General features: G+C 36.1%; 9 protein-coding genes and 2 long non-coding RNA genes across 35 annotated transcripts in view; 5 read left to right on the forward strand and 6 right to left on the reverse strand.

Moving 5' to 3' along the window:
- Nucleotides 1-7,346: 7,346 nt before the first annotated feature.
- Nucleotides 7,347-26,090, forward strand: nmur3 (neuromedin U receptor 3). Of its 2 annotated transcripts, XM_073916806.1 has the most exons (4): nt 7,347-7,622; nt 7,702-7,784; nt 9,111-10,076; nt 21,874-26,090. In XM_073916806.1, the coding sequence occupies exons 3-4, from the start codon at nt 9,209-9,211 to the stop codon at nt 22,182-22,184; spliced, it is 1,179 nt and encodes a 392-aa protein (XP_073772907.1). In that variant the 5' UTR covers nt 7,347-7,622; nt 7,702-7,784; nt 9,111-9,208; the 3' UTR covers nt 22,185-26,090. The 2 variants fall into 2 exon arrangements, 1 of the variants encoding a protein (XP_073772907.1); XR_012387195.1 differs by lacking the exon at nt 21,874-26,090 and adding an exon at nt 12,203-12,658 and having other exon boundaries at nt 7,361-7,784; nt 9,111-11,846.
- Nucleotides 26,091-27,267: 1,177 nt separating this feature from the next.
- lactbl1b (lactamase, beta-like 1b) lies at nt 27,268-66,283 on the reverse strand. 4 transcript variants are annotated; one of them, XM_073916804.1, is made up of 11 exons: nt 66,118-66,283; nt 56,335-56,524; nt 51,542-51,631; nt 50,628-50,697; nt 45,782-45,932; nt 41,448-41,554; nt 38,759-38,916; nt 35,943-36,190; nt 32,645-32,750; nt 29,209-30,544; nt 27,268-27,839 (listed from the first exon to the last, which is right to left on the reverse strand). In XM_073916804.1, the coding sequence occupies exons 4-10, from the start codon at nt 50,688-50,690 to the stop codon at nt 29,566-29,568; spliced, it is 1,812 nt and encodes a 603-aa protein (XP_073772905.1). In that variant the 5' UTR covers nt 50,691-50,697; nt 51,542-51,631; nt 56,335-56,524; nt 66,118-66,283; the 3' UTR covers nt 27,268-27,839; nt 29,209-29,565. The 4 variants fall into 4 exon arrangements, with proteins under 4 accessions (XP_073772905.1, XP_073772903.1, XP_073772906.1 ...); XM_073916802.1 differs by lacking the exon at nt 51,542-51,631 and adding an exon at nt 58,871-58,953 and having other exon boundaries at nt 66,118-66,232; XM_073916803.1 differs by lacking the exon at nt 27,268-27,839 and having other exon boundaries at nt 29,154-30,544; nt 66,118-66,250.
- On the forward strand, nt 65,640-323,789 carry ephb2b (eph receptor B2b). Of its 11 annotated transcripts, XM_073915884.1 has the most exons (18): nt 65,640-65,888; nt 83,555-83,620; nt 101,689-101,804; nt 190,465-190,544; nt 208,645-209,329; nt 260,156-260,311; nt 264,193-264,528; nt 292,905-293,029; nt 295,209-295,371; nt 298,072-298,180; nt 298,443-298,507; nt 302,365-302,487; nt 302,588-302,835; nt 308,069-308,284; nt 308,376-308,525; nt 311,051-311,244; nt 315,183-315,338; nt 318,440-322,447. In XM_073915884.1, exons 4-18 carry the CDS (start codon nt 190,473-190,475, stop codon nt 318,546-318,548), a joined length of 2,907 nt encoding a protein of 968 aa, XP_073771985.1. In that variant the 5' UTR covers nt 65,640-65,888; nt 83,555-83,620; nt 101,689-101,804; nt 190,465-190,472; the 3' UTR covers nt 318,549-322,447.
- Nucleotides 283,098-286,200, reverse strand: LOC141376622 (uncharacterized). The gene is made up of 7 exons (XR_012387199.1): nt 286,122-286,200; nt 285,896-286,017; nt 284,953-285,036; nt 284,779-284,833; nt 284,599-284,674; nt 284,348-284,524; nt 283,098-284,007 (listed from the first exon to the last, which is right to left on the reverse strand). It is a non-coding gene; the product is annotated as an uncharacterized lncRNA (long non-coding RNA).
- An 18,409-nt stretch (nt 323,790-342,198) lies between the features above and the next one.
- lrrc38b (leucine rich repeat containing 38b) lies at nt 342,199-419,065 on the forward strand. Of its 5 annotated transcripts, XM_073916820.1 has the most exons (8): nt 342,199-342,462; nt 345,896-346,113; nt 346,343-346,484; nt 346,634-346,795; nt 348,665-348,722; nt 349,501-349,567; nt 382,891-384,527; nt 418,509-419,065. In XM_073916820.1, the coding sequence occupies exons 7-8, from the start codon at nt 383,900-383,902 to the stop codon at nt 418,754-418,756; spliced, it is 876 nt and encodes a 291-aa protein (XP_073772921.1). In that variant the 5' UTR covers nt 342,199-342,462; nt 345,896-346,113; nt 346,343-346,484; nt 346,634-346,795; nt 348,665-348,722; nt 349,501-349,567; nt 382,891-383,899; the 3' UTR covers nt 418,757-419,065. The 5 variants fall into 5 exon arrangements, with proteins under 5 accessions (XP_073772921.1, XP_073772923.1, XP_073772922.1 ...); XM_073916822.1 differs by lacking the exon at nt 382,891-384,527; XM_073916821.1 differs by lacking the exon at nt 382,891-384,527 and having other exon boundaries at nt 342,199-342,458.
- Nucleotides 419,066-427,523: 8,458 nt separating this feature from the next.
- Nucleotides 427,524-446,012, reverse strand: LOC141376625 (uncharacterized). The gene is made up of 4 exons (XR_012387203.1): nt 445,899-446,012; nt 445,595-445,663; nt 445,382-445,478; nt 427,524-428,794 (listed from the first exon to the last, which is right to left on the reverse strand). It is a non-coding gene; the product is annotated as an uncharacterized lncRNA (long non-coding RNA).
- Nucleotides 446,013-482,810: 36,798 nt separating this feature from the next.
- On the reverse strand, nt 482,811-500,747 carry dhrs3b (dehydrogenase/reductase (SDR family) member 3b). The gene is given in 6 exon segments (NM_001006070.1): nt 482,811-483,217; nt 483,317-483,442; nt 486,481-486,719; nt 487,302-487,421; nt 489,607-489,750; nt 500,137-500,747. Coding segments are annotated over 6 exon segments (909 nt in total). The 5' UTR covers nt 500,332-500,747; the 3' UTR covers nt 482,811-483,132.
- A 2,972-nt stretch (nt 500,748-503,719) lies between these two features.
- On the forward strand, nt 503,720-505,934 carry aadacl4 (arylacetamide deacetylase-like 4; the record flags this gene model as incomplete). The annotated part of the gene is given in 4 exon segments (NM_001172642.1): nt 503,720-503,909; nt 504,420-504,645; nt 504,722-504,785; nt 504,877-505,934. Coding segments are annotated over 4 exon segments (1,239 nt in total). The 5' UTR covers nt 503,720-503,744.
- A 3,838-nt stretch (nt 505,935-509,772) lies between these two features.
- si:ch211-226m7.4 lies at nt 509,773-518,795 on the forward strand. Of its 4 annotated transcripts, none has more exons than XM_073915327.1 (5): nt 510,371-510,446; nt 512,483-512,593; nt 513,127-513,182; nt 514,938-515,112; nt 517,789-518,795. In XM_073915327.1, exons 2-5 carry the CDS (start codon nt 512,540-512,542, stop codon nt 517,864-517,866), a joined length of 363 nt encoding a protein of 120 aa, XP_073771428.1. In that variant the 5' UTR covers nt 510,371-510,446; nt 512,483-512,539; the 3' UTR covers nt 517,867-518,795.
- A 2,775-nt stretch (nt 518,796-521,570) lies between these two features.
- Nucleotides 521,571-527,120, reverse strand: klhdc7a (kelch domain containing 7A). Its single transcript, XM_001340016.10, has one exon. It carries the CDS (start codon nt 524,685-524,687, stop codon nt 522,402-522,404), a length of 2,286 nt encoding a protein of 761 aa, XP_001340052.3. The 5' UTR covers nt 524,688-527,120; the 3' UTR covers nt 521,571-522,401.
- Nucleotides 527,121-529,373: 2,253 nt separating this feature from the next.
- igsf21a (immunoglobin superfamily, member 21a) overlaps nt 529,374-576,716 on the reverse strand; it is a 425,352-nt gene continuing 378,009 nt past the window's right edge. The window contains exons 6-10 of one of the 4 annotated variants that reach the window (XM_073916068.1): nt 570,831-571,311; nt 555,620-555,705; nt 547,340-547,532; nt 539,292-539,330; nt 529,374-530,708 (exon numbers count right to left, since the gene is read on the reverse strand). In XM_073916068.1, the coding sequence (XP_073772169.1) occupies nt 530,632-530,708; nt 539,292-539,330; nt 547,340-547,532; nt 555,620-555,705; nt 570,831-571,311 (876 nt within the window). In that variant the 3' untranslated portion in view covers nt 529,374-530,631. 4 annotated transcript variants of the gene reach the window in all.

Consider the following 576,716-nt stretch of genomic DNA (forward strand, 5'->3'; position numbering starts at 1 on the left):
CTTTTAGACCCCTGCCTGAGCTGCCTCACATCATCAAATCCTCATCCCATCCTGCTGACAGATTCATTAGAAACTTAATGAACACACAATTCATTCTGACCGCCTCATTGGACACATTGAGCCTCCAAACAGAAAAGCAGTCTGATTCATAAATGATTAAATGTGTTTGCTAACATGTCAGTTAACTGAAGACTGACTCAAGGTTTTTGGATTTAGGACTCGATATAAACGAACACAGAGCTCACTCAAGGATGACTTTGTTCAAGCGACTGTAGCATTTAACGACAGGCAACGGCAATGAAAATGGCCAAGCGTGACCAGGGAAGTTTTATCAGGATGTGAATAACAACAGAAGCGCAGTGTCATAGTTGGTTTGTAGTTGTCAGGTGACGTGTAGTGAATTTCTCTAGGGTAAAGAATGAAGACACTTGTGACTCCTCATATGATACTATATTGTTTGGCTGGGCAATATAGTTTGCTTTGAAATCATGTATGCAAAGTAAAATGTCACGAGACTGTCCATGTTAGAGGTTTTGCCATGAGGATTGCGTCATGGCATTTGTAAATCTAGAATACAAAAATGGCATTTGTTAAACTAGAATAGATAACGTCTGGCCCTCTAGCGGTTAAAAATAAAACTGAAAAGTTATTGGAATGTTTTAAATAGTTAAGGTTTACAAGCAATCAATATTAGATCAGATATATTTAATTAATGAGAAAACAACCGACAGTTTCCTAAATTTCAAGGTCGCTGCTTTGTCCCCTTTGAAGTCATCCTAACAGGAATACAAGAGTGTTTTTAAAGTGATAGTTTACCCAAAAATGAAATGATTCACTATCCACAAGTGCTCCCAAAGCTTAATGAGTTTCTTTATTATGTTGAACACTCTTGTAACCTTTGACTTACACTGTAAGAAAAACAAATTCTATGGATGTCAATGTTACAGGTGTTCAGCTTTCCTCAAAATAGCTTTTTTGTTGTTGAACACACACACACACGCACGCACGCACACACGCACGCACGCACACACACACACACACACACACACACACATTTTGTTTATTAAAAAAATAAATGGATATTTAAAAGAGAAGACAAAAATAAGACATTTTCACATGTCAAAACTAGTTATAGGTGTTAATTAAAAATACTCTTTAATTGACAGGCAGATATTCCAGTTTTCACTTACTTTGTATCACGGGTTTCAGGAAGGATGAGGGAGCGAGGACTCAAATGCAACACAAAATGGCTTATTTTCTAGAAAAAGCCAAAAAAAAAAAAAAGACAACAAAAACCACCTTGAGGGGGAAAACATAACTAAACACAAAAAGGCACACAAACTTGACTGGGCTGGCAAGATAGGACTGAACTGGACTGGACTGGACTGGAGCAGAAACACCAGCCTGATCTCACGAGAAAACGTAAGTATTTTACGTTTTGCCAGTTTAGTGGCTAATTCATACTAATTCGTACGAGTTCAGTCGTACGAAATGGTACGATTTTTAAAAGGAGGCGTGGCACCTGACCCCACCCCTAACCCCAACCGTCATTGGGGGATAAGCAAATCGTAATAAATTGTACGAGTTAGATCGTACGAATTCATACGAATTAGCCACTAAATTAAAAAGTTACGAATTGCCGTGAGATTGTGTTGGAAACACAGGGGAGTACTGACGACGAACTGTCACAAGATAGCAGACAAGAGGAGAATTTAAGGGAGAAATAATTAATTAACAAACAGGTGAACACGATAAACTAATAATGGGTTAATAAGGAGGGTGGGACTAGACAATAGACAGGAGAGCTCAACACAAAGAAGCAACACAAGCCATGTGCTCGAACACGCAGCCAAATGAGACAACTCATTAACCGTGTGTTCACAAAGCAAAAGCAAAGCATGTGGTCACAATGTAAACATCGAGCCACATGCTTAGACAAGACAAACAGAACGCAAGACACAAGCACATGATAAATGAAAACATGTTACCGTCTACTCACATATGCAACATGCATGTTCTGATCCCAGCACCAACTGAAGACTGGAGCGCTCAGAAAGAAACACCATGTCGCCAACAAAACAACAAACACACCAAGACAAGAGCGAGAATCTAGAGCATGCTCGGACCTCTTGTGCTTGCATCAAGCAGGAGCGTGCATGGCCAGAGTGCAGTCACAATGGTGCTCATACAGAGACAAAAAATGATAGAAAATGAAAGCTCGACCTGAGAAAACTCAAGACGAGCACAACATACAAGACATGAAAGGACTAGTGTCTGGACTCTGGCACTAATACAAGAATGAACAAGACCAGGGTGGGAGAATCCTAACACTTTGCAGGATAAACCTGGTCATTCCAAATATTTTATTTATAGAATACTGTATCTTCACAATGTCACTCTCATTCAAGTCTCCCAAAAAGGCTTAGAACCTCTAAGTGTTACTGGTTTAACACTCAGTTCTTTCCTTATACTATCATCAGCCAGCAGTTTTCATTTAGAACAAAGCAGTGCATTGAAACTGAAAACATTGAAATAATGAAATGGCTGGCTTAGAATCCTGATCTGAACCTGATTGAAAATGTCAAATGACAATTGTACCTTAGAAGCCTACAATCAGTTGACCCTATTGGACCAAGAAGACACCAGAAAATTGGAAGTAATGATGACCTGTGGCTAATATATTACTGTAATATTTTAAAAGCTTATTTTTGCATATTGTTAAGGAACATTTTTCCTTAATGCAAAATATTATGCATATGATAATAATAATACAAATAATAAAAACTATTTTTTATTTATAGTCTAATTTGATTTTTTGTAACACTTTAAGTAAATCAATTGGCTGTTTGTACCTACTGTATAAACATACAGTATTCTAATCCTACTCTATCTACATATTTTTCCACAAATTACTTAATCTATCTACAATTTATCACTAATCTATCTATCAACCTATCCCTTAATAACTAATCATAAGCAGCAAGTTAGAAGTTTGAAGCCATTAATGGCTAATTAAATTGACAAAAAGTTATTGATTTCTTAATTTTTTTTATCATATATAGTATATAATATATTCACATTTTAAATGTAAAAGTCAGCACTTTTGACAACATAAATCCCATTATCACAATGTCAGCTGCCACATCCATGCAGAATTGATTCTGATAAAGTACACAGCCTTCTGGATTCTTCTCATTTATGATTTTGTTGCATTATGTGTGTTTTGTCGGTTGTCCTAGAAACATTCACAATAGAGATTCGTGCCCCTCCAGAAGGTTATAAGCAGGTGTTGCCCTTGCAATAAAAAAGGAATAATACTTTTGGACAAAACTATCTGCTAAACAATAACTTAAGTCTTATAGATGCCATTTGAAGATAATACCGTGTCATTCAGGTGCCTATGTATTGCTGGGCACTGAAATCTGTATCGCCGTACCATGTTGCGCATGGGTTATCTTATCTAATCTTATCTTATGTAACCTTCATGTTCTCAATGGATCCATTGCTTTTAAATAGGGAAAAATTATATCTTTTTAAAATATTGTATTAATTAGTATAATTAATTAGTAATATATTTTATTAGTTTCTTGATGTCAATTCTATATTGATGCTCCTATTTCATCAGTAATCTAATAAATGAATCTATCAAATAACTTAAACTTGACGCATTTGTTAGTGTGTTTGTACGCAGGGTAAAACAAAAAGCACATTATTGTTTTGGACTTTCAGTTTTATCTCTTAGCTATTATTGCATTAACATCTTAGCGTAGACATTCCCTATATTAAAGTAACCGCATTGGTATTTGACAAGTGCAGTTTACCACTGATCCTGCTGTTGCATAGTTAAATGCATATTAATTTAGCTTAATTACATTAATTACATACAATTATATTAATTAATTTTTAACACTTGCAAAAATGTGCTGAACAACAAAATGTTTTGCTGTACAAAACTGAACACAGATTATTGTCAATTAAATAATGAGCCCTTTAATTCAAAGTGATTATATCACATATAGATATTTTCTATCGACTTCCTTGTTGTAAAGGGCTTGTTAAAGATCTTTAATCTTTTACTCCTCCATGCTGTGGTTTATTGTTATTGTACAGCTGCACGTGCAAGCTAGTGTGGTCAAAACAACAACATGATAGTCTGAACTTATTCACCCACTCACATGTAGAAAGGAAATATGCAGAACTATAATTTGAAGAACGTCTGCACGAATACAGCAGAAGGGAATTAAGCATAAAAATGTTCTGAATTAGTTTGACCCAAAGGTGTTTTTGACTTGACTGCATACTGTGCCGCATAACCAATCTCTTTAATGTTTTGAGCCTAGAAGCAAATCAAAGAGACAGAGACAGCATCCAATATATTTAACAAAGCATTTCGGGGCAACGAGAAAGCAATTCATCATAGTGAATCAAGGTTTTTTGAACAATTTAAAAGGAGGGATTTTTTTATTAGAAAAGTGAGGCTCTGGAAACTAGTTTTATACTGTATGCAGATATAGAGTTATGCACTCTATATGGGACACTCTACCAGAAACTTACTAAATTTTCACTTATAAAAAATGTGACAAGGCCTGACTTAACCTTGTCGTCCTCAAAAAAAAATAAAAAAAAAATAAAAAATTGCAAATGTGACATGGGGACAAATGTGTTTAGATTTTATATTTGTAGTATTTATTTTTAGAATTTATTGATAACTTCATGTTTTTAATCAATTGATGTAACTGACAACAACTTAAGCTTGCTATTTATGAAGTTTTATTCCTAAATAACAGTTTTTAGTATAGTAAAACAATTAAAGCTGTAGGTTTAATTGGGTTGAGGACCAGGACAATGGCAGGTTTGTACATATGTAAAGTGTTTTTATTAAAATATATTTTTTTTAAATCTGAGAACCAAATGAATGACATGTTCCTTTACAGAACAACTCACTGAAATCAACCATCAGTCTATTTTTAGAAATGTTTGGGATGAAATACTTTTTATTCACTGCATTTGTTTTTATTTCAGGGACAGATAATGTACGTTTCTGGTAGAATGTCCAATATGTCAAGGACATGTTGGTGTACACATGAAATCCAATTTATAAATGTGATTTTGATTACACTTTATTTTAAAGAGGACCGATTATACAAATTTTTACAAAAACGTGATGTAGAGCGTGTACTGTATGTAAAGTTTCAGATCAAAATACTACACAAATATTTTTATGAAGTCTTTGAAACTGCCCCTTTTAGGCTGTGATCTAAATTGCTTTTTGGGGACTAACTGATATTGTGCTCTTTTCAAAAGAGGGTGGAGCTAAAAATGTCTATAGGTGCATCCAAATATGCACTACTTAAGTATATACTATATTGGAATTCGAAATTTACTACATGAACGTTAGAAAAATACATCATAGTGTGAATGGGAGAAGTATGAGTTGAACTCGGATGTACTACATCTGCCATTTTGTCATCATCACATGACCTATCCATGTCAATTACGTTGCTTTGTTTCCATTTATAGATTCTCTTGTGAAGCATTATGGATAGCGAAGCGTACATTGGATGCGCACTTCAGAATTTTGGCAGAAGTAGTAAGTCATCTGGGTACTTCTCGCCTACTGTTGTTTGAATGGCTGCATCTGAAATCGCCTACAGGTTCTGAATTTGAATTTGTGTTTACTACTCAACTGAAAGTGCATTCTATACAGTATGAATTTGAGTAGTATGAATGGAACTCGGATGTACCATAACCACCATTTTGTCATGATCCTGTGACCTACCCTCTGGAATCATTGGATAGTGTAGTATCCTTCAGATACACACTTCAGAATCTAGCTGGAAGTAGTAGATAATCCAGGTACATCTCGCATACTGTTTTTCGAATTCTGAATTTGGACATATTTCTCACCTTGCATACTGTTTCATACCTACGTACTAATATATAGTATGCAAGTATGCGATTTCAGACTATGAATTCTGACATAATACTTGGCTCACATACTTACATACTCACATACTTACATAGTATATAGTATGGAAGTATGTGATTCCGCATGCAGCCTATGGCTCAGCTGCAGATTCAAAACAGGACTAATGTTTTCTCATTTAAATCGTTACTCATCACCAAAGGTTGGGACTTCCCCCCTCTGATGACATGTTCAACGGGAGAATGTCAATCAAAGTGTTTTTGCAGTGTTTTTTTTTATCGAGTGTGATTAGAAGAAATAAAAATAAATACACTTTACCATTAGAGGCTGTCTGTATGCACACATTGTTGCCACTTAACTGTGTTTAAACCCCTTATAAACATGATTTTTGCATAAATGTCCACTTTAAGGTATGCATTTCTTGCTATTAACAAACTAAGAGTTTTAGTTATATAAAGTATTAATTTGCTGCTTATTAATAGATAGTACTTAAGCATTTTGGTTTAGGTATTGGGTAAGATTTGAGATAAAGAATAAATAATTGCACAATATCTTTATAATAAGGAGGCAATAAGCTAATGGTTACTTAAATTAGTAGATACTTAAATATCAATTGTTGAAAATAAGTTTTGGGATAAAGAATAATGGTCACACTTTACAATAAGGTTCATTAATTAATGTTAATTAATGCATTTACTAACATGAACAAACAATGAACAATACATTTACTACTGTATTTGTTCATGTTAGTTAATGTTAGTTAATGAAAATACAGTAGTTCATTGTTAGTTCATGTTATCTCATGGTGCATTAACTAATGTTAACAAGCATGGACTTGGATGTTAATAATGCATTAGTAAATGTTCAATTATGATTAACAAATGCTGTACATGTGTTGGTTATGATTAGTTCATGTTAGTAAATGCATTAACTAATGAACCTTATTGTAAAGTGTTACCAGAATAATGTTAAATGTTTCTGTTAAAATATGCGTAAATTAACATTCCACAATCATTCATTGTAACAGTTATATGTATTTAGATATTAAATAACATATTCTGACCTGTAATAGTTTTTTACATTGACCTTCCATGCAATAGAACGTGTTCTGATAATTTAACACGTAAATATAATTATGCACAATTTTAAATGTAGTGTATTATTGCATGATGATGTATATTCAGTTCAGTTTCGTCAGTATCACATAATATTTCAGAAAGCATTGTAATATGCTGTTTTGCGCCTCATTTATCCAGAGATAATCGTTCCAGTAGTTTCAGTTCAAGTTTTTAAATCAATATTACAACAAGAGCACTTTTTCACCTCAAAGTTAATTTGCACAGTTTATAATATATAAATTCTTAACTTTAATTGAACCAAAATAAACCAAAATTCAACGCGTTGAAGCTCAACCTGTTACACCACTCTCCTACTGAACGAGAAAATCTGAGGATGGACACGGACACGCGCGCGCGCACCTATCCATCATCAATTGCCTCCTTCTTGCCTGGTGCACTGAATCCACTTGAAAACAACGAACGCATAAACAATCAAAGGCAAAAGCCGTTTGATTTGCCGGTGAAACCCAAGAGAAGCGAAGAGTGAGAAGGATGAAAGCTCTCAGTCTGTCATCATCTCATTGGATGTTCGGGTGCGTCTTACCGCAAAGACCCATCATCCGAGCAACTCAGTGAAGGCACAGGCTCTGGAAGCACCTGTTATCACTGCACGATCATAGTTTTGCAAATAGTGATTGATTACATCGATTATTTTAGCATAATTGCGTGCCCGGTGGTCATCATGAAGTTAAGCACAAGTCTGGATGCGGCACGGCGCGTGCACTGAAGACGCTGGAAAGGTGCGTGTTTCTGCATTTGCTAACTTTACAACACGAAACGCTTAATTTATTTACTGAATCATGAACTATTTATTCATGTTAGATTTGTAAACTCACATTCAGTCGTTTGTGTGGCTAATAAACCCAAAATACACATCGAAATTACTATATAAAAAACAAATATCTAAATGTTTTTAAAGGCTTATAAACTGTATACAGTGAGTATTTAATGTTTAATGTTTTTTTTGTTTTGGTTACTAGGGTTGTATCGCATCAATATTCAAAATTGAATTTACATTGCTTTATAATAGTACACGTGATGATTGTTTCAAATGATCAAGTTGTTTTTTGCTTTATTATTAATGGAAAATAAAGGTTTTAGTATAGAAGGTATGTAGTTACTGGCTCGTGGCGATCCACCGTACAGTAAGCGTTTCAGATTGAGATTGATTACATTCAGATTGAGTCCAGTAAATGTGGTACATTAGGTAAAGAGAGACAAATGAGTGTCAGGACCTATTAAATATTGGGAAATTGGTCAGACAAAATGGGGCATTTTTAAAACTCTTCTAATGGATTGTATTACCATGGGTTATGTTATCCATCTGATAAGGTTAGTGTTCCCTGTTATATGACATTATGGTTTTTTTAGCTCGAAGCTAGTCAGCAGCAAGTCTGAATTTTATCAGCAAATGTAGATGATGGATATGACCAGGCAGACACTGTGTGGCTGTAGTAGCTAGAAAAGAACACTATGCTGGTTTATAAAACAGCTGTCATCTTCCTCAAACCAGTTTAATCAGGTTGAAAGCAGATGACATCGATTACCCTAATACAAATTAGGCCAAACCATCCCATAATTTTTAGTATAAGACAAACCCCGTCCCCCCAAATAAGTGAAATAAAACAAAAAAAGAGAGTTGGTTAGTTCAAGAACAGTCCCTTTTCTTTGAATTGTTTTAAATAACACTTGTTTTAATATGTTGTAATTGTAGTTTCAAACACTGAGCCTCCGTGTCACCCTAGAGAACGTTCATTCATTTCTTTTCTTTTCGGCTTAGTCCATTTATTAATCTGGGGTCGCCACAACGGAATGAACCGCCAACTTCCATACACATTCACACTCATACATAATTCATTCAGTACTATCTACTTTGCCACCACGTCACCCTAGAGAACATTCAGTTATAAACAAATGTATAGTAAAATATACTGTATAATAAATTCAGAACTGCTAAAAAAAATCATAATAAGTTTCCATTTCTGTCTGCTATACCCCCACTGCAGTATATCCTTCATGTCTGTACTTATAGCCTGTACCTCCCTGTACTAATCTGTTTAACACAGGTCTTCCATCATGCAGAAGAAACAATGCAGGAGGTAGCAGTTTCAGCGCTGACTCAAGACAGGCTCATTTAACCTTATTTAATCACCCTTGGACTCCTATGATGGCCCTGATCTGCCTTTGCGAGTCTGTGAATACATCAGACCAGGATTATGAGTTCTGCAACAGCAGTACGTTCAACTTCACTGGAAATGACAGTGCACACTGTTACCTTCAGACCATTGATGAAGTTCTGTTTAAGCTTCTGGGCCCAAGACGATCTCCGTTTTTCTTCCCTGTAACCTGTACTTACATCCTCATCTTCATGACCGGGGTCTTAGGAAACCTCCTGACCTGCGCTGTAATCACTAAAGATCGAAAAATGCAAACTCCCACCAACTTGTATCTCTTTAGCCTGGCCATCTCCGATCTTCTAGTGCTACTCTTCGGGATGCCTCTGGAAATCTACGAACTTTGGCAAAACTACCCTTTTCCCTTCGGCGAGAGCATCTGCTGCTTTAAAATCTTCTTGTTCGAGACAGTTTGCTTTGCTTCTGTGTTAAACGTCACAGTGCTAAGTGTGGAGCGATACATAGCTGTGATTCACCCGCTCAAAACCCGTTACGCCATCACCAACAAGCACGCTCGAAGGGTCATCGCTGGGGTTTGGGCTATGTCTCTGCTCTGCGCCGTCCCGAACACCTCACTCCATGGCCTGCAGTATCAGTATCTGCCGGAGAGGGTTCAGGAATCGGCGACATGCAACCTGCTCAAGCCCAAATGGATGTACAACTTGGTGATCCAGATCACAACTGTGCTCTTCTACTTTGTGCCCATGATGATGATCAGCGTGCTGTATCTGATGATCGGCCTGACGCTTGGCAGAGGGCAGAAGCAGAGGAAGGACAAGCTGGGAAGCAATCACAGCAACGACAGCTGGAAAATCCATCTGGACAGCAGACGGAGGAGGCAGGTCACCAAGATGCACTGTAAGTGATGGCCTGATGTTAGTACAGTGAATATGTAATGATATTTCAGCAGTATTCAAGCATGTAAAACTCAAACCCTACTGTAATTGTCAGGATTTTCACCAAATGTGGTTTTTATACTAGTGTTTTCCCACCATGTTCCTGGAAGCACACCAGCAGTACATATTTTGGAGGTCTCCCTTATCCCACCCATTAACTTCAGGTTTTGGTCTCTTCTTCTGATGAGTTCATTCAGGTGTGTTTGATTTTAGTAGGTATCGCTGCAGCCCGGAGACCTACAAGTGGGAGGGATTTACACGGCAAGCAAGTTGGGTAACCTCCGAGTAAGAGGTACTTAAACCACAGGTAGATTGATAAATAAAACACAGATTACTGTGAGGTTGGGTTTAGGTTTGGGGTAGGTGTAGATGTTAATAAAACACATCAGATTACTGTGAGGTTGGGTTTAGGTTTGGGGTAGGTGTAGAGATTAATAAAACACAGATTACTGTGAGGTTGGGTTTAGGTTTGGGGTAGGAGTAGATGTTAATAAAACACATCAGATTACTGTGAGGTTGGGTTTAGGTTTGGGGTAGGAGTAGAGATTAATAAAACACAGATTACTGTGAGGTTGGGTTTAGGTTTGGGGTAGGAGTAGAGATTAATAAAACACAGATTACTGTGAGGTTGGGTTTAGGTTTGGGGTAGGCGTAGACGTTAATAAAACACAGATTACTGTGATGTTGGGTATAGGTTTGGGGTAGGCGTAGAGATTAATAAAACACAGATTACTGTGAGGTTGGGTTTAGGTTTGGGGTAGGCGTAGAGATTAATAAAACACAGATTACTGTGAGGTTGGGTTTAGGTTTGGGGTAGGCGTAGAGATTAATAAAACACAGATTACTGTGAGGTTGGGTTTAGGTTTGGGGTAGGCGTAGAGATTAATAAAACACAGATTACTGTGAGGTTGGGTTTAGGGTTGGGTAGGCGTAGACGTTAATAAAACACAGATTACTGTGAGGTTGGGTTTTGGGTTGGGGTAGGTGTAGACATTCATAAAGCACAATATTGGACTCTGTGCCATGTACAAGACATTAAATAAATAGAAACTCCGGGTTTGAACAGCCCACTTGGAGCTCGAAGGCCAACCCACTTGGAGCTGCCTCTGACCTCTATTTACTGTACACTCTTCTCGTTTGATAAGGAAGAGGTAGAAAATGTGTACTGTTGGTGTGCTTTCAGAAACAGGGTTGGGAAACACTGCCTTACACCAAATATGCCAAGCCCATCTATAATGTCACCTGATGGTGGCGCTATCATAATCAAGGGTGCAAAATCACTCAAAATTTCTAAACCATTCACCACAGACTCAAGTGTCTTATATTATGTGAATCTTTGGGTGAAGGTAAAACAAATGCATGTGTAAGATTAAACCACCCCTCAAGTAAAATGTTCAAGTATTTTAGATTTTTTTTAAAAACGACAAATTTTGTCCAGAAGTTTTGTGCTTTTCATACAGTTAAAAACATGAACAACACAGTAAATAATGCCCAGTACCACACAATTACTTCATATGTCCCAATACAAATCGATGTTTATTGGAGTGGACTGAACATGAAACAATTAAGTTGTTTTCAAACACAAAAAAAATTTGTTGTTTTAACTAATTTTAAATACGTAGCTTGAACAAGAAGCAAAAGTCATTTTTTGAGTGCACCTTCTGTCAGTGTGTTATTAAACAGGGTTAATGGAGGTCATTCATAATAGAAAATTATGTCTGTTGGGGGCGAGGCAGTGGCGCAGTAGGTAGTGCTGTCACCTCACAGCAAGAAGGTCGCTGGTTCGAACCTCTGCTTAGTTGGCATTTCTGTGTGGAGTTTGCATGTTCTCTCTACCTTCGAGTGGGTTTCCTCCAGGTGCTCTGGTTTCCCCCACAGTCCAAAGACATGTGGTATAGGTGAATTGGGTAGGCTAAATTGTCCGTAATGTATGAATGTGTGTGTGGATGTTTCCCAGAGATGGGTTGCAGCTGGAAGGGCGTAAAAACTTGCTGGATAAGTTGGCGGTGCATTCTGCTGTAGTGACCCCGGATTAATAGAGGGACTAAGCTGACAAGAGAATGAATGAATGAATGTCTGTTGGGTTAGTCTCTGAGAAATTTCAAGAAAGCCATTGGTGTAAATCAAGTTTTACACGTCATACATCCTGCAATATTTCATACAAACACAATATCACATGTCAGAACTGATAATCCTGAAAAGTTACGCCTCAAGAACCACTAATATGATTTTCAAAACCCAATCTAATAGGAAAAGTTTTAATTTTACACACTGGAGATTTGAATTCTTAAAATATGAATCATTTATTTACGAACCTTAAATATATGTAACGCTCTGGATGCCTAATACTCTGTATTTGTCGTTTTAACTTTGGAAGAAAAGTTGTAAATTATAAATCAATAGTAGCTGAGCATTTTTTTATATGTTAAGCTGTATACTTTATGACCGAACATCAAAAATAACATGCGCTGAGCTACAGGTAAATATTTTTTATCTCATTTATTTTTAGCTTAAATATATTTAAGAAATCTCCCTTACTTTAGCAAGCCAAAAAATAAAAATAAATTAATTAAAGTTTTGCACTGTAGATATCTCTGTTTATAAACATAACAGTAAACTTGCTGCACTCAGAAAATGACGTTTGTTGTTTGTTCAAACAGCACAATTCTTGAGTTTATTTGGAGGACAATTAAACTATTTTATGTTTAAACAACTAAAATTTGTAAAAGCTAACTTAATCTGTTGAAGTTGCCCCAGCACAAATCAATTGTGTGGAACCCAGCATTTTCTACATTGTGTTTTGTTCGATGTCTGACTTAATTTCAACTGAAGCTCCTCCCCTTTTTAAAAAAAATAGCATTTATATATCACACATCTGCCAGTCAAGATTGAGCTCACATTAATTTTGATTTCACTTGCACTTTAATGCTCAATATTATATATTTAGAAGCACATCTAAACTTTCTTTCTTTAAAAATAAGAGTTAGTTGCAAAGTTAGAGTCAACACGATGTCTAAAGGTGAACATCCAATTAAAGTGTAACCTATTGGGTTTTTTTTCAACACATTCTCAATCCCCTGTTGTCACGTACTGATGTTTGTGTAGTAGAGGGCAGCTAATGAGAGAGATGCAGGTAAACCTCACTCCCCGATCTCACAAGGTGCATTAGAATCACTGAAATCCTGTTTGAAACAGAGTAGAACCATAGGGTACAAGCTTGTTCTGGACCAAGGCCATCCAAATATGCAAGCTGCGATCTCATTCCCTGATCTCACAAGGTGCATTAGAATCACTGAAATCCTGTTTGAAACACAGTAGAACCATAGGGTACAAGCTTGTTCTGGACCAAGGCCATCCAAATATGCAAGCTGCGAAATATCTATTTAGGATTTGGATAATCTTTGTCATTTCAAACTAGTCTTAATTCCCTTTGTTTATTTTTCACATAATTATGGCAAATCTAATTTAGCAGTTTCCTTAATCCAGTGACAAAGCAATTCCATATCCCAATGTAAAGCATGTTGAGCATTACTTCTGAAAAACATCCATTTGGATGGTGTTTACATTGGAGCGGTGAAATCTTTAGCCAAATACTCACTTAAAACCACACACACGCACACACAATGTTTTACATCTTCTCTATGCCTTCCCCTAACAGCAATGTTACTGTTCCAAGAGCATCTTTCAGTTTTTGGCAGGTGTTATCGTCACCATGGCCATCATCATGAATAGGACCTTGAAGCAAGACACTTTCATCTGCTTTTATACATCGTGCGTGCACACAATTGCAAAGTGCACTATGGCACAAATTACTCACCATTAAAGCTATTCAATTAGAGACTCAAGTGTAAGCTCATGAGAGAGATGCTTAAGCATTGCTTTTAATCTCGAAAAGGAAATTGCCTCTTGATTTTAAAGCTGGCATCATGATTTAACAAAAATCTGTCTTTTATAAAAGTGAAAATCTGTCCTTTGTACTGATAGAAATGTAAAAATCAGAAGACCTGCGGTGTTCTCTGAATCACAGCCTGCATGACTCACTGTTTTACTGATAGATTGCAACCTAACAATTCCTACTGTTTTAATGTCACTGACAATAGGCGGAGGTCGCAAATGCTGGAAACGAAATGTACCGGAAGTGTTTCATTCATTCTTTGATGCACTTTTATCAATATCATGAATACGTTTCATTTAGCCTGTTATAAATAGTTCACGGCTGGTTGAGTAGTCCTTTTTATGAATAGGTTTAATGATTGGTTGAAAATGTAAACCTCTTCCTGACCAAAACTTCAGATAATGTTTCATTGCTTTCACTGGTACAGTTTGCTTCTTTGGAAGATTTTGCCTGTGAAAAACAGACTTCAAAATGGCATATGCAATTAACCCACTCTGTGAACCAAACAAGCCATGAGATAGTCTGTTAGAACGTATAAAGCCATGGCAAAAGCTGTCCATCCTCTGAAATAATTTTCACAACCCAATCTCAAATGATGTAACTGAAATGAACAAATAATCGGCGCTAGTCAATCCACTGAAAAAAAAGTTTTTGTTAATCTTCAATCAAAATCTGGTCATTTGCTTCAGAGTTTGAAATGACGGTCCTTCTGTTGACGTGATGGTTTCGGCCACTGGCAATAGGCTGAGGTCGGAAATACTGTAAATAAAATGTGCCGGAAGTGCTCCATTCATTCTTATATTCACTTTTATTAATATCATAAACACGTTTCATTTAGCCTGTTATAAATAGTTCATGGCTAGTTAAGTAGTCTTTTTTATGAATAGATTTAATGGTTGAAAATCTAAACTTCTTCCCAACCTCAGCTGCAGATGATGTTTCATGGCTATAATGTAACTTTTGCAGTTTGCTTCTTTGGAGGAATTTGTCCTGTGATAAACAGACTTTAAAATGTTATTGAATGCAATTAACCCTCTCTGTGAACCAGACAAGCCATGAAATAGTCTGTTAGAATGTACAAAGCCATGGCAAAAGCTGTCCATCCTCTGAGGCGATTTTCTAAACCCAATCTCATATAATGTGTATAATATGTAAGTTCAGTTGTATGAATATGCGATTTTAAAAAGGAGGCATGGCACCCAACTCCACCCCTAACCTCAACCGTCATTGGGTGATGAGCAAATCGTACTAAATTGTTCGAATTAGATCGTACAAATTCATCTGAATTAGCCACTAAATCAAAAAGATACGAATTGCCGTGAGATTGCGTTGAAATGACGGTCCTTCTATTGAAGTCAGTTTGATGGTTTCAGTCACTGACAATAGGCTGAGGTTGCAAAATCCGGAAATAAAATGTACCGGAAGTGCTCCATTCATTCTTTGATGCACTTTTATCAATATCTTGAATACGTTTCATTTAGCCCCTGTTATAAATATTTAATCACTGGTTAAGTAGTCAATATTTAAGAACAGATTTAATGATTATGTAAACCTCTTCCTGACCAAAGCTTCAGATAATGTTTCATTGCTACTGTCCCTTGTGCAGTTTGCTTCTTTGCAAAAATGTGTTGACAATAAAATGGTATTGAATGCAATTAACCCACTCTGTGAAACCAAAAATAAGCCATGAAATAGTCTGTTTGCATGTATAAAGCCATGGCAAAAGCCGTCCATCCTCTGAGGTGATTTTCACAACCCAATCTCATATAATGTGACTGATATGAAAATGATTATGATAATTACAAAATAAGCATACAGGCCAGACCTTAAAGTCTTTGTGAAAACAAATTATTATTATTATTATTATTATTTTTTTTTTTGGTGAACAATTACTCAGCACAAGATGATAATCTACAAATAGAGTTTTTGTTAACCATTTATAATTTTTTTTTTATTTTCTGGCGTAGTCCCTTTATTAATCAGGGGTTGCCACAGTGGAATGAACCGCCAACTTATCCAGCATATGTTTTACACAGCAGATGCCCTTCCAGCTGCAACCCAGTACTGGGAAACACCCATACACACTCATTCACACAAATACACTACGGACATTTTAGCTTACCCAATTCACCTGTACCGCATGTCTTTGGACTTGTAGGGGAAACCGGAGCACCCGGAGAAAACAACAATAATGTTTTACTCAAACATAAAACTATAAATCATAAATCAATGAAAAATCAATCTATAAATCATAAATCAATGAAAAATCAATCTATTTTTATTCAATTGGATGTTTCTATAGGCTGGCAGATCTGTCATCATTGGCTCTACAGCCAATGAATTGGCTCTTTCACTGTCTTTCCACTCCCCTATAGCTGGTGTGTGCACTGGCGCCATTGTCCTGTAGCTGCCGGCACATCATACATGTAGATGATACATGCGAGCCTTCATGAACAGTTAAATACTTTGTGCCGTGTGCGGATGCGGTATCACAGTTTGGCAGGTCTGCCTTGCCTTCAGAAAGCATGTGCTGTTCTCATAGGATAGGAAAACTCAGCTATGAATAATAATGCCGGCAGCTAGCTCTCTGCACTCTTACATGGTTGCTCATTGAAGCCAAGTACCTGAATGGGAGACCACATGGGAGCTAGGTTGCTGCCAGAAGTGGTGTTAGTGAAGCCAACAGGGGGCACTCAACCTGCAGTCTGTGTGGGTCCTAAAGCTCCAGTATTGTGATGGGGACTCAGTGAGCACCGTCTTTCGGATGAGACGTTAATCCGAGGTACTGACTCTCTGTGGTCATTAAAATCCAAGGATGTCGTTTGAAAAAGAGTAGGGGTTTATTCCCTGGCATCCTGGCCAAATTTTCCCGCTGGCCTCTGTCCATCATGGCCTCCTAACCATGCCCACATTATAATTGGCTTCATCACTCTTCCCTCCACCAATCAGCTGGTGTGTGGTGTGCGGTCAGGTGTAATATGGCTTTGTCATGTCATCCAAGCGAATGCTGCACACTGGTGGTGGATGAGGAGATTCTCCCCAAAAACATGTAAAGCAGTTTGAGAGTCCAGAAAAGCACTATATAAATGTAAGGAATTATTATTATTATTATTATTATTATTATCATCATCATCATCATCATCATCATCATCATCATCATCATCATCATCATCATTATTATTATTATTATTATCATTATTATTATTTTAGGCAGGCAGATCGGCGCTGTCACAGATTTTGATCCTGCCCCAATATTGACTTTAAACTTGGAAGATGATATTAGCTGACAAAAGCTCAAAATTATCCAGTTTTATCCACAAAATTAGGCTGACTGCTGCTAACAATGTCAAAACTGATAGTCAACACACATAGATCTGTTAAAATCTAAAAAAAAAATAAATAAAAATCCTGAAATTTTAAAGGTGAATTACAATCGGAAGCCCCAGATAAGGAGAGAAAGGAGTCTTTGATGTAGCTACATATAGTGGCCTGCTTTGTAATTTATTACTCCTTTTCTTTTTTTTGTTTGTTTGTTGTAATTCTAAATTACCTAGTATGTTGATTCATTTTTGCGTTATTTTCTATTGATTTAATACTTTGTAACCCTGAATAGAAATCTGCAACATACCCAGCTATTTGTGGTTGCTGGCCAGGGAAGCAGTTTTTAGGGAAGTATATCACATGACTTCCATCCCTACATTCACCTAGGAAACCTGATGTTAGCACTAGGTAAGGAGTGAATGCTATTTTTGGACATTTTGTTTAACAGGGAATCTACATCAGGGCGAGTTGCATTCCCTCATGTTTTGTGGTGTGGATCAAATAAATAAACAAGCTTATCAGATGTTTTCAGACACGAAAGTCAAACCAAGAACCAAGAACAGGAGTGTTACAAATTCAACCACATGCTATGATTTTGTCAAATACGATGCAATCCTGGATTAACATCTACAGTATGTTGATCCTGGAACTTTATTTATTTTTTTGTTCAAAAACGTAATCTATAACTATTCTTTTCTCCTAAACGCAACCACAACTGTAAAATTTTCCGAAAATCAAGGGGGAATAATTGTTAGATAACAATCATGTAGAAGTGCATAAACCCAACCGTAAGCCTTAACTTATACCTGTATAAAACCTTATACAAAACCAAACCCTAAAGTTTATACAAAAAACAGTAATTGTATCCCTTAATCCTGGTTCAGTTGGAACAACTATTGGAAAGTAAGTTGGAAATTGGAGATTACTTTCCAATTGGAAAGTAAGTCACTTTTCAAAACCTTTTCATTTAATGTTCCTCGCTGGTGGAATGATCTTCCCATTCCGATGCAAACTGCCGATACACTGGTAATTTTCAAATGACAAATAAAGACCCATCTCTTTCAAGAACACCTGAACCCCAGTGAATAATACCAAAATGAAGCAATTTCTCGCACTCTCCTTCCCCCCCCCCCCCCTCACTCTCTCTCAAAAAAAAAAAAATAATAAAAAATCTTACTCTAGCATTAAATTTTATGAGGACAAAGAAATTGAATAACTAGCACTTCTTGTATGTATGCATTACCTCTTCTTGTTGAATCGCTGAATACCTCCTCAATTGTAAGTTGCTGGACAAAAGCGTCTGCTAAATGACTAAATGTAAATGTTCCAGCATCACCATAGATGTTGATCCAGAAATATGTCTCACTTGATGAAATCAGGTTAGGGACTTCAAGCAGCTCAGGAGAATGCTGAAACAGTTTGTTTAATGAGTAAAATGTATGCTGTATTGATTATGCTTGCTCTGATGGATCACTTCAGAAGGAAGAATCTTTACACAATCTTATTTGCTGTAATAATAAAAGAAAAACTCTATGATGGTATGATCAAGCCTTTCAGAAAAGAAAAAAAAAAGTGTGATGACGGCAGTGGCGACGTAGTGGCGCAGTAGGTAGTGCTGTCACCTTACAGCAAGAAGGTCGCTGGTTTGAACCTCGGCTCAGTTGGCGTTTCTGTGTGGAATTTGCATGTTCTCCCTGCGTTCGCGTGGGTTTCCTCCGGGTGCTTTGGTTTCCCCCACAGTCAAAAGACATGCAGTACAGGTGAATTGAGTAGGCTAAATTGTCCGTAGTGTATGAGTGTGTGGATGTTTCCCAGAGATGGGTTGCGACTGAAAAGGCATCCGTTGCGTAAAAACGTGCTGGATAAGTTGGCGGTTCATTCCGCTGTGGCAACACAAGAATAATAAAGGGACTAAGCCGACAACAAAATGAATGAATAAATGACAGCAGCTAAAGAGAATAACGTCAAATGTACTGTCCTGCATTAGATGCTGCATTAGAAACACCTTGCATAAGCGGTAATTCGTTTTTGTAATTTGACGCAAAGATGATATAATACATTCATAAATGCATTCATACATTTAAAAAAAAAATCTAAATAATTAAAACTTTCAAGGATTTAAGATTATGATGACCACTAAACACATCATTAACTTGTAAAATAAGGGTCCATTGTCATTTAATCTGATTTCATGACATATGGCATCTTACAGTGTGACATGTGAATCATGTTCATACAAGCTACAATCATATAGGATAATTCAAAATTGCACAATGTGAGACAGGTTTTATTCCCACGCTAAAAGAACTATCTGAATCAAAGAAAACTTGGCAGGTATGATCATGGTTTTAAATCAATTTCAGTTATTAAGTACAGTATCAGCTAGTCAATAAATCAATGGGTTTAATAATCTATATTCTGCTGTAATTTATCAGTAATCAATATCATTTTTTTATGTAGTATGGGGAGCAAAAAGTGCTTTTGACAATGTAATTATATAGGAGTTGCAAAACACCAGTAGCTGAACGAAGGATAATGAGAGGGTTAAGATGAGCTAACACCTGCATCTGACATAAAGGATCAAAGCATATGAGTTAGCTGTACTCCACCAATATAATAAGAGGTTGGGATGAGTCATCAGATAATGGATGCAGGTGTTTGGGAAAGGTCCAAGAAAAAAGGCCAAGTAAGGCTGTGGTCACACAAAATTTTGACCCTATGAATTTCTGTCTTACAGCGCTGCAAAATGGGGTGGGATTAAACAAGATGATTAGACATTAAAATATAGACATTTTAATTTTCTGTACACAGAGGTGATGTTTTGATCTATTGATCTCATGCCATCCCGTGCAGCAGTTTTGCAGATCAAAGTTCACTAAGCTTAAACTTTGCAGTGCATCAATCTGTGAAACATTTCGCATGAGCTTTCTTTTCCAGTCTGCAGCTATTGCTTGTGTATGAAGGGAAGTCTATAGGGCGAAAATTGCAGTGTGGTCGCAGCTTTAGAGAGTTAGGGTACAGTAATACTGGGTTCCGCACAATCAATTTGAGTTGGGACATCATAAACAAATTAAATATTTAATTAGTTTTTACAAATTTAAGTGAATTGAACATAAAACAATTAAGTTTCTCCAAAAACTCAAGAACTGTGTTGTTTCAGCTCAATTTAAATAAGTAGTTTGAACAAACAGCAAATGTCCTTTTTTGAGAGTAACACTGGTTTGGTCTCATAAAAAATTATAAGGAAAGGCTATAAAGGACGATCTGCAAACAGATCTGAACAGAGGTGATGGTGTAAAGTCTTGCAGACCATACACTGATTTCACATGGTCACCCTTTTAAAGGTGAAAGCGAGGCTGCAGTGGGAAGTAAGAAGTATCACCTGGAGTCACACAGGAACGATGTCCACGTCTTTGTACCTGGCTGTATATCTTATCAGCGAAGAGAAAGTGACACAAATTTATAATTTCACCACTTTCCGAGTGACCCAATAGTGAAAATAAAAGGGATATCGGACCTCATTTTCAGCTAAGTTAAGGGAAATGGCACCAGCTAAAGTTCACTTTCCTAAACTTGTTTTAGATATCATTCATCAAACTCAAGTCATATAGAGTGAAAGAATCAGTTCAGTAACTTGTCACTGTCCTGAATTTTGGTACTGAAAAAAAAGACAATTTCCTGCTAACATTTAACCACCGTTGAGCGCTTTTTTTAACACCGCTGATTTTCCATAGTATTCACCAGTGCTCAACAGAAATGATTGTGATTGGCCGTGAAGGTCATCAGTTCACTGCTCTTTGCAGATGTTTACAGAGTGCATGAATAAATCCGCTGATGAATCAACTGATCTTCATGGATTTTTAACGTTCCAGTGTCCGTGTATCTGTTTGCACTCGGTGAAGAGCAGTAAACTGATGACTTTCAAGGCCAGACACAGTCATTTCTGTTGAGTACTGGTGTTAACAGCGCTTAAATGTTAGCAGGAAATGGATGTTTTTAAAATGTTAGTACTGGCACTAACACTATTACAGATAACACGAGGGTGTGCTAAATTAAATTAAACTTAACTAATTGATATTAAAGTAATGTTTACACCATTTCTGCACTTTGAAATCGCGGCAACAGCTAGAGGTTTGTAGTCCACAGCATGTTGTTGCAATGTCTACAGTGCTGACCCAATACTTCTTTTCTTCCTACTCCAGCCTCACTTTCGTTTTCTAAAAATGCGGTAGCATGAAATAAGCGTATTGTCTCTCTCAAAGCTGTTATGATAACTGGAACTCTTTGAGAAGATCATTATAGATTCCACAACAACACAAACTATCAAATATAACTACTTTTCTCAAGAAATTCTTTACGATAAATGCATCTATGAAAAAAAGAGTATGGTTTAAAATGAGACACTGTTACTAGCATAAACATAACTCTGACAGCAGCCAACCAATCAAAATCAAGTATTCCAAAGACATATCAGTGAATGCTCGCTTCCACAGCTGATTGTAACATTGATTTACTTGATCTCTCTCTCGTTCTCTCTCTTTAGTTGTGGTGGTATTAGTGTTTGCCATCTGCTGGGCTCCGTTCCACATCGACCGGCTCTTATGGAGCTTCATCACCAGTTGGACAGACCACATGCATAACATCTTTGAATATGTGCACATAATCTCCGGCGTGCTCTTCTACCTCAGTTCAGCTGTAAACCCCATAATCTACAACCTGCTTTCCAGCCGCTTCCGGGAACGGTTTCAAGCGCTGGTGTGCAGTCGCCTGTCAACTAGATCCTCACGTAATGATTCCATGCCTTTTTACATCATACCCAAAGACCCCCCGACTGATTTCAAACGGACTGGATAAGAGCAGGAACACACATGGCCTTTTCCTTTTGTCATTATCAGCAGCGGGAGGAAGGGAATGAATGAATGATATGCTTTGATGTGAGACAACATACTCTGCGCACTCACACGGCATTGTGCTATTCACTCCAAGAATAGAAACAGAAGATGTGAAGCATGCCTGTAAACACTACGGTATTGACTGAAACCACATGTTAATGGACAGGTAAATGGGTTTGGATTGATATGGACTTGGCCTTTGGAAGATGATGATTAAACAGCACGGTCGTGTCATCAAAATTTAAAGTATGAATGAAAATGAAATACCGTTCTGTAGGAGTGCCTATTAAGCCCATTCATGGTCAATATTGCAGTTCCATTAGTGGAAAGAACAAGCAACAACAAGGTCATTGAATCATAGATGACAAAATGCTGCTATGCATCCAATTAAAGATGAAACTGAACAATTGTTTAAAACACATGGATTGAGGTCTGTATCAAATCTTCTGTATAATTCTGTTTGTGTCATAAGGCAAGTCAAGTTCAGCTCCTCTATAATTCTAATATAGGCTCATTCTGGAAATGTAGAGTTGCTGGAAATTACGAATTATGTATCCAGAGCTACGCATGGCTGCATTTCATCTTTAAAATGAACTCTACGTAGTGGTATGATGCCATTCCTTTTTGCGCTTACTAGATCACTGCTTACATGCATGTAGACGGCTTTTCTGCTGTTACCAGTTTGTCTGGTAGCTTAACACATACGCCGGCGTACTTGAGATGCAGAGAAAAGTCGACCGCGACGATGGGGTTTGAATTTGGTGAAGAACAGTTGCAGAATGCAGATCAGACAAAAACAGAATCCAAAAAAAAAAATAAACACGTAAATAAAAGGGTGTGAATGTGGTAAAATATAAAAATGTGGTAAAATTAGGGGGCTTTTCTTTTTCTGGATTGCTTTTGAAAACACTGCGGTTGGGTTTAGAGAAGAGGGTGGGCGCTGGCCAATATGTGCTTTTTTAAAATACTATTGGGCCCTGTTTACTGCCAGTTAAATATGACCCAATTTAGATTTTTTGCTCAAATGTGACACAGATCGGATCTGTTCTATGACTGTGTAAACACCAAAACAAAAATGCATGCATTCGGATATTCAGATATCAGTTTCAGGCCTCCTTCATTTGTGGAAATAAATCAGATATTAATGGGATATGTGACTATGCGACCATCATGTAAACAGGCAGATCAGATTTATTGAGGCATTCCATTTTGTACGTCATTAAACTTGCGTCAATATGGTACTTCTCCAAGGTTTAATGACGAAGAAGGAAGGTGTGTGAAGATGCCAATGCGGTAACAAAACAACAGAGGAAACATGGAGGAGGAAAGGGGTCAGTCCCCACTATTTGCTCCCATTAGACATGAGATCTCTCTCGTACCCACAAATTCCTCTGAATGGTGGAAGACATCATATGTAAACTATAGGTGCAAGCTGCGATGACGGCCCTTTTCTTCCTCCTCCGCCTCAAAATCATTTTAAAGTTGGCCCAACTTTGCATATTTCGCAGAGCTGAAAGAAAGACAATTTCTTTCATTGTGACTAGTGTGGTGCAGATGCTAGAACCCGCTGTAAATATAGTATACTATAGCAAGTGTAAACAAATTAATTGGATATGGGTCACAGTTAAAAAAACATGTAAGCAGACAGGCAAAAAAAATCAGATATACTGTAGGCAACAAATCAGAATTGGGCATCAAGACCTAACTGTAAACGAGGTCTTGGTTGTGTTTAGGGAAAAGGGAGGGGGAGGGTATCATTCAGTTGGTCAGTCAGTCAGTCAACAGCGGCCTCTAGTAGATTTACATGAGAAGAGCAGGCACGATTTGCACTCTCCAATAATATCGCCTATATAGGGGTACGTAATCACAATGAGCCTGGGTTGTCTAATTATGCTTTATTCATTAACATGATGCATTAATGTAGATTACTACACTGGTACTAGAATGAATAATTACACAGTATTTAGCTGTAATATGAACTGTATTTTACTGTTGGACAGTTATGCTACTGTAGCATGTTACTGTATTTTATGGGCATATTTTAAAGTCATTGTGAAATTTACTGTATATTCTACAGTAAATACAATTCTGTAAATGCATATACAGTAAGATAAATGGCGCCGTAAATGTAAATACAGTAAATAATCTATCTATCGTATAATATAATAAGAGGTGAGTCAATAGATAATAGGAAAGGTTCAAGAAAAATGCGAGTTTTGTTTTCATTTTCGATTGGACTTTGCAGGTCAGAGTTCAGCAACCTTTGCAAGGTAGCGATATAAAAAAAATATTTTCACACAAGCTTAACTTTCCGGTCTGTAGCATTTGTATGCGTATGAATGGAAGTCTATAGGACGAAAAGTGCAGTGTGACATTGGCTTTAGAGAGTTGGGGTGCAAAAAAACTGGGTTCCACAATCAATTTCAGTTAGTTCAACAGTTTTGCAGCGTGTTGCTGTATTTTAAAGTGGCATTGTAATAATTACTGTATATCATACAGTAAAGATATACATGTAGTTCTGTAAATACATATACCGCAAGATAAATGGTTGTGTAAATATAAATAATTTTTTTTCTGTAATTGTTTTAGAGTAAGTTACTGGCGAAATCCTGCCTGTAAGTTACTGTAGATTTTACAGGACAGTGTATGTATGTATATATGTATGTATGTTTGTATGTTTGTATCCATCCATCCATCCATCCATCCATCCATCCATCCATCCATCCATCCATCCATCCATCCATCCATCCATCCATCCATCCATCCATCCATCCATCCATCCATCCATCCATCCATCTATCTATCTATCTATCTATCTATCTATCTATCTATCTATCTATCTATCTATCTATCTATCTATCTATCTATCTATCTATCTATCTATCCATCCAAGGAAAGAAAAAAAAAGAGTCTGTGTCATTTAAAAAGTCACATGTTGTATATTATATGCCATTTGACAATATCCGTTCCAAAACAAGCGCTGTCAGTCTTGATGGGAACGAGCTGCTCTTTTTGTCATTTGTGTCATAAACAGAGGGAAAACACACATCGCTCCCTTGATTTATTTTTCTCCAGCACTAGAGAGGAAGCAGCACACTTCACACCAGAAGGGAGTCATCAGAAAAACACACAGTACAATAAGTGCAGCACGACTCGTTAATCTTACAGACTATTATGAGAAAAGTGTGTATTTTTATGCTTCAATTAACTGTAGGGGCTTGTGCGGTACGAGAATGTAATGTGCCAGGACAATTCTGGCTTAATTGTCGCAATTACGGACTTTCATTGTTGGTTTAGAAATGTAAGTGTGCCAAAAGTGCTTTACTAGAATACTGTATTATGAGAATAGGAATATTTCTAGTAACGGTGGATTGTGACTCTTCTGGCTTTACTTTTAGATGAAGTGAACGTTGCTCGTTATTGGTTTCTTTTCCATTCTACTGACCTTGGCTTGTTGACAGTTTAATCTAGCAGCTTCATCCTACTGTGACATAAATAAGAGGTGAACGGGTAGCTGTCTTGAGGGAAGATTTTGATAAGTGTAATTTATAGTACATGAGAGAGAGAGGAGGGAGAGGGGGAAATTAATAAGCGTAACGCTTATATCATAAATGAAACAAAAATACTTTGCAATTATAACGCATATATGTTGCACTATATATTAAAAAGCTGTCAGTTTTAGAGTGCGTCTTCATAAATAATGTTTTCCTCCTAATAATACAATTATGAGTCTATTGATACATAAAGTGTTGTGTGTTTGCCTGAATATTGCTGCTGTATTTTTGTTGTAAATAAATGTATTTATTCTGCTGTACAAACTAAGCCTAAGCAAATAATTGTGAAAAAAATAAACTTAATTGCCTTCTCACATAGTTGCTTCTTTCTTTCTAGGTGTTATCTTTTCACAAACACATTTATAAAGAGAATGAAAATGATTCATGAAACGAGGGGTATAACTCAAGAATTTTGAAAAAGCAAGATCACGTTGTGGAATTTTCAAAATAGGCTCATTCTAAAAATGGTACCCTTATTTACATTACTGGAGATCACGAATTATGTAGTCAGAAGTATATATGGCTGCATTCTGTCTTTAAAATGAATGCTACTTGGCGGTATTATGTTGTTTTTTTGCGCTAGCAGCTAACCGCTTACCTCCATATGCATGCCGTTTTTACGTTGTCCACTGACTTAAGCAGAGAGGAGTTTACTGATGATGAAGGTTCGACCGCTTTGAAGAACAGTTCCAGAAAGCAGGTAACACAAAAAACGAAAGCCAAAAAATAAAATAAATAAGTAAATAACAGGGTGAGAATGTGGTAAAATCTGAAAACATGACAGCCGCGAGGAATTTTCTTTTTCTGGATAACTTTTTAACAACTATTGGTTTGTTTAGGAAACTTGGTAAGGGGGTCAATCGAAGCCTTTGAAAACACTTGGTTCGGTTTAGGGAAGTGGGTGGGTGTTGGTCAATCATTGGTTTGGAAAAAACTCGGTTCAGTTTAGGGAAGTGGGTGGGTGTTGGTCAGTCATTACTATTTCAAACACTCAGTTCAGTTTAGGGAAGTGGGTGGGCATTGGTCAATTAGTGCTTTGTGAAACACTATCAGTTGGGTTTAGGGAAGGGGGCAAGTGGGGTAATCAGTCAGTTGACATCAGTCAGTCAGTCGACATCGGCCTCGGGTTAATTTACGCTAGACAAGCAGGTGCAAATGCCACTTGCAAGAAACATTTGAGATTTCAAAAAGTATACACAGCAGCCTCTGGTGGATTTGTGAAAACAAAAACTGCAAAAAAAAATGTAGCTCCTGGGATGTATTTGATACAAATAGATAAACTACACCTGCTTCACAAGCAAAAACAGTCCTCATTAGTTCTTACAGAAGCTCAGACATACCATGTGACATGCAAGAATGAACCTCATTGGTTCTCACTCATAAAGCAAGCTGCTTGAGCATCCATTAACACATCTCACAAGCTGTAAACACTGTTTACTGATCATTTATATGAGTACTGTATTTTTTCAGAAATAGGTGGACAGAAATATCTTAGATTTGATTAAAAATGTCTCATTTATTTTCAGAAGATTGGAACGACATGAGGGTGAATAAATCAACACAATTTTAAGAAGCACAATAATATTATTATAATATTAATCAGAAGTGGTCAGTGTGGTCACACTAAACTTCCACTCATGCTTCCAAAACACTGGAGACCGAAAACCCAAGAACAAAGTCTAAAAGTCTGAAATTAAAATGCTTAGACATGAGTTGTATAATTTACAATCAATATGACTGTCATACTTGGTCTTTTTGAGGAGTTTCGTTGACCTTTTGATGATTAATAATTCAAGATGTTCATGCTCCCACATAGAAAAGACGTAATTTGCATAAAAGTCTATTTGGTCATAAGAAACTGCAAATTCGGTTTCAGTGGCACAGAAAATGCAAAAAGGAGACCAAAAGAGATAACATTTTACAATGACGTTGCATTAGTTTATGGTAGATAATCTATTTACTAACATGAACAATAGGTTAGTTAATGAAAATGCAGTTAACAATGCTAGTCTAGTCGACTTTACATTTTATTAATGCAATAGTAACTGTTAAATGTGTATGTACTAGGGATGGAAAGATTAACCGATATGTATCGATATGCAGTCATGCGCGTGCACGATGTGAGTGCATCGATAGAGCAGCAGAGGATGAATGAAATTTTGGAAGCAAATCGAGATGCATCGGTTTTTGCGAGATGCATCGATTTTTCCAAGATACAACTTATATTTTTAATATAGAATGTATTTTTTATTTATTAACAAGTGTTGTCAACCTGTTTTTGGCGCATAATTTAGCAACGGACTTGCGGATGTGTACTCTTACACTACGACTCAGTGTATCAGATGTGCGGATGAAGCTAGTGGTGCGCCCTCAGAAAGCGCGAGAAGCAAAACAAACATATTCCCCACTGAGTTCTAAATCTGAAGTATGGCAACATTATGGATTAAAGGATGGACGACTTGACAGGACAGATGCAATTTGCAAAATGTGCCGCGCATCTGTAAAATACACGGGCAGTACGACTAATCTGAAATCTCACTTGAAGCGGCACCACGGTGTTGTTGTGGAAGCATCTTCCAGTGTTTCTGCATCCCCGGCTTCCTGCACTGCTTCAACTGTAGCTACCAGCTCCAAAAGTGGTGAGAACAGCATTGCAAGTTTTTTTCCATGCGCAACAGTTTTGTGCGCTCTACGCCAATAACGGATGTTACTGCATTGTTCATCTGCAAAGATATTCAGCCCAGTGTCACAGAGAACGAAGGTTTTAAACACCTCCTCCTGTTAATTTGTATTTAATTATATTTTTATAAGCCTGTTGTTTACAGTGACAGTGATGTTTCAAAGCAGCATAACACTGCTAGTTCACCACCTTAAGTTTTGAATATTCAGTGGCACAATATATCTTTATAAAACTTGTTTTCATAGTTGAAAAGTTAAATCACAATTCTTGTTGTGCAATGGTAAACCTTTATGTTGAAAGAGTGCAAATATATATATATATATATATATATATATATATATATATATATATATATTTTTTTTTTTTTAATATATATTGCACTTATACATTCTGTTTATCTTGAAAATACTTAAATATTATGTGCTATATGTTCTAAAATGGCCCTCTACTGTAAACTGACACTCTGGCTCTGAGAGAAGAGCCAGTTTGTAAAAAAAAAGTCTTGGTTTTGCTTGGTTAATAAATAATCAAACTCATTCAATGGCACAGCATCCTCTTTCACATAATCTAATAAACTTGATCTAATTAGTTAGTGCTGATTTATCGCATTGTATCGTGATATGGATGTGAATCATATCGTGTTGCATCGCAATATGTCACAAATGTATCACTAATATATCGGATTGTATTCTTTGTATCGAGATGTGTATCGGATCGGCATTATAGCTTAGATGCCCAACCCTAGAATGTACAAGTATTGTTTATTTTTAGATTATGTTAGTAAACACATTAACTATTGTGAAGTATGTCCAATAAACTTAACTGGGCCTCCATAAAGAGCCTGTTGTGTTAATAATGACATATTGCTTCAAAAAATCATTCATAGTGTTAGATTCATACGAATACAACATTCAGTATGTTTTTTATACATGTATGCATACATAGGAAGAACATCGAAATCTTTATGGACATAAATGTGCAAAAATAGGTTATTCCGAGATGTCCTCACAGGGTAAACAAGCTATTTTAGGGAAAACAATGTGGTAAACATCATCTGTTATCACTTTCTCTCCAAGATAAAGTTCTCTCATAAATAAACTGTATCATCCTCAATTAGAGAAGGTGGGTTTGCGGGATATTCTAATCACATTGTATGTGTTGAGCCCTGGAGCATCAAATCCTGGAGATACGCCTTTCTTATCAAAGACGTAAAAGTTAAAAAGCTGCCCATCTTGGGCTTCGAGGGATACAGATGCAGTGTTGACACGTAAAACGCAGGGATACTCCTTCTCGAAAACGACTCTAAATACCCGTTCCACTAGGTAATTCAATTTTATGGTCCGGTAACGCTCCGGGATGAGATCCTCAATTTGAGGTCCAAACTGCTGCATGATCAAGACACCATCTGGCCCTGCTTTAATCTCATAAAACGTGATGTTGCCGTAAGTGTAAAATCCCACATAGGGTGCAGGATCTGGAGGAGGAGTAAGATACCGCTTGGCCTCCCTAAACGCCTTCTCCATTGCAGGAATGATGTAAGAATAAGCCTTCGAAATAATATCCTGGTTCTGTGGCCGCGTTCCTGCCATTAGCACCACCAATCCAAGCTTAAGCCGAGGCACCAGAGAGAATGTAGCGGAGTAGCCATCCAGATCGCCATCTTTACGTAGTACCTCATATCCCTTCTGTTCGTTGACCTCCCATGGTGTACCTGTGCGATTGGCGAAGTAGTCTTTGTCACAGCGAAACACAGGGGTTAGCATGATTTTCAACGTGTCGGGTTCCAATATTTTGCGATGATACGCTCCCAATAACATCATTGATAATTTTGCCAAGTCAGCAGCAGTCGAATACATCTGTCCTGACGGGCGATACCAGCCCAAATCATAAAGGGGCGCCGGTTGGCCACTGGCGTACACACCTACAGCCATTTGACTTTGGATGCCAGGGTTAATGTCAAACCCAGTGTCCTCCATTCCCAACCTGCTGAGAATGTTATCTGTGATCCATCTCTGGTAATTCACACCTGCAACCCTCTCAGAAAGGATATGGGCAAGCAAAGAGAAGGCCAGATTGCTGTAGTGGCACCTAATAGAGAAATCGAAGAGAACAGTGTATTAGGCCTTCTTCAAGGAAACTTTATTTTGATGGTCCATTTTGCACATTTTGTTGACTTTAAATGTAGCTACATAGGAACTTTTTTTTTTCATTAGAATATTAGCAGACCATTTGCTTGACATTTGCTGACACTGCTCCATCATAAGACTTTCTCCTGCCTACAAGAAACTTTGCAGGAAACTTTTTGTTAACTTACACTAAGCCTAACCCTAATCCACACCTTCTTAACTTTACAGTGTAGTTATAGTCTAAATCAGAATTAGGATGCTTTCACACTAGCATTTTTGGTCTGCACCTGAGTTCATTTAAGGTCAGAGTTCAGTACGTTTAGATTGACGGCTGTCTTCTTAGCTCAGTTGCGCACCCACAAACCATACTCAAGTCTGCCTTAAAGAGGTGTTTTTGGATACGGTTCACCTGAACTCTGGTCTGGTTGACTTTTCATATTAATGCAATAGTACCAAATAATGGAAGTGAACCACAAACTGTTAAACAAATTTTTGTTTTCCTAACATTCATTTGTGTGTGCATACAGTATGTCTGTGTATCACGCAACAGTACCTAGGGGACATGCGGGACTGACCCAGTGCAAACATATTAATAATGTCTACTTGTGTCTTCCAAAAATAACTTCTGCAGACATTGCGTGATGTTTTAAAGGTTTTTAATATTTCTGCGGCAGATAGACGCAAACCGCTCTCTGCATGTTCCCAAAACCAAAACATTCATTAAAAGCAGAATGACCGTAGTGTGCATACTTATTTCCATTTTGGCACCTTGACTTTCATGTTGCAACAGCTGTACACACAACAGTAGCTCAATGACGCAAGCGTACCAGAGTTCAGAAAGAAAAAAGACAGTGTGAACACAGACCAGCTGAGAACGTGGAGGAAGGGAGCAATCAAACTTGGGTTCAGACCAGGCTATCAAAGTGTGAAAGCATCCTTACACTAACCCTAATCCCAACCCTCCTGACCTTACAGTCTACTTACATTCTAAACTAGGGTGCTTTCACACTAGCACATCTGATCCGCACTCAGAGTAATTTGATGTCAGAGTTAGGTATGTTTGGCTAGTGTGAGCGCTGTCTTCTGACCTCGGGTGCACACCTGGGAACTGTACCTGAGCCTATCTGAAAGAGGTGGTCTGGGGTAGGGTACGCACAAACTCTGGAACGGTTCAATTCTGATGTGAATGCAAACATATCAAATAATGGAAATGAACCACCAACTTAAAAACAAACATTAGTTTTCATAACGTTCATTCGTGTGTGCATGTCTGTGTAGCACCTTGGTAACAAAACCAAAAGATTCAGTAAAAGCAGAATGACAGTAATGTGCTTACTTATTTTAATTTTGGTGCCTTGGCTTTCATGGCCATCACCTGGCAATAGCGGTACACAGAACAGCAGGTTGATGAGGCAACCGTATCAGAGTACAGAAAAAAAAAAGACAGTGCCAACACAAACCAGTCAAGAAGTTGGCAAGAGGAGACAATCAAACTTGGGGTTGGACCAGGCAATTGAACAAAGTGTGAAAGCACCCTTAGATGGCATATTGTTGCAACTTATAATCAACAAAATGTGTGTAAGTGCCACATGGGGCAGTTTCCGACTCATGCTGCACACAGTCGACCAATCACAACAGATCTCATCAGACCAATCATTGCTAATTAGCATCCCACAAAGGAGGGGTTTGGGTTTTGAAATCAATCGCTAAACAATTCATATGTCAGTTGTTGAGATAATTAGGTAAAAATAAATGCGTATTAAGACTATGAAAGTGTTTTTGGCCTTGTATGCATATCAGGCCATTGTTGGGGACCACCAAAACCAACTATGACATTTTATAATGCACATTTGGGACACTTTAAAGAGACCATCCAAATAAAACTTTACCCTTCTTTCCTCAAATGTACCTTAAAGGAATGTTATCAAGAGACAGCAAAAAATCTATTATCATCATCGTCTTGGTCTAAAAGCTTTTCATTGAGACATACATCCGATGAGGATCATTTAAAGTAGCTGGCAAGAACAGATAACCAGCTAAAATAAATTTGGCAGAAACGTACTTGGTCCCCGGATCTGCTACGAGCACATCATCTTGTAGGAGGTTGATTGCAGTCTTGGTCTTGCCTTTCCACAGTAAGTTAGTCCCACGGAGTCTTCGAGGTAGACCTGTGGAAAATCCAGTAGGAGAGTAATGAATAATTAGGTTGTTTTTATGCCCAAAGGAATGTTATTGCTCATTTAAAAAGCTATTTGTTTTAGTCATATGAGTGTTTGCAGCTTAGGGAAATTTATCTTTTTTTAAACAAGTCAAAGCAAACAAACTATGCATAAATGTTCAGAAAACAAAACTTTCAACAAGGAAGTGGCTTGAAAACAGTTTGTCAGGAAATCATGATCTTGATTCTATGATCTATCGATTCTTTAGGTCATTGTGAATCTGAATGTCCTCATAAGCTGTAAAATCTTTGTGAAAAAAGTGGTTCAACAAATTAGCATAGACCTTTGTAGAAGGTTATCATAGGTTTGGAAATAACAAAACAACAGCTATAACAACCTCTGATATCTCTCAGAAATGTGTTTCTTTTTCTAATTAAGCTAAAATTAAGGTTTTTAAACTTGTTTTATGTTTGGCAGACAATTAAAGTGATGTAAAATGGCAAGTAGTTTTTTCCTCCTCCAGTCCACTTACAAATCATTTCAGAAGAGACTGAGTTGCACAGATATTTTAAATTATTTTATACATTATTTTATAACAAATATTTTATTCACTACTGTTAATGAGAACCAAACAATCATATTCGAAATTGCTCTGTTGTTGTCTTTTATGTTAAATTAGCATCCTAATCAGAGACTTCTAATCAGAGATTTCTTCTTACAAAGCTCCAAGAACACTTTTGTGTAAAAAAAAAAAAAAAAAACTGTAAACATCTTCTCCCTGCGTCAGGTCAGTAGTCCGCAAGCACAAGCATAGAATTTTTTTGTAGTAAATTAGTTGTGGAAAACATTGGTAAACATGGTTTTTACAGTTTTTTTTGTACAAAAAGGTTTTCTTGGAGCTCCGTACTACTGAAATGACAATGTTTTAAAACTGTTATTGGTTTATTTTCTGAACTTTGAACATCTTTGGACAGTTGCTGTCTATGAAGGTTCTCAAATTTCATCAAAAATATATTCATTTTTGTTCAGAAGAAGAATGAATGCTTCAGAGAATGTGAACAACATGAGAATGAGTAATTCATTTTTTGGTGAACTATCCCTTTAAACAAAAATGGATTGCCTGAGCATAAAAAATATTGAATTATCAGATATTTGGCTTAAACCCTGTCCTGTCCAATCAGCATGAGTCAATATGGATAAAGAAAAATAAATGCATGAAGGCTCTTCAGGCTTCTATTGAAGGATTGAAGGTGTTTACAGCAAATATTAGTCTCAAAAAGTAGCAGCATTTGAGTAAGCGCAAAAAGTGCACATTTACTTTTGAGTCTTTAAGGCATAGCATGAAAAACGGCTTGCTTAATTTTGAAGCCTAAAGTTCTAAAACATATTTTTAATGCACTTTATAAAGCTGTGCTGGAGGCCCCCAAATGCTACGGATCACGTATACCTCACTTCCACTCTTGAATATCTCACCAATTAGTTTTTCCAAAGCCACACTACTGCCTCAGCCTTCTGTCAGAGGCAATGTAACAACAACCACTGATTTAAAACTGATATGATCTTCTTAAAGGGATAGTTTACCTCAAAATGAAAATCACTCATTTACTTATCCTTGTGTAGTTTCAAACCTGTAGTTTCTTTTTTTTCTGTTAAAAACACAAATGAAGATATTTCATAAAAATTTATTTTATATGCATAAATTTGACTTTGGCATGTTAAAATTACTTGATATAAATTTTGTGTTATGTCTACATGCCTTCTTAACCTTTTTATTTACATGACTTTTAGGGCTCAACACTAAGGATTTACCATGTTTTTTCTCTGGGCACACCAAACTAATTATTTTCCTGCAACAAAAAAAAAAACCAAAAACAAAACAAAATGTGTGTCGTTCACAAACAAGCTAAATATAGCTGTATACATACACTTTTTATTCAACAAAAATGCTCTTAAAAAACAATTGACATAAAAAAAATCTCATTATCTAAAACTATACACAGTATTTTTTCCAGGCTAAAAGTCCCAGATCATTGGGAAACTAGATAAATGGAGAGTTAATCTAGTAAAAAAACAATGTTATTATGAAGGATGATAGCTAAACCATATTAACAAAAATAACTGCAAGCAAAAGAAAGCAGGTGGAAAAACATTCTGCGTGCAATAGTGAAAGGGCGATCACGTTCACACTGTTAATGTTAGGCCCATTAATAATCTGTTCAAAGGATAGTAAAAGTTAAAGCAGCAATCGTTGATGCATATAAAAAATCTAAAGCTTTTCAAAGCAGCAGGACCGTGGGTGCACAAGCACTGCTTTTTTACCATGCGCCTTACCATGAGCCTGATCATCCTCTCATTTGGTATTCACCTACATTCTTTTGCTTGCGCGTAAAGTTATCAATCATTCTGCTTCTCGGTTCTAAGAGCACATTTGCACACATATTGACAAACTGTCATAAACTAGCATTCAAATATTTAGGGACGAGGCAGCTCTGGCAGTTTAAAAATTATTTTCAACCAGTCAAAGTGCCTAGTAGGGGTGTCTGTCTAAATCGCCACAGCTAAAATCTACCCGCATTTGGTGAGCTGGCAGGTGTTAATGTCAAGCCCTGTACAGTAGGAAAAACAAATACTATGGAAGTAAGTGGTGACAGGTTTTCAGATTTCTTCAAATTATCTTTTGTGATCAACAGAAGAAGGTTTTAAAACAAGTTGAGAAAGAGTAAATGGTAACCTACTTGTAATTTTAGTGTGAACTATCCCTTTAAATGTCTGTGTTTTAAGAGCAAGTTTCTGTTTTGTGTTCTTGTGTAACAGACAATATACTTCCTGCGTCCTGCAAGATTTTAATTTATATTAACTATTAAATTGTCACCAGCTGGCGTTCTATAAGACAGAACAGCAATCACACACATTAAGCGAAGCTGTATTCTGCTGGTCTCTACAGGTACATTACTTTCATTACTGTGAAGTTACAATAAATGGGTTCTGTTTGTAATTCTGAGCTCTTGAGTTGGTTCCACTATATTTCCAAGCTCAACACCAGCAATTGAGGGCAAACAGCGGGCCGTCTTCTGTTCAAAGAAACATTCATTTGACCTGCTGCTATATGGCGAGCACATGCTGTGAACAAACACTGTTGTTATTCCTCATTCAGTGATTGTGCAAATAATCTCATCGCAAGGCTGGAAGCTGGAAACTCACCAGAAAGCTGGCTGGCCATTCTTCTTAATGTTACTGAGGAGGATCGGATTTGGACCTCACCGCTGTCAAGGAAGATCAGCCCATCTGTGACGTATTTGAGCTCAGAGTCTCTGCTTTTACCCAGGGGGTTTTTAATGGTGAAGTTGTCCACGTATTTTTCCAGCGGGTCATCCAGGGAGCCCACCTTGCCATCTTCCCATAATCGATACAGCATCAGGGTGGGAAATATCTTGGATACACTGGCAATCCTATGGAATAGATGAACACAAAAGATTCATACATTTCAAGTATTCAAAAGCTGCACCAAATATGATTTTTATTATTTATGACTATAATCAAGCTATGGAAAAAATAACAACAGCTTCCGCAGCAATGAAATTCGGCATTAAAGTTGAATAATTCATCGCAGAAATACATTCGAATGGCACCGCTTTGATTAACCATATTTCTACTGTTGCTATCAGTCGAGCAAAGTGAGAATAAATCTGTTCTGACTCAATATAGGTTTTATTTTTTTATGTTTGAATAAAAATGTCAAACATTCAAAATGCTTTCTGATTATTTTATACTCTGTGACTTTGCTTGCTCTTGAAAACGCTTTTAACAAATCCTGACCTGTTTAGTGGTTTTGCTTTACGTGACACTGATTGCATTGTCAACACGATGTGCGTCAGAACTTGACACAGAATGTGGCCTTGAGTTGTTTACGAGCTCAATCTCAGCCTTTTGAACTATGAAAATGACATATTTAAAAGTGTGATCTTATAAATCACATATACTTCTTATCCAGAGGAGCATAAAACACCTCACAGCTCAGAGACGGATTATTACAGTACCTCTGTATAAAGATTACTTCATAGGAAGCAGTGCATGGGCTGATGTTTTGAGGATCTGATAAAAGCAACAGCTTCACTCGTCATCTGTATTCATGACCTGACAATGCAACTGCCAACCCTCAGGACCTTTAGAAATAATATTGGCCCAAACTCACCTCAGCACGACAGACCATGAAGGGATGAATAACGGGTATGTATAAAAAAAATATGAAGGAAATTGCTTTTGGTACAGCATGAAGAAAAAAAAATGTAGAATGAATGCAGTTCTTTCTCATTTAATTATTAAACATTGGTTTACTGAACAAATCGTGGAACTATTTTTTATTAAATTCATTTAAAATCACAATTGAAGGATACAAATATGCACAATACCATTGTACTAAATTCGATTTAATTCCAAATTATTTTGGTAAGATATAAAAATTGAGATACAATGATCAATATCCAAATTAAAAACAGTGATGCAAACATGTACAGTTACATTAATATGATCCCAGTTTATTCTTGAAATATTCCCAGCTCTGATTTCCAAGATAAATGTGGCTATATCTCAGAATAAAAAAGCACGAAGTTTCAAATTAAGCCATGAATTATTTATAGACAAAAAAAAATTCATTAACTGTACCGAAAGAATTCAATGAATTTTTTTATATATAGACCTTTTCCAGGCACTTAACAGATATTTTATGCCTTCGGTTGACTTTCACATGCACAAAAAGAACCTGAACTTAGTTTTGAAATTCATCTGTAAAAAATGGTATATACAGATGTAGGTACAGTATTTAAACAATAAAAGCAGCATGTCCATCACAAACACAACATCATTGTATTAATTTGTATGAATCACTGTGTAAGGCTTGAAGCTTACGCTGCAATTCTAAACCGGTAATCGGAAACAGAAAGCAGTTGGAGGATGGTGTGTTTAAATCAATAATGTATCTGACTCAATTGTAATTAATCTGACTCCATTAAAGCTCCAACCAATCCTCGAAACTAGCTAAACATGAAAGCAAATTTGAGGAGATAAAGTGGGGGGAAAGTATATTAACATACTCGCCTCAGACCATGACTCAACAATAGTAAATAGATTGTACATTGAAATACATCAATGTCTATGGTGATTTCATCACTACAATTCATAAACTATCAAATGACACCAAACATGACAAAGTTATATGAAAAAAGATCACAAGCAGATGAATTGTGTATGGTGTAAAGCACAAGGTTATTGTAAGTAAATGGTAGACATGTGTATGGGAAGCTGTGATGAACTCTGTCACGCCAGGAGGACCCATCCTATGCTTGAAATGTCCCAGTAGTATATAATATTTTCTTAGCTTACAACTGACTTAATCTATTAACATACATTCCTAATTCAGTTCAATACAACCAGCATATAAGCCTGTATGCTCAGTAGTGCCATGTATCTTAATAATTATGTTATGAAAATGTATGCATTTAGAGTCTATTAATATTAAGTAATGATATCTCTCTGACAATTAATGACTAACAACTACTAACAACTATAAATATCTGTGATTTTTTTTTTAAACAAAACATTGATAGAGTCTAATACTTTCAATTGAATGAGGGAAAAGCTTGCTATTGTCCACTTGGGAATTGCAACAATATTAAGCTGTGGTGCTTGAAATGACAGATCCCCTCTATAATGCAAAATGAGCAAATTAGAAGTGGATATGGGCTGATTAAATCAGGCTAGGCGTATAATTGGCCTCTAAATGTGGAGATGTGTACTTCTTCAATGAGAAAGAGCAAAATGGCTCTTATGTGATGACGCTTGAATGATTGCAACTATATGGGTCCAAATCAAGGGCCCTCGAAAGGAGGAGAAAAAGCCACACAGACTCTTAATTGACAATTATGATAATGTACACTCACCATGACATATGAGGCTGATCTGAGTTTATTCTGTCACTCAGTATAAGTATTATATTATATGATGACATATATTAGGCTTACCTGTAAATGGTGTATTCATTCGGTGGTGCAGAAGTAGGATCGCTGCCATTTCTCCTGCCAAAGTTCCCTGTCCACAGCACTGTGTCATTATAGGTAACAATAGCAGACAATGAGGGCAGACTGATAAGGTTGATGTTATTGCGCAGTAGTGCGTCAACCTAAATAAAAGACAAAGAATTATAACAGCAATTAGGTACTTAAAATGCATTTAAAGTCCAAGTGTGATTCATGTGATTTGTTCATTATTAAGAGGTCCTAATAGACCCTTTGCTCACCAAGGCTGTACTTAGTTACTCGAAAACTAAACGAAAACTGTAAAAGGTGTGACCAAAGGTTGAAAAAGGTATATATATTTTTAAGTATATTGTATGGGTCAAAATTATTGTATTTTATTTTATGCCAGAAATCATAAAAATGTGAGGTAAAGATCATATTCCATAAACACATTTAGTCAATTTACTTACAAAAATATATATAAAAACATTTTTGATTATATGCATTGCTAAATACTTAATTTTACTACTTTAAATGTGTTTTTTTTTTTTGAGTATTGAGATATTTTGGAATATTGTATACTAACAAACTGTACACCAATAAAAAACTCATTTATTCAGCTTTCATGTGATTTAAAAAATGGACATTTATAACTGGTTTTGTGGTCCAGGGTCACATTTATTTCCCTTAACATGAGTTTTCTCTCATTGCAGTCTTCAGTCTCACATGATCCTTCAGAAAATCATATTGGTTTGGTAATAAAGTAAATTTTATTTTAACGATAGCTGCGCTGCTTTGTATTTTTGTAGAAAATGTAATCCATTATTATTATTATTTATTATTTTAAGTTCAGAAGAACGTCATATATTTGAAATAATACTGTCACCTTTGACCAATTTCATTAATTTATGCTGAATACTTTTTGTTTAAACTATACAGTATACTAAGTAAAGATACGAATAAGGCAGTTTACATATTGGCTATATGTTGAAATCATTAGTCCACTAATAGGTTTTTTTTGTGCTTTGCTGGTTGATAAATTCCTCACAGGAATTACATATTAAAAATTCCTGATTAGATGCTGTGACAGTTATTTAACACTGAGCAGTTAGCTGTTTATAAGAAATGAAACAAAGTATTTGTATTTTTGTCATGTATGCAAACTGAATTTACCTACACTAATAGTAATCTGCTGTGGGTGTCATCTTGTGGTCAGATGGAGAAATTAATTTAGCACTGTCTGAACTCTCACAATGAATTATGAGTATGCTCGAGCTTTTCAGTGTACATCTGTTGTACACTTGTTATTGCAGTGCATTGTGGGATTGACTTTCCACTTTACAGTATGTCCACTGCGGTTTCAGACACCAGTACAAAAGGGCTGTTCTGTTGAATTTACAGGTACAGGGGGCAACTTTGGATACAGCCATTAGCTGCGTCCAAAATTGCATACTTCCATATTAAATGGTACTCTAAAAACAGTATGCAAGCCGAGAAGTATGTCCAAATTCATAGAATTCAAAAAACAGTATGGGAGAACTACCCGGATAACCTTCTATTTCAGGAGATATTCTTAAGTGTGCATACGATGGACGATACGCTATTCCATGATGTACCCCAAGAGAATTCCTGAATGGGAGTGAAAAGACCTAACTGACATGAGTAGGTCACGTGATCATGACAAAAAGGTGGATGTATTATGTCCGAGTTTCATTTATACTACTCACATTCCTATTGTGTAGAACAATGTACTTTTCTAACGGTCAAGTAGTAAATTCAAACGCAGTACCTACTGAGTAGTAGGTGATTTCAGATGCAGCCGTTGTTTTCACAGCAGAATTGGCTCAATCAATGGTATGGGTAAGGGGTAGGACTTTCTGTGTGCCCGACCAATGGTATGGTGTGTTCAAGAAACAGTACAATTTTTATGATTCTGTCTGGTGTTGCCACTGCCAAACCTCAACTTCTAAATACTACTAAATACTGAAAGCATTATGTATTTATTCAAGGTTATTTTTCTGTTAATAAACTCTCTAAATTTGTAATTTTACATTATGTTGGTCTCAATCAAGGTGGATAATGTTGGTCCTGGAGGATTGGTGTTTCTGCAGAGTTTAGCTCCAACCCTGATAAAACACACCTGAAGACTGGAGATAAAATCTGCAGGAAAAGTAGGATCAACATTCCATCAATATTACGGTCTAAATATTGTATGAAACTCTCCAGGATTATTGTGTGGATTATCTCTCTCTCTCTCTCTCTCTCTCTCTCTCTCTCTCTCTCTCCCTCCCTCTCCCTCTGTTGTACAACCATTGATTACCACATCTCACATTTTAATTCCATTTTCTGCAACAGACTTTTAAAGTGTCACTCTGTCAAATGCTTCCAGGTGCAGTAAATATCATTTTTTAGCACCACCTTCATAAATAATTAAGGTATTTCACGCTTATTATAGCCACAGGTACAGTTTGCGAAACTGCTTTTTTAAGCTGGTACACTCCAGCAAATTGCTTTAGTCCAAAGAAACCATTTAAAATAATGACCTAGATAAATAGATTGGAGTAAAAAAGTTTGAAATCCCACAAGGAAATAATTATACAAATATGACCAACATACTTATTTAGATTTTTTATTATTATTATTATCTGCAGTGTAATGGTTCATTTTGGTTCAGGGTTCGTCTTTACAAGTGTACCTTTTCAAGCGCTCCCTTTAAAGTGGGGATGGGATGCTCCAGAGGTGTTGGCTCCGGGAAGCGAGGGCACATTCTCACAGCTTTGGATCTTTCATCTGCATTATCATCTAAAGAATGGGCACAGTGTCATTCACATACAATATAAGAAAAGTGAGGACATAAGGGTTAAAGAATATTTTGTACAAACACTGAAATACAGTAAACAAAGGCAAAATACATTAATTTATAAATCAAATTAACACTAAACAGAGTTTAAATTTTCTATTATGCCCTTTTAAAGGTTATTATTGTATATTTGGTTTTGGAGGTTCCCTACAAGGTTAACGTCCATATAGGTCATAAAACATTTCCATTTTATATACTGTAGCATCAGATCTTATTTTACTATGTTTGAAATTAATAATAATAATAATAATAATTCGTTACATTTATATAGCGCTTTTCTGGGCACTCAAAGCGCTTTACACAATGGGGGGGATCTCCTCATCCACCACCAGTGTGCAGCATCCACCTGGATGACGCGACGGCAGCCATTTTGCGCCAGACCGCACACCACACACCAGCTGATTGGTGGAGAGGAGACAGAGTGATGATATGCCAATCATGATATGGGGAGGGTTAGGAGGCCATGATGGACAGAGGCCAGTGAGCAGATTTGGCCAGGATGCCGGGGCTAAACCCCTACTCTTTTTCGAAGGACATCCTGGGATTTTTAACGACCACAGAGAGTCAGGACCTCGGTTTAACGTCTCATCCGAAAGACGGCGCTCACTGAGCAGTATAGAGTCCCCGTCACTATACTGGGGCATTAGGACCCACACAGACCGCAGGTTGGGCGCCCCCTGCTGGCCTCACTAACACCACTTCCGGCAGCAACCTAGCTTTCCCATGTGGTCTCCCATCCAGGTACTGACCGGGCGCAGCCCTGCTTAGCTTCAGTGGGCAACCATGTGAGAGTTGCAGAGAGCTAGCTGCCGGCTAATTATTGTTTTAAGCTTAAAACTTTGCCTTATTGAGATCTCACTCTTTTCTGATTGGTCAGATTATATACTGCTACAGCACATCAAGTCATGTCATTGTTATTTCAATTGACCTTACGCTAAGCCACACCCCAATCATGGCTTAGCAACCGTAGCTATGCGCAGGGACTCTGTCAAGCCTTCGAGTGAGGGAAACAGGCCAACATGTTGTGCATATGGATTGTGCAAATCTGACACCAGGTATCCTAAAAGTTTGGACAGGGTGGTGGAATTTTTTCCCTTTTCAAAACCTAAAACTTAAGGGGAGAAATGCCAGCGTGGATCAAGCTCTGTGAGGGGCCCTAAAGGAGCAGAGATAAGTTGGTTTTGTGTTTGATGTCTACATTCAGTGATAGACCTACTGTACGGCAATAACTGGCACATCTCTCACCCTAAACAGAAATGTGTTTCCTACAAAAATACCAAGCAGGTTATGTTTCACAGCTGTCTTTTTTTCGCTTGATATTATGAGCACTGCTCCGTTTAAGCCTCGCCATATCAGTCATACTAATAGCAATCATGTATCCATCTGTTTCAAGCTACAAATATTTGAAATTACATATCAACAGAACAAAACAGAGATATGAACACAAACTGAGCACTTGCTATCAATATACTTTCCTCTTTCTGGCTGTTCTTTCTGTGAATGAATGATGTGGAAGCCCTGTCCATGCGTGTTTCTTCGTCGGTTAGTAACGCCATATTTCATTGCACAGCAATTAATCTATCAGGCTTTTTGGCTAAGAAAGAGAAATCATGGTTTAATAAGTTATTGTTAGGTTATTTTTAAATTTCTCCTGCTGTGCATAAACTAAGCTGTTGAATGACCAGTGTATGAGGCTAAGCTAGATTTAATTTTGATTAAATTTTTTTCTAATCGGTTGCCTCTTGTGTCGTAAATATACTCCTGTAATGTATACTGCAGTCCTTTTTTGTCTGGCTTTCTCAGATATCTCACCTGTTCAACAAAAATGACTAATTATATCCCTGGGAATATCTGATTCTGGAGCATACACATTGTAATAGACGTTCCAGGCACAAAAGCTTGACAGGCGTAACAACAGTAACTGAGGATGGCGGGGCTTAGCGAAGGGTCAATTGTGCTTCATTACAATTTGTGTCAAAGAGTAAAAACAGGCAATAATGTTGTTCTAGTCAGTTCATGTTGATTCAGTTTAGTTCAATACAACTGGCATTGTTTAAGAATGGGATTCACTATCGTCAATTCATTATGCAAACTTGCTACAAACCTAGTATGTAACTTTGAGCAGGAAGACTGAAATTATTAAAACTTTTCACACTTTCCCCAGGGACAAACAGATTTGTTACAGTGACTGTTACTATTTAAAAACAGTACAAAAGGAGCACTTTAGTTCTTTGGCAGATTAATTTTGAATGCATATACAAATATAAGCACCACTTTAATTTCCATACCTAAATGAACATGAATAGTGCAGGTCACTTTTATTGATACATTTCACCAATGTGCTAAAATGTTTTAAATTGTGCATGATGTAAATAACCTGGGCTGAGCATTTGAAACAAAAAAAGTCATCATGCAGGTGGACGAAAGGTTGTAAATGTAAAGGAAGCCACCTTCTTATGGGTGAATTTGTTTTAGCACGGAATCACTATAGTAATTATTCCAAGAAGGTTATGACCACTAAATTAGTGCTTAATGCAAATAGCTTGCCGCAATTATCCATTTTGCAGGCCAGTTCAGAGTGTGAGGTTGTGGAGGACGAGGCACAATGGCATGATTAATGAGATTAGCCTTACTGTAGATTCTGAATACGAGCTATTATAAACTAAATTGGGAATCTGGAATACAAGACATGTTGGAAATATACAGTACAGGTTATAAGTTGATATTAGTTACTTTTTTAATGAATTGAATTAGGAATAATTGTATATTTCTGAATTTCTCAGTCATCTGATCAAATCAAGTCACTTATATTGTCACATCATCAGCAGCATGTGTACAATGATGAGTGAAAAGCTTAGGTGCTGGCTCCAGACAGTGCAAAATACAACGACATACTCCCAAAAAACACAACAATATATAATTAGCAATGTTAACAGTAATACGTAGAAGAAAATGAATAGGTGTACACATAGTCTGACTGTTGGTGGAAAAATATAGTAGGCAATATTGGTTTAAGTAGGGATTGGTTAAAGTGCAGTGCATGCAACATCTTGATAGTATGCAGTGAGGGGTATGGAAAGAGTTTGTGTGAGGTGTGTTGAGTGCGTTAATGCTCACTTTAAAATATTTACTTAATGAATAACAATAATCTAATAAATTATATGTTGAAAATAAAAAATAAATATAAAGATAAAAAAATAAACAAAAAGTCTTTAAAGCAAAAATCACTAAATGAATATCCATTTATGATACTGTACTTTGCAATGATGTGATGCTTAAATTAAAACACTGCATTTGATTGATTAAACAAATACCTTAACAATATTTAAATATTTTATCATCCCTTGACTGAAGGTAGTCATGTCTGCACTGAAAACAATGCCATATATTAATACCACTGTATTTCTATCCTATTGAACTTTTTAATTAATAATTTGAATCAGCCTTTGAATTCATAATTTATATTTTCCTTTAAAACGTTTTATGTACTTTTGTCTTTTTTTTAAATTATACACTAATATTCAATTTGTCTTTTAAGTTTAGCTCAAATGTTTATGAATGTAAATGGAATTTCAAATTAAAATGTTTTCACCAAATACATTTGTTTCAGCTTTAATTAGCAAAAATGTATTTCATAATTCATTTTTAGAATAATTTTTAGCATTTTTTTACCTCTATTTGATAAAAAAAAAATGAAGTGGAGACAGAAATGCATGCGTGGGAGGTAGAGAGTGGGGAACAATCCACAAAGGACCTTGAGTCAGGAATCTAACTCATTTTGCAGTGAACACCTTAGTGCTATGTGTCGATGCATTATTGGCGCAGACATATTTAATAGCTCTATTAAATTTGTCTTACAATATAATAGTCTGTTTTATAGAACTATAAATATGTAGCTCCACTGCAGCTTCACCTGAAAAAACTCTTCCATCTTTAGCATTTTAAGTCAATCCTCACTCAGAGAAACAGTGGATAAAAGGATCTACTAATCACACCTCATGTAACCTCTCAGACATGCACCTACAGCATGACACCAATCTATACATATTTTTGCCAAAGCTATATTGTAGAGGAATCAGTGTGATGGTGATTTCTGCAGGTACATTATATCACATTTCTTATTTAAAGTTTAAATGTGTGTATACATTTTTAAGTTAAAACTCACTCACCTTGCACTAACTTGGGAAGCGTGTACTGCCAAATGAAGCAAGCGGTCATGATGATGGACAGCAGCAAGAAAAACACCAGGCCCAGTTGGGTCCATTTCACCTTCATCTTGCTGGTCTTGGTTAACCCGTCTAAGGCAAGTGCTGGTGCAGGCTTTATGAAAACCACAACAAATTAAAATAAATGAAAAAAAAGAATGAAATAATACTTTACTATTAAATGTACTGAACTACCAGCTAAATGTTTTTGTCCTTTAGTCTTATCATGGCTGCCTTTATTTGATTTAAAAGTGTATTTAATTTCTGAAATATTATTTTAATGTGACATTTATGTTGTTTTATTCAGATATATTTTACAATTGGATTTTTTCCTGTGATGTAAATACTACATTTTCCTTTACATTTCAATTAATCTTTATCATCACAATATTATATTATACACAACATTAAAATGCAAACATTCATTATTATCAAGATATTTTGTGTAAACTATTATATTTCTACAAATATGATTTTTTTTTTGGTAGGCAATCGATTAAATGTCTACACTCAAAACAAATACATATAAATTGGTAAATGAAGCACTCTCCATGTCTCTGGCCTGAATTCATTTGTCAATGTGTTAGTCATTCAAAATATTAATATAAATGAGTGCAAATCCAAGCAAATCAAAGATTGAACTGACAAAGTTATTCAAGCATGGGAAATGATGATGGAATCTTGCAAAACAGCAGTAAATAACAAATGAACTCACCATACATAAATCTCCATTTGTACCTTTATACCAATCTATTTCAACTAGCTGCGGCAATCCAAAAGTGTGTCGACTCCATGCGGAATTCCTCTTCTTCTAAAGCGGGAAACCCCATTATGCTGTAATTACAGCCAAGGTGCCAGCGGGTGAACACAGAGCTGACTCCTGCCATGGTCACACTGACTGTGGCATAATCCTGGCCTCCAGACTCCCTTTGACAATTCAATTTCCTCTCTCACCACAGCACAGCGCCCGACCTGACATCATAATCCCAAGATTTACCCCTCTAAACCCCATCAGACCAGGGCGGTTCTTTATCTTAATCCCTGCAAATCAATTCACTTGGCTGCTGTTTCCCGCTTTCAGCACTTGTGTGGCATTCCCTGCTCCAGGCTTCCCACATAGGAAGAATTCAACTTGATTTTTTTTAGTTGTGTCCTAAAGTGTACAGATGACAGGACATGTCAGAGTTCATCTTCAAGTGCATGAAAGTCTATAAACGTCAGACGTTACGTCTGAGTAACCTAAGGCACTCTTTTTAAAGGAACACTCCAGTTTTTGTTTTTATGGAGAGAGGTTCATTTTACAAGTTATTTAAGAGTTACAGTGGAGTTTTAACATTTATTTGCAGTTTTACCATTCATTCAGCCAACCTTTAGGTCTGGCAGAAGCACTTTTAGCTTAGCTTAGCATCAATCATTGAATCAGATTAGACCATTAGCAGTTCTTTGACTATTGTGAATGACAATACAGTTCTTAGACATATTGACAAAATAGTTTCTTAAAAAAACATAAGGACGGCTCAGTGGCGCAGTGGGTATTGCTGTCACCTCACAGCAAGAAGGTTGCTGGTTCGAACCATGGCTGGGTCAGTTAGCATTTCTGTGTGGAGAAATGTGAATGTTCTCCCCGTGTTTGTGAGGGTGTCCTCCGGGTGCTCCGGTTTCCCCCACAAGTCCAAAGACTGTTGTGTATGTGTGTTCATATAGTTCCTAATGGTGTGCGTTCACCATTGTGTGCAATATTTGTATGCTTTTAACCACCTCTGAACATAGAGGGGGTCGCAAGTCACTAGTGTTGCTATTTTAGGGGTCACGGGCTGAAAAGTTTGAGATATATAACATTTATATAATTGTAGTGGAGGAAAGTTGAATAAATTAGTCGACAATGTTAATGCTCTGTTCTGGCTTTGTACTGCCAAATAAAATATTACTCAATAAATTCAGTTCTCTTATGCTGGTATGCGAATGAGTAAATTACATGCAAAGTCAATGTAAACGTACAAATAGAGGCCACACGTTGCAAATGATGAAAATGTGTTTGCCCTTACGTGAAGAATTCAACTCAATGGCGTCTACCACAAGTTCAAACAATTGAGCTTGAGCTAAAAATTGTGTTGTGAGAGGTAAAAACATCTCATGATTAAACTAGAGATAGTGACACGATTTGGTGTGAATCCAGCATTATATTTACAGAAAAATTCATTTGACAAATAAACAAATAAATAAATAAATCGAACTATCAATTAATCAATCAATCAATTTTCTTCTGCTAAGTCTAGAGGTCAATTTGGTGGCCAACTCAATTTGGCAGGGGGCCATTCCAGGGACTACAGCTGGGGTGCCGCAAAATAAAATAAACGGTAATTAAAATAATGGTTATTAAATTATAGACATTTACCGTAAAATAACGGACATTAAATTAATTTTCTTGAATTTTAATTTCTGGTAAATTTCTGTAATTTAATATGTTATTTTACTGTAAATTTCTGTAGTTTAACAGCTGTTATTTTACATTTTTTCCGGCACCCCAGCCGCCAGAAATAAACTGTAAAATTACAGATTTTTTTTTACAGTGTAGATAAGTTTCAAAAAATAACACAACTGGAACAACTACAGCAGTCACCGTCATTGATTTCATATGAAGCAAGAGATTATGATGACATATGAAGAGGTGTGCAGGTGCTGTAGTGGTGTCCCATTTTTTAGGGGTAAAATTAAAAGACGTTCTCCTTCACACTCTGTTTCAAGGGCCAAGGGGAAAGGGTACAAAGATAGAATTGGGATTGGGTCAAAGTGGGTATTAGACCAAACAAGAAGCACTGCATTAAATTTTCTGCGCCATGTCCTATAAATATGGAAATAGTTTTTAATCCAGTATTTTCAATGGAGTTTCAGTGCATGCCTGCTGCTTATGATGGAGCCTACATGCGTTAAAACGATTTTTTTGTTTTTTTTTAAAACCAACTGGAAGCTTTGTCTGTTTAACCCACGTGAACAAGGGGAGAACATGCAAACTCCACATAGCATAAAAGATCGGTATAGATCCGGTCTCTGAATAGAGCCAGAGACCATGCTTACTGTTTTAGCTGCACAGCATGTCAACAAGCACATTCAGAAAGAAATGTGAAAACATGCTTGCCACTTTGATGTCAGCAGTCTATGGAGACTCCAACAACAGAACATTTGCAATGCTGTAATTGATTTCTGGTGCGACATGTAAATCTCAAGCTGATACAGCTAGTAAACAGAAATGGCTGCAGTTCACTCATGGAACGAGAGATCTATGCTAAATACAGTAGTGCTTTGTAATTGTCTGTGCAGCCAGGGACAGAACAGTATGTTTTGCTCAAAATATTGTTGTGTCGTGGGTGGAAAGTTCAGATTAAAGGGCAGTGTTAATATAATTTTATCCCCTTTCCTGTCACTAGAGAGAAATCTGAACATATCTTTTTACAAATGCTTACATAGAAAGACTTACCATTTTTACTGGGTTGTCACAATTTCTGAGTTGGTAAATGTACCAGGGACCCGATTATAGCAATTACACATGAAACAAAATCAGAATTTAAGATATGTCCACTGTAATGTGCACCATTTGGCTCTCAAATTGTCTATTTTTAGTCACTCAGAGCCATCATTTGGCAGCATTTCTCCAACAAAAAGCTTATGAGGCCATTAGTAGGTGCTAAATCTACTGCACTCCACTCATACAAGGCGCCTGACATGTGACTCTATAACTGCGGTCTGATTGGAGCAACTGAACTGAAGGTAAAGCTCAACACGGGGATTAACAGGAGCAGCAGGGTTTGACAGCGGGATGAAAGAAACCACCATCATTTATAAACACCCAACTGCGAAATTACTGGAGTGTGAATATTAGATTGACATCCTCTACAATGCAAGAAAAATGAGGGCATCATGCCTACAGTAATTATATTACATTATATTATATTATATTATATTATATTATATTATATTATATTATATTATATTATAATATTATATTATTATTATTATGTCATATTTATTATATTATATTATATTATATTCTGTTATTATAATATTATATTATTATTATTATTATTATGTCATATTTATTATATTATATTATATTCTGTTATATTAATTACTATATTATATTTATTACTATATTATCTTATATTATTAAAATATATATATTTCTTGTAATGTTTCTTAAAATAAAATATTATTAAAATAAATAAATAGAACAAAAATCAAAGCAACAAAAATAACAAACAATTTTGTCCTATGAGAAATGTATTTATTCATTATTTTATGAAATTAATAATGGGATACTCTGATAAGAAATTTCTCTTAACAATAACAATGTAAAAGTATTAAAATTATTCACACACCCACACTAATACACATACGCACACACATTTATATAATAATATATATACACAAGCACACAGGCACACGCATACTAATTCATGGTTATGTAATAATGAATTCTGAGAAACAAAAAAGAGCCTATGCAATTTGATCCCACTTGTGTAACCTGTGCAGAATCAAGACGTGAGTCTGACTGAATCAAATATGATTGCTAATGGGATAACAGTAAAGCCTCACACAGACACGCTTACATGGAAATATAGCCACAGATGGTCTCGAACTAAACAATGATGCATCAGTGGATTAGTACATTGCTTGTGACTCAACAAGAGAAGCTATATAATTGTTCAGTCTTTGTGGTTTACTTCTTTTGAAGAAGGATTTGTATTGGATTCAGTCATGCACAGTTTCTCTGCAGATCTCTACCATGTTTTTGTTGAAGCTGCATTGACATTACCTGAGGCTGGACTCCATCCACAGACGTCTCCCTCAGGACCACCTTGCTTCCCTTCGCTCCCATATTTACTCTGGCAAAGCAGAAAATACAAGCGATTCACTGCTTCAGTCAAACGATGTGAAAATGAAGCATAAATCTTATATCAGATTTTCTTTGTAGCTATTGTATGTTCCACATGATGCTAATGTTTTGTTGCATCAATGCATTTCTTCAAAAAGTGCATTAAAACAAAGTTCATCCATTCATTGACATAAATACACCACCTTTAAGAAAACATTTTTACATATTAAATATTATCTTTAAGGTTGATGTTGTTCTTTATATATACTTTAAAATAAATAAAACGATATACACTATAGTGTTTACCAGTACTGGGTTGCCGCTGAAAGGGCATTCGCTCCATAAAACATAGGCCGCAATTGTTGGCGGTTCATTCTGCTGTGGAGAATATATACACAATTTATTCTTTTGGGTGTTTGTCATTAACACATTTTTGCCAGGCAAATCAAAGTAACAAACTTTGAGTAACAAACCACCAGCAACAAAAGAAAAACAACTAGCAGAAACATGAATGAATGAATGAATCAATCAATCAATCAATGAAGTAATCAATGAAGTAATCAATGAATTAATGAACCCAGCAGGCACTAGACATTAACATGGTGTCAGATTGGCGATGTACCCCAATGTCGTGGGGATGTTGCAGTTTAGGTGAAAATAATAATCTGATTGACATCAGAATCAAATGTCAGAGCGACATTAGTGTCCAACGTCTGACAGAGGTTTTATTTTGGTTACTTTCCAAAACAACCTAAAACAACCAAATATAAACATCTAATGATTTTACAGCTTGAGATTGTGTGGACATTACCACCATGACGTCTATCAGACATTGTTTTTTTTGCTTGGCTTACCTGACGAATAAATGTCAGTATTTGACATCAGTATGAAGGTGGTTTAAGATGTTGGCTCAACATTGGATTTTGGTCACTTTCCAACACAACCTAAAATCAACCAAATATCAACGTCATTGAAGTCATTATTGGACATCAAAATAACATCTGTAAATGCTGGCTAGAAATTTATCAATTTATTAATCTAACCCCTTATTAACATCTTATCACATTGTGTGCCTGCTGGGAATAAATGAATGAATAAATGAATGAATGATAAGGAATAATACTACTGTATGAATAAAAGTGTATGCTTAAATACAAAAATAACTTTATAAAAACACAAGTAACTTGAAGAAAATTGACATTTGAAAAAATAAAAAAAACACAAAATAAATGTATGAAATAAAAGAAAATGTAAATGAATGAATAAATGAATGAATGACATGTTAGCCCAACGTTTTACGACAAGCTAAAAGTAAATAACTAACTAACAAACAAACTTTTTTATTAAAATGTATTAGTTTTTCTCAGTCACTTTGGTGCAATTCTCAATTAATGAAATGAGGACTATTAGTTTAATATGGAATATTAATAGATGGATGGATGGGCGGATGGATGGATGGATGGATACTGTAGATGGATGGATGGATAGATAGATAGATAGATACTGTAGATAGATAGATAGATAGATAGATAGATAGATAGATAGATAGATAGATAGATAGATAGATAGATAGATAGATAGATAGATAGATAGATAGATAGATAGATAGATAGATAGATAGATAGATAGATAGATGGATAGATGGATGGATGGGCGGATGGATGGATGGATACTGTAGATGGATGGATGGATGGATAGATAGATAGATACTGTAGATAGATAGATAGATAGATAGATAGATAGATAGATAGATAGATAGATAGATAGATAGATAGATAGATAGATAGATAGATAGATAGATAGATAGATAGATAGATAGATAGATAGATAGATATGATACAGAATAAAATACATAAAAAATGGGCAGAGTTCTGCAGTTTCCTATAAATAGCCGTCACAACATCCTCTTCACTCTAGTCTCTGTGTTGTTCAGCTGGAAGCTTGTCATTCTTCCTGTTTTCAGCAGCTGCCCGAGTGAATAAACTGTTCTCTTATGGGTCTTAAACTGCAGCCTCCTCCGTTAACTCGATATATGAAAGACGTGTGCTACATCTTCTCATTTGTATGTGACTCACACCTTTAAAACCCAGGCAGTCAAACACACATTTTGGCCCTTAAGGACAGGACACGTCACTCTTATTGACTCTGACCATCTACAAAGCTCAGGGAGAAATAGCACATATCTGATGAGCCTTCACATCCCGCGAGTTATATGAGAATGTCAGCTATTAAAACTCAAGAAAATGTTTCAGTGCAAGCTCCCGGGGGCTCAATATGCCCACCAAAGACCTGTCCTCTTAACACATGCATATAAATGCAGAGCGAAAACCTGTTGTTCAGTTGATGAGTCACTGTCCTGAGAGCATAGAGTTTTCTTAACATACTTTTCAGTGACACACTATTGTTCACAAGCTGATTTATGCCAAACAACAAGCAATAAAGTGTACCTAACATTTAATGGTAAACATATTATTTTCAAAAACATATGACTATTAAAACAAGACGTCCGTGTCCATTGCTAGTAACACTGGCATTAAATTAACAGGATTTTATAAGCTGATAGTGAATAGATCAGTGCTGTTTTAGTCCCTAAGAGCTCATTATCATGGCTGCATTGTTAATGCTGTGTGAAAATGTCATTTTTTTATCATAAGGGTTTAATTAAAAAAAGACACTACAAAATGCTCAAAACAGTAGATGTCCAGTTTTAAGGCCATTACAATGACAAACATTTCCATATTTCATGATAATGTCTGAAAAGCTTTGCTTATGATAGCTTCTCCATCTTAGCTTGGGTGAAAAAAACATATGTTTGACGGTTTCATTCATTCAATTTACTTTAGCTTAGTCCCTTTATTAATCTGGGGTCGCCACAGTGGAATGAACCGCCAACTTATTGAACATGTTTTATGCAGCAGATGCCCTTCTAGCTGCAACCTAGTACTGGGAAACATCCATACACACACATTCATACTATGACCAATTTAGTTTATTAAATTCACCTATACCACATGTCTTTGGACTTGTGTTAGAAACCAGAGCACCTGGAGGAACAACTGACCCAACCGGGACTCAAACGAGCGACCTTCTTGCTGTGACAGTGCTAACCCTGAGCCACCATGTGGTATGTTTAACTGTTTAAAAGTATTAACCCTCTCAAGGCAGGCGTTGCTGATTTGCAATAGTTAAAAGCATAGATTTTGCCTGTTTCTAAAATTTAATTTGAGCTTGAAAGGGTTAAAAGACAGTTTATTCAGTTTATTCTGCAATGCGAAAGTAGGAATTTCTGGATAATTTACCTAAGAAGGAATTGACAAGGAATAACAAATGTTAATTCGTCAAGTATGACTATACATAAATAATATAATAACAAAATACCAGTTTGCAACATCAATTAGCATAACAAGCAGCTTTTTACAGCTAGAAATCAACAAAAGTGAATGAGACCAGAGGTCTCCAGCTAATATGGTTCCAATGGATGCGCCCACTCTTACATGAATGAATAAGTACATTATTATATTCATACATGCACATATATGGCATAAGAATAAAAAACTTTTATCCAATTAAATGTAGTTGGTTTTATATTCACATTGGTTAGTTTTTGAACAATGACAACCTGTGACGTGCTCCCTTTACAAAACATAACTGCAGTAAACTAAAGTAAAACTGCAGTACAACAGCAGTATAAAGAAATCTAACTGCAGTAAAATTAAGTACAATTGCAAAATTGCAATACAATGAAGTATAAACAGTTCAAATACACTGCAATAATGTTCACCAGCAGTATAAGTCATAAAGTAAAAACAAGTTAACTCCATCTTTACTGCACTTGTGCTGCTTTAGTCTAATATGCCAATGTTGTGGTAAGAACTGTAATGCATTTGTGTTCCAAGGGGTTCGTTTTTCATCATCTTCCAAGCATATTTTGTACTTTTTTCAGGGATGTTTTTTGCATTCAAGTCATTTTCTAGTATAGTTAATAGTTCTAGTAGTTTTCTAGTTTATTTGCAAAAACGAATAATAAAAATAACTGAAGTGAACAATACAACAGCAACTATAACGCAATAAAGTTTAACAGTGAATGACATGATCTAGTAGGACTCTGTCAACGTTAATGGGCGCTTTCGGGATTTCAGGAGAGACTGTTTCAAAGATATTATGCAAACCCATTAGCATTTATGCAGATCACCTACTACACCTTTAAAAATACACTTTTAAAAAGATGCAGCCTCAGTGACAGCTCTTGTATCTTTATTTCTGAGAGTGTATTGTATATTGTCACCAACCTGATTTCAACAATTAGAACATCTATGTTGATCCAGGAACAGCATTCCAATCAGCCAATCAGAATCAAATAAGTTTACTGTTTATGTTAAGTTTAGGTTTATGGTTAGGTTTGTGCACCTCTACATGATTGTTATCCAACTATTCCCCTCTTATTTTGGAAATAATTTACAGTTATGGTTGGGTTTAGGGGTGAGGGGTAGTTATGGATTATATTTTTAAACAAAAATAATGCTCCAGGATCAACATGGATGTTAATCCAGGATCGAATCATGCTTGGCAAATTCATGACCTGCATATATTGTGCAAACCACAATCCAATGCAACATTTCAATAGCATAATTTAATAACATTTTAGTTATAATATGGTGGGTCAACACTTAATTTCAATATCATTTGCTTTGTACCATGTAGTATTTATAAAATGGCATAATGTGCAGTATTCAGTATCTAGTAGTCTTGTATTTCAGTCCTACAGTAACATTGACCTCCATATTTGAGCAATTAGAAATTTACAATGCATTTATTTAATATTCTATGCAGAACGGAGCTTTAGTGATTATGTGATTTTCTGTCCATGTTCCTTCTTTCCATACAAAATAAAGCAGATGATCCGACAGTCTCACTGTGACTGATAATTTGAGCACCAGGGAAAGCCTGTGCATGCGACATATGAACAAATAATGAAACATGAACTCACCTCACTTTTAACCAGCACTTTGGCACTGCCTCTGCAGGCTGGCTCGCAGTATTGTATTAACACATTCAAAGAGCAAACCAGCTTAATATATACAGCAGTGGCTCATATAAAAGGCCATCTGCAAGCTTCCAGCTCCAGACAAACTCCCTCATGGCACACAAACAGGATCCAAATGCATAAACCATATAACGTTTTTATGAGCAAAAAATGTCTCATATTTTTACCAGGAAAAAAGAAAACATCATCTGCTTTATGAAAAAAAGACATGCAAAAGTAAAGGAATAAAGCATTTTCCATAAGTGCAATACTCCAGTGCAAAATTCATCCAGTTATGAAGCATTCTATATGAATCCAGGGTATTAGTGAGATTAAATGGACTTTGCTTTTCCCTGGCTTCAGTAATGCTAGTCCATTTTCTCTCTGCATCACGTTGTGTCCTTTCATTTTAAACTGAGAAAGTTACATTTTTGTCTCATTTTTGTATCATTTTCCACTGCAGAATTTACTTACAATCGAATACAGCAGTTACGTTCAGTACACTGCACTGGTATTCACATGTACTGTAGGCTACAATATGACTGATATCCAAACAAAATTTCTTCTAATATAAACGCATGAACCAAAAACACAAGAAACGCATCTATTTTAACATGAACTTACCTGTTAGTTTGGTTTAGGAACGCTTTTCTTCGTTGATGGTTGAAAGAGTATTCACACACTGCACGCTCTTTCGTGTTCGGGTAGCTTACTGTGAAGTCACGACAGATGTTGGTATCATGGCCATGGGTAAATCCAGCTTGCATCAGACCCAAGATTCTGGATTATCTGCCATCTGCAACATCTGTCAACACTGGAGAATAGGCAGAGTGATGATTGAGCACTAGTGTTACACAGGAGTGTCACTATATGGCCTAAGAGACAAGGAAGCTTTTTTTAGTAGCCAGGCTTTTGTAATTTAAAGTGCCATAAACATATTGCAAATATGAAACCAAGATGCAAGATATTTGTATCTAAAGCAATGACACTATATTTGCAACATAAGGTTCTGCATATTTTATGAAAGTAAATTGTTATACCTTTGCAAAATCTTCAGTTTTGCATATAAAACATTACACCTTTTATAAAGTAACTCTTTAAAGATCCTATAAAATTAAAATAAGATTTTTTTAGATATTAGTATAAGTATTGTTAGTTTATAGGATATCTATAAGCTAGTGTGCTCCAAAACAGTGACATCTGCATTTAGAAGATATAAAGCTGATACAATCATGTAAGGCTTGTAGTTTGTCACTTCCGCCTAAATGGATCAGGGGTTATTTTCACCTCACCTCATACTTCAGTTTCTCATCAAATCATAACCAATCAAATAACAAGCCTGTCATGCTCCATATCTGACATGCCTTGTCCCCTTCAAGATGCTTCACATTTGATGCACTTGAGCTCAAGCACTCTCACTGGTAGAACAATGATAAAGCAAAAAACTATTAGCTGTTTTTTAAAGGGGAGGAGCTACACTATGTCCCACCCTCTCTGTGTTTTGGTTGAGATTAGGTCAGAACACTGAATAAAAATGCACATTATAAAGCACTTCACTGGACGTTTAAGGCCAAATAAAAGAAATGTATAAAACAAACTGAATGTGAAACGACACGTTACCATTACTGTCTAAATGTAAATGTCTTATGGCAACTCTACAAAGTTTAAAAACAGAACAAAAAACAGAATATGCTCAAAGGACCACTCACTTACCCACCCACATAGCAAAATTTCTCTGTCAACAACAACAAGTCTCAGCCAAGTTAATAACTCATAACTGGGCCTGAACTGGGCCAGATAGGTTGGTGTGTCACGATTGCAATGCAATTGATAAACCCATGGAGTGATGCGCTTTAGGCACACTATTTTTCTCAAAGTGACCTGATTGGTAGAATTTTTTTTCTTTACTCAAAAATGATTTTAGTGTATTTTAAATGTGGGTCAAGACTGGCCAAACTCACATGGCCCACTTTCAAATTTTTAAATCTGGGCCAAATACTACGTTTTTCATCTGGCCCAAATCTTGTGTGCCGCCTTAAAGACGGTGCCACCTCTGCCAAACCCGGGCCATGTTTGGCCCACATGCTGTATGCCAGTGCCGGATGAATGCCTGCTGTGCCCGCTTTATGCCAAATCTGGGCCAGAATTCTTTGCTACTAGGGCATCATACATAAATTTACTATTGACTTGTTGACTTATGACAAGTATGACAATGAAAAGAAGATATGTTGAAGACAGTGTTGAATTGTGCTAAACATTGACATCCATAACAGGGAAAAATAAACAAGAGCCTGTTTCCAACATTCTTTAAAGTATCTTGTATTGTTTTCAACAAAACAAAAAAAAAATGATTTGGAGTGAACTATCCCTTCAAAGCAAACTTATTTTTTCGGCTACAAACCAGTAGATAGAATATGTAAATCAATCTTTACTGTAGGGGCAGCACGGTGGCTCAGCCTCACAGCAAGAAGGTTGCTGGTACGCGTCGCGGCTGGGCCAGTTAGCATTTCTGTGTGGAATTTGCATGTTCTGTTTGTGTGGGTTTCCTCTGGATGCTCCGGTCCCCCCCCCCCCCCCACCACAGTCTAAAGACATGCACTATAGGTGAATTGAATAAACTGAATTGGCAGTAGTGTTTGAGTGTGTGCGCATGTGAATGCAAGAGTGTATGGATGTTTCCCAGTATTGGATTGCGGCTGGAAGGGCATTCGCTGCGTAAAACATATGCCGGAATAGGTAGCGGTTCATTTTGCTGTGGTGACCCCTGACAAATAAGGGACTAAGCCCAAGGAAAATAAATGAATAAATCTTTATTGTAGCTTCCGATAACAATGCAAACATTTTCTTGCCTGAGGTTTTATGTCTTGTTTCCAGTGCAAGATTTTTTGGTAGATATCTGTTTGAACAAAAACTGAGAAAAATCAAGTTGGTTTAACACAAAAAACAAGTTTTCATTCCCATTTGACAGATATTGGTTCTTGTTTTATGCATTCATTTAATTAACTGAGGAGGTGTAGTTTTTGTTACTGTGAATTGTTTTCTTTTTTGTAAAGTATTTAATGCCATTACTATAAGCATTTTAGACCTTCTCCTTTGATTTAAGACTCTGTAAGGGCTAAATTTGTGAAAGGGTGACTTTTAAAACCAATTTAGGACTCACAGGAGCAGAGAACTTTTCTGCCTTCCTTGATTGCTCAAATTCCTGTGGGATGACTGGATTTTGTCTGTAGTGCTTGCATATTTCTGCAGAATACAAATGAAGATATTTTGAGAAGTGCATTGGCATAAAGGAAAAAAGATTAAGTGCTGCAATACAACAATAAAATAAAATAGGCCAGCAGAAAATGGAAAAAGGGTAACATTTCAGAGCTCCATGAGTGGCAATTTCTGAGACAAAACAAAAGTGTGTGTAGAAGCCTACAGTTGAAGTTTTAATAAATATACCTGTTTGCGATCATGCTGATAATAGCCCCTAAAGGTTATACAGTGACATCTGGAGATGAACTACTGTTCAATCTGACAAGAGCAATTATAATTATACAATGTATAATTATACATTATTTACAATTATACAATGAAGACCTTACTCGGGTAGCAAAAAATACTGGCATTGGTATTTAATATTTATCCGGCACTGGCAAAAAGCATGTGGGCCAAACATGGCCCTGGTTTGGCAGAGGTGGTATTGTCTTTAAGGCGGCACACAATACTTGCCACATGAAAAATGTAGTATTTGGTCTAGATGCTAAAAATTTATATGGGTCTATCTTGACCCATTTAAAATACATTTTGATTATATTCAAATAAAGAAAAAAAATTATACCAATCAGATCGCTTCAAGAAAAAGCAGGCCCATAGCAAACCTAAAGTGCAATGATTCATGTATTTATCAATTTTATTGCAGTCGTGACACACCAACACATCTGGCCCGGTTCAGGTTTAGTTATGGGTTATTAACTTGGCTGACACCTGGCCCAAATATGGTCCATGTATGACCCTTGTCTGGAAGCCAGACTTGGTCCAGACATGTACCATAATTCACTGCTGCATGTGGGCCAAGCAAAAGCTGATTGTGTGGGTCAGAGATATTTTGCTGTGTGGGAAGCAAGTAGGGCCAAACTTTAATTCATTCAGTCTAAATGCTAAAATGCATCCTTTTTTTTGAAAAGGCAAAAAATAATAATAATAATGACATCTGAAAGCCCTTGTAAGTGAATCCCAGAATTTTTGATGTTTCATAGCACCTTTTTTCTTAGAGGCATCCAAAAGCATTTATCCTCCTGCTTTCTAAACACTTGGTCCACGGCAATACATTTAACAAGAAATTCAAGTTCCCTTAAGGATTTCCCCCAGTCACGAATCACTTTAACCTGCTGTTATTATAGACAAACAGATCACCTAAACGGTGGTTTTGATGCATTGATTTAAAGGCGATCGGTGATACAGGATGGAAAATGAATTTCCACATTGTGATATTACAAATTGGAAAAAGCAATATGTCAGCTGGTATCGAGACAATAACCATGTGCACTATCCAATAGGGTGTCACAAAGTTGTTCCTGCATCCTCATCAATGTTCAATTCAATCATGATTTTCATCCTCATTCACATGGAGGGTTTTAGGCATTCTCATGATTGTCCCCATTGATTTAATCATCCAGACAGGGATGCACTGTTGAAAACAAATAAGAGACTCCTAGTGAATGATTTGACCGTCTGCTGTTCACTCTGGGCTTTATTTTCCTCTCCCAACTGATTTTACAGGTGGACAGAGATGAAAACCGATCATGATGAATAAAGCATGCTTGTGTGTGGAAAGAAATAAACAGCAACCAATTTTTGAACACAAAGATGGTCAGCTGGTCTCTTTGTTTAAATGTATGGATAGCTATGATGTGTGAAAGCACCATTCAAGACCAAAGACAGCCACTTACAAATAACTAAAGACACAATTCACTAATGGTCTTGTTTTGTTGGCACAACCTATATTTTTTCCCTGTCAAATTCTGTCTAATGCTAAAATTGAAAACATGAAAGAACAATTAGGCAATTAACAGCCTTGTGGTTAAAAGCACAGATTGTGACCAGAGTTCGATTCCCGCCTTACAGTCCTTTGATGATCCTTTTCCACTCTCCCAATAGTTGTGGACAAAATGTGGTTGTCCTCCAAATGATTGGAATTGAATCGTATGGTAACATCTTCTGAGTGAGTGGTGTTAAACTTTTACAGCAATTGTTATGTGGATGTCCAACGAGTAATGCCGAGTTCAGACTGCATGATTTTCAAAGTAGTCGTGTCACAGATGTTTTCACACTGCATGATTATCTGGGCTAGCGTTTGTCGCTGCTTTGTTTACATTGCTAGACGGATTGGTGACAGGCAGTTTCTGCATGACATTAAAATTGGAAGAATCGCAAACAACTTCGTCCAAACTATGTCTCAACAACAAAAAAAACACGTAGTATATCTTTTGTTATTAACTATATAACGAGAAAGAAGCCTTTGATGGGGTAGAAAATGTACATATTTGCTCACCTGGGTTTGAAGGGAATTAGCAATTTCTCCTCAACTTTCTTTTTTGACCCGGTTGTGGTATTGCTCAAATGACAAGTCAAACAGACACAGGTGCTCCGGCCAAATTTACACTAGTTTTTCCTAGTTTTTCTTGGGTCCAAATAAACTGAAAATGAGCGCTTTTAACTTCTCCCCCAACCTCCCGCTGGCCTGCATATACCCATGCTAGTGAAAGCGGCTCTCTTAGTGGCTGTAGGTGACCGCTGATGTTATTTTCAGTCAAAACTTATTTCACATGGCATGATTTGAATCGCCGACAGCTTCAGATATTTAGCATACCAAATATCTCACCGGCATCAGCGACTCATTAGCGATTCTCTCAGATCGCGTCTTTGATAGTTCTCAGTTTGAGCACCTATTTGCCTGTGATTTCAGGCATTTGTCTGCGATTTTTCTAAACCCAAAATCGGGGCTAAAATCATACAGCCTGAACTCAGCAAATAATGTGGACCAGTGACCAGTAGCGAATATCGAATGTGTGCCACAATTTAATATTTTTTAATGCCTATTCAAGAGTTTACACTTAGCTGATGATTGATTATAAGCAAGTTTGGCATGCTGTCCCAGGAGAGAGCCCTGAGCTCAAAAGGTCCTTGATCCCTGGGCTCCCTCCCGTTTGCAGGGCGAGAGGGGAGCTTTAAGCTCAGGTAGATCTCGACAACTCCCCCTTGATAAGAGCTGATGACTAAAATGATTGCTATGAAGAGATATGCTGCTGAATGGTTAAATTTAGATTCATCAGATCACTTGTAGTGCACGTTTTTGGAACTAGGAGGTGTAAGAGGCTAAATTATCATATGCATTTGTTTATATGACAAACAAGAAGGTCCATACTTACTACAAAGGCAGATACTGATAAGATCAGGGCCTGTTGTGTGGACTTTGGGGGTTTTATGGTGTGGTCACATGTTGATTGGTCAGTTTGAGTGTCTTGAATTTAGTCACATGGTCAAGAAAGATACAAAATAGGTGGTAAACTCAAGCTCTGGCTCTTTTCTTGCCCTCTCTTTTCCTGGCCTGCTTCTCTCCTGCTCTGCCCCTCTCCTCCTCTGGAGTCTATCTTCTCTGACTCTACTGCAATCAGGCTTTTGGGCCTGCTCTCTTTGTCTCTCTCCCTATGGTAACTTTAATTTTACATTTAAGCTGGGTACAATTTATATCACATGTTTTATCATTTCATATTTTATCATTTTCCACAGTTATTTTGTAATTAATGCAGTTGTAACCATAGAGAATTATTGTCACTAAATCATCTCATTTTCAAGTATTTGTGAATTACTTTTGATTTAACATCAACATTTAATTGTTCCATATAGCAATACAATACAATCACATAATATCAACACTCTCCCACATTTATAGCTATCAATACTGCCCTTATTTCCGTTTTTGGTATGAGATTGCAGAAGAATGGTTTGACTTGAAATGTACAGTTTTTTACCATCATGCTGATTACTTTTTAGTCGCTCGGCAGAACTACAGTACGAACCGCTGTGGTTAAAGACCGTTCTTACAGAGGAAATCAGAGAATCCGGTAAAAACCCACGCGAGCACGGGAAGGACATGCAAACTACGTACAGAAACAACAGCCGGCCTGTTAAAGGACTAGAACCAGTGATGTTCTTGCTGTAAGGCAACAGTGCTAGCCACCGTGCCGCCCTATGAAGGGAAAGGTGGAGAAGTAGCGGTGCAAGGGGGGTTCTTCAAATGGAAGTTGTCTGTAGTGAGAAACCCTGGCTCTTTATGGTAAATTAGGAATGGCCTGATTGGTGGATCATACATAGCTAATGCAGAACCAGCCGTGTTCGATCACAATCGCATGATCCTCTCAAAATTGGTTTATAAATAAACTTTACTTTGTGAAAAACATACTTTTAAAGTTTAGGGGGTTATTGGCTGATGCAATCAAATCATAAACACACGTTTTTGCTTCAGGATTTTTAGAAAAATGTAGAGACTGGTGAAAAGCTATTATACTTAGCATAAAGAACAGGCTCCTAATGAGGCAATGGAGGGCTGTCAGATTTAAAGAACCAATGAGGGGAAAAAGAAAGGAACTGAACAAAAGCTCTAAATGCAACAATGCAATATTCAAATGACATTTTACAGTATTAAATATAAAAACATAATATGAAGTATAGTTTTAATGGATGAAACATGCTAATATTCATAAATTTGTTCATACATTATGAAGCTGAAAAGAAGACAAAACATTTTCCGAATGTTATACAAGGGTTGTGTGTAGTTGTCATGCAATTTGTCCACATTTTACAGCCTCTCCTGAATGTAGAGAGTACAGAGATTACAGGCTAGTCTCAGCCTCAGACAGCACACCTGCTGATCACCTATAGCCCTTTAAATGACTGCCTGATTCTTGAACATAAAAATGGCTCCCTGTCTGAGTCTGGTTCAATGTAGTTTTTCCCCCCACTAACTCCTTTACATTCTATGGAGTGTCTTTGCTGCAGTTGCCTTTGCCTTGCTCACTGGGAGCTTTAAGGCTTAAATGCTTGATTTTCTGTAAAGCTGCTTTGAAATGACATGGATTGTGAAAAAAGCACTAGGCCAGAAACACTACGTGGTTTGCTCTTTTTTAATTATTTATTTTTAGCTTACTAGCAATCTCACTAGGAGTTTAGCCTACTAGCTTTGCATACTATTAACTGATCAGCCAACTAAATACATCAAAGTGTCTTGAGCAACATTATGTATGCTATATGACTGCTCCTGACATGAAAATGATCATCACAGTAAAAATCTATGAGTTTTTAAAGATGGCACAACAAACACAGAGATTTTAATTACTGCAAAAGTGGTAGAACAGTTCACTTGTGCCAGTGAGTGGATTTGAGTTGTTAATTTATAAGCATCTCCAGCACTTCAGAAACATAAAAAGTCCATAGCATTTCATTTCACATCTATCTATCTATCTATCTATCTATCTATCTATCTATCTATCTATCTATCTATCTATCTATCTATCTATCTATCTATCTATCTATCTATCTATCTATCTATCTATCTATCTATCTATCTATCTATCTATCTATCTATCTATCTATCTATCTATCTATCTATCTATCTATCTATCTATCTATCTATCTATCCTAGAGATGCCCAAAGAAGGGCCAGTGCTGGCCTATTGTAACCTTTAATTTGGCCCACCATACCATCTGAGAGGAGAGTGAGTATAATGGAGAGGGTTGGGGCGACTGCCTTTAACACAGAGATCATCATTTCTAATCTGATGTAACTTTTTTTTCTTTGTTTTATTGCTGAGCTACAAAAAGCAAACAAAAGTTTCAATTAAATGTAAATGAATCTGATTTTTAAAATTGTAAGAAGACATCAGTAAGCTAATCATGGCAATCACTAGATTGTTTTGTTTTTATTGTAATAAGTTCATTATAAAATGTGAAAATATACTGTATTACTTAATATAAAGCAATGTTTTCTAGTGTTTTTTTAAACATTATTAAATAAATTAGGAAATTACCCAAGGTAAATTACCCTATGTATATTTGCTATCAGCCCACTAGCCTCAATCAAGTTTGGTTTTTGGCCCTCAATGAGAAAAAGTTTGGGCACCCCTGATCTATCTCAACCGCTGGGTTCAAGTCTGTCTGTCTGTCTGTCTGTCTGTCTATCTATCGATCTATTGGATATGCTCTATATGCCAATGATATTAAGCTATGATCATCAACTTTATACTACTCTAGCAAATAAATAAATAAATAAATAAATAAGCACTGAGGAACAAATTTAGCTTTTTTTTTCTTTTTTTTTTACTTTAATTTTGCTAGATTTAGCCACTTTTAAAAGTGACTCAAATAAAAAAGTATAACTGCAGGTTTAACTCAGTGCAAACAGCCAGGCACATAAGCTGCTGCAGCAGCCAAAATATGTTCCTGCACATCCGTAGAGGCTGGAATGGACTGGACAGCATTTCTAGGACCCTCAGTAATTTTAGGACCCTGTTATTCCTGATCTGTCCAGTGTGGGGTGGCTGGATTTAGGTATAGGGCCATAAGGGGTCCATGAAATGCGGTTCAGAATCTGCAGCCTTTCCAGTTGTGCAGGAACACCAGCAACATTTGTTGACTCTTTATTTGCTGAATTTGTCATTAACATACGTATAAATGTTGTTCATTAGGTAGCGTTAACTGCCAATACAGTGCTATAATTGAACACCTTTTAAATAATGTTTTTGCTGTCAATTTGATAAAACTGATTAATTATTTTGTCTTTTTACATAAAGATGTAGTTTTGAGTGGAAATTACGTGATGACGTCATCGTAACACAATTTGTTCCACTTCCGACTTTATAAATATTCCTTGAAAAATAGGCCTAGTTGGAGGAGAGGCGTGGCGCTGTCTTTTCTACAATATTCGTGGGGTTTTGTCGTAGCAAACTCCTAATGTCATAAATGTTAAGCTAAATTCAATAGTACAAAGGATCAAAATGAATGAAATCTCTTAGATTTACAGGCCTACTCCACTCTACTGAAACAAGTGATTTTGTTATAGTGCAAAACGTGACAGAGACCTAACTGGAGAAAACTCATATAGCCTTAAGTTACCCAACACCAGAACTTCGTTTTAGGTAAGTTAGCCTACCACTTACAAAGAGACAAAAGTATTTTTACACTGTAACTGCAAGTCTGTGTATTATAGGCGAGTTACTTACTGAATTTTGGCGGGCAGATCATCTCCATGAAAATTGGAGACTAGAAAATTTTCACTTATGAAAATTCCTGGTAACGTTAGTCAGTAGGGATAATGTAATTTAAAGTCTCTAGCAGAGAATTCAGGAAGTAAAGTAAAAGCATTACCTAAGATCAGCACAATTCAAACCAGGAGTGAAATCCACTTCTTCAGGCCATAGGCTAAATAAATCAACAAGTAGCAGTAATTTGCGTCTTTTTGCAAAAAAGTGACCTACTGTGTAACCAGCAGATGGCGGACAGAACACGTTTATTGAAGTACAAAATGGTGTCCGAATGCAAAATCTGGTTATGTGCTGCCTTCTAGAGGTAAAAATCAGCATCACCCTTCAACAAGACGGTTCTTTTTGGCCATTTTTCACTTGCTTTGACACACCCAAATTACCTCTAATGTAACATTTTTTTATCCCATTCTTCCTAAAATTGCTTTAAATGGCCTTAAAAGTATAATGAAAAATTGGTCTCCACTTTCATGCAATTTGTGGTTTCACAGGATCTAAGAGAAAATACACCTGTGTTTGGGAGTATCTCTTATTAATGTCAAAATCCAAGAAAATTCAGTAATGTGAAAGCCTGAAAAATAAAATATAGGTCAAGGTAAAGATTAATAGGTTTCTTAAAGTTCAGCGAGTGTGTGAATATGTAGAGAGGTAAAATGGCTTTCGTCTAAAACTAACTTAAAACTTCAAGGGACATATTATTACTGTAAAATGTGGCCAACAGCTTCAAAAATACAAATGATAAATTTTAAATTAAATTACTATTATTATTATTTACATTGAAAATATCACAAAAATCTTTCTAAAATGTGACATTAGAGTAACAACTAGAGTAATTGCTGTTAGACATTCTGTTTTTCATCATAAGAACAAAATTACGTTTTAAGTTCAAATTAATAATCTTTTTTTTTTTTTTTACAGACTTTACCTCTTAAAATTAATAAACTAAATGTTAGAGTACTTAAATTGTGCAATTGTAAGTTAATAATATTAATCTTCAGGGTTTAATCCACAGTATAAAGCAGATGTCATGTGAGGAAAATACGTAATTAACGAATAGTCCTTGAATAAGCAGCCAGTGGTCGGAGACTGAATAGGACAGTCCATGCCCTAAAGTGACCAGACAAAGTCTAGACGATAATTCAACATGGCATGTTTGACTTAGATCGCCCAAAAACATTTTGTTGCAATGAAAACAGAGAAATACATGACTCATTGATGTCAGACTATAAAATTCAAATTATCCCTAAGTGATATTTCATTGTATACCATTTAAACAGAAGATATAGTGTAGTAACAGTATATAATTTTTGTTATCTGAGGGAAGTACGCCATCGTATGCAATGAGCAAAACAAAATAAATGCATTCTGTCGTTGTCTGTGAAGATTTCCAGTCATTGGGGTTATCGCAGGATGTCTCCTAGTATTTATTTTCCAGTGTTTTTGGAGAGCAGTCTGGGTGGATTTGAACATCCCTGAGGGTGACCTGCCCACCAGAGAATGCATGCCGAGTCAGCCTCTTCTCAAATGAGCTCCGTGTGGTTTTCCACCAATGTCACTGCGCCAGTCAACAAAAATGCATGCCTGACATTTTCCCTTTTGGTCCAGAAGAACTTGGCGTTCGGTTGAAAACAACGTTGGCTGCTTCGCTCTGCCTTACAGCCATGTTTCAGATGTTTTACTTGGCATTTATGCACCAAGACTTGGCCACACTTGTCATCTGCTGTGATGCACACAATTTTCTTTTTCATCCATGATCAAATATTTACTATTAAGATGAATTTTTAAACCCCAAAGAATACTTAACATGGACAGCTTTTAAAGGTGTTCTCCATTCGTGCACGAACACAGACACAGAACACGGAAAATGAACACAGTGTCATGTCATGGCACTTTCTGATTTGGGTTACTTTGTATAAATTTTCACACAATTCGATTCATTTTGCAGAATCTTTTTTGCAAATGTAAGTGAATTTAACAGAAAACAAGGGGCATCACAGGAGCTCAGTGGTTAGCACTGTCCCTTCACAGCAAGAAGGTCCCTAGTTCGAGTCCCGGCTGGGCTGGTTGGCATTTCTATGTGGAGTTTGTATGTTCTCCCCGTGTTTGAGTAGGTTTGCTCTGAGTGCTCTGGTTTCTCCCACAGTCTAAAGACGTGTGAATTGAATAAACTAAATTGTTCGTAGTGTATGTGTGAATGAGTGTGTATGGGTGTTTCCCTCTACTGGGTTGCGGCTGGAAGGGCATCCGCTGCGTAAAACATTTGCTGGAATAGTTGGTGCTTCATTCTGCTGTGGTGACCTCTGAACTAGAGACTAGGTCGGAGGAAAATGAATGAATGAATGAACATAAAACTATTAAGTTGTTCAAAAAGAAAACCTTAAGAATTGTGCTGGTTTAACTCGTATTAAATAAGTAATTTGAACAAGCAGCAAAAGTATATTTTTGAATGTATGCTCATTTGCAGTAGGTAGTGGCGCAGTAGGTAGTGCTGTCGCCTCACAGCAAGAAGGTCACTGGTTTGAACCTCGGCCGGGTCAGTCGGCGTTTCAGTGTGGAGTTTGCATGTTCTCCCTGCGTTCGTGTGGGTTTTCTCCGGCTGCTCCGGTTTCCCCCACAGTCCAAAGACATGCAGTACAGGTGAATTGGGTAAGCTAAATTGTCCATAGTGTTTGGGTGTAAATGAGTGTGTATGGATGTTTCCCTGAGATGGGTTGCAGCTGGAAACAGCATCTGCTGCGTAAAACTAATTCTGGATAAGTTGGAGGTTCATTCCGCTGTGGCGACCCCAGAATAATAAAGGGACTAAGCCGAAAAGAAAATGAATGAATAAATGAATAAAGTGTATGAATGAATGAAGTGTAAATTTACTTTTGCTGCTTGGTCAAACTAACACAATTCTTACCTTTTTGAGGGAGATCTTTTTTCTGTTTTGTTTAAAATACTTAGTTATGAAAATGATTAAGTTTATTTAATCTATTTATTTAATCTATTTATGTATTAACATGAAGCAATTGTAGTTTTTTAAAGTTTAATTTTTAATCCCTGTTTCGACAACATTTAATGGTAAAAATGTACCTTTAAATAACGTATTAACAGCTCATTACTTGGTTTTTGTACCACAATTTACATGACAATAATGGATAAATAAAGGATAACTTGGACAATGCATTATTCAGTCAACTAAAATGTTTGTAAAAGTCACTTTCTCATGTTTTTTCAACATCAGAAGATCCCTCAAAACATTATGCTTGCTGTTTGTTCAAACTACTTATTTTAAATAAGGTGAAACAACACAACTCTTGAGGTTTTTGGAGTGATTACTTAATTGATTTATATTCAATCCACTTAAATTTGTAAAAACTATTAAGTTAGCTTAATTCCTTCATGTTGTCCCGACACAAATCGATTGTGTGGAAACCAACATTTACTACAGTGTTGTCAAAGCAGAGATAAAGGTCCCAAAATGCAATTAAAAAAGTTACATTTGAATAAATCATTAAAAAAGTAACGTCATTTAACAAAAACTAAAGACATTGACATTTTTGTATAGCTATTGTTTGTGACGCATTTTCACACCAAATATGCCATCACTTTAGATTTCTTCAATCATCTGAGCCCATTGTAGTTCTGAGCGAGTGTTTCGGTGTTGTGTGAGAATGGCCAAACATTGTACGCAATCCTTTTCAGAGCCACCGAAGCAGAAGAAAACTCTCAAAACACCATTGCCACTTGTCTCTCAATAGTGCACAATGTTTTTACCCATGCTGGCCCCCTGCCTCATGCCCCAGTGGGCTGTTGTGAATGCTGGGTTTGTCGCCCGCAGTGTCTGCTGTCTGCTGCCACAGACTCTGAAATAATGAGAGGGCCTCTGCCTCACGCTTTTCCTTCTCGGGGCAAACACAACCGAGCACCTTTGCTTTTTGGCGTGTTCCTCACGCTGATTGCCTGCATCTCCTGTTTTCATCCGTTTGCCTTGACCTTCAACCCGTTTTCAGCCCTCTGTCAGGGGTATGACGTTTTTGACACAACATGCCCTGTAGGAGCCCACAAAAACAGCATGACCCGATATGTGTATGTCACCAAGACCGCTCTGAATGTGCGGAGGGTCATATGAAACCAGTTAGATTTATTCCTGAGTTCAGTTTTGTACACTTTTTTTTTTTTTTTGGGATTCAGTTTTTCTTATTGATGAACTCTTTTAATAGTTAAAAGACATTTTAGTTGTCAAAAGACATGTTGATTTATTTAAAATTCTTAAACATGTTAAATTTCTAAATGTATGATTTTATGCATTTAAATTCTGGGTTTCTCTTCCATTCAAAATACCTGAAACGAATAACTTCAGATGATTAAACTGCACTGCAATTTATCCATATATTTAGTGAAATCCAAATGAAAGGTATGACTTTAGCTTTATTTTCATCAGTCATTATATAAACATTACACTTGGTGTTTTAATGTGATGTTAATATCACAAGACAAGCTCCTTTGAGTTTACTGTGTTTGCTTCCTCTATAGACATTCACTTTTCCTACAGTAATATTCAATACACTACCTGACAAAAATATTGTCATTGATCACAGTAAGAGCAACAAATAATAATAACTTGGCTTCCAATTGATCATTTGGAAAAGTGGCCGAAGGTCGATTTTCATCTATTGAACTGCATCCCAATCCTCACAAATACTGCAGAAGACGTACTGGAACCTGCATGGACCCAAGATTCTCATAGAAATCAGCCAAGTTTGATAAAGGAAAAATCATGGTTTGAGGTTACATTCAGTATGGGGGCGTGCATATCATCGTAAATATCAAGACATTTATGCCAATGCTTCTTATACCAAAGAAGGTCAAGGTTCTCTTGGATTGGCCAGCTTAGTCACCAGACATGAACATTATTGAGCATGTCTGGGGTGAGATGAAGGAGGCAATAAAGATGAATCTAAAGAATCCTGATGAACTCTGGTAGTCCTGCAAGAACACCTTCTTAGCCATTCCAGATGACTTTATTTATAAGTTTTTTGAGTCGCTGCAGAAATGTGTGGGTGCAGTCCTCCAAGCTCATGGCAGTCATACACATTATTAATTATTTTTTTCACTGCATCATGACTTTATATCCTATAATGTACATTAATTCTGTTAAGTAACAAGACTTTTTTCTAAGCACAGTCAGACCTTACTGTCCTAATTAAATCATGATCATACTTTTTGGTAAAATAACCGTAATCTAGAGGTCTTTGCCTTTCATATATGCCACTATTGATGTCAAATGATCAACTAGAAGTCAAGTTATCGTTTGTTGTTTCTTAAACTTGGATAGGCGACAAGACTTTTGTCAGGTAGTGTAAATGTCTATGATATTGCTCATTGATATATAAAATGACCTTTATCTTTCTTCTAAACAATTTCAACCTTAAAAGTTTGAAAAAGTGACTTTTAATAAAACTTAGTTTAAAGTGATCTTTTGGTTGGTGATGTATATTGCAGTACATAAACCTTGTAATAAACTGCCAGTACATTTTCTTTTATTTTACTTATTTCTCTCTATATTTTATTATTTCTCTATATATTGTATGGTATTGTAGGTTTAGGTTTAACAACTTTATTAATCCCACCAAGGGCAATTAAAGGGCAGTAGCATCATGATACAACAAACACATACAGAGACAAATCACTTACAAATAAACAATTAAAAAAAACACAATCCAGCATGCTTCATAATAACTTCATAAAAATAATAATACTAAAAAAAAAACAATAAGGAAAGACCCATACATCAAGTTAATTTAAAAACTTAAAATAAAATATAAGGTTATAAAGCCATATGACCAGGAACAAAAGTGAATTTTATATCTATTAGAAGAACATTTCATGCTTCTAAACCTTCTTCCAGGGGGCAGAAGTCCAAAAAAAAGGTTTCAGAGGATGGGAATCATCTCCCATCACACTTGAATTTTCTTTATCATTTGCTGTTTATGCAATTCTGCTAGACTCCTCAGTGGCAAACCAATAATTATGGAGCAAGTCTTGACTAAGCTTTGAAGGCGAATTTTGTCTCTAATGGAAAGTGAGGAGAATCAGCATGAAAAGGAAAAGCTTAACATACTCTCAATATAGGTAGTCTAAAAAGTTCTCAGTGCAAACTTCATTGTACCCATATAAAAACTTGCATAATTAATGTAAAGCATTGAAGGACATAGGAAAAAGGTGGATAAAATCTAGAGCAATTTAAAGCAAAAACATTTTTGACTTGTTCTGAAGATGCTGTGAATTTCCAAGTGTAAGTTACATGAAATAACAGACTTTTTTCTTTACATAGACCCCTCTCATGATTGTGAAGTGCTGTAGGTGTATGGCCATGATAAATGCGCTATATACAGTAAACACACATTATAATACACTACATAAACTCACATACATTTTCACATAATTCTCAGATGAGCTCTTGAAAAAGTGCATTTGTTCTCACATGCTAATATGGCAAAGACAACACCATGAATGCTTCAGATTGCATTTAGTAAATCATGACATTATTCAATCACAAAGAATTTTGAGTATTATTATAAAGAATATTTAAAGTCTCTTACAGTTTGATATTATTTACAGATGCTATTGAGATGCAATTGTCACTGTTTGATTAGATGAACAGCAATACATTTAATTTATTTGTCCAAAATTTGACAAACTTCGGGGCATTCTGCTTTATACATCTGGATTCTGTGATTCTCTCCACGTTTTGTGTCACGGAAATCGTGGGGCTTTTTGTGTGTGTGCTTGTTTGAGAGCCAGAGAGAATTGCAGGGACCAGGGTCTGTGCATGTGTTTTTGTGTAACTTCCATCATAGTATTTGTGTGGCGCACAATGGGCTGGAAATTCCATCTGTTGTGAGTGCCTCTTCAGGCTTCATGCCTATTTCAGTGCTGACGCTTGTGCAGATCCATTTACTGATTTTACTCCGAGTGTCCTCTCATCTAAGCTCTTTCATATACACACACAGGGTAGAGCCATGGTGAAAAGAAATAGTGAGGAAAATCAACTTACTTACAATTTATACTTGGTAATGTTACGAGAATTTGTTACCATTTATGTAACGTTGAGAGACTTAATTTCAGGGGTTGAAAGAGTTATTATAGTAAACTAAAACTGCAAAAGCTACAATTATTTTTGTTACTTGCAGTAACATCGACATTAACTGAAATAAGTAAATAAATAAATATCATTTGTTTGCCAAGAAAATATTTTACATTTTCATTTAGTTTAACTTAGAATCTCAAATTAATAAATCTATAACAGAAATAAAACTATACCTAAAAAAGAAAATAGTACTAAAATAATAAATGTTTCATTGATATATAAAAATAAACTATTTAAACTATGAAAATAAAACTATGAACTATGAAAAGCTGTCAAGCAATTAAATAAATGAAGTTATTATTATGATTAATACTATTAAATTTGAAGTATAAATTTTTTTATGTTGTAAGTTGTAATAAAATAAATGTTGTCATTATTATTTAATTGGATTGATTTCAACAGCAGTTGATGTCATTAAATTCAAATGTAACAAATAATTAAAATAACAATCTAAAAATGTCAAATATACTGTCAATTACTCTGTTGGCAAATAAAAGAGTAATTAATATTAAGATACATTGTTAAAAGCTGTATTTGAATAAATGTATTATGATTATTATTATTTTATTATTATTAAACAGTTGTAGAAGTAAAAAGTAGAAGTAGTTTTTAATGAGATGGTTTTGATGCCACTTATTTTTTCATTATTATATATTTTTAATTTATTGTCTTTAATATATGTTGTTTATAGTTACAGGTTTTTTGTTAATCTTTTTTTATTTTTGGCTTTTTAAGGTATTAATAGCTTTAATAGAGATTATTAGCTTTAATTGACTTATCTAATTAATATAGATTAATAGCTTTGGTTAAGTTTGCTCATTTACACTTTTTGAACAATTCCTGTTATTTATTTTACTTTTAAAATTATTCAATACTAATAAAATATTGATTAAATAGGCTTTCAGAAAATTTCTCAGACATTGGCATGCAAGTAATGTATTTTAAAATGAAATATACAAATTAAACGTATAATTCTTAATACAATCAGACCTTTAGCAGTAAAAAATTAATTCATCCAACTGTTACATTAATATAAATGTAATGTAAATGTACTGTATTCTGGAGGTCAAAAAAATCTTTCGCAGAGTTGGAGTGACTTCTTAAACACGAAATATAACACAAAGTGAACTTTTTCCTGACTTGAGATAACTTGTAAGGCAAGATACTGCAGGCAAAACAATTTAGCATCTGTGCTTTTTGCCTCATTGCTGAATGAACATTCAAACATTCCAAAAAACACTCAATACTGTTGGTGTTTCTTTATTAATGCAAACACTAATATACCAATATACTGTATATATGTAGATTTCAGTACAGTACATATTTTTAAAAGCTGTGTTCTCAAAATAAGTTTTTTTTCTCTGGCACTGCACTGACAAAAAATATTAATTTTATTTACTAAATGTTTTACCAAAGTGCTTGCAACCAATTCATATAGACTGAATTTTAACAAACAAACAAACAAATTAAATTTAGCAATGTTCAACTTAATATGTTTGTTTATATTCTGTCCATAAAAATTGTTTCCAACCACCTACCTTAAAGTAGTGAATTCAATTAATTGTTTTTTTTTTAAATTGTGAGCCATAAATCTCCATTTCAGCAGCACTTTTTTTAGTATACACCAAACTTCAGAACTATAATCATAACTGGTTTTTAACTAGCAGGTTTTTAAAATATGGAGATGTTCATGCATTATATGCTTGATTATATGCAGCACATTTAATTTTAAATCTGTTCACAGAAACGTTCTGATTTATAAAACGAGATTCCTAAAATTGTGTGCAAAATATAATGAAATAACGAAACTTTACTAGAAATTTACACAAATGTTTGCTTACTTCGATTAAGTAATGCATCATTTGCATATTGCAACAAAACATTTTAGAAAACTTGTATTACAAAAAAAACCTGCTACTGTATTAATATTAAACTAATGAAATATGGTGTTAAATAATTCAAACTTTTCACCTAATTCACCTGCATTGACTTGACTTAAATAATTGGAAAAGCAGTTTTACTGTTGTGTAATGCATGTACAGTTAAAGTCAGAATTATTAGCCCTTTTTTTCCAAATATTTCCCAAATGATGTTTAACAGAGCACAGAATTCGTCACACTATTTCATATATTATTTTTACAGAACAAACCACTGTTATACAATGCTTTGCTTAATTACTCTAACCTGCCCAGTTAAGTCTTTAAATTGCACTTTAAGCTGAACAGTAGTATCTTAAAAATATCTTATTCGCTGTCATCATGGCAAAAATAAAATAAATCAGTTATTAGAAATGAGTTATTAAAAATATTATGTTTAAAAATCTCTCCTTTAGCCAGAAATTTGGGAAAAAATATACAGGAGGCTAATAATTCAGGAGGGCTAATAATTCTGACTTCAATTATAATTTGCGGCCTCTCTTTTTCTGCCAGCTCTTTTTAGACCGCAGAACCAGCCAGAGAAGCTAGAGGGAGTAAGAGGATGGACTTCGGTGAACTAATATTGTAGATAAGGGCAGCTCTCACCCGTCACTGACCCTGAATCACACCCGTTATCCTGTCTGGCTTTGGGCCAGCAGGAGGGCATCATCAGCCTCGTCTCCTCTTTTGGAGAGAACAATGATATTGCCTACAGCAGATATTAGAGTTACATACATGCACTCACGTACAGGCGTCCAAGCATGCATACTTTAGCAGAAGCCCGGATATTCTCTAATGCACACTTGCTCTCATTTTTTATCCATGCACATTTGCATCAGTGCACACGGTCATGGAAGCATATTTATGTTTATGTTCACGCACTTTGATTAAATGCATCTGGCGCAGCTTTTTTTTTCTTCAGTAATGGTCAGCTTGTCTAATAGAAGTGGACGGAAATGATAGACATTAAGAATTTGAGTACAGATTCAAAGGGAATCATGGTAGAGCTTTTCAAAGCTAAGTGAGTGTGAACCAAAACATGGCCTGGGTGAATTGGTTCATCTCTGTTTCATATTTATAAAAGTCTTTGAAATGACAAGTCTCACAACTTTGGGGTTTTTCAAACCTTTTTTGATGCCAAGACCCATAAACCCACAAAGCAGTTTTGAATATGTATCCGTACTTTATTTTTATGGGCATTGTTAATGCCAATATTTATTATTATCAGTAATAAAAGTTTTTAATAAATATAAAAATATAGTTATTTTTTATTTTTAGATATAAATGTATCATTAGTTAAAGGTTAATACAGTAGTCAACATTAGAAGTAAATCAAAAATGTTTTTCAAAATTGTTCTAGGACAAGAATGTGTGTTGTTCAGTAGTTTTTTTTTTTTAAGTTTTATATTTTGCCTTATTTACAGTTTTTCTCAGTCCCTTTAATGCGTTTCTCACAACACCAGTGCATTTCTGCACAACAGTTAATGCATGTCTCAAAACAATTAGTACAAACTGCAAAACCTAGCTGATAACCTGCATGCGTCACATGCTCAAAATGGATAGTTCATTCCTCAAAAGCAAGTATTCATGTCAATCAAAGTGTCAGTATCAACAAAATGAAAAGTCCTGACACCATTGTTTATGAACAAAATAGTCAAATGGTTTTGTCATGTTTTTGTTGACAGTTTACTCTGGACATTTTTTTTCAGTGCAAAAAAGTCAGATGTTGGTGACAATTCCTGAAAATGCTCAAGACAGCACTGTATGCTATTTGCACAGCCATTTGAAAACTACAGCTAAGTTAGACATCACTGCATTTAGTGAGGTATCCGAGTACAAGACACTGAATATGTATGTTTCACATTTTTACTGCATTTGCTCGTTGCAAATTTTTTCACAGCATTGTGCAAAAGAATAAATACACCCTTATTTACAACAAGCATAAGCTTCCTTTGGGTAAAGCTGGACACAACTGAAAACAGTATTGCTGTATATATTGGAACTAAACTTACAACATACACATATCTGTAAATTATTTATGAAATTGTTCAATTTTAAAACATTGTTAGAAAAATAAAGGTTAACATTTTTTTTTTATAAAATTTGCTTGACAGATTTTGACAACTAGTTCAACATTTTTCTATAATGACTCAAGTAATGAAATGAGGACTATTAGTTTTATATGGAATGACTATTCAGCATTCACAAGTTTAGCTAATTTTGACTGACATGACATAAGCTAATGATAATGTTATAAACAGCAGAGAGTTGTATGAAAGCAATTGATGCATGTCCAAAAGCATTTGCAATTTGTTGGAAGAAATGAGAAACTGCTACTAGGATGTGCACAAATGACTAATTGTTTTAAGAAATGCATTAACTGTTGTGCAAATGTAAATAGTGTTGTGAAAAATGCACCAAAGCGACTGAGAAAAACTGTAACAGGACGGTAGAATGAAGAAAGTTAAGTGGGAGAATGAAGGGGATTGGATCTGGAAAAGTCCACAAGTTAGGATTAGATCTCACGACACCCTGAGTGATGTTGTGCTATATGTCAGTACACAGTATGTCTGATAATATTTTTTTTTTCTGGAGAAAGTCTTATTTGTTCTATTTCGGCTTAAATAAAAGCAGTTTAAAAAAAAAAAAAAAACAATTTAAGGTCAAAATTATTAGCTCCTTTAAATCATTGTTATGCGATAACTTGCCTAATTACCCTAAACTTTTTTTAAGAGATTGTTAAAATATTAATTGCTTTTGGTGATTTACATAATTTTAATTCTTAAAATATACTGCAAAAATTATTATTATTATTATTAAGAAAATAAATAATACTAATGTATTCATAATTATTGCCATTAGTAGTAGTTTTAGCGTTAGAAAACCTTAGTATTAATCTAGTCTGAAAGATTGAAATGTTTTGCTGCGTTAAAACATTTACCATGACAAATCCTAAAATAATGATGTAAGTAATGATGAATAAATAATAATGTATTATTTATTATTGATGCTTAATACAATATATTAATAGTGTTAATACAATCCATTGTAAAGTCATAAAACTACTTAAAAAGCTTCGTGTGAGTGGGTCATTTCAATTTTACACAGTAGTCTTATAATTTATTCTTATTATTATTACCATCATTATTATTATTATAATGAGTAGTCATACAAAACACTTGCCACCTCCTCAAATCGACTGCTCATAGGTGTGTCTTAATTGTACTGACCTGTGATCAGTTTGGCAGGAGCGGTAAGAGTGATTAAGGCTGCGGTTTGAGGATGGAGCTTTGATCTGTGTTGAGAGTTAAAGGGCAGCGTCTGCTTTCATTGACCAATTGTGCATCCAAGAGAAGTTTGGAGTGCGAGTAGTGTAGTCTGCTGTTACTGCTGACCTGTGCTTTTGCCCGACGGCAGCAGAGCCAACAGACTGAACAACAATGTGAAGAGAAGGTTCATGTAACTTGTTAAAAACAACTTCGGCAGATGATAAAACTCAAACATATTGTGTTGTGTTGTTTTTACGAAGGCTGTTTTGTCATGCAGTATGCTGACTTTCAGGTTTTAAAACTTAATGTTTCTTGTAACTTTAACTTAATATCCAAAAATGTTGAATTATAATTCAACATTCATTCATTTATTTTATTTTCGGCTTATTCTATTTTAATCTGGGGTCGCCACAGTGAAATGAACCATTAACTTATACAGCATATGTTTTATGGAGTATGTCCTTCCAGCTGCAACCAATCACTGGGAAACATTCACACACATACACTACAGCCAACTCACCTGTACCGCATGTCATTGGACTTGTGGGGGAAACCAGAGCACCCAGAGGAAACCCACGCGAACACAGGGAGAACATGCAAACTCCACACAGAAATGCAAACTGACCCAGCCGAGGCTCGAACCAGCGACCTTCTTGCTGTGAGGCGATTGTGCTACCCACATTATGCTTAGTGGTTTGAAGGGTAGTGGCAAAGTAGTAAGATTAAGTAACACTTAATATTATTTTAAGTATTTTTTAAATAGAGTCTTTTAATACATCTTGAAATAATTTTTGTTATAAATATGTATAAAACATTTTAGTCAGGGCTATCTGTTGTTAAACTGAATGACATTGTAGTGTGTGCCATATGTAAATAAGCCAAAAATGCACAATCCCTATATTTAATCATTATTTTATTATCAGTTCTAATGCTTCACTCAATACTGAATTACACTCTGTATTACACTTTTATATAAAAATATTAAAGTTACTATAAGATATTACACTAATATACACCGTTGAACTCAAAATGAATAGTCCTTCTATAATTAAGAAAAAGAAATGTATTTCAAATGTTGTTCAAACAGACCAAGGAAACATTTGGATATTTCACCTTAAACAGTATTCAATATAACAATAATATTTTTTTTCTTCTGGGGAAAGTCTTTTTTTTTTTTTTTTTGTTAACCTAATTAACCTAGTCAAGTCTTTAAATTTCACTTTAAGGTGAATACTAGTTTCTTGAGAAAAAAGTAGAAGAATATTGTGCACTGTCAATATGGCAAAGACTAAACAGATTATATATTGGAAAATATTTGAATTAAAACTCATGTTTATAAATGTTCTGAAAATATCTTCTCTGTGTGTGTTTATCCAACAGTTTTTATATAAAACATAGACAATAACTGCATTTAAACAAAGCAGTTTTATTAAACGGTTTTATCCATTAAAATAAGGGTTTGGTCACCGAACATCTTTAGGAATAGAAAGATAATACATTTAAATTCAAACAAGTTATTGCAAAAACAACAACAACCAAACTACAAACTTCAACATTTCAACTGAATTTGATATTTTTAAGTGTCTTTTCTTTTTTTTTTCTTTTATTAAAATTGTGTTTAATATTTATCCCCAACATATTAATTTGATTGTACACATTTTTGGACTGATCTTCTCTCTCTCTTTTTTTTTTGCTAGATTAGTTTCAGTTATGGTTTGGTAATGACTGATCAAATGTATATGCACAAGTATATTATTGTAAAGCTTTCTAGAGAATATGAATTTAGAAGTGAGATGTGAGAGGTGTACTCATTTATTCATCTTTCATATCTTGAAAACTTTTCATATCTCATACTTTTCACCTTTTCATATTTGGCTTTTACTCTCAGTCATTTTTATATTTATTAAGTTTCACTTTAAGGCTAAGAACACTTATCGCTACATAGCTAACTGTGCTATGCATTATACTGTTTAAATTTGCTTAATACAATCTCCGCATTCCTACAAGCACTAACAGTATTTCCCTGAATGTATTGGCAGTGTTTTCCTCATGACTGCTCAAACATTCATGAGCCTCCATAACAGATTCTGCATGTCTGGGTTGCTCTTACAGGAATTAGCTTCCACTAGAGGAAGAGATTAAAATTTGATTTAATTTTAAAGAGGCTGACAGCAGTTTTATTTTGATTATACCAGTCTTATTCTAATCATCATCTATGGTTTGTTTATATTTTAAAATTTTAGGAAGCTTTTTATTATCTTTTTAAAACATAAATGTAGTTTTTTTGCTTATACTGTAGGGTGTGTAATTTATATATTTTTTCCTCATTTGTAAAAATGTATTTTTATTGTCGTAGTAGTGGTTATAGCAGTAGTAGTTTTAGTAGTTGTAGTTGTCATTGTAGTCGAGAGCCCCTTTCACACAGCGTTACAGGTAAATTAAAATAAGGGCTGTTCAATTAGGCGAGAATGTTCCCAGATTTTTTTTTTAAAAGACCATACAAAATAGCGTTATGTTTAAACTTGTAACCAGAAATGACCTCTAAACGGCTGTGCTTGTATTTGTAAACACAGAAGGGGTCGGGGGCATCACAGTGGCGCGGTGGGTAGCAGAATCACCTCACAGCAAGAAGATTGCTGGTTCGAGCCTCGGCTGAGTGAGTTGGCATTTCTGTGTGAAGTTTGCATGTTCTTCCCGTGTGGGTCAGAGCATGAATACTTATCCCTTCATTATCTGTAATTATTCTCATTGAATACATGACACTGAATACATGAGGACGCCATTATTTATCCTCTAATGTCCCTAATTAGAGTCAAGAGTTTTCTAACAGGCAAAAAAATCCTTTGTGATGGTGTTAAAAGAAGTGAATTATTCGCTTACAAAAACCCTTTCTCCTACATTCATCAGTTTTTAAATCAGACACAGCTACTGTATACTGTAAGTACACTCGAAATTTGGAAGGGCATCCGATGCGTAAAACATATGCTGGATAAGTTGGCTGTTTATTCTGCTGTGGCAATCCCAGATTAATAAAGGGAGTAAGCCGAAAAGAAAATGAATGAATGAGAAGGGGTCAGGCTTTTGTTGATGGTGCTTAATATGTGTGTGCTGGTGCTTACCAGCTGCTTCACATGCACAAACGTCAAGCAACTGAGGAAGAGCTTGAAGGTAAACAAGCAGCCGTTTATTACAAGCATTTTATCAATATTTTTTTCTACAGTTGCTTTAAGTTGGAACATAGAAACATTACCTGACTAACATCGCGCTGCTAAATGTGTCTGTAAAAATGTTCAAAGGATTTTATTTTTATGAACAGCGCTGATGTGAATTCAGTCTGAGTGTTCTGGCTTGCGTAGATGTCTCATGTCAGCGCGTTCTAAATGTGAACGCGCTCTTTCAGGCAGTCTTCCTTCTGCATTCACACAGCGCAGCATTCCGGCAAATTGCTGATAATGTTACAACTTCTCTTTCCGGATTTTGCCAGGATGAATTTACTGGTATTTTCAAAAAGGGCCTGTTCACACTTGATGCCTTTCCAGAAAATTGCCGGTAATTTTCCGGAACGGTCTGTAATGTGTGAAAGGGGAAGGGCAGAGATGGGCAGTATTTATAATACATCTATTTCAAATATGTATTTGAAATACAAAATAGTATATTTTAATTTGTATTTAATAGGGTCAATCAAAATGACTGAATATTTTTTATCAATCTACTTATTGTATTTTTTATTTTTAAAATACTTTGTAAGAAGTCTAGATGATGGCATCATAAAAATGTGGATCAATGCTTGGAGTATGGATGGCAATTATGCATCACATATTGAAAAAAAATTACAGACAAATAGCAGGGATAAATTCAGAAGCAGGTCGAAATCAGACAGGAAAATAATACAAACAACATACAGTGGCGATATCTACAGAACTTCATTGGCTGTTTCAAATTCCAGTAGCTGATCTGCAGGTGATCTTTATAAAGAATTTCAAACTTTGACATAGTTAATCAGTATGAGACAAAAATATTAAATAATACAGTCTCTTGGTCAAAAACCTCCAAATATTTTAAGATATTGTGTTTTATTTTGTGTTTTCGACAGTACAATTGCAAAAAAAAACATGATTTATGGATCTGGACATTTTAGTAGTTTTCAAAAATCATGATTTTACATTGACTATTGAAGATTTCAATTGTAAAAATGTTGAAAAATAAGACTTTAGGAGATGCTGGCAATTTTCACACTCCAACTCAGTGATTAAAGAGATGATCTTCAAGACGGTACTTTCTCTATGAAAATTGTACAAAATCTATACTAAAATCAAAGAAAAAACAAGTTTTATGAATACAAGTTACACAAGTTACATTTTATAAATACCTCCTCATGTAATGTAGAAGTGAATGATACATTGCTATTAATTATCGTTTACTTCATTAAATCAGTTTAATGGTAAAGGGATTGATCCAATTGGCCTATTACTAGAAGGTTTATGAAAAAATAAATATCATGCTCTCTTGTAAAAGTATTTTGTAGTATTTTTAAAATACAAAATACAGTAATTTATTTTGAGACTTGTTGAGGTTGCTGTATTTTGTAGTTTATTTTGATACATTTAAAATGTAGGTATTTGGTATTTTATTTTAAAATACATTTCAGTGTAATTTTGTCCCTGGTCATAATAGTTGTCGGTGGTGGATGTGTAGTGGTCATTGTCGTCGTAGCAGTAATACTAATAACAACAATAATAATAATAATAATAATAGCAATTATTATTATTATTATTATTATTATTATTATTATTATAAGCAATATGCAAAAGACTTACCACCTCTTCAAAACAACTGCATTCTAAAAATAGCTTTGGTCCAGATATACAGTGCATCTGGAAAGTATTCATAGCGCTTCACTTTTTCCAATTTTTTTTATGTTACAGCCTTATTCTGAAATGGATTAAATTAATTTATTTCCTCAAAATTATACACACAATACCCAATAATAACAATGTGAAATGTTTTTTTAAATTGTTGAAAATTTATAAAAAATAAATAACCTTGAAAAATCACATTCCCTGAACAATCACAAACCCTGAACAATCACAGTATTCAGAGCCTTTGCTCAATATTTAGTTGATGCACCTTTGGCGGCAGTTACAGCCTCAAGTCTTTTTGAATATGATGCCACAAGCTTGCCACACCTGTCTTAGGGATTTTTTGCCCATTACTCTTTTGCAGTACCTCTTAAGCTCTACCAAGTTGGATGGGAAGTGACAGTGTACAGCCATTTTCAAATCTCTTCAGGTATGTTCAATTGAATTTAGGTTTGGGCTCTGGCTGGGCCACTCAAGGATATTCACTGAGTTGTGAAGCCTCTCCATTGATATTGTGGTCTGTGTGCTTTGGGTCATTGTCCTGCTGGAAGATGAACCGTCACCCCAGTCTGAGGTCAAGAGCACTCTGAAGCAGGTTTTCATTCAGGTTGTCTCTGTATATTGCTGCATCACTCTTTCACTCTATCCTGACTAGTCTTCTAGCTCCTGCAGCTGTAAAACATCCCCGCAGCATGATGCTGCCACCACCATGCTTTACTGTAGGGATGCTATTAGCCTTGTCATGAGTGGTGCCTGGTTTTCTCGTAACGCCTTGCATTCACTTCAAAGAGTTAAATTTTATGCCTATTTCAGACTACGTGATTTTAGCCCCGATTTTGGCTCGCCGACAGGTTTTGAGAAATCGCCGACAAATGGCTGAAATCACAGGCAAATCGCTGCTCGTGCACGTGAGTGACAATCACACAGAATGAACTATCAAAGACGCGATCTGAGAGAATCGCCGATGAGTCGCCGGTGCCTGTGAGATATTTGGCATGCTAAATATTTGGAGCTGTCGGCGATTCAAATCATACCGTGTGAATTGAGTTTTGACTGAAAATAACATCAGCGATCACCTACAGCCAATGAGAGAGCAGCTTTCACTTGCGTGTGCGTGTGTGTGTAAACCTGCTGCAGGCCAGCGGGAGGCTGGAGGAGAAGTTAAAAGCGCTCTTTTTCGGTTTATTTGGACCCACGAAATGAAGGAAAAACTAGTGAAGGTTTGACAGGACTCAGGAGCAACCGTGTCTGTTTGACGTTTCATACAGAAAGAAATTAGTTTATTATCAACTTAAGTTGAGGAGAAATGGCTAATTCCCTTTAAACCCAAGTGAGCAAACATGTACATGTTCTACCCCATTAAAGGCTTCTTTCTCATTATGTAGTTAATAACAAAAGATATACTACATGTTTTTGGCTGTGAGACATAGTTTGGACGAAGTTGTCGGCGATTCTCCCTATAGTAAAGTCATGCAATGTGAATGTCCATGTTGCCGAACCATCTTGCAGTGTAAACAAAGCAGCAACGAAACGCTAGCCCAGATAGTCATGCAGTGTGAAAACATCTGTGACACGACTAGTTTGAAAATCATGCAGTCTGAACTCGGCATTAGTCTCACCAGATCAGAGAATTTCGTTTCTTCAGATGCCTTTTGGCAAATTCCAAGGGTGGAGTGGCTTCCGTCTGGCCACTCTACCATACAGGCCTGATTGGTGGATTCACTGTAGCTAACCCCAACAATTGGGTAAAAAGGTCATTTAAATTTAATGTAAAAATTTATTTAGTTTTTTTATTTTAAAAATTAATGTATATAAAAATGTATTGCATTATTTCAAGTGTACTTGCAGTATAGCTGTGTCTCAACTGATTAAAAAGCTGAGCGAGCGAATAATTCACTTTTAACACCATCACAAGGGATTTTTTTGCCTGTTGAAAAACTCTTGACTCCAATTAGGGACATTAGACAAGGATAAGGATAAATAATGGCATCCTCAAAGTCATGTATTCAGTGAGAATAATTACAGATAATGTAGTGATGTGTATTCATGCTCTGAATTTAGATCACTCCTGCACTTGACCTTCAGCTAGTGCTGCTAATTTGCATGTTGTCCTCGGTTTCGTCCTAATGATATACTGATGCATGATGCTTGGGGAAACTGTTGTTTTCTTATTTTCCCTGCTTGCAATGATGCAAATTGCGAATCGCTATATCTTGACATGAACTTTGACATTATTAAGGGCCTTGATCCACCATGCTACGAGACACAGATGACCTTAATTACTTGTGACACAATTATAAAGTACAATGGCTAGTGTTGAACCCTGGAGTTGTTAGTGTATTGTTATTTCAACACCATTTAATTATTAGAATTTTTTTTGTTGTTGTTGGGGTAACAATGCATTTAGGTCAACTTTTTCCATATAATTAAATCAGCTTACCTAAGATGTATGTTAGATGAAATACATTAGTTTGAGTTTTTTTTTTCTTTTGCAAATAAGTGTAATTGCACTTTATTTTTGTACAATTTTAAATAACTGGTTTTGGCCACACTTTACAATAAGATGTCATTAGTTAGTTCATGTTAGTAAATACATTAATAATTATGAACAATACTTGTAGAGCATTTATTAATCATAGTTTATTGCATCCAAATTCATGCTTGTTAACATTAGTTAATGCACAGTGAACTAACATTATCAATGAACGACTGTATTTTCATTAAATAACATTAATTAACATGAACCAATACTGTAATAAATGCATTGTTTCTTTATTTGTTCATGTTAGTAAATTTTATTTTAATATTTTAAAATGTAATTTTATTTCTGTAATTTAATTTTTGGCATTCTTTATACGCATTTTCAGTGTGACGACACATGATTGATTAATTTAATAATGGAATTTTATTGAATAAATAAAATAAGTCATTTTACCGAAGGCTAAATCCTTTGTTCAGTTATTAAAAAATACAGATAAATAACTTTTAAAATGGCTTAAAAAAAACAACCATATTATAAATTAATATTATTAAACAAAAATTGCATAAATATATATTTTTAAATGCTGTTGTTATTATCATCATAATTTATTTTTGTTTTAATACAAAATGACAGGATTTCCCTTTATTATTCTTCTAATAAATTATATAGCTTAAACAGTCTCTATTTAATTTAATTCTTCATTCATTTTCAGTTGCGTTATTGAAATTTCTAAAGTTGAGCTATTTAAAATTTTTATCTTGCGTTATTTATTTTATTTTTTCTTTTGCAAATAAGTGTAATTGCACTTTGTTTTTGTAAACTTTAAAATAAAATTATTAGTTAATGTTTTATTAGTTCATAATGTATTTACTAAAATGAACTAATTATGAACAATTCTCATAGAGCATTTATTAATCATAGTTTAAAGCATGATTACCATTCAAATGCATGCTTGTTAACATTAGTTATGCACATTGAGTTAACATGATCTAACAATGGAAAACTGCATTTTCATTAACTAACATTAATTAACATGAACCAATACTGTAATAAATGCATTGTTTCTTATTTGTTTATGTTGTTAAATATTATTTTAATATTTAAAAATGTAATTTTGTTTCTGTAATTAATTGTATTAAATTAATATTATTAAAATAATAGTGTAAATATATATATATATATATATATATATATATATATATATATATATATATATATATATATATATATATATATATACATATATTTTAATTGCTGTTGTTATCATTATCATTTATGAATTTTAATTTTAATATAAAATGATGGGATTTCCCTTTATTATGCATCTAATAGCTAATAAACAGAATCTCTATTAAATTATTTTTTTATTCATTTTCATCTGCATTTGTGACATTTGTAAGATTGCTCCACTGAAGATATTTTAGCTACGTCTCCCTAGGAAGTGCAGTTATTACTGAAGAAAGCTGATTAAGACTCTCCCTGCAGCAATTGTGGAGCAGCATGTCATTTTTAGTGACCCAACTTGAGCCAAAAATGCCCTTAGACAACATCTTTCTGTCTCTAGTTTACCCGCGTACAATAACATGCAATGTTTACCCTCCTATTCAGCCGCGCAATCAAAGCACAGCAAACGCGAGGCCCACGAAGCCCAAAAACAAAATTCCACATCTGCGGTTTTATTTTAATGGCCACTCATTACACTTCATCGCTCTCAGAAGTTTTTAAGGAAGGATCGTGGAGGATGACAAGGCAAAACTCCCGCTGATATGTTGCGTGCATCTGCCGTTGGCCTCACCGTAAGCAGGCATGCCGCTCAACACACATTAGGCCAAAACAGATTGAGTCCAGGCAATGACCCCGAGCAGGAGGACAGCATTGTATAGCGGGTGTTCTGGCCCTCAGAAACACTCACACAGACACACACACACACACACACTCTCTGTTCTTTACCCCCTCCGTCCTGTTCCCTCTCCTTCTCCCAGATCGCTGGCTGCCTGCGTCCGCTCGCAAACCACGATCATGTTCCAGATATTAAATTACTCATGAAATATTTGCTTGTGCTTTAGGCTGTGCTGCTGCCTTCTTTATACTTAGTCATTAAAACCAATAGCATTTAACCATTTGTCAGCAAAGTTTTTTCTTATGTATTGCTATCTTTTTGTATAACGATCACTTATTTTTATATATACAGTATATCCACTTAGTAGTGGTCAGAATATTTTTCTTTTTTCACATATACACTGTATAATGCTCAGCATATAGTACACCCCTCACAAAACTTTCTTTTAAATGTTTTTAATAGGAAGCTATACAATATTACGTATGGCATATACACTAAATTAGTCAGTTCTGAAGCCAAATCTGGAACTTATCTAACAAAATAACTTGCCATAACGATCTAAAAACTAGTACACCCACATTTGATATAGAAAAATATTAAATACAAAATTAAAAAAGAGGAAAAATCAGAAGAAGCTAATTTTTTTTTGTTTAGTTGAAATTTTGTATGTTGTCTTTTTTTGTTGCAATATTTCCTTTCTATTTCTAAATATTTTTTTTGTGAGAAATGGATAAAATATTCATTTTAAAAATGGGAGGTCATAACATTGCCAAAAGAAGTTACCTAAAGAAATAAACTGTGTGGATACCATTTAGAAATTAGCAATTGTTTTGTTAATTATTGTGCTCACCAAGCTGCATGTATTTGAACAAAGCTATAGTAAAAAGTAATAAAAAGAGTAATATTTGAATGTAATAAAATTTATGGAAAGTATGTGATATTATTAAATTTATGTAATAATAAAGTAATTTTTTTGTTTTAGACCTCCATTAGGCACTACCAATGTAAAAGTTCAGTTTGTCTAAAAAAAATCAAATGTACATTAAACCATAACAAATAAAACATCAAAACCAAGACAAAACAAAAGCACTCATATACATTAAGCCAAACTATTTTCAAATATTTTTGACATTTTATTATTATACTTTCCAATGGTGAGAATGTGTAGTGTCAAATGATTCTTCAGAACTCATTTAAATCATCTCAATACTTGTTCAGAAAATATTTCCTATATTAAAAATTAGCAATCTTACACTCAAAAAAAAAAAAAAAAAAAAGAAAAGATTTTTGTTGCTTGTAATAAGCTGAATCATCACAATTATTTTTTGGGGGACAACTTAATTACTTTATGCTTAATCTAGTTTGAAAAACTTGTAAGTTAGCTTAATTGATTTGGGTTGGGACAACATGAAGGAATTTTGTGTAACCCAGCATTTTTACAGTGTGTAATTAAAGCTTCAATTATTAGGGCTGCACAATATATTGTTTCCTTATCAATATGACAATGTGAGCATTTGCAATAGATCACAGGATGCGAAATGTGGAGTCAGTATTATAGTCACAGCAGCCATGGCTGAAAAAAAAAAACGTGATTTATTGTTACACTTTGCAGATAACTCTACAAATTTACCAAAAATGGTATCATTTGCATATATTTTTAAGGTCTGTGACTGTGTTCCAAGCCAGTTTTAAGCAATCGGATACAACAATTTGTTTTGTTTGTAACTTACAGAATGACTAATGAAGTCCATACATGGTTTTACATTTGATAATTCAATGTATGTACCTGAATACTTCTAGACTGCCAGAAAGTATAAAGCCCTGTTTGTTTTAATAATAAAAATGCATTGATCATGCTTGTGATTGGTTTGTTATATTTTTTCCAGATGTACAATTATCCCAATCAATAAAATCTTTCCAAGTAGAGCCGTTCAAGTCACCTGGTGAAATTATACTCAAAATCGCAATATGTATTGCAGAAAAAAAACATAGCAATGTCAGTTTTTTCCCAATATCGCACAGGCCTATTTTCAATCCTAAATAAATTTTAAAAGTAGTCTACTTTTTTTATTATTATTTTTTTTGCTACAGCTACAGTATTTTGTCACTTTATGTCCAAAACATGATTGTCAGCTTATCGGTATGGGACTTCCTTTCCCAGATCACTGATGGCTGTCTGCATGCGTCCTCTGATGATTCAGGGGGAAACGTTCATGTTCCACATATTAAATTACTCATGAAATATTTGCTTGTGCTCCAGGCTCTGACGCTCCACTTAAACCCTTTCCGGCTTCTCCGAGTGCTGGCGTGTGGCACCTCTCCTCGGAAAAAAAGTCAATTTTTCCCATTTGGAGCAGTGGCATTAGAGGAGCATTTTCGCATCGCATTAGCATCAAACCTCAAAATCTTGCCACCTTGTCCTTTACACCCTCATTTTTTTCTTCACATTTTTCCCCCTCAACTTCTAATCACCGCCACCTTCACACTTCAGATAAGATGCTTCCCTAAAACAAGACACTCGGGAGGCGACCTCTGCGTGATGCTGAAATGAAATCCTTCATGCTCCCTTGCACATGACAGCGGCAGAGAGTTTCAGCTCTGCTCAGTGAACCTGAACAATTCTTTAAAGACCCAGCGCATGAGAGCTGTGAGAGGGAACACATTCGGTTCTACCGCCCTAATTTCATTAGTGCCCCCAAACTTGAACTCCCTGCATTTCTGTCAGATTTCGTATGCCTGGGTGCTGAATGAAGAGACATGGAGTGCCGTAGAAGTAATTTGCAGGGCAAGTTAATAAATTAGAAGTTTCAGATTTGCAAAATGGCTTGAGTTTTGCCTGGATGATCATTTTCAGGGAATATGTTGTGTTGAAACATTTTAATTAAAACATTTTTGGGTGGTGTGAGGAGGGAGGGGGGGGGTGACTTGAATGTATTTCATGGTAAGATTGTAATTAAGTGGTTTTGTTTGGCTTGGGTCAACCTGACTACATTACTGGTTTACACGCCACTGTAATAAATATGCATTAGTTTCAGTATTAGAGGCGGTTGATGCATATTGTGGGCTGTATATGGGTCAAAGACAAAAGAGGGTTTTCAAGCATCAGTACAATAAAAGTGTAATACAGCTTTAAATGTTGTATAATGTGACCTACTTTATTTTTTTTCTGAGAAAAATATAATGGCTAGCATACAGTTTAACCTGATTTACAGAAACATGACATGAGGTCTAACAGTAGTTTAAATATAAAGAGAAATTTATTAGATGACAAATCAATCGATTTATTTGATGAACCGCTGTGCTGCCCTAAAATGTATTAATTGACTTTTAATATATTTTTATTTTGCCACAATCACCGGTTTTATGCATTTGGTTGATTTTACAACGATTGGAAAAAATCAGCACGTATTTGACATAATTATTTGATATAATTAAAACAATTAATTTCATTTTAAGTTCCTTTTTATTTAGATTACATTTTAGATTACCAGTTGTTGATCTTTTTATTTGAAATAGCAATTATTTATTATTTTATGGAAAAAGCAAGATTGATTGTTACCTTATTTATCCCAATTCACCTATAGCACGTGTTTTGATTTTGGGGGAAACAGGAGCACCCTATGGAAACCCATGCCAACATGGGGAGAACATGGAAACTCCACACAGATATGCTAACTGGCCCAGCCAGGATTCAAACCGGCGACCTTTTTGTTGTGAGGCAACAGTGCCTTCTTCGTAACTTGTACACTGTAAAAAACAATAAACTACTATGCTTAAAGTAAGTAAACCCATTCCCTTTAAAGCTACAACTTGACTTTACTTTAAAATGAGTAAACTCATCGTAACTTGCACTATTAAGTTGACTTAATTTTTTATTAGTATTTACATAATTCATATTCTCAATCATTTTAAGGCAACAGCTTTATTCACTATTTAAAGTAAAGTCAAGTAATCACTTTTTAGACTGTAGTTATTATTAGTAAAAACACATCTGGACTCTTGCAGTAATAAAAGTGCTCCTGTATTTTGACATGACACGGTGCTGCTGACACCGAGGTCATGGGTTCATTTCCCAAGGAAAACATTTTGATTAAATATACCTTCAATGCAGTATAAGTTACGTTTTGCTGACACGTTTTCCAGACGCATAAATGAAATGTAATTAGATCTAAACACAGTCGAACATGAAGAAAACTCCTTTAGCACTATTGCGGTGACTTCGGAATGCATTCAGGATGTTAAACAAACAAAACATACTCTTGTTTCTCTAACAAAAATGACAAAATTGTAGGAAAGCACACTGTAACATCAAATCCTTGGCTAGCATTTTTTTAAATGGACCTAAAGCGTAGTTTAAACAGCTGTGGAACAGATTTCAAGACCTACATTATACTTGGAGAGAAAAAAAAGCATAATTGGTTCAGATGCAATGTCAAATGTTAAATATCCCTGAATGACATCTCGCTAAATTTCACCATACTATACGAGTTGATCAATGGTCTCCGGAGGCGGCTACTTTGATCCTGTGTGAAAAATCAAATTACTGCTAATGACAAAATCAGATTAGGTTAGTTCTGCAGCTGCAGCTTTTTACCTCCCAAAATATGACCTATCCCGCGTCTGGTTTTGGAATATTATTTCTGATTGCTTCCTCCCTGTCAGCACGACAGAGAGGCTAAATGGGGTCTTGGTGCTCGTCGGTCTCAATAGACTCGGTCGGCTCGCGCTTGCCAACCGTCCAGACATTCACATCTGTCCATTAAAAACTGCTGTATGGCTGCCTTTGCTCTCTCCATGTTTCTGTATTTCCGTTCGGCCCTCGTTCACTGGAAAAGGTGACAGTCCATTCACCCGTGATTATTACCAGCTCATTCATGAAATCTCCATCGCGAGGGCTGAGATCGGAGGAGTAGTTGGTTTTTGCTTTGACCTCTTTGCTTGAACTTTGAATGGACACAACCGATGTATATTTCATTGCTGGAAAATGGAAAGTGCAGCTTCTTTAAACTCTTTTAATAATAGTTGACCTTTGCATTTTATATGTGTTGCTGCAATTTGATTTAAAATTGAAACATCTACATATTCCTGGATTTCTTTTTTGGATTAGTGGATGGTTATAGTTATAATTAAACATTTAAAGGGACAGTTCACCCAGAAACAGGGGCATGGCTAGGGTCGAAAAGAATTAGGGGCTTGGCCCAAACGAAGTCCTAAGTTCTAATTCACCCCTTAAATTCAATACCTTGCAAAATATTGATATTTAATAGGCTACTATTTTGATATAATAAAAAGTTGTATCAAAAACAGTATCTATATGCTAGAAATATGATTACTTCAAATTTCAGTTTTGTTTTTTAAATAGGGTGATGTGGGCATTGTTTCACTTTAAAATGCATGTCGTACCTGTTTCAATCATATTGGGCGCTCTTAAGCAGAAATCCTATAAATGCCTCACAAAAGTAGTAGAACATTCCAGGAAATCCCTAATATGAATAATTGAAAATAAGATCTGAAATAAAAAGGCTTTAACTGACCATTTACATGACTGCGACAATAATTGGTCCATACAGTATGTGTTCTTCCAGCCATTTTAGGTATTTTCATTAGAATAAAGTTGATTTATAATCTGGTGCTAACTTACATAGCATGTTACAGGAAAATATAGCTATAAAATAAAAAGCTAGATGGAAGAACTCACTGTGATTTAAATGTTTAAGAAACCCTTGAGTACTTTTTTTCAGATTTTAAAAGATTTGTGTGTGTTAAGCATCAGTTAAGACAATGATAGCACCTGTTAGCTTTAATTGTGGGGAAAACTGGATGATTTGGAGCTGTTGTCAGCTTATTTCAGCTTCCGGGTTTAAAATGATTTTTGGGGTCGGATTAAAATTGGTGACGTAGTGCAAAACTGCAAGTGCAAAGTTGACGCGTCGGTTTCTCATTATTATTCATAGCGGAGTTTTCTTATCCTATGAGAAGAGCCGGCTTCTTAATTATTCATGACTGCACGTGCTTTTCGAAGTTAAAGCAGACCTGCCAGTGCCGAGCTTGAGACACTATATTGATGACTGGGTGAAACTGCATCCACGGACCCCACACAGTATTCATGAAGGGTCGTATGTGTTTGTTTCCATGATCCACGGGGTTTGTTGCATGTTTTTCCCCGCGATGCTGTCAGGACCAATACAGCAAAGCTATTTGTGTGCAGCAAGCATTTTTTGGGAGAGCAGTATGAGAACTGGAGAATGGCAGACGTTGTCTTTTATCAGGTGTTCATTCACATTTAGACACATCGCCGCGCTACTGTGTTCGCCTAAATCCTCTAGGTTGCCAACAGGGCTAATGGTTGAAATAGACAGGGCAAGAGTCCTGCTGCACTGAGTCTGCATTCAGACCCGGGGATTGAGGAAGAAGTCCTCATTTATAGTGTTTATATGAACATGATTATCTTTATAAGGATATAAATTGTGGTTATCTGTATATGAAAGTATGAATAACAAATGTAGCAGGGCATTAAATTACTGTTTCTTTCTTTGCATTTTAACTTTGTCAACTATAAAATCATGCGTCTCATTTTGTGAGCTAACTGACAACAGTTGTTCGCTCCTCTCTTTCTCCCCTGCTCTGCTGACCGCGCCCACTCCTGCCTCTGATTGCAGAGCTCCACGCCAATTATGATGCATTTTTTGAAAAAACTTTGCGGTAGACTTGAACCGAAAGTGGTGGGTTTCATGGCCCTTTAACTATTACAGAAATATGTGACTGGCTATATCATATATAGATAAATATGTCTAGATATATATCATTTCTAGAAAACTAGTACAATTGATGTTTTTCTGAATAATTAGCAAGTTTTTTTTACATTAATATGACGCACATTTTATTGATTACAGTTATTTTATTCAACAAAACTACACACATTTTATACTGTGAAAATAAATATTAATAATATAATATTTAATAATTATTAATAATATAAATATCAGTTGTTAGAACTATTCAGTTACGCGAATTCACTTTCTGTATTATGATGATGACAGTGTAGTGCATTGTTTAAATACCCAACAGAAAAACTGCAAAAAGTGGAATGTGTGTGATATATGTGGTAATTTTAAGTACTTGGATAAAAAAATAAATGTTATACAAGCTACTTTTTTAATTGCAACATATTCTAAAAGATCAGGGCTTTTGACAATGCATCAGGTGATTAAATCCCCAAAGGCACTGCCCAGAAATGACAAAAATGTCATCATTTTTGTTTGTTTTGGGTTATATTTTGGAGAAGAAAACTGAAAACCTGTAACCACTGGCTTCCATAGCGCCTATTCTTCCTTCTATGAAAGTCAAGTCAAGTCAAGTCGAGCTTTATTGTCATTCTGCTACATGTGTGGACGTACAGAGGAATGAAATGTCATGTTTTGCAGGACAACGATGCTAAATAAATTAATCATTGATACAAGCAAAACACTGGACTTAAGAGCTATTTAAAATGCATAACTAAAATATAAGATACTTAACTATACACAAGAGAGGCTATACGAGTACTTTTAGATGAGACTGAACAACGTTGTGCAGGATATGTGCAAGAGAGGTATTAAAGGTGAATAATGAGCAAAAGAGGTATTTAAGGTTTAATATTGTGCTAAAGAGTTAAAGGTTGAAGCAATCAGTGGAACATGATTGTGGTACATTTATAGTAAACGGTTTTCTTTGTGTTCTTGTAAGATGGAGTTTAGATAAAATGTCAGGTGCATTTGAGAGAAGAGTGTTTCTACAGGTGGCTTGTCAAACCCACTCACCTGTATAAAGCACAATTTGAAATGCACAAGTTTATTTTTAAAATAAGTCACTCATCTGCTCTGGGCAAGGGAAATTAAATAATGCATGTATATATTATATTGCAGCCTCTTGCGATTATCTAATCGCAATGTTTCAACATGTGCTTTGATTTCGAATAATCACACAGCCCTATTAAAAACTAACATTTTGGGATCTCTAGATTATAGAAATACACACTTTATTGTCATCAAAGGTTCAACCTTTATCATCCATTAAACTCTTAAGCCGCCTTTCCACTACACACGACATTTTGACACAACTATCGGAATACACTCACTTCTTGCAGTCGCACAGCATTTTTAGTTCTGACGTGCACCATGAGAGAGAAGCTGTTCTCGCAGTGTCCAAAATAAAGGAGTGCAAAAGCAAGAGCCATTACTCTATGCGTTCACAGTGGTTGAATAAATGAATACTAGAAACTCATAGACCGCTAAAAATATTGGAGGGAATATGTAGAAAACATTAGAAAATTATATTTTTATTACTTACATTTATGAACAGAAGTGTTTTTTTGTAAATATAGACTTTCTCTAATTTAAAAAATTACAAAAAAAAAAACCTAGTATATCTCATTTCGAGCGCACGGACCTGCTTGAACAACACTGCAATACATCTCATCCGGTCAACTGGTCGCATATGGTCTAGTCGCAGGAGTTCAAATATTTCAACAGATCCACAGCTCAGTTCGGATCCGAATTTTCCGCATACGAAGATGAACGTAACTCCACGCAGCTCCCAGATTACTCTCCATTGGAAATGAATGACTTCTGGTCTGACGCTTGTCTTTTGTCGTGTGCAGTGGAAAGAAGGCTTGAAGCTGCCTTTCCGCTGCACGACATTTGGACACGACTGTCGAAATGGCAGTCGCACATCATTTTCAGTTCTGACATAAACCATGGGAGAGAAGCTGTTCTCGCAGCTATAGACATTAAATGGCGGCCACTATAAAGTAATAGTGGGGGGATAAAGTAACTGTTTCCGTCAGGCCATGCTTGACCTCTTTGGAAAAATGATTCTTTTTTTATAAACAAATTGCAGACATTCTCAGATGCTGGTCGTAAACCATAAAGCCTGAGCTAATGTTTAACATAAATATAAAAAAAAAAAAACCAGAGTACATTAAAGTTTGTTCGTAAATTTCTCTACCATCTTCAAATAAAATCAGAGCCCTCCACCGGTTGTTTCTTCTCTATTGTGCCGTTCCAAACACGTGACAAATAAATCATACTTATCTGTTCCCCTGCTGATGGGCTCGTCCTCTGTGACTCTGTAACCAGAAGAGTTTAATGAAGAAGAATTATGGTATAGGAAATCTATACGGGGTCTCTCTGGAGAAAGGCATAGAGTACATCAACACAAGCATGTGAAGTACAGTATGATGCACATGTTTTCTGGATTATAATTTAGTGGAATGCTTTTTTAATTCTCCCAAAATGGATTCCCCATAAATATAAAATGCAAACATTTAAAAAATGAATGTAATATCCTGTTGTCCAACAAATATATTTAAAAGTTGATAGCCTGAAACCCTTTTAGAATTCAAGAAATATGTATGATAAAAGGGCTTTGGTTTTTAGGGAATAAAATCTGTTTGTTAAAAAAAATAAAATAAAAAAGTGTTATATACTACAGTATCTAACTACAGGTTGGCTATGTTTATATATAATAACTTCAACTGTTGAAGGTAATAATGATTAGTTAAAGTTATTAGTAGGGCCAGACAGAATCTGCAGACATTTTTTGCTATTTCTGAGGAGAATTTTGTAAAAAAAAAATCTGTGGATTTATGCGGAATGATTTTGGAAGTATCATAACTAAAAACTTAATATATGAAATAAAGTATACCCTTTTAACTTCTATTTAATGTTTACAATGTAAATCAAATTAGATTATTTGGTAAACAAAGCAAGTCTCTCATATAATATATCTGCTAAAAGACAAAGAACTTTACAAACTGTATTGTAAATAAATTAATTTTATTTTTCATTTAAGTCAATAATATTACCGAAACTAATTTAAACTGAATACATATAGATTTACACACACGCATTTACACAAGTAAATAAATAGACTCAACGGGGGGCTAAAAATCTGCGTAAATCTGTGGATTTCTGCATGCACAGATTCCGATTGGGCCTAGTTATTAGTAACTAATAAAGTTATACTAACTACTAATACGTTTTCTGATTTTGATTTTAATGCAATAATTTGCACCTTTTGTAAAGCTACTTTTCATAATAATTATTGTGAAAAGCACTATATTATAATAATATATATTGTTGTTTTTTGTCTAAAGGCTATAAAAGTTTAGTTTATTAGCTTTATGCAATGTACACAGAACAACATGTAATTACTTTTAATTTTTACAAAATTACGATAAGATGATTATTTGAAAGCAATTGGAAATAAAAATATGGTTACTTCACATACCATAAACTCAATTTTGAGGAAACTTAATAAAAATTTTAAAGATGGCAAGTAACAAATAAACTAACCATGAAATATTAGAAACACTGAAATAGTGTTGTCTTGTAAAATGTACTACAGTAATCTACAACTTTTTGATTTCGTGTTTTTCAGTGTATTGATCTAAATGGTGTTGTTGTTTTTAATACTGTTACAATTGCTGTTATCATATTGTAATTGTATTTTAAGTTATTATTTATTTATTAATAATAATAATAATATTAATAATTATTATTGTAATGTTTTAAACTCCAACTTAAAAGATTAAAAATTGTTCTTTTTTTATTAACAAGTGTGTTTTATTGACATGTTTTGCTAACCAGGTCATTTATTTGTTGAAAATACAATAAACAATAATATTGTGGAATGTCATTAAATATAAAGTAATATAATAAAAAAAAAAAAAAAAAAAAAAAAAAAAAAATATATATATATATATATATATATATATATATATATATATATATATATATATATATATATATATATATATATATTAATTTAACATATTATAATGTTTTCTATTTTTACCATATTATTTCAACATGGCAAAACTGAATTGCTATTATCATTCCAGGAATGTAATTCTTTAGAAATCATGTAAAACTGATAATTTGGTATTAAATAAAATACATTATTTTCAATGTTAAACACATTTATACTCATATTTGTGAAAACATATCTTGTACATATTATTTTCAGAATAGAAAGCTGAGCAAAACTATTAAATGTGTCCTTAATACAATTATTATTAATTATAAATAATCTTATTGAAAGTTTTGACAGTAGATTCTGATGAGTCAAACAATGGTTTGGCAAATAGTGTGAAGCCCAGAATATGTCTGTCCATCTGTCAGCAATCACTGTGATCTTCCTCTTGTGCCAGTTTCTTGTACAGTGGACATCTTATTTAGCTGTAGACGCGAACCTCTTGTTCAGCAGTTTGTCTCAACTGCAGCAGAATATTATAAATTATGCACACAGCCTACAAACATGTCAGAACCAGAGGGAAGCAGATGAGCCAAACTGAGGTTTTAGCATGAAGATTCTCATTGGTGTGTAGATGTAGTCACTGATAAAGCGCCAGGTACACGCACAACACACACACAAAGACACATGCAAAAGAGAGATTAACTGAAACCGCTTGTGCTTGGGATGCAGGCAATGTTTGATTGATTTATTGATTGTACCTTATGTTAGGTTTTTTACTATTTGGTAAATAATGAAATCAAATTTTCTTTTGATTATTGCTTTATACAGAGCAACAACAAAGATTTATAAGCAGGTATAAGGACCCAAAAGTGAATCTACAGTTGTTTGTGTATTGATTTATAGTAAATGAATGGTCACAGTAAACAAATGTTGTATACAGATTATATATAAGGGTTATACAGGTAACATTTTACAACAAGGTCTACTTTAGTTAATGCATTACACAAACATCAATAGTGAGAACTTCCTTTGTTACTGAAGTTATCTTTAATGAAAGAAATAAATACAACTGTACTTTTGTTAGCTATTAGATTTATAGAATAAGACTTTTACAACATTTAATGAGTTATTAAACTTTATTGACACAAAATAACTTCTCCAAAGATTAATGAATTTAGTTTTTAATAATTCATTTAATTAATAAAAGTACTTTTCATACTGTTTAGTTGAATTTACTGCTGTTATTAATTTTAGACTCATTGTCTCTTATTTAGACTTATTGGCCTATCATATGTTAAACTATTACCAAATAATTGGTCCATAAAGCTCCAGAATATTTTAAATCAATATCTCAGGCATGCCACAGGACAGACTAACATGGTAAAATGTTTATGTTTTGGGGGAAAAGCCTATTAAAATCTTTAAGCATATGTTGCTGTGATGATCACCGTTAATCACGTCCAAAATTAAAGTTTGTTTTTACATAATATATGTGTGTGTTTTACTGATATGTATTCAATAGAAACAAACATCAACAATTTCTATATTCAATAGAAATAACATCGTAGTGTTTAATATATCAATATAGGCATGGGCCGGTATAAGATTCTGACAGTATGATAACCTTGGATTAAAATATCACGGTTTCACGGTTTTATGGTATGGGGATTACTGCTCTAATATATATTCTTTTTAAATGTCTTGACAAAAAAAAAAAAAATTTTTCCCCTTTAAACACAATATTTTTTTTGAGAAACTTTTGTTATATTTTGGAACAGTAAACACATCAGACTAAATAATTCAATTGAATCACTGACCTCTGCTGTCTTCAAAAACGGTGTCTTTGGATATCTTTGCTGCTGGAGATACTGTTATCCTAAAAAACTTAAAACAAAACAGAAAAAAAAAACTTACATATACCGTAGGAACGGTATAGCAGCAAATATTGGTGGTTTTTAAACCTTGACTGTTCCAAATCGTGGTATACCCTGAAAACGGTCCCACGTCTAATCAACAGTGGCTAATAATTGAGGCCGGAGTAAGACTCTTTTTCAGCCATGGAGTTTCAAGCCTTAAACCGGCCCACCTCAGTTCAAGACTGTCTATATTAAAATAAGGTCATTTCCAATTCAGTTTATTATGACACTATCACATCTTTTTCAAGGACGCAGCTGCTTTAGAACTTTTAATGTTTTTCATAAATATAAGAACATTAAAGAGTAGCTAAATCTCCAACGTTATTCTTTAAAACGTCACAATGTCCTTTCCTGCAATATCTGAATATATATTCTATGCAAAATTCTTTATGTATATCCAGTCCTTTGTAACGGTGGTCACACAAAAAATAAAATATGTACAACTACATAAGTAACCCAAACAGTATTATATGTCTTAACACTAAAAGTAAAAAAAAAAAAAAAACAGATTATTCAGGTGAGGTTTGAACTCGGGTCGGCAGCGTCATAACACACCGTGCTGACCACTGGACCACTATTGTGGACCACTATGGCTTAATTTTTTTCTCCCCTTATTAGATTTCTAATCAAGTTATGTCAGATTTATTAATGTAGTGAATCATCTGATTTTCAATGAGCAGGTGTAATATTCATTAATACTAATTATTTTAATTTTTATATTCATTAAGGTGCCGCTGTTTGGGGTCGAATGATAGTTACATCATCATTAAACTGCAGACTGCACTTTGCTCATGGTGCTCGAGAAAATAAATAAAAAGAGCGGAGCTGTGGCAAAATAATGGATGAAAAGAGTGAGGCGACAGTCAAATAAATAAACAAATGAAGCAAGTGCAACTGCTGAGAGTGCAAGCAGCTAGGGACACCGGCTCTCGCAGCACAAAAAAATGGACCAGCTCACTGGGAATTCTCCCGATTAGCCAATTTGGGCCTGACATCAATAGTGGCTTCATTTAAATGTATTTATTTAGGTATTTATTATGTATGTGTGATACACATATAAACAAAACAATACAAATAAGACAATTTTGTTACATAGATTTTTAAATTGTTATATTTAATTTTATGATATTTAATTTGTATCATAAACATTTTTATATATAAATGTAAATGTACATTATCTTATATATATATATATATATATATATATATATATATATATATATATATATATATATATATATATATATATATAATGTTATTATATAATACTATATATAATGATTCTCTCTCGTTCTTTTCCAAAAAGAAATATTTTCATGCATCAAGAGATGTGAGGGTCCTTTTGTGTGTATTGTTTTCATAAACGCTCCCATTAATGTGGGCCTGACCTGTCCAGCGAGTTAAGCCTGGGTAGAAGCCAGCTTTGCAGTGTAATTTATGACCCCGAGTCAAGCCAGATTAGTCCTGATTGGATCGTCTGTGCCATATGTGACCTACAATCTGCACTCTGCTTATATTGGCAGGCTGAAGGGGTCAGCAAACTCCCTGGGCAGAGGCTGTCATGGGAACGACCTCTGGATCCTCCGTTGGGCTGTTTCTGTGCCCCCGCTCATCTTGAGGCAGAGCCATCCACATTTCTGTATGTCACTCTTATATTCTTCTGCTCCATTTCACAACTCCGCTGCACTGCACTGAGTCGCATATATAGTTGCACGCACACGCAAAAAACATGTTTGCAATGATATACATTTTGTAATATATATATTTTCTTGGAACGAACACATTTTTTACAGTCGATTATCAATTTATTCAGCTCTTATAGAATTATGAGTAGTTTGTTTTTCAATCAGTGAAGAATGATCAGCACTATCACTGATGCATCAATTGTGTTGAGTAAAATATTTGATTTCATAACTTATTTTTAATATAGGATCTATCTTTCTGTCTGTCTGTCTGTAGAATGTAGATTTTAAGGTACTATAGACATAGACATAGATAAATAGACGTAGACAGCAGACAAAAAAAAAACAAGCCTCTTGAAAATTCTCTAAATTTCTCTGGATTCACTGCATTCATTTTAAGTAAAATGTTAATATTTGCATGCCCGTAGCCTGGTGAAAGGGTTGTTCTTTTTTTTTCTTAAACAGTGGACCTTTTAGCTGTCATTCGCCTTATTTTCTAATTAACTCTGAGGTTTAAATACTGCATTTAAAGCCCTATTTTTTTAAAACTGTATTAGCTTGTTGGATGGTCATCATAACCCCACATTTTAATGTACCAAAATATTTCTTAAAGATTAAGAATAAAGAAATATAAATAAATACTTATTTTTTTAAATACAAATGTATTATATCATACAGTGCTCAGCATATATGAGTACACCCCATTTTGAAAATGAATATTTCTATCCATTTCTCAGTGAATATACAGCAGGTCATATTTTGGTTCATTTGAACAAAACAGATTTATTAAACAGACATATTTATTGAAATAATATTTTATTCACTAAACATCTTTAGAAATTGAATATTTAGATTTTAGAAATAATAAATAGAAATTTAAATTCATGCAAAATATTGCAAACAAAATTAAACTGCAAATTTCAACAAAATCTTTTTTGTTTGTTTCTCTCAAAATTTTTTTATTTTTTAAAATTGTATTTTTATATAAATTTGAGCTACTATTTTTTTGGACCTTTATCTTAAGTTATTTTGGTAGATTAATCAGTACTTAAGCCAAATCTGGAGCTAATCTAATGTACATGCACAAATATAATGTTTTAACGCATCCTATAGAAAATATGAATTTAAATACAAGATTTGTGAGGGGTGTACTCGTATACGCTGAGCACTGTATATCACTAGAAAAAATAGCAATCTGTTAAAGTTTTAAATTAAAAACTGTTGCCTTATTGTCAGTTATTAGGCAAATAACAAACTGGTCAGCAACTTTCCTCAGTCAGAATTTGGCCATTTGAATAAAAAATATTAAAACATAATAATAATGCTAATAATAATAGTGTAGAGCTTCATGATTTTTCTCGTAAAAAAGTTAATTAAAAAAATTATTAATGACAACAATAGCTAGAGTATTCAAATTAATTGTAATATGGGCGGCTTTTGATGCTTCGCAACTTTTATTGATTATTTATTAATTGTATATGATTATATATTTTTTTGTTTCAAGACTAAGTCCAATATTTAGAATAAAAGATGTTTTCTCTTTTTAAAAAAAAACATTAGCGAAAGATGACTTCACGTGGTCTTACCCTTTAATTGCCCCACAAAGTTAAAATATTTGGATTGCTTTTCTTAACTCCTATATGTCGCTAGTTAACACACTTAATGTATTTTTTTTCAACACATCCCGTAATTTCTAAAAAATCAGTCATTATTTTAAACAGTCAAAACATAGTCAACCATTTGGTAAAGCACACAGTTAAAGGGTTAAAGCCTTATGATGGCATAGCAGACAAAAATAAGATAAATAAGCTTATGTATGGGACCAATTCTGGACCTTTGTCAGCGAGGGGTGGGTCTTTCAAACCACCTGAAACCCCCCACCTGATTACGAGTCTTATTTGCATTATTCTATAAATGTCAAATAACATTTTCCACCTTTAAAAAAAAGATTATATATAAAAAATATTTTTTGACAGTAAGTTAAAATTTGTTGTGATTGAAAATTAGGGTTATTCCACCAAATAATGTTTTTCTAAATATTGACATTTTCTAACTTTGTACTACTTTTTTTTGAACTTGAGAACTTAATAAAAACAATAGTGTTGTGCAAAACATAAAAAAAAGTCTGAAATGGATTTTTTTATATATAATGCAAGTTTTGAAAATAATTTAATTGATTTTAATTTCTTATTTAATTATAATTTCATTAATTAAAAAAATAAAGAGTTTTAAATGTTTAAATAATTACACGTCAGTATCTTGTTACACTGAATGATGATAAAAGTGTTTCAATAATATTTGCATTTTTATTTCCACAGTTTTTTGGATTTATTATATTTTAATATATTTTGCAAATGTAAGTTGCTGCAGAATTAAATTCAGTATTCAGAATAAGCAATTCATCCAAATAGCTTTCTAAAATAAATGCTCAGCTTAAATAAGAAAGCCTATTATAACCAAACACAAATTATGACAGCTGGGCTGAAGGGCGATTGCATCATGAAAAAAAAAACCTAGACAGTAATTCACATCAAGCTACCACCTAAACACCTTGAAATTATTCTGAAAAGCAATTGCTGAAGTTTTTTAAGAGCCTGATCTCTGCCTTGGCCATAACGTTGTCATCCCCAGCCATTAATAATACATCTGCTGAGAGCTCCCTATAGCACAACGCTGTATTTCTTTACAGTCACTGTGGTACTGAGCAGCCCAGCATAAGAAATGGGTGCATGAGTCGCCCACAGACCACCAAACAGTGATTCACAATGAGCCTACCACAGACCTGATGGCATATCAGGGAAATATCTTCCAGATGGAGAGCAATAATAACCTCCTGAAGAACAGCAACACAGAATAAAGAGTTAGGAAGTTTGCGGAAAGTTATGAATCAGTCTGAAAGCAAGTAAGGACAGAACTTTTTTTTTTTTTTTTTTTTTTACTTCAACTAAGCACAGTACTTTTTTTAGGAATTCAAAAAAAAAAGTGTGTATATATATATATATATATATATATATATATATATATATATATATATATATATATATATATATATATATAATAAAAATGTCTATACATAATAAAATATACACATTACACATATAGTATGTATAAACACACATTAGCATACTGTGTATGTATGTATACAGTATATATATATATATATATATATATATATATATATATATATATATATGCATGGAAAGTATAATGTTTTAAACAGGATAAATCATCACGTTTAGAGACAAAATAGCTGTGTTTTATTTGTTTATGAATTAAATCAGTTCACTAAACAAAAAAGTTACACTAAACAATTAATGGTCACATTTCACAATAAGGTTTCATTAGTTAATGTATTTACTAACATGGACTAATAATAAACAATTCTGGTACAGCAATTATTATTCATAGTTCAACATTTACTAATGCATTATTAACATTCAAATTCATGTTTATGTTCATTAATGCACTGTGAGTTAATATGAACTGATAATGAACAATTATATTTCCATGAACAAATACTGCAATAAATGTATTGTTCATTGTTTTTTCATGTTAGTAAATGCATTAACTAATACAAGCTTATTGTAACTTGTTACCCAAGTAATTTGTGAATTGGACCGATCTGATTGTGTCTGTTCGAGAATCAACAACACAGTAATTCAAATCCATTCAGAGCGAGTCTCCAGTTAACGATTCACTGAATTCATCAACTTGATTTAAAAACAGGAGGTCCTTTGACTGATGGTATGAAGTAAAAGCCACTAATGCTGAATTTTAGGATTTATTATTGAAAATGAAAGTCCTTTTTAGGTCAGGACTGTTAGTTGTTTATGCATTAATGCTGTAAAAGGGAGGATGTTTAAGCCCATTGTTTGGCTTGAATGTGTCCATATGTGTTATGAATTTGGTGGATATTACTTAAAACCTAAACATATAAACAATTAGAACAAAGTAATGCTCAAGCATTTTCTGTAGTATACACAACAGACATGCATTACATAGCAATTATTGTTTTGGGGACATCTGGTTTTATGTTGTGTGGCTAAATTTGTCTGGATACATTTCATTTTTTCCTTTTGTATGTTTGGCTATGTGGTATATTTTGTAATTTTCACATGTTTTCAAACTTGGATTATAATAAATAAACTAAAATAAATAAATAACTTATCCATATGTAATAAGTTTTGATAATAAACGTAAACATTTCTTGCATAAACATTGATCATTAATAGTGCTGTCCAATAACAATTAGTCACATCCAAAATAAAAGTATATATTGAGCTTTACATTTTTACATGTATACATTCTTAAAAATGCTGGGTTGTTGTAACCCAATATTATGGATAAACCCGACATTGATTTAATTATTAATATTAAATCTAAATTCCAATTTTTAATCCTAAGACGGGGTTTGACCATATTTGACCCAATGCTTGGTTACAACAATGCAGCATTTCTTTTTTATTATATACTGTGTGTGCGTGTGTGCGCGTGTGCGCGCGAGTGTGTGTGTGTGTGTGTGTGTATGTGTGTGTGTGTGCGCGTGTGCGCGTGTGCGCGTGTGCGCGTGTGTGCGTGTGTGTGTGTGTGTGTGTGTGTGTGTGTGTGTGTGTGTGTGTGTGTGTGTGTGTGTGTGTGTGTGTGTGTGTGTGTGTGCGCATGCGTGTGTGTTGCACATATATATAAAGTTAAAAACAGAATTATTAAACCCCATTTCAATTATTTTTTCTTCTTTTTTTAATATTTACCAAATGATTTTATTAAAGCAAGGAAATTTTCACAGTATGTCTGATAATATTTTTTCTTCTAGAGAAAGTCTTATTTGTTTTATTTCGGCCAGAATAAAAGCAGTTTATTATTATTTTTTTAAAGAGGCATTTGAAGGTCAAAATTATTAGCCCCTTTAAGCTAAATATTTTTTAATAGTCTACAGAAAAAAACATCTTTATAAAATAACTTGCCTAATTATATTAACCTGCCTAGTTAACCTAATTAACCTAGTTAAGCCTTTAAACGTCACTTTAAGCCGTATAGAAGTGTCTTGAAAAATATCTAGTAAAATAATTTTTACTGTAACCATGGCAAAGATAAAATAAATCAGTGATTATAAATGAGTTATTAAAACTATTATGTTTAGAAATGTTTTGGAAAAATCTCCTGTTAAACAGAAATAAAAATAAAAAATTGGGAAAAATAAACGTGGCTAATAATTCAAGGGGCTAATAATTTTGACTTCAGTTGTACATTTGTGCATTTATAAAAGCTTTGGGTCAAAATATGGCTAAGTCCCAAGAACTGTGTTAAAAAGGGGCATTTAAATTTATTTGAAAAAATGAACACAGCATTGGTTGTGTTCATATTTGACCCAATGTTGAGTTGGAACAATCCATCCCTTTTTAGAGTGTAATAAATATACACAGTGCATACAGTTGAAGTCAGAATTATTAGCCCCGAATTATTATAGAAATATTATTTATTTTCCCCCCAATATCCCCCAGTTTAACTGAGCGAAGATTTTATCAACACATTTCTAAACATAATACTTTTATTAACTCATTTCTAATAACTGATTTCTTTTATCTTTGCCATGATGACTGTACATATTATTTTGCTAGATATTTTTCAAGACACTTCTATACAGCGGTAAGTGACATTTAAAGGCTTAACTAGGTTAATTAGGTTAACTAGGCAGGTTATGTTAATTAGGCTACTTATTGTATAACGATAGTTTGTTCTATAGACTATCGAAAACAAATATGGCTCAAAGGGGCTAATAATTTTGACTTTAAAAGTTTTTTTTTTATTTAAATTAAAGCCAAAATAAAACAAATAAGACTTTCTCCAGAAGAAAAAAAATATTATCAGACATGCTGTGAAAATGTCTTTGCTCTGCTAAACATCATTTGGAAAATTAAAAAAAAAATAAATAAATAAATAAATAAATAAAAGGTGGATTAATAATTCTGACTTCAACTGTATGCATATTTTATGTAAATACAATCTTTTATTGTGGATGCCATTATTTGCATCATTTGACTGCAGTGATTTATCACCCGTCATTTGACAGCAGTGATCATTACTTCGTACATAAAGTACCTAATTACATTTTAAATCAAGTACTTTTTACTTTAACTCAAGCTAATCCGAGGAGGACTTTTTATGAAATAATATTTTATTTGGTTATCTGTACTTTCAAGTACTTCGTTTATGTACTTCATACCTCATTAGTAAATTTCACTTTGAGGCAGTTAGTTAACTGACCAGCCAAACTGACAGTCTGCTTAATGCAATTAAGGATTAAACATTTCGTTAAACACTTTCTGTAAAGGTAGATGTTAAAGCTGTAAGTGTCGTGGTCAGTTTATGGATGCAGTAGTTTGACTGACACGTGGAGAGCTCAATCTCTTAGTTCACTGAGCTGCCAAACTGTACTCGCTGTAAACGGTGGATTTTCACATTGCGGGGTGGACGGAGTCTCTGCGATTATGCTAGGAATGTTAAATGCTGTCGGGAAGGGTGGGATAATGCATCGCAGTTCACTTAATAATCCACAATCATATAGAAGTAAATCTGATTAGCTATGGAGTACTGTTTACCAGTTCCATCTGCTTTTGGTTTATCAATGTTTTAGATGTAGAAACTGAATAATATAGAGCAAATATAATACAATCAGCAAACTAAAATCAATGCTAAAACATTTATTCGTTGTATTAATCATTCATTCAAATATACTGAAAAGCATTACTGTTGTATAATAGTAATGATAATTATAATAATACTAATAATACATTAATAATATTTATACTGTATATGCACACATTTATTGATTCATTATGTATTTTTATTTTCTTGGTAATATCCAAGAATGAAAACTTTGCAGTTTAATATAATAATAATAATAATAATAATAATAATAATAATAATAATAATAATAGTAAAATGCATGAAAAAATGCATGTTTTTATTAATGCAGGCTACAAAATTACTTGTTTTAACATTGCAGCCTTCCAATACTTTTAAGGAGCAATATTATACATGTTTCATATCCAATCGTGAGTGACTGCTGAAAATGAGAGCTAATGGGAATTATCTGTGTAATTTCTCCAATCTCTTGCTTTATAACATCAGTCTGCTTCAAATGAAAACATAGGGAGCTTGAAGCATCCTCGACAGAATCAACATATGCTTTGGCTTTTCTCAGAAACAAACGCATATGTTTTGTCTAGAGTTACATATGGCGTTTGACATGCGCACACAGGTGCACGTGAGAAAATCCCCTTCTTGGGATTATATTTTTTTGGCCCACAAGAAGTCTGACAGGACGCACAGGAGCTTTGCGAGGGAATTCTAGCTAATCTGCATTTGGAAAGCGAACAAAGCTGCGGACCGGGAGCTTGTGTTTCATGTGGCTAATGAAAGCCACTCTTCTTTAGGGCCGCGTTCGTCCACCTGAGGAACATTACAGGAGGTCTGGCTCTAAAGTCACCCCCAAACCCCCCCTCACGAATACTTCGGCATGGCTGCTGGAGCGATCACCGCTTTATATGAAGAGCGCTGGATCAATTAGAACGAGGTCTGTTTGGGGTTCATGTGGCCCAGACCGTAGGACAAATGATTGACGACAAAACGATGAAAGATGCCTCTCTACGACCGTCATTTGAATTATTTCACCAGAGGCTATGCTTTTACCGTAACAGACGTGGATTTATTTTGGTGATAAAACCCATGTCCTGGTTCTGCAGTGGCTGATTTGTGAGGTTTGGGTCTCGGGGAATGTTTAACACAGGCCTGTCTCACTCATAAACGGATAAAGATGCAATGCAACACGGTGACACACTTCAACAAAGCATTTTTGCAACCCAAAAAATGATATCATGTGCTACGAGAACTACTTTATAAGGATGACTTTCTTCCAGTGATCTCACAGAAGTACTGTATTTTTCTCTCGCATAAGTTGTACTTGGCATGGTAATAATCCAGCATAAGTTAATTAAAAAGGGACATGACTTCTGGCTCTATGATTAAATCTGCACAGCCTAATTGAGGTTCAGTTCATGTTTTGGCATTGAGTCGCTGAAACACTAATAGGATGACTTAAGTGAATAGGATAAGCGGTAACTAAACCTGACCACAGGAGAAGCACAGAGAACCGGTGTGCTGTATCAACGCAAGAACAGAATTCATTAACGTTCAAACTCGCACATTATATTCAACCCTTATCACCGGAAGGGCTCGTTTATCACCTTAAAAAAGAAGACGAAGATGCAACTGTGAAAGAAATCCCAAGTGCAGGACAGCTCAAGTCAAGCCCGAGCTTAATTTTAACCTTGAATGTGAAGTGCTGCTATAAAAGCCTTATCTTTTCTCTCAGACTGGTAAAGGCAGTGTCTCTTGAGGGTTAATCCACATCTGAAGGGTCTTCTCAGATTATAGAGCAGCCAGGATCTGACACAAAGGTCGGAGATCAAGCACACACACTTAGCAGATAGCAGGGCACTTTAAAGCTTGCCTTCATTACGTTCTGCAGACAGCCATGCCAATTACAAAATACAGATAAGGTGACTTGAACCGCCGAATGTTGACTAAAAGGTGGTTCAATGGCTCTGCTTTCTGAATGGATACAGGCAATACATTTGTTTTTTAAGAGCTTGAATGTATTGTTCACCCAAAAATGAAGGTTTGCTGTTCATTTGTTCAGATGACTCTTATTTTTAGTTGAATATTAAAGATGATACGGTATATGCACAGCTAATGTTTCAATTTAATTAGGTTCCTTTTACAGCATCAATGTTGTAATGTAATTAAAATACAATCAGTTAAATAGAATTCGGCATTCATTTAGTTGTTCAAGTGTAAAACGGGATGAAAAGCCGTACTCTATTGAAAATACTGGGGTTTAAATTAAAATTCGTATTTTAAAGACATGGTGCGGAAAGATGTAATATAACGCAGTGCTTCTTGTATATTCAGGCAGTGAAGATCGTTGATTTTTAAAGATAACAGACCTTAAGCACCATTTTTGTAGTTCAATGAAAGCGCTTGACCTAGGTTTCTGACAAATTAAGTCTTTCTGCATATACCCTATTTTAGCTGTAACCCTCTTTCTTGTTGTCATAAAACAGCACAATAACATTTAACGCTTGAACAGGTGTACTGTTTGTTGTGACTGTGGATTAAATGTAATGTTGTAAAGAATGTAAAGTTTCTTGAACAGGCCATTAGTTTTGCTTCATTACACCAGGAGCCATCTGTATTAATTTTGATTTGCCTGCATGTGTTTTTTTGACTCTCACAATACCAATTCACGTTTACTTTAGGTACATACTGTACAGTAATTTATTTTTCTCTCTGGACCTTCTGGACAAAATGTTCCCGCTGAAACTGCAATATTCGATGTAGTCATAGTAATCGTACATTCTTTCGTAGCGCATTTCTATTTTTAAAAAGTGTGTACAGTTGAAATCAAAATTATTAAACCTCCACTGATTTTCTTTTTTTTTTTCTTCTTTTTGCTTTCTTTTTAAATATTTCCCAAATGATGTTTAACAGAGCAGGGAAATGTTCACACCATGTCTGATAATATTTTATTTTGGCTAGAATAAAAGCAGATTTTAATTTTTTAAAAGAACCATTTTAAGGTGAAAATAATTAGCCTCTTTGGGCTATTTTTTTCTTCGATAGTCTACAGAACAAACCATCATTATATAATAACTTGCCTAATTACCCTTACCTAGGTAACCTAATGAACTAGTTAAGGCTTTAAATGTCACTTTAAGCTGTAGAAGTGTCTTGAAAAATATCTAGTCAAATATTATTTACTGTTTTCATGGCAAGTTAAAATAAATCAGTTATTAACATGAGTTGATAAAACTATTATGTTTTGGAATTTGTTGAATAAATCTGTTCTCTGTTAACAGAAATTGGGGGGGAAATAATTCAGGGGGGCTAATAATTCAGGGCAGGGGGGGGCGTAATAATTCTGATTTCAACTGTATATGTTTATATACACACTAAGACATAAAGGTTCAAAATTTTACAAATGCAAAAAATTGTCACTGGGGTTGGACCTTTTCAAAAGGTACACTATTAAACAATACAGGTGGACTTTAGTACCGTTAAAGTAAACTTTGTACCTTTAAGTTACTATGAGGCACACGTTTGTACTTATTGGTTATTAATATGTACCTTTAGGGATCTGTTAGGAGCAAAATTTTCCTTTTGAAAAGGTATTGCCCTAGTGACAGATTTTGTATCTTTATTTCTGAAAGTGTAGACAATATTTTTTCCAGATTTGGAGCAAATTATTTACCTCCTGTGTTCTGATTTTGAACACTGCAGGCCAAATTAATTAAACTTATGCAATTATAATGATGTGGGCATGAAAGCAAACTTGTATTTCTGAGTCAACATTTAAAAAATGTGGGATAATTTATAATTTGTGAAGAATTGCTGATGAATATTAGAAAAGCTGTTAATTAGAACAGGTCAATATTTTAAGTAGCTTTAAAATATAAAAGTTAATTTAAAGAGCTACAAGACAACAGTAGTATTATAGTGTTAAGTCTGACAAAAGCTAGAAGGCATGAGTCAAAATGAACAGACAAGTGTCACTCCTGAACTCAAGGTGGCACTGTTGAAGCAATTTGGCCCTTCGGTTGTTCAGTAGAGTCAGATTGAAGTCACACACATCACACATTTTATCAGAAACGGTTTTTTTGTTTGTGATGTGTTAAACTTTTCTACCTAATCTTCAGGATTCATTTTAATTTAAGACGTTTCTGCGAATTACAGATCAAAACATAATGATAAAACTGGGATAAATTTGCATTGAATTTGTTATGCTAAGTGTTTAATAAAATATTGGTTTGCATTTTTTTTACATTTGTTGAATAAAACTTTGCTTTATGATTTATTTCTGATAATGTAATAAAAGTGTAAAAGATAGTGTCCCTTTAAAATGCTATCCATATGCTAAACTTTTTAAAAAGCTTTTTTGTCCCATGTGATCTGCTTTACGAGTGTGTGCATTTCTGTTATTCATTATTTTATTTTGAAAGATACATTTTAATTCATAGCCTTTCACAAGCGCAAGAGCCAACATAAAAATCTGTTTGATGCTAATAAATTTATGCAATTAAAAATATTTATTTGTGAGACAGTCCAGAAACTCAGAGCTGAAACTACAGTATAAAAATAAATCAGGTTTTTTTTTTTTTTTTTTTTTTTTTGTTAAAGCAAAGTCAGCCCCTGATTTGAATATATTAATATGACTTTAAAGTGTAGGTTTTGGGTTTTAAAAGCGAGCGGGCTAAACGACTCCACCAGAATTCGTTCACACACACAGTAGTTTTCCCCTTTGATGTAACTGTGATATTAGAGAACGGTATCAATTCGCAATACACATTCTTTTCCATACGGGAAATGATAAAAATAATTTAAAACATTTCTTACTTGATATTCCAGCAGACATAAGTCAAAGTATTAAAGTCCAGTCTCCCATGGTTAGTCTAGTTTTATATCCTTTGATATTTCTCCTCAGACTGACTGGTATTTTCGGGTAAAATACTGCCAGTTCTTTATATTACAATAACAGCTTTGTTCCATGAGCGCGTAGACTAACAAAACGCAGATTCCAAATTCAATAACAGGGAATAGAATAACTTAATCCCATCATTGCCCACAAGTCTCAGGTTATTTAGACAGACACCTTATAGGTCTATATCTGCGTTCTGATATATAGCGGACCTCTAAGTCGGCCGTGATTTACTTGGTCAAATTCAGTGACCTCGCAGGGAATGGTAAAAGCAGTCCCGGCTGCTATTAATCTGAGATCCGTGCCCCATACCCTGCTACTGTCAGTTATAACAACTCACTTGATTCCATCTGTGTAGAGAATCAGCTCGTGGGCTTCTTCGAATTTTACCTTTTGCCTGTGTTCAACTCTGTCTGATTATACTCATACGCAGCATTATTTAGATTACACTACCAGCTGCTGAGACGGGAAATAAGTCACATATTGCTTTAAGGAAAAATTCATAATACTGTTTGTGGCTTGGCAAACAATGACACACAATTTCATCAGTCGAATCTTACAAACTACATCTGACAGGTCAAAAAGCTTATCCATTTACAATCTGTTTGAAGGATTTCATTCTGTATTAAATTATTGTTCTTTTGGCTGTCTGAAATGCAAAGTTTTACATATTTTAAAACTGCTGCTGACGCCATGGTCTGTCATTTTTTTATGCGCCAATAAAACTGTTTGTAGGGGACTTGCAGAGTTACTTTAAAGTCGGTGGAGGTGATTAATCAAAGCTTGTTTTCAGGCCACATTCTTACTCTAGGCTAAATCCACTCATGAAATGGATTTAACAACAAAGCCAAAATGCCTTTGTGATTTCTAAGCAATTACTTTTTGAAAAGATCAATTTACTGTAACACTTGTGGGCAATGGATTTTACTGTCATCTTCTGACTCACACAGATTTGTTATTATTTTTATTATTTGTTTATTATTTTATTTTTTACTGAAATTAAATAGTAATGGAAATTAAACATACAATTTTAAAAAATGTAGTAACATACAGTGTAGGTGAGTATAAATAAATGCTCTGACCACATCTACTAGATTCACATGCTTTTTTAATTGTGTTTGTAAAGACTTTAAAATTAAAAGCCACAACATTTAGACAAACCTGAATTCGATTTTTTTTTTCTCATTTGTAAAATGGATTCTACCATAATCACCAGGTCTTGTCAGTTATAAATAATTAATAAAACCTTCATTATATTAAGTGATTTAGTTTGATATTTTAATGTTTATTTTTTATTTACAGACTTTACACATTTCTTAATAAGCCAGACATGATGTATAATGATTTAAGGTTGTTCTAAGCTGGCATAGAATTAAATTTAGGAAAAAAAATTTAATTAATCAATTATTTATTGGTTCATAAATGTTTATTTTTTAATTAATAAATTAGACTTTTCTCCAACTATTTTAAAAAATGCAATCAAGTAAAATTACCAGAGTGGTCATATGAGTACACCCCTCACAAATCTCTTTTAAATTCATATTTTTAATAGGAAGCTGTAAAATATTATATTTGTTCATACAAATTAGATTAGTCAGTACTGAAGCCAAAACTGGAGCTTAACAAAATAACTTATGAGAACGGTCAAAAAACTAGTAAACCCAGATTTAAATGTTATAGAAAAATATTAAATAATGTAATGAGTTGTAAAATGTAATTGTATTAAAAATGTAAAAATGTAGTTGAAATTTTGTAGGTGTAACTTTTTTTTTTTTTGCAATATTTAGTTAGAATTTAATTGTTATCTGTCAATTTCTAAATATGTTTGGTGACTAAAATATTATTTTAATAAATATGTCTGTTTAATAAATCTGTTTTGTTTAAATGCAACCAAATGCATTGCCTATATTCACTGAGAAATATAAAAATATTCATTTTCAAAATGGGGTGTACTCAATTATGCTGAGCAGTGTTTGCGTTATATTGACCTTTGTTTTTCTCTGTGTCTGTAACTTTATTTAACAGACTCCACACACCACTTGAGCCGGACATTCTGTATAAAGATGTATTATAGCACATAGCTATGTGTAGTACAACCAGCTGGGATCAGGTAACTCTATAGGTCCAGACTTTTGAAAGATTTTCAAGCAAGAGCCAACCGAGCTGTAGAGAGGGATAAAAATACAGCAGGTCTGTCTTTCTTCACAAAGTCTGCTATTTTGTTTCAAATAGTTAAATTGAAAATAGTTACAATTTTAAGCTAGGTATAGCGAGTATTAAAGTCAGAACAGGTGCCATGATCCTGCTATATTCGCATTACAAGTAATAATCTCCATTTCTTGCCAATAAACTATTTTCCTTGGAATAAGCAATTGGAAAGTAATATTATTCATTCAAGGTTTCAAGGTTCGTTATTTTTGCACTCTGGAGCTGAAAAGAAAGGATTTGAATTATAGTGACAATTTAAATTCGTGCAAAAATATTAAACAAAGATGAAAGGCTGCTATCATACTAAATATTTGTATGTTTTTATGCTCATCTGTGGGTCAGATTTTTTTTTTTTTATTAATTTGTTGTGAACTAGCGTACTATTTGTAATACAAATATAAGTAAGGCTAATAGCTGTAGGGGACAGAATAGCTTTGCTTATACAATAGAATAGCTTTGCTTATATTTGCTTTACACGAGCTGTTACAGGCACATGCACAAATTCATTCAAAATATTGTTAGTCCTTGGACGCATTGTTAAAATTGCAAATGAGGCCTAGTGAGTGTCACAGCTGCCACAGACATTGAATCTCATTCTGCTCTCATTGATTTAACTTCAGTGTGTACAAATAAAACATCTGTGTCTCTAAACTAAGTTACATACAATGAGAGACAAAAGCATAGCATTATTATTCTTCATTTAAAAATACTTTTATTTACTTATAGGATATGTTTCATATATTATTTAAAGCAATGCAATAAATACGTTAGAAATCATTATACAATATGAAAATACTCACTTTTATGCGCTTGTTGACGTTAGTTTTGTTTTCTCGCTCACGGCAATTTTAAAAACCTTCTTACCTTTACTTTTTTTGAAGAAGGTGGGAGACCGAAAAAAACGAGCCGACATACAATTCCATGATTACAAGAACTACTATAACAAACATATTTTCCATAACTGTACACATTTCATCTACGAGTCTTAATTCACACCTCCATGCTTTTCCAATAGTACCAATTTTTCACTCGAGCATCCGCAGATAAGGCTGAATAGTTACGCTCTAGCTTTGATTGACAGGTGGGACAGAAGAAATGTGCGCTTTCGGGTTGGTTGTCCGAACCTTTTTATTGTATATACGACGGAAATCTGCTCGGGTCAATTTTAATCAACGAAATTATCTTTACTGTGTTTATTCTTGTTGGTAATAGGACGTTTCTCATGCACATTCTTCCTCTGGTGGATCTCACGCGGTGCTCCCAACCACCACCCTCCCCTCGTCTGACTCATTTGGTCTCGTCCATACTCGCTCAGGATTTTAGTTGTGTGTTTATGGCATCGTATTCATTCAACGGAAGGTGAAAGTCTGCCGGTCTGCGCCAGCGTCTGATATCAATGGCTTTCAGGGCTCATTTTATTTGAATGTCTGGACTTCATATAATTTCATCCTTAAGAAACCAATGATGGATATCCTATGGATTTTATGGACACTACCATCAGTCCTGGCTATTGAAGGTAAGATGTTTCTTCCCCGTGTTTTGCGAGTCCAGCATCTTGCCGACAGCCTGAGAGTTTACCGTCACGGCACGTTAGTTTTGAACGGCATCCAAGAAATAAGATACGAAACCATTTTTTTGCTTATTAACGAATGTGGCTTGATACTGGGGCAAATGTGACATTTTTCTACGTTGACAGGGACGTGTTCTTTTGATAGGGCTTGCTCTGTCAGGCACAATATATAGTAAATTCATCACAGGTGGCGTAGGAAACGCATTTTAGTGACCAGCATTAGTTTATTCATAACATGTGCTGTATAAAAAATACATTTGTCGACTTTTATTGTGAAATAGAAGCATTAAAACTGTTATTTTGTCCCCACGCGCGTATACGTGTGCGAGCGCGAGCCGTGCACGAGATTCGCGCCCCTTTATTCGTACAATCATTTCAGAGGTGGACTAATAAACTCCAAGGACCTTCATATGTATATTAACATTATTTATTTTACTCCATCAATATTATTTACCCCGTAACAGATTCGCGTGTTGTTTTCAGCTTGTGTGTAGCCGGTTTCCCAGTAGAAATGGTGATGCTGGACTCAGCATGTTGGACAATGAAACAGGTTCCCAGTGAGCACACAATTGCAAAACAACCAAATACAGTCCTTTATTCTCATTTACTGACCACGCTTTCAGTCCCCGGCAGTTTGAAATATCTGTGTCCAGTGAATTATGCTCAATGAATTTTAAGTAGGCATTGCTGGTATTACAGGATCCTCTTGTGGCTTTAGTTCTCAAGTTTAATGATACTTGAGTTTATTGTCATGTAATGGATGACTATAGGCATACTCAATTATGTACTTTTAGGCTGGATTTTTTAAAGGATGAAATTATATTTATTTATTTATTTATTTGATAAACGGTTTTATAATATTTAATATGGTCAAAACGCAATGTAACTGACAGCTGTAATGTAGTTAAAAACAATTAAATAATAATAATAAAAGCAACAAGTTTGTGTACTGAGGAACTACTGTATTTGAATTAAATTAGGGGCTTATTCGACAGTACTGCATGACAGTTTTTGTTGCTAATAAATATTTTGTGAAAGAACAAAACAACTTAACTTCTTCAGAAAGTAATTTTAAAAACTTATAATAACATGACTGGCTTTTCAATTTCAGATAGTTCTAGACTATTAATTTGACTAATCATGTAACTTTAATAAAGGGCAAATGTTTATTTAATTATTTCGTCAGACTTGCCTAAAATGTTAAAGAATTCTCAGTGCCAAATTTAATTTAAATTAAAATGTGCACAGACATTTAATAATAATTAACATGTACAGTAATTATAATTCAAAAATTAGAGGACGCCTGAGCGTTTAATAAAGGAACTGAAGTAATTAAAATTATTTTTTTCTGATTGCTTTTAGAGGCCCTGTGGTTCTCAAAGGTTGTTTGACCCTTTTCTTTTTGTTATTTAAATGTTGCCTTTAGTTCTGTCTTTGCAGTACAGAAAAAATAAAGTAAATAAAAAGTAAAAAATAGTATAAATAATACTTGCTAACAATGCTCTCTACTGGAAAAAAAATGTTTTCTTTTTTAATAAGTTGATAGTAGTTATATTTTACATTCATAATAACTATAGTGTGTAAGAGTATGTATGCATATATATATATATATATATATATATATATATATATATATATATATATATATATATATATATATATATATAATAAACACACACATTTTTATAAATATTTTATTATAAATAATGTGTGTGTGCATAATATTTTTCTTTTTTTGGGGGGTTGTTGTCCATCGTCGAATCACAAACTCTGGGGCGATTGGTCGATTCGCATTTCTGTCACCCTAGTTTTTCAGCCAATGGTGTTAAAGCATGGTGCTTAGATGTAAAAAAAATTAGAGAGTTGAAAAAGAGGTCACCGCTGCGTCGACCTTAAAAACAAAGTGATGGCAGGCAGTAGAAGAGATGGCTCAGTGAGATTTGACGTCATCTTAAAGCCTTATACAACAGTGTTTATCCTCCTCGCTAAATGAGTGTAAATTATATCAAATCGTTAAGATATTTGACATCAGCTATAATGTGCCATCTGAAATTCATGCTCATGTGGGAATAGTTTTATACTTTGCTTGAAATAATCTTTGATACTTTGAAAGTCTATTGGAATGATGAAAGAAATGTAGGTTGTGGTGAAGACAAGACATAGGATTCATTTTCTCTTGAGTGTGAAACTTCTTTAGTATAAGAATAAAGTGCTTCAAGTGCATTTTTAAAACCAAGCTCAATTTGCATATGTGAAAATAGATTTTTCCCAGCAGGTGATCATAAAATATGGTTTTGTTCTTCGTTGGGTTTTTACTTCAAATAGTGCTGCCATGCTAAGGCACTTTGAAGTTTTTCACAGTGACAAGTTTTTGTATATGTCAGCTTGCATTATGCAGCAGTTTGAAGTTTCTGTTTAATTTACTTTTATTCTTCGTGGCTGTGGCTCTTAAAAAATTATTTGTGTCATTTTCTTTATCAAAGTTGCTGTTATTTTTTTTCCTTTCTTTCTTTTTTTTTTTAGCTATTTTGCTTTGCATTTCATTTAGCTCACACACAAAACAGGACGTTTCATATATTAAGACACCATAATATTTAAAAACCAAAAACTCTGTTGTAGTGAAATGTAGCAACATAATGCAAGTGCGGCAGATCGTAAAAATACTAAACAAGATATTCCACAAATAAAACCTCAAGTGAGCTGCATGTTGTTTATCACGTCAGAGTTGGCGTCTTTTGTAAGTAGGACACCCGTCATACAAAAGATTCCTAGCTATTTCAATATTCCCAGCATGCATTCCATTTTGCTGTCATAATGTTCTTGTACAATGTGACTTCTCTCTCATCTTGAGACGTCCCGTAAGCAGCTGTGGCTGTTCCCATACTGTATACAAATGTCTGAAGGCTGATTATATATATTGATGTGCCTGCCAACATTATGGAAATTGTTTGATATTTTATATTTTAAGGTGCTGCATAATATCTACACCGACTTTGTTGTACAAAAATAGCACGCATGGCTGGTTTTAATAAAGGCCTTTTTGATAATGTAGTGCCACTATATACTATATTTAGCATATTTTTTCCCTGCTTTTTGTGTTTCTTGTTTCCATGCTATATGTAGTGGGGAAATCAAGATTCAATTAGAGTTCAATTGTTTAATTTGAGGATTTATTCATCTGTTTATTACTGGAGATCTATCAAAATTCCAAAGTTATGCAAATACTACCTTGTTTTTCAGGAAAATAAATTGCTCAGCATTTTGTACAACTGCAAAGTTTGTTTCAGCTAAGCTTTTTACAATCTATTTCCACAACACTCTAAACAACAGAGAGGGGCATAATTAAAACTATTGTTTGTTAACATAGCTGTTTTAGCCCTCATATCAACACTTCCACTTTGAAATCCGTGCCAAGTTTGAATAATCTGCTTTCAAATGTAAATGCGTCCCATCCGTTTCCAACTATACGCCGGGTGTGGGCCACTGCAGTGTAAGCCGATGCATAGCGTTACAGTTTTTTGGGAGAGTAACAAAAGGCAGAACGTGGTTTGGAGAGGTGGTGATCGAGGTTCAGAAACAGGATTAGATAAAGGTAAAGTGAGCGGCTGCTCGCAATCCTGTGTTTTTTCAGTGCGTTGAATGAGCAGATGCAGGGAACTGGTCTGCACGCCAGCCTCCACAGTGGCGTTCACAAAGAATCCACCTCCATTCAGTGCCTAATCCATGCTGCCCAGGGCCCGGCTATTGTCACTTTGCATGCAAAATTTCAATTAGTGCTGGTACCAGTTGTTTCTCTAGTGAGACGAGTGTCACATTTCCAGAGAACAGCCGAGGGCTACCTTGACCATGCAAAAAGTTTGAAATAGCAGAGAGACTCATGGGAAATGGGCTCTTTTATTGTTGGCAAAATTCATCTGCTTGCAGCTCAGCATGCTGTCTTTGACAGTGTCAGACTTTGAGATTATTGTTTCATGAAAGTGTCAGTTTTGCACTTGCTGTGTGTTTAAAGCAGATTCTTTTGTTCAGCACAAAACAATTCAAGGAATTCACAACAAGTTCACAAACACCCTATCGAGAAACTTCACTTTTGTTTTGTTTGAGACAGTATCTTTAACAAACTTGCCAGTAAAAAGTGAAATTAAAGAATAACAATAATAATTTTAATGTGACGTCCTTACTTTTAATCCAGATTTTTGACTTTCTTCAGTCTTTGACCACATCCTTGTGACGTGCTGGCATTCACATAATCTGTAATTAGTTGACTGCTACTATGGTCAGGTCCAGGCAGTTTCCTGCAAGCGCTTTGAGTGACTCTAAAGCAGACATGCCCGAAGTAGGACCCGCAGGCCAAAGTTGGCCCATTGTAACCATTGATTTGGCCCACCATCCCATCTGAGAAAAGAATGAGAATGAGGGAGAGGGTTGGGGTGAATACCTTTAAAAAAACACTGTCATTTATAATTTGACATAACCTTTTTTATTTTATTTTTATTTATTTATTGTTGAGCTACCAAAAAAGCATGTTTAAGTTAAATGTTGTAAATTAATCTGGCTTTTTAAAATGTAAATAATTGACATTGGTAAGCAAATCAAGGCAAAAACTAGTGTAACTCCATGCTGTCATAAATGAGATTGTTTTTGTTTTTAATGTAACAACATCACAAAATGTAAAACAATGCTGTATAGGTTAAAATACAGTAAAGCAATGTTTTCTAGTTATTTTGAAATGTTATTAAATAAATTAGGAAATTAAGCGCCACTGTGCCTCAGTAGGTACTGCTTTTGCCTTACCGCAAGAAGGTCGCTGGTTCGAGCCTCTACTAGGTCAGTTGGCGTTTCTGTGTGGAGTTTGCATGTTCTCCCTGCATTCGCATGGGTTTCCTCAGGGTGCTCCGGTTTCCCCCACAATCCAAAGACAATCCAGTACAATTGGATTGGGTAGGCTAAATTACCCGTAGTGTATGAGTGTGAATAAGTGTGTGTGGATGCTTCCCAGAGATGGGTTGTGGCTGGAAGGGCATCCGCTGCTTAAAAACGTGCTGTATAAGTTGGCGGTTCATTCATTCATGACATAGTATTGGCATTAACGGCTTATCTACAGTAAATAATGTTGGATGTGGTAAAGTCACTAAAATGCTCATACATTTGTGCAACAAGAGACCATTTTATTTTAATAGTTTCTGGAGCCATTTAAGGTTGCATGTTTTCTAACTTTTCGAACGCACATCTGAATTGGTTCATTTGTGCTCCTGTATGATTTAGTAGCTACAACACCTGCAACAATCCCCTAAAAATGACTCACAAAGTGAAATTTTGAATTACTTTGGATTGTTGCATGATAAAACTGAAAAAAAGATAAAATAAAATCCAAAATAGCAACAGGAAACATTGAAACAATTTTTGGCCACTTCATATAGCCTAATTGTGTTGGAAAAATGTTTTTTTTTAAATAACAATTTTTATTTGTTATAATTTGTACCTTTATTTAATGTATTTTTTTGTTGGTCAGTTATCTACAAAATAAACAAAAAAGAATACATTTTAGGTGAAGTGACATGCAAATAATACTGTTTTCAATAGGGGAATTATGAATAAACTTCAAGTAGGCCTATTATAAAATATAGTATTTCTGACTGTTTACTTCATAATTTGAGTTTTAAATTACAGTATCGCAATACCACTTAGTATCATGATACTTCAGCTGGTAAAGTATCATAACGTGAATTAATAAATATAAACAACCCTACTTTCTACCACATTCCTCTTCTCTGGATCAGACCGAAGAGTGATGTCATTTGATCTGAATATAGGCTCACACACTCCCAGTGAAACAGAAATCTCTCTCCATTAGTAGTTCATTATACCCTACCCTGCATTTACAATGAATTGTTAATTTTCTAATATTTTGACATACAACATTTTTTTTTAAACCTCCATTAATACTCCACTAAGCACTCGGCTGAATTGTAATTAGTGAGGACTCTGCTTCATGCCTGCCAAGGCTTCTGAATATTCATAACTTGGTATCGGTTGTGCTTTCTTTTTCATCTTGATTCATGTGCATACTTTAACCTTACCAAGTTGTTATTTCACACCAGTTCTAACCTGTCTGTCCTATCGCAATGCAGAAGCATTGTTTACAACAGCATGACTCAAGAATTGTTTGAAAACTTTAAGAGTTGATTGTGTTTAATGACTTTAATTTGTGCTGGTTGGTTGTTATATTGGATCAGGCTTCTGCTTTTGTTGTGATTAAAAAATAGTTTTCTTCTTCCCGGCAATTTTACGCTTTCGCAAATTGCAATTAAGTTATTTGTTCTAAACAAACTTTAATTACAATTGTAATGTGCACAAACACAGCTGTTGACAGTCAATTAAAATCGTTTGCATCCTTCATATTTTCTGTGCATATATTTAACTATTTGAGTGCTTGTTTGAACAGCGTCTCTGAAGGTAAAGGACCGTATCCTTTACTAATAACAATAACATGGCATTTTGACCATTACCTGAGCTTGACTGACTGGTGTTAGTGTAGAAAGAGGACAAATGGGGGTCTGTAACACTGTACTGCATACAGAGCATAATTGAGTATGTGGTTGAAGGTCATGTTGGCTTTGCTTGAAACGGCTAAATGATAGCTGTGTTTTTTCTACCTTGAGGTGATAATTGTTTCAGCCTGCAGTACAAGTCGAGGCTCAGGCTGTGGTTCGGGACAGCGATAGAGAGACGTTACCAAGAACATATTTAAATCGTGTTATCATTAGATCATCTAATCTGTGTTCGTGCATAGATTAATGCATCCTAATCAATCCATTTAATCACATCTAAGTGCTTACTGCTAGGTCAGAATGGCTCTCTCTCTTTCCCTTCGGCCTAGTTTGTGAAAGCGTTTATCTTTACTGTAACCAGATGCAGAGCAAACTGTCTCCTGCAATTTACTAAGCATTCTGCAAAACACATTGGAAATGAAATATGCAGGCAGTCCTTTACTCCTTAGAGCTGTGAGCAATGCGATTACTCATGCATATGTGAGCTCCTATTGTTCATGCTATGTTTATGTAGCCGTAATAATACGCCCAGTTAAAAGGTGGTCTTAAGGGATGAATATCCGTCACGCACGTCATATTGTGAGTGATTCTAAACCTCAAACATCACTTTTGGATTGTGGACATATTGATTTTTGTTCAGTTCATACAGTATATATGGCCCTCCAATGTGATTTTTGCTGTACATTGCACTTGTGGCACTGGAAGCAGTTTAGCTAATTAAGTTTCACTTGGCTGGTTGTCTTAAGGGGCTAATTAAAGGAGCCTAATTGCATAAAACCAGCCCTTGCTTTGTGTAAGCAAGGCCACTTAACCACTGTTATAGGACCATTTTTGAGAATCAGAAAGCTTTTTGACACATTAAGTGTCCACATTAACCACGTTTTAATAACATTTGTTAGATCAAATGCACTTGATACAGTTGTTTCTACGATGTTGGATCAGTGTCACATGGGAATGCAAGTGGCCAATTATAAAATTAGGCTGAGAGAACAAACAAACTAATGAATGATCATCCTGCCTGCACCTGTGAAGAAATGCTAATGTTACTTTTGGTGGGTAGTTAGTTTCTGAAAGATGAAACACATTTCACTATCAATCTTAATCGAACAGTTCACCTAAAAACAAGATGTTGTCATTATTTTCAGTCCTTTTTGTCATTTTAAACCTGTATCACTTCCTCATTTATTTATTTATTGTTTGTTAATGTATGCAAGTTCATACTATGAAATTCAATAGAGTTTAGTATATCTTTGAACACTGAATCTTACCAAATTGGCTAAAGTAAAAAGCAGACGTGTCTTGTATTGTTTATATAATGGTACACATGCTAGTCCATGCTAGAGCAGTGAACCTTCACTGGTCTCACAGTTCATTCATTCATTCATTCATTTTCTTTACGGCTTAGTCCCTTTATTTATCAGGGGCCGCCACAGCAGAATGAACCGCCAACTTATCCAGCAATTGGTTTAATCCAGCGGATATCCTTTTAGCCACAACCCAACAATAAGAAACACCCATACATTTTTGTATTCACACACATACACAACAGACAACTTCATTTATTCAATTTACCTGTAGCACATGTCTTTAGACTATTGAGGAAATCCTCGCGAACATGCAAACTTCACACAGAAATGCCAACAGACCCAGTCGAGGCTCGAACCAGTGACCTTGCTGTGAGTCAACCGCCCTACCCACTGTGCCACTGTGACACCACAGTAATTCTAGTATTAAGATTTATAAGTATATTTTTATATTATTTGTAATACGATTTTGTCTTTAAATACAAGCAGTCAGATATATAAACTGTACCTTTAATTTGACTTGCTCAAAGAAAGCACTCCTTTTGAATGTATCAAACAAAACACAAGTAGGTGCACAGAACAACATACGGAATAACTAGTTGGAATCTATTACTGAACCACTACCGAATTGTCCGCTTCTGCATCGCGGTGCACAGAAAAAATAATTTATTTTGACACCCCTACTGCCACCTTTTTAAAAAAGTAACATTATTCAAATGTAAAAACAGACTTTTCATAGATTTCCAATGTTTAATAGGCTATGATGTTGTAGGCATGGGCCGGTATAAGATTTTGACGGTATGATAACCTGGGATAAAAATATCACGATTTCACGATATTGTGATTACTGCTCTAAAATATATTCTTTTTAAATATCTGAGTAAAAAACAACTTTTTCCCCTTTGAACACAATATATTTTATTTTGAGAAACATTTAAATTTTTTTTATAACCGTAAACATGTCAGGCTAAAAAATTCAAATGAATCATTGTTTTCTGCTGTCTTCATTTGTTTCAAAAACACAGTTTCTTTACAATTTAAAATGGCATATTTGGACGGCATATACCGTTTGTCCTTAAAAAAAAAAACTTTTAAAAAATCTTACACATACGTTAGGAACAATAAAAATTTTGACTGTTTTAAAACCTTGACTTTGCCAAACAGCGATATACCTTGAAAATGGCTATTGTCCCACGCCTATTATGTTGCTAATGTTTAGTTTCTTGCCCAAACTAATTGTTTTACTTGATAAGACATCAATGGATGATCAGTAGCCAAGGGCATTCAAATTGTTTTGCGTTTATATGCCGTTTTGGGTCCCAAGTACTGTAGCAATTAATTTGCATTGTGAAAAAATCTTCTTTGATGCTCTACTAAAAAAAATAATCCACTTGTATAGTCTCGAGCTGAGTAAATACTATTTTGGGGGGGGGTGAGCCATCCCTTTTAAGAGAAATCCTCCTGAGCTGAATGAAGTGACAGTTGGGTGTTCTTGCAGGAGGTCAGACCTTGTTCGCACACACTATTACACATCTGCCTTCCATCAAGGCGTTCGACAAACACAGTTCCTACGAAGTGGTGCAGCGCAGCTCAGTGTCTCCCAGAGTACAGTCTGTCTTCAGAGATGAAGGCAGGCTGATTGCACCCTCATCTGCATCACAAAGGGAAGCCGCATTCACCTGAACTGCTGGTACCCTGCACACACACACTTGACGTCTCCTGGCATTTCCACTGCCGCATGATGTCTGCCAGGCTTTGACTGTGTACCTCCTCTCTCTCAGGCTGGGGGGCTGACGGCTTGACTTATACTGGCTCCTTAGGGATATGACCCGTGGTCCTGTTATAACTCAGCCTGATGTTATTGCTTTCATCTCTGTCAATGGCAAACGGTCTCGGACCACTATGACGCTGACTCTTCCATTGCAGAGGGCTAGGTCACAACATGCACTCTCAGACGAAAAAGCTTCCTCTTCCCAGAAAGGAGTGCAAGGGTCTCTGTTAGCCACAGGATGCCTTTTTTGTTGCTTCACTTCGTTTAGATGCCTGAATGCTGTAATGGATGCCTCACAGTCTTTGTCCCTCTGAGGACCCTACTATTTTCGTAATTAAACAAACTGTGAATTCTCTGCATTCCGGTCAATCGAACCGTAGGAGTGGGAATACTCAGCCAACTTGGGTTAATTTGCTTAAGTATAAACATTCATTGATTGCTACCATAGTATTTTTTGCATTGATGGCTTTCCTTCCACACTAGTGCTGAATTACACTTCGCACTCGGTTGTTTCCGCAAGAATCAGACTGCTTTGGCAGTGCAATGTGAGCTGGAACAAACACAGTTTTGGGCTATGTGTCAGCCTTCTTTCTCCTTACGGGATTAACACCCGGACTCCATTCCCAGGCCACCTGTGACTTTTTCATGGCTAATCTAAGTTTGCATGCTACAGTCCCTCTGGTGACAGAATTATGTTCAAAAATGTAGGGGGTCCAATTGCCACTTTCCTGCATCGCTTAATAAAGGACGATTTGAAACCAAATACAGCCGCTTGGCTTCCCTCCACTTGTGTTTAGAAATTCTCCACTAGTGGATGCCCAGGCTGTTTTTGACAGACCGAGCTAATCAAAATTACCTGTCGCTGAAAGGCGAAGTGCACCACAGAGAAAAAAGTGTTACCATGGAGCTATTTGTTTGCATATAATTGCATTAGTTTGGCACTGAGGGAATTAGCAGAGATAATTGAGCGATTTGGCCTATAGCTGTGACTTGACTGCCGTCAGAAAGGGCGGGCGGTGTAATCCTCTGTTGTATTCCTATTAGTTCATAAGTAATATGAGTCCTACTGAATGTCTGTGATCCTTTGTTATTCTGACCAGAATTTGAAATGTCTGCATCATGCTGGAAGCTGTAATTACATGTTTATGATTTGTTGCTTTAATTAATTGTGTATAATTGTATATTTCCCTATAGCAATTTACATTTTATGCTTCAAATCAGCCACTAGAATAAAACAGAAAGAGAAGTTGGAGTTGAACTTGAGGAGAAACCAGGAGTCTCAGCAACAGAATGGTGATGTTATGTTGTATTAGGGGTTAAGCAGCTGCAGTCTTATTAAATAGGACGGGCCCATAATGAACTGCCTTAACTGTTCTCTGAATTATCTCTGATAAGCAGCACGGGTGGATTGAGCTTAGTAAGGGGGCAGCAGGTGGGTGTGATGGTCAGTAGATTTAGGGAGGCTTTAAGACATCTTGTTTACTTATTAAATGTGTCTAGACATTGAAACCCTCTTTCGAGATGAGGCTTAGTTATTGTTTTTTGTAAAGTCAGGAGAATATTTAGTCCATAGATTGTATATATCTAACATTTATTTACGCAATGCAAATGAAGACTAATATGTATTTACATTTCCTTGCATTAATCACAAATTATAATCACATGCCTTTATTTTTTTTGTGAGTGATGCAGTTTTAGGGTGAAGCTGCTCATTTCATATATTGCAGTATATTGCAGTCACTGGCAACTTTATTAGGTATACTATACTAGTACCCGGTTGGACCCCTTTTTGCCTTCAGAACTGCCTTAAGCCTTTGTAACATAAATTCAACAAGGTGCTGGAAATATATATATATATATATATATATATATATATATATATATATATATATATATATATATAATGACATTAATAAGATTTTGGTCCATATTGATGGACATCACGCAGTTACTGCAGATTTGTTGGCTGCACATCTATGATGCGAATCTGCCCTTCCACCACATCCCAAAAGTACTCTATTGGATTGAGAACTGGTGACTGTGGAGGTCATTTGAGTACAGTAAACTCATTGTCATGTTTAAGAAACCAGTCTGAGATGATTCACACTTTATGACATGCTAGAAGTAGCCATCAGAAGATAAGTACAGTGTGGTCATAAAGGGATGGACATAGTCAGCTATAATACTCAGGTAGGCTGTGGCATTGACTTGATGCTTAATTTATACTAACAGGCTCAAAGTGCGCCAAGAAAATATCCCTCACACCATGGCCTCTGGCATCAACAAGGCATTTGCTCCCACAGAACTGCCACTCACTGGATATTTTCTATGTAAACACTAGAGATGGTAGATCTGCAGTTTCTGAACTACTCAGACCAGTTCGTCTTGCACCAACAACCATGCCATGTTCGAATTCACTTAAATCACCATTCTTGCCCATTCTGATGCTCGGTTTGAACTGCAGCAGATCGTCTTGACCATGTCTTGCTGCCGTGTGATTGGCTGATTAGAAATTTGCGTTAACGAACAGTTGGACAGGTGTACCTATTAAAGTGGCCGGTAAGTGGATTGTAAATAGAGTCTTGATCTGTGCTGGTTATGAAATTATTCATGAAAAATATCTCTTTAAAGACTGTTTGTGACATACATTTTGTTAGTTTACATATTTACTAGGTGACATGGCAATAAAACAAAATTAATTTTGGACCCTTATCAGCCTTCATGAAATCAGAGACGTTCATTTGACGTTTTCTGCAAACAGAGATAAGAGATGTCTTTAGAGCGATAAGCAACTCATTATTTAGGCATCAGCCTGTAAATGAATAGTCAGTGGAAATTGTGAAGCACCAATAATAAGAGGTAATTTTGTTTGCCTTTTTAAATGCAGATACATATAACTGGAAAAAAGTAATAGGATTCAACTATTTCCAGAACTTAAAGGACACCGCATACATAATACTATGGATTCTTTGATTCTGATTGATTAATTGAAGTGCCTTCAAATAAGCATTCTATTTCTTTTTAGCCAGCTGAGATATGCATCTATTAGGATTGGTTAAACAATGTCTGGAATCACTGTAGTCTTGAAGTAACACTGCTTGCTGAAACAGGAGCGCAATATATGATATAGCAAAGAGTGATGATTATTTTCCATACCTTCCACCAGCTCTACCTTTCAGATAATAATCATCATGGATCATCCAGGCAGGCAGCTGGAAAATCTATACAGCCTCCTGAGGGAATAAATGTGAAGAGGAGGATGTGACTGAGGCAGTTCTATGAAAATGAATAAGTCATATGATGGAGTTAATGTGCAGAATGTTATTTTTCACTCCGCATATGTTGAATGCCGTTTATATCTGACACTAACACAAGATGTCAAGATGTCGCGTGCACGGGTTTAGCTAGGCTGTCGGTTTCAAGCATTACCCACAATCCATCAGCATCACGCTCAACCACTGTGGCTGTGCAAATACACCGAAGGGCGATGACTTTTACGCTCAAGATCAGGTCACATAGAACAATCTGTAAATTGGATGGATTCAGTGTGGATTTTATCTGTGTTTTCATAGTAGACATCTCTGCCACCTGCGCTGTTCATCACGAGTCAAGTGAGCCTAATCAGTCTAGGGAAATAAACAATACCTCCCAGCCAATTTCCCCTGTTTACGATACCCTGTCCCCATAGGAGTGGCCCGGCATATCAATTACAGTGTTGAGCGACTTGATTTCTTCTTTGTTCCAAGACCCTTCAGAGTCACGTATTGAGAAAACACAGCTCTCCATTTGATGAACGAGACTCTCGCTGGCTCAACTGTCATATGTTTAGATCTTTTAAGCCTTGGCTCTCATTGTTAAGATTATTCTCACCCTTTAAAACGCCTTCCTTTGATTTCTCGCCATGTGCTGTTTTACTGGTCCAAGTAAGTCATTTATATGAAACAGAGCTTTTCTTTGTGCTCCCTTTTGGCAAAGCAGCTATGCATTATATCAATCAGTCTGGGGGTATTTTTTTTATTATTAGCTAAATTAAACAGTAGCCGGTGATTAAGCGAGAACATAAATCTGCATTTGATGTTTCTGGTGGGCTTAGAGTGAATTATTAAAAGCCGCCCCTAAAACTCAACACAATGTGTGGAGCTGGTGACATGAAGGCGTCTTTCCGCTTGCAGGCCTGCCTTTTGATACATCCACTCTCTCTCGGTCTGTGGCCTGCGGTGAGATGTGGCAGACACATTGCATGCATGCGGTAACCGTACGAGTCCCTCGATGGGCTCTCTCGTCAGAGGGGCCCGTCTCGTAGAGTGATTGGAAAAACATGTTCTTGATTACACAGTTTGGGTACAGAACATGTCAGGGTTTTTACCTTAATGTCCCTCTCGTCTACATGCTGCTGGAGTCTTTTGAGTGATGGGGTTGGTAAGGCTACTTATTCCAACAGCCCCCCTCTTCTTGTCGGGGATGAAGAATGGGCTCACACTTCTTCTGAAACATATCGCTCTTTGTGGGGACCATATGGTTCAGGCTGTTTTGTGGTGATATATGGCTGCCGGAGCACCTGCAGAATCGGGTTGGGAGATCCTAAGCGTGTGGAAACGAGAGGCATGGAGTTGGATTAGTGCAGGAGGTGTGAACACCAGGTCAAGGGCACAGCTAGCCTTTGAACTTCAAGGCCACACCTCGACTGTTTATAACATGGGGTCAGGTGACTCAGGCCTTGTTTACACTAATACGTTTTTATTTTAAAATGCATAGGTTTTGCTCGGGTTTGCCTTTCGTCCACACTACCCCAGAGTTTTTGAACATTTTGAAAACGCTGAGGAGGCCTTATTGGTTTTAAAATGCTGCTACTCTGTGTCAGTGTGGATGGGGGAAAACAGAGATGTCTGAAATCAGAGGTGTGGCTGCAGACATTCACTTATCCGATTGGGGCTTTTTCCTTAATATTAAGTATCCTATACACAAAGTTCAGTCTTGCATCCTTTCCTTGTCAGTTCAGACTTCGCAAGCTTGATATGGAAAACAATCTCCCGAGGACATGTCAGGTAAATCTTCAAAGGGAACTTTACTTTATAACCTCATTCACATCACCCTGGATACATTGTTTCACTTCCTTAACAATAGAATGAAAACATGAAATTAGGAACTGCCTATTTTCATTTTGATATTAGCAGCTTAACACACACCAAAAATGTTGAGGCATCATGTAGCTGCATATTTATACGATCATCATCTTCACTGTATGCATATTTATAACAAAATGGAGACTATAACATTACCACCTCCTTTCGTTTTCAATGAAATATACAAAACATACCCTCTCTTTTGCTGAATATCAGGTTTAATAATCCATAAGGGCCAATATAAAAGTATAAAGTACAATAAGTTTATACAATATAGGAAATAAAGGCAAGCAATCAGTCAAATGTGCAGCATCAGTGTACACGGTTACATTATTTAATATATTAACTTATCTTTGCGCTCAGCCAAAAGACATTACCTGAGAACAAGTAGATTCAAAAGACCAACGTCGGGGAATATGTCATTAGATAGAGAAAACAAGATGAACTAAATATAGCGTTTAACAGATATAGTGAGATTGGATTCAGTGATAGATCCTTAATGAACTGTCCGACATGCGCAGCTCTCACCTGGGGTTCTGTGCTCAAAGCCTACGTTGACTGCCTGGTGGTTCAGATCTCTGCATATGCTGCAGTGCATGCCTGAGTGTGTATGTGGTCACGTGATGTGCGTTTCATCTGTAAAGTGTGAACAGAGATCTTTTCAGAAACGCTAGGTGAAACGCCAGTGTGGACGTAAATCGTTTTTTTTCTCAATCACTATTTTAAAACTAAAATGAATCGATGTAAACACGGCCTCAAATTTTTGCAACAGTTATTACCATTATGCTTCCCTGTACTAGATATATAGATGGCTGATGCCTTTTAATCTGTGAAAATTGGCTAGCATCCGGCATGTCATGTTCTTGACATTGCATTTACATTTTGATATCGTTTGACACCTTTAAACTTTTTTGGATATGGATCCTCAGCACTTTGCCAGAATGGCTGGCGCACTAATGGCCGGCATGCTTTTCAAAGCTTTTAAAATGGTAGCAAACAGATTGTGCATCTGTCGTTTTTCGACCATGGTCTGCCAATTTGTTACTGCCTCATACAGACTGCTCATTTGATACAGTGGTCTAAAGCTATTGCTTTACAAATCAATCTCAAGCACAGGAATTGCTCAGCGAAGTAAAAGGACGGTTATGGGAAGGGAAATAACAAAAGGAGGCTTTCTCTTAGATTGTGGAAAATATCATTTTTATTTGCCACAGATTTGTCTTGAACTATCAACTTTTTACTTTGAGGATTTTAATCAACAGTAATGACGCATAAAGCAAAGGTCTAATTTTAGCACCTGTAAACAAATTCACACTGCCCCAGACAATGCAAATAAGGTCATGTTTGATTTGTCGATCTGATTACAAGTATCAAATGTTTTGGTCATGTTCACTTTTGAACCCTCTATAGGTAGTCAACTATACTGTATGGAGATCATTCAGTGTTTTTGTAGTCTCTCACCAGTGCAGAGTAATCATAAAATAAACATTTATGGCGATACTATTGTTTCTTACATAGTATTTAATAGGATTCTGACTAAAATGAGAATCACGATTTTATTTATTTATTTTTTTTTTGCTTAAACAAGATCATGATTTTCTCACGATTCTGTAGATGTAAAATAAAGGATAGTATGAGTTGGCTATTATTATTTTTATTTCTCAAACATACAGTAAACCTCGTATAGTCCTAATATTATTATTGTTGTTTTACTATTAGTTAAAATGCTACATTTTTTTATAGACTTGGAATAGTGGACTTTAAAAATGTGCTGGTTGCTTATTCAGTTTAAAATGGTGACATTAGAATACAACTATTCATAATTCTGAAGTGGAATTACTATGTTTCAGCCATTTGTCATTGACAACATTCTTAGACCATTTTTTCACTGATAAAATGAGACATCAGATTCGACTCTTGCATTATATTTAACATTATATGAGCTAGAGGAGTTATACTGACCCAGTAAAATTTATTTTCACGCACAACACTTTTTTTTTTCTTCTTTTTTTTTTAGCCCAGGGGTCCCCAATCCTGGTCCTGGAGGGCCGGTGACCCAGCAGTGTTTAGCTCCAACTTGCCTTAACACACCTGCCTGGGTGTTTTAAGTAGACCTAGTAAGACCTTGATGAGCTAGTTCAGGTGTGTTTGATTAGGGTTGGAGCTAAAATCTGCAGGACACCGGCCCTCCAGGAATAAGTTTGATGACACCAGTTTTAGCCATTTGCTATGAAAGAAAAACATATTAAATACTTGTTGTAATATCACTCTAACACACTTTTGGTTTCACTTTCACTGCCAAGTTCAGCTCATGGCTGCAGACACTTTAAAAAAAAACACATGCAAACCATACTTCCCTCACTACTCCCAAACGATCACTCTTTGCAACATTCTGAATAATGTTTACAACTTTATTACCTGTTATTCACAGCCTATTCAGGTTATGTTCACTAAAGTAAACTAGATTGGCGGGCACACGCTAGTCGTTTTGGTACTAAACAAACAGTGCATCAGCTCATGTGTGAGTTTGTGGCTGCGAATACATCATTACATTAAGCCAGAAATTACATTTTGGGGTGAATTATACCTTATAAATACAGTATGTGAAACTTTCAACATCATTTGGAGCTGTTTATGTTGCTGAGCAATGAATATAAAACGTGAAGGCTTGTGTGACAACCTTTTCTCCTGACCTTGAAAATATAATTGGCTGAATCGTAGAAAAGCTGAATTAAGATCGTATGTAGGATTAAATCGAGATTGTGATCTTTTTTCGATTAATCGTGCAGCCCTAATGCTTTTGGAACATGTTCAGTCAGTGAAAACAAATACCAACAGTTTTTCCAACTATACATCTATGCATTGAAAGGAATTTGTATATTTTATTGGTATTATAAACCATAAATTATAAGCCACAATTTGTTGGTGCAGTACACATTTGTTTAAAACAGCAGATTTTGACTTCTCTATTGTGCACACATGGCAATTGTGGGTCACATTTGTCTGTTTATTTCTTTTTAATCATTGTTGAGCAGCAATGGAAATGAGAAAGCCATACAAAACACAGCAAAGTATAGGTCTGTAAATAACAGTGCTTTTCAGCTACACTCAAGCTTTGTTGACCACAAGCAGCCATTATGATATCAGCATTAGTTGCATCCATAAATTTACTGATGTTGACAGGCTGGCATGCATGCATCAGTTACCATATGGTAGTTGTCCATCATTTTTAATTAAGCAAATATCCCTCTTCATGTAGTGCTTGTAGCCCTCTGGACACATGTCCCATCAGTCAGATATAGTGTATCAGGCAGATGATATTTTGCATGTGCTCAACATGTGTATTATACGTCTTCAGACCCTGCTGAGTAAAATCATTAGAGACCAGTGAGACCTTCTAAAACTGTACACTTGAAAGCAAACACAACTCCAACTTCACCCCACAAATATAGTCTTTTTGTATACTCAAGGCTGTATACAATGCTCAATAAAAAGAAAAAAGAGTTATTTAGGCTGTTTTTGATTGTTATTAGCCTCTTGTTACTTGCAAAGGGTAAATTGCATTTAGGTTGTTCCTTCTAAGTCAATAGTCAAATCTATTAAATAAAGACCTTTTCAGGGCAGATGAAGGTGTATTCTCAGTACTCCCTGTACACATCAAAGCAATTGATTTCACATTGTATTGACTGGTTAAGAAACAGCAGTTGATGTTTGAAGCAGAATATTGGAGTTTTCAGAAACTTGCATCATCTATAAAATGTTGATTCTGTTGGAAAATTAACCACATATTCCAGAATGATCTGATCATTAAATAGTATATGTGAGGTAATATTAAAGAAAAATAATTTGGCTAAAGTAAAAAGTTTTTCATCATGAGTGATTTAAAGCCGGCTTAAACTGTGCGATTTTTTTTGTTTTCCCAAACGACTTGCGGCTGAACTATTATAGTACGATGCATCGTTTGGGAAAAGAACAATGTAGTGGTTTCCCAAAACCGTAGTTTCTCTGTCGCAGATCCATTACTTAAACCACGTTAGTTATAATGTAAAATGTCCATAAAGACACTCTAAACAGGGTGGAGCAACTACTTCTTTAGAGAAAAACTCAATAATTTTTTTGTGCAAATTATTGTTTTACAAGCACTCGCGTTAAAAAAAATCCAATATTAATTTTGTTAAAAACATGCACTCGTTTTCCATATTAATTTAAATGAATGTAAACGACACACAGGACCTAGATATGTTTCCTTTACAAATATTATTGAGAATTTTCCCTATAAAACCACTAAGCTAGCATGTCTTCTAATCTCATATAAAAATCGTTAATGGTTGTAGGCCTAATTTACAGTAGGCTATTTAATAAGAAATTTAAAAAAAATCATACTTAATAATAATTTTTTTATTATTAATAAGTAGGATATTGTTTATTTTTATTTTATTTATTGTAAAATTCTACGTAAAAAAGTGTACATATGCTATATTTGTTTTTTTTTCACAAGCTTTGGAGATGTAACGTAAATTCCGCTTTTAAATAATAGGTCACCTATAGCTTTCATTATGAGCCATGGCGGTATTCAAAATAATATAAATGTTTTCAAAGTGCACTACAAAGGGAATCTAATTGTCAAAATGAAGATCGCTAAAACAACTGTAAAAATACTTTGAAAGCAAATTACACCCAAGAGAGATGATTTCAAATTTTTTTTTAATCATTCCAAGTAAAAATTTTGGAACCTTCGAAAGGAATAGGGCATAGGGGGATAACTGAGAATAGAACACAGCCGAGAACTATGCCTCTAACTACAGCTCAAGAGGTGTAGTTGCAAGCATACAAGTTTGCGAATGTTCGTTGGTACGATGAATTTGGAAAATGCCAAATCAATGAAGTATGTTTGTAACATCGGAACTTGCGACCTTAGTTGGCTAACAATGGTTTTCGTAAACACACCCCTGAACGATTGTAGCATGTAAGACTGCATGAACATGGCTCTCATGTCACACTGTAAGATCTCATAATGTCAGACTTAACAACAATGAAGAAGACACCCCGGAGTTTGACGTCATCCACCCATGACACTTTAACTGTCCTGTGTTCTAAAATGATTCCTCACAGCAAATGTAAACAATCTGTAGCAGCAATTTTGCACACAGCGTGTCTCAATAATAAAACCAGTAAGAAAAATATTTTGACATTTCCGTGCGGTCATTTGAATTGTCGCATGTCACACTGCAGGAAAATGTCTGAAATTTTCTGCCAGAACTTCATCTGATCGCAACGGGCATTAAGCGGCTGTCTGTTAACATGTCAAACCATTGATCAAAGATCATAGATTTTAGCCTAGAATTTCAGGAATCTTTTAGGACAGGGGTCACCAAACTTGTTCCTGGAGGTCTGGTGTCATGCAGATTTTAGCTCCAACCCTAATTAAACACACCTGAACAAGCTAATCAAGGTCTTACTAGGTATGCTTGAAACACCCAGACAGGTGTGTTGAGGCAAGTTGGAGCTAAACCCTGCAGTGCACCGGACCTCCAGGAACGAGATTGGTGACCCCAATTTTACAGTGTGAGCAAGGCTTAACAATGTGTATTATGTGATCTGCACATACATTTTGCAGTTGAGTTTTAAGTTGATCATGATTACAGCATAGCAAGCTGAATTAAAAAAGACCGTTTTGGATCTTGACCATAGAAAAAAGCTGTTATTTATTGTCTTTACAAACCCGTTTTACTTTCAGGACATCCCCTAAAGCAGTTTGTTTTTCTCAGACACTAAACTTCTGGATGCCTTTTTCAGGCATCCTTTTAATCACAGCTAGGCCAGAATTTCTTGCACATACACAAAATACAAATTGATTTTCTCTTAACTCAAGTTGTATCGCGTGGTTCAGAGCACCACTGGTCGTTGCAGAACTTGATGATAAGCATATGTCGTTGGCATAGATCTGCTGCACGTTATAAATAATGTCTGCTCTCAGGGAGGCGCATGTTTTTTGAATAATGGATGGAGACCTTGGTTGGCAGCACCCCTGCTTCTCCTAATGGATCCACGTTTAACCTTTTTATCCTTTGGCAAGTTCAAAACACTTTAACAGAACATTCCGATGGGAAGCTGGCAACTCGGGGAAGCTCACGTAAAGCTGGTGTTTTGGAAATTCAGAGAGCAAACTCTTGTTTAACGCTCCGGTTTACACTCCACTCGAGAGGTGAAGACCGCTTCAGGTGTGAACACAAAGCATGTACTCATAAGATTTTTTTTTCGGGACTATTCTGATGTGCTGTTGGCACCCTCTAGACGAGATCTTCAAATCCTTGAGCCCAAGAGAAGAGAAGAGAAGAGTCTTAAGCTGCCTCACTTGAGTTGTGTAGCTGGAGGGCAATGCTCAGTGACCTCTTAGACAACACAATCCACTACACTCAAAGATGGGCACTCAGCTGCCACCTCAATCTCCATTGTTGGGTCTCTATCCGCTCTCTGTTCTTTGGAAATCGAGCTCTCTTCCGCCCTCTCTTTCTGTTTCTTTCACATGCGGTCTTCTAGGGAGGAGAAACAGGAGACAGATCTAAGTGAAACGGCTTCATAGCTTCTGTTTTTTTTCCTGTGGTACTCGTTTTGCTATTGCAAAGAGTGAAATATTAACAGGACTAGGCCGTTGTGGCTGGATCAATGTGGAGGAAACATTACTTGTCACTCTGCTTTGTATTAAGACCTCATCAGTGCCAAAAGATTTAAGAGCTTTGGCTCAAAACATCGCTTAGACACGATTTCGCCCAGGGCCATCGCAGAACATGTGTTCTCTTTGAGGGACCGGGGCCAGATGTGGGAGTCTTAACGCTTTGGGTTTCCTCTCACCTTCCATGTGTCAAAGCTGCCAGACAGACGAACGAACCAGAAAGGCACAAAACAAAGGAGAGAGAGGGTAAAAGAGGAGGGACCAAAGAAAGAAGGAAAGAAAGAAAAAAAAGGCAGGCCCGGTCTGTCCTGTGGGGTTGCCACATCCCCAGTCGTGGCTGTAGAGAATTGTTTGCGCATGTGTCGGGAAGGATTACAGGTGGAGAATGACAATCATCTAGACTCCGCGGCAAACCTGTCTGCTCTCTCTCTTATGTGTGTCTGTGTCAGGGAAAACAGCGGAGGGCCTCCCTGCCGGCAAGGTTTAGACGCAGGGTTGAAATCCTCCTCTTGGGAAGGGTGGTAAGAACACGCGCTGTTCGATCAAAGCACCCCGTGAATTAATTAACTCGCCATGCATTATTCAACACGTTTTCAACCGCTATACTCATAATAGTGTTTCTCCATTCCTCTGGGGAACAAAAGAACCCACATTATGTCAGATAATGCAGAGGCATCCGTGGTCTCCAGAGGAAACTGCCCAAAGGATTCATCCGTCTGTGAAGTGCAGCCCTCGTGTTTATGAAGAGTTTGGAGGGCTGTAGCACTTTATCTCCCAAATACATATTTTCATTTTCATTAAGTTATGCTGAATGGGAAAGATTGTAAATTGAAAATTCACAAGCAAAGTCTTTATTTATTTGCCTTTTTTTGTTTGGTATATTCAGACTATTATCTGAAGTAAATCACTGCCGTTGCATTATTGTCAGTAATTTATACAACACGCATACAAACACACATAGATCTTTTTTATTATTACAAATGCTAGTATTTGAAAGAAGCAGATAAAATGAAAAACATTCTTCCAAAAAATATGGATATGTGTGTAAAAGTTTTGTATTGTATTATAAAGCAAATTATATTCTGACCTGTTCTTATTAACATGCATTAAAGAATTAAGTGAACATTTTACAATCGATTATGTTTTACCTGGCTCTGCAATATGACTAAGTATTGTATGCATACAATTAGTTTCATATTTTGATGCGTCACAATTTGGCATGGGCCAGTGAGAGTTGCATGGTGAGAGTTGAAATGACGATGATATTTTATGTTCGGCCTGTAATTAGTTTTTGAAAAGTGTTTTATATATTTGATTGATATTTATTTTATATTTTTACATTCTTAATCAAACAGTGTATTAATCAAACAGAGAAAAATGATCATGATCAATTCCATGGGTGGGACATTTGCAGTAAAATCTCAAAACATGGATTTACAAAGAAAGTATTTTAACATTATGTTAAAATATCTGTTTATATTTTCAAAAACTACGAACCACAGAGTTACAGGATCAGAAAAATATCAGTATATAAACATTTTTTACATTCAAAATAAGTAAAATAAACATGTCTGCGACTTTACAGTATACAACATACTTTGTAGAAATTCTTTGAAAGAAACTGCACAACCTAAAATGAATAATGCTAATTAAAAGGATAAGAGCTGGCACACTATAGAACAAAAACTATTGATTTTATTTTATTTAACATTTTTGCATTTCTGAGGAAAAAGCTTTGATATGAATGTGACGTCTCTCCGTAATGGATGTGACACGTGTGAAACTGACACTTTGGCAAATTAAATATAATTATTTAAAAACACTGACATGGAGACATTTTTTTGAGTATTTTTACAGTACTGTAAAATACAAGCCTACAAATAATAATAATAATAATAATAATAAAATAATAATAATAATAATAATAATAATAATAATAATAATAATAAATCCAAAGGGTTTTGCTGTTTTGGTAAACTCATTTTTGGTGTTTTTTTTTTTTTTTTACAATTTTTTTTTTATGGCAAGGTTGACATTTGCATGGAATTGCTCTCATGTTATCAGTAATCTCACACACACTTATTTAAATGTGAAAAAGAAACAGTCATATCCATGTAGTTAATAATTCTAAACTATTATTTGATTGAGTTAACAGAAAAGGTACTATATTGGGCTATGCACATGTATGTATGTATATGAGATGACTTGCATCGTGATATGAGATTTTTCTCAGTATTTCTAGTCTTGATTTTAAATGATTAAAACTTCTTGCTGACAAACGGATAAAATCTTTTTTATGGTTAAATGTGAATTACAAAATAAATGTTACATTTATAATTACATTAATTATTTACATTAACATTATTTTGTCTTTTAATCCTATCAAATGATTTTTGTTTAAATAGTTTAAAATGTCTGACTTTTTCTTTTTATATAAAAATATCATTATTGTTCGTGTTTTGAGTATCATTATAAGTTATTTTTGTCCAGAAAAACAATAGGCACATTCTAACATGGAAAAAAGTACATATGATCCTTCTCCGAGGCATAGTGATTTTATCATGGCAAATGCATAGATATCATTTGAGTTGTCAGCATGGCTTTGATGGGCGCAAACAGACGGCATCTGGTTTCTGTTTCAGGCTTGCTGCCTTTGACATGGAGAAGAAGAAAGTAAAACAGAATCAACAGGTCTTTCTCTCACCCTTGACTCTCTTTAGCCCTGCTGTCCATTGAAAATGAGACTCAGACATAATCTTGTCCATGTCCAGATATCAGTAGATTTATCAGCCAAGAAAATCTGCTGTAAAGGATATGAATACTGTATGAGTCCCAGACTCATTCAAACAGCCCAACACAGAAAGGATATTGGCATCTCGATTCATTTCTTAGAACACAATGCTCGCAGCTTTTTGGTTCTTGTCCAAAAAAAACACCTCCCTTTTGTAAAGCGTAATTGAGAGCCTTCTCCATGTGTGGTGGTGGTTTTCATTTGTGGGATCTTCGCTAAAAGCTTTTCAGTATTTCTCAGTGAGACAGTAAGCATTTTTTAAAACGTACACCTAATGCGTTTTGGCAGCAGAATAAAGTTTGTCCATTTGTTTTACCCTTTGAGGAGTTAAAATTTGTCCTTGTCACTCATCTTCCACTTTATTCACAAATACCTTGTGATGCCTTTGAAAATATTTACAGAGGAATTCCGATCATGTTTAACATAAGACCTTGACGACAGCATTTTGTTAAGAGTCTAAGTCTCAATGCGCAGGAGCTTGTGTAAGTTGAAAAGTAAGTTATGTTTGCTTAAACAAGGCAGGTTGAGTCATTTTTTAGGTGATTTTAGTCTTTGTTATCATGTTGAGGGTAAAAGTATGTGTTCATATTTTGCATTAGGTGAGGGTCTTCTAATTTAACTTTACTGAAGGACAAATCTTTTATTGATATTTTTACACTTTTGTGACAAGTCAGTCACAATGTTCCAGCCATTCTCAACTGGTTGTTTATCTGTGTACACTTTTATGGACTATTAGGGATGTTTTCATCCACTCGAGGGTGATTTTGATTCTTGATTTGGCTACAACTTTCTCTGTGTTTTAGCAAATGGAATGAATTTTGGAGAAAATCCTATTTTGACACATATTTTGGGAAAATGCTTTGATTGAAAAAAAAAGTTAACACATCCACTAAACACATCCACACATCCACTAAATTAAACTGCTGTAAAAAAAAAAATCTTTTTTTTTTCTTGCATAAATCTTTTAATTAACCTGTCCTGATCAAAACTATTTTTTTTTTTTTTTTTTTTAGAAAATTACAAAATTTTATCAGTTTAAATGATAAAAACATAAAGGATGCCATTCATTTGGTAAAAAAACACAAAAATGACGTATAAAAATTTTCAGTATAAAAAGTTCTTTATATTACCTTTTATCACAGCCTTGCACAAATGAAAGATTAGTAACAACATTGCATTGATGCATTGCTAGTTATTGTCCCTAATTTACTTTTGGTGGCTGTTTTTGCCACATTTACTCGCATTATAACCATACATTTTTTGAATACAAAATCATGACAGCATATAATCATGTATTTTTGATTGTTAATGGTTTTCCCTGTTAGAAAGAGGTAAAATTTGTCATTTTTACGGTTGATCATCAGTTGGCACCATTAACCCTTTAGATAGGCCTGTGGAAATAAAGATGTCACAGTGGATGAACAGCTTTAGTAGTATTGCACAGATGTATGCAAAGAAAAATTGAAAAAAATATTTTTTGAGTACATTTGAAAAGTGCACAAGAGTTAATCAGTCTTACAGTGTATTTTCATGCACACTATTTAGTAATGCAACAACTTTTTGTTGCAAAAACTGACCTTATGTCCGTTCATTTACGTTTTTATATTAGCATTTCTTTGGCATAATTATCAGTTATATTACTGCTTTTATTGTTAATCTCCTTTACTATCCATGGCTTTACAATAATGTATAGACTGAGCTATTTTGTATGTTCTGTTTTTCATAAATTTACAGTGTAGTTGGCAACTGTCAAGGCTGAGCAATGCATGACAAATGACAATCTTTTCTGAAACACATTGTTATGCCATACGGAAAAACATTAACTTAAATTATACAAAATACATTTGAGGCGCTCAGTCTCCCGGTCCATGACAAGTTGAGCTCGACCTCTGCCTTTCTCATTTAGTGGGCTCAGAGGCAGCTGTTCGAATGGAGATAGATTGTATATGCAGGACTCAGGTCTGGGAAATCGGGGGGACTCTCTGCAAACAATAATCAGATATTTTTGTTGGAAAGCGACGAGTTCTACACAAGCGTACAAAACTGCTTTCTCTGTCAGCAGTGCATTTAATATGCTCATTACTCAGGTCCGTCTTGGCATACCAGAGCAGGGCAATGCATTACACTGATCGAGTGTGTTCAGAGAATTAGCCGTGTGCAGTAAAATCATTTTGAGTCTTCTAATTAAGACCGGAGTTGGAATGCATCTGATACTCTCCAAACCTTTCCCCAAGGTGCCTGATGACGGATGGCAAAAGCTGTGATGGAATCTTCAAAATTCTAGCCAACCTTATATTACCTTTGCATTAGGTAAGCCAAGACAACTGAAACCAGATGTGTTGTTTTTTTAATTTACAAAGGCTCCTCCTATTTATGTGCATTACCAACTGTTCACTCGCAGATGCTGAGCGCTCTCGTTCACTTTCTTATCATTCACCTTCACTTGATCCTCTCCTGGATGAAAATGAATCTTTAGAACAGGAATGTGGAGGACATTGTTTTAGTGTTTTGGTGCATTTTAGACCTCTGGCAACTCACTCTAGTTGGCACTCTGCATTTTAGCTGGCACAGAAAATACAATAGAGGAATAGTGGAAAGGATACCAAAAAGTGAGTTCAGTCAGGACGGAGAGTTGTACTTACTTGACTCTTCGCCTGAAGCGCTGGTAATGTTTCTGCTGGACCTAATCCAGCACTAGCGCTCCATGGCATACTAGCCTACAAGGATTATATGTGTCAGCCTTGTTGTTGCAATGATCTGCTTTCCCATTGATTGAATGGAGAGAGCGGGAGCTTAGGGTGCTATTCATAGTAAGCATTTGAAGTATAGACAGAATACGACGTTAAAACCAAGGCAGGGCTTCTTCTTTTGTTCGACCTGCCAGATTATTTGCGTAGAGTGTTTCTTTTAAGTGACGATTAAGGTGAACGATGGCCTGGTTTTTAAGAACTGCAAGGCTCACTCGTCAGCATCCTAAACTGATTGGCTTGAGAAGCTTCTGGATCATTTCGTCTTTCGTTTGCTTACAAACATGGATTCAGACGGTAAAACGCACTCTGGAAAGAAAATGAGATTTTTAATCTGCTCTTTTCAAGTCATTATAGCTGTCTTGGACTCTGATGGTTCCATGCGCTAAATGGATTGGATGTTGTTGGGGAGTTTAAGACAGGATGCAACTGGATTTCTGCCTGCTTGGGAGATTGGACTCTCTGCTTGACTAGCTTCCTCTCTGATGTCTTGCCGTGGCTCATCTGCACCCTGACAGTGTGGTCCATCTGCCCTGGAGTAGCCTCAGAGGCTGTCAGTGCTGTCAGACTGCTAGAAGAGGAAAACTATAGATGGTTGCAACTCTCTCGCCATTCCCAGATTGTCCTCATTATGGTTTTGGTTGCACAGCAATGATTAATGAAGACAGCAAGCCTGGAATGCATTGTTTACATACATCTTCTAGACATCTCAGTTAGGTGAGACGTGCTCACATTTTTTGAGTCCCCCACTCCCAAAAAATACATGCCAATTATTTTATGAATGTATATTATAGGCACTGTTTACCTGTCAGTTTTCAATTGAGAACAAACATGTTTTTATGCTGTTTGAATGTTTGTTTACACATCAGCTGCATTTTCAGGGGCTGAAAACTAGTTTCAGAAGTTTTAGAAAAAAGGATACATACTGTTTGTTTATGCACCTAAAACACAGTTGTCAAAATGGTGACATCATGCGCATACTTATGTGTTCAGTCTATAGGTATGCATGTGTACTTGACAACCAAATCAACAATGGCAAACTGTATGTGCAAAGATGTTTAGTGTTTCTCAGCAACTACTGACCTGGCATGTATAACACCATTTTGACAGTTGTCCTCTGTAAGCAAAAGTCTGTATATGAAAGAAAAATGTTTGTGTTTTTATTATATTATTAAATATATCCTTTGCAGACCCCTTAGTTTTTCCCCAAAATCAACAAAAAGTCGCAGATTTTTGCAATCCTGCAAAATTCTTAATTTAAAGCAAAATATTTGCAAAAAATGTCATTAATATCATAAAACATACAATTCCAGACCATATAATCAATATAATTTACTTGCAATTTATTGTTTTACGTGAGTTATAGACTTCCCATACGCAGCGCACATGATGTATTTGAGTGTCTCTCAAAAAATGACGTCTCACCTGCGCCCTGACAAACCTAACATTACATGGAAGGGTGCGGAATTGTTTTGCAGCTTGTGCAGTAAGCAGACGCAGATGAAGATTAGGCATCCTGTGGCGCAAATTTCGTGCGTTTGATGCACTTCAGACTGCAAAAGAGCAAACAAATCAGAGCAATGGAACAGACAGAACAGCAAGCAGCTTACAATGATGGGGACTGGTTCAAGGATGATGGCGGCTGGACGTGACCGAATTAAAGGACATTTTTTTGTGCTTTACATGTATGGTTGGTATTATGGTGTGCATAAAATCGCTAAATGTATTCGTTGAACTCTTTCCCTGCAGTTAACAAGAGAAAACGCTTCCCTGCCATTGATGAGATTTATGGCAATCTGTGTAGGTCAGATGCTCTGGGGAGTGAAATCTGAGAAAAAGTAAGGATCCTGTATAAAAATAATAATAGTTATACAACCTTTTTTTCGGCTTAATCCCCACCATTTTAGATCTTGTCTTGACCAGAGACCAAAATAAAGAAGCTTGATTTTTATGATTTGTGTCATTGTGTCTGATTGCACACCTAACCAAGGCTACCTGATATTGTAAATAATATATATATATATATATATATATATATATATATATATATATATATATATATATATATATATATATATATATATATATTTTTTTTTTATGTTTATATTTATTTTTTACTGCAAAATTGTGTGCAGATTACTGGGAATTACCACCATTAAAGCAGTAATTTTTATTGCAAAAAAAATAAAAATAAACGTGAAAAACTCGGGGGTCTGCTCTTGTCTGGATTACTGGGGTAAAATGTCTGGAAGACTTAGGCTCCACAAGTATGATTGTTTGATCTTTATTTTAATCATCCCTCCAAACATTTTTTTTCTTTTAGATGTTAGGTTTGCTTTTTTCTTAGAAGTATATTTGAAATCCTATTTTTTGTTTTGCACTTCAAAGGAACATGTCTTTGAGGTACAAGAAGTCCAAAGCCACCTTTAAATTCAGCACACCTCAAAGAGTACCAGCCTTGATTAACCCTGTCGCCATCATTCACTCCCAGTGATTGTACCTCCATCCACAAAATCACACCAGGAACAGTCTGTGTTTTCACAAAAAGCTAGACGCGAAGTTTGTCAAGGACTTCTTGGTGATAAATGAAACCTTATGTTCACACATCAAACAAACGCCTAATCATCAGTGATTTGGAGACAGATACAGAATACTCACACTCAGTCATACCCAATTACACATTCTGTCCCAACAGAATTACATTCAAAGCTGTGACATAAACACCCGCCCATGAGGAATGGGAGGGGAAGTGACACCTTGACCTCACTTTTGCAAGGTGATTGGCGGAGCTCGTTTAAGGAATTCATCCTGCTCTGAGCTTGGAGAGAAAAAACAGTTCGCCATTACAAATGGAAAGAGTATAGGCTTTTCCGACTTTAAGTCATATCCTGGTTTTGCTTCACAATGATTACAAATGTGTCTTAAAATTACACTTCTCCCAATTCATCGGCATCAATGTCATCGCTTAACAATTGCTTATTTGAAATTAAATCTTGGATACAGCATAATTATCTTAAACTGAATAGTTCAAAAACCAAGATTTTAGTGGTTGGCACTCTCTCTAACATCAAGATGTGTAGTGAATTTGAGTTAACAGTTGATGGGTCAGTCTTATCACCATTTGCGCCGGTGCGTAATCTTGGTGTTCTCCTGGACTCTCAGCTTAGTCTGAAGCCTCATTTTAAACATGTAACTAAAAAGCTCTTTTATCATCTTCGAAATATAGCCTACTTACATCCTTGCCTCTCGAGGCCTGCCGCTAAAAGACTTGTGCATGCTTATCACGTCTCGCTTGGATTTTTGCAATTCTCTGTTCAGAGGGTTACCAGCTAATTCTCTCAAGATTTTTCAATACATCCAAAAATCTGCTGCACGTGTGTTGACACATACATCATCTCGGTCTCACATCACTCCTGTACTCCAACAGCTTCACTGGCTGCTCGTCAAGTCTCGTATTGATTTTAAGACATTAATTTTTATCATGTAAAGTGGTTCATGGTTCTGCTCTAGGTTACATTTGTGACTTGATATCCATTTCCTCTGCCTCTTGCTGTCTACGCTCTGCCTTGGGTCCTACACTGTTTCAGCCTCGCTGCAAACTAAGCACCATGAGAGGTAGTGCGTTCTCTTTCCGTGCACCCAAACTGTGGAATGCTCTTTACGCAAACATTAGGAATGCTGTTTCCTTGGACTGTTTTAAGAAGCTACTTAAAACTGATCTTTTTAGGACTGTTTTTCATTACTGATATCGCTTTTATTCTTACTGTGTTTATTGTATTTTTTTTATTGTTTTACTGTGCTTTGTTGTTTTTACTTTCTTGTAAGCGCTTTGGGTTTTAGAAAAGCATGTTATAAATAAAATGTATTATTATTATTATTATTAATAATGTTAATTATATTATAAAAAAAGAGTTTGAATAGTCCATTTAATAAATCAGTTAAACGTATCCAAAAAGTCTATGAATAGAACTGCCCACTTTTTCTTGATTTCCCTAAAATACAATATAAAATTTTTGAAGTATAATAGGCTGCAAGTGGCAATTTACTTGGACTTTTTTGGAAGTATGAATGTCCGTTTTGTGACACAAAACCGTTTTTGGTCACAATAGGACAATCTATACGTGATTCGCTTAAATGAAGTGAACAGCAGCTGCAGGAGGATTACTCTGTAATTTGTAGGATTATTGACACTGCACTGGGCAGCGTTCTAAAGCGAGGCAAGCCAACACTGATCGATTTTTGGTCAGTGCTGATGCTAAATGTGTTATCTAAGAGAAGTGACCTACAGTAATTTGTGTGCCACAGAAAGACACAGCAGGACTTATTGACAAAGAGTGATTCTATTCAGTCTGAGCAGAAAATATCCCCCATTAAAGCCTCATTGCTCCTTTCTGATCTTTACAGTACACCTCTCAAAGTGATCTGAGAAGGCGGTGAGCTATCTTTAAAGGTATTAAATAGATATTACATTGTCATTCATGAGGTTGTATTTTTAACATCTTTGTTTACACCAAAAGGAAAAGGTCTAGGTTGAGATGTTAGAAGAAAAATGAAAACTCTGAAAAGTTGATTTGATTAGTTGTTTTTGTTGCTAGGTGGATTGCAACTAAAGTGAAATGATATCTATCTATAAGTCTCTTCTTTTAAGTCTCTGTGATATTTTGGTCTCTGCTAATGACTTTACAAGTCTATAGAAACATTTCTCAGTTTTATTGTTCACCTGGTGAAATGGTATGTGTTACAGTAGATGGCTTTAAAAACGTAAAAGCACACTTCGCTTAAACAAGCAACATGAATTCTCATTCATCACAAGCTACATGGTGAAATTTAATATTTAGGGTTAAGGGTGTGTTCAAATCCCTGATCCTGAGAGTGCGCAAAAGCATTAGCAGTGCTTGCTTTAGAAAACAGGCTAATTAACTGCAAAGGTCAAACATAATGACTCAAAGGTTTTGGGGATGCTGGTACTAATGCCGACATGAGTGAAATGTCTCATTCTCTGGGAGTTATTTCTTTGGCAGTAATTGTACTGTCAGGGGGATTCACCAGGCCAAGCCCTATGATGACTCTACCGCCATCTTTCACACTGCTAGAGATGTGGCAGGGCTGCCATACAATAACTACAGCCTAAAAATAGGAGTGATGGTCAAGGGACTGCAGTGCTGCGGAACAACCACGTTGTCTTCATTTTTACTTGCCTTTTTACTCATAGATTGTAGCTGCTTGTTATCACTTGTGTACTTTAAAAATATGCATGCAAGTGTGTGCATCTCAGGGTATCTGCGAGGTCTTAAAGTCTTAAATTTCAAAAACAAAATTTTAGGCCTCAAAAAGTCTTAAATTTACTGAAATATTGTGTTGTAGGCCTTAAATAATTTTAAACAGGGCTTAATTTCCCTATTTCCAAGACAAGTAAAGCTACCCTATCGAGCCAACACTCAATCACCAATAATCCATCTCAGAACTGTTTTTTAATATTTAACTTTTTTATTACAAAGGGAGACAATTCACAATAGCGTTTAGACATTTTTACAGCAAATTCTATAAATTAAATTCCCTAATCAGGGAAAGAAAACTAAAGCAACACATTCCTTTACATGATCTTCCATTAATACAAAAAAGATTTACAGAGCTGGCTCATTAGATAAAATCCTTAATGTTTAGCCCTGTATACATCTCAATTTTCATTTATATTGGTCTTCAAAGTGTTTTAAACTATCTTAAATTTAACTTGAAGAAAATGTCAAAACAGCAAACAGAAAGGCATCTGTCAAAATTTTAAAAAATGATGTAAACTATGGCTGCATATGCAATATTCACATTGCAGGATATGCAATGTTGAGTCTGATTAACAGAACACATGTGATTTGTAGAGTCACTGTTAAGTTTAACCATAATAGTATGGAAGTTTTTCATTTACATGTGTTTTAAGGCCTGTGACAAAAGAGTTTAAAATATTTGGGGCCAAAGAAATTTAAATGTTTGGAGGTGAAACAAAGATCCATTGTATTTAAAAATGTCGACAATTTATGCATTTTATACTCTTACTTCTTATGTTTGTCTTGTTTTAGTCCTAATATACATGAAATTAAGATTATTGTACTTACCCCAAGGACAGATAATTTTACTTGTTTTAATTTTAAAACAAAACAATGTTTTTATTTAATCTTAAGATTTAGATATTTGGATACAATACAAAACAAAGTGTTTTGCATTGTGTGTGATTATTCAATTTTTGTTCCTGAATACTGCATGTTTACTGTCTAACAGAACTATTAAAACTATCTTGTAAAACTGTATTCATATTTCAATATTTATTGCAGAACATTGAAATATCGCAATATCAGATTTTTCCAATGTTTTACATTTACCTTATAAGCAATATGAAACTAGCTTTATTCAAAACTCTGTCTTTTTAAAGACATGCTAGCAAACCTGGACACCTAAAATGGGCCTTATTTATGAAATATAAGCTAAACGTGTATATGTTTTCGATAGGTATTCTGAGATAAATTGATTTTGATTTCTTTAACTGATAGTAAAAAAAGTTTTTCTTGAGAAATACACAGTTGTAACGATCATTTTATAATGACTAAGCTGTGTGCCATGGTTTTCCCCCCGCTCCATTGCATGTCACCTACACCTGATACATCACCTCTGAGGCAATTATGCACTATACAAAATACTAGTGCAGTCTATTATATGCTCTTTTTTGCCATTTCACAGCGTAATGTGCCACGTCCACAAACGTGCACACAAAATGAGGAAATTTATGTGCCGACAGCTGAATTTATTCATACTAGAGGACGCAAAGGTGTCTTCGCTCTCTGTCTCCCGGTTTTATGCGAGTGCTGTGCTGGCTCCATTCCAGCCTGGATCCAGGCGAAAATGGTGTTCAGCTGAGTGTGATAAATAGGGTTCACCCTGACGGCTACACACCGCTTTCCTCACCCTCCCTTCCTCCCGGCACTGATCACTCCCAGATTAAGCCTAACTTCTATATTCACCTGGACAAGCATGCTTTTCAGTCGAACACAATGTAATCTGACATGCGGTCTGCCTAAGCACAGCAGGCCAGACAAGTCCCGGCTGATTTACCCCTCAGTTTGCATAAATGCATCTATCACCTCAGCGGGGAACATATCACCACACTCTCTCATCTCTCATTCACATTTCCCTCTCTCTCTCCTGCTCTTTTTTCCTCTCTCCTTCACTCTTAATGCACATCCTTCATGCCAAAGAGCAGTGATGCCTCTCAACCATCAGGTCCGGCATTTGTGGATGTTCGCTGAGAGCTTTTCGACTGATTAATCCACGTAAAACTGAACATTGAAGAGGAGGATGTCTCGTCATGCTGTGCCTATTGTCACCCTCTCAATAGCTGTGCTTGGGTTTAGAGAGAGTATCAGACTAGAGAGTACCGGAGAAGAGGGTGAGATTTGCGTTCTTCACGCCAAAGATGGCAGCTTGTGTCTGAGAGGCACTGACATGCTTGACATTTTAGAAAAATATAATATATGAAAGCCTGTCTGTCACTAGGAATATTCTACTTAATTCAAGCCATAGACGTCACTACTGTGGACTGTAAAGTATTATTGGAAAGCTAACTTATTATTATTCATCTCTAGGTGGTAAGTGTATTTTGCAGTCTTGATGGATTAGAACTGGGATCTGTTGGCGATTTAAACATCTCCATTTTACTTCCGTAGGATTCCGGTGTGAAATAAATTTTTTTTGATAGATCAATAATTGGATTCAAGTTGCTGAGAAGACCACATAAACTTAAAACCACATCTTATACAGTGTATTAGCAAGCATCCCTCAATTTAAGGACTTTTTTTAAACTTCGAGTGTACTCACACTAGGCTTACTGAACTGTGCCCATGAGCTTTTCCCGGTTTGTTTGACAAGTGTGAATGCTCTGAATTTGGCCCAGGCATGATTCAGTTGTCTGACCCTGACCCATTTGGAAGAGGTGTGCCAGAGGGCAGTTCGATTGGGCTTTGGCACGGTTCGCTTGTAACGAACATGAGCGTGAAACTAAAGATGCAACATCACTTTTAAGGCACTTTTTCATGTGGATTTATTAATCATTCTTACTTTTCAATGGACGCAAACTGTCATAGTTTATCAAAGATGCAAACCCCTGGCTGCACGTCAACTGCCAACCTAATACGTGCAGCAGGATGATTTTATGATAATAAAAAGCCAAAAGTGGTGGATCTGTTCAGCAAAAGATTTGACTGTGTGCAGGGCTCGAAATAAACCTTTTTGCTTGGTAGCAACATCAAAAATGTAGGCGCATCAACCAAAATTTAGGCGCACCCACCAAAAATTATAAGCACCATTATTACTATTAAGTTTTATGGCTTTAGGCATTTCCATAGGGCACTTTAACCCACTGGAAGTCTTTTATCCACCTTTCGAAAAGTGTAAATGGTGGATTAACATTCACCACATCATCACTAATAAGATGTGCCATTATTTTTAAGTTTAGCTTGTTTCTAAAACAAAATCTGTCAGTGTTTTTTTCATTCTCTTATACACCTTGTGGTTGTAGCTCCCTGTCATCTCAGCTGAGTGATTGAAAGCTGATATTAACCAATCTATTTGCATGCTGTTCTAGAGCAGTGGGCCAAATAGAAGAGCTTGAAGGCGGGGAAAGTATTGCACAATTTGTTTACTGCAGCAAGTTGACATGTCAACTGTTTTAAACTATTCCTGAGTGCTGTGTTTGGCATTTTTTGGTGAAAAGATGCATTCTGCCTGAATGTCTCCAAAATGCATGCATGCTGAAAACTACACACTAATACTTTCACATTAGCAGTGAAAACTAGTCACACGGCAACAATTTTATGCATCCGCACAAGTGCTCCCATATAAAATTTAAGGTCGCATCGATGAAATTTCACTTGCATATGCAACCAAATCTGTCGCAATTTCAAGCCCTGGTGTGTCATTGTATCCCAAATGACCTAAATTGATACAAAAAAATAATAACTAAAGCAATCTCCATTGTACTGAGCGAGAGCACTTCTCTTCAAAACTGAACAGTCGCGTAATCGATGACCTAAGCTTGCTCGGACTCGGAAAGGTAAAATTGCAATATGAGTGTGAGGAGATTGGAGGGACAATCGCGCCACAGCATGGTTCAAGACAACCGTGCCTAGTGAGTTCAACCTTAAAAGTAAATCATCATCCTTTTTTTATTCATGCGTAGGAACAAAAGAAATGTAGGTAATTATTGAATAAAACAATCGTAACTCTCAATTTGTTCATTTTTAGATTGCTATGTTCTAATTAGTCATGTGACAGATCACATAGGTGTTCCTCTTTCTTGGCCTTAAATCTGACACATCCTTCACATCATTTTTAAGAAGATTTGAATCAGGCTAAAAGTGCAAATAATAACTTTAGCTCTATTCAGTTTCTCAGTAGAAGACTGCTGAGTTCACGCTATGTAATTTCACAATGACAGTACGCAACATTCTATTCAGAGTGTCTAAATATAGCTGCTATGGTCAGGTGCATCATAAATCAGGTCGTAAATCTCAGAAAATTACCAGTTTACAAGTTGTAAGACATGAATGCTTTTTACAGTTTGGAATCTTAAAATTGTAATAATTATGAAGTCACTGTATGCTTTTGATTTAATGGAGTAGAGTAGCAACACTCATTAAAGCATCTCCAATTTTAGTTTTGCAAAAAAAGGTTTAAAAATAATTTGAGTGAGTAAATTCTGACAGAAGTCATTTTTTTGCTGTAAACCCTTAATTGTTATATAATCAGTGATCACTACACCAAGGGCTAGTGATATTGCCTGCAAGCCCACTGTGCCATCAACAGATTGTGTTCATTACAGTGAAAGGCTCCAGATCTTCTGTGCTCGCGTGTCAAGGTTTTTCCGCCTTCTGCGCAGCGTTCATCCCTCTGCTCGCTGCAGTCCTGATCGCAGCCTGAGGCACCATGACACAGACATGCACACACGCTGCTTCTTACTGACCTACGACCTTGTCAGTTGCAAACCAATCTAGAACTAAGAAACAGAGAGAGGGGGAGAAAAGAGATGCCTGTTAGTTGGACAAGGTTTGAAGAGGATTTTTTTAAAGCTGTCATACTTGTGACATCTTACAGATCTGATGCGCTGGAACATGGGTTTTGTTTATGTTGCACTGTATGGAGCGAATCAAAGCACATCACTGAATGTTTTTTCTCCGTCATTCTCACAGAATAAACACTGATGTTGTTGCATAACACAACAATATAAAAGTAGGACAAACGCCTGGAGTCTCAGAAATAGACCCTGTGAAAACCTATTTAGAGTTTGCTGTTGGGCTTTTAGTCTTTGTGTTTTAGGTGATCTACATGCTTGTGTGCCTAATGGGGTCTTCAGTTGGTTGGAGTAAAGCAAACTCTTGTGTGATGGCTCTGCTAGTGCAGTTTACTTAAATAGTTCAATTCAATTCATGCGATTTTTCTATAGCGCTTTTACAATGTAGATTGTGTCAAAGCAGCTTACTATAGAAGTTCTAGTAAAGTCCAGTTTTCAGAGTTGAAGTTCAGTTTAGCTTAGTTCAGTGTGGTTTCAATTTCACTGCTGAAAGTCCAAACACTGAAGAGCAAATCCATCGATGCGCAGCTCCACAAGTCCTGATCTGAGCAAGCCAGTGGTGAAAGTGACGAGGAAAAAAAACTTTACCAATTGATGAAGTGAAGAAAAAAAAAACCTAGAGAGAAAGCAGGCTCTGTTGGGCCCGACCATTATCTTTCTGGCCAAACTTCCTGTGTGGAGCTCCAGTCTAGGCGCCAGAGGCTGGAGAAGCTGGACGTTCATCGTGGAGAACTGCAGGTGTGAGTAGAGCATCATGTAAGTGCAAATGCTCCCATTCAAACCTTGGTACACACCAAACCAACTCCCAGTGTTGGGCAGTAGACATTTTGCATTAGTGTGGCGATAGCGTTGCTACTTTCTAAATCAAATAGCTTTTCAGTAGCGAAGCTATATTTTTAAGTAATTCAGTAGCGTCCACACAAGCTACATTTACCGATTGCCGATCAATAAGTGACGGCATTGACATACGCAGAGCTGTGAGGCCGGTGTCTAGCCGATGAAAGTAAATCCATATGATGGCGAGAATGACGATTTCGACAATAATGTCGCCAACCAATTAGGCTAACACGAGAAATTTGTCTGATGGAAAGATGACTGAGGGAGACGAGTTATTTCTGAAGCAGGATTCCTCATGACCATATCTTGACAAGTTCATGTTAAAATGCAATAACGTTGATTTTGATGCTGTGTTTAAAAAATACTTTAGTAATTTATGGTAAGTACTATAATGCTTTTGAACTACACAATACTGAAGTAATCAAATTAATTTATTGTGTGTGTATATATATATATATATATATATATATATATATATATATATATATATATATATATATATATATATATATATATATACATATATATATATATACATATATACATATATATATATATATATATATATAGTTTACTGTAGTAAAGACTTAAGTATACTATGGTAATTACTATTAGGCCATGATAGTTACCAATGATACTACATTATGTAGTGTAATTCATTAATGAAGAGTTGTAAATATATATACAATATAATGCTTATTCCAATATTTTTCCCTTTACTATAAATCACTATAGTATTTTAAATGTGTAACATCTGGTTTTATTGTTTTTTGTTCTAGCTGTTATATACTATAATTTGTTTTTGTTTAGTACAATAGTAACTGAACTGAACAATTATTCCTCATGTTTTGTTGACAGTTTTATTGATTACTAAGATATGATTGTCTTCGATTTAAGTTGCTTCGATTTTAGAAATGAAAATTGCTTAGATTTAGCTAAGCTGCTTTTGCAGAGTAGATTTTAGCTTAGCTTGCTACATTTCCCAGAGGGTAGCTTTTATTGTAGTTAAGCTACATTTTAAGTAGAGCTAATAGCTTAGCTTGCTACATTTTTCAAATAGCATGCCCAACACTGATAACTCTGTTGTGTTTTGACTGAAATATGAATGCAGCACAGACTAAAGACACGTTAGTAAATGTACAGATAGGACATGTATTGACAAGGTGTAATTATGAATAAAATGCTTATGCTCATAGTTTCTCTTCAAATTCACAACTGTTGCTCGTTATATTCCAATACCGGTGTCACAAATGCATCTCCTTGCAGAATATTTTTATTTATGTGTGAGAGTCATTTACACGTCATTATCAGAAAAGTGATATGTGAAAGTGTGAATTAGGACCAGACCAATCTAAGAGAAAAAATCAGTGAACAGATCCTAAATTATTGATGACTCATTCTGCACTGTGCAGAATTACAAGAGTTTCAATACATGCTAATGTCCTGTACTAAAGTAGACTTTAGTAGAAGATTGCAGAACCTGTAATAAGTGTTTCATGTGTAAAGCTTCACATTGAGGATTTGAAATAAATGTACAGTTGTTGTCATTATTTACGGCTGCTGCAACAGCCATCATTGTGGTAGGTTTAACGGTTTCTGCATCAGGCGGAAAGAGAATCTTGCATTTTGTGACTCGGGTGGACAAACAGGAGAGTAGTTATTATTCAGTCCTTCCCAATTTTAGTTGTTTAGACTTTTTGAAAAGAGTTAGCAATTTGAGGGGAGTCTATAGAGTGTGTTGAGCAGCTCATTTGCCTAATCTTGGGAACTAGAGTGGAAGCGGGCAGTATAATGAGGAGCATGGCTCGACTAGGGGTGGGGGGGCTAGAGCTCAGGCAAAAGTGGGCAAAGGGGGAAGGGGACATTCTGAAAGACATGAAGGTATTAATCGGACAAAAGGGGCAAGTCTGAACAGAGGAAGAACGCTAGCGGAATGGTCAAGCATTTTGCATTTTCATAGCTTTTGTCCAGACGGATAGAGAGCGAGTTTGATGGAGAAAGCAGGCGAGAGAGGGAGTGAGTTGCTGAAGAAAGAGGTGTCATTCTCTACAGGCTTAGCCGGCTCGTCACACAGCAAACATTTGTCCACTTTTTGGAGTGCCGGGGACAGGGTTGGAATGTGTGCCATGCGCCGCATTTCATCGGGAGCGAATAGCTCAGAGCGCGGTTCTGCATCGCAGAGCGTTAAAGGGCAAACAATTGAACCCCTAATAATGGAACACCAACCCAGGGTTTTAGTCACTCGGAAAATGCATCAGGGACCCTACGCTCTACAAAAAAATTGAACTGCCTCTTTTGTGTGCGCACACTGCAAGATGGCCCACTCGCAGGTAGCTTAGTGCTTTTGAAACCAGATAGGCTTTTTGGCCAGCCGTGAATTAAGTGGAGCGCATCAGGGCAAATGAGAAAGGAAAACAGGCTGAAGTGCGTCTGTGCTTTGACGGCGCATGCCAGGCTATGGATTAAGGAGCCGTTATTGTATTTGATTGGATTTACATGTTCCGTTTCACAGTAGACCACCTGCCCATGTATTTACATCTGATTGTTTAATTAACCCCCGTTTCCCCCTTCCCTCACAGTCCCTAGGGCCAAAACAAGCCATTCACACTCACGCACACATACACACCTCCCCACCAAATACACGCGCAAGCCAAACGCCAAAGCATCTGTATCTCAAACCTCAAACGGCAGTAATGTCGTAATGACATGGGCATTATCCAGCGTAATCTAGCAGCAAATTCATCATAATTAATTAGGAATAACAACTCTCCGTTTCCTTCATCCTTCTCCCTCAAGAGCCGAGCACAGTGCGGTTGGCTGCTTACTCTAGTCTTCAGCACTGAGCCCAGAGCTTTGGCAGGACGGCAGACATTGATACCCTCCCTTTCGTTCATTCGCTATGTAAATGAGTTCACTGTAAATGTCATCTTTTCACAATCTTTAAAAACATATTAGTGGTGCTTTCCCATGTAAAAGTCATCAGCACAATTTGAGGATGGTTGCCAGGATGCTTCTCTGGAGTTTCTAAGTTGTGCTTAATGATTTTTGTGTATACTTTGCAGTTGCTAGAGTGTTCAGAATTCTAGGGTGACTAAATTGGTTTAAATTAGATTGAATGCACTCTAAATGTTTTCTAGGGTGTTATAAGGTTTCTAAATTATTCTGTGCGGCTACTAGAGCATTACTGTTGGCGTACTAAGGTGTTCTGTATGGTTGTTATGATTTTGTGGGTGGTTTATCATTTTTTCGGTTTAGTGCAGTTGGAAACAAAACAAGCTGTAATATTCATTCAAAGAGCTTAGTGAAATAATAATCAAATGCATATAAATAAATAATCAAAACGTTACAGTTACATTAGATCCATGTCCATGAGTGGCTTATATGGAAGGCAAAGGCCTCTAGATTACGCTTATTTTACCAAAATAAATATGATCATGTCTTGATTTTTAATTATTTAATTAGGTCTGACTCTGCTTAGACAGAAGTCATGTCACTTAAAAGAAATGAGGTACAGTACTGAATATAAAGTCATGGTGCAGTGGAAAAACAGTTACTATTGTGTATGACTCCCATGAGCTTAGACAACTGTATCCATACATCTCTGCACTGACTCACATAACTTAATAGAGTTCATGAGGATTCTTTGGATTCATCTTCAATGCCTTCTACTTCATCTTACCCCAGACATGCTCAATAATGTTTATATCTGGTGACTGAGCTGGCCAATCCTTGAGCATCTTGACCTTCTTTGGCTTCAGGAAGTTTGATGTGAAGGCTGAAGTGTGAGAAGAAGCACTACTATCCTGCTGAAAAATTCGCCCTCTCCTGTAGTTTGTAATGTAATGGGCAGCATAAATGTCTTGATACCTCAGGCTGTTCCACACTGCAGATCTCTCGCACGCCCCCCATGCTAAATGTAACCCCAAACCATGATTTTTCCTTCACCAAACTTAACTGATTTCTGTGAGAATCTTGGGTCCATGAGGTTCCAAAAGGTTTTCTGCAGTATTTGTGATTATTAGGATGCAGTTCAACAGATGATTCATGGGAAAAATCGACCTTCTGCCACTTTTCCAAATGATCAACTAGAAGTCAAGTTATTACTTGTGGCTCTTACAACTGGGATTGATGACAAGACTTTTTTCAGTTAGTGTATTTTTTCCACATTTCAAAAATCATAAGTCCTCTGCATTCATTCAACAAATTACATTTTAGGTATATGAGTGTGATGGTTGTCATTTCAAACATTAGCAAACAACAACAAAAAAAAACAACCACTTTTAATATGAATTATTATTTGACTATGAGAATGCCTCTGCCAACTGTAAGCAAAGCATTTCAACGTTTTAAACTGTAGAACATGTGGCAGGTGAGGTGAGCTTGCCTTAAATGGCAGAGATCAGATTTCACTGTACGATTGGCACAGCATTTGATTAGAGTAAACTTTTAAGTCACACTTGTCACAAGTGAATGATTAATTGGAAGTTGATGACATGCAACTATAGCCTTGTTAAACAATCCCGCCCCACTCTGAATAGCTAATCTGGTTAACAGGTGTTAATGATAAATGCCGCCTGAAGCGCTCACATCAAGTTACAAAGATTTAAAGTTAATCTGGTGTGAGAACGAGCATCTCATGTTACTCGTCATTTTGCTCAGAAGAGAAACTTTCGCACGTCTGGCCAGAAATTCCGTTTTAGTAGTCCGTCCTTTCGTCTGTAGCCTCTTAGTTTGTCAAAGTGAGAGAAATGAGGTCAGCGTCACAATGAAGGAAATCGGAGCGGATTCCTGTTTGTTTTCTCTGGTTTCCATTTCTGTAGCAAAGACCTTCTGCGTTAAACGCTGCCAAGATCCTCTTACTGTACCAAAGAGGAAAAAGACAGGAGGAGTCAGTTGTGTTGTACTACAGAAGTATGCAATAACACAATAAATATATTAAATACAAAGGTTTGGAGCGAATGCAGATTTGCACACAAGCTTATAATGAGCGAGCTTGCAAATGCTCACATCTTATGCAGGCACACACCCCTGTGAAGGGAAAACACTGGAAAATTGATGCACGCACACACTCACCGGCGATAAGCCCAGTGATTTTGTTGCCAAGGGAATATGGCCATCCGTATCAGAAAAGAATACAGACACACACACAGAGCTGGTCGCCGGACAGAATTTTTTCCATTTTGTCGCCTCGACTTTTAAATTAAAGTCAGCTGCAGAACGCATAACTTATTCAGCCATGAGACACATTTGTCATTCCTCTCTTTGTATTCATTGGGGAGAGATAATGATAGGAGTATATGGGCTTGGCAGACACAAAATTGAATTTGCACAGGTACTTTAGCTCTGAAAACCTAAACAGGTGCCTTTTGAGAAAGAAACAAAATAAAGAAAAACAACTCTGATCACATTTGATTTTTTTATTCTTGTCTTGTATCTCTTCTGTTATTTCTGACAGCACAGAGAGGCTGCTAAGAGAACCATTGACAAGACGCGGACAGGAGAAGACTAACGTAAAACATGAAACATTTTCGCTCTGGAAATCGCATTGTTAGGCAGGAAGCTTTTTTTTTTTTTTTTTTTTTTTGATGAGTCTGCTATGATCTGTGTGCCTTTAGAGATTTTCATTGAAGTAAAGTTTGAGCTGCCAGAGAAAGTTGCAGTGGAAAGTTTCACTGACTGCAGTCTCATTCAGGTTACGCTGAGGTTTAGCCGGCCCTCCAGCAGAAAAGATACAGCCGTCATTACCTCTTAAACCGTCAGTATTTACTGTCTCATACTGTTTGCTTTTACCTTCACAGATCTGAGAAATATTTTCACACCCCAGCTTCTTTCTGCCTCCCTACTCAAAGATTGTACCTGACAAATCATGCTATTCTCAGTTTTTTCCTTTGAAACCTGCTTTACTGGTGTGGTTTATTGTAGCTGGGGTTGGCACATCATGTTAAGCACGCACATCCAAATGCAGCAAGTGCATGTGACTCAAATTACAGTACAAAAACTATCAAAGTTAGCATCCAAAGATTCTTTTTATAGGCCCATATTTTCACCTGAACAACATTTCCAAAATGTCTGTTTTTGATGGCAACATGAAGTATCACAGCATGTTACCTACAGTATTTTGTTTGTTCTGAACATGATTGCCCTGTAACATTATGCCCACATGGGTAGATTGATGGATTGAGTTTGCCTTGCAACATGTAATTCACAATTTCCTTTGCTAATCATTTTCTTTTTGTTATTTTTTTTCCATTTATGTTTGCAATTGGCCAATGAGATCCAGTTCTATGCACAACCATGCAGTTCCTTTTGGTTATTGATAATCCAGATTGGAAATTTTTGGTGAACTGTCAGCCGTAATTCCATAAACGCTCCCTTTAAGATCTATCTCGAGCCAATGTCAATGTTAACCGCCAAATCCATACACGGATTGAAGGGGGTCAACGATTGGAGGTTCAAAGTTATGGCATTACACAGAGCATCACTCACATAGTTTTCTTTGAAATCATATTATTTTTGTCTTAAATCATTGTAAACATAAAAAAATTTACTCAAGGCTGGACTATTGTATTTTGCGCATCTTATAGCAAGCCATTTGTCTTTTTGTGAGCTGTAAATTATAAAGGTCTATTATAACATAAATGGCTATTTCTGTTTTGCTTGCTTGTTTATTTTTCTTTTCTTTTTTTTTTTTTAGCACAATTTCATTCTCATTCACACTACTTTGTTCATTTTTGGAAGTTATTGGTGATTGGATTATCTGATTTGGACCGCAGTAAATGGAATATAAACAAGAATATTGATGGTAATTGTGCATGTCAAGGTTTTAATGCACTGCATGACTTCTGCCTAGATGTTTCCCACCTTAATTTACCATTCTGGATGACTCAGTAGTCAGTACTAGTAGGCTAAACTCAATCAGGCTGCAGATTTAGGTCGATAAAAACTACAGAATTTTAAGAGTAGCGTGTGTCTTGTTTTTCCCCTAAATTCATCTAGCAATGTCAGCAAGTGTGTGAAATGACCATCCCTCTCCACAGGAATAAAAACAACATTTACTTGTGTTTTATTTACTTGATTATACATTTTGATACAAATAAAGTAATTGTGATTAGACTTTTTAGAGTACTGTGTGTTTAAATTTTTTGTGTTGTACTACAAGTGTATTGCACAAACTTCGGAAACATCCATAAATGCTGTTGCTTTAACATGGCTTGGACATTAGTGTTCACCTAAAAAAGATAATTCTGTCATTAATTACTAACCCTAATGTCATTTATGTTAGCCAATCCTTGAGACCACAAAAAAAAAATACTTTGGATGAAATCTGATCTCATCTTCCATAGACAAAAACCGTCCTGATACATTCAAAATCCCCCCCCCAAAAAAAAAAAAAAACACAGTAAAAACATTTCATTTGACTTCACTGGTTCAACTACAATATAGTCATATGAACCTACGAGAACACTTTTGTGTGCCAAAAGAGCTAAAAAAATAAAATAACTGAAAAATAAATAAATAAAACACCCTTGATTACCCTTTAGGTCAATGTCTGGGTTTCTTAACGGCAGTACAACAAATTGCCATTATCATATTGACTATTACCACACTGTAAAATATTTGACCTTAAATTTACAGTAAATTACTGGCTAATAGTTCCATTACTTTCACAGTATGGTACTATATGAACATTTACAGAAAATTACTGTGCGGTACTTCATAATAACAATAATTCTGGAAACATTTCTAAATGTCAATAAAATGCTTGTACTAGCATAAAAGTTAATGTGTATTAATTTCTTTGTTAAAATATGAATAGTATTTGAATTGCTAAAACAGGCGTCACGGTGGCGCAGTTTGTAACAGTTAGCATTTCTGTGTAGAGTTTGCATGTTCTCCCCGTGTTCGCCTGGGTTTCCTCCAGATGCTTTGGTTTCCCCCACAGTCCTAAGACATGCGGGTATACAGTAGGTGATTGGGTAATCTAAATTGGCCGTAGTGTATGTGTGTGAAAGAGCATGTATGGGTGTTTCTCAGTGTTGGGTTGTGGTTGGATGGGCATCCGCTGCGTAAAACATGCTGGATAAGTTGGCAATTCATTCTACTGTGGCGACCCCTGATTATTAAATTAAGCTGAAAAGAAAAGGAATGAATAAATGAATATAACATGCAAAAGATATAGCCATTTTTACAGTATTTTGCTGCAGTCATGATGCCTGCCGTAATTTCACAATAAAATTTTGAATACATAAAATTTAACAGGTAAATCCTGTACACTAATGTAATTTACTGTGAAAAATAACTGTAACATGTTGTGCGTATATAGTAATTTTGCTTAGTAAATGTGCACCCTAATCTGATACGAAAGATACAGACAAACATATTTGTTTTTACAGCTCTTTGGAAGTGTTTTCTAATGTTTTTGGTCCCTTTCTGGACTCTGAACTTCTCTGGAACATTGCTATCTATTGAGGATGAGGGAGCTTTCGGATTTCATTTAACATTTCTTTATTTATGCTCCAAAGACAAATGAATGTCTCACGTATTGGAATGACACGATGGTGAGTAATAAATAACAGAATATAAATTTCTAGTTAATGCATATTGAATCATTTTTGTACAGCGCTCTGTATAACTACTAGTAATTAGTTATGAAGTATTTCAATATACACATTTCATTATGTGGTTGAACAGGAACACTATTAAGAAAGTGTCTGTTTCAAATGACAAGAGCATTAAAAGAATATGTTTTAGTGGAGCCACATTTGCAGCTCCTTTTAATTACTGCACTTTGGCCGATTTGTAAAAATGAGTCTGACAGTAACCTTGCTGCATTAATCACAGTAAATTACACAGAGGAAGGCACAGCACAGAGACTCAATTAACCTCTGAGCCTTCATCTCAATCCTAGGCTTGTCAGTGGTTATTCAGAACAGACACCTTCTCTTGGTCACTAGGGAGAAGGGCCCAGCACATGGTGTGATGGCAAATGCTCCATGAAACCAAACCAACCGTCCCTCTCACATGGGCCTAACTAACCCTGTGCTGATTTTCTAGTTCACTGAGCTTTTATGATAGGGTGTTGCTTGATTGCCAGGAATCCAAAATGATGTAGTCGGTTAATTTTTGATGAAGACGTGCAAGAATGCAGTTTCTCTGGGTGTTTGTGCTCTTTTTCGAAACACTGAGACATCTAGGTTTTTTTTTTATTTTTATAAATACATGCACCAGGGTCAAGATTTACACTAGAGTTTATTGCATTGTATCATCATAACAAGAACACACAGCATGAAAATTAACAGGACAGCAGTTTTTCTGTCTGAATGGTGACAGCGTCTAGCCACATATGTCATACAGGAGCCGTGGCGTGTTTCATCATATCCTTCTCTTGTTTATTTATTTTCCTACATGCAGGCACATACACAGTATTAATCAAATAATTAACACAAGCCAAAGCCATATTCTGATTAGACTACAATTTATTTGGTAATTGCATTTATATTTATACATTTTTTTTCTGCAGTAGATACTGAAAATTAAAAGCAGCTTGACGATTTAAAAAGGTGAAGCTGCAGAATCAGAGATGCAGTCCTTGAAAATGAGGAAGGTCCACATTAGCTGTAGCAAGCCAGTGTCATTATTTAGCTGAATTCACTTCATTGTTGCTTCAGTTCATTCATTGTAAAATAAGTTTGTGATATTTGACAAGTTCAAGTTCATCAAATCAATGTTGCAATGATTTTTTATTTATATAAATTGTCTTTGTCTTTATAACTCCAAAGAAGCCAAACTCCATAAGGTAGCAGAAACGGAGAAAACATATACAGTTGTAGTCAGAATTATTAGCCCCCCCCCCCCCCCCCCCTTTGATTTTTATTTATTAATTTTTTTATATTTCCCAAATGATGTTTAACAGAGCAAGGAAATTTTAACAGTATGTCTGATAATATTTTTCTTCTGGAGAAAGTCTTATTTGTTTTATTTCGGCTAGAATAAAACTGGTTTTTAATTTTTTATAAGCTATTTCAAGATCCAAATTATTAGCCCTTTTAAGCTATTTTGTTTTCTTATAGTCTACAGAACAAACCATCGTTATACAATAACTTGCCTAATTACCCTAACCTGCCTAGGTAACCTAAATAACCTATTTGAGTCTTTATATGTCACTTTAAGCTGTATAGAAATGTCTTGAAAAATATCTAGTTAGTATTATTTATTATGTATTGTCATTATGACAAATATCAAATAAATCAGTAATTAGAAATGAGTTATTAAAACTATTATGATTAGAAATGTGTTGAAAAAATCTTCTCTCCATTAAACAGAAATTGGGGAAAACATGAAGAGGAGGCTAACAATTCAGGGGGTTTAATAACTCTGACTTCAGCTGTATACATAAAATGTTTAATTTCTTATACTAGGGTTGGGGGATGACAACCAATGTGGCATCGAACGATATATAATGTGAAACATCGTGATGGACGATGGCATCATCATCGTAGGCAGCAGTGAACTCATCATTTAATAATTAATTCCTATAAAATTAACTATTTGTAGCCTACCATTTTAACTACCTGACCTGCATGGTCTTAGTTTTACCCATAACCAAATCATATATAAATAAAGGTAAGTTACACACAAATTACCACCTGTCAATCACTTTTTCCATGGGACTCGGAAAACTGTCGTTATAAAGGCGTCAACAAACGTGGTTAGTAAAAAAGGTGCTCAACCAACAGGAACCCACCAACAGTATCTGTGGTTTTCGTTAAAATTACTAAGTACAAGCGTGAAAGCGAAAGATTAAACCAGTGTACTGACACTGTGACATGTTACCTGAAGAGTCTGAAGAGTCATTAGATAGAGACAAGATTAATTAAATATCACATTTAACAACTGTAGTGAGATGCGACCCAGCGGTACATTTTTGATAAACTGTCTGACGTGCACTGTTCTCTGGGGTTTTGTGCTTAAAGCACCTGCTGACTGCCTAGAGGAGTCACATTTGGCAGGTTTGGTTTAGTTTAAACAAACACTGGTTCGATTACTCATTAAGGCAGGTTCATTCTAATAAGTAGATTGAGGGCACTAAAAAGGCAGCTCTTTGTCCTCTTTCAAACAAACCCTGGTGCAGTTCGTTTGAAACTGCTTTAGTTGTTGCTTTAGTTGAAACGAATGAACTTTTTTAGTCATCATAACTTACATCAACCAAACTACCCTTAATTATAACATTAAACTAAATCAAATAATTTAAAAAAAAAAATTTTTGTTCTTATGACTTTTTGTCATATTCTTCTTTTATAGTAAATAAACAGGATGTGTTTTTCTGCAAGATGCAACAATAAAAGGACAGAATGTTCAAGCATGTTCAAGTCATACCTGTGTTTTTTTTTGTGTGTGACGGAGGAATTCCTGGTGTTTTCTGGCTCCTTAACACTCTTTAAAAGCTTTTCACCAGTGAATAACTGGTAAATATACCATCAAATGTGGCGATGGCCATAACTATATCACACTCCCAAGAAAGATGCCTGATTGTTTGTTTTGAGTTCTGCAGTTTCCTGCCTTTTTCAATAGTTACTTATTGATTCAGGTGGTCAATCATTAGGCAGTGTTCAGCCGAGGCAGGAATTCGTGGCTTCTTCTGCGACCCCTGGAGAGTCTCACCACTGTCAGTTTCTTTATGGTTCAAATTCTCAACTTGTTATCCTGTCTCTTTAAGTATCTTGTCCTGAAGTTGGCACCAAAATCCTCATCTTGCATTCCAACCGTGTGCACCCTGTCACGAAAGGAATGTGAGGGACTGGGCGATGGACCAAGGATGCTTGTTATAGGGGATATCAAATTAGTGTGTCTAAGCCTGGCAGTCCCATTTCAAGTTTTATGTAGCAGTTTTGTATTGTTATTTTGGATTTACAGCGCACTTTATGGACTGTGGTCTAGTTAGCAGCACAGTGGAGACTGTAAATCGTCAAGCGTTTGATTGTAAACGCAGTAAAACAACACAGAAGACCTTGATGGAGATTTTCTAAAATTGAATAAACATTTTCCTCTTTCATTGCGCCTTTAATGTGGACATGAACTTCATATGGCCATGTTTCCTCCCTGCCCGCACAAGGATGTTGTATAATGCTTTATTGTAGTCATTCACTCCGTTTTTCACATTAACTCTTCAGGAAAGAAAAGTAAATAGGAGTGCTGTGAAAATAGAGCTTCCTCTCTGTCAGCTTTTATCCTAAAGATGGTTTCATGTTCATCTTTGAGAAACCGGTCAACTATTTAACTGAAGACTTCCAAAATAAAGCTGTAAAATATACACAATTTAGCTTACCCAATTCACCTGTACCGCATGTCTTTGGACTGTGGGGGAAACTGGAGCACCCGGAGGAAACCCACGCGAACGCAGGGAGAACATGCAAACTCCACACAGAAACGAGGATCAAACCATTTCCAGGCTGGTTTCTAATCTTTTCCAGCCTGGTCTTTGATGGTCTGGCTGGAGAATGACCAGCTAAAACCAGCTTGACCATCCTGGTTTGAGCAGGACATAGCTGGTTTTGGCTGGGCTCCCACCTTGGCTAGGCTGGTCAAGCTAGTTTTAGCTGGTCATCTCCCAGCCTTGGAGAAAAAAAAAAAAAAAAAAAAAAAAAAAAAAAAAAAAAAATATATATATATATATATATATATATATATATATATATATATATATATATATATATATATATATATTTAATAAAGTAAAATATAATGTTACCCACTCTTCAATAACTTTAGTGTTCACTACAGTAAACTGTGGTGTATTTAAGTATTAGTAAGCCTTACAATTGTACAAATTCACATTTTAAAATATTTTTTTATATTACTGTTGTTGTTGTTTTTACCGTAGCAATGTCTGAATTCATAGAATTCAAAAACCGATAAGCTGGAAGTATACCGAATGACTTGCTACTTTCTGCGAGATTCTGAAGTCCGCATCTGATGCAAGCTACGCTATCCCATCATGCACCACAAGACAATTCATGAATGGGAGTGAAGCAGCGCAACTGACGGGGATAGGTCACGTGATCATTCATAGAACTCACATTCATACTGTATAGAACGTACTTTTCTAACGGCCGAGTCATACTATATTTAAGATTTAAATTCAAATGCAGTAGCTATTGAGGCAATTTTGGAAAAAAGTCTTTGCTGCTTGTACAAACTACTTTATCAAACTGACTTACACTTTGGGACAACTTAATTGTTTAATGTTCAATTCACTTAAATGTGTTAAGTTAACTTAATCGATTTGCAATAGGACAAATTGAATTAATGGTGTGAAACTGTGCATAGTAAAATGTAAAAAATGCTCACACAATGTTCCGGTTCATGTTGTCCCAACACAAATCAAATAAGTTAATGTAATTGTTTAACAAATTTAGGTGGATTGAACATAAAACAATTGTCTCCAAAAAACTCCAGAAGTGTGTTGTTTTCAGCTCATTTCAAAAAAGTAGTTTGAACAAGCAGCAAAAATATAATTTTTTGAGTGTATGCAGATTGAAACTTCCTGTGGGCCTGCTTATCCCCCCGATTGGGTGCATTTGCCCCCCTCACCCCACGAGTCCCAGCACACATAGGCATTCCTCGCGGATCACTGCTTTTGCCCTCTTTATTCCCATTCTGTAGCCGCTCCGACACCTGTTCCACCACTCTCCCCCAGCTCCTCATTAACAGCGTGTGATATTAATGGGAGATGAACGCCGGTTCTCCTAAAAGTCTCGCTCAGCTCTGCGCGTCCACATGCAAACCTGATTTGCATGCCAATCCCCCCCCCCCATCTTTTCCCAGGCCACTGCCCAGCCAAGCCAGTGAATTAAACCCTCTGTCCCTATCTCTTCTTGCTTTTCTCTCTCTCTCTCTCTCTCCGTCCGTCCAGCTGACTGTGTGCACCTGGGCGTGATATGTGTGTGCTGAATCACTCAGTCATACTGGCCGCTTTCTGCTCAGTGCCTATTTTCTTTCTTTTTTTGTTCTTCTGAGCTTCATTATAGTCAGTGGAGTGGCATAAATCACTCGTCAGCTTTGTTTCGAGTCGTACAAGGAGCTGGTGCTGTGGCATTTTGTTTGCATGCGTGCATACACGTGTTTGCGTAAGCAGGGAGATAAAAAAAAAACAGGCTCTTCTCCCTGTGTTTTCAAGGCACCTGTTGATTGTGGTATTATTTAGAGACTGCTGAAAACTAAAGAGACACATAGCAGAAGAGTGATTTTTGTGCTCTAGTGCTCTCGCACACACACAAATAGACATTCTTCTTTTCTAGCTTGCTTCCTGTCTCTGTCTCATTCAATGAATGTTGGCATTGAGGACTTTCTTAAGGAATGACTACGTCTTTAAAAGGCTGCAGAGCCATACCCCTGTGTCCTTTAGAAAGGCATAGAATGCGTCTCTACTTGTGTGGTATTGTCTGATACTCTGTGGATACGGGAATGTGCCACAATATAGAACAATAGTCTTTTCTACTAGATTTGCCTCTCAGGTGGAGCTTAACACATTGAGTTTTAAAAAACTAAAGGCAAAAATTTCTTTTTTTTTGGCGCTTGTTTTTTTATTGTATTAAATTTCTTGTTTTATTTTATTTCTCAGCTTTTATTATATAATTATTTAACAATAAAATGCATTCTATTGTGAATTAGCTGGACCATTATAACATTTTAATGATATGTTAGTGACATCTCACTACACTAAAAAAAGCTGAATCAAATTAACCTTAAGAGTCCATTGAAATTGTCTTGCCTTAAACTGACTTAATACTGCTTGCGTAACTTACAAAATTGAGTTAGAACATGTATAACTTAGTTAATAAGTTACAATGAACTAAAAACAATTGCTGTCAGGACTAGTTGATCAAACATTTGTTTTTACAGTGTAATATATAATACAAGTTATTAAGAAATATGTTTTTTTTTTGTATGTGCATGGGTGTCCATGTTGTCATGTATATTTATACAAACATAATGGTCATTGGCCATTTGAGATGCAGACACTTGCGTTGCACAACGGGAAATGACTAGGGTGTTATAAGAATGGCTATAGGGTAGGGTGTTATAAGAATGGCTGCAGTCCCTCTGATTTACTATTTACAGATATATTTTACAACAACTTTACCTTTATTAGGATTAATTACACTATTTAAACAGGAAGCAAAGTTGTAGACACAATCTTAATTCTATTTTTTTACGCAGTGGCCATATTCATCATGTAAACACATGAAAACAACATTAACATTATAGCAGACACTGTTAAAAGGTCATTCCTAGCCATTAGACCTTTTTGACCGGGTATTTGAGTGTCATCTAGTGACAGATGTGAATGAATGTTGTGGGACTACTATACAAGAGTTATTATTATGGATAATAGATAGCGAAATTTAACAGTTTTTATTTTACCACTTTTTAAAATTTTTTTTAAAGCATAACCGTAAAACACGAATGCCATTATGAATGCATTAAAAGATGTTCATGATTGTTGTAAAAATTCATAATAATGACAAAACATACTGATTTGTGCATCTCCTGGCTTTTTATGTACAGACATGCTGCTGTTGTAGCTAGTGTATTCTGGGAAATCTTCGAACCCTTTGGTTTCTAGTTTGGGCCTGAGAAATCTCAGTTTCAACAACAATCTAGCCATTCCCCTTAGCCCAAACGCCTTTAAGCTAAACATAATTGGGAAACCCCGTCTCTTTCATGTAAGGGAAGGGGTAAGGGGCAGAATTGGGATTGGTCTGTAGATAACTCAAACCCTGGATTCCTGAAGTGCATTGGCGCTAGATGTCAGTGCACTGCCCTGATACTCTGATTTACCTTAAGAGACGCTATGAACTTTTTTTAATCCACTATGAGCTGTCACATGTAATTGATTGTTTACTTGGAATTATTTTTCAAATGCTCAGTACTCAAATGCTGGCAGAATCCAGTTGTCATAAACATTAACTATAAAGTTTTGTTGGCAATGAAGCAGTTGCCTATAAATCTACTATATAATCATCTCGGTTTTAAAGCTGCACTTTATTCATCATAAAGCCCACTGCAGCACATTCGATTCTGAATGTGATAAACGCTCATTCCTTTCAAACAGCAAATTAAAATTCTAGGTTGGAGGAGGAAATCATTAACCAAAATGATGTATCCCAATTATGAATATCCTGTCCTTGTGGCTGGATTTGTTGTGGATGTACAATACTTTAATTCAGTTTGCCCTTAATGGCAGTATTGTGCACGGAATGCTGTTAAACAGGTTTGAAACGGTTTCTCTTTCTTTAACTTGGCAGTCTGTGTACCCAGATAGCCTGTGCATTGTCTCTGCTAAAGCACCTTATTTGATGGTGCAGCATTGCCAAAACAATGTTGGATGACTCTGTTAGCCATTTTTTATTGCTAGACTTTACTGACATTTTTATTACAGACAATCTTTCATCAGCAGAAGAGGGTGTAAAAAGAAACACACTGCCCAATAAATATGCACGATGCTCCATTGCTTAATCAATGTTTTTTTTTTTTTTTTTGGCACTTGATAGTTTTTGAAGTTAGCACAAGATTTAGTAGCTAGATATTAGGATACTTGTTTTTAAAGTGTTTGAACTGTAAAGCATTAATGCAAAGTGCTGAAAAGATGCAGCTTAAAGTCTATTATGTGGTCGAAACACAAATCTTTTTTTGCCTTTTGCTAGATAAGCAAACCAAACCTCTAAATCACCTTAAGTGACTGTAATCGACCGAGAGCAAACATTGAGGAATGTGGACGGGGGGCTGTTGGACATGCAAGCGTCAGAACAAAAAGAACATAGACTCCAGACTTTAAACAAGCCATCTGTCTGTGCATTACACAGGTCTTAAGCAAACGTTTATGTGTGTTTTCAAGCCGAAGACTAGGTCTGTCCTGTGCTAACTCTTTTATTGGATAATTTCAGGTGACAGAGTGGCTTGACAGACAGGCTTGTGCCTGTTTCTACTCAGGGGAAACTTCTTACCCTGGCCCTTCCTGCCGATCAATTACCCCAGTATTTTGAGCCCCTGTTTTGTTTGCATGGCTCTCTGTCAGCTTGCAATATTATACCACTTTCAAGGTTGCCTAGGCTCATGTCTGCCCTCTGAATGAGCTGTTGAGCTGTACTCCTCCAGGAGTTGAGGGAGTGAGCTCCCTTCTAAAGCCTCCGTCAACTGGATCACTTAGAAGCACCGAAATCCAAGTGCACTTGAATGACCCCTTCATCACAGGAGCTCCAGCCCACACAGACGTCCAGCGTGGACCCTGAAATATGGACGTGTCTGTGTGCGAGATCTGTTTGAGGGCTTAACTCTTGATTCATACCATTAGATAAGCAATGAGGCCCATCAGTTGTACGACTGATTAGATCCACTGATGTCTGATGGTCTTTTAACTGTCTGGGATTTGAAGATCAAGCAGTGCTCTCTTCATCCCAGGGATTTTTTTCCCCTATTGTTCCCGATTCATAATGTTGTAAGTCCAATGTAATTAAAGAAATACAAGCTCGGTTTGTGTTGGATGACGCTTCAGTGATATTGCAACATTTTTGTGCAGTTCGGATTTCACATGGGTGTCGTGTGCCTCAGCTGTTAGTAATTCTGTTTGAGGGAGTTTACGGACCGAGACTCATCAGTTAAGGTCTTCCAAGGAAAGTTCCTGATAAATTCGCTGCCCTATATACTGTGCTTCCCTCTCCGCAGCTGCACCGAGATCCATCCCAGAAACGTTGTGCACTCCTGGGCCTCTTTCCTCACTTCTGTTCCGCAAGCACTGAATTAGTGCTAGACATATAAGAGCTCTCAACAGATTTCAACTCTGTCATTTGGCTCAAGTATCTAAGTAAAACTAAAGCTAGTTTCTGTCCAAAGTATCATAACAGGTCACTCTAATGACCTGGAGCACTTTTTGTCTGTCATTTTCCTCAATTGTGTTTGGGTTTGGCTTGTGACGTCTGGGCAGTGCAACAGGCTAGTGAATGCATAATGATCCAGTGCACGCGGTCTGCAGTACAGGCCGCCCCGGTGGCTGTTGTTTATAGTTCCCAGAGGACCACAGAGAGCCATAACTCATCCTGGGATGACGAGTAAACTCTTGGGCCTGGAATCTGCAGAGATGGAGACGGCGCTTTCTTTTTCCACTCGTTCTCGGTTTTCCCTTTAACGTGTAACCCCTCAATGGGGGGGGGGGGGGGGGGGGGGGGGGGATCCTGGTTAAGTGGTCACGGGTGTGAAGAGTAACGCTGCATTTCTCCCTGGGTCAGAAAACTTGATGGAGCTGCAACTGATACGGTCCACACATAAAAAGTCCCGAAGAGATAAAAACATCAGTCTGTGGTCTGGAGAATGGCTTAAAGGCGCTGCTCCTGTCAGCCTTCAAGAATAATCAGTCTAGGCTATCATTTTTATCTATTTTTTTTTTTCATCTGATTATAGCCTTTCCCCATATCTGTTACCAGTGTTGGGGTTATGTTTTTTAAGTAACACGCGTAACAGTACTACTTTTCCAAAGTAAAAAGTAATGTATGTAACGTATAACTTTTAAAAATCAGTAATAGGGCTGTGCGATTAATCAAAATCGAATTGCAATTAGAAACGTTACGATTAGTTAATCGCAAGAGGCTGTGATATATATATATATATATATATATATATATATATATATATATATATATATATATATATATATATAAATATATGTGTGTGTGTGTTTATATGTATTATTTAATTTTCCCCGCCCACAGCAAATGCGCGACTGCTATCTGTGTGTGACAATCTTACTAGTCAATTGAGTCAGCACACTTTCGTTCTGCCTAATCAGAATTGCACAACCAACCTACGCGGAACACCCACAGCACCCTCAAAAAACAAACAAGAAAGTGCGAACAATTGGGGTAATGATGTCTGCTGCTTCAGAAGCATTAATAGACAATCTAATATCAAAGTAAAACAGGACATCGGTAAAATGGGAATATTTTTGTTTCAAAATCACAGACATCAAGCAAAACACAGGTAATTTTTAAGAGCTGTCGTAGAATTGTTGACCTTACAGATTAATTACCTGAAACTTGACTACAAAATTAAATAGCAAATCAAATTGCAATTGCAATATCTGTCAGAAAAATTACAATGAGATATTTTCCCCGATATCGCAAAGCCCTAATAAGTAATATTATCTGAGTTAGTTTTTAAAAAAACCTAACACAAGTTACTCTTTACCTAGCCTAATTGGCTTACAAAATATATTGCAGAATAAAATTACCTTAGTCAGGTTCAACCACACATTCAGTGAGAGAACATGCTGCAAGGGAACAGACAGTCTTTTCAAAGGAGATGAGTTGTTGTACTGTAACTGAAAAACCCAGGATATTAGTTTATTTTGAGTTAGAGGGGGTATCCGGTTCACTTAGAAGATTAAAATCAAACGATTCCTTAGCGAATAGCCCGTCATCACTACAGACAGTCAGAAACAGAAACAATGGAAGGCCAGCGACTTTCATTTTTGCTATGGATTCTTGTTATATTGAGCTCATCGAAGAAAAGAAGTGGATTGTAAGTAAAACTCTAGACAACTGCAAGCAACACGACATCGAAAAAAACTACTGAATTCAACACTACAACCACAACCCACCTTCAGCTAAACAACAAATGATTGATATCAGTTCATGCTCTCCTGGTAAAAAAATTAATTCGACTAAACTAAAAAAAAAAAGGTTATTGCTTTTATTGTTGAGGAGATCCAGCCACTTTCTACTGTAGAAGTGACTACATTTTGTAATATGATATGATTTTTTTCTCTTTTGAGAAACAATTTTCAATTTCAATTTATTCAATGTATTAAAATCAAAGATTAATTTTGATTTGGGGATGTTTTTCATCACTTTACTATTAGTTTTGTTTATAAACATTTTAAAGGTTTAAAAGGTGTACAGCATGTATATCTCTGGGCTACAAAAGTTCTCAAAATATAATTTTATTCTGCATTTTTTAAAGGAAACTGAGGGTGTAGGTTATGTTGTTGTTAAATGCAGAGCTTCTCTTAAAAAAAATGTGAAAAAACACCTGCAAGTTCTGAAAGAGATCAAACCTCAGCCAGATAAGGAAAAGTAACGCAAAAGTATAAAAAGTAGCTAAGTAATGCAATTAGTTACTTTTTTGGGGAAGTAACTCAATATTGCAATGCACTGCTTTCAAAAGTAACTTTTCCCAACACTGTCTGTAACCTCTTTGTCACGCGTATATTTTGTTATGCTGTAAATGTCCATTTATGGTTTAATAAAGTCTACTATGGATAGTAATGGGAAGCTTTGCATTGATTACACATTGAAACCCTGGCCTACATGCTGACAAATATCAATGAAGTGTGTTTTTGGCAGACAGCACTCCATCGACTGGCAGGAGATCATCTTCAGACCCCTTAAAACCTACTTTCAATAGCATTGTGTGCATCCCTCCTCAAGATATCGACTAGAAAATCTACCCTCGTGTCTTTCATGGGTCTCCCTCTCGGTCGGAAGAAACCATTATCTATTATCAAGCCTCAGAATTGACATTAGCAGGGAAAAGTTCATAATCGCAGCTGCAGGTAATAAAGAGTGGCTTTTATAATGAGGCCACAGCATTATGAACATATTGGGTGTCAGCAGCACACTCCGTACTGTAGCAGATTGAATAATTTGCACTTGGGAGATGGTTATGGATTACTCAGGGGGGTAATTTGAAGGTGCGATCCAGCCCAGCAGGTCACTACTTTTAATTTTTCTTTATCGCATGTAAAAGCTGTTGCTCTAAATGGCTTCTCATCACGCCTTCACAGAGTCGCAGTGCTGATTAGCATGCTGTAATTATGCTAGGTGTTAATGTTAACTGCGGTAGCTTCGTAAACTGAACATATGCCTGTAGAATCACAGGGTTTCCTGATTCATGGTTTTAGACTCGAGCCTTTTTGTATGTTGGATTTTTGGCTTTGGTTCTTTTTACTCCAAGGTTAGTAAAGATGACCCTTTTTTAAGTGAAAACAGACACTGTTGACTCTTGTCTGATACTTGAGCAAGCACGCACTTAGAACAATCAGTGCATGACTTAATCAGCTCTACGTTTGCTTTTTTTTCTGGCATGCCAGTATTATTTTCATTATATTTAGATTTTGCCAGTTGACTTTTGGTTAACCTCAATTCATAGTTTAGGTTGCTTTCTAGATTCTATTGAGCATTGTTTGTGGCATTGAAAACCATTAGTAGTGTCTTGAATCCTTAATAATTCATGTTTAAAAGGATATTTTCAGTCAACCATCATTGATCTTTTTTGTTTATTTTACTCATTTATTTTTTCATGTGTGCTTTTAATGCAAAACATGAGTAAAAGCCACATTACTTCAATTGGGTTTGTTCTTTTGTAACTATTATGTTTCAGACTCTTTGGAGCATCAGCTTGAAAAATGTTTGCTTGTTCAGTTCACTTGTTTTAATGTGAATAAAAGAAAAAAAGGACCAAAAGTATGGAGGACCAGGAGTGCCGGTTAGAAATAAAAGGAAGAATCAAATTATCAATTTAATAACTGAAGCATTATAATGTGCATAAATGTATCACAATTTAAATGAACAGTTAATGGACAAATAAGTAGACATATTTAAGTGTGTTTATTAAAAAAGTGTTCTTAAATGTTATTTAATAAAGCAATAAATAAATGCTACTTTTAAATCTATAAATAAATATACAATCTTATCAATGTTTACTTCATGTTTAAACCGCGGCTTAATCAAACAATAAAAACATATATTTATAGATCATTTAAAATTAGGGATGCACCAATCCCAATACTTGTATCAGATATCTGTTCGATACTGCATATTTTTGCTGAATCAGGTATCAACCATTTGGTACCGATTCAAATCTGATCTTGCGCATGCGCCATATTTTGTGTAATTTTTAAGCCAAAAAAAGCCATGAAGGTAGTCTATTATAAGGCACTAGAAAGTTGTCATGTATGCCTAGTATGTTCCAAGTGTTTTGAAGCCATTCTAAAGTTTAATTTGAAGAACAGATGAGTATTCGAGTGGTTAAATTCATGTTCTGTTCAGCATTTCCTGCTGCCGCGCCTGGAAATCATTCTCCATTCATTCACAATATAAACTGATGCACCGTAAAATTATTCTCACAATGAGTTTCTGTTCTCTCATCCTTTCACACAAATTTACATGTTTATTTATTTTTCCATTAATTGTACTTTAAAATTGTGATTTATTCATACACATTTTATTGCTTCAATTATTAAATTGATAGTTTGATTCATCATTTTATTTTTTAACCAGCACTTCTAGTCCGCCATAATAAAGGGTGCTTCTTTTCTTACACGCAAAAAAAGAAAGCTCGCAAGATATTGACTCATCATCAAAATCGAGTGTTTTATAATAAATCAAATAGCATGCAGTAGAGAGTGGTCAAGCATGCTTCGTGTACAGCCAATTTGATTACATGATGTGGCACTGAAGGCTCTCAGATACGTGAGTCTACTGCATATGATGAAATTAGTAATTTATTTGGCATTCGTTAAACATTTACAAATGCATATTGCTCTCCTCCTCAGGACAGAGCTGAAATCTCTGCTCCTACAGACTTTTAAAATGAACACTGATTGCTTTAAGAGTTCAATCCTGTTGAAATATCCATTTGTTCAGGCAGAGTTTAGATCTAAGCATTAACATCTATTTATCTGTCTGTCTATCTATCTCTCTCTCTGTCTGTCTGTCTGTCTGTCCGTCTATCCCTTTACCTGTCTATCCATCCGTCTACCCATCCATCCATCTATCCGTCCATTCGTCAGTCCGTCCATCCATCTGTAATAAAATCCTTATATATTTTTTCTTAGTGCATGTCATAATGTGAAAGGTCAGTGCATATTGAACAGTGTTTATGAAGTGCTAGCTAGCACGCTCCACCATCTGTAATGAGCCTCAGACTGAATGACATCATAACCACCATCTCCAGGTTTGAATGGTGCCGCTTTCCTTCTTCCCTTAAAGTGGAGTCTCTTTGGAGGTGTTAGATGGCCACAGGGCCCATTGTGCATGTCGTGAATTGTTCACTCTCATTAGCGTTTCATGACACAGCTGAAAGTGCAGCGTTGGTTAGAGCAGCATCAATATTTGACCTTTACTCTTTCATAATAATACAAGCCCGCCTCTCCGCCTTTTGCGATTACAGTTCCCAGACTAATCATTTTATATTTTTTATAGCATATTTACTGCTCCATCTGAGTAATTGAAAACGTGATAGTGTTACATGTAGCATTAAATTAGCATGATCTCAGACGTCTGACAATTATGAGCTCTAATATGCCTCTGCAGCCCCAATAATTGTTCAGCTGGTAGAAACACCCAGCTAACGGCTTTGATTTCTTCGTACCATGAATGCGGTGAGAGTAGCTTCAGATAAAACCAGCTGCCAAATGCATTAATGTAAATGCGCTGCAATGTAAATCCCATCCAAAGCCAGCAGAAGGAGATCAAACCTGTTTGAGGTTAACCTAGGAAAGTCTAGGCTCCCTTATGGCCGGATTTAAATATTCAAAAGGATATCAGAGAGAAGGAGACCTGTAGCCACACGTCTCCTTCACTCTTATGAATATTTATCCATCTGCAGTTGCTTTTGGAGCATAACAGGGTGTTGTAGAGCAGCGTCTGTTTCTGACAGTTCGCGAGCGGCCCATCTGTGGCTCCCTTTTCCAAATAAGCTTTCTTGGCTTGTGTGGAGGACACGCAGAAGTTCCTGGGAATCCCATATCAGTGAGAAGATCCCAACACAGAATTGCACTGATGGCTAGCAAATTTACTGATTGTTTTAGAGTCTCTTTTAGCTCATAAAACAAGTAATAAAGCATAGTTTTGGCAGGTGAATGACCAGACAAGGAGGTGGTTTATTTGTAGATGGTCATTTGGACGGCAATAAATGGGGTCATGTTTGGTTTTTCATCGCGGAACACTCTGAGGAAATAAGCTCTTGGATGCATTATCGTCCTGTGCTCCTTGTCGGGGTTATTCAAAGTGCATGCGCCTCGCAAAACAAGATAAAACTGAATAGACACAGATGCAACTGGAATACATTACTTTGCTCATAGGTCAACCTGAAGAAGGGTCCCGTGTGTGACTCTTTCTCCGAATCTACAGAACAATATCTTTATTCCGCTGTCAGGATGTAGATTAAGTTGAAACACAATGCATCCCTGGTCATTAGTCACCGAGACTACAGCATACATCTCTTGTTCAGAGCGCCCACACTCTACAAGAAACCCAGGAGAGGCATATCCCTACCTCACTCATCCAGAAGAACCGAATCAAAATGTATTGCAAACCTCCAAAGCTCAGAGCCCGTGACTAATTGGATTCCTCTGTGTTCATGCATGCACAATGTACACATTTTTAATCGTCATTGCTTGGTTTATGGCCTGTGGGTAAGGAGTAGGATGCAGGCAATTATTATTTTCATCAACTGGATGCGTGGTGATGTTTCTAAAGTTGTCAGTTTGATGAAGAGACTTTTTTGTGCTCCTTACGATGTTTGTTAGCTTGCAGGTATGTTTGCGGCGATGCACCGCTGTCAGAAAGTATTGATCTTGCAAAGCCTAGCAAATGAGGGTGTTGTCTATTCCTGGAATTTTTTCTTCTTCTTCTTCTTCTTTTTTTTTTTTTTTTGAAACAGGACTGCTATCAAATATTGTGGTTATTATTTTAAACATTTAATACATGGTTCCATGTGAGTTACATTATTAGATTTATTTATTTATTATTATTTACCAATTATCTTATTTTCATTTATTTGTCTATTAATTTATTAATTTATTTAATTTCATGAAATTTAATTAAATTTACTAGGGCTGGGTGATACAGCAAAAAAATTGTCCCGATATTATTGATATCATATCATTCAATATTGATAATTATTGAATATTTTTATAATCCATTTAGGAATTTTTTCAATTATAATGATACATTAAACCTCAAACTGTAAACAAAGCAAATTATCATATTCAAATCTGAGCTTTCAAGTACAGGAACCAACCATCATTTTTTAAATACCTATTGTAGCATTTCAAATTATGATGAAAGTTGAATGAGTACATTACCCCTATGCTAAAAAAAAGCTTTCAGATAGGGAGCTAGTGGCTGGATGCACAAGAAAAGAGACCAAAAAGCCACTCTGGCGACAAACTTACATCCTTTTTTATTTACAATCTTCTTGCTGCTTGTCACGGCACTCACTGTGTGGCAATGATGCAACCCAACCCGAGTTCAAATACCGCGTCTAAAAGGATGTGAAAAGTGCGTGCCATCATCTCTCATAACTAGGCAAACATCAACAATTTTTTTAGAGGATGATAAATGGACAAACCATTGTTGCGGTTTCGATACAAGTTTTTATTTATGAAGAAAATTAAAAAGCACTGCGGTGTTTAGATGCGGTGTTTATCTGTGGTAATTAGTCTGCCATTATTACCAAAATGTGTATATTCAATACAAAGTATGAAGCAGATTGGTTAGTTCTTCTTGTGCTGTGTTCACACCAGACACTGATCACGTGAATAAATCGGCATATGAGCGTATAAATAGACGCGAGAACATTTTGAGTTTACTCGCTTCATTCACATGTCAAATTCACTTCACAGTGGACGTGGTATCACGTCATAGGCAGGGCTTCTGTCTGCCTGGCGACTCTAGCTTCGTTGCTAAATGGCTAAGATGGATTTTATTGAGAGAATAGCTGTGCTTATGTGCTTTAGGAAGGCTAAAACAGCGTACATATTCATTTGGCACCGTGTCCACTAGATCCTTTCATAGGTGCATCCAGCTCTGTGAGTTCATCAACTCCTCCAGAAATTATACCTAGATGATAGAGGCTTTCAGTGGTGCTTCCGACTGATCCGAGCCCAGTTTGATGACCTGTTGTCCTGTGTTGACAAGAGGATTTCCTATCAAGACACTGGCAACAGGCAATACGTCATAATCAAGCCCATACAAGAGAAAGCTCCTGATTGGTGCATGTCTGTTGAAGTTCAGATTTTCCAACTCCTTTGCACGTATTGCGCTGCAGGATGTCTATTCATGTATTTGCATTGACCTAACATGTAAATTTCTTGCACTTGATGGTTCATCTGCAACTGGTGTAAATGCAGCATTACATGAATGGCGGTGCTCACACAGCATTCTGGAAAGTTGAGATGTTTTTCAACTAGGTGTGCCTGGAAAATGCAAGCACGCCACATGTGCGCCATTGCACACCATGTACGCCTCACTCCATAATTGTGTGCACCAGCCATATGCCTTGATTACCCTAAAATTAACCCCTAAGCTTATTGGCAATTCTTCCTGTGCACTCAGCAGTTTTTATTTTTATTTTTATTGATATAGGTTCAAAACGATAATTCTTATTATTTAAACACACCTAATCTGCTTTTATCATTCTATTATGTGGCAATAGTTTTTTTTTCTTTAATAAAAGCAATTAATCCAATAGTCAAAGTCTTTTGTGGTTTAATAATCACAGTTTAAATTTTATTGCGATTCATTGTGCAGCCTCTGTTCTAATATAAGTCTTCCTGCACACATTAATATATTTAGTAACCAAACTTTAGAATGATTCATTCATGACACTTGATTTACATTGCAGCAGCTGTAATGGTTTTTAAATACGGTGTTCTTTAAAAACCAAAACATATTAGCCCTTAGCATCTCACAAGTTGGCTGCAAACCATCAAGCCTCCTTAACGGCAAAAACATATTTTGAAGCATGGAAAGACCACAGCGCTTAAATGGCTGGCAGGAAGAATAGGATTTTGCAATTCAACATGATGTAAGGTCCAGCATTCGTGCTCTGATCTGCTTTGGAATAGCGATCGGTTGGAAAGGCAGCTCTCTCCATCCTGTTGTCAGACACAACCAATCATCTGAAGCCTGATTCTAACACAAGAGAGAGGGGTTTGATAAAGGAAAAGGGCAAGTGCAGCCTGCAATTACCATTTCGTGGTCCCCTTGTGAGGCACATTCAAAGTAAATAATTAAGCTTTTCACTGAAGAAACAGCAACCCATTTAAACAAGCTGCTAAAGAGGCGCTGGGATTGATTTGAGGGACTGGCCTAGAGACAAACACAAATTAGAGAGTAGCCAAGGACGCTTGTTTAGAGAGAGTATATCTATGTGTGTGTGTGTGTGTGTGTGCGTGCCGTCTGTCAGTGTGTGTGAGTGGAAGATAAAAAATCTCCAGTGTTTACTCCGACTTTCTGTTTTGCCATAACTCTTTTTCAACCCTTAGCAGTCTTGAATGATGTGCTAGTCGGCTGTGTAAGGACGGAGAATTACCGTAGCCCATCCACTGTTGAACCCTGGGAATTCAGAGCTACATCATTGTGTCAAGCAGTCAGGAACGCTCCGCCGACTGTGTGGTAGCATATTTCACAAGGAACCACACGCTGCCAAAATCAACCTCCCGCTTCCTCTTCCTCTGAAATACACTGATACTCTGTGTTGGCTGAGTCCACTTTTACTTCTGCCTGCCTTGCCACATCACTCCACACCTCCCTACATCCTCCTAACCCTTCTCATCATCTGACCCCTAAATTCAGCATTTAGTAGCCCAACATTAATCCCAGGATGCTTATAAATCTCTTTGAGAGAGAGCGAGACCTCTTGGTGGATATATCTAATGTGTGGCAGATTCTGTTTTGGTTCTCTCAAGCCCCCTAAAGTAACGCTAGTGGGGTTTGGGTATCTGCCACCTTCCTGGATTAAAGCTGCTCTCCAAGCACGTTCTGGGTGCCGTATGCTCTGGCATACGGACTCAATTACCATACAAAGCCATTCTGTAATGCGGTGGTTATGTGCGCTCCACCTAATTGACCCTCGTTGTGCTGAAAGATTTCTGGACGACCAGGGACACGTCAGAGTGGCGCTCACTCATCATTTCCACCACACGGGCCTCTACCCTTCAACGTGACATATGAACGTCATTATCACGTACACATGCCACTCAGATAAAATGGCTTCTCCGGTCCCTTTGCTAAATTGCAGGCGAGACCTAGTGTTACATTTATCCTGCATTAATTACCTCTTCTGCGGTTTCTTGTCACATATGCAGAAGTGTTCCAATAGCTAAACTCTACCCCTTCCATGCCCATTCGAAAGCATTCCCATCTAGCTTTCATTTTTCAGGTGTCTCTGAGAGAGCAGCGTGAGGTTACATGCCCGTAAGTAACAAATGGTTGTATCTTAGAGATGTACTTCTCTAATCTGTGCATGAGCATGTGCCTGGAGCTACAGGCCTGTTTCTGTGCCAGGAAGACGGAGAGAACTGCTGCTGCTAATGAGAAAACATTTTGATATCAAAGGATTTGCAAATTTTACATCGCGTTTCACTCTTTGAGACAAACTGACAAAGAGGGCGGTTGCAGTTAATCATGGTGCAATGGACTAAGCTTAACCAATAGCCATTTGTTTGTGTGTCCTAACAGGATAACGAGGCACATTGGGAATCATTATGGTATTGGTGTTTGGTCCTGTTTGTCAATATTAGTGAACTTACAATGAGAAGTACTTTCCTAGAACTTTAGTGGTGTATTAGTTTTGGTTAATAATGTTGTAATTAATGGTGTCATGGTAGCTCATTGGTTAGCACTGTCGCCTCACAGAGAGGTTTTTTCTGGGTGCTCCGGTTTCCCCTACAGTCCAAAGACATACGCTATACAGTAGGTGAATTGGATGAGCTAAATTGGCCATAGTGAGAGAATGTATGGGCGTTTCCCAATACTGGGTTGTGGCTGAAAGGGAATAGTTACCGGAATAGTTAGTGGTTCATTCAGCTGTGGCAACCTCTAAAAAATCTGAGATTAAGCCGAAGAAAAAATGAATGAATGAATGAAATTAACTTGACTACTACATTGTTAGGCAATTATTCTTCTTAAATTTTCTGTTGTATTTTCTGATGTTTTTTTATTTATTTAATTTTTTTAACAATGAACAACAGTGTAGACACTATTATTTAAAAAATGATTGGTCAATAAATTACTTATGCTCACCAACAATATAACAGCAACATTGCAGTAATATTGTACATTTTTAAATTTTAAATGATATTGGAAAGTGCATTAGATAATTTTTAGCAGACATCCAAGTCTTCTATGTAAGTGGTCCTCATCCACCGGTCCGTGGTCCAGTTAGTACCGGGCCGCACAAGACACTCATTAATTATTTATGATTTATTTATTATCTGAAACAATCATCTTCATATTTATTATCTAAACCATCTATTATTTCGAAAAGTCTTTTATTTTGAAAAATGACCATTTTCTCTTGATTACATCTTGGTCACTTGAGCACCCAAATTTAACCCACAAGCAGCTAAATGAGTAAGAAATGAAAAGTCTTTGGAAAGTTTCTTTGCGAAGGGAAAAAGGCTCAGGGCATAGAACTTATTTGTCAACAAATCAGGTGAATTCACCATGTCTGTGCAAGAAGATCAACTGATGAAATCCTAAGTGACGACGGCCTTTTAGAGACTGTTCACATATCGCATCTTTTCTAGAGTTTGCACAAGTTTCTTGTTTCCAATGGAGATTCGCTTATGAACACAGAACAGTGATGCGCAGAACAGATGCGCCAAGTTTAATGAATGTTGTGAGCGCTCCGCTAGTCACGTGACAAGAATTGAGCGATCAGCTTCACAAGATTAATTATCCCAGACAAACACAGAACACCAAAACACTGCAGTGCTTTTTATTTTTTTTAATAAACAAAACTTGTATCAGAGTGACAGCAATGTATCTTGTCTTCCTTGTTTGAAATCATCTGCTGCCCTTTGATAATTGCTTTTATGCAAACTGTGATACTTTTTTTTGAAAATGAAGATTTTTTCTTTCAATTGTTTCCATTATCCAATTATAATACTTTGTAATGCATATCTGTATGCATAATTCATCCTTCCAAGATTAATAAACACAGGTAAACATTTTACAGTATTTTAAAGTCATTATTATCTAATTGTGCCTCAATATAAAGGGTTACTATTGCTCCTCCATTCTGGTTGTGAGTCACTGATGTGATTCTTGGCCTATTTGGAAGCCAGTACTCGTTTGAAGCACCGCCATGTGCTATCCAAGGGTGAGGGGAGGTTTGTTAGGCATTCTCTGCCAAAACATTTCAGTCAGTCTCTCCACATCCACCTCTGCAACTTTTACAATAAAGATACCATAGACTTCTGTCATAACTAGCCCACCCACCACCCACATAATTGAGTCAGATTCAGTCCAGCCGGTTTCTCCGGAAGGATCCTCCAGAGAGAATATAAAATCAGCGGCAGACATACACCAGTATTAGAGATATCAGAAAATTTATTTTATATGAGATTTTTTAGGAAATGGATTTATCATTTAAAGACTTTCCATCTATCATTCCAAGTTGACATTTGTTGATGCAGATTTGGAAACAAGCCCAGAATCAAGGTCACTGAATGCATATCTATGACTGTGTGAAGTAGGTACACAGTGCCCAAGAGAGAGAGTGTGTGTGGCATTTTGTGGTCTGCTGCTCAAACCCTAATCGCCTCCCCAAATAAACAGACCCTCCTGTTAATGATGCGTGTAGCCATTTTACACGGCAGCGTTCCCCAAATAACTTTCCGCAGCCTTTTTTAAAGTAGCAATTTTAACAGGTGCCATTTTTTTCTGGCTCAGGAGCATAGCTGCTGACCAATCAATTTTCCTGACGGTAATCCCTGGTCTGAACGGATCCTGTTTCCTATCAATTACCGTGGACTGGTGTTCAGAGGCTCCTTTTGTTTACAGCCTTGCATTGAACAGCTGGCCTATTTAACCTTCAGATGAAATGCCACGGTGCCCTAATACTAGGAAAACAAGGGCTTGGGTTATCAATACATATCGCTGGATTTGGTTAAATGACTCTTTTTGAACATTTGAACATCTACACATAGACAACACCTGTATACTATATAACTGCAGGTTAACTATGTTTCTATATAATTACTTAACTGTTAAAAGCTATTAGTAATTTGTTACTAGTTAATTAAAGGTTATGGTAACTACAAAAATTACACAAAATTATGGTGGATGACTCTAGAAAAACCTTTTATTTGACAAAAAAAAAGTCATCACTGAGTACACTTTGGACACCAATATGCTTACTTGGACAACCAAAAATACAATATTTTTGATTACTTTATTCCGACTAAAGTCATCATAACTTTAACTTTTGTGATTCTGATTGTATGTGCACCATTTGTAAAACTGCTTTGAAACAATCATTCTTGTGAAAAACAGTATACAAATTAACTTCAATTAAATTGATTTAGACTCTCAATATTATCTGCACAATCGATGAACAAAATGTACACTTTTTCTTGTGTAAAATGATCACAGAATTTTAGATTTTGCTCTTGTAAACTTCACACAAAACTAGTTTTTGATTTAAACACATTTTTTTATTATTATAAATCTGTTTTTTTAAATAAATGTCACTCTAATTTAATAGTAATATTATTTAAAGTTGGGCAATGTTGACCAATTTGGCATCGACGATGTCTAATGTGAAACATTGTGATGGACAATGGCATCATCGTCGTAGGTGGCGGTGAATTAATTATGAATAAGTAATAAATTCATAACGAATTAATTTATTTGTAGTCTATCGTGTCAACTTCCTGACCCGCTTGGTCTTTGTTTTACCCTTAACTAGGCCCAGACAGAATCTGCTGGCAGCGGTACAGTGTAGAAGGGGGGGTTTTCAGAAATGCAAAGTGAAACGCCATTGCCGATGTGGATCGTATTTGTTTTAAAATGCCATTTTAAAACTAAGACATATTAGTGTAAACAGGGCCTGAGTGTGTATTTTTGGGAGTGGGTTGCTGCTGCAATGGGGGCTGGGTGGAGGATCGCAATTCAGGCTCAGCATTGTGATGCCTATCGACCATCGCCGATGGACGACGACATAGTCTATCAACCCAAACCTAAAATTATTCACATATATATATATATATATATATATATATATATATATATATATATATATATATATATATATATATATATATATATATATATATATATTGTAATAGATTTGTTTAGTAGGCATTACAATACTGGTATACTAAAATACTAGGCTACTGGCAGGATACATTCCACACATTTCCATACATTTCTGATTACAATTTAAGTAAAATGTTTTTTTTAACCTCCTCAACACTTTACATTTGACATAGTGCAACTTATTGTCAGGTGCAATTCATTTTCTGGAAAATATTAGCTTTCATTTTGTACCACAAACTCAGGTGAAGCATATAGCAAAAGCTGAAGTATGAGCATGTGTTGAACCCCAACACACTACAAGGGGATTTCTCAGTAAGCTGTTAGAAAGTTCCTCCTTCCATTACGTTTTTACCTTAGGGAAATGCACAGCTCCCAAAAAAATCATTCCTGTTGAAAAGCTTAAACTCACGTGTTCTCCCGGGTCTTACAATGGCTGAGATATGACTGTGCTGAGCCCTCCAATGACTCAAGCTTATTCATGAGCCCAGGTTGGAATGTGTTGTCACCTCCAGACGTGGTGCGAGCATAAACACATTCAATCCTCATGGTGCCATATCCACCATTCTCTTCAAAAAGTCTACAAGAGAGTCCCGTGGAGCCACCAGACCTCTTTGGTTTACCTCGTCACAAAGGATGAAGAGCTCGAAGCAAGGCGTAGCGGTGAAGTACGGCTGTAACTGCAGGGAGTTGTAAATCTCTAGCTTGGCTCTGCGCACGCCGCGGCCTCTGGTTGGGGGGGTTATCCATCGCACGGTAGAGGACAGGCACTGCATCACTCTTCCAGACTGCGAAAAGCAGGAGCTTATAAAGCACAGGAGCTTATGAAAGGGAAAGTATGTTTGCCTCACCGCTAGCAAACCCACTCTTGGTGCTTTATGAAGGAGCACATGCCCATAAGTACTCTGCATGAGATTAGACAATTCGCTTTGCCACTTTTTCAATTCCATTGTTTATTATGGTCTATAATTGCATTTTGATTTTACCTCTGTGTACCTTCAAAAGCAGATCTTCAGTTTTGGATGATATGGGTGGACGTACAAGCTACAAAATTTTAGGCTTAGTGATAATCAAACGTAATTTAGCCTGGATTTGTGTTCCTAAGTGATGGAATATGTCCTTTTTAAATAAATTGGATACACGTGTAGTTTATTCGTTGAACGCTTTGGTTTTTCCTGGAAAAGAATTCTGAGGGAATCTGAGGTAAAGAGACAGGCCCGAAATGCTGCATTCCTCTGCATAGCCCCAAACAGTACGCATACTGTTTTCCTTCAAAATCGCTGTCGTTTTTTTTTTTCAAGGTCTCGTCTTAATTGCAACCAGCATTCGAAAGCACATTTCAAATGATCAAATAGCCTAATGCAAGATTAATGAAAATTCTGTAAATGAATAAGTATTTCCAATAGCTAAGACTAGTAATTATGTTGGCCTCAAGCTGAGCCTCTGAAAGACGTTTTGTACTCCGATGCTTGTAAAAGGAAGTCAAAACAGCTGCATTCGACTGTGATAAAACCCGAACTTCCTCTGTTTCTATCAAGCTCCTTCGTCTAATTCTTTTCAAAAGTTCAACAACTTAGTTCTACTCTAATTACTAGAGGAAATTAATTAAGCCATCAATGTGATAGCACTGGATATTCGCATGGGATGACTGACGGCCAATCTGAACCGAGAACTATCATCCCCGTGCCTCTGAGGACCCCAGACGGCAAAACGTGTTCTCTTTGACCCCAATTACTTGAGATGTTCTTTAACACCAACTAATCAGCAGAAGTAGAGTAACTGGCCTCCAGTAACTCTCACTTTTTTGTTTTTTAACCTAGAAGTCTGAAGAATGAGTGGGTGGAAGCCTGGCTAATCTTGTTGTGTAAAGGTCTGCCCTGATATTGAACAGCTGGAGTAATTGAAGTTAATTGTTAATAAGTTGGTTTTTCTGGATCAAATGGCCATCTTTCATCAGATTATAACTCCTCGCCTTTCAGTGGCACTTACCGTACATCCACAGTTTCTTTACTGCGCAAGCATGCATAAAATCCATGTCCCTGTATTTCTACAAACTGTAGAATATTAATGTTTAATCAAGGAAAGAAGAAGAATGCATGAATCTTTGATGCAAATGTACGGCTATTTGTGGAGCTTTTTGAGTGATTGCTGATGCCGAAGCCATTATATCCTTGCTGAATGTAGATAAGAGAGAGGGCTGCACCTGTTTAGTGATTTTATAGCTGCCTTTTTCAACGTCACCTTTTTTAGATTTGATTAAGTGTGTGGATTCCACATTGAAGGCAAGCGCAGTTTACAAATGTTAATCCACCAAAATATGGGAAGGCAGCCGAAGAACAGATTTGTTTGAAACTCAAAAGGTATGTTTTAAATTAGCACACAGCGCAAGCCAGCCAAATTAAAATTCACTTGCCTCTTTTGGCATGAAAATACAGACTTTTTAAGCAGTTTCTCATTTAGCACACCCATAAATGGCAACCCAAACTAATATGAGAAATCAGTCTGCACACAAATTTAGTTTCTCCCTTGGGTAGATATGGCTGGAACGATGCAGTGTGCATTTTTGTGGATATTCACATTCGCCTGCTGAGATGTAGGAAAGTCTGTGAAAGATTAGCCTTTCCCAGTATCAATATGGTGCCATATGATTATTGAAAGTGTCTCTAGTGGTTATCTCATCGCTGTTCAACTGCTAACCTACATCCTGTACCCCAGTGTAACCTCTGCAGCGCCGGAGCCAGATAGTGGGCTGTTGTCTTTAAAATATCTTGGCTCAGTTACACAGCGGGGAAAGCAGAACCCACCGTTTCCTGCCCCCTTTCTTGATTTTAAAGCATTTTTTATCTTTTGCTACTGGAGACGGCTGTAATATTGAAACAGATTTAAGGCTGATTCGTGTCAAACGTGTTGATAGTGTTTTATGGAGCAGTTGGTTAAGTGGTATCACAAGCCTCGATAAATGTCTGGATAAAGAATGATGTCGATGCATGAAAATGTATGAAATATTCATAGCTTATTATACTTCCACAGCATTTCCTAAGGCAAAGACTTGGGATAAAAAGCTGTAAATTTGAGGTTCATGTCAGATTCTGTTTCTTTCTGGGGTTTATTTGTAATTTAGGAACCTCTCGGAAATGCTGAGACAACATTAGCAAATTCCATAACTCTGTTTATTGAAGATAAATGATAGATAGCAGGAAGCTTCGTCTCATATCTGTGAATGAACTCAGAGGATTTGAACAGTGTACAAAGCACGACCTGGATGTTTAACCTTTTTATGTTTCCTCCTGTTTCCACAGAAATTTTGATGGACTCCACCACAGCGACCGCAGAGCTTGGCTGGACAGTATATCCAGTGTCGGGAACAAGTGACAGCAGTGTAAGTTCTCCTAATGTCTCTTTATTTTAGCAGATGTCTACTAGAGTTCTAATTCGGTTAGTCTTTATTCTGCAATTCATTGAGGTTCCACTAAATGATGCATTAATGCTACTTACTATAATGACTGTGACAGAAACTGGATATGAATCCTTACAGTAATAGTGACACAAAACCTAGGGCTGCGTCTGAAACCGCCTACTACTCAGTAGGTACTGCATTTGAATTTAAATGTACTACTCGACCATTAGAAAGTTATGTTCTATGCAGAATGAATGTGAGCAGTATGATAACGTAACCTTAACCGCATGAGTTGCGTCGCTTCACTCCCATTCATGAATTCTCTTGTGGGACATCATAGGACAGCGCAGCGTGCATCCGATGCACAATTCAGAATCTCGCTGATAGTAGTAAGTCATCCGGGTACTTTTTGCATACTGTTTTTTGAATTCTATGAATTCGGACCTACTTCTCGGCTTGCATACTGTTTCTAGCAAACTACATACTGTAGTATGGAAGAATGCGATTTTGGGCGCAGCCTAAGTTTTAACTAGGGCCACACAATATATAGTTTCAGCATGGATATCGCAGTGTGAACTTTTACAATCATCACATGGCAGGGTGCAATGTTTAGACTGAATCAGTTTAACATTTGGATGGGTTTTTGGGTGACTATAAGAATTTTAAAAGCATTCAGGCATAAGAAATTGTACCATTTTTAACTTTCCATATGTAATTAATTGTTAGTTTTATTGAATTATTTATAAAGCAAAGACTATGCAGTATTATTTTACATGGTTTCCACTACATTCATACTTCCATGGTGGGGCACCACACTAAAATTCATCTTGCCACGGCAACATTACAGTTTCTCATTCAAAACGTTTAGTTGTTGCTTTTTTTTTTTTTTTTTAATAGCGGGTTATAATCGCACCACAACATATTAAAAAATGAATTATAGCAAAGCGAACTTTTCTGTAATTTTAGTAGTGCTGTGCGTTATTTTTTTAACCCTTTAAGGTGACTGACTGACTGACTGTCTGACTGACTGACTGACAGGGCTGCATGATGCGTGAGTCTAGCAAACATGACGTAGCTTTCAGTTATAATGAACACAGTTTCCATAATTATACTTTATTTTTAGATAAAGGTCTGTGGCTCTGCATACAGTGACTTTATCTTGCTGGAGTTTATGGCCGTTTCACTTGTGTAAGGATGCTTCAATCATTCTGTAAGTCAATTAGAGACATTCATAAATATTCCTAGCAAATATAATACATTTTGGAGACATACTTGTTATATAAACACACACTAAATCACACTTCATCAGCGTTTATTTGAGAGCGCAGAAGAAAATCTGCAATTAAGGAGATTTTGAAGATGTGCAAGAAGTTTTGTGCACGAACAGAGGAAATCAGCACTCAAAACAAGAGATTCGCCTGCTAGTATTACATGAATGTGATCTCGACTTGTAATACTGTGTTTATGACATTTATCATTAAAATAACGCCATAGGTAGTTTGAAGATCAGTGTAAAATGTCTGCCATTACAGCTAGAAAAAAAATCCTATAGGAAACTGTTTTACAGTTGATTAATCAATTACTGTCTACCTGAATACTGTTAAAAAAATAAAACACTTTTTTATTTAAATTGTTCTTATTTATGCTTGTGGATTGTTTATTATATTTTATGCACATGCACTTCCCTACAGAACCATACCAATCAATCTAAAATTAGTTCCAGATAGAGATATTGTAGTCATCTGGCGAAATTGTATTCATATTGCAATATACTGTGTATCGCAGAAAAACTAAATATTGTTATGTCCGATTTTTCCAATATCGTGCAGCCCTAGTTTTATCCATCTTGGCTCACGCCTGCTCAGCACCCATTGGTCAGGAAGTAATTAATAGTTTCCTTCTCGACACCAGGATCTATGTTCTCTCGAATAGATCAGAGTCAGAAAAATATATTCCTAAATAATTCTCTGGTGTATTTCTGCAAAAACTACTCCCTATTTCATTCAATTATTTATGCTTCTGTGTCTATTTGGGGATGGTTTAAATTATACCATTTTGTGTGTCTGGAAGTAGTAAAATAAAAATGGAAAACTGTGAGAGACTAGAAAAAACTGGAGGAAGAAAATAGGATAGAAGGCTGACATTGTGGTTGGGAAACTTCAAAGTTCTTCAGAAATAATTTTGCTCACCATCTTCTCGTCAAACCTGAGGGCACACAGCTTTTTTCTTCTTCTTCTTTCTTTTCCCTGTACTGATTGGAGCAATCAATATAAAAGAACAAAGAGGTCCGGTGTCTCCGGGTCTGAGGCTCTGGATTCAATCTGCACCGAATAAGATTCACCTCTCCTTTTCCTCTATAACAAAAGAAAAGAGGATTGCACATGCTTTGCGTCACCACATCTTTTTCATCTTTGAAGGTTTAACAAAACAACTGCGAGCGTGGAATTATTTCAATACCACAGTTAATAGCCACACATCAGGCAGAATGTCTTCACCCCTGTGTGTCAATTTGAAAAAAGGGTTGCAAACAGGTACAGAAACGTCTGTCAGAAAACATAATAAAAGTTTTATATTTTTAGACTTTCACTGATATAGATTTTATTGCCAGTATCAGCCCTGATGATAACTACATGTATTCATTCTAATATCTTAAACATTTATTACTTTTTTTATACACGATTTTAATACAACTTTTTAAATTGAAAATAAATTAAATTTATGATCGTCCATATACTAAAGGCTGTACACATTTTCTTTCTTATTTTTGATTGATTACTACTCTCTTTGATAAGTAAGAGATCAGAAAAAATATGATGCACTATTATTATTATTATTATTTTTATTTTTTCAATTAAAAAAAGCAAAGGTGCATATGTACAGTACACACATTAAACTTTCACAGTAAATGTATGTGAAACGAACAAACACACCCATATGTTTATACTTGAATAGTTTGTTCAAAGACAAAAAATAGAAATACCTGAAAAAACAGCAAAAATAAAAAAGATTTTTTACGTTTTTAGCTGTTAAAATTAAACGGTATCTTTCAAACAACAATTTAAAACCCATCTTTTGCAAGAGCACATGAACAAAACCAAATGAATAATGATGAATAAAACCAAAACCCCTTTTCTCTCTACCATCTCATAACACACCAACCCAAAATACTATAAACTGTGAGTGTGCCTCACACAGGTGAGTGGGCTTAACAAACCACCTGTAGAAAACACTCATTAATCTTTCTGAAACAATAACAGACTCAAACACTGTACTAGAGGTCTGCATGATGTGAAACCCACATTTGGCAAGTCTGATGTATGGGAGTTTTTTCATGCATCATGGCCAACGATTTTGTTCTTTTCTTTATAATTTTAAGTGACAGATTTCTTTTTGTTGTACATCAATTTTTATTTATTTATTTTTGCAACACATTTTCCATGTTGACAGATAAAAGTTAAAAGCATCTTGACAAGATGAATACAAATAAATAAATTTTGTTATCTCTCTCTCTTTTGGTAGTAGCCTACCCAATTTAAATGTAAGATTTTATAAACCAGATCTAAAATTAGCTGGAATGGTCGGGTCAGGTAGAAAATTATTCTAAGCGGGTAGCGGTTGAACAAAGACTGAATATAAAGCAAGAACGGTCAGGTGCAAAAAAAAACCTTGGGGGAGTGGGACTAAAAAACAGTCCCGTGCAGACCTCTAAACTGTACATTTATGAAGTTTGCTTGACACAGGTGAATGGGCTTGACAAACCACCTGTAGAAACACTTTTCTCTCTCTCACTAAATTCTCTGAGCACAAGCAAGTTACTTTGTATAACTAACACTTCGCGTGTGTATTGACTCTTGTTGAATTGCTGAATGTCTTCTCAATGTAAGTCTTCTCAATGACTAAATGTAAAATTCTAAAGTCTTTCCAACAAAATGTAGGCCTGTTAACAAAGAACTATTGCATTACATATTGCAGTTTTAATAGTTTTCAGAAAATGGTATTATAAAAGTCATGAGGTGAACATTTTATGTTCTTGCTTTCACAGAATCTGACATGAAAAATACATAAATGTCCATAATGATGCACAATGATTAATTTATATGAAACAATCCATTGTTCAGTTGTGAAAAGTACTCTCTGTTTTGACACGATCAGAAATGTAGACATTTAAAACAGCTCAGAGGAAATGGACTCTTCATCGAGGAATGCTGGATATCAAGTCTAACTTTCCTTCGGATTCATTTTCAGTTACTTTGCTGTCTAACACTGCATATTTTCAAAACAGAATATACGTTTTCTAAAGCAATTGAGATAAAGAGAGTAGTCTCAAAGACATAGCATACTCTGAGTCATGGAGCAGTGGTCTCCCGCAGCAGCACTAAACAGGTGGGTTTCTGTGAACCTTATAGAGAGAAAGGCTTTAAGTTATTGTCTTACACCCCTGCAGAGCCTTGTGGGCTTAACTAAAGTATCAGTGTCAGTCAAAATATAGAGCACTCCATCAACAGTTGGCTTTCCTGCCACTGAATAGCTTTGCAAAACAAACCCCTGTTGCTGAACTGTCAAAAAGAAAAAATCCAGATGTGGTTCGTTCATTCATTCATTCATTCATTCATTCATTCATTCATTCATTCATTCATTCATTCATTCATTCGTTCACTCGAAATTAAGTCCTACATTTATTTTAAACACCTTAATGTATATCCAGCTGGAATATACTGTATAGAACAGTGTAATTATGGCAGTTAACACCTACATTAAAGAGAGATTTATGGTAACTCTTCATGACAGCCAGGTGTGAGGAACACATTATTCATGTGCTTTTCTGTTATTATTTTTTACTGTAATTGTTACTCCACATCTATGCAAAAAAACTTGTTTCTCTCTGAATTTATTTTTTATTATTTTTCAAATATTTTCCTAATAATGTTTAACAGAGCAAGGAATTGTTCACAGTATTTTCAATAATATTTTTTCCTCTGTATAACTTTTTATTTGTTTTATTTCGGTGGGAGTATTAAAATACTATTTAATTTTTTAATAATCATTTTAAGGTCAATATTATTAGCCCTCATTAGCTTTATTTTTGATAGAACAAAACTATCATTATATAATGACTTGCCTAATTATTCTAACTTGCCTAATTAACCTAGTTAAGCCTTTAAATGTCACTTGAAGCTCAATACTAGTATCTTGAAAAATATTTAGTAAAATATTATGTATTGTCATCATGGCAAAGATAAAACAAAAAATCAGTTGTTAGAAATTCGTTATTAAAACTATTATGTTTAGAAATGTGTTGAAAAATTGTCTTTCCAATAAACAGAAATTGGGACAAAAAAATTAACACAGGCTCATTGTGAACACGTACCCCCGTATACATTTTCTTAAGAACGTGAATTATGTAGCCAGAGCTACATAAGGCTGCATTTAGTCTTTAAAACTAACGGTATTGGGTGGTATGAGGGCACCTATGGCTTATGTTTCTTTTCGCACTAGCAGCTGACCACTGACCTTAGTGTGGATCTTTTCTGCTGCTACCAGTTTGTCCAGTGGCTCACCACGTACGCTGATAGACTTGAGACGCAGAGAGGAATTGACTGTGACGATGGGGTTTAAGTCTGGTGAAGAACAGTTCTAGAAAGCAGGTAAATAAAAAACAAAAGGCAAAAAATAAAATATAGGTATTGGTCAATTGGTCAGTCAGTCAGTCGACAGTGGCCTCTGGTGGATTCAAGTGAGAACAGCATGCGCAAATGGCACTTGTGAAAGAAATATGAGTTCTGAAAAAGCAGACACAGTGGTCTCTGGTGGACTCACAAATACAAAAACTGCAAAAAATGTACCTCCTTGAACTTATTTTGCACTCTCCAGAAATGTATACTGGAGTACGAATCCATATTGAACCTGGGTTGGAAAAAAAATTGGTCTGTTAGAATGTTGGCTTACAGTGTAGCATTGAAGCAGCGTGTAAACCTTTTATTTGAGCAGCTGCACAGAATCAGGTTCTTCACAATAACAATGTTCACTCTGAAAACAAACAGAAGGTAAGTGGCAGAGAAAAATGTCTGGTTGGAGAGCACTTTTAAGAAGCACTGTGTGAACCTCTTGATTCATTCTGATAACCTCACAATTTAAATCAAGAAAGAGCTTGACTTATTTTCATGTTTCTCAAGGGCACTTAATAAATGATTATTTTACCACACACAAAAAAGACTGTTTTAACTTATTGAGCACTTGGAGCATTTTATGTAAAGACCGGTGGGATGTAAACATTTTTTTTAATATGTCTTATTTTTAATTCATAACTGCTGTGGTGTGTGCAGTCTGTGCGCATCCTCACGGGGCTGCAAATTAAGTCATTACCACTGCAGAGCACAGCGTTGCAGGAGACGTTACAAATGTGTATAAATGCCACCATGTTCAAACCCAGATTTGGTCATGCATCTGGACTTGTTGCGCACTGATGCAGAACATGAAAATAAGCCAGTACATTTGTGTAACTAATGGGCGTGATGGTGTGGATCCCCACTAGACTGCCTCAAGGTTCAGATTAAAACAGCGTCATTAATCAACTGAGCATCCTCATGTGCTGCTGCTGTCTGTTTTGTAATAATGAACAATGAAATAAAATGTCATAAATGGGGATTTTCTAACAAATGTTAACCAATGGTGCTCCTTAAATTATGGTCAAATTATTGTTATTTTGTTACATTTAAATAAATTTACTCATATAAATTCCTCATATATGTACTCATATAAATATTTAAAATATACAGTGCATATACAATCATCATACCCCTTACTTTATTTATCAAATTGCCTGAAATCAAACCACAATTCAAATAACTTTTTAAAATTTTTTTAAAGAAATTAAAACAAATAAAGTCTTACATCTCAAACCGATGAATGAAAAACACTTAGTTCTTCAAACTAATGAAAAAAAAGCAATTTGAATAACAACTATGCCTTTCTAAAATTTTATCCCAAAGGCTTTTTGAAAGTGCTTTCCCAACCATGATGAATTCTTTGCAGTACCATGCACTATTAACAGTGAATCCTTCAAGAAACTGTAGTATAAAGTGGCACAATTGAAGTTGATTGCTTGCACTTTATAATTTATAATGTTTTACTCTTAAGACTCATTTATACTTCTGCGTCAAACGCCGGCGTATGCTACGGCGCTGACGCATAGCCCTTCGCCGTGGCCGAGGCCGTCACTGACATGCACCTCTCAAAAAATGTAACTACACGTCGCAAGGACGCGTAGCGTAAGCTCTGTGATTGGTCGGCTTGGTAGCGCTGACGAGTCTGGGCAGGACCGAGGGCTGCGCAATTGTTTACAAGTGTGGAGTCCCGTAAAGGAGCTCCGGATGGAAAGTTTTGTTTTGTGTTTACCCCATAGTTAAAGTTGTTGCACGTCCGCCGGTTCCTGCCTCAAAATGAGCGAGTTTGAGCCACTTGTACATTCCGAAAGTGTTCAGGAAAAGCAAAAAAACAGCAAAGAAACTCGACACAGAGGAACATTTACACCTCACTGCCAACTAGCGTTTCGGAAGTGTTAATGCAGACCGACAGAGACAGCGCGCAGAAGTATAAATGCACAGCCACGCGCGTTGCATGCGCCGTGGGTTACGCCGGTCACCTGACGCAGAAGTATAAATCAGGCTTTAGTGGCTGATCGCTTTACTAAACTAGGCATATAATTGATTCATTTTGATTAATCCTTTGGAGTGAAGTTTATTTATGAGCTAACTTTGACAGAGTCACATGCCTATGATTGACCATGGCTGGTCCCGCATCACATCATTTACCAACCAGATGAATCCTAATACACTATCAATAACCAGTTTCTTACCTCAGCTATCTTCTCCTCCCTTTTTCTAGATAGGGCAGCCGACAACTCAGTGGTTAGCACTGTTGCCGCACAGCAAGAAGGTCAGTGGTTCAAATCCTTACCAGGCCAGTCAACGTTTCATTTTACATTTCTATAGTTTACATGTTCTCCCCGTACTCGCGTGGGTTTTCCCCATGTTCTCCGGTTTCCCCCCACAGTCTAAAGACATGCGACATAAGTGAATTGACTAAACCAAATTGGCACAGTGGATGAACTCTTGGTCAGGCTTCTATTTATGCCTTTCAGTCAGCAGTTTATCTCTCCATAGCAAACTTAATAATCTGTCATTGGCCCTAACTAAACCAGGGGAGTTCTCGAGACCTAGAATCCCCTCTGGCTCTTTAAACGGGATCTTCTGAGCTCAGGGCTCTTTCACGGGACAGCGTGCCAAACACGCCTTGTTATGAATCTCAACTAATCAAAATTAATCTAAAGTGTGAACTCTTAATGTATTTAAATTATATTTTTACATTAATGGTGAGGATTATAATGAAAGTTCTTTTTCCCAGGGCATAATGTGAGAAAAGGTATAGGGTACTAAATAATGTTTACTATGTTACTAAATTTTATTTAAGAAGAAGTCAAAACAGAGCAATACAAGATATAGAAGTTCAGTTTAATGAAAATGCACATAAATACTATTTTTAAATTCCACATGACCAAATACCAAATACCAAAAATTTCAAACCAATCTGATGACGTAAAAAACACATTATGTCTTTGTCCAAACTAATCAAACAGCGACCAAGGGGGTAAGGGATTAGTCAAACAAAATCTTAAAATATACATTTTAAACCTCTAACATGGTATTCTGTGATAGTTCTATTTAATTTATCTTTAGAATTGTTGCATTTTTTTTTTTTTACAATAGTTTCATTTACAGTAGTTTCAATACTTTTCATTTCAGTAAATCATCACTAACATAAACCCAGTTTTCACTAACACAAACCTATTAGAGCCACCTTAAATCATTGGCTTCAAGAACTCAGTCTGGTCTATAAAACAGCATTGTATCATTTTCCTCCTCAGGCTACCAAATCATGCGGTCAAATGTCAAAACCGAAACAAGCAGTCCTCCGGCAGCATGTCTCTTTTGTCATGTCCTTGATTTTTATGGGATATGCAAACATGATCCACATGGATATAGATAGACACAAGGGTTAAAGAAACAATTGGAAGCTTGTTTGTCTTGCTTCACATGTTGTTTATTACCAGTGGATACAAGTAATTGAAGCTGACTTCCAGTTTGTGGGTCGCCTTTCATTTTTTGGTCACATTCTCTCCCTCTGTCAGTCTCTCTAATAGCGGGGAGCTCAGTATCTCGCTTTGGGTTGCACCCACTGCACTTTAACTGAACATAAACTTGAAATCCGGATGTCATTTTGTCCTGCACGTCCCCTCAGGACAAATGTCTCAATGCTACTCTATCTGTCAGATTTCCCACAACTGCAAATTGAAGAAGTTTCCCCTGAGGAGCTGTCAAACATGCTCCCTTTCGCCCCCTCTGCGTGAATTATTTATTTATGCAGATTTACGATGTATTTCTTTGAGTCAGAGGAGCGCTTTGCAATGAAATGTGGAGTCAGCATATTTTCCATAAAGACTCATCAGCGCCACTTCACTAGTTACAAACGCTCGGATACAAATGACAGCCCTGGGAGAGCTTTAATTGCGGACTTCATGTAAACTTCATAAGGCCCTGGCAGTTTATTTGTAAAAGATGCTGAAGTCCAAATAAAAGTCCAGAGTGGTGTCATAGTGGAGCAATTAATATAACAGAAAAGCTTGATCGCCGCCAACTCCTTCTTCCCCCGAAGCGACTTTTTCATAATTCAGCACAAGCGTGGCTTCACTCTATGCTGTATATCCGGGAGTGAGAGCCTCTGTCTGGAAGACTTGGGAGACACAGCTCGGTTCTGAACTTCCTTTCATCTTGGGTGGCAGGGGAGTTATTGTTTCTAAACCTCTGTCCGCAAGAATCTTAAGTCATTTATCATATTCTTTTTCCCAGAGCAAGTTACAAGTTTAATTCAGTTCATTTGTGACCTTTTTTGGTCATGGTTTATTGAAATTAGACACTTATATATGCTGAAGACACTGCATAGATAAGATTAGTCATATAGATGAATCATTCTGTTTGCCAAATTGCTATCATCATCATTAAGGGCCGTTTACTGAGGTACTTTGTGCTAAATACAAATAAGAACAAACATAAAATACCTATGTGGTAAGTTATTAGCATAGGGTGTCTGCGGGCTCTTAAAAAGACTTAATTTTTTGTACATTTCATAAAAAAATGTAACAAAGTCTTAAATTCACAGAAATATTGTGTTGTAGGTCTTAAATCATTTTATTCATTAATTAAATTAATGAATCAAGCACACGTTTCACGCAGCGGATGTCCTTCCAGCTGCAACCCATCTCTGGGAGACATCTACACACACCCATTAACACTCATACACTATGGAAAATTCAGCCTACCCAATTAACCTGTACCACGTATTTGGACTGTGGAAAACTAAAGCAACACATCTCTTTACATCATCTTCCATTAATAAAAAAAAAAACTTTTTACAGAAGTGCCATAACAGGAAAAATCCTTAGCCCTGTATAAGTCTAAAGTTTTATTCATAAGGGTCTTAAAAGGCTTAAATTTGATTAGAAGAAACCTGCAGAAACCCTGTAGCAGGGATGTGTGTGTATACAGTTAAAGTAAGAATTAACCCCACCGCGCTTAATAATTAAGGGGGGGGGTAATAATTCTGACTTCAACTGTATGTGTGTGTGTGTTAACTTTTAAGGCAAACAGTTTGAGATGATTTTCAGCAGTGGCCAAAAGTGATGTCCAGAGAGCACTTTTTGATCATTTAGGTTTAGTTTAGTGATAAGCTAGTTTGGTAAGAGGAAAATATTAAACTTTGTTATGAGAATTAAGTCATAATTATTATGGGAATAAAATGTAAAGTACAGGAAAAATAAATATAGACTTTGATATAATATTGTATTGATTATTATTTGTGTTTTTCTTTAGCAGTGATTCTCTTGCATGTTTTCAATTAAAAATGAAAATGTGCCAACATTGACCAAATATAAAAGGTTTTATATTACTTAAGCATGGGTCTGCAGTATTCAGATGTTCTGTATACAGGTTCACTTTTGGCCATTACTGTATATGTCATGGTTTATTATTTAGCAGGGCTGTGCATCATTCAGAGTTGAGTTAATAATACATTTAAATAAAAATTGTATTGCTTCTATTTAAGTGAGGTACAATAGGCTGGAGAATTGCAGAGATGGAGAACAGTTGAGTTCTGAGAATTAAAAAAGCTAATTTTCTTCATTGTGAAACAAATTGTTTTTATAATAAATGAGAGTTTTAAAGACATTTTGGATTCACTGAATATGCTGTACTATATTCAAAAAATATATAATATTATATAATATATACTATATTAAATCCCTTTGAATGAATTATGATAAATGCCTATTATATAAATTAATATAATACATTTTTAACTAGAAAAACATTGATGAATACTGATTTCAGATCATTGGACAGTAAGATAACAGAGTACAGACTCAATTCAGTCTGTGTTGTCCTGATTTAGAGACTGCAGATCAGGTCCATGTGGGCCTCTTAAGCACCAGGTTGTGTTCTCATCCAGTGGACCGAAGCTCTTGTTTCTGCACTAGCAGTCTAGAGCCTAACTCCTATATTGTTGGGGATTTTTGTGTTTGAGTTCCAGTAAATAGGGACATGAATCGGTGGCGCACCACTGCTGAAGTTCATCCTATGTAAAGGTTTGATCTCTTAACACCGGTGTCTCTTAACACCGGCTTTAAGTCTGAGAACACTAGTTCATAAAGGCCACTACACTTTTTTGAAAGCAGTACATTACACATTTAATCTGAAGTACACCATTCGTGATTTATGTGTGTCTTTGTCCATAACTGCTTTTGAATTGTTCCGTTTTTATTTTTAAACAACATTCATTCATTAGATCTCACTTCACTTTGAGTATGAAAATATTATATGATAATGTAAATGCACATTATATATAGTTAGTCCAGATAAGGCCATGTTTTGTAAATAAATTAATAAATATGGACTGAAAAGCTGTAATACCTAAGGAATTAAATACTCTTAATTTTTCCATATTTATTTATTGATTTTTTTAAATTGGCTATTCAAAAATGTAATATATTTGTTAAAATGTTATTTTTTTAAAAACTGTTATTTTATTAATTGAATAATAATATTAATAATAATAATAATAATAATAACTATATTATAAAATATCATTCAGTTTATTTTTGTTGATTTATTGTTGTGTTGGACATGATCTAGTCATATGTGAAAGATTTTGTCGGCTGCAATTTGTTTTTCTTTTATCTTTTTTTCTATTTTCATGCTAATAAAATATAGCAAAAAAGGACATTGCAAACCTTACTAGTAGTTTTATTCATTTGATAAATATTTTTAAATGATTATATTACTACAACCTCTTTAGTCTAGGGTTGGGAAGAAGTAAAAAAGTGGTGGAGGTTTGGATAAAGATGTTTCCTTCTACTGACTCACAAAACAACCAGCATCAAAATAAGAATAAACTTATTTAAAATAAGTCTTCAGGAGGGGTCAAGGCAAACATAACAAGTCAAACATCCAAACTCAAATATTTAAATCTAATTAAACTAATAAATACAAGAAATCAAGATACAAAACAATACACTAACCCCCTTTCTGTTCTTACAAGGGAGAAAACTTGGGACTTGGGAAAAAATGGCAACCACCTCCCTACAGCTTCCAACAAATTAACAATGAATTGAAAAACAAAGGAATGCATAAATCTTTTAGAACAAAAATAAAGAAAGAAATTTGGTCACTCTTCATTTTGATGATCCGTTTGTAGAATTTAAGTTACATTGCAACTAATTCTCATTAGATTATTTATAGACTGTTAGGTTGAGTAATGGGTTTGTGTAGGTTGACATGTACTTGCAAAGTTTCTTATAGTCAGTTAAATGTCTGTTGAAGGAGCAGTATGAACAAGTATTAAGCAGGCAGTCTACTAATACTTAAATGGACCGTCAAAATAAAGTGTTACCAGAAATTCTGTACAACAGGATAGGTGTTTCCTCGCATGTTTTGGTTAAACAAACCCTCTCACAGAAGGATTAAAGGTCTTCACAGACATCACCAACAATTTAACCACAACACTAAAACCCCAATAACAAACCACCAGAAGGGTTTCTTGCTCCAAGCCTCCACACTCCAAAGATCCTAGCTCTGTCTTATATCCACAAGCCAATTCTTTGGTGGACCAATCAGGGCATAGAATCCATCAATAGATCTAATTAGCAGAGTTGGCATCACATGATCAGAATAAAAGCCTCATTGAAGGAGAAAGAGGGAGAAACAAATACACGACATACACAAGAGATATTCATGGAACGCAACAATGTTATAAAATATTATGTGATTCACTTCATTTCTGTACATTTATTATCGTTAAGATACAGATAAATTTGCTAAATTATTTTTGATTTGTCTTTTATTTATATGCATATAAAATATGTTAAAAAGAAGTTGCCCTTGCTTCTTTTTGGCTCGTCATATTGCTAAATATTGACAGAACTTTTCATTTGAATGGTGAATCCCTCTTTTACATCATAAAACGGATGGTCACCCTTTAGCCACACTCCCACTGAGAATCAAGGATGAACCAATGGAAATGAAGACGTTTCTTCTAATTTCACACACGGCGCTTGATCGCTTGGCTCTTATTATGTCTCATTTGGTTCTCCTCTTTGCCTCTGATGAAAGAGTGGCAGAGAAGCCGAGGCAGCACAAAGGGAGGCCATCCATTTAAAGACCATTTGTTTGGAGCGGCTTTAACCCACTCCTCTCCTCCTCCCATCACGCCGTTTACTTACTCGCTCAGTCTCTCATTAGCAACACTGCTTTTTTTTTATTAATTCATTCTAATTTGATTAGTCAGAGTGACAGACTACAAACAAGAGGATGCTACACCCTGTCTTCTCCTGTTTAACTACCCTTCATTCTCACCCCTCTTTCTGGTTCACAGAAGAATGTGTCATCCTTGAGAAAGGCGGCAAGGTCAATGGCTGCCAGTGACCCAAGACACATCTGGCTGCATGAAAGGACTGAGCTGAAGTGATGGAAAACTTTAAACGCACTCGAAAAGTGCAAGTGTTAATGACCACAATCCATTCCAGAATCATTTCAGTTCATCTCAGCCGAATAACAGGGAGATGGGAATAAAGAACAAAAGCTGCGAGGAACGAAAGCTGTTAATTAGTCCAAGATCATTTGATAGAATGGAGGTCTTGGACAGGCTTGACTTTCTCCCCCAGCCCGTCAAAACTCTGTCAAAATCCTTGTTAAGCAGCAACTAATTTGGGAAATTATGTCAGCTGTTAAGTGAAGAGTAAGACACTCGAGGGGAGGGCCATTTGGGGAGGGGTGGGGGTGATCATACGCTTGCTTTGAGGCCGTGGTTCAATAATGTGTAAGGTGAAGAAAAGGGCTTTCCCTCACGGATGAGGTCAGGACTTCTGTGACTGCTATTTGAGTTGTTTAGTGCTGAAAGCCTGTGGCTTGATTGCAGGCAACTTGGCTGGAAACCACAACGGAGTCATCTGGAGTCACTTTAGGCCGAGTAGTGAAGTCCCTGGTGCATGTACCCTTCATGCTTAAGTGTGCACAATATATACTTGTAAATTTTACAACAAGTCTCTTTCACTCTATCAAATGGCTGTCCGTGTAATTTCATTATGTTAGTTTTGTGATGTTCAGAGAGATGAAGTGTTTCTATTTAGTTCGCACTAATGATCCTTAGGTTAGCTGAAGGTAATTTTTTTTCTTAGTCAACCTCTGGTTTGTTATTATGGAACAGCTTTGGTTTTCCAGTTTTAGAGTAAAACATGGTTTTGACAATACAGTTTTTATGTAAAATAATGTTGTTAATTTTCATAACAATATGTTAAAACTTCTATGTCTCTTAGACTCATATGGCGCAATTTGTTGCTATTTTCAGATCAGCGCAACCCTAATTTTCATGTTTTGCACCACATTGAAATAGCAAATCCATTTGCACCACTTTGTGGACTTATGGGTTTGCTGGTCTAAAAAAAGAGGTGTGTTAAGGAGCATTATTGGTGTGTTGTTATTTTGAGGAACTGAAATAGACTTCCTTTGGCCAGTTAAAGGGCTTTTTTCAGTTTAATAATGACACTTTGCATTTGTATAATGTTATTATTATTAGCAGTTTTATTTATCATATGCATATTTATATATTTTTTAATGAAAACAAGTTAAGATTTGTCCACCTGTTGGGTTTTAGAGACGTATGCATAACCATGGGGCATAAGAATAGGACGTGTGGTTAGATATGACCCCATTTTGTTATTATTGTTCATTCGTTTGCTAGAAATTAGAACTGAATTTAGAAACAGTTTTAAAACAAATTTTTATGCTTAAACAAAATTAAATATGTTGGCTAATGGATGTCTTCAGGGGAGTGCGTACAACACCGTTTCCTTATTCACGAAAGTAAAGGAGTAAAGTAAAGAGTAAAAGAGGCCGAATGGCTCGTTTTTATTCTCTGTGCAGATGGTCTGTTGAACTGTTTTCTTGCTAGGGAAGCATTCAGTTTGTTCGCTTACAAAGTCCACCATGTAAATAGCAAATGTGTCATGGCATGGCACAGCTGACTCCTAAAGGGAATGGGAGATGAGACTTCAATTGGTTTAATGCAAGTTATGCTCAAAACACAGCCATAACTCAATAAGAAAAGAGCACAACCCTGTTAGACCATGCGCCACGGTGCAAAGCGTATTTTTCTGTTTTTGAAATAGTAAAAGTGGATTCGGACATGCCCTTAATGATTTTTTCTTGCGCTTTAGACTTTGCGCCTAGATCGTTAAAATAGAACCCTAAGTGTATGCTCCAATGCATTCAGGATTTGCAACAGTATAAGTTGGAAATAGTCAGATCTATACTCTTAAAGTGCTTAGTAGGTAATAAATGGCTTATAAAAACTGTACAAATATAATTTTGTCCCATGAAGTTGCCTGTACAAAAGTACAAAATGTATAATAAACTAAAGTGCACGAAACAAAAAGTATGTTCATTCATAAAAGAATATCCAATTATATATGGATCACCAGAGAGTTAAAAGTCTCCAATTTGTTTTCATTCTTTCCTTATTTAGCCTCACATCACCTTTGGCTTAATTAGTTTTTTCAGAACCTAAATAATATTATGAGAAATTTCCATGCGTTTCAATGGTTACCAAACCTGTTTGATTATCAATGTTCTTAAAAAGAAACTCTTTTGTTTTTCTGCTGAATAAAGAACACCATACAGGAACGAGGGTGAAAAGGTTTTGATTAACTATTTCTTTAATGCATTTTTTTTATTGCTGTTGAGTCAGCATGTTTGTTTCAATTCGCCAAACTATGTTTATTTGTTTTCTCGTTGCGATGGAGAAAATTTAATTATGCTAATACTGGCTTCATTTTTAAGCTGCCCGAGGACAGAAAAGAGGCAGCACAGCAAAAAAAAAAAACAAATGACTGTGTAAACATCAAAGTGTATCACCTTTTCTTTGTCTCCATTCCAGCTTTATTAATAGCACATATTTTTATACAGTGCAAGAAATTGAGAGCAAACAGGGGAGACAAAAATAAACAGAAACCAGAATCACTTGGCACTGCCATGTAGAGGTCTACAGAAAACCCAAGTCAGTGCCAACCCTCTCAATGCCCAGTGCCAGACCCGTTGGCAGAAAAGCAGGAGCATTTTGCTTTTTTCCCCCACCTCATTCCTCCTGTGCTCAGTAATCTGGCCTGTGCATGTGGGGAAAACTGCTGAAAATGGCTCAGGTGCTGTTAAAGTTTGCCAGAGATTTGATGCAGAGATACAAACATGTCTATAACATGATATTTTCTGCTGTCAGTTCGTTTTAAAGTCTAGCTAAATCCAGGAGAAAGGATTGACCGCTTGTATGACCCGTAACAGAAAACCTGTTGTTATGAGATTGGGCTAAGATTTGTCACATTCTAAAACTTGCAGATTGCGTACAGTTTTTTTTTTTTTTTTGTCAAATTGCTGTATATTGATTCATTAAAACAAATACATGAATTTTGGACTCTTTTCACCAACTGCTATGATGCATTTCCTTAATTATAGATATTGCCTAAAACCAACATTTGTCTACCCCTTCCAATGGTCGTTTAGAAACATTAAGGGACTTAGTCCCTTTATTAATCTGGGGTTGCCACAGCTGAATGAACCACCAACTTATCCAGCATATGTTTTACGCAGCGGATGCTCTTCCAGCTGCTAACCATCTCTGGGAAACACTCATGCAATCTCATTCACACACATACACTACGTGCACACAGGCTAAACGGTCACCTGATCAGTTTCTTCATCATTAACATGGCGCAGGAAATTGGTTGTTGTCACTTTGGCAGCTAATGAGTTTGCTCCTCATCATTTTAAATGCTCAGTATCATTGTACGCTATTAGGCTGCAGCGTGTTTTTCGGAGACCCTCCTCCACCTCAGCTCCACCTGTGTTTAGATCTGCTAAAGGGGTTAAATATATATTAAGTTTGCAGCAGCAGCATGTTATATTCTCAGATGGTATGACTGAATATATCGGCAGTAGCAGGTCTCGCTGTGCCACAGTACTTGCTGTTCCACAATCATCAAAGCAGCAGCTTAGAATATCTATGCCGCCAAGACCAAACACATCAACATACATATTCATTACCATCCTAAATCCCAAGTGTGGTCAAGAGAGAAGACAGTTTATAGCTTTTTAATGTTTTTGTCATTAATTGTTTTGTTGTTGTCGAGAGGAAGAGGGAGCAAGATTCTGTTTTTGCTGTAAACCACAGGAAAATAGACAGATATTATGAAATACTTCTCTTTTGCAGAGAAGGAAAAGGAAAATATGGGAAACCTTTCTTCCAGACTTGGGAAAATGTTTGGTTTGCGTTTTCAAATAAGACAAAAATAATATTTGCTTTCATTTTAGTTTAAAACACATTGCTATACCTCGTTGTTTTAGTCTAGAGCCCAAAGTAAAAGAATAAAATTATAATATATGAATGTTTTTTTCTCTTCTGAAAGTTTTTTCTTTACTTTTCCCTACAGTGGGAAGAAGTAAGCGGCTACGATGAGAACATGAACACCATCCGTACCTATCAGGTGTGCAATGTCTTTGATGCCAACCAAAACAACTGGGTGCGCACCAAGTACATCCGGCGAAGAGGAGCTCAACGTATTCATGTGGAGATGAAATTCTCAGTGCGAGACTGCAGCAGCATCCCAAGAGTCCCTGGTTCTTGTAAGGAAACCTTCAATCTTTACTACTACGAATCTGACAGCGACACTGCCACCAAAACATTCCCCCCATGGATGGAAAACCCATGGATAAAGGTGGACACCATTGCGGCCGACGAGAGTTTCTCTCAGGTCGACCTGGGTGGACGTGTGATGAAGATTAACACTGAGGTTCGCAGTTTTGGCCCCGTCTCCCGGAACGGTTTTTACCTAGCCTTTCAGGACTATGGCGGGTGCATGTCATTGATCGCCGTGCGTGTGTTCTACCGGAAGTGCCCTCGTACCATACGTAACGGAGCGATATTTCAGGAGACGCTTTCGGGAGCAGAAAGCACTTCACTTGTAGCGGCACGGGGAGTCTGTATCCCTAATGCTGAGGAGGTCGACGTTCCCATTAAACTGTACTGTAATGGAGATGGAGAGTGGATGGTCCCTATTGGTCGCTGTATGTGTAAAGCAGGTCACGAGGCAGTGGAAAATGGAACTGTTTGCCGAGGTAAGAGCGCTCTTCTGATAATATGTAGTGGTCTTGTTATTGTTGCACAGAACTCTTTTCATTTTTAGGTCACAGCTGCTTCTGACCCTGAGTACTGGATAGAGAAAAGTCTTTGTTTGCTGGTCTGTCTTTTGGTTATGTCATGTTATTAGCGCGGTGTCCTTGTAGTTTCATGTTCAGCTTGTTTTCTTTTTAACAATGTGGATCACGCTTTAAAAAGATGTCCTGTAGATGCAACAATGCTGATTTTTTTGGTCAATTAATTATAATAACTCATTACTGAATCATCCCGTTAGTGACAGTTAATGCATTGCACAAAAAAGAAGTTCAAATTAATCAGACAGCTTAGGAAGAATGATTATACAGCTTATAATATACTTATTATACAGCTTTTCAACACACAAATAGTTATTACTATACAAGAAATTAAAGCTGCAGTAGATGATCTGCCAATATGCTAGCGATGGCATAATAGCTTTGAAAATGGACAACTCTCCACTTCCGACCAAAGCCACGTCTCGGTAAGTCATGAACGCACACTGAATAGTTGATGATCTGATGACAATAGACAACTTTAGATCATGTCATTCACCAGTTAGAAAACTCTATGAAGATATTCACTTTGTCCAGTGTAGTTGTTGACAGGCCAGCAGGTGAATTATAGTTCCCCAAAACTGCCATTGGGGTAAAGTTGGTTTTATATTGGTACATTCAGACTTTCTCCCTAATAATACAATTTCTGAATAGTATTGTTTGCCAATTCTAAATAGTGAAATCATCTAATCAGCCACTGACTATAAAATACAACATTGTTCACAGTCAGTGAAATAGTGCTAATGTTGTTTTGAAGTCATACCTACACGCTGTTTCAGACTGAATAATCGAAGTAACGTTAGATAGAGTGGGAGTGTCACAGTTTGTCTCCGTTCAAAAATGAACGAATGTGCGAATATAAATCAAACCTCAATTCAGTAAAGCTGGTTAGGCAGAAGAGCCCTATTTACTTATGTTTCATTATTTAACTAAATAAAAATCAGACTAGAAAAAGGAGTTCTACGAACAGAAATAATCCTGTCATTGTTTTACATTTACACTTACGTTACCAAGAGAAAGAACAACTTTTCACTTTCAGTTTTATTTGCTGATTGTCATACATCGCTTGTTTTCATCTCCATTACGCTTGAACAACTAAATGAACGCTTGGGTCCATTTAACTGACTATATTATAGATGTTGTACCAGATACCCCATGAACTTAAAAATAGCCAATTTTTCACTGGACGTTTGAAACACACTGTGCATATAAACCCAATCATGAATGAGAACATACTCTACATAAGCTTTGTGTGGCAAAATGTTTTAAAACATACCTGTCTAAAGGTAATACTTCAGCCATGGTGTCACGCTTCTGATCGCGGTTTTGAACTGCATAACGTCATTTAAAAGTAATTCCGATATTGATTTAGGATTTAGAAAAGTTCTGATTCTTCATTTTTTGGCAGAAGCCCTTTCAAAAACCATCTTTCTTTTGATGGATACACAGCCACATTGGTCTTTCAGAATGAGGTCTTTCAGGTTGATGCAGTTTTCCTGATGTCTCTCTCATGCAAATGACATATCTATCTGCGTAAAGAGACTACACAGAAATACACATTTAAATTTTTGTCTCTTAGTTTATTAAAATACATATAAATACATTTAGATCATTTGCTTTAATCAGTACTATTGAAATGCAAAAAGACTTTCAATCTACAAAACAAATAGACACAACTGCACCTTTAATTTATCAATCAATAGCAACAGGCTAACGCAGAAATTTTATTGAAAATACTAGGCTAAAATAAACTGCCATATTTTGAAGACATGGCGGGGGGAAATGGAATTTAATGCAGTGATTCTTGTCTGATCTGAGACCCACTTCATATCGTATATCTATCAGGCAGTGAAGATCGCTGATTTTTAAAGAAATCAGATCTTAAACCTGATAATTTTAGTAATGGAAAGATCACTGGAAGCCCTTGGGCTGCCTGGCTGAAAATTAAAAGTCTGTGTGCATTCTCCATTATTGCACATACAGTATAATATTGATTTCAGCTTCGTTTTTAATTTGCTGGTGTCAGCTTAAGGTTGTTAAATGATATAAAAAAGAGCTTTTGATTTCAATTTTAATTATTACGCATCCTAAGTAAACATTGCAGTTGAAAACTCTTGTGTCAGCATATATTAATTCAACAAGGTTATTTACAAAATGCAGAATGTAATAAGGATAAAAAATATATATTTATAAAGGATAGCATTTTTTTTATTGTAATAAGATATATCATTTAGTATTCTGAAATGAACTACAAGCTACACTTTGTTTTTTCTTTCAAGCCCAAGGTCTCGAAATGGCCCGCTGTTGATGTTGTGGTTTCGCTGTGATATCCCAGGCAACTCAAACATGTTCATGTGGGTAGTACGGCTGTGTTTTTTCCCCCTTTCACAGTATCCCTGTGCAGCATCAATGTAAGCTGGCCCTTTCACAGCGTGTGAGCGTATTGATCGTTTCTTATCCAAACCCCAGTGCTCCTCTCCTTCAGCCTGCCTCACCTGTAATTCAACTCGCTCTACAGCGGGAGCTCTCGTTTCGCCCGATGGCGGGTCCTGTTCCCACGGCAACGACAGCCTTCAGACAGGCTCCACGCTGGCACAGACGACACAATAAAACGCCCACCTGTGTTTCAGACCCCCCCTTCCCTTCCGCACCCACTCGCACAGACAGACAACGCACACACTCGTGAGGCTGGCTGTAATTACCACACCGGCTCCCCGTCTAGGCCAGGATGAGCTGTGATAATAGCCACTCATTGCAGGCACTAGCAGGGCGGCGCTCTGCCGATACGCATTCAATGACAGTTAATGAGTACGGTCACAATCCTTCCTCAGGAGCACCTGCCGACAAATCGTCAAGCAGTCTACTCTAAATTGAAGAGCCTGTGTAATTATACACATTTGGATGTTTTTGGCCTACATGCAATTTACTGCAATGCTATGGATTTTAATATTACAAGTGTCTGCTTGGACTTGAGGAGTCTCTGTAAACAGCCGAGTCTAAAAACAATGTGCTTGTAACATAATGGAGAGGTTCATAGTCAAATCAAACAAGCCATAAAAAGGTGCTTCTAATGCCGTTCACATCACACTGTCAGTGTTTTGCTGAAAGACTGTTACTCCTAACAGAGAGAATAATTACCCTAATCACTTGGTATTTAGCTCATTTTCATAAAGCATTAGCGCATATTAATGCATTGAGGAATATTTCATAATATTTTACCGTGGCAGGAGCTGATTGCAAATCTGGGATAAAAAGTCGTAATGTAATATCATTTCTCCAATCTTGCGTCGCCATTTATAATCCCATGAGCTAGATAATGTTAATGAGGCGCTAGCACTGACCTAGAGAATAATGACAGAGCATTTGAGGATTGGCTCTGATTACATTTGTTTTGAAGTTGTAGAAATGACTGAATTATGCTGGAATACAGTGCATTATTTTCTAAAAGCACAACAGCCTCCAATATTGTCTGTAGGGATAGTTTGGGTAGATGTCTATGGCTATTTATTTTTTAACATTTTGAATATACAATGTAATTGTATTATATGTGTATTTTCATCCATCCATCCATCCATTCATCCATTGATGGTGATTAATTGAAAAGTAATCGAAATCGACATACAGAACCTGTAATCTATAAAATTTTTCCAGGTCAATTTTTTCAATTACTTTCCCTAAGGTGTGTGGAGTCTTGTAACCCCAATCTGTTAAGGCTGATTTATACTTATTATATTATGATTTGTACTTATTATATTATTCTGTATGGTCCGGTGCAGCCTCTGTATAACCATGTAAAATATAACTACACGTCGCTACAACGTGCGCAAGCTTTGTGATTGGTCAGTTTGGTAGCAGTGACAAGGGTGGACAGTGCGGAGAGTCGCGTTTTAGGCCATGTGTGTTTTCATTTCAGTTGTTGATGTTCAATAAAGGATCATAGATAATAGTTGGTGTGTTTTAATTATTTTAAAATCAAGTAATGCAATCCAGAAATCTCTAACTGGTAATATGTGAGCATATTTACTGTACAAAACTGGTCAGTGAACTATGAGGGAAAAAACATAAAATAAATAAATAAAATAATTGTTCATTAATTGTCATCGACTTGTTCAATGTTCATTTAATCGAGATTTTAGGTCAAATCGCCCGTCCATCCATCCATCTATCCATCCATCCTAATTTGTACCAATCAAAATACACTTTAACCAGGACTGTAAGTGTAGTTAAACTATATTGTAAAACATTACTGAATTAAATAGATATATTTTATTAGACTTTGTTTTTATTTTTATATTGTAAATATACCATTTATTATTATTATTATTATTATTATTATTATTGTTATTATTATTATTATTATTATTATTATTATTGACTGCTAGTATTTTAGATAAAATGTTTTTTTTTATTTTACATACATTAACGTATGTATTATTCTTTGTATTACTGTATAAATTAATGTTAAATTATTTATTTCACTTAAAATGTATTTTATAACAATAATTTACTCATTGCGAACAAAGTCGTATCTTGCTTGAGAATATTATTGAATTATTTGGAGTGATAGCTCTTAGTGGGGCCGTGTACTATTCAGATTCACAAACTAATTGCAAAGAAGTCAGTTCTAGCATCAATTCAGAATGTTCAATTGTTTTATGAGGACCCAAGGCCATATTTAGAAGAAAAAAGTTTGATGAGAACAATATTAAGCCATCTAAGATGAAAGGTTATTGATGGTGGTTGCCTGTATTATACATAAGCGGTTTCTATCGAAGTCTGCCTTCGATTCATCCAGCCATTTATCTCTCTGGCAAAGGAAAGCTGATACCACTGCGTGAGACAATGTCAGGACTGTGGTCAGTGGTCGGGGGATGGGTTGATGTAAGAAAGAGGGGCTTTTTAACTGCTGGGAGTCGGGCGTAATGAATTGATTTGTGGAAGATGTTTTCGCTGAGATGCCATGGTATCCATTTACGTTGTGGGTTGCAGTAGGTCATAAGATCTCCAGATGAAAGATCTATCTCGCAGCTACTTTCACAACTCCTCCAACACTTTATGTAGACACCTCTTGTAGAACGAGCATGTAATTATGCATGCTTCAATTAAGTCTTCTGCAGGGCTTTCAACAGATAACAATTCTTTGACCTGACGTGTGTCAAAATATTGACAACATACCAATTTATGGATGTTCACGATGGCACTGAATTCTTGTCACAAAAATTAAGAGCGTTTTGCTAACAATATTACATTTCCTCCCAGGGAGGCGCCATAAGTAAATGAAGCAAGCCAGGCTCTTTTAGCAGAAATGCCCTTCATAAAGGCAGATCTGATTTCGTTTAGAGCTGCGTGAAACAGAGACCCTCTGGAGACGCACAGGGTCTTGTACCATTTCAAATGAACATGTTCTGCGAGAACGTGTTCATTTGAAATGGTAGCAGAACACTCAGAAGGACAAAATAGACGACATGTTCATGGTTGCTGGGTCTTTATGTTGCCAAACAATAGTCATATTTTCCCAAATTGCAATCTGATCACACAATCTGTAGAAGAATGGCTTAGATGTACAAATATGGAGATAGGTTATTAAAACAGCTAGGCATGAGCCGGGATACGTTTCTGACTGTATGATAACATTGTATGAAAATATCTACTGTTTAATTTTAGGAAACATTTATAATATTTTGGAGCAGTAAACATGTCAGGCTAAATAATTAAAATAAATAATTGACTTCTGTTGTCTTCATTAGTTAGTTAGGCACAGATTTCTTTGCAACACATAAAAAACACATAAAAAACTAAAACAAAATTGCATATACCTTAGTAATGATTTATTTTTGCAATTGCAATTTTAAAAACCTTGACTTTTCCAAACCACTGTAAACCTTAAAACCAGTTATCGTCCCATGCGGCAAGTGTTCAAAATGTCTTGAAATGATCTTAAAGTAAGATAAATTCCCTAGAGGTCATATTAAAAGGAGTGTTTATATTAAATATATGTTTTATTTAATTTACTTAAAAGTTTACACTTAACAATTGATTAATAATAAAGTTAGTTTTGCATGCTGTCCCGGGAGAGAGCCCTGAGCCGAGAATATCCACGAGCCCAGGACTTCCTCCCAATTGAAGGGCCATTGGAACTCCCTTGCTTGTGAGCGTGTTAGGAGTAGCTGAGACATAGCTGGCTAATAGTTTGTCTTAAGATGCTACTTTGGAGTAGGGAAAACCCACACGAGCATAGGGAGAACATGCAAACTCCGCACAGAAACACTGACTTGCCGGGTGAGGGGTCGAACCAGTGGCATTTTTGCTGTGAGGCAATAGTGGTAAACATTGGGCCACCCTATCAGGAGAAGGATTTGAAAAGGGGATTCCTTAAGATGAAGATGACTGAGGTGCAAAATTCAGGTAATTTATAGTGAGTCAGTATTCATCTGAATAGGGCAATATGAGGAGCTGATGCAGGACCAGCTGTGATCAATCAGTAGTACGAGATCCTCTTGAAATTAGTCTATTAATAAACCGCCCTTATCACTAAATATGTGGATCACTTTTATTCATTGTTTACTTGCTTTTACCCACATATGAGCCGGTAGCCATTGAATATGCATTTTTTTGAATCACATTAAATATTCTATTGACCAAAAAAAGTCACCAACATCTTGATTGTCCTAAATTTACAGCAAATATTACAGGATTTTCTCTTTGTTCACTTTTAATAGTAGTTTTCGCTTTTAATGTTCCTAGAAACTCGATGTATTGTTGTAGAAATACATACACCCGGTAAGCATGAACATCAAAAGAACACAAAGAAATGCATCGGCACTAGGGGACTTCTTTGTGAAGGTATATTAAGCTACATGGCATTGTCGATGAAAGACATAATTTTAGCTTGGGCAAAAGCTGATTGGGTGCAGACCTTCCACCTGTTGAGAAGTCCTCATGAACTTGAGTCTGATGAAAGAGAGCGAGCAGCTTTACAGTGGTAAACATTACTCATGCGTTCCTCGGGAGTGCGGTTGTGTGATCCAGATCTACAACAGTTTATTTATGGCTCCACAACGATACAGCACTATTTCCCTTAGGATGAAATATGTGTCTTGCTGCATGAACATTTCATTTATGGCATCCAAACTTTAGACATTATAAACGGGAAATCCCTCAAAGCTGTTGATGCTAAAGCACTGCAGCAGACGACACTCGAGAAGGACAAAATGTAAATAATAATGCTAGGAATAATTTGTAGCCTTACTCTCGATTTCCACAAAGCTTTAAGCTTGAGTTAGTAGGAGAGTGTGGAGTGATGGCACATTCAAAGACAGAAGATTAAGGCTGGGGTTTGATGTAATCTAACTGTAATTCTCAATACCATAAAGTAAAAAAGACAAAGACATCCATGTCCTGATGAAATCGAGGTTAAGGGAAGCAGTAGAGGACACTGGAGCAGTAGCATCCCTTTGGATTCCTGGTCCTGGCAACTTTCCACACAGACGAGGCTTTAGCAAAGAAGTCATCATGATGCACAGACGCCACTGTGGCTCGCTTTATTTCCCATGGCGCATCTGCTTTTAATGATAGCTCTAATTGGCTAACAGCGAACGTGGGGCACTGTTATGCTTCTGGTCAGCCTGAAATCCCATGGGCTCATGAAGCAAAACAAACAATTGTCCCATCATTGTCTTTCAGCCCTCCATGTTTGAGTGAAGGGCTGTTCAGAGACCCTTTGCCCGTATAACTGTCTGCACAGACATTTTTGGGTTTTCTTTGTCACAAAGGTTTTTTATTTTTTAAATTAATTTTTGTTTCATGTTGGTGTGCATTATTTATATGCAGCAATTTATGTACTTTCATTAGTTAAACTAAAATGCAGTAGCATGAATTCATTTTAATTTTAATCTCAGCATTTACCAATTCATTTTAAAGACCAACAGTTAAACTGTAGTTAATGAGCTAATGTGAATATCTGTACTAAGTAGAATTAACCAAGGTAAATGCATTCCATAAAAATATACAATAGTGTTCATTGTAAGTTCAACACTTGATTCAACTAAATGAGTCCTACTTTACAGTATACCGGTATATTAGGGCTGTGCGATTAATTGATATGGTATCGAAATTGCAATTTGGACATGCGCAAGTTCTAAATTGCCTTACAGCATGATTTTCTCACAGTATGGAAGCCTATTTAAAACCAATCGTAACGCAGCGCACCTAAACAGAGCGTGAGAACAGGAGACTGAATAGACTGCATGTACAGGAACGATACAGCATAGGAGGACTTTGTGCCAAAAAGTCAACGTCTGTGGTATGAGGTTACTTTGGATACAGGAAGGCTGATGTATGGCAGAACTAGGTAATTTGAAAATCAGTCATATATTATGTCTAAAAGCGTATGGAAAGCGTAACGCCCCATTCACACAGGGCGTTAGTGTCCATGCTTCCCATTCACTTTGAATGTGTGACATCAGGCATTGCCAAAGTGCATTGTAGATCCGTCAGCCAATCAGATCGCTGTATGCAAAAAATCCAGCTAGACAGTGGCCTATTGCTGTATGAATTTCATTGGCTGACGCTGCTATGATGATCGCTTTAGCTCCAACTTCAGACACGCCTTCAGTCAAGCATTGACACTAAAGCCCCGTGTGAATGGGGCGTAAGCTTGTCGCTTCCTTCAGCATTTTCTACGTGCTTTGCGGTTGCTCCTTTGTCATTGTTCGGTGACTATCAAACATTATCTCAGAGAATGACAACTTAACAAAACATTGCTGCAGTTTCGATACAAGTTTTATGTAAGGAGAGAATTAAAATCACTTAATCGTAATGTGTATATTCCATATAAAGTATAAAGCTGATTGGTCAGTTCTTGTTATGTGACTAGCGGTGCAGCATTCTGAAAGTTACATTTACACACATGCAACTAAACACACATGCAACTAAAGTACTTCTGATATTTAGTCAAGCAGAACATCATAGTCTTGCTTGAGTTTGAAGGTTTGTTCTGAGACAGTTTGTTACAGCTTTACTAGGTGATTTTTATTTTCTGTCTGTTTTAGAGACATGTTACAGGTCTTTGACAGGTCTAATTGTTTTTTTTTAAAATATGTTTCAGATTCACACTGTGAACACAGATTAAGTCTGTTTGTGAAAAAATTGTGATTAAAATTTAAATCGCAATATTGTTCAAGAAAATTGTGATGGGTTTCGTTTGCCAATATTGCACAGCCCTATTGTATATGTATATACTGTATGTATATGTATGTGTGTGTGTATATATATATTAAGCCACTGCGTTATTGAATTACATTCTCCAGCTAATTTTGATATGAAAATAAAATTTCAATGAATGTACGGATGGTTTGAACAATAGATGAAAGACAATGCTAGACATAGCTTCAGTGCTCAATCTGTCCCAATAAAGGATTCAATAGGGAGCATTCATGTAATCTCATGTCCATGGATTGTAGTGCTGTTTCACTGAAGTGGCCTCTTACCGCAGCTCCCCTTCATCACTTGATCAAGCAATTTTCTGCATTATCTCATGCTGACGGACACATACATGCATTGCAGAATAGCTTGGCCACAATGTAATACAAACCTCTTGACTTTCTTTTGGGCCTTATCCTTCACCTAGTGAGGACGTACAATACAGCCTTTTTTTAGCAGCCATTTTCAGACGGCTTCAATCCACATGTGACCCATGGCACGCTTTTATGGCTGAGCTCCTAAATGCTCTGCTCTTGCCAATCCTCCAGTCTGGGCTCTAATTGGGAAAGTAAAGAACATTAAGCAGTGAAATTAAACCCTCTTATACCGAATTGTTCACTCTAGAGTTCGACACCAGGAGCGAGAGTATGACAAAGAGCTCAAAGTGCTCTCGGTGACAGCAGACACACGGTAAAGCCAACAAGTCGAGTCCTCATAGCCGACGCTCGCAGCCTGAGGCCAGAAAATAAAGATTCCTCTGCACTAGCCAAGGATTAGGATCACAAGTACCATAGGAGCTGTCTACCCACCTACCGAGACCCAGGGGAGTAGTGATACACTTTTATTTCATGTTGCCTAGCGGTAATGGAGATTTCAGCTTATCCAGGTGTTTTTTTCCCCTCAGCTCTTCAGAAAGAGAATAGATGTAACATTTCTGAAAACTAAAGACATCACCCACCCACACTTTGCTCCATCGAGAAGCACTCGTCATTTTTCTCTCAGCACATTCATCACTCCCTTGAAAGTGATAACGCCAGACTGAAACGACTGGGAACGGCCTATAGCTCAAAGAGCATGATGTGTTAACTTGTTCCACATGCATGTCTGAGCAGCCAGTCATTAGCTCACATCTCCACTGGGATTGGTCTTTCTGGAGTCGCATGATCCTCAGAGGCTGTAATCGCTATTTTGTGGCATCTCTGATCATTTGAGGGATTTCTCACGCCGGCCTTTCGTTCTGTTCACCTTACGGCTTCACACAGCTGAATATCGAGGGGTTAAGAGGTGTTCGCTGATGGAACGGTTTCTTCTGGAAGGTGGATAAGAGGTTAGGGGCTTGATCTCCTTTAAAGGCCAGAATGCAGACGCTTTGGTCCAATCATACTTGGGACCACTCGCAAACACACCAGAGGTCTCTTTCATCTGTTTTGATTCATGCGCTGACCACTGAAAGGCCTAGACAGGATGCAGTATCAGTTCGTCACGGGTCGAAAGAAAAGAAACAGGGCATGTATCTTCTGAAGAGCTACAAGCCTGCACTAACCGCTGGCAAATAATGAACAAGGGGTTACAGAAAGCGGGGCATGTTTGGTTACAAATACCATTCGATTCTGGGGAAGAAATCAGGATCAAATAGCAGTACAGCTGTTGCGCCGCTACGACAGCAACTGCTGATGGATGAATTCAATTGACATGCAAGGCAATATAAATTGCAATTCTTTAACCTTGAGTGACATTCGAGGTTAGCGCAGGGTTAGGAATTTGTTACACTTCAAGCCTTTTTCAAGAGATTTTGATAGATGGCTTTCATGTGGATGTGAGGTTAGGGTTGCCGTCTATGTCACGCTGTGACTGTCTTTGCTCTAGGATTCCAGTTGTTCGCACTCTGTTGACCTCCAGCTATGCAAGTGTGTTGTTTCCTGATCCGTCATATGACCTCACAAAGATCACTTCGACGATCTTGTTACATTGTACTTTTTTTGTGAGGATATGATTTGCTCCACATGCGGCACACTGTTGCATTCATTCTTTCTGGGGCTGGGCGTTTCATCAATACCAATTTTCATGCACATTTAGTCAGTAAAGCCGGTTCTACTAATCCCCCAGAAAGTGCGTTCAGATGGAGCCGCTTTACTGTTCATAAGCTACGCAAAAATCTATTTTTAATTTAAGTTTAATTTAGTTGTTCAATAATGACATAAAGCTAATTGTTCTATAATAATGAGGGCTGTTTGCTTGGCTCATTAGTAAACTACAGCTCTGTCTAGTAAATGCTGCATGTGAAATAACATCACACTCCTTTATGCATTATATTTATATGCACTTCACATATAATAACATTGTTATTATATAACTCTTTTCAGTTGAGATTTTAGTGTTTGAAATAAATCCTTAATTGAAGTGATTCCATGTGTTTATTAATCATGCCCAGGGCCAGACAGACATCTGTGAGCATTGCTAATTTGCACCAAATTTTGCAAAGAAAGATTTGCGGCTTTATGTGGAATGATTTTGGGAGTATAGTAACTAAAAACTTATAACATGAAATAAAACAAAAATAACCTTTAAACTTTTATTTATGATGCAAATCCAATTAGATCCACTTGTTTGGTAATCAAAGCAAGTATCTTATATAATAGATTTACTAGACAGAAAATATTATTTTACAAACTATTGCATCATGCATAAATGCATCATTTAAACATTTGCATATTAGTCAATTATATTACAGAAATGTATCTAAACAGAATAAATATGTACACACATGTTAACAAGTAAATAAATAGACTCATAGTGATTCAATGTCTATGATAATGAAAGCCGTTACATCTTCTGTTTATTCAGCAATCGTTGGTTTCTTTGTGTTTCTTTGGAAATTTGTAGTTTCATTTATTCATTCATTTTTCTTTAGTTTAGTCTGATTTATCAGAAGTCACCATAGCGGAATGAACCGCCAACTATTCCAGCATATGTTTTACACAGCGGATGCCCTTCCAGCCACAACCCAGTACTGGGAAACACCCACACATTCTCATTCACATACACTAAGGCAAATTTTGGTATTCATTTCACCTATAGCACATTTATTTGGACTTATGGGGGAAACCTGAACACCCATAGGAAACCCACGGCAACACGGGGAGAACATGCAAACTCCACACAGAAATGCCAACTGGCCCAGCTGGGACTCGAACCAGCAACCTTCTTGCTGTGAGGCGATAATGCTTACCACTGAGCCACCATGCTGCCCAATTGGAGTTTCCATGAGAGCAAAAATCCAAAATCTGTGAATAAATTTTGAGAGAAAGCAATGATTATTATTGGATACAATCTCAGAAGTGCTAATCTGCTGCTGTAGCCCATCTGGTTCAAGGTTTGACATGTTGTGCATTCATAGATGCTCTTCAACAGACTTGGATTTAACTAATGATTTTTTGAGTTATTGTTTAATGGAAGATTCTGAACTCCATCTTTCAATTCTCAACAAGGCAATCTTGCCCACAGAACTGCTGCTTACTAGGTTTATTCCTCTGTTTTTACAATTCTCTGTAAACCCTAGACATAGTTGGGCATAGAAATCTCAAGATCAGCAGTTTCTGGAATACTCTGTCCAGCCTGTCTGGTATTAACAATCATGCCTTGATTAAAGTCATTTAAATCACCTTTCTTCTCAGTTCTTCTCCATGGTCTGTACAACAGCAGCGTTGACCACATCTACATGCCTTAATGCATTGAATTGCTTTCATGAAATGAACACGCAGTTTTTTTCCAGTTAAAATACGACTCTGTTTTGTCTTTTTTGAGATTGATGATTGTGTTGTTCTCACAATGCTTGATATTTACAGTTGTGCTTAAAGCCACATGTGTTCTAGGAGAGCCTCTTTTCTTCATGCGGATAGATTTGTGGAGTAGTAATGGATTCTAAAATAAGAAACCTTTGCTGACAAAAGGTCTCCCTACGTGATATCTCCTGTCCCTTCCCTCATGGTGATTAAAGATTAAACAAGAAAGTGGGTGAAGGGCAGATGATAAGAGCATGTGTTCACCCCTTGACTGAATCATGGGTAATGGACGCCTCACAGTTGGGGTGACGTACTGTGCTAATATCAGCTGTCAGCTCTTCAGACAACGCAGGTCTTTCCTCTTGTAGAGTGCTCTCCAAAGAGCTATTTTCCTGAATGTACAATATTTTTGTTGCTTAAAGTGCAGCGTAAAAGCTTCGGGAGCATGGGACCAAAAAAGTAAAAGGCCAGCATTTGAAAAAATAAACACACGGTGTTAGTTGACTTTGCAGAGTTGAATGGAGCTCAACAGTTTTACTCAGTTGCTGCCAGAGAGCATGAATGATACTGGAGGATCAAATGTTTGCCATTAGAGGGATTCATTTGTGTGATTAATAGTGTGGTCCAGCACATTTACTGAGATTTGTTTGAGTGATCCATCCAAGTGATCAAAATGTAGACAGTCTAGGTTTTTATTGTTTAACTTCAGAATTAGCATAATTGTTTTCCGGCCAATAGAATGTCAAATTAATATAATTAAAGCCTGTTTTATTTGTTTATTTTAGTTTTATTTTTAGCTTAAAGCATATTTTTTTTTATTTTGTTTTGTTTTTATTACATTTGTAATTTGCATACATTTAAGCTGCTTAGTTTTTTAAACAAATGGAAAAAATATTGGTTATAACAACAATAAAAAACATTACGTCTTTTATACAACATGCAACCTTGTGTATAATAAATTTTCCTTAAATTTATTTAAAAATATGCCGCAAAACTGATGTCTATGCTATGTCTGTATTAAATCACAAGTAATGCTGAAATAGTAAACAAACAAATAAATAGTAAATATAATAAATATAAATAAATAAATAATGGTAAATATATAAATTGTCTAAAAAATAAAACAACATTATAATATAATATAATATAATATAATATAATATAATATAATATAATATAATATAATATAATATAATAAAATTAGGTCCCATTTTATATTAAGTGGCCATAACTAATATCTACTGCCATGAAAAATATGTACAGTGTAGTTACTGTGTATATAAGGTATTAAAAAACACTTTTGATGCTCTTGAGGGGGGAAATACAGGTAGAGTTAGGGACAGGTTTGTGGTATGGTTGGGTTTAAGGATGGGTTGAGGTGTAAGGTATTGTTAACCGTTTAATTAAAGATGTAATAGCACAGAATAATTGCAGATGTATTTATATGCTCTTTAAAAAAAAGGTTCCTAGAGGTTCTATATAAAAACATTATATAGTATAAATATATATAGTTCTCTATAGAAATATTATATAATGTAATGTAACATAACATAATTTAGCATAGCATAATAATAATATAATATAATATAATATAATATAATATAATATAATATAATAAAAAAATCAATTAAGTAAAAAAAATAAAACAATTGCAGATTTCTCGTTAAATTCCTGCCAAATTCTTCTGTTACTCAAGCTCAAGAATGTAAAATGCACCGCTGTGCATATTACACAATCCAATCCCAGCTTTTCTCAGACTCTCCCCACACCTAATACTGCAAGATGGATATCTTCTCATCACCTCCCGTGTTAAACTTTTGTTTGGGAAAAGGAGGGTCATCTGGAGGATACATTCGTACACTCACCTGCTGTTTGCTTGAAGACATATAAATCTAAATATGAAGTGAGTCTCCTTTGGACTCCATTTTAGACGGGCTAAAGTAAATATACAGCAACTAATACAGGCCTCAGTCTGATCGAATTCTTGCCAAGTTCAACATTCTGCGGACACTAAATTCATCCCGTCCCGAGCAACGATTTGTTTCTCACTTGTCTGTGGTTTTATTTGGCACAGTCACACAGCACTTGTTTAATCACACAAACTCTCTGTCGCCTTTATAGACGTCGAGCTTTGCCTCACGCTGGGTTATTTTTGCTGCATTTTAAACTCTTAACAAGGCCTTTTCAAGTACTGTACTTCAGTCATATACTTGCAGATTTGTGTAAGTCTCTAATAGGCTAATGCCCGAGCCAAAAAAGAATAAGCTTTAATGAATACGTGCGTATGGACCAAATGCACTACAGAACTGTGTGGTCTACGCTGCATGTCTCTGGAGTGCATTCTTCTGCAGCAGTGCACATAATGAATAGCCTTGTGTGCCTAGTAAACTAGCATTAAATAGGTAATCCCTCTTTCACTTCTCTTCCAGAGTCATGCTAAACAAATACACCACGCATAAATAAATGCAGCAAATCATTAATAATTATTTTTTTAAAAAGACTGGATTTTCAGTCTCTCAGCAGGTTTCTGGGCACACACGGAATTGAATAGAATTTCTTGGCTTGCTGTACAGTTGGCGATCCGAAGCATACGTGCCGGACATCATGGAGAAAGCAGATGACTCAATGATTTGCCTGCTTTTCTTCAGCATTCAAATCTTTAAGCAGACTGGAGAAAGTCAGTCCGATGCATAGTATGTCTCTTTGCATGTGGGACGGAGGATGGTTAAACTCTGTTCTCATGAAAAGGAACATTCCAAGACTAATACGATAATACCCGGTTTCTAATGATGGAATAGAATGCGGGGTGGTAAGCGAGGCCTGGACGATCTCCAATTATGAATAGTGGCCTTGTGGATTGCGAGGTGCTTGGAGAGCGGCAGAATATGGGGCAGGAATCCTATAAGGAGGCCACATGATGGTGATGCTGGCTTCAAAACGTTCAACAGGTATTGAAGTCCACCATAATTCTGTTGATGCAATATGTACTGCCAGCTAAAAGAATCCTGAATTGCTTCTAGGGAAAGTGCATTCATGTTTTCTAAAATAAATGTGGACTGTGGTGGGAAGGTTGAACACATTTATGTTCGTTCACCAATATGGAAACATTTTGGTTGCTGTAGCTCTAGCCACAGTCCATTCATTGACTCTCTCATGCATTTTGCCTCTGAAAGTAAAAACAGATATATATCATTTTTGGTATGTGTATCTAAGTTGCCCTGCGTCACTGTGCATTGTTCAGAAGAAACATTTTGCATTGTTCAGAAGCCACATTTTGTAATTTCGTTGGGAATTAATTTAATGTACATGCCAGGTTGACCTAAAAATGTGTATTGAAATTATAAACTTTTCTTTTAGGGAGTGTTCATAGTTAGTTTTAGATTTCCAGACTAATATTTAAAAAGCACTGCATAAATTGAAGTTTTGTCTCATCGATTCATATTTGACATTACCTTGGGTTGAGATCAAATCACCAATGTCATAGTAAAAGCAAAAGTATCACGGCTTTGTGTTTTCCATGATGTTTGTTAAAAGCAATAACCTAAAGACGTTTAGTACAGATACAATGGTAATTATTGTATAGAATTACTGTATAACAGGGGTCACCAAACTTGTTCCTGGAGGGCCGGTGTCCTGCAGGTTTTAGCTCCAACCCTAATTGTACACACCTGAACAAGCTAATCAAGGTCTTAGGTATACTTGAAACACCCATGCAGGTGTGTTGAGGCAAGTTGGAGCTAAAGCCTGCAGGGCACCGGACCTCCAGGAATGAGATTGGTGATCCCTGCTGTATAACAATAGTAATTATATAATTGTAAACAGTACAATAAACAATAGTAAAAGCAGCAGCAGATAGTTTACCTCAGATCTTGAAAATGAAACAAATCGTTTGAAATTGAACCTTGAAACTGACTCTGTGATATCCAACACATTTCAGTGATTGAACATGTACATTTAATATGTATTAATTTCATTGGAGTGCATTAAGTGCACTATTCTGTGCTTCTGTATGGCTGTATTTAAATTTCTAGCTTGTTTCGTCTGGTGAAAACAGCCTAATTGTTAATCACTGCAAATCTCATCACGTAGCATGTTGTTAGGACACAGGGTTACAATGTAACCTGCTCACCAAATGTTTACGCTTGTAATATTTATATTATTAGCAAATTAATAACCACATCATGAGAAATTCTGAATCTGTGTATCATTTCGGAGTCTGCTATTGTCCACCGGAGTTCACATTTTTGGTAGCGGACTCATGCTTTGAGAGCCTTTATGAATGAATGAATCACATTACGACAACCTGGGGTGCTGAAATATAATTGGCTAAACTGGCATTAGGCGGGTTAATAGATCAAAACAAAGACAGGCGTTCTGGCATGTAATGCACATTTTCAAAGCAGAATATCTGACATCAGCATTGATTTTCAGATGAACATGATCACTTAGCATGTTTCTTAAATATCTGCAAACATATTATGATATTTTCAAAAACTTGCATACAGTAAGAGAAAACAGTAGCCATTGACATCCTTAGTTTTATCTTTTCCGTAGTATGAAGGTAGATGACCTACTGGTTTACACCGTTATTCAAAAATCTTTTGTGTTTAACGGATGAAAGAAATTCATTTTGGAACAAAAGGAAGGAGAGCAAATAATTTGGTGAACTATCCCTTCAAAATGATATAATATTTATATATTACTCCTTTAGTATTTTTAATAAAAGAATAGTATAACAAAAATTTAAATAAGTATTTTTGCCAGTGGGACTATAATAAATTAAAACCATAGTAATCGTTGATGATTTGAGGAATTAAAACCTTCTAACCTGATTGTCATGACACCTTTTCAGTTGTTTTGCCCATCAGTGTTGTAGAGACTGATCACACTTGTTTATTTGGCTTGATTTCAGTTGTGCTTTGAATCAGAGAGCTCTGTGATGAACTTGAACACATTCAATAACCTGAATGTGTGCTTGAGGAAACAGGCTTGTTGTATGTGTGCATGGTTTATTTTTCTGCTGAGAATTTGTGAAGAGCTTATAAAATGTGCGATGGCCCAAATTTCTCTATTTCACACAAACAAAGCTCTTCTGTAAGATGTGTTTTCGACACCTAAACTAAACTGCAGTGAGCAGTGTAGCTCTTATGATGCGAAAACAAAGTAGGTTAGTGCAGTCGGTCTTTTCATGATATCTTTTGACCATATTTACAGTCTGTTTTGGTGCCAGGTTAATGACAATGCTCTCATGTATTCAGCTGAACAGCACAGTTTGTTTTAATTAAACCAAACCTGCCAAGTGTGAATACACTTAATAATTCCCCGCACTCCACAACAAATTTGTTAACAGTATTCAGAAAAGAATCTATAAGTCTAAACATTCATAACTTTCAGATGATGATAAATCTTTAAGTGTAGAATGTGCTATACGGTTAATCAGATTTTACACGGTAGGAAGTGATCTATTCAGTTGTACGCATGGGCATACCCTCTTTGCAAAGTCTGATTTAGTCCAGTGTTGTCGACTCAGGGCTACTGGCACTGTAGTGGTATGTGTATGTGGGGAAGTTTGGGCAGGGCGAGGAGGCGCCTGTACGTGCTAGTTGTCAAAGCGGCTCGCTTTTCTCAAGCCAGTGCCAGCAGACTGTGTGGTGGCACCACAGTGGCTCACCAAACTGGCAGCATGCTTCAGACAAGCAGGCCGGCTTTAGGATGGGAGAACTGGCAAGAATGGATTAGAGCCTGTTATTAATGACTCTCTTTGTCTCTTTGGCATTTTGCAAGCTAAGTATGAAAATAAGGCTGCCGTAAAGGCTTTTTGGTGAAGCAGAAAAAGGGAAAAAACGCATAGCTATGGTCGAGACAATACCCAACAATGATAAATATGCTTGTAAGACCACATAGCCCTTTCATAGTCCTGCGAAGTAGGTCTTGCTGCACGCTAACAATTTCTCAGACTGCCATTGACAATAATGTCCCGATAGTCTGCCTATTTACTATACACACTAGTATATATTTAAAATTTGAGATAAAAGTAGTTCCAAACCTGATTGAATTTTTCTTCTGCACTGAACAAAATGATTTGGATTTATTAAACTTTAAAAGTAAGTGGTTGCAAACAAATGATATTGGCTGACTTTAAACAAATTAAAATTAGCAATGTTTGTTTAAATTGAGCCATTTGAATTATTTGCTCTTAATTTGTTTAGATGCAGCCCATATACTTTTTTTTGCCAACAGTTACCTAAAAATAAAGTAAATAAAATCCTTTTTTTAGTGTGTTAAACAAAAAAAAAAGAAGTAGGAAAAAACATTACTATGGGAGTCAATCATTAAAATGCAAGCTTTCTTCAAAATATCTTCTTTTGTGTATGAAAAAAGAAGCTCATAAAGGTTTATAACCACTTGAGGGTAAACAAATAGTGAGTTTTTGGGTGCCTTTAAACATTAGACACATTATTTAGACCTTGTATATAAACATAAATAAAATTATTTATACATTTAACTAAATCATATAACTATACCAAAATTGGTCGTTTCCTCTTTAACCAATGTTTTCTGTCTAGATGTTTATGCTTGCAATCACTGGCCACTTTTTTAGGTACACCTGTCCAACTGCTCGTTAATACAATTTTCTAATCAGTCAATCACATGGCAGCAACTCAATGCATTTAGACATGTAGACATGGTCAAGACAATCTGCTGCAGTTCAATCAGAGTATCAGAATGGGAAAGAAAGGTGATTTAAGTGACTTTGAATGTGGCATGGTTGTTGGTAAGAGAAGGGCTGGTCTGAGTATTTCAAAAACTGCTGATGTTGCTTTATTACTACAGTTTACCCATCTTCTTATGGCTATTTCCAACAGGATAATGCGCCAAGTCATAAAGTGTAAATTATCTCAACTTCACTGTACTCAAATGGCCTCCACAGTCACCAGATGTCAATCCAATAGAGCACCTTTGGGATGTTGTGGAACAGGTGATTTGCATCCTGGATGTGCAGCTGACAAATCTGCAGCAACTACGTGATGCTATCATGTCAATATGGACCAAAATCTCTGAGAAATATTTCCAGGAACCTGTTAAATCTATGCCACAAAGAATTAAGGCAGTTCTGAAGGAAAAAGGGGGTCCAAACCGGTATTAGTAAGGTGTACCTAATAAAGTGGCCGGTGAGTGTATATTTAAATGTTCTATTTCTATTCATCCCTATACTGGGACAGCTCTGTATAGCGAGGGCGGACTGCTTTGTTTTGCTGTCCGGTCTAATGGTGCCGTGTGATGAATGGCTTTGCTGGGTCCAGTACAGCACATTAGCATTATTGACCAGGTCCTGGTGATCAAAGAGCCATGCTGTGTGCCCTCCATTCAGGTCTTGTTTGAACTGGCTGGTGTGTTGTAGTCTTTTTTTTTTTTTTTACAACTTTGAATGAGTGTATATAGTACTTTTGAATATGTTTTTCTTATGTCAATCCACAACAGCTATCAATAACAAAGTGATTAGTAACCGAAAGCGAGCATAATAAATCATTGACTGGGCTCGAACGTCGTGGAACATGGTTGCCTTCGACACACCGAGTGGAATTTGGCACAATCAAAAGCGACGAGAGATTTTTACGCTCTCAGTGGAAAGAAGTCTCGAGGAGACATTTGGAAGTCATACGCATCTAAAATAAGTGCCAACTGACTCTGGAGCTCGATGATGTCACTCCCTCCCCAAACTGCCATGGCAGCTCCTCCTCGTGACCCTTTTACCATAAATAGAATGTCACGTATTGATTTGAGGACAGGGTTCCTTCATGACATGTTTTCACACATTGACCTATTTTGCCAACAGATCAGTTTGGCTCGATCGCAGAGCCCACCAGAACGCTCTGGTGTCTGACATGGGAGCGGATTTGCGTCCATACACTCTTTCCATGTAGTAATGCTTGATTGTGCACAACTGATCCTACTAATGAATACGCCCTGGTCCCATGACAACACAGTTCCCAGGTCCCTCCTCCTTATATGTTGTGGTAAGACCTCCAAGTTCAACTTCTGAATGGTCTCTACTCACCGCAGCGTATCAGATGACATCTAAGCAGCTAAAGAGATTCTTTTGCTTGAATGTGTGCTCTAAATGCGTGTAAAGGTAAAGAATGTTCATCACATGCTTAGAAACATTTGCAGGGATGTTTAAATGTATTGAAAGAGCTCTGAGTACACCTTCTCAGACAATGGATGCAAGACGGAGAGGCGTAGACCATAAAGGAATGGTTTACTGTGTAATGAAATACTGCTGCCTTCATTCATCCTCATGCCATGCACTGTAGAAGACATTTTGATTGTGTTGATTATTTATTCAATTCAATTCAATTGGTCTTTATTTTTATAGCGCTTTTTCAATGTAGGTTGTGTCAAAGCAGCTTAACATAGAAGTTGTAGTAAAATGAAACTGCGTCCGTCCAGTTTTCAGGGTTGAAGTTCAGTTTGGATTAATTTCACTGCTGAAAGTCCAAACACTAAAGAGCAAATCCATTGATGGGCAGCTCCACAAGTCCCATTTATTTACAAAGGGAACACAATGAGATCAAGTTTATTGTGGACCACATTTTATTTATTTCTATAGACAAAAACAGATCGAAATGAAATGTTTTGTGTATATTCCGTAGAAGTAAATAGGTTTTGATACATTATTTAAAAGTATCAGAAGATTTGTAACTACTGCATATGTTTGAGTAGTTAGTGTAATCGTGCAATTTCCTATCCACAAAAGTAGATGCAGTTTGAGTCAGAGTAAAAATTACGTATGTTACAAGATAAAGCATTGATTACATTTCAACATTTTTCTCATTTGTTTATATATAGTTTTATTTTGAATAGAAACAAATGACTGATTAAAAGAAGATGTCACTGGTTTAAATCAGTCGTATACCTTTTATAACATACTACATTGGCAAGAAGAAAATGTTTAATGTATGTAAAAATATGAAGTCTGAATAATGAATAATTAATGAATAAGTCTGAATAATGAATGTTATACGTGGAATAAAATAAGTGGATCAGGGTCAAAAATGTATGCAAATTGTAGCTGAACAACACAGTTCCAGTTCCATCAGTTCTAAGACTTGGTGAATATGAACTGAACCGTAAGAAATCTAAAGCTTGTGATTCAGAATCAATTGACCGTTCAAAAGCAAATGAACTGTTGATAAACCTAGTGAGTTTGCTTGCATTTGCTCTGTAGAGCAGAAAGGAAATCCCTCTGACAATCTAAAGCTGAATTTTAAACAAAAATAATACATTCCTTTTTGCATAATTTCAAGTGACTTCACTTTATAAGCAATTCTACACATTTTCAATCCACTTGTGTTCACATAGAGGCTAACTTTTCACATGTTTTGATTTCTCACCCTCCATATCTGACACTGCACGGCATTCCCTCCACTCACACTCTCCATCAACTCAGCATGAGTCATTTGCATAAGGTAAACACTGACCCACTGACTAGGTAAAATGAGAAGCTGTGCATGCATGTCTGAGGTCTTTCAACAAAACCTCAAAAGTACATTGTTTTGTTTTAGATGCTTTAGCCAGAGAAAGTAAGAGAAATAAAACAAGTCATCGAGATTGCATCAAGTACAAGCCTAGACAATTCAGTTTGGCCTTTAAGGTTTGTTATTTTGACACTGCACATTGAGCTGTTGGCACAGGGACTGTCCCTGTTGTGGGCAACATTTGACTTTTTCTGTCAGTAAAGCTTCTGAGGGAACAAGAGAGAAGAGTCCAAAACAGAGTATTGAGCCATTTCAAAAATCTATTTCAGTTCACATGCTGTCAGTCTTAATTTCAATCTATTTGAAGCTTTTAGGCCCTGTTTACACTAATACGTTTTAGTTTTAAAATGGTGTTAGAATGAAAACGATCTGCGTCCACACTGGCGTTTCACCCAACGTTTTTTGAACAACTCTCAGTCCACACTATACCGCTGAAAACGCACATCACGTGACCATCTACCCAGATGAGAGCTGTGCAGGTCTGACTGTTTATTAAGGATCTACCGCTGGATCTAATCTCACTAGGTTTGTTTAACATGATATTTAATTCATCTTGTTGTCTATATACAACATATTTCTGACTTTGATCTTTTGAATCTATTACTTGTTCTCAGGTAACGTGTTTTGGCTGAGCACAAAGTTAATATATTAATTAATGTAACCATGTACACTGATTCTGCACATTTGACTGATTACTTGCCTTTATTTCCTGTAATGTAGAAACTTATTGTACTTTATACTTTTCTAATGCCCATTATTGATTATTAAAACTGAAATTCTGCAAAATAGACAGGGTATGTTTTGTATTTTTAATGAAATACATTTTCAATGAAAGGAGGCAGTATTGTTAGGGTCCATTTTATTATAAATTTGGCTACAGTAAAGATGATGATCATATAAATATGTAGCTACACGACACCACAACATTTTTGGTGTCTGTAAAGTTGCTAATATCAAAATAAAAATAGGCAATTCCTTATATCATGTTTTCATTTTATTGTTAAGAAAGTATCATCCAACATATCCAGGATAATGTGAATGAGGTTATAAAGTACACTGTTCCCTTGAGTTTTACCTGATGTGTCCTCGGGAGTTTGCTTTCCAAATCAAACTTGTGAAGCCTGAACGTACAAGGATAGGATGCAAGACTGAACTGTGTGTTGGCTACATAATGTCAAGGCAAATGTCTGCAGCCCCACCTCCGTTTTCAGATGTCTCCGTTATCCACCATCCACACTGACACAGAGCAGCAGAATTAAAAAAAATGAAAATGGCTTCTTAAGTGTTTTCAAAAAGCTCAGTTTTCGGCACTCAAAAACTCTGGGGTATTGTGTGCAAGGAAGGCATAACCGTAGCAAAATTTATGCGATCTAAAAATGATTAGTGTAAACAAAGCCTTTAGTTTGATTTGCTAAGATTTAATTTCTATTTACTAGTTCTTGATTTGATACAAATTTAGATTATGATTCTATTCAAAATGTATTTTTCAATTATGTAAATATATTTATACCTTATTTTTTTTCGAATGATTCATGCCCAGTTTTCTTGAAAGTTTCTGTATAAAGCATCTTATTAGAGTAATTAATTTGGGAGTCATATTATGCATAATCATGTTATATGAGCAGATCTGCATTGAAAGACATTTCTTGCCAAAGTTTTATATTATCATACTGTTGTTACGTTCAAAGTTGACAATTAGTGAAAATATACTAGTATTTTTCATAGCTGTAGTCTTGCTACTCGGTTTGTCTGGTAATACACATACATAAGTTTGCAACAAGTGTGTCACTTCCAAACAAAGCACTCTTCCGGTAACTGCAATCCATCTTTCATCCAGTATCCCACTTTAGCCTTTCAGCGAAGGCCACAATCAGGCTATTGTAGGGTTCTGCTTGTCAGTTGACGCCCTGGTTCTGTTGATATGGAGCGTGTGTGCTGAAAGCAGCGACCGCTCCATACAAAGCTGAAGTGCTGGTTAATTGAGCCTGTCTGGGCATGACCTGTAAGTTGTGCTGATAAGCAGGTATTTGACCCTTTGGGAGGCCCAGGTTGCTTCAAGCTCTCTGGAAAAATACTCAATTAGCATGTTCAGCTCCAAACACCATGTGCCTCCAGCAGCAGGCGCCTGCTTAATTGTTGAAGTTCAACTGGATGTCACTGGACCTTAAATAGCAGGTCCGGCCCATAAAGACCATGGATGTCGTCACAGACTGTAAAGCATGATGGAGGCCTCTGTGTTTATACATAGCTTACGCAAAAGCCAAAGTAGACCAGAGCCACACTCAGACACGGATCATTCATCCGGACTCCATAGCTGGGATCAAACGATCCACATCGAATTTAAATTCCATCACACTGGTTAAAGGTTCGCTGATGCAATCTACTGAAAGCCTTTAAATGATCTCTGAATGCAGCTTTTCATGCTTTTTGTTTCACCCTGTCTTTCCCTGGTTTTCTCCTTGTACTGGCAGGCAGCCTCGTGAGCGATATATCCTGGCTAGCCAGCATGTGCCCTCACATCTGAGCAGCATCCAACTCTCATGTCTCTCTCACACCAGCAAGAAAGATCTTTGTTGCGGAGTGTGTCCATCCAACCAACCCTGTTAGGCCTTGTGAGTTAATCCTACTAGCACTAGAAACCTTAGACTAATCCTACTAGTTTCTCAGTCACAGTCGGTCTCCGAGCTGAACCTCCGGGGGTCCCATTACGCTCGGTTTAGATTAAGTGACCTTTTGCGGCCACGATATGGGATTTTAAACTCCTATCAATGCCAGCAAGTGTGCATTTACGTCCATGTGAACGTATATGTTTTGCTTGGCGTTCACCCAATATTTACTCAACTGCTCTTCCCTGCGCTAAAATTCTTCAGCTGACCAATGAAGTGCAAAGAAATAAATACATCCTTATATTTAAGTCATATGTAAACACTCCTTTCTCACAGCGAGTGTATAAGTGACCTTCTGGCAAACATCCACCATGAGCTCATATTACAGTAATGAGCTGCCATGTGTGAATATGACAGGTACGTGTTTTCGGAATGTCTGATTTGCGGCTTCGTGAGTTCAGCATTTGTTTGATAAATTTGCAGCTTATGATGATTGACAGCTGGGCTTGTCCTAATTGGCCCATCCTAATCAGGCTCTGTTGAATTCTGGGACTCGTTCTTATGGTAACACTTCCAGCACGCACGACTCCATAGTGTTTTTGGAAGTCGAAATGTTTTTATGGAAGGATCGTATTGGTTTTGGGGTTTGGCACGTCGGGTAGTAACAGTGACAATTATGTCACTTGATGTGCACCTGTGTTTGAAGCAGAAGTAATGCACGGATGTGAATTTCTCACACTCATTTATCCAGAAACAATTTGTGTTGTGGTCTCATAAATGATGATTATTGTTTTCAGGTGGGATTTTTGGAAACACAATGGAGTGTGCAAAAGCACTACCGCAGCTTTGTGATGAGATATGGTCTCCTGACAACAGTAAACCAAACATATCCTTTCTTTCGTGGGGAAAAAAACATCCCATAATTCATTACAGTGCGAGCTGATTTTAGGAGGTCAGATTGTGCGTGTGTGTGGTCCAAAAAGAATAATAATAATAATAAAAACATACATAATTGTTCTTTTGGGAGCCATTGATGTTCCATAGAAGCAAACTTAATCATGGTTATATTGTTTTTTTTATTACCTGAATTGACTTCTAAAACTTTGGCTCCACAAGATCCATGCGGGTGTTTATATTCATTCTTATTGAGTATTTATTTTTCTATTTTAAAATATATCAGGGCTCAAAATTGTGACCATTTGGATCGAATATGCGCTCAAAATTTAATATGTGCTTGACTAAAGCGTTTACACCTGCATTTTCATTATATATTTGGGAGTATTTGTGCGGGTGCATGTAATGGTTGTCTGCGACCTGTTTTGGTTTTTTTCTACAAACGTGTTGAATCATAGCCCTGCCGCTATATTGGTTCATATAAGCTGTCAATTATGTTGGTGAAGTTTTTTCCCTCACCACTGGCTGGCTTGGATTGGAACTTGTGGAGCTGTGCATCGATGGGGTTGCTCTTCAGTGTTTAAACCTTCAGCATAGAAATTTAAACCACACTGAACTGAGCTTCAACTCTGAAATCTGGATTACTAAAACTCCTATGTTAAGTGACTTTAACACAATATACATTGTAAAAGCTCTATAGAAAAAAACTTGAATTAAATTAAATTAAATTAAATTAAATTAAATTGAATTGAATTGAATTGAATTGAATTGAATTGAATTACTCAAGGCATTCCGCTCTCAGATGACAGGTAGCTTTTGTGACTGCGGGAAATGCAAACGGCTAAAGTTTGAGGAAGACACAATAAAAAGTATGCAGGTTTGCAAGCCCACCTAAAGTTACAAATAACGGAGCTGACGAGAGCAATCATGTGGTGAATGTTGATCCGCCAGCCGAGATCAATCGAGTGTTTTCGGAGAGAGTGTTGAAAGACTTGCAAAAAAGACTCATGTCTTTCATTTCAAATGAAACAAACCTAAACCAAAACTTTTAAAGAATGGTAGAAGTGAGACTTTGCTTCCTTTCTTTTGTCCATTTTTTTCTTGAGATGTATATTATTTTTCTATTTAGTTACTGATGACTGCTTTGCAGCTTTCAGCTTTAAACTAAATGATTTATTATAACCTTACATTTGGAATATAAATATTATTTGTTAATTAAACTGACATGCATATTAAAACAATTATAGGCGCCACAGTGCCGCAGTGGGTAGCACGATCACCTCACAGCAAGAAGGTCGCTGGTTCAAGCCTCAGCTTGGTCAGTTGGCATTTATGTGTGGAGTTTGCATGCTCTTTCTTTGTTCACATGGGTTTCCTCCGGGTGCTCCAGTTTGCCCCACAAGTCCAAAGACATATGGTTTAGGTGAATTGGGTAAGCTAAATTGTCCGTAGTGTGAATAAGTGTGAATGAGTGTGTATGGATGTTTCCCAGTACATATGCTTGATAACTTGGCGGTTTATTGCGCTGTGGCAACCCCTGATTAATAAAAGGGACTAAGCTAAAAAGAAAATGAATGAATAAACAAATAAAAACAATAGTGCAAAATGGATATTTCTCACTGCAGTTCTTCATTTTTGTTTGATACAAACCATAGATTTATTTTTCATGATGTAACAGTCGGACATTTTATAGCACATAACCCACATTCAAGCACATTTAAGGCAGCATGATGATGAGAAATGTAATTCATTTTTAGTATTATTGTCATCTTCGTCATCATTAATATTTCATAATTATTAAACGTCAAAATTATTACGCAAATAAGTCATTATTGCATTAGTTAGATAGTTGTTTATGATTTTTGTCAGTCCTGATTGATGTTGTTTTCAAATACAATAAATTCGTTATTATATAATTTGTGTTCATTCATTTTTGGTGGCTGATCCTACATTTTTTCTGGTACTCCTAAGTTGGGAGCACTGAAGCTATGACAAAAAAAAGTAAATTTTGAGCCCTGTATATATTTTAGATTTTAAATGCTTTTGAATTTAAGATTCTTAAAGTAACTTTACATATGTAATGAATTAGATTTATTTATTAATTTAATATTTAAAATATTTTTTTGATTGTTCAATACAAATGTATGTTTAAAAAGTCCCACATAACATACTTGACATTCTTAAATTTAGTAGATAGCAGTTTGTACATTAAAAAGAGGCCTTAATCACATTTGGGGGGTCTTTGCATCAAAAAGTTTGTAAAGCTCGTCTTAGACATGTGTGACAAATCTTTTTCATTTTATAAATCCCAATTTCTTCAACATGCTTCTACCCGGCATTTATATAATAGCTTCCCCCATGCCATGGAGATGCCATTGTTCTCAAAGGGCCAGTCGGCCAATACGAAGGAGACTGCGAATAGTAGTTTGGCACACCATCACCATAGCAACAGAGGAGCATTGCTCATCCCCCCCGCGCACCTCGTGCTGGTCTGGCCCCTTCTCCACACAAGCAGAGCCGCTTAATTTCCCTGACCCCCAGGGTCTGCTTTTAACAGGCTCCATTGATTGGTACAAATGCGGGAGTACAGAGCCGGCCCCAGAGTCTCTGTAACAGGGTTAAGCAGACAGCGGTGAGGGGGAAGACATTTTTGGGGAGCGTACAACACCAGCAAGTGTTTTTTTTTACTTTCACTAAAACATCATTTATAGGGTAATTAAATGATGCAATGCACACAAACCAAATGCACTTAAGAGAGCGCAACCTTGATGATTGACACTTATAATGTATTCCGCCCCTAAATGGCCACCATTAAACCCTTCAAATGAATCGCCGATGAACAATACCCTCCCAGGAAAATGCAGGTGTAGACGCCTCAGGGAAGCACATAATAAATGCTGAATATCGACACAGTTTGATACGGGTATGTGCTTGAAGCCATAGAATGTCTTGTTTTGATCTTTTTATACCTGCAAACTTGCTTAGACCTGTGTTTTCATGTCTATAATGTACAGAAGAATCACAAATCTCATCTGCCAGATGTGTCCCAGGTCTCCATTATAGCATCATCATCTCCCTTCATTTCAATCGTTCCCTTCGTTTCAATGCTTTTAACAATCTCTCCTATTCATATACAACTAAACCAAACTAATGTAATCGATTGATTTTGCAATATAGAATATTGATATGTAAAAGCATTTCTTCTGTACACATGTCATGCGTAGGGTTCTGTGTGTCTTGATGTATTATGCAGCTGTTGTTTTTGCAGATTGAACAGATAATAGAGGTCAGACTCCCCAAAGGCTCATTAAACTTTTGGTCAGAACTGATATAATCTTACATAAATACCCTCATGGGATTCTCAACAGAAACAAGACTGGGAATCGAATGAACACCGATAGACTCTTTCTGTGTGCGTGGGTACGTCTGCGCACATCCGCGTTTATGTCTGTAGGAAGGGAACGCAACAGGATTGGACACCAGCTGCTCTCCCTAGATCTTCTGTCCCATAGCCGTCCCCTCCTTTTCCTCTCCTGCTGTCCGCTCTGACAGGGAACACACAGCTCCTTTATGCCGCTTGCCCATCATTTCGCACCCCACCTTGAGGCCGGCACTGTCACTGGACGCTGCACAGACAGTCTCTGTCAATTAGACACTGCATCTGCCGGGCAACAATAGAGCCCTCTCGTTTCCTGTCTGTCTCACTGCCTGCCACTCTCGCCGTCTCCTTAACTCTCTCTCTCTTTTATTTCTGCCTCTCATCAAGTGCTGCCTCCCCACTTTGCAGCTATTATTTACCCGAGGAACAAACTGCCGTCCTTTTAACGAAAGACTTATTTGTGTCTGTATTGATTTTTGGAATGTGTGGCTGAGTTTAAAGCATTAAGGTGAAAACCATTACGATGGCATAATTTCACAAACACCTCCCATTCTTTCCAAGAAAAATGCTTTGTGCAAAACTAGGCCCATTTCCATCTGCCTGACTGATTCTCTTTGTTTGCCTTCACACTGCTTGCTTTTTTTAGGAACTACACCTCTTCCTCCTCCAATCTTATTTTGATTCTGTTGCGAAGACACCTTGCTTTCCAGCGTGGAGAGCCCTCCCCCTTCTTTTTCCAAGCCTCCTGAAAGAGGCATCTCACGCCTTTGACCAGAACATGGGATGCATGCACAACCAGGGAGGGCCCTGCATGGCAACGGCTCTGGTTGCCCTGGCAACTTCTCCGTCCTTGAGGAAAGGGCATGTTTGGAGTTTTGGGGCCAAGGTTCTGACAGGCGCAGTCAAAACTCATAAAGCGTCCTGACGCGTCGATCCGGCTATTATGAATGTTTAGACCCAAAATAGCATGATTCATTTGCTTGTTTATCATCCTAATAAGGGGCTTGGCCTTTGTGCCTACGGCTATGGTGGGCTACTTCATCATTATCTTCAAAGGATAGTTGTATTTTTAGTAAAAACACTAACAAGTCTTGTCGTCCTGCAGCAGTGGGCGTGGCCTGTTGTAACCTGTTACCAAGGCACGAAGGTGCAGGAGGGGGGTAGACCCACAAAGGTGGACAAAGATCTTGAAAAATGAGACCACTTTAGTCATCACGTCTTTTCATTTCCCTCCCGGGAGGAAAGGGAAGGACAGGCGAAGACAGAAACCACTTCAGTTACAAATTGTCTTAACATTAGAGACACAATACCAGCATGCATTGTCTTGTCATACAGATGATGAAAACATGACCTGACTGTGTCATAGTGGTGCAGTGGGTAGCACGATCACCTCAAAGCAAGAATGTTGCTGGTTCGAGCCCCGGCTGGGTTAGTTGTACTCCGGTTTCCCCCATAGTCCAAAGACGTAGTACAGGTGAATTGAAAAGGCTAAATTGGCCGTAGTAGTGTATGTGTGTGAATGCAAGGGCATATGGGTGTTTCCCACTGTTGGATTGTCGCTGGAAGGGCATCTGCTGCATAAAACATATACTGGATAAGTTAGTGGCTCATTCCACTGTTGTGACTCCTGATAATAAAGGTGCTAGGCCGACTAACCCATGGCTTGACCTTTTCTAACACCTGGTTTAGACTACTCAATATTTTTATATATCAATAGATATCTCGCTGAGAACGCGCATTTCTGCACGTGTAGTGCTGCAATTTGTCACGCACTGTGCTGCAGCAGCTAAGGCCGCCTTTTCACTTAAAAAAAAAAAAAAACTTTTTGTGCTTTACGCAATATCCTCCAGGTGGCGAAAGGAACAACTGCTTTTACATTGTCAGGTCGCTGTGAATGAACGACTCCAAATCAAACAACCTGCCCAGAGGTGCGTTTCCGAAAACCATCGTTAGCCAATGAAGGTCGCAAGTTTCATCGCTATAATAAATAAAATTTAAGAGAAAGAAAAAACATAGCTACTGGTCAGTTAAGATATTTCATAAAATACCTTATAGACTAGGGTTTTTTTATGTTTCTTTAAAATCGGCCTTTTGCTTCCCTTTTAAATTGAAAGGTGTTGCATAAAATAATAAAGTAGTTTTCATTTAATAAGTAATATTTCTTTGCTGCATCCTCCTTGATGTTATAATAACACATAACAAACTTTACACCCCACTAAACACACAGCAGCCAGTAACTTTCAGTTTTCAAAAGTTTTTGTCACATTTAAAAAGTGTGTTTGTGCATGAAACATGCGCATTTAGATGCATGTATTTGTGTGTGAGAGACCGCTCGATTCACAGCTTCGTTGATGGTGTGAGCGGCTGGGTTTCCTCCTTTCTTTATTTTCGAGATAATGAATATTTATGTATACACATAGGAATACAACAGAAAGACATACAACTTTACACAACATCATAGATCTATATAATAAATTACCTAAGCTATATTGAAATAATTTAAAGAATTACAAATATTGGATGTTATAAAAAATAAATAAATAAACCAATATAAAACAAACAAAAGAAAAAAACAATAAACAGCAGAGAAGTTTTAAAATTTAATTTCTAAAGTATTTGTATAAGATGATATTAAATAATTATTTTGTTTTGGGGAGAATCACTGGAGATTGCATTCTGAAATATTTAACACTACTTTTATCAAATATATGATAGGCTACATTTTTTCCTTAACTGCAGATTTTGGCAAACTACAAAAAAGGAAAGCTGTGTTTTCATTAGTCTTTAGAATGCAAGTTAAAAACACTTCATATGGAAACAAGTCGATGTTGCAGAAACAAAAAAGAATATTATGCCAAACAACAATGGAAACAGTCTTGCAGTGGAAACGTGATCATTTTATAAAGATATGGCTGTGCGTTTATTTGTAGAAACTGGCTCCCTTAGGCATGATGCTACAAGAGAACCTATTGTGTTGCACAACTCAAAAAAAGGTTGATCAGTTCATCTGGAAATTCTAAATCCAGAGCTCCTATGGGAAATACTGTACTATAACCTCCTAGAAAAATCCTTGAAAGTGGTTGCCTCAAACTCTCCTTGACACTAATTATCAAATAACATGCCCGATGTCTCTTTTGGTTAAAACAATGGCCAGTGCAGTGACGACGATATAAATAAACCTACCAACATCTGAGTGGACTACATTTGCAGTAACTGGAAGCCTAATTCAATTAGATGCGGGGAACTTGTGAATGACCAGAGTTCAGCATTTTCCAGAGATCTCTGACTGCGTGTGCGTCTGTTGGGCTTCCTTTTGTCCCCTGTCTGACTGCTCTATGAGTCACCCAAGATTTTCTCTAGGACGTCTTTACTGATCGCTATCTCACTAGACAGCATGCTGTGATTGACAATCTATCGTTAATAGAGATAAATGTGACTGCTGAGCTTTGCCCCTCCCCTACCATCTGCAACACACACTAGAAAAGGAGGCAACACAAAATGTGGATGCGTGTGTGTGTGGCAGCGGTGTAGGGATTTTTTCGTCTACCTTAAGTGACACCTTCACGTTGACCCCTGTCTAGCAATCCGCCTGTATGAAATGATCCTTGTCAGTGTGTTTCTTAGCAGCCTTTTCAGACTCCTGTAATTCAGCTGCCGAAGATGGGAGGGAACTGTGCAACATGTATAGCTTTAGAAATCCATTTCTTTCACTCGACGCACCTTCTCTTTGTGCAAACGTATGGATGTTTGTGATCTGATGATTGCCAGAATCCATCTTTCTCTCTAAAATACTAATTTGCCCATTGCCATTTTTTCAAATTATAGACAACAAACAAAGGAGCTAAGAGAGTGGACCATTATCAGATGCCCTGTTTTTCCTCTGTCATTACAGTAAAGGCTTATAATGCAGCTGAGGTAGCGCTTCTGCTGTGTCCTTCTGCCCTCTTTGTCCTTTTACCTACTAAACAGACATTTCTGTGGCCGATCTATTACATGGATCTATGTTTAGACAGTCATTCTGTGTAACAGCTGTCTTCTCTAGCTTGAGAGATCAAAATATTTAGGAAAGCACTGACATTTTGGCCACCAATTGTTTCTTTTGCCATGTATAATTATTGATTATATTAGTAAAGTTTAATTAGCATGACTTTTTGATTGATTATAGCACTGAGCATCCAAAGTTGGGAGATCTAGAACTACTAAGTGAACAGGACTGATTGAACAACTGAGTTGCAATATATTTTTTTATTATACAATTTTTTTTGAGCATTGCTAAATATGTTTAATTTAATAATCAATCTAATATATCAATCTAAGAAGCCTCTTCTTTTCTTTGCCTAATATATTTTGTTTAGGTTAAATTTAAATATAAGCAAAAAAACAAATAACAAATAAGTAGCGATCCGGATTTTTGCAGCCAATTCCGAATCCTTGTCATGGTGATCGTCCGATGAGTTAATTAAATACCACATCACTTAAACCTAAATGGAGTAAGTTCACAGTGCTCAAATAGATTCGTTTTTAACTCAAATGGTTTGTTGCAATCGGTTTCCTCAATCGGCCTTAACTTATTGGGGTTTGAGTTCTCTTAATTTATCAGGTTTTACTGTGCTCAAATTGCTTCATTTACTCAAATGGATTAAGTCCACAGTACTCATTATGATCAGTTTTTTGAACTTAAATGGTTTGTTGCAATCGGTTTCCTCAAATGGTTTGAGTTACCTTAACTCTTTGGCTTTTACAGCTTACCGATTCTGATGCTTCAAGCTTTATAATGCATAAAGCACGTTTTTCCTGATACTTAATATAATACTTAAGTATAATACTTAAATGGAATAAAGAATAAATAAGGAATAAAGTTTGGAGTGCATATTTAATGCATAAGAAGTTCAAATGCACACCTCTCCATTACTTTTTGACTAAAAGGAAAAAGGCCTATAAAATACACTGTTTTTCAATAAGTATATTACAAGAAGTTACATTATTGAATATTCGTCTTAAAAAATATTTTTTATTTATTTATGTAATATTTCTTGACAGGTTTTAGTGAGCTTGCAATGTTGTCAAAAACACAGAACAACAGATGTTATTTCAGTTCTTATATGTAAAAAGGCCTCAATACATGCAAGGTCATTCAAATATTTAGCTCATCTTCAACTAACACAAACACTTGAGATCGGTTCATGAGATCGGCCAGATCAGCGAGTACAGATAGAGTCATTAAGTGTAATTATCGGCCGATACCGATCACCGGCCGATCGATCAAAGCATCTCTACAAATAAGTTTAATTAAGTCAATTTAGTTTTTGGTCAAATGTACTCTGAAGATTTGGTTGAAGCCTGCATTTCTTTATTGTGATGCATGTTTATACAATTTAAAAACTTAAATCATTTATATTTAATAAATGCCATTGTGCCAAATACAGCTAAGGTAATGTGATTAAATATTATGTTGGTGCAAATTGTATGTTTTATTATAATATTTATTTAATAATAGTGCATTGAGCCATCACAAGCTAGATTCCAGAATTGTTAAATGTAATAATTAACAATTTTTAACATTGAATTTTTTACTATTGATATTTTATGATCACAATATTTATTATGATATTTTAATAAGAAATATTTGTAAAATACTTTATGTATAAGAAAATGATATACAAATTTAGCAACAGATGTTGTACAGGCACTCTTTCAGTTGGGAAATAAAAACAAGCAAACATAACCCTACACAATACAGTAGGCTGTCAATTCTGATCTTTTCTAATTACAGCGTTTCAGCCATCTGAACATTTTGGGGTTTGACTGCTTTTGAGCTGGAATAGATTTTGCATATTTTTTCCTTCCCTCTCTGGACTTGTTTATTGACTGCAACATGTGGGGACCATGCATTGATCTAAAATGTGAGGCATGCAAGTTAGACGAATGCGTACATTCGCCCGCCCGCACACACACACACGTTCTCTCATATGCACATTCCAGCTGTTGCAGGCGCTCCTCAGAGCTCTTTCCCAGGTGCCACACACATTTCCCTGTAATCTCTCTCCACACACACACTCCACCGGTGCTCTTAATTTGCGGCGGCGGCGCCTGCTGGGCGGATTTGAGCTACAGATCCTGTCTGAAGACAGCTCTAACAACTGGAAAGGGGCTGAGATGGACACACACACACAGCGATGGATCCCCTAATTTCTGATAAGAAGTATGCACATGTATGTCAGAATTTCACGCAAATTAGAGCATTTGAACTTCTCAAAGTCTCACAAAGCCATAAGGTTGAGTTTATGAGTCAGAGGCATGTGTTGAAACATCCAGAAGGTCTTTTTTTTATTATGACTGTTCTTTAGCTCTTGTTGTCTCAGTGAATAATAGTGTATCCATCCAGTGGTTGCACACTTCATAGTCTCAGTAAATTATTTGTCTGTTGATTTATTAAATTATGACATATTTAAAACCAGAAGTAATACTGAAAAAATTTGTTCAAGCAAATGTCAGTTCTCTGTTTCTTTCAATTTAAAGGCAGATTTTTGCTCTTTTGTGTAAGGTGTAGAAACTAAACAGTTAAATCTTTAATTGAATTACAATTTTACTGATCAAGATTTCACAAACCTGAAATATATTATATGTAATGAGAAATGTTTTGGTCCCTTGGGACACAATGCAGATATACATTTATGTTCAGTGTAATAACTTGTAATGAAATATTCTACTTGCCATCCACAATTTCATTTAGGTGGTCATAATCATGGTTAATAGCACACATTTCATTACATGTTGAAATGTATGTTATTTTGCTCCTTAATTGATTTTGCACTGCAAAAAATGCTATTTTGTTTCTAGTGCAAATTTTTACAAATTCTAAAATCAAGAAGAATTATTTTACCTTAAATAAGCCAAATAATCTGTCAATGGGGTAAGCAAAACAATATTGTTCTCAATTAAAAAAAAAGATTATTTTTCTTACCCTATTGGCATATTATTTTGCTAGTTTTAAGGAAAAACTTCAATTTTGGAAAATTATTTCTTAAATCAGGAATATAGGTTTTTCTTGTCTAGAAAATGCTTCTTGATTTAAGAATATTTCGATTTTCAGACTAAAAACAAGACAAAACATATGCAACAAAAGCATTTTTTTGCAGTGTGCAAACTGATGTTTTCTCAATGTATTATTCTACATTGTCTGTATCATGAACTCACTTGTTTGTAGGTAGTTTGTCTTATAAGCAACTGCATTGGAAGTTCTAAAACAATGGCAAAAACAAGCGCATTTCCACTTTGCGTGGTCAATAAAGGTCAATAAATACAAGTATAACAATCAAGTATAAATACAATGTACATAACAACAATTACTTAATTGTTTATTACTTAAACTATATTCAGCAGTTTTTATCGCAAGAGCTCCAAGGAAGACAAAGAAGTGTAAAACAATTTACAGCATTTCAATGATGTCAATACTATTTCTATTTATTTTTGTCATTTGTGACAGTGACAATGCAATTGAAAACCATTTTAAGGCAGTATTGTTAAGGCTGGTTTATACTTTGCATTGAGTGATCGATGAGACTCACAGCGAATGACTTGCACGTACAGGTAGTCGTGCATTTATAGTTCTGCAGGCTGTTTGTGTTGCTCTGCAATAACACTTCTGAAACGTTAGCTGGCAGTAGGTGTTTATGTTCCTCTGTGTTGAGTTTCTACACTGGTGTTTTGTTTTTCTTTGAATGCTGCCTTAATGTACGAGTAGCTCAAACTTGCTCATTCAGAGGTGGGAACCGGCAGACATGCAGCAACTTTAATCATAAGGTTAACACAAAACAAAGGTTTCCATCTGAAGCTCCTTCTTGGGACTCCACACTTGTAAACAATCGTTTCATCAGGCTTGCGGCTCTCAGCACCGCCCACACTCTTCAGCACTACCAAGCCGACCAATCACAGAGCTTGCGTTATGCATCGTTGCTACATGTAGTTAATTTTTTTTAAGAGGTGCATATCATCGTTGGTGTCAGCCATGGTAAGGGCTGTGCGACCGTGCGAAGGCTGCACCGGACCATACACGTGCGCTTGGCGCAGAAATATAAATCAGCCTTTAGCCCCGTTAAGCAATATTTTTTTTCAATTGTCTATAGAACAAACCATTGCTATACAATGACTTGCCTATTTACCCTAACCTGTTTAATTTACTTAATAATTTGGTATTTTGTATAATTTGTATTGTTTATATTATAGTAACTTCTCAAAAGTTAGTATAATGTCTCTTTAAGCTGAATACTAGTATCTTGAAAAATATCTAGTAAAATATTTTTTACTGTGATCATGACGAAGATAAAAAAAAATCAATTATTAGAAATGAGTTATTAAAACTATCATGTTTAGCAATGTGTTGAAAAGATCTTCTCTCTGTTAAACAGAAATTGGAAAAAAAATTAAAAGGATTATAATTTAATAGGAGGGCTAATAAATCTGACTTCAACTGTACTTACATACATACATTTACATATTCGCACACACTCAAAAACTTATGGTGCAGTTTTTAATACAACAGCAACAGTACTTATGATTATAATTATTGTTTTATCGGACAGCCTTATCACATTCAAGGTTTAAGGCTTAATGCTTTTTGTAGCAAGGAAATATGTATATTCAGAAACAAATATTTGTCAAATAACATTAAAACCTATTCATGATTCTGCAGCTAACACATCATAACTAGTTGAGATTCTGTAGGAGTCTTTCAGTTCAAGCAGATCAGCAAACACTTTTAATGGTGAAATAAAACCTGACTGTGAAGGATAGAAGTACTCTTGAGTCTTTTCAGCACATCTTTTAGCCTTAGGTCATATCTAATATTTATAACCGCTACTTATTCAGCAGGGTTTATTTTTTTTAACCAAAAATACTTTTCAAATTTTTAAAGCACTGTATGGGCTGCGCTTGTATTCCTCTTGGGCTGATTTTGTTCAAGTCAAATTAAATATGGTCTCTACTCTATCTTCACTGTGATAAGACAGCCCAGCATATGGCATTCCTTCACATATGACTAACTCAAACTTTTTATGTAACAACTTTCTCTGACTGATGGAAGCAGAGTTGACATTGAGAGTACTTGGGAAGTTCATTGATGCTCTCCTTTATTCCCAGGATCATGGCCTGCTCCCTCACTAACAGGACATGTTCCTAGCATGTTAATTGCATCAGACAAGAAGACCTGGAGAGGGAAATAATTTAGTAATTTATGCCCGTGTGGAGGGGTGAGCCGAATGCCAGTTGTCTAATTGCTTTCACACAGTCTTGATTGAATTAGCTGGTCAGGCTTGAGCCTTAATTGAATTCTGAGACCCACTGATGCTTTTCCAAACTGTTCTCTTTCTCAAACTCTCTTTCTTTTAGTCTTAAGGAGATGGTGAAGGCTGAACTTTTTTATTACCTTTTAGTGTGTAGATCAGCTCTAGGCCTGTGTTTCTGCGTGATTACTTTGAAGCTTTGCAGAATTTCAAGACATTTGCATATTTATGGAGTAAATATTTTGATCTCGCTTAAAGCTACTAGTAAAGGCAGTATACTTAGTGTTGATGGAAGAAATGTTCAGATCACTGACTGCATTCATTTCATAATCAGAACATTTATAACATGTAAGCAAAGTTAGGAAACTGCTTTATAAATGTACAGTATGACAAATAGATATTACCTTAAAAATTTGCTTATAAGCATGCAACTGTTATTCAATCATTATTGCTTTAAATATTTTTAAGTCAGTATTTGATGGCAGGATAATAATTTACACAATGAAATTATTATATCTGTAGTGGTCAGTATTGAATTAATTAAATGACCAATATTTTTCTTTATTTTTCTGCTTTAACTTTTTAAATTTATTTTAATTTTATTTTGTATACCTCCAGTTGCTCAATTAAGCCTCTGAATTGAATTATTTAAATTACCAATATTTTTCTGTATTTTTCTGCTTTAATTTTATTATTTTTTATACCTCTAGTTGCTCAGTTTACCTGCTGAATTTAATTAATAAATTACCAATAATGTTCCTAATTTGTCTGCTGTAATTTATTTTATTTAATTTAATTTTATTTTATTTTTATACCTCCAGTTGCTCAGTTTACCTTCTGAATTGAATTAAATAAATAACCAATAATGTTCCTTATTTTTCTGCTTTAATTTTATTTTATTTAATTACATTTTTATATTTTTTATACCTCCAGTTGCTCAGTTTACCTGCTGAATTGAATTAATTAAATTACCAATAATGTTCCTCAATTTCTGCTTTAAATGTATTTCATTTTATTTATTTATTTATTTATTTATTTTATTTATTTATTTATTTTATTTTTTTGTACCTCCAGTTGCTCAGTATTGGATTATTTCCAACCTCCTGTGAAATTAAAGCTTAGAAGTACCAGCAATTTTTCTTTAATAAAATACTTTAGGCAAGATAAAATTCCAATTCCATTATTGTAGAATCAGCTACAATCATAAATGATGCCTATTCTATTCATTTTGACTGATGTATGCTTTTAATTGCTTTTATATATGCTATTCCTTATAATGTCACAATATTATTATTATTATTATTTCAAATGCATGCAATGCTTTCTAATCACCACCAAGTGTTTTGTATAGGTTTGATTAAATATAAAGCTGTTAAAGCACAGGTAGATGGTGTGTCTCAAACCCATAACCCATCTGTTTCACACACTGCTCCCCTCGGTCACAATAGGACTTCCCCCAACCCCACAGAAAACCCCTCAGACTCTGCCTCATTTCCCTGCTTTCAGCACATTTTCTGCTGCGCAAACAAAACTGAGCATCCCTTGGTTCTTCGCTTTTCTGCTTTTCTTTTCCATGCATCTCTCCTCACATACACACACAGACCCTCACCCACCCACCCACACACACACACACACCTCTGTCCCTGGTCTCTCTTTAATGTAGCTTTCATTAAATGCAGTACTTTCAAAGCAGGCTTTTGAGTGGCTGAATAGACAGGCAGCGTTATAAAAAAAGGGAGGGGAGTTTGTCACCACTACAGTCACCCCAGACAAAGGGCCCTTTTTGTCCTGCTGGGGAACGAAGGACATGTGACTGTGTGTATGGATTAGGGTACACAAATGTTCATTGCATATGCAATTGTGTGCATTTTATTTCCCCCATCTGGGACTTTTCCTACGTGTGACTGACTTAAGCAGTAGTATAGGCGATGCATACAGCAGCATCCATAGAGAACGCCACGTAACACCCAGGCCGCCATGATGGAAATGTCAGCCCGTTGTTGTTTGCACCACTGGCTCCTGAAGTAGGCGCAGCTGGAGGAGCCATATCTGCCGGTACACGTACAAAACATTCCTGCCCCGCTACCAACTGGTCCCTGCGCACATGCAGACATCTGTGTGTGTGTATGGCTCTTTCTTTAGCACCTACGTAAATCAGGCTGGAGGAAAACGCTCTGGCAATCTTTGAAATCACCAGTAAATTATCTGTAATAAAACATGACTAGCGTTCTGGCACCTAAAGCACACGTTCACAACGGGATTTGACTCACACAGCCCACTAAGCCTGCCGTTATGCCACTGCTACCTTTTTCCTTGGTCTGCACGTGTTATTAGAGGCAATAAACACAAGCAAGGCTAGGTCTGAAAGAGCGCCAGGTGGTTTGCGTTCACTGCTTCTCGCCGTAGTTACTGAAATGTGACAACTAAGTTCTCAACGATGGGTCCTGGACCTTTTTCATGTGATCTGGATTGAATTGACAGCATATATACGTGGTTATATTGTGCTATTACAAAATAAACTCTGATAAAACTCTTAAAGTTTATAGCTGCCTGATTGTTTTTTAATTTCTGCAACTGGCTTAGTTATGTTCGTTCATCCCTCCGTATATTCATTTGTACGTTCGTTAATTTGTCTGTCCTTTTGTTGGTTCGTTCGTCCATCCGTTCATCCGTTCGTTCATCCGTTCATCCATCCGTCCCTTCGTTGTATTTATTTAACAAGTATTCATTAAATTGGTGATTTAATTAATTAATTAACTTTTTTTAATTTAATATTTTTTTCTGCAGAGATTCATTAAATTGGTGATTTTTATTAATTTAATTTTTTACTTATTTATTTATTCATTCAGCAAGTATTTATTAAATTGGGGATTTAACTAATTTATTTATTTGATTATTCAGCAAGGATTTATTAAATTGTTGATTTTTATTTATTTATTTATTTCACAAGGATTTATTAAATTGTTGATGTTATTTATTTATTTATTTTATCAAGGATTCATTAAATTTGTGATTTTGTTGATTTATTTAGTTATTTATTTGTTTATTTATTTATTCAACAAGGATTCATTAAATTTGTGATTTTATTTATTTGTTTATCTACTTATTTCACAAGGATTGATTAAATTGATTTTATTTATTTATTTATTTATTTATTTATTCATCAATAATTCATTAAATTGGTGATTTATATTTTTTAATTAATTAATTAATTTATTTATTTATTTATTTATATATTTGTTTGTCAGAGATTCATTAAGTGGATAATTTTATTTATTTATTTATTTATATAGTTTTTTTATTTAGCAAAGATTTATTAAATTGATGATGACATTTCACAGTAATAATAATGTTTCAAATAAATAAAAGTTCATTCCATTGTTCATAAAATCTAGAAAAAAAAACTGTTTCCTCCAAATATGTAGGCAGCACAACCATGTTTATCTAGATAGAAAAGTAATATTTACGAGATACCAAGTTATTTATACTAAATTAGGTATATTATTAATTAAACTATTCAAATTATTTCAAATAAATATATTAAATCTCAAGTGAATTGGGTAAACAAAATTGGCAGTAGTGTATTATAGTGTGTTTGAAAGAGTGTATGGGTGTTTCCCAGTCTTAGGTTGCAGCTGGACGGGCATGCACTGTGTAAAGTGTATGCTGAAATAGTTGACGGTTCATTCTGCTGTGCCGACCCCTGATAAACAAGGAACTAAACCGAAGGAAAATGAGTGAATAAATGAATATTTCAAAAGTCTCGATTATGACATACCTCAAAAATATAAAGTGATGCATAGTTAAATACATATAACTCTGGAGCATATTCTTACCTCACACTGCTGTATTTTATTTAATTTATTTTTTTCAATTACTTTGAGGTGGATTTGAAGAATCTTCCATATCAGCTCAGCATATGTGTCAGTTAGATGCTGGTGTCACCACAAAGCTTCTTCTCTAGCTTAGCTATCAACACTGTCTTTGTTAGCCTGCTTAAAGGCCTTGCAGGTCAGCCAGGCCAGCATAATCCATGGACCGACTGTTTTAAATAAATGCTTTCAATAAACTAGTCCTTTCAGCATGGGAAGTATTTTGAAATGACTTAATTTCTTCCTCTCTACAGAACCAGATTAATCACTCTCATCTAAAAGAGACCAAAGAGCCCAAAGTGTCTCAAAAGTGTCCTTATTTGTTATTTTCTATACAAACAGACTTCAATTTTACCAAAAAAAACAAAGCTATGGTATTTTTTTTTCCATGCCGAGCTTACGAGAGAAACATTGTGATCAAACAATGCGACAGTTTCTAATCTGGATGCGAGCTGTATCAAAGCACTGATGTGCTCTTTAATCAGGCTTTCTATCATCCCTGGGGCTACAGCTGACACTGTTTTTCTCTTCATCCTCAAATTGCATTCCTCCACACGGGGTAGGTCTGCAAGTGGAGTCGTGCGCTTCAACAGCCATGTTTAGCACAGTCCCCACGTTTGCAGCACGGCTGACATTATTTCCATTGGTTGGATAGAACCATCTGGAAGCAAGTGGGGAGACATGCAAGGTCATGCCCAGACGGCAAGTGGTGGAGTCAGGCACAGATTCTCAACGCCGTCCTCCCCCTTTCCTCATCATCGTGGCATAAGCTGTCTCTCTCTAGGAGACTGGAAGAGTTTGTTGATGGAGAATCCCTCAGTTTTTGTTTTTTAGAGAAGCTGCACAATTTTCCCTTCAGCACTATTTAGGGTATGTCAATCTGCAAGACCAGGTGTTAAGAGAACCATTAATGTTACTCTCTGATTGTTGGTTTTTTTGTACCATTAAAAAAAAGCTTTGACAATGTTATTCTTTTATATACTTAAAAAAATTATATTTCCAATTCTATTCATTTTTATTTGTATAGCGCTTTTACAATGTAGATTGTGTCAAAGCAGCTTATCATAGAAGTTCTAGTACATTGAAACTGTGTTAGTCCAATTTTGATAGATGAAGTCCAGTTTATTTCAGTTCAGTGTGGTTTATTTTCACTGCTCAAAGTCCAAACACTGAAATGCGCAGCTCCACAAGTCCCAAACCAAGCAAGCCAGCGGCGACAGTGGCGAGGACCAAACTTCCACAATTGACAAAGTGAAGGAAGAAAACTTTGAGAGTAACCTGGCTCTGTTGGGCATGACCATTTCTCCTCTGGCCAAACTTCTTGTGTGGAGCTGCAATCTAGACGCAGGAGGCTGGAGAAGGCTGGACGTTTATCGTGGAGAACTGCAGGTGACTCAGAGACTCGTCTGTCACTGTTGTCTTTCAGGAATCAGTCTCATGCTCTTTGATCCCCCAGCTCAGAATACGGCTTGGTCCAGGATTATGGATACTTTGGCATCATTTATTCTCAAGTCTTAGATCACATCAATGGTGCTGCATAATTTCTAAGGGCCTCGGGATGGGTGTCCCCATTTAGAAATAAAGAAAATAATTAGTGTCGCTGCTAATTAAAAATGAAGTCTTATAAATAAAAGTAGTAATTATATAAACAGACATAGAAACAAACATGTAAAGCATATGAGTGTCTCTAACAAAAAGTCGGGTACATTAAGACAGGAGGAGTGTGTCCTACAGGTGGTTGTCAAGCTCACTCACCTGTGTGGCGCACACTCATGCATTATACCATTATGTGATCCATTGAGTGTGTGCTTTACTAAAAAGATAAATCTTTAATCTAATTTTGAACTAATAGAGTGTGTCTGAGCCTCGGGCATTTTTAGGAAGGCTATTCCAGAGTTTAGGAGGCATAAATGAGGAGGCTTGACCTCCTTTAGTAGACTTTGCCAATCTAGGTACAACCAGAAGCCCTGAGTTTTGAGATCTTAAAGAGCAGGTTGGATTGTAGCAAGACTAGAGGTTGGATAGATATACAGGAGCTAGATTATTTAAAGCTAAAAATGCTAAAATGTCAACCAAATGTTGGGTCAAATATGGACAACCTAACAATGGAATTTTTTTTCCCAATTCAATTAAAATGACACTTTTTACCCAATGGTTGGCTTTGTTCGTATTTGACCCAGCATTTGTAGAGTATAGTAAATATCACATCCTACCGTATGAGTGAGGAGTCACACCATGTTAATGTGCGACTTAAACATCTGTAAAAAGGTCAAATTATCTGACATTTTGTGATACTTATTGACCTTTGCACGTGTCTGCGGGGGTCTTAAATAGTCCTGTCATACATGTTAAAGTAGTACTGTTTGAAGATTCACACCTCTACTAAAATGTCTGCACTGCTTGTCATGTAAGCAAGTTTGCTCTTGCTCTCAGTCTGATTATTGCTTTTTATTATTAAAGCACATGTAATCATTATTGGTCAGATACTTATTTTGCAAATATTTATTCATTCATTCGTTCATTTTCTTTTCGGCATTGTCCCTTCATCAATCCGGGGTCGCCACAGCGGAATGAACTGCCAACTCATTCAGCGCAATGTTCTACGCAGAGAATGCCCTTCTAGCTGCAACCAGCGAGGCTCTAACTAATGACCTTATTACTGTGAGGTGACAGCACTACCTACTGTGCCACTGCGTCGCCTCGCAGATATTTATTTTATACATATTAACCCAATGATTTAAAAAACAATACTAAACATATTAGGGATGCTCTGATCAGGACTTTTGCAACCAATATTGAGTACCGATTCCTTGTCATGGGGATCGGCCGATACAGAGTACCAATTCTGTTTCTTCAAGCTTTATATAACTTTGTCATCGCATAAGCACAGTTACCCTTTAAGTGTGAGATCTCGCTTTACCTAAGATAATAAATGAAGGATGTTGCATACATGTAAAGGTCAGCTTTACAAAAAAAATAGATAAAAATAGATTAAAAATATACAAAAAGAACAAAACATTTGGAAACATTGCTTATGTGTTGTAGCGTTGCTGATGTATAACCTGGGCATGCACGTACATCTTCCTCTGCTTGTAAACTCGTAACTCGTGGTTTTCTTTTGATGTGCCCTTCCCATCCCCCACCCCCTCAGTTCAGAAGAAAAACCCTGTAACGCTGTATCTGCGAATTGCATTTTATTGCATTTTGAATAAATTATAGTAGCAAGATTGATTATTTTAAGCAATTTCTTGCTAGAATCTTCCCTCTCTTCCTGTTTTCTCTCTCTTTGATCTCAGTCCATTTGGGTCCAGTCTGTTTTCCATTGCTGTTTTGATTACCTTTCTTTCTGAGTTTCATCCCAAATCCTGAAGCTTTGCAGTTGTGCTTGTCTTGGTGACTCCAGTGACACTTTCTCTGAACAGACGAGCCTCATATTTCACTTTACACATGGTTAGTTTTGCCATAAATCATTTGAAAAGAAAAACATGTCAAATCTAATATTAAACCGAGGTGCTCTATCGCTTTCACATTGTGCTTTTTTTTTCTCCTCCAGTCCATTTCTTACCGTTTATTATACTCATGTTCATGTGGGATTCTGGGATATTTAGCCATCATTTTACACATTTGTGTGCATGTGTGTGTGTGTGTGCGTGTGTTTGTGTTCTAGGGAACTGGGCTGTCAGTTTCCTGCTGGAGGCTTATAGAAACCTGTCAGCTGGATTTGGGAAAGACTAAGTTTGCTTAAACTCTTAAGAGGGAGAAAATACGTGGGAGTTTTTGGAAAAAGAAAAAGAGTGCGGATGTGTTGAGTGCAAAGAGGGATTGTAAAAACGTGTATTTGTGTGTCCATGTATGGCAGTCTGAAGTGTTCCTGGATGCTGTGCCGGTTCTGTGGTTTGCCAGGGTGTTGAAATGGGATAGAGAGAGATGGTCTGGGGCAAGCAGGTGAGAGGAAATGGGGAATAGCACCCTTTCTGTCTGAAACGTTTGACTGAAATAACAGCCCCCCCCCCCTCCTTTAATGACCACTGGGCACTAGTTAACCTCTGCCCTCTGTAATTGAGCTGTAAGAATGTGATCTCACCGCCTCAACGGATGTACAGTTTGGCTTATTTGTGCGTGTTCAAGAGCACGGCTGAACCCTGACTGGAGTTGCTTTCTCCAAATAAACCCGTAGACAGACATTTTCCTTGGCCGGCCTGCTTCACAAATCTTTGCCGTGATTGCCAGCTTAGACTATGGAGGCCGAAGTGTCTGCGCTTTATTGCTTTTTAGCTCCACTAAAACGGTTCAGATATTGAAGGTGTGTTCAAATCATTTGGCTGGAAGCAAGGTCACCTATTAGGAACAGGGTGACGGAGGTTTTACAAACTTGGCGAGCCGAAACGGCCTCTCCTTCCAGATGTGTGTGTGTGTGTGTGTGGATGTGGGCTGTCGCTGGCTGTGGTCTTTTTCTTTTGCTCTCAGGGTTAGTGTTGGGAGTCGTACACTCTGCAGCAATGCACTGTTCATCCTGGCCAAGTGCTTGTCAGATTTCCCACTCCTTGGGAAGTACTTTGTTTGTTTGGTATGGAGAGAAGTACAAGATGAAAACTGGCCGTGTCTGAAAGGCCTCAAGGGGATTCCAGCATGCACACATGAAAATACACTCCTGCTATCTTGGAGAGCTTTGGTGATTAAAACAACAAACCTATAAAGTCGACGTGAAATCAGGAAGTATCCTGTTTACCATCTTAATACACATTCCTGAGATAGTTGACTCAAAAACAAAAACAAAAAGTAGTGTTTAAAACCTGCATGAGTGACTTTCTGTTGAACATCAAATGAGTTCAATGAATATTGACTTGAATTAATTCAACATGGGGCATGGTGGTTCACTTTTTACACTTGTTTAATGCACCTAGTTGAAAAAAAAAAAACCCAGCAAACGCAGGATAGGTATGTTTTGAATCATGACTGCTGGTCTGAGCTGGTTATTTGCTGGTCATGATCTGGTTTAAGCTGGTCATGTGCTGGTCCTGAGCAGGAGCTTAAGGCTTAAACTATAGCTCAAACCAACACTCATGCTTTAAAACAGACCTAACCAGCATATGCTGTTTTTCTCTCAACAGAGTAACGTACTGGTTAACAGCAATAGCAGCAAATACTAAAATATTTAATCTGGAAAGAAACATTTCCAGCATGTTGAGATTCTCTCAAGAGTGAACTTGACCTCTACAGACCAAAAGATTTCTCAAAAGTGCGTGCAATACACAGCAACTTTGCAATCAGTTCTGGCTCCATTTGGCTTTAGAGGACTGCTTTTCACAATTCAATTATCTGTTCCATCTCAGAAAAAAAAAAATCAATATATATATATATATATATATATATAGGGGTGTCAAAATTACTTGTTTCTTCGGTGCACCGCGATGCAGACGCGGACAATTCGGTATCGATTCAGTAATAACCATAACCGGTTATTATGTCGTGACGTCATTTATCTCCTATGCGCTCTGTCGCGAGGGAGGTGAGCGCCGTTATTTACAACACTCAGCCAACTCAGGGCCGGCCCGTGGCATAGGCACCATAGGCAAATGCTTAGGGCGCTGTATATCCAGTGGGGCGCCAGAAATGAGCGCGGTTCAGTTGGTTTTGTTTTCGATTTTCCTGACACACATTCAGTTATAGACGACAATAACTCAAAAAACGCTTACCCTAAAAGGATCTAAAGTGTGTTTCCTACAGAAAGACAAAGCTGGTTATGTTTCACAGCTGTCTTTCTTTTTTTCGCTCGACATTACGAGCACTGCTCCGTTTTAGCCCTCGCAGTCTGCGTTTACTATAGCCGGCAGAGCTCGCGCTGAGAGGAGCTCTCTGTAAGGGAAAGTCGGAAAAGTGCTTATTTTTTTTGTTTTTCTGCTCCGCTCAGCGCGAGCTCTCCCTGTTGCAAGTGCTTAAGTGTGTTTGTTTGTGTGTGTGTGTGTGTGTGTGCGTGTGTGTGTTTGTTTGTTTGATGCTGTCTATGTTTGTGAATGTGTTTGAATGAGAGACAGTGTTGCTGTGTGTCTGTGTGTTTATACAGACAGCTTGTTATAGCCTCCCCCCTAAAATAAAACACTATATGGAAAGCATCGTCAATGCACCGTGATGCACCGAGATAACAAATTGAACCGAATCGATGGCATGATAATCGTAACCGAACCGAACCGTGAGACCAGTATAGGTTCACACCTCTATATATATATATATATATATATATATATATAAGGGGTGACATGGCGGCTCAGTGGTTAGCACTGTCGCCTCACAGCAAGAAGGTTGCTGGTTTGACAAGTTAAGTTGGCAAGTTAAGTTGGCATTTCTGTGTGGAGTTTGCATGCTCTCTCCGTGTTCCTGTGGGTGTCCTCCGGGTGCTCCGGTTTTCTCCACAGTCCAAAGACATGCGCTATAGGTTAATTGAATAAGCTAAAATTGTCCGTAGTGGGTTTATGGATGTTTCCCAGTACTGGGTTGCAGCTGGAAGGGCATCCACTGTGTAAAACATATGCTGGATAAGTTGGCGGTTCATTTCGCTGCGGTGACCCCTGATGAATTAAGGGACTAAGCCGAAGGAAAATGAGTATGTATATATAATATCAATATAACAACACATGAATGCTGATTTTTTTTCTGGCTCAATTTAAAGAGGAGGGTGGTATCCCAATCATGACATTTTTGCTATTTGAAACAAATACATTGCGCTATTCTTGTAATCTTATCAAGTAAAACATTATCTTAATTAAAATGCGAACACTAAATGTAATTAAATACATGACCTGCAGTGCTTGAGCATCACATGTTATCTGAAGTTTTTGTCAAAAGGCAGAGGTGATAATACATTTGATGGAGGTGGCCACCAGGAAAAACCCTATATAAATGTATATGTATATCATTATCAATATATAATTGATTGTAAATGTCATTTCACATTGGTTATAAGACAAAACCCTTATTGTTAATTATATCGATGGTCATTAAGTGCATTGCATCCAAAAACTTGTTGCACGTTTGTTGCAGTCATGCACTTAATGTATAAGAGATTGAATGTGATTCAATTCCTCAGTATATTCACATGCATGTTCTTCTTCATGCTTTGATTATAATTAAACAATCATAATAAAGCATCAAATGGTGGTCCAAACTGCTGGAATCAACATTTTATATGGAACTTTCCTCTCCATAGCAAAATAAACACAAACACACACACAAACAAAAAGAAAAAAAAAAACTTGGTAAAATACACAGTAAATGAAACATGAGTGCACAAGTCTCATATCGATAGATAGAGTATTTAAAATTACACTTTTAGGATGGTTTATTATAACATAGATTTGACACTACAGACTAAATGTACTGTACATATCTTTATAATTTGAATGAATCCCCTCCTTTCTCTTTCGACTTTTGTTACATTTGTCAACAGAAATGAGGCATTCAGAAGAGCACCTAAACTTTTCCCAGTAAAAATTGTCTCAAATTCTAAACGTAAAAACCAGTCCATGTGCTTTCATAGACAACCTTGGGAATCCAGGTTTCATTAGAAGTTTTGTTAACAACTGTTCACACTTTAATATATGAAACATCTTACATGTCTTCTTTAACAGTTAGTTGTGTATTCTGGCAAAAATAGACACATTTCACACTCCCACACAGCTATTCTGTCCAGATCTGATTGCAAAACAGCACTTGACACTCGGCCATTGCAGGTGCAATGAATTCTGGGAGGGATTCCAGCACCAACAGGGATGGAGAATGTCACAGGTGAAAAGTCCAAGATTCAGCAAAAGGAGACGGAAGATGAGTCCGAATTCCTTCGCCTGCTTATTTGTACTTGCATAGAAAGTGATTTGGCCTTTCTTTGTCTTGATGACTGACCTGTAAAAAAACTAAATGTCCATGAGCAGATGACACAAAGTGAATTGCGTGTCATGTCAAAGCACAGGGTTTGAATTATTCAGGCTTATATAATGAATGTGCTGTGTTTACCTCACTATACAGCTTTTCTTTACATGCGTGAAATGCTTTAAAGTGTGTTTCTGCTCCACTCCAGTGACCCATCATCTCATTGGCGTGCTCCGGCCCGTGACAATCATGTAATATTAAAAAGTTCACTGTCGTCTTTTACAGTCTATCATTCTTTTTTCTCTCTCTGTTTCAGCATGCCCTTCGGGTTTCTTCAAGACTGCACAAGGTGACGAGAAATGTCTGCAGTGTCCCATCAACAGCCGTACAACCAACGATGGAGCCACCAACTGCGTCTGCCGAAATGGATATTACCGCACAGACTCTGACCCGCTAGAGATGCCCTGCACAAGTGCGTCCTCTCTGCTTTATCTATACATTTATACGGCAAGCATTACATTTTCATAACACCACTGATTTTAGTTAGGGTTAGTTTACAATAGACATAAAAAGGCATTCGATGAGTAAGAGCAGTTTGAGAGCAAAAAACTGACAAATATCTTGAAATACATCATCTGAACAGTCTCTAGGTGTCGTAACCATGGTATAAGCTGAATAATTGACTAGTTAATTCTAGACTGTTGAGTTGTTAGAAAATAATGCACAGTCGAGGTGGTGATAAGTAAAATTGTTTAAATGTTTATATAAATAAATATAGAAAAGATTATTTGTTTTTAAGTTAAATAAAATGATCTATATATATATAAGTCATTTCAACTTACATTAAATTAAAGTGAATCTAAAATAAAAAAAACTTTTTTTAAAATAAGATGAAATATGGTTAATCTAATTTTGTTAATGTAAAAAATACCTATGTTGATATGATTTTCACAAAATTTAGATAAAATGTCATAGATAAACATCAATTTGGTAATAGACTGCAACATATACCTAGCATATAAAATGTGCTGTGAAATTATTGTAGTTATTGTGTAAGCTAAGTTATTTTATTCAAATGGATGCAATTAAAAATCTAAACAATCAAAACAAAATAGGGACAACACAGTGGCTCAGTGGTTAGCACTGTTGCCTCACAGCAAGAAGATCAATGGTTCAAGTCCTGTCTAGGTCAGTTGGCATTTCTATGTAGAGTTTGCTTGTTCTTTCTCCCTGTGTTCATGTGCATTTCCTCCGGGTGCTCCAGTTTCCTCCACAGTCCAAAAATTGGCCGTAGTGTTTGAGTGTGTGTGAATGAGTGTATGGCTGATTCCCAGTACTGGGTTGTAGATGAAAGGGCATCTGCTGTGTATAGTTGGCGGTTTATTCCGCTGTGGCCGCCCCTGATAAAAAAGGAACTAAGGGTGTACTCAATCTAGAATATCCGACCCGTGCCCAAGCACGTTTGACCCCTATTACTCGGTTCGTTTGACAAGCGTGAGTGCTCTGAATCATGCCCAGCTTCAGTTTTCCAGCCCTGGCCTGGTTGGAAGAGGTGTGCCAGAGCACGGATCAGTTGGGCTCAGATGCATCGTCACCTTTAAGCGACTGTTTTTTTATGGATTTTTTAATAATTTTTACTTTTCAATGAACACAAACTGTCATTGTTCATTAAACACAACCCCTGAAAGCTGCCCCCTTCAGCAAACCTCTTTATACATGCAGAACAATAACTTTCATAAACATTTATGAGCATCAAAAGTGGTGGATCTGTTCAGCAAAATATTTGACTGTGCGTCACTGCATATCCAACGACTTAAAATAATAAAAAATCTAAATAAAGCAATCTCCATTGTACGTAGCGAGAGCGCAAACTGAATAGTCTCATCATTGATGACATAAGCGTGCTTGGGGCTCAGAAAGAAAAAAAATACAGTGTTAGTGCAGGCAGAGGGGGAGTGGGGAGGAGGGACAATTGCGCCTGGGTATTGTTTAAGACAACCGTGCCTAGTGTGAGTACACCCTAAGCCGAAGGATAATTAGTGAATCAATGAATTTAAAGAATACAGCTTGATTTTACATAAACTAAAATGTGTATTTTTCTAACCAAACAATAACTACATTTTACCATGATTTACAGAAAACAACCACCAATATGTTATTAGTGTAACAATAGTTTATATAAATAAATAAATAAATAAATAAATAAATAAATAAATAAATAAATAAATAAATAAATAAAATATGGTTAGGCTTATATCCAACAATAATCATTTGGTTACATTTTAAAACACTCTTTGCTTCTATTAAATATCTATGTAAAATCACTTTTTGTGAATTTATTTGAGCTTGAAAACATGCGAGATTAAGTTCAGAAAGTTTGATTGTTTCCAGACCTCTAGCTAATTTTCATATTCATAATCCCGACAGTATAACCAACAGCACACCTCACGTCCACCACAAACAAACAGCAGCTTTTACTCTGCACTCCCACTGACTTGAGATCAGACAGACAACGAGGCCCTATTATTGAAACAGATGAGGCCATGGAGTTGGAGAAATAGAGGCTGACAGCTTCTTATGCAGTTGTGAGCGGCATGTTTTTGTCTCTTTTTGAAAGAGGCGAGTTGGGGGCAGAGAAGAAGGAGAAAGAAACGAGACAGGTTTTTTTTAAAACTTTTTTTTTACAAAAGCCATTTGCAAAAGCCTGGCCCTGGGAGGAGAGCAGCTGTTGTGAATAAGAGAGCAGCATCGTGTCGCAGACTTGAAGCTCAGTGGGCCTTGGCTTGATTAAAGAGAGGAAACGGCAGCCTTTACCGCCCACTAACCTGGGAATGGGACGTTTAGGAACAGTTTTGCGTGCGACAGAGCTGTAGCTTCAAGACAGAGATGCTGCTTAATGGCTCACAATTGTAAATAAGTAATCAATTGGAGGCTTTCTTATTTTAAGAGGCTTTTTTAAAAGGGCAAAAGGCAGTGGGTTGTTTCTTGATTACCTCACTTGCCCCCAGAGGAGCACCAGCAGTAATTGGGAGCACATGCCGGCTGAAGATAAACATTGGGTATTGTTGGCTTTGGTCGGGCTGTCAGTCAGAACAGATCTCGGAGGTGCGTTTGTTTGGTGCGCTCTTACTCTTCTTCAGACGCACTGTGCGTGTGCATGAGCAAACACAAATGATGTTTACAAACACTCAAGGACAGTGCGGAGGAAACCGTTTCACTGGATTTAAATACGCTTGTGATTTCGGTGATGTTATCAGGATTTTAATTTGCATGATAAAAATATCAAATATCAAATCAGACATCATAAAGAGAGTTTCATTGAATTATTTAGTTCAACCCTCTGAAATTAAAATCTGAGTTCTGATTTTATTTAGTTTAGGGTTAGTTTTTGTTGTGTGTTTTTTGTTTTGTTTTGTTTTCTTTTGTTTTGTTTTTTTTCTTTTGTTTTGGTTTTGGTTTATTTATTTATTTTTATTATTTTTATTTAATGTTATTAATATTTTTTTAATTTTATCTTATTGGTTTAGTTTATTTTAGTTTTTTGTTTTGTGTTTTGTTATTATATTTAGTTTTATCAATATTTTTATTTTTTGTTAGTTTAGTTAAGTTATTTTAGTATTTTCTTTAAGTTATGTTTTGTTTTGTTTTGACTTTTTTTGGTTTGGTTTGTTTTTGTTTTATTTATTTTATTTTTTTTATTAATTTATTATTACATTTTATTTTTATTATTATAGTTTTTAATTATATTTTTTTAGTTTTTTGTTTTTGTTTGTTTTGTTTTGGTTTGGTTTTATTTATTTTTAGCATTATTTTATTTATTATTTTATTTATTTATTTTTGCTAATCATGCTAAATGCTTTTGCCTTCTATTTTAATGAACTACAACTTAATAAAAAATAAATTAAAAGTTCATATGCAAAAACCTCTAAATGCTCTCTGAAATCTTCTTCTATAAATAGCATTTTCATCAGGCTGCTGTGTGTAGATTCAGCAATTTAATTTTTATGGCAAAGAATACGTTCTTTCCATGGTCTTCAAAGTGAAAGAACTCAACATAAACAAAGGAGGCTGAGAATAATGCTCATTTTCTATGGAAATTTCAGATGGTACCAAGAGGTAGTCTTCAAATAATTATTATAAATCTATAAAACTATATACAGACATAAATACTTATAGGGTCACCATTGTGATTCAAGATTAGGTAAAAGGATTAAAAAGTTTGTGCAGTTGATTAATGATGTGCTCACTTTATACATTGTGTTGATTTAGAACCGAAAAGTGACATACCGGAACTTTAAATTCAGAATTGTATTTATTTTTATAATAATCTTATTTTTCCCTTTGTCTTTCCAGCTGTGCCGTCAGCCCCTCAAAATGTCATCTCCAGTGTGAACGAGACATCTCTGATGCTGGAGTGGAATCCTCCACGAGAGACTGGTGGTCGTGATGACGTGGTCTACAACATCATCTGCAAGAGCTGTGGAGGAGGCAGAGGAGGCTGCACGCGCTGTGGAGACAACGTGCAGTTCATTCCTAGACAGCTAGGGCTCACAGAGAGCCGGGTCTTTATAAGTGACCTGCTAGCCCACACCCAGTACACCTTTGAAATCCAGGCTGTGAATGGAGTGTCAGACCAGAGTCCCTATTCACCTCAGTATACGTCAGTCAACATCACTACTAACCAGGCTGGTAAGTCCAGACCTTCATTTTATTTTTTGGGGGCTACCAGCTGGATGATTTGGTACAGTTTAAAGAATTTAATTTAATTTATTTTATATAATTAATTTTTTTATTTATGTATTTCATTTTCGCTTGAATTATTATTATTATTATTTTTTATATTTAATTTGATGTATTTTTTATTTTATTATTTATTTTATTTTAGTTAGAAGAATTTAATTTAATTTTCTATTTTTTAATTTAATTTTATATTTTTTTATTAATATTTATCTATTTTACTTAGAAGATTTTTTATTTACTTTTATTTAATTAATTTTAATTTTGTATTTAATTTTATATATTTTAAATTATTTATTTATTGTAGTTAGAATACTTTTTATTCTCTTTTATTTTTATTTTATTTTATTGAAATATATTTAATTTTGTTTTGTATTTTATTTTATTTATTTTATTATTTATTTATTTTAGCCCTTTATTATTTTTTATTAACTCAGGATTCAGACTTGCATTTTTTATTTATTTTTTAATTACATAGCATCTGTAATTGCATTTATTTTCATGTCTTTTCCGTTGTAAGATTCTGAAACCAGACCAATAATATTTAAGCCTTCGCTAAGAATGATTATAGTTGATCATATTAACCACAGACTGGTTATTTAGAAAATGTCATCTCTACCGCATATTAACCTTTATGTTTTCACTGTTTATCTGCACTCCATCATTTGACGGTCAGCAGATCTAAACTCACTATGCATAATACAGAGTCAAACAAAGCTCCAAATAAACTCGCTTTGTTACCTCCAGATTACATCCTGATTACACTCTCTGGCTCACATCCCATCATGTCACCGTGAGATTAGACATAATTCCCAGAAAGTCAACGTGATGCATGTTGAATTGGACCCAAACCATAGTGGGACAGATTATCCGGAGCCTAGGATCTTTCCAGCCAATGATGACTTTTAATGAAAAACAGCTTCTTTGCTACTGATTAGACAAACCTTTTTTCCTCCTCCTGAAGCAACCAGCGTGGCTGGGAGACACAGTACAATCAGACGCTGCCATTTTTTTTTTTTCCACTCATGCCATTGTGGTTTAGATTACTGTGTTCCAATTATTTCAGAAGGGCTGCAGCATTGATTTGTACTTTAAGTGTCTGTATGAAATGTGTGGTTGATCGTGCCAGATCAGTACTCGGAGCTCTTAGGGGCTCAAACAGAGACAGCCATTATTTTACGTTCCTCATTCCTGCTGCTTACAGACAGATCATCAAACCCATCCTGCTTTTGCCCAGTAAAGCTACGTTAATTGGCTGTGACACATCGCTAACTGCAACCTTCAACAGTTCTCCAACATTTGCATACCTCATAAGAGCTTTTAGCTGTTCTCTTGTGCAAAAAACAAAACATGCTGGGAGAGATGTATCTTTTGCATCCTGGGTGTGTTTACAGCTCCAACTACAAAATACACTCTCAAACTATTCCTGCATTCAAACAGTCAGCTGTGGAAATCCAGTTAGCATAGAAATGCGAGACAATGAGTTAAATATTGGCACTGAAACTGGAGTTGAAAAACATCCATGTGCACAGCAGGTCTTAGAAGCGGCGATGGGCGGATTCAGACTCGTTCTCATAAACTGAAAGGGGGATCCTGTAAAGACTTCAACTCTTTACATTCAGTCTCTCAACAGTTACACTAAGTGCACTTGAGACATTTAGGGGACTTGTGAACGTATGTGAAACTGCCACGGGAGCTGAATGATGAGGCTTTCAATGTTTCTTTCAATGAGAAATGACTGATCGGTTGAAAACAGAAGGATTGTTAGATTCACTTCATCTGACTCAGCTGAACAGCATCTTTGAAAAGAAAGCCAACATTTTTTTCCCCCAAAGCTTTATAAGTCCACTTATTCTCCTTGGAGAACTGCCGATATTTAGTCCCCAATCCTTGCATTTATGCTGCATTACTGCTCATGAAAGCATACTAGGACTGCAATTAAAGCATAGGTCTTTGTTAAATATTTAGTTATTTGTCATTTAATTTTTTAAATACAATATGTACATTTGCACTCGCCGGCCACTTTATTAGGTCCAGACAGTGTACCTTACTTGTACCGGGTTTTACCCTTTTTGCCTTCAGAACTGCCTTAATTCTTCGTGGCATAGATTTAAGAAGGTACAAGAAATATTCCTCAAAGATTTTGGTATATATTGGCATCATGCAGTTGCTTCAGATTTGTCGGCTGAACATTCATGATGTGAAATACCCGCTCCACCACATCCCAAAGGTGCTCTATTGGATTGAGATCTGGTGATTGTGGAGGCCATTTGAGTATAGTGAACTCATTGTCACGTTCAAGAAACCAGTCTGAGATTATTTGCGCTTTGATATAGTGTTCTCCTGCCTGAAGTAGCCATCAGAAGATGGGTACACTGTGGTCATAAAGAGATTGACATGGTCAGCAACAATACTCATGTAGGCCGTGGCATTGACACGATGCTCGATTTGTACTAATGGGCCCAAAGTGTGCCAAGAAAATATCATCCGAATGTCACAGCCTGTCTAAGCTGACAGGAGTGGCACCCGGTGTAGTCTTCTGCTGCTGTAGCTCATCTGTCTTAAGGTTGATCTTAATCTGTCTTAAGGTTGATCTTAAGGTCTATCAGCTCGAACCAGTCCATTCTCCACTGACCTCTGGCATCAACAAGGCATTTGCGCCCACAGAACTTCCACTCACTGGATATTTTCTTTTTCTGATCATTCTCTGTAAACCCTAGAGGTGGTTATGTGAGAAAATTCCAGTAGATCAGCAGTTTCTTAAATTTTTTCAAGAACCAAGCCACATTCAAAGTCACTTAAATAACCTTTTTTCCCCATTCTGATGCTTGGTTTCATCTACAGCAGATTGTCTACATGCCTAAATAAACTGAGTTGCTGCCATGTGATTGGCTGATTTGAAATTTTCATTAACAAGCAGTTGTACCTTATAAAGTGGCCGGTCAGTGTATATAAACCTTTTCTTAATATCGAAACAGCTTTTTTTTTTGGGGTTCATTTTCATTTTCACTTTCTGAGATAAAACTAAGGACTGTTATAAAGTGATTTAAAGAACTATTTGTCTTGCATATGATGTGAGAAGCAGATTTAGGTGGTGTACTTTGGTGCTTGCAAAATGGGTGAGCCAGATTTCTAAACTCCAATTAGTCACTGATGTGTAAATATGGGTGGTTATGTTTTGCAATTTGGTCGTCTTTACAGTAAAGTACTCCATTTGGATTGATGTTTTATTGCTTCATAGAACAGGCAACTCAGAACTTGAGTATCATTTATTATATCTTTTCATTTTTAGCACTTAAAATAAAAGTTTTATATGTGTTTTAAATTGACCCAGAATAGTTCTGATAGTAATATCTTATCTCAGATCCTGGAATAAAAAATGCACTTTTGCTCATAGTTAGTTATTGATCTTCTGTATAAAACTGGTTAAAACCTAAATCACAGTTACTGTCAGTAGTATATATGAGAAATGATTGCAAATAAATAATATATGCAACACATGAGCCTTGTGAGATAAACCAGTGGAATATTCCAGATAGGAAAACACTCATAGCACATGTATACATATTCATCTAAACATCGCTTTCAGCAGTTCAGATTATGTTTGGATTCTGAGAGTATATCACTGCTCGGGTTTCTTTCTTTTTACCCCTGAATAATGGACCATAGAGCTTTTCTCTAGGATAGATAGGGTTAATATGTAAATGTGGGCTTTGATGCATTCAAATGTGAAAATAGTAAGTTTACAATAATGCTAGAGTAGTTTTTAAAAAATGCAGTAATTATGATTCAATAAATGGGTCGTGTGAAGCTTTTTTGAAATGTTAAAGTAAGTGATAGTACATAAAATGATTCTGTTTAAAAAGACCACGGAAAATCCAATTTTCCATGATATGGCTCCTTTAATACCTCTCACATAATGAATTGCTATTGCTTTTATATACGTTTTTATAGAAAGATTGTTCTCCATATGTTTTCACTCTGCATTGCCCTGCTCTAACCCGTACTTTCTTGGTTTTGGGGTTCCTCCCCACTGTTGGGACGTTCTACCCCCGCTCCGCCTGTCACTTTGGATTAGCAGCCCCGGACCTCCATCAGGGGGAGCTGTGAAAGTACTCACTCCGGCTCCCTGTTAGCAGCCCAGGCCCCCTGGGACAGGCCACTAGGACTGAGGGGCCTGGGTCAGGCTGTCCGGGCCTTTAATTTCGTCTGGATTGGAGGGCTTTGGGGTTACATAAACATCTTGTCACCCCTCATTAGCAAAGGCGGCTTCGAGCTTCCCCCTTCTACGTTTTGTGCTCGCACTAGTTTGTGTGTCCAAGTTTTTGTCCGTGTCCATGTGCGGGCCTTAATTAGACACGTTTTTAAGCCTGGCTGCTCAAGAGGGGAGGTACGTTCTGCTAAAGAAACAAATAAATAAGAAAACTAGAAGTGATTAGCGTGAAACCGTTTTGTTTTCTCATGCAATAGGCCTTGGGCTCTGAAATACACGGTAGGTTTCAGTTGAAATTCCTGTTTTTTGTTTTCATGCATGCTTTCAGGAAGTTTTCTACACAGCTGCCAGTAACATCTTCTCCACACTGTCCATCATGATCTCGCACACAATACAGTCGAAGCTCCGTTTGAATGGCTGAAAGAACAGCAAAGGGAGCAAAACTCTCTGAGCACTAGTTTATACACTGGACAGTCTTTAAAACCCGAGTTATACTTATGTGCGATACATCATGGGCTTAAACTGTCCTCGTGCACACTTATTAAGGGATGAACAATTCATAAACACTGCTATTATGGGGAGAGTGTTATGATCTTGGCCTTGGAGAGTTCTTTTCCAGATCTTGATGAATTATGACCAGGCTGCCCACTAACTATCAGGTTGGTGTTGTTTTCTGCATTGACCCAGAATGCAGTAGTGAGTAAAGCTGAAAAAAGCTGCTATGGTTCACTTTTCTTGGTGCCCATTTTTCATTGGGGAGGAATTTGTTTTATTTTCTACGCTGATTTTATTTTGTAGGCCAGTGGTTCTCAGCTGGTGGGTCACAACAAACCAAAAAGAGGAAATATAGACTTGTGTAAGTAATAATAATAATAATAGTAATAATAATAAAATATAGCAAACAATTTGATTGTGTTTAGGCTGGTTATAAAATAATATGTATTACCTTTTAAAGGAGAAAACATCTCCTGCATAATTTTGCAAATACATTTTTCTTACACTAAAAATAATAAAATTAAATGTAACATCTGAGGAAGGAAATCCGTGGCCATTTTGAAGGTGAAAGACCCCTTTAAGAATGATTTTAAGTTTTCAAAAATGAGGACACAAGATATGTCCTGGTGACGCAGTGGCGCAGTAGGTAGTGCTGTCGCCTTACAGCAAAAAGGTCGCTGGTTCGAACCTCGGCTCGGCTCAGTTGGCGTTTCTGTGTGGGGTTTGCATGTTCTCCCTGCGTTTGCGTGGGTTTCCTCCGGGTGCTCCAGTTTCCCCCACAGTCCAAAGGCATGCGGTACAGGTGAATTGAGTTGGCTAAATTGTCTGTAGTGTATGAATGAGTGTGTGGATGTTTCCCAGAGATTGGTTGCGTCTGGTAGGGCATCCGCTGCGTAAATAAGTTGTGGATAAGTTGGCGGTTCATTCCGCTGTGGCGAACCTGAATTAATAAAAGAACTAAGCTGACAAGAAAATTAATGAAGGTATGTCCCTTCAACATTGTAATACAAACTGTAGGTCATACCCATACCATTATATAAATGTGTCCTAATAAACCACCAAAACCAGTACAAACAAACACACATCCTTACACTTTTTTCAGTAGAGAATTAAATGACAGAAAAAATAGTCAAGCTTTGAAATAAAGTTTTTATTCCAAAGCTTTTTTTAATTTAATTAATCAAAATAAATTATGTTTGCATTAACCTTTGTGTGGTCTTGCACTTCTGGGTTAAAAACGATCCGCCTTCACCAACCCTCTAACATAAAGCATCTAAATTTAATTTCCATTCGCAAATTTATTTTGTATGAAGAAACAACCTTATCATTCATCACAAACCCTGTCAATGTCTGGGTTTTCTCTCATCAGTGTGCAGTTTTTCATCAGTATTTAATCAGTTGGCACTACTCGTTTTGATTAAAGTAAAGGTTTATATTTTCTAATGCTAAAGGAATCTGCATAGGTTTAAAACGTTTTTTAGGACATTCATGAATGTTAAAGCAGCAGATTCTTATTGTGTGTGCCAGTAGATTGTGCAAATTTTATACAATGTAAAAAATTCAATGACAAAAAGTCAAGACAACAAATATTTTTATGTTAGTTTAACTCATTTTAATAAGGCTACATTCACACTGCTGGCAAATGTGGCCCGATCTGTGCGCAATGTAGGGTGCACTTTCATTTTAGGGGGGAACTTTCTCTCCGAGAGAAAAAAGGGCAGGTGCTCAAGCACCCAAACACCGCTTCTGCACATGTCTGTTGTTTATAACGAAGTAAAATGAAATAACTCTGCAAACAGAGATAAACCAACTCTGCCTTCACAGTTTAGTCTGCGGCTTATCATTAACCCCCAAGACAATCATTGCACCCTTAAATTTGTACAGCCTTCATGAAAATATAAAACAGAAATGGGTTAATTTTTTAAATGTTGGGGTCATTTTAGAAAAAGTCACAGGGAGAACATGTAAACTCCAAACAGAAAGGCCTACTTTCCCAGCCAGGACTCACACACATGGACCTTCTTGCTGTGAGGCGACAGTGCTACCCACTGATCCACAGTGTCTTTTCCATTTTAGCTTTAACTAACAATGGCAGGTTTTTCCTTATTAGTTTAGTGCTTTGTCTTAATTACACCACACCAAAAAGCCTAACAAAGCCATATTGAAGAAAGGCACAATACTTTATTGAGGCAATTTCATGGAGTCAACCTGGAATGAAGTCTTTGAGCTGTGGACGGCTACAGTAATAGCAGACGTCTGTGTCAGGCAGCTGGAGACACAAAGACAGCTTTTACCTTTCCCTTCTGCTTGCTTTTCCTGGCTTGTCCCCTGCAGCTCTGCATCAACAGGGCAAGCAAGGTTAATCAGTCATCAAGCAAACCCAAACTGACTCCAGGCCCTTCACTTTACTCGAACACACACATCTGAGACCGGCATTTATTCGGGCAAGGCTAGAAAAAAGTCCAGCCTGTTGTCCCCCTCTCTCTCTCTCTCTCTCTCTCTCTCTCTCTCTCTCTCTCTCTCTTTCTCTCTGGATGTTTTATTAGAGCAGTGTGTGACAGATCGCCTGCAATTTGTGATTTGCCTACAGTCGGGAAGCACTTGGGAAGTGCCACTCAAGAGGTCGTTTAACTTCGCTCTGCCCATGAATAGAGAGAGAAATACTGCCACATGGCTCAGTCAGCCTCGCTTTATACAGTCGAGTTCTTGGCCGCGCAGAGATGGATGAACGGAAACTCAAAAATCAACAATTCTGTCAACAATATTCAATAAGACCCATGTGGTTGCGCTTTACATCTTTTGCCATGTCCTCAATTCATTGCAGCTCGCTATTTTGCAACAGAGATATTTGTAAAATTGTTTAAAGATGGTTGGGGCTGCTTAAGACCAAATATGGTGGAATAGTTATGAAACAAATTAGGGACGTTTAGCAAGTGTGTTTTGAATGCATTTTATAAAACCAAAGGCATTTAACATGAATAACCACAAATTAATGTTAAGAAGGAGTTTATATATAAATATTATGATGTAATAGTTAACAGTTAACATTTTCAGCCCTTATTATTTGCATTCATTATTGTTTTCTAACAACAGCTTTATTCTGAGGGGCAGCATGGTGGCTAAGTGCAGTGTTTCCTCTAGGGTTTTTTTTCCAGCTGTGGTGGCAGTTTTTTTTTTTTTTTAACACAGATCTACCAAGTACCTGTGGCGTTATTTCAATGACAAATGTTGTGAGCGCAGTATTACAAGTGATCACATTTATGTAATAGCATACGAGTATGCAAATCTTTTTGCTTGTGCGCCGATTTCCTCTGCTCGTGCACAAAACTTATTGCACGCCCCCTCAAATATACGCTGCTCGAGCGCAGATCTTCTTGTGTGCTTTCAAATGAACGCTGCTAAAGTGTGATTTAGTGGGTTTATGTAACAAGTATGTCTCCAACATTTATTAGATTTGCTAGGAATATTTATGAATGTCTCTAATAGACATTAATGTGTCCTGAAGTAGAGTGAAACTGCTATACGTCGTGTTTGCTGGCCCTACGCATCACGCACCTGTCAGTCAGTCAGTCAGGTCAGTCAGCACGTAACCTTAAAGAGTTAAACAAATGACGCACAGCACTACTATAGTTACAGAAAAGTTTGCGATAATTCACTTACCTTTTAATATGTTTTGGTCCGATTATCACCCCCTGTTAAAAAAATAAAACAGGACTGAATGATTTGAATGAGAAGTTGTAATGTAGCCGTGACAGGATCAGTTTTGGCATGGCACAATTTTGCTTTTGGCATAATGATGTCTTTTTTTTTTTTTTGGCATAATGATGGTTAGCACGATCACTTCACAGCAAGAAGGTTGCTGGGTAGAGAATAGTTAGTTCATTCCGCTGTGGCGACCTCTGAAATAGAGACTAAGCCGAAGGAAAACTAATTAATAAATGAATGAAAATAAAATACCAGCAGTATTAAAAGTAAAATAATTACTACTATAATTAACTTAATAACTACTAATAAAGTGAAAATAGAAAAATAAACTAACTTTTAGACTATATATTACATATTTATATATATATATATATATATATATATATATATATATATATATATATATATATATATATATATATATATATATATATATATATATAATAGTGATATTAAAATAACACTTTTTATGTTATACATTTATATTAGTGCAGATGGTCAGATTTTTTTTCTTTTTTTTTCCCCCTTTTTGTTTAGCATGTTTCCAGTCTAACGCACCATTTGAGCATAACAGTTGTTGTCCATCACCACAAACTCCTGGCAACATTCGCTCTCGGCCATTAGCTTTCTGCGTGAGAGTCTGGCGCACCAAGATAAACGGCCGGCCCATATGCCGTTTCCGTCTGCCAGCTCACTCGGAACTCTATTGCGTCATTCAGCATTATACACTTCAGCTATACTGTTTGTTTACCCATTTCATTAGCCCAAGGTGAGCAGACCACATGTGTCAGGCTTTGCTTAATACCTGAGGAAATGAATTGGTTCCTTATCAGATGGGGAAGGGAATCATTGTATAGCTGAATTACATTATGCAGAGTTGGTTCTGGTAATCTGGCTCGGGCGCTGGTGGAAGATTTATGACTTAATTATCTTTCGAATTGCTTTGGCGAACTCATGTCGGGCCACCAGAGACAGTGATGCCACCGGCAGCCTCCGGAGAAAGCGGCGACAGAGCTGGATGATTCTATTGCCGTGTAATTGAGAAGTGCACACTCGTATTTTAATGTCTTGACCTTATTGCTTCCATTTCAGTATTCAGTATGGACTTTCCTCAGTGAGGCTTCAGATGAATGGTAATGGTCACCTGTAATGCCAAATAGCTTGCAGTTTGTTTTGTTTTCATAGTGAATTGAGTACATACACAACGGCCAGTGATTTAATTGTGCATACATTTTGTATTAATTTAAAAGGTAACAGTTAAAGTACCAATTAGTCTCTTATAACTGTAGCATATTTACCCCCTATTTTTAAGATATTGGCTTTTAATTTGTATTTACAAAGTACATATTCTGCATGATCTCACTCAACATCTCTAATCCTGCCCAGTACATTAGTAACTAATAATAGGCATCAAATTATGAGTTTATTAAGGTTAAAGTCATAATTAATGGTTAGTTAGAATTGTACCTTAAAATAAAGTGTGACTATTTTATTTCATTTCGATACATTAAGTGGCTTGATATGAAAAGTAATAGTGTTTAAATCATCATCAACAACAGCAGCATTACAGTAACTGCATTAATGTTTGCCTTAATTACAGCACACCAGAATGCTTAACAAAGGTGGGTTGAAGAAAGGCACAATGTTTAATTGAAGCATTTCAGTTTTCAATATGGATTTTAATATGCAACCTATTATGCAGAAGAGCTGTTCTGTGTGTGTTTTTTTCCCTTCCTTGTCAAACCCATTGCTATTTTATTATTAGTTTTTATGTATTATTTTTCAATCACTTTATTTTTATACTGCACACCCTTTTTTCTTCATTTGGATTTTCATTTATTTATTGAGGGTCTTTTTTGTCACAAACCAGTTTGACTTGTTTCTGTTGAACACAAAAGAGGTTTTTTTGAAAAAACGTTTGCAAGCTGATAACCTCTGACATCCGTAGTATTTGTTATTTACAGTTACATTCTTAAAATTATCTTCTTTTGTGATCAACAGAACAAAAAAACAAAAAAAACTTTTAGGGTTTTGGTAAAGTATTAAAGTAAGGCTGTGTGATCAATCGAAATTGAATTGCAATCGCAATTTGAAACTTTGCGATTAGCTGATCGCAAGAGGCTGCGATATGAAATATTATTATATAATTTTGTATATTATATAATAATTTAAATTATATAATAATGTATTATATAATTTTCCCCTCCAAATGCATGACTGCCGTTGTGCTGTGTGTGCCGTCTGTTTGTTTGTTACTAGCCAATTAAGTGAGAAAACTTTTGTTCTTTCCAATCAGAATTGTGCAATCAAACTATGCAAAAAGCATAAAATAACCAAAAATAAAATAAACAAACAAACAGGAAAGCACGGTCAAGTGGGATGATGGCGTCTGCCACTTCAGAAGCAATGAATTAATATATATATAAAAAAAAAACAGCATGTCGGTAATATGGGAATATTTTGGTTTCAAAGTCATAGACACTGAACAAAGCCAGGTCATTTGTAAGAGCTGTTGCAGAATTGTTGTCACCTCACAAGAACATTCAACAATCAGCACCTAAAAAAAGCATCACAGGTAGCTTTATGAGTGTCTTGCTAAAAAGTCAACTTATAGTATTGCCATTGACACTCAATATAGTAGCTCACAACAGCAAAGTACAATTTCAGAGTTGTTTGCAGCTGCTATATCATATGAAAAACATCATGAAGGTACCAGGATATAACTAATGAAAAAAAAATTGTGTTTAATTTCTGGATATTTCTAAACAAATTTAAATAAATTTGCTTGACTACAAAATTAAGTTGCAAATCAAATCAAATTCGCAATATCTGAAATAATAAAATAAAAATCACAATTAAATAATTTCCCCAAATCGCACATCCCTATATTAAAGTATTAATGCTTAAAGTTTTGAGTATCATTTTGGGGTAATTTGAGCCTCAAAGTGTATTAATATACATACAGTAATCGTGTAATGATGACGAACATCAGCAGCATGAGCAAAATCTGTTTGAATTTCCTATAGAGGTCAAAATGGTATGTTTTGGATTTTTTACTTTAGTTATTAGTCAAAACTACAGCACACTAGAAAGCTTAACAAACCCATATTGCTGAAATGCAACACTGTTTAATTGAGACACTTCAGAATTCAATATGGACTCGGTGAGGCTTTCAGATGGATGTTGATTGCCACCTGTAATGCCAAAGAGTCTGTGTTTTTTTTTTCACCTCGGACATGGATCTTTCCCCAAGAAGGCTGCCCTTTTTACGCCATGCATCACAAATATAAAGGAGGGTTGCCGATGTGGGAGCACTGTGACAGAAGGTGGCAGAGAGGGCACATATGGAAGGTGCCAGGTGGGGTCAGGGGGCAGCCGAGCTGGAGTCTGCACCGGACACCTGGAGCACTGCTGAAGTCCAAAAATCACAGCTCCCGTCCCATCACATGCTGCTGCATACTAATCACATCAGGTGTCATTGTAGGAAAGTAGGGGCTGCTTCATTTGCATTAGCCAGGGAAAAAGCCTTCATAAGTATGCAGGGCAGGCTGCAGGAGCGGTTGACCATGCAGTGACCAGTGCATAAAATATCCATTTCATTATGCTTGTGTACAGAAAAACTACAATATAAGTGCATTATTTGCCATAAGTTTGGAATCTGGCCAATTACAATTACTTAACGCTTTGATGCCTCGTTCTAATGGCGGTGAATGCAATACAAGGGCTAGTGTTTAAATCACTGTCGTTTAATCAAGGCCGGTAATATTCACAAAGACTTTTGCTGTAATCATCTTTGATTAACACAGGAACGCAGTGACAGGTGCAAAGGCTCAGTTAGACATGTTGATTTATTGCCCGAGTTAAAGAAGTTAATTGTGTTGTTCTGAAATGTTTAAAAAGGCTGTGAATCGTAAACAACTGTCTAATGCAATTTGTATGAAAAGATGCAGCTTGATATGACCCTGAAATTCACTGAGGCTTTAAAATATAGAACAAAGGTATTTGTGCTATTCCATTAATTTTTACAAAAGATTTCAAGGTCAGAACATTACAATGCAAGCTGTGGTATAAAAAACTTCAGCAGGGATGCATTCATCAAGTCAAAAAAAAAAAAAAAAAAAAAAAAGAAATATTCTAAATTAATACACCTTTTTGAACTTTTACATACTTTTACAACCATTTTAACCATGGAAATGGATAGAAAATTTTTCTTAAGGATCACTATATCTATAATAATAAAAATTATATATATATATATTGCAACTGAGATAACATGAGCTGAGCTAACAATGAACAGCTGTATGTTTACACACATTAATCAATACTGCAACAAATGTTTTTGTTGCATTAATAGTTATGGACCGTTTCCACTGAGTGGTACAGTATGGTACGGTACGCTGTTTTGGCCGTTTCCAGAGTCTAAAAGGTACCAAAAAGAGAACCGTACCATACCACGTTTTGGGTACACTTTGCAAAGGGGATCAAGATGCGAAACTGAACACTATTGGTTTACAGAAATGCATTACTAATGCGTGACAAACAGAAGAATGAAAACAAAGAAACCGCCATTTTTAAATAAACAGCCGAGTCATTACATCGTAATAATATATACATATAATAACAAGCTATAGTCAACCCGAGCTCAAACAAACCTTGTCATTGTCTTGATGAATAGCCACAACGCCAAGAAGAACAAAATCTGCAGTGTCCTGTTGTTTTTTTACCAGGTTGTCTAAAAGTGCGAGCGGTTTCACTTTCTCCACAGAGCTTGTGTGCGTATCTATATTAGAAATAATAAACTTTTAAGCTGATAAAACGTGCACATGATTATTGAAGTGCTTCTCATACCTGATTGTTTCAGAAATGTACAAACGTGAGCATGAAGCACGAAAAAACAAAGGAGAAGCCGGAAAAAACAAAGGAGCAAATGATTCTTTCAGCAACCTAAAACATGAACAAACTGCCATGTTTAACTATGATCATCACCTTTTGGACTATTAGGAACTTGGAATGACGGAATTACTTTCTAACACAGGTTACATGTGCTGGTGAAGATTAAAGATACAGACGAGAGGTTTGCACTGACTGTGGGTTATATGTTGTGGTTGTTTTTGAACCCAAATAAGGACTAAATGTTTGCTGTGTGTAGTTGTTCTGTAATTGGTAACAATTAAAGACTGTAAGGGTCTGTATGTGTTCATATATGTGGATCATACATATGTGTTTATTTATTTTATGTAATTTCAGACGTTACATCATTTATCTGCAGATATAATCAAATCTTAGAAGAGAAAGGTTAGTAATGAACATTTATACACAAGTATTTATGTGTATAAAGCATCTGTTTTGTGAGAAGTGCTTCTCATATGATATGTGAACGACCCTCTGTCCTACCATTGGTACCCTTTTGGCAGTGGAAATGCTAGCCTGATAAAGGTGGCCCGTACTGTACTGTACCAGTCAGTGGAAACAGGTGATTAATGTTAGTTTACAATGTTAACTGATTTACTTCACTAAGTGCTACCAATTATAAAGGAAAGCACATTTTAAATGATAGTAAAGTTACAGCAAGGACAGCAGATAAGGTTAGTTCTGCAGCCTTGAATGTGTGCCGAAAATAAACCATAAAAGGTCTGACTGCAGCTAACGCTTCTATTCAGCATTTTTCTTAGCTTTAATTGACTTTTATCGGTGCCGTTCGTAAACTCAAATTTACCTTTAAAATACTTGTCAAAATTCCATATTAATTTGTCATGCAGATAATATGGAAATATATCACATACGTTGGTTTTTTTTTTTGTGTCATGTGAATTTGTTACTTGGCAGATAAGAGATTAGTTTTGGAAGGCAGTTGTTTTATATTGCTTATTCCTCATGCTAAAATCACACATAAGCTTGGACCCGTGCGATTAGCTCTCTACCCCTGTGCTACGTCTTGACCCAAATAAGTCAGGGCAGGATAACAAAATCGCGAGAGCTAATATAATTTGTCCTCCTCTCTGCTAACAGTCAGAACAAGACTTAAACAGGTTGCCTTGTTTAGATGTGACGTGCCAATAGACCTCTGCTTGTCTGTGAAATTCATGAAATCTGTCAGATGGCAGTCGGCATACAGTACATCGTATCCATTAACTATGCATCTATGCATAAAAAGAAAGAATGCTAATGCACATCATTGGACAGCTGCCACTCGCTGACTTTTTCTCTAAACAGCAGAGTTCCTGAAGCAGCGAAACCATGCAGAGGGTTTCAGATTAGACTCAAACTCTCTGTAAGTGTCTGCAATCTTCTTAAGACGCTGAAGTGCCTATTTTTGAATTAGCTTATGGTGTGTATACGAGTATATTAATGCTTCAATCTTTTCCAGTGCAGATGGTTTAAAGCTTGATGAACTGAAAAGGGGGCTGCACTGCTTTACGGCACTGGAAACTCTGCGGAGACATAAAACTCTCAATCCAATGCAGATGGGAAATAGGGACGCCTGCCAGACGCACTGTTTCTCTCTGCTTTTCTTTCCTTTTTTTTTTTTTAGGTCGTACACCATGTTAAAAGTTACATGCAAATGCAGCGGGTCTGGCTCTCTCTGAGTCTCATAAATAGGAAATAGCCAGTATTCGTTTGCGCACCATAGAAGAGCAGCAGCTGCTGTCGGACTGGGCTGGGAAAAGTTTTGCCGCAGGAAAGTTTTACCGTAAAAGGGGCTTAGGGAGTCGACGGGGGTGGACGAAATTTATAAGCACTGACCTGCAAGGGCTACTTCTACCAACCTTACCAAATCACGACGGCACTCTTCTACACCACAGCTCGCCTCCAAATGAGATCCACATGCCTTCCAGACCTATTATAAAGAGCCGAAGTGGAGAGCCAATGGGAGTGAGAGAACATTCCACATCAGTCAGAGGCTTTTATATGATAATTAGGCAGAGCTTTTGTAACACATTCTTTGCTTGCTCACTGTTCACCCTGGCCCTAATTATTACTCATTACGCACCTACAGTATAAGAACTCGGATTACACTTACAATTGTTTTTGTGTTTGAAGACAATTACGCATACATTTTTTTAAGGTAAAATAGTAAATTGTATAATTTTATATAAGAAATTATTATTGTATTAAATTACTTAATGCATTTACTAACATGAAAAAAATAATGAACAATACATATATTACAGTATTTGTTCTTGCTAGTTAACCTTAGTTGATGAAAATAAAGTTGTTCATTTTTAGTTCATTTAATTTTACAGTGGATGAACTAATTTTAGCAAGTAGGAATTAGGATTTTAGTAATGCATTAGTAGACCTGTCACAATAATCAATATATCGACTTATCGAACAACATGTGGACATGACCTCAATAATTGTTGGTGATGCTATAAAATATCACCCATACATAAAAAACAATTCTTGCAACATTTTAGCAGATTGCACAACCTCTCTATCTCTATTAGAGGTGTCTATGTCAGTATGGTTAAAAAAAAAAAAAAAAAAAACTATATTTTATACTTTAATACTGTACATTTTCATGTGGGTGCCTGACGACTGAAAATTGATCTGTTACTTTTTCTAGTTCTTTTTACCTTGGACATTTTTTGTTAACATTCATGATTAATATTATTTGTTTGTTTATGATATATACATTTTCATTTTCTGATTCCAGTTGCCAATTGTTACTATAATTGAAATATTCTTAAGAATAAAATATTATGTCTTCTTTGGGAGACTGTGCTTGCATTATGATGCTTTTATAGTGTCAAAATGGTCTTAAAATCACAGTAATATTGTTTATAGCAATAAATATTGTTGCTATATATCGTACCAGAAAAAATAGATATCGTGACAGGCCTATGCATTAGCAAATGTTGAACTTTATGATTAATAAATGCTATATAAGTATCGTTCATAGTTAGTTCATGTTAGTAAATGCGTTAACTAATGAAATCTTATTGTAAGATGTGACCATATATTTTTATATATGTGATGTTATGTTCTGACCTGCACTTGATAAAATATTTTAAAGAATAATCCTAATATTGTTAATATTTTTCAAAGAATTATAAACTGACAAAGTGTAAAAATTTACCATTATCAGAATTACAACAGAATTCTCAATAAATAAATAAAATTAACTACAATTCAAACCTATTTTCCAAATGGTCCATACATTTTAAATATGGTTTTGAATTTTAGTCATTTTTCATTTACAGAGAATTTTGTGGTAATTCTAGTAATCTTGCTCTGATTATGGAATATACAGTTGAAGTCAGAATTATTAAACTCCCTGAATTATTAGCCTCTCTGTTTGTTTTTTCCCCAATCTCTGTTTAATAGAGAGAAGATTTTTTTCACCACATTTTTGTTTGTAATAGTTTTAATAACTTATTTCTAATAACTGATTTATTTGATCTTTGCTATGATGACAGTAAAAAAATATTTTACTAGATATTCTTCAAGATACTACTATACAACTTAAAGTGACATTTAAAGGCTTAACTAGGTTAATTAGGTTAAAAAGGCAGTTTAGGGTAATTCGGCAAGTTATTGTATAACGATGGTTTGTTCTGTAGACTATCAAAAAATATATATAGCTTAAAGGGGCTAATAATTTTGACCTTAAAATGGTTTTTAAAAAAATGAAAACTGCTTTTATTCTAGCCGAAATAAAACAAATAAGACTTTCTCCAGAAGAAAAAATATTATCGGACATACTGTGAAAATGTCCTTGCCCTGTTAAACATCAATTGGGAAATATTTAAAACAAGGAAAAAAAATTAAAAGGGGGTTTAATAATTCTGATTTAAACTTTATATTATAATTATAAATAGATATAATGTGATTTATTGGATTAATGGCAAAGCTGAATGCTTCTTAAATGATTAGTTATGGAATAGAAATATTAAGACATGGATAATTTATTTCAAAATAGAATTTAGTTTAATGTAAACTGACACTATTTTAAAAATCTGCAGGTTGTCTCTATTTAGATAAATTTTTTTAATGTAAGTAAGTTTCAAAATCTTTAAGTTTTATTTGGATGGATTTGTTTTGTTTTCAAGAAAGAATCCAAGAGTATGTGGCTGTTTGGAGTTATAACGGCTTCAAGGCATTTATTTACCAGCTTGGACTGGATCAGAGCTCAGCAATGACTATGCCTCATTAAAGACTAATAAACTTATATGAGTGGAATTAACCCTGTGTATTATTCCTTATGAAACAGCTGCACATTGATGTAAAGAGATTCTGGCACATAAAACAGAATTGGGTTTCAGAAATTATTGAAAAATTGTCATAAAGGGTGCAGAAACCCTTATGTCTGTCATATTAGATCCAGAAGAACAGACTATATTAATTTTGTTGCCAGCACTGTGGTGAATAAACAACTGATGAACTGTTTGGAGATGCAAACATCTATAAGCTCGTCATTATTCAATTCGACTTTTAAACATGACCGTTCCTTCCCATCTGGTTGTTTTCCATAGCACACATATGCAAATGTTATCTATTCCTCATGCCTATGTTTTCTGCCCCTCACACATACTGTAGAGACCACGTGCGACGCACAGTGTGATCATTCCAATGTGTTTCCGAACAGCCCGTCTGCCAGGAAAATGTAAAAGAAAAAGCACCTCGCCTTGCAGATAAATAGTTTTCATTAGTTGCACCATTGAGAGCAATTGTGTGGAGACATTAAAGTTCCGAACAAGTAGAACAAACACTTGATGACCATGACTCTGAGTACACCTTGTTTGCCTAGAGGGCTTTTAAAATGCATCCGTTCTGCTTTTTTGAAGTGTAGTAATAAAATTTGTGAATCTGAAAGGTCTGCTAATTTTTTAGATCAACTACACTCTCAGAAAAAAAGGTACAAAATTGTACCTTTTAGGGTACAAATGGCCCGTCACTGGGGTGGTACCCTTAAGGGTACAAATTTGTACCTCTATTTAAAGGTACAAAATTGTACCTTCTACATTTGTACCCTTTAAGGGACAATTTTGTACCCCCACCGAAGGTACAAAAATGTACCTTTTTATATTATATAGTATTTTCAGGGTACTGACCCAGGCATTTTGATCCATTGGTGACTGCATGCACAAATAAATAAATAAAACATTTCGGTTCGCAGATGTCCATTTTTATTTATTAATGTAGAAATATTTCATTACAACTCACAACTGAATGTGTCAAGAAATAAAATTACACAGTAAGTATAGAGCAGACATGTAAAACAGTAAAAAGAACAATTTAGAAAACAAATAAAAATTGTTCACTCACTGTACAGTATATAATCTACCCTTAATACAAAGACCACAAGAATACTGTTTAAGATTTATAAACACATTACACAGGCTACATCAAGTACTTCACTTTATAAAGTCCAAAGTATTTGTCTTGAGTCAGAATACTCGGTCATAATAAATAATTTGTCATCAAAATTTTCTCTGTATTTCAGAATGAAGGCAATGTTTCTCTATAAATTGCTTCAACAGTGCAGAAAACCAAAAACATCAGTAGCCTTTTTCTCAACATCAGTAGATTACTCCTCATCATCCTCAAGTGGAGTTGTAAGTTGTTGTAACACAATATGTGTTTATGCTTTTGATAAACATGACATGTAAGGCACTTATAACTGGAAAATGTTCTTTGATAGTCATTAGGACCACAAGTTATTTAAAAATTAGCTTCATGCATGAATGACAGCAGTGTGCTGGAGTAACTTGATGATTGCGATTATCCCAAGAGCATGTAGAGAAACAAAAAACAAGGTTGATCACTTTGGTAACTGGAGTAGATCGAGGCTTGTCACCGTCCACCGTTCATTCAAAACATTCCACTGCAGAAACATCAAGGTGTTCTTCTAATAAGATGGATATGTCAAAAATGTATATTCGTCCACATCATCAGCCCGGCCAATCGCAATCCCATCAACTCTGAAGACTGCCGTGACTCGTCTTGTTAACACAGTTGTCCAGTCGGTGGCCTCCTCCTGTACTTGAACTGTTGGATGTGGTGAAGATGATTCACTGTAAATGACAAAGCAATAATTACTTTAATATCAGTCACTCTATCACTGATGAAGAGAAAATCAACATGCATAGAAAGTAAAATAATTAATATTCACTGATTAAAAAAAAAAAAAAGTATCACAGATTAAAAGACTAATATAAATTTCATTCATTCATTCAATTTCTTTTTGGCTTAGTCCCTTTATTAATCTGGGGTCGCCACAGTGGAATGAACCACCAACTTATCCAGCATATGTTTTATGCAGCAGATGCCCTTCTAGCTGCAACCCAGTATTATGAAACATCCAGACACACTCATTCACACACACATTTATACACTACAGACAAATAAGCTTACCAAATTCAGCTATAGCGCATGTCTTTGGACTTGTGGGGAAACCGGAGCACTTGGAGGAAACCCTCACGAACACTGGAAGAATATGCAAACTCCTCACACAAATGCCAACTGACCCAGCCGAGGCTCGAACCAGCGACCTTCTTGCTGTAAGGTGACAGGACTACCCACTGCGTCATCCTAATATAAAGAATATCAAGCATTATAAAATGCATTTATCACAGCATATACTAAACAGAAAACAACATACGCACCCAAGCACAACGAAATGTTGAAGTGTCTCGCTTAACAAGGCTGGCAACATGAGAAGTGCTGCTGTAAAATCAATTCCTGGAACATACAGTAAGATGTGGCATACAAACAAATATGAAGGAATCCATCCAAAGCTAGAATTTAATAATATTAATCAAGTGGAGAAAGTTTAGAAAGAGTACCTTAGAGTCAGGTCCTTAGAATTCTTCAGTTGATCTCTCATCTTTCGATGAATACCTAGAAAATAATTTTAAACACGTGGGTGTACATTTATTGTTGTTTGTAACTAAAAACCTACAAATTTAAAATAGTATGCAAGCCATTAAACCATGGTATAGATAATGAGACATACTTACATCTTGTAACTGAGCCATGCTTTCATATGACATGCCTTCATTGGTTTGATGCTGTTAGGCTGCATTCTGTTGTTCAATCTTGTCCTGAAAGACAATTGGAAACTTCATAAACTTCTGGAAAGCAATAAGATAAAGCAATAACTATTTATTTATTTTGAGATATTAATAAAATAGGAAAAATAGCTCAAGGTAAGTTACCAGTTTCAGAACAAATAAGACAAATTATTACATTAAAGAACAAAGTATAACTTAAAACGTCGATTTATACAACGTGGTATGTTAATAATTATTCTACATTAACATAAGTATAACGTTAAACGATAGTAAAGCACCAACAATTCTGGACATGAGAGTTTGTGGACACTCCTCAACATTAATGTAACTTAGACACTGAAACGAAGATATGTACAAGCATACACACGCCACGTTTGTAACTAGCCACGTTTACATAATCAGTCGCTTTGCCGGTGACAAAATTGTGATTTTTCTTCACAAAATGGCGGTGTATATAACCGTCTAAAATTACATTTCCTCGGTCAACCGTGGCTAGAAAATGGCCTCAAAATATAAAACATTATCGATAATTACAAATTCCAGTATTAATAACAAAGGTATATGAAGACTTTAGTCGCGCCAGCTCCGGGCCACACCGCACATTACTCACGGCCCGATTCCGGTGCACGGTTACGGCAGCGTCGGCTCGCTTCTGCCGCCGCATCTGGCCCGAATAACGTTAACGATACAGCAGACGGACTCGGGCAGGCGAGAATCTAACGTTAGCCGCAACTGGACCGAGTGTATTTTGCTATCTGGGTTGCGATTATATTCCGCCGTGGCAACACTTATTAATAAAGCAGTTACGTAAGATATTAGGCGCGAATACGTAACGTAGGCGATAAAGGGAGCTTTTACACCGAGAAAACTAACAGCATATAATACTCACCTTCTATAACGTTATGTCCCTCGGTGACTTCGATATCATATTGTATTAACTTCTTTAATAAGCTGCAGACATCTTAGCAAACTCCATCCTGCAGGCCAACGTACACCAGCCAGCCCGGAGCACTTAAAGCGGGGGAAAGCCGAGACCCGAGAGTCAGACAAAATCAACAGAACACGGCTTCACATGTAAAAATGAGACTGAAAATATATCTTTAATACATTCTTACCTGAAAAGTGTGGACTCCAAAATAGACTTTTCTTTGAAAAGCGTGCGAAGTTCTGTGTAAACAGCCAGCATACTCGACCGACCGCCCGCCTCAGTAACAAACACTACTATAACGTCTCAACAAGCCAAATTCTTAAAGAGACAGCAACATCACCACCTGTATGAAGATGCTATTCTACATCCCATATACTATAGAGGGTCTTAAACAGTAAGCAAAGACCAGTATTTACGTTTTTAATGATTAAAATTACATTCAATTATAAATTAAATTATTAATGATTTTGAGAATTTTTTAAATTTAAATACATGAACAAATTGTAATTATTAAAATATTTAATTCAATCAATTTATTTATTTATTATATTTATAAATTATGTATTTTAGTATTAATGTTTAGTATTAATGCATTTAAATTAGTGTTATATAGTGTCTTGATCTTATCATGAGCTGAGGGTGCAATTTTGTTCCTATAGGTAAACAAAATAAATAATTGTACCTTTAAAGGTTACAAATTGGTCCTTTACGGTACAATTTTGTATCCAAATGTGCTATAAAAGGTACAAAAATGTACCTTTCAAACCTAAATCTGGACATTTGTACCTTTATAGCCCATTTGAGTACAAAATTGTACCCTTAGGACCAATATGGGACCTTTAAAGGTACAATTATATATTTTGTTCCCTCTAGGAACAAAATTGTACCTTCACTGTACCTTTTTTTCTGAGAGTGTAGTTTGTGGAACTCCAGCCAATATAGAAACCTTTTTATTTTTTGGCTTCTTTCACACAATGTCTACTTTGCTTTTTTCTTGTCATGTTGAGGAGAAGCTTTTATCGTCTAAAAAAAACATGTATTCTAGTATTTCCTCAGCACCTTTAAAAAGAAAATCTTCTACATTGTTTCTGCACTTAATCAGTTGTTTATGAGTGAGAGATTGAGGGTGCAGAATATAGTCACTTTTTGACCTTGGAAGCATGTCAACATATTGTAGGAGATCTCCTTTAAAATTTAAATAACAGAATAACAGGGTCTCTTTGTAACGTTCATACTAAGTCTGTGTGATGGACTGCTGTCAGGAAAAACATCTTGGAAATCTGCAACAGTCTGCTTTTTCAGCTCTCTCAAATCAGCATATGTTCACCCCTGTGAGCTGCTGTACATGCTCTGACTTTGTTTGCATTAGCCCAGATTGGATTACCAGCTACAGGCTCGGCGAAATGTAAATGCAGCACACAAAATGCACGTCAGCCTTTATACATATATGAAATTTGTTGTGAAATTTGTATACTTATCCAAATATTTCTCTAGTGATGTTTAACAGATTTTAAGAGAAAATTCTCACGGAATTTCCTAAAAAAAAATTTTTTTCGACAGGGGAAATTGTTTTATTTATTTATTTATTTTTTGGGGGGGGGGGGGGGGGGGGGATAAATAGTGTTTTTTTGTAAACAATTTAAGGTCAGTATTATTAGGCCTCGAATATTATTTGTTTTCCGATTGTCAATAAAACAAAACACTGTTATCCAATTACTTGCCTAATTATCCTTACTTGTCTAGTTAACCCAATTAACCTAGATAAGTCTTTAAATTGCATTTAAAGCTGAATAACAGGATATAAGAAGAACAATGTCACGCACTGCCGCAATGGCAAAAACAAAGCTAATTTGGTATTAGAGTTATTAAAACAATTTATGTTTAAAAATTGTCCCAGTACTGGTTTGTGGCTGCAAGAGCATAGGCGATGTAAAACATATGCTGGAATAGTTGACGGTTCATTCCGCTGTGGCAACCTCTGATGAATCAGAGACTAAGCTAAAGAAAAATGAAGAAATGAGTGTTTAAAATATTTAAAATATAGATCTTTTAAGCAACATTTGGGATTTTTTTTTAAATACCACAAGCCAAATCTGAACCTGGGCTGTCAGGTGATGTTGTGATGAAGCTCCCCTCCACACTTCCAAAGGGTCAAAACTACAAGATCTATGCAGACAACTACTTCACCTGTGCTTTTCAGATGAAAAGTCTTAGAGACTATCACTGCAATCAAACACATTCAAACCACACTGAATGTGACCAATTATTTTTTACAAATATTTTTGTTAATAAATGCTTAATTATAAAAGAAATATGAGTGATGTTATGATGTATCCTGTTGTGGGGCTAAGTAAATTAATAACCCTGCAAACGAATGCTTTAATGCTCTTAATACCTGTTCAGACAAAGTGAGTAAAAATACAGAAATTCTGCTCATGACTACGCCCAATTAGGGTTGGGCCTATAGATGATGATGCCAGCAATTCAAATACACACACTTAGGCCCCATTTACACTAATACATCTTAGTTTTAAAATGGCATTTTAGAATGAAAACAGTCCACGTCCACACTGGCGTATTAATCTTGTCTCTATCTCACGACTCTTCAGTCTTTTGAATCTATCTGGTAGCGTGTCACAGCATCAGTACACTGCTTCAATCTTTTGCTATACCCTTGTATTTAGTAATTTTAACGAAAACCTCCAATTTTGTTGGTTGGTTCCTGTTGGTTTTGCACCTTTTTTACCAACCAAGTTTGTTGACGACATTATAACAACACAGATTGTTGGAAAAAGTGGAAAAAAGTGATTGACAGGTGGTAATTTGTGTGTAACTTATCTTTATTTATAATTTGATTTCTTATAGGTAAAACAAAGACCATGCGGGTCAGGTAGTTGAAATGGTAGGCTACAAATAATTAATTTGTTATGAATTAAATAATTATTCATAAATAATTAATTCATCACCACTTACAATGACAATGTTATCGTCCATCGCGATGTTTCACATTAGACATCATATGATGCCAAACTGGTTGATATCCCCCAACCCTAGGCCCAACATTGCAATATCACTACATTTACCTAAAAGCTTACTAAAACATAAAAAAAATTGAAATTTTTTTTAATTCTTAGATCAAAGGCATCCTAAAACAGTATCTAATGCCGAGTTCAGACTGCATGATTTTAACCCCGATTTTGACTCGCCGTGTTTTGAGAAATTGCTGACAAATGCCTGAAATCGCAGGCAAATCGGTGCTCATGCACGCGAGTGACAATTACACAGTGTGAACTATCACAGACGCGATCTGAGAAAATCGCCAATGAGTCGCCGATCCCCATGAGATATTTGGCGTGCTAAAAATCTGGAGCTGTCGACGGCCAATGAGAGAGCAGCATTCACTACCATAGGTGCCTCCAGCGGGAGGTTGGGGGAGAAGTTAAAAGCGCTCATTTTCAATTTATTTGTAGCCAAGAAATAAGAGGAAAGCTAGAAATAAAGAGGAAACACTAGCTGTATTTGGCAGGAGCAGCCGTGTCTGTTTGACGTGTCATGTGAGCAATATCACAACCAGGTAAAAAAGAAAAAAGTTATGGAGAAATTGCTAATTCCGATCAAACCCAGGTGAGCAAATATGAATTTTCTACCCCATTAAAGGCCTCTTTCTCATTATGTAGTTAACAACAAAAGATATACTTCGTGTTTTGGTTGTGAGATGTTTGGAGAGAGCGATTCTTATTGTAAAGTCATGCAGTGTGAAACCCCCTGTCATCGATCCATCTTGCAGTGTAAACAAAGCAGCGACAAAATGCTAGCCCAGATAGTATTGCAGTGTGAAAAAATCTGTGACACGACTACTTTGAAAATCATGCAGTCTAAACTCGGCATATGAGCACTTTATATATATATATATATATATATATATATATATATATATATATATATATATATATATATATATATATATATATATATATATATATATATTTAAATATTTAAATATATATATATATATATATATATATATATATATATATATATATATATATATATATATATATATATATATATTTAAATAGATTCATGTACAATAAGATGCCTGATTGCTTCTCCATTGTGGAAGCCTGACTGTTTGCTGTATTAGTCCTGTCTTAAAACCACATATCAAATTTAAAGTTGACAAGATGCTGCCCGTAGCTTGCCTTTTAAATCATAGCTTTTGAGTGGATTGAGCATGGCCATGCATACTGGCTGAAGATTCTCATGCACTCCTGTAGAGTCCAGGGAAGCCATTCATTATCCTCTGGCATATATTTATTAACTGGCAGGGACAACAAGATTATAGCTTGTTCAGCGGTATGACATGTTTTCCAATAGTACATAAATGCCTGATAGGATATTGTGTGCAATATTTTTTTTATTGTATACAGGCATTTTAGATTAGTTTAATAGTAATACTAATAGATTTAATAGTAGTAAATGGGGAAGACACGTTGGAAAAGTTTTATTTTATTATATTTTTATCATATTATTCAAAACTGATTATTTTGTTTATATGTATCTATGCATACATACAGAATAATTGGGGAAGCATTTACTTTTAGGTAAAAAAAAGTCAGGTTGAACTAGTTATATATTTTTAATTATTGTTTATTTTAATTTAGTAATAAATATGGAAACATTTGATTGGATAGATTGTATTTAGTTTTTTCCATTTTATAATATTTGCTTACATTGTAATACTCCAAATTCAATGTAAATCAAGGAGTATGTACAGTATATGCAGCCCATTTTGCAAGTGGCATGAATGAAAACACAAATAGATTATTAATCATAATCAATTTTTTATTAATTGAAAGCTGAAATATCATGTTTGTGAAACCCTCAGATAGAAATGCTTTATTTAAACTGAGCAGTGCTCTTCTAAGCACTGGACTCGACACTCCTCCATCACCTGAGCATTCGAGGCCGATTTACAGCTCATTCTGGGCTCTCAAGAGCAGGAAATAAGCAGACGAATAAGCCACTTAAGCTCTCCTTCTAACCCGGAGAACGTAAGCTCAAGCTGATAGCAGCTACGGGCTTTCCTACTGAGTGGCTTTTTCAATGAGAAGTGTGTGTATGTGTGTGTCGTAGGAGTGGCCCGTGTCTTAACAGGCCTGAGCCTTGGAGGCGACGAGGGCCATAAATCCCAGCCTTTCCAAACCTCACACAGCTCCAGCAGCGTTCCTGAGCATGTCCATTGAGCTTTTCTGACTCTCTGCGCTACGCTCTAATGCTTAATGGCTGTTAGGCAAACCCTAGACCTTTATTTCGGTAATGAACTGGGTGAGCTTTCTTTTGTAGAGAAATCAGGTTGGACAAGTACGATACAACAGAGCCAGTAATATATGGTTTGACACGCTTTTCACCGCAAATACGAACATTCATTTACCTTCGGCTTAGTTCCTTATTTATCAGGGGTCGCCACAACGGAAAAAAACGCCAACTATTCTGGCATATGTTTACGCAGAGGATGCCCTTCCAGCCACAACCCAGCACTGGGAAACAATCACACACATTCACATTCACACACTCATACACTACGGCCAATTAAGGTCATCCAATTCACCCATAGAGTATGGGGGGTGGGGGGGGGAGTAAACAGGGTTGTGGAGTCACAGAAGAAAGTGACAGCGGCCGTTGAGGAAGAGGATCGGTTAAAGAGAGGTGCCGGATCAGAATTCAGAAGTGCAGGATCTGAATCCCGTTAAACCCACAAAATACATCTGCTTCAAGATTTTAGAAACTGACTTTTTCTTTTAGCCTCATAATTTGATGTTGCCATCTCTGTACTTTGTTGTACGGGTTGTCACCAGGTTACGGGAAAAAATAACATGCTTATCACATCCAATCAGAGCAGAGATAGCATTTAAAGGCTTAAAAGCACAAACTGTTTTTCAGTTCCAAGACTGTATTTCAATTGTAGACAATTCCATAATTTATTTATTCATTTTCTTTTCGGCTTAGTCCCTTTATTAATTTGGGTTTGTCACAACAGAATTAACCGCCAATTTATCCAGCATATGTTTTCCACAGCGGATGCCTTTCTAGCTGCAACCTATCACTGTGAAACATCCATACACACTCATTCACACTTATACACTACAGACAATTTAGCTTACCCAATTCACCTATCCCGCATGTCTTTGGACTTGTGGGGGAAACCGGAGCACCCAGAGGAAACTTACGCGAACACGGGTCGGGAAGAACATGCAAACTCCACACAGAAATGCCAACTGACCTAGCCGAGGCAAACCAGCCACCTTCTTGCTGTGAGGTGATTGTGCTACCAACTGCGCCACCGTGTCTCCCACAATTCCATAATATTACAGTGTTTTAGGGCTTGTTCTTTGCCTTCTGTTCTGATAAGTTGCCTTTTGACATTTGATAGATGAACTATGATAGGAATAATAACACCTTATCATATAATTTTAAAGCACTTCAGTAATTGTTCACAGTCTAACAAAGATTACTATCATAGTTTACACAAATCATCATGAAAAAAGGTGCATAATTTACAAATACAGAGACCCAAAACATCAGTTGCGTTCACCGTACTTGGCTTTCATGAGCATAAACTGTATCTGGATTTATTTGTTTTCAGCGCACCACAAAATTTGTCCGCCCTCTTGTTGAGGAGAACATAACACAAGAAGAGATTTCAGACTAGATTACATCACATTGAAGAAGCATGACCAATGAGGGAGACAGAGACCCAGTCTGGCCTGGAAATTCCGCTCGCCACCTTGTTTATGTGGTTCAGCGCCATGCAATTTACATCTGTTTAATCACACTGCAGGATCTGTGCTCTAATGCCTCTGTCACTATATATAAAGTGTGTTTTGGTTGGTGCACTGCTTGTTTAGGCTTATTCATTAAATGCTGTGTGTAATATGCCTCTGTTCTGTTTTGTTTTGTTTCTCCCCAGCTCCCTCCACTGTGTCTATTATGCATCAGGTCAGCCGTACCATTGACAGCATCACACTCTCATGGTCCCAGCCAGACCAGCCCAACGGTGTCATACTCGACTATGAGCTGCAGTATTATGAGAAGGTATCAAATGAACATGAATGTGATATTTAATAATGATATTTAGTGTATTTAAGCATATTTTGCATATTCTTTCGAGCTCATAATTATTCATTCCTCTGGCAAATTCTCACTTACTTTAACTAACAAGTTTGGATTGTTTTTTTTTTGACCGGATATGACAAAGGCGATAATAAGACGATATACAAGTGACATCATTGTGAAATATATATATATATATATATATATATATATATATATATATATATATATATATATATAATTATATATAAATTCTCAGCCTTTATTTACATTTGAAGAAAATCTTTAAGTCAGAATTTGCCTGGTATGAATAATTTCGGGCTTGACTGTATATAACAAACAATCATATTGGATCCTGTTATTAATATAAATTAAAATTATTGAAATGAAAAGGCAACAGTAACTCAAATAACCACTTGTTACAACAGAGGTAGGCAGATAAGCATCCCTGAACGCACAACACATCCAACCTTGAGGCGGATGGGCTACAGCAGCAGAATACCACACAGGGTGTCACTCCTGTCAGCTAAGAACAGGAAACTGAGGCTACAAATGCACAGGCTCACAATAATTGGTCAATTGAAGATTGGAAAAGCATTGCCTGGTGTGATGAGTCTCGATTTCTGCTGCAACACTTGGATGGTAGGGTCAGAATTTGGCGTCAACAACATAAAAGCATGGATCCATCTTGACTTGTATCAACGTTCAGACTGGTGGTAGTGGTGGTGTAATAATGTGTGGGGGATATCTTCTTGGCTCACCCTGGGCCTATTAGAACCAATTGAGCATCGTGTCAACGCCACAGCCTTCCTGAGTATTGTTGCTGACCAAGTCCATCCCTTTATGACCACAGTTCACCCGTCTTCTGATGGCTACTTGCAGCAGGATATTGCACCTTGTCATAAAGCACGAATCGTCTCAGACTAGCTTTTTGAACATGACAATGAGTTCACTGTACTCAACTGGCCTCCAAAGTCATCAGATCTCAATCCAGTAGAGCACCTTTGGTATGTGGTATGAACAGGAGATTCGTATCATGGATGTGCAGCCGACAAATCTGCATAAACTGCATGATGCTATCATGTCAATATGGACCAAAATCTCTGAGGAATATTTTCAGTACCTATGTACCTAATCTATGCCACGAAGGATTAAAGCAGTTCTGAAGGCAAAATCGAGTCCAAGCCGGTGCTAGTAAGGTGTACCTAATAAAGTGGCCGGTGATGGATATTAAAAAATGCTAAAAGTTATTTGGGAAAATGTGGTCTCTGATTTACCTTTGCTGTTTATTTGAAGGTTTGAACTGCTGCTGGGCATGAATATCAAGCTCCTGCTCTTTGTAGCATTATTACAAACACAGTCACTCTTTAAAAGACTGTTGTGGTTCGATCTGGATACCAGTGGCCTTAAATAACAGCGATTTTACTGCAGTAAAACAAACATTTCAGTAACAGATTCCTCTCTGTCAGCACGAGCCGCAGAAAACACACACATATTCTTTCAGTCTCCTGTTTCACTTGCTCTGTTACAGTGGTTGACACACATGCAGTTTAAGACAACCACACCCTTAAACACAACATGCACAGTTTGAAAGACACTTTCTGTCTTTTCTTTTTGTTAGCAATACACACAAACACACATACACAAGCTGGCGGTCCCCAGGGCTCTGCTCCTGTTCTTACTCTTTCCTCAGTATAATTCCTTTCTCAGACAGTGCTGAGGACCGCCTGTCAAAACACTCTCCTCAGACTGCAGCAAAGCTCACATCACAGAGCTCAGAAATAGAGCTGACAGGAAAAAAAGCAGAACACTCAAGTGCTACATGTATACACACACACACAAACAGAGAGAGTCCTACATTCACTGCTGGTTCTTCACTATCACTCTTTCCCTTCTTTACAAACAGACTGAAACGGCGCGACAATGGCCACAGCTTTCAGCCCAGACTAATGAATCGTGGCTGGCCTGAAAGTGTCAGCCAGCGTTCCTCTGCCCGGCACCCTCCGTCGAGCTCTCCTGATGGGGTTTGATGAGATAGATAGCCCTGTTAGAGAGCCATATGTACACTTCCGAGCCTCCGCTGTGAAATGCTGTGACCAAATCACCACTGGATTTGTAAAATTGATGTGCTTACCCTTTGCTGGTCATTCCTCTTTTTCAGGACCAGACCGAGCATAATTCGTCCATGGTTAAGAGTCAAACCAACACGGCAGTCATCCGCGGCCTCAAACCCGGAGGTATCTACGTCTTCCAGGTCCGAGCCCGAACAGTGGCTGGGTTTGGGCGGTACAGCGGAAAAATGTACTTCCAGACTATGACTGAAGGTGAGTGCGATAACAGAACTATGGCAGATTTTAGCCAAAAAAACATACTGTACATCACTGTTTTAAACGTAAAATTTATGGGAATGAATTATGAGAGTGTGATTTAGTCCATTGCATTTTCATCTTAAGGGCAAAGCTGTGTGTAATTGACTTGCTGATGCAGATAGTTCATCTAATTGTCTGATGATTCACGTTAGCGAGAAGTATCTCTAAACACTCTGCTCCCTCCGCTGCATTTTTCTGATTAGATCTAAGGGACATATTAAGATTCTGAAGGTAAACTGTTTGCTGAAGAGTGTTGTAATATTCATTTTTTATACATATATACTACTTCTCTAGGGTACTGTGTGGAATCACTAAAAAATTTCTTTTTTGTTCGGAATTGACTACTTTTATTCAGCAAAAATGCATTAAATTTATCAAAAGTTACAGACATTTAGGATGTTACTTAATATTTACTTTCAAATAATAATCAAATCCTTAAAAAGGTCATTAAAAAAATTAACTAAGTAAGTAATGGCCATACACCCAAAGCGCTTCACAGTCATGAGGGAGGGCCTCTCAATACCACCAACAGTGTGCAGCATCCACTTGGATGATGCGACTGCAGGCTCAGGACAAAAGCGCCAGTGCGCTTACCACACACCAGCTGGAGAGTGGAGAGACAGTAATAGAGCCAATTTGGTGGATGGTGATAATTGGAAGGCCATGATGGAGGGAATTTGGCCTGGACACCGGGGTTACACCTCTTTACGAGAAGTGCCATGGGATTTTTAATGGCCTTGGTTTAACATTTCATCCGAAAAACAGTGCTTACTCACAGTATAGTGTCCCCTTCACTTTACTGGAACATAAGGACTCAAACAGACCGCAGGTTAAGTGCCCCCTGCTGGCCTCACTTACACCACATCCAACATCAACCTAGTTTTCCCGTGTGGTTTCCCATCAGGCTCAACCCTGCTTAGCTTCAGTGAGTAACCAGTCTTGGGCTGCAGGGTGATATAGCTGTGGCACAATGTTTTCTGTTAAGAAATGTTTACTTAATCAAATTGGTAATTGTAATGATTCTGAAGGCGTCACAGTGGCGCAGTGGTTAGAACAATTACCTCACAGCAATAAGGTCGGGCTTGGGTAAGCTAAATTGTCCGTAGTGTATGTGTGTAAATAAGTTTGTATGGATGTTTCCCAGTATTAGGTTGCAGCTGGAAGGACATCTGCTGCGGGGACACATATGCTGGATAAGTTGGTGGTTAATTCCGCTGTGGTGACCCTAAATTAATAAAGGAATTAAGCCGAAAAGAAAATAAATGAACCATAATGATTCTGAATTTATCTTAAACTGATGACTGAAGAAATGACTCTTCGGATATATTATTGTTATAATTCTATAAAAGTTTTACTGCATTATGATCATGCAACCTTTTAAAATATATTTACAAATTATATATTATTATATATATATAATATATAAATATATTAATGAATTTAAACAGAATTATACATTCAGTAAACAATATCCTGAGCCGAAATATGTACAGTAAGGTAAATTTAGATTCTCACACAATACATATTTCATTAATGAGTATAACTAAATTAATTTATATAAATTAAAATGTAAAGTTTTATTAAAAGAAATCCAAAAAAGTGTGAATAGTGTTTTCAAGATTTTACAAATAGATTACTGGTCAAATCCACATCTAAAAAAACACAAATTAAAGAAGGTGTTTCTTAATGTTTCATGATTTTACTGCTTATTGTATTTTTATCAGCTCATTTAACAGTTATTTTAAAACTATATATGTTTTAATATTGCTTTCTATGTGTAGTTAGAGCATATTTTGGATTCTGTCGCACTTCCAAAGCACTGCAGAAAAAGAATAGTAGCTGAAACGTATCATTGGATGGCAGCCCTTCCCAGATCTCCTCATTCAGAGGCAGCCACTTCACTCATGCCTTCTCACTTTCTAAGCTGCTTATTACGAGCAGGGAGTCAGAATAAGTCTGATCTATCCTCTCTCTGCTGGCATGATGAGAGACAGCAACTCAGCCAGGTGATCCAAACATGCCAGCAGGATGCGCTCACTTTGACTGCTTTAACCAAGAGGTTTAAAACCGATTAAACAGGAAGTTATGGTGCGGCTGAATCCACAAGAGATCAGACGAACTTCAGCTTTTTGTTTGCTCACTACATCAGCTTTTAGGGGCTCAGAGCAAGTGTTTAAAGTGGTTGCACACTAACAGCGTACGCAGCCTCTAGAGTTGCAGATTGAGCCCAGGGGTTTGTCTGCATTGTGAACGAATAGTCTGTAATTATAAACAACTAGAGGAGAACGGGAAAGGTAGGCAGGAGTGGAAGGAAAAAAGAAAGTTCCCCAGGCTTTCCCAGCATCCCAATCCGTCTGTCTTGCACCAACACACACCACGTTTCCTCTATCGCATGCCCATATGCTGCTGGAGCCGAGGAGTCTAACCGTACGGCCCCATCTGCCTGAAGGTGTCTCACTTAGGGCTTCCTGTCCCAGATTCCCCACCGCGGAAGTGAGGAAGTGAGGGTCTCTCACCTGTGTAGACTTACACTGCAGGACTTCTCCGCCTCAGTGGAGTCTCAACTTGCTTCAGGCTGCATCAGATGTAGAGACACTCTGCTGGGGTTTGTCAGGAAGCACTAACTTTTCGATATGTGTTTGTTTGCGCCTACAGAGGAGTACAACACTAGCATTCAAGAGAAGCTGCCTCTCATCATTGGCTCGGCGGCTGCTGGTCTGGTCTTCCTCATTGCGGTGGTGGTCATCATCATCGTGTGCAACCGGTGGGTTCCTCTCACTTTGCTTTAAACGTGTAAACCATTAGCATAGCTTCCTCCCAATTATACCAGCGACATGTTCAAATCTTGCCTTTTTGTCCTCATTTGCTTCATTAGAGGACATTTACAGAGCAGCAGAGCTCATAAAACATGCTTAATGATGAGGTTGTGTTAACAAGATGATCGTGAGGAGTTGTAAGTGTTGCTTTCATGGCTTTAGCACTTTTTAAAATTGTAAAAGTAGAGCTTTTTGGGTTTGTTCCTGCAGACGGGGATTCGAGAGAGCGGATTCAGAGTACACAGACAAGCTGCAGCACTATACCAGCGGCCACAGTGAGTACTTTGACAGTACTATACACAAACTATAGGGGCTTTCGTGATGGGTATTTATAGGAACCAGTGCCCTGAGAACTAAATTTTCCCCTTAAGCCATTTTCCTGTTTGCACTTTGAACTATACAATGGCTGACAGTAACTTAGATCCTACTCTGATTTAGGAGCTAATTTATGTCACCAAAGAAAACAAAAAGCCTTAAAAGCATTTTATGTATACCATGGTTGGAAATGAATAGGGTCTAGTGACACAAATACCACCAAAATAAAGGATATTGCACACTAAATCTGAAATTTTTGTCCATGATTTTTCATGTTAAAAAATAAACTTGACCTCACATTGTATGAAACCACTTGACACTTTCGTCCATCATAAAAAATTCGAACTAGCTTCAATTTTATTACTGTTTTTTTGCATATAAAAAAGCATTTTGAGAGGTGTTTTGACAGTTCAGGGCTAGAAGCAAAAGGCAAAATACAAAATGCCGTCTCTTTAGCCACATATCACTTCATGACAAACATAGTGTGTAATATAGACTCTGTTTAGGGAAACTAAATTTGCAGCATGGTGCCGTAACACGAGTAATGTTCTATCTACACATTAACAAAATATTACCACACAACATACATCATCTTTAGATGCATCTCCCTCTCCGTTGGACTCATTTAATGACCTAATGGCCGCCATTATATAAAATAATTTCTAATTTTATTTGTCCTGCAAATAGGAACTCTAAAACAAAGTCCTAATGACAGCAGCTTCAACACAGTTTACAATGGGTGATCCGGGTTACATAGGACACCCTAAACTCTCTTTAAAACTTAATTATGGTAAATTAGTATTAGTCTAGTTTGGTTAAAACCAATGATCTTACCTGCCACTTTCACAAGGCTACTCAAATTGTTCTTATTTGACAAACTCAGATTACCGTATCAAGCTACATATAAGACAGAATATGGCGGACAGTTGAGATCCCATATGCTGGATTATGTGACTGGTGCACCTCTTCCCTGCTGCTGCTTGATGTGTGTGTGTCCAAACATTTGATGTACTCATGATCATTATAATACCCTTATGGTCCGCTTCATTCTGTTGCTCCAATAAGTCAATGCGGCCAGCATCTATTATGTTTGTAACATTATAGGTACAGTCTGTGTTTTTTTTTTTTTTGTTTTTTTTTTACGTATATAATTGTGTGAATTATCACAAGCAATGTTGAAAAATTCCACTGATTTCCTGAAGTAAACTTTGCATTTGGGAATAATCCAGCACAGCTCTTTGATAATGAGCAAAACTCTCCTTCTAGTATTGGATAAACACAATATGTAGCCTATTGCTCTTTCTTTTTCTTTCCTAGTAATGGATTTGTGGACGTGACAAATATTTTGGATATGAATATGAAAAAAAACACATACAAAAATGTCGGACTTCAGTGTGCAAAGACCTTAAGGGTCCAAGAAACCAATTGTCCCTGCACAAAAAAACGTAAAAATGTAAAGCCAAACGTGACATATAATTGTGCCAATTGATGACATTACATTTAGAGCTGTACATGTGGAATCCGATTTGTTTTACAAGTTTTTTCCCTAGCCTTATATGCAAACATAAACGTTTGACTTTTAGGCATTTAGGTTATTTTTTTTCATCAAAATTATGTAGTGCTACATTGAAATGAATAACATAAATGACATACTATTTTAACTGCTGGTTATTGTTAATTGTTAGTGTTCTGGTTGTGTAGTTATTTAAATTTAAGATAAATCTGGCTTAAAAGACAAAACAGATACTATTAATAAAGGGGAAAAAAAAGGATAACAATTTCATGTACTTTATACTGTATTTCAGAGTTTAAACACAGTAAAACTGCATAAAATGTGATAATGCTCGAATTTAAAACAATTGTTTTTTGTTTTATTCTGGTGATATCAAGGCTGTATGTCCAACATCCATACTACTACAGGGCACAGAATCACACAATCCCTAATCATTCCACTTATTGCTGTCTTATTGTCATCAGTGTTGGACATAGCTTTCATAAACACTAAAAGCATACAGTATGTGTTTTATAACCCACAGACATTTGACATATTTTCACTTCACTACTTTTTTTTATTTATATCATGCTGTACACTAACAAACACTCACTAATGCACTCTTTCTCTCTTTACTGCTTGCCCACCTCAAACAATTCTGTTTATCTGCCTCTTTCTCTTTCACCATCAAACACACCTCTGTCTCGAAGCTGGACCTTGCTTTCTCAAGATTCATCTGCAAAATATTAATCCCACAGCTTCCCTCAAAATCCCATCAGAGAGAGCATTAGCCACTTCCCCTGGAAGCGATTTCGCTGTTCGTCTTTGTTCTTTCGCTCGGTTCTTTTTCAGCCTCTTGTTTATTTTCCCATCAAAGCAGTACACAAAGCTAATGCAAGAAAAAGCTCAACGCCAGGTGTTTCAAAGTTAGTAAGATCCATCAAAGATTAGTCATAAAATGAGCAATACTTCAGTAAATACCATCTTAGCCTCGGAGTGCTGTTCCATTTATAGAAATAAATCTTTAAGATTCTCTCGAGGCAATAATTTAAAGCTAAGCTCGCTCGCTTGCTCGCTCTCTCTCCCTCCGAGGGCTTAAAGTTTATCTCTCTCTTGCTCACTCTGCTGAATGAAAATGGTTTGGCACTTTTCCTCAAGTTTTATTTTTCCCTGCCCTTACTTATCAGTTTAAACAGCTTTTATGCTGTGTAATCAGTGGTAAAGAACTGCTGTAAATGCTCTATTTATTGAAATAATTTCTAGAAGAGTGTGGGGCCAGGAAAGCCAAGGTCAGAAATCATCCATTAGTGCTCGAGAGAAGAAAGGGCTCTTAATCTCAGTCTTCATACTCGTGTTTGTCTAGTTCACTCCTTCTCTTTATTTGTCTTACAGCTTTTTTCTCTTTCTCTCTCTCTTTTTAATCTTACTGGCATAGTCTGCCAAAAAATACATTCTCTCTCAATTTTTTTAGTCTCATGTCTTTCCAAACCTGTATTTTGTGGAAAAAGGAGAGATTCTGTATGCATATCATGAAGGGGGAATGGGTTCATTGATATTCATTGTGTGGAGAGAGCAGCATGAACATCCTGCTAAACATTCCCTTTTGTACTCCACTGAAGACCGAAAGCTATATGAGTTTAGAATGACGTGAGGGTGAATAAATGATGACAGATTTTCATTTTGGGGTGAGCTATCCCTCAAAACAGTGAGATCTTCTCAGAAGAACGTTCATCCACTACAGCCTCATGAATTTGTTATAGTTTGACGTTCACAAATCCTTTGATGTCGACTGCCATTCACTTCTCTCACCCTATCTATCTTCTCCTCGTCTGTTGCAAGAGCACATTTATCAATTCCAAAACCGTCTGTGCAGCCAGATCACCAATAATAAAATCTCCCCAGCTGCATGAAAACACTGTCTACTAAAATGCCTTCGGATAGATTTGGAACCGAGAGGCTGAATAATCGGATTTAAGGCAAGTCCCCAAACACTTAAGTTCACCATAAGCCAATTTACCTGCAATCAAAAGTCATTTGATTGGCAGCAATGGAAATAGCTGATATGTGTTCTCCATCGGGGACTGACACCCCCAAACTCATACATATATTAAAACACCTTATCTTTCTCTTGGCGAACGCTGTTATCCTCCATTGACTGCAGTCAGGAGCTGTTCCAAATCTAATGCTCCGAATACAAAGAATAGCTGAATTCCCAGAGACCCTCATCGCTAATACATTCTCACACTTGCAGTACTGCAGTCTTTAAGCAGCATTAGTTGTTTTTTATTTGTTTTTAATATTAAAGTTGTTTTCTATATTTTCAAGTGTCACCAGGAATGAAGATCTACATCGATCCGTTCACCTATGAAGACCCCAACGAAGCTGTAAGGGAGTTTGCAAAGGAAATTGACATCTCATGTGTGAAAATCGAGCAAGTCATTGGAGCAGGTAATCAAACCTCCAAACGTCCAGCAGTGTAGTTTGTTTGTTTTGTGTGTGTGTGTGTGTGCTTTGACCTAAAGTACAAATCACATGTCTCTGTTCTTAGGGGAGTTTGGAGAGGTCTGCAGTGGTAACCTGAAGCTTCCAGGGAAGAGGGAGATGTTCGTGGCCATCAAAACGCTGAAGTCAGGTTACACAGAGAAGCAAAGGCGGGACTTCCTGAGTGAAGCAAGCATCATGGGGCAGTTCGATCACCCTAATGTCATCCATTTAGAAGGAGTGGTGACAAAGAGCAGCCCGGTCATGATCATCACAGAGTTTATGGAGAACGGCTCACTGGACTCTTTCCTCAGGGTGAGTAGTTTGTCGTTTTTGTTTAGACTACAGTATACTCTAGGTTTATTTAATTATATTTATATATAATAATATATATTTTATTTTATTGTTTTCTTTTAATGATCAGTATCAATTGACATTCGATTTTGTAGGGACTCTTTTTCTGTTTTCTGTGGCCTAAAATGGCTGATTTTGATCTTGCTTTTTAAAACTTGCAACCACATTTGTGATTTTTTTTTGTTCTTTTTTGCAGTTTTTTGTTTTGCAGTAAAACAAATTTTAAATACCACAGACACATCTTTATTACAGTTTTATTACCTTTATACCTCAACTGATATAAATAACACAACTTAATTCTAATGTTTTTTAAGGGTAACCAAATAACAGTGAAACTATATATATATTTGGAAATATTTGGTTGCCTAATATTCTCTCTGACAAACACAAATGGTCCAATCATATTGTAGATAATATTATTGTTTTATTCATGTTTTAAATTCAGTTGGATTACTTTCATCATGACTTGTGTGGCTGTCACCATAGCAAATTTTGAATCACCTCAACAGATCAATTCAAGTACTTTACTATAGTATGGTTCAAAAACACTGTAGTATATACTATATATTTCTATGGTGTTGTTTCATGTGATATATCCCACCTTAATGCATTGTTCTAGCAGCATTCTATTTGCAGCATTTTTTTTTAAATTTGCAGAGTTTGCTTGATTTTGCAAACCTGGAGGGACTGATTATGTATTTAAAATGTTCATCTGCAATTATATATATGTCAAATTCTGACCCTACCATCCGAATGTTGCAGCAGAAATCAAGACTCACCAGTCCAGGCAACATTTTTTCAGTCTTCTATTGTCCAATTTTAGTGGGCCTGTGTGAATTGTAGCTTCAGTTTTCTGTTCTTAGCTGACAGAAGTGGAACTCGGTGTGGCCTTCTGCTGCTGTAGCCCATTCGCCTCAAGGTTGGATGTGTTGTGCGTTCAGAGATGCTCTTCTGCATACTTTAGTTTTAACAAGTTGTTATTTGAGTTACTGTTGCTTTTCTATCAGCTGGAACCAGTCTGGCCATTCTCCTTTGGCATCAATAAGGCATTTGCACCAGCAAAACTGCCGCTCACTGAATATTTTCTCTTTTTGGACCATTCTCTGTAAACCCAAGAGTGGTTGTGCGTGAGAATCCCAATAGATCAGCAGTTTCTGAAATACTCAAACTAGCCAGTCAGACACCAACAACCATGTCACATTTAAAGTCACTGAAATCACAACTGCAGCAGATCGTCTTGACCATGTCTACATGCCTAAATGCATTAAGTTGCTGCCATGTGATTGGCTGAAATTTGCGTTAATGAGCAGTTGGACATGTGCACCTAATAAAGTGGCCAGAGAGTGTATGTACATATAGTATAGGCAAGGTTTTAACAAAAGTCTGATAAAAAAATTCTAATAATGCCTGAGAATGACATACAACATTGATATTTTTGTGTAAGCATCTAATGATAACTTGTGATAGCTTATGTGTTTTCAGTTGGATTCTAATATTGTGTATGCCTAGTACTTCAATGCAAAAAAAAAAAAAAAGGGCAGGAAAATGTAAGTGAACAGGTCTAGACAATAACTCACAAACTCATGAATCTTTTTTTTAAACTATTCCTTTTAAACAAAGCTCATGAATGAACTAATTCACTGTAATAATATGGATTTTCCTGTTTTAGCACAAGCTACGTAACATAAGCATGTTTCAAATTCCAGTTGTATTGAAGTGATAATCTGACATCAGCAGGTGTGTATGCACATCAGCATGCTCAACATCATACAAACGTTCCCTCCTAATTTCTCATGCTGTCCATCAGGTAATTCTCCACAGGGTCTCTCCGTAATACCCAGCTGCCCCCCTGCAGCAAAACATCTACTCTCGGTATTGATTCCAGCTGTAGCACTGTTGTAATAAGCTCAATACTCTTCCATTCATCTCCACGGGTTGCCACACTAACGTTTGCTTTAAGACGCTCTCTTTAAAGAAATCGTTGAATTGTTGCTCTGTGGTTAGTCATGCCCTCATTTCACATTGGTCACGCTCTCTCGGCCACGTTTTCTGCATTACAAGCATCAGATGAGCAGTGTGTGTCTTATAAACCGAGCCACCATATGTGCTTCTGACCTATATCTCAAAACACACCGGATGTGTTTTAATCTACATTGTAACTCTCTGCAGCTTCCTGCAACCGCATTCAGATGAATAACCAAATGCGAGAATCATCCAATCCCCCTGTTTTCCAACAGGCGTGGGGGATGAGAAAAAAACGCCACTGTCACCCTTTGACTGGCACGCGTCAATTTGATTTCATTGCAGAGCTGATGCGGATAAAATAGGCGTTTGGATCCCTTGATCGCTGCTAATTGGCCTCGCTGTGTGTTGCGTCCAAAAAATGTCTTTGATTTATGTAAATATGTAATCATCGGGGAAGGAATGATTTATTTTGCTCATTAGCGAGGTCTTGCCTCTGATCTATCACAAGCGAAAACTTATTTTATCCTTGACACGTAGCTTTTTGGGGTGTTAGGCTCAGGAAGTGTAATTATCTGAAACAAAAAACCTCCATGATTACGGCGTTTAAACGACGGCGAGTAAGCAGGAACCAAACGACCCAACATTTGTTAGACATTCGAACTGAATTTATTTCTTCTCACCACAATCAGATCCAGCGCTCACAAACCTCTATAAGTGTGAGGTTCTTATGTTATTTTAGCTGTTTGGTGAGGCTCGTGTTTATACTTGCTCGTTACAGAACGCACATGCCCAACCGTGCCATCGCGTGAGGAAATGACTGATGTTTGGTAATGTTAGTCGAAGTAAGAGTGACAAATTACAACACCTCATAGGTTAGGTTTACTTTGGGTTCAAATCCTGCGCTAAAAAAATTTAAAAAGACCGGCTAATGTTTTTTTTTCTTCTTTTTAGCTCTCATAATGTCTGTTCGGTGGTAGACAAGAGCTTTGAAACCTCACAAATCTTTGTGCAGCTGCACAATTGTGTTGTTTTTGCAAAACTGTCATCCATTTCTGACAGAACGCTGAATTCTTTGAAAACAACACGCCTCTGTTGTGGCACCTCTCTATGACAGCGGATGACAACATTGTGTGTTAGTGCAAAAGCGCTAGTATATGAGTCTGATGGAGCTCTTGTAAGACAAGACAGAGAAAGAGAGAGGCAGATTCAATGCTAACCTGTCGTTCTTGCACTGATCCTACTTCCAATATTGTTTCAAGCCGGATTAAGGAGCAAAAGGGAGAGAAATTCAAAAAGGTGTGCTAACGAAAAGTTTCAAACAGATTTGAGAAACGTCAAACTGAAAACTTAAGCGCAGCTTCACAGAACCGACACCAAAGACGTGTCTGAGAAGAAACGGCAGGGATAGAAAAATTCAGTGTAATCAGAAGAGAAAGAATGTTTGCCTCGCTCAGACTGCAGATCCAAATAACTTCGGGGGCGAAGAATCCCTCCAATTAAACTATAGGCAAACACTGTGAGCAGATTAGAGTGCCAGGCTGTATTTGCGAAGGATTTCAGCTTTATGAATAATGGATGGCGCTTAATTGCGGTGGAGGGTGAGGAGAAGTTCGATTCGAAGTCAGCTTAACATGGGGGAAGGGTTTGAGCGTGACACATGCTGCTCAGAGGAAGGGTTTGCATGAGACACAGAATAAAGACATCTCGTGGCTCTTTCGTCCACTGTCTAGGTATTTCCGTCTGTCTCCACTTGTCGCGTGCGTGTCTGTCCGCACTGCGCCTGCTGTGTTGTCTCCTCTGATCAGAAGCTGAACGCTGCTCGCCTCACGACTGTCTGCGGAGGGTCTGCAGATTAAAGCAGCTGCAGGCACAGCTGGGTCAGAAACTGCTGGACCTCCTCATGTGCAAAGAGCTTTCTGACCACCATAGTCAACAGCTGTAAGATTTGCCACGGCCTCCATTGATCATCAGATGTCTGATCTAGCATCACGTAGCATAAACTCTACCAATCCTCACCAGAGCGTTTGCACAGCCAAACCCAATCCCGGCTTGACTTGATGCATTGTGTTCAGACTCTGGTCTTATCCGACAGGGCAAACTAGATATTAACCGTGATTTCCACAGCTTTATTCTTGCATTATTGTTGTTGTTTTGGATTTATAGGTTGCCCAGAAGAGATAACTGTTGCAGTTTCATATAAGCTGAAGTATTTTGGATTGACAAAATATGTTTTTGTGCCCATTTCACTTTTAAAGAAGACTTTTAAAAGAAGCAGAGCTTTTATATGAAAACATAACACCCAGTAGTTATTTATGTTATTATCTGTGTTATTACCTGATACCAACTAGAACATGCACCAAAACACTAGCAAACAATACGGCAATTACAGTATACAGCACCATCAAAAAAAATCTCAACCAGACTAATAAAGTAAGAAACAAAATAGAATGACATGTAAAAGGAAAGGGGAAAAAAATTACTGAAAAAAAAAACATTATTACAGAGACATTATTAAAATTGTATATATCTAAGGAAGGGCTCCCATATTTTATCATACATCTTTTGTTAGCCGAATCTAGAGAAACATAACCTTTCCAGCTTGAGGGCAGGACCCATTTCAGCTAACCATACAAAAACAAAAAAAACTAGAGGTGTCGTGGATTTCCACTCTGTCAGAATTAGGTCAAGTTAGAACCTGGTCTGAACATCTAAACATTGCTAATTCCAAATCAATTTTAATGTCTATTTCAAAAGCCTTGTAATAAAGTTTTCCAAAATTCATGTACTTCTCGACAGGACCAGAATATATTAGTTTTAAGCATCTTAATGTTAATTGTAACATTATCAATACAACTTTTGATCAAAATAAATTGTAAAAAAATATTACTTAATGTGTATTATTTGAAATATTATTTAACACAATTTGAGCTAATGGTAGAACAGCTGTATGTTTAACTAACATCAACAAATATGAATAAATTCAGTAAATTTTTTATTTACGCATTACCTAATGTTAACTAATATACCTTACTATTCAACAATATCAAAATAAATGATACACTTACAGCAAATTACATAGTTGGCTTTGCTTTAGTGTAATAATGTTTGTTTTTTCTCATTGAGAAATATAATTCTTAAATATTAAAATTCATGCTAAATGTATAATATTATCACTACTTAAAGGACTTCATGTCTTGACTAAGTTGTTTTAATTTTTTTTTTTTTACAGCAAAATGATGGCCAGTTCACTGTGATTCAGCTGGTGGGCATGTTACGAGGGATCGCCTCTGGAATGAAGTACCTTGCAGACATGAATTATGTGCACCGGGATCTGGCCGCACGCAACATCTTAGTTAACAGTAACCTCGTTTGCAAGGTGTCCGATTTCGGACTCTCTCGCTTCTTGGAGGATGACACGTCTGACCCTACATATACCAGTGCTCTGGTGAGAAGTCATTTTAGTTTATTTTGCGACTTATATACAAACTTGTGCTTTGATTTGAGATGATTTGATGTTTTGATTTGGGTTTATACAGGGGGGGAAGATCCCTATTCGATGGACCGCCCCGGAGGCCATTCAGTATAGGAAGTTCACCTCTGCCAGTGATGTATGGAGCTATGGGATAGTCATGTGGGAGGTGATGTCATATGGAGAGCGACCATATTGGGACATGACCAATCAGGATGTATGTACCTCAACACTTATGTTACCATTCAAATGTTTAGGTTCTTTAAGATTAATTTTATTAATTAATGTTATATTTTCCAATAACTGATTTCTGGTTTAATATTATGTTTTAATATCATTTAAAATATCATTTAATTCTGTGATGGCAAAGTTAATTATTCAGCAGCCATTACACTACGTCTTCAATGTAACATGATTATTTTTAAATCGTTGTAATGTGCTGTTTTGGTGACCTAATTATTAATGCTATAAACAGTTGTGCTGCTTAATATCCTTAATTAAAAATACTAATAAGATTATTTGATATATATTACTTATTTATACATAGATATTAAACATCTCAAATGTTTAAGCAATGTCTATGCTTATTTGTCAGTTTGTTTCATGTTTAAAACATACAAATACCTAGCTTTTTATACAATCATTTATATTTAAGCTACTTATTTGATTCTTCCAGTTTCCGCTCCAACCTCATAACCTTTTCAGTGCTCCACATCCTCAGTCTTTATTAGGTATAACCGCTCATTTCTTCTTTTTAAACCATTTTCCAATAGAGGCACTGTCAAACACTCCTGCCAGAGGCTGTTGGTCGGTTGCCATATGTTAGCGCGTGATAGATGAATGCTGTGCAGCTATGTTGAATCAGAGGGTAAGGTAAACAGCAGAGAGAGCACGTCGTAAATCTGCCCATGTGCTGCTCTGCTGTGTACGAGGCCAAACCTCAGACCCCAAACACTGCATGAGCACAATCAGTCTTTGCAGAAACAGCCGCACCGATCATCACATCACATTGGCCTCAGAATGCAGAAGAAGGGATTTGCGTCAAAAGATCACACTTTAAGCATTTAAATGAGAGGTTTGAACTGTATTTGTGGAGATTGTGTGCTTTTGGAGACAGTGTCTTCAAGCTATTGTCTGTGTTTTGTGTCAAAAGGGAGCATTAGCTCTCTTTATGCGAAGGCTTCCACAAAAATTCACCTGTACTTCACACTCCTCTCCTGGTGAACAAAAAGATGATTTGACATGCAAAGCACGGTGCCACATCGAAACAGTCCCTGCCCTTGAAGAGAGCTCCCATTTCTAGCATCCCTCTGGGTGGCTGGGAAAAGGCAAATTATGGGTCCAGATAATGAAAATAGTTTCAAATTGAAAGTGTGAACGCTAATGCGCTAAGAGGGAGCGCAGATCTCACCAGTTATCTTATTAGCAGCTCCAGATAGCGTCACGGTCCTCCCATCGGGCTGGCCGTTTGAGGCGCCTGAATGAGATTAATCAGGCCTTGAATGGAGCGCCGTAATGGCTACGATAATGAGCTAGGGAACGACGGGTCTCACTCGGGTCCTGCTCGCACTTTCCACTTCATGGCCGCCGTGCATCTCGTTTTTTTAGCCACCGAGGCTGCTGGAAGCGTCTTGTTTCATTCAAATGTGACGGAACATCCATCAGTGTCTGTTTTGCACATTTAGTGACGCTACCCAGTTAATTAACTGGAGCTGTACTTAAGTTTTATTAAAGTGACGTTCTTGATTTCCTGTTACAACTCGCAGCGCATTTTCAACTGTAGAATTTAGTCAGCGTGTAGATTACAGGCCATGTGTTAATCATATTTAATCTGACAGATGTTGCATGATTGGAAATAAGCAGGGCGGGCAGGAGCCAGACTCAGCCTGAACGCTGCCAAATAAACTTTGTAACTCTAAGACCGCACTTTTTCCACGTTTGATCAGAGAGGAAATGCTTGTACTGCCAAATTGTTGTTATCAGCACCTTTATAATCGAGATCTATTAGCTGATTTAGGAGGCATTTAGATAGCAGCTGACTGCGACCGCTTATTTATAGTTTGTGTATGTGTGTGTGTGTGGTTGTGTAAGTGTGAAGGGTGAGTGGGATCATGTGTGTGTTTGCGGCCAATGACAAATGGCTTCCTTGTGTCCCCCTAAGACCCAGATAATGATCACAGTGCATTTATGAAGACTGCAGATCAATCCTCTGTCTCCTGCGGTGTTACACTCCCCTCCACCACCCAGACGCTGGCGCGCATTTACCGCCAACTGCCTTGCACCATGCCGACAGATCCTATCACAATAACATTTCATGGCAATATATTACAATAAATTGAATACAATATGCCTTCTGTACATTTACATTACAATTCCCAGGATTCAACTTCTACTGATAGTGATTAAACACTCACTTATAATGTTACACATCGCAAGCTGTTATGTGTAATAACCAACATAACATTCACCAGCATAGAGAAAGAAAAAAAAAACAGATTTTATATTGTAAAGCTGTAAAAGCTGACAGACTGGAACATTAAGCTTTGGTGCTTATGCAAGAAACCTGAGTTCAAATCTGGCTAATGTCATTTCCCGTAACACCCCTCCCTCTTTCCCTCCATCATTTATCACCTGTCATTGAAGTTTTAATAAACAGCACTTGAGATGCAACAAGCGTATCTTTCTCCGCCCTTTTTTAATAAACAGCTCGAGACCCTCACAGTTGTGTGTCTCCCTCTGCAGGTCATCAACGCCATTGAGCAAGACTACCGGCTGCCCCCTCCGATGGACTGCCCCAGTGCCCTCCACCAGCTCATGCTGGACTGCTGGCAGAAAGACCGCAACAACAGGCCTAAGTTCAGCCAGATTGTCAACAATCTGGACAAAATGATTCGTAACCCCAACAGCCTGAAGGCCATGACTCCGCTGTCATCAGGGTGAGTTAGAAAACATGAAGAGTGCAGTGGGCTAGGCCGGTATAAGGTTTTGACAGTATGATAACCTTGGATAAAAATGTCACGGTATCACAGTAGTGTGATTACTTGCCTAAAATACTGTTAAAGTCAGAATTTTTAGCCCCGTTTATTTTTCCCCAATTTCTGTTAAAAGAAAAAAAAAATCCACACATTTCTAAACATAATAGTTTTAATAACTCATCTCTAATAACTAATTTATTTTATCTTTGCCATGATGACAGTAAATAATAGGTGCGTTCGACTTCATGCAGCGCTGCGCAGATCGATCGAAATCTGTCTTAAAGCGGTGCATTCTGGTTAGAAATCTTGTCCGGATTGATGCTGCGCCGACGCCACGTGACTGTCACATGTGGCATCAAAGTACCGCGACAGCGCTCCGAGATCAGACGGCAAACTCAGACCATGCAGCTTCTGGAGAGCGACTGCAGGAGCTTTGATGACGACACCGATATTACACGATTGGCCAAGTTCACCACATGACAACAAACACGTGTATTTCGGGTTTATAATTGGACAAATTCCGATTCAAAAGTTTCAAAACAAACAATTCACTTTTCACACCCTCTCTATCCTGTACACATCTTGCTTATTAAAAGACTACAAATATTTTACTGCGGTATCATCTTTTGTTAAATAATCTGGTTATAAAGGTTAGCTTGTTTGCACAGGTTTATTTTTTAACTTTTTTATACAGACTATTTACTGCATTCATCTCCATGAACGATTTAAATGATATATTTTAGTGTATATTTTAGTGAATAACCTAAATATGAACTCAAATAAGTCTTACAGACTTGAAATAAGAAAATCATCATCATTGATCCTGCCACCCTAAAGCTCTCTTAACAAATTAAAGTAAAGAACTATTTTATTAAATAATTATAAAATGGCTTTATTATTATAATATAAATATATATTTTATTTTCTGTCTAGCAGTTTAAAGGCAACCTGCTCTTTCTGGGAAACTTCTACATAGCTCACTTATTTTACCTTTTGTTCTTTTCAACACAATCTTTTTGGATTAAAATGATTTTTTGAAAATTCCTTCATCATCCAAAATAATCTCATTTATTAAGACCTAATCAAAACACCTTGTTTTGCTTTTTACATGGGAAATTTTTATATCTATAAATGTACATATATGTAAACCCTTTTTTAGCAGATTCAAACAAGAAGTATTAGCCTAAAGATTGATGTTAACTCCTAGAATTTATGCTTATTGCTTTGTATTTAATAGACCTGTTCGTTTTTATGTTTATATTAACCTCTCATTTCCTCTTATTTCTCTCATGCATTTGTTATATATTTTATTCATAATTCTCTCTTATTGTTTAAAAAGGAACTACAGTTTGAAGAGCCTGTATTCTGTTTTATTTGTAAATGTTTTGTTGTTATAAATAAAAATAACAAAAAAAAAATATGATGACGCCATGTGATCGGTCATCATGACTGCAGCAACTTTGAGTCCCGAAGTGTCCAGCTGTCCGTCTTGACGGCTCCGTTTTCAACTCCGCCCCGCCTGCGCTCGGCTAATCTCGTTGATCACCGGCTGCAGCTGAGCTTCATGTCGAACGCACCTAATATTTGACTAGATATTTTTCAAGACACTTCTATACAGTTTAAAGTGACATTTAAAGGCTTAACTAGGTTAATTAGGTTACCAAGACAGGTTAGGGTAATTAGGCAAGTTATTGTAAAACGATGGTTTGTTCCGTAGACTATCAAAAATATATATAGCTAATCATTTTGACCTTAAAATGTTTTTGTTTTTATTATTATTTAAAACTGCTTTTATTGTTGCCAAAAAAAACTAATAACATTTTTTACAGAAGTGAAAAACAGTGAAATACAGTGAAAAAAGAAATAGAGAGTATATAGCTTAAGTATGGGGAATACTTTTTTGTTTTGTGTTGTAAAGAAATGGATGCATTCAATTTATCTGAAGTAACAAAAATGTATAATACAAGAAAGTCAAATAAAAGGCAAACCAAATACCTAAAATCAAGTTTTAAATATTCAGAAAATATGAGAAATATTTCTTGAGCGGAATATCAGCATATTAGAATGATTTTTGAAGGTCGTTACATAGTAGCCTTGCTGTTAGCCCAGCGGCATGGCATTAAGATGCTAGCAGCGTCCCGATGTGACTAAATAATTTATATATATATACATATATATATATATATATATATATATATATTTACACACACACATATAATATTTCTAAAGGATCATGTAGCATGCAAAAATGTGTTTTAAATATATTTAAAAAAATATTTCAATAATAATTTCTAAAACAATAATGAGATAAATTTTTATAAATGTTATTTGTCCAATATATAAAATAAAAAAGTAATTTATAAACAAATATATATATACCTCCCACCACCCAAACAGTTTTCTCATGAATTCATATGAATTACTTAATAATTTGCCAAAATGAAAAAAGAAAGAAAAAGTTTTTTTTCTGTGAAATCAGTGTTGTTAACACTCTTAATTAGACCTTTATGCTGACATTACATTTTGTTGTGATTGATAGTCAAAGGAGTTCTCCTAATCAATTACTTGTAAGTATTCTTTTCATTTCTGTCTGAAAGCAGCTCTCTAGGCTTTGTAATGGGCACACGTTTCAAATCGTCTCATCCGACATCATTTTTACTCATGCAGTGCAAGTGTGCAATAGTCGTTACAATAAATCACATTTATGTAGAAAGTCACGGAGATGTTTAAACAAGTTTCTACAGTATTTAGTTTATGGGGATGCATTGCCTCTTTGGAAAGGAGTATAGACACAGACGTGAAACTTTACACTATGGAATGCCATGGCAGCATCAAGGGATCCTAATGACGTTTTCAGTCTAACCGCTGCACATACATAATACTGTATTGTTTGGAGAGGAGTGCAGATCTATCCGTGTTACATGATATATGTGCGGCTACAAAAACAACTTTATTGCCTGCTTTGAAGTTTCTTTTTAAGGTATTTAGTACTTAGTTTAGTCTGACACCCTCCCCATTACACTGAAGTGTTGGTCTGGGTGCATGCGTCTTTTTGTTTGTGTGTTTCATATATTAGGGGGAATTTTCTACAGCTGACCTTTTGCCAGACCCGACTCGCTTGCATCCTTCAAGGCATATTTACAAAACCAAATGGAATATGACCTTAATAGTAATGCCTCCTTTTAAATGATTCCAGTACTGTTTTCAATCTGGGGTTAATGCTTTGGTTTTCCTTCTGATACCTGTGGTGGACTTTATTGATGCTGTATGAAGTTTGTGAGTTATTTCTTTTGGCGCTGAAACGCTATGTAAATAAAAGCAAATGGGTTTGATTTATCAGATCATTATTGAAAGCTTCAGGCAATCATGAGTTTCAAACAACATTTAAGCTGGTAGACAAAGTAGCAGTGGGCAACACTGTAGTCAGTGTCTTGTGGACATGTAAAATGGCCCAGTTTCTTCTGTCATCACGCTGATGGTGAGAGGTTTGGGTTTTGCTCACTTCCCACCAGCTCTTTTTGCCTCGAGGCTTATAAGCTACAGTAATGTTGCTAGAAAGTACAGTCATCTGGGGGACAGTAATTGCATTTTTTGAAGAATTAAACAGGGCAGAGGACACTTTGCACTTAAATTCTTCCCCTAACTTCCTTTTTTTCCCATCTCCAGAGATTGAATTATATTGACCCAAGAAATAATATAGCTCAAAATTCCCAAGTGGGTCACAATTACCGAAAATATGTTAAATGATTTTTTTTTTTTTTTGCATCGATGATAATATGCCAAATAAATGTCTTGTTAGACTGTACCATGTATAGGGGGGTTCATAGCTTGTGTTATACTGCATAAATTGACAACAGTGGGACTCATCTGTATGTCTCTCTCTCTTATTGCCCCTGCAGTGTGCATTTGCCCTTGCTTGACCGCAGTGTGCCTGACTTCTCTAGCTTTAGCTCTGTGGATGATTGGCTGGACGCTATTAAGATGGGCCAGTACAAAGACAACTTTGCCAATGGCAACTTCACCAGCTTCGACCTCGTTTCCCAGATGACCATGGAGTAAGTGCTATACCTATGAGAGAGGGCAGCTTGGAAAACAGCCACACTTTGATCACTGAGTCAACAGAACCTCTAGGGGAACTTTGACTCCATAAGTGCTGACTGGTTTTTCATACTTTTGCTCTATAATGCCCTTAGTTCATAGTTCTTACTCTATTTACTGTATTAGGCCTGCACAGTAGAATATAGAATATAATATTTAATGTGAAATAGAAAATCTTAAATTTTTTTGTTTTGTTTTTTGGAAATAAATTAATTTTGGTATTCCAATGAAGCATTCAATTTATCTTAAGTGACAAACATACAAGATAATCAAATAATCAAATAAAAGGCTAATCAAATTCAAAAGAAAATATGAGAAATATCTAGCAGAATATCAGTATATAAGGATTTCTGAAGGTCGTTGTTAGTAGCCATGCAGTTAGCCCAGCAACATATAGCACTAAGATGCTAGCAGCTTCCCAATGTGATAATATGTATAGTTGAAGTTCGAATTATTAGCCCACCTGAGTTATTAGCCCCCCTGTATATTTTTCCCTTATCTCTGTTTTGTAATTCTCAATTTGGTTAATTTTGCCAACCGACAACTGACAACCGCCACTCTTTAACTGAATATTATCGGTTAACTGGTCAGATTATTATAAAATTATTATTTGATTTAAAAAAATATATATATATAAATATATATATATATATATATATATATATATACTGTATATGTGTGTGTGTGTGTATTTTTTGTCTGACACAATAAATGTTGCATTTTAAAGTACTCATTCATTTGAATATGTTAACAACAGCATACAGAACATCCGAACAACAGCACATTTTCAAGCACATGCAGCGTTTCCAACAGAAAAACAGAATAAACTAAGTAAAAAGAATAAAATAAATAGTCCTGCCCTGGATATTTTTCACTTAAATGACAAGTTTAGATTACAAAACGAAAATACTGACTGAATCCTTTTTAAGAATATGCTGTTTGTCCAATCATGTTTTTTTTTCTGTCAACAAAAACACCGCCTCTGCTTTTATTAGACTGAAAAATCAAAAAGACGCTTTTTCTGCTCAAAGTTGTCTTTTTTCAACTGTGAGCACACAGCATGCAGCAGCAAAAACGTGAGGCGTACCAGGTGCCAGAAAACGCTCACAGCCATTAGTTAACTATTTAAAAGATCCCCCTCTCAACACAAAAATCACATTCGCTGTGACCGGCCCCTGATGCAGCCAAATAAAACAAAACAAAATTTTATGAGTTCACATTGATAATCAATAAAGCGTAATTGGCATGCTGTCACGGGAGAGAGCCCTGAGCTCGTAATATCCTCAGGCCCAGGGCTCCCTCCCGTCAGAAGGGCGAGAGGGAAGTTCGAGCTCAGGTAGTTCTCGAGAACTCCCCTGCTTGTCGCAGTGTAAGAAGTTTAAACAAGGTTATCTTGGGTAATAATTTGGTTTAGTCGATTGGCTAAGGTGTATGTTTTTGGACGGTGGGAGGAAACAGGGGAACTTAAGGGAAACCCACGCGAACACGGGGAGAACATAGAAACTCTGCACAGAAACGTCAACGGGCCTGATAGGAGGATGGACCAGCGGTGTTCTTGCTGTGAGGCGACAGTGCTAGCCACTGGGCCACCGTGTCGCCCTATCGGAAAAAAAAGGGTGGGAAGTAGGGGTTGGAAGGGGGGAAACTATGAGACAAAGATAACTTGAATGAAAAACTCTGGTTATTTATAATGCTTATGTCATCATCTAATAGAGCAGATTACAGAGCTAATGAGGTGCCAGCCGTTTTGATCATAAGTCTTCTCATATTAGTTTATAAATAAACCACACATAATAATATTCTTAAACAATTAACTTATACGATTAATTGGTTAAAATGCACTCTTTCGGTTAGCGGTTAATCGGTTATTATTAGCATCCCTGTTTAACAGAAAGATTTTATTTTAACACATTTCTAAACATAATTGATTTAATAACTTATTTCTAATAACTGATTTATTTTAGCTTTGCCAAGATTGATTGATTCATTCATTAATTTTCTTTTCGGCAAAACAGTGTTTTGTTCTGTAGACAATCAAAGAATATTGCTTATTAGGTTTTAATAATATTGATCTTTAAATGGCTTTTCAAAAACAAAAACTGCTTTTATTGTTGCTAAAATTAAACAAATAAGACTTTCTCCAGAAGAAAAAATATAATTGGAAATAGTGTGGAACAATTCCTTGCTTTGTTAATCATCGTTATATATTTAAAAAAAAATAATAACTACACGAGGACTAATAATTGTGACTTCATCTGTATATAGATTGCATGTGTTTCATGGATCATGTAGTAACCAAAAGATCATTTTAAATACATTTAAATGGAAAAAAAGAAAATTGCAATACTTTTTTTTTCTTTTCTTGGTGAGAAGAAGGAATTTAAAAAAATAAATTAATCTCTACTAACTTCAAACTTAAATAATGGTGTGCATGTACGTTATATCTAGATTATTAAATGTTGTTAAAATGTAGATCATTGGAACTTCATAATATCTTCTGCATTGAAGAGTCGCATTGTAAAGTAGTACCATTTATTTAGCGATATAATGATAAATGCACATGCACAAGGAAAATTCACAATTTCACTTTCAATATGATTGACTGTGTAGCTGTACTAAGACTCCAGTCTTTTTTTCAAAATGCATCATCAATTGCAGCTGAAATCATTTCTCAGCGATAAGACACCATCTGGATTTAACTCAGAAATAAATATAGGCATGTTTCCTTGTTTGTTGCTGCCTGTCAATCAGTGTACAAATGGGAACCACAGAAATGCACTCATAGATTTTTTCCCGTCTCCTCACCTCAGCTGTTACCTGGCCAAACCAGACATGCCACGGAAAAACAAAGGAGGCGTTGTTGTTTCAGAGACGCTTGGGTTGTGAAACAAACAGAGGATGATCGGGATTATGGAATTTACCATTTACTCATCTTGAACTAACATGCAGAGTTTACTTTGGCATCATGCGATGAAACCAGTGAATAAAAATGTGTTACTACAGCATTATGGTATCAGCTTCAGAGCGCTCGAGTTTAATCTTGCTTCTTTCTCTGTAGGGACATTCTCCGGGTCGGAGTGACACTAGCAGGTCATCAGAAGAAGATCCTCAACAGCGTTCAGATGATGAGGGCTCAGATGAACCAGATCCAGTCGGTAGAGGTTTGACCACGTGCCCTCGATTAGACTGGGCGGAGGACAACAGGAGGAGGCGGAGAGCCAGCGTGAAGGGATGGGGCGGCCACCGCAGACCCCTAAGCCTGATTTTCCTTCTGGACCACCTAGGATACCCACCTGCCCCCTCCTCCCAAACACTCTCGTTCTCCATCTGTGTCATCTGACTCCCCCATTAACCCCCAGACACCCTAATGGGCTGGATTCGGGGAAAGCTGCGTCTGGAAAATATGGTCACAACACCTGATCGTTTAGTTTTAGCCACCACCAATCACAGGATGACCCTTCAGTCTGCCAGCAATAGGCCCCGCCCCTATTTCCTTCTCATTTTGTTCCTTTCCAGTTATTCTTTTTTTATCATCTTCATTTTTTTAAAGAGTTTTTTTGTAAAGAATTTTTAAAGCTATGAAAACATAAGGAATCTATATGAAATGTATAGATTGCAGACTGAATACGGTGGACTGAATTAAAAGGCTACCCTTTAAAAGGGCAATGAAGAAACAGGAGATAAAAAAACAAACTTCACCCCATGATACATGCTTCTGAGATTTTCTTTTTGAATATTTTAGGAAAATCCTGACTAGAAATAATGACTGTCTGCTCAGTGGATACACACACACACACACATGGGACAACCTGCGGGACCGTAATCCCTCTTCCCTTGTTGACAGTCAGGGGAAAAGTATGTGAACACCATGAAATGGCACTTCCTTCTGGCAGCTGATTCTGCCTTGAAGAAAACATGAGACTTCAGTCATTCAAACTACATCAACACAAACAAACAGAGGAAGGAAAAAAAATGCAGTTATCACAGTGTTGCAATTTGTGGTGCAGATTTCTCATTGCTCGGGGGGAGGAAAACAGAAATCTTTTACAGATGTCATAAAACAGCCTGCCAAAATTGAGCATCATCTCTTTGTACCTCGTCCTGTACATATCAGATGCACTTGACGTCGTGAGGTCATCAGTACAAGCCTGATGCAGTCCAACATTTAGCTTCATTTTGAGTATTAGATTGAGCTACATTGACATTTGATGGACTTTCTTTAGAGTGCGCAAACGTTTGTGACTCGAGGGGGTCATCTTTTATATTCTTCTTCCTTTTTTTGTCATGGGCTAAGATGATTTAGTTTGAAAGACGGCGTAAGATGTTCTCCCCCATAAAGAAAACTTTTTAGCTCGCTCTTTTGGTGAACCAGAGAAGGACCCCGAGTGCACGTATGGTGTGGTCCTCACATCTCCGCTCTTCTTTTATGCTCGAATCCCTGCCGTGCGAGTGTGTGCATGTGTGCGTATGGAGCCCATGTGCGGTGCAAAACTATGATTTCAGGGGATGCTTGGATTTGATACACGTCGCAGATCACTGTGTCGATATGCTTATATTTTTGCCACCAAAATCATTTCTTTTAAAAGATCAACGTTTTGTAATATGGTGTTTAGGAGTTTTAATATCTGATAAAGAGTTAGAGGACATTTTCATAACAGGAAAGTCATTGTGAAGCATAGTTTTATATAAGGATGCTGTTACGACATTTTTAAACAGGTTACATTCACCGATCGGGGGGTCAAGATTAAATCTGACATCTAAAAAACAAGCTGGAGTTTCGTCAACGAATCACAAAATGTAAATGAGTGTGTATAGGTTTTATTTTATACAGAGAAAGCATTCGTAATTGCGTAAGATACTTCACCTGCATTGACGTAAAACTGTATATAATATTCTGAATCAGAAACTCCCCCCCGCCTGAGAGGTTTTTCTCAAAGCTGTGTTGGATTTTAGTGTACAGATTAGTTTTTTTTTAATGTGTTGTTGATGGAGAGTTGCTATTGTCTGTTTATTTTGGGCTTTTCGTTTTGTACTAGGACGGGCTGAGAGATGAAGCAGCCGTAGAGATGAACAGGCCGGAGGCATCTTCATCCATGCTGGAGTGTATGTGTGCGTGTGTTTCTGAGTGTGTTTGCACATGCAGGTACATCCGTGTACCAGCATTACAGTCACTGTGGATAACAATATACTTGTCGCTCGGTCGACGAGGGGCTCTCGCTTTATTTCCATAACCTCAGTGTTGACATGCATCTGTTAAAAACACAGTACTGTGAGGTCGGTTCAGTATAGCTAAAGTCTGAATCTCAAAGTGCTGATAAAGTTCTGATCAGATGGTGTTGACCGTTTCTCTGTTCTTCCCATTACATGATGCTTCCATTAGAAAAAAAAGACTATTATCAGGCAGTGTTTGGGCGTCCAGCAGACAGGCCATCCCGGGTAGAGATCAATTCAAAAGGCTTGAGAGACACCAATGTTTACCTTCCTGTGTGTCCAGAAAGAAGGTAGGATTTCATTTTTCCATTGAGCTTGAGGTACTACAGTAAGTGGCCCTTAAGTTTTAGCTCTCAGCTTTTCAGACCTTTTCATCACCAGCAGGAGGATTTAGGGAGAGAGGAAATCAATCTGGGCTTAACACTTCATCCTAACCAGCAAGCAGTTATTTGTCCGTCCACATTAGAAGCGAAAATCCAGCATGGCAGTCACAGTTGTTGTTTAATATGCAGTTACTGTAGCCCATGTTACTGTTTAAAAGTTTGGGGTTGGAAAGAATTTAGTTGAACTTTTATTTGGTTGCATTAAATTTGATTAGAAATGCAGTAAAAAAAACGGCAATATTGTAAACTATTTTTGCAGTTTAAAATAATTGTATTCTAATTTAATATATTTTGAAATGTAATTTATTTCTGTGGTGGCAAAGCTGGATTCTCAGCATCCTTTTACTTCACATGATCTTTTAGAAACATTTTAATATGCTTTTTAGTGCACAAGCAAAAAAAAAACTGTTATTAACAAACGGAAAACTTTTTTTTTTTAATTAATATTTTTTTATATTTATGATATTTTTTCATTCTTTTTTACAGCATTTATTTTACACTTAAATGTATTTTAGCAATCTGAAAGTTACTAGTTTTAAAAAGTTTTTTTCAAACAAATAAAAATTAAATTTTTTATTTAATTTATGTACAAATGAGATTATTTCATTTAGTGACAAAAAAAACTAACTTTTTCATTACTTAAAAAAATACTGAATATTTTAAAGTCTGTGATTTTATGGTTCCATGCTTAACAAATCCAATACAGATTATCATTCCACAACACTAAAAATGTCTCTTCAGTGTTCCATTTTCAGTATCAAGTTGTTGAAGCATGGTCCCATTTAGGGCTTAAAAAGTAAGCCAAATTGTCATTCAGAATCTCACTTTACCAGGTCCAATTTTTTTTTCCAATTGACCTCGCTCTGTTAAGGCTTATGTGTACTTTTGCAGCCACATCTGATCTCTGGTTAAGCATATTTACAGTACAAAACTTGTCTGTGAATTATGAGGGGAAACAAACAAAATAAATAAATAATAATCATTCATTAATCATAATCAAGTCAAAATATTTAGATTTTAGGCCAAATCACCCAGCCCTAGTCCCATTTTAAAAGCCTCTCATAAGTAAATAAACTATTTTTTAACATTCATAACAATCTATACACGCTGTCTAATAACATTTAATTAGCATATTATCTGTTTGCAGTTAATGCAATACATTACAACTTGGTCACATTGAGCTGCTGGTTAGGACGAGAGGTGATTCAGGGAGGTGAGAGACAGATTTAGAGTGAAGGATGTTCTCACATAAAAACGCATACCAGTGGTGGTGCCAGCAGCCATCTTTACCTGTCTGTCCAGCACACATCCTCTCAATATTTAATGGCGTCTCAGTGTCACTGCTGCACTGTGAGACTAAGGTCTTGAATCCCTCGTCTTCCTCAGAATAACACCGCTTTCTCCTTCACCCTCCTAGGACAATCTTTGTCACCGAAAACTGCAGGATCCACACACACACACACACACACACACACACACGCATACACACACACACACACACACACACACACACAAATAAATTCATGGCAGTAGCAATATTTAGAGGTACGACCCACAAGTTATGGCATGCTTTAAATCTGCCTAAAAGTTCAGGATTAACAGAGCTTTGAATGAAATCCAGTGCTGAAGGGATATCCTGTATCCCTGATCCCCGACTTCTTTTCCTTCCAGTGAAATGTGTTATATCAGAAAAATAAAAAGAGGTTTTTCTCTCGCTGTTTGGCACCGACTTTCTGGTACTTTGCATCGAGAGATCCGAAGGAACATTAGCAGCCAATGAGCCTTTCTGTTTTAAGATATTGATACGTTGAAAGATTCTGACACGCTTGACATTTGCTACACATTAAAGCTGTATTTATATTGGACTATTTCATCTGATTCATCTAATGTAATTCACTTTTTTTCCCACCGTTCAAGTTTGTTTCTCAGTAGGGGACTAATTACTTCATACGCCTCTGTCTCTCATTTGTCGTTTAACAGAACACTTCGTAGACCACAGACAAATGAGACGTGGCCTTGAGAGTGTGAAAGAATGTCACGCTGAGTGATTTAAGCACTTCTGTTATTTTTTTCACATGGATTACCACCTTAAATGCAAGCTTTCTACCACAACACAGTGCTGGGAAAGATGGCACATAGGAATTTCTATTTCTTGTGAAAATGACCAATAAGCTGCCGTTATGTGGACATGCGAACTGCAAATGTTCTTTCTGGCGAGCAAAAACGTGACCGTGCACCATTTAAAGCTTTTTGTTGAAAGCTGGGTGACAGCAAGCTGTGAACAGCATATGCTCGCAGCTACCGCCGAAGCATAATACCAATGCAAAACCGTTATTATGATGATTATGTGTGACTGTGAACGTAAATACAAGCTGGCTCTGGCTCCCTCTCATTGGTCCATATTTCTGCCTGCATCCTCCAAATATGGTGGGAAGTTGTTGGGAGAGAAAATGGCTCCCCGAGCAGAGCTGTAGTGGCTGTAGGGCCGCAGCTCCCTCTGCTGTTAGGAAGGCAGTAGTGTGTTCTTCCGCATGTCTCTCAGCCCTGCTTTTCATTACAGGGCAGCAGACCTCTCTCTCTCTCTCTCTCTCTCTCTCTCTCTCTCTCTTGCCCAAATAGAGCACTGCCCACCTGGACCACTGTGATGGAGATGGGAGGTCCTGTTTCGCTGTATAAAATGTACATTTGACTGTAACCCTGTGAATGATGTAACAATTTCATTATTTGTAATATTGTTATTGGTTTATTTTCTAAAAATGAGAAAAAAAAGCCCAACTTGACTCTCCTCATTAAAAAATGAAATGAGATCTGTTATACAATGTCCTGTTTTGTGTGTGTGTGTGTGTGTGTGTGTGTGTGTGTGTGTGTGTGTGTGTGTGTGTGTGTGTGTGTGTGTGTGTGTGTGTGCGCGCACACAATTAGGATCACATTTTAGCTTTCCGTCTATTGATTTTAAAACATTTACATGAAACTAGTAAGCTAAAAACTGCAAGTAAGCTAAAATAAAATTAACTGAGCTAGTTTTTTATAGCAAGCTTTCTTCTGTAGGTTTGATATTTTAATTTTGTTTGTTGACAAAATGGATAATTGACAGCGTTCGATGCATTATTTTAATTGCCACTTGCACATTTCTCTCGTCCCATTAACCCCAAAAACAACTACCTCAACCCCCAAAAACAACTGAATAAAAAGTAACAATGTACAATGAATCTAACGTAAAAAAAAAAAAAAAAAATAGTAATAGTTTATTTATTTATTTGTTGTTTGTTTAACAGGGACAACACATTTGAGATTGTTATACAAAGACAACCAATGCCACGTACAGGGCTTATAGCATAAGGATAATTTGCATCCCTCGTCCCTGGTTAGGCTTTGAATAAAAAACTTAAATTAAATTAAAAACAAGTCAACAAATAAAAACAGTACAACAAGCACATAACAGTAAAAACAGGGCCACAAATAGAAAATGTAATTCAATCTGCATACTAAAGAGAAATGTAACCTGACCAAGCTGTTTGAATAATATGTAATGTTCACATTGCTGTAAAGATTTCAACCATTCTTTCAGCTTTACAGAAAAAAAACAGAATTTTGTTTGTAACTTTAAAACAACAGGCATGGCAATCCATAGATGTGAACCTTTCACTGAAACGGATGACTGACCCACAGTGGTTCTGCATCTGTGGATTCTACAGTTCCCATTTATTGCCCCTCTAGTCTTTTTCCCATCACTGCTGAACTTATGTATGAACTCACAGACTATCCTAGGGACAAGACTACGTATACACTTAAACACATTTTTTAAAACTTTAAAAAATATTTAAAAAGCATCAGAATTTTACAAGTTATATATATTTTTAAAGAATTTTACATTGATTTTGCCACTTTATTGGTTTCTGATCCATTATTTTTGAAGTTTGTTTGTAATGTCACAGGTGAAGCTTTGAATTACAAAATGTCAGCCAACAGCATTTGTAAACATTGATTTACACTAACAAAACAATTAAGAAATAATTAATAATAAATATGAATTAAAATAATATACGACTAAATGTAATATTTGTAATATTGTAATATAACATTCAAATTAAAATGCCAATAAATAATTTATGTTTAATACAATCTATTCCGAGGTACCAGCGATATTTAGTGACCAAAATATCCATTCATCTGCATTTGTGCCATTATTTTTTTTTACATTTCTACAAAAAAATAAAATAAAATAAATAAACAAAATATTTTGAAAAAAGTGTCTGAAGCACTTAGTGTAAATTATAGTGAAAAACTAAATATTTAAAGTTTCAGCAGAACCAAAACGTAAATTACATTACCACGGATCATTTTCTTTTCTGTCTAAATGTGCATTAAATTGTAAAACTTTGTAACTTACAATTTGTTTTCATTTTATCCAAGAATATTTAAAATCATATTACAGCTAATAAACATAAATTAATACAAAAATTAATATAAGCACTAAAATTCCTAACTGATTTAAATTCTTCCATAAATTGTCCAAAATTTGCTTCCAGTGTACGGTGCTCAGCATATAGTACACCTCTCTCAAATCTCTCTTTCAAATTCATATTTTTTATAGTAAGCTTTACAATATTATATTTGTGCATATACATGAGATTAGTCTGTACTGAAGACAAATCTGGAGCTTAACAAAATAACTTATGATAACAGTCCAAAAATTAATTCACCCAAATGTATATGTTATAGAAAAATATTAAATACAAATTTAAAAAAGGGGAAAAATCAAGAGAGGCAAAACAAAACAATTAAGTAGAGATTTTGTAGGTTGTATTATTATTATTATTATTATTATTTAATATTTAGCTTGAATGTAATTGTAATATCTCTCAATTTCTAAATATGTTTGGTGACTAAAACATTTTAATAAATATATCTGTTTAATAAATCTGTTTTGTTTAAATGCACCAAAATACATTGCCCATATTCACTGAGAAGAAAACATGGGAAAATATTCATTTTCAAAATGGGGTGTACTCAATTATGCTGAGCACTGTGAGTGTCTTACCAGCACCTCAAATATAGCCACAACATGTTTTTGCTTAGCTTAGCTTGACTCTGCAATGTCCCTTTAAATATTTTAAAGCTCTAGTTGTTTTGCATTGCCACTCATTACAGTTTCGACAACTTGCTGAACTAAGGTATCTGTAAATATATCTTTAAAAGTTCACATTGAAGCCATTTACACGCCCCAAATCACTCCTGAGAGTTAGAGCAGTCTTTGTGCTGATGTTCCTGTGGGGTGTTTGGGTTTGTCTGCTCTCCCCCTCCTGCTGTTCTCTCCGACCGGATCCCAGTGTCTCCTCACAGCTCGTCCCAATTCGGAGGCCTCGTTAACGGGCCAATGTGTGAAAGCCCCACGACCTCACACTGACCTCGTCGAGACTGGCATTCGGAGGAAAAAAAAGCATCTCCTGCGACGAGAAGTGGGAGTTCAGGAGTTCAGTGAGGAACCCGCTGACACTTCAACAGTTCTTCAAGTCTAATCCCGACCGCCTTTGCTTCCCTCTCCTTTACGCCCTGTTAACCACTGCCACCACGGGCTCAGCAGGAACAGCACCAATGCCAGACCCTCAACAGAACAGGGACCAAAACCCCGCTGATCATCTTTCACTGGAAATGCACATGAAAGTGATCAGACTCGACGTGATCGCCCAGAAACATCTAGATTAATGGAAACGCCCTTTGCTTTTTCATTCATGCTCATGACGGCGATAGTGCTTGCTAAACCAGAATAGTTTGCACTCACACATCATTTCTATCAAATCTCATTTTTTTTAAAAAGATCACATTGTGGTCGAACTAAAGGGTTAGTTCAGGCCAAAAAAACTGCCATCATTTATGCATCCAAATCTAAATTTTCATTCATCTTCGTTACTGAAGCAAGGATATTTTTTATTAAATCGGAGAGGCTTCTATCTCTCCATTGGATGTGTGCTCACCCAAACTATCTGGCATGTTCATAAAGAGATCACTAAATAAATCCATGTGACTTTAGAGGATTCATCCAAGTCCTCTGAAGAGACAAGATTGTGCTTTAAAAGCAGCGAAACCAAATCAAGCAGCGTCGAGTTGAAGCGTGTTGAAATGTTTGGAGCGGAGAGCCTGATCATAACATTTTGCTGAGCTTTATAGGAGTGGGTGTAGGGAGGCACGGGGCACAAAGTAACTCGGGGTTAAATGTAACACATAGTTTTAAGGTATTTGCTCAGGGTTATTCATGGCATGCTTCCAAGGTTTTCACCACAGTGACAGCAGACAACTTCCTGCCAACTATTGAAAAAGTTCAGCGAAATTTGGATGAGAGAAATAGGAGAAACCATTGTTGCAGCATAAAAGTATTTTACTCTATTTTTTCATTTAAAAAAAAATCTGTGAAAGTATGGCAGTGAAATCTTATATTGTTGTGATCACAGTCTTCTAAGCTAAAAGATGGAACCATTTTGAAAGATGTAAAAAACAAACAGTCACTGCTAGCCAGTTTAGCGGAAAACACGACACAGCGGGGTTAGTTGTAATAGGGTGTTACAAATAAGCCACACACTGTTGGACACCAATTAAATTAACCAATTTTTTATTTTGAGAGTAATGTTGAGAACTTTTTAATTAAAAAATGTTTTGAATAGAAAATATTTTTTTAAGAATTTGTGTTACAACTTACCTTCTGACTGTTACAACTTGCCCCACAGGTGGGGAAAATAGTAACGTTTTCAGTACTAAAGACCCTTTAGGTAATACTGCACAGAAACCATAGATCCGGCAATCATAATTTCAGTGCTCATTAGTAGGAGAGGCTTGTGTGTTGTTGGTAAAAAAATAAAAAATAAAAAAATAGGACTACGGTGGCCGAGAGAGCTTAACGCGCTGCAATTTAGGAAAGCACATGCAATTACAAAAAGCATCAGCAAATAAAGAAATGATCTTTATCAATTTGACAGCAAATTGGTCACAACACAAACAACTGAAGAAACGCAAAGCAAATTGGTCACAACACTTGCAAATATCCACGTAACACAACAGCAATGACTGCTTCTCCACAAACAAGGAGAGGGAGAAAGTCACAAGACATTGTCTCAGAAAAATAATTCCAGAAATTTGATTTTGCATGATATTTCAAATTCAAAACACATACACATAGCTTTTGACCTGTTACTTTCCTGTGTTTCTCTAGGACTGATTTCATATGTTTGTTTATGAAATAATAAAATGTTTAGTGCGGTGCAATTTTTATTTTATTTTTTACATTACTTAAGCATCGATACCTTTTTACATTTTGAGCATTATAAACTCTAGATGGTGGATAATAAAGCCCAGATAAACCGTGAATGTAGACCAAATTATTCAGCAACTGTAAATGTTTTAGTTTAGGAAAGTCATTTTTTAGAAAATGCCTCTGACTGTGAGGGAAAGAAGGACACCGATATAGTCCCAGAAAACTTTTTACAGTAATATCATTTTGCATGCTATCGTCATCAAATTTGAAATACAAACTCATAAAACACTTTATATTTTTTAGGACATTACGTTAATGTTTTCCTGTGTTTCTATATGGAAAAACAAATATTGAACACGATACAATTTTTTTTCTCATGACCTCATAATGTATCACTTTTTATATATTTTTTTACATGTAACTTCCCCTTTTACCACAGTAAAGCTCAAAGTGTCTTCTTTCCAATGATAGCTAATTTGTGTTTGTAGCTTACTGGAGTCAGGAACTGTTACTATTTAAATTTAGGTAGGTGTAAATCCCCAAAATTGAGTGCTGGCTATTTATTTTTCTTTTTATTCAACAGAGTAAAGAAACTGAATCAGGTTTGGAACAAGTAAAAGGTGAGTACATTTTCATTTTTGGGTAATCTACACACAAAAAAAGGTTATTTCAAATTTCATTAATTTTCTTTTCGGCTTAGTTCTTTTATTAATCTTTAAAAGAGACCTTTTTGCTGTGGGGTGACAGCGCTACCCACCACCCCACCCTCATTGCAAATTGTTGCAAACAATTTTTAGAAGCTGATTTTAAACAAACAAATTAAGTTGAACATTACTAAATTAAATTTGCTTGTTTAAATTCAGCCCATATAAATTGTTTACAACCACTTATCTTAACATTTTATGCAAATCCAATCAATCATTTTTTTCAGTGTATCACTTTAAATTGTACAGATCAAAATTGTTTGAAAAATAAGTTGAACTGAGATACATTACAATAATAACAGAAGTGATTGATGAAATGATAAATCAACCTAGAGTTCAAAACGTTCATCAGCTACTCCTAAAAATGAATTTACCTATGGAGAATGTGAATGGATTTTTCTCAGACTGAAATGGCATACTCTCTTGAGTAGGTGCTTTTGTTGAATAAATATCACTAAAATAAAAGTCTTTGCTAACATCTTTATGCTGCTATTGGTAATTAAATCCCCTGTAATATTAAGTTCGTAAATATATAAACAAAAACAAACTGCATTTCAATTCAGTTTTAAAGGCCCCTTCAACACATGCGGGTGCAGCCGAAAATCTCATGGAGGGCAAAATGAGAGTCAGATTAAGGGTGCTTTCGCACCTCTAGATTGTTGTTATTTTAAAAAAAATTTTATTATTGTTTTAATTTAATTGTATTTTAATTGGAATAAAATAGTTAAAATGTAGTTTTATTTTTTGTTCTTGTGCTTAGCTTTCACACAACAAAGTTTCTAAATGGACCAAAGTAGTTAAAACAATTCATGTGCGAGTAAACGCTCCTCACATTGGAGTTTCCGCTTAGCTGTCATACATCATTATATATGTCTATATTAAAAGTGATGTCAAATGTTTAGTGACTTTTATTTGTTGATTTGCACAGTTGGAGTCACAGTTCAAACTTTGTTTCCTTTATTTTCAATATATGAGGTAAAGTATCTGCTGCTGTTTTCAGTATGGCAATAAATGTCATGTAAAATGATATTCAAACTCCCATTTGTTGCATTTAGCAAAGCACAAAATCAGTACCTGAGGTGATCATCGTCATGGACGTTTATCTGTTGTTCCTCTGCAAGAAATTAAAACCGTTTCTAAAATAGACATTTCAGGTGATGATTAGGACAAAAACTCATTTTTAATATGGAAATTATACCTGGTCGGTGTAAGAGTTAAACATCAATAATTTTATATTATTTTGTTGTTGAAATGTTACGTTATGTATGTTGTTATGTTTGATGTTAGGTTGTTTGTGTGTATTTATTTTTCTCACTCTTCTCTTTCTGCTTCTTACTCCACTCTAAGGTCTCTTATTGGTTCAGTTATCTGTCAGTCATCATGACGGTGCCAGTTCCACTAATCCCAAAATAAGATTAGTTTGAGTGTTTTGTCATCTGTGTAATTTGTGTAATAAAGTAAGAGAATATTGTAAATGTTTACATCTTTTTTTTCATTTACTCGTAACATATGTATTAACTAAACATATGATTCCTGCCAAATTCATGTTTCATATATGGCAAAATCATTTCTGATGCCTTATGTATAATTTGTGTGACGTTTCTTCAATGCAGGCATTGTTTTCTCACGAGAATTTCATTTATTTCATTAATTTTCTTGTCGGCTTAGTCCCTTTATTAATCCGGGTTTTCCACAGCTGAATGAACCGCCAACTTATCCAGCAAGTTTTTACGCAGCGGATGCCCTTCCAGCAACAACCCATCTCTGGGAAACATCCACACACATACTCATACACTATGGACTATTTCGCTTACCCAATTCACCTGTACCGCATGTCTTTGGACTGTGGGGGAAACCGGAGCACCCAGAGGAAACCCACGCAAACGCAGGGAGAACATGCAAACTCACAGAAACGTCAACTGAGCCGAGGATCGAACCAGCGACCTTCTTGCTGTGAGGCGACAACACTATCTAATGCGCCACTGCTTCGCCGCAAGAATTTCAGTGAAGTGTTAACCCAGGTATTGGAGAAACAGTTTTCTTACCGTCTGTTGTCAGTTTAAGGGAACCTTTCTTTGAGTGTCTAAACGTTGTAGGAGACACACTTGGAGGGTTGATAAAGATGCTGGATGTAAGAATCGTTTGCATTTTTGTACTTTCGTTTATAAATGCGCATTTCTTAGCGGATATGTCTGACATTGTGACGATTAAATCTCAGGATTCCTGTGAAGCAAAGACAGATATAGTTTGCAGCTTTATACAGTTTAGACTCGATAGGCACGCTTGTTCCTGTTGGTGTTGTCAATCTGGCAACCTGCATTTGAATGGAGTCATCGGAGGAGCGTCTGGGTGAAAAAGCGACCCAGGCTCATTCTGAAAACGTAGTTCTACATCCGTTCCTGGATGCCACAAAATACGCCCCAGGAGGTACGTATTTTTGCAGTTTTATTTTTCGCAAATTAACGAGAGGCCAATGTGTACTATTTTTCATATCTCAAATTTCTCTCGCGAGTGCCGTTCATGCCTTGCCGTTCTCTCGTAAACACACCAAAGGCTGCTGTTAACTGACTGAATGACTGACTGACCAACCCGCCAGTGCTTAATTTGTGAATTGTGAGGCCCTGGATCAGATCGGGGTAACAGATCTGGCATGTTACACGAGGATGGAGAGGTATCAAGGATTTAAGTGAAGAGGGTTGGGGAGTCACAGAGGAAAGTGAAAGTGAACAGCAGCATGGGGGAGCGTGGTTAATAAGAGGAATCGGTAAAATTAGGTTTTACTCAGCTTGTTCTGGCACAAATTAAGCCGGCAACCAACCAATCCACTGACCCACCCTCCTTCTTCCCTAAACCCAGCCAGTTTTATCGATTGACACACCTACCCAAACACCCACATCCCTAAACCCAACCAACAATTTACAAAAGCAATCCGGAAAAAGAAAAGCCCTCGTCTGATTTTTCACCACATTTTCAGATTTTACCACACTCTCACCCTGTTATTTACTTGTTTATTTTATTTTTAGGATTCTGTTTTTGTCTTATCTGATTTCTGGAAAGGCTCTTCACCAGACTTGAACCCCGTCGTTGTCATGGTCAACTCGTCTCTGTGTTTCAAGTTCACCAACGTACTTGAGGAGCCAACTGGACAAACTGGTTACACAGGGAAAGGCGTCCACACTGAGGTAAGCGGTCAGCTGGCAAGTTCAAAAAGGAACGGCGTCATAACGGCCCATAGCGTTCGTTAAAAAAATGAAATGCAGTCATACGTACCTCTGGCCACATAATTCGCTGTCTCTAGAAACGTATGTAGGGCGGCGTTTTCAGAATTAGCCTGTGTTGTGAAAATGGGTTTTGATTTTGGAGTGAAAAATTTAGTTCAACCATTGGGTGTCAATCTTACAAAATGTACGGCACCTTTAATGGACTGCTACCTTAAGCAGGAATGGTTGAAATTTGTGTCCTTTAATTTATGTGAATAATGAAGACCTGGATTAGCCGTTAAAACCATCTTTTGCCAAGGTTTTAAAGCGTCAGAGTTTCCAGTTTAAACTTTCAGAGGGACTGAAATCTCTCTGATTTATTTAAAGATTTGAAATCTTCATTTTTCTTTCTGAAGGTGAACAAAACTTGTGGAAATGAAATGACACGATGGTGAGTAACTAACTTGATTTTTGTTTTGGGGTGAAGTGAGAGTGTAAATCAGTGTAAATTCAGCCATGTGTGCCATAGTGTCCTGATTTCACGTAAGTTATTCTGAGGGAGCGCTTTAATATTCGTTGTTCCACATGTGTGATCTGCAGACTTTTAAAAGAGTATTAGGTCAATCAAAGTGTGATCAGTGAGTTTTCCAGGTCAGGGCGCGTGCGGCTGAATGACTGAAGCGTTCGGCTGGATTGATGGCCAAGTCGTACTGTGAATATCCATCTCACTAGTGGAAGCCGTGAGTTTATTCTGGCTTTATTCTGCTCGTGTATATTTTAGCTGAATCATCCCATGCTGAGAAGACTTACTTCCACATCCACAACATTTCTCATATTTGCACTCTGTCAGTACAAATATTATACAGTCAGATATTAGAAACGCTGTTCAAATGAACCGTTACCGAGACTCGTTACTGAGCCGAGCGGTTCAAAAAGACCACTTGAGCTCACGATGACAGCTTCACATCTGGAAAATATTATTCATGATAAATCATGGTGTGTGAAAAAATAAGCAGAAGTATGATAGCCTTGATGGTCGAGTTCGAGCCGTGATTTTACCAAGTTGTCATTCTATAGCGTAAAAGTATAGTTCATGTAAATATTAATATTTATGTTCTGAAAATATTAGGCCTGTTGCGAATAATATGAGGGACAATATTTTGGCTAAAAATAGAAGTAAAAATATGTATAATCTTGTGTGTGTGTGTGTGTGTGTGTGTGTGTGTGTGTGTGTGTGTGTGTGTGTGAGAGAGAGAGAGAGAGAGTAGCCTATAATTCTAACTGCAGAAAAAAGTTTTACGTATTTTAAAAAATAATTTATTGTTCATTGAAATATTTTGTTTTATTTGCTATTTTTCTCAACATTTCTAGATACATTTAGGCTATTTAAAGTTTTTCTACAAAAAAAACTTCAAACATCTGTTTATTATTATTATTATTATTATTATTCAAAATAAACAATATATAAAATACAAATTTTTTTATGTAAAATATTTAAATATAACTATATTAATATTCAATGTATTATTATTATTATATATATTTTTTAATAAAGAAAATCAAAAGACATTTAAATTTTGCGTAAATTATTTAAATATAAATATATTAATATCCTATTTTGTATTATTTTAATTATTATTATTATTATTATTATTATTATTATTATTATTTATTATTATTATTATTATTAGTAGTAGTAGTAGTAGTAGTCACAGTAGACAATTTATTTGAAGTATATATTTTAAACTGCAAATAATTAAAACAGTAAAAACAAACCCTTATAAATAAATAATAAATTAGTCAAATATTTTTGGTAAAAATATAGTTTTATCAAAGTAGCCAGTTTATCTAAAATAAAGATATACAATGGCTACATTTGAAAATTAAATATAATTATGTAAAATGTGTGTGTGAGAGAGAGACAGAGTATACAATACTACAAAAACTGCATAAAATGTTGACTATTTGTTCATTTAAATATATATTTTGTATTTGAAAATTTTCTCAATTAAGACAGAGATGTTTAACTGAAAAGGTTTATATAAAAGGACTTCAATCATGTGGTTTAGCATTATACAATAATATTTAAATACAATGTTTAAATATAATGATAGAAAACATTTCGATTAGTGTAATGCATTTAAATATAAAACTAATTATGTTAATATTGCTTACCTTATTGTTATTCAATTTTGATGTCACAATAGGCAATTTATCTATTACCTAAATATTTAAAACTGTAAATAATTAAAACTATAAATATAGATCAATTAGACATTTGTAAAATAAATTGAAGCTATTGTAAAATTATTATTATTTTGCCACAGTAGACAGTTTCTGTAAAATAAACATTTAATCTAAATCTAAAAACTAAATTATAAACATGTAAAATTAGAAATAAAATGTATAATTATGAAATATAAATGTAAGTTCACTAACAATATACAAATATATATAAATTAAATATTTAAAAACATTTGAATGTTTGTTGGCCAATTTAACCATGCTTAAAATAATTAAATATAAATAAAATACTATAGAAATATATTTCAGATTATAATAATATATAAAGACATTATGTGAAGACAATTTTCAATGTTTTTAGAAGTAGAATTACATTTTATCATTTTACACATGCACAAATAAGGAATTTTTTTTTTTTAATTTATTTTTTTTTACCAGGGGTCATTAAATATTGAAGGGATTGCATTAAAAATGACAGCAGTGTGCAGGAAATTTCCAGATTCTTCCTTTCAGCCATTAACCAAAAGATCATAGCATTACAAAAAGGTTTCAAATGTTCCCAGTCATAATATAATTTAATGAAATAAGTTTGCATGTAATAATAAATTGCAGTTCAGTCAAACCATCGTTGTTCTGTAATCAAAAACATTAATTATTTACAGTATGCTTATTTCAGAGTTGCCTATTTAAAGTGAAATAAAATCCTGTGCAAATGTCAACCTAGCCATGAAAAAAATTGAAAAGTTTTCACAAACATACGGAAACAGTTTCTGGGTTTTTTGTAGAAGCAAGTATGTTAGAATACTTTAGAAATACTCAAAAATGCATCTGTCACTGTTTTCAAACTATTTGATTTGATTTACCAAAGTTACACAAGTGGCAATTTCACATCTGTCACATCCATACTGGAGATGTCACATCCATAATCACACTTTTTCCTCATAAATGTGAAAATATTAAATTAAATAAAAAATTTTGTTTTATTGAGAGCCAACTCTAATGCTTTTGATTAGCATTGTTTCTTTTGGGTTGTAAAGTTTAATTTACAGAATTTCTACAAAGCATGTTGTTTACTGTAAATGCACAGACGTTTTTTGTCACATCTATAACGCATGTTTATTTCCCTTATTTAAAGTAAAAAACATGTTTACAGATTGATATTTTTCTGGTCCCTTACCTCAGTGGTCAGTTGTTCTGGTAAATATAAACAAAAGTTTCAATATAATGTTAACATATGCTCTCTGTGTGAATTTATGCTTAAAGTTTTTACTGCAAATGTCACACCGATATCTCTGTAATTGCTCATAAGCATACATTTCCATTCAGCTAAAAGGTAGCATTTACAAACAAACAAACAAACAAATAAATAAATCTAAAAAATGGATTTAAAAAACAAACAAATAAATGAGGTATTTTTTAAATATTTAGAAAAAAAATAATATATAAACTTTTTGGAGTATGTTTTACATTTTAATATTTAATGTTTTAAACCCAATATGTTACTTAACATTAAATGTAATAAATATGTAATATTTGCTATTAATAAGCTATTAATCTTTCTATTCAGCTAAAATTGAGCATTCACTAACAAATAAATAAATAAATAAATATATAAAATAAAATATTTAAAATTTGGACATGACATAAAAATGAATACAAATAAACTAGGTATTTTTTAATATTTAGATATTTAGAAAAATATTATATAAAATATTTTGTAGTATGTTTTACAAAAAAAAGTATTTCAGATTTTTAATTTTAATATTTAATTTTTTTAATTTAAAATAATAATTGCCATTAAATGTTATAAAAAATTATATTTGCTATTAATTATTTCCATTCTGATAAAATGTAGCATTCACAACTAAATAAATAAAAAATAAATCACAAAAACATTTAAAATAACAATTTTAAACAATTTCAAATTTGGATATGAAAAAAAAAAATAAATGAGGTATTTTTTATTATTTGGATATTTAAAAAAAAAAGTCTATATACTTTTTTTAAGGTATGTTTTTTTCAAGAAAGTAGTATTTCAAATTTTTTCAATTACATTTTAAATATATATTTTTTTAATTCAATATGTTACTTGCCATTGATTGTAATAAAAAATATTTGTTATTAATTTGATATTAATTTCTATTCTAGCATTTACAAATAAATAAATAAACAAATAATTTAAATTTTTATATATATTTTTTTAATTAATTTGCTCGCCATGAAATGTGATAAATGTGATAGTTGATATTAATTTGCTATTATATTATATCCATTCAGCTAAAATGTAGCAATTACAAATTAATTAAAATATAAAAAATCTCAGCAAAAACATTAAGAAATAAAATAAAACAATTAAAAATTTTGATATAAAATTAAAAAATAACTCATTCAAATGAGTTATTTTCAAATGGTATTTTCTTAATATTTAGATTTTTAATTTTAATATTTATTTTTATTAATTTATTATTTACTTTTATAAATTTAATATATTACTTGACAATAAATGTAATAAAACATTTTATATTTATTATTGATTTGCGATTAATCATTTTCTATTCAGCTAAAATGTAGCATTTACAAATAAATAAAAAATCCAAAAATTAAATAAATAAAATGATATGAAATAAAAACAACAATACAAATAAATTAGGCGTTTCTTTATATTTAGATATATAGAAGAAAAATCAATATACATTTTTTGGAGTATGTTTTTCAAGAGAGTAGTATTTAATGTTTTCAATTTAATACTTGCCAATAAATGTAATAAACAAATTTGATATTTGCTATTAATTCTTATAAATAAATAAATAAATAAATAAATAAATAAATAAATAAATAAATAAAATAGCTTATAATAAAACCAATTTAGTATAATAATAAAATGAAACGTAAATAAACACATTCTCCGCTAGTACAAATGAATTCATTTAGGTTAATGCAGTGATGCTAATGCACATTTTGGACATGGATAAATTCAATTACGCACATTTCTGAGCCGTCCAGTTAAAGCCAAATGAATGACCATATATTTCCATAATGATTTCAGCTAAAAACAACAAACTCCAGCCAATTAAACCTTGCTTTCCATTCAGTAGCTTTCAACAGAAGCAGCGCGTGTTCTCCAGGCTTTATGTGGAACAGACCCGCAGGGAATGTATTTGCTTTACTGCACATCGTGGAGAGAATTAAGATAAACGCAGGCGTAAATGAAGACGTATTTAAAGAGGTCTCTTTCAAAGCACATTCTTTCTGAGAGCCACCATTTGAAACACTTAAATCCTGAGAGATCTTTGATGGTGGTTTAAGATAGACGATCTGGAGCTCTTCCACCCCGCAATTACCAGAGATCAGCCAACTTTAACCAAAGACCTGAGCCTTTTGAAGGTCTGTGGAGGAACGTAATGCAAGACAGAGATCCAAAATGCTTCACAAATTTGTCCCAGACACACACACACACAATTTGCTGGGCAGAGAGAGAAAAAAGGGAGGCAGAGAGATACCGTGCTGTCATGATGTTTAGAAAAACTTCATCTTTTTCTCTTTTTATATAGGTAGAAATTGAGAGGGATGGAATGTGTTTCATGAGAATAGTGATATGGCAGTAATCAGCATATGTGAAGCGTTAAAGGCGGAGGTAAGGCCAATACAAAGTCATTTGTTTAAATGGTTCTAAAAGGATGGAATTGATGTGTCATACAGTTGAAGTCAGAATTATTAGCCCCCCTTAGATTTTTTTTTTTCTTTTTAAAATATTTCCTAAATACTGTTTAAGAGAGCAAGGAAATTTTCACAGTATGTCTGATAATATTTTTTCTTCTGGAGAAAGTCTGATTTGTTTTATTTCGGTTTGAAAAAAACTGTTTTAATTCAAAAAAAGAAAAAACATTTTAAGGTCAATATTATTAGCCCCTTTAAGCAATATTATTTCGATGTTCCGTAGACTAAACCATCGTTATACAATTACTTGCCTAATTACCCTATCCTGCCCAGTTAACCTAATTAACCTAGTTAAGCCTTTAAACTTTAAGCTGTATAGAAATGTTGGGGAAAACAATAAACAGGGGTTTACTTGCTGTGTGAGTTCTATATGTAGTCAAAGTACAACGTGGGTCAAAACCTTTAATCAAAGTTGTCCTAAAACTATTCAACACCCATTGTTGTCTTTCTTGAAAGCCTTTATTTATTTTTTTATTTTTTGATCCACTTCAAAAGTTGTCTACTATATGCATGGCAATGCAAGAAAATACTTTAAAATAATTAGTAAAGTTTAATCTAAATTATACAATAATTAATAACAAAAAATAAATCTATTAAACACATTTACTTTCTAAATAAAAAAAAAAGATAATTTGTAATTGTTTTACAAGCAACTACTATTTAGTTTTATTTTAGTTTATTTACTAATGGTTAATTTTTTTAACGCGTGTTATTTGCCATTTATTTGAAATGCAAAAATGATCTCTAAATGATTTCTAAATATATATTTGCATGCAGTTTAAAATTGGTCTCTACAACAAATTAAGTTTAATAATAAAGCTAAACTGAAATCAACTTGCATATCAACTTTACATGAATGCATATGTTGGATTCAGGGATGAATATTTGAACTTAAAACTTAAAATAATAGTCAATTAGGTAATGTTAGTTCAAGTATTTATTAAAATAATTAGTAATACGTTTATTATGGTATTTTTTCACCTTGGTTAACGTTAAATAACATTAGTTCATATTAACTCATTTTGCATCAACTAACTTTCGATTTTAATAATGCATTAATAAATGTTGAACTAAGATTAATAAATCCTTTACAATATTATTCATACTTAGTTAATGTTAGTAAATACATTAACTTCAATTAACTAATGGACAATTATTCTAAAATGTGACCCTATTTTTCTACACCAAATTTAAGATAATACTACAGTTTTAGTATGACACAATCTTCCTTCTAATTATGTGTAAATAGAATAAAAAAATCTTAAATCATCATATTGTTGATTTTAGTTCATTTTCTACCACTGGTTGAATGTAATTAATGAAAAAACAGTGCATGTAATAAAATGTATTATTTACTCATTTTTATTTTCTTTTTGCCTTAGTCCCTTTATTAATCTGGGGTTGCCACAGCGAAATGAACCGCCAACTTATCCAGGATCTGTTTTATGCAGCTGATGCCCTTCCAGCTGCAACCCAATCACTGGGAAACACACACACACATATAGCTGTATTTTGTATTTTACGATCATTGATCACCCTACCACAAGTTTTTTTTTTTTTTTTTAGTTACAGGAACAGTTACAGCACATTAATTAACATTACCGTAAAATGTGCCAGAATTAGCCAAGAATGTCTATTTTTCATCTGTAGACCCCTGACAGAACACTAAAGTCATACCAAAAAATAGAATCAAAGCATAATAACACAAAATACCATTAATTTTAAATAAATGTATATACTGTATATAAAAAACACAAGAAAGAATCAAGGAGATAAAGCGAAAAAAATATGTGAGCAATTCCAGCATGATGGATGTGACATTTGCAGTAAAAACGTAAAACAGGAATTCACAGAGAAAATACATGTTAACATTATATTGAAACATCTGTTTATATCTTACAAAACTACTAACCACAGTTGTTAGACAATGGGATCAGACAAATGTCAATCTGTAAACACAGGCCTGCCTAGTAGCTAGGGGGGTTTGAAACACCTCACTGACAAAGGTCCAGAATTTATCCCATACATTAACTTATTTAGCTTATTTTGTCTGCTATGCCATCATGAATTTTGGAGAGAAAAAAAAACATTAAAAAGGTTGTAAGACCAAATGAAGTCATCTTTCGCTACTTTTCGCTACTCATTTTGTTATTAAATAGAGAAAACATTTTACAGGTCACTTTTATTCTAAATCTTATTCTTAAAGACTTATTCTTGACACAAAATCTAAACAATAAAGGCTGTGAGCACCAAAAGCGGCCCATATCACAATTGATTTAAACACTAATTAGAGTTGTTGTTATCTATGATTTATCAAATTTTACTTTTTTATAAGAAAAACCATGAAGCTCCATATTATTATTATTATTAGCATTATTATTATTGTCATCATCATTATTTTTATGTTATAATTATATTTTTTATTCAAATAGCCCAATTCTAACTGAGAAAAGTTTAGTGTTTGTTATTTGCTTTTAATTTGAGATGTTAACATATTCCTATTTTTTTGGTGATATATGATGTAATAAGTTTGTATTTTAAAAGTATTAATTCATATTTCTTTATTCTAAATTATTAGGAAGTATTTGGTATATTAAAAAGTGTGGTTATGATGACCACCAACAAGCGAATACAGCTAAAACAAGTGCTTTAAATGTGGTATTTAAGGCGAATAACTGCAAAAAGGCCCACTTTTTGAGAAAAAAAGACCCAGCCCTTTCACCAGGCTGGCTATGGGCCTTAAAACATTTTTTAAATGAGGAAAATAAATACTCATGAATTATGGATGTGACCAAAAAAGTATGTGAGTTTGCAGCATACAACATACTTTGTAGAAATTCTGTGAATTAAACTGCACAACCCACAAAAATAATGCTAATCGCAAGTTCGAAATGCTAATCGAGTTGGCTCACTGCAGAACAAACATGATTGATTTGACATGTTTGCATTTATGAGGGAAAATCTTCGTTATGGATGTGACATCTCTCTGTTCTAGATGTGACAAATGTGCAATTGGCACTTGTGTGACTTTGGTAAATCAAATATAATTGTTTGAAAACAACGGCAGATACATTTGTTACATATTTTTTTCTAGTAGGCTACTGAAAAATACAAACCCATGCAAAAAAAAACTAGAAAGGGTTTCACTATTTTGGTGAAAACTTTATTTTTTTCATGGAATTGTTAGCATTGGCGTGGAATTGCTCATATAAATAATAATAATAATAAAATAATAATAATAATAATAATGAGCAATTCCAGCGTTATGGATGTGATATTTGCAGTGAAAACTCAAAACATAAATTCGCATAAAAGCATGGCGACTTACATTGAAAATTTTGTTTATATTTTCCAGAAAAACTCACCACAGTTAAGAGACCAGAAAAATATTTTTCTGTAAACATGCTTTGTAATGTGGAAAATAAGCATGCGTTATGTGACAGAAAAGTCAACGAGATTACAGTATACATACTTTGTAGAAATTCTGTGAATTAAACTGCACAACCCAAACAATGCTAAAGGATACAAGTTGGCTCTCTATTAAGCTAAAATGATTGGTTTTATTTTATTTAATATTTTCACATTTCTAAATTTTAAAAAAGTGACGTTATGGATGTGACATCTGCGTTATGGATGTGACAGATGTAAAATTGCCACTTGTGTGACTTGGTAAATCAAATATAGTTTGAAAACATTGCCAAATGCATTTTGAGTATTTCTATTGTAAAATACCTGCTTACACAAAAAAAAAAAAAAAAAAAAACAGAAACTGTTTCCGTATTTTTGTGAAAAAAAAAATTCATAGCAAGGATGACATTTGCACGGAATTGCTCTAATAATAAAACGATGAATACATTTAAGGCTATGTGACAACCCTTAACCCGCATCTAATTTAATTGCACTATGGCGGTATGAAAATAATTTTTTAATAAGTTACAGGACACAGAAACACTCAGCACACTTCAGAGAACACATTTGTCCACGCTCGACATGCTTGTATATGTGACCTGCTGCGACTGACCTATTTAACTCCGTGAACTGCAGAATGACTGAACGATATTCTCCTCTAGAGGCGAACGCGTCACGTCTGACCTGCTGGGTTTGACCTACTTAACACTGTGAACTCTGGGGCGTCGGGAACTTCAACATGCGCACACTCGCCGAACAAAAAATCCAAACAAAGCGACTGACTCGTGCGGTCTTTGACGCGTTTCTGATGTTCTCACAGCACAAGTGCCCTGCAGCTTCATTACAGACTTCTCTAACACCAAACTGTTTTCGTTATGCCATCTGTCTCTCTGAAAAAGAAAAAGAAACCGAGAGCAAAAACGTGACATGACAAAAGGACTCTGTCGCCATCTTGTGATGATTTGTGAGTAAGTTACATCTGGGCTGATTAAAAGAGCGCGACGGGTTTATTTGCGTTCTGTTTGTGAATATTTGTTTGTTACGTATATATTTTTAATATGTGATTTCTAATCTAAGCTTGACGCGTCGTGCTAACCATCAACACTCAAAACATTTTATTGGCCTACTTGAATAAAATGAATTGGAAACCGTATATTGAGCAGCAGCGCCATCTGTTGGTCAAAATAAACCACACACTATCAGATAGCATGTAGGCTCTTTTGCTAAGCCTTCAACATTCATTCATTTTCTTTTTGGCTTAGTCCCTTTATTAATCAGGGGTCACCACCGCGGAATGAACCACCAAATTATCCAGCATTTGTTTTATGCAGTGGATGCCCTTCCAGCTGCAATCCATCACTGGGAAACATCTATACACACTCATCCACATACACACAGTACGGCCAATTTAGCTTACCCAATTCACCTGAACCATATGTCTTTGGACTTGTGTGGGAAACCGGAGCACCCAGAAGAAACCCACACAAACACGGGGTGAAACAGAAATGCCAACTGAACCAGCCAAGGCTCAAACCAGCGGCCTTTTTGCTGTGAGGCAATCGTGTTACCCACTGCACCACCGTGACGCCTGGGGCACAACATTATTTATATTATTTTATTTGGCTGGACAGGTAAAATATAGACTGTTTTGAAATCTCTCTGTTATAATGCTTGACAGATTTAAAGAGAGAGAAACAAAGATGGACAAATTGATTCTTTTATTTTTCTGTTTAGTTCAGTAAAGCAGCTATAAAAGTGACTGAAGTATATTTTAAAATGAAAACCCAAAGTTTTTATAGCATGCATATGCATAGTAAGCATCATGCTTAAAAATAAATATCAAATAATGTGCATGTAAGTATTTTCATGTATCATTCATTCTTTTTCTTTTCAGCTTAGTCCCTTTATTAATCAGGGGTTGCCACAGCAGAATGAACTGCCAACTTATCCAGCATATGTTTTACACAGCGAATGCCCTTCCAGCCGCAACCCAACACTGGGAAACACCCATACACTCTTACATTTACACACGCACACCAGCCGCAAACCCACATGAACACAGGGAAAACATGCAAACAACGCCACACAGAAATGCCAACTGACCCATCTGGGACTTAAACCAGCGACTTTCTTGCTGTGAGGTGACAGTGCTAACCACTAAGCCACATTGTCGCCAACATATAAAACAATTATTTTAAAAAAATTTCACAAAGTTTGTTACTGTATTTTGAACGAATAAATGCAGCCATCGTGAAACTTGGAAAAATATTTTCTTAAAAATAAAATAAGGATTAATAAGGAATACACTACTAATCCCAGACTTCTGACTGGTAGTGTATGTGTTTACTCAAAATTATAGCAAAACAAAGCTTATACAAATAAGCAGTGGTGGAAAGAGTATTGAAAAATCATACTTAAGTAAAAGTACCATTACTTGCCTAAAAATGTAGTGTAAGTAGAGTAAAAGTATCTGGGGTAAATATTACTCAAAGTATGAGTAAAAAGTAATCATTTTAAAAGTACTCAAGAGTAGTGAGCATTTCGCTGTAAAAAGTTGATTGATTTACATGTAATTTGTGGATGTGTGTAAACGTAACATTCTGTAGTGCATGTAGTTACTGCCCAGCAGGCACACAGTACCATAAGATGTTAATGTTAGGTTAGATTTAGGTTGTGACGTCAAGTGACCAAAATTCAATGTCTAGCCAGTTTCCAAGGACAACGTTATGTTGATGTTCACGAACGACATCAAATAACGTTGAAGTTTGGTTGATTTTAGGTTGTGTTAGAAAGTGACCAAAATCTAACGTCGAGCAAACATCTTAAACCAACGTCATATTGATGTCAAATACTGACATTTATTCATCAGGTATGGCAACCAAAACCCAACGTCTGATAGAGGTCATAGTGGTAATGTCCATACAATGTCAAGCTACCTCATTAGACACTGATATTTGGTTGATTGAATGTTGGATATTGAGGTTGGCCTGACATTGGGTTCTGATGTCAACCCGATTTTAGTTTCCAAACAAAATGCAAAGTCCCTACGACGTTAGGGTACAACGTCAATCCAACGTCATGTTGATGTCTTGTGCCAGCTGGGTGATTAAGGCCATTTCAGTCATCCTATAGTAAACATCTGTCATCTTTTCATCAGTGACATGCATCTAAACAGTCTCTGGGTCAGTGCGTGTAAACTTTTGGACATTTTCTTGGACTCTTAATGCTTCCAAACTGTTTTCTGGAATTATAAATGACCCATGTTTTAAGGTAGTTCATTATGATGTGATTTACCTTCTATGTGCGATTTGATTGGACAGGAATCACAGAACAGATTTTTCTAATCCCCATAAAGAAAAAATAAAGTAGTGACTAGAGGTTGAAGGAAAGTAGTGGAGTAAAAGTACAGCACAGCACTAAAATCTACTAAGGGAAAGTAAAAGTGCACATTTTTAACACTGCTTAGTAAATTACAATTCCTAAGAAAAAACTTTATTTACAGTAATTTAAGTGTATAGTTTGTTACTTTACACCACTGCAAATAAGGCACATACTTATTAAAACAAAGACAACATATGCACTATAAAAAGTAAAGACAAAAATAATTGCATAAGTTGTATTGATATAATAAATAAACTAATAAATAAATTCTGATAATTTTCCTAAAAAAAAAAAAACTTACTTTTGCAATGTTTGCATTTTGTACCCTGCCTATAATGTTTTTATGTTATTGCAAGACTTTTCAAACAAATGTTGAAGATTTGATGTTCCTTGTAATGTTCATTGAATAATTCATAGGGATTCTGAAAAGATTCTTTTGATTTCATATTAAAAGGTAGTCAAACTGTTTGAAATACGTGTGTAGTTCTTTGACCAGCAGATGGCAGCATTCTCTCACTAAAAAATATCTTGCATTGTTGACTAAAACACATGTCTTCTTTTGGTTTAGTTTGACCTACAAAAATAATATTCGCAAACTGGACATTAATCATATAGAGTTTACTTTAAAATTTAAACCAATACCACACAAAGCAGACCCATGCTTTCCTTTGCATTTTCTTTAGAGATATTGAAAATATCAGTTGTGATGTAAACTGTTATATTTAGTTTGGTTCTTGAATTTTTAATGCAGTGTTCCAGTTTATCTGCTGAATGTGCACAAAACAGAAGCTGTGTGTCAACACGACACCCTGAACAAGTTGAATTGATTCCAGATAGGTGGACTGTTGAGATGAGGTCTTTTCCTCGCCTCAGTCACAATCCTCCCCTCATCCATCAATCCCAAAAACTTCCACAACACCCAGAATCCCTCTTATGCTAATCAGCTTTATGTTGATGAAGGGCAAATCCATCCACTCTCCTCCTTCAAATCATCTTTTCTGTGTCCTTCTTTTCTCCCAGTGTGAATGATGGCCAAGTGTCTTCAACAGAGGAATGGCCCCTGTTGGAGCTGTTATCTGTGGCATTATTCTGCCAGAGCGATGGGCTGGACTCCGGAGGGGACAGCTGAGTCATTTGGCAAAGACCGCCGAGCCAATTGGTCAGGGAAGTTATGAGGACAACACTGGATTTGTGAGCACCTTACAGCACCATGTCCCCTCAGACAGCACAGCCAGCAGGTCAGGAATGACTTTCGGGACAAAAAAATCATTACCGGCTAATAACCTTTAGCTAATGTATAGAACTGTATGTTGTTTTATAGCTGAAATAAATCACAATAAAATGACGAGTGACAATGTTTTCTTGTTGATTTGTAGGTTTTTAGAGTGTAAACATCATGTTTTGTGGCTTAAAGGAGGAGAGAAAGCATTATTTTGTAGCTCAAAGCCTTTTCTTGTGTATTTGCAGCTGTTTGGGAAAACTTCCACAAGGTTATGGATTTGAGTTCCAGGAATTGCATTGTATAAGTCAGCAGAAAGCCCTATATACAGCAGTACTTCGATTTTTGTTTCTGATTAAATCGCTCAGTGTTTCCACATTATATTAACAGGTAGCTGTTAATAAGCAATACACTAAATCATTCTTTCTACTGATTTGATCAACACATTTATTCATTTAGGAACAACACAAGTGGCTATTAAAAAGTGCTTCAGTTAACGATTCTGTCAGCTGATTTGTTCAAAATGTTGTTTCATACAGGAACAGAGCAGGTGGCAAAGCGAGTCATTGAATCATTCTTTTAACTGATTGCTCAAAACGGTGATTCATTTAGGAAGCACAGCCAGCAGGTCGGGAATGACTTTCAGGACAAAAAACTATTGCCAGCTAATATCATTTACCAGCCTGATCTCACGAGAAAACGTAAGTATTTTACGTTTTGCCAGTTTAGTGGCTAATTCGTATGAATTCGTACGAGTTCAGTCGTACGAAATGGTACGATTTTAAAAAGGAGGCGTGGCACCTGACCCCACCCCTAACCCCAACCATCATTGGGGGATAAGCAAATCGTACTAAATTGTACGAATTAGATCGTACGAATTCATACGAATTAGCCACTAAATGAAAAAGTTACGAATTGCCGTGAGATTGTGTTGCATTTACCTAATGTATTGTACTATATTACAGTTTTTCGTGTTTGCTTTGACCTTTTTAAAGAAACTAGGATCCAGTTCATTTTCCTTATCACTATCCCAGCAGATCAGAAGACATGTCTTGCAAATGTGTAACCCCTTTCTCATTGGGATGATATATTTTTCCCAACATTTTTCAAAACAGTTAACGCATACAGTTGAAGTCAGAATTATTAGCCCCCCTGTTTATTTTTTTTATCCTAAAATTTCTGTTTAATGAAAAGAAGATTTTTTTCAACACATTTCTAATCATAAAAGTTTTAATAACCAATCTCTAATAACTGATTTATTTTATCTTTGCCATGGTGACAGTAAATAATATTTTACTAGATATTTTTCAAGACACTTCTATACAGCTTAGTGACATTTAAAGGCTTAAATAGGTTAATTAGGTAACTTGAAGGTTAGGGTAATTAGGCAAATTATTGTATAATGATGGTTTGTTCTGTAGACTATCAATTAAAAAAATTAGCTTAAAAGGGCTAGTAATTTTGTCTTTAAAAGTGTTCATAAAATTTCAATCTGCTTTTATTCTAGTTGAAATTAAACAAGTAAGACTTTCTACAGAAGACAAAATATTATCAGACATACTGTGAAAATTTCCTTGCTCTGTTAATTTGTGAAATATTTACAAATAGAAAAGGAAAAAAATCCAATGGGAGCAAATAATTTTGACTTTGACTGTATATCATCTAAGCAGTCCAAACTCTATTGTTTTAGCTGGTAACCAAACAGAAACTATTCCTAACTATTAGAAACCTTCAAGATCAGTTTGAAATCTCTAAAGCACCGGTTAGATACTCCTTCACACAAATCTTCAATTAGCAATCAGTCAGCAAACCTGATAAAAAAAGGTGGTAGGTCTATATTGATCTCTACCAGCATGGATGGAGGAGGTCAATAGTAGCTATGTCTTATAGTACTTATAGATTTTTCTTTGTTTTGGTTTACATATGTTTGCTGCAATATTTACAATATTTAATTGGGTTATTTTTATTTTATTTTATTTTTTACAGTATTTCAGTTTTCAGCTGCAGTTTGAAAAAATGTAATGGAATCAATACAATTTTAATTTATTCTGGATTCAATTCTTTGCAAAAAGGAAAATTTGACACTGCCTACATTATGACAACAAACGGCACTGGTAATAGGCTAAAATGTCAAGCAATGGTGCACTGATTCACACTGAGTTCTGTATTTTTTAGTCCGTTGTGTAATGCTTGATTGAAAGAGCTCATGTACTTGTTTGCAATGTGGGTTGTTTGAAGGCAAAATTAGTTTTTGTTGCATGTTTAAAATGTTTTGGCACAGTTAGAGCCTTTTGCAAGCAAAATATTTCATTTTGACCATGAGTACCTGTTTAGGCCTGTGCGTTAACTGTTTTGAAAATGTGGAGTTTCAGTTGATGGCTGCATCAAAGCAATCAAGAAAAACTGTATGTGTTGTAGCTGAAATAAATCTCAATACTATGACACGAATGACATTGTGTTCATACTGATTTGTAGCAATTTGGAGTAAAAAAAACATCATGTTTTGTGCATTAAAGTGAGACAAAAGGCATATTGTCTTTTAACCCAAAGCTTTTCTTGTGTTTTTGTAGTTCAGCTGATTGGACAACCACTAACATGGTTATGGATTTAAGTTCCAGGAATTGCACAGTAGGTTTGTGAAAAGTCATATTCACAACTCAAACTTGATTTTTTTTACTGATTCAATCACTCAGTAATATATATTAGATTAAAAGTTGTTCATTGGCAAGTCACTAAATTATTCTCTCAACCAATTCATTCAAAACAATTTATTAATTTGGGAGTGACACAGGTGGCTAATCCACCTAATAATAAATCTCGAGATCTACCTCAGCTCAAACTCCCCTCTCGCCCTGCAAATGGGAGGAAGCCCTGGGATCAAGGATCCTATGAGCTCGAAGATCTTATGGCCAGCAGCAGCATGCCAAACAAGCTAAGTGTGAACTCTTGAAAATAAATAAAATGACCGCAGAAGTTTGTCACAAAAAATTCAAGTCACTTAGTATTAACTTTTTTTTGAAGATGTGTTAAACATATGTTAATATTTGCCTGTCTTAAATGTAACATCACATTGTGTAAGCTTCTAATGTAATTGTGTATAACTTAAGGATGTTTCACGTTTCCCAATAAAGATTAAAGCACAAGCATTGAACATCATTGTTTTGGTTGAAACAGCACTTACTGGGATAAAAAGTAGTTTTATTCAAGTGAAATCTGGAGATTCAGTGCAATCTGATACAAGTTGAAATCTCAGAATCCCACAGAGCATGAAATCTCAGTGTCATCTCTGTTTCACCGGACTTATCTGAGAGCACACAGCTGTGCTCTTCCTTTCAACAGTAAAATGGCTGTCACATATCAGTGCGTTCTCGCCCTCACAGGCTGTTTTTGTGTCTCGCACTACCAGGGCCTGTTCCTACAGCAGCTGCCTGAATCCACACTAACAGCTCACAGGAGACACCATACATCTGCAGGTACGTGTAAAGGCACATCTACAATAACATTATTATTATTTGTCAAATTTATGCCTGCTGGTAGGAGTTTGATCATATTAATCGTGAAGTTTAAAATATTTTCTTTCAGGGTGTCAGGTAAATTTATGCTTGATTTACAAGCATAAATTTTAATTACAGAGTTGACACAATCATGCTGATTATTATGACAGAATTACTGGTGAGGTTATTGTCATTATTGCAGACTAATTTAAATGCTGAAATAGCACTTAAGTTAGTGGAAATAATGCAAATATTAATAGACATACGCTAAACTGCCACCCGGTTAGGGCAAACATTGCTAATTTTGCTTGAAAGATTGTGCATATTTACCAACAATGGGCTGGTCTAGATTTATTGTCAACAGTGTGTATATAAGACATACTGGTCTTATGTTTCCACTGAGTATAAATTAATAACTTAAATTCAGGATTGCAAATCTAGCGTATACTTAGCGTATACTACTTTTGCAGAGTTCAGCTCCAACCCTGATCAAAACAACTAAACCAACTAAGTAGGGTCTGAAGGAGTACTTAGTAATTAAAGACAGGTGCGTTTAATTAAGGTTGCAGCTGAACTCTGCAGGTGGTAGATCTCTAGGAAAAGGATTGGGCACTCCTGGGCCCCATTTCAGAAAGAAGGTTAAGTGAAAACTGAGAGTATGTTAATCCCGAAATTAGAAACTCTGGGTTTTCATTTCAAAATAGCAGGTTTGTCAAACTCGAGAAAAGTCTGTTTCTGATAGAGTCACTCAGTCAGTGGCCGCATTCCCACTGTCGGGCCAGTGCGAGCCAGGGCTTTAATCGGGCCGGGCTGGGGCTATCACCCGGGAGGTTGAATGGTGAGGCCGAAATCATGTCGCGTGTCCACAGTCGGGCTAGTAGTAACCCCGCCCCCAGAACGTTCCCCCGAATCAAAACGTTACACAACCCGCCCACTTCAACGGGAGTCCGGCAGATAAAGCACACCATCACATCATCACGAAACCATTCAAATACAGACATCCGAAACAAACAAATGACCCGTTACTGTACAGCAGTATATTATATGTCTATACGCACATACCTGTGTGTTCTCATTCATCATATTCATTTACTCAACGACCGACTGTTGGCATCGAAATTGAGTGATCTCGCCACTAACAGAGGGACCCAGCGCAGTGAGCGCACCAGTCCATAATATAAAACCATAAAAATTCTCTGTTAATAAAGACAGAAAAATGAAAAGAAAAAAGAAAATGTATTTTATAACATCCTTGTTTAGATAGACGCCATCAAACATTCAGCAGAATGCTCAGAAAAGACCTGAAACATTCATTTGTCCCTATAGGCTATATGACACTTAATAGGTGATTTGCATGATTTGATTATTATCATCGTATCCAAATACTTAATAAATAATATTTCAAACCTTCTTCGGTGTTTATTGTTTTTAGAAAATATCTAAAAATCTGGCCAGTTTAATATGGCTTTAAAACAGTTTGATTTATGTAGGCTATTTTATTTACTTAAATTGGTTTAGCTTTTGTTAGTTTTATATTGGTTTATTTATTTAATGCGATTTTATTATATACAATATTTGTAATCCTTTAAATTATTTCAATATAGCTTAGGCTATTTATGAAGATATTACACTATTGTTTTGAGCCTACTTTTTTTAAAAAATTTTTTAAAGTCTTTCTGTTGTATTCATCCTGTGTATTATCTCCAAAATAAATAACAAAAAGAAAAAAGCTGCGCGGCATCAACAGAGATGTGAAGGTAGTGCACTTTTCCTCTGTCTCACACACACACAGACAGGCATCTAAACTCGCAGAAACACACCTTTTAAACTTGACAAAAACTCTTGAAAACCTTTACTTTCTGCTGTGTCTTTAATATGGTGTAAAGATTATTATGCGTTATTAAAACATCAAGGAGGATGCAGCAAAGAATGTCACTCATAAATTAAAACTACTTCATTATTTTATGCAACAGCCTTATGTTTAAAAGGTAAACATAAGGGCGATCATACGCAAAAAGACCCCCAGCCAATGATGTTTTCTGTCTCTTATTTATTTATTTGTTTGTCACATACTCATGTGCGATCGGAAAACTGTGTCCGCCTCTCCTTTCACTCTGCCCCGAAGCCCAAGTTTGCCCTCTTTGGCCCAAGGTATTCAATGGGCCGAAAAAGGAAACGCGACTGGCCTTGGCTCGTCCTGGCTCGCTCGCTTTAGGCGCGATATTGGAAACGCGGCTAGTCACTCACTCAGTTTACTCAGAGTCAGTTACAGTGGATCGCCCTTGTCTCAACTTGCACCTAATCATTGCACCTGCTTTTTTTGCTCACACGAATAGTTAAAAAATCGTGCTGCTTCTCGGTTCTAAGAGCAAATTTTCACACATATTGACAAACGGTCTTAAACTAACATTCTAATCTTTAGAGACGAGGCAGCTCTGGCAATTTAAAAATTATATTCAACCTGTCTAACCCGCCACAGCTGAAATCTTCCCACATTTGGTGGGCTGGCTAGTGTTAATGTCATAATGTATAGCCTATAATTTACAATTGGTTGACAATGCAGCCCACCATTATCAATATATAATGTATTCAAACATTTTATTCTTAAATTTTTACAAATAATCTAAACTAAACCTTGCAAATGAGTGCAAATAAGTAGACTAGTTTTTACACGAAAGTGCAATGATTCTATAAATTAAAAATCTAATTTTGGAGCAAAATTATGATGATAATTGGTTGGCTATAATCGTGCTGCCCTAGAATTAAAAATAATGGTACAAATCTTATTTTGTTCCTCCAGCTAATTAATTAAATGACTTTCTGCATACATATCTTGAGCTTTTTTCCCCTCTAAACCAGATTAATCTGTTCATTATTTTATGTTTAATGGAAATGTCTAAAAAGTCTGGTGTTATCCTGGAAAAATGGTTTTCTGCACAAGGGTAATGTTGCTTCTGTCATAGTGCAGTGAGAAGGTATCAAACACCACTCAAATGTCACATTTTTCATCAAGTGTACAGCAGCTTAGTCACCATGACTGACAGCCCATCCTTTCAGCCACTGCCTATCAGCAAGCTGAATGGACATCTTTGGTGTCTCTCTCCGAGACGAGAGGACATCTCTGATGTAACAGGGATAAAAGTCTGCGTGTGTCCTTTCTGAAAGAGACTGACTTGATGTGCGTATCACGTGGCCTCTCTTCCCTGAGCAGGATACTTTACTACCGTGTAAAGAGAGAGCAGAATACTAAATCGCAGTGCTCTACGTCACATCTGACACAAGGCAGACTTATCTCTGTGGCAACCGACATGCCAGGGTGTCCTAGAGCTGATTTCAGACTAGCTGAATTTAAGGCGAGACATTACAGGCAAGGATGCACATGCACATTTTGAGATTTTGTTCTTTTTTTGCTTTTTTCAGTGATTTTTTTTCAGTATTAGTGTAAAGAAAACATCCAAAATACACCCAAGTTATTGTTTTTATTTTAATTGCATTCATTTTTACCTGTAGATTTCAGTTACAATAACAATTTGTTCTTAAAATGAGCTATAAACCTCATGTTAATAAAGCTCTAAAGTTATAGGTTTTCTTTGGCTGCTGACAGAATACATTAAACTTTACAGTTTTGTTGGTATGATCACACTTGATTTGCTTGATTATGTACAACATTTTATCATTCAAAATGTAAAAGGATATTTATCTGCTCTCTATCTGTTTGCAGGATTATCTTTTAATTGTGGAGTTATGAAAAGAGATTCCCAAAATCCCCTATATAAATTTGACTTAGGGCTCTATTTTAATGATGAAGGTGCAAAGTCTAAAACGCATGGCGCAAAAGGGCGTGTCTGAATCTGTTTTTGCTCTTTTAAGGATGGAAAAATACGATTTGCGCCCCAACGCATGATCTAACAGGGTTGAGCTTATTCTCTGAATGAGTAATAGGTGTGCTTTGAGCATAACGTGCATTAAACCAAGTCTCATTTGCCATTCCCTTAAAGAGTCAGTTGAGTCGCTCTACGGCACATTAGATAGGGCCAATAATATGTGAAAAAACTTGGACTTCATCCACTGTAGATTTACATTTTTGTGTTTAGAAATGTATGCAGATTAGTGCATTAATTTAATTAAAGTAAACATCACCTGCGTATAAAATTTTAGAAAAAAATTCGTACAATTCTTGATGATTCAATCAAATACAGTCAGAAAAAGCCCCCCTTTGAATTTTTTTTCTTTTTAAAATATTTCCCAAATGATGTTTAACAGAGCAAGGAAATGTTCACAGTATGTCTGATAATGTTTTTTCTCTGGAGAAAGTCTTATTTGTTTTATTTTGGCTAGAATAAAAGCAGTTTTCATTTTTTTAATAGTCTACAGAACAAACCATCGTTATAGAAATAACTTGCCTAATTACCCTAACCTGTCTAGTTAACCTAATTAACCTAGTTAAGCTTTTAAATGTCACTTTAAGCTGTCTAGAAGTGTCTTGAAAAATATCTAGTCAAATAATATTTACTGTCATTATGGCAAAGAAAACATAAATCAGTCACCAGAAATGAGTTATTGAAATTATTGTATTTATAAATATGTTGAAAAAAAAATCTTCTCTCCATTCAACAGAATTGGGGGAAAAAAAATAATTCAGGGGGTTTAATAATTTTGACTTCGACAGTAGATAATAGAAGTATGATGATAACTATTAGTTTTAATTTTTTCAATTTAATTATTATCTTACTTTACTACTTTATGGCTTAAGGGAAATTATTTAATGGAAACATAATTTACATTTTCTTCCAAGTCATCATCATGATTTAGCTCATTTCATGGAATTAAGGTGCATTTGACTGTTGTGTCACCAAGGTCGTTTGTTATAGATTACATTCATAAGTGGTATTTGTGAGCTTATATCTCACTGCCGCTAAAGGCGATTTGTTTAAATCAGTGAAGTCACTCTTGCATTGAGAGTGGTGATAGAGAGGAGAAAGATAGAGCAGGAGATTTCCATTTCTGGTTTATTTCTGGCTTGTACCCCGCAGCTGCCACCCTGCCTGCCCTCTGCCCGCTTGGCTGGTGGCGGCATGTTAATGATGTCATTCTTTCAAGGCATCTCTTTAGTTGACCTTTTGGCCCCATCAATAGGACACACACACAGTATTATGGAGCTTTTAGATTGTGAAACGCATAAGTGGCTGCGCTCTAGGAGATTGTACAGCACAAAATAGGAGCAGTTTTTAGGGTAAATGAGGGAAAAATATATATATTTTTTTTGTCTAGTGAGAAGAGATGCTAAGAAAATATGTTAATTATGTCAGCTGAATATTACATGCCATTTTGTTTATAAAATATTAGCAGTTTTGTCACCAGATATAATATAATATAATATAATATAATATAATATAATATAATATAATATAATATAATATAATATAATATAATATAATATAATATAATATAATATAATATAATATAATATAATACAATAATTTTATTAATTAAATTATATCATATTATATTAAATAAAAATGGAGCTAAATAAAATGCCTAAAGTATAGCTAATTTTATACAATAAATTAAATGTAAAAATGCAATTCTTTATTCATAAATAATAAATCACCAACATTGATTAATGAAGTGAAAATACTAATCTACATAAGCCATGCAGATGTTTAATTGATAAACACTAACTAGGAACAGAAGTATGTCCTTAAAGGGTACAAACAGGCACATCAGTGAGCGTGTGATGTAAGATGTCCTGTACAGCTGAAAGCCTCTCTGTCCTGCATTAGGAGAGCAGTGAGTCTGTTTGGAGGATCTGCTGGCACTGCTGGAAAGCACAGTGCCAGATCCCTCACAGCCACGCCATCCTGTGCCAGCTTCTCTGAAGTTAAACTGGGCTCCAAACTCACACTACAACTGCCAAATCTGACTATTCATAGGAACTCATTATAGCTTATTATACAGTAGATCAGAGAGAGCACTTTCAGGTTATCATAAACGCATTAAAGGGATAGTTCACTCAAAAATAACAAAATATGCCATCATTTAACACCCTAGCTGTGCTCCAAATTGATTATTTTGCTTCTGTTAAACGCAAAAGAAGATATTTGGAAAAATTTTGAAAATTTGTAACCATTGACATCCACAGTACAAAAAAAAAAAAAAAAAAAATCAAATACTCTGGAAGTCAATGGTTGCAGGTTTCCAACATTTTTCAAATTATACTCCTTTGTGTTTAGAATAAAATGACAAGGGTGAATTAATGATGCCAGAATTTTAATTTCTGTGTGAACTATCCCCTAACACAGTGAGCACGTTTATATGACTCAAATTTGCTCAAGATGCTGCATTTTTATTGTAACTCCTCTGCTTCTGTTGCACATGATGAGAACACATTTAAATGTGTTTGGGTCAAAAAAAGTGTCTGCAGGGTATCCGCAGGGTCTTAAAAAGTGTAAAATGTCCTAAACTTAAAAAATATTTTAAATTTAAGGCCTTAAAAAGTCTTAAATATACTGAAATATTGTGTTGTATGTCTTAAATCTTTTGGTCTTAATTTTCCTCTTTATATTATATTATCCCAATCTGACCATTACCTCTCATATAATCACCAACAAACCTCGGCTTAATGACACTTTTTATTTAAAAATAGCATTTTTAACTCTTTTTAACCATCATGTTTTAATTACTTTTTTACAGCAACATTTGTTTAAAAGTTCCCCATTTATTTACTGCTGAGGAAACTGACCTGACCTATATTTCTTATTATTGAATTATAATTATTGTATTATTAAATGTTTTAAATTCTAATAATTTTTTGATAGGGCAAGTGAAAATCCTTTCCAACTGGGATTTTCGAAAAAAAAAAATTATTATCATTTAGCCTTGTATAACTCTAAAAAGTCCTTCATAATGGTCTTAAAAAGGTCTTAAAAAGTCTCAAATTTAACTTGGTGAAACCTGCCGAAATCTGTGTCTTATTTTGTGGTATATTGTGCTGCAAAAAAATGTTTGCCCATGTCTGGAAGCACCTAAATCTACAGTAAAGTCATGCTCCTGTCACACATTACATATTCACAGTTTAATAAGTGGAAAGAACGCAGGTTGATGCATTTACATTTTGGGTGAAATTAGCATAAGTGGCAAAAGTCTAGCTGTGAGGATTAGTTTATGCTTTAGCCATTTTTAGCCTTACTCCAATAGAAGAAAATAGGTTACCACTTCTACATGACCACACTCTTAGTCAAATTATGAAGCATAGTTCAGTTATGAACATGGATGTAAACACATTCAATGTGTTTTTACCAAGTTCAGCAGTTCAGGAAAAAACAGAAAAGATAACAACAAAAACACAACACATGCTGTTGTCATGCACCAACCAATACAATGGTCTCATCTGTGGCTTGTGGTTTTTATGGTTTCCTGCCTTTTTTCTCCCTGATGTAGTATTCTTTGGACATATTTTGCCTGGTGCATTCAAAACAGCAAAGTAATGCTATTTTAAACATGGCACTAGAGCAAGGATGGGCAGACTTGATCCTTGAGGGCCGGTGTCCCTGCAGAGTTTTGTTCCAACACTATTCAAACACACCTGAACAAACTAATCAGTGTCTTCAAGATCACTAGAAATCTATAAGCAGGTGTGTTTGATTAGAGTTGGAGCTAAACTGTGCAGGACACCGGCCCTCCAGGACCGAGTTTGCCCACCACTGCACTAGAGGCTGAGCAAAAGGACTCACCGGGAAACTTTAGTCATGTGGTGTCTGTTAATCACCAGTAGATGGAGCTGATCACTATTGCAACTTCAAAGCACCAGATACACTGGTTTTGCCATTGAAACCTGGATCATTCTGAAGTTCTACGGTTCTTAGCTGTTTTACATACTGGTGCAAAATAAGGATAGAGCATGCTGTTTATAACCGAAAAAAGGATCTGGAGTTTACCAGTTGACTAGTTGAAGTTTATCTTTTGTATAGGGGAAATGACAGAGAATTTTACTTTTCCAACCAGACATGTAGCCTGATTAAAATGGCAGTAAATAAATAGTACAACTAAACATCTGCAATAGTCCTTCTAGTTTTAAAAAAGTTAATGTAAGCAGTGTTTGATAATGGGTAAAATACTGACAGTACTTGTTCTTCATTCCTTAAAGAATCTGTGATTCAAAAAGAAGAAACATTTACAACAATGTCATCTACTGGCAGTTCAGTTTCATGTGTGAAAGTATCATTATATATTTACGTTGCAAAATCACCATTAAAATAATGCTATGCAAATGCTTTTATCCCACCTCTATGCTGCATTAGCAGTATGTGCATGCATTTAAATACTACTTCAGATGAAAATTCTGTGTTCCCCTAGAAGATTTTGACAACTCATTTAAGTAACAGCCCTATTATGTCTTACCATTATAAATCAATTCATTGATTAAATGTAAGAATAAAGGCCCTTTGACACGGGGATGATTTTTGGTTGCGTTTTTTGTCTAAGTTTAATGCCTCGTAACTAAATAAAGGGCGCCAATGTGATCATGCACACCAATGTGCAAAACTCCAGGCATACAAGCGACATTTTTAAAGTGATGCATTTTGCATTCATTTAATTACATTTTTTTCTGTGCTAAATTTTGTTTAAAAAAAAAAAAAAAACTCTATTTGGTCTCCCTCAAATGGGTCTAAAGCTGTATGAGAAACTTTACCCTGTTGAACACAAAAAAATATATTCAGATTTTTTTGTTGTGTGTGTGTTTAACATAAAAAACCCCATAAAGGTTTGAAACTAGTAAAGGGTGTATAAATTTGTGACATAAATTTTGGGTGAACTATACCTTTAACGTAAAAATATACAATGCAAATGTTTGGTAAACAAAGCTACAGTATCTCTCTCATATTATGCATCCACCAAAAAACAAAGGACATATTAATTTACAAAATGTATGGTACATAAATTATACACACATTTTCATATTGTTCAATAACATTACTGAAATGAATAATAAAAGGTGCAGTATGTTAGTTTGACACCCAGTGGTTGAACTAGGTATTGTACTCCTAGATCAAAACCAAACACAAGCACATGTTGCCAGATTGAGGACAGGAGCAAGTGATTTAAACCGTGTTCTAATAAACGCAACGGCACCCGAAAGAAGCTATATTTTCCATATTAAAAGGATTTTTTGTTTAAACCAACATCTCGAATTGAAATATTACAAACTTCTTTTTCTCACAGGTTAACAACTGAAAAGTGACAATGATCATCTCAGCTAAACCTCATGTGCTTTATTCAGTGGTAAATGCTAATATTGTGAGTTTGAATACCATTTTACAGGACATTTATTGCCATACTACTGAAAGCAGCAGCAGATAATTAACATTATATATCGAAAATAAAATAAACCATTTGAATTAGAACTTTAGATCTAAACACATATGAGTGATTCAGCATGTACATTTAATGATGTTAAAGAGGGTTAATATGGTTTAAATAGATTATAAACCATTTTCTGTGCTTCTGAATGGCTGTATTTAATTTTGCCTCATTTCAGAGTCTGCTGCTGTCCACCCGAGGTCGCATTTCGGTCAAGGACGCATGGTTCCAGAGCTATTCTGAATGAATGAATGAATGAATGAATGAATGAATGAATGAAATATGTGGTTTTCCACCAAGGCAACCCGGAGTGCTGAATTATAATTGGCTAAAGTGGGAGTGAGCGGGTTAAAAGAACCAAAACAAAGACAGCCGTTCCAGCATGGAAAACACATTTCCAAAGCAGAATATCTGACTTTAGCATTGTTTTTCATATAAACAAGAATGTTTTTTTAACATGTTTCTTAAATATCTGCAAATTATGCATTATGGTATTTATTATACTTTAAAAGTCAAAAACTTACATGCAGCATCATAAAATATGAATAAAAAAATAAATATATATTATAAGAAATTAAAATAAATAACACTTAAGGAAATAAGTACCTTGAATGATGGGCTCACAAATCTGTGGATTTCTGTGTGCACAGATTACACAAGATGCCTTGTGAAAGCTGATAGAATGCTACTTGAATTATTGCTTTGTAACAAAATGCATATGAACTAACAACTTTGATGAGCTGGTATGATATATAATTCTAATTCACATTTTATTAGTGATATTTAGATGAATGCAGTGGCAACTCACTATAAACTAAATGCATTCATACATTGTAATAACGTTGACATTATTATCAATAAGTGAGCCTTAAAGTGAATCAAGGCTGTCAGAAGTTACTTTATAAGTATTTTATAGAAATCCACAATTACTACTGTAGCTCCTGACCCAAAATCTTCTCCAGCTATTTGTTTGAGTGTTCCCAAGTTACTACAAAGCTGACAGTTAAGGATGTGGTGTGGAGATATGCAGATGTGTCTTACATCCTCGTGTGGTACCAAACAACACAGGTGGACGAATCGAAACAGAATGTCTGAGAGCACTGCTAATGGAGCAAATACAAAACTAAAGGATTTCAACATGTAGCTGGTTAGCATCTTTCTCCTTTGCTAAATACCGTACTCTTCAGAAAGCAGGACACGGCTTGCCGGTGCTAATTACATGCCTGTTTGCTAACATCTAATTCAGAGAGACAGCAAGAGAGACAGAAACGGAGAGAGGGTTGAGTTTAGGGCTGGTGGAGTGAGAGCAGCTAAACGTAAAGTAGAAGTAAAAGTGAATAATGACATGTCATGGAGCGCTCGCCGCTCGTGGGCAAAAAAAATAAAAAATTCTCAAATCCAAGAACTAAAAAGACTGCAACAGAGACAAATTCGATTAGTCAAGTGAAGCGGAGCAGGCATGGGAATGGATGTGTGTGTGTGGGCACATGTGTGTAGGTCAGGCTGTGTGGTGCAATACTGTGACAGAGTCGAGGAAGGTGAGGTGCATTAGCCGTTATTGTTAGCTTTTGGTGTGTTATTATGTGTTTGTAGCTTGATTCTATGTTTTGACATAAAGTGCAGCTCAGTTACTGTAATTATTTAGAGCTAGACTTTTCTACATTTCCTGAAGAAAATGTGAGCCGAGCTGAACTCATGACCGTGGTGCTTGAGTGTTGTAGGTGGTTGCTGAAAGTGTTCGGAGTGGTTTTTAGTGTGTTTCTACAGTACGTGGTTGCATACAACTGGACCGAGTGAAATGTATTTACCACCAAAGCTCAATGCTGAAAAAACTGCTTCATCTATGAGCCGTTTCCACTGAGTGGTACGGTACCGTACGGTTCGGTTCAGTGTGCTTTTATGGCCATTCCAGCTGTCAAAAAGTGCCAAGAAGCGAACCGTACTTTACTACTTTTTGGGTACCCTTTCGAAAGGGTACCTAGCACCACAAAAATGTACCAAAAAGCGGAGCTAGACATGCAGCTGAACACTATTGGTTTACAGAGAAACATCACTAGTGCGGGCACAAGCCAGGCGAACGAAAACAAAGGAAGCGTGTTTTTTAAATGCACAGCCGAGACATTACACCGTAATAATATATACATATAATAACAAGCCATGATCGACCCACGCTCGAACAAACCTTGTCGTTGTCTTGCCACAAAGCCAAGAAGAGGAGCAGAATCTACCTTGTGCCCCATTGTTGTTTACAAAGCCGTCTAAAGAGCGAGTGGTATTGCTTTTTCAAGAGAGCTCTTGTGCGCGTTTGCACAATTTTTTTCTGTGAACAAACTGCCATGTTTAACTATTGTCATTACCCTTTGGACTATTATTAACTTGGAATGATGGAATGAATCTCTAACAGAGGTTAAATGTGCTGACGAAGATGAAAGATACAGATGAGAGGTTTGCACTGACTGTGGGCTATATGTTGTGTGTAGTTTTTGAACGAAATAAGGATTAAATGTATGCTGTGTGTAGTTTTTCTGTAATTGGTAACATATTGGAGACTGTAAGAGGCTGTATGAGTTAATATAAGTTGCATTTATTTATTTATTTATTTTATATAATTGCAGACGTTACAGATGGCTATTTTGTTTTGCAATCATTGATCTGCAGTTATCAAATCATGTTCATAGAAAGGTTAGTAATGAACATTTATACACATGCATTTATGTGTTTAAAGTCTCTGTTTTGGAAGAAATGCTTCTCATATGATATGTGAATGACCAGTACAGCTTTACTTTGACATTTTCACAAGCGAGAATGACGTCGACTAAAACTTTCTGTCGTACACAACATTCATGCACACAACAGCCACAACCATTGGGACCCTTTTGGCAGTGGAAACACAAGCCTGGTGCAAGTTTAGGGTGCATTTAGACTGAACTTTAAATTCAAAATCTAAAACAAATCATATGCCTGTATGGGTCTTGTATGTTGTTTGTAATATAGTATACTGTCTGTAATTGATTGTTAAATGAAATAACAGTTGATCCCTGAAATTTGTGAGACCGGACATCCCTGAAAATTATTGAAAATAACATTGAAAATTTTGAAATTAGTCAACATAATACCATAAATCTAACATGTTGGAACAGATTTCCTTGATTTATATTTTATATATATTTTAACTGACTTCAAAAGGATCTAAAAAGTAATGCTGATTAGATGATTAATGTATTAATATTATATAATTAAATAATCAATAGATTAATCTATTTGCAAATTAATCACTTGCTGAATCCTAAGTTGTTACTATGCGCTTGATACTGTGTTCTAAATGGTTGCCGGGAGTCACTTGTATGTTTGTGGTGTTTTCTGCATTAGCAATGAATATATTTCGTTCATTCATTCATTCATTCATTCATTCATTCATTCATTCATTCATTCATTCATTCATTCATTCATTCATTCATTTCATCATATCAGGGGTCACCACAGCAGAATGAACCACTTTCTATTTCAGCAGATGTTTTGATGATGCCCTTCCAGCTGCAACCCAGTACTAGGAACACCCATACACTCTCACATTCACACACACTCATACACTACGGTCAGTTCTGCTAACTCAATTCACTTTGGACTGTGGGGGAAACCGGAGAACCCGGAGGAAACCCATGCAAACACTGGGAAAACATGCAAACTCACCACAGAAATGACAACTGGCCCAGCCAGGACTTAAACCAGCAACCTTCTTGCTGTAATATTATTCAGTGCTAACTACTGAGTCTCCGTGCCGCCATATATTTATTTATTTATTTATTTATTTATTTATTTATTTATTTATTTATTTATTTATTTTTATTTCTTTGCAGACATCTTTCAGTACTAACCTGAAAGCTTGTTAAACATCAGTTCTTCAACCTTGTGTTCATGTAATGTCCTTCTCAGCAAAACAGAAAGTGCTAGCAGCTACAGCCGCATGTCCATCCACAGTTACCACCTCTGGGACACACAGTGCTGACGAGGTTAAGCCTGAACCAGTGTGAATTTACTGCAGGGCTTCATGGGAAATGAGCACCGGTGATGACACCTGTCTGCTCGCTGCTGTCACATGCTCCCGTCACTCTCACTGCTGTCTGCTCTCATCAGTTGTCAAGGCCAGACAACGCAGACAAAACCATTGTTTTTTCATGCATTTTTGATTTTTTGCAGTCTAATTTAGAGAAACATCCAAAATGCACTTTATTAATTAATGTTCATAGATTTAAGTTACAGTTCATATATTTAAAGGCAGTTTTCCCAAAATTATTATTATTTTTTCTGCACTGAGCCATAATTCTTCACTTTAGCATCACTTACACCACAAGTGTCAACCTCAAGGCCTGCCATATCATTTTTTTGGGCCCATGAGATCACGTGGTTCATGTGATTTTAACTATTCATTTAAGTAAACCGCATACAAAGTCATGAAATTCCCAATGTGTTTGCCGCAAATGTGCAGAATTCACTTCAATCATGTATTCTGTGCAAGTTTTGTTATTAAACTCAAGCTGAAAATTTGTGAGGCAAAAAGCTTCCCGCTGATTACCATGAGTGAGACGCTGTGCTTCACATTTGTTATGAACCCAGCAATAAAAGTCCATCTTGCTTTACCAACTAAAATCTCCCATAATGCATGTTTATAGTGAAATCCAGCTCAATTTATTCAAAGTTCCATAGTTCTGCTTCTCTCAAATGTGACAAAGTTTTAGAGAAAGGTAATGACTTTTGATGATATTTGAATTTAAAATATCTGAAAGTACTTTTAGGGAGTTATGTGGGTTTCTTGATAAAATTATTCATGTTAAAATAACCCTGGAGAAGTAACATCTATTTTACAATAATGCAAATACATGTATTATTTAGATCTAATATGTTATAATAAACAAAAGAGACACGTATTTAACAGCATGTTAAGGAGTAGTAACATTTATACAGTTATATTATACAGGCTCTTTGAGGGCTGCAATAATCTTGAAGATGCCTTTAGTGAAATTGCGTTCGTCACCCCTGACCTACACTAAACTTCACAGTTTTAATAATATCTGTATTCTGTATATTGGTTTTCACTGTGGGATTTGTTTAATGCTAACATTTTTGTGTTAGAAATGTATGCAGATTAGTGCATATTTCAAGAGTTCACACTTAGATATTGTTTGACAACTGTTAGCAGGTTTGGCATGCTGTCCCGAGAGAGAACCCTGAGCTTGGAGATAGTTGAGCCCAGGGCTCCCGCCAGGTCCGTAGAGCATGTGAGGGGAGTACGAGATCAGGTGGTTCTCGAGAGCTCCCCTGTGGTAAAGGAAGAAAGGGGGAGAAGGGGTGGATGGGGTTTTTTTTCGGAACACGAAGATAAGGGAGTAGATCTAGCTAAGCTACGTATAGTGAGCTAGGATTAATCTGATTGGCTAACTACTAAATGTAGATGGGTTGCCAGCTGCAGTCAATCATATCACGTGCTCCTCTCGAAATTAGTTTGTAAAACTTCACTTAATGAAATAATGCCTCAGTTGGATATTTAAATATTAAGAAACTTGTAATTCAACGTTCTTAATTTAATCAATTAACTGGGCAAGTATGGTATTTACTATTAGTTTTTTTTTCTATTCATCTACAGTCTCTTACTTGAACTCTACAGCTTTCCATACCTTAAACGACCGTCTCAAAAATCCTAATCCAAAGGTGTCTTTTTCTCCATTTCACGCTCTGTCGCTTCAGCTTTCAGCCGCACAGCTATTAACAGGAACAGCCTGTATTTTGTGACCTTTTATCTTTGACTGTATGATATAAAACTGCTAGCATAATAAAGTATGATATACAATTTATCCTGACATTTAATAGAGGGGAGGAGCACCTTTATGGCCAATGACATTGGTGTATAATGAGCTTCTTTGACTCTCTCACCACTTATTCCAGCAAGGCTAATAGCAGATTAATTGGACTCTATAGGCAGAGAATGTGTTTTTGTTGTTTAATACATGCTGTAGATACACCTTCACAACACTGCATTGAGCTGAAGATGAGGATATTATGATTGGCCATCCTGACAGTTGCAATATGCTGTGTGGCGATTTATATTTCAGAAGCATAATAACCTTCAGACAGTTCTCAGCAGACAAGTCTATTAATTTAATTGGGAATGAGTTGTCACAGAGATGTAACAGCAAACACAAGGGGTTTGCAAAAAAAGTGATGCTCACTCATGCAACCAAAAGTCTTGATTTTGCCTTCATAGTATAGTACTCTTGGCATTGAATTCTGTTGAATACAGAACATCCACTTGAGTTTAATTGAAAACATTTAATAAAATTAAATGTTCTTAAAAATTTAAAAGGGTGACATGGTGACGCAGTTGGTATCGCGGTCGTCTCACAGCAGTTAAGTCATTGGTTTGAGCCCCGGCTGGGTCAGTTGGCATTTCTGTGTGGAGTTTTCATGTTCCCCCTGTGTTTGCATGGGTTTCCTCTGGGTGCTCCAGTTTTGTTGCGGCTGGGTGCTCCAGTGCTGGGTTGCGGCTGGAAGGGCATCCGCTACATAAAACATATGCTGGATAAGTTGGCGGTTCATTCCTCTGTGGCAATCCCTGATTAATAAAGGAACTAAGCTGAAAATAAAATAAATGAATAATCATTTAATATATAAATATATATGTATGTATATATACTATCTATTGAAATAAAACTGCCACAGAAATTATTTCTATTATTAAAGATTTAATTATATTTAACTATGTTCATTTGTAAAAAAATATTTAATAGGGGTACACTCAAAAAAATATTTTGCTGCTTGCTTAAAATATGTATTTTAAAAGAGTTGAAACGGCACAATTCTTAGGGTTTTAGGGGACAAATTAATTGTTTTATGTTCAGTCTACTTAAATTTGTAAAAATGATTAATTGTTGGGACAACATGTATGAATTGTGTGGAACCCAGAATTTCCACAGTGTATTCAAATTTTTAAAAAGATAATTGTTAGACATTAGTATAAATATCCCATTCTATCCATACATTTATTATAACAAAATATGACAAATGTATAACAAAATAATACTATGATTTATTAAAATGTATACAAGTTCTGTCTAGTTGTTCAATCTGGCTGATAGCCATGTGCTATATTCAGGTAACAACATCACTCGTACAGCCTCTTTACCCTTGTGTATTGCTCCGCCCACATAAAGTGACAGCAGATAAATAAACTTACCACAGTTTGACTAATATTGCAGCTGTTGGACAATATAATATACTTTTGAGGCTTTTAGGTGAGAAAGAAGTTGTTTATATTGCAACTACGCAGTTTATTTATGAGGACAGCGCCTATTTTAAATATTAATAATTTTGAAGATTCACTGAGTTCATGGCCATCAGCCTGTCATACTGAGCAAAGCAAAGACTGTTGACGCTCTGCCACAACATGGCGACAGAGACTGCATAATACAGAAAAACTCAGCGTTTTTTTAACTACACCTGATTAAATCATTATTAAACTGGTTACTGATTTTCTAGGTTAACTTCTTTCTTTTGTATGTTGGAGTCCTGTATTTACACCATAGTAATCTGGTAGTGTTTTCTTTGGCTTTTTCTGGGTTAATTATTGTAATATCCCCATTGCAACAGAGAAATACTGGGAAATCTCTGTAGACCGTTCAGCCTTATAATCTTAAAATGTGAGCAAAATCACCTGCTTTTTCATCACTTTAGACATTATGCTAGAGAATCATTCAAATACTAGCTCTAAAGTGACGCTGGTGAAGTAGCAATGGTTTCTGCTGTTCTGACGTCAGTTGCAGATGTGAATGAATAGCTGTAGAAAGTAATTCCTCATACAAAAGGGTTTTTTGTAAAAGGGTTTGATTTTCTTTTTTTATGTACATGATTATGCTGTCAAACTGTTGTATAAATGCAATATCAAACTCGTAGCAGTGTGACATGGCTGTATATTGTCACTGTTGGGGGCACTAAGGCACTTGATCTGCAGCCTCGAGCCAATACACACCTCCCACCAGTGCCGATATACAGCCATATCACTGCTACTCATGTGATATTGCTCATATAAATAATATAATAGTTGCTTTATAAATACTAAATGTTATTACGGTATATTACCAGATAATTTCATCATAAATGCTTTATTCTATCAACAATATATTTTAAAATATTATTGTAACAATGCAACAGTTTTATAATATATCACCACCATAGTTAAATATTATTATACATGCTTTTAAATAACTACCTTTAATTACAAATTGTAATCCATATACTGTATGATTATTGTTTCTAAGTATTATTTGTTTACTAAAGACATTTCATTGGCACCCTGGTAAAGCAATTCCAGCTGTGTCCACTGGAGGGCCGGTGCCACCCATGACACTATCCAAAATTACTCCAAAGCCTGTTAACACTTTCAAACAGGTTGTGGCTTAAACAATCAAACATGCAAACCTATGACTTTGTTCATAAAATGTTGTCGTTAGCATAAAGCAACCATAATCGTGAGATCCCTCTTCACAAGGCAGAATACTTGACATCTGCTGAAGCGGAGAAAAACATGGAGCTCACTTTGATAGCCCTGTCATCATTTGGCTGTCATGCTCACATAAACGCCTCCTGTAATAGCACGGGTGTGAAGGATGCTGAGACGCTAATGCTGTCGACTAGCAAAACCGAAGCCAGACTCGGGGATGAGGACGGGCGGCAAGGGCAGGTGGCAAACAACGTGATTAGGGAATGAGAAACTAAATGGATGTCACCTCTCGCCCTGTTTGTTTTATCTTCTCTCCTTTTTTTTTTTTTTTTTTACTTTTTGTCTCAAGGCGTATTGTGTCATTGTCGCCTCACGGTGTTCCTGTGGGGGAGGGAGGCAAGCGATTCACGGATTCGCACCCATTCCTCCTGCTGAGACGTGACACAGTTAAAAAGAGGAAAACAGTGAGTCCCCACCACAACACAATCGATGTAGTGCCCTCACAATCCATACTTTTCATTTCCTCACACTATGTGTCCAGAACTACTGTAGACTCTGTTCTTGATGCTAGGGTTGAAGCTGGAGGATAAAAAAAGTCTAATTTCGCTCACAATATATATTTATTAGCTTCAGATATACGTGCTGATAGCTTTATAGTTGAGATGAAATCATTTAGATTTTCATTTCATGATTTTTCTTACCTGTTGCAAAGTAGAGTTAGGGAGAGCGGGGACAAAAGTACAATAAAACCTATTTTAAAAGATAATGTTTTTGACAGAAATATATTTTTTCTGTGGTCACTAACTCATAAGTGTGGTCTATCAATATCGGGTGGTGTTTTGAACAAATCTAGAACAACTTTAAAGAAATTTACCTTCAAACATATATTGCACTGTTACTTTTGACCTTGTCAGTAGAGACAAAAGAAACACACAGGTGAGTTAAGGCTGATTTATACTTCTGCATCGAGTGATTAGTGTGACAATGCTGCCTGCCTTGCGTGTAGTTGTGCATTTATACTTCTGTATGCTGTTTGTGTTGCTCTGCAATAACACTTCAGAAACGTTAGCTGGTGTTTATGTTCCTCTGTGTTGAGTTTCTTCCCAGGTCTTTTGTTTCTCTGAATGCTACCTTATTGCCCACATTAACATGGGAATAACATGCAGCTGGGACTCAAACCAGTGACCTTCTTGCTGTGAGCTGACATTGCTGACCCCTGAGTCACCGTGCCACTTGATTTAAGGTTACAAGGGCAAATATATTAATAATAATAATAATAATGAGAATAATAATGATAATAATAATAAAAACAAAAAGTAAATACAAAACAAAACCTCTTAGTAATTGTTTCATCCATGCTTCTGCCCAATACACCAATTTGTTTTTGCAGATATTTAGACTGAATTTGCATAAGAAAAGCAGCAAAATGGTTTTCAACTGATGATAATAAAAATAATAACTATTTTACAATGATTTCTGAAAAACCATGTGACATTGAAAATTGGAGTCATTACAAAAAAATCATTACAAATAAAGTCTAATAGTAAACTGTTTATCACCTCAATTTTCATCAAAATAAATATTTAAATTAAATATTTTTAAAGTAAAATCTGGGTAAATCAAGTAAACCAAGTAAAATCTGCCTTGGTGTTTATGAGTTTTTCTTTTTAATCTTTATCTTTTGAACATTATTACATGACAACACTATAATTTAGCCAAAACCCCTCAGAACTAACTGCTTGGAAAAGAACAAATAGTACATTTCTCCATTTGGCTCCACATACTGTAATAAACAGATTTGCAATGACATGAAATTGATAAATGATAACAGAATTGTCATTTTCAGGTGTTGTATCCCTTTAAAAAGTCGGCTCACTGACAATCCTAATAAATCTTATCAGGACTGTTTTGTTTCCTCATTGTATCTGCTCCTGTCTGTGCTCATTTTCACAATGCACATCTGACCTTGAGGCACACGACTCTTCCAAAAGCTTTCAAGAACAAGGCCCTGGTAAACGCAGTAAATCTTTTTAGGCAAATTACGCTTGATGTGACATTGGTACATCGGCTGTAGGTCATAAGGTTATTGCTGTTTTATATCCACCATGAGTAAATGGAGAATGATAATGGATCTTTCGGAATTTGTAACAGGGATATATTTATGCAGCTCTATCCATTAATCTCGACGCATGATATACATCTCATGTGACTTACAGGTTCTTATTCACACCAACATGTCAGATTTATTTTTAGAAGCTCTCACTTTTGCTTGGTAATACATCGCTTGTTTATAGTGTGTAGCTGAAGAGTTATGTAACGCAGCATACTTGTGTGAATCAACATTATCACGGCTCAGGATCAGATGTGTCTGCTTCCGTCACCTGCTTCTCTCCGCGATAACACATTCATCCTTGATATCTAAGCGCTATTCTGACTTGGCGCAAACTTGCCATCTTTTCTTTCTACCCACAGCTTTAGTCTCGACAGCTGCCTGAGTGTTTTAAATGTCCAGCACACATTCCTCAAAGGGAGGTGACATTTCAAGTATTTCCAAAGCCTCTTTTTTTCGACCTTCCTCTGGGAAAACGTTGGCCTTTTGCTCTATTCCAGGACCAGTTCGCTCGGTCCAGATGCTTATCGCTAACAATTGTGAGATAACCCTTAAAGCGGCTTGAGTCTAAGAATAAAAGGGCAACATCCGCCAACACCTGTTGTTTCTATGTCCCCCCCACTTGTCCCGCACTGGACATCCGCCTCCATGGGCCACTGGCACCCTGCTGAGCCAAACAACATGCTGCACTTGACATTCATTACTTATTGATGCACAGGGCTTTAATTGCATCTGGGGAGCTTTCAGCTTGCTTCCTTTCAGCAGCTGGCTTTCCCATACCGACCCAAACCAGCTCATTCATGGCCTCATGCTGGCTTTTGCTGGTTGACTTGCCCTTTAGCGATGCATGAACAAAACAAAAGGTCCACTGGGTTGGTGGTTCATTTACAATAAAAATGATTTACTTTAAAACTAGGTATGCTCCGATCAGGATTTTTGCAGCCAATACCGAGTACATTTATTGTCATGGTGATCGGTCGATACAGAACACCGTTTCCTTGTCATTGTGATTGGCCGATACAGAATACAGATTCCTTGTCATGGTGATCATCCGATATCGAGTATTGATTCCTTTTCATGGTGGTTGGCCGATACATAGTACCGATTCCTTGTCATGGTGATAGCCCAATACGTAGTACAGATTCCTTGTCATGATGATCGGCTAATACAGAATACCGATTTCTTGTCATGGTGATCGGCCGATACAGAATACAGATTCCTTGTCATGGTGTTCAGCCCATACGAAGTACCGATTCCTTGTCATGGGGATCGGCTTATATTAAATACCGATTGCTTGTCATGGTGATCGGCCAATACCGAGTACTGATTCCTTGTCATGGTGATCGGCCTATACAGAATACCAATTCCTTGTCATGGTGATCGGCCAGTTCCGCTTACCGATTCCTTGTCATGGTAATTGGCCTATGCAGAATACCAATTCTTTGTTATGGTTATCGGCTGAACAGAGTATCAATTCCTTATCATAATAATAGGACAATTCTGCGGACTGATTCCTTGTCATGGTTATCGGCTGAACAGAGAACAGATTCCTTGTCATGGTGATCGGCCAATACAGAGTACCCATTCCTTGTCATGAACATCAGCCGATACAGAAGCAGCCTTACAGAGAATAATATAACACATAAAAATTGGTAAGAAATTTTACAAACAATCGCTCCGCTCATGTCACAGCAGCTCAAAACATAGTAAATACAATGGTTGCACTGGCAACAAAGACCATCACTCACACGAGTTACACCAATAGAGCTGTTGTGATGCGAGCGCATTGATCGCTCATGCCTCCACACATTATTTATTTTCTCTTGTGTTGTGGCGGTTGTAGGCTATGTATAATATTCGAGAGCACAAGTGCATCTTCCTCTGTTTGTAAACTCCTAAACAAACACTTTTGATCGGTTCATGAGATCAGCCAGAAAGGCAGGTACAGATCGAGTCATTAAATGTGATTATCGGCCGATACTAATCTTTGGCTGATCAATTGGAGCATCTCTACTTAAAACTTATATCAATTACGGCCATTATATGTTTATATTTTTAAATCAGGTTATGCCAATATAGGTTCTATATTTTTTGCCAGTTTGGGTTTTTACCCATGTAAGTTTGCGATTAGTTTTAGTAAACTATTGAGTTTTGGGGCTCAAGAAGGTGCAACAAAGGCTTGTTTTTAAAACGTAGCCCTATATACATTTCACGAACTATGTAGCCAGAGCTATGTATGGCTGCATTTCATGGTGGGTCAGTCGATCGGTTAGTCAATAGACAGGTGTGAATGGCACTCGCAAAAAAAAAAAAAAAAATCTGAAAAATTGTACACAGCGACCTCTGGTGAATTTGAAGAAACATAGCTCCTGGGACGTATTTTGCTCTCTCCAAAAATGTATATACAGTAGGTGTACACAATCAAAATGAGTCTGGGTTGAGAAGGTGGGTTGGTTTTGATTGGGTTTCTTCACTTTGTTAACTTGCAGTATATGGCTATTTTTATTTTGGATTAATTTGGTTTGGAGTGATTTTCATTTTTGGGTGAACTAACATTTTAGGATGGCAAATTACAGTTTAACAGTTTCACAAAGAGACAGCCTAAAATAATTTGAGCTTGTTATTTTGAGAAAATCAGTTTTAGAAAAGAAAAATTGTATTCTTTTAGGATGCTATACCCTTGAATGTGATGTGAAGAAAAAAAAACAGATTGGAAATACAAGTACTAGTGGTTACAAGAGACGCATTTTAAAGCACATTAATACAAGGTGGAAACGGTAATGAATCTTCACCGAACACCTGTGATCGGATCCTTAAAAACTCGTGTTAATACCAGGTAGAAACAGGACTGTTCAGTTAGTTAAGATACTTTTAGTCAACAGAGTGTCTTATTGGGACTATTAAAATAAAGTGTTACCTATTAATCAAACATCTTGCGTAAAAAACAAACTTCATAGGCACAGACAGATCTTTGAAGGTTTTTTTCACACATGGAACCATGGCTTTCAATTGTAATAACTTTTCTTACATTTTTTAATTACTGTTCCACGTTAAACCCCAAAAGTTTCTTCTGTATATCTTAATCATAGCAAAAAGTCACCCGCTTTAAGTTATATCACTCGATTGAGTGGGTGTTATCAGCTGATAGATATGGGTCAGTAGGGGCCTTTTGTGCCTACTAATAGGCTCAGAAGGCTGTTATCATCCACATTGTTAATCAGCTATAACAGAGAAGAATTCAGATCCAGATCTGTTTTTACATTACTGTTACAGTTAGGTTTAGGGTTGGGGTAGGAATAGACGTCAATAAAAAACAAAATTAATAAATGATAAAATAGATTCTCTTTAACTTCCGGCCATATGTGATCTAAAGCTGATTAACCATATGGATGAATGATAACAGCCTTCTGAGCGCACTTGTAGGCGCAGAAGGCCCTTACTGGCCTATATCTATCAGCTGATAACCACTGATAATGCCTATTCAATCAAGAGATAACATTCCGATCGTCTGCAAAAACACCCTTTGGAACTTTGATTTTAAAAGTGTATGTGGCCAACTGCTCATGAGGTAAAACAAAAATGTTATTCCATGAATGTCCTGTTTAATATCTAATGAACTGGTGTTTTTAGTCTAACAAATTTTAAATTACCTCGGAGTATTTTAAACAGCTTATTCTCTAAAATAGCATTGACGGTTCCATTAAGGACCTTTAAAATCTATATATAATCTATTTTTAGAGTGGAAAAGGATTGTTATATCTTTAAAATGTTTGTTTGTCACTTATAGAAATAAAATGGCCTTTTAAGGATCTGTCAAAGTTTTTTTTATTTATTTATTTTTTATTTATTTTATTTTATTTATTTTTTGAGAGCCAAAAATGCTGCATTAACAATCAATACTGAATCATCTATTTAGTTGTGTTAGAAACATTTTTGATATTAAATCCACCCACAAAGTGGGCAAAAGGACCAACCAAAAAGTCTTCAAAAACCAATACTCTTGATTCCATTCTATCGGCCTAGTCACAGAATCCCATGAGTGGTTGAAGGTTCGATGTGTGTAATGTTTGTAGTGCTTCTAAAAAAAATTTTGCTATTTATTATTAGAATTTATTTATATTTGTTTTCAACACCGAATTCCATCTGACTCAAATTTTAAGTGACCATCAAATTTAGACTGTATTTCTAATTAGCAATAGGCCACATTTGTCATTCATGAATCAATCAAGAGTTTTGATTTATAACTCATCCCATACTCTTCAGTTATAAGTCTATTAGGGACCCAATGCCACACAAAGTTTTCATGCCTCAGGGGTTTACATGCTTCTCACAGACAGGATTTTGACATTCTGAAGTTAGTCAGAGGATGCAGGGTTAACTAATACCCAATTAGTGTGGTTGCATCCTGCTCACTTGTACTAAAAGTGTAGTTCATTTAGTCATTTCCATTCAACTTGCTAATTCAGCAATAACCAGAAAGCGAAAAGTCTCCGAGGTGAAGTGCCGACTGCTCCAAACAGTCTCGTGCAATTCATTTGGATATCATGTACACAGATCAAGGTAGCACCAGCTTCCACATAATCTACTGGATACAGGGCTGGACTGGGGCAAAAAATCTCCCCTGGCATTTTAGGCCAGAGCGGCCCACTACATTCAATCAAAATGCTATCTGTCATGGCACGTACAATATGTTTATCAGCTCCTATTTTATGAAAACACAAAAGCCATATATATATATATTAAATAAATAAATAAATAAATACAGACATTAATCTCAATTAAATTTTTGTATACTCCATAAGGATTTTTGCTCAGTTCTAAAAAATACATTATTAATTCAATTTTCCTTCGCCTTAGTCCCTTATTTATCAGGGGTTGCCACAGCGGAATGAACTGCCAACTATTCCAGCATGTTATATGCAGCAGATGCCCTTCCAGCCACAACCCGGTATCGGAAATCACCCATACACACTCATTCACACACACTCATACAATACAACCAATTTAGCTTATTCAATACACTATTTACTCGGCCTATATTAAGCAATGAATATAACAAAAACTGCCTGCTGATGCATGGGTAAATCTTCAAAGGGAACAGTATACTTTTTACCTCATTCACCTCATCCTGCTTTTCACCTCATCTTAACAATGAAAACATAATATAAGAAAATTAGTTTCGTTTTGATATTTTGGTGAACAGACACCAAACAGTCTCATGTAGCTACATATTTAAATGACCGTCATCTTAACTCTGCATATTAATAACAAAACAGGGCCTAGAACATAACTGCCTCCTTTCATTTTCATTGAAAAGAACGAACTTTAATTACTCTCTTTAGCAGAATATCAGTTTTAATAATCAATAATGGCCATTATAAAAGTTTAACGTACAATAAATGTATACGATAAAGGTAAGCAATCAATCAACGTGCAGAATCAGTGAACGCAGTTACATAAATTAATAGCTTATCTTTGCACTCAGCTAAAACAGAGTTACCTGAGAACAAGTGATTCAAAAGACAGAAGAGTCGTTAGATAGAGACAACAAGATGAATTCAATATCATGTTTAACAACTAGTGATACTTTGATGAACTGTCCGACATGCACTATAGTCTCACCTGTAGTTTATGCTTAAAGCACTGAACCACTGGCTGCGGCTCTTGGCAGAGTGTGTGTGGTCACGTGATTTGCGTTTTTAGCCTTGTACTAGTATAAACAGAGAACTTTTCAGAACCGCTTAATGAAACGCCATTGTGTTTCCTGCAATTTTTCTGCGCCTCCCTTCTGTTTCTTCTCTCTGACTCACGACTATTTTGACAAATACACACCGTCACTGACATTGCATGCACAAAATACAAAAAATTTGTGATTGGACCAGCTCAATGTCAATAAAGAAAAGAACCAACGGGCTGTGTCACATGGGCCGTCCCAAAACAAAAGTACGTCGGCCTAGCAGGAAACTCCCCAGTCTGCCAGATGACCAGTCCGCCCCTGACTGGATTTAAAAGATTTCAGGAGAATTCAGAATTCATCAAAGCCTATTTCCAGATACAAGCATGGCAAAACAGAATCAAGCAATAAAAGCCAATTTAGTAATAAATGCACAACACTAATTACTCAAAGATAAATCTAAGAGTACAAAAGTCCAAATTATACAGAGTTGAGCTTGAGAGCGCTGCACTACAGGCCAGTTAAATACCCTATGAGAGCGACTTAAAGGTTTACTCATCTTTCGGGATTTAATCAAAATGTATCAAAGATAGTGAACAAAACCTTGTTACCAGTCACACCTGAGAATTTATCAATTCCAGAGGGGAAGCAAAGTTCAGGAAAGAGGGCAAAAGGTGGGCCTTTTTCTTCAGATTGCAGAGTTTGTTCGTTGCTTTATTACAAGACACATTTAGGTCTGAGTAAAATCTATCCCTACTCTCTTTAAAATCAAGTGTTCTTCACGCTAAGAAAAAGGCTTTTATTGTTTGTTTTTGAAAAACTGTTCTCTGAAAAGTGCTTTGAGAAACCAAAAATAGTTTTAGGAGTGTAAAGACCAAATTAAACTGAAGTGTGAACATGCATAATTTGTATGATGGACACACAATCAAGTTCAATCGATCTGAGAGGTCGAGGCTGGTTTTATAAGCCTCGGAGGGCACATTTACAGCTGTCTGCACTCCTGAGCAGACTGGCAATTCTGTAATATTGTGCAAACCATGTCAGCCAAAAGAAATATTTCTTCTTGTAAAAAAATAAAGGAAAAAAATAACCTTTGGGCGTTCTGGTTTCCCCCACAGTACAAAGACCTGGGGCCTGTTTCAGTAGGGAGGTTCAAACAACTTGTTTAAACTTGAACTCTGAGTTGATTTACCGAGAGATTAAAAACTCAGAGTTTTCGGTTTCAGAATAGCTGATCTGAGTTAGATCAATCAACTTTGAGTAGACCAACTCAGAGTTAAGCGCGCACACCGTGACTATAAAAAGACATTATCAATGGAGCACAGACATTACGAGTGACTATGGCAACATCTTAAAAAAAAGAGATCAGCATTTCTTTCTCCAGCTGAACTTGATCTGCTCATGCAAAGTTATAGCAAATAAGAGCGTATATATTTAAAAAGAAGCAGCCATCAGTGAAACAGACAGTTAGCGTGAGAAAACAGCTGCTCAAGTTTTGAAAAATTTAAGTATAATAAAATAAGTAATGTAATGTGTGACGTTTATAAAATGTTTCTAAACTTTTATACATTTTTAGCAGTTTTAATTGATTTAGCAGTGCACTTGTGTGTCTGCCTTTTTATTGATCAAGTGATAGAGGTTGATATAACATTTAGAAGGTAAGCAGTGCTAAAAATACTTTTTAGAAATAATAGTAATCCCATTAAGTAGTAGTAACAGTACATGTCAAAGGTTAAGCTAATTATTTATGAAAAAAGGACAAGCCATTCTCGTACGTGACTTTGTTCTGTGTGTGACAAAAATGTAGGCAATATCTATGTTTCCATCCAAATATATTACATAAATTTGTGCAAAACTGGAATAACGCCTAAAAGATGCGAATAAAGCAGCGTTTTCATCCAACAAGTCAAAGAGAACACAATTGTCACTTTCTGATTAACTTGCGCCAAATATCTACTGTAAAAACAGAATTTGCTGTGGTAGAAGCAGCTGCGCCAATTATTTTTTATTTAATAAATGTACTTGCGCCTCAGAAGACAATGCTGACACACAATGGTCACGTGGGGGCGTTTGAAGCCATGAGACGCATAGATCTTGACACGCTCCAGACGATCGAAGGTAATTAATAATATACAATAATACTGAAACAGTTAAGGCATTTTAGAATGACCAAAACAACATTTAAGATGTTCTACAGCGTGCTCAGTTTGCTGGTTTGTCCATTCACACACATTTTCATCATCATCTCTAACAAACCTTTTTTTAATGCACATACTGTAATTTGTTAAGTGTTTTCTTCGTAGTTCATGCGCATCTTTTCTTATCAAATAAAAGTTTAACCTACTCAGTTATGCACATGTTTTATTATGCGTATTTTCAAAAGTTATGTGAATCATGACGTTTCCATCAATCGTTTTTATGCACATCTCCAAAATGAGCTCTAAAATAGGTTTACGGAGACGTAAGGCTAAGGCGAGAAACACTGCTTCATCTTTAAAAAAGGGGAGGAGACCAACAGAAACTTAGAGATTAGAGAATAAAACCTGCTCCGGACCAGGTTAGATTCACAGAGTAAGTTACCACGGTAACTGACTCTGAGTTAAAGTTACCTTTCTTTCAAAAACAGGCTTGACTTACTCTGCTTTCTCGAGTTTAACAAACCTGCCATTTTGAAACGGAAAACCCAGAGTTTCTCTCATTTCAGGGTTAAAATACTCTGAGTTTTCACTTAACCTCCTTTCTGAAACAGGCCCCTGCACTATAATTGAATTGGATGAACTATTTTGGCTGTAGTGTATGTGTGTGAATGCGAGAGTGCATGGGTGTTTCCCAGTAATGGGTTGCAGCCAGAAGGGCATCCGCTGCATAACACATGCTGAAATAGTTGGCAGTTCACTCTGCTGTTCAACCCCTGATAAATAAGAAACTAAGCCGAAGGAAAATAAATGAAGGAATGAATGAATAAATGAAGTTTTGCAGTGTGTGTTGTTTCAGATTTTTATTGTCATGTTTCTGTTTCTTGGTCTACGTGAGCTGTAAAGTTGAAGACAAAATTGAATATAGGTGCATTAGTGTGTTTAGAAACTCTTGCTTGTTGTAGTTTGTGGTGCAATGGAAAATTACAGAACTATTAATGTTGTTGACTATACTTGTTTCTGTGCCAAATAGCAGTTGTAGCAGAAAGCAATGATGAGAAACAGATTTGCTTTGTTCCCTCTGTAACATTGTCCTACTAAAAAAAATCCTTCCATCTTCTTTTTTTTAATATGCCCTGTCATAAATAACAGTGTTTTTGTCCCATATAAAGTTCGGTATTTATTCACAGAGAATGGAAAATCATGATTGCAATCCCCTGTCACAGATACACATGCCCCCTGCATATTTTCCATGTGCATCTAATTAATTGTGCAGTTTTATGGTAATATGGCCTCATTCCAAAGATAATTTGAGTGATCCTTCAAAAGGCTTCCGTTCTTGGACCGGGTCTGGTGTCTGTGGGGATGAACCGAGAGGAGACTTAATTTTACACATGCAAAGTTAACTATGGAACTTCAATAGAGAACTTTACCTTTGGGAATGCGCACCATTAGGAAGATGTAAGGAATGTTCTAGATACATCTTCAATTTTCTTGCATTGCAGGATCCAATCTGCTTCGTGTCTTATATCCTTTTTACATTTCCAAGTGGGCACAGGAAGCATTTTATTCTGTAGATAATGAATGCTATATACATTTATATCTTATTCATTTGCACATTCATCCAAATCAGAAACCATGTCTTACAAATGTATTGTGATAAAAAGGATTACATTTGCATTAACCCTCAAGCATACCTTATACTGCAACCCTTAATTCTTCATTTGTGGACACATTTGGCCATGAGGGTCTCAAGTGTGTACCCTGTTTTTTTTAAGTGTGATGTTTTTTTTCAAACAAATGTCATACCATTGTCTTTATGTTTTTCCAATTATTATTACTTATATCCATCTAAAAATACAATTAAAAAATGTATTTATTTAAGTGTTCCCTATTCATTTCCTATGGGACAAATTATGGAGTTGGACTTGAAGTGGACTTAACTTTGCTGAATCAAGCCCTCATTTTTCTGTTTGCTCAAGTGGCAAAGTAGCCAAGTTTTGAATCACCCAGATAAAATAAACTATACATATGAAAGTAAACAAAAGGATTTTGCCCAAATTTGGATGTTATGTTTGAAGGGCCATGGTGGCATATGATGGCATAAAGATATAAAATATCCAGCATTTCAATGCCACTATTTGACTGTTGTACTAATTGGTTCTTTGGGGGGACAGGGACTGTGGACAGGTGCTGTGTGTGTGTGTGTGTGTGTGTGTGTGTGTGTGTGTGTGTGCGTGCGTGCGTGCGTGCGTGCGTGTGTGCGTGCGTGCTTGCGTGTGTGTTGACACATTGAGCATGTTGCATAGGCTCCCAGCAAGCATTTCTTTGTTTTTGTTTTTTGTTTTTTTTAAAGAAGTCTAATGACTAATAGACGTCTTAACATTGGCTAAAACAAGGCTAAATTTGGGTTGTCAGTGAAAATCTAATAGACGTCTAAGAATAGGCCAAAACTAGACTAGTCGTCAAATAAACAGAAATGAATGACTACACATATAAAGTCTGTCCTATCACTCTATTTGACGACTAGTCTAGTTTTGGTCTATTCTTAGATGTCAAATTGTCTGTTTAGATGTCTATTAGATTTTCACAGATTTTCATTTGTTATAGCCAAATTGTCTACGTTTAGATGTATATAAGACGTCTATTAAACACAAAGTTGTTTGCTGTGCTCAGACCTTCATTTAGGTATATGTTTAATCTGTGTGTTGGATTTATTGATTTTATTAGACAAATAAAAAAAAACTTTTAGTATTTCCCATTGACTTCCTACTGGTCATATTGTTAGAAGGCAAATTTAGGCAAAGTTTTGAACCGCTCTGATTACTCTCCACACCAGACCACAAAAAATACCTCGAAACATTATGCAATTCTGAATGTACCTCATACGTGTGAGTGGGCAGGACAAACCACCTGTAGAAAACACACTCATTCATCTTTTCGAAACTTTGACAGACACTTGCATTAGACACTTTCTTCACTTCATATGTCTGTAATACAGTGTGCATTTCTGAGTGTGCTTCACAAACCACCTGAAGAAACCACCTCTTTCTCCATATACACTGGACACTTTACTTAAACTCCACCTTACAAAGACTCAATAAGGAAAACAATGTTTACCTAATAATGTACCACAGATTATGTTGCACTACTTGTTTTGTCCTTTGCACAATATCTTGCACAATACTGTTATGTCTTATTGTTATGTCATATTTGTATAGTCTGTCTTAGGTTATGTGTATAGTTTAAGGATGTATAGTTGTAACTGATGGGGATGCTTACAACGTTGAGGATCCACGTGCAGTTCTTTATTTAAAAGAGAATGGTGAGGCAGGTAGTGGTCAACACAAGAGCAGAGCAGGAGCATGAAGGTTATGCAAAAAAGTAGTCAGGGTCACAGGCAAAGATATCAGATCAAGCGACAAACAACATAAAACAATTAACAAGGCGAGGGTCAGAAAACAGTGCAAGGCAAGACGATGGAACACTTCAAAATGTTACAGGGTGTTAACCAAACAAGACTCAGCAACTTGAGTGTGTTTTAGAGGTGTATAAATAGTTTGTGTAATTAGTTCTGAACAGCCTCAGCTGTGTGTGTTTGCAATCATGGGGGATCTGGACCAGTTGAAGTGCATGATGGCATTTGTAGTTCATTAAAGTGACAGATTTGTAGTTCTTCAGTGATCTGCACTGGCTGGATTGCTGGTGACCGTGACAATATATGCACACCGCTCCGGTATGTTAGTTATGTATAGGTTTAAAACAGCTCTTACGTCCAGTGTTATGTTCATATTTATGATTGTTTATTTATGTAGTACTGTGGTCCTGTGAAACATAACTATTTTGTTCCGCTGTATTTCCACACATATAGCTGAATGGCAATAAAGTTCAACTTGAATTAAGGAAAATCTTTTTTAAAAATCTAAATAAAATGGTTTTGCTCAAAATATCCTTGATGTGAATCATCACACCCCCAAGGTAAAATGGATAAACAGGAAATGCAATTAAGTATAATAAAACAGGGCTAAATCATTCATTTGAACTGCTTTTAACTAGTATAAACTATTTAATGTTATTAAAAAAATCTAATAAATCTAATTAAAATAGATGTATTTTCATATTAAAACAGAATTTATTGATATGTGATTTCTGGTTTAAGGTTTTGAACACAGACAAACATACAGTTGAAGTCAGAATTATTAGCCCCCTTTTAATTTTAATTTTTTAAATTATTTCCCAAATGATGTTTAACAGAGCAGGAAATTTTCACAGTATTTCTGATAATATATTATCCTCTGGAGAAAGTCTTATTTGTTTTATTTCGGCTAGTATAAAAGCAGTTTGAAATTTTTTAAAAACTATTTTAAGGTCAAAATTATTAGCCCCTTTAGGCTATATATTTTTTCGATAGTCTACAAAACAAACCATCATTATACAATATTTGCCTAATTACCCTAACCTGCCTAGTTAAGCTAATTAACCTAGTTAGGCCTTTAAATGTCACTTTAAGCTGTCTAGAAGTGTCTTGAAAATGATCTAATAAAATATTATTTACTGTCATCATGGCAAAGATAAAATAAATCAGTTATTAGAAATGAGTTATAAAAACTATTATGTTTAGAAATGTGTTGAAAAAAATCTTCTCTCCATTAAACAGAAATTGGGGGAAAAATAAACGGGGGCAATAATTCAAGGGGGCTAATTATTTTAACTTCAACTATATATGTAAAAAAAAAAACATAAATGTAGATGGATGACCACATGCAATACATTTCAATATGACATATTTTAATCTTCTTTTTTGTGCAAAAGAAAAAGGTAGCTAAGATTATTGTGTTCAAGGCGAATCTGGCAGAGAGAGAATGTCTTTCTCAGTGTCAGTTTTAAAGCCTGCCTTTATTCTGGTCGAGTGCACTAAGCAGTGAGTTTTAAATTACAGTATTTACTCTAGGTCACGGCTTATCGAAATACGCTGTTAGATTGCAAACTGATATCACTGTGACCCCATTGTGCCATGTTACACATGTACGATTAATGTAATTTTTCTATTTTCTTAATGTCGTGACCAAATTCTGCTCTCCTAATTCCATTTACCTGTCTTGGGATGCTGATGGAGCTGTGTGCGAGTGTGACTCTGTCTAGCTCCTCCCCACTGTCCTTTACTAAGAAGCAATGATTGAGTGAACTGCCTGACGAAAGCAAAATGAAAGAAGACGTGCCCTTTGCTTCTAGAAAGTTCCCTAATTAACTGTGGCACTGACATCTGCTTAGTAAAATACAATAAAACATGATAAGTGTGTGTTTTGCTTTGAAAAAAAAATCAGGGACTGGTTTGATATCGATTTATGTCAAATGAAGGTCAAGCTGAGAGAATTGCTAAAACCTGTTATGTTGGACCAAATGTTTTTCTAGATTTGTTGATATACAGGATAGATTTTAAAATTGTGGAGGAGGATATATAATAATACAAATGCACAAAAACATGAATGCATGTAGAATCTGTTGTAATTGTGTGACCATTTATCTCACTAGGAAATGACATCACGTGTTGAGTGCATGCTCGACTCATCCCTCCATATTATACAGCAAAGACAACACAGGACAAAAGCACTGGAGTCCATGAGCCAGCATGCTGGTAGACTTCCCCCGTTCCCCACGCTGGTCTCTAATCTGCATGCAGACAACTTCTGTGTGGATATTTGGATTTCCTCACCATAGCAACAGAGCTGCGAAACCGTGCTGTACAACCTCTCATCAGACAGAGTCGTGCCTGAGCATCGTACAGCGCGCGGGAGCCAGACCAAAGGAAGACAAGAAGAGGAAAAAGAGAGCGGTGAAGAGGACACCGCTGCACCTCATTCTCTGTGGGAATTCTCCTCATTAGGACCATGACAGCTCAGTTACAACGGCTCCGAAGTGCCAAGGGTCATGTTCACAGCCGCCAGTCAAGCAGTCATTCCAGCGCTCAGCTGAGAGACAAATGGAGGGATGCAACAATTTTACTCTTTGCTCACCATGACCGAGCCTCTCTATGCTGAATCCTTTTGTGTCAGACTGCCAGGATTCGACCAAGCGCGGGTTAATTGCGAGAGAGCGGCTGGAAGAGCCCCCTCCTCTTCCACGCTGCCAATCTGTCCGTGCCTCCGATTTTCCACTCATTCTGCCTTTCTGGTCTCTGTTTACCTCTGTCTGCTGATTTCTCCACCCCTTTCCCTCTGTCTCTCATGCTTTGGCACTCCCTCCCACAGCTCGCTATCTCTCCTCCCCTCGTGCCTTCAAAGCCAGCAGTCTGCTCCTCACTCCAGGGCTGCTTGCTACATGATCTCTCGGAAAACAGCGTGCACGTCTTTCTCGAGCAGCTCCATGTGCAAGTCTTGAGATTTCTTGCCCAGGACGGCAGGATGCTCCTGCGCTGGCACTGATTCCTCTATTTCTCTTCTCGACTTCCCCTTCCCCTCCCCTTTCCTCATCTCCTGCCCTCTGACCCTCATCCCCTTCACCCCTGACCCTATTTCCTCTCTTTTCCATTTCTTTATTGACCATGTTGCCATGTGTCTACCGGCTCCAGCCTGTCCTCACCTTGCTCTCCTTCACTTTGTTGACTCAAGGGGAAAACTGTCCAGCCATTTGCCTTTGCCCAGACCCTCACACTGTGGACTGTAGTGGGCGCGGACTTACCCGTCTTCCAGACGAGATCCCCTTGGATGTGCGGAGGCTGCTTTTGGCGGACAACTGGATCCCCCGGATTCCTTCGGACTTCCTTGTGCTTTACAGCGACCTGGTCTACTTGGACCTTCGCAACAACTCACTTTCAAACATTGAGCCAGGGACTCTTAGCACTTCCTCCAGGCTGGTTTTTCTGGACCTCGGCTGCAACAACCTGACGGAGATCCCCAAAGGGACTTTTGGAGAGTCAAGAAGCCTAATTAAGTTGCGCTTGGGCAACAACCCATACTTGAGCATGGTGAATGAAGATGCTTTCATGGGTCTTACTTCTTTGCGTGAACTAGAACTAGAACGAAATGCCCTGTCCGGGTTACAGGTGGGCGCCCTGAGCCAGCTGCCCTCCCTTCGGGTAGTAAGGTTAGAGGGCAACCCTTGGGTGTGCAACTGCAACTTTGCCAACCTGTTCACTTGGCTGGAGGAAAACAGTCACAAGCTTCCCAATGGTAAGTTATTAAATTTGACATCAGTTATTGTAGCTTGTTGAATCTTCTCTTGGTGTTGCATAAATCTTACTGTATGACAAGATTCTTTGCTATTTATATTACTTTAGATTAAACAAGGGACTTCTTCCTGTGATCTAAATTTAGCCCTCTCTCTCCCACCCCCACAATGACTACAAGGGATTTCCAGAGTAATGATAGATAAATGAGGACAGCACAGAAACATTGTGCGACCCCTCTAAGTATGCAGCGATGCCCTTATCCTCTACAAAGCTCACGTTTTGCATTCCATATGGGAATGGTGTTTGTGTACTATATACGCGTTTTGCATACCAAACACCTGCTCATTTTGCCAGGCCAGCGTGCTCGAGCATGATATCCCTCAAATCAGCTGGTTATGGACATGCTATTTATATGGGAACTTTCATCAAAGTCGTCTCCTGCTGTGATGCTGTTCTGCTGTTCATTAGGGTTACAGTGATGGAAATAATCTGTTAATGCTAATCTAATAGTCTGTGCTAGGGTTCACAGAGGTTAAAGGGATAGTTCACGCAATAATACATATCCGTTCATCATTTACTCTACTTAATGTCATTCTTTTCTGCAACCTGATATTTGGATAATGTCTCTGTGTGTTTTTTTTTGTTAATGTAGTGGAGGTCAGTGGGGTCTCTTGTGGTTTTGGACCTCTTTAACTTTTCCTTAATAGTCAAAAGCTGTTGAAATATTCTTCAAAATATCTACTATGTTTCTCAAATAGAAAACATTTGGCACACATTGAAGATGAGTAATGTTTTAGAAATGAAGGGTTCTCAATTTAAGATACTACATGTATGATGATCCATGATGATCTATTTTAAATAGAATACTGTGGTAATGATTTTTAAACCGTAACAACCACAACAACATTGTACAATGAATTGTGATCTATAAATATATAACCATTGCATAACATAATATATTGTACATATCAAAACAACCAATTCATATCCTCAATGTTTGATTTAATAGTCACAGAATGTTTTTGTAAAGGCTGATCAGTACGTAAAAATCTGCTTGTTCTAGGTTAACTTTTCAGGTGTAATCTCTAGTCTTAGACGAGTCATAAAACATATTTCTGAGACTGAGAGAGAGAGAGAGAAAATTAAAGATCCCCATTCCCAGGAGAAGAGTCACAATGGAAGAAAATATCAGCTTATACAGAGATTCAGTTCATTGTGTGATGAATAAAGCTCAGTGTTGCTTTGTGAAATAGATAATGATGGAGAAGGAAGCTGGGGAATTTCCACTGGACATTTTATTTGACATTCATCTACAGAAAATATTAGAAAGAAACATATTTACCCTCTGTGGATGCCTGCATTTATATTGCTTAAAGCAAAACACACATTCCTCTAGTGACTGAATAGTAGTCACATCAGTAGTTTTGTACATTTCTAGCAAATATAATAGCTTATATAAAATACAAAAACAGACCACAAAGATTGTCATCACCCATTTATATTCTTCAACACATAGTTTACAATGTTTCCTCTGAAGCTGTTTCATCCTGCTTAAATGAATATGTTTATCATGTAGCAAACCCACAAGCAGCATAAACCTATAAATCAAATGGTGAATAAAAGGATCTTATCTCACGCTATCTATGTGCATGTTAGATTATTCCGCAAGAGGAAAGGGAGATTTACAACTTGAAATTGTTTATACAAACCAAGTCATCATTTCTCTGTGGATAAAATGGAAAATAGATAACTCTGAGCAAACATTATATCTAATGGGCAAACACCACGCAAGTCCCAGAGCTTCATTATGTGTCATTTAGCTGAGCTGCTGGTGCTGTTTGTTTACATACGAACATGACCTTACTTTACTGCAAGGAGAAGTTAAGAGCTGCTCATGTGGAGCAACCACTCAACGCCTAATAAAAAAGCCTTGTGAAATGTATGATCTTAAAGGAACACTCCACTACTTTTAGAAATTGGCAGATTTTACAAGTTCAAAGGCAGAAGCGCTAACCGCAGCTAAATGTTTATACATCTGACTACATTACAAAATCTGTGGATGGATAAATACTGTGAACAATTTCGATGAAAATGTATGGGGAAACGCTTTTGCATGTCGAGATAAATAGTATGTGTGTGTGCTGGCACTCACCAGAGCACGCGTCAAGCAACTGAAGCAGAGCTTGAAGCTAAACAAACAGAAGTTTATCATAAGCATTTTATCCATAATTTTTACACAGTTGGCTGAATGTGTCTGGAAAAATATTCAAAGGCTTTTATTTTCCTAAACAGCGCAGATGTGAATGTGTCCTAATGTTTTGGGGAGCGTTTCCCAAACAACGCCATAACTCACGGCTGAAATATCATAGTACGATGCATCGTTTGGGAAAAGAACAATGTAATCACAAGTGTTTGCCAAACCCCCTAGTTTCTCTGTCGCAGATCCATCGCCCGAACCACCTTAGTTATAACGTAAAATGCCCACAATGATGCTCCAAAGGGGGGTGGAGTAACAACTTCTTTCGAGAAGAACCCCATCATTTCTTTGTGCAAATTTTAATGTTTTACACACACACACGCACACACACACACACACACACACACACACACACACACACACACACACACACACACACACACACACACACACACACACACACACACACACACACACACAATAAAATAAAATCCAATATTATATTTGGTAAAACATGCACTTTTTTTCCATATTAATTGAAATATATGTAAATGGCACACATAGGGCCTGTTTACTTTACTAATATTATTGAGAAGTTGAACATTACATATTCTGTTTAAAACATAATATCACTTACAAAAGCTAACACATATTTTAATATCATATATAAATCATAGAAATAAAAAAAATTATGAGGCTATTTAAATAGATTTAATTTAATAATCATATTATTATTATTATTATTATTATTATTATTATTTTTATTATTATTTAGGATATTGTTTATTTATTTTAAATTTTTTTGAAAAGTCCACTTTTACAATTAGACACGTGTAAACCACTGCAGAAAGTTCTAACCAGCAGGCCCATGTCATATAGATACTTAATAAATAACCCACTATAAACTAAAATATGTACCGTATCTTTTTTATATATTATAAAAATATTATGTTTTTTTATTTTCACAAGCTTTAGAGACGTATTATAAATTACACTTTTAAATAAAAGGTCACCTATAGCTTTCGCCATGAGGCTGTGTTCAAAATGATATCAATGTTTTTAAAGTGCACTGCGAAGGGAGCACAATTGTAAACATGAAGATCACTAAAACTGAACTGTAAAAATAGTTAGAAAGCAAATTACACCTAAGAGAGATGACCTTACTGCTTTTTATTTTTAATAATTCCAACTTTGAATGTTAGAATGTTCTAAATGAATAGGGCATAGCGGGATAAGTGGGAATAGAACACAGCCAGGAACTAACTACAACTTCAGAGGTGTAGTTTCAAGTGCTCAAGTTTGCGACGCAGTTTGCGAATGTTCGTTGAAGCGATGGATTTGGGAAACGGCAAATCAACAAACTATATTTGTAACCTTAGTTGGCTAACGATGGTTTTGGGAAACGCACCCCTGATTAGCTAGAGTAGACGTCTCAGCACGTTCTAAATGTGAACACACTCTTTCAGACAATTTTCCTTCTGTGTTCACACAGCACAACATTCAGGAAAATTACAGGTAATGTTATAACTTCTCTTTAAAAAAAAATAAAATCAACAGAACAAATTTTTTGGTGTTTTTTAAAAAAAGGGCCTGTTCACATATGATCCCTTTTCGGAAAATTGCAAGTAATTTTCCAGAAAGGTTTGTATGTGTGAAAGAGGGTAGTGTAACTGCAAAAGAGTCAAGCTTAAAATTGGGAAATTAATTTTGAACAAGATGCTAATGGTCTAATCCAATTCAGTTATTTGTGCTATGCTAAGCTAAGCTAAAAGTGTTCCCACCAGACCGGCAGATTAGCAAAATGGATTCAAAAATGGGAAAACTAAACTGTTTAACTTTAGGTGACTTGTAAAATGAGGCTATTTTGAAAAAAAGAAGTGTTTTTCTGGTGATGCAACCGCAGTAAACGGAGAATCATCTTGATTATCCTTTCACTATGCTGTTTTCACTTTTGATTTGATTTCAATTTTGATTTGGTGATTGAAAAGTAGTTTGTGAGCTGCATGGGTAAAATATGAGATCCCTCAGTGGCTCCAGCAAATAAATTTATCACAGGCTTTCAAAGCAGTCATTAGAGAGTAATAATGAAATCTATGAAAGAAGGGAGCCAAGCTCACATCAGCATCAGCGTCAGCAGCGGACAGGGAGCCAAAAACAGAGCCAAGCCTCTGGCGTACCCGCCAACAGGCCCACCAAAGATGCACTCCAAAATTGAGTTAGAAGCATGCATCTCACCTCATGTTTTCCACTTATTTCTGCATCACTGGGCTCTTAATGCTCGAGGAAGTCAGAGAGCAGCTGGTTATAACTACACACAGCCTAGAATGACCTTTGGAGCGGACATAAACACATGGCTGGACCGAGCTTGGACAGCAAGTCCTAACAGGCTGTTTATCTATCAAGCAACAGACTTCACTTATGATAATATGATGAATGACAGCATCACGCTAATTCGTTTAGATTTAGCGATTGACGTGTTGTGATCTAATCAACTACTGCTGAAATTATTGATTCGAATACCGCACATTATATTTGGTGCAGTGAATATCTAGTCCAAGAGTACGATAGTAAATTCTCTGGAGAAGGAGCATAGTGTGTGTACTGAAACGGTATATTCTGCCTCGAGGTGTAGGAAAATTGAGTTTTAAATCAAATGAGCGTCGTAGCTTCTCTCCTCATATCAGAGGAATGGTTTATTAGCCTCTTGAACTCTCCTGCTGAACCCCTGATCTCGCCCGAGATGCTTTGCGTTGGTCAGAGACACAATTGGGGAATGCATATCTGCATTATCAGAGCTCACCGTGGATTATCCCCTTAATGAGAAGATGGATTTCCCACCAGCAGGAACCATCAGTCTGTCTATTTCTAGCTGCATGAGAAAAACGATAAGGGAGAGAAACTGTTGGATTAGTAGCAGAAAATATTACTGTAGATTATCCTCTCACTGTTTCTCTGGGCTATGTTGCAGCATGCAATTCATATTTGTTTTGATCTCAGAGCTTTTGCTCTAAATTGTTCCCAAAGATGAGATGTTTACCAGCATTTTCTTTAAGTGAGCTGGCGGTATGTACAATGATGAAGCTTTAACAACATAAGGGTCATTTCTAGGTCATTTGGCAAACAATTGACTCTTTCCCCGCCATTGATGAGATGTCTTGTCAACAAGTTTTTATGGCAAACAGTTTTCTTGGTATTTTTATGGCAATAAAGCCTTAGTTCGTGTCTGAAATGAGTTAAAGTGAAAATGCTATTTGTTTTGAGAAAAAAAAATAAAAATTTGTTATTTTTTGTCAAAAATATTTTTGATGAAACCTTTGTCGATGAAACATGAACTAAAATGTCTAAAACATGAACACATGAAGATTAAAACTGAATTAAATGTTTTAATTTTTAAAAATATTTTAAAATAAAGTCTTGGTTCTTTTTTATATATATAATATGCTCATACTGTATATTCTAAGCAGAAAATATTCTGAGGGCTGTAAAATTGATCAAAAATGGCTGGCAACCTTCCCTAAAAACACATGCGGGAAAAATATACTTGAATTTTTGACATATAAACTACATTTTCTAATAAAAACATCTTTCAAATCCTAATACTTAGCTCTTTAATTGTGTCTCGGTGATAGGGATGATAGTCCACCTAAATAGAAGAGACATTGCATTTTTAGCTCTGCATACCAACCAATTTACAAAATAATGTAGATGAGAGGACATAGTAAAGATGCAATGTTTGCCCAAGCCTCAAAATTATAGCAATGCCCCTCTAGGATTTTGTGTCCTTTGTACCAATATTTGAAATACCAGTTTTTGCCTGGCCTTTCTTGTGATCCTACTGTAAGTAACTCTATATTGCTCATGTCCATTGTTGCGTCACATTGCAAGTCCTTTCACCTTTATGCTCTCAGTAGTGCAAACGCTTGAGGTACATCAGACATCACACATTGTGCTGCATCCAATGCAGACAAAATCACACATTATAATCGGTTCAATTCGTCTTTAGTCACGATGTGTCTCTACACCCAGTGTAGAAACAGTGTAATGATACTCTACAAAAGAAAGTTCCAGATCTTGTCAGTAAGATGCTGCTTGTTTGTTTGTTTGTTTTATTTTATTGTACTCTGGATTAATTTTCAAACAAGAAACAATTTGATGCTCGCTTTTCAAAGACATTGAAACTAAAAGATGATATACCAACTGCATTATTGGATCTAACAGTAATGTAATACAGGCAGTAACCCATTTACAAATGACATGCAAATGAAAACACTGTTGGTTGGGTTTTATGGAACACTGTAACAAGAAAAAAAACAAAGATGACTCAACTTAAAATTTTAAGGCAACAAACTTCAGGACATTTTTGAGTTGACTCAACTTCCAACCCAATTACTTCACTTGACTCGATTTAAGTTGAGTAAACTAAAAAATGTCCTAAAGTTTGTTGCCTTAAAATTTTAGGTTGAGTCAACGTTTTTAGTTTTACAGTGAAGGTGGTGAGCTGATTATTTTGTGCTTTTGGGTGGGGTCATCGGTAGGCCTGTCACAATAATCAATATATCAGCTTATTGCACAACACATGGACATGACCTCAATCGTTTATGGTAATGCAATATATATTGCACTATATACAGTTGAAGTCAGAATTAAAAGCCCCCCTTTGAATTATTATTATTTTTTTTCTATTTTAAATATTTCTCAAATGATATTTGACAGGGCAAGGAAATGTTTGCAGCATGTCTGATAATATTTTTTTCTTCTGGAGAAAGTCTTATTTGTTTTTTTTTCAGCTAGACTAAAAGCATAAAAGTTTTTAATTTTTCAAAAAACATTTTAAGGTCAAAATGATTAGCCACTTTAGCTATATATTTTTCTGATAGTCTACAGAACAAACCATCATTATACAATAACTTGCCTAATTACCCTAGAAAAATTTATAGTAAGTATTATTAACTGTCATCATAAAGATAAAATAATTCAGTTATTAGAAATGAGTCATTAAAACTATTATGTTTAGAAATGATTTGAAACAATCTTCTCTCCGTTAAACAGAAATTGGGGGGAAAATAAACACGTTGACTAATAATTCAGGGGGGCTAATTATTCTGACTTCAACTGTATATACCAATTCTAGCAACATTTTAGCTGGTTATGCAACTCTATCTCTATTAGAGGTGTCAGTGTCAGTATGTTTAAAAAAACACTAGAGTATTTACTTTAAATTACTATATTTTATTTTCATGTGGGTGTCTGACAACTGAAAATAGATCAAGTAGCAGATATCACTGCCTCCATTACATTTGACCTTGCACTTTTTTATTTGTTAAGATTTATTATTATTTATCTGTTTAGGATATGCGTTTTCACATTTTTAATGTGTTAAAATGCCTATAATTAAATGAAATATTCTTAAGAATAAAATATGATGTGTTCGTTGGAAGAGTGTACTTGCATTATGATGATATTATATTGTCATTCTGGCATTATATGAGTGTCATACATTGGTCTTAAAATGACAATAATATCATTTATTGCAATATATTTTGGTGCAATATATCGAACAAGAAACATAGATAGTGACAGGCCTAGTCATTGGTCGGTCAGTCAGCGACATCGGCCTCTGGTGGACTTACGCAAGAACAGCAGTTGTGAATGGCACTCGCGAGAGAAATTTGAAATCTGAAAAAGCATACACCAAAAACAAAAACTGCAAAAAAATAAATAAAAAAAAAGCGTAGCTCCTGGGACATATTTCGCTCCCCAGAAATTTATACAGGGGTATGTATCTGTATGAGTCTGGGTTGATTGTTTCACTGTTGTTTTGCCTGTTACATACCAGTCCCTTCAGGATTTCATGAGTCCAATAGTTCTTAGGGTCAAAAAAATAAAAAATGTACAAGATATTTGTATATTTTCACAGCAAAACACAACAATTAAAACAATTAATGTCATAAGTTTTGACAAAAGCCATCGTGAAATCAATCATTTTTGGTTAGAGATATAAAAAAGGTCTCTGCACAATCCTGGAGGGACTGAAATAGTTTAATACTGCATGTACTGTATGTAATACTGTATTTTTGAAAGAGACACTGGTACTGGATGCATTCTGAAATGGTACTTAAAATGTAGATTTTCTTATAGTTCTCTTGTGTAGTTGTTGTCATTTACATTTAGACATGTTCTGCATTACCTGAATGAAAGAAAAATTCATGATTCGAGCCCAATCAAATCTCCGAGAGCAACTGACAGTATTGGAAATATTCTTTAGACCTTGACGTACCCACATATTAAAATAATCATATTCATCAGAATCATTCCCGAATCCCAAAAGACCCATAATTGTATTCTCAACCTCTCTGCTATTGCAGTCTACATTTCACATGCATTTATCCACCGCAATCGTACTGATACATTCAGCTGAAATGTTAAGTACGCACTTAGGGTCAATAGCATAGTATATGCGATCAGTGCGCGTGTGTTTAATACATAAGTACATGGCATCAGTATGTTGGACAGATGGAGACTCGTTTGGGGAATGAGGTTGTATAGATAATCCTCTGTGAGCAGCAACAATCAGAATAAATGAGAGGCCATTAAAGTCAGTCACTGCCAAGCCTGGTTTTACATCACCAAAGTCCAAATCACTTCAGCTAATGGTGGCGCAAAACATGTTTTTAAAGCCTGTGTTCATCACTATATATAGATAGACAGATAGACAGACATTGAGACAGGCAAATGGATGGCTGTGCTCTTATTGAAGTCATTTATTGTCTGCTTATCTAGGCTGGTGTGTGGCCAGTGTAGACTTGCTCTGCTTGTTTGTGCTGGATCTCTCTTTCACACATTTTGATTTCCCATGTGCCCATGTGATCATACGGCCTGAGCACAGACTAGGCTGGCAGGCGGAGTGGGCTGCACTGGATAATGGCTGATGTAATGATTTAATGGACGGATCGGCCCTTTACTGGCTGACCTTTGAACTCTGGTGGATGATAGTGAGGAGTTAGTCACCAGGGGTGTCATTCAACAGATGGAGAAATAAATAAATGGTGAAGTTAAATCCGATGAGAAATTAAACAGGCGGTACTTTCCACTCTTGTTTTCTTTTTGCCATATATAGAATACAGTACAGTTATTCAGTGCTCTTAATGATCAACTGAAATTATAGAGTAAGAAGTGTTGAATACTTTTCCCTGTCCTCCCAATTTGACTGTATTTTATTTATATATTGTGGTTGTACATTAGTAAATTTTCAGCCAGACAGTTAAAATTACTTGTACATCAAAACAAAGTAGGCTAGGTTTAAAGTGTGATTTGTATTATTAAAAGGATAATAGTACTAGTAATAATAATACATTTTATGTACACTCATCGGCCACTTTATTAGGTACACCTTACTAGTATTGGGTTGTACCCCCTTTTGCCTTCAGAACTGCCTTAATACTTCGTGGCACAGATAGAACAAGATACTTGAAATCTACTGTCTCCCGTTCCACCACATCCCAAAGGTGCTCTAATAAATTGAGATCTGGTGACGGTGAAGGCCATTTGAATACAGAGAACTCATTGTCATGTTCAAGAAACCAGTAAGATTATTTACGCTTTATGACATGGTGCATTATTCTGCTGGAAGTAGCCATCAGAAGATGGGTACACTGTGGTCATAAAGGGATGGACATGGTCAGCAACAATACTCAGGTAGGTTGTGGCGTTGATGTGATGCTCAATTGGTACTAATGGGCCCAAAGTGTGCTAAGAAAATATCCCCACACCAATACACCACCACCAGCGTGAACTGTTGGTAAAAGACAGGATGGATCCATGCTCTCATGTTGTTGACACCAAATTCTGACCCTACCCTCCGAATGTCACTGCAGAAATCGAGACTCATCTGACCAGGCACCATTTTTCCACTCTTCTATTGCCCAATTTTGGTGAGCCTGGGTGATATGGAGCCTCAGTTTCCTGTTCTTAGATGACAGGAGTGTCACCCGGTGTGGTCTTCTGCTGCTGTAGCCCATCCACCTCAAGGCTGGACGTGTTGTGCTTTCAGGGATGCTCTTCTAAATATTTTGGTCGAAGCGAGTGGTTATTTGAGTTACTGTTGCCTTTCTATCAGCTCAAACCACTCTGGCCATTCTCACCTGACCTCTGGTATCAACAAGGCATTTATGCTCACAGAACCACCGCTCACTGGATATTTTCTCTTTTTCTTACCATTCTCTGTAAACTCTAGAGATGTTTGTGCGTGAAAATCCCAGTAGATCAACAGTATCTGAAATACTCAGACCAGCCAGTCTAGCACCAACAACCATGCCATGTTCAAAGTCACTAAAATCCCCCCTTTTCCCCATTCTGGTGCTCGGTTTGAACTGCAGCAGATCGTCTTGACAATGTCTACATGCCTAAATGCATTGCGTTGCTACATTGTGATTTGCTGATTAGAAATTGATGTTAACGAGCAGTTGGACAGGTGTACCTGATAAAGTGGCCGGTGCGTGTATGTTTGTGTGTATTTTAATCAATCATAGGCTGCAGACACAACAACAACAGCAACATAATAATAATAATAATAATAATTATATATATATATATATATATATATATATATATATATATATATATATATATATATATATATATATATATAAATATAAACTTTGACATGTACATTTCAACCATAATAATGAGTTTATAATAATTCATTATTTGAAATTTGAAATTACATTTTATAAATTCATTTTCATATTTACTAGTATTTCTTCAAATTTCTATAGGATAAAAAGTATAATGTGGCATCTTTGAACTCATTCTGAATCGTTATTATTACAATTGTTATTATATATTCATATACAGCCTATTGAAATGCACATAAACCTAAATTATACACAGGCAATTTTGTTTTTCTGATTTATTTTGTGAATAATATGTTATCTACATTCGTATTCATTATTTTGCCATTTCTTCACATTTTTCTTTGCCTAGAAGACAAGACGTATAAAGTGGCATCATTTACCTCATTCTCCTGCAGGTCAGAAATCTTTGTTTGCTTTTATTGGTTGTGAGAATTTGAATTCCCCACTTAGTTTCTCCTCATGAATGTGCTGCGTAAATGTTGTGAAACATGAGAATGCTTTTAGGAAAATAACTTGACTCTGAGTTCAGGAATTGTCCTCAGGGGAGGATGTGCTCAGTGGACTTTCTCAGTCTACCAGCAGCCTCCACTATGAATCTTTTAGGAGGGAAACAAGTGTAAACATGATCCAGTGCTGTCATCACTGCTTATGCTTTAGACAGAACAAAGCGCATCTATAATTAACATCACCTGTGACCTCAGTCTGGCCTGACCAGAGGAACAGGAGCCTGAAGGGACTCGCTTTAACTGATTTACAACACGCTTCTTCCACATGAGAAGTGTTAACAGAAACCTCATGAACTAACCTCACATTGAGATGAATGCCTCTGTAGCATCATTAAGCCTCAATATGTCCTTTAATTTTTCCTAACACCCCCCACCCCTCCAAGCAATATACAGTTTAGTCAAGGTAAACATTTTATAAATATGTGTGCTGGGAATTGAAGTCATGACCTTAGCACTGGACATTTTTATTATGTGTATACAGTTTGTGTTGAATAAATTTGGTCATATATATATATATATATATATATATATATATATATATATATGTTTGAATATTTATGTATTTTCCATAACTTACAGTGGGTGCGGAAAATATTCAAACCTCCTTAAATTTTTACTCTGTTATACTGCAGCCATTTGCTAAAATGATTTAAGTTATTTTTTTCCCGCATTAATATACACACAGCACCCCATATTGACATATTTATGCAGATTTCTTAAAAAAGAAAAACTAAAATATCACATAGTCCTAAGTATTCAGACCATTTGCTCAGTATTTAGTAGAAGCACCCCTTTTGATCTAAAACAGCCATGAGTCTTTTTGGGAAAGATGCAACAAGTTTTTCACACCTGGATTTGGGGATCTGCTGCCATTCCTCCTTGCAGATCCTCTTCAGTTCTGTCGCATTGGATGGTAAACATTGGTGGACAGCCATTTTTAGGTCTCTCCAGAGATACTCAATTGGGTTTAAGTCAGGGCTCTGGCTAGGCCAATCAATAACAGTCACAGAGTTGTTGCGAAGCCACTCCTTTGTTATTTTAGCTGTGTGCTTAGAGTCATTGTCTTGTTGGAAGGTAAACCTTTTGCCCAGTCTGAGGTCCTGAATACACTGGAGAAGGTTTTTGTCCAGGATATCTCTGTACTTGGTATTCATCTGTCCCTTGATTGCAACCAGTCATCCTGTCTCTGCAGCTGAAAAACATTCTCATAGCATGATGCTGCCAACAACATGCTTCCTTGTTGGGACTGTATTGGATAGGCAATGAGCAGCACCTGGTTTTCTCTACACATACTGCTTAGAATTCAGGCCAAAAAGTTTTGTCCTGGTCTCATCAGACCAGAGAATATTATCTTTCACCATTTTAGCAAACTCCATGCAGGCTTTCATGTGTCGTCCACTGAGGAGAGACTTCCATCGGGCCACTCTGCCCACTCAGACTGGTGGAGGGCTGCAGTGATGGTTGACTTTCTCCCATCTCCCGACTGCATTCTGAGTTCAGCCACAGTGATCTTTGGATTCTTCTTTACCTTTCTCACCAAGGCTCTGCTACCCCGACAGCTCAGTTTGGCCGAACCAGCTCTAGGAAGGATTCTGTTCGTCCCAAACATCTTGCATTTAAGGATTATGGAGGCCACTGTGCTCACTAGGAACCTTAAGTGCAGCAGACATGTTTTTGTAATCTAGGCCACATCTGTGCCTTGCCACAATTCTGTCTCTGAGCTCTTCAGGCAATTCCTTTGACCTCATGATTCTCATTTGCTCTGACATGCATTGTAAGCTGTAAGGTCTTATATAGACAGGTGTTTGGCTCTCCTAATCAAGTCCAATCAGTATGATTAACCACAGCTGGACTCAAATAAAGGCATAGAACCATCTCAATGATGATCAGAAAAATGGTGAGCACCGGAGTGTCACAGCAAAGGGTCTGAATACTTATAGTCCCATGTGATATTTCAGTTTTTCTTTTTTAGCAAATCTGCAAAAATGTCAACAATTCTGTGTTTTTTTTTCAGTGTGGGGGTGCTGTCTGTACATCAATGAGGGACAAAATGAACTTATATGATTTTAGCAAATGACTGCAATATCACAAAGATAGAAAACTTTAAGGGAGTCTAAATACCTACTGTATTTCCAAACCCACTGTACATTTAATCTTACATATTTTTAGCTAAATGTTAGATTTGTCCAACAATTGCATGTGCTTAAGAAACTATTACACTCTGAAAGTTTTAGAAATCAATGTAAATATGTGGTATTCATGAAATATACAGTTGAAGTCAGAATAATTAGCCCCCCTGAATTATTAGAACCCCTGTTTATTTTTTTCCCCTATTTCTGTTCAACAGAGAGTAGATTTCTTCAAAACATTTCTAAACATTATAGTTTTAATAACACATCTCTAATAACTGATTTGTTTTATCTTTGCCATGATGACGGTAAATAATTTTTTACTATATATTTTTAAGACACTTCTATGCAGCTTAAAGTGACTTTTAAAGGCTTAACTAGGTTAATTAGGTTAACTAGTAGGTATAGCGATGGTTTGTTCTGTAGACTATTGAAAAAATAAATTAATTAAAGGGGCTAATAATTTTGTCCTTAAAATGGTGTTTAAAAAATTAATTACTGCTTTTATTTTAGCCAATATAAAACAAATAAGACTTTCTCCAGAAGAAAAAACATTATCAGACATGCTGTGAAAATTTCCTTGCTCTGTTAAATATAATATGGGAAATATTTAAAAAAGCAACAAAAATTCAATGTGGGGCTAATAATTCTGACTTCAACTGTACATATGCATTGTTTAGATATTAAGGGCCCTATCATACACCCAGAGCAACAAGACACAAGACGTGTTTGCCCCGTCTTGCTATTTTCAGACCAGCTCAACAGTAATTTTCCCGTTTTCCACCACGTTGTTTAAATAGCAAATCCATTTGCGCCACTTTATGGACTCATGGGTGTTCTGGTCTAGAAAAGAGGTTTGTTAAAGCACATTGTTGGCTCGTTGCTATTTTGAGGAACTAAAATAGACTGCGCAATAGACAGCTGAAAGTCAAGCGTAGAGTGTGTTAGTTGTGCACCTTGCTTACACATTGCTTAATACACACTGGATGTACAGCAATATGCAAATATCTTTACAAATGAAAAATAATTAAAGGAATAAAATTTTACAAAAACTATTACTTTCTACATTAATATAAAAGCCACTGCCTCCATGCCTTCATCCCGAGGGGCTTTTTTCTGTTTTTGTATAATCTTACTATTATTATTAGTAGTAGTATTTATTTAATTTATATTTATTATATTATATTTTATATTATATTTATTTGTTTTATTAAAAACAAGCTTGAATTTTTCCACCTGTCAGGTTTTGGACTATATGAGGCATAGCACATGTGCTTGAATATAACTCAGTTATTTGACCTCACTCATTATATGTTATTATTGTCCACTTAATAGTTTGCTGGAGAGTAGAACTGAATTTAGAAATAGTTTTGAAACAAATCTTTACACTTAACAAACGAAATTAAATATGTAGGCTAATGGATGTCTTCAGTGGTTTACAACACCGTTTCCTTATCCACAAAAGAGTGAAAGAGAAAGTGAAAGTAAAGGCCGATTGGAGGAGGTTCGTAAAAGTTACTTTTCAGACAAAGTAATCAGAAAGTAATTTAAATACAATTGTAATTATGTAATTAGTTATTAAGTTATGTAGCCAAACACTGCTAGTCCTTCATCATGATTAAAATAATGGCCTAATAATCCAGGTGGATAAAAAACACCATGAAAAAGCCTTACAGTTTCATTCCATTCCACCATCTGGCATGTACAGTATCCCAGACTGTATATTGACTGGCATGCTGTACTTTCTGCATGTATATCCACATTATGTAATCGAGATCAAATAAATCCTCATCAGATATAGCGTGTTTTCAGATGCGCGCAGTACGTTCTGTAATAAAACTGAATCCTTCTGCTGTGCATCTGCTGGCGTGTTTCCGTTAGTGTAGTAGTGTGTGTTTTTCTGCATGCTTAAAATAATCCACCGTATGTCTCAAATGGCATGCGGAGTATGTCTAAGCACGCCACAGAGAGCAATCTCATTTGTGTGTGTGTGACGTCAGCGAATGCCTGGTATGAGGGAAACCCTTCCTGATTAGAATGAGTCACGAACGGCTCTTGCTGACAAGCGGCCGCAAGCTTCTTTACTATAATATCTGGCTTGCTGATTCTCTTCCTCTCCTTGACCTTTCTCTGAGCTCCTTCTTTCACGCTGAATTTCTGTTTAAATGCTAATACATGCAAAAGAGGACAATTTTTAGGGCTCAATCAAACCGCTCATATACTTGCACCTCAGAAGAGAGCCCTTGAGTGCCTGTGCAGTGTATTACAAGCTAGAGAGCAGAGCTGGAGTTAAGCTGGGGTCAGGCAAGCTGGTCAATACGCTGAAACGCACACCGGCTATTCATACACTGATAGTCAATGGCCTGAATGGAGCTGAAGAGATGGGGACTGTGCCAGACTCCAGTATCAGGCTCACGTCAGCCAGGTAAATCAATCACTGGAGGGAGAGTGCGTTACACCACCACATTCATTGCTTTCACCAGACGCTAATTTTGAATGTAATCCATCAAGTGCAGACATTACCTGGCTGATAACTTGATGTTATCAGCTGTTTGGAATGACTCTCTTGTTCACTATTCCTTGTATATAGTCAGTGCCCCAAAGTTCACTAGATAGGGAACAAGTCAAAGACAATAAGTACTGTAGGTTTAGTATAGGTTAATATAGTATGTCTTTCTGTTTGTCTGTGCCTAATTTTAAATTACTGGTTGTTTCCATCTATCCCTATTATTAACAAATTGTCTGTTTTTAATCAACTATCCATCCATCGATCCATCCATACCTCCCTATTTTTAACATACTGGCTGTTTCCATCCTCCAGTCCATCCATTCATCCATCCATCCATCCATCCATCCATCCATCCATCCATATCCATCCATCCATCCATCCATCCATCCATCCATCATCCATCCATCCATCCATCCATATTATTAACACATAAGCTGTTCCCAACCATCCATCCATCCATCCATCCATCCATCCATCTATCCATCCGTCTTATTAACATATTGGTTGTTTGTATCCATCTATATTATTAACAAATTTTCTGTTTCCAACCATCCATCCATCTGCCGTCCGTCCATTCATCCATCTGTCTGTACATTCTTCCATCCATCCATCTATCCCTATTTTTAACATATTGGGTGTTTAAATCCATCCTTCCGTCCATCCATCCATCCATCCATCATCCCTAGTATTAAAACAATTTCTGTTTTCAACCAACTATCCATCCATCCATCCATCCATCCATCCATCCCTATTATTAACAAATAGGCTGTTCCCAACCATCCATTCATTTATCTATCCATCCGTCTTTTTAACATATTGGTTGTTTGTATCCATCCATATTATTAACAAATTTTCTGTTTCCAACCATCCATCCATCTGCCGTCCATCCATTCATCCATTTGTCTGTCCATTCTTCTGTCCATCCATCTATCCCTATTTTTAACATATTGGCTGTTTAAATCCATCTATCCATCCATCCACCCTATTAACATATTGGTTGTTTCTATCCATCCTTATTATAAACAAATGTCTGTTTTCAACTATTCACCCATCCGTCCGTCCAACCATTCACCCATCCGTCCGTCCGTCCGTCCATCCATCCATCCATCTTTTTAACATATTGGTTGTTTCATTTCATCCCTATTATTAACAAACTGTCTGTCCCCTATTCATCCATCCATCCATCCCTATTATTATATTACAAATTGGCTGTTTAGACCAGGGGTGTCAAAACTTACTCCTAGGGGGCCGGTGTCTTATAGATCTTAGCTCCAACTTGAGTTTGGGCACCCCTGGTTTAGATGATGCATTTGTAATTCACATTTTTTGTTAATCATAGCTATATGGGCTTTGCTTTTGTCACTTTGCTGTAAAGAATTCTGTAAAAGGCAGTATGTTATTATTTAAAATCAACTAGGTCTCAACAAAACTGCATTCTTATTCTTTATTGTTTTGGGTCTCCAGAGAAAATAACATATATCCTCTAATTCAAGACATTTGACTCTAAGCCATGAATTTGTGAAGTAAAACATTGTCATGAAATAAACCATTTTGGCCTTAAAAAATCGTTCAGAATGAGCTTAGATGAAGAATTTCAGCATGCTTTTTTTGTATCACTCATGAACCTTCAGTTTTGAGAATGAATGTTATGTATTATTAAAAATGTAAAGAAATAGCCTCAGGTATATAACAGGGTCAGGTTAAATGTTAAAAACTGACAGAATCAGGTTTACTCCATGTAGCGGAAACATATTTCGGTTGAAAGGTCAGAGTAAATCTGCGTGATTAATCAGTTCTCCTGGACGCGTGTTAGACAGAAGACTATCTTCTGACACTCAGGAGAGCGAGCCTGACACAGTCTAGGCACAGCTTGTCTCAGATCTTCTCATTAAAAGCAGGCGAGTGTGATAGTTTTCCTCTGGGCCTCTTAACGCTATCCAGCAATCTGACCGCTTTGAGTGTTCACAGCTCTGCTTTCAGCCGACCGTGTGAAAATACTACCTATTTTACAGTGTTCACAGTGTTAAGATGTACCTGAGGTTAAATGTACTTTGTACCTGAAATCTTTCAGCCTAAAAATGCACTAAATCGTTCAGTATGTTTTATAGTTCATCTAAAAGACTGACAGAATAATTATTACTGTATTATTTTTTTTTAAAAACACCACATTTGTGTGCTTAGTTATATATTTAAATATAAACGTATTAAGTACATGGTGTCATTATTTATGGTCACACTTTATTTTGATGGTCCGTTTGTTGAATTTAAGTTACATTGCATCTACGTGCCAACTAATTCTCATTAGATTATAAGTAGACTGTTAGGTTGGGGTTAGGGGGTGTAAGTTGACATGTACTTGCAAAGTTTCTTATAGTGAGTTAAATGTCTGTTGAAGGAGCAGTATCAACAGATACAGTATTAAGCAAACAGTCTACTCATACTCAAATGGACCATGAAAATAAAGGCTTATCAATAATAGAAATACTACTACTACTACTACTACTACTACTACTACTACTACTAATAATAATAATAATAATGATAATGATAATGATAACAATGTACAGCTTCCTGATTTTTCTAGTACTTTTGAAGTACTTTTGAAAATTCATGGATAACTACAAAAGCATAAATAGTATTAGAATGACTCTTTATGAGCTTCAAAATTAACTTTTAATGTTTTACGCTTTTTTTATTTTTTATTTTTTTTAAGAATAAGGTTCAAGATGTAGAATAAAAGTTTCTTGTAAAATGTTTTCCCTAATTTACAACAATACAGTGAAAGATGACTTCACTTATATGATATAGTCAGATTCCTCTCGGTCTTAAGCCTTCTTCAAAGAGTTATCTTCATAATTTATGATGGCATAGCAGTCAAAATTGGACAAATGAGCTCATTTATGAGACAAATTCTGGACCTTTGTCAGTGAGGGGTGGGCCTTTTGAACCACCCAACCCCCCGGCTGTTATGCATAATTTTATTCTATATCCCTAATTCTACCCAATACATGACCCATCTACTACCTTAATAACTGTTAATAAAGTCAGAAGTTAAAGTCATAGTTTGTGCTTTATTAATAGCGAGAATTGTACTTTTAAATAAAGTGTGACCAATATATAATATACCATTGATATAAAACTGTGTTTCTAGTACATGTATTTATTTTTTTGCATTTATTAAACGTCGTTATCAACATTTTCTTTGGCTTAAAAAATGTTCTTCCCCTTTAAATGTTCTAAATAAAATCAAACACTCCCCTTTAAAGGCTCTGAATAATATTAGCTGCTCCACTTTTCAGCTTACTTTTTTATGCTAGGAGAACACACTGACACCTTAGTATCAATCAGACCATCTTTACTAGATCAGTTTCTTTAAATTAACGTAACTCTGCATTCAGAAAACAAACGTTTTTGCAAATTTTACCTGCTCTTCAGCACATGTCAATTCCATCTGCTTACTTTCCTCCTCAAACACATCATATAAATCTCAAACTGTGCTTAAAATCTCCTTGAACCGTGACACACGGTCTGCACCCAAGGACGCATAAATATGATTGAAATTTCAGAAACCTCATTTCCACAAAACGCAGCTCCCATACAGCAGGCCGCCCGTTCGAGTACAGTAACCTGTGACAGAAATAAATCATTTTCGTAACCAGGTCACGATGAGCCGAGGTCAGGAATATTTCCTGCCACACTGAGTATTGATTAATTCCTCTCTTTCTGAACACAGCCTGTGCTCTCCAGCTCCTCTGAACCAATATAGAAGAAAAAAATGATACCCCGAGCAGGTATATGAGAAGTTTTAAGCAACATTAATCAAGCTGAAGAGATGTGAGAGAACAGGCTCTTAAAGTGCCAAAGGCCAGTGTCTGAAGTTGCAGAGCAGTGAAGCAATGTGAATATAAATACAGGTCATTGATCTCCGTCGCCCTCCAGTGAGTTATTCTGACACTAACACACATGTGAATGTCATATATACTATGCAAGCTCACATTTCACACTCGCTTTTCAATCTGATGTGAAAATCAATACGTTGACATGCAGTCTCTTTTTTTAGACATGAAGAGGAAAATCATATTTAAAAAGCCCCATATTATGCATTATAAAAGGTCATATTTTGGTTTTGGGGGTCTCCAAAAACAGTCTGATATGCATGCAAGGTCAAAAAAACTCTTCCATTGTCTTATAATATGCATTTGTTTTTACCTAATTATCCCAACGACTCCTATATGATCTGTTCAGCCTTCATTTGTTCACAAACCCCTCCTTAGCACGATGCTAATCTGCGCTGATTGGTTTGATGACCCAGTCTGTTGTGATTGGTCAACTGCGTTCAGCTTAAGACAGAGAAAAATACCCACCGCGGCTTAGCAGCAATTTTAAAGTAGTCAGAGTGCAGAGAGTATGTGTGAGCACACCTGCCAACACACACCGAGTCTCCCGTATTTCAAACCCATCTCCCGCCACCCTCCCGTTTTGTTATTTGTCCTGGAAAACTCCCATAATTTCTGATCCTTCCTTTAACAAACCGATGAATCCCCCGTTATAAATATGTATGAAGCACTTGTCCGAAAAATGAGGGGAACACAGCACAAGGCTGGGGCTATAATGCTGAGGTATTTTTGCAAAAATAAACTTCAACGACTGATTCTTCACAGCTTTATCTTTGGGTAGGGAAAATAGGACTCTCCCTCACACTTCAGAGCACAGCATCTCCGTGACATGATGTTTGTGGGCGGGGCCGGGGGTTTCAATTTTCCCGGGTCTGCATGCGCAACTAATGGACGGGGCTTGAGTTCTGTATCAACGTCACGTCGACACGGGCAAAGATGCATTACATCGGTGATTCATTTGAACCTTTATGAGTCGACTTTTTTTATAGATGAATCAGTGAGTGAATAGCAGTGGGACAGGGGGCGATTAGGTGCCAGGTCAGAGTCACGATGGCAGGCCAGATTGACCGTCAGGCCACAGGTGCCCCCTTTGGCCAGTCCACCCCTGCCAACCATTTTTAGGGGATGAGCAAATCGTACTAAATTGTATGAATAAGAGGATACAAATTCATCGAGTTATGTTGCTTTCACATCTGTGATTCGGTTCATTTGGTCCGGCCAAGGACAACAAATGATAGATTGTAGCAATTTTCTACTGTTTTTGGGTCCTTTTCACACCACACTGATTGCTTTGGTCCAAACCAGTTGAAAAGAACCAAAATGCAGTCATATGACAAAATCCACATCACTCATTGGCCAGGTGTTATTGAACGTATTTCTTAAACTGCTTTTCGCTTGCGGGAGTATGCCACTGGAACTGTGAACAAGTGAACAAGCTGAAAGAAACAAATTTATATGGAGGGATGACTGCGCTGGCTGATTGTATCCCTGGTCATAGTATACTATATAGCTTGCATACATCGCTTTAGACAAACTATACACATACATATACATGAGAATGAAGCATGGCTGCGGCTGGAAAACAATGTTTTAATGCATTGCAAACAGTGAAGACGCATCACAAGTCATTTCAGGAGGAGACGTGAATTAATTTAGCTAAATTGTGGCATGGTCTTCTTATAGGTAATGTTTTTCCCCCTCTTTCTGTTTAAAATTGTTAGTAAAGCATTGTCAACAAATATTTTTTCCTCCACACCACATTAGATGAGACAGTACATCAGACTACGGCAGCTGGATTAATCCTAAAGGAGCATTACTTTTTGCAGTTGGGTCTGTTTTAGTTCGGATCATGTTCTCGCCACAAACGAACCGCTATAGGGTTGTTTGAAAGCATACCGCTTTTAGCCACTAAGGGTTTTTTCACACCTGCCTTATTTAGTTTGGTTGAATCGCACTAAAGTTAATTTTCCCTCTTGGTGCGGTTCGTTTGGGCAGGTGTGAATGTGGCAATCTCACTCAAGTATGCACCAAAAGAGGACCAAAAAACCGTATCAAGACCTCCTTATATTTGAGAATATTTGTTGACAGCACTTTACCAACAATTTTAAGCAGAGAGAGAGAGAGGGGGAAAAACTACCTGACAGATCGCTGCTAATATTTCTGGAAGATGACCATGTCACAGTTTAGCTAAATCAGCTCCTGAAGTGACTTGCGATGCGCCTTCGCCATTTGCAAAGCATTAAAACATTGTTTTCCAGCCGCACTTCATTCTTGAAATGTATAGTTTGTCTAAAGTGATGTATACAAACTATATAGTATACTAGCCAGCGCAGTCATCCCTCCACAGTAAAAAGCAACATTTTGTGTCTGCTATTTACTTGCGGGTGTTCCATTGGCATTTTCCCACATGTTAATTCTGACCAATTGAAAAGTAGTTTAGGAAATACATTCAATAACATCGGGCCAATGAGTGATGTGGATTTTGTCACATGACTGCATTTTGTGTCTTTTTTTGGCCCAAAGCAATCAGTGTGGTGTGAAAAGGACCCAAACACGCTAGAAAAATACTACAATGTATCATTTGTTGCCCTCGGTCAGGACCAAATGAACCGAACGACAGATATAAAAGCACCCTTAAATCAAAAAATAATGAATTGCTGTGAAATAGCGTTGTTTTATTTCACAACACTGACTACGATCACTGAATTTATTTGATTAAATTACTACATTTTTAAATAACGATTCACTGTTCAGATGCTGTAGTAGCACACAAAGGACATCTGAGGTCACACCAGGGTAATGCTTAATGAAAAGCATAAACTTAAACACATTTTTTATTGTTGGTCAGTTAGTTATCATGCTTGGAGTGAACAGGCCTTTAACAATGCAAACCTTTAAAAACAGGATTCAAAGTGAATGTTTTTAAAAACAATTATTTAATATAACAATTTTAAAAATAATAATATAACAATAATAAAATGTCTGTCTCAACTGCAAAACAGGTATTTTTTTAAAAAGTGAGGCCATGTTCAGTCTACAGACATGTACTGTACTTGACAACCGAAAATGTTTAAATATATTTGAAATTCTGCTATGGTTTTTAGTATGCTTTTAGACTGGCTAGCTTAATTATTTGTCAATTCAGAAATATAATTGAAATAAAAACAATTCCTAAATATCTAATCCTTTAATTACATTTTGGATAATTAAATACAGCAGAAACTTGTTTATTTTGTGCATCACACTGATTTTAATAACTATGCAGCACTGCAGTGTTTTCCACTGTTTACGATTAGCTCCAGCATCATTCATCCTCCCACCTGCTCTGAGCTCGGCTTCCCCCAGTCCTTCCACCTGTGAGTTAATCAGATCAACATTTTCTGCCTGGTACCTGCAGGAAATTTACTGCAAGTGTTTATCTTGGAAGCTTGCCATTTTTCACAAAAACAGGCCTACACTATGGAAAAAGTTATTGTTTTAGTTTTTGCTTAAGGGGATTGTTGAAAAATGAAAATTCGCTCACTATTTACTCGCACCCGAGTGGTTTCAAAACTTTCATTTTTTATTTTTCTGTTAGATAAAGATATTTTGAAGAATGTTGGAGACCGTTAATATCATAGAAGATAAAAAATGATTACAAGTTAATTATAGTTTTGCTTTTTAAATTAGTTTTTTATCTCAATACTATTTAAACATTTGTTATACATCTCTCTTTTGTTTTAGTTTGTTTTTAGTTTGTTTTTTGTTATTGTTTGTTTAGTTAATGGTTTTGTTAGTTTTAGTTTAGTTTGTATTTTGTAAACACATTTCTATGTAGTTTTTACATATTTAATTTCATTCATTCATTTTCTTGTCGGCTTAGTCCCTTTATTAATTCGGGGTCGCCACAGCGGAATGAACCGCCAACTTATCCAGCAAGTTTTTACGCAATGGATGCCCTTCCAGCCGCAACCCTTCTCTGGGAAACATCCACACACACATTCACACACACACACTCATACACTACGGACAATTTAGCCTACCCAATTCACCTGTAACGCATGTCTTTGGACTGTGGGGGAAACCAGAGCAACCGGAGGAAACCCACATGAAGGCAGGGAGAACATGCAAACTCCACACAGAAACAGTCGACTGAGCCGAGGTTCGAACCAGTGACCTTCTTGCTGTGAGGCAACAGCTATTGCACCACTGCCTCGCCTATTTCTAGTAATTTTAGCATATCAGAATGAACATATTAAAGAGCCCATATTATGGGTTTTTGAAAATTCCCCTCCATGTAGTTTGTAACACAGCTCTAAGTGAAGTGAAGTATCCAGCTAAGGCTTAAATCTGTTAGTGTACAGTGTTTAAAACTGTTGATTCATCTATAAAAGAGTCGACTCATAGTGCTTCAAACGAGTCGCCTTGATACCGATTCATTAGGTGTTTCGCCATGACGTACGAACGAAACCAAATTATTCATGTGCACGTGCAAACCCGGGAGATTTCAAACCTGAGGCCCTGCCCTCTGACGCAGAAACCCAGACACAGACACACACACACACACACACACACCCACCCACCCACAAACCCACACACACAAACATGCCGGTCGATTGAAATCACACTGCAGATGGATATATTGAGTCTCTACCCAAAGATGAAACCTCAGCATTATAGCCAAGCAGTTGGAAACTACTGGAAACTTCTGCAAACTACATGCTACAAAGAATACTTCATCAGCGTTTGTTAAAGGAAGGATCAGTATAGAGTAACTTACTGCTGGACGTCAGGATGGATTTTTCTTCCTCCATTTCTCAAGTGTAAGTACGTGTGATTAAAGTTGCCTCGTTGACTCTAGCTTGCAAATGTATTTAGTTGTGATTTGTTACTTGTAACCGCGTGTACTGTATCAGGTTAACTGGCTATATTCTCTCATCGCGTGCAAAGTCACGTTAAAAACTCGACGCGTGCTGCTTTGTTAACGGAGCTCCGTGGACGAGGAGTAGTGTGTGTGTCTGTGTGTGCGTGTGCACGCGCTGTCGTCCGGAGCAGGGTTAAGTGCGTGTGTGTGTGTGTGTGTGTGTGTGTGTGTGTGTGTGCGTGCAATATGTGTGTGTGTCTGTGAAAAGAGCAGAGTGAGAAGCTAGGAGATCTCCTCAACTTTTTTTGGAGTTTTTGCTCAATAAAATAGTTAGTCGTCTGTATTTTCAAGTCCATAGTCTGTATTTACATTGACCCACTGGCAGCTAAAATCCACGCCTACACTATCGAGCGTGTATGAACTGTGATTACTTTTATATTGCTGATTAGCTGTTTGGCATTTCACTCTCTGACTGAAGGCAGTCGACCAATCGCAACAGACTGTCATTGGTCCAATCAGCGCAGATTAGCTTCGCGCTAAGGAGGGGTTTGGGAACAAATGAATCACTGGACGATTCATACAGGAGTCGCTGGGATAATAAGGTAAAAATAAATGCAGATTATAAGACCACGAAAGTGTTTTTTGACCTTGCATGCATATTAGACTGTTGTTGGAGACCCTTACAACCAAGATATGACCCTATTTCATGTATAATATGGGCTCTTTAATGCTAATTAACACATCCAATGTGGACCAAAGCCAAAAATAAATAAAAAATACACTCTTTATGTTTATATATATAAAAAAGTAATATATAAAATAAAATATAATATATGAGCAATATCACAGGAGTAGCAGTGCGATATAGCTTCAAACATAACCATAAACACTACAAGACTATGGTATAAATGACTAAACTAGACTTACAGAAGTTCTAAGAAAGTCACTTACCAGTTTTATAATGATTTGATCAGCTGTAGTTTGAAATTATGCTGAGTTTTTCCTCCTCTAAGGGTTTATTATGTGGTCTCTCTCGCTATGTTGTCTCCCAACTGTCTTTGCTCTGCTTATGTCAGGTTTAGACAGCATGCTTTTAGCTCTGATTTTGACTCACTGACAGGAAAGGGAGGCTTGGGGAGAAGTTAAAAACGCTCCTTTTCAGTTTATTTGGACCCAAGAAATGGAGGAAAAACTAATGTAAATTTGGCAGGAGCACTCGTATCTGTTTGACGTGTCATGAGAGCAATAAAACAACTTGGTCAAAAAAGAAAGTTGAGGAGAAATTGCTATTTCCCTTCAAACCCAGGGGAGCAAATATGTACATTTTCTACCCTATTAAAGGCTTCTTTCTCATTATGTAGTTTATGAGAAAAGATATACTACATGTTTTTGGTTGTAAGACGTAGTTTGGATGAAGTTGTCGGCGATTCTTCCTATTGTAAAGTCATGCAATGTGAAAGCCCCTGTCACCGATCTATCTTGCAGTGTAAACAAAGCAGCGACAAAACGCTAGCTCAGATTGTCATGCAGTGTGAAAACATCTGTGACATGATTACTTTGAAAATCATGCAGTCTGAACTCTGCATTAGTATGACAGGCTAATGGATGCCGACGTGCTGTATCTCTGAAATTATAAATATTTAAAATAGGCACTGTCCTTATAAATAAACTGCATAGTTGCAGTCTAAACTACATTCTTGCCTAAAAAAAGCCTCAAAAGTATATTATGCTGTCCAACAGCTGCAATATTTGTCAAACTAGTGAAATGTTATAGTGAGTATTGATCTGCTGTCACTCTATGTGGGCGGAGCAATACACAATGGTGTGGAGGCTGTATGAGTGCTGTTATCGCAGAATATGGCACAGCTGAATAAAGTCCCCCTGAATTCTTAGCCCTCTTTTTCCCCTAAGTTCTGTTTACTGGAAACACAGACTCACTGTGTGTGTTTGGCTGTTTATTTAAACAGTCACAGGTCACATTTTCCATCACAGAATGAGTGCTCATTAAATCTCTATTTTCTAATTATCATTTTGTTTCAGTTCGTTTTCAGTGATTTTTAGTTTTGTTTAGTTTTTCATTTATTGTATTTTTTATGTTGTATTTCAGTTAACTAACTGTTTTTGTTGACCACCAGTTTAAGTCTAGTTTTAGTTCACTAAAAGTACCATGTTTCAAACATATATCAAAATATCTTTTTTTTTGTGTTCAACAGAATAAATAAACTCAAACAAGCTTGGAACAAGGCAGTGATTAAATTATATATTTTTAAAAAACTATAAAATTATTAGCCCCTTTTAAGCTATATATTGTTTCACTAGTCTACAGAACAAACTGTCATTATACAATAACTTTTCTATTTAACCTACCTAGCCAGGTTAACCTAATTAACCTAGTAAAATATTATTTACTGTCATCATGGCAAAGCAAAAAAAATAAAAAAATAAATAAAAGTTATCAGAAATAAATGTGGAAAGAGTTATCAGTCATCAGAAAGGAGTTATTAAAACTATTATGTTTAGAAATGTGTTAAAAAAAACTCTGCTCTCTATTTAACAGAAATTGGGGGGAAATAAAGGGGGGCTAAGAATGTTTTATTTCAGTTAACAAAATTTCTTTGTTGACCAACCACTAAAAGTACCATGTTTCAAACATTTTTCAAAATATTTTTTTTTTGTGTTCAACAGAATAAATAAACTTAAACAAGCTTGGAACAGGTAGGCTGTGATAAATAATGACTTAATTTTGGGGTAAATGTCCCTTTCCTATCTCTTATCAGCCAGTAGAAACACATGCTCTGTGATACTGAAGCTCTGTTCAACAGGAGCATTGAGCATCATGTCAGTGTTAGAGACAGAGGTCACAGAGGACTAGTGACTAATGGCAGCAGGGCAGATCTCAGACTAATGTTGTCCTGTGAATAATATCCTGACAGCTTCAAGGTCTGTGCAGCGGATCAGTCATCAGCGGCTGTGGTTACCAGTCAACATGTTTCCTTTCGCAAATGATCGTTTGTAAACAGAGTTGCTAGAAAATAAAGTGAGCTTCAGTGTCATAATAAAAGCGCATAGCTCTGGCTGGTGTCAGGACTGAGGCAGAGGCCAATAATTAACATGTCTTCGTAGACTTTAATAGTTGTCAGTTTAAAACACAATCTAAAACATCCGGCTGTGAATGTGACAGCATATTAATGGCTGCATTTTATAATGTTTTTATTTACTGTGAAATCACAGTTTTAATCTCACTTTTAATCTCAGTTAACTTCAAAGCTATTATGGTAGATTGAAGTCTTATTTGTGACAGTCAACCAGTACTTCATAAGAAATAACAGTGAAAACATGGATCATTCATTTTTACATTATAAGCATCCCTTTAAAACATAAACAAGTGCCTAAGCCCACAACATATTTTGTCATCAGCACACAACCAGATTGTTCTATGCACTAGTATATAACTTATTTACACACTTTTGCCCATAAGATGTCAACAATGAACCAGGCCATTGTTTCAGTTGGAAACAGATTTGTTACCACACTCAAAAAAGGTTTTTGCTGTTTGTTCAAACTACTTAAATGAGTTAAACCACACAATTCTAGAATTCTTTTCGGGAAAGATGTTTTTTATGTTCGATCCACTTAAATTAGTTATATTAACTTAATCGATTTGTGTTAGGACAATGTGAATGAATTGTGTGGAACCCTGCATTTCTTTACAGTGCAAGCATTGCAAGAAAAGTATCATCGATATTGATACCAATTCTTCAATGAAAAATTGTATAGTGCTTTTTTTTAAAACCACCTTTACTATTATTATTAAATTAAATATACATCAGGCGATGCAGTGGCGCAGTAGGTAGTGCTGTCGCCTCATAGCAAGAAGGTCACTGGTTCGAGCCTTGGCTGGGTCAGTTGCCGTTTCTGTGTGGAGTTTGCATGTTCTCCCTGCATTTGCATGGGTTTCCTCCGGGTGCTCTGGTTTTCCCTACAGTCCAAATACATATGATACAGGTGAATTGGGTAAGCTAAAACTGTCCATAGTGTATTAGTGTGTGTGTGGATGTTTCCCAGAGATGTGTTGCGGCTGGAAGGGCATCCGCCGCATAAAAACGTAGTGAATAAGTTGGCGGTTCATTCCGCTTTGGCGACCCCGAATCAATAAAGGAACTAAGCCGAAAAGAAAATGAATGAAAATATACATCATTTCTTTTTACATTTATTAAAATGATAGAACGTTATTAATTGCAACAAAATTTATTATATACAATATATAACAAAAAATAACACAATGCACAAACTTTGTAGAAAAAAAAACTAAAGCTACATTACTTAATGTTTTTTTTTATGAAAATGACTGTTGATACTTTACTATTAAGCCTGTTTTTCTTTGACTGATCAGTGGTGTACTTTTTTATGACAAGTCACATGAAGCCTCACCATTATAACTCGGAGTAAAATAACTACAAATTATGCTTCTTTTTTGTTCAGTCATGATGACCACAGCCACACACTTGAGTTTTAAAACATGTGCTGGGTGTGTACTGTGCTTTTAAAGTGAAACACTGAACCATTAGCGGAATACAGCGGAAGAATATAATAGTTCCCATATTCCAGCATATGTTTTACGCAGCAAATGTCCTTCCAGCTGCAACCCATCACTGGGCAACACCCATACACTCTCATTCATGGATGGGTACATACACTACAGACAATTTTAGCTTACCTAATTCCCCTATAGCGCATGTCTTTGGACTTGTGGGGAAAACCGGAGCATGCGAAGGAAAAATCCACACGAATGCGGGGAGAACATGAAAACCCCACACAAAAATGCCAACTAACCCAGCTGAGGCTTAAACCAGTGACCTTTTGCGGTGGGGCGACAGCACTTCCTACTGCGCCACCATGTCACCACCACTATCATTATTAACATTATTAAGATGTTAAAATCAGTGATCACTCATTAAGAAAAAATACTATTTAAGGATCGATCCTTTTGATACATTGGCAGTATCAACAATATCGATACTTTAGGATCGATCACCTCTCCCCAACAATACAGAAAAGACAACTAAAGATCACAAAAATAATAGACACTGGTGTTGACAAATGTTCAAACGATGTCCACTTTTTATAATGAGTTAGAAAACTTTCTTCAAACTTTTACAATATATACACTTACTGGCCACTTTATTAGGTACACCTGTCCAACTGCTCGTTATTGCAAATTTCTAATCAGCCAATCTCATGGGGGCAACATGGCATGTAGACATGGACAAGACGATCTGCTGCAGTTCAAACTGAGTATCAGAATGGGGAGGAAAGGGGATATAAGTGACTTTAAATGTTGCAGGGTTGTTGGTACAAGACAAGCTGGTCTGAGTATTTCAGAAACTGCTGATCTACTGGGATTTTCATGCACAACCATCTCTAGGGTTTAGAGAATGGTCTAAAAAAATGAAAATATCCAGTAAGTGGCAGTTCTGTGGGTTCAAAGGCCATGTTGATGCCAAAGGTCAGAGGAGAATGGCCAGACTAGTTCCAGCTGATAGAAAGGCAACAGTAAGTCAAATAACCACTCGTTACAACCAAGGTATGCAGAAGAGCATCCCTGAACAAACAACACGTCCAGCCTTGAGGCAGATGGGCTACAGCAGCAGAATATCACACCGGGTGCCACTCCTGTCATCTAAGATCAGTAAACTGAGGCTACAGTTTGCACAGACTCACCAAAATTTGACAATAGAAGAGTGGAGAAACGTTGCCTGGTCTGATGAGTCTTGTTTTCTGTTGCAACATTTGGATGGTGGTCAGAATTTGGTGTCAATAACATGAAAGCATGGATCCATCCTGCAGTGTATCAACGATTCAAGCTGCTGCTGGTGGTGTAATGGCGTGGGGATATTTTCTTGGCACACTTTTAGCCCATTTGTACCAATTGAGCATCATGTCAATGCCACAGCCTACCTGAGGATTGTAGTTGACCATGTCCATCCCTTTATGACCAGTGTGCCCATCTTCTGATGGCTACTTCCAGCAGGATAATGCACCATGTCATAAAGCACAAACCATCTCAGATTGGTTTCTTGAAAATGACAATGAGTTCACTGTGCTCAAATGTCCTCCACAGTCACCAGATCCTCAATCCAATAGAACACCTTTGGGATGTGGTGAAACGGGAGATACACATCATAGGTGTGCAGCCGACAAATCTGCAGCAATTGTGTGAAATAATCTCTGAGGATTATTTCCAGTACCTTGTTGAAGCTATGCCACAGAGGATTAAGGCAGTTCTGAAGGCAAAAGGGGGTCCAACCTAGTGCTAGTTAGGTGTACCTCATAAAGTGTTGGCGGTGTACTTTATAACACTGTTTAAAATGAGTGATTTAAGTGCACGTGTGTTAAGTGTTTGTGTTTGTGCACGCTGCTTTGACTTTTATGTGTTGCCCACTACTGTAATATATCTTCTAGGTGAAAATGACCTTATTTGCAGTTTGATTAAAATTCATAGGAACATAGTAATATTCTGTAAGATATGAAGTCATATAAATTGCTTGCAGTGTCTTACAGTACACAGCAAGTGAAAATGAGAGAAGCTAGATTCACACTTGTGCCGTTGTGCAGCTATCCCACACAAACTGTGAGTTTGCTCTGGATATAGTTACATCTCCCACACAGCCTCGCGCTCCACTGCATCAGATGACCTGGCTGTTAAAAGCAATGAAAGCGAACATGTCATCGCTCCTATTCTTCAGTGAGACTGCACGTTCTCACTGCTAGAGAGAAAATCACCCAAAGAACCCATTGCTTGTTGTATCATCTTCAGATCTTATGAAATACTCCTGCTGTTTTATTTCTTGCGTGCAAGCGTTCAGCCATAGAGAAAAACAAGCAGGCTTGATATCATCCTCAGAACTCATTTACTTTGCTTTCTTATTTCTTTGTATTTTCTGCTCATTTAAATGCCTTTTTCCGCCGTTAGGTTCCTCAGTGTAAACTCTAATCGCACTCTTATTAACATCTACTCACATACAAATATATCATTTACATTCCTATAATGGCAGTTGATTATATTTCTCTGCACAGCTGATATTCCTCTTGGTGGATTTCATAATGATGTGCAGTAGATATGCCCGAGTCTTATATGCCCTTGATTCAGTGTCATTAACACACAGCAGTAAATCAGCAGGGTGTGTGTGTGTTTTTTGACTGCTGACAATCAGCCTCCTGTCTTGGTCAAACTGTGGCATAAATAAAAAAGAGCTATTTTAGGTCGTCTCATAAGCCCCCTGCCATTTCCTTTCCATCTGTAAATTCAAAAGTCTTGAAATGAGTCCAGGGATTCCATTTGGGCAGGCTGATCTGAATGGTCATACAGTGCAATTGCCCAGTCCAGTTTGATGTAGACTAATAAAGCTGGACTATTATAGTCATTACGCTGTTTTCTAAGTTATATATTTAGTCCAGTGATGTAATATAATGTCAGATAATCAGACAACATAAACTTGTAGTAAATGGCTTATAGTGGAGAGCACAATACTGGAAAAACTGGATATCGCAATATTTTATTTTTCTTGCGAATAAATATTGCGACTTGAATGCATTTTCACAAGATGGCCTTTGCTTTGTTTCTTTTAAGTCAAAATATCTTTGTCGAAATGTTGTTTTGTTTTCACCTTTAGAATAAATTTTTCCAACAAACAAGCCAAATTATCTGTGAATGGGGTAAATTAAATAATCTTGTATTTGCTTTGAAATGTAGATATTTGAACAACAACAACAACAACAACAACAACAACAACAACATCAACAACAACAACAACAACAACAAAAAACAAGACAAAGATTTTACTTTTTTTTCCTGCATAAATAATTCCATATTTAATCTTTGTTATACTTCCAAACATCATTGTGATTCTACAAACCAGATTTGTTCAGTGGTTCCTGGTCAACGAGAATTCAGGCTCAACATTGCATATTTTATGATGTGACAATTGCGGATCGATTTTGAAAAGATATATTGTGCAGCCCTAGCTCGCAGCAAAGAGTGTGAGTGGTACAGACCCTTTTGTAAGGGTAAATAGCACAACAGTGCAGTACTAAAAGGGTGGAGCAAGACTCGCTGCTGAATGCTATTGGTTTACTGAGATTTGTCTCCTGAGCGTGCAACAAGCCAAGGAAACAACAACATTGAAAGTGCAATTTTTAAATACACAGCTGCGATATCACATAATAAAATAACAGTGCAGCAATTAAACATACAAGCTAGTTTTCTTGTGAAAAACAGCCACATGCAAATAAGCTAGAATAGGATCTGTGGAAGAATGGAGATTTGTCCTCCATTGTTGTTTACAGGACCATTGACATGTTGCATCTAAAATGTACACACGTAGTCAGTGAATGCACTTGTTAGTTCTGAAAGAGTAAAGTGCACCACACTGCCTTTTTATTGACTTTAGTAAGGAGGAGTGACTTCTGCCTTTTATGTTATTAGACAACCACTCTATCAATGGTTTTTATGCTTGAATAAATGACATTGGGACTTCATGCGATACTCACTGCATTCCTCTGTAATTGTAGTGTATTCTGTGGCTTTGTCTGTGTTTGTTTAAAGTGCCATGTATAGGTGTTTCACTCATATTACACCATGTTAACCCAGTTTTCCGGTTTCAATCTGGATGTAGAGATTTCTTGAAAATGATACGTGTATAAATTAAAAAATGGTAGAATACACAAAATAAAAATTGATTGTTGCCATCTAGATGTAGCATTAGTCAGGCAGGTACAGTGGCTGAGTGGTTAGCACTGTTGACTCACAGCAAGAAGATCGCTGGTTCGAGTTCTGGCTGGGCTAGTTGACATTTCTGTCTGGGGTTTGCATGTTCTCACCGTGTTGGCGTGGATTTCCTCTGGGTGCTCCAGTTTCCCCTACAGTCCAAAGACATGCGGTATGGGTAAATTGATTAAACTAAATTGTCTGTAGCGTATAAGTGTGTGCAAATAAGTGTGTATGGGTTTTTCCCAGTACTGGGTTGCGGCTGGAAGGGCATAAAACATATGTTGGCATAGTTGGGGATTCATTCTGCTGTGTCAACTTCTGAAATAGACACTAAGCCAAAGGAAAATGAATGAATGAAAGAGTACAAGCAATAAATTGTTGGCTGCAGTTTACTTGTTGGCCACTGGTGTTGCTAAATCTAACTTTTCTGAATTGTACACATAACCCCATAATCAAAACTGTACTAAAAACTAAACTGTACTTTGTGCTTCTTACACAGGTATAGATGGTATGGAGTGCTCTTTGCCCACGGATGGACGCCGCGTGCCTCTAAGCCAGCTCTCCCAGGACAGTTTTCGGGAGTGCCAGATCACCCTCACTCTCACCGATTTCCTCATCATCATCTTCTCGGGCATCTCCGTCTCTGTGGCCGCCATCATGGCCAGCTTCTTCCTGGCATCCACCGTCCACTGTTTCCAGCGCTGGAGCAAGGGCACTAAAGGAGACGAGGAGGAAAGTGAAGAATGAGGCATGAGAATGACCTTCAGTGTGATTCAGAGCTGCCAGATCTTGACACGAGTTCAACAAACAGCACGAGTGAACGTACACCAGGTAGAACTTGAGCAGAAATAGCCCGAGTGCTAATAAATATGGACGCGGTTCCCTCACAATCAAAGGATAGCAAGCCTTAGTATGCACAACTTCCAGGGATTTACGTGTTAAAGGAAATTCCTCGAGATCTTGTCCTGCAGTATAGAGTTCTCAGTGTTGTTGTCTGTAGAGTTTCTTCCTTTGTGTAGTCAATATAAAGTTAGCGAATTAAACCGTGCTACTTGTTGATTGTGCCAAATTAGCACAGGTAGGCAGCGATGGTTCAGACGAGCGCTGATGATGAAGAACAGCTATATGAAGTCATGCAAGGTGAGTCAGAAGTCAAACGATTCAGCTTTATCCAGCCAAGTGTACGAGACGGAAGCCATTTTCCTTCCATTTTAACAGGAATATGAGCTAAGAGAGATTTCAGAAAGCCTCGCCTGAGATTAAAAGTTTAGAATAGAGCTTCTTGTGAACAGTCGTGTCAAATGCCGCACTTTAAAATGGTCCTACCTAAGTTAGACTGGCCCTCAAACCACTAGGTTACACTGGTTCTGTCCAGATCTGCCAAAGAACGCTTCGACTGAGGGTTTTCAAATATAGATTTATTTTTCTTTAAAGAAAGTCTGTGATCTTAGCAAAGATTGCATTTATTTCGTGTAATTATGGTAATACTCACATATTTACCCTTAATGTGACTAAAGACAATATCTATGAGATGGAAATAACTACATACTACAGATGTCATTGTATTACTCATGTCTTAAAGGTGTATTTGAATAAGATATACAGTAGGCCCAAAATATATTTTGACATTGGAAGTCAAGTGTGCGCATTGCCATTGTCAATACGTAACAAAAAATCAACACATTAAAGGTGCTGTATGTAAGTTTTTGACTCTTGACGCATAAAACGCCACAATATGTTTGAAGATATTTAAAAAAACATGCCAAGTTAACATACTTGTTTATCTGAAAAGCAATGCTGAAGTCATTTGTCTGTTACGTTCCGAAACGGAGCCTTTTTTTTGTTTGGGGGGGGGGGGGGGGGGGGGTTAAACCTGCCCACTGCCACTTTAGCCAATCGTATTTCAGCACCCGGGGTTCTCTCGATGAAAAACAAAATATGACATGTAGACGCATGAGATGCAGATTCAGAGTTCCACATTAGGTTATTAATTAGCAAATAATATAAATATTACGATCGTAAACATGTTACATTGTAACCCCGTATACACTCACAAAATGGTAAGGTTTATAATTTAAAGAATACATATCAAACCACTTTAATATTATTAAATGTGTGTGTTAGTTTTGAGTCACAGATCTGATATTTTCAAGATCTGAGTTGAACTATCTGCTGCTGCTTTCAGTAGTATAGCAATAAATGTCATGTACAATGGCATTCAAACACACATTGTTAGCATTTGACCCTGAATAAAGCACATGAGGTGTACCTGAGGTGATCATTGTCAGTTTTCTGTTGTTCACAAGCTGTTTCTAATATATCAATTTGAGCTGTTATTTAGAACTAAAACTCATTCTAATATGGAGAATATTCCTTCTATCGCATGTCATTGCTATTACATAGAACACGATTTAAGACTTATCCTTATTTAGACTGTCCTGTTGGTCCTCAATCTGGCAACCTGCGCTTGTGTTTGTTTTGATCCGGAAATGCAATACCAAGCTCAACCACTGGGATTCAAGCTTACATACTGCACCTTTAAATGAAAATGAAATCAACTTAGCTACATAATTGTAACAACAACAAGTTGTTCTCATTGCTGAATTTGTAAGTATGACTTTAATGTCCAAATATATTATTGAGGTCGCTGTATATTTATGTGTCTTCAGATTGCTGTCTAGTGTCGACTAAAAATAATACAGTGTATAACTAAATGGTATACATTTCTGTTCATAATGTCAATCCCATCAATTCTGTTTATTCCATGAACATAATTCTGTCAGTTGACAAAATAGTGTGGGAAACAATATTCGAATGTCACAAAAAGACATTTGATTGTTTTTGGTTTCCTTTACCAAAGCTTGTCAGTATTGCTTCTTTCATATCCTTATTTGAAAGGGCTTCATTCTTAATTATAATTAATTTGTTAAAATATTTGGCACAATTTTAGCAATTATATGCCATTATTTTTAAACATCCTCCTTTCCAGATCCTCTAGATGTGCTATTTTGAGAATATAAAGCTTCCTTTTTTCTTAGACAGGTATCACAACTTCATTTTTGCAGTGCATGAATAATTAAATGGATGTGTGAAATGAAGCAGACAGTGCGCTAGCCTTCAGACATGTTGGGGATGGAGAAAGAAAAAGCATCAGGATTGGAAAGCTGTCTTATTTTATAATCATTTTATTCTACTCACGTATCCTCAGCCATCGTATTTTGTTGGATGTAAGAAGCACGAGCGCATATTAATGTAATGTAAATGTTGTAGTGTCAGGACACGGTTGACCCATATGCACAATCTAATCTTTCAAAGCTAGACTGTAGCATGGTATCATCAGCAGAACTCAAATATTTGCAGCTATAATATTTGTCATATTGAATGACTTCATATGTTTTTTTCCCTCTTCAAATAGCTGTTCATGCAACCAAAAAATCCAATACATTTATCAATATGCGTGTATTTGCAAGTGAAAATGAGGTATTATCTTTAACTATTCTAATTATAATCGAATGTTATAGACATTTACTATGCCATGATTATAGTGTTGTTAAGGAATGATGTCAGTTATAGGATGATCTCAGCAGGGTTTCCTGCAGGAATTTCCAATGGGTTTTCTTTTATTAGATTTTTAGTTTTCTGCACAATGAAGTAAATTCAAAATTATAATGAAATTAAAAACAAAACATTTTTGTTCCACAATATAAACTATACACAGTTTGAACAGTGGTTCCCATGGACCCTTTTTCACGTTTTCAGGTTTCTCAGTAGCAGAAGCCATCATAGCTGAACAGTAGTTGAGTGTAGTATATATATATATATATATATATATATATATATATATATATATATATATATATATATATATATATATATATATATATATATATATAATTATTTATTTTTTTTAACAATCCCATTAACTGAAATAATTATAGATGAAGTCCACAATTGTGTCATCAGGACTGTCAGAAAAAAAAAAAAAAAAAAGATAATGTGAGACTAATAGCGGCAGCTGGAAGAGAGAGAAAAAAAAAATACTGTCCAGCCCCATAGATTGCAAGCAGTAATTAGTTTTTTTGTAATTGGAGGCAAACATGATAAAATACATATACGAATACATATTTAAAAAATCTAAATCATAAAAACTTTTAAGGATTTCAGATGCTGATGACGTTAAACATACAATCTTATGAAAAGGGTCCATTTCCACCATAGGATAAAAAAATCACTATTCTGACATTTTTCCTCCATATAATACTGAGTTTATATATTATGATTCTTCAATTTATATTGGAGTTCAAAGATGAAAACAAGGGATAAACAAATTAGAGGAAAAAATGTCAGATTTAGGAGATGCACTCCTAAAAAGGATGGTCCTAAATTGGCCTTTCATGAAGAACTATTAAAAACCTAGAACAAAAAACTTAATGAACGGTTCTTTAGAATATTAAATGGTTCTTCACACTAAGTAATAACAACTGTTTATCAAAAGTTCCTTTTTGAACCCAAAATTAGTTTTTATGGCAAAAAACAACAACTTTTATTTATGAGAGCATCAACTTTATTTAATTACAAGGAAAAAACATCAGAATACCAAGTTTACGTGTGTCATAGAATTTAAATTCTGACTTTTTTGTTCAGACTTCTGATTTATGAAACCAAACTTAGTTGCTTTATTTAATCCAGTACTTTCTTAGGTAAGCACAATGTAAATTAACATTTAATCAATTTCTTGCAGTCGCTAGTTTATAGGCTTTTTTGCAAATCTGACTTTATTTTTAAAATTGTTACGATTTGAAAGTGAGTTCACATGCTAAAAAAAATTGAAATGCAAAGTGATAATTCTGATTCTAACTGCAAGATATAAACTTGAAACTCTGAGAAAAAACACTCAATTGAGAGCTAAAACTCTTACAATTGTTTGAAAATTAAGAGATTTAAACTCAAAATTGTAACAAAATTATTATTGTTTCTGTCACAATTCTGAATCTCAGTCTCAGAATTGCAACTTTGTTTCTCACAAATGCAAGTTTATAGGCACTATAGCAATTCTAACTGTCTCACAACTTCCACAGTTACTAGTTTATTACTGCAAGATGTAATCTCACAATTCTGAGTAGATTGGCATTTTTTGATTTGGAAATAAACAGTCACAATTTCCATTGTTTACTCTGTGGAATAAAACAAATTCCATACAAATATCCAGTGTTGAAAATGTTTTAAAAGCTCACGTTGCTATATAAGGACAATCATGTGTAACGTAAGCGTCTCATTTTAAGTCGGTAAATCAAAATCTGCTGACTCATTTGAAATTCCTAAGGGAAACCTTGACGGAAAAGCTGTTAATTGAAAAGCTGTTCCACAAACAAAACAGCAGCTAATTTTCATGGATCATTGCACATGACAGAATGCATCAGATTTGCAGAATCAATACTTTCTTTCAATGTCTAAAAGAGCAAGTCAAATATAGCGTGTTCATTGCTGTACCGTCTGCTTCTGAATGCGGTATACGTGTCGCTGCCCAGAGCTCCAGCATCAGTCATATCAACTGTCACACTGAGCGATGTAGTAAAGATTTGTGGTGCATCATAGCGTGCAGTATATTTGTTTTCAGTCTTAACTGAACACCACGTATACTTAGAAAACCAACTACTATGTAGTTATAGTACAACGAAAGTGAGGGGGAAAATGAAGGTTTTTCCTGCATGACCCAAAGGCGACATCATCCAGTACTTTGTTTTTTACTCCATATGGCAGTGCACTGTTGATGAAATACAATATCATATTAAACAGTAAACTATTGTTGACTGATCTTTTATTTCTTTACAAATTTACTTCGTTAACAAGTGTTTCTTTTCCACATACAGCCTAATTAGCCATTAATGGAATGGATTTGGGGGTTTTAGTGACAATGAATGTTTAAGCAAGTATTAATCAGTACTCTACTTTAACTGACTCAGACCACAACATAATTTCACACTGCAGTATTAACACTCGTGACGTCATTCGTCCAGTGATAATGAACTGTCAGCTCATGTCTGCAATCTGTCAGCAACACACATGAAGGGGGGTTTTAGCTCTTAAATGCTTGCTTATCAATAACAAAAAGTTTGGACAGAAACTTGCCGATTAAAAATATGAATACATTTATTAACAGTATATACACTTATATTGTCTAAAATTGACCTGTCACATTAGGACTGGTGTTGAAACGTTTGGGTTAAATCAGCTAGTGAAGTTTCATAAACTAATTTCGAGAGGAGCATGTGATAGGATTGAGCACGACTGGCTGCTCATCTGTAATCAGTAATAATCCAATCAGAGTGATCCAAGCTTAAAATAAATAGATTGTTTTCTCCCTACTGCTCTATCTTCGTTTTGGAAGAATCCCCCCTTCCACCCCATCTCCTCGTGTTTCTCCCTTTTCTAATCACACTACAGGATTTTCAACATTGGCAGATTGCTGTGCCATTCACACTACGACTTGATTTGTGTCTTTTAATCTCTGTGGTGTTCACACTACGCAACAGTACGTAAATTATCCACAAGAGGGGGTCACACACTACATGTTCTGATAACTCATTCCCCAGCAGCTCAGTCAAGCTACCAAACCACAACCAATAGAATTTTGAATGAGTGGTCATCAGAAAAAGCTGAACACCATTGGCTGCTTGTGTGCTGATTACATCACTGACAGCCTTTCAGACTTTCAAGGAAGCTTTTAAAAACATTGTCGATCAGCTGAGCAGATCAATCACTCATCTGCAAGGTTCAAGTGAATAGATACACAGAGTTTTTAATTTTTAATTTAATGACTCTTTGAAATAAAACTAAAATATAACACCCTGACATTATAACACCCTGACATTTCCTAAATATTTGAGTATTTTTTTAAATGACAAAACAGTAAAGAACTGAGCATTTCTACCTTTAATTGCCATATTGGTCAAAATAACTGCATGCATCTCTGCTTCTTTTAGCTGTGACGTTAAATATGCGTGCATTTTTGCCTAGGAACTTCCTGCAAACACAAACATAACTTTCTGATAGCAAAAACTTCAGATATGTCTTTCAAAACAGCATTTTATAAATAAAAAATAGCTCCTGTTTGAAAGTGAAAATTAAAGTAAGGCCCAGAACTTTGCGTGTTCCAGTATCCTAACTACATATTTATAGGCTGTATTGCCAAAAAGATAATATTTTTAGAGTAATGGTGTCATAAAATATGGTGAAAGACATTCAAAGCCTAATTTTAATATCTCAAAAGAAGTTTTGAATGTAAATATGACATAACAATATGACGTCTTATGAGAACGGTCTAAATGACCAGTATGGTGATTCTAATAGTTCTAGATCCACTGTTATTATAGCCTATTCTTTTGTCCATATCAGGCTTAAAATCCTGTATTGTGAACTAGGCTTAAGGGGGAGCTCTCGAGACCTTGGATCCTCTTGGGCTCAAGTATCTCAGAGCTCAGGGTTCTCTCCCGGGACAGCATGGCAAACCTACTATAAACGCTACACATATCACAGTGGGAACTCTTGAAAAATGAAAAATTGTGTTATCATTCACCGAAGCCTTTATTTGCTTTAAAGCAAATAAAGTTGCTTTATATGAACATAATATTTCATTTGGACTTTTAATCACATTTAAACATAGTGAGGATAAACGGAAGCTCAACCATACTTGCATGGTGTGCAAGTAAAAACCCCATTAGTTCTTGCTAAAGCTCATGCTGTGTGACACAAGAAAGAAGCTCATCAGTTCAAGTATTAATGCAACAACATTAGGAAAAGATACAATATGGGGCAAAACTAGATCAAGAAACAAAGTAGAAAGACTAGACTGAATGGGTAAAAACTGTATATCTGGTCACTTTAAACAGTTCATGGACAAATACATGGTGCGTTAAGAGTACCATGCAATATAAATTGGTAGTAAAGTCCATATTTCTAATACTGCCTTTCATGGCGAATGGCTGTATATATCAATGTGGGAAATAGAAAATCCTATTTTAAAAACTGTTTTCATCAGTGATACTACAGCCATTAAATATAGCAAAGTTCATTTTCTTCCACCCAGGAGATTAATATCATACATCAATTTAACACTTATCAGTGTCGACAAATGATGCTCTCTGCTCTAGATTACAGTGGAGAGTAAAGCGAATCTATCTGGGTTGCTTGGCACAGGTGTTTGCAAACATTGCTGTTTTATAACACTGCTCATTCTGCATTAACACTAGTGTGCTTTTCTTTTAAACTTCATTTAAAATAGATAAAATAAATACAATCTCTTATAAACTGTTTCCATCATGCTTCAGAAAAGAAAAAAAATCTCCATCCAGACTTGCTACATGATGAAAAATTCTAGAAGCTAAAAATAATATTATTTAATAATAAACCGGGATGGGCAGTAGTTATGATACATGTTTTTCAGAAGTATTATTTTGTCATTTATATTAGATGGGGTTTTTTGAAAATGGCTGAATATTTTGCATCAAAATACTTTAGTGCACAGGTGTCAAACTCAGTTCCAAAAGGGCCGCAGCTTTGCACAGTTTAGTTCCAACCCTAATTAAACACACCTGATCAAACTAATTGAGTCCTTCAGGCTTGTTTGAAACCTACAGGTAAGTGTGTTAGAGCAGGGTTGGAACTAAAATAGTTTTTATTAGTAACCTACATATAAAATCAAATTGAAAAATCTGAAACTATGTATCCACATGTGTATTATATATATATATATATACATATACATATACATACATACATATACATACATATGAAACTAAAAATTAGCCTGAGGACAAATTTGTCATTATAATGTTGAAACATCTTTAAAAAAGAATTGAGTTCTACAGAGTTTTAAGAGCAAGAAATGTGAATCTGAAATGAGTTTGCTTTTGTAAACTCATGAAAAAACTAAATGTACCATTAAAAAGAAAAACGTAAAGCATCCAGGATGTGCTTTGTGTCAACCCGGTTTCTTTGAACTTGAGGCATGTGTCACAATAGTAAATTAAACTCGTTTTAATTGTAATATGACAACGGCTTGACAAATCAAGTTCGCAGTGGTCCAAAAGAGCCAATCAGAGAGAAAATCTACCCAGCCATGCCTAAAATTCTGATTTGGTCCATATACAGTACACTGACAACAGCAGATGTCAAATTAATACAATCTGCAGTGTTTCTAAAAGTCTTCATTTTTAACCCACTAGGGCTTAGTGGCCACATATGTGGACAGCACATGTGAGCTCTTAAGTGGCTATTTAAAATACTTTTATTTTATTACAGACATATGTGTCATCCTGCAACTGTTTTGCAGCATATTACACTATTTGTAATAATGGCAAAAAAATGGCAAAAAAAAAAAGTTTTTACTCTCTGATAGTCAAAACATGTTGAAAAACGGTGTATGTTATATATGCATTAACAAACGGTCAGGAAAAAGTGTTTCATGTAATTTTGGACCACATATATGGACAGCATTTTTCTCTAAAAGTAAATCATATCAAAAGATGATACCTAGGTTTTATTCTAATTAGGTTTCAATAAGCCCAAATAGCAAAGAGAAATAAAAAGTGCATGTAAAAAACACCTTGAGCCTTAAGAGAAGGAAGAAAAACTGTAGAGTAGCATGGATGACATGATGTATCAAAAGTTGAGCATTTTAAAACAAAACTACACTAGTGTGAACATGAAAAGCTTATAGAGCATATAATCATAGGAAGAGCCATTTTGGGGAGAGACGTGTCTTCAGATGACATCCTTTGATTGTTTCTCTGCACTAAAGAGCAGGTATGGGGTTCTATGTGCTGAAGCTCAGTCTCCTCTCATTAGTTGTGGTTCACATAATGCCAGTACAGGGAAGTCTCTTCAGATTAAGATGCTGCTGACCTCTATTTTTTTTTTTTTTTTTTTACAAATGCACACTCGTGCTCAAACCCTCTCCAACATCAGCCTAATACTCACGGGATTTTATGCGCAAGAGTAGCCAGAGACATGAGATGCGGCTTTAGTCCGATCCTCTCAGTGTACAGTGGCACAGTGAGCTCTTTTGATAACAATTAATACCCTAAGCCTTTTGGAAGGATTTTACTGTCTGTTTACAATCATGTTCCTACTTTTGCCACAACAAAAAACGAGCAAAAAGTATCTAAGAAATGGTGCAATAAAAGCACAACTTTACAGTGATTGAATTAGTTTTTCAATTCAATACAATCCAATCCATTTTTATTTCTACTGCACTTTTACAATGTAGATTGTGAGAAAAGGAGCTTCACATAGAAGATTATAGTAGACTGAAACTGTGTCAGTTCAGCTTTCATAGTTGAAGTTCAGTTTAGTTCAGTTCATTGTGGTTTTTAGAGTCCAAACACTTCACTGCAAATCCAACGATGCGCAGCTCCTTAAGTCCTAAACCAAGCAAGCCAGTGGCGACAGTGGCAAGGAACAAACTTCACCAATTGACGAAAGTTAAGAAAAAATAAAAAAATTGAGAGAAAACAGGCTCAGTTGGGCAGAACCCTTTCTCCTCTGGCTAAACTTCTTATGCAGAACTGCAGTCTAGGTGCCAGAGGCTGGAGAACGCTGGACGTCCATCCTGGAGAAGCTGCAGGTGGTAGAGGTCACCAGCTGGTGTACAGGTGGGCCCTTCAGGATCAATGCAAAGACTCATCGGTCACTGGGGTCTTACAGGAATCAGTCTCATGCTTTCCACTCCTCCATGACCACCACAGCAGCTGCTCGGGATACGTCCTGGTCCAGAATTATGGAAACCTTGGGGATAATAAAAACAGACTAACATAAGGGCAGATGCCGTTCAAGTTATAATGTCTTTTGGGAAGTGTTTCACTGTAACATATCTAAAAAAAAAACTGACAATATAAATTAAATCAGGACTCCCTGGTAAGAAATGTTGAATCTCAATGGGACCTTACTGGTTAAATAAGGAAACAAATCTTTGTTAAATAAGGAAAAAAGGAACTCACTCTTATTAATTTCAAATATTGGATCATTTGATGACATTAATAACTAATGTCTGCAAAACTACTAATTACCATTTTACAATACTTTGCCACTATATTTTACATAAAATAAAATACTATTTTAGTATGATCATGACATTATTTTACTTACAGTAGTTTAAAAAGTACAGGTCAGTTTATATGTTGGACAACTAAAGTTAGCTGAAACCCCAAAGCAGACAAATTATGTGCATTTAATACACTTTCTGTGAATATAAAATCAATTTTGTAACTGTAATTTGATGCAGGCATCAAAACAGGACAAATAGTGTTTTCCCCCAGCAAACGCTGTGAAGTGAATTAGAAGTAAGATGACCTAGAAACCCCTGAGAGAGAAACAGCGCTGAATGCTGAAGAAAGAAACAGACACCTCTAGAGAGATCTTTGTGCAAAGGCTCACTGCTTCTAGCTTAAACTTAACTTGAGGTAAAGTAGGTTTCTCAGATTACTGTACTGCAGCCTCTGGGGCCTAAAAGTGCACTTCTATCCTCATTTACAGTACAGAATGCTTGAAAAGGTAAGATCTTTCTTTTTTCTTCTCCCCAAATATCACAAGTGCAGTATTTATAATACAGTTCAATAAATGTTTATGGTCAGTAAGGTTTTCTGAAATCTATAGATTGTTGGTGCAACGTTGCTTTTCTGTCACACATGACAAAAATGAATATAAATAATACAGACATCCTTTTTAAATGCAGTAAATGGTTAAACATGTCTTTGTCCTACACCGACATCTTGTTAGAAAAACTGCTTTATACATTTTTTTTAAACATTTTTGAGCCAAATCTTCACCATAAATTCACCATTTTGAGTGTTACACGTTACATTCAAAACAATACAAGTGACGTGTAATCTAGTGTCTTTGATTGAACATAGAACAATTATGTTTCCAAAAAAATCCTAAGAATTGTGTGTTGCTTCAGCTCATTTTAAACAAGTAGTTTGAACAAGCAGCAAAAATATATATTTTTTTATGAATTTTTTTTTTAATCCATTTATTTCTAAAAACATATATTGATACATTTTGTTTAATCATTTCCACTGAAAATGTTAATTAGTTAAAGGACCCGTTTCAAGAACATGAGACTGAAGCCCATGTCGTGCACCGGTTAAGTTTTTGTTTCTGGATTTTTCACATATTTAACCTTTTGGAACCTCTATAAAATTGTTATATTTTGTTATCCTTTGGTGTGCCACCTCTGTTTATTGAAGATTTACAAGTCTAACAAGTCATGGGGAAAAAAAAAAAAAAAAAAAATTATAATATATAATAGCACTTTTAAAGATATGTGTCCAACAATAATAAATCACTCTCAAACTATTTGTATATTATTAAGAGTTTTTCATTATATACAAATGAAAAAAAAGCATTAACAACTTTTATCGGAATATATATATATATATATATATATATATATATATATATATATATATATATATATATATATATATATATATATATATATATATATATATATATATAGTCATCTAACATTTTTTTACTGCCTATTTGTCATCTACCCATCTGCTCTTAGTATAAAAAAAAAGTGTAGATTAGTGTGCATCCAAGAAAAAATATTACAGAGGTATGCTAAAGATAAATGACTTGATCATGATCTCTTGCCAGTGAATGAAGCTGAAGGGAGTTTCATAAATAACATACGTGTCTTCCTCACAGGAACTCCAGACTGCTGGAAAGACAGCGGTGGAGAGAAAAGAGGGGAAAAAAAGCAGCGAATGATACACAAACCACTGGATCGATGGCTATTCAGGTCTGCAGTTTAAGAGCAGTGTGTGTGATACAGTGGATCCACAGACCACCAGAGACAACCAAGGATGACTCTAATTGACCTCAAATCTAAAGGTAATCTCAGTATAATGCAAATAAACATCGTCAAAACACTAAATGAAAAATCCAGCTGATAAAAATGATGGCTAATAAAAATGTAATAGTTAAAGGCCATTTTACACCAAGACAAATGACTATAATGATACTAAAGCGTTTTCAAAGTCCACATCACAGCTATTACAGCAGAGAGGAGCAATCTCACTGGAGTCCCTTTACATTTAATTTCCTTAAATTTACAGTATATATATATATATATATATATATATATATATATATATATATATATATATATATATATATATAAATATTTATTTATTTATTTATTACAGTAGACTGTAACTTGCTGTATTTCATAACTGTCAAAAAATCTGATCTATCTACGAATTAAGTCAATTACATAATGACTGCTTATTGAGTTCTGGAAGTGTTCAATCAGCCATTTTGCCTTTTGCTGCCAATAGAAGTCATCATTGACTGAGACTTAAAGCTGCATTGATCCCAAAACCTTGATTTTCACCATATTAGCTGCATAGGATTAGTTTTGCATGTCAATTAACAACAGATGACATTTGTAGTGTCCGTTCAGGCAGGATTAATATTAAACATGAAAATATGATAATTTATACAGATCACATCCTGCCTCATTTATTCAGATCCAGGCAATCCAAATGCCTGATGCAACACAGAATACCTCACTAAGGCCCAATGCCAATTCTACCCCTTAGCTCTTCCTCTTACCCCTCGTTTTGCGTGTCCACATGAAAGGGTAGGTGTGTCCCAATTCTCTTTAGCTTGAAGGTGTAGGGCTAAGGAGAAGGGGTAGATTCCCCTTTGAACAGATTTTTTAGGACCACGTTCAAAATCAAGGAGCAAGAAAATTTCTCAGAATACACCAGCCACAACGGCAGCATGGCTGCACCAGGAAGTAAAGAGATCCACAAATTAGTATTTTTTGTAATTATTTCAAATTTTTACAACAAACAAGCACATGTTTTAATACATTCATAATGGAGTTTTTGTTTTACCGTCATGAAAAAAAAAACGCTGAAATAAAAACAGCTAAATTTAGCAGCTATATAAAAAAAGCTAAATCTATAATCCCTATTAATAACTCCTATAGAGTAGTCCTACAACATTCTGTCACTTGATGACACTCAAATACCCTGTCAGAAAAGGCTAGAAAGGAGTTTTTTACAGTGTCTGCCAGGGGCGGACTGGCCATCTGGCAATTCTGGCAAATGCCAGAAAGGCCGGACTAATTTTTAAATGTGGGCCGGTCAGTTTTTATTCATATGTATTGTTTTTACGTGGAGGCAGCTTTTATCTCTTGCTAGATGTGATATTATGATAATGATGATGATAATAATAATAATAATAATAATAATAATAATAATAAATGTTAAGCATTTGGACCAATCGTGACGGCCGCCTGATTTCAAGATGGGCCGACCCAATCCGAGGTTACCCGTACGTAATCAAAATCTGGCAAGAATGTCATATTATTTCACCATCTGTACATCAAAATAAATAGTGAATGTGCGTGTCCGTGGGTGGGGCTATGTCGGTGTGGTAATGTGGGCTGATGTGGCTACAGTGCCAGGGCTGAATTTTTGTCCCAGTCCGCCCCTGGTGTCTGCTATAATGTTAGTGTTGTTTTTGTGTGTTTACATAGATGAATATGGCCACTGTGTAAATGCACAGTATAGTTATGATTTTGTTGCCACATTATATCGTTATAATAACATGATATATGCCTTCAGTAATTTCCTGAAGATAAATACCAAAAAATAGCACAACTGGAATAACTACAGCAGTCTGCATCGTCCATCTCATATGAAGCAAGAGATTGTGATGACATATGATGACATGTGCACAAGCTGTAGTGCTGTCCCATTTATTAGGGGTAAAAGCCCTTCGCCTTCACACTCTGTTTCAAGGGCCAAAGGGAAGGGGTAAAGGGAAGGGGTGCGACAATAGTATTGGGATTGGGCCTTGGCCTTTTTGCCCTCTAACAAAGAACAAAAAATAATTATTTTTAAGTATATCCTTGCCTTAAGTAACATATTAAAGGGTCACGAAACACCAAAACACATTTTTTGAGCTGTTGACAGTCGTATATGTGTCCCACACTGCTAAAAACACTATTAGGACACCTATATTTCACTAAAAAGTGTAAATTGGTTGTTTTTGCGTTATTTCAAGCAAATTCGTACTTCCTGTTTGAAACAAATTTTTGAAGCTGCGTCACGGTCATGACATAATAGCATGTATTCCAGCGTGCAGACTGGACGTCTGTGCCAGAGTGAGTCTTATTACGTCTTACAGTGTGATGCATTAATGCCTGAGTAAGGCTTGGTTCAAACCAATCAGCGCGCTCTATTTTGCAACTTCATTAATATTCATTAGTGTCACTGTTTACACCAGAGACGGCACGTTGTGTTGGCAAAACAAGCGTGAAGTGTTGCTTTTATAGTTTGCTGCCATTAAGTTTCGTTTTCCTTAGTCTTCTCTTCATAAAGACGCGGCTCTAGTTGCTGGTGATTGTCCTGTCTCTACAGATTTGGTAAGTGAGCGACCAGTGCTCTTTGTTTATTCAGTTTGTTCGTATCGAATTAAGTTAACTATTGCACTGAGTGCAAACTTGTTAGCACCGCATTTTGTGACCGGAATAACACACGCGGCTTTCTGACGCTACCTGCCGTGTGCATCTAAGTTTCCAGGAATTGCGGAGCTTTTTTTCTCTCATTCGCCATGCGGTATCAAACATTGTATGAAAAATACACGCTTAGAGCAGATCCTCGAATCAAATATCGCGTTTGTCGCGAGGGGCATGAATGAATTCCCTGAATGAAAGAGCCAAACTGCAGTTAAAGTCCAACATTTAATAATCTGGCAAATAATTCAACTACAGATGTCCATGTAGGTTAAACACAATGACTGTAAAAAATACACCATCACTTTCTCGTGTGTGTATTTTGACTGAAACTCGCGCGTGCCCAAATAGACACTCCCACACCATCCCACTTTAGTTCCTCCGACACTCCCCCCTAAACAGAGCTGGACACGCCCGCTTTTCTGCCTTTTTCCAAAGTAGAGGTGTGAAAACACCCTGCTGAAACGAGGGGGTTTCATGGCCCTTTAAAGTTTGCACAAATGCAGACTGCGCCCTCTAGTGGCTTTGTCATTTGAAATGTACAATACAATGTACCACGCGCAACATATCTTACTTCATGCAAAAATGTATATACAATAAGCCTGTGTTGACTATAATTAAGGCTGCAACAGTTCAGTGCATGGCTTATCCAACATTTCACACTTCACTTCAAGCATAGTATACTTGTGTGCTCTATCTTTTTGGAACTTTAAATGCAGTTTTAAACCTTTTTATTGAATACAATGCCACATAAATGGATAAATTGGAGTGCATCTGTTATAGTGCATTGATGAGAATAACAGTTAATGCTATCTGGTTATCATTCTTAGTGTGAACAGCTGCTCTGTGCATGCATATCTCACACTTTATCCTTCATTAAAATGACAGAAGGATTACACATACAGTGATGCCCTACGAATAGCAACCTAAAGTGCACTTTTTTTTTTACATTTATTGTTTGCTATTCTCACATTTGCATGGAGAAGATGGATTACCGACATCTTTCCGCACCTGAAAGGCGACCTCCCGTTCGCTCCTGACAGATTGAGAGCATACGGGCAGCTTTATTATGATGCAAAAAAAGCATGTGACCTGAATCATGCGTGTGGGCAGAAGTTGGCACGTACCTCTCAACAACCTGACATTTTGACCTGATATTTTGAAGGGATAAAAAGAAAGAAATCAATCATCGTGTTTAAGGAACAACGCCTGCACAAACAACAGGCAGATTGCGGGTGATCATCAGATTTTAATTTTCACGTCTGGTTACCGCTGTAATCATCTATCAAGTCTTGACAGCGTTGCGTCTGGCTTTGGAAATGGTGGATGTGGCCTTGTACAACGTGAATGAGTTTTAATAGGATATTTCTCCGAGGCCACATCCCTCTAATGTGATTGATGTCTGCTCGTCTTTCTCCGATTAATTCAGCGTGGCAAAACTGATTGGACAGAGAGGCAAACAGGGAGGGAGATGGACAGGAAGACGAAGAGAGGGAGACAAACCACATTTCTCAATCGGTATTGTCATTCTTAATGAGGTCAACCTATTAGCCATTCATCAAAAGCATGTCCTTTCGCAAGCTTCTGCTCAGTCACAGAGAACATATTAAATAAAAAGATGCTACGCTCATTGGATTCAGATAAACTGGGGTGACTTTTAAAATATTTGATTGTTCTTATTTGCTTATTCACTTATTCGTGTCCCATATAAAATAAGTGCTGCAACTGAACACTCCCCCTGTCTGCTATTAGACAGAACCAACATATAGCCCCACCCTAAACTCACACCATTGGCTGAGATTGTGTTGGTGTTGTTGGGCTGGTTTGGATGTTTTGAAAGTTTCAGGAAGTTTGCATACAGCTAGTGACATATTTGTCTCAGCATATTAAAATGGCATCTGAAATGCAAAATATCATCTCTAAATGTTTCACCTAATAAACATTCTAAAAACATAGCCATCAAGCTACAATTTTTACTTAAAAATATACATCTCCCTACTTTTTTACTAATAAAACAGGCATTCACTTCAAAATTACAATATATATATATTTGTAGCTTGATGGCTATGTCTTCTACTGTGGATATATATATATATATATATATATATATATATATATATATATATATATATATATATATATATATATATCAGGAAGTTTTTTACTAATAAAACAGGCATTCACTTCAAAATTACAATATATATATATATATATATATATATATATATATATATATATATATATATATATATATATATATATATATATATATATATATATATATATATATAGTAATTTTGAAGTGAATGCCTGTTTTATTAGTAAAAAAGTAGGGAGATGTATATTTTTAAGTAAAAATTGTAGCTTGATGGCTATGTCTTCTACTGTGGATATATATATATATATATATATATATATATATATATATATATATATATATATATATATATATATATATATATATATATATATATATATATATATATATATATCAGGAAGTTTTTTACTAATAAAACAGGCATTCACTTCAAAATTACAATATATATATATATATATATATATATATATATATATATATATATATATATATATATATATATATATATATATATATATATATAGTAATTTTGAAGTGAATGCCTGTTTTATTAGTAAAAAAGTAGGGAGATGTATATTTTTAAGTAAAAATTGTAGCTTGATGGCTATGTCTTCTACTGTGGATATATATATATATATATATATATATATATATATATATATATATATATATATATATATATATATATATATATATATATATATATATATATATATATATATATATCAGGAAGTTTTTTACTAATAAAACAGGCATTCACTTCAAAATTACAATATATATATATATATATATATATATATATATATATATATATATATATATATATATATATATATATATATATATATATATATATATAGTAATTTTGAAGTGAATGCCTGTTTTATTAGTAAAAAAGTAGGGAGATGTATATTTTTAAGTAAAAATTGTAGCTTGATGGCTATGTCTTCTACTGTGGATATATATATATATATATATATATATATATATATATATATATATATATATATATATATATATATATATATATATATATATATATATATATATATATATCAGGAAGTTTTTTACTAATAAAACAGGCATTCACTTCAAAATTACAATATATATATATATATATATATATATAGTAATTTTGAAGTGAATGCCTGTTTTATTAGCAAAAAACTTCCTGATATATATATATATATATATATATATATATATATATATATATATATATATATATATATATATATATATATATATATATATATATATATCCACAGTAGAAGTCAAAATTATTAGTCCCCCTGTTTATTTTTTCCCCCAATTTCTATAATATATAGACATTTTTTCAACACATTTCTAAACAATAGTTTTAATAACTCATTTCTAATAACTGATTTATTTTATCTGTGCCTTGATGACTAAATAATATTTTACTAGATATTTTTCAAGACACATGACACATTTGTCTTTCCTGAAAGAGCTTATTTAAGACAATAAAATTATGAACTGTTAATGCTTACCTCTTAAGATGCACACTGTTGATCTGCTCCTTCAAAATGTTGTCAGATCACAGCCGCTGTTGAGATTCAAATGCAAACATCTGAAGCAAATCCGCATAACTGACTGAATTTTCTTAAAATAAACGTGAACCCTTCCTTCCTCAATTTTATTAGCTTAATTGCTTTCTCAAATTAAGCCTAACAGCACTGGTTTGCTTAAAGTATAAGTGAAATTTATCTCTTCATTTTATTAGCAAAATATTCTCAATATTTTATTATAAATCCAGAATATAATTTTTAAAAAGAGAATATGCACATTATTTTTAATTACCACATCAATTTTTTTATGGAAATTACAAGCCTCAGGATCCATTTTTTTTACAGTGTATAAAGTTTTCTCTTGTAATTCAGTTTATATCTCACTATTTTGAGTTTTTATCTTATTGTTGTCCTTTTCTCCTATTTTTTTTACTTGATTTGTCTATTTATTGCGATTCAGAGTTTTTTATTATCAGAATTGCGAGATACAAACACTCAGTTTCAAGTGTATGAATTCATGAGTTGCACGATAGACACAATTCAGATTTTTAAAAAAAATCAAAGTTGGGAGATAGCAAGCAATTACATTATTTATTTAGTTATTTTTTATTTTTTGGCATGAATAAGCTTTCATTTGATCTCTGTATATCTGCACTGTTTTTGCATTGTTGCTACATGGATGTATTTGCCACTGCGCATTTGTCTCCATCAAAAAAACTCTAAAGTTCATGTCTCAAGAAGCTTACATTAAAAAAAGCATTTTTTTTCTGTGAGAATGGCTCCTTATGTGTGCTTGTTAGTGTGCGCTTGCAAACAGCTTTGATTCCCAAAGCTTTTGAAAATAGAGCATGGATCCATATGACCTATATAAACTTAGTAAAGAAGTGTTGAGTTTGCAGTACCGTACAGGTAAATGGAACATTGCGTATTGGCCAGAAGTGCTTGTTCTCACATCCTGTCTAATGACTTTTCTTTCAGAAATTACCCTCACTGAATGAGCTATGAGACTAATCACCACTAAACATTTAAAGGTGTTCCATTAATCTGTGACTGAATCATTCAGCGCTGTAATTACCCGCTATTGAAGACACTTAGATATGCGTATATACACTTGGAGGTTGCCTTATAAAATAATGAAAACATGACATTAGAATACAGAATAATATGAGAATACTGAAGTTGACGGCAGGGGGTCTGCAAACCCCAGGGAGTACAAAGTGGAATTGTTTGATGTCAAATTAATTATGAAGGAAGAAGGAAAATCTGTATTTATGTACACTAATAAAATAGAAAAAATAAACTAATTAAATAAACTATATATATATATATATATATATATATATATATATATATATATATATATATATATATATATATATATATATATATATATATATATATATATATATATATACCTCCAATAAATGTTTCTAAATGCATTGTATCTATAACAAGGGAAACTGTGATCTCTGTTGAAAAGAGTTTTTATTTTTATTCAGGCCTTGTAAATATCTTAGCCAGCAAGATCTCTATGGTCATCCTGCTACTGTACAAAATGTCTGTTAATTAACAGTTTACATGTTTTTCTGTATATTTACGATTGTGAATTGCATTATGGAACTCTGCTGTTGAATTTATGCTGAAAATTTAACTCTACAGCTTTACAAAGTGACTTGTATTGTCATTTTAGAACTTTGAAATAATAGAATGTATAAGAAATACAGAAATACATAGGAAAGTCTATGAAAGTGTGTTGGCAGTTTATTACAAGGCTTTTGTTCCATAATATACAACACCAACCCAGAGAACATATCACTTCAAACTATTAAAAATGTTCATAAAAGTCACTTTTCAAGGTTAAAAAATGCATAATTTTTTTCAAAGGCAGGGTGTAAATTGCAGGGGGGTTTGGGTGGGTGGGTGACCTTGAAATACGGAAAACTGCTAATTTACTGATTTTTTTACAGTGTAGTTTTGAAGTTTATACCAGCATGTTAGTCAACTAGCAACACTGGCAACACTGTAAATGCCAAGTTCTCCAAAGTATATTTGTTAACAAAATGAGCTTAGAAAGACGCCCCATAAGGAGTACTAAGTTTTTTATTGAAGATCTAACATCATCTACACCTTATTTTTTTCTCTTTCTCTCTTTGAGCTTTACAAAATACCACTGAGATATGCATATACCTGAAAAGGTCAACTTTGTTTCTGGCCACCTCAGTGCACATGAATCTGATGTAATTGGGCTTCTGCTGCAGTGGCCCGGAGCAAGGAAAGAGAATGATGGCTAAATTCAAAATAAATGTAAATAATAAAACAGTGGGCGAGCGGCACAAACACGCAGCAAGAGGAGAACAAAACAACTCCATGACAGTTAATGTACTGTGCCCGAAAGTCCTTTAGGCAGCGAGCCAACTACGTATGGACTGTACAAATGAATATATTAGGACTAAGATACTAATTTGATGTCCTCTGATTAGGTTTTCTGCGAATCCAATCACTGAGGTCTCATTGAACTGCACTTCTACAGGGAAGGAAGTGGTTGTAGGCTATTTGATTGAGGAAATAGATGTTTAATTTGCACATAACGAGACCCCGAATGTATTCGCAGCTCATTTTGAAGGCATGTTATGACAATGTGCAAAGATGTTTCTAAAACAAGTGAGGTTTATTACACCTCTGCTGTATTTTTAATGCAAGTGCCATATGAGAAAGATGCAAAATGGCTTAAATGTGAAACTACTGTAATGAAATCATAACAAAGCTATCCAAAAAAAAAACAGAATCAGTTTTATTGCCAAGTGTGCTTCACATACACAAGGAATTTGTTTTGGCTACAGAAGCTTCCAGTGTACATAAAGTGACAAGTGACAACACAAAATAAATATAAAAACAGATAAACATTAGAGTTAGTCAAAAGATCTGGGTATTGAATTGTATTTACAGATTTGTTTTAAACAGTTATAAGGTGCTGTGTACAAATGCGTATATGGAGAAAGTATTGCATATTGTTATAAGGTGATGTGTACATGTGCGTATGAGAAAGTATTGCACGTTTATTGCACAGTAGGGGATTATTTAAATAAATAACATAATAAAAATGAATAAAATGGGAAATAAAATTAATAACATTAGCAGGAAAAAATAGTTATAACATTACATTTGGGAATCATTTTCAATAACTAAAAAAAATTGTATTCGTTTATTTTTTATCTGAGGGGAAATATGAGTGTAAACAATATGCACAAACTACTATTTTTTCCATATTTTTTATTCATGTTTATTTAATTATTCATTCATTGATTAATTTTATATGTTTTCAAATAAATTATAGGGACCTTGATCTTTCCACCTGCATCTTTTAATGTTGACATGTATGCGTGTGTGCACTTATGTGTTCTTAACTGTTTGTCGCCATCTTGTGACTGAATATTAATACAAGTCAATTAGTGCAGGTTGCATTTTCTACAAGCTTTACATTTAGAGTTAGTAAATTATTACAATTGAAATCAGTGTTTATGATTGATTGTTTACTTTTGTGTCAAGTATCAGTGTAATAATCAACATAATGTAAAACTAGCTATTTGTTTTCGCCGGAAAAACAGCCTGTGAGGGGACGCAGTGGCGCAGTAGGTAGTGCTGTTGCCTCACAGCAAGAAGGTTGCTGGTTCGAGCCTCGGCTGGGTCAGTTGGCTTTTCTGTGTGGAGTTTGCATGTTCTCCCTGCGTTCGCATGGGTTTCCTTCGGGTGCTCTGATTTCCCCCACAGTCCAAAGACATGCAGTACAGGTAAATTGGGTAAGCTAAAATTATCCGTAGTGTATTAGTGTGTGTGAATATTTCCCAGAAATAGGTTGCAGCATAGAAATAGGAAGGGCATGCGCTGCATAAAAACGCGCTGGATAAGTTGGTGGTTCTTAAGGCTGTGGCGACCCCGGATTTATAAAGGGACTAAGGCAAAAAGAAAATAAATGAATGATTTAATGAATGAATGAAAAAGACCTGTTTTTATAGAACCATCCTCTGACAGTCAAGCTCAGTGTTGCCAGATTGGGCGGTTTTCCATCTATTTGGGCAGTTTTGAGCTTGATTGTGAGGGTAAAAAAATCACATATGCGGGTTGACAAAAATTAGGTGGTTTTGAAACCCCTACATACATCACTTAATCTTCACTACCCACTTATGATTGCCACAACCACTCTTATGACAGCCTTTAACTGTAAAGGCCATTATTTGTGTGTTTGGGCGGGTTTCGACAGCTTTTGGGCTGGAATCAGTCAGCTATATCTGGCAACACTGGTCAAGCTGCTAATTAGCCTGTTAGGTTTTATTTTGAGAGAACAACCAGCCTGTTATCCCTTACATAAATACAAAACTAAACAGAAATACAGTACAGCACAATTTTTGTTGCATTATGAAAACTGCACATGGGTCTGTCTTTGGCTGTGCTCCTGTCTCACTCAGCATTCTGTAGCCCTCTTCAGAGGCCTGTCGGAGCTAATTAGCACATGATGCAGAGTCGCATGTCCCCTCTGAGTGTATCTAAGAGAGTGTGTAAGAAAAGTAGGAAGAGACAGATATAGGCTGAGCTGCAAACTGCAAATACAGTAGGACTTCAACTAGAATATTTATTAAGGGCACAAGTACTTTTTTATTCAGTGTGTAATATTGCTTCGATTAATTGAATTAATTTTCTTATCTACTAGATCCGGAGGAACATCGTTTGGTTGCAAATTAGCAGTGGAAAAAAAAAACTCTGGTCCAGATGTGATTGGCTCATTTCCTGACCCATAATAATTAAGAGCTTCAGTGTTATTAGGCAGGAAACCAGCTTGGTGTTTGTGTTTGCAACTTAATTACATGAACAGAAGGTTTTACAGAGCCCCTGAGGGGGAATGGAAAAAAATATGAGATAGTGGAAGAATATGTCTTAATCCTTTTAAATTCATTCATTCATATTCTTTTCAGCTTAGTCCCAATATTAATCAGGAGTCGCCACAGCGGAATGAATTGTCAACTTATCTAGCACATGTTTTATGCAGCGGATGCCCTTCCAGCCACAACTCAACCCTTGGAAACACCCACACACTCTTGCACACACTCACACTACGGCTAATTTAGCTCATTCAATTCACAGATCATGTCTTTGGACTGTGGGGGAAACTGGAGCACCCAGGGGAAACCCACGCAAACACAGGGAGAACATGCAAACTCAACACAGCAATGCCAACTGACACAGCCAGGGCTCAAACCAGCGACCTTCTTGTTGTAAGGCGACTTTGCGACCCACTGCGCCACCATGCTGCCATTCAATTCACGAGATCTTAATTTTTTGTGATTTTTTTTTTTGCTAAATAAAAACAAAAACACAAAAACAATTCCCTTAGAAACTTTGATTCTTTCACAAAACATGTTCCTGCTACATAAGAATCATGCTGCATTACCGGAAGAAACATTACATTCCTTTCTCTGACAAAAAATTTCCCACAGTCCCCAAGATCTTCTTTTGCAAAATATTGTTTACCCAATAAACTCATTTCATTTTTCTGCTAAATAAGAAGAGTTCAGATGCAAAAACCTCTAAATGCCATCAGATTTTTTCTCTAAAATGAGCATTTTATCAGTCTCCTGTGTGTAGGTAATTTCACATTTATGGCAAAAAAAGTAATTTTCATGGTCTTTAAAGTTAAATAACTCAACATTCATGTTTTCAATACGATTCATGTTTATTTCTATAGCGCTTTTACAAAATAGATTGTGTCAAAGCAGCTTAACATAGTTCTTGTAAAATCCAGATTTTAGAGCTGAAGTTCAGTTTAGCCATGAGCCGGGGACACTTCCCAAAAGACATTGTAATTTGAACAGCATCTGCGCTTAAGTTTGCATGGCCAACTGAGCCTGGTTTCTCTCAAGGTTTTTTTCCTTCACTTTTGTCAATTGGAGAAGTTTGTTCCTTACCACTGTCGCCACTGGCTTGCTTAGTTCGGCACTTTTGAATTAAACTGATACTGAACTAAACTGAACTTCAACTCTGAAAACTGGACTGATCCTGTTTCAATTCACTATATACTTTTCTATGTTAAGCTGCTCTGACACAATATATACAAGTGCTATAGAAATAAAGATGAATTGAATTGAATTTAGTTCAGTTCAGTGTGGTTTAATTTTTATTGCTGAAAGTCCAAACCAGAGCAAATCCATCGATCCATCCACAAGTCCTAAACCAAGCAAGCCAGAGGCGAGGAAAAACAAAGGAGGATGAGAATAACGCTAATTTTTGATGGAAATTTCAGACAACACTTAGGTTTTGCATCTTCATATGCACACAAGTGTTGCACCCCCCCCCCCCCCAAAATATCTTTCACGTTTGTCATTCCCTGAGTTAATTGAATTAAATTTCAAATATTAACAAACTGTTTGCACTGTTATGTTGTTAAAGAAAGGTACTAGAGTCAATCTAACAAAGAAACACCGTGTTACATTCTCTTTTCTAGTGTATATCGTGTTGTCAGGTTAGGTGAATGTCACACCACATGGGGACTATAGGGACAAAAACCCTGAATCAGCCCGGCTGTCAGTCAAACTGACAGATTCTGTGCCACAGAGCTGAGGGAGAAATGACTACACTTCAACACTCAGCTTTTTTGCTTCAGAAAGAACCACAATATAACTCACAAAAATAATATTTTGTATATAATTTCCACTTAATATTTGTACTAGGGCTGCACTATTCTGGCTAAAATGAGAATCATAATTTTTATTTTATATATATATATATATTTTGCTTAAAATCAATATCACGATTTTCTCACCATTCTGTAGATGTAAAATAAAGATTAATATGAGTAGGCCATTATTATTGTTAATTCTCAAACATATAAAACAATAATAATAATATTAGGCCCATGTGAAGGTCTACTGTTTGTTAAAATGCTAAAACTTGGATTGGTTGATTTGAACAGACTTTTAATATGTCCTGGTTGTTAATTCACAGTAAAGTGATGACGTCAGAATACAACTATTCATAATTCTGAAGCTGAATTATTATTTTTGATTGTTGGACCATTTTTCCACTAATAAAATGAGACATTTTATATTCGAAGATTGCCTTTTGCTTTATATTCAACATTAAATAAGTTAGAGTAGTTATACTGACCTAGTAAACATTTATTTTCATGCTGAATCGTAGAAAAGCTGACTTAAGATCGTGTGTAGGGTCATCAACCGAGATCGTGATCTTTTTTCAATTAATTGTGCAGCCCTAATTTGAACTAAATGTATGTTGTTTGGTCTTTATTATTAATAGTCAATTTGATCATTAATGAAAGATCACAAGATAACTGCTCACTAAAAATCGACTCGTTGACATTGACTAACACTTTTTTTATTAATATGATTTAGCTTTGTATTGTCGTATTTTTTTTTAATAATCCCAACAGCTAGTCTTTAAGTGCTTAGCACAGCATATACTGTATACAGAGATCAAATAAACTTGTGTACCTGTGTATCCAAGTGTAAATGAGACTGTGTTTTTATGTGAGGCAAAGACGGTCTTATGCTTAGTCAGACAATATGAGAAGGCTTAATCACATTTGCCAGAGCACACTATTATAGCTGACTTCGGGTCTTATACACCAGCAATCTCGACCTTGCTAAAAATCACATCCACTTGTACACCAATCGCCATGTAGGAAGCAATGGGAATCAGCACATCGACCTTGTGCTGAGCAAATGTATTCAGGGATTACAGATTCATTCATGAAATCTGCACTGAAAGCTGCTTAAGAGCATTTGAGAATCTCAGTGCATGTTTTGAGTAGCATGTAAACCAGATCTCAGATTTTAGTTTAGGTGAGGTCTAAAAAATATTTCAGCAATATCATTGGTTATCAGAAAGACACATTGTTTCATGCATTTGTGCATCAAATTGATCTAACTCTTCAATCTTGTGATTGTTAGTTGGTTTGTTATTATGTTAGACTGCCCCCTTGTGGCTCGTAACACAAACTGAATTAAAGACAAATGCCGACATCTAGTGGTTAAAGACACTAAGTATTTTGAATACTTGAGTGCATTAAACTGGAACCTATTAGGTACGTTTTGGTTTATTTTCATTTAAATTGGTATTCACTCATTTTCTTTTCAGCTTAATCCCTTTATTTATCTGTGGTCGCCACTGCCCACACTGTCCCACAGTAAACCCACACTTACCCACAGTGGGCCCACACTGGCATGTTTGCTGGGACAGAGGAATGAACCACCAGCTCCAGCATATGTTTTACGCAGCGGATGCCCTTCCAGCTGCAACCTATCAATATTAGTTCATTTATATTTAATTATATAAAAGTTTTGTATATCAGCCTACATTTGTTTTTATTAACAGAACAACCTTTACATATAGTACATCTTGTAATGTAGTCAAACCTTCAGCATCCACATTCTTTCTTTGTATTCAACCAGTCTTGCACTGTTTTCCAAAACAAATGAATGGAGCTGCAAGTAAAAATACTGTGTCTTCGATTAAGTGTTTACATAAATGGCATGGTTATATATATATACATTTATATATGTCCGTTTACAAGATCTGGGCGCACAAATATTGCGTCATCGCAGCAGAACATATCATCACGAGGGTTTTCAGGTTTGTTTGCGTGCTTTTTCTTTATTATGTTGCACTCAGATCTTGATTCCACCACAGTTTTCTGGCGTTCACAAATGCAAAACTTACCTTGTACATCTCAAAGGCGTTTACGGTCACGTACCATGCTTTAGTTCTTAAAACTACGACCTAGATCTGCTAAACCTATTTAATAACACATTCCTGTAGTTTTGGGGTTAAATGGGCGAAAGACAACACAAGGTGGCAGCAAAGCTCGACAGACTCAACAAGGCAAGCTGACTTTATACCTGGAGAAAGCCACAGAGATGTTTTATTATATACAAAGTGTCAGGGTCTACAGAAAGTTATCCACGAGCTATTAAAACATCTTGGTTTGCTCATTGCTCAAAATTTCACTTTGCTCAAAACTCACTGAGCCTTGTTTTTACAAGACATTTTTGCACAGGTCTTGTAGGCCTATTCACAGCATAGAAACAGACAAACATAGAAATGTCCTTTTAAGCAGATAATTATTATAATACAGAGAGGGAGTTTACATAAGGATTTACATTAAAAATAAGTGGGTGGGGGGTTGGGGGCTATAGAATAATTTTCCAGTTTGTCAATATTTTGTTGTTGACACAAAACTTATTCTTATTATACTCATATTATTTTTTTAGTTATTCTAACAATCTGAATTTGACATGGTATATTGTGATGATTAAATTGCAAAGACACTCTGTTAGACATTTCTATAATTTGCACAGTGATTTACTGTATTTGACCCAGTATAATACTGCATTTTCTTTACTGTAAATAACTGGATTTACCATTGCATTATGGACATTTTCAGTGACGTCAAACAACTTGTACAACAATTTTCTGTATTTTTAAAAAGTTGTGTATTACACTGTATTTTCCATAACAGTTCTGATGCTGCCTTGCGTCAATTTGACTATTGTGCACCACAGGATTTGGCAAATTTTGTCTAAGGCAAATTTTGTCAGAACTGGAGGACAACTTGCCTGACGAACATGCTGGATTTAACTAACTTTATTATGGTATACAAAAAGTTTTGTGGACGAGTATAGAATGAAGTAACTTATAAAGTAATATCGTTTATCTGGTTTGAACTTAGATTTAACATCTATTTAGTTGTTTAATTTATTTAACGCATTGCATTGATACTGCTATTATTTTAAATAATGACTGTTGATGACTATTAGCCGTCGTTCTCGTCATATACAGTTGAACTCAGATTTATTAGCGCTTCTTTTAATTATTTTTTTCTGTTTTAAATATTTCCCACATGAGGTTTAACAGAGCAAAGAAATTTTTACAGTATGTCTGATAATTTTTTTTTTCTTCTGGAGAAAGTCTTATTTGTTTTTAATTTTTTCAGAACAAAATTATTAGCCCCTTCAAACTATATATTTTTTCGATAGACAGAACAAACCATTGTCATATAATAACTTGCCTAATTACCCTATCCTGCCTAGTTAAATATTATTTACTGTCATCATGGCAAAGATAAAATAAATCAGTTATTAGAAATGAGTTATTAAAGCTATTATGTTTAGAAATGTGCTGGTAAAATCTTCTCTCTGTTAAACTGAAAGTAGGGGGACAAATAAACAGAGGAGGCTAATAACTCAGGGTAGCTAATATTTCTGACCTCAACTGTATATGCCATTTGAAAATTGAAAATGTAAAATTGCTATGCTTAACATTATTTAACATTTTTTAAATTAATTGACTAACTTTCTGTTTATTTTATTTATTTACATAGGAACCGATGTTGCCGTAGGTTTCGGTTTACCCTTAGAAGGGAACCATGAGAGTGATGCAGGCAGTTTCAGAGGACACATTAGCCAAAACAAAGGAACAACGAAGAGTATTTTTTCCTGAAGAATATGAATCAAATACCAACAAATAATCCAGGTAAAAGTGCATCTGTCTGTGCTGACAACACTCAATGTTGATTTGAGCTCTTTGGTTGATTTGAGCCAACAGAGTTGCCAGTAAGTTACTGTAAAAACCCTTTGAAATGTCTAATGTAATCTGTAATCTTCTATGTTATCTGTCCTCTTTTCATGTAAGCAGTTTATGAGTGTTTTCAGTGTATGCATTAAGCAATTTATTTCCGTTTGATTTGCTTAAAATGAGCATTTCACCAAACAATGTCCTGAAACGTTAAAACCAGTTCTCTGCACTTTTTAGGAGAAGCATTTCAAACAGGTTTCTCTGTGGTTTTCTTTTAAAATAAACTTTTATTAAGCTTTTAAAATGGTTTGAAAGCAATTCTACTTTTATCATATAAAATAATACCAAAAATATACTGATAATATGGACAAAATTGCAAATAAATGCATCTCCCCAATCAAGGTGCTGACTCTCTGGTCATAAAAAATCCCATGGCACTTCTCGTAAAGAGTAAGGGTGTAACCCCGGTGTCCTGGCCAAATTCCCTCCATCAGCCCAGATCATGGCTCCCCAATCATCCCCATCCACTGAATTGGCTCTAACATCATCTTATCATTCCCTCTATAGCTGGTGTGTGGTGAGCGCACTGGCGCCGTTGTCCTGTGGCTGCCGTCGTGTCATCCAAGTAGATGCTGCACACTGGTGGAGGACCCTCTTCATGATTGTGAAGTGCTTTGGGTGTATGGCCATACGCAATAATTGCGCTACTAAATACACACAGTACATTACATTTTATTTTTGGAATGGAATAAATCACACAGTGGGCCAGCTCACTGGTTAGCACTATCGCCTAACATCAAGAAGGTTGCTGGTTTGAGTCCCGGCTGGGCCAGGAGGTATTTCTGTGTAGAGTTTACATGTTCTCCCTGTGTTCGAGCAGGTTTCCTCGGGGTGCTTCGGTTTCCCCCACAGTCCAAAGAGTGTGTGAATAAATGTGTATGATGTGTGTATGAGTGTTTCCCAGTACTGGTTTTCAGGTGGAAGGGCATCCGCTGTGTAAAACATATACTGGAATAGTTGGTGGTTTATTCAGCTAGGACGACTTCTGAAATAGACACTAAGGCAAAGAAAAATGAATGAATGAATGAAAACAAACAGTTACATGGCTCGTAAATATATAGGCTATATATTTATTTACGTCCCATAATTTATTTAAGTCACTCACCGGCCATTGGCAGACGAGGTAAAATGTTGGTTTTAGTCCCTGGCTTTGAGTCTCTTGCTGTTCTTCTGCTGATATGTTTCCCATTACTGTGATGTTTAATGGCAGTGTCTTTATCTGCTTTAAATAAATGATAGCCATAAGGTTAATTTTGTGAAAACACTCTAATTTGCACCTATTATGAGCACTAGTTTTTTTCTAATGGCAGGAAAAAGCGCACATTGGCTGCCAAGACATCGGCCTTTACCTTGTTAAAATTCCTTGCTACGGTACTTAATGGAAATCCAATTTTCATAAGGGCCGTTTTAAGATGTATTAATTCACTCTGGTCCCCGGCAGCACTTTAGTCTGGGTGAAGGTATGCTCAAATGTCTTTTTCCTTGCCTATATTCCTCTCACCGAGGGGTTTGGGCTTTGAAGGACTCTTGGGGCGCGTGTTCTTAAAGTCCATTCTCTGGGACTGTTCCTACCAGGCCTTGCTTTGTGATTGGTCTTTTATGAGCTAATTGGAAAAGTCTGTGGCATTATGTTGGCACTCTCGCTTAATGGCATTCCTGGGTCTCGCAGGCACTTCTGGCTCTGTGTTTAATCAGTTTGACCCACGCCGTCATCTTTACCTCACTGCAGCATCTCTGCTAATGGCTCCTCTGATGTGGAATCACACTCCAGACTTTCAAAGTGAAAGATTTCTCATATTGATTTAAACAAGAATGAAGGTAGTGTTTCTTTAAAGTCACACATGGAGATGATTAAGAGGGCATCAAGGGATGATCCAGGTTTAAAAGAAGATTTGTGGCAAAATGTCAGTATCATACCTCAGTTTTTTTGGGTTCATTTTAAGTGGTACTGTGTTTTTATGCTAATTTCATGGTAATAGAGTAGAGCAGCTTATGCAATAAACATTCAAAAGGTTTTCTCAAGGCACTATATATGTGAAGGAATAATAATATGATTCCTGTTCTGTTTAATGTTTTATCCAATCTTTCTTTGTCACTTTATATAACGATTTTTCTTCAAATTGACTTTGCAATTGCATCTACTATTTTTAAAGCAATTTACAATACATCTCAATGAGTACATTTACATGGACACCAATAATCAGATTTTAATGCGATTAAGAAAATACTCTGATTAAGAGTCTACCACGTAAAAAGCAATTTTTCATTAGTTTAATCCCATTAAGGTCATAATCGAACTAAAATGTGGAGTATGCCAATTTTAGTCGCATTATTGAAGTGGAGTACAGATATGTAAACACTGCAATCAAACTATTATCACCATGTACGATTTTTTATACACATACGGCTGTTTGACACTATTCTCTGCACCTACTGAGTCAGTGAAGAACCAAAGATACCTGCATTGTAAAATGCTGAGTTTTTTTCCCCATATGGCTTGCGTATCTAATTTAATTAAAACAACACTCTTCCAGCAGTTCAAACTCGCATCAAGTATCTCGTTTGTCATGGGGGCATGCATGAAATGAATTCTGAATGAAAGTTCCAAACAGCTGGTAAAGTCAACAAATAAAAAATGAGGCACCCAAAATCACATGAAACTCTGGAGTAAATGTGGATAATGTGGTGAGGCAATGACGTTAATCGAACTATGAGCTTAATGTAAAACGGGATCATGAAAGGAACGTTCAAAAAGCAACTCATGTAAACACCTTAATTATATCAATAGCTACATTTCCATCGACCTACTTTTATGCACATTTTGGATATGCGAATAAAAAACGGTTGATGGAAACGCCAAGATGCGCATACATTTTGAAAATGTGCATAAAAAATCTATGCACATAACTGAGTAGGATAAACTTTTTATTCGATAAGACAAGATGCGCTTAGGCTATGATAGAAACACTTTTACCAAACAAATTCCAGTATGTGCATTAAAAAAGTCATGTGATTTTTAATTATTTATTTATTTATTTTTGTTATAAGAGATCATGTGATGCAAAGTGTGTGTGAATGGATAAACCAGTCGGCCGAACACACTGTAAAACATCTGAAATGTTATATTGGTCATTCTAATTTCTAAAATGCCGTTACCATTTCAGTATTAGTGTTATTAAATTAATAATTACCTCCAGAACTGTCAAGAGCGTCTGTGCTCTGCGTCTCACACCTTCGAACGCCACTACACTTTTATTGAGAATCATAGTCTTAGGCATAGTCCTCTGAGGCTCAAGTAATTTATTAAATGAAAAAAAGATTCACACAGCTTCTCCTACTGCAGCAAATTGTGTATTTATTGTTGATATTTAGCACCAGTTAATCAGGACGTGACGATTTTGTTCTCTTTGACTCGTTGGATGGAAATGCTGTTTTATTCGCATATCTTTTATGCGATAATCTTGCACATAAACCTAATTTGCTGTTTTGGATGGAAAATTTTATGAATCGTTTCTGATTTCTATGTAAACATTGTTACTGTACTCAAAAATTCTGATTTGTTACAACCTTGTTTTTGAAGGTTGCCAGAGCTTAACCATAACATATATTAGCAAAATTTAGTTTTTGTTGATTTTTTTTTTCAGCAAAAACATGACAAATTAAAAAAGGTTTTAAAGATTCAATATTCAGCCTCAGTACATTAAAGTTAAACTGATTGCAAGTGACAACAAAGACACTTTTATTTTTTTTTTTTATAAAAGAAAAAAAACTTTTTCTATTTGTGAGATAGAAACAGTGGTGGAAAGAGTACTGAGAAACCGTACGTTAGAAAAAGTACTATTCCTTGCCTTGAATCTAGTGCAAGTAGAGTAAAAGTATTTGTTGTAAATATTACTCAAAGTATGAGTAAAAGTAGCCCTTTTAATAGTAGTATTACGCTGTGAAGATTGACTCCTTTAGTTCAATTTGTGTGTGTAAAAACATAACATTCTGTAGTGCATTTAATGATTGTTTAAGGCCATTTTAGTAATCATACAGTAAACATCCTTCATCTGCTCATCAGTGTCATGTAGTCTCTGGGTCATTGTGATCTTCCTGTCACTTTTAATGCTTCCAAATGGTTTGCTGCATTTATGAAGTGTCCATGTCTTGAGGTTTTTCTGTATGATGCAATATCGTTTCTGTGTGATTTGACTGAACAGCACAGGAATGATTGTTCTACTTTAGCCAATCAACACGGACAATTAAAGGGCCATGAAACCCCCTCGTTTCAGCAGGGTGTTTTCACACCTCTGCTTTGGAAAAAGTCAGAAAAGTGGGCGTGTCCAGCTCTGTTTAGGGGGGAGTGTCGGAGGAACTAAAGTGGGATGGTGTGGGAGTGTCTATTTGTGCACGCGCGAGTTTCAGAGTCAAAATACACACCCACAGCGGACAATGTGACTGTGTTTACATGGACATCTGTAGTCGAATTATTTGCTAAATTATTAAAAGTTGGACTTTAACTGCAGTTTGGCTCTTTCTACAGGGAATTCATTCATGCCTCTCGCGACAAACGAGATATTTGATTCAAGGAACTGCTGCAAGCGTGTATTTTTCATGCAATGTTTGATACCGCACGGCGAATGAGAGAGAAAAAAACTCTGCATTTCCCGGAAACTTAGATGCACACGGCAGGTAGCGTCAGAAACCCGCGTGTGTTATTCCGGTCACAAAATGCGGTGCTAACATTTCTGCACTCAGTGCAATAGTAACTTAATTCGATACGAACAAACTGAATAAACAAAGAGCACTGGTCGCTCACTTACCAAATCTGTAGAGACAGGACAATCACCAGCAACTAGAGCAGCGTCTTTATGGAGAGAATACTACAAGCGAATTCAGATTTCAGCGTTTGCAGATGAGAACAGCTCTCAGGTAAACAATAATCCTCAGACACGTAAGTTATTGTTGTCGAGCGTCGCGTACACTGTTAATCCACACGTGAGACTGAGCTCTCACAGAGAGAAAATGAAAACGAAACTTAACGGCAGCAAACTATAAAAGCAACACTTCACGCTTGTTTTGCCAACACAACGTGGCGTCTTTGTGGCGTAAACACGGTGACACTAATGAATATTAATGAAGTTCCACAATAGAGCGCGCTGATTGGTTTGAACCAAGCCTTACTCATGCATTAATGTATCACACTGTAAGACGTAATAAGACATACTCAGGCACAGACGCCCAGTCTGCACGCTGGAATACAACGCTATTATGTCATGGCCGTGACGCAGCTTCAAAAATTCGTTTCAAACAGGAAGTACAAATTTGCTTGAAATAACGCAAAAACAACCAATTTACACTTTTTAGTGAAATATAGGTGTCCTAATAGTGTTTTTAGCAGTGTGGGACACATATACGACTGTCAACAGCTCAAAAAATGTGTTTTGGTGTTTCGTGACCCTTTAAAGTCGTGACTGGAGATTGAAGGTAAATAATGAGTAAAAGTAGCGAAACGGCACTAAAAATGTACTCAAGGTAAAGTAAAAGTGAATATTTTTAAAACTGCTTTTAAATTACAACTCCTGAAGAAAACGACTCAATTACAGTAATTTGAGAATTTGTGTTTCGTTACTTTACACCGCTGGATATAAACTCATTATTGCAGGACAAAAACTGAATTTTAATTAATAAACTCCAAGTTTCAAAGTACACCAGGAATTGTGGGATATAAACCCCGAAATTTAAAAATAAAAGCTTGTCATTGCAATATATAAAATCTTAATTTTGAGCGATAATTGTTATTCAAACCTAAACATTCGTTCGACATTAGATGATCACTGCTAATTTGCTTTTGAGAAATATTTGATTGGTCTCACATGAATAAACCCTTAGATGTCTCTCTTTGACATGATGAAAAAGGTTTTGGAAACTGCTAACCGCGTGTCGAGAATGCTAAAAGAGACCCGTTTTCTTCTGCATTGACTCTTGATTTTCCAGCCTTTGCCCTTGTTTTAATGAGGTGCAACCACTCGCCCTCATGCGCAGCACTGACTCAGAGCTTCTGCTGACAGGACTGCATGTATGAACGCATGCCTGCACTGACAATAACAAACATCATTGTGTGTGTGTGTGTGTGTGTGTGTGTGTGTGCGCGCGTGCGTGCGTGCGCGCGTGCGCGCGTGTGTGTGTGTGTGTGTGCGCGCAGTACAGCAGACCTGCAGTCGTCCAAGAGGATCGCTAGTGTCATGGAGGTTTGGTAAACCTGGTTGATCTCATCTTTCTGTCATCAATACATAACATTGATTAAAAGAGACACTTTTTGAAAAAACTTAGACTTGGGTATTAAGTTGTTGCAAGATAAAACATAAAATTGTAAAATATAAACTTGGAACTACAAAATGTAAACTTGGAATTGTGAGATAAAAAACTCATAGTTGCAAAATATAAACATTACAGGGGAAAAGAATTACAGGATAACTTGGAATTGCAAGATATAAACTCAAAACTGGACGATATAACGTTGTATCCGTAAAATATACACTCCGAAACTCTGAATTGGAAGATACATCTCAGAACTGCAAGAAAAACTTTTGGAAATGCAAGATATAAACTTAAAATTGGATGATATAATGTTGTAATTAAAAATATAAACCACGAATCAGAGGATAAAAACTCTGAATTGGGGGATAAATCTCAGAACTGCAAGAAAAACCTCAAGAATTGCAAGATATAAACTCAAAATTGTGAGTGAAGTTATAATTACAAGATACAAACTTAAAATTACAAGATAAAAATAAACTAATAATGGAAAGACAGTCCTGCAAGAGGATCACTGGTGTCATGGAGGTGTGGTAAACATGGTAGATCTCATCCTCCTGTCAGACGGAGTGGCCGTAAATTGGTTGACAATGTTTGGATGGGGGTTGGAGTTGTGATGGAGGGGGCGGAGGGGGCTGTTCTCTATGCAGATGTCTATTGAATGCAACTCCAAGACCAAAGGAAATAGGAAATTCAAGGAATGATAGCAAGGCTGGGGGAAGGACGGGAGGGTGGAACGGTGCAGTGGCCTGTAGATGAACCCAACGGGGACTTCGCTTAGCAGGGTCATCTCAAGTTCAGGTCTTTCCCTGGCGGACTGAAGATACGACTCCTTGTGGAGGCATGAGACCTAGATTGGAGCCCCTTTAGATATCTTATCATTGAAATTCTCTGCCTGGATTTAGAATGTTGGGAAAGCTTCTTTTGCATTCATTTACAACTCATTTGGTTGACAGGTTTACCATATTTGCCCCTTTCAAGAGATGTATTTTATATGGCATGGCTGTCACATGCAGACAGCAATCCAAATGTAGTTTTTACAAAAAGGAAATCTAAACTTAGTATAACACATAGAGCAAAATAATACAACTCAATAAGCAAACAAAGGGTAGGTCATCTTAACCAGTGGTCCCCAACCTTTTTATCATCGCGGACCTGTCAACGCATGACAATTTTACATCGGACCGGGGGATGGGGGGCAGTGGTTCGTAGGTTACTGGTTTTTCAGAGGATGACAAGCTGACAAAACATTGCTGTCACTCTAATACAAGTTTTATTTATGGAGAAAGCACTGCAGTGTTTGGGTGTTGAGTGTTTGTCTGAGATAATTAGAGCACCAAAATGTACATATTCCATACAAGCTGAAGCTGAATGGCCCCTAAAAAGTTTGCAGTTATTTGCAGTCTCCAGCAGTTGATCTTCTTGCACAGACATGCTGAATTTACCAGATTTGTTGACAAATGGGTTGCAAATCCATTCCTTGGCAGTTCATGGGTCCTTGACTCGGCCTTTTCCTCTTAGCAAAAAAACTTTCCAAGGACTTTCTGTTTCTTACTTATTTTGCTACTTGGGAGTTAAACTTGGGCGCACAAGTGACCAGTATACGAATATGGTATTTTTCAAAATAAACAATTAAGTAAAAGTTTCAGACTCGGATAATAAATAAATCGGAAATAATTAATGGTATCTTGTGCGGCCAGATACCATTTGATTCCTGAACCGGTACCGGTCTGCTGTCCTGTGGTTGAGAACCACTGATCTAAACAAGGCACAGGTGAACACAATCATATACTACTGGGAGATTTAAACACTGCATTCCATCTGGAAGGGCTCATAGCTATGCTTTAATCTCTTTCAAGGGTCGACATCTCTGCACAAAGGATCGTGGGGGCCTGAAGTGTGATCAGTTTTACCCTTTATAGTCATTCTTTCCAAAGGGTCCTTCCAAGTGGCCAGTTTTGAGCACTTCATTTTGGAACAACACTTCAATATAGAAGCCATAATTGTTTTCACTTTTAAATTTTACCATTTGGAATGCACCATAAAACCAAGGAAACTAACGAATCAGAAAATAATATGCAGAATCAAGACAACAAGGTAAACATAACAAAATAAAAGTCCCACCAAATTACATTCTAAAGACATCTATTATACAATGAAAAAAAAAAAACGGTTTCACTCCAAAATGTATAGTTAATTTCACAATTATTTGCAAAGAAAAAGTCAAATAAACCTAAATCAAAATTTAAATAATAAAGTAGAAACACTGAAATAATACTTTCATGTAAAACACTCTTCTAAAATATTTTTTATTATTGATAGATATTTTTGATCAAATCTTTATTTAATAAATTTTTAGGGTGTTATTTTTGTCATTTTTATTATCCATCACCTAACTGTCGCTGAAAATTTGTCTTAAGCATTTAGCTACTTCCACCTAACTCTTCTGGGACAACACAGTGATCAATTCAATAATTTATTTTAAACTGTACACAATTATTCATTGATCACTAACCCCAAATTAATTACAATTTTGCCAGCAAACTCCCAAACATCTCACCTCGGCAGAGAACAAATGAACCCTGAGCTGCTTCTTACGGCCCGTCATTAAAGCTCTGCTGTGACTTGATCTGAAGAGTCTGTGAGGTCCAGGTGAGAGTCTGTCTGGCCATATGTTGATGGAGACAGATATGGGAGACAGTCAGAAGTCACAGCCAGCGCCAGCAGGAGTCTTTTGACTGAAGAAGTGGAGCGTAGCGTTATGTCAAGACTGGGCCGGTAATGAAGGGTGTTTCTGAGAGATAATGAGAAGGAGAGCTTGGCTTACACTAGGGAGAACTGAGTTAATTTAGTGACACTGCGCATGAAACTGGTGTGTCTGAGGGGAGCAGGTGCTTGTTGACACTGAGAACTCTGCAGCTTAAGACTAAATGTCTCCTAATAAAGAAACTGGCAGAAAAAAAGCATTTTATCAGATGTGGAAGATTTTGCTAATGTTATTTACTGATGTTATTATACTGCTAATGTCTTTAAACCTTTAGTTTGCAGCATGGTAATAGTAACAGCTAAAGTTATGACTTGTTTTATTTTACAACAATGACTTTTTTGGGGTGCACAATGTAAAAATGACATGGGAACATTGGTTGATTTTAAGTCTTTATACATGAATTGAAAATGATCGATATGTTGTGCGATAAATAACTAATTAACTAAAAAAAAAAACCTCTTCATTACCATTTAATGGTTTTATTTAAAACAACACTGTAAAAAGCGCTTGGTTGACTATAAACAGGTGAGTATCAAGTAAATCCATTTGGAAATGAAAGAAATATTTACCATTTTAAAAATAGACATCATCAAGTTGTACATATGAATCAGTAACTCAAGACTTAGGGTGTACTCACACTATGTACAGTTGCCTTGAACTGGGCCGAAGCACACTTGTCCCCCCTCCGGTCTCCCCTGACAGCCCACACTCACATCACATTTGGACCTGGGCACGCTTAAGTCATCAATGATACGCTGTTCAGTAAGTGCTTTCGCTCAGCACAGTGGAGATTTCTTTAGTTATATCGTTTTAGTCATTTGGGATGCTGTGACACACAGTCAAATATTTCGCCGAACAGATCAGCCACTTTTGATGCTCATAAACAATTATAAAGTCCTCATGCTGCAGGAATTAGGAGATTTGCTGAAGGTGCAGCTGTTGTGCAGTGAGGGGTTTGTGTCTTTAATAATCTATGACAGTTTGCGTTCATTGAACATTAAGAATCATTAATAAATCCATATGAAACAGTGCCTTAAAAGGCACGTCTCGTCTTCAGTTTCGCGCTCAGGTGCGCTTTGCACACACTACAAGTGAACCACACTCTGGCACACCTCTTCCAACCGGGCCAGGGCTGGCTGAGCACTGTACTATGCATAGATAAATAAATAAAAAAGTGAGTAGACCCATTGCTTTTAAAGTGTCTGTCTGTTTGCAAAAACATTTTAAAACCAAAAGTTTGGTTTTAAAACACTATCAGTCAAAATTTAAATAAAATTGTTCTGTTCATCAAGGTGGCATTTATTATTATATTATATATATATATATATATATATATATATATATATATATATATATATATATATATATATATATATATATATATATATATATATATATATATATATATATAGGTTAAATGCTTAAATACTTATTTGTTAAATATTTATGTATTACTTATTGTATTTAGTTTCAAATTAAATTATTATTTCAGTCATAATAATGATTAAATTATAACTACTTTGAACAGTTATTTAATAATGCAATAACATTTCACAATTTTGACATTTGTTCTGTATTTTTGATTAAATAAATGCAGCCTTGGTGAGCGGGAGGAGCTTATTTTAAAACAATTAGAAACCCTACTGACCCCAAACTTTTAACCGGTAGTGTATATAAATTAGTGGGGAGTTTAATATTTAGTAGATTAAGTACTATTTAGGTAGAATTGCATTTATATTGTCTCAAAATGTATTATTCAGCATAAATAAAAGACAATTCCTAGGGATGGCTTTTGTTGTTATATAGTTGTATTTGTGTGTGAGAGAGATAAAATACAAAATTGTCTGCAAAATTTCAGTAAAATACAACAATCTGTAATACAGAAATATTACAACTTCATTTAATTTTCAATATTCATTTTATTAAGGAAGTGGATTTGGTTAAGTGATTTTAGAAGACAGATTGTTGTGATGTTAAAAAGAGTGAAAGTGCAAGACATCAGTCATGATGTGGGTGATGAAGTTTAGCTGCCTTGCTGTTTTATTTGCCATTAGTGTTGTTGAACCCAGTTGTGGTCGATTTATGTGCTGAATGTCACATAATGTTTTATGTGAGTTCAGTCTTCACAAGGCTGAGCTGAACATACTGTTTCTTCAGCAAGCTTTTCATTCATCCGTGTAGGACAAGAACTTTGGCTCATTGTTTAAAAACTTAAACTTTTCCATTACCAAAATCGCAATGCCTTCTGATACTTCAGTCTGGGCATATTAAAAGATAAGTAATGCACACAACAAACTGAAAACCTAGGGGTTTTCTAACCTTAAAAGATTTCTTTAAAAAAAGATTAACATGCAGTCGCTAGGATGAGTTTTGACATTCTATTGCGTTAAAAGTGACCTTAGAGTCTTTCTGTTGATGCATATTCGAATTGTCATTATCTCACTATTGCCAAAGAAAATAAGATAACCAAGAAAAATGACTTGATTTATTGCATACACCAATTAGCTAAAATGAAGGTCAAGCTTTTATTTCTTCCTCCTGTCCATTTTTAGCAAGACAGGCCTTTGATATCTGTTGATATTATTGCACAAGTACATCCTGGACTGAAAGCTGGATGTGTATGCAAATGTTGCACTTCAGCTGACATCTAAACTTTCGCTGAACTCGCCTTTTCCCAGCGAGAGTTTGTGTTACCAGTATGTCTGGTATGCAAAACAAATTGTTGCACATTTGTGTCCATATTTAAAAGAGCGAACAAAGACAGATCGTCATCTCCTTGACTGTGGCGAACAGAAGGGGGGATCAGTGGAAGTGGGGCTGGTGTGTATGAACAGAGGACCTCTGGGTGAACTGTGCAGTCGCGAGCCGGGTCACCGGGGTGAGGCTGTCAGAGCGTGCCTGAAACACTAACCCAGGGGTTCAGCCAGAGTTCACAAACACAAAATCTGTAGGATCCATGTCCTCCGCTGGCTCCACAGTCAGTCATACAAATACCTAAAGCCCTGTCACCAAATGAGCACAAGAGAGTTTCTTTACCAACTATTTCAAATGTCAGCCTCTTTTACTGTCGTAAGTTTTAGATTTCTTCCTTTACTTTGGGTATTTTTGTTTTAGTCACTAGAAACTGAGAACTTTTTATGTGTTTTTGGATGTTCATTTACGGGAAAACAGTGTTTTGGGGGCCTCAAAATGCAAACTTTAAAATAATAATGTCATCTTTCTGTGTGTTAAACTACTAGTGATGGGACGTTTGGATCATTTTACTGACTCTGACCCTCGAGTCTCGTTCATTGAGATGAACGAATCTTTTTTTTGAGTCATTTCGTTCAACTTGCCAAAATAACATTAAAATGTTACAATATGCATTACAAACAATAACTAGAATGTCATAACTAGATTGCTACTCTACTAAGAAAGAGAAAATAATCCTTCATTGATTACCTGGCATTTTGTCTATGATTAACTCTGATCACCTCAACTGACATTTCTTCAGATTTGAGTTGTTCAATCAACTGATACTGACAGTTCCATAAACTTAACCAACACATGCAGTCTGAGCCGAAAGAACCTATTGATACACTTTATGAGTCTTCGGGTTTTTGAGTCGTTCGTTCGACATGTGACCGTATATAAAGAAATGACTTAAAACTGAGGACTCAGGAGATGAACGGATCAAATCTTTTTACGGCTTTGCCTGCATATGATTGGCTTCTGTCTTTCACATGATGAATGAATGACTCAAACTGAGGACTCGAGAGATGAACAGATCAAATATTTTTCCGGCTTTGCCTGCATATGATTGGCTTCTGTCTTTTTTACGTGATGAATGAACGACTTTACTTGATAGAAGACTCGAAAATTTAACTTATCTCCTCCACCTGCACAAATGTTTACGTCAGTCCCTGAGAGGACTCATTGTTCTGGAGTCATATAAAAGATTCATTCAAAGTGATTCGTTCAAGAACGACCCATCACTATAAACTACAAAAACAACGTGGTTTACAGAAAGCATTTCAGCGATATAGTTGTCTCAAAACTAATAGTCTAGGTTTTTTATGTTTATGAAAACTCATTTAATCAAAATACATTAACAGTATACAGAAATTATTTTGAATATTTCGATAAAGATTTTAAAATTTGTTACATATTATAAAATGTAACACACATTTACATATAGTCATTTTCATTTATTCATGTGAGGGAAATGTGGAATTTCCATCACCTTGCATTATTTTTCAGAGTTTCATCATTCTTCACAAATCAATTCTTAATGGCTGATTTGGTGCTTCATAAACATTTATAAACATTATATTTAATGTTAAAAGACCTGTCTCGATTTTGATTGAATAAAAGAGTAGCAAACAAAAGAGTTGTTCAAACATAATTTTGGATTAATAGGTCAAAATCCGATAGAGTTTCTGTTTTATAAGCAAGTCTAATACCCTTTGATGCATGATATTAAGATCTCCAGAAATCATTCAATAAAAATGTGAAAGTCACTTAACTTATTTTAATACATACTTGCACTGTAAAACCCAATAAGTTTAGGTAACTTAAACCATTTGAGGAAACCGATTGCAACAAACCATTTAAGTTCAAAAACTAATCCTAATGAGTACTATGAACTTAATTCATTTGAGTAAATGAAGCAATTGGAGCACAATAAAATGCAATAATTAAGGAGAACTCAAACTAACTGAGTAGTGTAAAACCCAACAAGTTAAGACAACTCAAACCGTTTGAAAAAACCGACAGCTACAAACCATTTTATTTAAAAAAGCTAATCTATAAGAGTACTGTGAGCTTAAATGAGAATTACTTTTCAGTAAATTTTGAGTTTGAGTTTTGGGTTTTACATTGTGCTAGATAAAAGTGTTACAATTTTTAAACATATTTGTACTGAAAAAAATGAGACAATCCCTTTCTTTCTTCTTAGTGTACCCATAACCGTTAGCTGTACACTGAGAAATGATTCAAAACCAGAGATTTGTTAAGCTTGTTTTCTCCTAAATGGACTGGTAGCAGCTCTTGTTCAAATGCAGTTTAGAAAAGGCATAGCTGAACAGAGCCTGCGGAGGTGTATGGAGAGAAAGAATGCTCCACTCTCCATTGGAATGGCTGAAGCGGGAAAGGCCACTAAGCTAAGTGTGTGTGAGGGCCCTATGGGAAAACCGCCTTCTCTGCTGCGATTCAAGACTGCCTGGCCCATTGTCAAGCAAAGAGCTTGACCTGAAGTTGAACCCAATTGTCAGCCCCGCAATGCACTGCAGAAAAAAACAAAAAAACAGGGGAGGATGGGTCTGAAGAGGTGGAATGCACCAAACCAATGGGACTTGGTTTAAGCCCTTCACATACAGTTGCTCTCCATGAAATCCGTTCATTTACTGGAAACATCACAACTGTCGTAAATCAAAGTGGGGTGGACGTCCACAAATGTTACAGTCTTTTTGGTCAATAAATGCTGGAAGGGTCTATAGAAGCTCGGTGTCCCAATTGAGTGGGCTGTGCTCATCTCCTCCCTGTCTCCAGTCCTTGCGGAGCTGAGGCCGTCTCTGTAAAAAGCAGCCCCAGCTGTGGTCACCGGCGCCAGTACTGAGCGTAGACGAAAAGCCCTGAGCCTTCAGAACAATCCAGCTTTTGTGGAACTACTGGAAGCCATCAGCCAAAAATCAAATGACCGTAAGCCACAGATATAAGCCAGATGTGGGGATTCCAAGACTCTGATCCAGCGAGCCCCAGCCCATCTTCACTCGGTGGCAGCCAGAGGGAAACGGGTCATGAAGCGGGTATTGCTTTGCTCCAGTAAATGACATGCTTGTCTTCATCTTCAGTTCACATCTCACGAACCATGACAACTCGGAAAGATAAAGGTTGCCAAGAGCTGAGGCCCATCACAGGCTAAAGCAAGGCCATCACATTTAGGACTCTTTTTGGGATAAAGGTACTTGCTTTGATGCGCATTTGTACACTTTCCAAAAGTAATTTTCTTCTATCGTTACAAGTGCGATTAAATTCAGAAATATTGCACTCATTAAAGGAGCCAGACGCTCCACCCCGACTTGTAGATTTATCTTTGATTCCAATGAAAATCACCAGCCAAAAGATTACAGCAGTGTTAAGAAACCATTGTACTGTCAATTGGATTAAGGGGAGTTTCAGAATACACTTCATCATTGCACTGTTTGATTCACTTAGTTTCTTTTGGACTGTTGTTCAAACATCATTTTGGCTTAATAGGTCAAAATCCGATGGAGTTTCTGTTTTCCAAGCAAGTCCAATACCCTTTGATGCATGATATCATGACTTAAGATCTCCAGAGATCTTATTATTCAATTTAAACCAATGAATGCTTGATGAAAAAAAAAAATGCTATTGTAAATTGCGGTTGACTGTAGTGGTTGTTTGAGTTCATCTTGAGACTTGTCTCTCTACTTGATGACCTAGCAGAATTAGAAGTACTAAAAAGTACATACTGGGGCAACACGGCTGCAAAGTGGTTAGTTTGAATGCCTTACAACAAGAAGGTCAATGGTGTTAGTCCTGGATGCACCAAGAGGCCTTTTTATGTGGAGTTTGCATGTTCTCCTTGTGTCTGCTTTGATTTCCTCCTGATGCTCTGAGAGGGGTCTGGATACAGACCTAGTGGAGTGCAATCTAAGCTACATCCAATGCTTTTAATGCGCTCACCTAACACCACCTGACCTCTAACCCTACCTCTCAAAGTGACGTCACTAACTTCATTGAGTGCATTGTGTCTGACATTGCATCACGGAGATATGCAGTCTCAGCTTGCATCATCAAGGCTGCATCCGAATACTATTGGCCATAGTTTGTGAATAGAAGAGTGCACAGGTGTTTCCCAGCACTGAAGGTTGTACTCATTGCTGGATTGTGGCAGGAAGGGCATCTGCTTTGTAAAACCATTGCCAGAATCAATCGATAGTTCAATCCGCTGTGATGGCCTCTGATAAAGCAGGGAATAAGCCCAAGGAGAGTGAATGAGAGTTAGTCCATATTGGTATGTTTAAGTTATATTAATATGTGTAAAGTGCAAAAGCATACCTTTTGAAAGGGTTTAATTAGTGTACCTTTTTCTGATCATCTTCTGTGCAGCTCTGCCAATAAACTCTAAACAAAGTTAAATTACGTTCATACATTTAACAATGGCTTCATGCAAAGTGACTCCAAATGGATTCAAGATGTACGTTAGCTTCATGCTTTCTTTAAGTATTAAATCCAAAATAGTTGGTCAGGCCTGTGTTGCACTGTCTTGTGGGAGATACACGAGTTATGATATATGAAGGAAATGTTTAAACAGATGCTCATTAATATCTTCACGGTCTGCAGCTTCACTTGTTTTTTTTCAGTCTGTTGACCATTGTTTTTCTTTGTTCTCAATTTTTTTTTTTTCAAAAATAATTTCAATATACACTCATCGGCCACTTTATTATGTACACCTTACTAGTATTAGGTTGGACCCCCTTTTACCTTCAGAACTGCCTTAATCCTTTGTGGTAAAGATTCAGCAAGATACAGGATCTATTCCTCAGAGATTTTGGTCCATATTGGCATGATACCATCACACAGTTGTTGCAGATTTGTCGGCTGCATATCCATGATGCAAATCTTCCATTCCATCACATCCCAAAGGTGCTCTATTGGATCGAGATCTGGTGACTGTGGATGCCATTTGAGTACAGTGAACTCATTGTCATGTTCAAGAAACTAATCTGAGGTGATTCGCGCTTTATGACATGGTGTGTTGTCCTGCTGGAATTAGTCATCAGAAGATGGGTATACTGTGGTCATAAAGGGATGGACATGGTCAGCAACAATACTCAGGTAGGCTGTAGCATTGACATGATGTTCAATTGGTACTAATGGACCCAAAGTATGCCAGGAAAATATCCCCTACACCAGCGGTTCCCAACAGGGGGGTCGCGGCCCACAAGGGGGCCTTAGCTAGCTTTGTGGGGGGTCGCATCAAATAAATTATTATTTTTTTTTAGTAGTGGATAATTAGGAGAATGATCTTGTTGCCTTAGTTTATTTTATCCCCTAGCTCAGTGGTCTTCAACCAACGGTCCATGGATCAATTGGTACCGGGCCGCACAAGAAATCATTCATTATTTCCGTTTTGTTTATTATCTGAGTCAGAACGATCTTTTATTTTGAAAAGTCTTTTATTTTGAAAACTGACCGTATTCCCTCCCTTACGTCTCAGTAACTTGAGCACCAAAATTTAACCCACAAGCTTCAAAATGATTAAGAAACAGGCGTCTTTAGAAAGTTTCTTTGCTAAGGGGAAAATGTCCAGTGAACGACCCACGAACTGCCAAGGTATAGATCCGCAACCCGTTTATCAACAAATCAGGTGTATCCACCATGGCTGTGCAAGAACATCAACTAATGGATATTGCAAATGATGGCGGCATATTGTGCATTTCTAGAGTTTGCACAAGTTTGTTGTTTCAAATGGAGGTGTGTTTCCACGGTGATTCACATGACAAGAATTAACTGATCAGCTTCAGCTTGTATGGAATATTCACATTTTGGTAAGACTAATTTTCTCAGATAAACACAGAACACCCAAACACTGCAGCACTTTGTACTTTTCTCCATAAATAAGACTTGTATAAGAGCGACAGCAATGTTTTATTAGTCATCTTCTGAGAAAACAGTTGATGGTCGCATAGCAACCTACAAAACATGTTTCGCTTTTAAATTTTACATTAGGCTATTATTAATTCATTCATTCATTCATTTTCTTTTCAGCTTAGTGCTTTATTAATCCGGAGTCATCACAGCGGAATGAACCGCTAACTTATCCAGCATGTTTTATGCAGCGAATGCCCTTCCAGCTCTGGGAAATATTAGGCTATTATTTATGCATAAACATATCTAGATATAGTAATAAACATACCATTTGTTTGAAAACAAAATTTTTTGGCATCATTACTGACAACTTATATGAGCGATTAAATCATTAAATGTGAAGGGGGGCCTTAAAATATTTTCCGGGGAAAAGGAGGGTCTCAGGCAAAAAAATTTGCCTGAACCGTTGACACAAGACAGGATGGATCCATGCTTTGGATCCATGTTGTTGATGCTGAATTCTGACCCTACTATTCAAATGTCGCAGCTGAAATCGACACTCAGACAAGGCAACATTTTTCTAATCTTCTATTGTCCAATTTTGGTGCACCAGTGCGAATTGTAGCCTCAGTTTCTCGTTCTTAGTTGACAGCAGTGCCACCCGATGTGGTGTTTTGCTGCTGTCGCCCATCTCCCTCAATGTTCGATGTGTTTTGCTTTCAGAGATGCTCTTCTGCATACCTCAGTTGTAATGAGTGGTTATTTGAGTTTCTGTTGTAGATCAGCAGTTTTTGAAATGCTCAGACCAGCCCGTGTGGTATCAACAACCATGCCATGTCATTTAAATCACCTTTCTTCCCCTTTCTGATAGTCGGTTTGAACAGCAGCAGATCCTCTTGACCATGTCTACATGCCTAAATGCATTGATTTGCTACCATGTGATTGGCCAATTAGAAATTTGCATTAACAAGCAGTTGGAGAGTTGTACCTAATAAAGTGGCCGGTGAGTGTATATAATAATTGGTTTATATATTGGTTATCATCATCCAAATATAGAGTTATTTTATCGAACAAAATTTCCATATTGGTGCATACTTAATCCTGAGTTAATTTAGATATTGTGAAGAAACCCCCTCACACTTACAAGCTACTTTGTCTATTCTTGACTGCTGAACAGTTTTAAAAACAATGATTTGATGCAACTCGCATTGTATTCAAATCTTCTATGTTGTAACATTTCTATCTTCTTTTGCAACGCTTAGTCAACTCAATCACCAAAGCCACCACACGTCCTTGCATGTCAAGCCAGTTATCTTAAAGCAATCACCAGTGAAGAAGTCTTCCCCAATGGATCAATGATGTCTGATCTGACAGATTTATTGATCTGGAGGGTGCAACCGTGAGTGAGAACGCTGTCACGTTTCTTGATTTAGTTCCCACATGGGTCCTCACATTGACATCAAACGCGACCATAAATCCAACGGGAGCAAACACAGTGCAACAGGTCACAGAAAGGTAACTCTCTTTGTCTCCTCTGGAAGACCTCAGATTCTGTGTTTATTAATGGCCAAAGGCGTTCAAACACATCTGGTCTCTCACTTAGTCATGACTCGATTTGCGTGTTTAAAGTGTGCATAAGCTCTTTAAGCTGTTTCCCCCATTAGCTCGGGGTGCTATGAAGAGCTTGTATCCTTTTCATGACCCACTAATGGTCTTAGCTTGATTAACTCCGGACACTGGCAACAAGGGGGGGCGTTTTTTTTTTCTTCCATAGCGCAATGCCTGAGAACAGAGCACAGTTGCATAACTGACAAGGAAGTGGCCTGGGTCGTAAATAACGTGCCTGAAATGATCCATCTGGGAGCTGCATTTTCTCCTAATTTGCGGCCTAGTGGCCTTCATAAAGACCCCAGAATACATTGCCAAATCATAAACTGTGTTTAACCCATGCACCTCTCTCACTCTGTCTGTTTGCATATTCCTTGGTTTTTCCAGACATCTTTTGGGTATTAAAACAGAGGATCCTTAAAGAGAGTTCATGTAAACCAGCAACAACTAAAATACTGACTATGTTTACATGGACATCAGTAATACAATTATTGTGAATTTGTATTCAAGATGTGCCTTAAACTAAATAAGACAATAATATGATTAAGGTGCTTATATGAGTTACTTTCATGATCATGTTACAGCATAGATCGATTACATCCTTGCATCACGCCATCCACATTTCCTCCAGAGTTTCAAGTAATTTCGGGTGCTTCATTTTTAATTTTTCAGCTTTAACTGCAGTTTGTCAGTTTCACTTTCATTCAAAAACATTTCATGCATGCCCTCTGTGAGGTATTGGGTGCGATTTTGAATGAGGGGTTGCTGAAAGAGTGTTGTTTTAATGGAATTTGATAATGCACGCTAAATGGTAAAGAAAAAAAAGCATGTGTCTGTGGTCCTTTACTGACTTGGTAGGTGCAAATAGTGTCAAACAGCCACTTGTGTATGGAATACACAAAATACAGAGAAAAGTCCTACTTGACAGTAATAGTTTGACTAAGGTGTTTTCATGTCTGTACTGCACTACAATAATGCAACTAAAATTCCATTCCATTCCAAAATTCCAGTTCTGTTTAGTTCGATTATGACCTTAATCAGATTAAATGAATCAAAAATGGCTGTTTACATGGTAGACTCTTAATCAGAGTATTGTCTTAATTGTATTAAAATTGTATTATTGGTATCCATGTTAACATAAGCAGATCGCACACCAGAAGCGCCATGCAGCGCCATGCATTTTAGATCTCTAAAATAAGAGTTTCTATCAGGGTACACACATTGGTGCTACAAGTCGGCGGCTGTCTGTGGCACCCAGCCATAACTCAGGACACTGTTCATATTTCTGCCACAGAGGGCCACCCGAATTTTTTTAAAAGAGAATTTTAAATATCATGCAAATGTGTAGGTCTGGGGTGTGATACTCCCTACTGTCATGTGCATGTCATGTCCAGTGTGTGACCTGCTATACTCACTGTATACTAACAGAAATAATATGGTTGTCAAGGGTTGCTGCTTTCCAGCATTCTTCAGTATATCTTCTTTTGTGTTCAACATAAGAACAATTGGGAGAACCACAATATTTCCTCTCAATATGCACCAGACATCTTCCTATTAATGAAACTCCATGTTTCTGAAAACTGTGCTTCATGCAGGAGAGTGGGTTTGACAAACCACACTCAAAAAAAAAATTAAAAAAAAATTACTGCTACTGCTCGAACTACCTGTTTAAAATGAGCTGAAACAACACTTATTTTCTAATAACTTTGGCGAACTTATTTGTTTTATGTTCAGTCCACTTAAATTTGTAAATAATTAAGTTAACTTCAGCCTTTTGTGTTGGGACAACATGAAGGAATTGTGTTGGTCCAACTACCTGCTTAGGGGATTTTAATTCCCAGCATGCTTTGTTTGGGATTGAATTAAGAGAATGCAGTTTTGACAATAAAGTAAATTTGGTGTTTAAAGACTTATTCGAGTTTAATCTTCACTTTAGTTTGAAGATTTAGAGGATTTTCATGTAGTGTTTTGAGTTTTGAGTTTATCACCTTGCAGAAGCACCCATGGTTAGGGTGTTGGCATCTTAATTAGCAAAAATGCAGTTTGTTGCTTTGCTCAGTGAGCAATAACTGTCCTAAAATGAGTTCTGAGATCAATCTTAATCAACTGTAATCTCATAAAAATTACACACACACACAAAAAAACATTTTTAGTTCATTTAGGATAACTTCAATTACAAGACTTTGAAATGTATGCCACATAATAGACATACATTATATTTTCAGACCTTTGAGTTTAAGCTAAATAAAAATACAAATGTATTTTAAAAAATTGTTTGATAAAATCATGTTGGACCTACTCAATTTCATTTAATTGTGTAAATTGTTTGTAAAATGGAAATTACCGGGCTTGTTAGTGCACCTGTAGAAGACAAACTTTTTCCACTTCACATTCAATTCAATTCATTTCACCTTTATTTCTACAGCGCTTTTACCATGTAGATTGTGTCAAAGCAGCTTAACATTGAAGTTCTAGTAAATTGCAACTGAGTCAGTCCATTTTTCAGAATTGAAAATCAGTTTAGTTTAGTTCAATGTGGTTTACTTTTCACTGCTGATAGTCCAAACACTGAAGAGCCAATCGATTCATGTGCAGCTCCACTAGTCCTAACCAAGCAAGCCAGTGGCCACAGTGAAAAACTTCACAGATTGACGAAATTGGAAGAAAAAAACCTAGAAAGAAACCAGGCTCATATGTGCCAGACACATTCTCATAAGAATACTTCTTATACTTCTTGAAAGCATTGCAATTCTGAGTGTGTTCAAGAAAGATGAGTGGGCTTAAAAAAGCACATGTAGGACACACTCTGTCTCATTCAATCCTCAAATTATTTTCAGCTTAGTCCCTTTATCAATCAAGGGTCGCCACAGCGGAATGAACCGCCGACTTATTCAGCATATGTTTTATGCAGGATACCCTTCCAGTCGCAACCCAAAACTTGGAAAAACCCATACACTCTTGCATTCACACACATACACTATGGCCAAATCAGCTTATTCAATTTACTTGTAGCGCATGTCTTTGGACAATGGGGGAAAACGGAGCACGCGGAGGAAACCCACGCCAACATGAGGAGAACATGCAAACTCCTCACAGAAATGCCAACTGACCCAGCCAGACCTTGAACCAGTGACCTTTTTGCTGTGAGGCGATTGTACTACCCCCTCTTTGTACCCTTGGAGAAAAAATCTAATCAAATTAAATAATTTAGACTTGTCAAACCATTTATATACTTCAACTCTCCAGTAGTATGAAGTCCTTCTTTTATTTCTTGCTAGTAAGTCGCTTTGGATAAAAGCATCAGCTAAATGTGTAAATGTAAAATGGGTCAGTGAATGATCGCAGTAATAAAATTTGATTTGAACTATCCCTGTAAGCGTCATATTATGCAACAATTGATCAATCCTTATCTCATTCCAAAACATGTATGCACAAAAGAGGATATTGGGAATATTGTATCTTTCTGTGGGATTTTGTCATTATAAGGACAAAATGCATTTATTTAATTATTTATTAGTTTAAACTTTGTAGAATATACAGGTCTAAAACAACATGAGATCATGTCAATGATCACAGAACTTCCTATGCTTCAGTCTCTTCAACTAATTCCCAAATTGCACATGCCATTCCATCAAACGTGGGCACATGCAGAGATCAATGTGAAGCCTTTGTCACTATTGTAATCTGGATATCAGAGGTGTAGGCCCTTGCAGCTAGATGAAAGCCTGGGTGTAACAAACAGCCCTGCCGTAAAGGCGAGGTGATCTGGCACGGCTGCGCAGCCCTTATGTAATTTCTCGCCTGACTGTGATGTTCGTGGTTTCTTGTTGTTCCTGCTTTGATCTACCACAGTGATAACAGTGTTCCAGAAACGACGCTAATGAAAAAAAGATATAGCGGGAGTGGAAGTTCACTACGGCTCACAGACTGAGAGAGAGATGCTGGCTGATAAGAGCACTGCTCTTCTGTATGCTTCATCTATAGAGGAAACGTTAGAGCTGTGTGTGCTCTGATAGAACCAGGTGTATTGTCTGATATGGAGACATGTAACCGTTCATTCACTCCTATGACCAAACATGTCAGGGTTTAGGTTAGGCATATTCACCTCGAAGAGACAGTTTGCTCAGAAATGAAATGTCTGTCACCTGTTTTACCACCATGTTGTTCATGACCTGTTTGCCTTTATTTCTTAGATGACTGACAATTACTTGCTGCTATCCCTGCAATTCCAATAAACGAGAGCTGAGGCTTTTAAAGGTCACCCAAAAATGAAAATTACCTCATCATTTACACACGGTTGTAAACCTTTACGAGTTTGTTTCTTCTGCTGAACACAAAAGGAGATATTTTAAAGAATGTTGGTTTTTAGTCTGAGAATATGGTGTTAAATACTGGCCTTCCTCAAGGATATGTTTTATCGCCAGTTTTACTTTTTATTTATATAAGTGAAGTTTATTTTTAAACTAATTTCAAGAGGATCACATGCTTACGATTGCTTGCTTTATGATTCACCAATCAGATGATTCCTAAGCCACTATAAATACCCTAAGTTCCATATAAGGGCGTACTCACACTATGTACAGTCGCCTTGAAGCAGAACAAAACTTGCTTGTCACCCCTTCCGTCTTCCTTGATGGCCCGCACTCACATTACATTCGGGCCTGGGCACGCTTACGTGATCGATGATGCGCTGTTTAGCAAAATGGAGATTTCTTTTGTTATATTGCTTAAGTCGTTTGATATGCGGTGACACTTAGTTAAATATTTCACCGATCATATCAGCCACTTTTGACGCTCATAAACAATCATAAAGTCCTTGTGCTGAAGGAATTAGGAGGTTTGCTAATGGCGCAGCTGTCGTGCAGTGAGGGGTTTGAGTCTTTAATAAACTACAACAGTTTGCGTTCATTGAACAGTAAGAATGGTTCATAAATCCAGATGAAACAGTCCCTTAAAAGTCATGTCTCGCTTTCAGTTTCGGGCTCTGCCACGCTTTGCACTCACACACAAACGTATCATGTCAAAGCCCAAGTGAACCGTGCTCTGACACACCTCTTCCAACTGGGCCAGGGCCGGTCATGTGAACCGTGCCTGAGGCCAATACAGAGCACTGATACTTCTCAAACGATCCGGGAAACGGGCCTGGGCACAGTTTGGATAGCATAGTGTGAGAACGCCCTAACAGCCTCCTTTGTTTTGAAGAATCACCTTGCAAATGGGAGGGAGCCCTGGGCTCGAGGATCTTATGAGCTCGGGGCTCTCTCCTGGGTGTGCATGCCAAACAAGCTTTATAATCAATCATCAGCAAAGTGTGAACTCTTGAAATGAAATAACTTGTGACAATAAAAATCTGACACTTATCAAGTATGCAATGATAAGGCATTGGTGAGATGTGTAAAGAATACTCAGTTATTTGACAATTATCTAAATATTGTCAATTATATCACAAGTCGGACAACAGAGAATTCCTTGCAGCTTAACATTAGTAAGACACAAGAGATGTGTTGTGAGACAAACAAAATGTGAACATTTAGTGACTCTTTGCTAATCAATGGGGAGGAAGTTGAAAAGGTGAGTGTTTTTTAATAAACACTCAGAGAAGGATTTTAAAAAAGGTTTAGCAGCAGTTGAGTTTGTTGAGAAAACGAAGAAGTTTTGATATTGAGAAGGACATTTTAATCACTTTTAAGGTTAGTAAATGTATTGAGTAAAATAAATGGTGAGAGGCAAACACCTCTCACTGATTTATTTATAGGAGCGACAAAAAGAAAAACCTCCATTATTGTTGAACACTCTTCCCATTCTTTACATGGTTATGTTACTTCCATCAGGTAGGTGGTATAAAGTCCCTATGAAGTACAAGAAGACATTTGATAACACTTTATTTTGATGGTCCATTTGAGCATTAGTAGACTGTCTACTTAATGTTGATACTGCTCCTTCAACAGACATTTAACTGACTATAAGAAACTTTGCAAGCACGCCACCTTACATTAACCCTAACCTCAACCTAACAATCTACTTATAATCTAATGAGATTTAGTTGGCATGTAAATGCAATGTAACTTAAATACAACAAACAGATCATCAAAATAAAGTGACCAGACATTTATTGCCACTGCCATTGCTTCTTTAAATATATTTTTTTAATAATTCTGTAAGTGTATTTATGTTTTTTGTTGTTGTTGTGTATGAGCCTATGTCCAAAGACAATTTATTAACACTTGTGGGATTTGAATAGCATTTTAGCATACTTTAGAAGTCAATGGATGCCAGTTTACCAGCATTCTTCAAAATATCTCCTTGTGTGTTCAACAGAAGAAAGAAACACATAAAGGTATAAGACCACATAAGGCATAGTAAACGGTAAGGTCATAAAAATTTTGGGGGGTGTATAATCTCTTTAAGCTTCAAGAAACAAAGTTCATGCAGATGCCTATAATGTTTAAATATTCTATATTTTCACATAACCTGATTGTTGAGCCTTTGTGATATACTGTATACATTTATGATAGAATTTACCAAATATCTACTAAACGATGCAAGCTGGGCTAGACATGCTCTTTCACAGTTCTTTGTATTCCATAAGCATATGATTTGTAGGGTCACATCTTTGTGATACTATGTCTTTTTTATTTATTTTTTTGGTTTGTTTAGATGTCTTTGATCTGTGTTGTGTTCATATTTCAAAATACCCACACCAGAATTAGTTTTAAAATGGACCCAGGCTCATCTTTTCAGCAGTTTCTGTCTGCTTGTTAGGTGTGCACCAGGGTTCATATTGCAGTATTCAAAGTTATTTAAGTAAACAGATTAATCGCACCAGAGCGGTTTAATCAAACCAAACCTGCCCCATGTGAACACCTTAAATCCTCTGAACTGTTTGTGTGAGAAAGGCAAAAGCATTGACCATCAATCCAAGTCTTTACACCCATTTTCTTGGTATGTTTAGGTATATTTAAGTCAATGGGTAGATCCAGTTTAAAAAGTAGTCAATAATTTGTTTACATTTCATCCTTATTTATTAGTTTAGAGTTAGCAACTGTTCACTGGAGAGAAAAATTATTATGCACTCTCTGAAAAAAAGGTACAAGGGCTGTCACTGGGATGGTACCTTTTCAACAGAGACACATTTACTTAAAAGGGTCAATATTGGCACAATACAACACAACAGACTTTCATAGCTATTTTATGATTTTGCTAATTATTAACCAAGATAAACATCATGCCTAAATTCTGAAAGTTTTTTTTTTTTTTTTACAAAATAAACTATTAGCTAGTCAAAGACTATTAAACAGTCAAGTTTGGTGTATTTGATGAATTCATTTCAAACATTGAGCTGCTTTCTGTCTTGAAAATATCTGTGACTTTCAGAGAACTTGCTGTTAGCACTCTCACTGTGACCTTTAGCCTCACGCCTCAGTTGCTCATAATTCTCAGCAGACAGAGCAACTGAGGCATGGAGTTTAGCTCCTTGCTGGGGGTCAGCAAAGTCTCATTTAGTCAGATCAGCTGCTAAATGATGGATGAACTGCATAAAGGACTAGCCACAGTGCGAATCAGGAGCGCAGCAACACTACAGGATCATGCTCAAACTTATTTACAGTGAATTCCATGCACTGCAGGCATAAGGAATGTCATCAAGTGATCTAATAGGATTAACTATAATCGTCAAATACACTTAGCACATTAGTTATACTACATAAAACTATTTTAAAACAACATAGGCTTATTCTGAATATGCCTATGTGCATTAATGGAGATTGCGAATTATGTTGCTAGAGGTACATATGGCTGCATTTCTTCTTTAAAACGAACACTTGATGGCTTACCTCCATATGGACGGCTTTTCCACTGTTACCCATTTGTTCAATGGCTTGCTGCATATGTCAGCGGACTTGGGACGTGAAAGTGGAGTTGACTGCTACAACGGGGTTTGAGTCTGGCGAAGAACGGTTCCAACAATAAAACAAAAATAAAATAAACACCTAAATAACAAGGTGAGAATGTAGTAAAATCTGAAAACATGGTAGAAATCAGGGAGCTTTTCTTTTTCAATATTGTTTTTGAAAACACTGTCAGTTGGGTTTAGGGAAGGAGGAAAATCAGTCAATCAGTGCTTTTGAAAACATTATCGATTGGATTTAGGGAAGGAGGAGAGTGGGTTAGTCGATCGGTCAGTCAGTTAGTCGTTCAGTTGACAGCGGCCTCTGGTGGATTTATGCAAGATGGGCAGGCACGACTGGTTCTTGCAAGAGAAATTTGAGGTCTGAAAAAGTGCACATAGCAACCTTTGAAGGAGTCACGAAAACAAAAGCTGCAAAAAAACAAAAAACAAACACATCTCCAGGCATATGTTTACCATCCTCCAGAAATGTATTTAGGGATATGTATTCAGAATGAGCCTGGGTTATTTTGAAAACATCTATAAAACTTGTATACTAATATATTTAGGGTTTGCGTGATGTTGATGTACTTTCTACTAAGGTTGCATCCAAAATCACCTACTCAGTAGGTACTGCATTTGAATTTAAATGTACTACTTGACAGTTATAAAAGTACGTTTTATACAGCAGCGGTTCCAAACAGAGGGGTCCCGGCACAAAAGGGGGCCTCAGCAAGCTCTGTAGGGGGTCTTGTCATATTTCTTGTACATTTTTTTTAGCAGTGGACAATTAGGAGAACGATCATGTTGCCTTAATTTCACTGTTCATTTTATCCCCATTATTAATAGTAATGACATAAGCATACTGGACACAGGTGAGGAAGCTTCAAACATTTTGAGTCAAATACAAAGATAGTTACCTGAACTATGGTTTTATTCCGAGTCCCTGACCCAGCCACAGTGCTTTATCTGTGCCAAAGTTCTTGCTAACGAATGCATGGGGCAGTCTAAGTTAATAAGACATTTGCAGATGGCAGAAAGAGATAGGTCTTTAATCTAGTTTTAAACTGCGAGTGTGTGTCTGAGCCTCGGACATTATCAGGAAGGCTATTCCAGAGTTTAGGAGCCATAAATGAGAAGGCTTGACCCCCTTTAATTCACTTTGCTATTCCAGGTTCTACCAAAAGCCCTGAGTTTTTAGATCTCAAAGAGACAGGAGGTTGGTTAGGGCCTGTTTCTAGACACCTGTAAAATTTAAGCGATTTGTGAGGATATTGTGGTCAATGGTGTCAAATGCGGCACTAAGATTGAATTAAACTAATAGCGAGATACACTCTTGGTCAGCAGCTAAGAGTTGGCTATTTTCACTAATGTGGTTTCTGTACTGTGATGAGGCCTGAAACCTGACTGAAACAATTCAAAAACATTGTTTACCTGCAGAAATTGGGCAGAAATAATTTTTTTCTAGTATTTTAGACATAAATGGAAGATTTGAAAAAGGCCTATAATAGCTAGGTCCAGTTGTGGTTTCTTAATAATAGGCTTAATAACAGCCAGCTTGTAAGGTTTTGGAACATGGCCTAAAGATAAAGAAGAGTTGAGAACGTTAAGAAGAGGTTCTCCTATAACAGGTAACAATTCCAACACACACATAGCTGGTTTAGAAATATTTATAATTTTATCTAGCTCTTCCTGTTCTATTATATTAAATTATAATAGCCTATATTATTTTTTTCTCTTATACAGCAGTGTGAAAACTGATATTTTTGTTATTGAATTTCAAATAGGGACAATTTATAGGTCAAAGTTTTCAGTTTTCAATTACAAATGGCCTACTGCTTTTATATTTTAAAGTAGGTTTACATTTGTGCATAAACATATCTAGATATAGTAATTAACTTACAGTTTGTCTGAAAACAACATTTTTTTGTCATCTATACTGCAAACAATGTGGAGGGAGCCTTACAATATTTTCCATTCATGAATTCGCATTCATGAATTCTCTCGCTGTCCGTCATGGGATAGCATAGCACCCATCAGATCCACACTTCAGAATCTCATCCCCTATACTTCACACATGGTTTTTCAAATTCTATGAATTCTGACCCTACTACTTGGCTCGTATACTGTTTTTGGCATACTGTATAGATGGATGAGATTTCGGACACCGCTTGAATTTTTCTTTTTTGCAAGTGTAAGAGGGGTGTGATTAAGAACATTGTGGCTGAAGTCGTCAAACTGACGTCAACAAAAGGAATTTAGATTTTTTTCAGTAGATTAACTTGCACAGATTAATTGTTCATCTGGCATTTTTTAATTCACATGGTCTTTAAAATGTTGAAAGTTTTAAAAGGTTTCAGTTTGCCTTCATGATTTGTGTGGTTTTCCCTTATTCCATCAACCATGACATTCCCATTTTAAACCACATTTTTAGGATTTCTGTGGCTTTTAGAATTTCCTCACAAGCCTTTTTGATCCCCGAGCCAGGAAATATGGATTCAAAGAAGAAAAAAATGGGATTATAGACTAATATGGAAAACAGATTCGGCAGAATAAAGTATCGCCATCATAAATGCATAACCGCAAACCTGCAACATTAAGATTCCCACTGGTGAATCCGCAGGGATTGAGGAGATCGGAGACATCATGAAGCGTGTACAAAAGCTCTGAAGTGAATTATTGGCATTATTACTCTCACTGTGATGGTTTATGCGGCTTCTCCACATATGAGGAGTAATTAATAAGTAATGCGTTTTGTGAAGTATGCCTTGTCTGTGTTTGGGAATAATAAATCCAACTGCGGGTGGGTGAAAAAGTCATTTTCTATTGTGTTGCTTTGTTTTTCTGTTCCACATATGCCTTTTCCAGCTCACAGGGACTCTGATCAAAGTCTGATCACTGAGGATGGATTGCAAACATGGTTTAATGATTTCAAGCAGGCTTTGTTGAGTATGAATAGTCATAACTGTCTATAATTTTTGTTGTGGTGTGATTTACCTTGTATTTTAGTATCCTTGTTCTCTCGCTCCGTTCCCAAATTTCATGACCCACTGTTGACTCTTGCAGTATTTCAAAAGGTTCACTTTGGAGCAATGAAAACTAGTCGCCACAAGAGACTCCTATTTTTTCCTCGTATAGAGCTTGCTCTAATTTATTTTCTACTCAAAATCAGGATATGTGGCGTAGTTGTAATTGCAGAGGAAGGTGCTTGTGGTTCACTGTGATTCATAAGAATGCTCATGTGGTTTATCTGGCAACCAGAGGTCAGACAGATCCCACATATTTATTTGTTTTTCATTGTTACGACTTGCACAGAGAGTTGAACTTGGGTTTTGAGCTTCAGATATGGGTTCATGTGCTGTCTTGCTCAAGTATGTATTGATGCTTGCACAGTACTTAACATGTTAAGAGAAGAGCTGCCAATCAAAGTGTTATTTTAGCTTTCTTTATATTCGGAATTAACTCGCGTACACACACACACGCACACATTTTCCTTTTTTTATTTTAATTTTATGTGCTTTTGCCTTTTTTATATTGAAATAAGTGCTTATTCATTCATTCATTCATTCATTTATTCATTCATTCATTTATACATTCATTCCTTCATTCATTTTCTTTTTGGCTTGGTCCCTTTATTTATAAAATGTCACCATGGTTGAATGAACCGCCAACTTATCCAGCACATATTTAACGCATTGGATGTCCTTCCAGCTGCAACCCATCACTGGAAAACATCCATACACACTCATTTACACTCACACACTATGAACAATTTTAGCTATATATATATATATATATATAAATATATATATATATATATATATATATATATATATATATATATATATATATATATATATATATATATATACATATTAAGGGTGTGATGATACGCGTATTCTTATTGAACCGTTCGGTACGCATTACAAACCGAACGATTCAGACAACCCAAATGACGTTACAGGCAACGTGCTGCCTTCCCCGCCCACTTCCAAACACTACTCCAGTCAGGCACACTAGCTCGCAAAATGGCTAGTAACGTTAATGTAATCCTCCTATAACCAACAGCGGGTCTGGCGCTTGGGAGCACTTTGGTTTCCCTGTAAGTTATGAGGGTGATTGCAAGAGAGTGGTGGAAAAAAACATCTGCTATGACAGTAAGTTATTTTAGTGGTAAGATTTGGGCATGTCAACTTATTTACACTGACATCACGGAATCAGTAACTGGAATTAGACGAAAACTGGAAACATGCGCACTACGCACGTATCTCCGCACCATTCAGACAGGCAATTCCCACAGATTCGAACAGAGCAAAACAAATCACCAAGGCAATCGGTACATTTATAGCTGTGGATATGACCTTAATCGGTAGCAGAAATGTAGGGTTTTAGGGAAATGTTAAATGTAATAGAGCCCCGTTACATTATTCCTTCATAAGCCCATTTCAGTCAGATAATTCCTGCTTTCAAATCCACTAAAATGGCAAATACAGTCAAATCAAGCAGATATGTACTGTCTGAAGAAAAGGTGGACACTCATCTTCCTAAAAATAAAAAAATACTTAAAAATTGATTGAAACTGAGTTCCATAAAAAACTAAATTGTTTTTTCTTTTTGTTTGTTTAACTACTACAATATTACATACATGTTTTATAAGCAGCTTTTGAGTAAAAAGAAGGATTTGTTTAATTAGCTGCTAAGCAGAAACCCCAGCTCTATCACTGTTTAAAGTAAAAGAAAAAAAAAACAAGATCACACTTTTATGATGTTAGTTTTAACACATTTACAAAAATTTAAATCAGAGAAATCCTCTGGCTTTTCTCTCTTTCTTTTTTTTTTAGCTGTATCGAAAACATACTAAACCGTGACACCGTGTCATATCGAACCGAACCGTGATTTTTGTGAATCGTTAACTCCAAATCTAATATAAACTAACAGAAATAAGACAAATAAATCATATTTACACTTCATATATGTATCATATTTATACTCCAGTACAAGTAGAAATATGAAATGGGAAATACTGTAAAAATGTCCTTGCTCTGTTATCAATCAACAAGATATTTTAAAAAAAAGAACAGAAATTTCATGAGTGGTAATCATTTTGTCATATGTATTAACCATATATATATTGTTGGATATAAAGTTTTACACGCACACACACAGATATTATAAACTTATTTAAACATATAATAAAAATGTATGTTGTTTTAATCACTGTATATTACATTCAAAGTAAGCTTTTTTTTTTTTTTTTTTTTTTTTTTTTTGTAAAGCACATTTTTTGAATAACAACTGGGATGGAGCTGTGGTTAAATATTTCCAGCTTTCCATAAAATAAATCACAGGAAAGCCTGGATTCCCCTGCTCTCCCTGTATAACTTTGTTCTCAGAACAAAGTTCTCACTTTTGAAAGCAATCGGGCCAAAACGTCACTTTAAAAGAGGTTAAAGAAGGTTTTTAGTAACTTGAGCCCCGATCTTGAAAAGTAAACTGAGCTCACATCTTTGTTGTATCTTTTAAGTCCAGACCAAAAAATATGATGTAAAGCAGATCTGACTGATTCAATTTAGTGAATGTTTGTGATGGGAGAGCAAGTCTGCCCACGTGCTAGAGCTCCAGGGCAGCTCTGTTGTGTTGGTGAGGTGCTGATGAGGCATTTTACTGCTGTTGACCTCGTGATACAGTCCAAATACAGCTTTACTCTGTTAGCCTAGAATTTGCTGATTGTAAGGGTGTTTTCACACTTGGTTCAATCGTTGGGTCTGAAGGTAAACTCCAGTTTTATCTGGGATTAAGATACGTTTTAGTCGATCAGATCACGAGAAGACGTTGTAGACACATTTCTGTCTTCAATTTGAGGTTTTCTATGTCTTATAACTCTTCTTTTAACCCCTTTTCTAGTGGGCAAGTGTGTGTATGTATAGGCTTTGTCTAATCTTTCAGTCAATGTTGTGATATTAGTTTGTACAATTCAAACATACTCTACATTTGGAAACAAATTCTGTACATTTTAGTGTACAGTAAAACTGTAGTGCAAGTAAAAATATGCAACTTATCTTTTCCTTCTTCTATTGAGTTTGTAATACAGCTATCACATTTTAACGTGTGAATATATTGAATAAAGTAATTCAGACATTTTCCAAAAAAAAAACGGAAAAAAAAAAAACAGTATATTAGTGATTTTTTTTTACATGAAATCAAACTTTCACATTTACTAAAATCTAATTTGTAGTCCAATAGTATTTTTTTCTGTAAAAAACAGTCTTTGTTTTTAACTTTAGACAAAATTAATTTCTGGATGAATTTATTTTTAACCGAAAATTTAATTAAGGTTTATGTAAAAATTTCACCATCAAACTAAACTTAAAATTATAGACAACAAATGTGAAATCCCATGCGACTAGTGCACTTCAACAAAGTTTTCATGAATTGTACCCCAGACCATCCTTTTTAGACAGAATGGGACGTTTTTAAAAAGATCTTGTTTTAGTTTGGAAAATGGTATTCCATTTTAAGTGTAGATGGACTGAAATGCAAATATATATATATAAAAAATAAATAAATAAATAAAAAATGAGTCATGGCTATCCACAATCACACTCTGGACTATTATACATTAGCTACGTTTCCATCCACCATTTTGGATATGCGCATAAAAGAAATCAGTTGATGGAAATGCCAAAATGCGCATACGTTTTGAAAATGTGCATAACTGAGTAGATGAGTAGAATAAACTTTTTATTCAATAAGAAAAGATGCTCTTAAACTGTGATTCAAACGTACAAATTCCAGTACGTGCATTAAAAAAGGTCATGTGATTTTGTTATAAGAGATCATGTGATGATAAATATGTGTGTGAATAAACAAACCAGCAGGGTGATCACATTGTAAAAACATCTGAAATGTTGTTTTCGTCATTCTAAAATGCCTTACCTGTTTAAATATTTGTGTTATTATATTATTAATTACCTCCAGAACTGAGCTCCGCGTCTCACACCTCAACATCACCATGCGTTCACTGCGTGTCAGGAGTGTCTTCTGAGGCGCAAGTCATTTATTAAATAAAGATTCACGCAGCTTCTCTTACTGCAGCAAATTCTATCTTTACTGTTGATATTTGGTGCCAGTTAATCAGGACGTGACAATTTTGTTCTCTTTAACTCATTGGATGGAAACGCTGCTTTGCTTGCATGTCTTATATGCGATATTCCAGTTTGAGCAGAAAGTTAATTGGCATTTTTGGATGAAAACATTGTTCCCTGATTTGTCAAGCCCATCATATTTGACCATTAAGCAACTGGTAGACAGCAAGTACATGCAGACAACCTATGCCAGAAGTGTCCAACCCTATTCCTGGAGATCTACCTTCAGGCATGTATTAGTTGCAACCCATAACAAACACACCTGCCTGTAATTATCAAGAACTGTTCAGGTCCTAATTAATTGTTTCAGGTGTGTTTGATCAGGTCTGGGGCTGAACTCTGCAGGAAGGTAGATCTCCAGGAACAAGGTTGAGCACCCCTGATCTATGCGGATGCTCAGTGAGCATGAATGGTCATGTAGAGTGTCATGCATTTTAAGCTGTTTGTTGGATGGAAAAAGTTTTTTAGGAACACATCAAAAACTGGATAAGGAGTATTTTCATTCTAAAACACATTTCCAAACAATTTTTTTTTTTTTTTGCGGGTCGAAGATGCCAGGGCAGTGTGAAAGGCAAGTGTAACAGCAACAAAATATGCCTTTAAATTAAAAACTCAGTGTAAATGGCATCTAAAACCAAAGTGTTAGGCTGAAATCCCCCTAAAGACATCCAAATGAAAGGTGTTTTCCTTTAAAACTCTTTTTTTCTTTTTTATTCAGATGCAGAATTTACAGTGACAGTAGTTAAAAGGTGATTGTTAAAAAACATTAAAGTACACATACAGTACAGCACAGCGATCAACTGAGGCTTCTTTTTTTCTTCCATTCTGTGTTTGTCCAACAACGCAACACAAAGGTCAGTGCTGACCTGCAAACAGTCCTGGAAATGCGTTCTGGCTCTCTGTCTTTTTTTCTTCTAACTCAATGCTCGTGAAAGAACAACTCCACAGCCTTTGTTTAATAAAAAACAGTTTGTTTAAAATTATGTAACACTTGAAACTCCTGTGTTATTCCTAAATCTCTCATGTCCGCCCCTTGAATGTATTCATGCAGGTGTAGGTTCCTGAGAATCTGTGGATTTCCTCCAGTGCACTCTGTGGTAGCATGCTAAAGTAAAGCCAGAAAAGATAATGAATGAGAGTTGCATATTTGCATAATGTATTCAGATCTAAAATGAAACTGTATTTGAAAATTAAAACACTGTACCTTTTGAGGATAACGAGTGCGTTCATGGTCCAGGGTAAGTAAACAAAGGCTGTATTTGTCCGAACAGCATCCACTGTTCTCTGTGCTACAACCTCTGGCTTTAGAGGAGGAAAAAGTTGCGGAAACCTGTATCAAAAAAAAAAAAAAAAAAAAAAAAAAAAATTATTTAAAACCACCTGTAGTTGCACAATACCGCAAGACACTCTAGACCATTGCCGTCTATGGAGGATTAGAGAGCTCTCGGATTTCATCTAATATATCTTAACGTGTGTTCTGAAGATTAATGAATGTCTTATCCATTAAGGCCCTGCTTATATTTGGTATCAAGATGCATTTTGGTTGACAAATAGACAAAGAAAACACATGCATGTTTACACCTGCTGCTTTAATCTCTATTTTTCCACTTTCTAGATTTCTTTTTAAGATTGGTATATATACAGTAAGGGTAGATCTTATGGGTCGATTTTTGCCCCATCTTTCTAATATAGCAAAATTAACTTATCAATGTACATATGAATGTGCAAGGAAATAAAAATTATAAGGAGCTTCTGATAGCTACAAAACTTTGCCAAATATTCTGGGTTTCAGTTAGAATCAGGAATGGTTAGAGAACATTGTGCTTTTTCTGTGTGTTTGTTTTTTCTTTCGAACCAAGCCTATGATTTCACACAGCAAAGTATTTAGCTTTCGTGATTCACCAACACAACTGTTTAAAAACATTGTCAGAAGGTGGAAAGGAGGCAGACTTGTGTGGTTGCTTGAATGCACCTAAACTTATCCATGTCATGTCAAGCAATCCAGTCGAATGTGTTTGCAATGTCTTCTGGAAGTAGTCAAAAGAATTGTAACCACTTGCACAGGTCTTTAGTGTAGTACTAGTGATTGGATTGAGAAAAATGTGTTTTTATATATCATCACCTTGAAATTTTAAGGTTCTATCTGTGTTCTGAATGATTTTGAGATATTGAGCTTCAAAGTTGTTTTATTTCATATTGCAAACAGTATGTGTGTAACATTTGTTTCATTCATTCATTTTCTTTTCGACTTAATCCCTTTATTAATCTGGGGTCGCCATAGCGGAATTAACTGCCAACTTATCCAGCATGTTTTACGCAGCAAATACCCTTCCAGCCGCAACCCGTCCCTGGGAAACATCCACACACAGTCATTCACTACGGACAATTTAGCCTACCCAATTCACCTATATTGCATGTCTTTGGACTGTGGGGGAAACAGGAGCACCCAGAGGAAACCCACGCGAACGCAGGTAGAACATGCAAACTCCACACAAAAACGGCAACTGACCCAGCCGAGGCTCGAACCAGGGACTTCTTGCTGTGAGGCGACAGCACTACCTACTGTGCCACTGTGTGGCCCGTAACATTTATTTTTTTTTAAATCAAAAGTCTTAAAATGTAACCATTTTATAAAAACATCCTATAATGTAAATAAGTTGTCAATTAATAAGAATATGTCAATAGCTCAATTTTGACAAAAATGTCAGATGAAACCTTATAATTCTAAGGTGACTAGGTGTAAACAAGACTGATAAGAAAAATACACAGTTTTGGTTAAATATATTGCAGACCTTATTTTACTTATTAATTGAAATACTTCATCATAAGCCATAGAAACAAACATATATATATATATATATATATATATATATATATATATATATATATATATATATATATATATATATATATATATATATATATATATATATATAGTGGCAAATTGATCTTCTGTGTTTGTTGCTTTTGTCCCAGGACTAATCCATAATCCATTGGGAATGATTGGATCATGGCAAAATGGAGCCAGATCAAATGAGTTTGCGAAAACAACTAGCTTATTAGCTATCTGCTTATTGATTGATACTATACCAAAAAAGAGTTTTTTGATGTAAAGTGAGTGTGTGTTTGGATAAAATGTTATGAGAAAATAGTTTTTGCGCTTATAATTTATTCAAAAAAAGCATCTCAATTAGGGCTGCACAATATACCGTTTCAGCATTGACATCGCAATATGCACATTTGCAATAGTCACATTGCAAAATATGCAATGATGAGTCTGAAGTATACTTGAGCAGGAGTTACAGAATTTTATTGAATCACAGTATTTATATGGAATTTATATGATTTATACAAAATAAATCTCTTACTTAGAATTGTTGTCTTGTTTCTAGTCCAAATATCTACATTTCAAAGCAAAAACAAGTATTTTACTTACCCCGCTGGCAGATATTTTAGCTTGTTTTAGGAAAAAAAACTCTTAATTTGGCCATATTTCTTCTGACGATGAACACAAAGCTTTATTTTTACTTGAACAATTTTTTTTTCTTATTTGGACTAAGATACGAGACAAAAATAAGTAAGAAAATATTTTCTTTGTATTGTGATTATTAAATTTCTGTACCTGAATACCGTTAGACTCCCCAGAAAACCATCAAACAGAGCTATTCAAAATATCTTGTGAAACTGCATTCATATCGCAATATTTAATCGCAGAAAAGGCGACGCAGTGGCACAGTAGGTAGTGCCGTCACCTTACAGCCCGAAGGTCTCTAGTTCATGCCTTGGCTGGGTCAGTTGGCGATTCTGTGTGGAGTTTGCATGTTCTCCCTGCGCTCGTGTGGGTTTCCTCCGGGTGCTCCGGTTTCCCCCACAGTCCAAAGACATGCTGTACAGGTAAATTGGGTAGGCTAAATTGTCCATAGTGTATGAGTGTGTGTGGATGGTTCCCAGATATGGGTTGTGGCTGGAAGGGCATCCGCTGTGTAAAAATGTGCTGGATAAGTTGGCGGTTCATTCCGCTGTGGCGACCCCGGATTAATAAAGGGACTAAGCCAAAAAGAAAATGAATGACTGAATAATCGCAGAAAAATGTTATATCGCAATATCAGAATTTTCCAATATCATGCAGCCCTAAACTCAACCATGCATTAACAAAGCATACACAGTCAATTTTAATGCCTCATTGAAATAATAGTCCTTATATTGACTGTCTAACCCACTGGAAACCTTTAATATGACTTTCTGCCAATTGAAGCCGGATAATCGGGAGAAAATCTAGGGTGGGATTTGAGCCATCTAGAATTTGCAGGACTGTGGAAAATCTGTTGAGTGTCTGTGTGTTTCCTAGGACTTAAAACATGATCTCACCTCACTCTCATGCCCTGAAACATTTCAGTGTTGGTGTGGAACGGGAGGACGGTGGTGCAGGCCACACCTGGACAGTCCAGCAGCCCCAGAGTCAAGCTCTCCATGAAGGCCAGTGAAGAAGCTTTAGATGTACAGTAATCTATAGCACCGGGGATGGGGGACAGTGACAGGATGGAGTTGACACACACAACATGGCCATTTTGGAGTTCCAGCATACGAGGCAGGAAGGCTTTCGTGGTCTGTAGACGAAAGTATTAATAAAAGGTGAGTTCAGCTACTGGAATTAGGAAGCTGGAAAGCAATGATGAAAGTTGTTAGTTATTCTATGTAATGTATGTAAAATATGTTTATACTATACTATGAAATGTTTAATATCTCATATAAATGTGTTCTTGAGGCCCTTTTATATCATTGGATTGTTTTAGTGTGCAAAAAGGCACTTGGCTATTGTTTGTTTTAGCAAAAGCAAATTGGTATTGTATTTTCTTTATGTATAATTTTTGTTTTTAATTTTTTTTCTAGCAATGTTTTTGACTTAACTCTATAACAATTTTAATAATATTTATTATATAGTAATTATATAAAAATAAGCTGAACACTTATTTATATCAGTTGATAAGAAATGATCATATTAAATTAAAACTGAAATAGCATAAGCTAAAACTAACAGGAAAAAAACAAATAGTGAATCATACCAAATATATATATATATATATATATATATATATATATATATATATATATATATATATATATATATATATATATATATATATATATATATATTCATTTCAACTAGAGCACCACATTTCTGTACTTACCCAAAACTGTCCCATTGTATTGATGTGTTGCGACTTGAGAAGAGCATCATCATCACTGTCCAGCAAACTCTTGCCATGCACCACTGCAGCATTATTAACCAGAATGGTCACATCTCCCACCTAGCATAAAAATAAAAGACCCACTACTAGTTATTCTCCTTTCCACAACAGATTATTTGTTCTCTTTTTTTACAGCCAGTCAGCGTCGCCATACCGCTGGTTCTTATCTAACCCAGACATTTTAAGTGAGCTATAATCTCTACTCGGGCTATGGGGGTGGAAGGCAAAACAGCTGTGATAAAGCCAGCACTCGGGTTATTAGAGGTTAGAGCCAACTGCATTATTTATAATTAGAAGTGTGCACTGAGTTTGAAATTCTTTTCCAAAATGTTTAAAATTTTAAAAAAATATATATAATTTTGTGTCGGTCACATTTACACACTGCCTCAGAAACCTATTCATAATCAAAAAGAAAATAATTATCTGCGCTTTGAGCATTTGAAGAGGTGTTTTAACAATTACCACCATTCAAGTGAATGACAAAATCCACATCTGATATGATCCATCTTCCACCAAATTTATCCCCCTCCTCTCTTTTTTTTAGAAGAGAAAGTCCAACAAAAAGATCCTCCACACTGGATCAAAACGGTAAACAAGGCAAGAATCAAAACACAGGAAAACAAACAGAGAGAATGCCTCGTAAAGTTTGTGTAAGAAACTTTGCAATGTGTGAATGAAGGTGAGATGTACGTATTTATGTCCAGATCCGATCATGTGATCGGAAATTGGGCCCGATTATGCAGTTTCAGACTTGATCAGAATCGGACGCTATACCTCCAGACTCAAAAAAATACACAAAAAAGAATTTTACATATCTATCTATCTATATTATCTATCTATCTATCTATCTATCTATCTATCTATCTATCTATCTATCTATCTATCTATCTATCTATCTATCTATCTATCTATCTATCTATCTATCTATCTATCTATCTATCTATCTATCTATCTATCTATCTATCTATCTATCTATCTATCTATCTATCTATCTATCTATCTATCTATCTATCTATCTATCTATCTATCTATCTATCTAATCATTATTTTTTAACATATCTATAGTTATGCGGAGGCACAGAGTTTTCTTGACTACACAGAAACAGCAACGCGTGCAGCATGACATAACTTTGTCGCAGAGATGCTATTGGTTAAATGTCGACAAAGTATAACACAGAAGCATCTGGAAGCAGAAAGCATGAGTATGTCTGTGGTTTGGAGGTATGATAAAGTTGAATGCGACAACATTGCCATGCAAACTGTGAGATGTGTAAACTTGGAATTGCCTCCCGGGAATTTTAAGTTGAGGTTCTTTTTTTTTTTTAATTTGTTTTTATATTATATTTTAAAAATATTTACTGTTCTACTAAAGTCCAAGGATAAAGAATTGATGGTATTAATTACTTGATTGTTTAAGCTACCTCACAGACGTGATCTGTTTGTTAACAGAGTTGTTAAATGTTAAAATAAAGTGAATTACATAAAAAACAAGGAACATCCTGAATCTGTTTCTTAGCTCTTCTTTATTCTTTTTTATGTATTATAGAAGTATCGGATCGGGTTTCAGTATCGATAGATACTCAAAATCAAATGAATAAGACTCAAGGGCAAAAAACAAAACAAAAACTAACTGATCGAAACATCCCTAGTACTTATAGTCCTTGTAATCAGTGAATCGTGAGCTACAGCTGTGAATGTCTAGATTATTGTCAGCTGCTGTAGGAGTTGATGAGTGCACAGAGTTCTGGGGGTTGTAGTTCATTCGGAAGTAATCTCCAATAGAGAAAACATTGTTGGCGATTAGAATAGACTACAGAAAGTAATTGCCACCTGAGACAACACCACTGGCGATCACAACAACATACACACACGCACATACAAACACATACCAAAAAAAGTCAGACAAAGTTTTTTAAAGAAATATTTCACCACAAAATGAAAATGTACCCACAATTTACTCATTCTCCAGTGACTACAAACGTATGGTAATGTTTTTTCTGTTGAACGTGAAAGAGAGATGGTAAGTTGGTAATCAGTAGCCACTGACATAGAAAAAAAATACTATACTATACAATACCACAAACATTCCTCAAAATATCTTCTTTTGTGTTCAACAGAAGAAAACTCAAACACTGTTGGAACCATTTGAAGGAAAAGTAAATACTAACAGAATTCATTTTTATTTTGAGTGAACTATCAATTTAATCAGATAACTCAGAGTATGATATTATGGTGCATATTGTACCTTTTCTCTGACAACCTTGGCTTGCTTGTAGACTTCTTCCCTGTTGGCCACATCGCAAACGAAATAATGACACTCTGTCCCCATGAGGGTGATCTCCTCACAAGTCTCCTTCAGACATTTTTCCGTCCGGCCCCACAGAATTAGCTGTTAAGAAAAAAGGTGGAACAAAATATAAAACTAGCCAGATATATGTAATACTGGCCATGCATCATCTTTCCAGAAAGCTAAAGCAAAATACGTCACCGCTCAAGTCTTTAGTCCTGTCTCAAAGTAGATTTAATTTGTCAGTTGTTGTGTTTTAACGGTCTTTGCTAATTTATCATGACTTGTATTCTTCATTGTGGGTGTTTACTTGTAAACACAAGAGACTGTGTGACCTACAATTCTAGCCAAATGTTTGACATGAAAAGCATGAGTCAGAAGATAATCTGTTTTTGCATTTTTGTATGTCCTTTTTAAATGAAAAACATTTCCTTGGAATGATGAATGAACAGTTCTGATCTTTGATTACACAATCGGGTCGAATCAGTGTAAGTACCATGTTTATGAGATTATAACTTGTAAAGAGCATTTGCGTCTAGGGCTGGCCGATAAACAGTATTATATTGAATGGTGACAAAATTGATGTCAATAACTTTTTAAATAAATTCTGGACTTTTTTTTTTACTCTATATTGACCCAAAAGCCAATCACACTTTAGAAATGTACAACAATGGGAATCTAAAAATGTGTTAATATTAGAGATGTATCGAATCGAACCACTGAAAACTTATCGGCTGAAAATGTTGTACCGTTTAATAGACCCTCTAATTTTTGTTGCTTCAGTCATTGTTGGGGTACTCTTTTTAAATCTGTAAGCATTAACTACTTTTATCTGAAATATATATATATATATATATATATATATATATATATATATATATATATATATATATATATATATATATATATATATATAAATGTCGGTATTGTTCAGTATGGAAAATAATTATAGAGATTGCATTTTTGCCATATCACTAGCCCAATTTGCATCCTTTTAGGACTGATTACAACTTATAAATGTGATTTGTGGACAAAAAAACAGTACAACTTGTACCATGTGACCACTGTTTAGTCATATTCATTTAGGTGCTTGTTTGGACTAATTCCTTGTTAATTCTAATTACTAGTCAATTCCAAACCACTCCAAAACAAACATAACAAATCCTATCATCTGAAAATGAATGTTAATTACATCATAAACAAAGTATTAATGGATCAATGCGACTGTATGGCTCTATTGTATTTCAGTAAAATTAACTATTCATTATTTAAATAAAGCTTAGTAACTTTAAAGCTGCCCTAAATTGTCATATGTTCAAAATTCACTGTAAACCAATGTGTTGTGTATCATTGGTTTATTTAATGCCAGTTTAACAACACATATTCATATGAAGAATAGTAGTAAGCATTGTAAGAACAGAAGCAAGAGTGAGGCTGTTTGTTAAGAGAGAAGGATTAAGAGAGATGACTGTGTGAATGGATTTGCTGGGACAGAGAACATGGGGGGCAGTGATTGGTCAATTAGATTTGTCAGTCTGAGAGGTCAAGGAAAGGTAATGAAATCAGTGATGCTGCCTCATCATCTCTCGCAGACAAATTCTCATAGAGATTACACAGCCTGCTGGGCATACGGACCCAGCCATTTTCTGCTTCAACAGCCTCATGATAATGTGTGTGTATGTGTGTGCGGGGATCCATTTGGCCGCAGAAGTTAGCCTAATAAGAGAAAACCACCCTTTGAGCATATCCTCATTTGGAGACATTATTTGTAAACAGATTTGTATTTATTATTTTAGCTCAACTGTGGTTTGTTTACATCAGTATTATATTGGTTTATTAATGTGTGGGTCAAAAAAGACGTTTTTTTAAAGCATCACAACAATAAAAATGTAATGCAGCTTTAAATTTAATGTTTTTAATATACATTAAAATATATCCTGTTTACATGTTTAACCTTATTGATTATATGACTATTACACATTTTGAATGATTTACAGAATATATACAATACATTTTATGGCAAAAATATCATCACGCATATTTAAAACTAGAATCTTTTTAAATAAGTATTTCAACAATATTTTGACATTTCATTTTCACAAAGTTATTTGAAACATTAAACAATTTGCTTGCAATTAATATCTAATCTACATTTATAGTCACGTTTCTAAATTTTATTTGATACAAGCACCAAATCTCTTGATTGTAATTTTATTTAACAATATAAACTAGTCAACTCTAGTCATGTAATTACTAAACTGATATAAAATTAAAGTTTGTTATATTGTTCATATCCTGATTTCTGAAGCAAATATACGTCCAAATGTCCATCACAAACTAGTGAGAGCAAATATTTTAATACTTTATAATAATGGCTAGGGATTCAACGGTTTACCAGTTTCGCTTTTTTATTATTATTATTTCTAAGAGGGTTTTACCTTTATTTGATAGGATAGTAGTGAATTGACAGGAAAGCATGGGAGCAGAGAGAGGGGAAGGATCGACATAAGACCACAAGGCAGAATCGAACTCTGGTTGCCGCAAGCACCGGAGTGCATGTGTCCACGCACTAACCACTACACCACTGGCGCCGACAACCAATTTCACTATTAACCACACTTTAATTCGTCATGCTTAAATAATTGTAAAAGCTTCTCAACACCGTGTTTCTGCATGGAACAAAACACTAAACAAAATTATCCTAACTATTCACTAGTTTAAAGTTCTGAGCTTGTACACAGAGGCGAATATCCACACACACTGGAATAAAGGCTGATTTTAACTATGGTTGAGGCTATTGACTAAGGGCTGTTCACATGTCCTGTCTTTTGCGCTCGTAAGTTTTTTATTTCCAATGGAGGCGCACCGCTTGCGCACACACATATCGGCAGTGACGCGCATGCGACGAGCTCACGATATCCAGGTGCACCTATAGTTGTTTACTGAACAGCAAAAAACGACACTTTAAAGTAGGGCTGCACAAAAAATCTGACATTGCAATATTTTGTTTTGCTGCGATTTAAAATGTGATATGAAAACAGTTCAACCAGATGGCTTAAATAGCTTTATTTTTGAAAAATATTTTCTTTATATTGGTTGGATTGATTTTGAAAGGATGTGAATCATGTATAAAAAAAATAAAATTGCAAGAATAATTACAATAGAGTAAACAAAAAAGTAAATAAACAGTTCTTTATGGTTTTCTGGAGAGTCAAACAGTATTTAATACAGAAATATAGTAATGTAAAATAACACTGTATAGTCTTCATTGCATTAATAAATCAGTAAAAAAAATCTTTATTAAAGTGTCAAATGTTTTAAGTTATTGTGCCCAAATGCTTTACACTTTCTTGAAATGGGGATATTCATGCTGAAACGATATTGTGCAGCCCTACTTTAAAGTTTAATGAAATTTCATGTGGTTTACTGCACTAATGGTGTTTTGAATGCATAATAATTGTGATAAACATTATTATTCCTCAGACTATAATCATATAATCAAAATCTATAATCGTTGAATCCCAAATTATGGCCAGTAATAGCCATGCCCACTAATAAGGTTGATTACTTCTGCATCAAGCTCACGCGTATGCTCTGGCTCAGCCTACGTGTAGCTCTCGACGTGTCTGTCGGCGATGCTGATGCGCACCTTTAAAAAATTTAACTACTGTTGCAAACAATGCGTAGCGCAAGCACTGTGATTGGTCGGATTGGTAACGTAGACTTACCATTTTCCGAACACTTTCTGTAAACTTACTCTTTCAGTAGTTTTTGAGAAAAGGGGGAAAGTACTGCCTCCACATGTGTACAGAATATTATAGGTATTAATGATGTTCCGTACACAATTAAAATAGTGTTACGTACATGGCGCATAACTTTAATTCACCGGCAAAAATGGTCATTAGTTGAAGAAAAAATCATGTCAGAATATACTATTATTGTGTGTAAATGTGCTTGAAGTTAATGTTATATTTAATATTTTTTTATGAAAGATTGCAATAAAAGAACCTTACAATCATTTAAGTTTTAGATTTAGCTTTTTTTTACTACAGAGTGGCAATTTAAAATATTAAACAAGTTAGCGCTAACTTAACTGACCTTTTATGAATATAAACATCATCAATGCACAAAGATGATGGGCAAATAGCATTTGAAGCCTGTCTTTCAGGCTCCCTGTGGCAGATTTGCGGCGGGGTTATCATCACTCACAAATGACGTTTAAATATCCCCATTTCAAAACAGTCATACATTCAACAAATTGTGATAACATGATTTTCATTTCAAAAACAATGTAATACTGTGTTATGCATATATTAAATTAAAATGCATATTTTCCTTGCTCTAAATGTCTCCCTCCCAAGCGTCACTTGCACCTTAAGCTTGCCCACAGTTCATTTTCAAGTGCATTGGGTTGACGTAGCAAACTTACAGATATTTTTTGGAAACATTTGGTAGGAGAGTCTCTGTTGTGATCAGGGATGAAAGAGCGAAAAACAAAAATTACACAGAAAAATAGCTTGTCTACGACTTGTAAGTATTTATTCAGAGATTGGTTTTAAAATGTAATCTGTATACACATTAATGTTGTGTATGGAATATGGTTAGTCTAGGTTAATGTTGACGAGTTCGTGTAGAGGTGGGACCCACGCGATGGGAGCGAGTGTTTACGAGTGTCGAGTCCCGTGAAGGAGGTCCAGATGGAAACTCTTGTTTTGTTTACCTTATGATTAAAGTTGTTGCGCATTCGCCTCAAAATGAGCGAGTTTGAGCCACTTTTGTATTAAGGTAGTGTTCAGAAAAAAACAAAACACCCTTGGAGAAACTCGACACAGAGGAACACAAAAACCTGCTGCCAGCTAGCGTTTCGGAAGGGCTATTGCAGAGGAACACAAACAGCATGCAGAAGCATAAATGCAAGACTACACGCAAGGCATGCGTAATGGGTCACGCCGATCACTCGTAAGATTCTGACGGTGGGGTAACCTTGAATAAAAATATTACGGTTTCACAGTATTGTGATTACTGCTCTAAAATATATTCTTTTTAAATGTCTGGGTAAAAAAAAAAAAAAAATTTCTCTTTTGAACGCTATTTTAAATATTTAAAATATTTTGGAGCAGTAAACATGTCAGGCTAAATGAACTACTGACTTCTGCTGTCTTCATTTGTGTCTATTTAAATTTAATTTAAAACAGCATCTTTTCTGCTAAAGAAATTGTTGTCCTAAAAAAAAAAAAAAAAAAAAAACGTAAATAAAAAAATTGTACACATACCTACATACGGTATTGCAGAACATTTTTATGGCTTTAAAACCTTGACTTTTCAAAACCCTGGTATACCTTGAAAGCGGTTATCATCCCATGCCTACACAGGAAGTATAAACCAGGCTTAAATGTTCAATTTTACTGTTAGGTAAATCCAGGGTCTGGTTTAAAATTTTAATTCTCAAAAACATTAAAAATGGACTGCAAAATACTCAAGTACAGTAACCTCACTCAGACTGCTGCATGTTTGTCACTGAAGAATGGTTCACATTTATTGGCCATGGCTGCTTGTAATTGGTCCAATTACTTCTCTTTTTTGTGAAAGGATTTGTGGAAATTTCCAGCCTCTGAGCATGTGGTGTTTTCATTTTGTTAAGTATGCATTTCAGCCGGCTTCATGGAAAAGTGGAGTCATTACTGGGGTCAGTCTGAAATGTGAAGAAACTTTACGCACCAAAAATTGAAGAAGGTTGGATTTCTGGTTAAATGCATTATGTCCAGATAAAGATTTTAAGTGACCTAAACTAATTAACCTAAACCGTTATACGCGTATATCCCTATCAGTGATGAATGAGGCAAAAGATGGTCTGATCTGCAGGTGGTTTCACCTTTTTGGCCTAATGGATGCCTGTGTGTTTTAGCACAGGCCTGTTTTATATTCATGGCCTTTGAGCTAATTACTGAGAAGGTCTTGATTAAGCTTATAATAGGATTTCACAACAATCTTGATATTTCTGTCAGAGAACAAGAGCTCACAAGGTGGTCTCCCATACAATCCCACTATGAGCTTCATCTGCACACATCACATTAGCAAGTCTTATCACTCAAGTCCTTAGAGTAGCAATGGCTGAGTGCACTGCATTAGCATATAATATGCGAAAATAAGGAGCAAACAAACCGTGCTTAATCCAGTCCTGTGAGGATACACATTGTGTTTCCTTAAAGATAAACACACAAATAATCAGTGCTATGTATGTGAAGCTCTTATGAGTAGCTTTGTAATCCGGCGCCTCATTTATAAAATGTTGCACAGAAAACGTTTTAAATTTGTTCTAGCATAATTTCGCAGAAGGGTGTAAGTGTGATTCAGAGAAAACGAATGTGCGTACAAAAACCTGTGAGTATGCTACTCTTCCAGATGTGGCATTTATAAATAGAAAATTATCTTGAAATTGTGTGCAATTGACTGCTGTCAGATCTACATATTTAATGTTATTACCATATAAAAGAGCACTCATCTATTTCAGGGATTTAAAGGAAAAAAAAAAAAAACTTGTGGCCGAAATACAGGCTCACATAATCACATAATAAAATAAGTATATTTTTTGTAAATAATACTTGATTATGGTCACTGGTTTAAAAAAAACTGCATATGATTTGGCATTTCTTTATACTAAAGTTTGCTAATGCTATAAGTTTAACAATTATTACATTATATTACAGTAGGTCAAAATGTAAAAAAAATCAAATGATGGGTTATTAAAGACAACATTAATAATTGGCACAAAAGTTTTTCTTAAGTTTGATGGAGAAAATATTTTATTTTGAAGACAGAAACTGAGTGAAGATAACAAAAACCTTGTATAATTAGTTACTGAATAACAATTAGTTGCAGTTGGTTTTCGATATTGTTGCAAGACCTAAAGTATAATTTGCCTAATTGCACACAAAGACACACTACCGGTCAAAAGTTTGGGGTCATTAGGATTTTTAAACGTTTTAAAATAAGCTTCTCCTGCTCACCAAGACTGCATTTATTTAATCAGAAATAAATAAAAAAATTTAAACTGTGAAATGTTATTGCACTATAAAATAACTGTTCAAAAGTAGTTTATAATTTAATTTAAACATTTACTCCAGTGATTTTAATGATGAACTTTCAGCTTACTCCAGTCTTCAGTCACATGATCCTTCAGAAATCACTCTAATATTAATTATTAACATTGTAATTATTAATATTATTATTTTTAATGATAATAGTAATAAAAGCAATAATGACTGGAAAAAAACACATGAAAAAAAAGAACTGACCCCAAACTTTTGACCAGTAGTGCAGGTCTACATTAATGTGTATCCAATTTAAAAATGGTCTTTGTCCATACACACATAGTTTTTCCTAAGGCTTCTCATACAACATGAAATATTATAAAAAAAATTGGTCCCACTTTATATTAAGTGTCCTTAACTACTATGTACTGACATCACAAAATAAATACAATGTACTTACTGTGTTTATAATGTATTTGAGAACACTTGTGGTGCTTTTGAGTTGGGATAGAGGTTGGGTTATGGACAAGTTTGGTGGCATGGGTAGGTTTAAGGGTGGTTAAAGGTGTAAGGGATGGTCAACAGTGTATTTACAAATGTAATTAAAAATGTTTATTACAGATGTAATTACATACATGTATTTAATCAAGCACAGTAAGTACACAGTAAGCACAGTAAGTACACAGTAAATACATGTATTTACATTGTAACAAACTATTAATTCCTGTGTAAGTACATATTAGTTAAGGCCACTTAATATAAAGTGGGACCAAATTTTTTTTCCAAATTCCTTCACATGGAACAGAATTGCTGTCTTAGATTGTGTTGACAATTGCAGTTCAGTTTCCTTAGCATTCCCACTGTCATACTTAAGACTGAAACTAAATCTGAACTGATCTTGATGTGCTGGTTTTATGTGCAAATACACACGATAGTATTTCTTTTATCTGAGAACACATGAAGAGGTTATAAAATGTGTAAATAGTCAAAACAGTGTTTGGAATTCCTTAAACAAAAAGTCTGCTGCAACGAGGCAGCATTTCCTATGCCTGCAGTGCACCAAACTGTAAAGTGCCGTCTATCTCCTAAAATGATCACGAATGATTGAGCATGCTTGAGTAATCCATTTTTACGGCTGCATCTTGTAAATTCACACCCTGTTTTGGTCCAGTCTGCATTCACATTTCAGTCAAAATGGATCAGTTTGTTTCAAAGTAGACCAAGACTCAACTTTTCAGAAGCATTGATCTGCTTTTTGAGCCCAAGTGTATTAACACTTATTCTACTGGACTGCAGTAATCAAATCGAAGTTTGATTTAATCAAACTTAACCTCTTTGTGCTCAAGTCTGAACACAATCTTAGTGTGGACAGTAGTCTTAAAACAGATAGCCCCTTCAAATGTATCTAGATAAGTGTAAACATAGCCCAAGTAATCCACTTTACTCCCTACTGAATGGGTCTGTATGTGGACGGGGGCGCAAGGAGTTCAGGAGGCAGTCGCCTGCCGCTGTCTAATTAGTGTGGAGACAGAAGGGTCAGTCACAGGGCACTGCCCAGCTGGGAGCTGTATGGTCCCTGCCACCCTCCCCCCAGCCCATACACATGCAGAAAGCAATTTACATAGGGCTCACTTCCTTCACACTTCCTTAAGCCATCAGCCATGAGACCACATGGATGGTCACAGATGACGGTGCTTCTGTAACTTCCAGAAGTTCTTTTTTTGGTTCTTCAAATCACTGTTTAGGGTATGGCTAGTGGTTTATGACACCACTCTTGCAAGATATTTCCAGTGTTAAATTGCCATGCAGTGAGGACTTGCTGACTTCTTGGACCTCATAATAACAGCCTGCTTTCTGGAAAATTACAACCTCCACTTTGAGGTGAGGGTGGTCAAGTTAACTCTGAGCCTGTGCATTTATGATTCTTGGCTTTTTAGCATTCCTTAAGAATAGGCTAACTGTTAAGACAGCGACTGCAGGTGTCTTTTCCTTGAGCTTTCACACCTTGACAATGGCTAACAATGGGGTGTTGACAAGCACGGTGGCTTCCTTTAACACACTGCTGCAAAGCTGCTTCTTTTAAAGACCTTTGCCCCATGATGATGTAAAAGGTGAGTTGTGTCAGCGAGCATTCAGGGATCTAAGGTCTGAGAGTGGTAAGGTTTGCGCTAAGGCTTTTATGATGGGCTTTATTTAGTCTCGTACACACAACCTTCTCAAGGGGGAAATGTTTGTAAATCAAAGTAAAGCCTTGGGTGTAATGCCGCCAAACACTGGGGCCCCTGTCACTGTGGTTACAGAAGTTATTAAGCCCTGTTTATTACAGTTGGGCCACTGGGTCTATTTATAATGCAATGTCTTGGGTGGGTGAGGCAGCTGAGACATTTCTTCCCAGCTTATGACTTTCAGCACACAGTCTCGTTTCATTAGATTCTGACTGCTGAGACAATTATATATATATATATATATATATATATATATATATATATATATATATATATATATATATATATATATATATATATAATTACACCACTGCCAATATGAGATTTAATATAGGCATGCAATACTCCAGACAGAGTTTGTAATGGAATAAAGATTCATAGAGAAAGGCAGATGCCTAATATTTCAAGATTTTTGCCAAGGTCAAAGCTTTTGGCACCCTGAACTTCTTGGGCCACTGGCCCCTCTAGAGGTTTTTCAACTAGACCCAGTAATAATTTGAACATCAGAGCTGTCAAAGTTTGAAAGATGGGTATTTTTCCATCAAATAGCTGTTTAAATGACCCAGTTGAACCAGACATTGGGTTCCAGTTCTACATTTTGATTGGTTTGTTGACCAAAGAGGTCATGACCTATGCACTGTTGAGACAATGGGCTTATGAACAGGGAGCATGCAGGGTGATACATTGCAAAACAAAACAAACTCATCCATTATTAGACTAGTGATTTGTTGATGTGGATTATCCTACACAAATGACCACATCTAAAACAGAAGGTATTGTTACAACAAAAAGACAGATCACACATTTTCATCATTGTTAAACTACTGTTTCCATGCATTTATTTGAAAATATTGGGAAAAAATCCTTTAAATAAACAATTAAGGAAATACTATAAATTTGTTTCATTTATGTTTTAAATGTTTACTTTTATGTCTACAATTTCAAAACAATTTTAAAGTTTCACGCCAAATGTTTTTTAAGAGTGGGACAGAAATGCAAAACCCTCTGGGATAGTGACAATATTATGTGGCGAAATTATTGTTTACATTAATAACAGTTTTACTTCTTTGTTATGTGCCAAATAGCGCATGAATGTGTTATTAAAGTTTAAGACTATGGTAACTATATTATAACTATTCTAACACCACATTGGCACTGTTTAAATAAAGTGCACAACTTAAATATGACACACATACAGCCATATGGCCAAAATAATGTTACAAAGGACTTACCTTTTTAGCTCCACGCACGGCGAACTCCTTAGCCAGGTGACGGCCAATGCCCCGTCCGCCACCCGTGATAAGCACTACATCTCCGGTCAGATCTCTCCGCCTGCTCGGTAGGAACCAGCACACGGTCGCCTTGACAGTATAGTATAGTATCTGAATAGGTAAGAGCACCACGCAGCCCAGCGCCTTCAGATCCATTTCACTCCGTCTCAGTGTCCGCTTATCTCAGTTCTCGCCTGGAACAATTGCCGAACTAATTGAATCCTTGCTCGGAGCGATCACCTTTACTCCTATTTAAATGAGTGAATAGGGCAATTCGCCTTATTTTGCAGAGCTGACTCACTCTTAATAGAGTGAAACGCGGTCCAAGGCAGTTCATGTGCGCCTCTGAGGAATATCTGTCATTTTGCGCACCTTTATTCCGACATAAACTCTTTATCCACGGAGCTCTTGCTGCGACAAGTGTGCGCTGCTGTTTTGCACCGGAGACTGAGTCCTGTCGCTACTGACAGCGGCCAGAGTCCAACTATGACGATACCTCGGGTCTGATAGGGGTTTTAAAGAGACTATTTATCTTGATTGACAGCTGGAGGACTGACAGAAGTATTGCTTTATCAACGGTTGGCGTGAGGGTTTCTTTATGACGGCTGAGTCTCCTCCCCCAGAAGTGGTGCCACAGGCAATTTCGCTGCCTTTCAACCTGTGCTTATCGTATCTAGTGCTGGCTGGGTTATTTTGATTCATTCCAGTGATTCGAATCTTTTGAATCAGTTCGCTATGATTTGTTCACATTACTGCAAAGTTGTAATGAGTCCTTGAATCATTGATGAGTCGACTCAAATGTCTACAAAACAAAATTATAAATGACTTTTAACTATTTTAAATGTTGTTTCATTAAATAACAATAAATAACAGACGTTTTACAACACAAATAAAGGCCATTTTGTTCCTCTATTTCCAAGTTATTTATTGTATATGGCCAGACATTTAGATGCATTATTCTTTAACTGCCTTTCTTTTTTTTTGTGAATTGGATTAACTTGATTTTAGTATGCTAAACTAAAAGATCATGCTTAAGATTAATTAATAAACAAAAGTCGAGTGTTTAATCAGTCCATCCAGCCTTCTTGAATGACATTTTGTATTGGACTGACATTTTTTTTTGCTATTTCTGCTGAGAATTTTGTAAAAAATCTGCAGATTTATGTGGAATAATTTTAGGAATATCATAAAAACTATATATATGAAATAAAAAAATATGCTTTACAATGCAAATTTAATTAGATCCACTTATTTGGTAAACAAAGCTAGTGTCCTATATAATTTAACTACTAAAATACAAAAAAATGTTATTGTACAAACTGTTTTGTAAATAAATCATATGGACATTTTAATATTACTGTTATTATATCACAATAATATTAGTGAAATTAATTTAAAAACTGAACAAATACAAATTTACACACATTTACAAAAATTTACAAAAGTAAATACTAAACGATGGGCTAAAAATCTGTGGAAATTTACAGATTTCTGTGTGTGCAGGTTCTGAGTGAGCCTAGCGTTAAGCTACCAAGTAACTTGTGTCAATATTCAATATAATCGTAGTCAATATTGTGTTGATATATACTGAACTGTGGTTAACATACTAAAACTTTTTGGTAGTCTTTTTCCTAAACTTCCAAACTTTACAATATATGCTTAGCACAACAACTACACTTCTCACAGACCTCTCTTTTAAATTAATATTTTCTATAGGATGCTTTACAATAATATACTTATGCATATACATTAGCTTAGTCAGTACCAAAGCCAAAACTGGATTCAATCTAACAAAAAACAAACACAAAACAATAATAAGATCAAAGTCTGAGTATGTTGGGGGAAAAACATTAAATAAAATGTTAATAAACTGCTTAAAAAATTAAATAAAATGTTAATAACTGCTTAAAATATTAAATAAAATGTTAATAAACAGAAAAATATCAAGAGAGAGAGAAAAAAACAATTTTGTTGATTTATTATTGTTATATTTTTGCAATAACTCATTTGAATTTGTATGTAAATTAATCATTCTATTCGTAAAGATTTTAGGTGACCAAACTCTCATTTTAATACAGTAGATATGACTGTTTAATATAATCAGTCGTTTTGTACCAAAAACTATTGGCCAAATTGAATGAGAAATTGATATAAAAAAATGTGTACTCATTTATGCTAAGCACTGTAAGTGTGAGATCTGTGTAACTGAACAAATGTTCTGTATGTCCTAAATGTGGTTACTTTCCTTTTCCTGTTGCTCTTTTCAGTCCACAGAGCTCAGACTCGGGGTAGGGAAGTATTCCACCGCCAGAAGATGCAGACCTTTGTAAATGACTCTTAAACTCACAGTAAACCCAGGAGCCGCTGTGGAGATTCCAGACTGTGATTTTTGGCCTGGCCTCTGCTTCTCCTGCTTAAAAGCTGAATGGAGGGCTGATCAGACTGGACTGGGTCGAAATGCAGCCTCACAAAGAATGCATTGTGCTATGCTGTGCCTCTTAGTAATGGCCCAGCAACTCTCAGAGAAGGCTTAATAGTTGTCTGGTGGACTAAAAAGCATGTTTCACTTCAATTTACCCATTTCTGGATATGGTGTTTAAACACAGACAATAAAAATAATTTTTTTGTATTACAGAATAACGTAGAGCCATTTTCCTCTGTTTTGTGTTCACTCGTGAGGCCTTTTCTGTTTTCTTGTAGATGTATAGAAGCATGATGATGCTAAACAAAATGATTTGTTTTTCTTTCAGTTAGAGTGTCACTGCCATCTACAGATCAACAGTGAAATTTCACAATAAAAAATAAATAAATAAAAATCAGATGTGTTTTCATTAATAGCCACTTTACAAACATTGACTGTCATGGAAGATAGATTTATCTTTAATGTGAATTTGCATAGTCATTTTAATAGGATTAAGAGTAAATAAAACAAATTTTCGCCGAATGAATATGCAGCGTTTGTCTTCTCTAAAGCCATTCCACTATCAATTATCTCAATGTAAACATTCATTTCACATGTGTTGTTGTTATTATTGTTAATTAGATTTTAATTAGCTGTCTTGTTAGCTAGAATACAGTAGCTTCTGAGGATAAGCCTTTTGTCAGGATTTCTTTCATTCATAGACTGATCAGGCCTCTTATTTCCTTGGATAGTAGGCTATAGATGAGAACAAGGCCCTTATGCTTTACTCTAAGCCTGTTACTCATTTCTGCTGACACTGATTCATAAACTCACTGTATTGTAATCCTTATCACCTCTAGCTTGCTATAGATAGTTCATAAAAGTCTGTGCTCCACCATATCCAGAATCAAATTAATAAACCAAACACAAGAATGGAAGGATATATTTAATAATTAGATGTTTTACTTTTGCTCATGTCTATTTTAATCCATAGAGGGTGGGATTTTTATATACTCCACCCTTCCACCAGGGGGTATTTAAAAGGTTTTGAATATCTTGTCATGATGTAACAACAACAGTCACACATTGACCTTGCACCTGTATATAAAAGGGTGGGAACATGTATTTTGAACTGTCTTTGTGGTCCGTGCAGCAAGCCGAAGCAGTCATGAACACAGCAACTGCAATTCTCATCAGTGCATTTGCAGCACTTTTTGCTGCTTTTTGTTTACTGGTCTACTTTGAGCTGAGAAATGTAAATATTCCTCCTGGAGTTGACAGTCCTGCAAAACTTCGTGTAATCCATTGCACATATATGGGGATCACCTGTTTGGTGAGTGTTTATGCTGTTTGTTTATTATAATTTTTTCCCTTTCTCTGGCAAATTTAATCCTTTTGTCCAATTTCTAGTTAAATTCTCATCTCCACAGCAGTCTAAAGATACTAAAGCTTGTGTTTAATTTTCCCAAATGTTCTCCACATTGCAAGATGATAATGTCTCCTGAAATTTGTAGTTGTAAATGAAATTATTCTCTGTGATTTAGAAAGCTTAAGACAACAGCACTCAAAAGAGTTATTTAATAACCCTTCAGTGAGGTGCAATTTATTAAAACTGGGAATACACCAGACATAGAGCAAGTGTTTTTCAACCACAAGATTCATATTCTCTCAAGGGCAAGATAAAGAGATTTGAGCTTTTCTGCTTATCTCAGAATATGACTGCAGAATTCAAATGCCCAAGAAACTGCTTTACCCACTAAATGGCACATTTAATCACAACGTAAGTTTTATGAATCGGCCAATCATTGTCAATGAGTCTCTTTTGTATTCAAATCATCTTTAGGGCTATATTCTGGAGCGACTGGGCCTGTGCCATCAGTATAATTTTGTGGGATGGTGCAGATGTCATATAATGACCTGCAAAAGGTCAATACCCCACGGGCTCCGTATTAAGGACTTGACCTTCAGTACAGTTCCAGTGAGGGTGTATGAGCCTACAGCTGCCTCGGGAGAGAAAAAAAGAGGACTGGTTTACTTTCATGGTGGCGGATGGATGTTTGGCTGCATTGGTAATAAGCGCTCATTTAAACATATTGAACCACTTTTCCATTGATATTTAACACGTCTTTGTCTCTTCCTCCGCAGATGATTACGATGAAGTGTGTCAGCATATATCACTGAAGAGTGATACGACAGTTGTGTCTGTTGGGTTAGCTGACTTTTGACATCCTCCCTTTTGCTGTTCAGTTCTGGCCTGTTTAGATTTATGATTTATTCCATCTCTGTTTCCCATTGTTTAGTTACCGCCTGGCCCCCGAGCACAGGTATCCCGCCCACTTGGATGACTGTGAGGTCGCGACTCGCCACTTCCTTTCAATAGCAGCGACTGATTTCGGAGTAGACCCATGCAGGGTGGCAGTTGGTGGCGACAGCGCAGGGGCGAACCTGGCAGCCGCTCTCTGCCAGAGGCTGTCGAAGACACAGGACGGTCATCTGCCATCTCCCTGTGCCCAGGTTCTCATCTACCCGGCCCTGCAGATGGCAGATTTCCACCTGCCCTCATACCAGCAGAACCACTCTGTGCCCATATTGTTCAGAGGCCGAACGGTGTTTTATTTCCTGCAGTACCTCAACGGGAATACGTCCGTGAGCCAGCAGATTCTGGAAGGCAGGCATGTTCCTGCCGAGTTAAAACTTCGCTATAAGAAATGGCTGGATCCGAACAGTCTTCCACCTCAGTTCATAAAACAAGCAAGATGTCAGCAGGATCTTTCAAGCCATGATGCTGATGTATATCACATCGTCAAACAAGGCCTAGATCCAGAGATCTCCCCGTTACTAGCTGAGGACGATGTTCTTCGTCTTGTGCCTCCCGCTTTTGTTTTGACCTGTGAGTTTGATGTGCTGAGAGATGATGGCTTTCTGTACCAGAAGCGACTGAGGGATTTAGGAGTGGACGTCACATGGGAGCACCTACCTGAGGGCTTTCATGGGGTCATCAGCTTCTTCAACCAGAGCTGGTTGACATTTCAGTCATCCCAAAGGGGGTTGGACAGCATTGTAAGATATGTAAAGTCTCTATGATTGAGAAGGCAAAATATTAGGAATGGTAAGAAGTTTCTAAATACAGAAGTCTGCCTGCAAAAGTTAGATTTTTAATGATAATGTTACATTTTTAGAGAAAATATACTGCATATGATTCTGTGAAGAAATATTAACCAATCAGAAAATGCGGTATATGCACAGACTTTTAATTTGAATTGTCATCCCATACAAAATTGCCACGTTTAAGATCTGACTTCTTTAAAAAACAGTGATCCTCACTGCCTGGCTGAGATACGATATAAAGTGGCTATCACTGCATTAAATAAAATTTTTTCCCCGCCATGTCTTGAAAATATGGAAATTAATTTAACCCCAGTATTTTCAATGAAATTTCTGCGCTAGCCTGCTGCTAATAACGGCGCCTGCATTTAAATGATCTTTCGTCTCTTTTAACGATTGAACAACCAAAATGGATGCTTAAGTCTATTTAACTGATGCTGTGAAAGGAACCATATAAAATTTAAAATAGTCACATAAAGCTTTTACTTTTTACTTGATTTCTGAAAAGTTTTTGTATTAATTAATATTTCACTATGGACATGTTGGCAACATTCATTTTCACATGCATGGGTAATATTATGAAGCATATGTGTAGATTCTTATTGTGTGCAAAGCAGATGCTTATTGACCTCCTCTGAAGAAAAATAGCAGTGGAAATGCCACTGTGTACATTAGAGGGTTTCTTAAAAAAAATTATCACATTATGACAGGGTGGACAGCAGTTTCAAGAACACATGCAAACTGCTTAAAGAGCCCCTATTATGCATAAAAAGGTCATATTTTTGGTTTTGGGGGTATCCAACAACAGGCTGATATGCATTCCAAATCAAAAGCACTTTCATTGTCTTATAATATGCATTTATTTTTACCTAATTATCCCAACGACTGCCATATGATTTGTTCAGCGATTCATTTGTTCCCAAACTCCTCTTTAGCGCGATGCTAATCTGCACTGATTGGTCCAATGACCCAGTCTGTTGTGATTTGTCGCGTTCAGCGTGAGACAGAGAAATGCTCACCACGGCTTATCAACAATTTTGAAATAGTCAGAGTGTGTGTGTGAGCCCAATGCAGGTTAACACCAGCATATTGTTCAATTCTCTACCATAAGTAAAAACAGTGACACGCATTCAGTATTAATCCACACAGTGGTAAAGCTGAACTATTTTAAAAAACTTGACCGCTGCACATGTGTAGGAACAGCTGACGGGTGGACATAGAAACAACAAACGGCAGAAGATCACGAGATCACAAATGCATATAAATTAGTATACAAATTGGCATGTGTCACTTTTTTTTCAACATGGCTTTAGATATGATATGAGAATATAAATATTTAACTCGATATAGAACAAGTGGTTACAAGCAGGGCTTTACATTAACACCCACCAAATAAGGGTAGATTTCAGCTCTGGCGGGTTAGACAGACACCTCCACAAGCCACTTTGGCTGGTTGGAAATCATTTTTAAATTGTAGTTTTCTTAAAAGCAGGGATCAGCAATAGGCATGGCTCAATATTAGGCACAATAAGCGCACCCACAGTCCTGCTGCTTTCAAGAGCTCAAGATTTTTACAAAATACACATATTCTTTTGTAAGCAGCAGCGGTCACTGCTTTCATTTTAAATATTCGTAGAAGAGATTATTAACAGGCCTAACATTAACCGTGAGCACGGTATGTTTCACCTGCTTTCTTTTGCTTACAGTTATTTTTGTTAATATGGTTTAATTATCATTTTTTACAATATCATTGCTTTAATGGGAGATTACACCCCATGTATGTGTAGTTAACTGGTGATCTGGGACTTTTAGCCAGGACAGATTACTTTGCATATTTTAGATTTTAGATACAATAATTCTTTTTTAAATGTAATGTTTTTTTAAAGAAAAGTTGAAGTAAAAAGTGCATCTATGAAGCTATATTTTCCTTGTTTTCACACATTTAAAAAATCATGGCTAAGAAAAACTCATTTGGTTTGGTCAGAGATAAATTAGGTAAATCCTAAAATTTGAGCCCTGAAAAGTCATGAAATAAAAACTGATTGCATTGTGACACAACCCATTTGCTCATGCACACTGAGCAAGCTAATACACAATACACACAAGGACTTAAATGAATGAGAAGGCATGTGAACTCAATATCTAAATCAAGTAATTTAGCATGTCAAAGTCAAATTTAAGCAAAATATATTTTCCCAACTAGAAAAGTGTGGCTAGTGAAAAAGGCGAGTGGCTGGTAATGTTGGAAATCTACTAGCCACAGTGGCTGGTGATCAAAAAAGTTAATTTCTAGCCCTGGTTACAAGTAACAAAACATAATTTGCTAGCTAAAGAAAACAAGGAGGCAACCATTTTAATCGGACTTACTTACGCTTGTGAAATGGAGAAAGGAACTGATTCATGAACAGTGTACTGTAAAATTCCTGTCAAGCTCTGACAAAATTCCAAATAGTCTTTTCTGACATTTCTTTTAAGAAACGGCCAATGAATCACTTGTTGAAGCAAGTAGATTGTTGAAGCCCTCGTCAGAAAACTGATGGGAACACAGCACAAGGCTGGGGCTATCACTGACTCTTCACAGCCTCATCTTTGGGAAGGGAAAATAACACTAACTTTCCCTCACACTTCAGAGCACAGCGTCAAAATCCCTTTAAGGGAAGTCATTTCACTCAGCGGCCACTCATTTCACTCTCGGGCAGTATGCTCGGGCATTCTGTTTGAATGGGGAAATATCAAATTCCCCAAAACTACTTGCCAAGCTTACAATTGAATTTCATATTAGGAATAACCAATGAAATTGAACAGCAACTGTCTATTTAGTTTCAATTTTAAATGTTCAAATCACAAAAAATCTGCAGAAACTCACATCTGGTCCAAGCTCCTCCCCCAGAGCATCATTAGTCTATAGCGATCAGTGACTGGCTCCTGTACTAGGCAGGCTTTTTTTTTTTTTTTTTTTTTTTTTTTTTACCATGAAGCAATTGATGATTGGCTCCTGTACTAGTAGGTGGGGCTTTATTCACCATATTGACAGTTACACTTTTCCCCATTCAAAGACACGAGTGACATGTCTTGTGCATTCTATAGTCTATGACAGCATCAACGTGACTTGATTCAACCTGGATCTGCTACAGTGTTAGTTTTCCTTTTTTTTCTACCGTGCTTGTGGGCGTAGCTGGGGGTTTAAATTTTCCAGAGTCTGCAAGCGCAACAAATGGGCAGGGCTTGAGTTCCATAAGACTTGTTACTGCAGCGATTCATTTAAACCACTCTGAGTTGACTCTTTTATAGATGAATCAATAGTTTTAAACATGGTGCATTTTCAGATTTAAGCCTTAGCTGGATATTCAGCCTGATCTCATGAGGAAACGTAAGAATTTTTATGTTTTGTCAGTTTAGTGGCTAATTCGTAAAAATTCGTACGAGTTCAGTCATACGAAAATTTAGGATTTTAAACAGGAAGCTTGGCACCCCACCCCTAACCCCAACCGTCATTGGGTGATGAGCAAATCATACTAAATAGTACGAATTAGATCATACAAATTCAAACGAATCAGCACTAAATCAAAAAGTTACGAATTGCTGTGAGATTGCGTTGGCATATTTCACTCCACAAGCTTTGTTACACACTGCATGGAAGGTCATTTTCAGAAACCCATAACAGTGGCTCTTTAATATCATTATGAAAACAACACATATGTTACCAAAATTACTTATATCATGAAATACCTTGTTAAGGACAATACAAATATTAAAAATTATTTTAATTTGTTCAATTTATCTACTTTTTACAATCACTAAAATCAGCAAAGCAGTAAGGGAAATGTCAAATAACACACACACACACACACACACACACACACACACACACATATATATATATATATATATATATATATATATATATATATATATATATATATATATATATATATATATATATATATATTTTTTTTTTTTTTTTTTTTTTTTTTTACTTTTCCAATTAAAGGAAATGGCATAAAATTAGGAAAACACATATCAAGAGACTCATCATTGTACTTATATGTGTGTAGGTTTGCCCATTTATATTAAAGCCTCAGAATGTCATTATATATATATATATATATATGACTGACTTAATCTTGTAGGGACATCAAGGCCCTTTATAGTTATAATGTATAATGAGCTGGTTGATTTGGTTCATGGATTATAACACGTAAAGACTTTTACTTTTGTAATCACTTTGGGAAAAAATTAATAGAAAAATAACATCGGGAACCAAGCCTGTTAAACATTAAGCAATGCTCTGCTGCAATCTACAGTAAAACTTTTTTTTTATTTTTTATTCCTTTTAAGAATCATTTACATTCAGCAGTATTTAGTATTTGATTTACCAGGGATTGTGATTTCAACTGTTTTTGATTGACTTTATAAGTTCCAAACTCTTTTTGTTAAGTCCAAACAATGCTCAATTTGTCCGTTGAATCATGAATGATATTTCAGAGTGCGATACATTAAAAATTCCTTCCACATCTCATGTCCTTTGTACAGCCTCATTTGTATGAGACTGCAGTCTTTCCTTTGGTGCTACAAGTAAAGCTAATTATCATCATTCAGAGTGTAGTCAGCATTTGCATGGTGCGTTTAAAGGAATCTGATGAAACTTCTCTTGCTGCAGCTGCTCCCATTGCGCCAGCACTAGTGTTTGTTGTGTCCATGGCAACAGAACTCTAGAATGTCTCCTGCTTTGACGGCTATAGAGAGCCGGTGATCTATATCATAAGTGAGTATCTGATCCTGCTGGAGGTCTGCAGACTGTGAGGAGTTTGAACTATAACGATACAGCATGTATAAAATGCAAAACCCTTATGACAAGTGGAGCCAGCCTGGTTGGAAAATAGAGCAGAAGTATGGCAACAAAGTGCTCATTGGTAATTGGGTGGAGGAGAAATTACAAGTAGGTACACTATTCCTCTGGAGAATATACTTGTATTGTATGACTTCAATTGTATCATTGTGTACTCATAATTTGCAGATAGAATTGTGATTGAACTAATATCAAATACATAGACTTGCATGCACTACTGCTATTTTTGCCATAGCAGAAATAGCACAACTGTGTTTTCATTTCTTTTAAAAATAAAATTAAATCAATATTAAGTTATGCTAGATTTACAGAACAAAATTCAAAATGTCTTTATGGAACAAGATCTTTACTTAATATTCGAATGATTTTTGTCATAAAATAAAATTACAGAAATCTATTAGTGGTGGGCCATTATCAGCTTTAATGTGCTGTGTTAACGTGGGACTCTTTTTGCGCGATAAAAAAATATCGCGTTAATCTATTCTCTAAGTGACACTGGGTTACGCAGTGGCTGCCCTTCCAGCTGGGGAAACTGGGAAACACACTGAAAAAAAAGATAGGAAGACATTTGATTTGAATTGAAATATACATCTTATCCTGTCATTCAGACCTTTCAGAATTTTAGCCTACCCAATTCACCAATAGCACATATCTTTGGACTTGTAGGGGAAACTGGAGCACCTAAAACCCACATGAACACGGGGAGAACATGCAAATTCCACACAGAAATGCCAACTGACATATATATATATATAGAATTTTGATATATTTTTGGCAATTTCCCCCAACATAGGAGTGGTTTTATGATCCAGGGTGAAATTTGCTTTTAACTCATTCACTCATCAAAACAAATGATTTATCAAGTTTTTAAAGCTTCACAAACCATTTTAGTAATCCAAAGCATATCAAAGATCAACCCTCAATCTCTGTTTGCCACATACATCACCAATTTTTCATTATGCATGCAAATAGTTTAGTGAATATGTAATAAAAAGGACCAAGTCCAAAAAAGAAAAAAATAAATACTGTACATTTGGGTTATCTAAGCCATTCAAATCAAACGTCACTGAATTCAAAACTGCTGATTATTTCTCATTCACTTCCCAGTGATGTGTTACAGCTGGAAGGGCATCCGCTGCATAAAACATATGCTGGATAAGTTGGTGGTTCATTCCCCTGTAGCGACCCATGATAAATAAAGGGACTAAGTCGAAAAGAAAATGAATGAATGAATATTCACCCACTCTCTTTACTTTGGCTTAGTCCCTGTTTATCAAGGGTCACCACAGCAGAATGGAACCACCAATTACTCTGGCATATGTATTTTTTTTTTTTTTCATTTTTATGCAGCGGATGCCCTTCCAGCCACAACCCACCACTAAGAGTACACTAACTCATGAATCCCTGGTGCTGGGAAACACACATACACTCTCTCATTTACAAACACACATACAGCACCCAGTTTAGTTTATCCAATTCACCTATAGCGCATGTCTTTGGACTGTGGGGGAAACTAAGCACCTGGAGGAAACCCACTTAGGCAGCAGGCCACCCATTAATCTGTATTTCATTTAAAAAATTGTTTTTCATTTCAAACAAAAATTGGCAACTATTAATTTGAGTCAAGTACTAATCACTCTTGTTTGGAGTAGTTAACACACTACTTAAGCAGTTGTCAGTGTGCAATGTTTAAAGCCTGAAAGGGCTTCAGTTGTTCAGAGAGGGCTCAGATCTATGCAAAAGCGATTAGCGCTGCTGATCAGCTTGGTCAGCACAGACTAAAGGCAGACAAATGGGATTGATGCAAGACATGCTGCAGTTCCCAAGTCAGGAACAGACCTGAGAGAGTACATCTGCGATCAATAGGGGACCGCAAGCTCTGCTGAGCGTGGGATTTGTTTGCTGAGAGTTTTTTGTGTTTCTTATGTGTGTGTGTGTGTGTGGTGAGACAGTTCGCTCGAGAGTGTAAGACAGCAAACAGCTCCAACAGGCTGGACTACATACCGCACATGTTGCACAGGCCTGATGTTGTCATGCGGCGAAAGGCTCTTCGCAGATCAGAGGTTTGGGACAAATCCATCAGTTCATGCATCATTTACTAAACATCACAAACACACCAGCGAGCAAATCATGTTCGGTTTTGATGACAGGCAGCAGGCATATATAGAAGAGAAACATGTCATTAAACTCAACATGCCACTAAACTGCATTGCAAAAAACAGTGGTGGTCCAGCTTAATTTGATTGAGCGATTCTTTTCGTGCAGATGCAGATTTCTAAGGAAGCTTTAGAATCAAATATGAAGAAGGAAATGACTGTTTATCTCACAATTCAGACTTGTCACCTCTCAGCTGCAGGTTTATTTCTCATAATTTAACACTTAAGACCTTTTCTGACTTTTTTCAAATCAGAATTTACAACCCCAAATCAGAAAAAGTTGGGACAGTATGGAAAACGCAAATGAAAAAAGAAAGTAGCGATTTCCAAATTTACTTTGACCTGTATTTCATTGCAGACAATATGAACACAAAATATTTCATGTTTTGTCTGGTCAACTTTATTTGATATGTAAATATAGATCTTTTCCTGTCATTTAGACCCTCAACAGATTCCAAAAAAGTTGGCACAGGAGCAGTTTAGGACTATCAATCAGGTAAATTGGTTAAATGATGATGTGATTTGAAACAGGTGATGTCAACAGGTGATTATAATTATGATATGTTAAAGCAGCATCCAAAAAAAGTCTAGTCCTATAGGAGCAAAGATGGGCTGAGGATCGCCAGTTTGTCAACAAATACCTGAGAAAATTATTTAAAAAACAATGTTCCTCGAAGAAAGATATGAAGACATTTGAATATTTCACCTTCAACAGTGCATAACATAATTAAAAGATTCAAGGAATCTGGAGGAATTTCGGTGTGTAAAGGACAAGCACAAACAAGCAGAACCACCGCGATCTCTGATCCTTCAGACGGCACTGCATCAAGAATCGGCATTCATTTATAATCAATATCACCACATGGGGTCAGGACTACATTGCCAAACTTTTGTCAAGTACCACAATACATAACTACATCCACAAATGTCAGTTAAAACTGTACTGTGCCAAAAGGAAGCCCTATGTTAACAGTGTCCAGAAGTGCCGTCTGGAAGCAAGGAATTGCAACATTACAAAGTGGTGCTATGCTGTTCTAACTTTCTTTGAAATGTGTTGCAAGAACCGAAATTGGAATATGTGTTTATTAAAAAAATACAAGGAACATAATAAATAATGTTTGTTTGATTGTTTGCAATGAAATACTAGTCAAAATATCTTTCTTTTTTTATTTGCATTTTCCATAATGTCCCAAGTTTTTCTGATTTGGGGCTGTAATTCTTAAGTAATTCAGGTAATTAAATTGCTATTGTGATAATAATAGATTTTTTTTTTGCTTACATATATTGTAACAATTTTATAGAAGCTTATTTTTGCCATGAAATAATAATAATAATAAAAAAAGAAAAATGTTTTTTTTTAGAATGAATTTAAGAGGTCTTAGATATTTAAGATATACACTACCAGTCAAAAGTTTGGAGTCAGTTTGGGATTTTTAAATGCTTTAAAATAAGCCTATCATGCTCACCAAGGCGGCATTTATTTAAAGAAAGATACAGTACAAATGATAAAATTGTGACATGTTGTTGCACTATAAAATAACTGTTTAAAAGTATTTTTTTAGTTTAATTTAATAATTTATTCCAGGGATTTTAAAGATGAATTTTCAGCTTTATTACTACAGTCTTCAGTCACATGATCCTTCAGAAATATACTAAAATCATTAAAACGACATACAATAAGAAAGCAGATATTTAAAATTGCAAATATTTAACAATTTAACTTTTTTTTAACATTTGATAAATGCCGCTTTGATGAACATAATCATTTTCTTAAAAACATCAACAACATACTTTTGACTGGTATTGTAAACCTCCAATTCTCACTGTTTCTGCACATTTAGTCTCACAATTTTAAGTTCATAGAATTTTTCTCAATATTGAAAATATCTCTTGACATTGTGTAATTCTAACAGTAATTCTAAGTCTGTATTTTACCACAGAATTTACAAATATATATATAACTATTAATTATATAACTGTAACTATTAAATTCCATGGTAGGAAAAAACAATTACTTTGAAAGTCAATGGTTTCAGAATTTTAATTTTTAGCTGAACTATCCCTTTAATTATTGACTTCTGAGATATAAAGTTGATCATTCATTATAACAAAATAACAGACACATTTGCGATTTTATGTGTTTTATCTTCAATAACCAACATGCAATTTTTATACCTGTCCCTTATAACAGATCTGTTCTGCCTTTCACTGCTCGGATAAATGGTGTGTATGTGTTTAATCCATACTTTAGGGCGTTCCCTCAAGGCAGTTACTTTCTCATCATGATGTCCCGTCCTCCCACTACCTGGTGTCCCTGTATGATGAGTCTTACGGGCGTCAGACCTCCTCCTCTCTGCCCACACTGCGCTCCTGGCACCCTGACAAACTGGCCTGGGTCCCAGAGAGGTCAGACCACCCAGTCCAAGGTATTAAGCATTCCTTTCACTCCAGATGGCTTTTAATGCAGTCCGGTCTGTGCTTTGAATAATGTTGGAGAATATCCCGTGTTAATCATTATGGATATCAGTTTTGTTACAACACACTGGCTTTAATTTCGATTCCAATGCTTTTTAATTATTCTTCATCAGACAACTTTTGCAAATGCGCACGAGAAGCCGGTGTGTGTTATTTGCCAGAGGGTGATTTACATGCTGGTTAGATCAAAAATGAAAATGCAGTCATCATTTACATGCTCTCATGTTGTTCCAGTGAACTTGTACGAACTCTCTTTTCTTTTGTGTGAGAAGTATAGTGTTCAATAGCTCAGCTACTGAGCCTTTCAAGCTTTATGAAAGATGAAATTGCAGTAAATTCACATCAAAGTGAATTCTTATGATCCATGCAGTGGCTTTGTGTGAGGAAAGATTGAAATTTCAAGGTGGTTCACTCCAAACTATGCAAGTTTATTACAGAAAAGGTGATGATCAATTGATTGAACATGTACTTTAGAGTCTGAACATTAGAATGAATCAACTGATTTAGTTCACAAATTGTTCTGAATGAGTCACTAATGAATTGAACTGGTAATAGTTTAAGTTGCTGACTTCACTCAGTTGCAGTGATTAACAACACATTATTTTAAGTTAATTACAAGGGGTTCGAGTGGTTTGAAAGACCCACACCTCACCGACAAAGCTGCAGAATTTGTCCCATACATGAGTTTTAAGCCCAAGTGGAATCCTCTGTTAGGCTGTCGCTTGGGTGTGACTTCAGCTAATCAGGTTTTGTTAGTGCACACAATTAGTTTTCATGAGTTCAACATCCTGCTGTGCAAGAAAACATACAATCTGGCATATTTGTATCTGTACTGTTTTTTTAATAGAGAAAATATTTTACAAGTAACTTTTATTCTAAATCTCGGACTTATTCCTGAAACAAAAAAATGAACATGAAAAGGTGTGAAGCACCAAAAGTAAATGAATTTTCAATTGTACTTTTTTTGGTTATGATGACCATCTGACAGTCTATTTCAGCTAAAACAGTGTTTAAAATGTCACTAAAATGCAGTATTTAAATTTTATAATTAAACAGTAGCCTGAATGAGGCTCACAGCAAGAAGGTCGCTGGTTTGAGGTCTAGCTGAGCCAGTTGGCGTTTCTGTGTGGAATTTGCATGTTCTCCCAGTGTTGCCGTGGGTTTCCTACGGGTGCTCCAGTTTCCCCCACAGTCCAAAGACACGTGGTACAGGTGAATTGGGTAAGCTAAATTGTCCGCAGTGTATGTGTTTGAATGAGTGTGTATAGGTGTTTCCCAGAGTTGGGTTGCAGCTGGAAGACCATCCGCTGTGTAAAACATATGCTGGATAAGTTGGTGGTTCATTCTGCTGTGGCGACCCCTGATTAATAAAGGCACTAAGTCGAAAAAAAAAAATGAATAAATGAATACTATAACATAATATACACTGTAAAAATAAATACTGGATTCCCCAGAAATCCGTAATGCTGTCCTAACACAAGTTGATTAAGTTTACTTTTACAAATGTAAGTGGATTGAACGTAAAATAGTTAAGTTGTCCCAAAAGAGACTTAAGAACTGTGTCGTTTCTCATTTTAATTAATACGTTTACTAACACATTTGTTTAGCAACATTCAATCCATCCAGGATTGTGCAGGGATATATTTACAACCTAAAGTAAGACATTTTGTTATGTTTTTCTGGTAACACTTTACAATAAGGTTCATTAGTTGATGCATTTATTAACATGAACTAATCATGAACAACACTTGTACAGCATTTATTAATCATAATTGAACATTTACTAATGCATTATTAACATTCAAGTCCGAGCTTGTTAACATTAGTTAATGCACCATGAGTTAACATGAACTAACAATGAACTACTGTATTTTCATTTACTAACGTTTATTAGCATGAATAAATACTGTAGTAAATGTATTGTTCATTGTTTGTTCATGTTAGTAAATGCATTAATTAACATTAACTAATCAACCTTATTGTAAAGTGTGACCGTTTTTCTTCTTCAAAATTATTGGAAAATTAACAAATCTCTGTGTTCTGTCATGAAAACACACAAAAATCTTTTAAAACATTATTTTCTTTATCTCAAGAACCATTCGCTCAAAATGGGACTGATAAATAATCCACATAATTACCCATAATATAGTCTTATTTTAGTGATATTTCAGTAATTCTCTGTTATGGTAAATTAGTTTATTCTTATATTAAACTATTTTTATTGTCATTTTATTTACTGTATTTTACACTAATCATTCAGTACTATTTTATTTTTAGTCATATCAGCCTAACTATTTATGTACATCAATAAACTATATAATAATAGAAAAATATAGAATACAAAGTTGAACTAAAACTAAAAAAAAAAAAAAAAATAGTAAGTGAAAACAACATAAAAACGAAATAAATATAAAACTTTTGGTGATTCCATATTTGCATTTTATTTTAATCACCAGAAATCTTCCCACTGTGCTTTGCCCTTTTAAACATTGTTTTTTTGTGGAGACATTACTGCTTCTGTTTGGTGGCAGCATAGTGACACAGAAGCTTTACTTGTATCCTGTTTGAACATTTTCCTCTTTGTAATGTCTCTCTTACTTTTCATCTCTTGTTTCTTCCACACACAGGCCCCCCTACTAAGTTTGGCTTGGCTGAGTGTTGGCGCACTCATGTGGAACAACAGCGGGCAGTTGTGCCTACATTAAGCTTGTATAAGGCTTCGTACCCTCTGCACCCCATCAGCTCCTTCTGTCATTCCCGCCACGTCAGCATGCCCAAGCGCTTCTCCAGCAGTCAGCACCCTGCCAACCACAGCAGGCAGGAGTTGGCACTGAAACCCAGACCCTGCAGGCAGGTCTCCAGTAATCCAGCCAGCCCGCTGTGACCCTTAGCCTTTGTCTTAGCGCCTTCAACCCTGCAGTGCCACCCTAGTCTCAGTCTGGAGAGAGGGCTTCAATTTCTTGCTTTATTGATCAATATGGCACTTAAAAATGGGAGCATTTTGATGTGTTTGAGGCTAGACAAAAAAAAAAAAGACATACTGTACTGTACTGTGGTGTGATCTAACTGTTTGATGACAGCGCTTTAGATGTTTAGCATTTAATGTTTGTAAATGTATGGAAGTTCATTCAATCATTTTATTTTTAGCTTATTCCCTTTATCCCTTCCACTGTGAAACAACCATACACTCCAGCATTTACACACATACACTTCTGACAATTTAGCTTACCCAGATCACCTATAGCATGTCTTTGGACTTGTGGGGGAAACCGGAGCACCCATGAGGAAACTTACGCCAACACTGGGAGAACATGCAATAAGCAAAATGATCATTCATACATTTCACCACACAAAAATGCCAACTGACCCAGTCGGGGCTTGAACCAGCAACCTTCTTGCTGTGAGGCGATCATGCTACTCACCGTGCTGCCCAATGTATGTAAGTTTTAAATTATATTAGAGATAGGATTAACATAATTAAAATTAAAGTTAAATCAATATGTTGATTGTTATATTATTTTCCAGTTTGTTGTTGCTATATAAATATTTAAAATGTGCATTATATAATATTTAGTGTGACATTCATAACCATATTTGTTAAATAAATAAGAAAATAAAAAATACTATGCATGTCAATGGCTGTTTGTTGTTAAACATTTTTACTTTGAGTTTGACAGAAGATAAAGTGGAGCATGTTTAAATGATGGCAGATTTTTTTTGAACTGTTGTTTTAATGGCTTTCCTGAGGTAAGTTCCATGACACGCTGTTTTTTTTTTTTTTCTTTTGAATCACTGATTCAGTGATAATTGGGATGCGATACTTCAGTAAGTTGTTATTTTCTTCGACATACCTAGTAATGTTAATTCATACTGTAAATTTGATTTTGCATCCAATCTGATTTCTACTTCTTAGAGATGCAAGATGATGAAGGTCCCCCCTTCACTAACTGCAAGTTAATCGAATTGGAAATATTATTGCATTTTGCTCTTTAAAACATATTGGCTATCTTGATTTCTTTTTATTTTTTGAAGAGAGATGAAAGATGGGACTTTTAACTATCCATAAAAATACTATCCATAAAATAGTGAATTATAAATATAAAAGTTGAACTGACAATTCATATTTTTTTCCTTTCTTTTTTTTTTAAAACTGCACTTTATTTGCCATGCTTATATGGTGGCCAAGAGAGCTTAACATGCTGCAATTTATGAAAACGTGCAATTACAAAAAAGCAAAAACAAAAACAAAAAACACACAAATTAAAAAAATAATTAATAAAATGCTCTGCATTCTCTCACAATGCAAACAATTTATAAAAACATGCTGCATTTTCCCACAATGCAAACAATTTATGAAAACGTGCTGCATTTTCTCACAACTTTTTCTAATAGTACAAAAGAAATGTCTCAAGGTTATGGTTATTAAGGCTAATAAAATACAAAAGACAAGGGAATCAGGATGTTAAAACAAACAAACAAAAAACTCACCAAGATCACCTACAACTTCACTGAGCAATTGTCACAGCACAGTGGCATCCGTCACGTTTTGATGGTTTTGCAAGTGTTGTGAGAAAATGCAGCACGTTTTAATATTTTGTTCACATTGTGTGAAAATATTGTGTGAGGATGCGCATGTGTGCTATCAAATCTTATTTTGCTGATGTTTTTTGTAATTGCATGTTTTCTTAAATTGCAGCACGTCATCACTCTCTTGGCCTCTGTATTTTAAAAACTATTTATTTTTGTACATTTTTAAATGTACCCTAAAAAAGACAACCTTTCTCTTCTCTGTTGTTTACTAGTGTGAAGGTGAGACAACCTTAGATCAACCAATAGCAACCTTAGATCAACCAATAGCAATTCACAGTGATGCAATGATTCATTCAATAACTTGGAGAAAATCAAGTCCTGCACATTTTTTTTTTATGTCTGAGATGGCATTTCATTTGGATATATTACAATAGAAAAGAGTATTACAACCCCCATTTTTGCCAACATACGTTTTCCAAGCACATCACTGTCATCTCTGCGTAAACTTCAGAAAGACATTTTGTGAAAGCACAATGACATGTGCATGCATATTACATGCTACAGACTTTTGCAAGTACTTGAAATCCAAACTGACAATGTATTACAGGAGTAAAAGTGAGCAAGATCGTAATTTTTTTTTCAAAGTGACATCACCCTCTATGGGCCTGGCATGTATAATGCAGCATTTAGTTTTTTTTAGAAATTCATGTGAATGGGACTGTTCTGACAGTGTTGTCCTGTATGCAAAACATTTCTAAAATGCAAGTTTTTGGTTACAAAAGTACATTTCGTATTTAGCTTGTCGCATTTTGTCCTTGACATTTGCATGGACTCCACAAGTTTCTGAAATATCGTGCTCTTCAGCATGATTTGACAGTGATCCAAAAAATAGCCTATCTTGTGCTTCAGTGAGAACACACACACACACACACACACACACACACACACACACACACACACACACACACACACACACACACACACACACACACACAAACCTGTGTTTAAAGGTCTCAAATTTTTGAACCCAGCTGCAAAAATAATGGTCTATCAATATTTAAGAGCTATGTTGTTTTTTTTTTTTTTTTTATATATTTCCATCTGACAGACTTTCCTTTTTATTTGTTTGCTCAATGTAGGTCTATTTTTAAGCACACTCTAGTGCAATTTAATGTGCTTGTAACCAAAAGATGACCAGCAAAATCTCTTCCTAATGACGTCCTTCATTAACGCACTAAAATAGCGCTGCAAGCAGAATCAACAGTTCAGTCAGACCACAGAGCTAGTTTAGATAGCCGAGTCATTCATAGACAGATTCTAAGGGGACTTTCCTAACTCCCATCCCATTAAGTGTTTAATTATGTTGAATCCAAGTGTTTAATTACAAGCAAACGGACGCTATATTTGACGTCCAACCATCTGTGTTCACACTTCTCCTGCTGTGTTGGTTTTTATCCCACTGCGTTCTTCTGCTAGCCTTTGGAACGCTCCGGCTATGTGTCTTTTTGCATTTGTCACCGTCATTCAGTGCAGCATATTAGCCGTGTACGGATTCCATTTTCAGACCTTGATATCATCTCCCTCCACATGATGGTGCTAGAGTTACACAGAGCAAGGATACGTCACTGGGAATTGCATCACAGCACACTCTCCTCTGCACGCCTGCTTTCTTTGATCACATATGCATACGCGATTGTCACGGTGATTGTATTGTATACTTTCATTAACATAAATTGATTATGTGATTGCTTTGGTTTTGACAGCGTAATTGCGTTTAAATTTAATTAAGATCCTGGTCACACGAACGTCTCTTGCTGCAACCACACATTTTGTCAGAACTCATTATTTATTGAAGTCTAACACAAGAACCAAGACTCACTTATAATAGATGAGAGAATTTTTATTCCCAGCTCTTCAGAAGATAGAGACAGAAATGTGCACGGAGAGGCAAAGCATCCCATTAAGTCATTAGTTCTTTCTATAATGTGGAATGGTATATACAAGGAGAAGATAAACTTTTGCCTCTGGACTCCCCAAAGTGATTCAGTGATGTAAAAGAAGTTCTTTGAAAAGAGTTCAAAGATTTAACATAAAATTAGACATCATGCATTAAATAAAATCCCATCCCGGTGTCAAGACTTGGTGTCATGAAAAATGCATACAAATATATTTAAATATTTAAATGACATGTAATACATATTTTAAAACGCTGGTAGATTAATTACATGTGATATGCAAAATAATAATAATAAAGATTATGAAAGAAAGAAGCTATGAATATAATTAGCCAGCTTACATAAATTGTGGTAATGGCAGCCATTCATGTTGTTTATGATGCCAGCTCTGCAATTACAATTCGGCTTTATTCTACACACACTATTGATTGGTTAACATTATCCACACAGTGTTTCAAAAGCTGTATATTTACTGAAACATTTTAAGCACTTGCGCAAGACATTTCCAGGATTTAACGGCTGATTTAGACATCTGAGTGGTTGAAAGGTCCAAACAAATAAATAGCCTTCACTGCGACAACAGATTTATTTATCAGTAAGTGCTGTGTAATTGTGTACTAGCTTTAAAATAATTGGATGTAATGGCCTTGATATTTCATCTCGATTGCCACTAATTAAGAAAAGGTACATTCCTTTAACATGTGCATAATGTGTTCCTGAGTGTTTTTGTTCTAACCAGAAAACCTTGACCTTACTTAAACACAAGTTTGTTGAGTGGTCCTTTCGGGCAGCACAAGGACGAACGGAAACAAAATGCCTTTAACCGGGGATAGTACTTTCAAATCCTGTGCAACAAAGCTTGGAGATACCTCATCTGCAAGGAACCTCAAGGTAAATTGACGGCTCACGCAGTAGATAATATTGTCCATAGGCACACATTGAAAGGCAGTGCAATAGGGGAGGCGTATTGTGGAGCATTCATACCAAAGTCTTGCCACTGCATGGAAGCGATACACGCTGATGCCAAGGGGATTGACGTCAAAACGGTATAAGAAGTTCTTCACTGCTAACAGTTCTGCAGTCTTGTCCCTGCTGCCGACAATCATGCTCTCTCGCCATGTGTTAGTTTTGGGATTGTAGCGCAAGAGGGTGTATCTTAATGTGCCCCCTGCAACAAACAGTTCACCATTGCAAGCTGTGGCACGATGAGCTACGGCAAATGTTTCATTAGGAAGAGGTGCCACAAAAGTCCATCGGTTAGTCCTGGGGTCATATCGCTCAACTGTTGATAAGCATTCCCCTCCAATGGCATAAAGATGGCCTTGCAGAGCTACAAGTTTGCAGTGAGGCCTTGCCTCATTCATGGGGCTTATTTCACTCCAAATTGAAGTCACTGGGTTGTAACAGTAAACTTTCTTTGAAGGGGTTGCTTCACGGTCCTGGCCTTGGAAACCCACAGCGATAAATAGATAATTATCCATGGTGCACATGGCACAACCTTTAGATAACACTTCCTGGGGAATGTGGGAATGCAGGTGCCATGTGTCCTTATAATCATCATAGTAATACATTCCGTTAGATGTCTTAACTGATTCAGACTCCAAATCTGTAGACTGTGACAGACGTCTACTCCAGTCTGGGGACTCCATATCTGCGACCACTAACCACTTCCTTCCTCTCATGCGTTGTGTTTGGATGTGATCACGCTCCCCTGCTTTCAGCCTGCCAAAGAGGCCTGGGTCTCTGAGGACCTGGAGGTAATTATCAGACATGACACGGAGAGCAGCTTGCTGAAGGGCGGTGTGGCCATGTTTTTTAGCAAGTGTTAAAGCCTCCAAGCAGTTGCCTAAATCCAGCTTCCCTGTTAGACTCTCGAGTTCTGCGTTCCCCAAGTTCTCTGGAAAATGTATGAATTTTGCTCCGGCTAGAGTCTCCACTTGTGGTTCCTCAGGGTCATCAAGGTTTGCTATGTCAGACTCTAATGGGCTTGAAGGGGTGTCACTGGGTCGAGCTGGAGAAAAGCTGCGAGGAGTTAAAGTCCTTTGTGTGGGCAAGGGGATTGGAAGCTCAGAGTCAATAGCAGCAGTAAGATAGCTGTCCTGACGGATGACTACATGCCTGCTGTATCTCACTGTCTCTGGCTTGAACGTTGAGGGAGGCTCATTAGTAAATCGCGGAGTAATGTTAAGGTCTCTCATTAAGAATCTAGAAGGCTGTGGACTTGGTGATCGGGAGCGTTCCTTGAAATGAGATAAATCCAGTGATTGGGATTTAAACGAAGTGCTTTCGTTTTGACCATAGGCTGGACTGACAGAGCGGGTGGGGCTTAAATCTGAGATGAAATGAGAAGATGACTCCACATAGTACTCATAGATCTTCCCGTGAACACCTGTTCTACCATCTCTTGGCCCATCCAGGATAAGGTCAGCATTCTCTACTTTGATTTCTGCTTTTGATTGAAAACTTGAGTACATGCCTTGGTGACCAACATCTTGTCTTAACTCCCTGCCAACACCTGTACCACCTGTTAGCTTCTTTACCAGGCATGGCGATCGCCGACCACTTGGACTTCCGGGTCCTTTTTCAGTCACATCAGGAAGCTGTAAGGTCAGTCTTGGTTTGTTTTTTGTTGCCTCGTGTATATTATCAACTGTGTTGATTTTACCTGTAGTTTCCCCGTTTGGACAAGTGTCCATGTCCATAGTTTCCGGTTGACCCCCTTCCAATGCAGCACTAGCATTTTTAACACTTTCCTCCAAGAGTTTCTCTGAAGATTGTTGAATATAATTTTCCTCCTTTGCATCTTCGCTCTGTTGTTTTTGCTCTCTGTTGTAGGCACCGTTACTTCCTTGGGTTGCTTGTGCACCCCGTTGAATCCTTTCTTGCCTTCTATTTCGTGCCCTGGAGTTGTAGAATCTGAAAACCAAGGAAACAAACAGCATGGTGGCCACAGACAAGGTCAGTTTACCCAGGAGCTGCATGTCAAAGTGCACTCCAAGCAATTCCGCAATTGGCATCTCTGTAGTGAAATCTATGGTCATCTGCTGGACATTGGATTTTATTTGGAGCCTCTTCCCTTGAGTATCTCAGCCAGTGTGGGCTTGTCTTTTAGTATCTGCAAGTAGAAGCACACTGTCAGCTGCCTCTCCTCCCACAGGGTGACTAAAACCTGATATGTACAACAACAGCATTTGCATCCTGTGTTCTCTGAGGGCGGGGACCGGTATCATTCCACCTGGTGCAGGTGATCACTAAGAAAACACAACACAGTGGCTTTGAATGCTTATGTAACCCTCCTCAGAGATCTCAGAATTTATTTTAATTATGAAAATAGCTTATATTTTATTATATATGAAGTTGGCTTCTTCCAGTGTAAAGAAAGCACAGTCCATAATAGATAAGACATGCAAATTGTGCATTGTCTACCAGATTATCTTGTTTTAAATTATGATATGTCTATTTAACTATGAAAATAGCTTGACATTTGTAAATATAATCGGTGAGAATGAAGAAAGTATAATTTACTTAAGAGGTGGTGTTTGCTGATGTACTACATCAATTACACAAATATGAATGTATGAACAGGATGCTACTGTTTGCAGAGTAAATGCTGAGGATCAAAGTTCTTTCCCATGAACACAGTGTTGTTGATTAGCAAGGCTTTAAAAGATGACATTAGGTTGCTTTGCATTTGCCAAAAGCATTATTTGCATAGCTTCAAAAGAGAACTGTGTGAAAAGCAAGATCACTTCTAACACCTTAAATATGGTCGAATTGCCATCAGTGAAATTATCAGAAGGGCCATAAACACTTTGCTAGACTGAATGCTGTCCTTTTAGGACACAGACATTGTTTTGCTATGTGATAGCCTGTCTTAGCTGCAGTAAGGAAACCTGAACCTGCAAGCTTACTCCTGAATAATTGACAGAAGAGTCATGAATGTCTACTGCCCCTCTGCTCCACATATCATGTGTCAAATGAGGAGTTTTGGATGCAGAAACAATAGATTTGGCAACATAGTGCGGACAAATTTATAATAGACTGAATCTTATAGTAGGTGTCAATGTAACAAGTTAAAGCCATACTAAAATAATTCAGATGAGCTTTAGCCATGGTTGGCATTGGTTTATGGTACAGCACAAATAAAGCAACCTAAACATATGAGTTACAAAAGATACAATAGATTATGCTGAGACCTCTGTAATGGATTCCTGGTGGTTTAATTTTCAGAGAGGATCCAAACGAAATAAATCACTACTATTGCATTCTGATAAGATAACAGGCTATTTCTGCACGTATATAATGAGCTTTCTTTCTACACTTATGGTGACTTATCACTGGTAAAATCTGCACACACACACTTTATTATTAATCGCATTAAGACTGAAGTTTAAAACAGCATTGTTTGAGAAAGTTGTTTAAAGAGCAATTTAACTTGTAGTGAATTTGTATTCAACTAGTAGTCAATATAATGCAAGTTTTAATGTAACATTTTTTTGAAAAGAGTATAAGAATGAGTCGATACACATTATAGTAGCATTAATTGTTTGTTGTACCATAAGACTTCTAAAGATCATTAAATGCACATGAAAAGCAGCTGAATTTGAACATTTAATATTTTACTTCAAGTTTGTGTACAAAGAGCGCCTGCCATAATCAATATAGCAAAAAGTTCTTAAAGTAGTGTGTTTATATATTTTTTTTTTTCTTTGAGTGTTGGAAGTGAGACCTGAAATGGCAAGGGGCCTATCTTCCAGATTTTATTAAGCCCATAAAAACCACCTCTCCCACCTAGGCTTTAGACCTAATCCTTTAATACATGAAAAGCTTAAACTGCAATTCATGTGAATGTTAAAAAAGAAAAGAGATTACTTTGCATGAGGGCATCCAGGGTGAGCCTGAGTGGCAGAGGACAAACCTAAACAAGACCATCATGGGCTAAGCTGCATTCATAGCTGAAATATTGTTTATTGACTTCCAACCAATTCTGTAGGTAGGAAAAGGTTTTTAGTTTATAAAGGCATTATTTAGCACTGCATGTTATATAAAAGCGTTCTCCTCTGTGTTAAAAAGGTAGATAACAGAATAGGAGTGAAGGATGCACAGTGTTAGATGATAAAGTCAGCTAGAGTCACAATTGAAAGCATATTTTTCATTCCCTTTTTCTCCTGTGCCATTCACTATATAGGAAATAGTTATTGTGCGAACAAGTGACTGATTTCAGCTGCAACGCTTTAGATACTAGAGCATTTGATCAAACAGAACTTTTGATAAGAAGTTGAAGTGCAAAACGATGCAATCAAAATCACTGCTCCATATTGGCAGTCGTGAGATATGAAGAGTTCAGATGCAAAATCCTCTAAATATCATCTGAAATTTTCTCCTAAAATGAGCATTTTTTTTCTCAGCCTCCTATGTTTATGTTCAGTTATTTCATTTTAAAGACAATGGAAAGAACTTATTTGTCACTATAAAAGTTAAATGTGGCATCTACATGATCTATGGTTTGGGTTGTATAGAGTTTGATTTACAAAACAAACATTACACTTGCACTTGCCATCTAGCCATAGCAAAGACTTTCCTAAATTAAGTTCATCCACAAATAAAAATTTCTGTTAAATTACACACCCTTGGGTCATTGAAAATGTAGGCAACAATTTTTCTAAATGGTTGCCTACACAATGCAAAAAATGTTGTTCTTGCTTACAGCTTTTGTCTAGTATCCAGCCCAAATACCTAAAAATTCTTCAATCTACAGTAGATGGATTTTCTTTTGTTTTCAAGATATATATTGTGCTGTTTTCAGAAATAATGTCAACATTAGAGCCTCCAGTTTTCTCAGTATTATTTATTTTGTACCGTTCTCTAAGGTCCACCAATGTTATCAATTATTAATAACCAATTCATTGATTGAGGATCAACCTACTTTCGTCAACCTTGGTTGTAGTAATATATAAATAGATAAAAAAAAGGTTAATTTATTGACTGATACAATATTTTACATTAAAAAAAAAGAATATTTCAGCATCAAATATAATGAATTTGATCTTTTCTGTCCTGTTGTTGACCCCTCATTAGACACTTTGTTTGAGTGGGCATGGTGGATAGTAGATTCTAAATGGATAGAATGGATAGTTAATAGATTCATGGTGGATAGAAGTAAATGCCCAGTGCTCTGATTGGCTAACATTTTTGCATATTAACAGGCATTACACTGCAAAAGAGTAGAGTAACACCAATTTTTTAAGCTCTAAAATGTACAGAATATGTTTATACACTGAAAAAATTATTTCTGCAAAACAGATTTTTACGGTAAGCAAACAAACAAATAAGCTGAAATATTACTAAATTTAATTTGTTTGTTTAAATTCACCCCATATAAATTGTACCTTAAAAATTAATTAGTAAATCTAGTGAATCATATTTTAATCTTTTTTTCAGTGTAGTATTATAACCTCTTTTGTCAAAATATCAAGCAAATTTTGGTTTCATGACCCAGAAATAAAAAATAATCTACAATGGGGCAAGTAAAACAATCTTACATCAACCGAAAAAACAAGATTATTTTACTTACCCTCCCATTTACAGATTATTTAGCTTGTTTTAAGGAGAAAAAAAAAACTCCCTTTATTTTGAGATATTTGTTCTCGAAACAAAACAAAAACTAGTAAGAAAGGTTTTTTGCAGCACATTATTTTTTTTTCTTTAGCCATGGTCAGAGCAACAGTACATTTTGTGAGGAGAAGAAAATGTAATGTGTTATGACCGCTCTAATATTGTTGTGTTATTTTGACAAAATTTAAATCATATATTTACAGTGACGATACTATAAAACAATACTATATTTTATCAGTCTGTATACTTAAGTGCAAAATATGACATAAACTGTTTATATACAGCAGCCGTTATAGAAAACATGGTCTCCAAAGCTGCATAGAAGTATATTTAAAATCCCGGCTAAGGAAGTCATTAGTTACTGCATTAAGATTAATAATAAAAAGTGGGGTGCATAAAGTGTGCCTATACTTTCCTGATATAAATACACTACCTGACAAAAGTCTTGTCATTGATCCCAGTTGTAGGAGCAAAAAAGAATAACTTGACTTCTAGTTGACCATTTGGAAAAGTGGCAGAAGGTAGAGTGTCTGATGAATCATCTGTTGAACTGCATCCCAATCATCACCAATACTGCAGAAGACCTGTTGGAGCCCACATGGACCCAAGATTCATTGAAGACGAGTCCAAAGAGTCTTGAACTGGGAGTGCTGCAAGAATGCTTTTTTGGCCATTCCAGATGACTTAATAATAAGTTATTTGAGTCAAGGCATAAAATCGAGACATAATCATATTTTATTTTGGTAAAATAAGCATAATCTAGAGGCCTTTGCCTTTCATATAAGCCACTTCTGATACCAAATGATCCACTAGAAGTCAAGTTTTTGTTAGATGTTCGTAAAATTTGAATATATATATATATATATATATATATATATATATATATATATATATATATATATATATATATTAATGCACCTATTGAAAGGCCCTGAGAAAAACATAAGATTCTGTGTGAACCTGATATGAACAAACCACAGTAACGAATATTCAAAATGCAGCAGTCAAATTGATCGACTCACCTCACATACAGTACAATATAATGATGCAACAATTGCAAAAGCATGCACGTTGTTGGATAGCATCAAAAGGACAGTCAAACTCCAGTCACGTTAAGTTGATCATCTCCATTTTTTAATACAGGTGATATGAAACAAATGCAACAACCCTGTTTACACTTGGCTTCACTTGAGCTTCCTTTCGGGGATGGAGGGGTGGTAATGGTGGCTAACATGATCCTAGCAGTAACTGTTAGATTAGAGATAAGGACTGTACACGATGCAGGTCACTGAATATGCGACGAAAACAACTTAAGGACAGGTCGGTGACAAACAGATGAGAAGGGGAAATCATCATCGAACGTCACATGCACCAACAACCCCGGAGAAAAGCTGCGGTCTTTCCTCTGCGGTTGAAAAAAACAGTCACACGGATGGTCATCATAGATACTGAACACATGAAATCAGATAGTAGAAAGGCCACTGATTTCACCGTTTCTCTAAAAGCCTGGGTTGGATTTGGGTTGGGGATGACCAGACACGCAATAAAGCCATTATCTGCTATACCCTCCCGCCTCCTTTGCATCTTTCCCCCCAAACTTCTATTAATTATTATTGTTATTTTTTTGTTTTCTGCTCTGTAATATACTTCTCATTATTTACAGGGATGTACACAAAATACACTTAAAAAGAGGATCTTCCATTTCTTTGCGATAAAATGTCACAGGACGTTTAGTATTGTCTCTTTTTTTTTTGTTACATTCCAGCCGAGAGCCATTCAAGAAAACAAAAACGGAAAAAAATACTGTGATCAAAAAACACAAATGGCGTAAAACATGTTCTTTAAAAAAGGGGCGCATTTGAGTCCTGTTGTGCCAGTGTGCGGTATAAGGGAATTCCAGGATAGCTAGTCGGAGTTGAAACGAAAGTCTGCATTGTCAGCGAGCCACAGTTCCTTAAAGTCTGTTCTCCAATACCCAGCGCTCGACGTTTTAGTCCAGCTCGATGCCCAAACACTGTTTGCTTTTCTGAATAAACAGGTCTCCTTTAATTGGCAGGCAAGTTTAATGATTAAAAAACAAAACAATACTGTCTGTTGAAAGGGGTTGACAATAAGGAGGTGCTTGTTCTCATATTCAGCATGTTATTTTCATATTATTATTATTACTATTATTTTTTTTAATCAGCGGATCTTTTTTTTTGTTCACAAAAAAGGGCGGTGCGCTCCCTGTTGGGGGGTTGGGAGGTGTTCAGGATGTCCCACAGATGATAGCAAGGTAGGTTTAGTAACGGTCTGGAAAGGCTTGTGTGTGTCTGTGTGTGTGTCTGATTGGAGAGGAAGTGTGTTTGTGTGTGGTTCAATCGAGGATATTCACGTCAGCTCAACAGTCACTGTGAGAATAAGTGGCAGGCATATCAGTCCAAGCTTGTGCAAACCAAAAGCTCCATCTGAAAGAAAACAAACAAAACAATAAAAGTATTTTAGTGTTCATTCATTCATTTTCTTTTTACCTTAGTCCCTTTATTAATCTGGGGTCACCACAGTTGAATGAACCGCCAACTTATCCAGCATATGTTTTACGCAGCGGATGACATTCCAGTTTTTTGAGGGGAAAACATGCAAACTCCACACAGATATGCCAACTGACAAGACTCAAACCAGCAACCTTCTTGCTGTGAGACGGTTGTGCTACTTACTGTGACACCCTAAAGGTATTTAGTGTTTAGTAACATAATTTAGTGTGTAGGACACTCATCGCTCTTTGATTTTAATCCAGTTTGTCAGGTTTGAAACACGCTCAAACGCTGTCCTAAATGTATAGTTAACCCCAAAATGAAATTGACTCAACCTCGAATGGTTCAAACCTTTTTTCTGTAGAACATAAAAGAGAATATTCTGAAGAATGTTGGAAACTGCCACTGACATTCCATAGTAGGAGTATGACAAAACAACACAATGAAAGGCAATGGATTCCAGTCTCTTACAATCTTCAAAATATCTTATATAAATGTACAATGAGTAAATAATAACAGAATTAGTGAACTAACCCTTTAAATGTCACCTCAAATGCCTTACTGTGGGTTCAAACCGAAGACAGTGAGAGCGTCAAAGGTCACTCTGGCCGCCCTGGCGACAACGCTGTCTGACTTGTACTCCCGCGGCGAGAGCATCAAAATTTGCTACATTGATCTCGTATTCAAAGAAGCCGTTGCCACATATCAGCAAATGAGTCACATTCCCGCATAAAACATGATTTCTTTTTATCAAATTCATTTAACAATGGAAGATCAAGTTGCATGTGGTGAGACTTTGCTCCACTTATCCAATGTGTCCATATGTCTGAAATATTCTGAAGCAGCAAAACAGTTTTGTATTGTCACATGAGATTCCAGGTTTAAAAAATAAAAACATTAAAGCACATCAGTAACTCACCATTACCTTTTTAAATGGATGTTCCTGTGAGAAAACATTCTAAATATTTGGAAATCCTGTGACCGTAAGAATCAAACGCTTGGAAACAACTGTGGTCAGAAAAAAAAGTTCACAGTAACTGTGTTCTCTGGATTCCTCTCAAGCAGTGGACTTCTACATTCCGATTGCTTGGCTAAAGTCTAGATCGCATATGTGGCTGGCCGCAAGTGCAATATGCACATTAATATAGCTGCATTTTTTATGACACTGTATAACAATAATTCATATTTTTACAGTACTGTGACAGTTGGGTTTAGGATTGGGGTGGGGTTAGAGGTTAATAAAATACAATAAATGAGAAATGTAGTAAATAATAGAAATAATTCTCGCTAACTTCCAGCTGCAAACGTATCCGATCTAGCAACAATTGATTGCTTGCCGCTACCCCGAATCATAGCTCATTACCATAAAGTTGACTTGAATTCAACTCTCCTCGACACCCACACCGGCAAGACGCGTCAAGCTGCTCCTCGCCACTGGTTTCCATTGAAAATAAATGATTATCTTGTAACTATCGGTGTGAACGCAATTACAATGCATTTCTTTGTTCAGTGTGTAACAATTTTGACTAAAAACATGTTGGGACATATACTGTACAGCTGCTCCTCTTTTAAAACAAAAAAACAAAACAAAATAGCATGCTGTTTAACGTACCTCACATCTTGGCCAACCAAATTTTCTGAGCTAAAGTACATCTGATTAGAAGCTACTGTTGACTGTATTTTTTGTACTTCAGATATAAAGATTTTATTTATTTTTAAAGTTTTAGAACTTACAGAACATGTATTGTAATGCTGTTAAAAAGTATTATGATCTACTCTAAAGAGAAAACTGTTAATCATTGTTATGATTTATTAAAACATGTCTCTTCATCATATATTTGTCATATGAGAACTAAGATCTTTTTTTTTTTTTTTTTTAGTTTTATATGTTTGCATGTGCTGCCATTTTGGTTAGGACTCCCTGGAAGAACAGATTCTGTATCTCAATGGGACTATCTTGGTGAAATAAAATTTAATTAAATAATAAAAAGAGCAATTGATTGGTCAGAAGTCGTGAGGTGATGTCACAAAAATTACTTATCCATGTTGACAAAATATGTTTATTTCTCCTACAAGAAATACAATTGTTTATTTTTTGTTTTGGAGGTTTTGTTTAGAAGGTTCTTTTGTGTCTTATAGAAATAACATAGTAAACACGGACATGCTTCATCATTGGGTGATTTATTCCAAATGCCAAGATTCTGGCCAATAAAGGAGCAAGCAGAATCTTCTCATTTTCTATTTAATGTACAGTACAGTGAGCACAAGAGCTTTATGAGAGTTTTTTTTTTTCCTCGGGTGCTCCACTGCAATTGTCTAATTCACTCTAAAAGCTTTGAATGAGCTTTATAGTGATGTTGGATCACCGGGGTCTGAACTTTCATGCATACTACACAGTGTTCAATAAGCACTAAATGATGATGGCTGTCATAAGTATTATGCGCGATGCTTCTTCAGTGCTAAAGTAATTTTATCACCATCTCTTTCATCTTCAGTGACAAAACAAGCGGTAATATATAACATTACTTCTACTTTTATGGCTTATATTGGTGTTAGTGCTATAATTAATATAACATAAGCACCGCTCCATATCCAAAAGTTAAATATATTTTTCCATGTTTCTCTATTAGAACTTGAATACTTTTTAAACAGCAGCACAGCATCCAGTACACTTACTGCAGTTCAAAGAAAATTATTTAAAGTGTCTGCCTTTAAATGCTTAAGCTTTTTAAAACAGGATGGATTCCTGTCATTATTTTTATTCATCCACTGGACAAAAACTTGCAATTAATTAATTAATTAGTTAATTATTATTATTATTATTATTATTATTATTATTATTATTATTAATGTTACACTATCATTATTATTTACATTTATAAAGTGCATTTCCTTTTCCATTATAGATATTCTTTTGATAAATTTTTTACAACTAACTTTATTGTTATCATTATAGATATTGTAGTTGGTGAATAGCCATACTTCTGAAATAATAATAATAATAATAATAATAATAATAATAATAATAATAATAATAATGACAAAAACAACAACAATAATAATTATAATAATGACAACAACAACAACAACAACAACAATAATAATAATAATATTAAGAATACATATATTAAAGAAAATATGCATTTTAAAATAATATTTTGAAATGACATTACATATAAATTATTGTTTTAAAATTGGTGTATAATATCTTACATTTTCGCAGTTAAATCAGTTATTTACAAAATAAAATTTGTTACATTTTATATAAAAAAATAATCAATTATATGACTCTCATTTGATTACTTTTGAAACATTTTTAGTAATGTTAAATCTAAAAGATTAAATCTGTAATACTGGACAACCAAAACCTTGAGAGTTTTTTTAAGAATTAGTTTTTTTCTTAAATTAAGAATTATACATGATCTAAAAGCTGAATAAATAAACTTTCCATTGATTTATGGTTTGTTTGGATGTTAATATTTGGAATCTGGAATTTGTTTAAAACTATACTAAATACTTTGAAAATTTTCTTTAAAGTGCATCTATAAAGTCACGTTCGGGCGCAAACTTTAAACCAACATAGTGTGTGACTCATCGTTGCAGAAAGGCTTGAATTAACTCAACAAATTTATCAAATAACAGTTGAGAAAGTTTTTACTGTATAGCAAGGGAGAATTGCTACCTTTTTGTCACTGTGCTGTTTAGTTACATGAAGGATACATGGTTCAGAATAATACAGACAAATCTCTATGGCTCTGACAGGCACGTGAGAATGGTAAGTGAGGAGAACTAGCTCATTTGCATTAAAGGCACAGGCAACAAAACAGTTACAATGTCTTAACAGCTCAAATTTCACAGATTTAAAAAGGTATAATAAGTAATCTGATGGGTATTTACAGCTGAACCTTTACAAACATTCTGGAGACACAGAAGACTTATAGTAAATCTTGAAAAAGGGTAAAATATATGCCTTTTAAAGCTCTCTAAGGAACAAAAATGTTTGGATACATTTGTGATATATCTTCATGAAACATAATTTTACTCAATATTTTAATGATCTTTTTTGAAATAGAAGAAAAAACTATTCATTTTGATACACACAATGTATCTTTAGCTATCACCTGTGCAACAAAAGACTGGTTTTGTGGTCCAGGGTCACACATTTCAAAATTCATATAGCATATTTGGTCAAATGCGTTAAGCCGTCTGCTTAACCGTCTGAAATGAACACTCTGCATGAAAAATGCATGTAGAGTACAATGTTAGTTAGCCATTCCAAACATACCCAGTGTTATTTTCTGCCCCCCAAAAAACAAAAAAACAAAACAATTCCAGACTCCAGGCCATTTGTGAGCAGAGGAGACAGTCTTTAGGGTGTTATTTTGCGAGTGGTGAGGGTGTTTGAGATTCAGACACATGTCAGACATGCTGACCTCCTGAGGCCTTGCTCTACAAGCCATTTGACTTGCATACGAGGGGCATCTGAGGCTCGACGCGAGATCGGCGCTCAGACTGACCTGATTCTGTCCTTGCTCTCACACACCTGCCCTGATGCATTTACATATTCAAATTCACATCCGTACATGCAGAGGAAAGAGTTGCGGTGAGGGCTTTCGGCTGAGTCCGGTGAGAGAGAATACATGAAAAACATTACAAAAAAAAAGGCCCTTCTGCCTGACACTTCTTCATCTTTACATATGAGTCTCTGAGAAACTGTAAATGAGCCAGCACTGAATATATAAAACAACTGTAATCTATCACTGAATTATATTTACTGTGGACGCGCTGGTGCATTGGTAAGTGATGGCTCACTTCTCCACTCGGAAAATGATGAAAGAAGAAAGCCTTGGGAAGACATGTTGGCTCTGGAGACGATCAAGGGACACCAGAGACAATAAAAACATAGTATGCTGCTTTGAATAAGTCTCAAAGTAGGAAGTTTAAGTCATGACATGGATTATTATTCATTTCTTCATTTTTTTTGGCTTAGTCGCTTTATTAATCAGGGGTCACCTCAGTGGAATGAACCGCCAACTTATCCAGCATATGTTTTACACAGTGGATATCCTTTTAGCTGCAACCCAGTACTGGGAAACATCTATACACACTCATTCACACACATACACTACAGACAATTTAGTTTATTCAATTCACCTATAGAGAATGCCTTTGGACTGTGGGGAAAACCGAAGCACCCGGAGGAAACCCACACAAACACAGGGAGAAAATGTCAGTGCCAGAACTGCCAGAAATTTCAACTAATCCAGCTGGGACTCGAACTAGGGACCTTCTTGCAGTGAGGCGACAGTGCCAACTACTGGGGCACCATGCAACCCTGGGTTATTATTATTTATTTAATTTAATATTATTTTTTTAATATGTACCTTGAAGTTTATTTTACTGCTAGCAACATAACATTTTTCACATTGAAAACATATTTGTGACCCTGGACCCTCTTAATTTGCATTTATATTTCTGGGAAATGCAAAAATACGGGTCAAAGTGATACAGTTTTACGGTTACATCAAAATGCATTGCAGACAGAAATCTGCAGACAGTTTTTATGAAGTGTGATTATAAAAAAAGCAACAAATGCAATTAATTTATTGTTATAATTGGCTATATTCATACACTGTTACCACACAAATGTGTTTAAACCTCTTATGAAGAGGATTTTTGCATGATAGGTCTTCTTTAAATTGTCTTAATGATGATTTTTGTACAGTGATCTCTCCATAACACTATCAAATGCAGTCAGATTCTCTAAATTCAGCATGCAATTTTCCAAAATGATCAGTGAAACTGTTAATAAACCATTCACTTGTTCTTGATACTGATATTGTCTTGCAGTCTGTATAGAAATGCAAACCAGCTGTTTAAAGTGTCCACATCAATGACCTCATAATATTTATAACGCAGACCTCAAGACACGGTTATTTTCTTATATCATAACCCTTTTAAAAAGAATAGGGGAAATGGCAAACTAAACAAAACTGTACAATTATGGTATTTGCTTGGATTGTATGTGAATAGAAGTGGCAATTCAGTCTACAGAACAGCTGCTTATTGAGTCTTTGTATTTTCCTGTCCTTAGTGGAAAATGCAAGCATATACTTTCACTTATAACTGTAATTTGTCAAACCACAGTTTAGCCATTTTGCAATTATACCATGCGTATGAAGCAAACAGTCTTCTAGAAACCTATTTCATTACATGAGAGCAGCTCCACACTGTGTACTGCACTTATAGTGCGCTTATGGTCTCTACTTTACTTATATCCTATAGTCAATATTCTATAGTAATATAAATTAACCCACACACCAAATTAAAATAAATAAATTAAATAAATAAATTATCAAACTTGTTTATTACATGCAATTGCAAGATATAAACTCACAAAATAAAATAAAATAAAAAAAACACAAAATTACTATTTAACTTTTTTAATAAACACTAAATTAATTAATCTAAAACTAAGTGAAGGTTTACAAACTAATTTCAAGAGCAGCACATGATTTGGTCTCTCATCTGTAATCAGCAATAATCCAATCAGATTGATCCAAGCCTACAATAAATAGACCAATTTCATCCTACTACCTTATCTTTGTTTTAGAATAATCCCCCTTCCACTCCATCTCCTCTGTTAACCCCATTTACCAGTTGGAGCTCTCGAGCTCTACCTGATCTTGGACCTTCTTTTCAATTATTATTGGGCTCAATTATCTCCGAGTTCTCTCCTGGGACAGCATGACAAACATGCTAATAGTGCCAAGCAATATCTCTAAGTGTGAACTCTTGAAACAATAATAAAGATGAAAACCAAGAATATACAAAAGCGTCACGATTTAAAATAATAAATGACATAGTACTTTAATAGTATACTTGACAATAATATTGCATTAGTTTAGAACAAAGAATGATCAATTTCAGCATTACCTAATCATAGTTTAACATTTACTCGTGCATAATTAAAAATCGTGCTTGCAAAGATGCTAAGATCAACTTTATTTTCATTACCTAATGTTAATTAATATGAATTAATACTGTTATACACTCATCGGCAACTTTGTTAGGTACACCTATCCAACTGCTCGTTAATGCAAATTTCTAATCTGCCAATCACATGGCAGCAATTCAATTCATTTAGGCATGTTGGTCAAGACGATCTGCTGCAGTTCAAACTGAGCATCAGAATGGGGAAGAAAGGGGATTTAGGTGACTTGTTGGTGCCAGATGGGCTGGTCTGAGTATTTCAGAAACTGCTGAACTACTGGGATTTTTACTCACAACCATCTGTAGGGTTTACATTGAATGGTCCAAAAAAGATAAAATATCCAGTGAGTGGAAGTTTTGTAAGTGCAAATGCCTTGTTGATGCAAGAGGCTTCAACTGATTTGAGCTAATAGAAAGGCAACAGTAACTTAAGTAACCACTTTTTACAACAGAGGTATGCAGAAGAGCATCTCTGAATGGACAACTCATCGAATGAACAACATCCTGCTGGTGGTGGTGTAATTGTGTGTGGGATATTTTCTTGGCACACTTTGGGCCTATTAGTACCAATTAAGCATCGTGTCAATGCCACAGCCTATCTGAGTTTTGTTGCTGACCATGTCCATCACTTTATGACCACGGTGTGCCCATCTTCTGATAAGCAGGATAACACACCAGGTCATAAAGCCCAAATCATCTCAGACTGGTTTCTTGAACAAGACTATAAGTTCACTGTACTCAAATGGCCTTCACAGTCACCAAATTTCAATTATAAGCACCTTTGGGATGTGGTGAAATGGGAGATTCGCATCATGAATGTACAGCCGACAAATCTGTAGCAACTTCGTGATGCTATCATGTCAATATGGACCAAAATCTCTGAGGAATATTTCGAGCATCTTGTTAAATCTAAGCAATAAAGGATTAAGGCAGTTCAGTGGGCAAAAGGGGGTCCAACCTAGTAGTACATTAAGGTGTACCTAATAAAGCGGCCAGTGAGTGTAAATTTACCATTCTTTATTTTATTTTATTTATTTTATTTTATTTACTTTATTTATTTTAAATTTTATTTTATTCATCTTTGTAAATAAATACATTAACTAACATGGAACCTTACTGTAAAGTCTTACCATAAAAAAAAAACATTACTAAAATAATACTACACAAATACTACTTCAATGTTCAGCGAGTAATCCTACACTAGTTGTTATTTCAGAAATCAATAGCAGTTTGAGAAATGTAATCCAGTTAATAAAAAGAAAACAAACAAAACACATTCAGTCACGGAGATATACTACAAGTTGAGAGCAGTGTGGGAAACAGTGTTTTGACCTAGCATTACTGCATCTCTGTAATTTTTAAAAAACTTCAGTTGTGCAATTTAGCAATTACACCACCCGTAGGAAGAAAACACTGTGGAACCGCTCTCTTGTAATTCTCAAATCATTAAAGAGCCTCTCAAACAAGAGTCAGCAAAAGGCTCACAGCCAAGAAACCTAATCATTGAGGCGTTCAAATACTTACTGTTTGGATTCTGTGTGTTTTTCATCATACTCGGGTTTTCTGCAGAACAGAGGAAGAAAAGAGGGAGTTGAAGAAAGAGAGAGGGAGAAAAAGAGAGAAAATTAGTGGATAAAACACAAGGTAACCATCATAGGTTTGTGGTTTAATAATGGATAAAAACCACACGGCTCTCAAAAACAGGAGTAATACAAGAGAAGAGCTGTATTGGCTGCCAAAGTTCACAAGTTCACTCCTATTCTTGGCAGGCTTCAATGTAAAATCCACCAAAGACTGGAACCTTTTGAACCCTGAGCGCGCTGTGAACCCAGCAAAAATATTTTCCAAGATTCGCCAACCGCCAGCACAACTAATACCACAACAGCAAAAAATCTATTAACAAGACCTGATGCTGCAAGCTTCCATGCTCCCAAATGCTCATCTTTGTTCTTTAATGCAGCTGATGGGCTCTAATGAATGACTTTTGAAACGGGTCAATAGTAGACTAGTTCAAAGGCTTTTAATCATCATTCTGCCCTTTGTGACACCAGTATTTAGACTCAAAAGCTTGAGTATGAATTAAATGATGATGATGATGATGATGATGATGCAGGGCATTAACAATTTCCCTGGTGACACCATCCCTAAATAACCACGTCCAACTAAATTTAACCCTGTGTAAAGATTTGGAGATTGTTAAGAAGAGGTCTTTGGAAAGGAGGGATGAACAGCCTGTTCTTACTTAAAGGAACAGTTTAAAGTGGGCATTTGTGTCTTAAAGGGATAGTTCACCCCCCCAAAAAAATTTACTTACTATTTAAGTACCCTGAAGTGGTTCCAAACATATATAAGTTTCTTAAACACAACACATATACAGTTGGAAATTGGAATTATTAGCCCTTTTGATATATTAGCCCCCCTGAATTACCCCCACCCCCTGTATACTTTCTCCAAGGTCTGTTTAATGGAAAGATTTTTTTCAACACATTTCTAAACATAATAGTTTTAATAACTCATTTATGATAATTGATTTCTCTTATCTTTGCCATGACGACTATTTCACCAGACATTTTTCAAGTATTCTGCTTAAAGTGACATTTAAAGGTTTAACTTGGCTAATTAGGTTAAATAAGCAAGTTGGGAAAAGTAGGCATGTCATTGTATAACAATGGTTTGTTCTATAGACAATTGAAAAAAAATATTGGTTAAGAGAGCTAATAATATTGACCTTAAAATGTTTTTTTTTTTTTTTTTAATAAAATCTGCTTTTTTTTTAGTCAAAATAAACCAAATAAGACTTTCTCCAGATAAAAAAAAAAAAAAAACATTATAGGAAATACTGAAAAAAAAAAATTCCTTGCAGTAACACAGCACTAAGCGAATGAAAACATACATTTAAAAGTGCACTGTGTTTAAATCTGTAAGTGTTTAAAGCTAATGATTATTTAACGAAATAGTCGACTCAGAGTCAAGTAAATGAATCGAGTTGGGTTTGGATCTTTTGCTTGACTGCATCAACGTCGATACGGTACATCACAAAATATAAAGTGCTGGATCCGGTAAATTGTGAACGCACCTTTCCTTTCAGACACTAGTAAAGCGCAGGATCATGGGACCGATTATGACACAAAGATAACGATCACTGACAGATGGAGGTTTGGCTACATTTTCACGAAAACATCACATTATAGCCAACCGTGTGCTGTTTGTTCATGTCATTTTTCTGATTTTTGATACAATAACCTCTACAGCTATGCGGGATTTGTAAGCTGTTTGCTATTAAAAAAAGGAGCAGCAGAGACTATGGGACTTTGTCAGTAAATGTTACAATTCTACAGTGTTACAGTGGACCAGTTTCTTCTTCCTTTGGATCATAACATGTAATTGTAACTAAAATTGTTTCCTCGTTTTGTGTTATTTGCTAAATATGTCTTTAATTGTGTGTTGTAACTTGTTATCACTCTGTGCGGCTTGTATTCACTCATAGATCAGTGCTTGTACTGTATCTCTCAGGATAAATCTTTATGGGGATATTCACATATTGTGTCCAAAACCATGTTGAAAAAGTGACACACGCTTCTTACTTTACAGATTTAAACACAATTCTGAACTCGCTATAGCCACCATCAGCTGTTGCGCATTGCGGTAAATTTTCAAAATACTTCAACTTTTGCCACTGTGTGAATTAATACTGAATGTGTTTCATTGTTATTACTTGGGGTTAGTGTTAAGAATAGAGGAATTGGCTGGTGTTTAACTGCATTGCTTTATTGCATTCCTGCATCTGTGCTCTGACTACTTCTTGGGCGTTTCTCTTCATCTCGCGATGTACGCAGTCGACCAATCACAGAAGACTGTGTCATCGCACCAATTAGCGCAGATTAGCCTCAGTCAAATGAATCTCTGAACGAATCATATGGGAGTTGTTGGGATAATTAGGTTAAATTAAAATGAATTTTATAAGACAATGAAAGCGTTTTTTGACCCTGCATGCATATCAGCCTGTTGTTAAAGACCATATATATAAAGACTATATATATATATAGTGGCTATAGCGATATATATATATATATATATATATATATATATATATATATATATATATATATATATATATATATAAAAGAAAAAAATTAACAAGAGAGCAAATACTTGTGAAAAAAATATTTTGATGAAAAGAAAACAATTCTATGGAAGTCAATGGCTACATGTTTTCAGCCTTCTTTAAAATATCTTCTTTTTGTCTTTGACAGAAGAAATGAACTCATAAAATTTTTAAACAAATTAAAGGGTGAGTAAATGATGGCAGAATTTCCACTTTTGGCTGAACTATCCTTTTAACGAAAAGAGATAGTTACAGTATGTTTAAAAGCAATAGTGCATTCGAAATTTAACATTAAGGATCAGGATTAAATTAGCTTGAGGCGGCAATCTTATGAAAGCATTCTGCGAGTGATTTTACTGACAGTGTGCAAATTAAAGAAGACAGCCGCACCCGCTCATTTCTATTACTACAAATGTAATCTACAAAGAGCAGCACAAATTAGGACACAAATAGGGAGAGATAATCAAGTGTGTTTTATCTATTAACAACACAGATGCAAAATTAATCTTCTTATGAACATTAAATGATGTATTTTATTTTTGATAAAGCATAAAATGATTAATAATAGATACTATACAGTAGAAGGAAAATTATTGTGAAATGTGAATTTTTAAAGAGATGTTTAACAGAGCAAGGGCATTTTTAAAGTATGTCCTATAATACACTTTTTTCTTATTTCTTTTATTTTGGCTGAAATAAAAGCTTTTTTTTTTACTTAACATTAATTAAGGTTAAAGAACCAATATTATGCATTATAAAAGGCCATTTTTTGGTTTCAGGGTCTCCAACAACAAGCTAGGTCAAAAACACTTTCATTGTCTTTTTAAAAACTATTTTGAAAATTGACCGCACGTGTGAGGAACAGCTGATGGTGGAGAAACAGCAGGAGATCGCCAGCAGAAAACACATTTAAATCGGTAAAGGAAGAAGCAGGTGTTGCGTTTCAACATGGGTTTGGATGCAATAAATGAATAGCCCATAAAGATTTAACCTAAGAGATATATTACAAGCACTGGTCTATCATAGACAAGTGATTACAAGCCGTGCAGAGTGATCACAAGATACAACACATAACTAAATACATATTTTGGAAACTACAGAAAACGAGGCAACCATTTTAATCACACCTTAACTACAGAAAGAAGAAACACTCACAGGCTTTGAAGGAAGAAGAAACTGGTTCATACAAACTGTGAAACAGTTACTGACAAAGACCCATACATTAGTAGTCTTTGCTGATCCTTCCTTTAATGACAAACAGCCGGTGAATCCCGCGCTGCAGGGTAGGTTATTATGTCAATCATCAGAAAAATGACAGGAACAAACACAACACATGGTTGTCTATATCAGGGTATATTCCCAAACTTTTCCGCCCACAGCCCCCAAAATAACAATGCCAGTCACTCTTGAACCCCATTATCCTGTGATGTGATTATAAATATACAAATCTTTCATGTTACTTCATTCTCGGTTTAATTTTAGAGACCATCCTCCATGTCATGGCCTGTATTTATTTTTAATGTACTTAAATGCTGTAAAGGTATCAGAAAGTTTAACCTGTTGCATCTGATGCTATTGCTTTGGCTAATCACCCCAGGAGTCGGAATCCAATGGAAAAAAAATCTTATTAATAATAACAGAAAGGCTTAACTATTAACTACTGTTTGTTCGGTAGGTTATGAATAAAATATGTCCTTATAACTCCTACTCCCTAATTCTAATATTTTAGTTTTGGGAAATCACCATGCGACCCCCACTCATTGTTCAACATCCCCTCCTTTGCAAACCATTGGGCTATACTGTGGTGTTGTTGTGAAAGTGAACTTTAACCCTTTATTCCCCACAGCCAAATGTCTGGCCATCTCTCAGCGATAGTAATCTTCGTGTCATGATCAATCCCATAATCCCTCACACTTCGGTTGTATCTAAAGCGAAAGGCGCGTTCATGTTTTACTCAATCCAGCAGTTCTTATTTGGTATTGTTTCGTGTTAACATTGATAGGAACAGGCAAACCATTCAGACAAACAACGAATCATTTAAACGACTCTGAGTCAAATCTTATATTAAAATAATCTATATTTTTAAACAAGGTACAATTTCAGATTTAACCCTCAGCTATATGTTGTCCTTCACTTTGAACTGTGTGGCATGGAAGTTCATTTTCAACAACGCATAATAGGGGAGCTTCAATATTATTAGCCTCCATATTTTATTTTTTCGGTTGGCTAAAGAATAAACCACTGTTGTACCTGCCTAATTAACTTAACTTGCCTAGTTAGCCCAATTAACCTACTGTAGTTAAGCTTTTAATCCGAATACTAGTATTTTGAAAAATAACAACAACAAAAATTATGTTAAAAAATTAAGTTATGTTCTGTCATCATGGCAAAGATGAAAAAAAATAGCTAGAGTTATTAGAGAGTTACTACAATAATATAATAAAGTTATTACAACTAGCAAAACTCTTTCTGTTAATCAGCACTTGGGAAATATTAATAAAAGAATTAAAATTTCTAATAATCTGCTAATCATTTTGCCTTCAACTGTATATTAATAATTTTTTTAAAAGCTACATTAGCTATTCACTGCATGAATTTTTCCTTTTAACTGATCAAAGGTCATATAGGATATTAATATAGCATTGTGCATTATTTTGAGGAGTGAGAAAAATCATCTTCCCATGTGCTTGAATCTGCAATAAACAACTGATTCATTTGATATCGGGTGCAATTGTATGTTCATGGCTGATGGTAAACCATATTCGTTGTGTTGTCCTCAGCCTTGGCTGTCGTTTGGATTATCCAGAGGAGCACCGACTGTCCTTCATCTTCCAAAGCACATCTTTGATTAGATCTGCGCTCACGCTATAAGCAGATCTCTCATAAACCCTGACAGCCTCGAAAGCTCAGGGGGGAAATTAGTCCAGGGGCGGCAAAACACACAAACACACACACTCACAACAGCATCGGCAAAGCAATCTCTTTCTAACATCAATGAAAACAAAGCCTAGACTTAGTGGGCACAGCATCTGTTTCAGCAGCAAAGGACGGCTAGACAGAACCACAGGGGAATAAAACTATCACACCAAAGAGGCTATTTTTCTTTTAACAAGATGTTGGTAATTTTATATTTGTTGTAATGAAAGACGATAAACCATTAGGAAATTCCAGAGGCATTGCAAATTTTTTGGTTAAGATTTAAAGGGTTATAACTTAATCAAAATTAAAAATCTGTTGGTAATTTACTCACCTTCTGGTCAAAACTTTAGCTGAAACTTTGTGGTCTTTGTTGGTGATTTATGAAATGCTAAAGCTATACGTTTCCATTTAAAGATGCTTATTAGATATACTGTACAGTGCATGCGGAAAGTATTCATAGCACTTTTCCCACATTTTTTTTATGTTAAAGTCTTATTCCAAAATGGTTTAAATTCATTTATTTGCTCAAAAATCTACACACAATACCCCATAATGACAATGTGAAAAAAGTTTTTTGGAAATTGTAAATTTACTAAAAATAAAAAAACCCGAAGAATCACATGTACATAAGTAATCACAGCCTTTGCCCTGAAGCTCTAAATTGAGCTCAGGTACATTTTGTTTCCACTGATTATTCTTGAGATGTTTCAGCAGCTTAACTGGAGTTTACCTGTCAGTGGTCAATACAGTTGATTGGACATGATTTGAAAAGACATATACCTGTCTATAAAAGGTCCAAGGCATGTCAAAGCACAAACCAAGCATGAAGACAAAGGAACTGTCTGTAGACCTTTTAAGACCATCTCAGCTGAGTGATCAGGGGAGAAGGGTGGTGATCAATAACTCAGTGGTCACCCTCTCTGAGCGTTCTTCTGTGGAGAGAGAAGAACCTTACACAAGGACAACCACTTGTGCAGCAATCCACCAATCAGGCCTTTATGGTAGAGCGGCCAGACGGAAGCCTGGAATTTGCCAAAAGGTATCTAAAGGGCTCTCAGACCATAAGAAACAAAATTCTCTGGTCTGATGAGACTAAAATTGAACTCTTTGGATTGAATGCCAGGCATTCCGTTTGGAGAAAACCAGGCACCACTCATCACCAGGCTAATACTATCACTACAGAGAAGCATGGTTGTTTCAGCATTAGGCTGTGGGGATGTTTTTCAGCAGTGGGAGCTGGAAGACTAGTCAGAAGAGAGAAACTTATGAATGCAGCAATGTACAAAGACATCCTGAATGAAATGCTGCTTAAACCTCAGACTGGGGCGACGGTTCATCTTCCAGCAGGAGAAAGACCCAAAGCACACCACCAAAATATAAATTGAGTGGCTTTACAAAGACGGTGAATGTCCTTGAGTGGCCCAGCCAGAGCCCAGACCTAAATCCTATTGAACATCTCTGGAGAGATCTGAATATTGCTGCACACCGTTGCTTCTCATCCAATCTGATAGAGCTTGAGAGGTTATGCAAGGAGGAATAAGCAAAAATTCCCAAAGACAGGTATACCAAGCTTGTGGCATCATATTCAAAAAGACTTGAGGCTGTAACTGCTGCCTAAAGCCTGATTTATACTTCTGCGTCAAGTGACCGGCGTAACCCACGGCGCATGCAACGTGCGTGGCTGTGCATTTATACTTCTGCGCGCTGTCTCTGTTGGTCTGCATTAACACTTCCGAAACGCTAGTTGGCAGTGAAGTGTAAATGTTCCTCTGTGTCGAGTTTCTTCGCTGCTTTTTTGCGTTTCCTGAACACTTCCGGGATGTACAAGTGGCTCAAACTCGCTCATTTTGAGGCAGGAACCGGCGGACATGCAACAACTTTAACCATGAGGTAAACACAAAACAAAACTTTCCATCCGGAGCTCTACACACTTGTAAACAATCGCTCGCGCCATTCACGCGGCTCTCGGTCCCGCCCAGACTCTTTAGCACTACCAAGCCGACCAATCAAAATGCTTGCGCTACGCGTCGTTGCGACGTGTAGTTACATTTTTTGAGAGGTGCATGTCAGTGACGCCAATGGCCACGGCGAAGGGCTATGCGTCAGCGCCATAGCATACGCCGGCGTTTGACGCAGAAGTATAAATCAGCCTTAAGGTGCATCATCAAAGTATTGAGCAAAGGCTGTGAATACCTCTGTACATGTGATTTTTCAGTTTTTTTTTTTATTTTTAATAAATTTGCAACAATTTAAAAAAATCTTTTTTTTCACATTGTCATTATTGGGTATTGTGTGTAGAATTTTAAAGAAATTAATGAATTTAATCCATTTTGGAGTAAGGCTGTAACAAAAAAATGTGGAAAAAGTGAAGCGCAATGAATACTTTCCGGATGCACTGTATCTTGTCCAAAAAAAAGTTCAAAATCAACCCAAATCGAAATGCTATTTTTACAGACTAAACATAAAATCTATTTTTGACAATGAAAACATTTCAGAAAAGGATGCAATATATTAGGGTATTTCTGAATGCTGAAAACGAAATGCTTACCAAAAACAATGAGGCGTGTGTGTGTGTCAGTGGAGCCCAGTGGATTTTGGGCCGTGCAGCGGTACATGGAGCCGTTGAGTTCAGCAGGCACTCGCTCCAGTATCAGCTCCTTCCCATCCTTCTCTGCACTGCCGTCCAGCAGTCTGCCACCCACCCGCGTCCAGGTGTACAGAGGCTCAGGAAACACATCGTTCTGTGTGTGTTTGTGTGTAATTAAGTGCATAAGGGAGAAAGAAAACAAAAATCAGTCAGAAGCACAAGACATAGGAAGAGATGCACGATATACTTATTGTTAGATAATATTACTTTTTATTAATAATTTAATTCCATACTAAACTGTAATAAGATCTCCTTTTTATCAGTATTTTTGGCATCTATTTTTTTTGTGTGTGGGACCTCCATCAAATCACTTAAATGGTAGCCATATAGTTATAGCATGAACTGTATACTAAGAAAAAAATTACATTTGAATCAGAAATTTTATTGGGGGAATATTTAGTTTCTAAGTTTCTATTAACTTTTTTCTTTGCTTATTGTATATTATTATTTATATTTTAATTTACTTACCTTAATTTAAATAAAATGTGTTATTATACAATTTAATTAGTTTTGCTACATCTGATCGATTGTATTTTTAATGTATTGTATTTTTTAATATCAAATTGTTTAATTTGTATTAATCGTAAAGTAATTTTTTCAATATTTTAGAATTATTATTATCTACTTATTTTACACTATTGTGTATTTACATTTACATTTAGTAATTTAGCAGACGCTTTTATCCAAAGTCCTCCAAATGAGGACAAGGAAGCAATTTACACAACTATAAGAGTAAAAATGAATAAGTGCTGTAGGCAAGTTTTAGGTATGTAAATTTTTAGATGCAAAAAACATTAGTAATTTTTTTTTTTGTGTGTGTGTAGTACAGTTAGCGGTGGAGCCAGAGAGGCAATTGCAGATTAGGAAGGAAAGTGGAGACTAAATAGTTGAGATTTTATTCATTTCTTGGAGACAGCGAGTGACTCTGCTGTTCTGATACAGTTAGGGAGTTCATTCCACCAACTGGACAGATTGAATGCGAAAGTTCAGGAAAGTGATTTCTTCCCTTTTTGGGATAGAACCACGAGGCGACGTTCATTCACAGAACGCAAGTTTCTGGAGGGCACATAAATCTGCAGAAGTGAGAGCAGATAAGAAGGAGCAAAGCCAGAAGTTGCTTTGTAAGCAATCATCAGAGCTTTGAATTTGATGCGAGGAGCAACAGGCAGCCAGTGCAAGCGGATGAGTAGCGGAGTGACATGTGCTCTTGTAGGTTCATTAAAGACCACTCGTGCTGCTGCGTTCTGAAGCAGCTGAAGAGGTTTGATAGAGTTAGCTGGAAGCCCGGCTAGTCGAGAGTTGCAATAGCCCAGTCTGGAGAGAACAAGAGCTTGAACAAGGAGTTGAGCTGCATGTTAAGATAGGAAGGGTCGGACCTTTCTGATGTTATAGAGTGCGAATCTGCAAGATCGAGCGGTTCTAGAAATGTGGTCAGAGAAGTTTAGTTGGTCATTATTATATTTATTTAGTTATCTATTTAAATGTACACTTTTTCATTTACACCTCATGCTTTTCGCACTAGCACCACTTTAAAATTTTTAGTTTCATACAAAAATTACTTTTACAAATAAATTTATTGATGCCTACTATATCTTACAGCGTTAATTGTAAAATGTTGTGATGATGTTTTATTTATTTTTTTGTTTTATTTTATTTTTTTAATCTTTTAAATTAATATTGTAATGGAAAGCTTTACAAAGCCAATTTTTACAAGAAATGAATAAAATATTCATTTTTCTAAATAGGGTCTGCTCATTTATGTTGAGCACTGGATAATGTGACATGTTAATACAACTATCAGTTATTGGACTCATTGTATTTTTGCTGCTTTTATTAGGAATTTTAGTTTTTCTTCTCCTTTTTTTCTTATTAATTTAAATATATCTTTTTGTTTTGTATTTAGTTATTTTAGATTAAGTTAAATGAAAATAAATATTTTCAAGTTTTTAAATGTTAATTCCATATAATGTTTATTTTATATTACGACAATGATCATTCATTTTATGAGTTTAGTAATTGAAACTAAAATAACCCTGATTGATCTTGATTATCCAAAATATTAGTATTTGTGCATCCCTTAGAAATTCAGTACATTGAACAATGGCATCTTAACACATTAAAAACATTTATAAATTGTACAAACCCATTAAAAATCAATCAATCAATCAATCAATCAATCAATCAATCAATCAATCAATCAATCAACCAATTAATCAATTAATCAATTAAACAATTAATCAATTAATCAATCAATCAATCAATCAATCAATCAATCAATCAATCAATCAATCAATCAATCAAATCAATCAAATCAATCAATCAATCAATACCTTTCCTTTTGAAAAAAAAAACAGAACAGAAAACAGAAAAAATAAACATTGTACCAACTCATCAAGTCATGTTTATATATCATTGCAACGAAATAAGAAGATGTTTAAGCATTTCTTGTTCTTACACAAATAGAGGAATATAAGGGGTCTGATAGTTGTTTTGGGGTGGGGGTGGGGGGATAAGGGGGGAGGAGGAATAACATCAAACAAGTAGTCCACAAGAGGTAAAGAATATTAAATATGCTTATACACTCCTTTACTGAGATCCATGGTGTAGCATTGTCTGAAACTATGCCCGGAAGCCCACTAACACAATACACAATCTTTCAATGTCTGAGCGAGCTGTTGCGTTTTAATGCTTACAAACGCTCACTATTAGAATACTTGACCAAGGCCGTAACTTGGGGTGTGGGTGTCGTTAAAAACTGCAATAATACTGGCTAAAAATTCATATATAGAGTATATAACGCCTGTCAGTTTTCATGTGCCATCAGTGCAGTGTTGCCAGAGACTGCTATGAAAAATAAGCAAAAAGAATTTGCAAACAGGATATAGAATTGCTCATCCCAACCCTATCTTCAGATAATTAATGCCCCTAATTATTTTATTAACACTGTCACATCAAGGATTAAAAACAAGCCTAAAATGAGCAACGCTTGTTATAACAACATCTGGCAACACAAAGGACTGGGAATCTGCGCCCTTAAGAATCTCCATTAATCAGTCTGAATTTATTCAGCGACATGATATAATTCATTTTTCACTTTTTTTTTTATCCAAATGAAAACTTTACTGAGGTCTGGACCTCTGAGATCTGGCTACGGGGTTTGCGTTTGATTCTACACAAGAGGACAGGTGAGATGAAACCCAGAAAGCGTGCAGAAAATGTCAGTGCCAGAGCTACATCCTGATCCAGTTTTTCCGGATATCTTTCCCCCGCTGATCAAACCAATCTACCCATGTTCTAGGTGTGATAAGTGACTGGCTGGCACAATCCATCTAACTTCACGAAATCATGCGGTTTGTCTGGGTGACCTTTGATAATGGCTCATTGGAGAGTGTGGTTTGGCTGTGTGTCACTGGACTTCCACATTCACACCATGACAGCAGTGAAATGAGTTTGTACTTGCTAGTAGAATCAGGTCAGATTCATATTAAAAATATATATATATCCCCCATGGCACAGTTTAAATCAACATGTAATGGTAAGACAAGCTCTTGGAGTGCATGAATGCTTTTTTTTTATTTGTAGTCTATTCAAAAGAGAAAGTCACCAATGTGACCTCATCTGCTGAGTGAAAACGTAAACCAAAGGGGATATTAAGTCTTTTTTTTGTGAGTGTGTGTGTGTGTGGCTGTTTACGATTTGCAGGGAAGTGTTTAGCTTTCTGTGTTAACATTTATCTTATGTGAAACCCAGGGCCTTGGAGCAGCTAAGGATAAGGGAGACATTTCTTCCAAATAAATCTCCATTGGCTTTTACAATCCTCTGAAATCTTGGGTGCAAATATTAAGATCCAAAACTGGATTTATGTCCCCGTCAAGCCTGTTTATGGTGACCATTCTTTATTATTCAAAGGTGGACTTCAAATATGTAAATTGTGGGTGAAACAAACACGCCGATCTGCCAGACAAACTCCCTCCATACTTTAAGGTAACTCAATTTATTTTATTTCTTTTTTTATTGGCTATAGTGCTTAGTGCTGCAATAAAAAAAATATATATATATATATATATATATTTAATAAAATTACTTAAATGAGTAAGCAAACAAACAAACAAACAAACAAACACATACAGATAAATGAAGAAATAAATTAGCATGCAGACCAAAATGCCATTTTAAAAAATATTTTATTTTCCTTTAATAGTGCAGGGGCCATAACAGAATTTTTGGGGCATTTGTTGGTTTTGGCTGCTGGTCATTAGTTGGTCTAAATGGTCCGTTACCACTGAGTGGTACGACACGGTACAGTATGCTTTTATGGCCATTTCCACTGTCAAAAGGTATCTAAGAGCAAACCATACCATACCACTATATCGCTACCCTTTCGAAAGGTTACCTAGCACAACAAAAGGGAATCAAAAGGCGGAGCTAGACATGCAGCTGAATGCTATTAGTTTACAGAGAAACGTCACTAGCGCGTACACAAGCCAGGAGAATGAAAACCAAGGAAGTGCCATTTTTAAATACATAGCCGAGATATTACACCGTAATAATATATACATATAATAACAAGCCATGGTTGACCTGAGCTTAAACAAACATTGCTATCATCTTGATGAACAGCCACAAAGCCAAGAAGAACAGAATCTACCCTGAGTCCTGTTGTTGTCATCTAAAAGCACCAGCGGTTTCACTTTCTTGAGAGAGCTCGCATTCGCGTCTATATTTGAAAAACAAACTTTTTGAGTTGATGATAATAGCCTATTTATCAAATTCTTTTAACAATGGAAGATCAAGTTGCAGGTGGTGTGGCTTTGATCCACTTAATTATCCAATATGTCCATGTGGCTGAAATATTCTGAAGCAGCAATACTGTTTTGTATTGTCGCATGAGATATATATATATATATATAGTGGTGGGCCGTTATCGGAGAGACGTTAACTTGAGACTCTTATCGCGTGATCGTAATAAAAAAAAAATAAAAATCGCTGTTAATCTATTCTCAAGCTTGGGAGCTGGGTCTATTCTACGCAAGCTATGATGACTTTTACCTTGATATTTTAGCGTGAATGTATACCTGCCTGGAGAGCCGTCTGACAAAAAAGTGCCCTTCTGAATCCAATCAGCAGGATGCCTGACTAAAACTGCAGTTCGGCAGTTTCACTTAACTTATGAACATTTCATTCATACACCCGTGACAAACTGGGGTATTGAATGCAAATAAGAGTGAGATTGAGAACGTACAGTAAAAGGACTTATGCCTCTTTTCCACTGAGTGGTACGTTATGGTATGGTACGGTTTGGTACAACTGGAAATTTACATGTTTAACTGGAATTGCTATCCATCAAAAATAATCTAACCGGTAAACCTATTATCCCCATCTAACCTTAATTGCTAAACTGCACATAAATGACCTGCTAAATACTAGTTTGCTGTATATCTAACAATAACCACACTCAAATAAAGATTTTTTTTGCTTCTTGCTTAAATGACTTCAGCTTAAATTAGCTGAATCAACACAATTATTGAGTTCTTTTAGGACAACTAAATTGTTTTAAGTTTAATCCACTTACATTTGTAAAAACAATTAAGCTCACTTATCTGTGTGGACCCCAGAATTTTTCTACAATGCAGTCTGATTGAATCTGTTAACGGTCATTTTAGACTGGCCAATGTCTAGTGATTTTATAGACCCAGCTACAGCCTAGTTTCCTCCATTTTCCAAAAAGGATGAACAGAACTACTTTAGCATTCCTTTAAATTCATGACACACATGATGAAATGGTGTAAAGTAGATTCAGTCATGATAGCATATCACGTCTAATTTCTTTCCACCTGAGTGCCATTGGCTAGACACCTCTCTGAGTCAGAGCTGTCAAAAAGATTGGGCGGATCATCACCAAACTGTTTCTGTGTTTATCTGCTGGGGGAAGATATATTTTTTAGCTCTTGGCAGGCGGTGATAGTTACACTGAGACAATCTCCCTGCTTCACTAAGTCTGTGGAGCTGACGGACTACTGAAGCAAGTATAAAATTTTGGCGCCGTTGACAGTAAAGCGCTCCTGGCTAACTTTGCGCTCGCACCTGTTTTGCTAGCAAGTTTGACAAGAGCAAACGAAAGCAGCAAAATCCCTGAAAGCGGCAGCGAAATACATCAACAAACAGCTGATTTGTTTTTTTAATCAGATGCTCTTATGCCTTCTGGTGAGAATACCAAACAGAACACAAACAGCGGTAAGAGAAGTTAAGCATTAGCATGAACTAGGCAAATGTTAGCGCAATAAATCATTCTGCCTTATTTCTGGGGCTATATCTCGTTTTCAACAAAAAAGTAATATTTATCAGTTTTCATGTCTTATTTAGATCAGTTATAATTTACTCAGGTTTATGAAAACTCTGCTTTCAGAAAGTACAGTACTTTACACTCTATACACTGCCTGATAATAATCTTGTAATCGATCCCAGTTGTGGAAGCAATAAACAATAGCTTCTAGTTGATCATTTGGAAAAGTGGCAGAATGTAGATATCAAATTCTCACAGAAATCAGTCAAGTTTGGTGAGGAAAAAATTATGGTTTGGGGTTACAATTAGTATGGGGGCAGTATGGGGGCCCTTTACATTACAAACCACAAAAGAGGGCAAATTCTTCAGCAGGATAGCGCTCCTTCTCATACTTCAGCCTCCACATCAAAGTTCCTGAAACAAAAAAGGTCAAGGTGCTCCAGGATTGGCCAGTCCAGTCACCAGACATGAACATTATTGAGCATGTCTGGGATAAGATAAAAGTGGAGGCGTTGAAGATGAATCCAAAGAATCTTGATGAACTCTGGGAGTCCTGCAAGAACGCTTTCTTTGCCATCCCAGATGACTTTATTAATAAATTATTTGAGTACAGAGATGTATGGATGCAGTCCTTCAAGCTCATGGTAGTCATACACAATATTAATTCTTTTCCCACTGCACCATGACTTTATATTCTATATTGTAAATTACTTCTGTTCAGTGACAAGACACTTGTCTAAGCTACGTCAGACCTTACTGTCCTAATTAAATCATTAAAAATCAAGGCATGATAATAATTTATTTTGGTAAAATAAGCGTAATCTAGAGGAATTTGCCTTTTATAAAAGCCACTTCTAAAACAAATGATCAAATAGAAAGCAAGTTATTATTTAATGTTCCTCAAACTAGCATAGGTGACAAGACTTTTGTCAGGTAGTGTATGAAAGACATACCTTACCACCGCCTGCTAATTATGTTTTTCGTCCTTATTTCCTTACAAGTTATTAAGAACAAATTAGATTTTATGCTAAAAGCATGCTTAAAACGCCTATTTGGCAATTGGCTTATAAAAATCTAATCAAGTTCCAAATTATTAATTGAAACATATATTGTTGCTTGAACATCATAGGCTTTTCACATATTCTTAATAGCACACGATGCCAAAATCATTAAGGCAATAGTTTTTGGAGTGTTCTAAGGCACCAATTATTTTCTTTAACTGCAGGCAAACCACATAAACGGCTAAATGAAACAAATATCATTTAGCAATTTGATACAAACAGTTTTGCGTTTTAAGAGATTTATTAAATGCAACAGTGCATTCATTTTGTACATTTCATTTGTTCTGTGTTTATGGAAATGACACTGAAATATAAAGTACTAACAGACAATACAATTTGAAGAAAACGTATCACAAATTAAATGCATTTCATTAGCATATCAGACTCTTATCTTATCTCACAGTCAATATGTATCCAGTACTTCTGAATAACCTTAAATGCTGAAAAATGCTTTTTTTTTGATTTGCAGCCCTAAGTGCTTTTCAATGGATCATTTTTTTTTTTTTAGAGTTTTTGTTCTTGTGACCTTTAAAGGACTTTGAAAACCCTCCATTTTGATTTCACCCCAACCTACATGATTGAATGGTTTGATATTGTCAGATACAGTGCAACCTTCGTCAGACAGGCTGAAACCATTTGGATTGATAGCTCACAGATAGCAGCAGCAGGTCAGGAGCTGACAGATACATGTGTTGTATTGCACACTCTGTAAGAATGGTCACTATAGCCGTACATCACACAGGCTTAACTGCACATTCGGGACAAACCTCCTCATATCCAAAACTGAACTTGGCCCTGGTTTCATAACCCCCATGCACTTACCCCAGGAGATCCTACCTGGAAACCTTGGACGGTGATACGAACCGTATCCCCTACCTTTGCCCTGGTAGGGCTTATCACAAGCTTGGGGCCTTTTGGAGCCGCTAGGGAGAGAAAGAAGAGAAATGACTGTCAGTTTTATTGCATTTTATTGCATTAAAAGAACACTAAAACAATATGAATCTTCATGCTTCACTCTGAGCGGGATTCAAACTGAAGTTTCCAGCATGGGAGGCAGGCAAGTTAAAGCTTCAAATATACTTTGGATGTCTGTTTTCTACAGCGGTCAGCGCAGTATGTGTAATCACGTGTGTAAACATAATTTTCAGAAGTGTCACAGATGGTCTGTGTGCAGCAGTGTAGGTGTGAGGTGAATATTGAAACAGAATGAGTTCACAGTGATACTGTGCATGTGTCAAACTCATCCATCCATGCTCATCTTTGGTTGAGGCTACTGTGAAAGCTGTAAACATGAAATGGCTGGGCATGGAATAGAGCATAATATATACAATAAAGTACACTATGAAAGCTAAAGATGGTAATCCCTTGAAACAGTCAATAGTGCATATCCTGAGGCCAGGTTTAGACTATGTTTACACGACAACAATGCAGCCAAAAAAGAAAAAAAGTTTTCCTTGATTTTGAAAAATGTTCACATTTACATGACAATATTGAGAACATTCATCCATTTCCAGAGAGCACCAATATGTCCCAGGAGATACGTTTTTTTAGTTTTTGTTTTGGCGAATCCACCAGAGGCTTTGTACGTTTTTTGAGATCTCAAATTTCTCGTGAGTGCCATTCACACTCACTGTTCTAGCGTAAAAGCACCAGAGGCCGCTGTCGACTGACTAACTGACTGACGGATGGATTGACCCACACTCCTCATTCCCTAAACCCAACCAATAGTGTTTTCAAAATAACTGGTTGACCCACCCAGTCTCCTCCCTAAACCTAACCAACAGTTTTAAAAAGCAATCCAGAAAATTATTTTTACCACGTTTTCAGATTTGACCACATTCTCACGCTGTTATTTACTTGTTTATTTTATTTTTTGGATTCTGTTTTTGTCTTACGCACTTTCTAGAACCGTTCTTCACCGGACAAACTGGTAACAGTGGAAAAGCCGTCCATACAGAGTTAAGCTGGTAAGAGCAAAAAGGAACGGCGTCATACCGTCCCATAGAGTTCATTTTAAATACGAACTGCAGCCATACATTGGCTACATAATTTGTGATCTCCAGAAATGTATTTAGAGCTACTTTTTTATTGAGCCTGTGTTGAAAACGTTTTTTAAACAGTTTTTTTTTAATCTGTTTACCCAAATCTGTGAAAATGGTCAAACACATCTTTGTTAGTAAATAGTACATGTAGTCTTCAGCGTCTTTACGGCTAAGTATAATTTGCTGTGTAAGATGCATCTTTGCCTTTGATTACAATGTCAAGTAAATCCACACTTTGCTAATGAAGCGTTGAGCTTACACTTGAGCAACAACACTACCATGTACTCAGCCATGAGCCATCAGTACATGGCATCATCACTTTAAACCATACCTGACACTCCTGTTTTTTCCCAGGAGTCTCCCGTATTTCAGACCCATCTACCGTTTTGTTATTTCTCCCGGAAAACTCCTGTAATTTCACCCCCCCCTACAATCGGGATCGCTGACTATGGTATAATATCCGATCACAGCGGCTGCCCGAAACCCAGTGCATAGTACAGACAGTGCTATCCTATAATGTGTAAAACATTTTTGGGTAAAAACATTGTGTTGTATATGAACCTTGTCCATAACATGGACAAGACATTGACGACATATTCAAAAACTTTTACTTTGTCAACTTTCCTGTGTTTACAGTCCCAAAAATGATGCTATCATAATGCTATAAAAACATTGTGTTGTATATGGACCTTTGGGTGATCCTACAAGCTGGCATCTGTTACACTTATCCCCCTTAACCTCACTCTCTGGGTCACTGCACCAATGTAACTCTCCAGTTCTACACACCCGATCAGAAAGGAAAGTGAACAAGCATTCTGGGAATGGGAGGCTGGCAAGCTACAGTTACAATGAGACCAATAGCGTCCGTCTCTAGCTCACCTTTTGATAGCAGGGGAGTGCGTTTTACTTGGTCCTACTGGCTCTTGTTCCGCTAGTATACCATCACGGTATTAACAGAGTAAAGTCAATGCATCTGACTTGGAGGTCAGCTTTGAGATTTTCAGTTTCCTTCATTGAAATTGCTGAGGAGTATTTATTTCCCAAGAGGGACAGGACCTAAATTGGGTAGACACTCATTACTGAAGAAGAAACAGAGCGTGCAAGGCAAACGGTGGAGGAAGTAAGATAAGAGACACTTAGAGAACTAATTCCCTTGTCTTGTGTGGACCGAATCTCCCAGATGGGTTTAATTTGGTCTCAGAGAATGGCTGGGATGTGAGGAAGGAAGAGAAGGTTAAAACATCATATTTTGACCTTCTCAGGCACAGAGGATTTCTCTTGTGTACTCAGGGGGAAGATAAGAAAGTGATTTTGTACATGTCTGAAAAGTGAGACCACAAGTTTCTCAAGCGAAACTTCCTCTATTTGGCAGTATGAGTGAGGCGTTTTATAGCGCCAGAGTCTAAGTGCGAGAAAGCGTCCGACTGGTCCGTGTTAAGTGGTTCTGCATCGTTTACCGTGATTACCAGCATCCATTCAGCGTAGCTCTGAGATCCATAAAACAAGTTTTGTGGGCCATATGTTTGCGCTAACATAATTCCAGAGCGAAGCTTAGAAAACACAGATTGGACTTGAAATTGTTCAAAAATACATCCCACTGTGGCCTTTTTTTCAACCCTCATTACGGCTAATGCTACGCTTTGGCTCCGACAACACATACAGATAATCCAACTACTGAGAACTATCTGAAACAATAGCTAATCATGCTTTTAGCCATCAATCATGCCACAGAGTGTCCAGCAAAAGCTAATGAGGCATCAGGCCAGTCTTAGTCAGTTTAATGATTACCCCCCAGTGCTGCTTAATGGATTATGATTTCCGCTCTCACATTTGTAATGGGTCCTATGAATGTGTATTTCACACATAAATCAAGTTATGGCAGGACACGACACCGAATACACTGCAATCCTCTTTCGCCAGCTTTCTTGTTATGGAAATGATCTGGGATATTAGCGGCCAGGCTCCGCAGAGTGGAGAAAGAGATGTGAAATGCAATACACCAGAGAGATTAAGAGCTTGTCAAGGCATGATTCATGATTCAATGACTCCATCGATTTTGCTTAAGAAAACAGTTGAAAAACAAAAAGAGACCATTCTTGGGGCCTGTGTTCTGACAGAGCAATGGGCACTCAGAGGCTGACCCTGCCTTTCCCTTACCAAGTAGTTAAATTAATGGATCAATACCTTGGATTGCCAAACCTAAGCCCTAACCACTAGAGCTGACAAAAAAATGTAGACATTTTTGTTCCGATGATACCATGCTACGATTACGTTACTGCAATCTTTCTCTTTCTCTCTACTGTTTAAGAACAAATGGTAACAATAATAATTTCTTACATTTATATAGCGCTATTCTGGACACTCAAAGTGCTTTACACATTTTTGGGGGAATCTCCTCATCCACCACCAGTGTGCAGAATCCACCTGGATGACGTGACGGCAGCCATACTGCACCAGACCGCACACCACACACCAGCTGATTGGCCAATTTGGGGATGGTTAGGAGGCCATGATGGTCAGAGGCCAGAGGGCAAATTTGGCAAGGATGCCGGCGTTAAACCCATAATCCTTTTTTGAAGGACATGTTGGGATTTTTAACCACCACAGAGTCGGGACCTCGGTTTAACGTCTCATCCAAAAGACAGCACTTACTGAGCAGTATAGATTTCATTTCACTATACTGGGGCGGGCGTTAAGACCCACACAGGCTGCAGCTTAAGCGCCTCCTGGTGGTTTCACTAACACCACTTCCGGCAGCAACATAGCTTTCTCATGTTGTCTCCCATCCAGGTCCAACCCTGCATGTGAGAGTTGCAGATGGTTAGCTGCCAGCTGCACCCACAAGCACCTTTACCAACACAATATCACAGAAATTAGTAACTTTTGGATTTAGTGGTAAATTTTTATGAATTGTAGTATGATTAGTTCATATCTCAGTAACGGTTTAGGGGTATATGTTTAAAATCTTAAGTTTTTGTAAGAATGAAATCATATGAATTTGTATAAATAAACCACCTTTTCTGACAGTATGTAATAGGTATTTTCCTCGTAAGAACATCTGCCATTACTGATTTAGAGAAATCAAATCTTCAGTTTTACTGAGGGGAGAAAGTCTGAAAGTTAATGTAAGCCGATATTAACCAATGTGATGAATCTGGGAATGTTCCTGGTTCAACATTCACATAAACCAATCAGTTTCTTCCATTAGGTTTATTTTATATAAGTTTATATTTACTTAATATATGTTATATGCTGTATATATTTATATTTACCTATAATTCAATTCAAGTATTTTGAACACTGAACAATGTTATATTCACATTACACTGGTGTTTATCTGAAAAACACTGAATTACACTGTGATTGAATACTAACACTGGTGTAATTTGTAAACAGCAATCACCACACATACAGACTTTTCTGGAATATCACAGGCAATTTTGAAGAATGGGATCAAGTGTGAATGAGCCTTTTTTGAAAATACCAATAAATTAGTTTCTCCAATTGTCTGGAAAGAGAAGTTGTAACATTATTAGTAATTTGCTGCTCTGTGTGAACGCAGAAGGCAAATTGCTGGTAAGCTGCCAGCTGCACTGGTAAGTGCGCGTTTACATTTAGAAAACGCCCACGTGAGACGTCTACTCCAGCTAAAAAGAACATTTAGGCACATTCACATCAGTGCTGTTTATGAAAAATGCCTTTGAATCCTTCTCCAGACACATTTAGCTGCTAGATGTTAGTCAGATGACGTCCCCATGTTCCTTCTTAGTGTCAAAAAATGAGCGCTGAAATGCTTGACAAACCGCTGTGAATTTACCTGCACAAGGCACGTGCTCGTGAAGGAGTGCTCCGACCAATCAGATTTTGAGTATCCTTCAACACTGATGTTCTTTCGTTTCATAAAGCATCTCACAATGGGCAGCACAAAATGTACATCTTGACATGTGAAAGTGTTCCTTCATTTTTTTAATCTACTGTATAGTACTTTGGGTCCATCTATGCAGCTACATGAATGCTAAAGTTTTAAATAAACCATCAATTGTGTGACTCTATTTATGTTTACAAGTGCGGGCATTTAGAGCTCATTTATGATTAATGATGTCAGAATTTACTGATATTTTGGAATGGATGTTTGAATGTCAGAAAATTCTTGAATGTCTTTTTTAAAATTTACCGGTAAAACCCTTCTGGTAATTTTCCAGATATTTACCTGTATCACTGTTTGAAAGGGGCTAAAAATTAATTATGAATTGATTTAACAATTTACACTATGATTGTTGAATTTACACACAATGGATGTAAAAAACAAAACAAAAAAAGTGTGGACACATATACACACTTTACTACTGTTAAAATTAACACCATGGGTGTCACTAAATTTAGCTGTATTTGAAAATGTTTAACAAACAATGAACAAATATGTCTAACACAAATAAACCACATCATATTTGAACCCTGCTTTCTTCTCAGTTTTTGTTTGATTAAACCATCAACTTTACTTCTGTGGCCTACTGAAGTTGACATAGAAATAAGGTGGTTTGAATGCGCAAAGATTCATTCACACTCCCCCACACAACCCACGCCAAACATCTGCGTACTTATTATCACTCTATTGGGTAGAGGAACTTGGTGTGCAGACATAGATCATCTCTAGCCTCTGGATGTGAGAATATAACTCATTCCCCTTCTGTGTTTTTGCTGAATCAGTAGCACCTTCACCCATGCAAATCCTCAGTGCTGAGCCTGGCTCAGCTTTAATTATGGAGAGGCATTGACTGAATCACTGCATGTTTGGATATGACTAACAGACAGCCAAGTCAGGGCAACAAGCCCAGCCGAGATGCTCTGAGGTGAGGACAGCGTTCAGAAACACCGCCTCCACGGACCAACCACATCCATTTAGAGCGCAGTGCCAGCCCTGCCTCATGAATATTCAGTGAATGTAAAACAAATTTGAGTCGCTGTCAAGATGTTTCTGTCTCATGTGGAAATATTAAAAACTGTGAAAGATTTATGACTGGTGAATGCTCCTATGGCTTGCGTTTCATTTTCTGACTGAGTACAGGTTAGTGGATAACCTGTACTGGAAGTGTCAGCGTGGTAAGTGGAATGAAACCTTCTACTAGAGCGATTGCATACATAATATATTACACACTCGGTTTGGAGCAGAACTTGTGACTGACTTTACTTCCATAGTTCAAACAAATGTTCTTCTTTTGAACTTTATAATATATTCTTTTGCCAAGATTTGATTTAATTTCTGACACTATACACATCCCTGCTTTTGTAAAGTTGTTCTGTTGATACAGCAGGGTGCGCTATTACTAATTTGGTGAATAAGTATTGCATTAAATGCATTGCTTCACACAAAAGTTCTGCACACTCATGTGCGCCATCATTTACTCACTCTTGAACTTGTTCCAAACCAGTTTGAGTTTTTGTTATGTTCTGTTGAACACCAAAAATATATATTTTGCACAATGTTGGAAACTTGTAACCATTGACATCCATAGAAAATACTAAATAATAAGAAAGTCAATAGTTACAGGTTTCTACAGTATCATTCTTTAAAATAATCTCTGTATGACAAAGAAGTATCAATCTAAAGGCCCTCATGACACTGTGAATGACACTAAAACATTTTCAGTGGGGTATAAAACATTTGAAATCATACAGTTTGGATATAATTCATAATAATTTATTACAAAAGTTTACATTTTTGCGTAAATATCCATTAATTATTCACAAATAAACAGCTTACATTCATTAGGAAAAATAATATGGTCAATTTGGATTTACTTTCAACTTCAAAAGCAACAAAAAGCAAAGAACAAAAGAAGTAAGCGCGGAAACACTCACACACATTCAGTATTTATGCGCACAGGAGCTCACTGCTGTCACTTGGGGTTATGCCAAACTCAAGCCAGGTTTGTTAATGCTTTGAATTCTAAATGAGATCCAATTAAAATCAACAACTGCACATTTTTGATTTTTGTATTCTCTAGGTGAGAAGAACGAGAAGCTGAAATAATGCTCTTCATCTCTCTCTTTTTGTTTCTTAAGAAACATAGTTGCAGGTTAAGAAACATATATTTCTGGATTGGATTGTTTCACAGACGAGGCCTTGTTAAAATATAAAAGTCAAAAGTTTGCAAGGCTTTTCTAGGCCTGTACTCTAGCGAATTTACTTATCTCTCACTATCATCCAAGCGCTGATACAACATCCGTCTTTTCCTTGTGCTGCTTTAGATGCAAACGTTCCTGCTCTCAAGACGCAGGATCAAAAACACAATCTTGCTTTTATGCAGACACCGTCACTTGTTAAGTTTGCACTCATATTTTGGAACAAAATCCAACAAAAATTTGGTTTATATAAGTTTTAAGGTCAATCATGACACAATCATTGGTTGGCTGTTAATACATTTTTGTTATACTACTTATGCTTTCTTTTTACTGTAAAGCACAATTTCTTGTTGGCGAAAAATCTTCTATAAATACATTTTAGTTACTTACAATGCAGTGATTTAAAGAGTTAGATTACCCCAAAATTAAAATCAAGTCATTATTTACTCACCCAATTAAATGAAATGAAATGAAATTAAATTAAATTAAATTAAATTAAATTAAATTAATATATTTTTAATTTAACTTAATTTATTATTATTATTATTTATTTTATGTATTAACATCTGGGTAAGTAATTTGGAATTAATTTGCGCACTACACATTTAAAATACTACAAATAAAATGTTCTTTGTTTTTTATGAACTTGGTGGAAAATAAAAGAAAGAAAGAAAGAAAGAAAGAAAGAAAGAAAGAAAGAAAGAAAGAAAGAAAGAAAGAAAGAAAGAAAGAAAGAAAGAAAGAAAGAAAGAAAAACAATATTAAACAATCCAGCAGGCAAAGTGCGTCAACATGACATCAGACTCCAACGTTGCGGAGCGTTATATTTTGTTTGGAAATGAAAATTGGATTGACATCAGAACCCAATGTTAGGCCAACATCAATGTAAAAACGTCAAACAGTTTTTTTTGCATTTTGGTTACTTTTCAAGGCAACCTAAAAATAACAAAATATCAACTTCTAACAATGTTACAGCATGACGTTGTGTAGATGTCAGCAATATGACGTCTAACAGAAATTGGATTTTGGTTGTCATACCTGATGAATAAATGTCAGTATTTGACATAAATATGATCCTTTAAGATGGTGGCTCGACATTAGTCACTTTTTAACAGAACCTAACAAAATGTCTGCTGAGAATTTATGTTTTTATTGCATTCATTTACAATTATTAATGTTAGTTAAAATTAAATGTTAGTTAGCAGCCTACTAACTCATTTTGATCAAACAACTTTGGGTTTAATTTAACCGTAAATTAAAAGTAGCAATAACTAAAACTAATAAATGCTATTTTTTTTTATATTGGTAGTTCATACTGGATAGCATAATACATTTTTTTAATCAGGCGCACGGTGGCTCAGTGGGTAGCACTGTTACCTCACAGCAAGAAAGTCGCTAGTTTGTGTCTCGGCTGGGTCAGTTGGCATTTTTGTTGTTGAGTTTGCATGTTCTCCCCATGTTGGCGTCGGTTTCCTCCGAGAGCTCCGGTTCCCCCACAGTCCAAAGACATGTGCTTTAGGTTAAATGAATAAATTAAATTGGCTGTAGTGTGTGTGTGTGAGAGAGAGAATGAGAGAGCGTATGGGTGCTTCCCAGTACTGGGTTGCAGCTGAAAGTGCATTCGCTGTGTAAAACATATGGTGGATGAGTTAATGGTTCATTCGGCTGTGGCAACCCTTGATGAATAAAGAGACTAAGCTGAAGGAAAATTAATTAATTAATTTTAATGAATGAAACCTAGGTGAAGCAGTGTTGCAGTAGGTAGTGCTGTCGCCTCAAAGCAAGAAGGTCGCTGGGTCGCTGATTCGAACCTCGGCTCAGTTGGCGTTTCTGTGTGGAGTTTGCATGTTCTCCCTGCGTTCTCGTGGGTTTTCTCCAGGTGCTCCGGTTTCCCCCACATGCGGTACAGGTGAATTAGGCAGGCTAAATTGTCCGTAGTGTATGAGTGTCTGTGTATGTATGTGTGTTTGTGGATGTTTCTCAGACATGGGTTGTGACTTGAAGTGCATCCGCTGCGTAAAAACATTTTGGATAAGTTAGCGGTTCATTCCGCTGTGGCGACTCCGGATTAATAAAGGGACTAAGCGGACAAGAAAATGAACGAATGAAACCTAATTATACGAATTATGAAACCTAACAAAAACAGTATATCAAACAAAAAAGTCTGCTTATCTCCCTTTTAACGCATGATCTTTCCTGCCTGGCTTTATGAAACATCCTGCACCATATTTTCAGTTCTCCATGTGACAAAGCGGTTCTGCCCACCAAAAGCTGTGTAAATACATTTACCGCAGTATAAACGTTACAGCAACATCTCTCCTAGCTGATCTATTTCTATCACCACACAATATATAGCGCATGTACAGAAGCAAAGCAAATCTTTGATCCGTTATTCGCCAGGGGAATCTGTCTTGTCATTTATCACAACCCAATTCCTCATGCGCTGCATGGAGATCCCATGATTCGGTTTGGTATATCACATTGTTGTATCTACACCAGATCAAAGTTTACCCTGGTGCCAGTCTCCTGTGGTTCTAATAATTATTTCAAAAACACCGGGAAACCATGTTTGAGCAAAAAATAAAATCACATCTCTCTCTTTCTCACGGTTTGAGGTAAACGTCTGCAAAAGAAACTGCGAGCAGCCATGAAACGCGCAGGGGGAGATCACACTGGAATGAGACGAGAACAAGAAAGAATGAGAACGAGAGAGAAATATTGAACGGAACACGCATCATCTTCAAGATCATCCTCTCTTTCTTCACCTTATCGCTTGTTTTTTTGTCCTTCCCCTGCTTCATCTCTTCTGCACCGCACTAAGTGAGAGAAACGTCTCTGTTTATCTTGTCTTGCGTCTCATCACTTGCCTTTTTTTCTGAGGGCTGATAGCAGAGACTACAAGTGAGTGCTGCCTTTGAAGTGATAATGGGATCGTCAGGCCATCTTTGTTGTAGCTCTAAAAGCAAAAACGGCAAAAAAAGCACCTCTCATCCATGAAAATACAAAGGTATTCTAGTATTCTTTCTTGGTATTGCACCATGACTTTCATTACTTATAAACAAGTGCATGCAACAAGCCAATTTTACCGACATAAAAATGAAACAGGCAGCTTGGCATCTTAATTAGCAGACGCTAGACCATTTCTTAAGATTATGAATGAGCCGCAAAAGTGAGATCCAGGAACAATGCTGTCTTCCAGCACACGGCGAGATTCCCTTTATGCCCGGTTTCTTTAATTCAGGTCGACTTTTTCAATAACGTGGTTAAGTTAACTCAATCTACTGCACAGACAGCTCAATGAATTGCCCTGTCAGTCACTGGGAGATTTTGCATTCGGCATTAGTAACTGCAATCTGCTCGCCTGTAACGCAATTAAACAACAAATAGAAACCAGTGTCGTTCTCACTGCATCTGTCAGATAGGGATGTAAAGGGATTCACCTGGGATTGGACGAGAAGAGCTGGATAAATAGGTTGAAGGTCAAAACAAAGCTTTTACAATGATCTAAGGCCTGTTTCCAACTAGTGTTAACATGCGTTTTCAATGATTCGAGCACAATTGAGCATCTCTTCTGTCCATTTGTGTACTTTCCCTTTTATTTCATAACACTATACTGTACATTATTTTCACAGAGGTCATTGATTAGCACAATGCACAAGTGAACAATCACACACTATGGAGCTTATGAGCAGAGGCGGATTTAGGCATGGGTAATAAAGGCGATCAATCGCCCAGGGCGGCATCTTGCAGGGGGCGGCGAGGGGAGATGGTGCAATAAAACAAACAAAAAGACGTACCCCAGAAAAATCATCTGTGCCCCAGTAAGCTTTGAGATATAAAATTAGCTTTATGCAAATATATTCATTTAGAGTGGTAATACCAGAATAAAGACTTTAATAGCCATTCACATTTGGTGTCTTCACAGGTGCAATTTTGTTAATATCTATGTGCAACCGAAACAACGCTGGTAAAAGCAAACCAACACATGCACACAGAACACCATTCCCGCGTGCCTCACGCGCTGCTCCTGCTCTTGTTGACGTGCATGCGCTGTGAAACCGGAGTAACGTTAAAGACCTTTTCTTTGTTATTTTCTTTTTCTTTTGTTATAATTGATATTCATGTTAAATATTTCTTGTGTGCATATTACTCCAGTTTTGTCTTTACATTGTTTTCCAGTTAAATTTAGGATTGTTTTTGTTATTTATTTAGAATATTAGTATTAAGTATTTTTTAGTATTATTTAGTATTATCTATATTAGTAATATATGTATTTTTAATTATGCCAATAATGAAATTGTCCATATTTTACCCAAAGTTGAGTTAATTTTGTACATGTACATGATTAATCATTCTTTTTCTATAACTAGATGTTTTTTTTGGGGGGGTATATGTGGTGATTCGCCCAGGGTGCCATTTAAGCTAGAACCGCCACTGCTTATGAGCAAGCAGGATACTAAACTAAAAAGTACAAGGAAAATAAGGTATTGATTGTACTTTTCTGCGGCAAAGTATGAGTATATATAACTTTGTCTGTGTGTGTGTGTGTGTGTGTGTGTGTGTGTGTGTGTGTGTGTGTGTGTGTGTGTGTGTGTGTGTGTGCTTTCTCACAACATGTTTCATAATGATAACATGTCAGGTTAGTAGTCGAAGATGAGCTTGTCCTTTTTTGGCTGTTTGAACATGTTTAATAATGTCAACATGAGCATTTACAATAATAAAAACAATCTCAAGTCACAATTCCATACTGTATGGACAATAATACTGAACTCACAATTATTTTAATAAGAGATATTTTAGTTGTATGTTTTATTATCCTCATTATTATGGTAACACTTTAAAATAATGGTCCGTTAGTTCATGTATTTACTAACATTAACTAAGCATGAATGATCTTGCAAAGCATTTATTAATCATAGTCCAACATTTACTAATGCATTATTAAAATTCTTACTCAAGCTTGTTTATGTTAGTTCATGCACTGTGCGTTAACATGAACTAACATTATTTAACTTAAATAGTATTTACTAATGTTAACCAAATAAATATCGTAATAAAGGTAATAGAGTGGAGGAACTATGACGTCACCTTGTAGGCTAATCGGCTGCTAGCATAAAACTGGTTCCCTCAATAAAATCCTTATATGATTTTCCTATAGACTTTTCAAAGATTGCAAATAATAAGCTCTGTGTTCAAACACTGTTCATTACACTTACACGTTTTGTCTTTTGTCTACGTGTAGCTAAAAAATCCTCATGCGAAAATACAACCTTTAACACTTTTTGATCTTAAATGCAAACGCAAGAACTGAAAAGCTAACATTAGGCTATAAACGGACTACAGTGCCTTTGGGGCGTTAGCCTGTGACGTCAGTATCACCCTGCTACAGACAACTTTTCAAGCTTATCTTTAGAAATATGGTCCAAAACAACAATTTACCCTCTCAGTTTATAATAGTATAATACACACACTGTATATAAACAAATATGCAAAAACACATCTGTATAGACCTACGTGCCTTTTGGATAGTTTTTCATGTGGGAAATACGTTTTGTTTTGCTTTATGGTTGTTGTAAAAGTTTTAAAACTGTATGTATAAATGTGCCTACATAGCATTATCATGAGACTAAAGTGTATCGCTCCCATGCATACTGCCCGCTTACCTTAGTAACAGAAAACAGAAATGAGGCATGATAGACAAGTCTATCAATTGCCTGCAAGTTCTATCATAGATGGAGAAAAACATTCAATATTCTTTTTTGTCATAAAGTACAGCGAAAAGCAGCCCATATCAGATCACATATACTATCACATATGCTATTAATTTAAGGAGGAGTGCACATAATGAAGTTATGACAGATATATGTGTTCACATGAAGAAAAAAAAGATGAAAAATCAATTGATCACGTTAAAACAACAGTTAATATGTATGTTTGTGTTAGCCACGAACCTTCTTTAAGAGATTTAACTGAAATCCTATTGAAAATACCCATTGACTTTGGGACGAGGGAACCAGAACTTCTAAAATACAAACTCCCTTCTGGGTTTTTGCAAACAAATTGACATCATAGTTCCTCCACTCTATAGTTTGTTCTTGTTAGTAAATACATTAATTAATGGAACAATATTTTAAAGTGTTATCATCATAATTAATGTTAAGAAATATTTTAAAAAGTACTGTTGATTAAAATCTTACATTTGGTATGGACTTGGTGGTCAACTTGCAAAGACAGGGACTTTTTCCTTGGTGCTCAACAGACATGACAATAGCCACATCTGAATTCAAACATGACCATGGATCACCAGACATCCATGCATGATATTACGCAGCGTCTAAAAGTAGTTCTAAATAGTCTTTCACAAATGTCTCTGTGGCTGCAAGATTTCCAGTTGCTGCATAATATCATTGCACCTGCTGCAGGCAATTTTCTTGACTATTACACCAGAATAAAATTATAGCCAAATTATAGCAAAGTTGGCCTAGAATACAACAACTTTTCATTTGTTTTAGTCAAGTGGCAACCTCCCGCTCTCCCTCTTGAAGCAAAAACAGAAGTAACTTAAGCTGCAATTCATTGAAATTCCGCTAGTGCTGGCTCCATAATAGAGCAGATTTCTATTGATCGTAGTGTTAAATTGGCCAACTTTACAGAAGAAAAAGAAGGTGTTTACAGCCTAATATAAAATAAAGATTTTGGTTCATATAGCTAATATTATCCTTCATGACAACGGTGAGGGGGTATAACTCCTCCGTTTAGTTTATATTAAGTTATATTAAGTCTGCATAATTAAGGGCATGGCCCCTTGAGTGACAGCTAGGTCCTGCTCGTCGCCATCATTTCACCACATTTTCTGATCAGCTGAAATTCTAATACTCTTATATGACATCTCTAAAAATGTATTTGTTTCATTTAAAAACATTTATCATTTATATTTTTCTTTAAAACTTGAAAGCACTGCAGAATCTCACAAATTGATTAGCTGTAGGCTCTAGAACAGTCATGTGGAACACTGTCATACAGTGTTATGCTTGTATTTCATAAATACCCCTGCATTTACTAATACAGACTAAATTTGAAGTATTTGGAAGTGATTTGTGTTTTCCTAAGCATTATAAGAACAATGTTTAATAGTTTTAATGTATTACAACAGTGTTTTTAAAGGACTAAACACTATATGGATATGGCATACAGTCAAGCACATGTGGTCAGAACACAAACGAGTCGCAGGTAATAAAGAATCTAGCGTTTCTCCCAAAGAAAAGCCTGTCTAAGCAAAATGCTAGCAGGCGTCTGTAGCTCCGCCTCTTTGTCCTTATTTGGTTACCCCCGGTTGGAGCAATGATGCACAAACAAAATAGTGCCGGTTGGCTACGCCCACTTGTGGCTTCATTTTGGCCCTTTAGAAACCTATAGGTGATGTCAAGTATACTACGTCCATATCTTTTACAGTTTTCGTACATGATATGCATGACATGACATGAAGAGGAATCAAGCAATCCTTAATAGTTTCTCAAGTAATTCTTAAAAGATTCTTAATGTAAATACAAAAAATATCAAAACCCTTTGGTCATACAAAAATTATCAAAACATTTTTTTGGGAATACAAAAATGATCAAAACACTTTGGTCATTTTTGAGTGAGAATCCAATTGAGTGATCTATCCTGAGCTAAGCTAAAATGCTGGCTCATAAAGGGTGAAACCCAACTCTATGAGAGTAAAATGAGCCTAGTACAAGTTTTCCTTTAAGTGCCTTGCTTATTTAATAAAGTACTTTTAGCATGGTTTTAGCAACACAAATTTTGAATTCTGTTTATAATGTGTTCAAGTTCTCTAATTTTGGAGATTTGCAACCGACCAAGGTATCAAAAGCCAGACTTACCCAGTATGACCTCAGTCTGCATAGGCATAGAGAGCGCAGGGTGCGTGACCTCGCAGCTAAACAGGGCATCATTGTCCAACTGTGGATTCAGCGTCCAGGTGAGCTTGGCCTGGACCAGCACTGTCCCATCGCTCTGAGGGATGTGTATGTTGCTGAAGAAGTACAGGGGGTCTGTGCTCTGTACCCAGCGTGGAAACTCACGGCTGACCACTGTCTCTGGGATGGTCTCCGTGGCTGGACTGGGCTCTTGGCCGGGTTGTCTGGCCATATAGCTCCGTCCCGGGCTCTCCGTGTTGAGGCGTCCGGGCCTGCCCTCCGGACCTAACAGAGATAGAGACTTCCTCAGCTTAGTGTCGTCCAGATCTCTGCTGATCAGAGGTCTTGCTCCTCGCACTCCAGCTGAGCCGGCACCTTCATATCCCACGGTGGGTGAAACGTAGGAGATCACTTCTATTAATTCTCCATCCCGCTTGAAGTACACCTGGAAAGAGACACAGTCAGTTTAGTGTGCAAGTTTTGTTTGTATGCACTTCAACTACACTATAACTTTATGTTGAATTTAAAAATTGTCACATGCATGGTTTTGTGCATTTTGGACTGTAGGTCAATTGGCCATAAAAAAGGCTGGTTGCTTAATAAATAAATAAATTAATTAATAAACAATTTCCCAATGATGCATAAGTTGGCAGTTCATTCTGCTGTGATGACACCTTATTAATAAAGGGAATAAGCTGAAAAGAAAATTAATCAATGAATAAATAAATAAATAAATACAAATATATTAAAATATGCTTTCCTTAAATAAAATAATGATGAAATAAATAATGAAATTAATATATATATATATATATATATATATATATATATATATATATATATATATATATATATATATATATATATATATATATATATATTTTTTAAAAATACATTAAATAAAAAGATCATTTAATAAAAAGAAATAAAAGAATGAATGAATTAATACCCCATGTTAGTAGGTAAGTAAATAAAGCAACAAATAAAATAAAATTATTTAAAAATAGATTTTTTAATGAACGAACAAACGAACGACAAAATGAGGAAGTGAATGAGCGAGTGGGCAAACTAATGAACGAACGAAAGAACTAATGAATGAACAGACGTACTGACAAATGGATAGAAGAACCAATGATCAAATGAACGAACAAACAGATGGACGGACAGACCAAAGGGCGGACAGACGAAAGAACAAACGGACGGACAGACGGAAATACGGATGGATGGACTGACTGACTGGCATAAAAAGAAAAATCAATAAATAAGTATAATAAATAAAGAATTTAAACCATGGAAACAGCATTAATCAATCAAACAATCAATCAATCAATCAATCAATCAATCAATCAATCAATCAATCAATCAATCAATCAAGCAACGATTTAATCAGATACATTAAAATAATAAATTTATTAAAATAAATAAATAATTACAAATATCTTAAAATGCAGTATTTGTAAAAATACAGTAAATAAAAAGATAAGTAATAAAAAGAAATGAAAGAATGAATGAATACCACATCTTAGTAGGTAAGCAAAAAAAGCAACAAATAAAATAAAACTATATAAAAATAGATTTTTGAATTAAAAATGAATGAATGGATGAATAAGCGAGTGAACGAACGATTGAGCAATTGAACAAACAAATGAATGAACAAACAAACATACAATTGGAAGGACGGACGGACGAATGAACGAACGAACGAACGAACAAAACGAATGAATGAACGAACAAACAGACGGAAGAACGGATGGATGGACTGACTGGCAAAGTGTATTAAATAAGGAATTTAAACTATGGAAACAACATCAATCAATCAATCAATCAATCAATCAATCAATCAATCAATCAATCAATCAATCAATCAATCAATCAATCAATCAATCAATTTATTCAGATACATTAAAATAATACTGTAGAATATTTCCCTCAGACTGTTGCATCAGATACACTTAGCACTGCATAAAGATGCTATATCAAATTACTCTCAGACTTCTAAAACTCATAAACAAAGACTAATGCACCGTGTTGTTTTGTATTACAATAGTCACGCACATCACTGAATGACTGTAAACTGAACATGCACGCTGGCTCTGAAATCACTTTGCAGATTACGCATCTTATGAAAGCCAAGTATAACTTTTTGTTAAAAGGTATGGGAACATTTCAAATAGAGAAAGAAAGCAATCAAAGTCATTTGTGAAATTGCCTGCCCTATGATTGGCAAATTCAAACTAAAAGATCTAGGGCAATGCTCAGCGTCGTTCAGCCCACAGCACCGGTGAATGGCAAATACTTGACACAGTTTCTGCTTTGTGTTTATGTTCCACTAGCGACAGCCTTTCTCCACTACAGTGCATTTGGGTATTAAGATTCCCGGCTGGTAAATCACTTGACAGGGAATTAAGTTTCCACTTCAACACACAACCTCCAGATATGTGTATTAAATTCAGTAGGCCTAATGCCTGTAGCATTAATGTTTGCACAGTGCTCAGCTTGTACCCCTTTTACTCTCATTCCCTCCTTTTCCTACCCTCCACAAGAAGGAAAGAGAGGAATCCAGTGTAGATATATGTTATATATAATCTGCTTGTCTGTTCAGATTGTTAGAAACTTCAAAGGGATAGTTCATCCAAAAAAAAAAAAAAAAAAAAAATGCTGCTCATTTACACTCCCTGGGGACTTTCAAGATATACAGTAGGGAACTTTTTTCCTCAGTAGAACATTAATGAAGATTTTTAGATGAAACTGTGACTCTTGGTGATTCGTAAAATGCAAGTCAATGGCTACTGGCACTTTGAGAGTAAAAAACATGAATTAAAAACAAAACCAAAATAAAACCCATATGCTGACAATACACTGAAGCGATGATGCGTGGCTCATGAATGAATCAATCGTTTGAACCAGTTCACCAAAATGACTAAATCATCTGCAACTGAACAATTTGTGCCTCAAGTTTCTCACTCAAAACTGACTTTTGGATGCACCTGATAGTCCAGATATGTGATTATATGATGCCAATTTCAGCCAACTCATTCAATGCTCCAGTTACTCCAACATTGACTGAACTGAGGAAACAGACTTGAATCGAAGAACTGATGAGCCGGTGATATGTGCATGTGTGAACTGAGCACTCAAATGAAGGGTCGGTGTTATTGTTTTATATTCTATTTGTTTTATATTGCATTCACGTGGGTTGTGTGAAAAAAAAAAGTGCATTTACAAAGACAAGTTTATTCACATTAAATAAATTAGACAAACTGCATCAATAATCTATTGTAACATAAATAATAATTTCATAGCTGTAAGTGAAGGGTTTGTATGCATAGTTGTTTTTTATGTATATGTGACTCTGGACTATAAAACATGTACATGCTTTGCTATGATTGGATGTTGAGATACAACCATTTAAAAAACAAAACAATATTTTGAGAAAATAACCTTTACATTTGTACAAATTAAGTTTTTTTTTACTTTGGCTTTTTCATCAGGGTCTAAAATTAGCACTCACCAATTGCCAAATGAGAGTTAAAATAAATGTTGGCAAGGTGGCGAGAATATTTCATATCACAAATATCGCTAAGCAAAGAAACATGCTATCTACCTTAGATGCTGAAAAGCTAATTAATGTTTTGATGACCTCTAGACTGGATTACTGTAATGAATTGAATATGAAAGGTTGGTAATCATCAGTTTGGAGGGGGGAAAAATAAATAAATTAAAAATACTAGTATGAGAAACATAAGAAATCGATTGAACATTCGCAATCAATTGAAGTTCTCCAAAAACAAAGTCAAGTTGATTGACTAGATCACAGGTGTCAAACTCAGTTCCAAAAGGGCCGCAGCTCTGCACAGTTTAGTTCCAACCCTAATTAAACACACCTGATCAAACTAATTGAGTCCTTCAGGCTTGTTTGAAACCTACAGGTAAGTGTGTTGGAGCAGGGTTGGAACTAAACTGTGCAGGGCTTCGGCCCTCCAGGAATTGAGTTTGACACCCCTGGACTAGATTAATCAATCATTTATCCAAAAACATGAAAAATATTACCTCTGTAACAAATTTACTTCGGACTGTTTCCTTTAGACAAAATTGCTCTGGAGGTTTAAATATGTTCTCAAGACTCTTAAGACTTGTAAACAAAGACTGATGCACCATGTTGTTTTACATTACAATAGTCACTTACATCACTAAATAACTGTAAACTGAATATGCACAATGGCTCTGAAATCATGTTGCAGATTACAACATTAAGTCATTTTGTTATTTTAAGGTATGGAAACATTTTAAACAGAGAAAGGAAGCAATAATCAAACTTTGCTGCAATCAAAGTAAATTACCGGCCCCACCAAAGATTCTAGGACAATGCTCAGTGTCATTCCGCCCAAATTAGTTCTGTCATCATTAACAGGTTTGTAAAATAAGACACATACACACAAATAAGTTCTGAGCAGTGATTGGCTATCTTTCTAGATTCTGTTCTTTTACTTTTACCTGAGCAATAGTGTTTTTTTTTTTATTCTCTATGATTAAAGGCTAGTTGTGTAGCTCTGCAATAACACTTTCCAAAACACTAACTGGCAATAAGTTTTTATGTTCCTCTGTGTCAAGTTTCTTCATGGGTGTTTTGTTTTTCCTGAATGCTACCTTAATGTACAAGTCACTAAACTGGCTCATTCAGAGGCCGGAACCGGTGTCCATGCAACAAATTTAATCATAAGGTAAATACAAAAAAAATTCCATGTGGAGCTCCTTCATGGGACTCAACACTTGTAAACACTCGCCCCATCATGCTTATGTCTCTCATCACGGCCCACACTTGTCACCGCTACCAAGTTGACCAATCACAGACCTTGCACTATGTGTCATTGCGACGTTACATTTTTTAATAGGTGCACGTCAGCATGGGTGTCAGCCATGAGAAGGCTGCATTGGACTGTACACTCTCAGATATAAAGTTACAAAATCTGTCACTGGGATGGTACCTTTTTAAAAGGTACATTTTTGTTCCTAACATGTTCTTAAAGGTATAAATTAATACCTAAAAAGTACAAATGTGTACCTTACAGTAACTTAAAGGTACAAAAGTGTACCCTAAAGGTACCAATGTCCACCAATATGGTTCAAAAATGTACCTATTGAAAAGGTACCACCCAAAGGACAAATGTTGTACCTTTATTTCTCAGTGTGTGTGTGTGTGTGTGGGCTGGACGCAGAAGTAAAAATCAGCCTTTTATTGTGTTTAACTGTTTATTCTTTTATTACTTTTATTTATTCTGTGTATCCCTACACCTGGGCTCACTCCACCAAAAACATGCAGGTAACAAATTGACAGTTCTCTGTGTTTTAGTGAATGAATGTGTCTTTCAGTGATGATGGATCTAAGAGAGACTGTCTTGAATTTGATGCTGCGACAAATATGATGGCCTTTTCATTTTCTTGCTTTTCCTACACACACACACACACACACACACACGCACACACGCACACACGCACACACGCACACACACACACACACACACACACACACACACACACACACAGGGCCAGACAGAATCTGTAGACATCTTTTGGCTGTTTCTGCTGAGAATTTTGATTTTAGATCCACTTAATTGGTAAACAGGGCGACGCAGTGGCACAGTGGGTAGCACGTTTGCCTCACAGCAAGAAGGTCGCTGGTTCGAGCCTTGGCTGGGTCAGCTGGCATTTCTGAGTGGAGTCTGCATGTTTTCCCCGTGTTCATATGGGTTTCCCCCGGGTGCTCTGTTTTGCCCCACGGTCCAAAGACATGTGAAACAGGTGAATTGGGTGTGCGAAAATTGATCGTAGTGTATGAGTGTGTGTGTGAAT

The sequence above is a fragment of the Danio rerio genome, chromosome 11 (genome assembly GCF_049306965.1).
Source record: "Danio rerio strain Tuebingen ecotype United States chromosome 11, GRCz12tu, whole genome shotgun sequence".
Classification (NCBI taxonomy): Eukaryota; Metazoa; Chordata; class Actinopteri; order Cypriniformes; family Danionidae; genus Danio; species Danio rerio.

Coding starts and splice junctions, on each gene's coding strand:
- ephb2b (XM_073915880.1), top strand. CDS start 117,050: ATGATGGATATCCTATGGATTTTATGGACACTACCATCAGTCCTGGCT. Junction 264,529..292,904: donor CATCACTACTAACCAGGCTG/GTAAGTCCAGAC, acceptor GTTTCTCCCCAG/CTCCCTCCACTGTGTCTATT. Junction 311,245..315,182: donor ATGACTCCGCTGTCATCAGG/GTGAGTTAGAAA, acceptor TTGCCCCTGCAG/TGTGCATTTGCCCTTGCTTG.
- si:ch211-226m7.4 (XM_009306100.5), top strand. CDS start 510,510: ATGTATAAAATGCAAAACCCTTATGACAAGTGGAGCCAGCCTGGTTGG. Junction 513,183..514,937: donor AGTTTAGGACTATCAATCAG/GTAAATTGGTTA, acceptor TCCATACTTTAG/GGCGTTCCCTCAAGGCAGTT. Junction 515,113..517,788: donor GTCAGACCACCCAGTCCAAG/GTATTAAGCATT, acceptor TTCCACACACAG/GCCCCCCTACTAAGTTTGGC.
- lrrc38b (XM_073916820.1), top strand. CDS start 383,900: ATGTTGCCATGTGTCTACCGGCTCCAGCCTGTCCTCACCTTGCTCTCC. Junction 384,528..418,508: donor CAGTCACAAGCTTCCCAATG/GTAAGTTATTAA, acceptor CTTCTTACACAG/GTATAGATGGTATGGAGTGC.
- nmur3 (XM_073916806.1), top strand. CDS start 9,209: ATGATGGCCCTGATCTGCCTTTGCGAGTCTGTGAATACATCAGACCAG. Junction 10,077..21,873: donor GCAGGTCACCAAGATGCACT/GTAAGTGATGGC, acceptor CTCTCTCTTTAG/TTGTGGTGGTATTAGTGTTT.
- klhdc7a (XM_001340016.10), bottom strand. CDS start 524,687: ATGACCATAGATTTCACTACAGAGATGCCAATTGCGGAATTGCTTGGA.
- lactbl1b (XM_073916802.1), bottom strand. CDS start 56,477: ATGCAAGCTGGATTTACCCATGGCCATGATACCAACATCTGTCGTGAC. Junction 36,191..38,758: donor AATGAATACACCATTTACAG/GTAAGCCTAATA, acceptor TCTATTCCATAG/GATTGCCAGTGTATCCAAGA. Junction 32,751..35,942: donor AATGGCCAGCCAGCTTTCTG/GTGAGTTTCCAG, acceptor GATTTTCCACAG/GTCTACCTCGAAGACTCCGT.